At 47.0% G+C, this 529,344-nt stretch overlaps 1 protein-coding gene, 1 long non-coding RNA gene and 1 pseudogene across 4 annotated transcripts; all 3 read left to right on the top strand.

The window, feature by feature from the left end:
- Nucleotides 1-149,115: 149,115 nt before the first annotated feature.
- LOC146839511 (uncharacterized) lies at nt 149,116-191,686 on the top strand. The gene is made up of 3 exons (XM_085651570.1): nt 149,116-149,289; nt 183,758-183,822; nt 187,495-191,686. Exon 3 carries the CDS (start codon nt 188,431-188,433, stop codon nt 189,454-189,456), a length of 1,026 nt encoding a protein of 341 aa, XP_085507696.1. The 5' UTR covers nt 149,116-149,289; nt 183,758-183,822; nt 187,495-188,430; the 3' UTR covers nt 189,457-191,686.
- Nucleotides 149,235-492,844, top strand: LOC146839509 (uncharacterized; annotated as a pseudogene). The gene is made up of 6 exons (XR_014980982.1): nt 149,235-149,289; nt 183,758-183,822; nt 236,172-238,209; nt 484,979-485,220; nt 490,780-490,889; nt 491,435-492,844. The product of XR_014980982.1 is annotated as an uncharacterized LOC146839509 (transcript).
- On the top strand, nt 319,168-478,469 carry LOC146839510 (uncharacterized). Of its 2 annotated transcripts, none has more exons than XR_014981100.1 (3): nt 319,168-319,331; nt 429,239-429,343; nt 478,368-478,469. It is a non-coding gene; the product is annotated as an uncharacterized LOC146839510 (long non-coding RNA). The 2 variants fall into 2 exon arrangements; XR_014981101.1 differs by lacking the exon at nt 478,368-478,469 and adding an exon at nt 434,077-436,477.
- Nucleotides 492,845-529,344: the final 36,500 nt, after the last annotated feature.

Below are 529,344 nucleotides of genomic sequence, written 5' to 3'. Positions count from 1 at the left end.
AAAATCCGTGCATGATGGCGAAAGTATTGTTCAGAGAGAAAGCTGTTGAAAAGTTTAGTTCTTAATCCGTTTCTGAAAGCTTGACAGTTAAGTAATCGGGAAGCGTTAGAGAACGCGCTCATAAACGACGAATTGGCCAAGGCAATAAGAGACCTCCCCCCGGGCAAGGCGCTGGGCCCCAATGGCCTACCCATTGAACTATACAAGCTTAAACCAGACAGAGTGGTGCCCTACCTTAAAAGTATGTATGAGGACAGTAGAAAACTGGGGCAACTGCCAAGAGACCAACGTATCGCCACGCTGGTGACCATTCCTAAGGAAGGGAAACCGAAAGGCGACTGCGCCTCGTATAGACCGATTTCTCTGTTAAACGCAGAACCCAAGATACTCGCCAAGCTCTTGGCTAATAGACTTCGGCCAATAATAGCTAAGCTGGTACATCCGGACCAATCGGGCTTTATGCCGCATCGAAATACGGCCCTTAACCTGCGCCGTCTCCACGGGGTGCTGGGACGCTGCTCCAGTATCCAGGAAGATGCGATAGTGGTCTCCTTGGACGCAACTATGGCGTTCAACACCTTGGAGTGGGCATACCTCATGGCGGTTCTAAAAAAGATGGGCTTCAGCCCTAATTTCGTAGGGTGGGTGCAGCTTCTATATGCGGAACCCTTGGCCCAAGTGGTAGTTAACAATACAATTTCGGACGTATTCACACTCGGAAGGGGGACAAGACAGGGTTGTCCACTCTCGCCACTCCTATTCGCACTCTCCCTAGAACCACTTGCAGCCTGGGTACAAAGGGATGCTTCTATCCGGGAACTCAGATGGGCAGAGGGATGGGAGGACCGGATTTCCTCATATGCCGACGACATCCTTCTTTATCTGGCTTCCCCGTCACGATCACTGAGGGTGGTGTTAGATATCGTTACCAGCTTTGGAAGGAACTCTGGCTATAAAATTAACTGGAGCAAGTCGTTGCTATATGTCCTCCATGGGGTTCCCCCCTCCCTGCCAAATGACTGTTCAATTCAGATTGCTACAGAAGGATTCTTTGTCACCACGGATGCCAGGGCCCGATATGAGCGGAACCTCCTCCTACCCCTGCAGAGGCTCAGACGGGACACTAGCACGTGGAAAACACTCCCCCTGTCGCTCCTTGGACGGGCAGCGCTTTTTAAAATGATGGCACTGCCCCGCTTTCTTTACGCCCTCCAAAACTACCCGGACCCAGTCCCGCACGCATTTTTCAAAGACGTTGAAGCTCTACAAAGGGACCTATTATGTGACGGGAAACCGCGCATAGCACTCCCAAAGTTAACTCTTGGATGGTACGACGGGGGTATTGCCCTTCCTGACATCAAAAAGTACCATTGGGCAGCACACCTATCCGCCATAAACCAATGTATGTACGGAAACGGGGACGACCCAGCCTATTGTATGGACAGGTGGCTGCTCCCGGGTGGAGATTTTACGAGAGCGCTCTACTCTAGGCCGGCTAAGTTTCCTCTTACAGGACCTACCAGACACTCGGTACAACTATGGCATGTGGTCAACCGTAACCTGGGATGGGCCAACAGACTCACGCTCGCAACTCCACACTGGGACTCTGAACAGCTGGGCACATTAGGGTGGACTAAAGGATTCGACAAGTGGGATCTCATAGGTATCTCTCATATAAGGGACCTTTGGGGGCAGAATGGGGTGGTGTCCTTCACATCACTACAACAGACGCACAAGATGGCTGACTCGGAATATTTTAGATACGCACAAGTCAGACACTCCCTTCAGGCCAATATTCCAGCTGGGACGTCACTCACAGAATCCTCCCCTCTTGAGGATAGGTTGCTTGACGGACACCTGCCAGAAAGAAGCATATCCCTTACATACAAAAATCTTATTCATCACACTCCAGACCCTTTACTAGCACTTAGGGAGAAATGGGGGAGGGACGGTTTGGAAATAGACGACGAGGAAGAAGCACTCTCCTCCCCTAGAGAAGTCGCCATTTTGGCAAAACTGAGACTGATTCAGCTAAAAATTCTACACAGGGTTTACCTCTCGGGACAGCAACTAGTGCTAATGGGAAGAAGTGAAAATGGGATGTGTAGGAGGCAGTGTTGTCTGGAGGGTACCTTCCTGCACACACTCTGGGAGTGTCCGCTGATTCAAAACTACTGGAAAAAAGTCCTTGAGTGCATGAGTGTGGTCTGGGGGGTCACGCTTTGGCTTGAGGTTAAAAGATGTCTCTTGAATATCTGGGAGCCCACAGATTTGAATGTAAAAGGCAGGCTCTGGGTGACACTTGGACAGATGGTCGCCAAGCGAAATGTAGCTCGACTTTGGGGGGCTGCAGCGCCACCGACAGTCAAAGCTTGGAAAGAGGACATGGATTGGTGTATGACACGGGAGAAAATAGTTCATGTGGCCCTTGGTTGCCCTCGGAAATGGATAGCACTCTGGACTAAATGGAATATGTATCGTGGAGGTGTGTGTGAACCCCCTATTGTTCCTTCCCTTGACGAACAATTAATGATCTGAAACCAATTACTTGTGACATTGTAGTAAAGTACGATAGCATGATACGCAATACCACCGCTTGTAAATGACACTGTACCCTGTAATGTGAAAATGATCACTCGTATAACATGACCTTTCTTTTTGATGTTCAATAAAAAGAATTATAAAAAAAAACAAGTAAAAGTAGGAAATTGTGACCTGTAACTGTGAGAGATGATGCTTGCAGTGCACAACATTTAACTCCGAAGCCCTGACACGGGACAAATGATGCTCATTTCAATCATCACATGCATCTGTTAATGCACCCACCATAGTGGCACTTCCCAAGAGGTGTCCAATATCAAGCTGGACTCTTGGGAAATTTGCTGGCTCACCACTATGTAAATGATTCACGGTGAGATTAATTGTATATGAATATATTTTAGACCTTTCTTATTTACAGAGAATCACCCAACCAACTCCTAACTGGTGAAAGGACAGAATCCGTGCATGGTGACGAAATTATTGATCAGAGAGAAAGCTGTTCTAAAGTTTAGTTCTTAATAGGTTTCTGAAAGCTTGATGATAAGGTAAAGATTGAATCTTGAGCAGTAAATAATTCAGCTCTCAGAGTCCAGAACTATCGACTCGCTGCTTTACCTTTCTTGAACCTTGGCACTGGAAAAGAAATCTGGATTCAGAAGTAAAGGAACACAAAAGATACTCAGTTTTGACACAAATTATATTCAGGTATGCATTTACAAGCAAAAAGAAACCCTCGTTTTGTAAACTGCCAGTGAATGGATGGACATAAAAAGTATGTGCTGCCTTGTAAACAAACAGTGAAACTTTGTGATGCAGTTGGGACGTCCTCCGACCACAAATAAGATAGATCGTAGCATTCTGAATCATCTGTAATGTACTTTTGTGTTGCTGGAGCTGCCAAATACACAGTGTTCTCATAGCCCAGCCTTGCCTAGAGGAATGAGTTCACTGATGTAATATTCACATCAGAAGAAAGGATACATCTTCAGTAGCCAAAGATAGTAGAAACAAATGCTTTCCAGAGTTCATTTTAACAAAGTGCTGAGTCCCGGTAGTTCTTCCTGCTGCCGACCATCATCACCACCACCACCACCCAGCCAGTGAGGAACAGCAACAAGACTGCTCTTCAGCACACCCATCCTTATACATAACACACTACAGGGGTTTGCTCCAGGGTCAAACTCACTTTAGTTTCACGTTAACAGCAACAAGTTCTAAACTGGACGGTTTATATTTAGGAACAAGTGGTTTGTACGGTCATTAGCGGCATAATACATTTGAAACCCAATACTTTTATAAATCTGTATTAATGATACATAACCAAATATTCAAAAACCACCCATGTATGGACATCCAAGATCCTTTAAAACACAACACTACAGAGGTGTGTATCAGGATCAAACCCAATTTACTTTAAAGGTAACATAAACTAAATTATGATACAGCAAGAACAATCATGATGCTATGAAATGTACACAATGATGACTAAAATTTACATATTAATAAGAAATGTATGTTTTTTGATATGTAATAAAACAACACATTTATTTGAATTCATGGTATTTGACTGCTGATTGTATAGGAGATCTTAAATGTGGCTTATTCCCTAAACTATAAGGATAATTTGTGATGTCAGCAGGGAGCCTAGTTTATTTGGCAATAGAGGGGTCAAATCTCGATAGCATGACTGCTTTCAGCAGGAGTCTGCCGCAGGTGGCATTAGAGGGTAGTATTCTCGCCAGTGTGCCTTCTCTCAGAGTGAGAGGCGCTAAAAATATGTCTGTATCCTGGCACTTTTCTTGTTAATAATCCATAAAAATACCACAGAATGTTGAGTACCTGAAAACAGTCTGCCATAAAAGGAATTTAAACATGAATTTGTCAAATATGAAGTTGACTTTTTATTTATGAGGTTCTTATATAGCGCTGCTTTATCTAATAATGTCTGATGGGTTTTCTTCGAGAGCCCTTTCTCCTTCAGACGTTTTCAATCGACATACCCAATGGTATTTCCGATGAAAGGCTGACAATCCGTCCAACTCTAAACAGGGTTGGTGGGTGGACCGGTGGTTTGGCTGGTATAATGCTTAGTTGCATTTTTGATAGAGTGGCCTAGCCACCACACCCTAAATCCAGCCCATTTTTCTTTAGTTATTTTTTGTAGTTTGGGTTACATTTGAAGACTCTCTCGCTGATTTATAGAATGACCGGTGGTCCACGGTCTGCCAGAGGAGCAGGCGTAACAACTTCCACTAACCCTTTGGACTACCGTCCACCATATTTAGCAATCTCCACCAACCTGGCTATCCCTGTGTCTTCAGAGGAGCAACAGGAGCTCCTCTAAAAGCACCTAAAGTTTGCTGAGTTGCTGCCATGTTTCACACGGTTGCCCAACAGACTTTTTAGTTTTACTCCTTGTTGTAAAACGAGGCATTAGTTGTGAAGCCTGCACAAATAATTGGTCTACATTTGTCCTTCACTAGGAACTAAACACCCCAATGTAGCGCTTGACTATCAGAGGGTAGCGTTGCAGAGCAGTCTAAGGCTTAATCAAGGGAGGTGGTGTGTGCTAGTAATCGCCATTTACAGGTACGCAGAAATAACACTCAATAAATGAAGTCTGTACTTTTCTTTATAAAAATGAAGAGTACATTTATTACACACACGCACTACTGAATACTATGCATCAATTTTAAGGGTGGGCGTAATTGGCGGAGTACTATGCTGAATTCCTCTGTCAGACTCCTAATTTTTACAACAGAAACCTCATATACTTTTGGTAAAATACCAAGTATCTCTGTCTTTACATTTTTTTGTTTTGAAAACCTTTATTTAAGTTATATAAAGGCACACATACAGGAAAAAGACAATCTACAATATGCTCATAATATGTGAGAGTCTCGTTACAAAATTACATTTCTTGCAGGTATCAGAAAAAACCTATTTAAGTGCCAATCCTTATAACCCGGTGGCAGGGTATTATGCATCAGACAGGAGCAAACATGAAGCCTGTTTTAAGTGATCCACCCCTTCCATTTGTCCGTATGCCAGAGTGCACCAGCTTCTGCCTCTCCCAAAAGTGCTCGGGCAACATAAACATAAGTCAGTAGTTTGTTAAGGAAGAGGTTCCTGCGATCAGTGGCAGAGATTCCTTTATGCAAAAAAAGGAACAAGTTCCGTGAGTCCCACAGGGATTCTTTACCACAGTTCAAAAGTCTCCAAGCCGTGGGAGGACGTTTCTTGGAGACAGAAAGTCCATATAGCACGGTGTCCCAATTCAGCACAGCAATATCCGCGACATGGAGAAGGAAATGCTTTACCAAAGTCCAAAAGGCGTACGCCTGCCTGCAGCCCCAGAACAAGTGAAAGACAGTTTCTTCGTGGCCGCAGCGGGAACTTGGGCATTGCGCTGATTGTGCCAATCCTCTGTGATGCTGGAACACCTTTAGTGGCAGGCAGTTGTGTATGCCCATCCATGCCAAGTCCCTCTGGCTGTGTGTGCAAGGACTGAGACTGACAGGAGACCCACTTGTTGGGGTTTTTCAGGGGCGACCAAAGCCTGTTTCAGTTTTTTCGCATGGGAACATATCGCTCTAGAGAGTATGCTGGAGTCCAGAGTCTTTAGAAAGTTGCAAAGTCCATTATAATATGGAGGTATATTCAGTGCAAATGGCATTACATTTGAGTGGGTAAACAATCCATATCTCCGCAGCATAGTTACCAAGAGACTTGGTACAGACATGGAAATTACATTAGTCCGTGATACAGCATAGCATAATGCTTTAGAAAAGAGAAACACTTCTATATTAGGCATACTCTTCCCCCCATTTTTCCAAAGTGTGCACATCATTTCCCTGCTCAACGTTTCCATTTTCTAATCCCAAATAAAAGAGAAAATCAATTTGGAGTATTTCTGCAATGTGCGAGCCTGTGGAGGGAAAACCATAGACCGGTATAGCAGGATAGGAAGAAGGACAGCTTTTGTTACCATGATCTTACCCTCGATGGTGAGTTTGCGCAATTTCCAGAAGGTGATCCTTTGTTCATTTTTTCCTGCATTTCTTTCCAGTTTTTCTCTATATGAGTATCAGCAGCGAAGTGCACACCTAGTATTTTTGTGGGTTCTGTGGTAACTGCAACTGGGAGATTAGTCAGCCGGTCCCAGGGACCCATAGTGAGACACACATTTGTCCACATTTAAGCAGAGCCCTGATGCTTCTTGAAAGAGTGAAGCCTGCAGTAGAGCTCTGCGCACAGATTGTGCATCCGTGGATAAGATTGTGACATCATCCATGTATGCAACTGTTTTGGCAGGAGTACCCTGGTACCCGGTACAAACACACCTTTGATGATTTTGTCACTTTGTAGCTTGCACAGGAAAGGCTCTAAAGCACAGACAAAGAGCGCTGGGGACAAGGGACATCCTTGTCGCACCCCAGCACGGATGGGAAACTCTTGTGTGTGGAAACCATTGATGCTCACTCTACTGTGTGCTGTGTTGTACAGAGTGTGCAGGATGCTAAGTATATTTTGCGTTACATTCAAGCATTGAAGTGCAGCAAAAATGTATGGGTGAGCCACCCGGTCGAAGGCTTTCTCGAAATCCAGACTTAAAACCCCAAGTGATAGAGATCTTTCTTGAGCATACCACAGAACATCCCTAATGGTAACCAAACTGTCAACGATGGTGCGTCCTTGAACTGCACATGTCTGCTCAGGGTGGATACATGAATGAAGAACTTTCCTGAACCTACGCGACAGGACTTTAGATACCAATTTGTAATCCACATTTAGGGGTCAATTCCGATCTGGGTCGGACAGCTCTCCGAGAGCTGTTCGTAGCCTTACCTTGCGACCGACTTGTACCCGGAGCCGGTCCGTCCGGGCGATGAAGTACGATGCGCATAACTGACACAAATCCGACCGACACGTAGGCTGTGATTCAAGCTTCATTTTCCATACGAGCTGTATCTCCGAACGCCAAACTGAGTCGCCCGGAAGCAGTACCCACAGCAGTTTCCGGCCGGACAAGTACGATGCGCAAATCATACGCGCCGGACGGGTCGCCACGTACAGCACGTCACAGCATCCGGAAAAGAAGCATATCAGGAACGATTCGCACCAGAACACAATCCACGGCTACGAGATGGACCAGCTAGCAACGGTTACGAGATGAAGCAACAAGCAGCGTGTACGAGATGAACACATCATGAATCCCATCGCGCAGGTCATACCAGTACTGTACATCTATGACCGGATCAGGAACAGACGCTGACGGCGCAGACAGTAAGTCAGACACCCACCACACAAACAAACGACGCGTACCCGCAAAATGTCACACACACCCAGGGGAACCATATGCTGGCCACAAGCAACAGACCACCATAGGGGTTGCATGGCCATCACCACTACCACCCCCACCCATAGGACTTATGTTGCCCATCACTCCTGCCACCCCCCCATAGGGCATATGTTGCCCATCACTACTGCCACCCCCACCCATATGGGACCTGTTGCCCATCACTACTGCCACCCCCACCCATAGGGCTTATGTTGCCCATCACTACACCTCCGGTCTTTACTCATAGACCGCCCCGGGGTACCGACGGAGAGAGCGGGGCCCCCTTCCCTGAGTAGAAACCAGGTTGAGGTGAGGGTATTACCCAGAATTCTGGGGTATCCGGTTTTGACATCCGTAGAGTTCAACCGGTGGTAGGAATGTCTGTTATATTTTTTTACTTTCACGCTTTTTACATAGTAGCAGCAAATTAGGTCCTAATGAATGCCCTTGATACTATCCAGATCGTAGCCGGCAGAAACATGTCGACCAGATACTATGGAAAATGAGCATAATGACAATGTATTTATGCTAAGTTGCCATTTTGCTTTTTAATTCTGGCAGAGGTACTCTACCAATTAAAGCACTTTTGAGTTCCCCTAGCCATTTTTATTCACTCTTTATGATTTAGTGCTGCACTTTTAGAACCCCTCTCACGTGAGCGAGAGTTCACTTTTTGGTTTTTGTCATCTCTAGTGGAGATCTGACTGCAACCCTTGTATGCCATTTCTCTTTACTCGCAAACAGGTCGTTCCACCTAGACTTGTTGCGGTGTATCAAGAGAGACAGACCCAGATGATGACAACACACTGACTCCTCGGTGATTGATGGGTTCTGTTCCCAGAAGGGTTCTTTTCTAACTAGAGATGTCGGAACCAGTAGATATGCTTTTTGTCTATCTCTGTTGACTCAGCACCAGACCCGGGTTGTTTAGTGTTATAGTGATTTGGTTAAGGGGATTTACAACCTGCTGGTCTTTAAAATTCTTCCCTTGGGCCTTCTCCCACTTTGTTCTGTTGTTATTGCCCATCACTACTGCCACCCTGACCCATAGGGACTATGTTGCCCATCACTCCTGCCACTCCCACCCATAGGGCATATGTTGCCCATCACTACTGCCACCCCCACCCATAGGGACAGTGTTGCCCATCACTCCTGCCACCCCCACCCATAGGGCTTATGTTGCCCATCACTACTGCCACCCCCACCCATAGGGACTATGTTGCCCATCACTCCTGCCACCCCCACTCATAGGGGACCTGTTGCCCATCACTCCTGCCACCCACACCCATAGGGGACCTGTTTCCCATCACTACTGCCACCCCCACCCATAGTGGACCTCTTGCCCATCACTACTTCCACCCCCACCCATAGGGACTATGTTGCCCATCACTACTGCCACCCCCACCCATAGGGGACCTGTTGCCCATCACTACTCCCACTCATAGGGGACCTGTTGCCCATCACTACTGCCACCCCCACTCATAGGGCTTATGTTGCCCATCACTCCTGCCACCCCCACCCATAGGGACTATGTTGCCCATCACTACTGCCACCCCCACCCATAGGGGACCTATTGCCCATCACTACTGCCACCCCCACCCATAGGGCGTATGTTGCCCATCACTACTGCCACCCCCACCCATATGGGTTACGTTGCCCATCTCTACTGCCACCCCCACCCATAGGGCGTATGTTGCCCAGCACTCCTGCCACCCCCCCCATAGGATGGGTGATGCGCCACACATCCATCATATACCAACATTAGGTATATCAGCAAAATACATCCCCCCCCTAACATCATGACAACAGTGTGTAGTCTGTGACAAATGCCCACAACAGTGAATATGACTTCGAACATACAATGTAACTACCATCGCATGTGTGACCAAAAACTGAGTGTGGCCTACACAAGGCAAGCATCATAATAGCACTGTGTCAATGTGCACTAACACCCCCTCACTGTGTAGAACAAAAGTTAAGAGTGGGGTTCCAAACTGCAGCAAATGTTGAGCATTGTGGTGATGGGGTCTAAAAACCCCCTCATCACAGTGACCAAAAGGTAAGTGTCATCATGGTCAAAGCTACAAATGCCAAACAGCATGTATGATTCCTGCTCCCAACACATGAAACACGTTTGTGGCAAAGTAGTGGTTGTGTCCCCATACCCAAAGAGATGTGGTGAGGCTAACAGTGCTGTGATAACCTAACATACTCTCGGCCATGTGCAGACAAGCACCACCCATGGGGGCTGACATTGCATACAGTGTACAATGACACAAAAGCAGAAGTGACCATCACAAAGCATACACACATCTCGAAAATAGACACACAAATCAAAACATCCTGTGTAGACTGTAGGTGTCAGGTCACAAACTCCCATTCCTTGGCAGCTATGGGACCTAACAACCAGGATGAATGTGCAGAATGATGTGATATGACTCACAGGGACAGCAGGGAAAATCACAAAAACAACATCCAGACAAAGGCCCACAACAGCAATACCAATGCACTGGTGCAGATGCACAAACACAAACAAGCAACCTCACACTGCACATCTGACACAACATGTGTGTGTGTGTCTCAGTATCCCCAGGCAACTACACAACACATGAGGGGGGCTGAACCACAGTGAGACAGATGTGGACACAGTGCCATACAAAAGTAAACCATCCTTGGGTCCGCCTTAGTGGGCAATCAGGCATTGTGAGATGAGAGGGAGCACAACAGACACATGTGACATAAGCTGGAATGAACAGCAACTAACACAGCAAGAGACTGACACACAACAGCACTACCCCCAGGGATCATATATTGGGGTGACACAAGCATGCATGATACGTCCACTGTGATGACAAAGGTAGATTTCGTACAAACTGTGAAACCCAGACATGTGTCCTGTGCCACAAACGTACATCACACCTACACAAACACAAATCACTCAGCATGGCCTGTCATCCATAGACAAACGGGAGGTAGGGGCCCATCCATGCAAACATTCACATTTGTCCACCCTCAACACCACACACCCTGAACTGCACCAATGTGCATCTGTGAAGCCCACATGGACAGGTGAAATTGCACATGCACCCATGACAAACACAGTAATGTTGGGAGGAACTAAGGTGCACAGACTCATCACACAAGGACAGTCTACAACCCTGGTGAATGACAGACATACTGCACAGTATGCGGTACATGGCCATGACGTCAAAGCTCCCGTAACCTTCAGAATCCCTGCCACAGTCCCAGGACAATGCAGAAGCCAAGGAGAACCACAAGGCACACATGCTGACACCTGCCAACATTGCAGCCCTGAACCTGACGAGTGGGAGCAGTCACACACACATACACATGTCGCAATCACCGAAAGGTACCCCCTAGGGACAACTACATGATATTGCGAACAAAGAAGTGCCTTGGGGACCCCTGACTGTGTCTCATCTACATCTGACCACATCATCACCACTCAGAACTGACAAATCCCAATGATGAACCACCAATTAACAGTAATGTGTCATGCACCCACACATCTGGTAGCCCAGGACAAAGATGTGGGATGAACACAGTACAACTCAGCAAACGTCAACAACAGGAACATATCAAGGGAACACTGCCTGTGTATGAAAAGGCATGTGGACACGCACACCATGGGCCCTGGCAATGTCACGGAACAACACATTTACTTGAGGGGACTCAACTCCTGTGGAAGCTCAGCTGTGCCAAACATAGTCCCAGCAGGTCTCAGTCATGTCAGCAGAACCCTTGGTCAGTCAGCCATCAGTTACCACCCAATGAAGGCTCTGGTCACAACAGCCTGGGTACGGGAGTGTCCCTCAAGTCATCTGCACATACTCAACACATATGTCCAGCAAGTTGCACAGAGGACCCAGTTGCTCCTACACCAATGAGGCCCACACCTGCAGGTCCAGTGGAGCTGCGCCCACAGTCAGGGTAATAGACAAATTGGACAATGGGAAGCACATCATATGTGACCATGCAAATGAAATGTTTACAGAGATGTTAATCATGACACACCCAGTTAGCTGCAAAGGATGACATGGATACCGACCACAATAGGAGACATATCTCATGGACCACATGGAGTACCTCACATCAACACCTCAGTATTCAACATTGGAAATCCAGCATTATAACTGCAAGGTCATGGTAAACATCATAAACATAATGTACAGCTAAATCAAATTCACAAGGATAAATACAAATGCTTTATTTAGCCAAATTTCAATGCAAATGCAAAGTCCTTTCAAAACAAAGGCCAATGGCTAGTCCATATCCAAATGTCAACAATGTGATTTGAGTGACAACTGTCACACGTTGCTTGCCTGCACTGGTAAGGACAAGGGACATCCATTTGGAGGGGCATACATGGGGGCAGGCCAGGCACCGCAGGGACGGGATCAGGGCTCAGCAGAATGAGGCAGTGAAGGGGTGGTGGATGCAGGAGAGTCACTAGCAACTGCAGTGGAGGTGTCTGACATAGTGGGTGCAGTCACAACTGTGGGGCACAAGTCAGATGGGGTGGGTGCCGGCACAACTGCAGTGGGCAGGTAGTTGGAGTGGACTGGGTCCCCACTGCAGTGCCCAAGTCAGATGGGGTGGTCGTGGACTCCACTGCAGGGCCCAACTCTATGGGAGCGGAATGGAGTTCAGGTGAGGTTGACAGGACAGAGGGGGGAGCCACGGTCCCCACATCAGTGGCACAAACAGTCTGACCGGGGGTGTGAGGGTGGAAGAGAAAGTGGTATGGGGGAGGGCCGGAGCATTTTGGGGATGGTGTACCTGTGGATGGGGAAACCTAGGGCAGGGTGTGGCGGGGAAACTCTGGAGTGGTGGCCTGGGGGATGGAGGACGGAGACTGTGTCGTGGAGCTGCGGGGCGGGGGTGGGGTCTTGCTCTTCCGGCTCCGGGGGGACTTGCGGGTAGGGGCCTCAGTCTGACTGCACCTGGGGGAGGGTGTCGGGGTGTGAGGGGCACTCCCCTCTGTGTGTGGGGTATTCCTCTTCCCCTTGTAAGCTGGATCTGCTAGATCAGTGGGGAAGAGGCCAAGGTCACAGATGAAGAGCTTCTTGGGAGATGGGGTTGCAGGTGAGGTTAGTTAAGGGGTCTTGGAGGGAGAGGTATCGGAGGACTGCAGAGTGGTTGTGGATGCCTGTGTGTGTATTTGCAAACCATCCCCTGTGAGTGTGGTATCAGTCCCCTGAGGTTGCTTGTGTGCACGTCTAGACCTTGGTTTGTGTGTTTGGTGCTGCCCGTGTCTGTGGGTTTGGGTGAATGTGCTGGTGTGTGTGTGCTTGGGACAGGTAGGGTGCTAGGAATCGTGGATGGGGCAGGGGTAGGAGGGATGAGGGACTGTTGGAGGAGGGACACTGCTGCCGTCAGGGAGGAGGCCACGGACTGATTGGTCCTTTGTAGGGCAGACATGCCCGATGAAATGCCCTCCATGAACGACACCAGTTGTGTCAATAGACTGGTGTGTGCATGAAGGACACTCAACATTGATGTCTGCCCTACATGGATCTGTCGAGGCAAGTCCACAGACTCCACATTCAGTGCAGCAGGGGAAACAGGGGGAGGGGGTGCGGTGCCTGGCACAAAGGAGACATGCTCCCGAACACAGGAGCCTCCACGGAGGATGTATGACGTTACAACGCACACTTTTACAACGCATGCACTTACAACGCATTTTTTACAACACATAATCCATTACAACGCATGACATTACAACGCATGACACTACAACGCATTTTTAAAAAATACCTTTACAACGCATTACCATTACAACGCATACTACCTTTACAATGCATACCATTACAACGCATAATATTAAATTACATTTAAGGTAAGTATTAGATAGTATAGGGGTAAAAATTACTATTCTAACTCCAGGGGGTGCAACAGTAGGGTAAGTGTTGGATAGTATAGGGGTAAAAATTACTATTCTAACTCCAGGGGGTGCAACAGTAGGGTAAGTGTTGGATAGTGTAGGGGTAAAAATTACTATTCTAACTCCAGGGGGTGCAACAGTAGGGTAAGTGTTGGATAGTGTAGGGGTAAAAATTACTATTCTAACTCCAGGGGGTGCAACAGTAGGGTAAGTGTTGGATAGTATAGGGGTAAAAATTACTATTCTAACTCCAGGGGGTGCAACAGTAGGGTAAGTGTTGGATAGTATAGGGGTAAAAATTACTATTCTAACTCCAGGGGGTGCATCAGTAGGGTAAGTGTTGGATAGTATAGGGGTAAAAATTACTATTCTAACTCCAGGGGGTGCATCAGTAGGGTAAGTGTTGGATAGTATAGGGGTAAAAATTACTATTCTAACTCCAGGGGGTGCATCAGTAGGGTAAGTGTTGGATAGTATAGGGGTAAAAATTACTATTCTAACTCCAGGGGGTGCATCAGTAGGGTAAGTGTTGGATAGTATAGGGGTAAAAATTACTATTCTAACTCCAGGGGGTGCATCAGTAGGGTAAGTGTTGGATAGTATAGGGGTAAAAATTACTATTCTAACTCCAGGGGGTGCATCAGTAGGGTAAGTGTTGGATAGTATAGGGGTAAAAATTACTATTCTAACTCCAGGGGGTGCATCAGTAGGGTAAGTGTTGGATAGTATAGGGGTAAAAATTACTATTCTAACTCCAGGGGGTGCATCAGTAGGGTAAGTGTTGGATAGTATAGGGGTAAAAATTACTATTCTAACTCCAGGGGGTGCATCAGTAGGGTAAGTGTTGGATAGTATAGTGTAATATTATGCGTTGTAATGGTATGCGTTGTAATGGTAGTATGCGTTGTAATGGAATGCGTTGTAAAGGTAGTTTTTAAAAATGCGTTGTAGTGTCATGCGTTGTAATGTCATGCGTTGTAATGGATTATGCGTTGTAAAAAATGCGTTGTAATGGTAGTGCGTTGTAAAAGTTGCGTTGTAAAGGTTGTTCCCCCTCCACGGACCTCTGGGATGGGAACCAATGGGAGGGTGGTGATGGTGGTGGTGGTGGTGGCGGTGGCAGGGACAGCCTCACTAGCTGGGGTTTGGTGGCTGCTGACACCCGCCTCCACAAGGGAGTCATCCAACGAGCTGCTGTGGCCCTCAGCTGGGGTGGATGGTGCTGAGGACTCCTCGGTGTGGCTCCACTCGCCCTCTGTGCCACTGGGTCCCTCCAACTCCTCACCTTCTGTCCCAGTCAGGCTCTGTGGCTCCTCCTGGTCCGTGGAGCTGTCCCCTCCTGTGGCCGTGGATGTTTCTGCATAGAATTAGGAAAAAAAGAACAACATCAGTCACCTGCACTGACAGCACACACCACAGTGAGTACAGCACATCACAGGGCAAGCCCTGGCATCATCAGCTGAACACTGCTCAAAGTGCTCACACTGTTTATAATAAGCCAATTGTCAATCTCACCATCAACCATGGCACACATATCCCTCCTGGACTTGCACCCATATGTCTGTTGCATGTTTGATGCCAATGTGCAGACGTGCACCACCTACACATTTGTTGGACATGCAAGTGAACATGTAGGAGTATGTCACTATACACGCATCACATCTCTTGCCACTGACTCAGTGCAGTTGTCAGGAAGAAGGGATGGGCAGAGTCACATTTCACATGCTTGTGATGCATACCAGCAACACACACTATGATGTTCTCATGTCCAGATAGTCAATGCTACAATGGGGTGCATGGAGCACATTTGACCCCAATGCAGGATCACTCATAGCAAGTTAAATGCCATGGCACTGGCATGCCTGGAAAGTCAGTCATCACTGTCTCCTGTCACAGGGGTAGGGCATTCAGACAACAACAGTATGCACTGTGTCACAATCATAGGTCATGGGTAAAGCAAACTCTGCAGCTGACAAGTGCACTTGTCCATTAAGGGTGGATGGAATTTGCAAAATTGACTTTCGCAAATTATCGCAAAATCGCGCAAAATCTCCGCGATCATGCGAAACTTTCGCGAAGATGCGGAGATTGCTTTTCCCGCCCGTTCGCCATGTGTTTTTGCATGCTCGCGGGGAAATATATCTCCAACTTGCCCATGCGGTCGCTAATGGGCGCGGCCATCTTGCTCGCGATGCTTATTTCCTGTTCGCGATCGCAATGACGTGTTCGCGATCGCAAACTCTCGCGGGATAGCGCGACCGGCTACCAACAATCCAACATCTTGTGGCGCGTGCGAATGGATAGGAAAACTCGTCGGCGAATGCAGGGACCCGGTAAGTCACGACCGCGTGCGCGAGATTGCATTTTTAAAGCGCGAGCAAGAAAAATACTTCCGTTTCGCGGCAGGTTGCAAAAGTTTTGACATTTGTCAAAACATCGCAAATTCCGCGAGCGGAACGAAATTTACCGCCCAGGCCTATTGTCCATCCCTTGCAAACTACATATCCCAGACCCAGATGACCCCACATCATACAAAACAGACATATGAGTCTCTGCGATTACAACTCCCTGTACATGAGCACATCACAGTCTGCTGTGCATGAAACACAGCTGCCTGAAGTTCACAGTTGCATACACCATTGGGCACTGTCAAGTGATCACACACCTATATGTCACACAGGTCTTGTCTCTTATAGTCACATCTCAGATGTCCTGCTGACCCTCAAACTCATGAACACCACAGTTGTACGGAAAAGGAAGCCACACCACAATGACACAGAGGCAGACACCTGAAGGCACATGTCACTAAGCACAACCTGTAAGTTGATACACAGGAGTGGGATTACAGAGTGTTTCTAAATGCCCTCGAGTAGGCATGACTGCCCAGGTCTATGTGAAACAGTGTATAGCCCTGGACAGTAGTCATGTGGCTAAGCAAGTGTGACACGACACACTTGATATACATACTCCTGAGGCCCACAGTTTGGAGTCCCCTGCTGCATGGGTGTGTTTGAAATACCAATATCACAAAAAGGGGGGACTAGGAGCTAGTTCAAGAATAAAAGAGGTCCTGTACCTATACTCCTAAGACAATTTGTATAACAAAATGGTAACAGTTCCTAATAGAAAAGTGGATAAGTACTCAGTAACCCAAGTGTGGTTAAGAGTAAGGTATACGTGTCTCCAAAGGATGGTTGAGTGTGTTCGTAAGGGTAAGAACTCCTAATATCTTTTTTGCCCTCACACACTCTTGCGAGTGTAAAGCATCATCATTGGGCGGTGCTCCTCGGGGGGGTGGCGCTGCAGTCCCTCACGGGCTCTCCAAGAGAGCTCTTTGTTGGAGATCTTTTAAGAAGGTGCCGTACTTGTGCATGTGGGTGTGTGGGTCAAGAAAGTGGGTGAAAGTGAGGTTAAAATTACCTCTCGGTACCTGAATGAGTTTAATTAAAGGTCTTGAGGTAAATTAAAAAGATAATAGGGTTTGGAGACTCTCCTTCACAGTAAATGAGGGGAGGGATTAGTGTGTTCCCATCTGCTCTAAAACCGTGAGCGAAAGTGTATGGTGAACTAAAAGTGAGTGATGGTCGACATGTTTCGTGCAAGCTAATGGTCCCTAGTGGATCCACGTGCGCTTCTTCACAGGACCTAGTGCATGAAAACAAAATAAGTGGTAGTCAGGAAAAAACACCCTATACTTCCACTTCACCTATCGTCAGGTTGGAAGAGACGTCTCTGCGTCCGAGACTCGTAATGTCCATAGTCTCAATAACCGGAACCTATTAGAGACATAATGAGGGAGAAGAGAGGGGGATAAAGGAGAGCTGTATATGAGGTTAACACAGCTAGAAATATAAACAAAGACATACATGCTCTGTATGGGGCCACATAGTATGTGGTCCTGACATTCAAGGGTATAGCAGAGAACCATAAGTACTATATCAAATGATTCAGTCTAAGTTTCTTAAAGGAAGGGAGGGAAATGAGGGTAGCGCCCAGGGTGGGTGGCTATCCTGGGGTTTTATGTACACAGCAGTTGGCTAATGGTGGACAGAGAGTGGAAACAAAGTAGGCGGTTGGGGAGAAGAGTTGTGAAAAGGCCAACACTGGGTGTGATGTCGTAGTGACTAGAGAATATTCGGTGCAGAACAGCACGGAGTGCGGGGTTTGTGCCAAGGGTGCAGGCACCATGGAATGGGCGGGTATGGTTCCAGGGGAGGTGGTGTCCCTTAATGCGCTGTGAAAAAGGGGGGTGAGAAAACTGAGTGGGTCCACATGCTAGCAGGTTATGGAAGCCGTCAGGATATATATGGTGACGGTTAACGGTAATGGCGTATACACGGCGGTGTGCCCTAGAGTATACGGATCATTATCGTGGTTAGCATGTAGCGTTCTCGCTGGGCGGGGTATTCTAATGTGAGAAGCAGATGCCGTGATAGGGGCATGGGCTGCATAAGGGGCGGGACTGTTGTAGGGTTGGAACGTCTAATATGCATTACGCTCGATGTCGGGATTGCGCCGCTTTACAAGGGGGAGCGGGGGTAGGCGACGTGAATGCTTATTAGCTATGTAGTGAGGGGTGGATCTTACTGTCACAAACTGGCTGTCAAACAACGATAGAAAAGCATGTAAAACATTATATACATCAATGTCAAATCAGTCATACCCTCCCCTAAGGGTACGGAGGGCCGCGTCAGCGTATTGTCAGGCTGCCGAGGAAGGAAGCTGTATGTGGGAGAAAACATGATAGTTACTGGGTGCCCACAAAGCAGTGCTATAAGCTTGGTATCGTTCAGCTTATCCGTCGGCAGATGCGGGATTCTGGTGGTGGGGGGGAAAAAAGGGACTCACCGTGTCTTCCTCTGAGAGGTGCCTGTAAACCTGTCATCCGATCAGGATACGCCGGTAGTGAGGAAGGCATAGGCGAGGGAATAAAAGGAAGAGAATGGCGTGTGGGCAGACGTGACGTCACGTAGGACCAGCGCTCATTGGTGCGTAGCGTGTGTAAATGGTAATGGACCAAACTGTCGGCCATGTTAAGAGGTGAAGGATGGCCATATGGCAAATTCGTGCAGGGAACGGACCAATGTGTTGGTCATGTTGAAAGGTGAGGGATGGTCAAGTCCGAAAGTAAACCTAATTAGGGAGGCTTGCAGAATCGTGCAAGTGACCGAGGGTGTAAAACCCTGTGTGTATCTGACTGGGAAGAGTAAGGACAATGGGAGATCTGCGGAAGTAGTCCAAGTATTTGGTGAATGAGATACTCAACCACTACGGATATGTCATAGGGTATAGAAAGGCAACGAAGAAAGTGTGCCTAAGTAAAAAGGAAAATACAGATGAAAATTAATATAAAAATAAAAGGGTAAATAGACATACCGTATGGTGTATGTCGGGGAAGGGTGGGAAGACGATTATGGGGACGTTTTAAAAAACAAAAAATCTGTTATGAAGTGCTCTAAGCTAAATCCTTTAGTAGGGATGTACTTTGGCTATACATGGATACACTGGTTCATTTATATGGAGACTATGCATAGCTATGTGGACCAAAAGGCATAGATTGCGCAAAAAGGCGGATATGTATGTATACAGGGACTGGGTAATGGGGTGGCATCTCCATGTTGATGTTATCCTAAATGAGGCTAGCACTTTCCCCTTGCGGGACTGGGCGTAGCCATATTGGTAACATAACTTATGGTACTAGTTCTACCCATGGGATGTCATCATTGAGTCCCGTGTCATTGCTTCTGAGCTTAAACACCCATCGTTGTTCTTGTCTGAACAATGCAGAGGTGTTCCACTGCGGGTTGGAGTCTATGATAGTCCATCTCAGACTGTCAGGTGCATGGTTCTTTTCAAGACAGTGAGTTTGAAGTTTGGTAGTTGTTTTGCGGCATCTTTTTATACTTTTTTGCTCGCTGATGCGGGTTTTGACCGCTCTGGTGGTCATCCCCACATATTTGAGGGTACACGGGCATGTTATTAATTAAACGCAATTCTTTGTGTTACAGTTTGTGTGGCGTTTTTGCTGCCATGGTCTGATAAGACCCAGGTCTATTTCTTTGGTTGGTGTGGTCTGTGGGCAGACAGAGCATGACCCGCACGGATAGTGTCCAACTACCGGGGGTAGGGCCCAAAACATTGGTTGTGTTTGAGCTGGTCTAGTGGGACGCGTGTGCACTAGAATGTCTCTGAGGTTCTGCGTCCGCTTGAAAGCAAAGTGGGGTGTAGGACCCGGAGAGAAGACTCCTGTTTCCAAAATTTTCCAGTGTCTTCTGACCATGTTCTGAATGGTATTATAATTGGGTGTGAATGTGGTCACACATGTCATAATTTCGTTTTTTTCCTTTTCTTTCGTTTCCAGCAGAGCTTCTCTGTGATTGTTTTTAGCTCTTTTGTGTGCTTGTCGTATGATTCTCTTGGGGTATTGTCTCGCTATTAAATTATCTGATAGAATTTGGGCCTGGTTTTCGAATTCGGTTATAGTGTTACAGTTTCTTCGAAGGCGGAGGAACTGTCCCACCGGGAGATTGTGTGAAATACCCCTGGCACATGTGGCGAGTCAGACCAGCAATCAGAACACATATCAAGGGCACACACAGATCACATGTTAGATCTCAGGCATTTTGTAAACAATTGACCCACTCATGAAACACACAACAGAGTCACGTTAACAGATGCTGTCCGGAACCTGAAGCATAGCTGACTGCAGGGACATAGTTCACTAGTGGCACAAGCCACAGACTGTAGGGTCCACAACTGTGGATCAGATGAGGAGGGTGCATCACACAATTGAGGGACATGAGTACTGGGCTACAAGACCTACGTAATGTGGAAGTGGGACCAGGCCTAAAAGACTGCAATTAGCATGTCAGACATAGTACACAGATTAGGCATGGACTTTCCCCCTCCTTGCTGCTGTCTGGCCTTCAACTGCCCATCCAGGTCCGGGAAGACCACTGCCAGAATCCTGAGCATGTGGGGTGTCAGGGTCCGGTGTCTGTCCCTCCTGCGAGGAGGCGACAGCTTCAGCTGGACCCTTGCAAACCTCCAGGTCCAGCCCAGAAGGTCCTGCCACCTCTTCTGGCAGTTGCGGATCCGGCGCTTGTGGACCCCCACAGAACGAACAGCCCGGGTGATGGTCAGCCAGTTCTCCTGCTTCTGGTGGGCATCAACCTGTGAGGATGACAAAGTTAAAAGTCCATTAACGCACATGCCCCATATTTGTGCTGCACACAGTTGGATATACATGTCGTCATCACAAAGGAAAATTAGTTACACAGGTAGTGCACCCATGGAAATGGACAAATGCCCTGCATGTCTGACATGTTAACATTGCCTGGGAAGTTGAAGCTTGCACAAATGCACTTTTGCTGCAGAACACCTGTTCATTACATGTACCTACACACTTTGGGGGATGAATGAAAGTACTCAGTGAGTACGCTTGCCACTGGTGTACACACTGCTAATACTGCTAGTCAGACAACATGCACAATTAGGAAGGCAGTGGACTGCACACTCACCTGCTCCCCTGGTTTCCCATACAGCTTGCTGTACTGTGGAAGGAGCCCGTCCAGCAGGGCCTGGTTCTCCTCCTCAGTGAAGGCTGGGGCCCTCTTCAGAGTACGTGCCATAGCAGTAGCCAGAGGATGCAGAGACCGCAGCAGTGGAAGCAGAGATGTGGTCCAGTAACATGTAGTGCAGGCAAGTGAGCTCCCTGGGGGCCAGCCAGCCTTATATCTGTGCTGCAGAGGCAGAATCTGTGCCATGTGTCCCAAGTGATGGGTCCGACACGGTTGCAATCTATGAATTTGGCCAATCCATGGAATTGCACGACTCGTACACGTCTTCCGCATCGTTCAAATCTTCACCTTCATAAAACCCTAGAAATTGCAACATTGTTGTAGGCATCCAACTGAATTTCCAGCGCACAATTCGTACAAGTTTTGAATCCGCATCCGTCTCCATGACAGTCCAGAGCCAATGGGTGCGCACGGCTCGGTCAACTGACTGTACAACGCGTAGTTTGAAAATCCACACGCACCCTTCTCCATACGATTCAATGGCCAAGGTGTGCGCAGGGCTCGGTCCATGCCTGCACGTATGCATGATAGTCACACGCATCGGTTCTCATTGCAGTCAATGGCTAAGCGTACGCACGGCTCGGTCCAGAACTGTGCAATGCAATGCCTACGCATGATAGTCACCCACATCGGTTCTCATTGTAGTCAATGGCTAACCGTACGCACGGCTCGGTCCAAAACTGTGCAATGCGTCTCTGTAGAAGTCACCCGCATCGGTTGACATTGGTGTGACTTTTTGACGGATTCCGCACACAATTACTTGCCAGGGACTCAGGTGCACACCTACCACACTATAGCATGTGCCACACTGTGTCCCACGGCATGTAAGGCTGCATTACCTGTGTGTTTTGGGGGGGGCAACATTTGGTTTGTTGTGTGGCACTTCTGTGCAGCCACTCCCAGGTTGTGCAACTGTTCATGGGGACAGAATCCTTTGTGTGGTGTGCACATTACCACTGTGATGTGCAACTGTACAGTTATGGTCATGAGTCATGGACACAGTTGCAGGTTGGATATGTTTAGGACATGTCACATACACCCTGAGTCCTGGGTGTGATGGTATGTACGTCACAGTGAGACCTATAGCCACAATTCTGATGTACACCCACAGTCTGTGTGCATGTTGTGTCTCAGATGTGGCTGATCAAATGTGCCCAATGGGACACAGTCTCTACATCCATGTGGTTTCTGCATCAACATTGATGTTGTGTGTGTGTCTACGAGACGTCCATGTAGGGCCTGCAGAGACAACAGTGGCCACTACCTGTGGGACTCACTTTGTTTTGTGGCGTGCACATGATACGCCATGTCATGCCAGTGTCCATGTGGCAATACAGGGACCCTGAGTATCTGCATGTCAAAGAGCTGTGATGCCTGGGAGAGATCAGGCCTCACTTGTCACTGTGGTGTGTGTTTGTAACGTGACAGCAGTACATAGGTACTGTGACACAGCCCAATGATTGGCCATTGCACTACATGGAACTTATGTAGACATGTGGACTTGAGACGTGAGGTGATGTTCATGTAGGTGACATATGTGTCCATACCCAGCAGCACACACCTCAGTACATTGTGTATTGTCATGATGTATCATGTGATATTTTGCTTGGTCATAGCCACATGGGTGGATGAATCGACAATCTTCCTTTGTTCATCTCTGTACTGCAGGGCACCAGCTGCCCATAGACCGTTCCCAGACCTTGAAACCATGCAGGAACGCGACTGCATCCGACGGTACCGCTTCACCAGGCCAGTGATTGAGGAGTTGGCGGAGCAGTTGACTCACTGATATAAAGTATGCTTTTTATACACTGGGGAGGATGCCGAACGTCATTGGATCTATTGATGGTACACATATGGCCCTGGTACCACCACGGGCACATGAGCAGGCATAGCGGAACAGGAAACATTTCCACTCCATCAATGCTCTGGTGGTATGTCTTGCAGACATGTGTATCACACGTGTGTGCACGTTTCCCCGGTTTTGCGCACGATGCCTACATCATGAGGAGTAGTCTCATTGCAACGCTGATGTTACAGATGCCAGAACAGCGTGCCTGGCTTGTCGGTGTGTACTGACTGTTTACCATTGTGTGAGTTTGGCAATGTTGTATTCCACCCTCTTTCAAAACTCAGCTAATTGTTTGTATGTAGGTGACTCTGAATACCCCAACATGCCATGGTTGCTGACACCCCTCAGGAACCCTGTGACACCAGCCAAGATGCGCTACAATGAGGCACATGGTCAGACCAGGAGGGTGATTGAGCGGACCTTTGGTCTCCTGAAAAGCCGCTTCCGCTGCCTGGACAAGACCGGAGGGGCCCTACCATATGACCCTGCAAAGGTGTGCAAAATTATCCTTGTATGCTGCATGCTGCACAACATGGCTGTGCGGAAGAAGTTACCTCACATCCAGGATGACGATGACCTACCTCCGCCAACTGTGGAGGATCCAGGCCTGGGCCACAATACCAGTGATGATGATGATGAGGGTGACATCCGCACACAGCTCATCAACAACTTCTTCACCTGAATGTGAGTTTACAGGGTTGTTATGTCAATGTATTGAGTGAGCCTGAAATGTGTTGGGGCTGCTCTGTTGCTGTTTGAGTGTGTCTGTGTGCTACTTGACTTGATGCGTGCAGTGATGTGTCCTTTCAGGTGGTCTGTACTCCACAATAGTGTCGAACTGCTAACTTGTTTCTGTGTAGGTTTATTTTGACATGTTTTGTGCATGTGTATTGCATTTCTCTCCTGTTCTGCTGTGCTTTTGACTGTGTCTTGTGTCTGTCCTTCCCAGGGTAATTTGCCTGTTGTTTGGTCAACACTGACCCCCAACACCCAGAATCCAACATCAGGGTGGAAGTTGTCAATTCCCATCAAGTGATGTGCCACACACTCCTAGACTTCAATTCTCGGACACTTTGTGACCGTGTGTCCACTGTAACGTAGATTTACCTTGCAACTGTTGTGGAATAAACATGTTGCTGATGTGTAATGAACCTGTGCTACGCTTTGTTATTTGCGTTGTCTGTCTTCCCACATCTGACTGACATTTGCTTACCTCACCTGTGGGATTGTTACCACTGACTGGATAGGAGTGGTGTCTGTGCATTCCAATGTATTTCAGGTCAACATCATTGAGTGGGATGAGTTACATGGCCATGGTGAGTATGTGTTGTGGTGCCATAGTGGTGTGTCTCCCTCACATGTGTTACATCACCATGACTCACATAACGGTGATCACATTGCTGTAGTATTTGGCATGAAATGTGTTGTTTAGCAGATCAACATCTCCTTGACACATAACAAGTTGGAATCACAACAGAGGCAAGTATAGTGTACTGGTGAGTTTATTTACAAACGTGTGAGGATAGTGCACAGGATGGTGGGTGCTGTACATTGGGTTTTGAATCCAAATGTCACAGAAGAGTTGGAAGTGTTGGTAGCTGAAATGTCCAGAGTAAAGTCCACAGTCATCTGCTAAATTGGACCAACATGAACCCTCCATGTCATGTAGGCGAGTTGTGTTCGATACAACAAGGTGAACGGTTTGCGCACAAAGAACATTTTCCAGAACAAGTTTTGAGGCCCTGGGGGATGTGCATGGACATCTGCATCTCACTTGTCCTTCTTCGGACGACCCCTCTTCTTCTTTGGGGGGGATCCTCCGGTGCAGGCGTCTGCGGTGCAGGGGACTCTCCGCCAGAGTCATCATCCCTCTCTGTGGCACTGGCAGATCTTGCGGCAACAGATGTTGTGGCCACACAGGGAGGTGTGGACATGTTGGTGCTTATCTGGTGGAGGCATGTGAGTATGTCCCGATGCACTGCAGTAAGTGCATCCCACTTGGACTCCATGCGGGCATGATGGGCAGCCTGCTCCTGTTGAATGTCCTTGAGGATCCCCACTACCTGGCCGAATCCTCCGGTGCTATCCTTGTACGCATCTATGATGCATGTCAGTTGAGGGTCATAATGCAGTCCAGACCCCTCTGCAAGCCGCGCCCTCTGCCTACCACCCCTCTCAACACCCCTAGCCACACGGGCAGGACCTGCGGCGGCACGCACAGGTGACACTGGGCCCCCTTGGGTGTTGTTACTGGTGGTGTTGTCCGTACCTTCCTGGGGGTCCTGTGTCCCTGTGGTATTCTGTGTCCTTGGTCTGTCCGTGTTGGCGGGGGTGTCCTGTCTGTTGCCAGATGCTGGAGGCGTGGGTACAGGGGGTGCAGATGTTTGGACTGCTGGTGCTGCATGATGACTCACACCGGAGGTGCCAGGTTGTTCTTCGTCATCCGAAGAGGACAGAAACGGATCCACACCAGAGAGCTGAGGGTCCACCAGAGTCTGAGACAGGGACTTCTCTTCATTTGCTGCTGTGTCCCCAGCACTACCTGTGTTTGGAACAGACACTCAATGTAAGTTATGTTTCTACAGGCATCAATGGTTCATGACATTTTCTACTGTACGTCAGGATGCGTGCCTGTACACTGCTTTGTCCAAAGTTGTTACGGACAGAGATTGATATTGTTGTGGCACATTGCCCAGCCAACTGTGGTAAATATTTAAATTACCTGTACTATTTTTTATGCGGTAAAGTCTAGTAAGAATAACTCAGTCAAAATAAGAGGCAGAATCCGTGGTATTAGAGGTTCTGATAAGGGCTTTATTCCTTACAAAGGAATTATAGTTCGAACTAGGCAATCTTATTCCATCACCACGAAGGTTCAGGAAGGGATAGGCAATACATTATTGACAAGTAACAATATATATATGGAAAGCATTGCATTAAGACAGATGCAGGAGGCGTAACAGCTGATAATACAGATAAGAATACACATACGTAATGAAAATAGGCGTAAATACAGGCGTATACTAGAAACGTCATTTAAAATGATGTCACAAGTGGGTGGATCCATAAGAGAATCCTGCAGTGTCAGCAGAAATATTTGGCAGAGATGCGCGCGCAGCCGCATGACGTGTGATTGACGTGCAACTAGAGGGTGAAGGGGAATTGACATTTAGCTCTACATGTGGAGACAGAAGTCTGGGGGGTCAGGTCAACCTAATCCCAAATAGTATCTAATATCTTTGTTTAAGGAACTGTTTTATCCAAAAGGAAAGGTCTCTCGGACGGAATCTATTCTATACTGACTGTTAGTGCATGTACAAGCGTCTATGTGTCTACACGAGATGCGAGGGGGCAGGAATCTTCCATGGTAACAGGGGCTATGAATTACTTGTATAAAGACAGCGAGGCCGAGCCCTTTGCTCGGTAGCTGGAAGGATGTTTACCTAAACTACTAGACAGGAATGCATTGGGTGAGGAGCGGAGCAGATAACTTGAAGGCTGAAAACAGTTTTTGGCAGGCAACAGGCCGCGTCAGGCACCGTTAGCCGCGCAGAGAGTAAGACAAAGTTCATGGACACGGATGCAGGTCCAGGCTGGAGCATTTCAGAGGCAGAAGCAGGAAAAGGCTTGATGACAGAATTCAGGGCCTACTCGCCCGAACTGTAAAACGTGAAAAGTGAACCATATAAAGTCGGTGGCCAATCATACTTAGGAATGGACTATTTGACCCATTCATGGCGGATCTGAAAGAGGACATGTTGGCGTTGGACGCACATGTATTTGCGTCTTCATAGCTGGAACTGGAGGGAACATACATGTACTTGTAGCATGTACATGGAGCCGTTGGGGTCTAAGATAGGGGACATAACTGGTCATAAAATTCATATTTCCTCATTCCCTCCTTGTCCCCTACGGACCCTTAGGAAATATCCATTTTCATCAATCCATCAATCTGTTCATATAGCATCATTTGTTCTTCTTTCTTCTTCCGGGATCTTGAATGAAAATTTGAAGGCGGGATACACGATGTGGCACACAGACCACAAATCGCTGGCCCACATTGTAGACACAAGCAACAACTGAATAGTATGAGAAAGCCAATACCTAGGAAGGATAGGATCCTCCATCCCCAGGCTGACAACACGCTCCAGAACCAACCGGACCAAGTCCAGGTGCCTGGATTCTGGTGTATCTGGCTTACGATTTTATGAAGTCGAGTTATGGCTTTATATACTGACGGCGCGTTTTCTGGTATGAAAACACAGCAACTTGATCCGATGACCCTACAAGCTCCGCCCCTATCGGCCAGAATGACGTCAAGGACAAGACGATTTTGAAGAACAACAATCCGCATCGCAGACTGCTCCTCTGTTAAGTTGCCTAAGGCGGAAGTAGTTTCATTCACTACTGCTTCAAGGGTTCTAGTTAATCTACGTATCAGCTTACTATTAGTGACTGTACCTATGTAGGGAAAGAAACCTTTATTGAAATCTGTATATTGCTCCCATGCTGTTTCAGTGTAGTCGACAATCGGGAGATCTCTCTGCTGTCTATTGTGTACTAAATGGGTATTCCTATGGTAATCAGGCGGGGCTAGGAAAACAGGTGGCAGAAGGAATGCAATGTAACAGGTACCATCCCAATCTAGGGGTAGGCGTATGTATGCGGTGTGACCACAAATGAAGTAGGAGTGACGAGAAGCTCTAAATGTAGACTTGCCTTTATCACTGAATTCTATTACAGTGGTACATTTACTATGGCCCATGTGTATTGAACCATTCTTTCTTACACATAATTCGCCTCTAACTGGAAATACTGACATAGCGGGCAATATTGGTGTAGCTTCGGATTCAGCATTCAGGATCATGAGATTAAGTGTAAAGTTACCTAATCCATATACTTCATTTTCTAGATCAGTTCCTGTTCTTTTGGGAAATCCCTCCTTGTTAAGGTAGCAGACCTTAAGTAAAACTAGGTTCAGGTTTCCCCAAACCCAGTTGTCTTGATAAACTACTGAATTTGAATCTAGGGAATTAATCAAACTAAACCATGCTCCACAGGAGCCATTGTGTGTGAATGGGTACGGAAAGAGGGGCAGAACTCCCTTGTATTTCTGATAGGGAGGGAGTCGGCCGCATATCCAACAATTTGTAGCATTGCTGGTCTGATGAGAATGATGTAACATACTAATGAATGTGTTGTTGCGCAGCGCAAATCTATAGGACAACTCATGTGGGGGTAATTCGCTAAAGGAATGTTCGGCAGTAGCATTGAAAGCACGCTTGGAGATAGGGTAATACATGTGTAATAATATACTGGAAATAATAATCAGAAGACTTAGAAAAAACATAATTAACAATGTCACTATGCAGTGACTACGAAGTGATTTACAGTACGCCTGTTTCTTGAGCTGTTCCTGTCTATTTCTCTCTCTATTTCGGTCTAGAGGATACATGTCAGAGACAAATTCAACCGATTCACCTTGGAGAGGATTTAAACAATCAAATTGTCTGACTTGCTAGACCTTAGTTTCAGTTTATAGTTTTGTTTTTCAGTTTTGTCAACCAGGGGGAGTTTTGAGTCAGTCTGTGAGGGAATGCAGGGCTGAAAATTCAAGTCGGATGATAGTCCATGAAACTTTTTGATATGGCTCGAGTGCAACCACCCTTTACGTCCCTCAATCTTCACAGCTGTCCTTGTGGTCAATAAGACGAGTTTAGGCGACTGCCAGCGAGGCTCCAGCGGGTTCCTTCTGTCGAAGTTCCTTACAAGTACGATATCTCCCGGAACCACGTCATGGGGCTTCACCTCAGTGTTATCGGGAAAAGCTGCAGCTACCTGTGAACGACAAGATTGTAGTGCAGACATCAAGGAAGCCAGGTAATCTGTCAGCATATTACAATCAACATCAGTTATTTTACGAGGTATAGGCGTCCCCCACATATTTGGTGGTCTACCGAAGATCACCTCATACGGGGATAGCCCTGTTCGAGAGTGTGCTACCATTCTCATGTAAAAGAGCGCAACCGGTAAAGCTACTATCCAGTCGACACCTTTTTCTCTACATACTTTGGACAGTCTAATTTTCAGAGTTTGATTATGTCGCTCCACGAGACCTGCTGCCTCGGGATGTCGGACACAGTGGAATTTCCATTGGTAGCCTAATAGGAGTGAAACATGTTTCATTAGCTCGGATGAGAATGGCTGGCCATTATCCGAGTACACGACACGGGGCAAACCATATCGTGGGAAGAATTCTCGAACTAACTGTTTGGCAGTAGTCGGGGCAGTGTAATCTGAGACGGGATACGCCTCTGTCCACCGGGAAAGAGCGCATACAACTACGAGGACATACTTGAATCCTCGACATCGTTCCATCTGGATATAATCCATCTGGAGGACTTCAAAAGGGTGGTCGGGGGGTTGAAATCCACCCTGTTCTACAGGTACGCCTTTTCCTGGATTGAACTGACAACAAATCATGCAGGTACGTACTTTCTGTTTAGCTGCTGCTCGCAAGTGTTTATTGAACCAAATGTGTTGAATACTGTCTAGCATAGCTTTCTCTCCTAGGTGCGCTGGACTATGTATTGTGTTAATGATGACCTGAACCATTGAGTCGGGGAGAAACCATATAGATTTTCCCTTCGTCATCCATCCTTGATCTGTTTGGATCCCTCCTAATTCAGTCCATCTCTTTATTTCTTCTGGTGTAGCATGTGTCTGTATGTCAATTACATCAAGTGCGGGATCCTTAACTGTCATGCAGTGTGTTGGTGTCGGAACTATTGTCTTTGTCGTGTCAGTTGGACGAGTCTGATTCTGAGCAGTCTGTTTAGCTGTTCTGTCAGCTAGGTCGTTACCCTGAGAAATAATGTCAGTCACTTTTGTATGGGCTTTGCACTTCATAATCGATATTGCAGTAGGCAGATGTATTGCATCTAACAGAGCTTGAATAAGGGGACCGTGCTGGATGTGGGCACCGTGAGAAGTTAAATAACCTCTCTCTCGCCAAAGCACGCCGAAGTCATGGACGACTTCGAATGCATAACGTGAGTCTGTGTATATGTTGACTTTCTTATTTTTGGCTTGAATACAGGCTTGTGTCAGAGCGATGAGCTCTGCTGCTTGAGCTGACAAGGTATCGATACAATTTGTTTCAATAATTTCAGTGTCTGTTGTGACTGCATAAGCGGCCACTAACTCTCCTGTACTTGTTCTCATGCATGAACCATCTACATACAGTGTCAGGTCTGGATCTGATAATGGAATATCTGTCAAGTCTTGTCTGGGTTTCGTCGTAATAGTAATAACTTCAATACAATCATGTGCCAATGGGTCTGTTCCACTTAATGGCAAAAGTGTGGCAGGATTTAATGTACTACAACGTCGGATTTCTATGTGTGGCTGGAACAATGTTAATTCATAACCCGTCAGTCTTGCTATAGTCAAGTGTTGTGTTTGGGTCCGGTTCAAGAGAACCTCTACTGCGTGTGGTACTTGTACTGTCAATTGATGTCCTAACACTATGGCATCGCTTTGTCTGATTGCTAAAGCTGTTGCTGCGACTGATTTCAGGCACGCAGGAAGAGCCTGAGCTACGGGATCTAATGTACTAGAAAAATAAGCACATGGCTTGTGTGATCCTGCCTGTTCCTGCGTGAGTACTGACAAAGCAGTACCTTCACGTTCTGTAACAAAAAGCGTAAAATGTTTGCTGTAACATGGCGTTGCTAAAACAGGTGCTTGGCATAAAGCTTTCTTTAAGCTTTCAAAAGCTTGTGTATGTTCCTGAGTCCAAGGGAGGACAGTCGATGTCGCTGCCTCCTGTGTTGTCAACTGAATGAGTGGTTTCGCTAGAAATGCATATTGAGGGATCCACTGCCTACAGTACGAAGTGAGGCCTATGAATGCCCGTACCTCCTTTTGTGTCTTGGGTGGCGGCATGTTAACAATTAACTGGATACGGTCGGGTGTAAGCTGTCTTCCCCCCTTGGACAGCAAGTGCCCAAGGTACACAACTTGCTGGACACAGAATTGTAGCTTTGAAGGGGACACTTTGTGCCCCTTGTCTGCTAAGAAATGTAAAACCGTCAGTGATGCTTTTTCACATTCGGGTTCGCTTCGGGCGGTGATCAGCAGATCATCGACGTATTGAAGCAGGGCAGTGTTAGCTGGCATGTGGATACTGTCAAGTTCTCTTTTCAGTGCTTGGCTATAGATGCTGGGGCTTTCTGTGAATCCTTGAGGTGCGCGTGCGAATGCAAAACTTCGTCCATTTAAACTGAATCCGAACAAATATTGGCTTTCCGGATCGATTGGGACGCTAATGAAAGCGTTCTTGAGATCAATTACAGTAAAGAACGTTGCTTCTGAATCTATGGCTGTTAGCAATGAAGAGATATCTGGGACCACGGGGTATTGTGGTACAATGCATTTATTTAATTCTCGTAGATCAATAACTAATCGATATACTGGTGGTGCTTTTGGATCAGTTCGTTTAAGAATCGGAATTATCGGGGAATTACATACATTGGAGTCGGTTTCCACAACCACTCCTTGTGCAATGAGCTCGTCAATGATTTGCAGTAAAGCCACAACAGCATCTGGGGGTAACTTGTATTGTCGTATTCGTGGTAGTACCACTCCTGTTTTGATTGTGACTCGATATGGTGTAATGTGCATACAACCTACATCAGTGGGGCCTTGCGCCCATAAATGTGCAGGTAGATTCTGTAACCGGTGATCCATGTCTCTAGACACGTAGTGACCTTTAAAGTCACGCAAAAATAGTCGTACTCCTTCCGGAGAACAACATATTACAGCTCCTAGAGCCTTCAATGTTTTTATACCTAACAAGTTTTCTGGACATGATTTCGTAAGTAATAGATCTGTAGTCCGTGTTAATGGACCGACTGTAAATGCAAGTGGTTGCGATACTTCATTAACAGTAGGCTTTCCTGAAAAACCAAGGGAGATATTTTGTGAGCCTGAGAGGGGTACCCCTGGGACTTCGCTGTGACGGATAGTGGTTTGGAAATGTCTGTTACATTCTGGACGTATTGGACGTATCGGGTCATTAAAGTATCTGGTATTGTTACAAGGTCTTCCCCTACCTACATAGGCTATCGTTTCTAATTGTCCTGTGGGCATTTCTGATTCTTCCTCCTCCTCTCCCTCTGATTCAGTTTTGTCTGCCTCCAATCTGGCTTTATGTATTCGTTCTACTTCTTTGCGGATCTTTCGGCACATAGCTACTATACATGTCTGTTTATCATGTTTTCCCTCTGATATATTCTGACCCCATCGGGTAAGTACTTGCATTTCATCCTGATCTACCTCGGACCTATCTCTGTTTCTGATCAAGCAGTTTATGAAGAAACGTAACAGTTGTCTCTGTATATCCGCTTTCTGGTATTCCATGGCTTCGTCAATACTTTCAGGGCCTTGCCCGGTTTGGACAAAGCGATATATATTGTCTAGATGATTAATCATTCCTGGTAGTGTCGTTAAATACATTGACGCTCGTCGTATACGTAGTGATGATAGCAGCATTCTGTCATTTTTACCGGGCACTGGATCATATCTACAATCTACAAGATGTTCTTTAAACATGTCGGACGTTGCTATTTGGGGTGTACGTTGGTTTGCTAAATCTCTATGAGACGATTTGCTTCGTGATGGTGGCGTGGCAAACATTGCTGTCGCACCTCCTGCCGCACCTTCTGAGGTGCTAGGCACGAAAGGATTTGTGGGATGTAAGGTAGAAACTGTGGATGCAGGAAAAGCGGTGGAAACAGATGGACCTACTGGATTGTGCGGAGGAGTTTGTTGTTGCGGAGCTGGGGGCTGATGATCTCGGTGTTGAGCACCATCGACAGGTGGCGGGTGTGGTGGAACATTAGCATATTCGGGAGCTACATCGTCTAAATAGGAAGAAAGGAAAATATCTTTTGCGGTCTTGGGATGTGCTTTAATCGGGAGTACTGGGGGTGGCAAATCTTTCGGTATTTCCGGGGTGGCCTTAGGTAAACCTTCGGCTAAAAGAGGATACATACCATTCATAAGAGCATTTTGTTGTCTGTCTACTTGTTCTGTTTTTACTCGGATACCTTCCTCAACTAATACGTTTTCTCGGGCTCTATTTGAGTTCTCCCTACTTTTCTCTTCCAGTCTGAGCGCTTTCTCTGTGCGCCTATGCGATTCTTTACGTCATAACTCAATGGCATCTTTCTGTGACTGTCTGGCTTTCTTTTTCCATAATTCTTCTTCTACTCTCATGATGCAATCTGCATCCCATGTCCCAGCTGCGGGCCACTTCTGACTTTCTGCTAGATCCTTGGTGTAGTCCACCCATAAGTCAAGATATAATACGGCATCTAGGCCATGTTTATGATACATAAAGTACCCTGGAGTGTCCCTAGGTGGAATGGGAACAGCTTCTTCGAGCACTCCTTTTCTAGTTTTGATCTGTCTTAATTTTGAAAAGAACGGCATTTTTAAAACGGCTGCTACTTGATTCTTACTTGAACTGGACTTGAACACAATTAATACAATAAACACAATAATGAACACTCATTCATACCACAATTTTTGGACACTGTAAAACATTTAACATTTAACATTTAACTTTTAACGAACAATGATAATTAGAAGAAAACTAGTTACTGACATAATACTAATACTAGATAATATTGAATATATACATGAACATACTGGATATACTGCTAAACAGTACAGATACACTGCTAAAACAGTGCAGACCGGATCTGTGTACCCAAACCCGTCAGGACCGGCACAAATTAATGTGCACGTCTAACTGCCTCCCCAGCAACGGTACTCACCGGGTAGCACGGAACGGAAGGCCTCGGAACTGAACTGAACTGGACCGGACTGGACTCGACGCGACTCGGAACTTCGGAACCTGGTGGGCCTCTGTATACCTCGGATCTTGCTCTCTCAGCTAGGCTCTGGTCGGGATACTTCGCACTTCTCACCGCCTCGTCTGGGTGTTGATCGCAGCCTCAGTCACCCCCGCTTGGTCGGAGGGAGATACAGGAAATCCTGCGGGTACGCGTTGTTGTCCGTCCGGCTGTGGCAGGAGACCGGGCCTGCAACGCACCTCCGGCGCGTGAGATGAGAAAGTGTCCCTGTTCGGGCGCCAATTTATGTGGTAAATATTTAAATTACCTGTACTATTTGTTATGCGGTAAAGTCTAGTAAGAATAACTCAGTCAAAATAAGAGGCAGAATCCGTGGTATTAGAGGTTCTGATAAGGGCTTTATTCCTTACAAAGGAATTATAGTTCGAACTAGGCAATCTTATTCCATCACCACGAAGGTTCAGGAAGGGATAGGCAATACATTATTGACAAGTAACAATATATATATGGAAAGCATTGCATTAAGACAGATGCAGGAGGCGTAACAGCTGATAATACAGATAAGAATACACATACGTAATGAAAATAGGCGTAAATACAGGCGTATACTAGAAACGTCATTTAAAATGATGTCACAAGTGGGTGGATCCATAAGAGAATCCTGCAGTGTCAGCAGAAATATTTGGCAGAGATGCGCGCGCAGCCGCATGACGTGTGATTGACGTGCAACTAGAGGGTGAAGGGGAATTGACATTTAGCTCTACATGTGGAGACAGAAGTCTGGGGGGTCAGGTCAACCTAATCCCAAATAGTATCTAATATCTTTGTTTAAGGAACTGTTTTATCCAAAAGGAAAGGTCTCTCGGACGGAATCTATTCTATACTGACTGTTAGTGCATGTACAAGCGTCTATGTGTCTACACGAGATGCGAGGGGGCAGGAATCTTCCATGGTAACAGGGGCTATGAATTACTTGTATAAAGACAGCGAGGCCGAGCCCTTTGCTCGGTAGCTGGAAGGATGTTTACCTAAACTACTAGACAGGAATGCATTGGGTGAGGAGCGGAGCAGATAACTTGAAGGCTGAAAACAGTTTTTGGCAGGCAACAGGCCGCGTCAGGCACCGTTAGCCGCGCAGAGAGTAAGACAAAGTTCATGGACACGGATGCAGGTCCAGGCTGGAGCATTTCAGAGGCAGAAGCAGGAAAAGGCTTGATGACAGAATTCAGGGCCTACTCGCCCGAACTGTAAAACGTGAAAAGTGAACCATATAAAGTCGGTGGCCAATCATACTTAGGAATGGACTATTTGACCCATTCATGGCGGATCTGAAAGAGGACATGTTGGCGTTGGACGCACATGTATTTGCGTCTTCATAGCTGGAACTGGAGGGAACATACATGTACTTGTAGCATGTACATGGAGCCGTTGGCGTCTAAGATAGGGGACATAACTGGTCATAAAATTCATATTTCCTCACAACATGAAACCTTTCAATGTGCATGTCGAAAGTGTGTGCATGCCCAGCTCATGTATAGATTTGGCTGTACATGGCCATTACTACTCAAGGGCCATTACATTGCTGACACAGGTGTGTCATCCCTGTACACATTTGACCTTTAACAAGGACATGCGTGCAATTCCACTGAGGATATGTTGTAAGATTGGGGCATGTGTGGTAGCAGATTTTGCTAGTCTTTGTGTGTCACATTGGTGTATTGGTACGACATGATCACAGTCCGGTATGCCTGTGATCTCTTGGGAGAAAGTGTTTTTTTACAGTGTTCCTAGTTCCCATCTCATTTCCTACAAGTGATGATGTCACCATCGTTAATGAGTCTGGTGCTGAGTTTTGTACGTGCATATGTGATTTGACTTGTCAATGTTCTCCATGGTGACAAGGATTGGGCAAGGAAGCACTCTGGCTTTTCAATGCTCTTGACAGTGAGAGACGGTGGTGTGTGTGTTGCGGATTGGCTGCTGTGAGTAGCATGTCTCCTCCAATGCAGTCCAGGTTAGACCTTGTGTCTACAGTGTCTATATAGATGAGTGGTGTGTTGTGTGAAGGATGCATATGTTTCAGTACGATGTAGGAGTGGAATGCAGCTCACAATAGCAGTGAATGTGACTGAGACCATGCTATGGTGTCGGCTATATAGGTGTGTCCATTCCATTCACTGTCAGATGTCCCCTGTCAATGATGTATATGTGTGTTCCTGTGTGTTTTGTGCTATGTACTGTTGGACTTGGCCCTTCTGGCAGGTTCACCCCCGGGACTTTTTGCTTTTTATGGGTGACTTGGTGTAATGATTTTTGGTTTAGGCGCACTTTACCGCTGTGTCCTAGGGTAAAGTGCGTGCGTGTGTTGAGGTTGGCCTGCCCTCCCATAGGAATGCATGGGGGAATGTATGTGTCCTGGTAGTTCCTGATGCGTGGGGTGTGCAGGCCCGAGTTTGGTATGTGCGGACTCGTGTGGTTGAATGCTGCGCGATGATGTGTGCGGCGTGCATGTACCTAGTGTGGAAGTGCCACTTCTAGAAGTGGGCACTTCAGTGTGCAGTATGAAATGTGTGGCTTGTCTGGCGATTGGCTGGTGGAGGTCATGTGACGGACTAGGGAAATCCCCAGAGTCAGGAGGAGTCACCCAGTGGTGAATAGGGAGTTAGCATATTGATGGCAGGGGAGGAGTATACCTGGGTCCTGAATAGGACAGGGCTTTCCCCACACAATGCTGGCGCCGGCCCCTGTGGTGCGTCTAATGACCCTAGCCCTGCCAGTGAATAGGGAGAGGGGCTGAGCAAAACAAAGTGCTCAGGAACCAGATATAACTGGTTCGCCCCTTCCCTGCACCTTCAGACAAAGACTTGTACTGTATAAAAAGGGGCTGTGTCCCCTTACATTGGGTGTTCTCTTGCAGGATCATCTGAGGGGGGGCCTGCTGCTGCTGGGCGCCAGGAGAGACCGCCACTGGGGACTGCCTCCCTGCTGGAGGGCCCTGTGTGCTGGCTCTGGGCCCAGCCTTTGCCCCCCTGCTCTTGAAGGACCTTTTGGTTGCTGGACGTTGCTTATAGCGCCTGGGAGCGCTTTTATGGGCTTAATAGCGCTGTGAGCGCTGGCTGACTTTATAGCGCTGTGTGCGCTTTGATTTCGCTGGCGGGTGCCCACCCCGCGATTTTGCCGTTATCTTGACCAGGTCGGCGGGTGCCCACCCCGCCGTTGTGTTCGTTACGAGGGAGTCTACCCCTCATTGCCGCTGTGAAGGAGAATCACCGCTGCGGCCCGGTTCGTAACCGGAAGTCAGGCAGGCCTGGGGGCGTGCCGCGGGACGGAAGCCTCGTTTCCCGATCAGGAAGCGGACGGGAGCCTACCCTGCGCTCCTGTACAGCGAAGATCCAGGCAGGAGCCTACCCCGCGCTGGACGGAGGGAAGGAGTGCGGATAGAGCTGGTGCGGAGGGGGCGCGAGGCACATTGTCGGTGCCTGCCCCTCCGTATTACTGGAAGCCCCGACGTTCCCAGAGCCGGAGAGCGGAGACGACGCGGGAGTCCCCCGAGCAGCCGGTGAGTGTCTAGAGGGCTGGGGGACTCCGCGCAAGTGCTGGGGGGTGCGGGGGCAGTATCAGAGCCCCGTGAAGGCTCCAACGTTGCCTGACATAGTGGTGACACTCGGAGCGGCCCCGAAAGGCGGGGAACAACCTTTACAACGCAACTGTTACAACGCACTACACTTACAACTCATTTTTTACAACGCAAAATCCATTACAACGCATTACACTTACAACGCATGACACTACAACGCATTTTTAAAAACTACCTTTACAACGCATTCCATTACAACGCCTACCATTACAACGCATAATATTACACCATACTATCCAACACTTACCCTACTGTTGCACCCCCTGGAGTTAGAATAGTAATTTTTACCCCTATACTATCCAACACTTACCCTACTGTTGCACCCCCTGGAGTTAGAATAGTAATTTTTACCCCTATACTATCCAACACTTACCCTACTGTTGCACCCCCTGGAGTTAGAATAGTAATTTTTACCCCTATACTATCCAACACTTACCCTACTGTTGCACCCCCTGGAGTTAGAATAGTAATTTTTACCCCTATACTATCCAACACTTACCCTACTGTTGCACCCCCTGGAGTTAGAATAGTAATTTTTACCCCTATACTATCCAACACTTTCCCTACTGTTGCACCCCCTGGAGTTAGAATAGTAATTTTTACCCCTATACTATCCAACACTTACCCTACTGTTGCACCCCCTGGAGTTAGAATAGTAATTTTTACCCCTATACTATCCAACACTTACCCTACTGTTGCACCCCCTGGAGTTAGAATAGTAATTTGTACCCCTATACTATCCAACACTTACCCTACTGTTGCACCCCCTGGAGTTAGAATAGTAATTTTTACCCCTATACTATCCAACACTTACCCTACTGTTGCACCCCCTGGAGTTAGAATAGTAATTTTTACCCCTATACTATCCAACACTTACCCTACTGTTCCACCCCCTGGAGTTAGAATAGTAATTTTTACCCCTATACTATCCAACATTTACCCTACTGTTGCACCCCCTGGAGTTAGAAAAGTAATTTTTACCCCTATACTATCTAATACTTACCTTAAATGCAATTTAATATTATGCGTTGTAATGGTATGCGTTGTAAAGGTAGTTTTTAAAAATGCGTTGTAGTGTCATGCGTTGTAAGTGTAGTGCGTTGTAATGGATTATGCGTTGAAAAAATGCGTTGTAAGTGCATGCGTTGTAAAAGTGTGCGTTGTAACGACATACATCCCCGAAAGGCAGTGGGCCGCTCCAACGGTTCGGGGCATTACTTCCAGAACCCCGTGAAGGCTCCAACATTTGGGGGCATTGTGGCTTGAGCCCCGTGTGGCTCCAATGTCGGGGGCATTTCTGTTGCACCACGAGCGGCCCCGAAAGGCAGCGGGCCGCTCCCACGACCGGGGGCCTTGGGACAGAGCCCCGTGAGGCTCTAGGGGGCTGTGGTTGTGTTTAGAGCCCCGAGGCTCCAGTTGGCGAAGGCTCAGAGTCCAGAGGGACTCCTACGACGGGGCACTGTTCGTTTAGGGCCACGAAGGCTCTAGGGGGCATTTTGTATGAACAGAGCCCAGAGAGGGCTCCAGAGGCACGCAGAGTGCCTGAGGTCCGTTCCACAGCTGCCCAGCACTTAGTGGGCAGCTGCAACGTTTAGGTGGTGGCCTCTGTGTTTTAGCTTGCGCAGCTTGCGCAGCCGTGCCCTAACTTTTCTGGACACAGAGCGTCCTAGCCTGGACAAGGCCAGTTGGCCTAGGGACTGCCACAGGTGGTGGCATATGAGTTCTTGCGCAATTGTTCCTTTCCTTGCACCTCTGAATGTGTTTTTTATGCGTCATGTGCCATGGCTTTACACCTCTGAATGTGTTTTTATGCATCATGTGTTTTCCTTCCCTACACCTCTGAATGTGATGCATCATGTGTAACGTTCTATTACCCCTACAGGTATTGTGATACTTAGGTGGTTGTTTGCTTTCTCCTAGTACAGGTGGTGCTAGTGAGGTTCCAGTCCCCTGCGTGACAGTTTCCTAAGGTAGTTAGGGTTGCGTAGGTGGTACTTACCTGATACCAGTAAGTACTGGATGTGTGCTATGCATATTATTTTTGTGCTACAGTAATCTTATATATTTTTGTGTTACGTTCTAAAAAGTGCTAATTCCGGACAGTGGTCCATGTGGCCCTGTCCCCTGTACATATAATCCCTTGTAAATTCGGCCCGTGCCTGTTGGCACATTGTAAAGTGTGTGTTTTTATCTAATGTGTTGTGTATAATACAAAGGCTATTTTTATAGAATACCTTGTGTGGAGTTTCCTTTGTGGTGGGCCTTGGGTGTTGTTGCTGGGTGCGCGCGCAAACGCTTTACACATCGCCTCAGAGATAAGCCTGACTGCTCGTGCCAAGCTACCAAGGGGGTGAGCAGGGGTTATCTTTGGCGTGTAACTTCCTTGCCCTGACTAGAGTGGTGGTTTCTGCCTGACTTTGGCGCAAGCCTTAGCCAACCAGAAATCCCCATTTCTAACATTGGTGATCAGCGGTGGGATTTGGACTTGCGTTTGCGCTGTACCGCAGCAGCGACTGGCTACACCACAAAACTCTGCATTAGATAACCACATTTTAGGGATTATTGTTTTTTGGAGTTCCATTATTTCCTCTCCTAAAGGTGTCCTTTGTGAATCATGTACCCCTGTGCTAGCTCAGACACTCAGGTTCCTTGTGTTAAACTCTTCTCAGGAACGTCCGCCAAAATGGAGCCTGCTTTTAACTTCTGTGGTCTGTTTAGGTACAGTAGGTTGGAGCTGGTAAGGTTCTGTGAGGAGAGGGACATAGAGGTGGGTGAGTCAGATACCCAGTCCAAACTGAGGGACAACCTGATCCTATGGCAAAAGGATGAGTGGGAGCGAGAGCGCAGCGAGGAAGATAGGGCCCGGGCCGCACGCCGAGAGGGTGGTGGGTCTGAGGGGAGCCCTGAGGAATCTGAAGAGGAGGAAGGTTACCTGACAGGGACCCCAGTAGAAAGTGAAGACCCCATAGATAGGGAGTCCCTTGCTGGGTCCAGTGTCAGGAGCAGCACCCCATCCCTTTCCCTGTCCCCAGAGGAGTGGGTAGATAGGAGGGAAGAGAGGGAGCATCAGCTGGCCATGGAGAAGCTCAGGTTAGAGCATGCCCGGGGGATGGCGCAGCTGAATATAGAGGAGAAAAAGCTGGAGACCGCGAGGGTCTTAGCGCAGGAGAGGATAGAGGAGGCTGAGAGGGCCTTCACCAGGGAGAAATCAGCGCTGGAGAGTAGACTATCCCCTGCGCGCAGTCTTAGTTTTCTGGGCTCCCCAGGGAGGGTTGAGTCCAGTGGTGGCAGCGAGATAGATTTCAGTATAGGAAGTCCCAGTTCCCCCAGTCTGGTACCTGTTTCCCAAGAGGAGAAGTATAGGTTGAAGTTCAGGGGCAGTAGAAAACCGTCTCACCAGTCGTGGGGGTGGTTTGTGGATGACTGTCATGATGCACTGGTGGACTGGCTGACGGTCAACACGGAAGAGGATTTGGATATAGTGCTCAAAATGATTGTCAAAGAGCAGATGCTCAGTAGTTGTTCTCCAGGGTTGCGCCAACACCTGTTGAGGTATGACTACTTTTGTCCTTGGAAGCTGGCAAAGGAAGCAGAGCGCTGGGAAAGCGCTAAAGGTTCTCTGGAGTCATTAGGGAGTGAATCCAAAAGTAGTGGTTCAGGGGTCTTCCAGCCCAGCGTGGTGGAAGAGGCTCAGTGTAGCCCAGCTAGGTCCCAGGATAGCGAGGAGGGTGTAGGGGCTTACGGCCTGGCTCAGTGGAGCGGGAGTAAGTGGGTGACCGAGTGTCCCCAGACGTACGAAACCCTGCCTCAGGACTTGGATGGTTTCATGAGGGAACACCAAGTTGGGGACCTAGGCTGTCCTGTTAGCCCATTTGAGGAGGATCACCTAGTGAGTAGAGGACCTGGAGCGCCTGTAAGCAGGGCTCCTGTGGTTCTAGAGTCTGGCAGTACCGCTCCGGTAGGGAGGGTACAGGAGTCCAGCGTGAGGAGTGGTTGGGGGATGAGTTTCCCAGTGGATACACCAGTGGACCAGGGACTAGCCAGTTGGGCTAGATCTTCTTGGGGGGACCCGGGTGGCGCCACTTCTGTTCTGGGGGATCTTCGCGCACTGTCAGGTGGACAGGAGGCGGGAGATCTGCGCCAGACAGACCGTCACACGACACATGGGTCATGTGTCAGCCTCAGGGGGATGGTGTGTAAGTCCCCAGAAGTCCTGGAGTGCCAGGCAAGTATTCCACCGAAAGTTTTAGACCAGAGGTTGGGAGGCCAGGTTCAGGAGCAGCCTGACCTGAAGGGTAGGACTACTGTAACAAGTGTCCTGACCGGTTCTTCTTCCAGAGGTACCGCCCCAGTTGGTAGGGAGCAGGACTCTGGAAGGGGGTGCAGAGGGTGGGAGAGCCCACCTCTGACCCCGGTGCAACCTCAGGGGTTAAACCCTAGGTTGGGAGACCAGTTCTCAGGGAGGGTTCCTGAGCTGGTTGGTGAGTTATGTTACGGGGTCACCTCTCAGAGGAAGAGAGGGCGGAACCCTAGGAGAAGAGGTAGGGGGAGGAGAGCCTCACCCGTGACTTTTGGTCAGCCTGAGGGTACGGACCCTAGGCTGGAGGATCAGTGGCAGCTTAGAACTGCCCTGATGAGGGATAGAGTGGAAAATGGTCACTATGTGCCAGGGGTTACTACCCCCCACTCTGTGGTTAGGCAAGGACCAGTGGCGCCTAGATGGTCTAGGGCCTGGTCCTGGCCACGGACAGCTGAGGAGTACCAGGGGGGTAGCCCAGTTGGTCCGCCGAGTTTTTTCAGAGGAAACCATGTGAGTTCAGAGTGGCGTAAAACCGGAGAGTGTCCCTTCCGTTGCGGGCCTGCGTCCGTATTTTATCGCCCCAAGCAGGGAAGACCATCACGGTGGTGATTGGTCTACCCTGCGTTTTGGCTGGAAGGGGGTCGTGTTGGACTTGGCCCTTCTGGCATGTTCACCCCCGGGACTTTTTGCTTTTTATGGGTGACTTGGTGTAATGATTTTTGGTTTAGGCGCACTTTACCGCTGTGTTCCAGGGTAAAGTGCGTGCGTGTGTTGAGGTTGGCCTGCCCTCCCATAGGAATGCATGGGGGAATGTATGTGTCCTGGTAGTTCCTGATGCGTGGGGTGTGCAGGCCCGAGTTTGGTATGTGCGGACTCGTGTGGTTGAATGCTGCGCGATGATGTGTGCGGCGTGCATGTACCTAATGTGGAAGTGCCACTTCTAGAAGTGGGCACTTCAGTGTGCAGTATGAAATGTGTGGCTTGTCTGGCGATTGGCTGGTGGAGGTCATGTGACGGACTAGGGAAATCCCCAGAGTCAGGAGGAGTCACCCAGTGGTGAATAGGGAGTTAGCATATTGATGGCAGGGGAGGAGTATACCTGGGTCCTGAATAGGACAGGGCTTTCCCCACACAATGCTGGCGCCGGCCCCTGTGGTGCGTCTAATGACCCTAGCCCTGCCAGTGAATAGGGAGAGGGGCTGAGCAAAACAAAGTGCTCAGGAACCAGATGTAACTGGTTCGCCCCTTCCCTGCACCTTCAGACAAAGACTTGTACTGTATAAAAAGGGGCTGTGTCCCCTTACATTGGGTGTTCTCTTGCAGGATCATCTGAGGGGGGGCCTGCTGCTGCTGGGCGCCAGGAGAGACCGCCACTGGGGACTGCCTCCCTGCTGGAGGGCCCTGTGTGCTGGCTCTGGGCCCAGCCTTTGCCCCCCTGCTCTTGAAGGACCTTTTGGTTGCTGGACGTTGCTTATAGCGCCTGGGAGCGCTTTTATGGGCTTAATAGCGCTGTGAGCGCTGGCTGACTTTATAGCGCTGTGTGCGCTTTGATTTCGCTGGCGGGTGCCCACCCCGCGATTTTGCCGTTATCTTGACCAGGTCGGCGGGTGCCCACCCCGCCGTTGTGTTCGTTACGAGGGAGCCTACCCATCATTGCCGCTGTGAAGGAGAATCACCGCTGCGGCCCGGTTCGTAACCGGAAGTCATGCAGGCCTGGGGGCGTGCCGCGGGACGGAAGCCTCGTTTCCCGATCAGGAAGCGGACGGGAGCCTACCCCGCGCTCCTGTACAGCGAAGATCCAGGCAGGAGCCTACCCCGCGCTGGACGGAGGGAAGGCGTCATGTTGACTGACCAGCATTGTCAGACCAGGCAGCACTGCAGCACAAGTGCGCATGAGTGGGCATGGTGAGCTAGTTTTTAGCCCGTGCCCAGTCATGCGCACCTGTGTTTTCACAGATTTGCGCATGCCCATTAGGAGCCCCTCGGTCTCCTAATGGGCAGGCGGCGGGCGAGGAGTAGGCTGTGCCCTCAGCCAATCCTGGCGCTGCAGCAGTGCTGACGTGCTGTTCCAGTTCGAAGAGGGAAGAGGCGCCAACGCGGACCAGGAGCAGAGGCGGTCAGGTAAGTTTTTTTCCTCTTATTTTTAAATGTATAAGGCTTGTTTGTACTTTGTAGTGTTTATAAATGTGTCTTTAGTGTTAGACATGGGCGTATTATAGCATTGGTGTGCCTGCTGTACTCCCGCTGGTGGTTTGTGTCTGTTTGGTTCACTACCGGCAACTATCAGGTGTGTGTATAAAAACACCCCACATTTGTGACCTCTGAAGAAGGACTTCCTGCAGCAGGAAAAGGGAGAATTGAATTTGCCTTTTGACTTGCTTTGCTGTGCAGTAAGCCTTTCTTTTCGGGGGAGCCCGGATAAAAAGACGTCGAGAAATACCCAAAATGAAGGCTAAATAATAAAACAAAGCGTCCACTCTTCCTAACGGTGAACGTCTTGTTACTTGCGCGCACGTTGTCTCACTTTTGCCAAGTCATGAATAGAAGCAATAGAACGTGTTCTCGCGCTTGAGAGCGACATGCATTTAGCTACAGAAAGCTGCAGTCCACGGTCTCATTTGTGCGGAGTATGTTTAATTAAATATCACCAGAAATAGCTCTAGATTCGAAATTTCAACTCCTGGACAATTACTTGGTCGTCCGTGCTTCAAGATTTTGTATTTTCTACTAGGTGTGTTAGTTTGTGTGTTCGGGAGCGTGTGTCCTATGAGTGCTGTGTCGCGCCCCGAGACGCAGGCACACAGTGTAGTCCGCCTTTCCTTCTCTGAGCAGTAGTTTGTGAGCGGCCGCCCCTTCCTGGCGTCCTTCCTGATCAGAAGCACATTGCGACGGCGCAGTCATTAAACTGGGAGCTGGAACGGGCCAGACGTTTTCATCGGCGCTGTCAGTCAGCGCCGGTAAATCATAGGCGCACTTGAACTTGGAATCAACGGGCTGAGTACGGGGGTCTCCGGGGCCTGATTTGGTTACCCCTGCCCTACTGCAGTAACTCTGTCCCTCTACTGGAAGTACGGCATGTATTCTGGTTCGTAACCTGGAAACAACCATCGCAAACACACACAAACATACACACCACAGATTTACATTGAAACAGGGAATGCAGGCGTGGAGGCCTATCCGGAGCCCGCAATCTGAATTTATTTGCAAGTGACGGTTTAAGAGTTTCATGTTAAAGGGGAAGTCATCTGTGGGACATAGTTATGGGTACAAGCAAAACAAAGACGCGGTTCGGTACATCTAATACTGACAGCGCTTATGTCGTGGGTTTCGATTTGTGCTATAGCCCTTGGATGAAAATCCATTTTTCTATGGCAACGTAGACAACATGGGTATTGGTCCACCAGCCTCTTCGAGGGCAATATTTGTTCAATGTTTACTGAATGTGTAGGTGCATGTTTTGATTGCTTTTAGAAGCTTAAACGAGAATCCTTTTTAAATGACGATGTGAACAATATTGGGAGGTGGAGGGGGTGCTGAATCACTGTGCGCTTTAATTTTTATTTTTTACAGTGTAGTGTATTGCAGATGCAACCGAATGCCTTCTTGTTTGTGGACGTGGTGGCCACCTGTACTCACCCACTTTGTTGTAGTCCTGTATTTGTTTCAAAATATAACGATGTTCGTACGTGTTTTTTGACCTGGTGTTGACCTCGCTCGTTGCTCTGCATTAGGACAATAATTTTACGCCCTACCACTTTCAAATGCCACCAGCCGCCCCTGCGTGTCAGTCCATTCCCACTCCCTGTGAGGTGAGCATGGTTCAGTGTGAGCTTGCTGGGCCATGTGGGTGGGTGGGGAATGTCTGTGACTGCAACTCCCATCTTGCTTTTGGCTACACCCCCCTTCCCAGCATGCCCATGCTTCCTTCATCTTGACTCTGCTTCCCTGTGAGGGAGTGTGACAGCAATGGCAAGATGGCTGACTGTGAAGTCCTGGTGTTTTTTTGGCTACAAGTCCAAAGAGAGCCCCTGTGCTTCACACGGCAGAACCAAGTGCGGTGTATGTTTTGGGTGATATTTCACTACAGTGTGAGTCAATGCATTATACCCGGTGAGTTGTGTAGTGTGGAGTTTGTGTTGAGGAGTGCGTGTGTCTCCACATGCTGGTAAGTATGGTCAGAGCTGTCAGTCCTCCTTCCCACCCGGCCAGACATCCCACCATGAAACGTGCTTCCATTGGAGGGCGTGCAAGTTGGCTTTCAGGATGTCAGGCAGTGGTGTCCTGCTTCTGATTTGCGCACAACCCCTACCAGGGACTTGTGCTCCCAACAGCCGGACCCAGTGTCAGCCATCTTGTCAGTCATTTTCCACTCCCTGTGATGTGGGCATGGTTCAGAGGGGTCTTGATGGGCCAATTGGGAGGGGGAGCATTATCTGTGACTACAAACCCCATCATTCTTTTGGATACACTCACTTCACCTGCATACCCACTATTCCTTCCTGTCAGTCAGCTGCACTGTGAGGTAGTGTGTTTGTGGTGGCAATCTGTCTGACAGTGTTTATTTAGCTTTGTGCCACTGCCTTGCTCTATTTGTTGGTAGGTTTGTACATGTCATGACACAGTTCCAAGTCACTATGAGATGGCAGGTATAGTGTTTGTCTGACTGGCATACACATCTTGGGATGATTATCTATTGGTTACTGTGGCTTTGCTCACGGTGTTTGGTTTCACTGTCCCCTTGCCACACAATATTGAGTATATTGGTTGTGTACTCTCCAGGCTCTGGTATGTCTGATAGACCATGGACGCTCTCTGGTGGTAGGATGTCCCCCAATTTCTCCTCCCAGGACCTGAAGTATACTGGTTTGGCAGGAGGGCCACCACCAGTGCGCTGACTCAAGGCGTGATCTTTCTCGATGAGTTTCTTGACCCTCCTGCGCACGTCATACCACCTGTTCTGGATATCATCCTTTGTGCGCAACATTGGTGCTTGTGCGTTCACCTTGTCCACGATCCTCGCCCACATCTTTGTTTTCTGTGACATGTGGGTCCTTTGGACCAATGTATCAAACAAATGTGGCTCTACTCTGATGATCTTGTCTACCAAAACTTCTAACTCACTATCTGTGAACTTTGGATTCTTCTTTGGGGGCATGGTGATGGGTGGTGGTGGTGAGTGATGTGTATGTGAGGTTGCAAGTAAGGGTGGGTGAGTGTCAGTTTTGCTAGGTGTATGTGTGAGTGCTTTTGGTGAGGTGCTAATGGTGTGATAGTTGTGTGATGTGTGAGTTGTGAGTGTGTCTGTGGTTGCTGTCTGATGGTGTTCTCTGCTGGCTGTTGTCTTGTTCCAAGTTTTTAAAAAAATATTTATTGACTTTGTCATTGCTTGTTTGGTCCTTTTTTTGTCTTTTTTCCTTTGGGTTTTCTGGGGATGAAGGAGACGTTCTTCTGACCGAGACGGACGCTGATGTTGGCTCGTGCGTGCTTCTCCGGGTCTTTCACGCTGACTTTCTTCTGTGTTTCATACGCGTCGGTCGTGGAGATCTCTATTGCTTCAGGTCCCTGTTTTCTGTGCGTGTCGGTCATGCGGCTTGGGCTCTATGCGAGCCGGTCTGGTTTTACATGCATTGCATCATACTGCGCGGATCGGACATCACGGGTACGTGTCGGTCGGGTTCATTCCTGGTGCGTGCGAATCGCGTCCGGTTCCCGGGCGAATCACTGTTTTCCCTACGGCTCGGTCGTACGGCTTGTATTTCGTACGTGTGGGTTGTAATTCACATGCGTTGCATTGTACTGCACGGATCGTATGGCGCCGGCCCGTGTCGGTCTGTCTCCGTTCTGGGTCCGTATCGGTCGGTACGTTTTGCGGCCGGAAATGGAATCGGCCCCTTAGTAGTGAAATTGGTCGCCAGTTTTGGAGTGATGTTTCATCTCCTTTTTATATAGGAGGGTGATAATCCCTGCGGAAAAATCATGTGTAAAACAATTATTTTGAAAACCCTCTTCCAGGACCTGCAAGTAGTCAGAGCATAACAGTCCCCAGAGCTTCTTGTAAATCTCCCAAGTTAGACCGTCCAAACCTGGGCTCGAGCCTTTTGGGGAGGATCTCAGTGCGTCCAGAAATTCCTCACCTCCAAAAGGTTGCCCAAGGAAGTTACTTTGATCTAATGTTAACCCTTCTGTGAGTAAAGAACAGTACTCTTCTAAATCTGAAGCTGAAGGTGTTTTGACAGGAGCATCATACAAGGACAGATAGAAGTCAAAAGCGATGGTCTGGCACTCATCTACCCCCTGTAATATGTCCCCTTTAACATTTTGTAATTTAGATAGGAGCTTGTGTGATGCGTGAGCTTTTTTAAAGAAAAAAGAATTACACTTTTCATCCTCTTGGAAATGCTTGACCCTTGAGTGGAATATAGCATTTTTGTTCCGTCTGTTTAACCACTTCTGCATGTCTAGTTTCGTGGAGCGAACCTTGTCTTTCACATCACCCCCAGCTTCTCCCATTTGGTGGAGGAGTAGAAGTCTCCTGTGTAAACGCTGGAAGTCCTGCCATTCCCTTTTGCGTCAGAGCTTCACTTCACAATAAAAAGCGCCGGGACACTCCAATGGAGTAGCTGTGCGCTATAGAAATCCTAAATAACATAACATAACATAACTTGCTCTTGGAAGAACAGCCGTGTTTTAGTTCTAACCCATTTCCACCATTGGTACACATTGGTGAAGTGAGCCTTCCATTGGGCCCATTTCTGGTAGCTCATCACATATTTGTCACAAACCTGCTGGTCTGTAAGCAGTTCATGATTACTTTTCCATGATCCAGGACCCCTTTGAGGTCGATCAGGAACTGACAAAGAGACTGATTATATGGTGATCTTGAAAGGGTACTGGTGTAACAGAGCTGCTATCGGGGCAGAGAGTTTTAGAAGCAAACACATAATCAATGCGTGATCGTGTGAGGCCGTTATCTGCCTCCCAGGTGTAGCCCTCACCTGGCGGATGGTGCTTCCGGAAAGTATCATATAGGTGTAAAACAGTTTTGCTGTAACATCCAGTACATAATTTTGTTGGGACCCTTGCCTGTCCCTGCTGTGTGTGATGCCATTGAAATCCCCGGCTACTAAGGGAGGTATAACAGCTGTTAATAAAGGTTTGATTAGATTCAACAAGCCCTCTCTTTCTGTTTTGGAGGCTGGTGCATAAACAACTCAAATACGTAATGGTATACCATCCATAAGTTCTGAAATCAAAAGAGCCCTTCCTGGGTATAAAACTTTTTCCTCCATGATCTGCCAATGTTTGTTTTTAAGGAGGATGACCACCCCATCGTTCCTATTAGCTCCTCCTGACCAAGCCGATGGCCCATATGCCCATTGTTGTTGGAATGAGGTGTATCGCATCTGATGGGGGAGCTAACACTCCTGAAGACATAACATCAGCTTGTGTGTGTGCAAAATAATCTAATACAATTGCTCTGCTGACAACAGTACCTATGCCCCTCACGTTGCAAGAGGCTACTGTTACTGCCATAATGAAAACCATAAGAGAACCAGCCAAATTTACACCTTGGAAGAGGTAGTTGCCCTCACTAACTCTCTATCTTCAGTGATGCCCATCCGCTCGCAACTGGTGATCATGGACGTTGAGAACAGGGCCTCCAAATCTGGTGTGCTTTCTATATCTATTATAGGACTATCACTGACTTCCAAGACCTGTGCAACATCTGATAAACCCTCCTCGGTATCCGAGAGGGAAAGTAGAGGGCCATACCTGCCCCCTCTGGGAAAGTGGTCTAAGGAAGAAGGACGTCGCTTGGAGCGGGTGACAGCAGGTGAATCCATTGGACTTTTAGTACATCTCGCTTTGCGCTTGTTGGAAATGTACGGAGTCCACCCGCTGTGCTCCATATGCTTCCCCCTCTCTGAGGTCACAGTCAGGAATGCAATGTGCTGCCTGCCTCAGACCGTTTACTGCCTGCTATATGGTGAGGTTTTTAACAAGTGCTTGTGCTCTGGGGGGATCGCTGAGACACCAGAATCAGGGACCTCAGTGATGAGACTCTCGTCCTCTGTGAGGGTAGGTGCAGCGCCAGGACCTGTGGAGGAAGTAGCGCCCTGTGATTTAAGGTGCTCGCACCGTGCTCTTCTTTCGAAAGCTGCAGTTTTAATCCTCTTTGTTTCTATGCACCCCACCTCATCCCCTGCCAGCTGGGACAGCAGAGGTACGTGGCTAGGCGGATCTTCAGTGTCTAGGGGAGGCACTGCCACCTCTGGCTCCCCCTCCTGCTCTGCTTGTGCGCAATGCCTTCTAATTTCTAAACCATCAAAGCAACCCAGTATGTCAGAGTCAGTAATGTCTGGTTGTTCCTGCCGGGTCTGTAGCTCTGGTGAAGCTACTGGCTGAGTGGTATGAGCGGTTGGAGTGTGTTGCGTGAAATGGGTGCTAGCTGCTGAGGCTTAAGAGAATGTACCCCTGGGGCACATTTTAAAGAGGTGCTCCTCACTATCACAGAGATTGCGTTTCTTTGGAGCACCACAGTCTTGGGTCTTATGATCTGCCCCCCTGAAAATGAGCCCTGAATATTGTTCCTTGGAGTGGCCAAATTGCAGGCAGAGTCTGCAAAAAAGGGGTTGCCGGAGTAAACCAAAAACCCCTTATTGGCTCCCAGGGTGAATGTCTGTGTCGGATGTGCCAACCCCCGTACTCCTTTAGGGTCCTCCTTGAATGTTACCACATATTTCCTCTTCCCATTCCAAATCCCACACAGGTTTGTAATCTTTTGCCCCCCTCTGACGGTGGCACAATACCGACTCAAAAACACCTCAATTAGCCTGGGATCCGTGTACGGGTTGTACATATGTACCACTAGCACAGTCTCCTTAGGCGCAAACATAGGGGTTATAGAGAGCCCATAGAAAGCTTTACTGTGTTGTTTCCCTGTTGCATTGTTGAGAAACCCTTGACAGATAGACTCACTAGAAAAGGTAACATCAAACACAGTCCCTGTTGAAGAAGTCCTGCACACATTCAATTGCCCTCTCATATAAATTACACTCCTTCTTTAACACTTCTTCAGCGAGAAACAATACATTCTTCTCCTTCCTTTGAGCTTCATCAATTTCCACACGTACCATATTTGGCAGGTAATCTGATGCGCCTATAGTTCCAGCCATGCAAAAGCATTGAAATTATTACATCAAGCTGCAGTTCCACTAGTCGTTACTAGGTGTCCCTTACGAGTCAAATGCAAAAGCATTGAAACCTTTTCATGAAGCTGCAGTTCCACTAGTTGTTACTAGGTGTCCCTTATAAGTCAATCAACGACTAGTTGAACTGCAGCTTGATGTAATAATTTCAACGCTTTTGCATTTGACCCATGAGGGACACCTAGTAACGACTAGTTGAACTGCAGCTCTTTGTAGAATTATTTTGATATTGGATACTATATTATTCACTGCCCACTGCTAATCTCGTCCCATAATGCTTTGCAGGTCCTTTGGTTGGGATTGCATTTTTGCCCATAACTGTGCTTGGGGTGGTCCTAGGAGGATGGGACCACCACTGAATCGTTCAGCATGATATGCTCTTTGTGTTCAAGGCATCTGCTTGGTCCTCCCCCTAGGTTAGGGGGGACCCCAAAATCATCACCTCTCTCATTGCCTAATATTATCAATTTTCAAAGTTCACACTTGTGATTTGGTTATATGCTTTTTAGCAATCAAAGTTGCTTTATCAAAGCATTTGTGGGTGCAGTTTAGAAGCTGGCTATGTCCGTGGGTTTAATGGAATGACCGGAACAGAGTTCATTGCCCAGGGTTAATCAATTGACAAATATACATAAATTGTTGGAAATACTTGTTGACATTGCATAAACACTCCCACCCCTCCCGCGGAGGGAAGGATCTAGTACCACCACTAACATTAGTAAACATCATCTTGCCCCCAACTCGGTGACCATAACCTGGAGTGGCTGCCCACCCATTATTTCAACAAACACTTATAATGGGATAATCTGCCATAGTGACACATAACCCTGACTTTGAGCATCTCATACTGACCATACAGTATACATATTTAAATCACAGTGGCTGACAGTCTGGTTTTCAATTAACGCATTAGCAAGAAAACATGCCTAAGCATCACTTGGAATGACAGGTACTTATCATATTTGGTAACATGATCAATGCCAGTCAATCACAGCCCCTAAAAGGCATCGTATTCATAATCACTTGACTATGAAATTACAACCAGGCACCATGGCAAGAATGCCTAGCAACATATTTCCAATATACTTATCATTTCGCATAGTGCATGTGACTTCCCATCCCCAAAGGAAACAACATTATGTAAATGCACCACTTGTGCAATTGCACCTTTACACCTCTAGGGGATGTCTCCACAAAGACAATCCATGTTCAGCCTTTTACACCTCTGGGCAGTCCTAAGCATCAGCTCCCAGCTGAAGATCAAAAGTTCCAGCATTAGGTAGTGTAGTGAGGTTGGTGGATTCATTGCGGACATTGTTAAATTAGCACAAGCTTGGCCGCGATGCTGCTGCTTTTGCGCACGCTACTACATGACTTTTTTTCGCAAAACTCTGCTTGTGCCTGTTCCCATGAGAACCGTCTGCCTTTCGCGTTCCTTGCTGTTCTCTGTGGTTTTCGTCTGCACATGATATACAAGGTCGAAAAACAATGTCCCTTGTCATTCTGCTCTGGTCAGTCCCCCACACCTAGACATAACACGAAGCACAGCTGCACTGCTGAAAATCGAGTGCTTTTAGTATTGCATGCATGTATGTTAGAGACACTTGGAGAAAAACCTTTCCCGAGAGAAGAGCTGTGCTTATCCGGAGATGTAAACCTTTCCATTTAGTCTTTGAGGTATGGGGTCCCCCTGACAAAGCCCAGAGGTCTTCTATTTTTATAATAAACTAGTTCCTAGCACGGGGAGGGTGGCAAGGCACAGTAGGCCGTTTTCCACTAGCTTTAGAAAATTATATCCCTGTTCATATTCTATGGAGTTGTAACAATGCTCACTATATTGTGTTTATGCATTCTGCTGTTGCTAATGGCACGTGTACTGCATTTTAGAGCATGTTAGTTAAAATAAACATTTTAAACTAGACTGTGTCTCTGATTACTCATGTTGTGGACAAGTACGAGTGAGTGAGCGAATGAGTGTTCTTGCTCCCGCGATTCCTGAGAGAGTCGGAGTGACATGTTCTGGGTTGTCTAATCATTGGTAGCTTTGCTGTAGTTAGGAGAACGAATGAGACACTATAGCTAGTCGATACGGATTTTGGGCACTAAGGTGGGTAGTTGGTACATCACTATACACCGAGGTCCTGGTTTCCTGCGCATAGTTCTGTATATGTCCAGAATACCTGCAACATGGCGCCACCAACGTTTGGTCTGGTTCTTATCTGCGAGACGCTTGAGTAGTGCTTGTGCTTGTCCACAATACCCTCACTTCTGTTTCCGGAAACAGCTGTGACGGTGTAACCTCCTATGTTGATCATTTCATAGGTTCTTTCAAGCTTGATATTTTTAAAAGATTTTTTCTTTTAATTGTTAACCCTTTATTGCGCTGCCACACATTTGGTTGTTAAACCGTCTTTGTCTTCATGGCTGCAGTGGATATTGCAGCACATAGCCGCGTTGCACTCCATCAATATTTTGGCCGCATATGGAGTGCCGGACGCGGGTGTCGATCTTACCTTTGTGGTGGAAGCTGATCCGGCTCACCAGTTTGAAGTATTTTATTCTTGGGTCACTTTTCCGGCAGTGGATGGTACTGATAATTTGTTCCATCAATACTCTGCCACTGTCCTTCCTCATGTTTATCGACCCTATAGAAATCTTGAAGTTCCGCTCAGGGCATGGCAACACCAGATTTGGTTTAATGGCGCCCTCCCACACCCAGTGACTCCGATCCGTTTAGGCCTTTTATATATTGAGGGGGCCACTTGGCCCGTTTTGACTGGGTACACCCGACACCCACGTAATCTGGCAGTTCAAGTAGCGGAACTCTGCATGATGCACACCTGTTTAATATGGGTGCAAAGAGCTGTTGTATGATACGTCACATGTAACGTTCAGGTGGGACCAGCTGGACCTGGCGGTATAACTATCAGTCCCGTCATGGTTAATTTGGTAATGAGGAAGCGTCCTCAGAACAAGGATGATTTACCTTATTGGCTTGCTGCGAAATTTGACCAGCTGGAGGCAGTATTTCCGAATATTTCTCCTGTAGAGAAACACAGGCTTTTGACTAAAAGTTAGCAGAAAAACTTAATTTCTGAGTTAACCGATTGTAACAATTGGGCTAAGGTGTTCGCAGAAGTATATGCGAAGTGTTTCGGCACTCCCTCAATGACCGTACTCCCCTCCGTGATTAAGCGTATTCAAGATGAGCACAGCCCTGAAGCGGCTGTTGAGTGGGGGATGAGGTTAGTGGAGGTGTTCGACGTTGTTGCTGATCTAATCTTTGGAAACGTGAAGGGAGATGCAGTAAACTTTCAAGTAGCTAATGCTTTGGCTCTTGTCCTAGAGGACGAGAAGGCATGTGAATTACCAAAAATGATTGCACAGGCTCATAAAACCATTGGCCGCAATAGTTTGAGTGTTAAGCCTTTTGCTAAAATACCACCACAAACACAACAGAAGTCTCAGTCTGATAAAGACGAGCGTCCAATCTTTTCTAAAAAGAATTGGAGAACTAAGAAACAGGGAAAGCAACAACAGAAACAGGGGTTGCGTTCTGCGTCATACCCACCCGAGTCTTCTGAGCACACTTATGATTTGTTCGACCGTGCAAGAATTAGGTCTCCTGACAGGTTTCAGTTTCCTGATCTGCGTTCTCCTCGTTCTTCAATGGAAACATCCAGCTCACAGGCCGGTGGAGGGGAATGCCAAGATTGCGGCAGAGGTCGAGGTGCACCACAAGGACGTGAGCAGCCTTGTCGGACTAAAGGCAAGGGAAAACAAGACTATTTTCCTCGTCACCGCCCTCAGTTTCAGAAAAAGAAAGTTGCCGCTTTAACAGCAAGATATGCCACGGATGGTGAGAACCTGACTCCTGAATTTAACATGGGCGGTGACTCTGCTCGACAGCGCAGCGGAAGTTACCATAGTGCAACAGGCACTACGTCCATTTCTGGAGGCGACAGCAACTGAGACTTTCATTACAGTTAAAACAGCAGACAATCAAGTGGCTACCCCTGGCAGACTATATGAAATAATTCTTCTAATTGAAGGTGACATTCAACGTGTTATTAAAGGGATTTTGAGGGAGAATCTAACCTCTTCTTATGACATTTTGTTGGCAGGGGCAGATTGGCCCCCACCTTTTGTTCTGGCCGCTCCGAGAGGGGAGGAGGTGATACTTCCAAGTTTTTCACGTAACGTCCCCCAGGGGCATGCAGAGGCTTTTGCGGAAGAATGGGCTTTGGTGCTTGCACCGGCACTGTACCGTACTCATGTAGGCTGGGATAAAGATTCTACACCCCATTAGATACCATTGCGGTCTATGCCACAGCCTCAACCCCATTATCCCCTTTGGCGGGAAGCAAAAGGTACTGTTTCTGAGGTTCTAACACAGTTAGAGTATCAAGGAGTGATTGAGACATGTGTGTCACCGATGAATGACCCTCTTTTTAATGTTACCAAACCCGATGGGTAGTACCCAACAGTGTTGGATTACCAGCATTTGAAATCTCATTGTCGCACTTTTGCGGTACAGAATACCCATAGTTCTGCTTTTGTAGACAGTCTTGTTTGTAAAAAATATAAAATGACACTAGACATTTCCAATGGCTTCTTCAGTCACAATCTGTCCCCTGCATGCAGTCAGTGGACAGCATTCGCAGCCGGCGGAAAACAAAGACAATTCCCGCGATTAGCAATGGGCTACAAAAACAGCCCTTGGGTTTTTGCCGCCCATGTTGTCTCTTTGTTGGACAGCATGGACCCGGATGCGTACTCGTACGTTGATGATATTTATCTCACGGACGACGAGTTATGGGCACATCTATGCAGAGTCGACCGCATCATTATTTTGTTTGCGGACTACGGTTACAAATGTAACTTTGCTAAATCACACATCACAGAGTATACAGTGTTGTTTTTGGGCTATGAGCTCAGTAATGAAGGTAGGGGCTTGGCACCTCACTTCCTGGAGACATGCGCACGTTTGTGGCCTCCGACAACCCTGAAAAAACTTCAGTCTTTGCTGGGATTTTTGAACTTCGGGCGCTCTTACATTCCGAATATGCCCAGCTTATCAAGCCGCTTCATGCCTTGATACAACCTACATTTTTAAAAGCCTGCTGCTTACCGGAATATTCTGGTATTTTACTTTCTTTGCAATCTAATTTACTTAAATCTAAATACTTGTTAATACGTAATAACCTCACAAACCTGGTGATACGAATCGTGCCAGGCGTAGTGGGTTTTACGTACTTAACGCTTAATGAAGGTGACACCGTACCTATTGCTTACAAATCACATTTGTACACTTCTGCCGAGTTGTGGTTTTCCACTGTTGAAAAAATCTTAACAGCTGTACAGATGGCGATCCTGAAGGAACGCGCACTGGCACAGGGGAAACTCATTTTGGTGGTAACACCATACCCTGCACTTGAGGCAGTGACAAAGGCGAGTGTACCAAGCTATGAGGCTTTGCATCCCCGTTGGATACAATGGGCTACCTCTTTGACATCTCTGGATGTCACATTTATCTTTGACTCCTCTCTTCAGACTCAGAAGTTATTGCAGTATGAATTTGTTCATCCACCCCTTCTGTCAATGCGCCCGATTGAGGAGTACAATTGTATCATTTACACCGATGGTTCGTCGCAACTGGCCACCAGGTCTAAGCATGCTTATTCGGCGGCCTGTGCTATTGTGGCAGGTACCATGGTGAATGGTGAGTTCAAGTCCAGTGTAGTTCATACCCAGGCGCTATGTGACTGTACCGCCCAATTGGCTGAGCTGCGCGCTTTGGTGCTTGCTCTTGAGTTTGCTGATCCTAATATGACTACTCCCATTGGAAAAGGGTGTTTGACCCTAGCCCTTGTTCCTGTGATAATTTCTCCACCCAGGACATTATACACCTCTTTTTCTTTTGTGAGCACTTTATTGACATCAGGAAACGTTTCTTAATTCCAATTTTAAAAGATAAAGGCTTTGTCCAAGTGAGACCTGCTTTTTTGTATCTACAGCTTTTAAATAATGTTTGGGAAACCTTTAATATTGCAAGTTTTTTAACTGTGGTAATTCGTACTCTGAAGAAATGAACTGTACCCTTTTTAAATGTTGGTAATGTGTTATTAATGAAATCTCTGTTTTTAATATGTATTTATTGTAGTATGCTTTTATGGTTTGCACTAAACCGAATTAAGACTTTTGACTGACTGACTACTCTCATTGTAAGTGATTCTTATTACTGTGTTCAGTCTTTCAATGACAACTTATTCTTTTGGTCTCAGAATTACTATCGTGACTCCAAAGGCAGCGCAATTAAGCATAAAATGCTTTGGGTCTGAGTGGCAGATCTTAAACAGCATCTGCCCCTCACACATGTTATACATACTCTTGGCCACCAGCGCGTGGGAGCGCACGCTGTCGGTAATAGTTTGGCTGATGAAGCAGCTAAATCAGCAGTAGCCACGTGTTCGGTTGCAGCCGTTGCAAGATCCATGACTAAGATAGATAATGACATTTTGGCAGCTATTGCTGCTACTGAGAAGGGTGGTAATTACCGGCAAGGGTTCCCTTCAAAGTACTCTTATCATTTAAGTCCTGACCAAATTCCTTATGTAAGAATAAATGACGTTGGAGATGGGCTGATTCCCAACACGGACCGAAGACTTTCTTTGATATCGGCCGCACACGAAGGCTTGGCAGCGGCCCATGCTTTGTGTCTGCGACAGTTTCTATCTTGCAGCAACGTTACTGGTTGAGTGGTTTATATAAACAGACTCGTAATTATGTGCTGTCTTGTGACATCTGTCCATTACAGAATAATGGGGTAACCCAATAATCGCCACAAGACCTGGGTACAATGCGGTAATCAAACAAGTGGTCCGTGACTGCTTTTAGAGAAGTACAGATTATAGTTTATCATTTGTGTGTAGCTTAGATAAGTCAAACACTGGTAAAAAATACCAAAAATGAACGCAACAACATACCCTGCTGTCTAAGATGCCATTGTTCAGAACGTACAGTCAACGTAAAACACAAAAGCGCCAAAGAATTGTTTACGTTCAGTATATTTAATTTCATATACTTGAAACAGATCAACATTAATTTGGCAAAAGGAAGGTACAGAGGTTGCCCAAGGGAGGGGAGAAGAATGGGTGTGCTCGTGATGGGTAGTGAAAGGTGAATAGTCACAAATATTCAGAGTTTATACATTTTTAATGCTTTGGCAATGGACTGGTAAAGATACCAGTACAGAAAGGCCTTCCCAAACAGATTATTTATAACATTTTTTATAGTTCTTTGTAAATGCATAAATGCAACATCAAGTGAAGGGGATGGGATGTGATACAGGCCGTAGGTAGGTGGGGTGCGTCTCTTTACCAGACCTATTACCAGACCTATTGTCAGGCCCTCCCCTGCTTGAGCTCAGCTCAGCAGCAGGAGGGTAGACTCGTGTCTGTGGCTGGCAGCATCCATTTTGTGATGTCCAGGTCGAGAAAGCTGGTCCGGGTAGCCCGGTGACCCACAGCAGTGGATCTACAAGGGAGGAATCATACCTCCCACACCAGTTACCGGTGTGGAGGTATGATTCCAAGGTGTTTGACACCAAACACAACATGTTTCTAAGCAGCTGTTTTAAAGTTAGCATTTGCCGCAAGGTTATAATGCACTTAAATATATATGGTTGACTGCATCACAAACAACCCCGGAAAATAGGTTCCGAATGCTACAGAGGGGCCCTGCTCATGCATGGGCACCCTCTCACATAAAATCCAGCACCCTGCCTTCAGGATTGATAAGGCCTGCTATAGGGGTGACTGATAGGTTTATATGTGCAGTGATTTAGAATAGATATAGTAGACCTATATCTAAGTAAGGGGGTGCATGCACCACCTTACACAGGCTGCAGTAGCAGACCTGTGGTGCCATTTTGAATGGTTTCTCAGTGGTGGCACAATACAGGCTGCAGCCCCTGGGAGGCCTCTGTGGTACCTAGGCCCTGGGTACATAGTATACCATATACTAGGGACTTATAAGGGTACCCCAGAATCCAATCTGAAGTGTACCGAAAGTACATGCAATCAATTTAGAGGAGAAAGCAGCTAGACTGGGGTCCTGGACAGCATGATTCCAGTCAGACTAAGTCGAAAACAGTGATACATCAGCAAAAAGTGGGGGTAACCATAAAGGGCAGATCCTACTCTCCTACAACCCATACGAAACTATTGTATTGCAATTCGTTTATTTCTAAATTGACAGTCGGAGGCTATGAACACTGGAAGGCCACCATTGATTTAAAATCTGTTTGGGGCTCTAGATCCTGGCAGGTTCGAGGCACTGAAGCTTTACATCGTGTGTGCCTCATCCCAATGCAAATTCAAATTTTTAAATGATACAATTTACCAAACTACTTGTTTTTGGTTTGGCAACTGCAAAACAAATGAATGCCCCTGCAGTTCCTGCTCTGGCTGTCTATCATAACTGGAGCTTGCATACAAATTATTCCATTAAGGACCTGCAAGCTTTATTTTAAAATGACATATTTAATGTCTCTAGTTTAGATCCTGCGGGCTGGTTAGTTTGGCAGACGTCTTCTAATGCCTGCCAATTATGTTTCCATATCACAGTCCCTGGTTACATACAGGATAAACCTGATCCACGTTTTGCTAACACACATTCGGTCACTACCTATTCCGTGGGTAAATTATGCCAACATTGGTTGCCGCACTCAACACTATCCTCCGTGAAACAACATTTATCATTCTTATCCGATAACATTGATTTGGCCGACTTTATCAAGGGCCCTCCTGGTCCTAGAACAAAAAGATTTATTTACGCAGCTTACAATGAAATATGGAAGCTTTCTCAAATTGAAGCAGCATCACGTTTAAGTGAAATAGGTCAGGCAAATCTAGAAAAGGTACTTGCTGTTTTTGACAATAGTATTAACACACTGTCTTCCCGCATTCATACGTTAGATAATATTGTTTCATCTGTTGTTGATATTGTACAAGATGATGTGTCTGTGTTATATCATGGTCAAAATCAATTGCGTTCTGTAATGCAGTTTGCATGGACTTTACAGACTCTAAAAATGGGGAAAATACCATGGGATTATTTAAACGTATCTGCTTTGTTTTTACCATTTAATTTGACAGACAAACAGCAACTTATGTCCATGAAAGATGCAACATACACTCTTCTACATATAGAAAAGATAGACCCTTTACCCTTCTCCGTTGCTGAGACTGACCCTGCTGTCTGGCTCATACATGGTGTTATCACTTTAACATTATCATTGTTTAGATTTAGCTCCTGTATGAAGCATTACCCGCTAGGCCGCTATGAACCCTTAGGTGGCACCTTTCTGCATGAAGTGTGGTCCTTGTATTTCATATACAGATGCCTGCGGGATTACAAGGAGGTATACCTTACAGGGGAGTCCTGTGATTCTACAGTAGGTCATTCCCTTGTTTGCAAAAACATACAATTACACGGGGCCTGCAGTGTTACCGCCCGAAACTTGCATGTGTTTTAAAAGGTATTCCAGTTCCAGCGATAAAACCCACTTTCTCCCTGCTTGCTAACGGTAGCTATCTTCTTAAATAAATAACCAAGAATGCTGTGGTTTGCTGGCTGGCATACCGTACATTGTGACAGTTTCATAGCGGATAGTTTGCTGTAAAAATGTGCTTTTTCCGCCCCCGCATGGGAGGCTCGATAACTCGATTTGGCCTTCCATACCAACCTTGAAAGCAGATTTCAATAAGTTGAGCAGAATAAGAGCACTATTATTCCAACTGGAAGTCCCCCTTACTTCTGCGATCGAGACCTTCGTACTGCAGGTGGCTAGCACCCATACTGAGATTCATGCTCTTCTGAATACTAACCTCCCACTACATTTCAGTGAATTGATAAATCGCATTTTCAATGCGTCTGATACACACTGCCTGGCACATTTTTTTAAGGTTGTTAGCTCTGGCCTTGTGACCTCCTTTCAAACTATATTTGGTGTAATACCGGCATTTAGTCATTCTATTTTTTCCAGCGTCTTTGGTGGTTTGCCCCTAATACTTGCCATTATTGCTGGAATCCTGCTATTGATTTGCCTGCTGTGCAATGGCTGCTCCTCTTGTGATCCTGTACAGCCCAGGCCCGCTGTGAATGCTCCATAGCCATGTGATTGAATGCTTTGGTACACTGCCCCTGGCAACACTCAGCATGGCTTATGGATTGTCTTTCCGTTTTGAGTACTACACTTGCACACAACCCGTCTTCTCATGTTTACGTTGTTCCTTTTCATGGGCGTTGGATATCTGCCTCTCCAATACGTCATGTTCGGACCCAGATTACGACCTGTTAATGGGTCTCTTAGTGGCCCATGAGCAAGAATGTTCTGGAGTTGCCCTAATGACACGTACGGCTGCACTTGGAGTGTTGGCACAATGGGATGTCTGTTCAGCTGCGCAGAATCTCCTACAACACAGCTACATCGACTATCACGCAAGTTGTCCTGCGATGCTCATGGAAGCACCCAATTGTGAAGAACACGAATGCTCATTCAGGTTGCTGAATTGGATGGCATCACTTTTTTCAATCGATGACAATGATTTCTTTTTGGAAGCTGTTGCGGTTTATTGCTGATACACTCTGATGGATTAAGATGGCTGGCTCACCGTACACTTCTCTGACGGATTTTTTTTATTGTATTTCTTAGCAAAATAAATTTTTTCCTGGCCCCTATTTACAATTTTTTTCTTTTTTCAAAATTCAACAAATTATAGACGCTCTTGAACTCTGCTCTCACTTCTTGAACTCTGTGTTCGTCATTTATCTAGATCCTATGGACTTACCAGGGGAGGGTGTAGTGAGGTTGGTGGATTAATTGCCAACATTGCTAAGTTAGCACAAGCTTGGCTGCCATGCTGCTGCTTTTGCGCACATTACTACATGACTTTGTTTTTGCAAAACTCTGCTTGTGCCCGTTCACATGAGAACCGTCTGCCTTTCACGTTCTTTGCTGTTCTCTGTGGTTTTCATCTGCACATGATGTACAAGGTCCTTGTTATTTTGCTCTGGTCAGTCCCCCGCACCTAGACATCCCATGAAGCACAGCTGCACTGCCTAAAATCGAGTGCTTTTAGTATTGCATGCATGCATGTTAGAGACACTTGGAGAAAAACCTTTCCCGAGAGAAGAGCTGTGCTTGTCCTGAGATGTAAACCTTTGCATCTAGATTTTAAAGTATAGGGTCCCCCTGACAAAGCCCAGAGGTCTTCTATTGTTATAATAAACTAGTTCCTAGCATGGGGAGGGTAGCTAGGCACAGTAGGCCGTTTCCCACTAGCATTATAAAATGATATTCCCGTTCATATTCTATGAAATTGTAACAATGCTCACTATATTGTGTTTATGCATCCTGCTGTTGGTAATGTCACGTGTACTGTATTTTAGAGCACATTAGTTAAAATAAACATTTTAAACTTGACTGTGTCTCTGATTACTCATGTTGTGGACAAGTATTAGTGAGTGAACGAATTAGTGTTCTTGCTCCCACGATTCCTGTGAGAGTCAGAGTGACATGGTCTGGGTTGTCTAATCATTGGAATGAGAATGAGACACTATAGCTAGTCGGATTGGGATTTTGGGCACTAAGGTGGGTAGTTGGTACACCACTATACCCCGAGGTCCTGGTTTCCTGTGCATAGTTCTGTATATGGGCAGATCCCCGCAACAGTAGCCTTGAGAGGTTATTTCCTACAAGTCCCCCAGAGACTGAGAGTGGGGATGTTCTACTTTTGTGCTGGGGGAGTCTGTGTTGCTCCTGCAGCTCCCCCTGCGCCTTATGTTTATGTTTAGGGATTTGCCAACAAATGGTGGTGACTCCCATCTTGAAACCGCTAAAAATGGGCAAGTTTTCCCTTTAGGCCTTCCCAGGCCCTGCAAGGCTATATGGGGTGCTTTCCATCCCATCGCTTGCATATCTGAGCAGCGGCTCTCCCGCTGCTCCGGGGAGAGCCGCACAGACTCCGATGATGGCCTCATACCAGAACAGCTCTGGTGCCCATCCCGACTGCTATTGCTGGCTTCCCAACTGGCCTGCACGCTTGCGTGCTGCCACGGGAGCCGGCCTGTCATTCTAGTCTGCCTGCTCCTACGGGCAGACACAGACTCAGCAGCTCGCCAGGCGGGGCCTCGGGGGAGTGCGACGGCACTCCTCCCTTATTCCCAAGGAACTGAAACTACCCCATGTGCTCTCTGTCTCCGTAGGAGAATAATGGAGTGTTCCTACAGTGAAACAGTAAATCACACTGACTATCCCTTACATGTGTCTCCCCATATTATAAGGCCTATTCTGTGTCACTACCCAACTCTGCAAAGTCCCTTCTAGAACATTCTCTCTGTACCAGCTCCTGGGCTGCGCACCACAGGTATCTCCCCCGCTCAGCCATTACACGGGTGCACACACGTGTACACACGTGTCGACATGTAACCAGTCCGGTGTCCCTTACCCTGGCTGTAAGTACAAAAGTAGGGGAGTGATTCAATTCAGGAATACAGAGGCTGGAATCCTGGAATCAATTACATACAAAAATAGAATAAATACCTCTGTAACCATAAATGAAACGTTACTGATGCCACAGTAGTCCTTTCGTACTTATTATGTAAAAAAACCTTTGCCTAAAAATCCCCCAAAAAAGAATTCAAATGAATGAAGCCCAAAGTTAATAAAAAGAACTACTGTGGCATCAGTAACGTTTCATTTATGGTTACAGAGGTATTTATTGTATTGTTAGTATGTAATTTCTTACCCTGGCTGTAGCGCAGCGACCTTATCTCACAAGGCGGACACCGTTGAAATCCACATGCAGTCCATTTTATCAGAGTTCACTGGCGGTGAGTCCCAGCTTATGAGGCTCTCCCACAGTAAAAGCTCAAAAATCCGGTGTTCAAAAAGCGGAAAAATCCGGGCGGCTCAGATGGTCAGAACCAACTTCTCACACTCCTAAAGTGAGAGTTTGCTTTTTGTAAAAACAATTAATAATGTACTTGATACACTGTGAGCTTTCTCTAAGGGAGTCTGGGTCATTTGTTCCTAGTTTTTTCTGTTTGAGACTGCCAGACTTTTCATAGTGTTCCTGAAGTGAAACAAGTGGTCAGAATGCCTACCATAAGTAGGGCGGACGGTCTGATGTACTTACACCAACGGCTCCAGGTATGTCGTTCATTGTTGTGAGGGTTCCAGAGGTTCTGACCTCTGTTCAAACAGAAGGGAATAGTGATAGATTCTTCTCATCAACTTCCAAAATTCTCCAATTTATTTTTATAATCCGTTCTTCCTTACAGACCTTGGTTGGAAGTTTTCAACATTGTGTCAGGTTTTGTGCAAAACCAGTGTGCCGTTCTCCATTGCTGTGCTGTTGCATCAAATGCTGTGTTAAAGCAGTGTGCCACCCTCCGAGGCTATGCTGTTAAATCAGATGCTGTGTAAAAGTAGCGTGCAGCTCTGTTAGGCTGCATAAAGACGTATGTTAAACCATTGTGTCTCTATACGCTTGCTGCTGACTGCAGCATTATAGTGGTACAAAAGGGGGTAGTGATGGACGGTGTATCAGAACCAATCAAACACTCACACCCAGTCAACAGATCTGGGTTTGATCCATCACTGTTCTTTAGCCCACTCTGCCACCCCAGTTCAGACATGGCCATATGCAAATCAGTCTGACCCTGTGCCTCATGGGAACAGTCCAGCCCGAACTGCCAAGCCATGCCTTCCCTGGACCGGAAACAAGCTTCCTCGGACCGGTTTCTGGCATTTCAGCCGTCTTCAGCCAGGCTTGCTTGAATCCAGTGGCAAAGTGAGCCAGGGACTCACGTCTGAGCATACCCTGCCAACTTATGGCAAACAAAGCGGTACAAAAGGGGGTGGTGATGGACGGAGTATCAGAACCAATCAAACACTCACACCCAATCAACAGATCTGGTTTTGATCCATCACCGTTCTTTAGCCCACTCTGCCACCCCAGTTCAGACATGGCCATATGCAAATCAGTCTGACCCTGTGCCTCATGGGAACAGTCCAGCCCGAACTGCCAAGCCATGCCTTCCCTGGACCGGAAACAAGCTTCCTAGGACCGGTTTCTGGCATTTCAGCCGTCTTCAGCCAGGCTTGCTTGAATCCAGTGGCAAAGTGAGCAAGGGACTCACGTCTGAGCATACCCTGCCAACTTATGGCAAACAAAGCGGTACAAAAGGGGGTGGTGATGGACGGAGTATCAGAACCAACCAAACACTCACACCCAGTCAACAGATCTGGGTTTGATCCATCACCGTTCTTTAGCCCACTCTGCCACCCCAGTTCAGACATGGCCATATGCAAATCAGTCTGACCCTGTGCCTCATGGGAACAGTCCAGCCCGATCTGCCAAGCCATGCCTTCGCTGGACCGGAAACAAGCTTCCTAGGACCGGTTTCTGGCATTTCAGCCGTCTTCAGCCAGGCTTGCTTGAATCCAGTGGCAAAGTGAGCAAGGGACTCACGTCTGAGCATACCCTGCAACGCTCATTGAGAAAGGAGGAGACCCTTTTGAAAACCGTGCCCCGTAGGCCGCACTCCCACAGTCTCTGAAGGAGGCGGTCATGGGGCACGGTATCAAAAGCAGCTGAAAGATCCAACAGTATAAGAACTGCTTTACCACCTTTGTCAAGAGTGTTCTTAATACTTTCAGAGATCTCCAACAGAGCTGTCTCAGTACTATAGTTTGCTCTGAAGCCAGATTGGCTAGCATGAAGAGCATAGGTGGTAACAAGATGCTTGGTAATTACTGCATTAACATATTTTTCTAGGGTTTTAGCGAAGAAAGGGAGCAGCGTAATGGGCCTATAGTTGTTAGTGACAGCAGAATCAGCCGTAGGTTTTTTCAAAAGGGGGAGTATCAAGCCACGTTTCCAATTCACCGGGACAGTTCCAGTACTAAGTGCCAAATTCAACACATGGTTGACGGCCGGGTTCACGACATCTGCAATTGATGCTAGTATCTTAGCAGGACACGGGTCGGACGGTGAGCCCGATTTTAGTGTTCTCATAATGGCAAGGGAAACATCCAAGGATATAGGCGGAAATTCTTCCAAAATGTCCATCTGAGAGTTGTCAAAGAAATCAGAGGCGCTCTCAGACATAGATTGGGGGGATACAGCAAAAGAGTCCTGGATGGACTTGATCTTGTTGTAAAAGAAAGTAGCAATGTTGGCCGTCCATATGGCAGTAGGAGTAAATGGATTCTGGGTAACAGTAGGGGTAACAAACTCCTTCACTACTTTAAAAAGAGCCTTACTACAGTTATTTGCAGATTCAATTTTTTTTCCTAAGAACTCTTTCTTCGCATTACGTACTTTCGAGAAGTGGGCTTTCAGAGCCTGTTTATAAATGAGCTTACTCTGGGGGAGATAATCTTTCCTCCATGAGCGCTCCAAACATTTACAGGCTTTTTTACTCTGCTTAAGTTCCTCTGAGAACCAGGGAGCCGAGGGTCTATTCTGTGTGTCCTTGTGTATTTTACGAGAAGCCAAGCGGAGTGTCCACGTATGTAACCAATCATCAAGGGAAGATGCTGCATCCTCGAGAAGGCTATCCGCCGAAATAGGATGATCAATTAAAATCTCCTTTAAGGCTATAGGAGTAATATTTTTAAACAATCTGGTTTCCTTAGATTGAGAACTAGACGGTGCCCAGGTCATGTGACCTTCTACATGCACCCAAAAAGTGAGCAAGCAATGGTCTGACCAAGTCAGAGCTAAAGGACTATCAAGTTCAATATTCTGAGACGAAAAAATTTGATCTAGTGTATGGCCTCTATCATGCGTTGGGGAAAAAACGGAAGGAGGCATATCAAAAATCATAAATGAATCGCAAAGTTTTTTAGCCTCCATGTCTGTATCTAGATCAAAGTGTAAATTAAAATCACCAAGGACCATACAGTGTTTATATCTGGCGGCAATGGGGGCAGTAGCCATGGTGACAGATTCAAGAAAATGGCCCACCGGTCCTGGTGGTCTATAGATAAGTATACCTGCAACAGATTGCTGTGCTGAAACAGAAGTAAAGAACCCTAGCCCTTCGGCTCCGTCAAGGTCGTTTATTGGTAACAGAGAGCACCGGAGGGTTTTTTTATAGATAATAGCTACCCCCACCACAGCTCCCAATACGGTCCTTCCTAATGATACTATAATTAGAGGGTATAGCGTTCGCAAGAGTAGGGTTGGAGCCATCGTGGAGCGAGGTTTCTGTAATAAAAATCAGATCAGGCTTATCGTCCCTTAGAAGATCATGTAAGATAAATTCATGCTTCTTCACAGAACGAGCATTCATAAGGAAAGCCTTAAGCTTGGCTGGCGCCCTGTTCATTAAATGAGGGATGATTTTAGAAGTAGAAACAGTCACATCAGGGGCGCAAAAGAATGTAGCCTCCCAGTTGCAAGCGCTACAGACCAAGGAGTCCAAATGCGTGGCTAGATTAAAGGAAGTGCAGGCACACGCTGGCGTTCTCAGTTTAGTTAGTGCGGACTTACTGTATTTCCGCCTCAACATGCTCTTCTCATTACTCTGAGTAGGGGCAGCTGCAGCATTTCGAGCTCCGAGCGCCACCGTAGCGCGGACGGGCGCAGACGGGCCTGCCTTGTGCGTGCCTTCGGCGCGCCCGCGGCAAGCCCGCTGCACGCGTCCACTGCGCGCTAGCGCAGTGTCCACTTTTAAAGTCTCCGTAGCGTCTAGAACGCTAACAGGAGTGAGGAAAATGGCGTTGCTTCCTGTGCAAAACTCACAGAAACCCCGGTTCAATTCCCCAAATTTTCTAAAGCACACAAGCTAAGTTCAATACACAGAATAAAATATTGTTTTACAAAAGCAGACAGTTAAAAAGAATGTGATTTTAAAAACGAGCAGTGCAAAGGAGCAAATCTACGAGGATCATATAGAGAGAGGGATTCTTGGCAGTCTCTCAGTAAGAAATGCGCGCGCTAGCGCAGCGACCACTTTTAAAGTCTCCGTAGCGTCTAGAACGCTAACAGGAGTGAGGAAAATGGCGTTGCTTCCTGTGCAAAACTCACAGAAACCCCGGTTCAATTCCCCAGATTTTCTAAAGCACACAAGCTAAGTTCAATACACAGAATAAAATATTGTTTTACAAAAGCAGACAGTTAAAAAGAATGTGATTTTAAAAACGAGCAGTGCAAAGGAGCAAATCTACGAGGATCATATAGAGAGAGGGATTTTTGGCAGTCTCTCGGTAAGAAACGCGCGCGCTAGCGCAGCGACCACTTTTAAAGTCTCCGTAGCGTCTAGAACGCTAACAGGAGTGAGGAACATGGCGTCGCTTCCTGTGCAAAACTCACAGAAACCCCGGTTATAATACGCAGGAGCTGCAGAAAGAAGGGCATGAGGATTCACTAATAATGTATTGTCATTAAAATGTTACAGATCACAATGACAAGTTACAATTCAGTCAAACTGACATGCTCAATTAAATGCTATGGCTCTCGCACTATTGTGGCAAATATCTTATGCTACCTAGCGTCTTCAGCTAAGTCTTACAGAATGGTGAACACACTTATATCGACACTGTGGGGAAGCATCTAGTAATTTGACTATTAAAAAAGTAGACCTTCTTTACCGAAATATCAAATGTTATGATATGGTAACATAGTCTTTATTGTGTTAAATGCCTGGCCAGAGAATCCTGTTCTCTCTGATAGGTCTATCAGCCAAATTGACCATGCTTTTGCTTTTCAGACAGCAATCCTATTGATGCTTCGGCTAGGCAGTGTTCTCCTGGAATTCTTTTCTCAATTTCCAGCTGCGCAAAACCTTTTTAACAGCAGTGGATTATCCTGCCTTTCCTGAGCGACCAAATCTCTGTGTAGCTGGATGTCTTAAAGAGTTGGAAGCTTGAACATCGGGTCTCTGAGCGCTTGATTCTCAAATTGTTATTTACTTTAGGAAACTTCACTGTCCTGTATCCTCTGCTACTCTTTCCAGATGGGTTACGTGGTCCATGAAACAATCAAGAATTGATAGAACCTGTTTCATGGGGTCATTCCTCTAGGGGCGCCATAGCTTCCTAAACGGTTGCAATAACAGAACATTCTGAGAGCTGCTAATTGGTTTCAGCTTCCACTTTCAAAACTTTCCATTGCAAAACAATTGTTCATGCTTCTTCTGTGACTAAGCTGCTTTAAAATAGCATGATGGTAGCCTCCAGTCTTGCTAGAAAATCCAGATTTTGCCAGTGTCAATGATGGAAAGCTCCTAATTTCATTAAATACACGTAGTTCACTATCTATAATTTTGTGCAAACAAAAGACACAAGAGCACACCATATACAAGTCACTCTAATCCCATGCGTATCTATACACTCTTCATAACCATATCATCGTATTATAGAGGAGTTTCCCAATCAGTATCCACGTAGCTGTAGATCATTCAGAAATCATTTTATTTCTTTTTTAGGAATGCAGCAGCCGTCACGCGTTTCGCCCCACCCAGGGCTTCCTCAAGGCTGCAAATCATATGTAAAAACATACATTGTAATGTATATACAAAAAATTTCTTTTACAAAATACAACACCTTCTTGAGGCAATAACAATTGTTTTGTAAGTACCAGTTAACAAACATTAATTATCCAAGATTCCATGATACTAGTACAAACCGACCACCAATCACCCAACAGTGATAATGAAAAGGCCCAAAATTGTGAATATCCAGAATCTATAATTTAGACAAGGCATCCATTGATCAGAACACACTTAAAGGAAACTGGAAGACCACAACGTCACACCCAAAGGATACGTCTTAAATCAACTATATTCTCAAAAGTATAATACGGGAATTTGTTTAACCACCATCCTGTTATTATCCGAAATAAGGTGCCAAAGGACAAAAGACAAGTGGGATAGAGTGAACAAATACAGTTCTCCTCACCACATTTATGTCGTAGCTCACACTCTGTTGTTATGTAACTATTCAAAAGTAATTGTCTCCAAACGACATATTGTCAGGAATTCAGTCAGCTACAAAGACAATGTAAATTTGTGCATTTTCTAAGCCAAAATATACCATGCGTATTTATAATGATACATAGATATTCAATGCAGATCTAATTATGTCAATGCGCCCACCTTCAAGTTTTCATCTGTTCTCAATATTTATTTCTGTTAAGATCTATGTTATAATCCATGAGTATCTAAAACTCCTTTTCAATAACCTCATGGAGCCATGATACGTTCCACCTATATGAAGAGACATATCATACGTGCAAATCAATATATTATACACCCTTCTTATCCATATATATATTCCTTCACCTGGCTGTTTCTCTCTTGCATATATAATTATGGATATGAATCATATTGTTGTTAAATGTAGATCCTGATATAAAGCCAACTAACTGCACATATAGTCTGTATCGATCTTCTTTTCACCATGTCCCATCTATGTGAGTATTCATTACACTCACACCTCAAAAAGAAATATCTATCCAACCTACTTCAAATATCGCCCTTCAATACTAGACCACAACAGGCATCCAATCACAGCCTATATACATTTGACAAATATCAAGTCTGTTGCACGTTTAAAAGTTAGTCATAAGCAAGCTCTGCTATTCATTTTATATTTATAAAATATATTGTAGGCCCGATAATCTAACAGTACATCATGTATTTCTAAGTCCCAACTCTTAGTACACATGCACTGGTAAAGGTCAATAGTAAGTCGATCTGCACTCAATCTATGCACCACTTCACCATATTCAAAAACTGGTTGCATGTTATACTGTCTACATATCGTCTTAGTCCGCATTTCATTGCTTTCTACGGCAAAACTTCATTTATCATATTCACAACTTACCGAGTGATGTATCTCACAGCGTTCCAATGTTCAAAATGTCAGCGTTCAACGCTCAATGAGATTATTGAAAAGGAGTTTTAGAGACCCATGGATTATAACATAGATCTTAACAGAAAAATATATTGAGAACAGATGAAAACTTGAAGGTGGGTGCATTGATATAGTTAGATCTGCATTGGATATCTATGTATCATTATAAATACGCATGGTATAGTTTGGCTAACAAAATGCACAAATTTACATTGTCTTTGTAGCTGACTGAATTCCTGACAATATGTCGTTTGGAGACAATTACTTTTGAATAGTTACACAACAACAGAGTGTGAGCTACGACATAAATGTGGTGAGGAGAACTGTATTTGTTCACTCTATCCCACTTGTCTTTTGTCCTTTGGCACCTTATTTCGGATAATAACAGGATGGTGGTTAAACAAATTCCCGTATTATACTTTTGAGAATATAGTTTGATTTAAGACGTATCGTTTGGGTGTGACGTCGTGGTCTTCCAGTTTCCTTTAAGTGTGTTCTGATCAATGGATGCCTTGTCTGTATTATAGATTCTGGATATTCACAAATATGTGCCTTTTCATTATCACTGTTGGGTGATTGGTGGTCGGTTTGTACTAGTATCATGGAATCTTGGATAACTAATGTTTTTTAACTGGTACTTACAAAACAATTGTTATTGCCTCAAGAAGGTGTTGTATTTTGTAAAAGAAATGTTTTGTATATACATTACATGTATGTTTTTATATATGATTTGCAGCCTTGAGGAAGCCCTGGGTGGGGCGAAACGCGCGTCGGCTGCTGCATTCCTAAAAAAGAAATAAAATGATTTCTGAATGATCTACAGCTACCTGGATACTGATTTGGAAACTCCTCTATAATACGGTGATATGGTTATGAAGAGTGTATAGATACACATGGGGTTAGAGTGACTTGTATATGGTGTGCTCTTGTGTCTTTTGTTTGTCAGGTTTGCTCTGGGACAAGGAAAATTCAACAAATTTTCTTTGTACACCCAGGTTGTAACACTCTAGGTGGATGAGTGTTTGACACTGAAATTGCACCCAATATTAGAGTGTTTTTAAAAAAACAAGTGTATTGTTGATTTAGTAATATTTGGAGACACTGTGATGTGCAGATCACATATAGCAAATCCACCGCAGTATTTGAAAATCTATACTTTTGTGGATAGTGGTTTGACTCTCTTTTATATGTATTGCCCCTCCCTTCTCTAATGCAGTGGTTCTTAACCTGTGGTCCGAAGACCCCTGGGGGTCTGCGAGGCCTACTCAGGGAGTCTGCCAACGTTTTTACAAAATTAAATAATATTAAAATTAATAAATACAAATTAATAAAGTATGTTTGAATGAAGAAACAAAACTGAAAATTGTGAACATTTTTCAATATTTGATTGTGAATTAAACATAAGATTTCAATATTTGAGAACTTGTTTCATGTATTCCTGTGTCTATATTTTTGAGTATTGTTTTGAGGTCCGAAGTAAAAACAATAGCTTAGGCCGAGGGTCCCCGGCTTCCAATAATTACTGGATTGCAGTAAGGATGCAGTGGGGGCCTCAGAATTGAAAAGGTAAAGAAGCTCTAATGTATTGTGTCTTTAACATTTCACTCATAAAACAGGCTATTTAGGGAAATGAAATGAAATGAAATGAAAGAAACAGACTGGGAGAGCCAGCGACCTGCATGTACTTCAACCAACCCAGCCAGTATAGCCCTACCATCTTGTTTCAAACAGTATTACATCTACTGTTAGAGCCTTAAAAAATGTTTGAAAGCATTTTTGGGGGCTACATTTTGTTTTATTTACATGCTTCACAATTTACAGAGAAAAGTTAATATATAGTATTCTGAAAGAACATTTATTTCATTATAACAATCTTCAAACACAAGAATATAAATACATATATTACCTAAATATTGTTTACATGATTATATGGTTATCACAGACAATATTATTTTCCCAAATAGATAACAGACACACAACTGTTGTAAACTCCCAATGTTAACCTGTCTGTGTTTGGCCGATAGGCAGCATGTCATTATCTTTCGGAGAACTTGTAAAAGAGTCAATTCATCTAAACAGTAACTTTGCTACCACCCAACGCGACACAAGTCTGCTACCAGCTCCATGATATCTCCCTGTCAAGGTCTGACAGTAAATGTGAAACATATACATGTATTCTCGTTTGACATATTTTCATCATGCTGGTTCATAGCAGTTATGTCTCGGGTTAATGGAAGTCCTCCGATGTAGAGTAAAAGTTATTGGTTAACACTAAATGTACCTCATGAATTGACCACTGAATTAGGGATGTCTTCGCCCCAGTTTATCGCAAGAGCTCCTGCCAGCCGGCTGTAACATTCGTTCCTATGCTGAGAGCCAATCAGAGAGGAGCAGAGCTAAGCCCAGCTGATGTGTGATGGTCTTCCAAGGAAATACTCTTTCTCAACTTAAGTCTGATAGTCACAGCTTCTCCAATGTGAACAGGTATGCAGTATGCAGAATTCCAAGTTCCAAGAAACTCTAGAGGCAAGTTAGCTACTCCAAACTCTCATAGTGTAGCACATAGAAGTAGTCTTCCCGTTGATAAGCTCCTAGGAACATTCCACTCGTGTTACAAATGTTCATATTATTCTTGCTGCTAGTAACATACATGAGCGCTGTTCTAATTATACTCTGTGTGGTTATTACTCATGTACTAAGCAACAGGATTAGACGGTTGAAATGAACACTTTTAAACATATATAGTGTCTTTTCTTAGTACAGTACTTGTGAGTGCTATGCTAAAGAACAAAATTGGGTTTGAATTACCAGTGCATCCCTGACCCCTTTGCAGAACTGTTAGTAACCCAGAAAGCACAGACACCACACCGGCACGTATGCCCAGTGGGGTTGTGTGGGGGGGTACATTAACTTGAATTCTGTTTAAGCGATGGAGCACTGAACTTAGTCCAGGCACCCGTGGGTGCGAAAGCCAAAGCCTGTTGAGCTTGGCCAGAGCCCTAGTTTATGCAACCCAACAATATTGTTTACATGATTATTGGATTATCATAGACAATAACTTCAATCCAAAAAAAGACAGATAGACAAACAGTTAGCATATGTTTCACCTTGCTTCACATAAGACCATATCTTCAAGACCATAATACATACACAAACAAAACATTTTATCATTAAAACATCAATTATCCCCAGATACCTCCGCCTGCTCAGACTTACTGACGCCTCACCGTCTACAGACGCAGGCTAGAGTTTGCTCCATCACTGCACTTCCATAGCGCAGCCGCACACGGGTACCTTGGGGGTTAGGGGGGTGTAGGGGATGTTGGGTTAGGGAGGGAAGGGGTGGGATATTGTGGGTGGAATGGGAGGGGGACAGATTCCGGCAGGGAGGGTGGTTCGCACATTGTTAATAGCCACCATGGCCTACGGGCCGGGGATGTGTTGCCTCAGCTGGGTAATGGGGTTGGCAGGGTCTGATCCACTGTTATTCCAACTGCGTGAAAATAACAAATAAAGTTATTTTTAAAAAAACATCAATTATCACTCAAAAAATAGAACATGAAAACCATTCAAGATATCAAAACAACTGTTTGGAGAGGAGTTGGCCTAACGGCTAGGGCGGTCGCCTCGAATCTGGGGAACTGGGTTCGAGTCTTGGCAATGATGCTGAACATCCTGTGATTCTGGACAAATCACTTAATCTCCCCGTGCCTAACAAAAATGAATGTGCGTCCTCTTGTAACGTAACTGGTGCTATGTAAAGTGCTCTGATACCCGATTTGGGTCAAGTTCGCCCTATATAAAATTCTGTAAAAAACAAAATATTGGAAATAAGAATGACATCACAAATATATAGTATAAATTCACATTACATTTCCAAATGATTATATTGATCACTTAAATGATATTCTTTTAAACCTGTGCACATTTAATTTAAGTATTGTCTTAGTAAAATATGACACTAAAAGTTATGTCACAGGATTTGTCTCTGTTAAATATATAGCCATTCATATTTAATATTTCTCCATAAAGCAATTGACTTAAACAATAATATATTTTGCGTGTTCCCTAAATATCCACTAACTCTTTAGAGTAGTGATACAAGTTCTATTAAATGGAACAATTTAATTTTGGTAATTTATCTCATTAAAAAAAGAGGCCTTTGGGGCGTGGCTTGGATGCCGCGCAAGATGGCCGGCTAGGTACGGAGCTCCGCCGCATCGACCACCTCACGGCGTTTTTTCCCGATGTAAACGGGACCGCTACTGAGCGCCGTTGCCGGATTTGGCTGGCGGAACACTAGCGAAATCGGCGGAGCAGCTTTTCATCGCTTGTGGAGCCGTTTTCGCCCCTCTCCGCGATGAATTCCCTGCCCCTCACGGAGCCGCCATTTTGAAGCTCTTTCGAGCATCGGAGCCTCTGCTCACAGGAGCTGTCACTACACGACGTGCCACTGGACACCAATGAACTTTCAGACACCGACTTCACTTCAGGGGTGAGACTTATTTATATTGTGCAAGACACCTTTACTGCGTTTTTTTTTCTCTCCTCCTCCACATTAGAGGAAACGGCGCTTCACCCCTGACAACTGGATGTTTCCCGCCCTAACATGCTCACTGCTCTGAAATACTTTTTATCCTAAATTTCCTCCTCATGGCGCTATGATAACAACGTTCTCTGAGACTTTTTGCCCGTTTCTCCTGCGCCTTAGCTACTTCAGGATGCTCCTTCCTGTGCTTCCATTTTAGTCATTCTCCCCTTTTTGTACTCGTTATTTAGCATACTCTAATTCTCTGTTGCCTTTTCCACTGAGTTACGTCTGGGTGCTTCTCCCTCTTTTTGGAGATATTTCTGGAACTTTTCACATGCACCTTTAGTCTTCTCACAGGGAATTGAGACTATATTGTCGCACGTTCATTCCTTTCTATGGTCAACTTACGCAAACCTAAATTTGTCTTCATACCATCGAGGAGTACTTCAGGTGCATCTTCATCTGGTACAAATAGAGCCACTGTATCTGCGAAAATGACGACTCCAAAATCATCATTGGCTCATACTAACACCAGTAAGTCTTCTCCACCCGCTCCGGCGGGCAAACGCCTCAAGCAAAATTCTCCTACGCCAGAAGACAATCCTTCTCATTCTTCTATTGACCAAATTCTAGAGGAATTGCGTGCGCTGCGCCCATTTATTGAAAAGACGAGTACAGATATGCAGCTTTTAAAAGATAAATGGGAAAATATGGATGCCCGTCTCTCTACTGTTGAACAGCACCTTCCTGAAGTTCAGTCCAACACACAACGTATAGACTCTTTAGAAAAAACGGTTCTCTCACTCCAAAAGCATACAGAGGATTTGGAAAATCGAAATAGGAGGAATAACCTCCGTATTTACAATTTGCCGGAAAATCTTGAGGGGGATAATCCAGTAACTTTCTTCACCACTTTCTTGTCGAAACTTCTGGACCTACCACCTTCCACCTCCATTAGTATACAAAGAGCCCATAGACTAGGTGCCAGAACGGGCTCCTCCTCAAAACCTCGTGGAGTCATTATTTTATTTCTGAAATACACAGATCTTTTATTGATTCTCTCAGCCGCGAGGAGTAAAAAACAAGTGTCTTGGCAAGGTCAACGAGTATATCTATCTCAAGATGTCTCTAATGTCACCGCCTCCAGACGTAAAGAATTTCTGGCTATGCGTCCCTCTCTGCGCGCCTTGGGAGCAAGATATGGCTTGTTTCATCCTTGTACTCTCAGAGTCACCTATCGAGAAAAGACTTGGTCATTTCAGGAACCTGGAGAATTAAGGAACTTTCTTCTTCTACACAGTGGAGAAGGGATGGACGCCTCCTCTTCTGCTTCGACCAGTGGCTGAAATTGGACTTTTATTGCTTAACTTGTTTGTCTTCCTAATGGCTTGTCTTTGATTTTGTGTATTCTCCTTACTTCTCATCTCAGTTCTTACACTCTCTATTCGTATCTCTTCTCTCCTTTATCTGTTTCTGGCATCTCCTATATATCCCTCTTTTTTCTTTTTCTACTCTCTGGACTTCTATTTTTCCGTCTACATGTTATGTATGTTAACATTTTTCTTTTTTTTTCCTCCCCAGACGGATATGTATCGGATACTCCTCTCAACACCTTGTCCCATTCCATGTTCCTTTTGTGCGGTCTCGATGTGGTTCTCCTCCTGATCCTGGTTCGTACGTCTTGTAAAGCATCATCACCTCCCCACCTTCCCCATGTGTATTTTTTCTCTTTCAGGTATGTTTAACGCAGTCATCCTTCTGGATTTGTACTGTCTTCTATGCATTCTCTCCTCTCTTCCTTCTTCCTTCCCCACTGGTCTCCCTTCCCTTTTCCCATCCCTCCCCTCCTCCCTTTCCCTTTTTCTTCTCCCTTTTCTACCTGTTCTTCCTTCTTCCTTTTTGAAGAGTTTTATGGTTAATACTTCTATACAGTTTGAATTATTATTACATGTACAGTATGTTTTTGCAAATCTTGATTTAGATCAGTTTAGTAAGCTTTCACCTTCAAAGTTGTTTCATGGAATGTGAAAGGATTTAATCACCCTATCAAAAGGCAAAGAGTACTCTCCCACCTTTCCTCTTACAATCCAGATATCGTCCTTATCCAAGAAACTCACCTATCTGACATCGAATCTTTAAAGCTAAAGCGATTATGGGTTGGAACTGTTTTATTTTCTTCTGCTTCCCAAAAAAAGAATGGAGTAGCCATTTTGATTCATAAGCGTCTCCAGTGTAAAGTAGTTCTAGAAGAAAAGGATGACGAGGGACGCTGGGTCTTAGCTAAACTACTAATTAACAATATTCCACTTACGATACTCAATGTTTACGGTCCCACATGTTTTGACTCCTCTTTTTGGCCCTCCATTACAGCAAAATGTATTCAGCGTAAAGATGATGCTTTTCTATTGGGTGGAGACTGTAACCAGATCATTGACCCATTTTTAGACCGAAGATCCTCTGTTCGTTTTTCTCCTCATAAACCTCATAAACAATTCCTTGACACTATCACCCAAACTCATTTGGTAGACTCATGGAGACTCACTCACCCAGACGTTATGGATTTTTCCTTCTTCTCTCCTCCTCATGCTTCCTTCTCCCGCTTAGACTATATCTTTCTCTCTTCATCTCTTTCTCAACACCTTATTTCTTCCTCTATTGAACCGATTGTTATCTCTGATCATGCTCCTATTATTACTGTTTTTGACCTTCTTCCTCCTACTCCTAAATCTTCTCGCTGGCGCTTCAACCCTTCTCTTCTTACTGATCCTCTTTTTTCCTCCTCTTTTCGTGCTTTTGCTTCTGAATTTTTTCATTTTAACTCTACGCCTGATACCCCACCTCATACTCTTTGGGATTCCTTCAAGGCCACAGCCCGAGGTTTTATTATTGATTTTGTCTCTAAAAAAAAGAAAAAATTCCTTCAAAAGCGTAAAGTCACCCTTGCACATATTAAGTCTCTGGAACATCAATTCTATACTTCCTCTGATAAGATTATGTCTCCTGAATTGCTTAAGGCTAAGATTGCCTTTAACAAACTTACCACAGACTCTGCCTCCTCTTTTCTTCTCCGGAGCAGCGCGCGATTTTATGGAGGTAGAAATAAATCAGGTAAACTGTTAGCTAATTATTTAAAATCTCGTAAAGAACGTACTAATATTGATTCTATTTATTCCCCCTCTAATGTACTTCTTCATACCAATGCAGAAATTTTGGAACAATTCCACTCTTTTTATGAAACTTTATATACTCCGGAAAACCCTCCCACCCCAGAGCTTATTCAATCCTACTTTGACAACATACCTCAACCAGATACTTCCCACCTTAATATTTCGGCTGTTGATTCTGACCTTACGATTTCGGAACTGTCCTCTGCCCTATCCTCCCTCACTAAGGGGAAAACCCCAGGACCGGACGGCTTCCCAGTTGAATTCTACCTACATTTCTCAGACCTTCTTTTACCCCACCTTCTATCTCTATTTCAGTCTTTTTGTTCTACTGGATCAGCCCAAGGCTCTTTTCAGGACGCTACCATATGCCTTATCCCTAAAGATGGTAGAGACCCTAAGTTCTGTAAAAATTATCGACCTATATCTCTAGTTAATGTTGACTATAAAATTTTTGCGAAACTATTAGCCCTTCGCCTTGACCCGCTCCTACCACATCTTATAGGGAAAGAACAATGCGGCTTTGTTAAGGGCCGCTTGACCTCGGATAATTCTAGACTCTTTCTTAATGTTTTAAGTAAAGCCCCTTCACTATCGATTCCCCTTGCAGCCATTTCAGTAGATGCTGAGAAAGCCTTTGACCGGGTTGACTGGTCTTTTCTTCTGGCCTCCTTAAAATGGCACGGCTTTAACCCTAAATTCATATCTTATATTTCTTTGATATATTCTATGCCCAAAGCGTCTGTTCTCGTTAATGGTCAACTCACTTCCCCATTCACTCTTCAACGTGGTGTTCGTCAGGGCTGTCCCTTATCACCTCTTTTATTTATTTTAGCGCTTGAACCTTTCCTTACCTCCATACGCAATAATCCATCCATCTCTGGCTTCCCGTACGGTAAACGTCATCTTAAATTGTCTGCATATGCTGACGATATTCTTTTATTTATTTCTGACCCGCCTACCTCAGTCCCCGCATTACTAAACGAATTTCAGAAATTCTCCTTGGTCTCCGGTTACAAAATAAACTCGGACAAAACAGAGATTCTTCCTTTAACCAAACTGTGTCTCCCCCACTTTTTCACGGCTACTGGCTTTGCTTGGAATTCTACAAAAATTAAATATCTCGGCGTTCTTTTTTCTAGCTCTATATCCTCCTCCATTCAACTCAACATGAATGCAGTCATATCTAGGATAGACTCATTACTCACCTCTTGGAATCCACTATTTCTTTCATGGTGGGGCCGTCTTGACTCCATCAGAATGATGATTGCCCCTATTTTGATCTACTTATTATCCATGCTCCCACTTCGTATCCCAAACTCCTATTTCCGTCGCATTGATTCTACGTTGTCCAAATTTCTTTGGAAGCAGAAAAAAGCCCGCATATCGCTTTCCAACTTACGTAAATCTAAACTTAATGGTGGTACCAACTTTCCAGACTTTCGCCTCTATCATAAGTCCTTTTCCCTTCGACAGGCTTCCCGCTGGTTATCTCAGGAACCCTCCCCTTTTTCTCCCCTCTGGCTTTCTGTTGAACAGGAACTACTGCTTCCGTACTCTTTCCAAGAAGTAATTCGTTTTACCTCTAAAGCCCCATGCCTTAATCCCCTTTTATTCAAACATACTTCTTCTCTTCTGCGCCCTTTAGTTTCACCTTCCTCAGTAACGCAGGAATCCTTCCTACTATTGCCTATATGGTACAATTCACTTCTATTAATTAACAACCGACCTATTGCATGGCCCTCATGGAGAGCGAAAGGTATCATTTGGATACGTCATCTTTTTGATGGGTCATCCCCTTGCTCATTTCCTGCATTTCGGTCTCAATTCCACTGCCCTCCTTCTTTTGCAAAGAAATTCCCTATCCTTATGGAAACCATTCTAGATCGTTATTACTCTCTCCCCTCTGAAGACCTACCTACCTCATCTTCCTCTCTACTCACTGTCCTTTCTACAACTCCTAAAGCTTCCATCATTTACCGGTACTTTTCAGCCCCCAATCCAGATCGTCTCAAATCAAAATTAGAATTGTCCTGGGAGAAAGACTTACATTCTTCATGGCCGACTTCTCTCTGGGACAAAATATGGGCTCGATCCTTGAAGATTTCCCGTACTGCTTCTCTCACTCAATCCCTATTTTTCTTTTACCACAGACTATACCTTTCTCCTCTTTCTATCTCCCGCTTTCAACCTGATGCTGTATCTAACTGTTGGACCTGTAATGCCCCTTCTGCAGATCTTTTCCACCTCTTCTTCTTCTGTCCTTCAACTCGTATTTTCTGGTCTCAGCTATTCTCTCGTCTTTCTCGCATTTTCAACCTCTCTATTCAATTTTCTCCTTCTTTAGTATTTCTTGGTAGCCTTTCAGAGGATTTAGACCTCCCCCCACATTCTCGCGGTCTTTTTGACCTTATGCTGGCTCTGGCATTACAGCATATTGTCTCTAATTGGAAATCTCTGAACAAATTGTCTCTCAATTGTTGGTGGAATCTTGTATGTCACTCACACAGACTTGATGTTGCCTTTGCTTCCTCCTATAAACCCTCCCGAAATGTTGAATTTTACTGGCTACCTCTTACTCTATACCTTGATCAATCCGCCAAAAAGAGTTACTCTCCACTATCTTCAGATAATTTCAAGCCCCCCTGATCACATGTACTCTTGCCTGCAGTTTTTCATGATATCTTTCAGTCTCAATATTGTTATTATTTAGCTTTATATTGACCTTCTTCATACTTCTTTTTCATTCAGGCAATTACTCATATGATGGTCTTTTACTGTACTTTTTGATTGCCTTTGATTGCCATTGACTGTATTTCCTATTATTGCTTACCCATCTTCTACGATCAATACCATGTTTTTGTTTTCTTCTCTCCTCCCTTCCCCCCCCTCCTTCCCTTCCCATCATTTAAAATGCTTTGTTTTTCATTGTGATATTGGCTGCTTCTACTTTCTTTGTTCCATCTTATACCTTTGTTCTCATATTGGCTGATGTCACCTTATTGTAATACTTATTTTTTCTCTAATAAAGCTTTCAAACATAAAAAAAAAAAAAAAGAGGCCTTTGATTCTTAAAAATGAATTCCTACTCCTAACTTCTAGAGAAATAATGAAAACTGCTAAAAGATAAATCCTATCCCTGTTTCTTATCGGTTAATTTAATTGACAATACTTGTGCTGGATCAATGTAAGAGTCTCAAACTTATATTGTGTATCATTAATTATTGCATTATGTCTCAGCCTACGATTAGTGTAGATAAGTATACCTTTATTTATTGTACGCATTTATTGTCAGGATAACGTCCTCAGTCTTCCGACGAACACAGGATTATTATCAAGTCTTTATTTCTGAACAACAAGGACAGCATTATGACTATAAGTCATAGTAGTGGAGGAGTAATGCTGTCTTTAATAAGATTGAGGCTTTCAGTGTCTGAAAAGACTCTTGGTAGGGTATTATGTACACCAAGCCTGTATCCTACATTGTACGAAGAGAGAGAACCAGCATGACAGGAAGGAGGCCTGGAGGCAGCTGTAGTACTAAAGGTGCTGAAAAAGGCATCTGAGTTTGAGAGAGTGGACTGATAGCAAAGGAACCCTTGGACCAGTGGTGGGAACGCCCTCTGAAGCAAAGTGTTTCTTAGTAGGCATGTATTTCCTGTGCTTGATACCTTAGCCTGGCTATCGCCCCTAGGGACAGGCAGTCTCTAGGGACTGTGCTTTCTGTGGCTCTGCTCTCCTGTGGTAAAAGGCCAAAGTAGTAACAACCCAGCCAGTACGTGTCCATGCAAGAGTACGGAATCAGAGGAGACAGGAAAGCACAGGATCGGGACTATGACTGACCACCCGAAAAAACCCCGTTCCACCTAGTCTGGAGAGCACACCAGCATTAATTATCAACAAAGAGCCATGCACACTGTCAACAGACTGCCTGCTAATGGGACTATAAGTCCCAGGAGACTTGTTTGTCTGCCTGTGGAGGAGGAGGGACAACATCTTCTATACGCTATATAGAGCCGGACTATGTCCTGCAGCGCTGGACGCCAAACCACTGCAGCTGCCTGGTAAAGGGACTACAAATCCCAGGAGACCTGTTGTCTGCTGGGGCAGGAGGAGGGACCGCATCTTCAACGTGCTATGCTAGCCTGTACTGTCTCCTGCAGCACAGGACGCCAAGCGCACGTCTTCATTCAGCCTGAAACTGTTAGTTTAGCTGAGAGGCTGCTCTGCATTTCCCTCTATGCAGCAGCTGCACAAAGTAACTTCACAGCTGGAAGCCCCTAAAGTAATTGTGAAAGTGACACAGCTCCGAGCTCTGCAGTCACGGACTGTCTGCACAACAAGTTGAGTTCTGTTCAGTTTCATGAAGCTGGCTCAGGCCCGCTCACCGCAGGCGCCTCTCACGAGTGCCCTTACTTATATTTCAGGTTCTTGGCAGCAGTAAGGTCAGTTAAAATAATGAAAGGAAAAGATTGTGAAAGAACAGACTGCAATACTTTGTGAGCTTTTGAAAATATATTGAGTCCGTCAAAAAAACGTAAGTTATCGTACAGCAGCCAAAGAAACCATACATCAGTTTATGAAAACCACTTTTATTACGCAACACTGTTGTCTCGAAAGTGTGCCAAGTAAACATCAACCGATTTCACGGAAAGCAAAACCAAATAGTACAGTTAGGAAAAAAGCGCTCTGACGTGGCAAGCACTGGCTGCGTCATAGCTCTTTATTTTCTTACGGCAGGTTGGTAGTGTGGGTGTTGGGGTAAGATGTAGCATTATAAGTCTAGTTAGCAGTATAAGTGGATATATTTAAAAGTAAAAATCTGTTGCAATTCAAGTCTGTAAAAATATTTAATATGGAAATTGGTTTTAAATGGTTGAAATAAATGTATGCGTCCAGGATGGGCATCTGTCACTGACATACAGTCACAGGGAGAGTTCAAAGTGTACGTGCAATTGAAATTAAGTAATAAACAAAGCATGTTGAGCAAAATATTCAAAGTATGCGGTCTGGATGTGCACCTGCTAAGGGCATGGTTACAAGGCAAGTTTAAAATATATACGTGAATATCATTAAAACAAAACTATTGAATGAAGTATTAAAAAGAGAAAAAAGCCTCTGGTTACGAAATACATTCACACAGAGTATCCCTGTGAGGCTAAAGGTGTTTGTAAACAGACATCAAGAGAGCAGGGAAAAGAAGATCCCACAACCCAAACATTGGAAGGACACACAAGTACCATGGCATGCTTCAAGGAAGGTCGAAATTAACGGAAGACGACATGGCAGAATGCGCTGACCAATGAACAGAAACATACATATCGACAGACCTGATTCTGGTGGGACAGTCATGATTTTTGAAGCAAAAAATGCCTTTATTAAAATACCCTACTAAAAACCCATCTGTAAGCCCACCTGTAGGTTGGTCACTTGATGTAAGGCTGTAACCGAATTATATCAGGTGATTCAAATGTAGAACATGGGAGGAAACATAGAGCAAACAATTCACTGAGGCGAAATGGGACGAGCTACTCACAACTGGTCTCAAGAAATGCCACGTCCAACTGCTCATTTTTGATCTGTCTGCATCAGAAGTGTCTTTGGCCGCACCGGTGACGTCGGGTGACTCTGGTCAGTGGTGACGGAGATAGTGTCACTCATAGTCATTGAAATGTCACTCATAATTACACTGAAAATATGAAAATGCCTCTGTGGTGGGTTCGTCCCCATCACAGAGCAAGCCGACCTTTCCAAAATGGCGGCGGCGGAGACACCAACAGGAAGGAGGCATGATGGCCCTGTTGTTCCAACGCTCAGACGGGAACCTACAGGAATAAGGGGCGGAGTGGAGGAATATGCTTTAATGCCGGGAACGCCAGATGCTACGAGGAGCAGTAGGAGAGAGGGGAAGTCGTTGGCAGCCGAGGAAGAGACCCGCATCCTGCACGGAGGAGTCAGAAACCCGCCGCTACCTGGAAGCCTGCAGCCGGAGAAAGAGGACGACTACACCCCGGAGAAAAGCTCAAGGAGCACCATCCGCAAGTCTGGCACTCCACCAAGTGAAGCGGAGGCCGTGGCTCCCCTTCCCACGGCCCAGGAGGGCCTTGGGCACAGGCAAGTGCCGGGATCTTTTTCTTTTTGGGGCTGGTGGGCAGGAGCACGAGTCACTTCACAGTGAGGCACTTTAACCCCACCCCCCCATGTAGGCACAGCACAAGAAGTAGGGTATAGGTAATGGTGGCACTTTCCCTTTCTCATAGTACCGCCAGAACAGCGTCTCTGACCCCTTTGTTTTCTTTGGGTTTTTTTTTTCTCTTTTCTTTTGGACTCCCTCCTACCGGTACACTCCCTTGGAGATGCAGAGGAAACCAGATCCAGGAACAGAAGTAATAGAGGATCCCTCTCCCCCTCACCCAAGGAAGCCCACAGAGAGACTCTATCCTTTGGAAACTGTTCCTAGGGGAGGTCCCGTTTATACCGGCAAGACTGATTCATATAAACCCCCCCCTTAAAGAGTAGAAAAATAAAAGATACTACCTCATACCTACTGTTGGGGGGTGGGAGACTGCGCACCGCGCGGAATGGACAGACACGCACACCGTGGACTACTGGTGCGGACCGGAAGCCACGAGCGACCTCCGTCCATTTATTTAAAGCCTTCTGGCCACGCCTGGCCTGAAGGTGATACATTGTGTGTGTTAGGTTCCGGGTTGGGGGCTGCAAGTTGTTGCGCGGTCAACGACTAGACCGCTAAATCCCTTCCCAAATTAGTTCAAAACAACAAACAAAATACCTTTAGCACACATAGTCACTTAACTTTTGATTGGGCTTCAGGTGAGGCCTTAGGTTGTATTGGTGTCGTTTACTGTCGTTCCTCGGGTTCACTGGTCCTTCCATCTCCGACCGTCTTGTGGGCCTGGGCTCGCTGGGGCTCTCCGGAGTCTCTCTGTCCACACTTGGCCCACCGGTGGCATTTGAACTTTCCTCGGGCTGCTCACCACTTCTGTTTGGTACGTCCTCGATCACTGGTCTCTCCCTTTCCAAGTTCGGCACCCTCTTGAACCAAGATACGTTCCGAGTGATGACTTCTCCATCCTTTTCGGCTGTTACCGCCGTGCCTCTCACACCCGTAACTAGCCACAGACCTGGCTCATAGGGAGTGCGGAACTTTCCTCCGCTGCGACGATTTCTCACGAGGACGGCACACCCTGGTGCCATTGGTCTGACCTGTGCTCTTCTCCGCTTGCTCGCTTTGTCGTTGTTAGCTGACCTCCGTGCTTGCGTGCTGGTCGGATCATATGGTTCGGGTTCCCAGTTCTTGGCTACTGGAATGTTGTCTCTCCTTTGCCCTGCTAGCATCAGCGACCACGGGGACCTTTGAGTGGTGCAGTGTGGAGTGCTACGATACTCTCTTAGGAAGCTCTGGAGTGTAACTTCGGGATCGGATTGTTCAGCCACAGCTATACGTAGCACCTTGTTCACCGTCCGCATGAATCTCTCTGCCTCTCCGTTCGCTTGCGGCCACTGCGGCGTAATGCGATGATGTTTAATGCCTAGTCGCGCCAGAAAGTCCTTGAATTCGTGCCCTTGAAATGGGGGCCCATTGTCTGTTTTGATCACATGAGGCAGTCCGAACAGTGTGAATGTCTTATCCAGCATTGGCAGTAAGTGGTTGAACGCCGTCGAGGGTAGCACTTCCACCACTGGGTACTTGGTATACCCATCTATCAAGACCGCAGTCACTCTCCCGTCGGGGAAACTCCCAAAATCGAGGCTGACCCACGACCAGGGTGACGGTGCTGGCTCTTCTGTTATCACTGGCGCAGGAGCTTCCGCGCCTCCAGTGAGCTGACAGGCCCGGCACCTGCGTACGAAGTCGTCTACGTTCTCCTCCAGGTTCGGGAACCAAACCTCTCCCCTCAGCCTGGCCTTCATCCATCTGGTGCCTTGGTGGCCCTCATGGGCAAGGGCTGTCACTCGATCCTGGAGGCCCAGGGGTACGACAATGCACGAGCCTCTCAGCACTACTCCGTTTGCTGCAGCGCTCAATTCTTCATGGACTCGCCACATTTTCCCAAGGCGAGCTCGGTCTGTTTCGGTCCATCCACTGATATCATGGAGAAACCCCGTCCATGCATGTAAGGAAAGGTTTTCCCCAAAAGGACTTTTAGGCTCAAGAGGGGGGAAAAAACAAAAATTAAAGAGAAGTGACCTCTTTGACGGCCTATATTTCTTTCTGTACCTGGCAAATACTCTGATTAAATTTTAATGAACATGCGCACCTACAGTGATGACCTCCAAAATACAATGTATACACACACAATTATTTACTTTTTATCTTTGTTTATTTTTTGTTTGGTAGGCAAAAGCATTTTTTTGTATCAAAAAAGTGATTATAGACATTTCATTTCAGTGTTATAGTTTCCAATGATTCCCAAATGAACTGAACAACAAATTATTACAGTTGGACATATTTAAAATTACATAAGCACAAAATATTTAGCCCCTCGATAGGCCAATTAAATCCCTACATTCATATCTAGCATACTAATCTTCGCTACAACTGGACAAGAAAGCTGATCTGGATATACTCAGAATAAAGAATATTAGTATAGTAAATTTGTTTCTGTAAAATTTACAGTCAAATATGAAAACTTTCTGATTGTTTTTAGACAAATTGATTTTCCCAGTTGTACATTTTCTTAATGGTTTTCCTTCTTTTTGGCAGTGACTTGTATGTGGTATGAGTGTTTGTATGCAAGATTAGTATGCTAGATATGAATGTAGGGATTTAATTGGCCTATCGAGGGGCTAAATATTTTGTGCTTATGTAATTTTAAATATGTCCAACTGTAATAATTTGTTGTTCAGTTCATTTGGGAATCATTGGAAACTATAACACTGAAATGAAATGTCTATAATCCCTTTTTTGATACAAAAAAATGCTTTTGCTTACCAAACAAAAAATAAACAAAGATAAAAAGTAAATAATTGTGTGTGTATACATTGTATTTTGGAGGTCATCACTGTAGGTGCGCATGTTCATTAAAATGTAATCAGAGTATTTGCCAGGAACAGAAAGAAATATAGGCCGTCAAAGAGGTCACTTCTCTTTAATTTTTGAAACCCCGTCCATGACCCTTTCCGTATTGACCCCAGTACTTTCTTTAGCACCACGTCCGACTGGGTGTGGGTCTCAATCTCTGACAGTGTTAGGGCTCTTGGGCATGCCCACTGGGTGACCATGCTGATGAATTCCTCCGTCAGTTGCTCTTGGTCGCCCGGTTCTGCGGGGGTAGCAGCTGGATGCCGGGACAGGAAGTCCGCTGGGTTGTTGGCCCCCGGCCTGTAGACTAGATCGAACTGGTAGTGCTGGAGTTGGATCGCCCATCGTTCGATCCGCGGCGGCGGGTGAGGTTACGTGCCTTTGAATAGTGGAACTAGCGGCTGGTGATCCGTCACTACTCGGAATGGGTGTCCACTTAAATACAGATGAAAATGGTTGCAGGCCCACTTGATGGCCAGCGCTTCCCGTTCGATTTGGGAGTATCTTGTCTCTGTGGCCGTCAGTGACTTGCTGGCAAACGCTAACGGGACCCACGTCCCTGGACTTGTCTCTTGGGATAGCAGAGCTCCGAGGCCTACCGGGCTCGCGTCCACAACTAGGTCAGTCGGCCGCTTGATGTCGAAGTATGCCATGGTCGTTTTTTCTAACAGCGTGCATTTCACTTTGCTGAATGCCTCTTGTTCTTCGGGGCCCCACTTCCACACGCTGTCCTTCTTGGTGAGATTTCTCAACGGCTCTGCTATCATTGCAAGGTTGGGTATGAATCTTCCGCAGTACGTTGCCATACCTAGAAAACTCCGGACTTCTGACGCTGTCGTAGGGGCCGGGGCTAGTTGCATCGCCGGCGACTTTCGAGGGTCCACCTTGACACCCTCTTGGCTAAACACGTACCCGAAGAATTCAATGGTCCTCTTGAAGAACTGTCATTTGTCTTTGTGGAGGGTCACCCCGTGGTCCGCGAGCTGTTGGAGGGTGGCCCTGAGCCACCTGTGATGATCTTCTAGGGTCGCTGAGTGAATCAGGATGTCATCACTGACATTTAGCACCCCTTGGAGCCCAGACAGGACCTCCCGTACGGCGTTTTGGAAGATCTCGGCCGCTGACGATATCCCGAAGTTTAGTCTTTTGTATCGTCTGAGCCCCAGATGTGTTGAGAAGGTAGTTATATACCTACTTTCCTCTGCCAACCATAGCTGATGATACCCTGCATTAAGGTCTAGTTTAGAAAACCACCTGGACCTGTTCAGATCAGCGAGGATGTCGTCCACAGTCGGGTTCAGGTGTCTTTCCCGCTTTATTGCTTGGTTAGGCATGCGCATGTCTATGCAAAGCCTGATCTGGCCAGGCTGTTTCGGTTTTTCAGCAATTACCATGGGCGACACCCAGGGCGTTGGCCCAGTTACTTTTTCTATCACCCCTTGTTTTTCCAGCTTGGCTAGCTCTTGTTCAACCAGAGGCCGTAGGTGAAATGGGATGCGTCTGTGCCTTAGGGCCACCGGCTTTATTTTTTTTTTTTTTTTTTTTGAAGACCTTTATTGATAGAAAAAGGGCAAATACAAGTCAAACAAGGAGCCCGGGGGGGCTCACACATAAGGTACATTACAACTTACTGAAAACACAGAGGATACATTACAGAAGGACTGAGGTCTAGTTTTAAAAGTTTTCCTTGTAGGATAGACATAAGCAGGATATCGTAGCACAACAAGTCAATACTGGTGTTAAACAATCAGGATAGATAATCTTATAGCAGTAGAAAACACCAGAGTCGCTGCGTGGCACCCAGAAAGGAACGTCTGAACCCCAGGGAAGGAAAAAGGACAAAGAATAGAAGGCCCGTAGAACAAAAAGGAAAAACAAAAAAGAAAGCAACCCCACCCCCCAAGTGCCCCCCACCCTGCACCCCTGCAGCTGGCTACGGCCTTTCCCCCCCTAGCAGTGTGCCTGTCGCCCAAGAAAAGGAGTCCCGAAATATAGAAAGTAAGAAAAAGAGAGAATCCGAAAACTCTTATAAAATTAAGAAAGGTGGGGAGGAGCCCACTATTCGTCCCCCAGCTCCGCCATCTCGCACCCATAATAGCAACAGTAGTCTAACACCCAATAGTAATAACATGCCCGGTATGACGAGAGAACTGGGGTCACAGCAGCAGCGCGCAGGGTAAGTAAGGCAGCAACACCCAACCGAAACATCCAAAATATCAACAAGGAATCTTCAAGCCATGATTGAGAAGCGTAAGCCCCCGCAATAGTCTTCTAGCACCACCGATACCTGTCCCGGTCACTCAGAGAAAACTAGTTCCCCGGCTGCCCCACCCACAAGAACGGTGCAAAACATTTATCAACGGAGGAGGGCCAACCCAAGAGAACAAAAGAAAAAATCAACAGAAGTGTATCCGGCCATCACCTCCCGGACCCCCATGCAAACCATACCCAAAGTCCAGCGTTCTCGTCAGTCCAGCACAGTCCCAGGAATGTAGTTACCGGTATCAGGGCAAGAAAAAGACAAACTCAACCCTGACCCCTACGTGCCAGTGCGCCAGCATAATGCAGTTGCGGCGTAGTCCCGCAGAGTAGGAAGAGCATCCGATGTGAACACCCAGAGAGATGGCAACAGCCAGTAATCGCCATCCAAAGCAGGACAGTGTTATCCCCAAGAGTGCAGTACGGGTAGGCATACAGTGATAGTCCACCAAAATTGGGCAACTCACTCCCGGGCAACATGTGCAGAGTAAGCAGAGCGATCTTGTCAGCAATACCCGCTGGCGGTGGTAGTCCTGGCATCCGACGGCGAACCTCTAGGTTCCGTCCAAAGATAGAATGCACTGTGTCCTCCATAGTTGCGACAGTCCGAGCGGCGGTGATGGTAAGTTCACTCACAATCAGTTCCTCTACGTCTCCCCGGAGAGGCTGCACACGACTGCCGAGTCCTGGGCTCGGCGATCCGCTCCGCGCACAGCCGCCCGTCCGGTCAGCCAAGGAGAGAACGGGCACAGCGTCGTCTAGCCGGCGCTCCAGGTCACGGGCGTTAGAACAGAAAGCAGCTCGCATAGCAGCCAAAGCTTCCAGGACGTCGCCGATACTCACGGGCATAGCGTGAGAGGAAGAGATGCCAGCTCCCTGTGCCCGGAATCCGCAAGCGTGTGGCGACCCTCGAGCCCAGTCTTTAGCGTACATGTCCAGGCGTCGTTTAGGAGGTCAGCTCCCAGAGAGGCAGCGCCAAACCACAGGGACAGGGCAGCAACCCCCAGCCCAGCGCCACGCACAGGGACAGCACAGGGACGGTCCAACCAGGCGCCGTGTATAAGCGCCGATCACTCAATAAAGATGGCCCCTTCCATTACACTTCGTAGCGAGAGATCAAAGAGGAACTTCCAACAGGGGGGATACATTTGTTGCATCGGTGGTGGTAAAGCAGCGTAGCGGCGAGGCTCCAAAAGAAACTGTTGCGCTACTTCTGGGAATCTCGGTGGCCTATCGCGTCTCGCCGGCGGTTTCGGATTCTCCTGTAATGGCCGCTGTTGTTGCCCTCCAGCCGGACGCCGCCGAGAACAAAGGACCGGACCCACTCCGTAGGCGTCTGCGGGAATTCAGGGCGTTTCTTCACCCCCGGTGCAGGAGGGACGACGGGGAGCCCACCATCGGATGCAGCGTCGCCTCCCCGACCCGTTACCGCACAACAAGCACGATTCAGCAATCAGGAGAGGAAGCGGTACGGGAGGGAAGCGGACGAGTCGGCGGAGCCGAGGGCTCAGGCGGCCATCTCTGTTGCCGGCTAGGCTCCTCCCGCCACCGGCTTTATTGATGTGTCAATGTGCAGCCGCACTGGGGGCCGTTTCATGCTGCCTAGCCCGTTGAACAGCTGAGGGAACAGCTCCAGGATGTCTTCTGTTTGTAGCACTTTTACTGCATTTGCGAAGGTTACCAGGCTTAGGTCCTCGGCGGTGTGGCTTCCTACTAGGATGTCTGCTTCTTTGTCGACTACATGGAAAGTGGTTGTTACCTCATGACTGTCCGACTTTACTTGCACCGTCATCTTCCCTTTTAACGGCAGCGGCTCTTGGCTCCCATACGTGAGGATTCTCATCTTGGACGGTGTGAGCGGGGGTCTGGGACTCAACTTCTTGTAATGTTGGCTCCCCATCACTTTGACCGATGCTCCGGTGTCAATGAGGGCTGTCACGGGGGATCCTGCGATTTCGATCGCACACGTCGGTTGGGGGCGTCGCCTCCATGTTGAGATCACTTGCGAAGGATATCAGAAAGCACTCCTCTTCTTCGTCAGTGGACGGATCTTCGAGGTAGGTCCTGTGCTGCGGAGACACCTTCCGGGCCCATGCTACGTCGGAGTCTTCCAGTGCCAACTGTCTCACTGCCTTCGTCGGTGGTCGTCGTCTGGTGCTTCCTCTGCCCCGCGTGCCCCCTCGGCACACTCTAGAGAAATGATTGGGGATCCCGCACTTCGAGCACGTCTTCCCACGGGCCGGGCACTCACTCGGGGTATGTTCTTCTTTTCCGCAGTATCCACACTGCGCTTGCCGCGGCCTCCTCGTGGGCCATCGCCCTCTGCTACCGCGCCCTGGGGTGTAGGCTGCATCCACTCGCTCAGTTTTCACAGCCACTGCCTGACTCGTTGCGGGCATGAGCGCCGCTTCCATCGCTGACGACCGGACCTCGGGCAGGTCGTGTGACCGCGCTAGGACGAGCATGTCCTCTAGGGCAATCCTGGGTTGTCGGAGGATGAGCGTCCGCAGCGTTTTGTTCCGGCATCCTTGGATGAGTTGCGCGTGCACCTCTTTGACTTGGTCGTCTTCTGTGCACGTGCTCGCCAGCTCTCTCAGCAGTGCGTGGAACACGTCCATCGACTCCACTTCTCTCTGGCGGGCTTGTCTCAACTTGAAACGTTCATAATCGGGGTTTAGCTGAGGATCAAAATGGGCATTGAGGGCCCTTTTTAAAAAAAAAACTTTTTATTGGCATTTGTAATAAAAACATTGCATACATTTTCACATTTGGAAATGCAGTAGGTATGAGTCCGTGAACAGGAGTGTACAGACGCTGCTTTTGTGGTCAGTGGAACTCGCAGGCCTAGGGTGTTATGGTCCCCGCCTTATCTCCGAGTTATAAACAGGCTACCGAAGCCTGTGCCTGGGCCCAGCCCACTAGTGTGCACTGTGGACGCCGCACCATACGGGCGCTACTAAGTGTATCTATCTCCCCTGTGTGGAGTATCACATAGACCATTGAAGTGCAGCCACCTGGTTACTATTAACGAACTGGGGGTATGTAAACTGGGGAGTGCACCATATCTTGGAATATAAGCAGTGTGAGTCTAGCGTCGGAGAGCAGTGTCATTGCCTGTCGTAGTGTTAGGGTTTCGCAGGCGCGGAGAAGGGTCGGGGGAGGGGGTGGAAGCGGGAGTATTGATCCTTTTCTGTGCCTGGGCCTAATGAGGGAACAGTTGCAGTCTGTAGTTAGGATCCGCCGGGTGCCCGGGACTCCTGAGTGTCGCCCTGAGCGGACTCCTGAGTCGCGGAGGCCCCCGGAGAGCCAACCGTTCGTGGGCCCACCGCCGGTAATGTTTCCTGTGTGAAGGAGTGCATTAGCATCGCCCAGGGCAGGGAGATCGGATGTTTTCGATGTCCCTGGGCTTCCTCCGTTCTAAGTAGCGTTTCCTCCGCCTTCTCCCACTTCTTAACTGCCCCCACCCATGCCGCCAGGGGAGGTCCCTCTGGTGTCTTCCAGTGCATGGTAATGCGTCGTTTGGCCAGGATAAGCCCCAGGAAAGCAAAACGCCTCTCCACCTTCTTATTCTTGTGCCGCCCATGAATGCCCAAGGCGCTGGCCTCCCATGTGTATAGGTCTTGCAACCCTGTGACTGTACGAAGGGCGGTGTGTATCGCACTCCAGTAACTGTGAAGTGTAGGACACTCCCAAAGCATGTGTATGAAAGAGGCAGCCGGCGCTAGACACCTAGGGCAGGCAAACATTTTATCAGGAAAGTATTTCTGAAGTTTTTCAGGAGTGAGGTACGCCCTATGCAGGATGTGTAACTGTATATTCTTGAAGCGGTAATTACGGGACACTTTTTTGGTATACTCAAGGGCCCTGATCCATTCCCCGTCGTGTAGTGGCCTGCGAAAGTCATTTTCCCAGTGTTCCCTGAGGGGTGCAAGTGTGGGTTGCCTCAGGGTCCGTATGGCCCTGTATATCCAAGTGACTAGGTGCCGTCCAGGCCCCATCTGCAAAATCGCGTGGATGACCGGGTGTGTGGGGGGTTCCGTATCAATCACGCGCCACTGTTTGCGACAGTCTGTGAGAAGCTGTCTATGTCTTAGGAACTGTCCCCTGGGAAGCTCGAAATCGTCAACCAGCGCGTCAAATGTCTGTAGTCGCCCTTCAAAAAATAACATCCCCACCTCTGTCACGGCGTGGTCTGTCCATGTTTGCAGCATGCTCTCCGTATAATGTGCTCGGCCCCTGGGGAACCCTATCAGTGGCAGGAGTGGAGAGTACAGGGGTGCATCCCGTTCCATACGATGGATACGAGCCAGGCAGGCGCGCGCTGTATTGACTTGTAGGGGCCCAGCCGGGATCGGCGCTGCACCTGGTAGTAACATGCGGTGAACAGTGGGGGGTTGAATACGCCCTGTTGTGGTGATCAGCTCTCCCCGTGCCCGGTCTGCTGTCCAGCGTGACACCCATTGCAGCTGGGCGGCCAGGAAATACGCCTTGAATGACGGGGCCGCTAGCCCACCCTGGTGGAGGGGCAGCTGCAATTTTGCCAAAGCAATACGTTGGCGACCAGTGCCCCAGATGAGGGACCCCAACAGAGTATCGAGCTCGCGAAAAAAGGATCGTGGGGGAACCACCGGGAGGTTGGAGAAGAGATACAACAGACGCGGAACCAGGATCATTTTCGCGACCGCTATCTTCCCCGTGACCGTCAATGGTAAATCTTGCCAAAAGTGAACAGAAGAGCGAATGCCACCCATCACTTTTTGGTAGTTCCCCTCATATATATCTTTCGGTGTATGGTATAGTCGAACTCCTAAATAGCATACCGCTTGGGGGCTCCAGGAAAGGTCCACACTCCCCATTCGTACTCGGCATGGGGCCATTGCCTGTGTTAGGGGATAGACCATGGATTTAGACCAATTGACCCTAAGGCCCGCCACCCCCGCAAAGTCGTGTAGGATACGTGATATTGGAGTCAAGTCGGCTGTGACATCCCGGACATATATGAGTACATCATCAGCGTATAGTGATACTGAGTGGGTGGAATCTCCTATTGGGATGCCCCACTCCTCGCCCGCTACACGGAGCGCGGCTGCCAGCGGTTCCATTGCCATAGCGAAGAGCAAGGGGGAAAGTGGGCATCCTTGTCTGGTGCCGCGACGGACTGGAAAAGAGTCCGAGACCATGGGACCTATCCGCGCTCTGGAACTGGGCGCGGAATAGCCGAGCCGAGTATAGGCTTGCAGTCTATGTCCTATGCCCACACATTGCAGGACTTGAAACAAGTAAGCCCACGAAAGAGTGTCGAACGCTTTCTCGAGGTCCAACACCAGACACTCCGCCTGTGGAAACCGCTCACGCACTTGATCCTGTACATGAAATAGCGGTCGGATGTTATAAGAGGTGTGCCTTCCTGGGACGAACCCGTTCTGATCCGGATGGATTAACTGCGGAAGGATTGTAGCATACCTGTCTGCCAGGACCTTCCCGTAAATTTTGTAATCTGTTGGCAATAGAGCTATGGGTCGGTAAGATCCCAATTGGAGTGGGTCTCTATCCGGCTTAAGAAGGGACACTATGACTGATTCGCACATAGATTGGGGCAGGGCCCCCCAGTCTAGGGCGGCCTGGAATTGAGCCTCCAGTTGCGGAACTAATTGGGACGCGAAGGCGTGATAAAATTCTAGTGGGAGGCCATCCAGTCCAGGAGCCCTGCGGGTTGCCAGTGCCTTCATCGCGCGCCTAATCTCGGTCGCCTTGTAGGCCTGTCAAGATCTTGACGTGTGTCATGATCTATGCGGGGTAACCCTATGCGGTTCAGGAATTCGGAAATGATATCATCCGATGTCGAGGGGTGAGGGCTGGCATATAATAATGCATAATGATCTCGAAACGCCCCAAGAATTAGGTCTTGTGAATATACTAGAAGGCCTTGAGCATTGTGGATGGCCGTGATGGGTGGAAGGCTCGAGTCTTGTTTAACAAGCCACGCCAATAGCGTGCCCGTCCGGTCGCCTTCCCTGTGAGCCTGCGCTGCATATGCCGCGAAATTAAACCGGCGCATACTGGCCAACCCCTCAGCGTAAGCGGTCTCAGCGCTGGCTATCTGGGCCGGAACGGCTATAGCCGGATTAGTCTGTTTGGTAAGCTCGGCCAGCTTTTGCTCCGCTTTTTGGATATCACGCTCCAGAACCCGTCGGACCCCTGTGATGTGGCGAATGCAGGCTCCCCGCATTACAACCTTAAATGCATTCCACTCCTGCACCCGTGTGGTGGCTGTGCCTGTGTTCTCCTGAAAGTAGTGGCCGATGTGATCCGCTAAAGTTTGTTTAAACACTGGGTCGTCAAGACTATCCCTAGGGAGACGCCAGGTGGGGACAGGGGGATGCGGCGGGCGCCACCGAAGCGTTATCGTGTGGGCGTCGTGGTCTGATATGGTTCTACCCAAATAATCAGTGTCTGTAACGATAGGGAGGATGGTGGGGGAACAGAGGAAACTATCCAGGCGCACTCTAAGGTCATGCGGTCTGGAGTGAAACGAATAGAGTTTGGTGGTAGGGTTCCGGTTCGCCAAGCATCCGCTAGGGACCAGTGCTGTGCCCATGCTGCAAATCGCTGTGTCTGTGTCACTATGGGGGATGCTGGATGGGGTGGGTGGGACCTATCTAGTGCTATATCTTGCACGCAGTTGTAATCTCCTCCCAGGATCCAGGGTGTCTGCGTTTATGTGCTTAAGGGAGTAGGCAGCGCTTCCCAAAATGTATTCTGTTCGGCATTAGGCCGATATGTGCTACCCAGTAGTACTGACTGACCGTCCAACCGGCCCAGTATTAGTGCGTATCGGCCGTCTGGGTCTGTTATATGAGACTGTTCCTGAAAAGGGACCCCAGGACGTACCCATATAAGGGTTCCTCGGGCAAAGGCCGAATAAGATGTGGCACATATGGTTCCCCGCCAACGCCTGCGTAGTTTCGCCACCTCCCCAGCTGTGAGGTGTGTCTCCTGTAGAAACGCAATTTGTGCATGGTGGCATTTAAGGTATGCATATATGGAATATCTCTTACGTGCGGTATGCATGCTGCGCACGTTCAATGTAATGATTGTGATTTTTCCTGTGTGTGCCATCAATGCGTATGTCTAGCGTATAGTGTAGGACGGGTTGGCAGGCTCCCCAGGATATACCCGGTTCTGATCCCCACTTCCCCCTCTCGCGCCTCTTGTGTGTCAACGCGGCTGCTCAGCGACTTGTGGATCAGGACATGGGCTATGCGCGTTATCTATGACTAGCTCTGGCACGTTGATCCACGCCCGGGAACATCCCGGTCTAAGGCACTAAGGGGACGCTCGCAGCGCCAGGGTCAGCAATTTTTATGAGCTGAGGACACCTCCCCCCGTTGCACCCGCTCAACTTTCTGCAAAAGTCCAGTCATATCAGGTCATCCGCTGTTCGCGGGGTGACTGAAGGCAAAGCAACCGAGTCCACTCCAGAGTGCGTCGCCTCACTGTCCCCCTCCTCCTCCGACGTGAATAGATAGGGGCGCGTTTAATGCCCGTTGCTGGGGAGGCCGGACAGAGGCCCGCCACTGCCTTAAGGGCCTGGAGCCGCTCCTGCACTATTTGTTCCAGGTCCGGGAATCCCAGAGTATGTGGAAGCGGCGCAGGGGCCCCCGGACGATGTCGTCGTCGCGATCGCTGTCTCCTGGGGCCATCCGATCTCATGCGGTTCTCCTGGGCGCGGTCCGCCCGATGACCCCCAGTACAATGTTGGTCCGCCCAGTCGTGCGCCTCCTCCGGCACTGCAAAGAAGTGGGTAGCGCCCTCGTGTATGATTTTCAGGCGTGCCGGGAAGAGCAGGGAGTATTGTATTTTTTCCACCCGCAGGCGTCTCTTCACCTCAAGAAAGGATGCCCTTTGGCGCTGGACCGCTCGTGAGTAGTCTGGAAAGATCATGACTGTCCTGTTCTCGACTCGGAGCAGTCCCGACTGTTGGGCCGCCCGGAGCACCGCATCACGGTCTCTGAAGTGTAGGAATTTGGCCAACATGGGACGCGGCGGGGCCCCCGGCTGCGGGCGATGCGCCGGGACCCGGTGCGCCCTCTCAACGGAGAAGTACTCCATGCGGTCATCGCTGGGGGTGAATGATTTAGTCCAGGTCTCTATATACTCCACTGCGTCTGATCATTCAATTCCCTCCGGCAGCCCAAGGACACGAATATTGCAGCGCCTCGACCTCCCCTCCAGATCATCGATGCGTTCTTCCATGGTGGCCACACGAACCATGAGGGTATGCAGCGAGTCCTGGTGCGCCCGCACCGCCGGTTGGATATCGGCCACCGCCTTCTCGTTGTCCGAGACTTTATCCGACAATTTGCGGTGGTCGTCGCGGAGGAGGTTGACGTCCGTAGTGAGGGTGCCCAACTGATGTTCCAGGGAAAGTGGTGAATGTTCTATCGCCGCCAGTACCTTGTCGAGCTTGTCCGATAGAGAGGGCTCCCCCGACGATCCAGCAGCTCCGGAGGCCCCTCTGGGCTGGTTGGCCGGGGCCACCGACGCTGTCCCCGGAGCCGGTGCCGCTATTCTAGATTTGCCCATTGTGTCCCCTGGGGGCCCCTGCTATTGTGACACAGGTCACCTGAAGGGTGTATTTGTGACCTCCGACTGGTCTTCCGGCCCTGTGCTCCGCTGTAGTGCAGGCAGGCACCACTGCCGGCAATGTCCGCTTGTGTGGTGGGCGGGGATGTAGGAGGCACCGTGTCCGCTCCGGTGGTGGAGGTCGTCGACGTTGCACCCCTCCCAGGGCGGCAGCGGCCCCTCCGCCTCTCACTCCCCGCACGGGGTAGTTGTTCTCGCCTAGTCCGGCGATGTCACCCCAGCCAGGCCAGATCAAGGTTGGCCCCTCAAACGTCCGCTCCGGCCACCCTCATCCTCCACAGCTTCCTGGGACCCATCTCCTTGAAGGTGAGCGTCAGGACCCTCCCCGGGCCGTTCCTCGAAGTCCCTCGTCCACCTGCACCGACCGTTGAAGCAGAGCTCAGCCAGCCGCCATCATAGGGTCAGGCAGGCCTCCGTGTGGCTGCCAGAAGCCTCCTCCCATGCAGGGCACCTCCCCGGCACCCCTTCCAATCCCCCTCGCTGATATATAAGCCCACCTGTGGTCCGGTGATCGTTCGGGGATCCAGCAATGTCCTCACCTCCGGGCCAACAGGAGCACGCCCCACGTCCTTCCGAGCCAGTGTGCTCGCGGTCTTCACGTGCAGACAGTCCGTAGGCCGCAGGTAGAGAGTCAGAGCGGGGGAGGAGAGGCACCTCAGCCCGGGACAAAGGCAAATGTCAGGGAGATCGTGGACAGAACTCAGTGTCCAGCCTCAGTCCTGGGGTCCGTAACCCCTCAGAGAGACCAGCGTCGGATCTAGGCCTCACCTAACGCAGCAGCCGGCGCCCAGGGACGGCCCCCCGGCAGTGCGCATATTCATGTCGCCGCTAGGCCACGGAATCTGCTCACCACAGCGCCGGCCCGTGCACAGCCGGCAGATCTCCCCCGCAGTCCAGTGGGGCAATTAGCGCAACACAAAGTGGCTCCAGCCAAGCAACCGCAGGAGCTCCATCACCAGTCGCAGGGCAAACACCGCAGCCACTCCGTTAGGCCCAGCGACGCAGTCAGCGCGCCAGCGTGGCGGCTGCACCCCCGGTCGGCCACCGGCCAGGGCTCAGGGCACAACCCCTCCGTAGAAGGCAGATGGGGAGGTCGTGTCAGCAAGGCACCTCGCGCCGCCTCCGCCCCTCCGGGAAAGCCCGCATGTGTCCGTGTACCGCAGCTCAGGAGCCCTCACTGTGTAGGCTGGGGCCCTCCGCCTCCGGGTCCCCCGTTTCAGCGCCCTCTGCAGTGCCGGTACGGGTCCAGGCGTGCGCCGAGTCCTCGCCGCCCTCAATCTCGCCCCCGGCAAGTACCATTGGCAGCCAACTACCAGGCGCTGTCTTACGACAGTCCACCTCTCTGGTGTCGTGGGGCCGGGAGTCGCCGTTCCCCCTCCATGTCAGTACCTGGTGCGGGGATCTTGGAAAGGAGCGGGCGCCATTTTGTGCTCAGCGCCTCCGCTCCGCTGCGGCCCCCGGATTTCGGACCTCCCGGGGCTCCCGCCGCTTCAAGTGCTCGGGTGGCAGACTCCCAACGTCTCAGGGAGTCGCCGAGCGCAGATCTGGACTTGGCAGGCTCATCTGGACCGGGCAAGTGGAAAGCCCAGTCTCGGAGCCTCAGCAGGACACGTCCGTCGCGGCGGCCATCTTAGCCACGCCCTCACACTTTCTGCCAGGAGAGCCAGGAGTTGCACTGACTAGGGCTTAATGGCAGAAATTGCACTTGCTTGTGCTTGATGGCAGCAGACGCTCTTGGCAGCGCTAGACGGGGTCTTCCCTGACGTGACCACCCGCCTCTCGATGGTGTCGGGCCCCCGAGGGAGCGTGCCTCGTTCTCCTCGCGCTGGGGGCCTCACCGTGCTTGCGCGCTCTTCTGTAGTCGTCCTGGCCTTCGCGCCCGGCCGGAGCGACGGAGCAGGCCCCGGGGGACAACGCGACCCAGGCGAGTCCGTGAAGGAGCGGAACAGGAGGCGGTGGCCAGTAAATATCCTGATCCACCGACGGATGAATCACCGCTGCACACGCCGCTCCGCCGGCGGCCGCACACCGCAAGCTGTAGAAAAGCAGCGGGACCAGACGGTGCCACAGGCCGGGACACCGACTCGTTGCTGAGGTGAGGGGTCATGGAACCACCCTCGTCGCCATTGTTGGGGGGTGGGAGACTGCGCACAGCGCGGAATGGACAGACACCCACACCGTGGACTACTGGTGCGGACCGGAAGCCACGAGCGACCTCCGTCCATTTATTTAAAGCCTTCTGGCCACGCCTGGCCAGAAGGTGATACATTGTGTGTGTTAGGTTCCGGGTTGGGGGCTGCAAGTTGTTGCGCGGTCAACGACTAGACCGCTACACCTACCACCTGTGGTCTTTCCATTCTTACAGCAGAAGGAAGGGAGGGGGAAGGCCATACCCACCCAAGTCTAGCGAGGACAGCCACACACAGCAATCTGAAACCTTGGAAGCTTTGTATGGATAGTCTTTTAAACGCAAACAATAGATATTGCACAAGTTTACATGAAGACGGATGAATGCTGGCTCGCTCTCAGGTACTTACTTCTACAACGGAACACTGGCGCTGCTGCAACAGGCAGACCCCCTGCATGGCCAGCCTGCAACAACTCATCGTGGACTCCCGGGCCTGTAGTGCAACCAACTCCACCCCTGCATGATTTATGGTCATGTGCCACTGTACACACACTGATGGTGACAGTACTAACTTTAACACAACCTGAAGGGGGGAGAGGTGGCATCCCTACTCTGACCTCCCCAATTTATGACTGCAGCACACACAAAGGAGTGGGAAAGTGGATAATAAAAGGTGGCACGTGTTCAGTGGGAAAAAACTGCCCTCATTCACAAAATTGTGACATCCTTCATCATTGAGCTTGCTTACTAACACCCTTGCGCAGATCAACGCCTGGGGTAGAGCAAAGGGGAGGAGAAAACAATACAGACAATGAAAATTTGGGATCACCGAAGAAAAGTGCAGCTAGTGAAAGTTAAAACTAGCTCGGATGTGTACCCACTCGAAACTTTATTCCTGGGTTGTAGGATCTGCACTTATGTTGCCTATACTTTTTTTCTGATGATAACACTGGTTTCTGGCTATAGTCTGGCTGGGTCCCTGCTAATCAGGGCCCCAGTCTCTCTGTTCTCTCTAAACAACTTGTAGTGCATATTAGATGCACTAGTGATTGGATACTGTGGTACCTTATGAGCCCCTAGTACCCTAGGTACCAAGGGCATAGGTCCTTCACAGGCCTACCAGGGGTTGAAGCATGTATTATGCCACCCCTGGGAAGCAGACTAAATCTGACACCACAGGCTGCTACTGCAGCCTGGGTGAGGTAGTGTTAGCACTCCTCACTGAGATATAGGTACCCTATATCTCACCTTACACACACATATAAGCCTATCAGTCACCCCTAAGGCAGGCCCTATCAATCCTGAGGGCAGGGTGCTTGGTTTACATATGAGGGGGTGCCTCTGCCTGAGCAGGGCCCCTCTGCAGCCCTCAGAGTCTATTCTCTGTGGCTGTTTGTGGATGTGGTTAAACCATATACTCTTAAGTTCATTATAACTTCGCTGTAAATGCTAACTCTGGGATGGCTGCATCAAAACATGTCGTGTTTGGTGTCAAACGTTTTGGAATCATACCCCCACACCAGTAACTGGTGTGGGAGTATGATCCCACCATTCTAGAGGGGAAGACATGTACCTACTGTGGAAACACAGTAGAATCCTGAAAGAGCCTGTCATCACAAAATCGATGCCACCAGCACAGGCACTGGGCTGCCCTCCTGTTGCTGACCGAAACTCGCAGTGGAGGAGGCCCAACAATAGGCATCCTGTCACAGGGAGGTGTAACCACCTTCTAGACAGGATTTAGTGTATTGGGGCTGGGTGGGTGCACTCCTAGAGTGCTTTTAAGTCCTGCACTGGGGGAGCAGTAGGCTCCTCTGTGCATATGCCAGCTCAAACCGGTTCAGGGGCTACCTGCCCCTGCTCTGGCGTGAAACTGGACAAAGGGAAGTGGGTGTAACCACCCACTCCCCTGACCCTCCCATAGGAGTGATCATAGAGCTAGTCCCTCCCTTTCCTTTAGTATAAGTTAGGGAACCCTTGCCATTGCAAGTTAGATATCCCTGGACGGCGCTCTGAAGAAGAATCCTGGACATTCGACGTTCCACTACCTTTGGAAGACAGAGGAATCTCCCTTGGAGTCAAGGAGTGATCCCCCGCTTGGCAGGCACCAAAACATTGAATCAATGGTCGCAAACTTTCCCGCTCCCGCCGGAGTCTAAAGTCCCTGCAGCCCCGGAAGTGGATTTCCTGACTTCTCCAAGGCCATCATGAGTCCCCAGCAAAGCTGAGGCAAGTGGACCCCACGAGTGACGAGGAACAGCAAACCCATGTACTATTGTCAAGTGCAATCCCTTCACGACGTTCTAAGAACTTGTGCAATGAACCACGTGTGGTCCAAGCCTCCAGCAGGATTTCCACCGAAGAACGGAGGCCTACCTTGTCCCGAGTGACCGTGGGCTCCTGTGAAGTGAATCCTCACGAGGCGTCTTCGCAATCCCTTGCCCGTTGGCTTGTGGGTCCCCTGAAGACTTTTCTACAGAACCAAAGGGCTCCCCTGATTTCTCCAGGCCTGCCCTGACTTATCCTTGCTGGGTGAGTCCCTCAGACCTTGCTGGTCCGCACCGCTGACTTTCTTCACTTTCCACAAGACTTGCTGTTGCCAAGGCTTGTTGGCTCCAATCCGGTTGCCAACACCTCCGTAAGCTGCAGACTTCGTAGGACATGCCGAATCCAGCTCCTGATCATCGTCGACGCCTCCTGGACTTCTGAATCCATCCTTGGATTCCACCGGACACTTCTCCTGTCTTCACAAGCAGGAAGTCTTCTTTGGCTCCCATTGAAAACGACGCCGCGACCCGACACCAAAAGACACCTATGCACCCGGCTTCCCTCGGTGAGGTAACTCATGCACTCCGGTGCTCCTGTGTGTGTTGGCTCTAGAACTACTTACCCTGTAAGTGACTCGCTTGCCGAAGTACCCTAAAACGTTAAAATTCCAACCGCGACTTGCTCCATTGAAGTCTATTGGGATCCGCGGCTGTGTTCTCACACTGCATGTGTCTCCCCTGGGTCCTTTACTTACCTGCCTTGGGTGGATTAGTGAGGCCCCAGCGCTTCTGAAGGCCCTAGGCCTTCTCCCGTCGTTCTTCTTATACCTCTTTTTTAGTATATGGTCTGGTACGCCCCTAAGGGCCCCAGCCATATAAGTGCTGAATTTGTTGTGAAACATTGATTTGTGCATATGTTCTTGAGTTCTAAACTCATAAAGAGATTAGTAGAGTGTGCTAGAAATACATACATATATATTTTATATATATACCTGTGTGGTGTCCTTTCATTTGGTAATTCAAGAGATTATAAGGTAGAACAAGCTGCTTTACATTCCTCAGAAACTTAGCCTGAAGGCTGCTCTCCACAGCTACCCCTAGGATAGCTTTCTTTAAAAGGTTGTCTTAAACCTATCTACCATAAGAGTCGAATTGGACTGGTGCAAGGTGGCCACTTTAACTAGTGACCAGCATATGCCAGGCCAACTTCTCACATGGGTCATCTGGCTAGTTTTTAATACGTGAAGGATGGTGGTGACAGGAAAAGATTACAATTCCTTCACCCCTCCTTACTACCAAGGCGTCGACATGTTTCTTCTGTTTAAATCATGCCCACAGTGTCGGGTCACTCCGGCATTCATCAGTACCCTTCGGATCCCAAAACTTAGTACCCTCTGATCCTGCCTTCGATATCTATGGAATGCATTCCTTCCAACATGAGGTTCCCTATTTCATGCACACTTTTTAATCTGTGGGAAAAACAAACAAAGGGGAGAGATTTATTACTAGATTGCCATTTGATCCTCCAGAAAGTATCAGGGAGTGAAAAATCCAAACCCCTGGGTGCTTCTTCCCTCTTTGCACCACATCCACGCACCACCTCAAAGCTCACAGTACCCTATTGGTATAATATTTCAAGCATCGCGTCCAAATCGGACTAAACATTCATCGTGGAACAGTGTCCACACCACATAACACTCAGGAAAACACTTTTACCATCACCGAAATCTCTTTCAATCAAATGCGCCCACTAATGCTGCTCAAGAAAATCTCACTCACCGAGTTTCACCAAGCGAATTGCTAGAATTAGCGAGGGGTTGAGAGGGACCCTCTGTAGTCAAACTCTATATGGAGATAAAACATATTCATAATGGTGTTATAAATAGGCATGATTATTTGATATGTATAAATGGGGAAAATCAATAAATCTGGAAGCAACTAATAGTGCCATTTCACACAGTTGTAAGTGTCATGACGCTAAAACAATACCTGTATTAGAGTGGAAATGCTCCAGTGCACAATATAAATGTGTATACCACCACACATAGTGTGAGAAGTTGGCCTGGCATATGCTGTCCACTAGTTATAGGGGACACCTTGCACCAGTCCAATTCGACTCTTAAGATGATAGGTTAAAAGACAACCTTTAAAGAAAGCTATCCTAGTGGTAGCTGTGGAGAGCAGCCTTCAGGCTAAGTCTTGAAGGAGTGTTAAGCTTATTGTTTTACCATAGATAACCTCTTGAATGACCAAATGAAAGAGTAGTCCACACAGGTATATATTCAAAATATATTTATTTATTCTAAGAATAATCGCACTAGTCTCTTTATGAAGCTGGAGGTAAAGATACAATTCAAACAAGCATTGATAGTTACAATAAATAGCACTGGAATCATAGGGCCCCAGGGGGGACCAAACCATATATTAAAAAAGTGGTATGAGAACCACGACAATTCTACAGACAGTGCCTAGGGCACTTAGGGTCGCTAGCCCCTTACGAAACCACCCAAGGTAATGAGGAAGGGGACCCACGGGAGACGCGTGCAGTGGTGCAAACTACTGTCGGGATCTCTATTAAACCCTATGGGGAATGTCGCGGTTGGAATTTGCAAGAATCTAGACACTTCTAGGAGGAGTTCAAGTTCAAGAGTTTAGAGTTAAGCTTTTGAAGGGCCCACACCCACGAGAGTACAGAGGTACCACTGTTACCTGCCCCAGGGAAGCCGGGTGCATAGGTCGTTTTCGATGTCGGGTCGCGATCTGGTTTTCAATGGAAAAACCTGAAGAACTGCTGCTAGCAAGAAGCGTCGTCGAGGTCATGCAGATTGAAGATGTAGATCTTGAAGAGAAGGACCTGAAAGCAGAGGGGACATAGTCTGGGTCACGGCACAGTGACCAGGGGGCTCAGGAGAAAGAGCCCTTCAATGTCGGGTGCTTCCAGGTGGAAGATGAGTAGCTTGGATCAACAGCCACGGGTTCCAGGAGGCATCAAGGAAGGCCAGCTGCTGGAGAGCGACTGTCCTACGAAGGATGAGGGTCGCTGCGGTGTTAGTGTCCAGATTGGATCCACTAAGCCTTGGCAACTGCAACCCATGCAAGAATCAAGAAACAGCTACTGGTGCAGACCCACGAGGTCTGAGCGAGGTCTCCAGCGAGAAGACTGAAGAGCAGGCCTGGAGCAACCAGGGGAGCCCTTGGATGTGAAGATTGACTTCCGCTAGGGCCCACCAGTCGAGAGACAAGGGACCGCGGGAGGCAGCAATTTGGCGTGCGTAAAGATGCGCCCACGGGTCGCCGGAGCGGGCTAGGGCATCGATCTTTGGCACAAATAATGCTGAGAGGTTGGCTCAATAATGGGCTGAAGCACAACTTCCCCACTTGTCGGGTTCGTGTGCTGTGCAAGAGGTGGCCGGTGTCCTGGGGTATTGGGGATCTCGGCACCCACGGGGTCCACGGTGCTGAGCTTTGCTGTGCACACTCGCTGGCCTCTGGGATGCTTGGAAACCCACCTCACGGTAGGCAGAAGTCTTCGATGTCCGTAGGAGCAGCGGAGTTCCAACTGGGTCACTTGCAGTGTTTCAGGTGCCTGCCAAGCAGGGGGTTAACTTCTTTACCCCCAAGGGAGATTTCTTCATTCAGCTGTGCGGCAGCAAGTCGAAGGTTCAAGTCTGTGAAGTCCAAGATTAATCTGAGGCTCTGGGGACCCTGCACCCACCTTTATCCAGAGATTAGGGGAGTGTCTAAATCAGAGCCCACCAATGAGAGTTCAGGCGGGAAAGGGTGGCTACACCCTCTCCCATTTGTGTGTTTTACCGCCTGGGCAGGGGACAGGATGCCCTGAACCGGTTTGAGGCGGTGTATGCAGAAGTAGGCACTGGAGAAGCCTACGTACAAGTTTGAAAGACATCCTATGGTGCACCCACCCAGTTCCAATCCACATAGTCTGTCTGGGGAGGTGGGAGCACCTCCCTGCAACAAGATCCCTATTGTCCAGCTGCCGTGGCTGAAGTTCTGCCCAGCAACAGGCAGCCTGAGTCGTGTGGGTGGCGGGTAGCATCCATTTTGTACTACGTGTGCACTTTTAAATTGGTGTCTGCCGCTTTTACCATATCACCCCTCTAGCAGGGGGGAATCATGCCCTCACTCCCATGACTGGGTTGGGGGTATGATTCCACGATGTTTGACACCATACATGACATGGTTCTGTGCAGCCATTCTCAAGTTGTCACTCTATCGCGATTACTTATAATGGGGTTAAGAGTATATGGTATGGCTGCACTACAAACAACCTCGCACTAGTTTTAACGAAGGTTGAAGAGGGGCCCTACTCAGGTAGGGGTTCCCCCTCACACATATCTCAGCACCCTGCCTTGTAGGATTAGCAAGGCCTGCCTTAGGGGTGACCTATGAGGATATATGTGTTGTAATTAAGTGGGATACAGGGTACCTATATCCCTGTAAGGGGTGCAAGCACCACCTTACCCAGACTACAGTAGTGGTCTGGTGGTGTCAGTTTGTATGGCTGTCCCAGGGGTGGCACAATAAGTGCTGCAGCCCTTGGTAGGCCCCAGAGGGACCCATGCCCTGTGTACCTAGGGTACCATCTACAAGGGCCTCATAGGGTGTCCTCAGTATCCAATTGGTATGTATTTAGGGTACTCACATCGGTTTAGAGGTTTTTAGGTTGGAGTCCTGGATAGCAGGGCCACAGCCTGGCTAGAGTCAGAAAACAGTCAAAACATCAGCAAAAAGTTGGGGGCAACTATGCAGTCGATGGCACTCTCCTACATAACCCCCTCAGCCCCCCCCCCCCCACGCAGGGACATTAAACTAACCTTGACCAGTTGAGTCTTCATGTTCTAAGTGGAAATATCTGGAGAGGCCATCTGCATTGGCATGGTTGCTCCCAGGTCTATGTTCCACTGTATAGTCCATCCCCTGTAGGGAAATGGACCACCTGAGTAGTTTGGGGTTTTCACCCTTCATCTGTTTTAGCCATAGGAGGGGCTTATGGTCTGTTTGAACAAGGAAGTGAGTGCCAAACAAGTATGGCCTCAGCTTCTTCAAGGCCCAGACCACAGCAAAGGCCTCCCTCTCTATAGCTGACCAACGTTTCTCTCTGGGGGTCAACCTTCTGCTAATAAAAGCTACTGGTTGATCCTGGCCCTCTTCATTCAGTTGTGATAATACAGCATCTACCCCCACCTCTGATGCATCAGTTTGAACTATGAATTCTTTGGAGTAGTTGGGGCTTTGGAGCACTGGAGCAGAGCACATGGCCTGTTTTAGGTCATCAAAAGCTTTCTGACAGCTGACAGTCCACTGAACTTTCTTGGGCATCCTCTTAGAGGTTAAATCATTTAAGGGGTCACAATGGATCCATATCCCTTTACAAATCTTCTGTAATAACCAGTCAGGCCTAAGAAAGCTCAGACCTGAGTCTGGGTGGTTGGAGCAACCCAATCCATGATGGTCTGGATTTTGCTCTGTAGTGGTTGTACCTGGCCTCCACCTACAAGGTGACCCAGGTACACAACCTGACTCTGCCCTATCTGGCACTTAGTAGCCTTGATAGTGAGTCCTGCCTTTTGCAGGGCTTCCAAAACTTTCCTCAGGTGGCTCAGGTGATCCTCCCAGGTGGAGCTAAATACAGCAATATCATCTAGATATGCTGCACTAAAGTCATCCAGGCCTGTGAGGACTTGGTTCACCAACCTTTGAAAAATGGCAGGTGCATTTTTCAAACCAAAGGGCATTACAATAAATTGATAGTGCCCACCAGGGGTTGAAAATGCTGTTTTGGCTTTTGCAGATTCAGCTAACCTTATCTGCCAGTAGCCAGCTGTCAGATCAAATGTGCTTAGATATTTGGCTGAGGCCAATTTATCTATGAGCTCATCTGCTCTGGGAATGGGATGTGCATCAGTCCTAGTGACTGCATTGAGTCCTCTGTAGTCTACACAGAACCTCATCTCTCTCTTGCCATCTTGGGTGTGAGGTTTGGGTACCAGGACTACTGGGCTAGCCCAAGGGCTATCTGAGGGCTCAATAACTCCCAATTCCAACATCTTTTGGACTTCTGTCCCTATGCAGTCCCTGACATGGTCAGGTTGCCTGTAGATCTTATTCTTCACAGGCAGACTGTCCCCAGTGTCCACTTCATGAGTGCACCAGGTGGTCTGACTTGGAGTCAGTGAAAACATATGTCTGAATGACTGGAGAACTTGTCTGCAGTCAGACTGTTGTTGGGCAGTGAGGCTGCCTGCGAAGGCTACACCATCTACTGACCTATCATCAGGGTTGTGAGAGAGCAGGTCTGGGAGAGGGTCACTCTCCTCCTCCTGTCCCTCATCAGTTGCCATGAGCAAACCCATGTCAGCCCTGTCCACATATGGTTTCAGTCTGTTCACGTGAAGTACCCTGTGGGGACTTCTGGGAGTGCCAAGGTCCACCAAGTAGGTGACCTCTCCCTTCTATTCCAATATGGTATGGGGTCCACTCCACTTGTCTTGGAGAGCTGCTGGGGCCACTGGCTCCAACACCCATACCTTCTGTCCTGGCTGGTACACCACCAGTACAGCCTTTTAGTCATGTCAGGCTTTTTGTAATTCCTGACTTGCCTCAAGGTTTTTTGTCGCCTTCTTCATGTACTCAGCCATCCGGGAGTGGAGAACAAGTACATAGTCCACAATATCCTGTTTAGGGGGTTTGAGAGGTAACTCCCATCCCTCCTTTACTAGACCGAGTGGCCCTCTGACAGGGTGGCCAAACAAAAGTTCAAAAGGGCTGTAACCAACCCCCTTCTGTGGCACCTCCCTGTATGCAAAGAGAAGGCAGGGCAGAAGAACATCCCATTTTCGCCTAAACTTTTCTGGGAGCCCTTTGATCATACCCTTTAGGGTCTTGTTAAATCTTTCAACAAGCCCATTGCATTGAGGATAAGGGGTGGTGAACCGGTAGTTAACACCACACTTCTTCCACATTGCCTTGAGGTAACTACTCATAAAGTTGGTACCTCTGTCAGACAGTACCTCCTTAGGGAAACCCACCCTGGAAAAGATTCCCAGGAGGGCTCTTGCCACCACAGGTGCTGTGATGGTTCTAAGGGGAATAGCTTCTGGGTATCTGGTGGCATGATCCACTACCACCAGAATAAACCTGTGCCCAGATGCTGTTGGTGGGTCAAGGGGACCAACAATGTCAATCTCTACCCGTTCAAAGGGAACCCCCACCACTGGTAGTGGTATCAGGGGGCCTTTGTGGACCTACCTGCCTTGCCACTGGCCTGGCAGGTAATGCAAGAGCTACAAAAGCTCTTACAGTCCTCACTCATCTGAGGCCAATGAAAGTGAGGGACAAGTCTGTCCCAAGTCTTATTTTGGCCTAGGTGTCCTGCTAAGGAATATCATGGGCTAGTGTGAGCAGGACACCCCTAAACTTCTGAGGTATTACCAACCTCCTGGCTGCACCAGGCTTGGGGTCTCGACCCTCAGAGTAAAGGAGTCCATCATCCCAATATATCTTATGGGTTCCACCAGCATTCCCAGCAGCCTCAGCAGCAGCCTGCTGTCTGAGGGGTTCAAGAGTGGGGCAGCTCTGCTGCTCCAGGCTCAAGTCTGCCCTAGAAGGTCCCCTGTCCCCAAGAACTCAACCTGATCAGGCTCAAGTTCATCTGAGACAGTTCCTTCTTCAGGGGTCAGATCCTCTTCTGCTATAAGAGTCTCTTCAGACTGATCCTGGGGGGAAGGCACTGCCTTACCCCTGCTACTCCTCCTCTTGGGAGGTCCTTGGTCCATTTTTCCAGGATCCAAGGCCTGTTCAATTTCTGTCAGCTTAGCTTTTGACCTTGTCACGGCAAACACTTCTGCAGGGATACCCAGTATTGCTGCATGAGTAGTCAGCTCCACCTCAGCCCATGCTGAGGTCTCCAAATCATTCCCTAGCAAACATTCTACTGGTAGGTCTGCACTCACCACAACCTTCTTTAGGCCAGTTACCCCTCCCCAAGAGAAGTTAACAACTGCCAGAGCATGGTTAGTACTGACATTGCTCACATTGGTCACTTGGTAAGTTTCCCCAAGTATGATCTTGGGTCTGGTGGCTCAGTGGACTAATGCATCTGCTGCAGGGGCCTGTGTTCGACCTCATGGTCACAGGTTCAAAACCCGGCGGGTCCACTCAGCCTTTCATCCATCTGAGGTTGATAAAATGAGTACCATTGAGTTGGGTAACAATAAACATCTGTTATTCAGCGCCAAGATACCCGTTGTGGTGAACGTGCGCTTTACAAATACACGTGTTATGTTTATGTTATGTTATCTGGCTAGGGTCCACAAGTTCCTTAGTCACCATGGTGACACTAACCCCTGTGTCCCTGTATGCTAGAGACTCCCTTCCATTTATCCTAGGCTGTTGTTTGTATTTGCCCAGACCACTGGGACTCACAAATAGGGACAGGTCCCCATCACAAACCAACACAGCCTGAGTAGGTATTCTGGCTAGGCCAGAGTCCTCTCCTGATCCCAGGGTCAACCCTACTATACCCTTGTTCTGTGTACCACCACCTATAGCTGGACTAGGGGGAACAGGTGCCTTAGGGGCAGGTGTAGTGGTACTTGTGGAGTCTTTTCTTATTACAGTCTGAAGTCCAATGTGTTTTCTGCTTACAGATTTTACACCATGGCTTCCTTGGCTGTTTAGCTTTGTTGGATTGGGAATTATCAGATGCTGCTTTTTGTGGTCATGTTGAAGACTGCTGGTCTTTTCCCTTTTCCCCACCCTTCTCAGATTTTTTGGCATCTTCCTTTTTAGTTGCACCCCCCAAGGGCTGGACCTTTTGCTTGATCCTGGTTCTGACCCATTTGTCTGCCTTCTTTCCCAATTCTTGGGGAGAGGTCAGATCTGAGTCCACCAGGTGCTTATGCAATAGCTGATTCTGACAGTTATTAAGAATCTGCTCCCTCATGATGAGATTGTACAATCCTTGATAATCATTTACTTTACTGCCATTTAACCAACCTTCCAGAGCCTTGGTAGCACAATCTACAAAGTCTACCCAATCTTGATTTTGTGCTTTCTGGGTATCTCTGAATTTTAACCTGTATTGATCAGTGGTTAGACCAAACCCATCTATCAAAGCATCTCTCAAGATATAATAATCATCTGCATACTCTTCCCTAACAGAGAGGAGCTTGTCTCTTCCTTTGTCAGCAAAGGAGAGCCATAAGATTGCTGCCCACTGATCTACTGGGACCCTTTGAACTTTACAGGCCCTTTCAAGTGCAGTGATTCATTTATGGATGTCATCCTCTGTCTGATAGGGGGGCACAATCTTATGCAGGTTCCTATGGTCAGGAGCTTTCTCTCTAACTCTAGGGGTATTATTACTGCCACCAGGGGTCTCTAGACCCCACTTTCTTAAAGCTTTCTGAAGCTCCAGGGACTCCCTGTCTAATGCTAGCTGTTCTCTCCTGAGCTAAAGCTTGGCTAGCTCAAACTGGATCAGTCTCGATTTCCTCTCTTGGGAGGCATCTCTTCTCTGAGAAGAGGCAGAGGTCCTTTTGGATCTCCTAGAATGGTTAGATTCCTTTCCTCTAAGGGGGATCGGTCCCTTCTGTTTGGATCCACCACTCTCCCATTAGGGATGGAGGGAGGGCCCCTTGGGCCATCACCTCCATGTTGTGAGTGGTCTGGTTCATCCAGGTCAAGTTCATTTTCCTCTTCCTGGTCCTCATCAGAGTCCACCAACTGGGTATCGTCTTCTGTGGGATGCCCACCCAACCTGTCTACCCCATCAGACACTAAAGTCTGCTTGAAGTCTGCAATGAGCAGAATTTCTCTGAGACGTTGTGTGTTGGCACCTTTGGTTGTCTTCAAATGTCTAGCAGTGCACATCTCCCTAAGCTCAGCAAAAGTGAGATTGTCATACCTGTCGACTGCGACCTTTGAAGGTCCTTCCAGGGCCTTATGGGCTCCTGGTCCTGAAGACATTTCTAGTGTAGTGGATTGTTGCTTCTACCTACACTAGGTGTGGCCTACTGAACCCTTTCTTGAGTTGTAGTCAAGGTGTGCTAAGCCCTCTACACACAACTCCTAAGTTCAGTAGAACTTATTGTATTCTAAGCTAAATTTATATGTACCAAAGTGGCTTTCACTTTAGAAATTCAATTTGTTATCTGGTAAAACAATGGCAAGCTTGAATCCAACCGCTGCACACCAATGTGAGAAGTTGGCCTGGCATATGCTGTCCACTAGTTATAGGGGACACCTTGCACCAGTCCAATTTGACTCTTAAGGTGATAGGTTAAACGACAACCTTTAAAGAAAGCTATCCTAGTGGTAGCTGTGGAGAGCAGCCTTCAGGCTAAGTCTTGTGGAGGGTTAAGCTTATTGTTTTACCATAGATAACCTCTTGAATGACCAAATGAAAGAGTAGTCCACACAGGTATATATTCAAAATATATGTATTTATTCTAAGAATAATCCCACTAGTCTCTTTATGAGGCTGGAGGTAAAGATACAATTCAAACAAGCAATGATAGTTACAATAAATAGCACTGGAATCATAGGGCCCCAGGGGGGGGCCAAACCATATATTAAAAATGTGGTATAAGAACCACAACAATTCTACAGACAGTGCCCAGGGCACTTAGGGTCGCTGGCCCCTTACGAAACTGCTGCAGATCGGTGCATATAAATTCTCCCTACTTCCGCGGACAGAGTAAATCCACAGTCACACGCACATACACTCATCATACGCTAGGGCCCATCACACTAAAATTCATACTATTACTCTATCCACACTGTATATAGGAGAGAAAACCTAAACCAATCTGCATCTACAATGAGGTCAATGCGACCTTAAAGACATTGTCCTGAGTCATGATTTAGAACATAGGAAATACATTTGAAAATTCAATAAACGACAAAGAAATGACCACCCGACACTGGAATTCAAACAAATGTTTATTTATCTAAATTAGTTCAAATGAAAGTCAATCATTAGCAAAATCATTATTCTCATAGTTACCTATTCTAGCTAAATGGGTCAGGACAGGTCTCTCAGTAAAGTCTCTCGAGCTGCCGTCCTCAGCATAGGTTCAGGAAGAAGTCCAAAACGCGATGATCGCATGGAACGCAATGAATGTAATGAGCGCAATGAACACGGACCCTCTCTAGTCTAGCATATTTATAACAAAAATGACAAAATAAAAGTTACAAACAAACTTTGAATATCCGTTGAGCCGCTGAGCAGAGCGAGCAGGAAAGGATGTCACTTGGTTACATTTAGAAAACCTCCGCTCAGGAAAAATCACAAAAATAAAAACACGGAAGGAGGAAACTCGAGTTTGCAAGTGTTACTTTCATGAATGCTCTTCCTTGGTACCATAGCAGAGCCACCGCAGACTGGTCATTGTTCATTGTGGCTTTATCCCTCTCCAAGGACAATGGGAAACATGCCCAGAGCTGCTGTCCTCACGGAAACTTTTAATTCAGGCAGAGGCTGTGGTCAGGTGACTTTCAACCATATTCAGCAAGGCCTCTCGTCAAAATTCAATCACTCGAGCGCAGGCTGTAAATAGCAGCCATCTTTGTTTAGGCCAAAACGGACCATCTTAATTAAAAGAAACACAAAACAACGTTACCACATCATAATGATTGTACAGTGTTAATCCCCACTAATACCCTTATGTGTATGTAATTATCTAGCCTTCTGCAACGCAATAAAGCATTAGCACACGTTATTTTAAAAGCACAAACTCGAAACAAATAACAGTTTTGCGATACTCATTTAATTAAATTGCGCATATTATTAAGCAACATATATGCATTCCCACGTGTAGTTTTCTCTCATTAGTAGTGTTGATTAATCTGGACATTCAACAAAAACAAACTATTAATTAATGATTTCAAATTAGTAATTTTAATCATAACATATAGACAAAACTGGAGCTTAAAACTCGATAAATTTTCAACAGAAAACTCTGCTCCAGCAATCCCCCCTTTGGTGATATCTTATCACCACAAAAACCAACCCAAAAAAAAAAAATTTAGTCTCAATTTTTAGGAGAAATTGGAAATGTCTTTTATGACACAACATTAAACACCAGACTCTCTCACATCATCCCTCTTCGACTTCAGGTACACACTCTCCCTCAATTCTTCTAATTCTATTTCTTGTGGGTCTCTCCTTGACCTCTTTTGTTTCTTTTCAGTATTTCCTCTAATTATTCTCTTTTTCCCTCCCCTGTTTTTACAACACAAACACCCCCATCTTAGTATCAATAAAGCAACAATTACGCATGTCAGTGGAAATAATATTTTACCAATAATGGTACTACCTATCTTAGCAATAAAACTCTTAACAGCAACTATCTTATTAGCTATTTTAGTCCAGATACTTTCAGCTTCCAGTGGTACTAATTCTTCATGCAAATCAGTAATATTTTTGATATAGACCTTTAGATCTTTACTTTCGTCAGGAATGTAAGTGCAACAATGTTGAACTTTCAGCATTCCGCAGACTCCACCCTCCTTGGCTAATAGAATATCAAGGGCAAGTCGATTTTGCATAGACATGGCACGTACGGCAATCAACTCCGTATTTACCAAAAGAAACCCTCCAGCGGTACTTGTCGATAAGCGATCCACCACTGTTGACAGTTTCCGAATCCCATATGCATTTAAAGAAATTCCCACTGCTGGAATTAAAGCTCCAAAAATATCACCCACAATTTCTGACCAAGATTCTCTCTTAAAACGTGTTAGTAAATTAATGTGTTCTACATCTTCTATTCTATCTATATGAAAAATCTTTGGAAAGACCAGGCCCACATAACACGTGCCATACCAATGGTCGGGCAACCTGTAATAAGCCTTGTTCCCACAAACATAATACACTCCTGGGAAAACTGGATCTTCTCCACCTTTAAAACCCCATCCTGTCGCAATGAAGTATGTATCATGACACTCACTAGTCCCAACAAAATAGCTATCATATTGGGATCTCTTTCTGGTAATGCATAGTTTACCCTTCTGTGGTGCATCTAATGCCAAAGTTGGACTGGCCCCATTCCTCAATTCCTTTCCCATCTCAATATCCCAAATTGTCTCACTCACTTTATATTTCCCTGCCTTCTCATGCATGTTCACTCTCCTTTCCTCTACCATATCTAGGAAAGCCTTCTCCTCTTCTTTCAGACTGCAAGTTAAATTGTTTCTAAAAATGTAATCTAATGTTAATTCTTCTTTCTCAATAAAAATCTCACCAAAAATGTTAGCTTCTTTAGCTGGATTCAGCCTTTTGTTCATAGGCAATTGCCCAAAAATGTTATCTTTGTTAGACATCTCATAATCTATTTTCCCTAACAAATAAAAAACACTACTTAGTACACTACATGAAATCCCATACGTAGCTGGTAAATGGTGATAAGTAACACCCTCTGAAACGGATGCAGGTAATTGCATACATACGTAGCAATCCCTAACTTCCATTGTCTTTACGTATTCATACAACAACTTTGAAAAAACATTGCTAGAAAAATCATTAATTGACCTATCTTTATGTACGTAAATGTTACTAATTCTAGTTGGAACTACTTTTTGTGAACTCTTCTCTACATTGGTCACATTCTCAGTATGTATTCCAAAAGTGTCTATTGTAACTCTAAAAGTAACTAATAAAGCTAGTACACCCCATAATAGCATTAATAATCCAGTACAGCAGCAGCACATTCTACACCATCTTTTCAAAAAGGCACATCTACTTTGATTATTCTCTGTGTTAGCCATTTTTACTACTTTGGCAGTGTCTTTTGACTTAGCCTCTTCTACTCCACTACTGAGTTTTAGAACTCTAGATTATTTCACACAACTAATTTCAGATCTTTATTTTTCACTTTCCTCCAAGTGACTCCTTCAATTCACTCAGTTTGGATTTTCATCACTTTTCACTTCTTCTTCAGCAACATCAAATTGTATCAGATCATCAACAACATCCTGTGCATCCGACTCTTCTCCAATGTCAGTCAGGATAACTTTTAGAATTCCAACAGTTTTCTCTTCAACCACTTCACGTACGGTCCCCTCTGGATTTCCTTGACTTTCTGCCTCTTAACCTTCAGACAGTGCCACATACGTCCATTCCGGTGACCTATACTTCTGGTTAGGTTTTCTGATTCTCTTGATCTCCTCTGGATCTTTTGTGACCTTTTGTTTTTCACCCTTTGCTTGATTTTGACTAGACACCTCGTTCACCTGTTCAGCTTTCGATGAATTTGCTCGTGTCAGTCTGTACCTCAATCTCTTTATCCTGTTAGGCCAAAGATCTCCTCTTACAACCCTCTTTGGTCTCACTTCTTTATTATTTCTTTCTCCGATCCAAGTTCTCTTTCTCAGAACTCGACCCTCTGATTTCTCATTTTCACTCTCATCCGATTCTGTCTCATTTGCCTCTTGTTCTTCAACAATTTTCTTCCGCTCCACAGTCTTTTCCACCACCGATTGAGACTTCCCTAATTCTGTCCCTCCTCGGGTCTCCGACACGCAATCTTCTTGCTGTCTACTTGTCCCTTCACCTAGCTTATCAGGAATGTTCCCTACACCTCCTCGGGGGTCTTCCGCAATCTGTCCCTCTCTATCTTCTTCTAACCCTGCTTCTTCAGGTGTAATCTCTTTTTTTTTTTTTTTAAATCTTTTTATTAAATATTTTAACATTTATGTACAAGGCACAGTGCGCTATTACAAAAGAGAGAAAAAGCAACAGTGAGATATCCGGTTAACAATAAATACAAACAAGGCAAAGGAAAATTTTCATTCGTTAATTGCCATAAACAGTATCACCCACTCTAACAGGATACAAACTGTACAACACATATTGCCAGACCTATTTAATTCGTTAAACTAAATTAGAAATTCCCTTCTATCCATCTAGTGATGGGATCCCATATTACCCTACCCAATTTCCTCCCATTTTTACCTTTCCTAGCATATATCTCTTTCTCCAGATGATACACAAAAAGCAGTTTAGCAAGCCATTGATAATATGTAGGCGGTAGAGGGTCTAGCCATGCAGTGGCTAAACACAATCTAAGGACTGCTACCGCTACAAACAAGAACTCCCCCCCTGATTGCATCCCTCCTTCCTCCTCATTTATACCTAACAGAATAATTGGGGGAGTTAACGAAAAGTTATTTATTCCTAGTACAGTCCTTATGAAATTCCCAATGTCCTTCTTTAGCAAGTGCAAATGAGGGCATGTAGCAAACACATGTTCTAAATCTGCCTCATCACTTCCACATCTGAAGCAATTTGTTCCTACAGTTCCTCCCCACTGAGCTATTTTAAATGGGGTATAGTACAGATGATACAGCGTTTTGTAATGCTGTGCCTGCAATGATGCAGAACACAGAAGTCTATGCCCCTCTTCCAGGGATAACTCAAAACAATCCTGACTAACACTCAGACTATCCTTCCATTTATCACTCCATTTCACTAAGTCATCCTGCTTTCCTTTCATTAATTCAGAGTAAAATCGTTTAATCGTGCACTCTTTCCCTATCCGTATCAGTTCCATTACCGAATCCTTATCAAACCCCAAAGATCCACCCACTTTACTCATCAGGAAACTCCTGATTTGCAAAAACTTAAAGAAGTGATTATTTTGCAAATTGTACCTATTCTGGATTTCTAAGAATTGGCAAACACTTGAGTCCCCCATAACGTCCCCTATGCTCTTCACCCCCTTACCTACCCACTCTGTAAACACCGAATCCGCAAAGATCTCTTCAGGTATATTAGGGTTATCTTTAAGTCTGGTGTAGCGGTTAAACCTCCCCAATCCTGCCCTTTTCCGAAATGCTTTCCAGACTGCAAATGCTGCCATGAGAGTCTTAAATTTTGTTCGCTTGTAGTAGCTGGCCTCCGTGAATTTTAAAAACACATTTTCTACCTCCATGCCCAAAACCAATCCAAATATTGCAACCGTACCTAAATCGCTACCCCCTTCAGCCTCCGCACCCCCCACCAACCCTAGCATATTTTGGAGCGTTGCAGCCCAATAATACAATTTCAAGTCGGGCACTGCCCACCCTCCCCTTTCCTTTGGCAATGTCATGAATCTAAGTGCCCTTCGTGTCTTCCCTTTTCCCCAAATAAATCTATTAAGCATGTGTTCTATCTTTTTGAACCACCTAGCGTCAAACAGCAAGGGGATTGCCCTGAATAAATATAAGAATTTAGGGAGAATTAGCATTTTGATTATATTTGTCCTCCCCACTAAACTCAAATGCAAATTCTCCAATCTGTCCAGATCTTTTTCTACTTTTCCCATTAATGGAGCAATATTCCTTTCCACTAAGGAATCTAAATCAGCCGATATTGAGATTCCTAAATATGTTCCTGAGCAAGTAACACGATTATCAGTACAGACAGCAAAACTATTTTTAATTATTTGTGTTTTTCCCGTGTTCAACCTATACCCCGATATATACCCAAATTTTGTGGCCACGATTTCAATTTGGTTAATGGACTCCGTTGGTGTTGGTGTGACCACTGCCACATCATCAGCATAAGCTAACACTTTACATTGCCCAATTAAAGTAGGGAGAGCGCTGACCAGCCCACATGCCTCGACTCTCCGTATAAATGGATCCATGTAAATGGCAAACAACAATGGCGAGCAAGGACACCCCTGCCTTGTTCCGCGACTTATTTGGAATTGCCTAGTACACCCTGTATTAACCCGAACGGAGGCAACAGGATTCAGATACAAGGCCTTAATTGATTTGATAAATCCCTGCTTTACACCGGACCTTTCCAAAGCCCCCCATAAATAGCCCCAGGAGACCCGATCGAATGCTTTTTCCGCATCCAAAAGCATAACAGCCATCGGGTCTCCTGCAACTTCCGTCGCATCAAATAGCGTGATCACCTTACGAATATGATGAGTTGTCCCCCTTCCTGGAATGAAACCATGTTGCATTCTACTCACAATGTTCGCAATCACTCCTGCTAGTCTTGTTGCCAATGCCTTAGAAAATACTTTAGCGTCGGAGTTCATTAAAGTTATTGGTCTGTAAGACCCAGGCTCCTCCGGAGGTTTCCCTTTCTTAAGTATTAACACGATCACCGCACCCCCCTATGATGCAGGGATTGAGGATCCTGCTTGCGCCTGTTGCATTGTGTTTGTAATGACCTTTTCAATGCCCCCCAAAAAACCCGATAAAACTCCACCGGGATTTGATCCGGTCCTGCTGCCTTGCCCGCCGGCAAATTCCAGACTGCCTCTTTTATTTCTTCTAATTGCAATGTCCCCTCTAAGGACTCTGAGGCCTCCTCCTCCAACGCTGCCCCAGGCATCCCTTCAAAATACTCATTAAAAGCCCGTTTATCAAAATCCCCGAGATCCTCAGTATATAGCTTCTCATAAAAACTCCTGAATACGTCCCTAATTTCCTCTGAATTAGTATGTAGCCTGCCCGTAGTATCCCTTATGTCCCTTATTGTTCCCACAGCCTCTTGTCTTGCCCGAACAGCAAGATGCCTGCCTACGGCTTCACTACACTCATAACACTTCTCCCTTTTTGATGTGAGCAATTCTGCCGCTTTGATAGCCACTTCCCTTTCAGCCTCCCCTTTAACCTTGAGTAGCTCATTCCATGCATTGTCAATTTGAGTACCATTCAAGAGACAACCTTCTAGTTCTGCCTCTGCCACAATCACCTTTCTCCTTGCCTCCTCACCCCTAGAGCGTTCTTGCTTCTGTTTATAGGAGCTGAAACTCGCTGTCTCACCTCGGATTCCTGCCTTAAAGGCATCCCAGACCACTCCCTCTGCCGCACTACCTCTATTAATCAGGAAGAAATCTTTAATCCACCTAGTCATGTGCCCTACATAGCCCTCATCTTTTAACAATCCCCTTTCGAACGTCCAATTGGTGCGCTGTCTCTCATTTGATTTGCTTAAAATAGTGAGTATTAATGGGTTGTGATCGCTAAATAGCCTTGGTAATTTACCTATCTGTACATTCGACACATCTGAACTAGGGATCAAAAAATAATCCAACCTGACACACACTTGATGTGGGGCTGAGTAATATGTGTACCCCTTGTCAGCCACCCGTTTAGTCCCCCAAACGTCAATTAGGGCATTATTTACAATTAAGTTTTCCAATGCCCGGCTCACTCTTTTCTTCCTTCCTTTATATTTACCAAAGGAGCCTTGCCCTAGCCCATCTGACCCGTTAATATTAAAATCTCCTGCTATAATAACTCTAGGGGCCCAAGTAGCCATCTCCACATCTAAAAATTGAAAGATTTCTGGATCATCTTCCGTGGAACCATACACTGATATGAGTGTGGTCCAAACCCCATCCAAAAGACACTCTACCATAGCCCACCTTCCCCACTGATCCTGCGCTTTCTTCCTTACCGCTATATTCCTATTTCTAGCAAGAATAGCTACCCCTCTCTTCTTCACCCCCTGTTTAGAGCTCACCAATAAGTGGAATCCCAGTTGATTCAACAGGTACGCCTTCGTGTCCATTATATGTGTCTCCTGTATGAAAACCAGATCAACATTCATTTGCCTTAAAGCAATGGAGATTCTCATTCTTTTTTGTGCATCATTTAGCCCACACACATTCCACGTTACACACCTAAACCCCATAAGAACCCATAGATATCGTTACTCACATACTCTCTCATTTCTTTCTTTTTCCTTGAATTATCATTTTTAGCTTCCTGACTCGCCTCCCCCAGATCAGCCTCCCTCTGTACGCAAACACCCACCTTTTCCCAGTTACTTGAGCCTGCTAAACCTACTAATACCTTTCTCACCCTCTCGTTAAATCCTCCTTGCCTGTTTTGCCTCACTTTCTTTAGCTCTACCTGTTCCAAGCGCACCGTGCCTTGCCCCCCCCTAAGTGCCCCAACCCACTTTCCCCTCCCCCCCCCGTTACTGGCAATTAGGTCGATCCCGACCTAAATGTGACGACCGGCCCTCCAAGGAAGCACCCCCAACCTGCCCACGCCTCATAAACCTTCATATTACTGATGCGATGACCCCACCTTTTTGTAGTAAAATCTAATCTCCCCTCTTTCCATTTCATTTCGTTTCATTTCTTTTTACCCTTCACCCCCTTTTTTTGGGAATATTACTATACCGCAAAAAATGACACTATGTCAGGCGTTCTGTGTTTCTAATGGCTGCACCTCGATCACTTTGCCTGCTTTGATCCCTTTCCCCCCTTCGCCCCTTCTCTTCCTTCGAAAAAGTTAAATATTCCTGTGCCACAATTTCTGAAAAGAACACCCTAGTCTGTCCGTTAATGATAACTTTAAGGCGTGATGGGAACATCAGATACGCTTCACACCCAATGTTCTGAAACGGTGTGATAAGTTGCCTCATTTGCCATCTTCTCTCAACTGTTTTGTGGCAAAAATCTGGGCGGGCAAAGAAGGAGATATCTTTATATGTTCGTCTCTTCATTGGTTTGGCTTTCATGATTATCTCTTCCCTCAGCAGGTAGCTCCCCACGTAAACTAATATGGCTCTCGATTTAGCTCCTGAATTGTTCTTCCTCTGAACCAGTGGGAATCTATGTGCGCGCTGTACCTCCTTATCCCAATCCCAATTATCCATCTCAGGGAATGCACCTTTCAACAACTCCACCACAAAAGCCCGCATGTCTCCTTCTTCCCTCCCTTCCTCCACACCAAGAATTCTTATATTATTGCGCCTCTGCCTATTCTCAAGATCTTCTAGCTTCCAGAGGACATCCAGTGCTGTTTTCTCCTGTTTTTGTCTAAACTCTTGCAGCATCACCACCTCCTCCTCCACTTTGCAGGTTCTCTCCTCAACCTCATCAAGTTTATTAGCTACTTCTTCATATAGCTTGTCAACCTTACAAAGCGAAGACTGGATTTTTTTATTCGCCTGTTTTGCCCTTTTGCTCTCCAGACGAGCCTCTTCCTGCATCTGTTTCAGGGTTGTAAGTAACAGCTCAAACTTATCTGTGTGCCCCTCCATTTGTCCAGCAGATTGCCCTCCGGCTTTTTCCTGGATTGGGTGCAGTTGATTCCCGCCTGAGGCCCCCTCCAACATTGGCTGTGCAGTAGCTGACGCCTCCCACACTAACCTCTTTACGATACCTCCTTGTGGCGGATATCCCAACTTTTTTGCTCTCCTTCGTGGTCCCCCCCTTGATCTATTGGGAATTGCCTTTAACTTCGACTTCGCTGCTTGAGTCTTCCCTGCAGCAGAATTCTTTCCCACCATTGCCTCTGACATCTCCGAGGCTTCTGAATCTAATTCCTCCGAACAGCTCTCCACTGAAAAGTCTGTAGATGAATCAGAGCTAGAACCTGTATCCTCTAGTCTCCCATCTTTTTCGTCAACACCTGTGTAAAAGCACTCATCACTACGTGAGCCCGTAGATCTCAGCCGAGTATCTCTGATACCTTTCTCTCCAGCATGGGTGTCTCTCATAAACTTGCTCCTTGCGGCTAATACGCAACCATTTGCTGATTGTGTCTGACTAATCGCACAATCCACGTTAGTTAAATTATCCTGAAATGTGGAACTACTCACAGCCTGAACATCTCTTTGTGCGACGGCCACAGCGCCACTATTCCCACCGTTTTTACCGTCATCCTCTTTCCTTCGCTTCTCATAAGAATTGCACAATGTGTCTTGATTCTTAGGAGTTGCCCCATTCTCTTCATAGCCAGACTGATTATTTATGACGGGCGCTCCATCCTTCCAGCCCTCTGTCTCCGTCTCCGTCTCTGCCTCTTCTTTCCTTCCTTCACTTGCATCTATTTGCCTGGAGCCACCCTCCAACAAATTTATTTCCACCTCCAAGGTCTTCTTTGCAACTAATAGATTGACCTCGCCGAGCGATTCTCCTGCTCCCCCGACATCCGCTGCAGCTGTCGGTATCAGTACCGGTGTTTGGGTCTCCACCCAGTCTGGCAGCGCATTGACAGCTTGCGCGTCGATCACGTCACCCCCGCCTGCTCCTCCTATGAGAGGAGTGTTATTGACCAGCTCTGTAACTTCTGTCAGAAACGGAGCAGCTGTTGGTACCGACATACTCTCCACCGCTACAGGCGCTGCTGGAGCCTCCAGTTGAGCCGCCGTTTCCGCCGACATCTCCCCTGTAACATCCCCTTCTGGACCTTCGTTGACAGTTGCAGTTGCTGAAGTTAGCTCCGGGTGAACCAAGGTGAAAGACTCATACAATGTTGATTGTCGAAAGGAGCTATCTTTCTGCCTCTGCCTCTCGCCACTCGTGACTCTGTTAGCTGCTCCTTTCCCAGGCACCGCTTTCCTCCTGTGCTCGACCTCGCGGTCCTGTCTTCGTCTCTCACTTGCAGCCAAGCGCTCCTCCTCACGCTGTCTAGCAGCCTCTTTACGCGCCTGTCCCTTCCGATGATTTTTAGCTCTTAGGTTTGCAGCTGGTATGTCAGAATCACTCTCCAGTAGCTCTTGTCTTCCTGCTACCTCCTTCCCAGCCCTCTGTAATTTTGGAGCCATGCTGCGTCTATCACAACTGAGATATCTTCTGTTCTTTGGGCGATAATCTGAGACACAGGTGACCACCAGCTTTATCAGCACCGACAACTCTCCTCGTGTAGTTCGCTTCTCACCCAATCTCTTAATCAGCCATGATGTAAGGATATTTGGCTCCCAGAGCATCTCTTCGATATTATATCCTCTCGTTTTCTTTCATTCAGCTCACTCAGTTCACTCTCCCTTAATCACCAGCTTTCCAATTGAAATTCCATCGCATCAGTGTATCTCAAACAAAAATCATCGGGAGCAGATCCAGGAGCTGCCGCTTCCTACGGGCAGTCGGCGGCCATCTTGCCTCTCGGTTCCCAAGCCAATTGAACTTCATGTAATCTCAAGTGGATTCTCAACCTCTTCATCTGATTCAGGTGTAGGTTCTGTGGAACTACTCTTTTCTCTCCTTTCTCCTCCACTGCTTGTTGGAACTTCAGGCACTCTTACAGAATCTGATCTCTCCTCTGAGACTTTCAATGTTTGTCTTGAAGCCTCTCTTGGAAAGAAAAAAGAATCACCTGACTCTCTTTCTCCTTCACCCCTTTCAGGATTCTTTTTTCTTCTCACTGGTTCAGTTTCTGCATCATCACTGGAATCTGACTCTTCAAAATACTCCTTACCAGTCCCATCTTTTGCATTTGGAACTCTCAGAGTATGACTCGCATGCACCCAGTTTTTCACACCAGCACACTTTACTGCAGTCGTTGTAGTCAGAATAACTTGTCTTGGCCTTCCCCACCTTGGAACCAAGCAATTTCTTCTTCTGTGCACCTTAATCCTCACCCAGTCCCCTGGACTCAGATCATGAGCTTGCTTCTTCTCAAGTGTGGTAGCGTCTTCTCCAACCTGGTGAAACACAGAATGAACTGCGTCAGCCAGGCCTTTACAGTAATCCAAAATCATGTCATCAGTTATTGTCATCAACTTGTTGACAGGCACAAATGCATGTCTCATCGCACGTCCCATTAAGATTTCGTGCGGACTCAAACCTGTGGTTCTATCTGGAGTAGACCTAATAGTCATCAGCACTAGAGGCAAGACATCAAGCCATTTCATTCCAGTGGCTAAACACATCTTACCAATTCGGTTTTTAATTGTGCCATTCATCTGTTCAACGACTCCAGAAGCCTCTGGTCTGTATGCACCATGTAGCTTCTGCTGTATGCTCAATGCTTCACAAATTAAACCCATGAGCTCATTGTAGAAGTGTCCACCTCTGTCTGACTCAATTGTCACTGGGAACCCGTACCTAGGAATCAACTCTCTTAACAGTAATTTTGCAACTGTTATCCCATCATTCCTCCTAGTCGGATAGGCCTCCACCCATCTTGAGAACAAACAGACTACCACTAGAACATACCTCAATCTGTTCACTTGGGGCATTTCAATGAAATCTATTTGCATTCTGGTAAAAGGACCTCCTTCTCTGCCTATTGTTCCGAGGCTCACCACTGTCTTTTTCCCAGTATTGAACTGCTGACAAATCAAACATCTTTGACAGATGCTCTCTGCAATCAACCTGAATTTTGCATTGTACCAGGTCTGCTTAAAAGACCTAATCATTGCATCCCTCCCCAGATGTCCCTGGCCATGATACATTCTTGCCATTGTCGATAACATGGAGTTGGGCATGACTGGTCTACCATCTCTATAGATCCAAACATGATCTGTTTCTCTTGGGGCACAACCTGCCTTGATCCAATCTCTCATTTCCTCATCTCCTGCCTCATCCTGCAACTGTTTCACTTCATCCCACGTTTCCAGGACATTAGTAAACATCACAGAACAAAAAGACATTTCCCTTTCTCGTGCCCTATTAATCGAATGATTGTTCTTTGCACAATACTGTGCTATGTCATTGGCAAAACGATTACCAAGAGTAACAAAATCATCTCCTTGTCCATGAGCAGCACACTTCACAACTGCTAACTCTTTAGGCAGCTGTATCGCCTCAAGCAATTTTCCAATCACTTCAGCATTCTTTATTGGAGTCCCACTCGACGTCAAGAAACCTCTCTGTAACCAAAGCTGGCCGAAATCATGAACGACTCCAAATCCGTACTGACTATCAGTCATCACAGTCACTCTCAGATTCTTCCCAATCTTGCAAGCTTTTGTCAATGCCACCAATTCAGCCACTTGAGCAGATCTCACTCCTTTCAAAGGCGAAGCTTTCATAACTTCTGAAACCTTGCACACCGCATATGCTGCACTCAGCACACCATCATCAGTTCTCAGACACGATCCATCCACAAACAGCACATGATCACTCTCTGGCAATGGCAAATCTCTTATGTCTGGTCTTGGTTTCGTGCAGTAGTCAAGCACATCCAAACAATCATGATCAACATCATCTCCAACATTCACATTGTCAGCATCTGGTAACAACGTTGCTGGATTCACATTCACACATCTCTCAAGAGTCACGTTTGATGCTCCCAGAATGATTTTCTCATATTTAGTCAGCCGACTATGTGACATGTACTGAGTCCTGCTTCTTGTCAAAAGAATTGCCACATCATGAGGTACGAATACCCGTACAGGATATCCCATTATTATACCCTCACTCTGTTCCAAGCTTCTGCATGTAGCAGCTACTGCTTTCAGGCAACCTGGCAAACCCACAGCTACAGGGTCAAGTGTCGATGAGAAGTACGCAATCGGCCTTCTCAGTTGTCCGTGTTTCTGAATTAACACTGAAAGTGCACATCCATTTCTCTCACTGCAATACAACTCAAACTCTTTCTCATAGTCTGGCATTCCCAAAGCAGGGGCTTCACACATTCTGCTCTTTAACTCTTCGAATGCTGCCATTTGTTCTCCATCCAGTTCCAATGGGTCTCTCACTTCACTTTTAGTTAACTTAATCAGTGGCTTTGCTATCAGGGAGAAATTACTTATCCACTGACGACAATAACCCACCATCCCCAGAAACATCCTCACTTCTCTCTGGGTCATCGGGCTCTCATTCCTCTGATAATTTTGATCCTGTCATCAGTCACCTTTCTCAGACCCTTTTCAATATTGTGTCCAAGATGATGCACCTCTTTCTTGCAAAATTGCAATTTGGCTGGAGATACCTTTAACCCTCCATCTGCCAGATGATTCAGTAAAGCTATGGTATCTACTTCACAAGCTTCACATGTCTTTGATGCCACAAGTAGGTCATCGATATACTGCACTAGCACTGAGCTTTCAGGCATGATCAAACTCTCTAAAGACTTTTTCAACAACTGATTGAATATCGAAGGACTCTCTGTATACCCCTGTGGGATACGACACCATGCTAAAATACGCTGTCCAAACCGAAATGCAAAAATCGGCTGGCTGTCATGATGCAATGGAATTGAAAAGAAAGCATGACACAAATCAATCACTGTGTACCACTCAGCATCATGAGGAATCTGATACAAAATCACTGACGGATTTGGCACAATGGGACAACATGCCACCACAATTTTGTTAACTTTTCTCAAATCTTATACAATCCTGAACTTTCCATTAGGTTTCTTTAGCCCCATTATCGGTGAATTATACGGGCTACTCAGTAACTTTACTCAAAACACCCTGTTGAATCATCTTGTCAATTATAGGAGTTATTCCCTCAATTATTTCCGGTGTCAATCTGTACTGAGGAATATTAGGATAAACAATCCCCTCTTTCACTGAAATCTTCACTGGATCTACATTATTCATTAATCCCACATCTTCTCCAGTAAAATCCCAAACGGCCGCTTTTACTGTATTTCTCAACTCCTGAGGCAAGTCATCTGGATTAAATACAGCATATGTACCAACAATCTCACTCTCTCTATTATCTAGTCATCCGGTACAAAACATCCTCATCTAGTGTTTCAAAAGCTATTCCATCCGGAGTACAGAAAATTGTACAGTTCATCTTGCACAATAGGTCCCTACCTAACAAGTTCACTGGACTGGTGTCACAGACTACAAATCTGCCCATTTCTGAAAATTTCCCTATTCTTACCCTTACTGGTTCGCTAAGACGAGTCTTAATCTGTGTATTGGCTACACCAACTACTTGGATTGCTTCGTCCGAGAGAGGAAGATTTCTAATATCTGCTGACCTGACAGTTGATCTCGTCGCTCCTGTGTCTACCAAAAAAGTAACACTCTCCCCATTTATTTTCCCATCCACAAATGGTCCTGCCTGGTCTATTTCTAGAGTTGCACCAAGTATGCACTCTTCCTCCTCTCTTCGGCACCGTCAATAATCCCCTTCAGACTCACTCCCCTCATTCTTTAACCAGTACTGCTGTACCAGGTTAGAACGTCTCGGTTTGTTTACCTGCTCATCATTGTAGAATCCTGAGTCCTGGTTATACTTTTGGGACCCTCTATTCTGCGGCAAGGGCGGTTTTGGCTCTTGACTCTGCTGTCTGACAACCTTCTGCTGTTGCTGCTGTTGATTACACCCCTCGTTCTGCACCTGTTGATTTAAGGGTTTATTCTCATTACTCACTAATGGTGGATTTGTACACTCGGATCTCCAATGCCCCAATTGTCCACAGTTGTGACAAGGGAACTTTTTCTTGGCCTCCTCTAAATTCCCCTTTCCTTTTCCCGCATATCTGGGTCTAATTCCTGGATTATTTGCCTGTTCCATCAACTGTGCTTCTTGTCTTTCAGCAACTTTCACCTGTGCCCACATTGCCTTTTCTTTCAGCTGTGGTAAATATTTAATTACCGGTACTATTTTTTATGCGGTAAAGTCTATTAAGAATAACTCAGTAAAAATAAGAGGCAGAATCCGTGGTATTAGAGGTTTTAAAAGGCTTTATTCCTATACAAAGGAATACAATTCGAATTGTAGGCTTTCTATTCCATCACCACGAAAGTTCAGGAAGGAAGGGCATACATTATTGACAGATAAGCAGTTTTATAGAAAATACATTACAGTGAGACAGATGCAAGAGGCGTAACAGCTGATAGTACAGATAAAAGGTGCATACGTAACTAACAAAGGCGTATACATGGGTGTAACTAAAATACGTCATTAAACATGATGTCACAAGTGGGTGGATCCATAAAAGAATCCTGCAATGTCAGCAGAAATATCTGGCAGAGATGCGCACGCAGCCGCATGACGTGTGATTGACGTGCAACTAGAGGGTGAAGGGGATTTGACATTTAGCTCTTCATGTGGAGACAGAAGTCTGGGGGTTATGTCAACCTAATCCCAAATCATATCTAATATCCTATGTTTAAAGAACTGTGTTATCCAAAAGGAAAGGTCTCTAGGATAGAATTTATTCTATACTGACTGTTAGTGCGTGTACAAGCGTCTAAGTGTCTACATGAGATGCGAGGGGGTAGGAATATTCCATGGTAACGGGGCTATGAATTACTTGCATGAGGACAGCGAGGCCTGGCCCCTTTGCACGGTAGCTGAAGGAATGTTTACCTAAACTGCTAGACAGGAATGCATCGGATGAGGAGCGGAGTAGATAATCTTGAAGGTGAAATACAGTTTTTGGCAGGCAATATGCTGGATCAGGCACCGTTAGCCGCGCAGGGAGTAGGACAAAGTTCATGGATACAGATGTAGGCTCAGACTGGAGCTTTCAGAGGCAGAAGGCAGGAAAAGGCTTGATGACAGAATTCAGGGCCTACTCGACTGAATCTGTAAAATGTGGAAAGTGAACCACATAAAGTCGGTGGCCTTTCATACTTAGGAATGGAATATCTGACCCATTCATGGCGGATCTGAAAGAGGACATGTTGACGGTGGACGCACATATATTTGCGTCTTCAAAACTGGAGTAGGAGGGAACATACATGTACTTATAGCATGCACATGGAGCCGTTGGGGTCTACGATAGGGGACATAACTGATCACAAAATTCATATTTCCTCATTCCCTCCTTGTCCCCTACGGACCCTCAGGAGATATCGATCTTCATCAATCCATCGATCTGTTCATATAGCATCATTTGTTCTTCTTTCTTCTTCCGGGATCTTGAACGAAAACTTGGATGTGGGATACACGATGTGGCACACAGACCACAAATCGCTGGCCCACATTGTAGACATAAACAGCAACTGAATAGTATGAGAAAGCCAATACCTAGGAAGGATAGGATTCTCCATCCCCAGGCTGACAACACGCCCCAGAACCAACCGGACCAAGTCCAGGTGCCTGGACTCTGGTGTATCTGGCTTATAATCTTATGAAGGCGGGTTATGGCTTTATATACTGACGGCGAATTTTCTGGTATGAAAATGCAGCAACTTGATCCGATGACCCTACAAGCTCCGCCCCTATCGGCCAGGATGACGTCAAGGACAAGACGATTTTGAAGCACAACAATCCGCATAGCAGACTGCTCTTCTGTTAAATTGCCTAGGGCGGAAATAGTCTCGTTCACTACTGCTTCAAGGGTTCTGGTTAATCTACGTATCAGCTTACTATTAGTGACTGTACCTATATAGGGAAAGAATCCTTTATTGAAATCTGTGTATTTTTCCCATGCTGTTTCAGTGTAATCGACAATTGGGAGATCTCTCTGTTGTCTATTGTGTACTAAATGGGTATTTCTATGATAATCAGGAGGAGCTAGGAAAACAGGTGGCAGAAGGAATGCTATGTAACAGGTACCATCCCAATCTAGAGGTAGACATATATATGCGGTCTGGCCACATATGAAGTAGGAATGATGGGAAGCTCTAAATGTAGACTTGCCTTGATCACTGAATTTTATTACAGTGGTGCATTTACTATGGCCCATATGTATGGAACCATTCTTTCTTATACATAATTCCCCTTTTACTGGGAATACTGACATGGCGGGCAAGATTGGTGTAGCTTCAGATTCAACGTTCAGGATCATGAGGTTAAGTGTAAAATTACCTAATCCATATACTTCATTTTCTAGATCAGTTCCTGTTCTTTTGGGAAGTCCCTCCTTGTTAGGGTGGCAGACTTTAAGCAAAACTAGGTTAAGGTTTCCCCATACCCAGTTGTCTTGATAAACTGCGGAATTTGAATCTAGGGAATTAATCAAACTAAACCATGCTCCACAGGAGCCATTGTGTGTGAACGGATAGGGAAAGAGGGGCAAAACTCCCTTATAGTTCTGATAGGGAGGGAGTCGGCCACATATCCAACAATTTGTGGCATTGCTGGTCTGATGGGAATGATGTAACATACTAATAAATGTGTTGTTGCGCAGCGCAAATCTATAGGACAACTCATGCGGAGGTAATTCGCTAAAAGAATGTTCTGCAGTTATGTTGTAAGCACGCTTAAGAATAGGGTAATACATATGCAATAGTATGCTGAAAATAATGATCAGAAGACTTAGAAAAAACAAAATTAATAATGTTACTGTGCAGTGACTACGAAGTGATTTACAATACGCATGTTTTTTCAGCTGCATCTGTTGATTTCTTTCTCTATTCCGGTCCAGAGGATACATGTCAGAGACAAATTCAACCGATTCACCTTGGAGAGGACTTAAACAATCAAATTGTCTGACTTGCTAGACCTCAATTTTAGTTTGTACAGTTCTGGTTTTGATTTCTCAACCAAGGGGAGCTTTGAGTCTGTCTGTGAGGGAATACAGGGTTGAGTATTCACACTGGATGGTAGTCCATGAAATTTCTTGATATGACTCGAGTGCAACCACCCTTTGCGACCCTCAATCTTCACGGCAGTCCTTGTAGTCAGTAGAACCAACTTAGGCGACTTCCACCTAGGATCCAGTTGGGTCTTCCGGTCGAAATTCCTGACCAAAACCAGGTCACCAGGAACCACGTCATGGGGCTTCACCTCAGTATTATCGGGAAAAGCTGCGGCTACCTGTGAACGACAAGATTGTAGTGCAGACATCAAGGAAGCCAGGTAATCTGTCAGCATATTACAGTCAACATCAGTTATTTTGCGAGGTATAGGCGTTCCCCACATATTTGGTGGTCTACCGAAGATCACCTCGTACGGGGATAGCCCTGTTCGAGAATGTGCTACCATTCTCATGTAAAAGAGTGCAACTGGTAAGGCTACTATCCAATCGACACCTTTTTCCCTACATATTTTGGACAATCTAATTTTCAGAGTTTGATTATGGCGTTCCACGAGACCTGCGGCCTCGGGATGCCGGACACAGTGGAATTTCCATTGGTAGCCTAACAAAAGGGAAACGTGTTTCATTAGTTCGGATGAGAACGGCTGGCCGTTATCTGAGTAGACAACACGTGGTAAACTGTACCGTGGGAAGAATTCTCGAACTAACTGTTTGGCAGTAGTCGGAGCAGTGTAATCTGAAACCGGGTATGCTTCTGTCCAACGGGAAAGAGCACAGACAACTACGAGAACATATTTGAATCCTCGACATCGTTCCATCTGGATATAATCCATCTGGAGGACTTCAAAAGCATGATCGGGAGGTTGAAATCCACCCTGCTCTACGGGGATGCTTTTACCTGGATTAAACTGACAACATATCATACAGGTACGAACTTTTTCTTTAGCTGCTGCTCGCAAGTGTTTGTTGAACCAAATGTGTTGAATGCTGTCTAGCATAGCTTTTTCTCCTAGGTGCGCTGGACTATGTATTGTGTTAATGATGACTTGAACCATAGAGTCGGGAAGAAACCATATAGATTTTTCCTTCGTCATCCATCCTTGATCCGTTTGGATCCCTCCTAATTCAGTCCATTTCTTTATTTCTTCTGGTGTAGCATGTGTCTGTATGTCAATTACATCAAGGGCGGGATCCTTAACTGTCATGCAATGTGTTAGTGTCTGAACTATTGTCTTTGTCATGTCAGTTGTGAGAGTCTGATTCTGAGCAGTCTGTTTAGCTGTTCTGTCAGCTAGGTCATTACCCTGAGAAATGATATCGGTAACTTTTGTATGGGCTTTGCATTTCATAATCGATATTGCAGTAGGTAGATGAATCGCGTCTAATAGGGCTTGAATGAGGGGTCCGTGTTGGATGTGGGCACCGTGAGAAGTTAAATAACCTCTCTCTCGCCACAGTACGCCGAAGTCATGGACGACTCCGAATGCATAACGTGAATCTGTGTATATATTGACTTTCTTATTTGTGGCTTGAATACAGGCTTGTGTCAGAGCGATGAGCTCTGCTGCTTGAGCTGTCAAAGTGTTAATACAATTTGTTTCAATGACTTCAGTGTCTGTTGTGACTGCGTAAGCGGCCACTAGCTCTCCTGTACTTGTTCTCATACATGACCCATCTACATACAATGTCAAGTCTGGATCTGACAAAGGGATATCTGTCAAGTCTTGTCTGGGTTTCGTCGTGATAGTAATGATTTCGACACAATCATGTGCCAATGGATCTGTTCCGCCCACTGGTAACAGTGTGGCAGGATTTAACGTATTACAACGTCTGATTTCTATGTGTGGCTGAAATAATGTTAATTCGTAACCAGTGAGTCTCGCTATAGTCAAGTGTTGTGTTTGTGTGCGGTTCAAGAGAACCTCCACTGCATGTGGTACTTGTACTGTCAATTGATGTCCTAACACTATGGCATCGCTTTGTCTGATTGCTAAAGCTGTTGCTGCCACCGATTTCAGGCACGCAGGAAGAGCCTGAGCTACTGGATCTAATGTACTAGAGAAATAAGCGCATGGTTTGTGTGATCCTGCTTGTTCCTGAGTGAGTACTGACAAGGCAGTACCTTCGCGTTCTGTAACAAAGAGTGTAAACTGTTTACTGTAACATGGTGTTGCTAAAACAGGTGCTTGGCATAAAGCTTTCTTTAAGCTTTCAAAGGCGTGTGTATGTTCTTGAGTCCAAGGGAGGACAGTCAATGTGGCTGCCTCCTGTGTTGTCAACTGGATGAGTGGTTTTGCTAGAAATGCATATTGAGGGATCCACTGCCTACAGTATGAAGTGAGGCCTATAAAAGCCCGCACCTCCTTTTGTGTCTTGGGTGGTGGCATGTTAGCGATTAACTGGATACGGTCGGGTGTAAGCTGCCTTCCCTCCTTGGACAGCGAGTGCCCAAGGTAAACAACTCGCTGGACACAGAATTGCAGCTTAGAAGGGGACACCTTGTGTCCCTTGTTAGCCAAAAATTTTAAAACCGTCAGGGACGCTGTTTCACATTCAGGTTCGCTTCGGGCGGTGATCAACAGATCATCGACATATTGAAGCAAGGCAGTGTTAACTGGCATGTGGATACTGTCAAGTTCTCGTTTCAGTGCTTGGCTATAGATGCTGGGGCTTTCTGTAAATCCTTGAGGTGCGCGTGTGAATTTAAAACTTCGTCCATTTAAACTGAACCCGAACAAGTATTGACTTTCCGGATCGATTGGGACGCTAAAGAAAGCATTCTTGAGGTCAATTACAGTGAAGAACGTTGCTTCTGAGTCAATAGCTGTTAGTAATGAAGAGATATCTGGGACCACAGGGTATTGTGGTACAATACATTTATTTAATTCGCGCAGATCAATAACTAATCGATATACTGGTGGTGCTTTTGGATCCGTTCTTTTAAGAATCGGAATTATCGGGGAATTACATACATTGGAGTCGGTTTCGACAACCACTCCTTGTTCAATGAGCTCGTCAATGATTTGCAGCAAAGCCACAACAGCATCGGGTGGTAACTTGTATTGTCGTATTCGTGGTAGTATTACTCCTGTTTTTAGTGTGACACGATATGGTGTAATATTCATGCAACCAACATCAGTGGGGCCTTGTGCCCATAAATGTGTAGGTAAATTCTGCAGTCGGTGATCCATGTCTCTGGACACGTAGTGACCTTTGAAGTCACGTAGAAATAGTCGTACTCCTTCCGGAGAACAACATATTATAGCTCCTAGAGCTTTCAATGTTTTTATACCTAACAAGTTTTCTGGACATGATTTAGTAAGCAATAAATCTGTAGTACGTGTCAATGGACCGATTGTAAGTGGAAGAGGTTGTGTTACGTCATTTATTATAGGTTTTCCTGAGAATCCAAGGGAAATATTTTGTGAGCCTGAGAGGGGTGCCCCTGGAACTTCACTGCGTCGTATAGTCGTTCTGCTTGCCCCTGTATCAAGTAAAAACTTTCTGTCTTCCCCTAATAGTTCACTATGTACATAAGGTCCCTCTTGGTCTACAGGAACCTCAATAAGGGGTAAGCCAACTTCCCTCTCTAGGCTATGTCATGTATATCGCTGATAATCGGGATAATCTGCTTGTGCATACTGATACATCTGTTGTGTTGTTGCTTGTGTTGCAGCAATAGGCTGCGCTTGTGGTGGTGCTATGGTCTGTTGTGGAGCTCCCTGTTGCGGAGCTAGTTGTTGCAGAGCTAACCTAGGTTGTGCATGCTGAGGTATTTGTTGTTGATTCTGATCCTGTCTAGGTGGACGTGGTCTCTCCTGGGTTCTACCTGTAGCAATATTATGTTTCAGGACTGGACAATCGTGTATATAATGACCTTGTTGTTTACAATAGTTGCATGTCCCTTTCGTAGGACCTGCGGAATTACCCTTTTGATGACCATCAGCTGGAACTGACTGTGCAACAAGCATTTTCATTTTTGTATCTTTCATACGTCTTTGTTCGTGTTCTTGTTCTTCTCTAATTCTATTGTGATGATATTGTAACATCTGTAACATCTGTGATGGGGTATTACCTTGCCAGGTACTTTCGAATTTCAATACTCTATTCTTAACTTGTAGCAGAGAATTTTCAACTAATTTTGTCACAAACAGATGTGGATATGACTCACTACTGGCTTTTATACCACTATTTATACCAAAACATTTTTCAAATCGGGAATAGAAATCACTAGTGTCTTCATCTGGCTTTTGTTTACAGGCTGAGATTGCACCCCAGTCTTCCTTTTTCGTAGTTAATAAACGTGGCAGTACCTGCACTAGTAGTCCTGCTAGTGCTGTAGTCTTTTCCCCAAGTCCTGCTCCTGCAGCTCGGGCCCTTTCTTCGTTTTCTAATGCTGTCCAATCTATCTTTTGGTCTCCCACCTCCCATTCCTTTTCTCTGAGTTTCTCGTAAACACCGGCGGGTAATAGGACTTTTAATATTTTCATAATGTCGGGGTAGGTATACTCTCCCATGAGTAACATGTCTTTTATCTCGCGGTGGAAACCTGCTGGGTCCTTGTCATGGCTGGGTACTACTTTCTTCATTTCTAATAATTCCAGTTTAGTTATAGGCGTGTACACAAACACGCGTGTAAAGTTATTACCGTCACCTCTGATTGGGTGTACTTCGCGTAACGGGTTCTGTCTATCTATGTGATACATTTTTCTTCCTATGATGGGAACTGGAACGTGTTCTGGGCATACGAAATTTAAATATTGGTTTCGGGATTCTAGAATTTCTTTGATCAGATCAGTACTTGACCCTCTCCATATATTCGTGAGCAGTTCTGTCAATATGTCAGGTAAGGGTCCTGGATCGGAGTGTTGGCTTTTATATAATATAAGGAGGTGTTGAATCATGTATATACTAGCTAAACGCTGTTCGTATGGGTCAAGATTCAGAAACGTGTGTGCAAGTACATCATCATTGTAGTCGCTGGGACTGTCAGCCCATTGTACTGCTGACCTGGCTAATTCTTGTTCGTCCATGGAATCGAGCATATGGTACCCCCTTCGATCTCGGAGTAATTTATCAGCGGCTTGGAATAGATGTTCGGGGGACTTTGTATTTAACATAGGATTTGGAAAATGTCTATTATATTCTGGACGTATTGGACGTATCGGGTCGTTAAAGCCTCTAGTATTATTATGGGGTCTTCCTCTACCTACATAAGCTATCGTTTCTAATTGTTCTGATTCTTGCTCCTCCTCCTCTTCTGATTCTACTCTGTCTGTTTCTCGTCTTTCTTTATGTATTCGTTCTACTTCCTTGCGGATCTTTCGACACATGGCGATTATACACGCCTGTCTATCATGTTTCTCTTCTGATATGTTCTGACCCCATTTGACAAGTCTTTGCATGGTATCGTGATCTGCCCCGGGCCTGTCTTGATTCCTAATTACACAATTTATGAAAAAACGTAGTAGTTGTCTTTGGACATCCACTTTCTGGTATTCCATAGCTTCGTTAATACTTTCTGGACCTCGCCCTGTTTGGACAAAGCGATATATTTCGTCTAGGTGTTCACCCATTCCTGGTATTGTCATTAAATATAATGTAGCTCGTCTTATACGTAGTGATGATATGAGCAATTTATCCTGTCTACCTGGTACTGGGTCGTATCTACAATCCACAAGTTGTTCTTTAAACATGTCGGATGTCGCTAGTTGGGGTGTACGTTGGAGTGCTAAATCTCTAAGGGTCTGTTTATTTCGCGGCGGGGTGGCAAACATGTCTGTCGTACCTCCTGTAGCACCATCTGAGGTGCTAGGCACGAAAGGATTCGTTGGACGTAGGATAGAGATTGTAGATGTGGGAAAAACTGTAGAAACGGACGGACCTGTGGGAACTTGTGTAGGAGTTTGTAATTGCGGGGGTACAGACGGATGCTCTTGGTGTTGAACACCATCGGCAAGTGGTGAGTGTGGCATGGCATTAGCATACTCGGGAGCTACGTCATCTAAATAGGAGGAAAGGAAAACGTCCTTTGCTGTTTTGGGATGTACTTTTATCGGGAGCAATGGAGGAGTTAAGTCTTTTGGTATTTCCGGGATAGCCTTAGGTAACCCTTCGGCCAAAAGAGGATACATACCATTCATAAGAGTGTTTCTTTGTCTATCTACTTGTTCTGAGTTTACTCGGGTACCTTCCTCAAGTAATAGATTTTCTCGAGTTTTATTTGAATTCTCTCTACCTTTCTCTTCCTGTCTGAGTGCTTTTTCTGTACGTCTGTATGATTCTTTACGCCATAATTCAATGGCATCTTTCTGTGACTGTCTGGCTTTCTTTTTCCATAATTCTTCTTCTACTCTCATGATGCAATCTGCATCCCAGGTCCCCGCTGCGGGCCATCTCTGACTCTCTGGTAATTCTTTGGTGTAGTCCACCCATAAATCAAGAAATAATACGGCATCTAGGCCATGCTTATGATACATAAAGTATCCTGGAGTGTCCCTAGGTGGGATGGGAACAGCTTCTTCGAGTATACCTTTTCTAGTTTTGATCTGTCTTAGTTTCGAAAAGAGCGGCATTTTTAGACCTTATTTCTAGAACACACTTTATACAAATAAACACAATAATGAACAGTCATTCACACCACAATGTATAGAACGTATTAAAACATTTAACATTTAACAGTTTTAACGAACAATGATAACTAATAGAAATCTAGTTACTGACATAATACTGATACTAGATAATACTTATTTATATGCAAGACATACTATATATACTGCTAAACAGTACAGATACACTGCTGAAACAGTGCAGACCGGATTTGTGTACCCAAACCCGTCTTGACCGGCACAGACTAGGTGCACGTGAAATGCCTCCCCGGTAATGGTACTCACCGGGTAGCTCGGAACGGAAGGCCTCGGAACGGAACTGAAACTGGACCGGACTGGACTCGACTCGACTGGACTCGGAACTTCGGAACCTGGTGGGCCTCTGTATACCTCGGATCTTGCTCTCTCAGCTAGGCTCTGGTCGGGATACTTCGCACTTCTCACCGCCTCGTCTGGGTGTTGATCGCAGCCTCAGTCACCCCCGCTCGGCCGGAGGGAGATACAGGAAATCCTGCAGGTACGCGTTTTTGTCCGTTCAGCTGTGGCAGGAGACCGGGCCTGCAACGCACCGCCGGCGCGTGAGATGAGAAAGTGTCCCTGTTCGGGCGCCAATTTATGTGGTAAATATTTAATTACCGGTACTATTTTTTATGCGGTAAAGTCTATTAAGAATAACTCAGTAAAAATAGGAGGCAGAATCCGTGGTATTAGAGGTTTTAAAAGGCTTTATTCCTATACAAAGGAATACAATTCGAATTGTAGGCTTTCTATTCCATCACCACGAAAGTTCAGGAAGGAAGGGCATACATTATTGACAGATAAGCAGTTTTATAGAAAATACATTACAGTGAGACAGATGCAAGAGGCGTAACAGCTGATAGTACAGATAAAAGGTGCATACGTAACTAACAAAGGCGTATACATGGGTGTAACTAAAATACGTCATTAAACATGAGGTCACAAGTGGGTGGATCCATAAAAGAATCCTGCAATGTCAGCAGAAATATCTGGCAGAGATGCGCACGCAGCCGCATGACGTGTGATTGACGTGCAACTAGAGGGTGAAGGGGATTTGACATTTAGCTCTTCATGTGGAGACAGAAGTCTGGGGGTTATGTCAACCTAATCCCAAATCATATCTAATATCCTATGTTTAAAGAACTGTGTTATCCAAAAGGAAAGGTCTCTAGGATAGAATTTATTCTATACTGACTGTTAGTGCGTGTACAAGCGTCTAAGTGTCTACATGAGATGCGAGGGGGGTAGGAATATTCCATGGTAACGGGGCTATGAATTACTTGCATGAGGACAGCGAGGCCTGGCCCCTTTGCACGGTAGCTGAAGGAATGTTTACCTAAACTGCTAGACAGGAATGCATCGGATGAGGAGCGGAGTAGATAATCTTGAAGGTGAAATACAGTTTTTGGCAGGCAATATGCTGGATCAGGCACCGTTAGCCGCGCAGGGAGTAGGACAAAGTTCATGGATACAGATGCAGGCTCAGACTGGAGCTTTCAGAGGCAGAAGGCAGGAAAAGGCTTGATGACAGAATTCAGGGCCTACTCGCCTGAATCTGTAAAATGTGGAAAGTGAACCACATAAAGTCGGTGGCCTTTCATACTTAGGAATGGAATATCTGACCCATTCATGGCGGATCTGAAAGAGGACATGTTGACGGTGGACGCACATATATTTGCGTCTTCAAAACTGGAGTAGGAGGGAACATACATGTACTTATAGCATGCACATGGAGCCGTTGGGGTCTACGATAGGGGACATAACTGATCACAAAATTCATATTTCCTCACAGCTTTCTCTGTTTTGCTTCAATCTCATCACTGAAGTACTTTGCATGTCTCAAGATTTCATCAATCTTTTTACTCTGCCAGTCAACTGTATGCTCACGTATTCTTTCACTGATTTCAGGTCTCAGGCCATATACAAATCTGTATACAAAATGACTCATATCCTTGTCACCCAGGTGTTCATCTCCACTGAACTGTTTAAAAGCCAGTATCAGCCTTTCGTAAAACGCATGAACTGATTCTTTTGCTTCCTGATGTGTTCAATCTATCTTAACCCAGTCTGTCTCTTTTGGGGGTACTTTATTTTTCAGGAACACAATAACCTGATCGTATTTCTTCATTACCTCTGGATCTGGTGCTCCCGTTTTCGGATCTCTTGGATACTCCTTAGCAGGCCAATCTACAACTATTTTACACTCTGCCCACAAGTCTGCTGGAACAATTATATCAAACAGACTATTCAGGTCAATCCACAGCACTTTTGACAATTTCACAAACCTGTCTACCTGCCTATACCACTCGACGGGCTTTTCTCTCAGTCGAGGGAAATCATTCGTAAATGACAAAATATCCTGTCTAGTCCATGGGACATGTACATATCCTCCTCCAGGAATCTCTCTCATAGGATAAGCATCCACTGTTCTCTCTTTTTCTCTCATGGGAAAAGCTGAGTAAGTCCTGTCAATTGAATCTTCCCTTTTCTTGTACCACCTATCCTTCCATTTTTCCACATCACCCCATTTTCGCAATAAGGCAATCATTTCTTTAATCTGCCCTGTTCTGCCAGCACCATTTAGATTTTCCTGGTAGCAGTATGATGGTTAAGATTATTGTCTTGATCTGATAGATTGCTTGTACATAGGCTTTTGATTTATTGATTGATGTTGGTATATGTACTAATACTATATGTTGAAGTCGTCGTATTGAGTTCTATGTAGTGTGTACGGCTTCTGGAACTTGGGAGCTGGTGACGGTTCCGTAGTAGGGCAGAGGGAAGTGAGTGCTGCTCTCGGGAAAACGGGATTGTTGGCCCTGTACGTATGCGGGGAAAAACGTGTGACAATTGAAGTTGCGCGTCACATTGTCTGGGTTCGGAATCAGTGACATCGTCGTGTGTTACTACTAGAGACATATTTTCAGTATATAAGGAGTGTGTATGGTAGTCTGTGAAACTCTGGTCTTAAGTCCCAGGGATCCGTAAGGTTCGCCGTTAAAGCTTATCGCGGGAGGAGTAATAGCTATTCTCTGAGCTTGTCTGAAGGACTGGGCAGAGGTAAGCGCTGCTTGGTTAACGCGTGTTATAATTCTGTAGCGGGACAGACTGTTCGCTGTTCTCGGGAAAGGCAGGATTCTGTGTGCATGTGTTACATTTTCTGGTGTGAAAGTGCGTGAATGCATGAGCATTTAGTTGATTGTAAGACTCTTTTGAGCAGTCCTAGAGGAAACAGTTAATGGATGCATGTTAGAAGGGCAGAGTAGAGGGATGTGCTACTGTGTCAACGAAAGTAATAATTCCGTGGTAGAGCAAAGGTAAGCGCTGTTCTAGAGAGAAGCGGGATTCTTGTGAGAATTTTCTTTACTATTCTGTGGTTAGCGAAGCAGACAATGGAGATGTTTATATGTTGTAACTAATAGATTTTGTAGAATCTGAAACGAAGTCTACTGAGAAGGCTTTGTAAAGGAGGGGTAGACGAGTGACAGGAGACAGGAGCAGAAGCGACTGCAGCGACTGCTGACGTCATACAGACCGCGCTGCGATTGGGCAGTGGATCAGAACAGTGCTCGTGCTAGGATTGGTGCGTTGGTGTGAGCCGCGCAGGGATTGGAAGGAGTACAGGGTGACGTAGACGCTCCAGGATTGGTGCGTTGGTGTGAGTCGCGCTGTTATTGGACAAAAGATCGTACAGTTGCGGAAGGGACTAGAAAATATTGGTAAACGTTAAAATGTATTACCAACCGGAGGAAAAGAAGAAAAAATCCTTGTTCGGTAAAATTAAAAGGTGGTTCGACAAGGATAAAAACATAATAACTAGAGAGGGTGAATTGCTACCTCCGACGAGAACTCCTGCATCCTTCATGGTTGCGAAATATGGGTATCATACCTGTATATGGTTAGATAACTGGGCTAAGTATACTAAGGAAGATGGTGTCTTAGCGTTCCCGGAACATGGTTCCTTTAATCTGGCCGTGTTGAGAAATTTACGGGATAAAATGATGTGTCTAGAGCCTAGACCAAGACCGACACAGTTCGAGGCGTTGGTGGAATGGGAAGATGAGGTGCATGAGCGAGAAAAGCAGAGGAGTGGAGGCAACTATAGGTACATTTTTGGGAGGAAATATGATTGTGAAACTCATCATGATCGAATGAGGAGATGGCGAGATGCTAGTATGTCAGAGGGATTATATCCTATGAGAACTGTTGAAGAAGCGGGAGGGAGGAAAGGTGCAGGAAAGGTGCCTGATGCAGAAGTGAGAAGGTATGGCGCTAATGATTATGAGGATGAGGTCTTGGATGACATGATTTACAAGAGACCACCTCCGTATAGACCAGAACCAGAAGAGAGCACGCCAGTTGCTACTCCTGTAAGGGATACTTTGCGAATGATTAAAACTGAGGTTGTAACACCTGATCTGAAAAGTGGTAGCTCTTTCACGGAAAGGGAGAGAGAGAGAGAGCGAGAGAGAGAGAATCGAGTCAGTGACGAAAAAACAAGAGAATTAGCCAGACCCACATCTGAGCTGACTGAGAAAATTAGGGAGCTGACGAAAAATCTTGAAGCAGTTACAGTGCCTGTAACGATTGGTCCGCTTGTGCCTATTTTTGATAAACAAAGAATGGGTGAAAATGGTTTGACGGTTCCCTATGTTGGAAATGGTTTGGTTGGTACTTGCACTTTGGAAGAATCGGGAATAAGAACGGGAGGAAATAATTTGAGACAGTCGAGACATGACACATGTAGTGGAGGATTAGATGTGCAGCCTAATTCAGGATTGAATACTGGTTGTTTGGGAGGAACGATTTTGGAACCACAGAGGATGACAGAACAAGTGGGTGCAGTGAAAAAGTCTACTGAAATAACAGCTGAAGATTTGAATGATTGGTTGAAAGTTCTTCAAAAGAAGGATAAAGATTCACAGGCAATTGATGTAGCCAGGTTACGCATAGAATTGGAAGAGCTTATTGCAGGAACAATTCCTACAGATATACTGAAAAACCATCATGATGGAGAGTTGTTATTTATGTGTAAAAGTATCACCTGGAGGGCTAAAAGTACACATGACAGGTTAAAAGCAATAGCGAGTGAACAAGAAGTTGACATGGATAAGGTGAAAGCTTTGCAGAAGTCTTACAGGGTGGATTTCTCTGACAAGGATATTGAAAATCTAAATGGTGCTGGCAGAACAGGGCAGATTAAAGAAATGATTGCCTTATTGCGAAAATGGGGTGATGTGGAAAAATGGAAGGATAGGTGGTACAAGAAAAGGGAAGATTCAATGGACAGGACTTACTCAGCTTTTCCCATGAGAGAAAAAGAGAAAACAGTGGATGCTTATCCTATGAGAGAGATTCCTGGAGGAGGATATGCACATGTCCCATGGACTAGACAGGATTTTTTGTCATTTACGAATTATTTCCCTCGACTGAGAGAAAAGCCCGTCGAGTGGTATAGGCAGGTAGACAGGTTTGTGAAATTGTCAAAAGTGCTGTGGATTGACCTGAATAGTCTGTTTGATATAATTGTTCCAGCAGACTTGTGGGCAAGCCTTGGCAACCGCAAACCACGCAAGAATCAAGAAACAGCTACTGATGCAGACCCACGAGGTCTGAGCGAGGTCTCCAGCAAGGAGACTGAAGAGCAGGCCTGGAGCAACCAGGGGAGCCCTTGGATGTGAAGATTGACCTCCGCTAGGGCCCACCAGTCGAGAGACAAGGGACTGCGGGAGGCATCAATTTGGCGTGCGTAAAGATGCACCCACGGGTCGCCGGAGCGGGCTAGGGCATTGATCTTTGGCACAGATGATGCTGAGAGGTTGGCTCAATAATGGGCCAAAGCACAACTTCCCCACTTGTTGGGTTCGTGTGCTGTGCAAGAGGTGTCCGGTGTCCTGGGGTATTGGGGATCTCGGCACCCACGGGGTCCATGGTGCTGAGCTTTGCTATGCACACTCACTGGCCTCTGGGATGCTTGGAAACCCACCTCAAGGTAGGCAGAAGTCTTCGATGTCCGTAGGAGCAGCGGAGTTCCAACCGGGTCACTTGCAGTGTTTCAGGTGCCTGCCAAGCAGTGGGGTAACTCCTTTACCCCAAGGGAGATTTCTTCATTCAGCTGTGCGGCAGCAAGTCGAAGGTTCAAGTCTGTGAGGTCCTAGATTAATCTGAGGCTCTGGGGGCCCTGCACCCACCTTTATCCAGAGATTAGGGGAGTGTCTAAATCAGAGCCCACCAATGAGAGTTCAGGCGGGAAAGGGTGGCTACACCCTCTCCCCTTTGTGTTTTTTCCCGCCTGGACAGGGAACAGGATGCCCCTGAACTGGTTTGAGGCGGTGTATGCAGAAGTAGGCACTGGAGAAGCCTACGTGCAAGTTTGAAAGACATCCTATGGTGCACCCATCCAGTTCCAATCCACATAGTCTGTCTGGGGAGGTGGGAGCACCTCCCTACAACAAGATCCCTATTGTCCAGCTGCCGTGGCTGGAGTTCTGCCCAGCAACAGGCAGCCAGAGTCGTGTGGGTGGCGGGTAGCATCCATTTTGTACTATGTGTGCAGTTTTAAATTGGTGTCTAAAATCTGCCGCTTTTACCATATCACCCCTCTAGCAGGGGGGAATCATGCCCTCACTCCCATGACTGGGTTGGGGGTATGATTCCACGATGTTTGACACCAAACATGACATGGTTCTGTGCAGCCATTCTCAAGTTATCACTCTATCGCGATTACTTATAATGGGGTTAAGAGTATATGGTATGGCTGCACTACAAACAACCTCGCACTAGTTTTAACGAAGGTTGCAGAGGGGCCCTACTCAGGTAGGGGTTCCCCCTCACACATATTTCAGCACCCTGCCTTGTTGGATTAGCAAGGCCTGCCTTAGGAGTGACCTATGAGGATATATGTGTTGTAATTAAGTGGGATACAGGATACCTATATCCCTGTAAGGGGTGCAAGCACCACCTTACCCAGACTACAGTAGTGGTGCGGTGGTGTCAGTTTGTATGACTGTCCCAGGGGTGGCACAATAAGTGCTGCAGCCCTTGGTAGGCCCCTGAGGGACCCATGCCCTGGGTACCTAGGGTACCATCTACAAGGGCCTCATAGGGTGTCCTCAGTATCCAATTGGTATGTACCTAGGGTACTCACATCAGTTTAGAGAGGAAGCAGATAGGCTGGGGTCCTGGATAGCAGGCCCACAGCCTGGCTAGAGCCAGAAAACAGTGAAAACATCAGCAAAAAGTTGGGGGCAACTATGCAGTCGATGCCACTCTCCTACACATAGTCAAAAGTAAAGTAAGCGATCACTTGTATACTCTCTCGATGTAACTGCCCACCCAGTATAAATCTGGTAAATCAATCAATTCGGAGGCAACTCATAGTGTCATTTCACATAGTCCTATGGGTCATGACCGCTGAAAGAATGCCTGGATTACAGTGGAAATGCTCCAGTTCACGATATACCTGCATATACCACCACACATAGTCATAATTAAAGTAAGCGATCACGTATTTACTTTGTCGGTGTAACTGCACACCCAGTACCGTAATCTATGTCAACATCTTGTAGATGTTCCATTCCACAGAACCCCACCCCTAGCTCCTTACTTCGTCAAGGTGGGTACACTTCCTGGACATTCTCCAACTATTGCAGTGTAGGTGACGAGTTGCTGTCCTCCTTGCACCCTAAGACGGGGGGGGAGGTAGGAGTCACATGATCTCGACGTTTACGGCGTCATGCATCTGATCTTCAGATCTATACTGTGATTTTTTTTACAGGTTATTGGAAAGATAACTTTATTGAATGCTTGTCCATCCCTCAAGGTTGCATGGCGATATAAACATATATGCCCCCCAGCTTGTTGCCGATGAATTATGATTGGCTGGAAGCGTGACTAATATACGGATTCCCTTCGGGAGGAATGTTGTATCTGGCTGGAGGTCACCCATCGTAGTGTTATAAATTATAATAACAGTACCTGATGTGTAATTAAGTTTATTAGTCGAACTGACAAGGGAATAATTCCTATACATGTTTAAACCAATACAATATATAGATAATGTTAAATGTAGGGACCCTTCTTACACCTAAGGTTCGCATTATCTCGTATCTCTTCTACATTTTCCTTCATCAAAGTTTTTTCTATAGCCACACAGCATGTTCAGTTGTTTGTATTTCTCATATTTCATTTAGTTTTATTCACAGATAGATGCTCATGGGGCAAGGGGCCCACTAATCAAAACTGGAGTCTATATAGTGGTCAACGTTATATATTCAGGGTGTTCCAAGGAATATCATCATTCAATCCCACCATGTGGCATTTCACTCTGTACACCCACTCCTGTTCCCTCATCAGGAGTAATCTCTTTTTATCTCCTGTAGATGGTCTGATTCTGGGTTAGTCCAGCACCGTCCAGGATAGGTCATTCACTGTGTGGTGTTCCTCTAGGTAGTGTGTAGTAAACTCTGTATTGGATTTCTGGCATCTAATGGTACTTCTGTGCTCTTACTCCTAAGGTTTGCATTAACTCGTGTGTCTCCTACGTTTTTGTTCATCAAGTTTTTTCTGTGGCCGCCTTGCATGTTCAGTTGTTTGCATTTCTCATATTTTATTTAGTTTTATTCACAGATAGATGCTCAGGGGGCAAGGGGGCATCATGGAACACAAGGTTGTTAGTAATCAAACCCAATGATGATGCATGTCACAATTTTGTGTGAGGGCAGTTTTTTCTCACTCAGCGCGTGCCAACTTTTATTATCCACTTTCCTACTCCTTTGTGTGTGTTGCGGTGACAGTACTCATTCTGGTAGGGCGGCAGGCTGCTGACTAGGACTGGCATCAGCTCTTTTGCCGGCGCTGGTGGGCTCCGCCTGTGTGTGACATGGTAACTCTGGTAATCCATACCGCCGGGCTGGTGAGCATATGGCAATGCTGAGCAGCTTCACCAAAATGGCAAGTCAGGCGTGGCCAACTCTGGGTCCGGGAATCGATCCTCATCCACAATGCCGTGGTGCGAGCGACAAAGAGGACCTGAGCTACCATTAATTTGCCCAACACACTGACAAGTGTCAGCGAACCCTTACTCAAATGCCACGCACTCGCAACGCTGCTGGTAGCGTGGGCCGGCAAAATGATGAATGTGTCCTCATGTAATGCAACTGGTGCTATGTAAAGCGCTCTGATACCCGCTACCAGGTCAAGTTTGCGCTACAATAAAACTACGTAAAAAAACCAGGTATTGCTTATGAATGGTTTTAGGAGTGTTTTAGATATTTTAACTAGTTGCAGCAGTTAACAGTAGTGTTGTGCCTCTGACTTTACAAGGGCACTAGGTTAGTGTCCTTCTATTTCTGGTGCTTTGAGGCACTTAACGTTTTAGTTTCTTGTTGCTCAGATGGGTGTAATTTCTGATATTTATACGCTTTCCTCTTCTTCTTCGCTTAATTATGCTGGCCAGAAAGTGTCACTCATAGTCATTGAAATGTCACTCATAGCAATCTAGAACCTTGGCAGCTATGATAAGGAATAACCCAAAAACACAGGAAGATTAGAAAAAATCTGTTCTTTTAATTTTCGCTTTGACATGTGACTTGTGCCACACTATATTTGGTCTGGTGTATAAAATTGCATGGTATTTTTCTCTATTTACTTTGCTATGTACCATAATGTGTATTTGAAAAACCCGTTAATTAAAGTGTTTATAAAAAAAATGAATAGGCTGGCCAGTTTAATTGCACCACTAACACGTATTCTCATATATTTAATGAAATATAAACTGTCACTTCCACTTGACAATTTCTGTAAATACTCTTTAGTCCTCTGCATCAGTGTTTTGAAGATGCTCGTGAAGTAAAGCTGTAAATACTTTTTTACAGCAGCAACCAAGGGTGAGACCATGTACTAGGACTGTGTGTATCTTGAAAACATTCATTTCTGTGACCTCTAAAAACCCAGTCATTTCCTGCCACAAAATGCTTGTTTGTGTATATTCATTCGAGACTGGATGTGATGGTTCTTTAAGTGCCCAGCAGAGGGCGCGCCTCGCTTGCTGGGATGAATCCACTGAACACATTGTATGAAAGGGTTTCCTGTACCAGGTCCGCGGTGGCAGAGACAGTACAAGCAGCCTATGTTGACATCATTTCCGGCCTCTCCCTCTGTGTCCAGCCTGCTGCAGAGGAGGAAGGTCACCCTTCTCTCTGTGCAGTTATCATCATCTTCAGACCCTCATAGACCCCCCTCTTGCCCCGACCCCAAATCTGCACCTGCCTCACCCCAGCCCTAGGAGGATGAGAGAGCCTGGAAATGTCTGCACAGGTTTCTGCTCAGGTAGGAGATTGGCAGCACCGTGTGCCGTGTTTGTACAAATAGACTGAATAATCCTGGAGGAAATCTCCTACAGGAGCCAGGCTCGGGCCTTTTCTTCTGGCCCTGGGGGTGTGTGTGGTCATCGTTTGTTTTAAAGAGAGGATCTGTGCACTGCACTGCATCTTAATGTACTGTGAGAAATCTATGCACACCACGTCATTTCACTGCACTATGAGAAATCTGTGCACAAGGCACTGCATCTTACTGCACTGTTAGTAATCTGTGCACTGCATCTTAACTGCACTATGAGGAATCTGTGCACGCTGCACTGCATCTTAATGCACTGTGACAGATCTGTGCACACTGCACTTTACTGCACTATGAGGAATCTGTCGTTACAATGCATCTTACTGTACTAAGAAATGTGGGCCACTGCACTGCATCTAACTGCACTGTGAAAATTCTGTTCACAGTGCACTGCATCTTAGCGCTCCATGAGAAATCTGTGCACACTCTTTGCTTGGCTCTCACTGTTAGTTTGTTGACTTGTCCACCTGTACCCCTATGTCAGAAGCATTATCTGCTGCAGAGGTTGTGTGTCTGCTGCAGGGATTGTGTGTGTGTGCACTGACCTTGGGTCTGCCAGGTAGGAGGCCTTTCAAGCAGTGGAACGTACATGGCTGTGTTTTTAATGTACCTCTGCAGGTTGGATGTGTGTGTGCATGTGAACAGGGTAGAGTTGTCTTTGCAGGCTGTGTGTGTGTTTGAGGCGCATCTACAGTGTGTCTTTTTGAAGTGAGTATGTCTTAGCAGATGTTGGTGGGACTCTCAGTTACTCTTCTTGGCCTCTCCTCTCTGTACAGGAATCTTTATGATCACTTGCTGTAAGAGGGTCTGCTCTGTGCAGAATAGTCAGGTACTACTCGGCACACAGCAGACATCTGAGCAAAGTCACTTGTGAAGTTCTAGTTCTTCCCCACAGTTTGAAGGAATTAGTCAGGTTTGAGTGAGACTTCAGCACGACTACCAAATGTGTGAGTGCCCACAAGCACCCATATGACAATGCTACAAGGGGTTGCTGCACTCTCTCATCATCGGTGTGTTGATGAGGATTGTGCTATGATATGAAGACTACATGAAGGATTCCAAGAGACTCTTGAAGTCAGTCTGCTCTAGTTACCAAACTCATCTCTAGTGAGATAGTTAAGAGGTCCCAGGTTCCAACCGTCCTCCTTTATAAATGTGTTTATGGACATACTGCACAGATCTGTGTTACCTTTGCATCAAACATACCAATCCAAATAAATTCTGTTGGAGGTGGCCCTTTCTAGGGTGCTTTCCCTTTTTTTTGCTTTTGTCCCTCCTGGTTTTCCGCTGATCTATGTACTAGCCTAAGGACTTTGATCGCTTTTTACATTGCCATTCAGTGCCAAAGTGATGTGCTTGTCTTATACATACTGGTGATTACTGTATACATGATTGGCTAAATTGAGTTAGCTGTAAGTACCTTGTCTAGAGGTAAGACATATACCTAGGGCACCTCCTGCATGGGTCAGCCGAACTGGTTGTGCCACCCACGGAGGTAGTTCTTTAAATGTGCCACAGATTTGCCATGACGGGGCCTGTGTGTGCAGGTTACTGTTACTAGGCTTGGCATTTAAGAAGACACTTGCCAAGGTTCTGCATGTCTCTTGCTATATTTGAGTACTCCCTGGGGACAGGGTGCAGTGGCGGGAAGAGGTAGGGCATCTGTGTGTGCTACATACACTGGTAGTGAATGGCACCAAGTAGTGTGCTTGGTACAGTAGGGCTTGCTCCTCATATTGGATTGGCCTGAGGGATCTGTAGAAAGGCTATTGAGCTGGATTTCCTGCATGCAGAAGGTGTCAGTATAGTGTGTGATATCGATGAGTTTGTGATGACGATCCTGCTCCGGTGGTGTGAGTGAATTCGACATTATGACGGTGGAAATACCACTTTGGGAAAGTGGGAATGTCTGTATTCATGGCTCTGTATGCCTACCCACCTGTCTCTAATTCACAGCTGGCTGCTGGAGGGATGGCTACATCTGTGCATTTTCTGATAAGACAGCTATAAACTAGGGGCTCAAGGTATACTGTAGACCTCTCACTCTGAGGGGCCTTCCTGTGTTGGTTAAGAGGGGGTGGAATTGGCGCCTGCATTCCAAGTGGCAGGGTTGTGGCCCCACTAAAGATACTGATCAAGCCTCCCAGGGTAGGATGTCAGACATGACAACATTTAGAGAGGGTCGTGCATTTCAAAGGTGACCTTTTTAGCTGATCTCATCTTCATAGGTCATTGTGGGTATAACCACTGGGGCTGTTTCTTCAGGAGTTAAAGACGCTTTGGGGATTGGAAACATACCACGCTGGTTTGACGCTGGGACATTAACAAGAAGAACTATTTGGGCGGGGGGGCTGCAACTGGATTATCTGCAGACTTGTGGTGGCCTGGGGCTTGTTTTGCTCTAGGAAGGGGACTATCACTTAGTTGATTTGGCCTGGATGTTGCTGGCCGGCAGCTAATTGGCAACTGTCTTGGCCCGGGTCCCCAAGCACTCTCCAAGGGCTGGTTGACTGGCCTCCTGTCCACGAGTTCCCATGTTTGTTATTCAGGGACTCTTCGTGGGATTTCATCTACACATTTTGTACAAGGTCGTCTAGAATACATAACTTGGTAAACTGTTTTCTTTGCTCGTTTAGCAACAGCGCTTACTATTTAGCCATAACATGTTGGCATCTCCAGCACAATAGTTTTAGCCTATAAATGATGTTCCGTCCCCTTGGATGCAGAGAGGACTGTTCTGGAATGACAGCAGTGCCTGACATACAACCCTGCGTAAACTAAGTTTACACGCAACCACCTTACTACATACACCAGGTATGTGGGCTTAGGCCAATCCCAGAGATCGCAAATATATCCCTGTGCTCACAAAATAAGGGTAGAACTAGACAGATATATAATTTGCCATGTTTGGGATGTTTGTCCTGTACAGTCTGGTAGTAATTCAAATTACTTTGTTTAGTTGCATCTGCCTAATGATCGCAGCACATTTACTTCATAATAGACTACGATAGTTTTAATAAATGTATTGTAAACTTTCTTTGTGTTTTTCTTATGTTTACTATGGGCATGCATGAGTGAGTAAATGAGTTAAAAAAAGGGGAGGATCCGTTTCCACAGTGCCCTTGGAGATAGAGGGTCGTGTTTGAGGTTGCCGAAATCACCTGTTATTCTGGGAAGATTCGGAGTTCAGGTGAGGCACTATGAGCTATCAGGATTGGGCCAACAGGTACTGACATTGTAGAGAGACTCAGTCCATACAGTCTGACTATCTGTCATCCTAACACACAGTTCTGCTTTACCAGCGCAATCCATGCAACAGGTTCAACCATTATAACATTACTGTGTGGTTATAAGATTATATTATTCTACTACCACCTATCCTATTGAGAACATAGTGGGAGTACCCTTTGCCAGGTATCTTGGGATAGCCTAAAGTCCCATACCTGACTGTCATGTATCACAAAGCCAGCCTGTGTAGAACGGTTAGCATCCATCTTTTTTGCAATCAGTCTTTCTGTGTGTGTTAAATTATACGACAAAAACAATTCTGTTGCGTTTAGATATTTCCACGACACACGGTTTGATTTTAAAATCTGCAATTTCCACTCAATTGCATGATCGTTCTCAGTTGACTTGTCCTTAAGTGTAACATAGAATGCATATGATACAATATTTTTCAAAGAAAATCTGTGATTTGACAATGCAGTCATGCCATTGTCCACGACAGCCAATGCATTTTCCAAATTAATCCTGTCAATTTATCTTAAGCGTTCAGCAGCGTCCTGCTGAAAAGTTTTTCACAGTTCATTGTAATTGGGGTATATGAATCTGTTAGAATGTGGTGACCTAGGACCCAAGAAGAAATCTTGTAAATCCATGTCATTAGAAAGGAAATATAGATGTTCCTTAACTGCAGATAATGTGGAATGTTGTAACCATTGCTGGGTAGATGCAGGTTTGGGTTATCAAATAGTAGAACAGCGAGGCTTGGCAATCAGGAACAGTTTAAATTAATAAAACAATAATAGTTTGGAATAGCAGCCACATCTCCTACAGCTTCGTGCTGGAATTCACTTTGCATTAGGTCCATGGCATGCTTTATTCTGTACACCCGGTGCAATAAAGTGAAGCTTGTCCCACTTTGGGCAGGAAGTTCTGGTACAGTGGGTCATAAATATTGTGTTTAGATCCTTTATCCCACTCTTATAGACGGGGCCATAAATACCAACTGGATGTCACATTCTGAGGTGGTCCAGGTGTGTTGTGTGTGTTATCTAGGGTAACGCTTACTGCTATGCATTATTTGGGCTTTATCTGATGAGTGCAACTGACTTGTTTCTTTAGGTATTAGATCCTGGGACCACATGTGATTTTCTGTTGCAATCTTCCTGGTGTGTTTGAGGCTTGTTCTATGTCTGGTGTTTCCATCACGGTAAGTGCTAGGGATGAACAGAGGACAACAGTGTTATGTTGATTTAATAAAGGGTCACTCTGGAACCGTAACAAGTGTTTTATGGTGATTTAGCTAGTGCAGGCAACAGTTGTTCTCTGATGTGCTGGACTCCTACGAGCGGGTCCTTTCTATAAATTAACGCAAATCTAACATTGCCCCTCCCTAATTGAGTTATCTACTACCCTGGCTGTTTGTGTCCGCGTCTTGAGCATGGATGGTTCCTGTTTCTAGCTTGCGGTGTGAGTGTTTCCCTTGGCATTGTGTGTCCTAATCAGGTGTATTCCCCCTATTTTCAGGGTATCCTTCTTCACGCAGGCCCATATTAGTTGCAGGGTGCTGCATAGCAAGAGCTAGATTGCAACCACTGGTAACGAGGCCTTACAACAATTCACTATCAGTAATTGGGCAATTAACGACAGGCTAATGAAAATGATCAAATAAAACAACCCCCCTCTCTAATTAACTTTTCCTAGTCCGAATGACTGAGTATAACACATTTGCAGTCATAAAACAGATGAATGGGGTTTCCAGGGAATTAATTACTGTAAGGGCTGCAGAGTAAGAAATTAGACTCAGTTTTGTTAACATTGTTATAAAAACAATAGAAGAATAAAATATGAGACATTGTTTGAGTAGACAAGCCATCACAAGGACATAGCAATGGAATATTTAGTGAATGTTCTTAAGCTGGGTATCCTACCATCAGGGGAAAAAAATCAATCTCATCCTTGTTAAAAGATATCGATGCATGTTGTTAGAGACAAAGGAGAGATATGAATCATGTCCTGTGGGCACCCTGGTCAGTCTCTGTTAGAATATAACCGTGACTTTACTTTGATTACATTGCCATCTTTCTAACTCACATTTATTAACAAAAGCCTCTCTTAACTCAGTTTTGGAGAAAGATAAGCATTTAGAGGGTGATGTGTACAGAAAAGCTAGGCCCAAATCTGTCAAAGACTTCTTGACATATGCTAGCCAAGGAATACTAATGGCTCGGTCAAGGTTGATTATATCTTTTATTACAGCTTGAGTCCACATAACCGAGTCCCTTTTACAGATACGCAGCCATAAGAGGAGCGGGCCAGTTTGATCGAGTCTGTAATAAAAGGGAGGTAGAGTTCTTTGTGGGCAATCAGATTCGAGCAAGCCAGAGTAACTGAAAGCAGCTTTTTAACAAACTTATCCTCCACTGTCTGCAGAGCACCCACTTCAGCTGTACGCCATATTTCTGCCATGTAAGGGGCGATGGATTTTGCCAAATAAACTTCTACCATTTCTCGAATTGATGTTTTACCCAGTTTAGAGGCGAATTTCCACAGAGCAGCTATGCTTCTTTGCAACAAATTAATTCTGTTTTCTACCATAGCAGACCAGTTAAGTTTGGAATCGAAGAAGAGGGCTAGATACACAAGCATTTGCAATGCAATTGGTTTTGCTTTCACACGAGTTTGAGCTATTGCAACTGTAAATGACAATGCATTTTATTTATGTTTTGGGTTTTAAAACCTAAAGAAAAGACATTGGCATTTACAATACTAATAGCTTAAGCTCTAGAAAATGCGAGACCTATTGCATTGCAATAAAGGGCCTTTTCGACCGCTTGTTAGATTGTAAATATCTGAGGATGAGACCGGCCTGCGACGTCTTCAAAGTAGTGATAAATAGTGCAGTGCACTAAATGTTGTAAATTACACAGACACAAAGCGTGAAGTGAGAGTTACATTTGATCCGAGCTATAAACACTAACAAAGCGCTCCAACACCTTTCGCTCGATGATTACACTGTCGTGGCTCAGGAGGAAGAGCGGGGGTGGCTATTTCCTGCCCTCTCCATGGTTTGAGTGTGCAGTGTGGTATTGCGTAATGTCATCGCTATCTTTGGCCTAATAAAAAACACTCCAGCTGTCGTAGGGCCCTGGCTTCACCTCCTGGTGCAGGGCGGGCTGTGCTTTATGGCAGTCATGGAGGGAGGGATGGTCTCGGCTGTAGCTCCAGCCTCGTACAGTGCCCCTGCTATTACTAGTGAGCGAGAGGTGCTAAAGTGGTGGTATTGGTGGTGGTGGTATTATTGGTGGTGGTGGTGTTGTTAATAAAACAGGCTTTTGAAAACAACCGGTCAGATGGCTTTAATATAGAAAATAGGTGCTGTTGTCAGTTTCCCGCACTCAATATGGAGGGTGGGGCATTTTTTTCAAGGTTAAGAAACAGAAAAAGTATATTGTCACATTAATGGAACAGTTCTTGGAATTACTGGGAAAGGCACTGCCGACTCCACATTATTTTAGGTCAATATCACATTTCTATCCTAAATGCAGGAGATTAGTAGTCTATGCTTATATATGGGCTCAATGCATGCCCAGGCCTAGTACTCAGTTTACATCCAAACCAATCATGTTGAAAGTTACCAAATTTCCCAACTGAATGCGAATTTAATCATAATTTGTTTTATCCGATTATTTTCTCAAAAAAGTAGTGATTTTTAGTGCCTTTCTCCTAAAAATATACGGTGAATTAAAGCGTAATTAAACTGTAAAAAAAAAAAATACGCTGTGTGGAACTGATGAATTTCACAAAGATTGCAAAGTTTCAAAGTTTGTAAAAACTTAGTGTTGCGGACATAAAGCCCTTGCAACGTCACTCACCTCTAGCACAAACAGAAAACAAACACTAAAGTAATTCAAGCAACATTAAGCAGTGTACTCAAAATATCTGCGGGTCTTAGCTGCTCATTTTCACCAATAATAAAAAAAAGGTGTACACAATTAATATAAAATCACACAGTCACACTTCAAACCCATGGGCATCTCACCCAATCACTCATCCCCCAATGATCCAACAGCTGTTCCTTTTCTAGTTGAAATTCTGACTTTCAACTGTCCACAGGCAGCAGCACTCCTCAGCTATGCACGGTGTTCAGAAATACTGTGTTTTAGAAATATCTGTGTCTCTTGGCACAGGGTTCAACAACTAAATACAAAGACATTAATAAAGATGTCAGCGTATCACCAGCAATAAGCAAAAGTAGATACACTGACAATTGCTTAACACTTTACTCATTTTTCATTGTCTTCATCCACACATAACTGTTGTTTTTGAATTGCTTACTTGTTTTCACCAACTTTCTAAAGCAAAAAGCAGATTCAAACTCAAAACATATACAGTCATTCAATGCAGGGTCATTGGGTCGCAGCCACTTACACATCAACAAAAATCAGCAAATTCCACAAGGCAAGCCGTGGGTGTTTGCTAAGCATTTTGATACAGACTGTTATTCCTAAAATAGTATGGACATTTTGAGGAAACAGAAAATAAAATCCAGCAGAAATGCAAGGTGCAGAAAGGCTAACAAACTCTCAAAAAATTAAATTACCAAAAACCCTATTTGTGAATTCCTTTATCCTTCCAGAGTGGGTATGGTGCCAGAAAACTGTGGTCGTAATATTGTCGGACGTAAATATTGTGCCTTGTTGATTCAAAACCATTGCTACACTGGAGTAATAACATGAAATCTACCCCAATGGGACGATGTTTTTGTAAACTATATTTAGGACAAAATGTTTGTCAGACATAATTTCTGATTACGATATTCAGACATAGAGCCCCAGAGTGGGGTGTACGAACTTGTAATTATATTATTTTCAGTTTTATATAACACACCGCCAAGATTGAAAGTTTTATATGGTTTTTGTGGACTTGTCCGCGGCCTTCGACTGCGTAAACCACTCAAAATTGTGGGTTCTTTTGGAGTCGATGGGCATGGACAGCTCCATAATTCTTTTTATTTGGGAGACGTATAGAGAGGCAGGGGCAGTAGTCAGGTTTGGTAAACGGGGAGAATGTTCAGAAATATTTAAAATTGAAAAGGGGGTGCGACAGGGGTGTGTACTTGCCCTCTTTCTTTTTTCCTTCTACACCAATAAATGTAATTAAGTTTTGACCGCGCAGTTCTGAGATGTTCAATCAGCAGATGGCTTATCGCTGCCTGCTGTCTTCTATGCAGATGATGTGGTTTTGATGGCCAGGACACCCCTGGCCCTACAGCGCTTGATTGGCTCTTATTCAACTTTCAAGGCTGAACTGGGTCTGCTTGTTAACAAATCAAAAACCTTTGTTATGCTAGTGGGACTGGGAAGGAAAAAGTATTTTTCATTCCACCTAGATGGGTGTTCTCTGGAACGTGTAGAGTCCTTTATTAGGTCGAGCCTGAGCCAGCGCGCAGGTGCTGCTCTGCGGAGATCTGTGGTAGTTCCGTACGGTTAGTAGAGCAGCTTCGCTCACTCCCCCGCCCTTATTTTTGATTGGCTTGTGTCTTTGTCCTTCGTAAATGCTGGCGTCTGATTCATTATGAGGCTTATTAGTCCCTCCTTAGTATGGGCATGTTTCTATTTGTATGCTCCCATGGCTACTAGCACCTTTACTTGTTTGTTACGTGGTGTGTGCTCTATTTTCTGTAATGAGTTTTCCTACTGCAGGCACAACGACGTGCCCACCTGGGACAATGGCGCAGACGATTTTCCAAGCGCCGCACTTTAATTTTATTAGCAGCTTCAAAGCTGCATCTGCTCCCCCTCTAGCCCCACCTGCATCTTCATCAGCGGCAAAAGCCCCTTCCGGCCATAGTGATCAGCCGCTGAGCTGGGCTCCGACCGGCCCACCTCCCCTACTCCCCTGCAGCAGCTGACCAGCAGCCCATGTGGCTGCCAGGAACCCGATGCATGCGAGTACTGATATTGTTAAATTTAAAATATCAGCTTACTTACTTGCATAGACTCGCAAATGGTACACTTATGCCGTCTACACTGCGTGTACACGTTAGTTCTCAGAAATGCATCCTACTGCTGAAAGTGTTACTATGGAACAGAGGAATATGACATAAGATTTTTTCTTTACTTAAACGCTTCCAAGTTGGACATAAAAGTCTACTTAGAAAGCTACCGTTTTCAATAAAGGTTGTTGAAAACAATGGACAAGAGCTCTCCTGCAACCAAGCCTATTAATCTCCCCCCACCTCTGAAGCTATTTTGGCCAATCAGCAAGGAGATTGTTGTCCTGCAACCAGCAATCATGGTGCTCGTTCCACATGTGCAGGTCATGCTGGGAACGCAAAGGTAATTGCTGCCTCTTATTGCTCCAACACATAACTGCAACATCTCTCCAGTCATGGGGTGACATGGTTTTATTATAACTAGGTCCCAAGTTAATGAAAAACTGTTTGAAATGTTTCCGTAGTTATGATGCATAAAATGGACTATCAACAAATCATTAGTGTCGGGAGATGACGGCGTAACCCACGGGGAGATGACGGCGTAACCCACGTACGCCGCTGCTGTGCTTCCTGTTCCACTGCCCCCCCCTACGACGCTGTTCCGCTGTCCGGCGCCGCTTGCACCGTAATGTTACTGCTACGGAGGTCTTTCCTTTGCTCAGCTTTCTGTTTCCCTTGCGGTAATTGTTCCGGGAAACCAGTTGGGCTTACCGTTCCTCTCCCTGTCTCGGCGCACTGAACTTTGTCTTGAGATTCCTCCCGCCTATCGTCTCTCTGACCTCCCGCGGCACTCCGGAAGGAGTTCGGTGCCTTTTCTCAGCCTTTGGTAACTGGCTCTGGCTCCGTTTTGGTGTTTCCAAGACCGAGGGAGGTGCGCACAGTGCTGCAGGTCCTCGGGGCAAGGTCAAGCCCAGTCAGCCACAGCGTCTACAAGAATTATGGCGACGCGAGTTAGAGGTAAGCAGAGTAAAATCGACACAGCAAGGGGATTGTAAAAATCACCACCAGTGACCATATCAACACCCAAGCCGAAAGGCGTTGAAAGGAGAGGTGTGGGGAAGACACGACAAAAGAGCGCTTTAAAGATTAAGGCAGCAGAGACTGTAGAAAATCATAGACAAAATAAACTCAGCGCTCTAAAACAACGTGCAGGAGAGGAGGAGGAGGGGGGGGAGGACGATGACTCCGAAGATGAGGAGATTGATGAAGATGGCGATGAAACTCTATTGGAGCTTTCAGCTGAGCTGAACCTCCGGGCAATTGGCGAATTGCGAGAATGTAATGTGGAAGATCAGGTGGAAAAAATGAACAGCATAACTAATGGTGCGAATCCTTCCCAGGTTCTAGCCAAGAACGTCGACATCCACCCAGGTCCTAAGCAGTGTCCCCTCTTTTCCAGACCATTACAACATCAGGGGCAGCCCCATAGTACTCCTGGACAGGAAGAAAGAAACCAGATTGGTGTCATTGGCGCTCTTGAATCGGTGATTCCTAGTGGGGAAAAGGGGAATTTATCCAATCCAGAAATATCTTCGGTGGGGCCACAGCTAGGCCCATGCTTAGAAGGACTGTCCCTGGGAATGCTCAACGAAAATGAAAGTCTCCCCCTTCTATAAACATTCCACAAACCTCCAAAACCTCAAAAATCCCGGCTCTCCTATCACCTGCGCTGCCGTCGCTACCCCCACCGCAGTCCCCTCTATGTCCTGTGTTCCAACCTCACTGTCCCGGCACGCCTGGAAAGACCGGAAAGACGCCCGTAAATATCGATCTGCTATCTCCACCACCCTCATTCCCTCCATTGCTGAGTCCAGCAGCTTTAGGACAGGGCATATGTCCACCTGAGGCTCTAGAACCTGATCTCTCTGAGCCCCTTAATGCTCCAAAATCAAATTCTGTGGAAGATATGCTCCTTACGATACTCCGCGAATTAAGGGATTTTAAAATCTCCCAAGCTCAAGAAGTATCGCTTCTACATACTAGACTTACTAAATTGGGGGAGTGCTTTGGGAATCTTCCCTTGAGGGTCTCCGAGGCTGAGACTCGCATTTCGACCTTAGAAGACACTTTGACATCAATGAAGAAAGATCTCCAAGTAGCAAATAGAGGGAAATTACAGATGGCAGAAAAACTGCAGGATTTGGAAAATTTTAACAGGCGGTCCAATTTACGCTTAGTAGGTATTTCTGAGGGCCTGGAAGACAGAGATGTGGTAAAATGGTCAGAGTCCCTCTTAAAAAAGGCTATACCCGATCTTCAGGGCGATTTAACAATCACCAGGGCACACAGAGTCCCTGCATATAAACCTAATAATCTGAAATTCCCTCCCACAATATTGTTGAAATTTTCAGACTATAGGATTAAAGAGAAAATTCTCAATATCGCCTTTGCGAAGAGGACATTTAACGCAGATGGAATAAACAATTTTCGAAGTTTCTCGGATATGTCAGCGGCGTCTGCTCACAGGCGCAAGGACTTTGTTAAGATGATTGATTCTTTTAAAGCCAAAGGAGCTCAGGCTATGATTGTGCAACAGTCTAAATTGAAGGTGTTAGCTAAGGGGAGATTCTTTATCTTTACGGATTTACAAGAAGCCCAGTTGTTCCTCGAGGGTCTTGGTACATAATCCCTAGGACAACAAAAGATAAAGGGAGGGGGGAGGGGTGGTGAGAATGAGAATTTTTTTTTTTTTCCTTTTTTTCTCTTTTTTTCCTTTTTCTTATCTCTCTTCTCTCTTCTTTTCGGGCTCTAGTAGGGACAGGAAGCACACAAGGATGCAACAAGATGGCATCCACACAGAAGGATAAGACACAAAGAGGGACGGAAGTGGGCCAAGGGAGGTTACCGTCCTCTTTAGGGGGGTAGAGGGGGCACACGGTGGTGTTGCAGGGGAGAAAAAGAGAGTTCATATATTAGGGAATTGTTTGACCAATTAGTGTTACAGAATGGAATGGAGCATTTAGGAATGGTTAGCAGTAGTGGTCTGCCAAGTGGTGTTTTTTTTCTTTTTTTTCTCTTTATGCTTTGGCAAAATTTGCACTTTAAATATTATAGTACTAAGTTTAACGAACTATGAAAATTGCATATTTGCACATAAGGTGTTCTTTCCTCTTTATTCTAACTGCTATGTTTGCACAATTGCTCGGATTAACTGATTATTTGCTGCTACTTGAATTATCGAAGTACTGTTTTTTGCATATTTGTACAACTAATGAGGGATGAGTAATACACTGAAGTCTGTTTTTCCTCCTTATTTTAACTGCTATGTTTGCTCAAATGCTCAGATTAACTGATGTTTTTTTTCCTAAATTAATTGATATTATTGAATTATTGAAGTACTGTTTTTTGTGTATTTGCACAATTATTGAGGGATGAGTAATACATTGAAGTTTGTCTCTTTTAATGCAAACGGTCTGAATAACCCCCGTAAAAAAATTGCTATTGAGTGTTGGCTAAAGAGCCTGAACCCAGATGTCATTTTCTTACAAGGGGTTTGTATTCTAATAGGAAGGCATGTAAGCTTCATTTTGGAAGGTACACTTTCCGACCCTAGTGGCAGATGGGCACTTCTACATGGTAAATTTAACCATGTAAATATAATCTTAGCTACAATTTATGCTCCAGTTATAGACGACCCTCTTCCAATTTTACATTTGAAGCAAGCACTAACAGGACTACCTGGGCAAATAATATGGGGTGGGGATTTCAACTTTTTACAGAACCCTTTAGTTGATTCTTCAAAAAAAGATAGGCGCCAGAATAAACCCCAAGTGGCCATCGCTTTACAGAGTTGTAAGTTAGATCTTGACGTTGTTGACTACTGGCGATCATGTAATATGCTTGGACGTGTTTATTCTTGCTACTCAGCGAAATATAATTCAGCGTCCAGGTTAGACTTTTTTTTAACATCACACGGGTTAGAGGTACACAAATATGCTCATTTAATAAACGCATTCTCCGACCATGCAGCAATTTTCATGGAGTTAAATGTTGGAAGACAAGAATTTAAACCACTTATGAGATGGTATTTTAATAAGCATAACTTATTGGATACACAATGGTGTGCAGTTATTGAGGAAGAGATCTGTGAGTTTTTTGCAAGGAATAGAGGTACAGCTCCACTTAACGTGACCTGGGATGCCTTTAAGGCCACCTTGCGTGGAATAATTACATCTGGTGACACGAGAGCGCGATTGTGATCTTGTACTGTATTGTCTGTGAGGCTTTTTAACGGGGCTGGGAGAATTTTGGGACGAATTGTATTGGATCTGGAAGTGTTTTAGCTAAAAACAATCGCATTAGACTTTTAAAACAATTTTGTACTGACTCGCTTTAAAACTGGAATTGTTTTAGGTAATAACTGCAATAGACTTTTAATTTAATTTTGCACTTACCCGCACTTTAAAACTGACCCATCCACGCGCTTGCGAGGGATTGAGCTCTAGTCACGTCCGGCTGAGAAGCATTCTTCCTCACTTCCGGGTGCCACTCCAGCGCCGCCATTTTTGCTGACGCTCTGGTGGTTCTTACTGGCACAGCTGACCCTCTATTTAGGAGGGGCCATGCAAGCGCGCATTCCTAAGACTGCTTTTAACTAATGTGTGTGTTGCGCCGTGTTACGGATTGAATTGGTGACACGAGAGCGCGATTGTGATCTTGTACTGTATTGTCTGTGAGGCTTTTTAACGGGGCTGGGAGAATTTTGGGACGAATTGTATTGGATCTGGAAGTGTTTTAGCTAAAAACAATCGCATTAGACTTTTAAAACAATTTTGTACTGACTCGCTTTTAAAACTGGAATTGTTTTAGGTAATAACTGCAATAGACTTTTAATTTAATTTTGCACTTACCCGCACTTTAAAACTGACCCATCCACGCGCTTGCGAGGGATTGAGCTCTAGTCACGTCCGGCTGAGAAGCATTCTTCCTCACTTCTGGGTGCCACTCCAGCGCCGCCATTTTTGCTGACGCTCTAGTGGTTCTTCCTGGCACAGCTGACCCTCTATTTAGGAGGGGTCATGCAAGCGCGCAGCGCGCGCGCGCAGCGGGCGCGCCGGTGGCGCGCCAGAGGCAAGCCCGTCTGCGCCCGTCCGCGCCTCGGCCGCACTCAGCATCAGCCATGATGCTAGAACCGAGGTAAGTCTAATGAAATACTCTAGGGAGCAACTATTAGCCATAGGGAACAAGGTCAGTGGGGGGAAGAAAGTTACTGTGACCCCACAGCCTAGCCTGGTCCTTGAGTGTGGCTTGATTAACTGCCGCTCCTTAGCAAAACACCATCAGGAAGTTTTTAATATGGTGGAAGATCTGCACTTGGATGTGTTATTCCTCACGGAGACGTGGTGTAGTGATGACTCCTCAGTGGAACTAGGGTTTGCTTGCCCGGAAGGCTATAAGATCTTCCACAAGCCAAGAGCTACTGGACGGGGGGGAGGGGTTGGGGTGATGTTTAAAGATACGTGGGGCTTTGCCCCTTTTAAGGTTGATGAGGTGGCGGGCATTGAGCTACTAGGATTCTCCCTTCAAGAATAAAGAGGGAGGCTCCTTACAGGGATGGTTAGTTACAGACCCCCAAGTTCTAACACACAGTACCAAAAGCTTCTAGATGTCATTGCGGCTCAGTCGTTGACTCATTCAAGAATGCTGCTTCTGGGGGACTTCAATTTGTGGGAGAATGGTACCTTAGACGGACACCTAAGAGATCTCAGGGAAACATGTGAGAGTTTTAGCCTGCATCAGCTGGTTCAACAACCTACCCATCAAGGAGGGCATATTCTGGATCTCCTGTTTGCTGATCTCAATGAAACTGAGGTGGTCAACATTCTACCTCAGACCTGGACTGACCACTCGTTGATCCAGTTTCGGATCTGTATACCTGACGGAAAAACAATTAGAACACCTCCTGTCACATATCGTATGGGAAGAGATTGGGCAAAACTTATGAGGAGCAGGGCTGAGCCACTTTTTTACAATCTACCGCCTTTTGATTCTCTTGACTCAGTGGCCGAGAATTACCGTCTGTACCAGAAATACATCCTTGATGTATTAGATCAGCATGTGCCTCTGAAACGCCTGAAGGTCAGATTAAAACACTCTGCACCGTGGTACACTGAAGAGTTGAGCACCACGCGCAGATCCTGTCGACAGGCAGAAAGGAAATGGCGCAGGCATTATGATGAGCATGATAAAGTGGCTCTAAAAAAAGTACAAGCTCGGTATAAAGAGTTGATGGCTAAGGCTAAGGCAGACTTTTTCATCAACTCTATCCTGTCAGCACCAAATAGTACTAGAGCCCTTTTTAAGATCATTAGGGACCTCTCTAATCCCACTAGTGTGGGAAATAAAGTGGTTGCGTCACAGGCGCTATGCGATAAAATCGCCTCTCATTTTGAGGAGAAAATCGCAAACATTGTAGGAGGACTAAATATGTGCGACCCCTTTCCTCCAAAAGATAATGGACATACGTCCCCGGAAGAACTAGGAAGAGTAACCTCACTGGAGTATTTTATACCACTCACTAATGAGCTGTTTAACAACTGTGTACAGAATGTGAGGTCAGGGTCGCCACTAGACCCCCTACCTAATAAGATCTGGAAAGAGCATGCTTCAGCTCTGCTCCCTCGGTTGTGGCAGATATGCTGCCAATCTCTGGAGGAAGGGGTGGTACCTGAAACATGGAAGCTGGCAGTAGTTAGCCCATTACTAAAGAAGCCCTCTCTGGATCCAGGAGACCCTGTTAGTTTTAGACCTATTTCTCTGCTGCCTTTCCCTATAAAAATTATTGAAAAGGTAGTGAGTAGGTCTCTCTCTGGGTATCTGGAGGAGTTCCATCTCCTGGATAAGAGCCAGTATGGCTTTAGACCAGGTCACGGAACGGAGACAGCTCTGGTCACGGTGTTGGATAACCTTCGGATGCGGGCGGACAGAGGCCTCTCGTCAGTATTGGTCCTCTTAGACATGTCAGCCGCATTTGACACGGTTAACCACCGAATTCTGCTGAATAGGCTGGAGCATCTGGGAGTGAAGGGACGTGCCTTGAGATGGATACAATCATATCTCACAGGGAGACAACAGGTGGTCTCTCTCCCCCCTTTTACCTCCAGTAGGACCCTGGTGGAACATGGGGTCCCCCAGGGATCGGCCATTAGCCCCATCTTGTTCAACATTTATCTGCAGCCTTTAATTCCGATTATTAAAGCGTATGGGATTGATCTCATTAATTACGCGGATGACACCCAACTAGTGTTTTCACTGGAAGGAAAAGGCGCTTTGACCATGGATGACTTCCAGAATTGTATGTGTCAGACATCGGATTGGCTCAGGGCTAACTCACTGCAATTCAATGGAGGCAAGACCGAGGTGATTTATTGCCCCCCGGCAGGAGTAAGAGATTTGCCCTTTGACTTTAGAATGGCCCCAGAAGTGGAACCCATTGTCCCAGTGACAAGGGTGCGGAACCTGGGGGTCATGTTTGACAATGACCTCCAAATGGCTTCTCAAGCTAAAAAAACTGTGGGGGTGTGTTTTGCTCTTATGAAAGCCCTACGGCAGATTCTACCTCTTCTGCCTGTGGAGAAAAGACCTTTGGTGGTCCGTAGTACCATTCTGAGTAGGCTGGACTACTGCAATTCTCTGTATTTAGGCGCTCCGCTTTACATATACCAGAGTTTGCAGAGGGTCCAGTCTATGGCAGCCAAGCTGGCGCTGAATAGGAAACGTGGTTCTTCAACCATGCAGGCGCTTCAAGAGCTTCACTGGCTTCCCATGAGGGAAAGGGTTAAGTTTAAATCCCTGTGTATTGCCTATAGAGCGGCACATGGTCTTGGCCCTATCTCTCTACAAGAGAAAATATTCTGGTACAAACCTCAAAGGACTCTCCGCTCATCGAATGCCTTCTTGCTAAATACTGGTAGGATTAAGAAAGCCAGGATGGGAGGTAGGGCCTTTAGTACAGTGGCCCCGCGACACTGGAATGAACTTCCCCTGAATATTAGACAGGCCAACTCCTTGATGGATTTCAGGCGAAGTTTGATGACTTGGCTCTTTCCTAGGGAGGGACATATGGTCTCCTAATTCTTTATCTCCAGATTGACACCGGCTTTTCATTTCCCCTCTTCTTTTCCGTTTTTGATGCTACACACTTTGTTGGTCTAGAAGTTTTTTTCACCACAGTCCGAGCGCCAAGATACCCGTTGGGTGATAGCTGCGCGATACAAGTACAAAATACAAATACAAATACAAATCTAAAGAAATCCCAAAGCAGAAGGCAAGAAGGGAGGTTAAGTTAAATCTACAAGTAAATCTGACGCTGGCAACTCAAGAACATTATAGGGCAAGATCCTTACACTCTGGGCAAAAACTCCTTGAGGCAAAGAATAAAATGAAAGATTATTACGACCTGGGTAATGTTAACAGCAATCTTCATGCCCAGAAGATATATGAGGAGAGCGAATATACTGGTAAACTTTTAGCCTGGCAAGCTAAAGAAAATCAAGTACGCAATAGGATTGAGAGATTAATGAACCCTGCCACTAATGTTCAGGTAAAAACCACAGCTTCCATTGGTGAGATTTTTTTAAACCACTATAAGGAAGTGTATCAAGCTACTGAACCGGCTGCACGCGAAACTATTTCTGTGTTTTTAGAGTCACTCACAATACCTAAGTTAGCCCACGAGGATAAAAATTTCTTGATCAAAGACTTTACAATGTTAGAACTAGATGAGGTAATTTCTTCCCTACCCAATGGTAAGGCAAATGGGGATGATGGACTCCCCGCCGAATTTTAAAAAAAATTTGAGGGGACTTTGCGCAAAGAACTCCTTCTATTGGCTAATTATTTAATACAAGGGGGGTCCCCCCCAGAAAGTTTTCATTCAGCGGTGGTGGTCAGTATTTTAAAAAAAGGAAAGGACAAGGAAAATTCAAACTCGTACAGGCCCATAAGTCTTTTAAATACAGATTATAACATTTTAACGAAACTTTTAACGAACCGGCTGAATAAAATAATAGGGCCTCTTATAGGCCCAGATCAGTGTGGTTTTATAACAGGAAGACACCTCCATACAAATACAAGATTTTTACTTGAGGCACTGGATTATTTAAACATGTTTAAACATGTGAAAGCACAAATTTGGTTCCTTGATGCTGAAAAAGCTTTCGATCTGGTGTCTTGGGACTGTCTTTTTGCTATTTTGCACAGTTTCGATTTTCCGCAGGCATTTATCTCTCTCTTAAAACAACTCTATATTAATTCTAGGGCACATATCATTATCAATAATTGCAATGTCGGGACATGTTATGTTAGCAGAGGTACACGGCATGGGTGTCCTCTGTCGCCAATTTTATTTGCTCTTTTTATTGAACCTCTAGCCATTGCAATTAGGGGCATAATGTCCGATACAGTACCAGTAGTCGGAATGACAAATATTAAACTTTATGCCGATGACATTGCCCTTTTTTTTAGATTAAAAGCCTGCAAGTCAAGTGAAAATTTTTAAAATCTTTTCTGATTTTCAAAAACTGGGAGGCTATAAGATAAATGTTAATAAGACGGAAATAATTTTAGTTAATTGCACTGTAGACACTTTATTGCCGAAATGTAGGCAGAATTATAACTTATGCCCAAAGAGATACCTGGGAATACTTATCTCGGATAACTTGGAAGATCTATATTCATTAAATTATATACCTCTGTTAAAAAAGGTTGGGTCTCACCTTGATCGTTGGAATTTACTGCCACTTTCCATAATGGGCCGGTTTGCTTTAATACGTATGTCAATTCTACCTCTTTTTAATTTTCTTTTTAGCACTGCCCCTTGCCCAATCCAGGTTTCTTTTTTTTAAAAAGTGGATGCTTTGTTTTCCTCTTTTCTTTGGACAAAAAAAATTCCAAGATTAGCACTCAGCACTTTATATCTTCCAACAACGCAAGGAGGACTGTCCCTCCCAAATATTAGAGATTATTATTTTGCTACTTTTGCACACCACAGTTTCAGATTTTTTTTTCTAAATGACTATGTGGCAGATAATTTTTTTTATGAAGAGGATGCTGCTGGAATCTAAAATAACGGAGCCTGTCAGAATTACGAAATATCCAAAGAAAGTCCGCTATAAGTTTCTCCAATGGCTATTTAAAATTAAAACCCAGCTCCTGACATTTTATGGTATTTTTAACTTAGGCAGCTCAACTGTGTTAACTAATTTTAGTTTTGGCGAAGGGGGTTGCTTGGATATTAACACAGCGAGACTTTGGAGTGAGAATGGCTTCGAGATAATAGAGGACTTTCTTGTGGGAAATAGATGGAAAACGTGGGAAGAAGTTTTTAGACAAATCCATCACTCGAGCACAATCTTGCAATGGTCTTTTTGTATGCTACATGCGGAGCTTAGACAATGCGATATAGCTAATTTATTTTACAAAAGAGATGTATCAACAGCATTAAACAATCCCTCATTAAAGAAAATTAGTATGTGGATTAAAGTATTAAAAGAGGATAATGCAATCGAGGTATTTACTAAGGTCAGAGATAGGTGGAAAAAGAGGGAAGACATTGAAATTAGCAAACCGACATGGGATAAAATTAATAAATTTAATAAAAAAATCTTCTGCGGTGCGAACTTTCAACGTATGCAATTTTATAGTAAATGGCTTATTTATAGAACTCCCTCATTCCTCCACAATGTCTACCCCCTGGTTGAAGATAAGTGCTTCCGATGCGTAGAGAAGGGTACCTGGAGTCACATCATTTGGGAATGTCCAAATATAACGGAATTTTGGGAAGAAATAGGAAACTATCTCTGTATTACGATCAAAGCCAATATCTTGATTGATACATCAATAGCAGTGTTAGGCTGCTCTCCAAGCCCTACTCCATACGATGAGGCTTTGTTTATAGCATAATTAATAGCTAGATCTCTAATCCTACAATTTTGGAAATCAGAGAAAGCTCCAACTTTTCAAGCATGGAAAGCAAAACTACTTCGGATCAAGGGTAGGGAAAGAAAATATGCATTAAGAGCAGGAGCCCTTAGGAATTAACATAAGCATTGGAGCGTGTTCGATAGCTAGATGGATTGACATTTTCTGTTACGAGAATGGCATTTTGCACACCATATGTTCAGACAGGTTTTATAAGAGGCGAAACCCACAGTAGAATCATTTTATTTTTTTATTTTTCTCCTATTCACTTATCTCACTATGCACTTTATTCACTAAAATGGCTGCTAATGTTTAATGTATTGCTTATGTCGTATTTATATTGCTTATATGCTATAATGAATTGCTTATAATGTACGTATGCATATCCATCGCATTCCTAATTTTTGATGTTAAACCTTACGGCTGATGAGCCTTGTAATGTTTTTTCTGTGTCTATGAACTCTCAATAAAAATATAAATTAAAAAAAATAAAAAAACAAATCATTAGTGTCAGTTACCCCACAAATATGTTGGTCCGAATTGGGGCTACAGTACACATGCAAATCCCGAGCTCAAATAAAAACAATTGAACGTGTGGTATGTTAACAGAGATTCCAATATTACCGCCACCTCATCTGTCACATGTGTAGGATTCTTAAAATTATTATTATAAAAATGAATGCGTAACAAATCAATTTTCCCAGAACCTTCAGCCAAGATAACATGAAAATGGGGCGAGTTATTGATAAATGTCACTTTATCTAGGGCGATCGTGTTTGCTATAATTCTGAGTAAGCTCCCCCTTAGATCTACCTGCTGCTGATGGAACTGCTGGCGTAACAAAGGAGCTGTAGCTATTTACATAGGCAGACTGCTCTGCCCAATTTTTCTGAAAGCAGATAATATCAGAATTCGTAAACACTTTATGCCAATTTTGATTATCCTTTTTGTTTTCATAACCCGCTATATTCCTAGAGAGAAACTTTATATCACTTAGGGACTCCTGTGACCAAATCGCTGTCGGTCCTGGTGAGAAGGATGATGTAGGGTCAATTGGTAAGGATGTAATACTTCTTAGTAAATCTAAAATGACCAACTGAACCCTCTCAACGGGTACCAAACCAGAAACCATTTGATAATCGTGATAAAGAACAGACTGAGGAGGCAAATGATTTAGTGGAGAGATCAGTCAATCACATGCCTCCATATCTTCCAACAATGAGTACCTATTTGATAGGGCAAGGGCATCAAAAGCCACCTGCGCAGGCTTATGACCAGTTCTCACTAAAGAAAGGCCCTGAGTGAGTACGATGGAACTACGTACTTGTGCTGACCTATAAAAAAAAGCCCAACGAGACTGCATGAATCTGAGAATGGAGTGAAGGGGCAATCGGTAAACTCCCTAATAGGTCTCTCACTAGCCATTCATTATCAAAGTTTAAAATAACCAGTCATTATTGGTTGTTTTTTCATCAGACCCAATTCACTGCGTTCTTCTGGCCATTATCAAATGGTTTTGGATGAGATGACCTTTATTAGAGTTTTGAGTCATCCAGTGTCGAGCCTTGGCCATCAGCTGAAGTGAAGATTTTCTAAGATTGGGATGCAATAAAGGCACGTTGACTAAAATTTGAACATAGTGACAAGCTGCAGGAGGCAAGTCCATGTATTGCTGATTTGGTCTGCTATGGGCCAGAGTAAACGGGGGATTTACCTTAACCTGTGGTCTTGATAAGTCATGCGATTGCCCCTTACCCATAGAATCTTGTATGGTCACCTGCGGTGGGCAACACCTAGGGACCAAATCTACATGGTCTGGACCTATAGGATCCCTGCTGGGGGCCACCTGATTTTCAACACAAGGGTGACCAATAGAAGTAGAGGGCGATTTAGCTAACTCACGACCAAGGATCATGTTTTCACAATTAAAACACAAATTATGACTTTCACAATTATAGTTTTTAAGAGTTTTACAGACATCAGAGGGGATGACCTTAGGTGCGATCTATAGAATCTTAACGGGCATAGATCGGTTGCAAAAGTTGTTTAAAGTTATCAAGAAGATCACACCAATATGTGGGAAATGTAGTCTCTGAATGTTGCTGGCCATTCATACATGTGGAACTCGCTGGAATAGCGACCTTTCTGATCTTCTTGGCAGGACACTTGGAGGGCAGTATCGCATGGCCTCTTTTTCATTTACCATTTACAGAGGTAGCGTCAGTTGCTTTCCAACTAAATGTAGAGGCAGGCTGTAAATGTTCGGGGGTTGGTACAGAGACTGCTGGCAATTCTGGAAGAGAAACACCATATAGTTTCGTTACACCCCTCTTAGTTGTGGAAACAACTAGATTAGATGACTGCCCTGCCCCTGACCCCAACAAAAGTCTTTTTTCTGTAAGTGCGATTTATTTTTCTAATTCCGATGTTGCCTTGGCCAGAAAAGTATCTAAAGAGGTAACAGTTACCTCCTCTGTTGCTCTCAGCCTTTTCTTGACGATGGTGGGCCTGTAACGGGGAGTGTAGAAGTTAGAGGGGGGGCCCAGCCTCCTCCGTGCCCCAGCTCTGCTCCGATGCGTCCCCCACAGCGGGACCTCGCTGCTGCCTTTGAGCGCCTCCGGGCGGGGGAAGAGTGATGCGGCGTGTTGTAGAGCCTGAGGATTATAGTGAATGCCCCGGCTCTGCTCCGATGCGGCCCCCACAGCGGGACTTCGCTGCTGCCTTTAAGCGCCTCCGGGCACGGGAAGAGTGATGCATCGTGTGGTGGAGCCTTGGTGCTGTAGTCAGTGCCATGGTTCCGCTCCGATGTGTCCCCCACAGCGGGACCTCACTCCTGCCTTTATGCGCCTCCGGGCGCGGGAAGAGTGATGCAGTGGCGCCTGAGGACTGTAGTCGGTGACCCGGCCCGGCTGCGATGCGTTCCCAGGCAATCTCTAAGAGAGTGCTCTACCTTGCACTCACTTCAATTGTCCAACTTGAGCATAATTGGAGACTTAAATCTTCATGTTGATCTAATCAACAATAAAGAAATCCAGGACTTTACTAATGACTTGGCCACTTTCCAATTAGCTCAGTTAGTAAAACATTCAGCTATGAGGCCGGCCATCTGCTGAACCCTGTTTTTTCCAACCTGGCCACCCTTCAAACTGCTCCCCCTATTCCAGTGACCTGGTAAAACCATTATTTGGTGCCTATGACCATTGATACACCTAGCGTTGAAAAAAACACTACCGGTAACCCCACAATGAGAAAGTAGTGGCATAAACTGGACCCATCTGCCTTTTCAAAGTTTATCGAAAGGAGTGTGCCTCTATTAGACTCCAATATAGAACTGGCGGAGACTTCCACCAAAGCATGGCTCAATTCTGCCTTGGATCATTTTATTCCTGCCAAGCTCTATAAAAGTAGGAAGCAGCCCCCCAGTTGCTTGGTTCAATGAAGCATTGCTCATAAAAGGAGAAATTCAAAGAACTAGATTGAGCTTGGCACAAATCCCATGATGCTGCAGCATGAATGCAATACTTGAGAGCGATTAAATGCTACAAGAAACTGATTAAAACAGCCTGTGTCGAAATATTTGCAGACAAATCAAAAACAGCAGCAAGCTTTCAAAGGAAATCTTCTCTATTGTGAACAAGCCTGATTAAACCCACCTCCACTCCTGGATTAGCAGGAGCTTCTAACAGCCACTGCAGCAAGCTTGGTCAATGCTCTTTATCTTTACTTTAACAGGGGTGAGAAAATGGTCAAACCTGTCTCTCTTGGCCAATTGGCTCTACTTGACGCAGATTCTATTTCCACCTTAATGCGTCAAGTGAAATCTGGATCTCCCGATGACCCATTTAAACCTGATTATATGTAAAAATTTCATGAGAGCGTCACACCCATATTTCTAGAATTAGCCAAACTCTTGCTGAGCACTGAAGAAGTATCAATATCATGGAAACACGCCAAGGTTATCCGTCTTCTAAAAAAGCCTTTGCTTAATGCCACTCAGTCAGAAAACTATCAACCCATTTCTCTTCTGTTGTTTCTGTTCAAGGATGGGGAGAAACATGTAAACAATCTCCTAAGCAAAATATTAGAATAATATAAAATATTAGATAGTTCCCAAAATGGATTTAGATCAAATAGCACCAAAATTGCTCTTTTAACAGTTACTGAATACCTTTGCAGTACGGCAGATGCTGGCAAATCCCAGGCTCTGATACTCCTAGATTTAAGTGCGCCCATTGACACTGTCTCACATGCAATAATATTGTCCGGTAACTGTTCCAATGACAGATAGTCCGAGATCCACGGGAGCGAAGATAATGTCTTTTCACTCTCACAGGGTATAGCCACCTCTAGGCCAAAAGACACACCACAGGTAGACTGATACCCCCTCAGAGAGTGAAGAGACCAAAAAGGACCACCAGGACTTCCAAAGGTATCGCAGGGCTCCTACAAGACACAATGAAACAGAAAAGGGAAAGATTAAGGGGACATATCCCTATAATACAGAGGCAAGCGGTAAACCCTCACATTATATATCCTCCCATACTCACAAATATATAGCCAGTAGAACGCTGTAAGTAGGTCTCTTCAAAGGAAAATTGCTTATTAATCCAACACAAAAGGAGAACACCTCCTTGCATCCAAGAGTTATTAAATAGTACAGTGGAACAAGACAGGTGTCTTCTGGGTGCTGTAGTTCCAAATAGGAGTCAACGTAACAGGAAGAGTCTTATATAGCGCTGCTTATGAATGTTCTCCCACCTACGTGGTATACGTGACATTAACTTGCTAGTTACAGCGTAGTGGTAGTGTAAACCACAACAGTTATTCACAATGGGCGTGCGTTCTGGCTTCCGACTATCAGCAGCGCTCAACCGCGTAAGACAGCGCTCGTCAGCGCAGACTAAATCAAAAAGCGGAGGAGACTTTAGGCAAGATGCGCTCTCCGTTATGAGCTCAAAAAGGAAAAAAAAATAAACTCTCTCTAACTTGAACTTGAAGGAAAAAGAAGGCTCTCCTTTAGCGCTTCTTCGCACTCGTAAACATATTCAAAATACAGTCTCGCATCCTCTCCGAGGATGATGGGAAAAAGGAAAAAGGAAAGGCAGTTTGTTACCGGTGCGTCCGTGCGTGTCGGAGCTTCCAAACGTTTCAGACTTACAGCGGTTCCAACGGAGGGGCAGGGAATTCTTCCAGCACGAAGTAGGTCCTTTAAACACGTTCTTTGCTGGCAATGAAACAGGTCAGCGGCGTCTCTCGAACCCTCAGGAACGGATGAAACAGGAAGAGGGCGTGGTCCTACACAGGAAAGAAGGCCAAGCACCTGATGCAAGGAGCTTGCTGCCTATATGCCCACCATGTCAGCTGACCCACCCTAAAGGAGCATGGGAAGACACACAAGGCGATAGCCATCGCAATGCGCTCTGGGAATCGTAGTTTGTGAACCAGACTCAGCCTTAACAAGCATTGGCATAGCCAATAGGTCTCGCCTTTGGGACCTTATAAGTGTTTAGCCATGCAACAGTTGCATAACTAAATACTTATAAGGTCCCAAAAGCGAGAACTATTGGCTATGCAAAGCGGCCGTGCGGCAGCTAAAGTTAAAGTGATCGCGATCACGATCAAACTTCAAAGCGGCCGCGAAAGTGAAAGTAATCGCGGTAAAAGCACGGCGCGCGCGCCCGCGCACATGCACTGTTGCTCTAGGCTGGCCTGGTAGCACTTTTTGGAGCCCTCTCAATAAGTCTTGCATGCGCTGGGTCAGGCGAGACCTAAAAAGGGTACAAGAAGCCCTAGTGTTAACAGTTCTCCCCCCTAAAGGTCTATTCACTGGTCTAGGTTTGGAAGGATATAATGCATGAAATCTTCTGATTAATACTGGGGCATGAACGTTCTCTGCAGGTTCCCACGTTCTGTCTTCAGGGGCATATCCCACCCAATCGACAAGATATTGTAACTTTCCCCTGTATCTTCGTGAATCAACAATGCGTTGGACTTCATACTCTAGTGCTCCATCAATAGTGATGGGAGGAGGTGGTGGCTCAGGACATGAGGGGGGAACAAAAGGTTTAAGGAGAGTAGTATGGAAAACAGGGTGTACGTGCATGTCTAGTGGAAGCTCTATTTTCATAGCTACAGGATTGACTATCTGTAGTATGGAGAAAGGTCCTAAATATCTGGGTTGGAGTTTTCGTGGCCCAGGTAATCTGAGATTCTTTGTGGACAGCCATACCCTATCCCCCACAGCATAGACCGGTGCAGGTCGTCTATGTTTATCAGCCTGCTCTTTCATGTGTTGTTTGGCTTCTAGTAATTCTCTCTTAGCCTGGTCCCATATGGATCTAAGGACTTTACGGTGTTCATGGACTGCTGGTATGTTTAGCAACTCAGATGGAAGGTGTACAGGGAGGAACTTCGGATGACATCCAGTAACGAAGAAGAAAGGGGAGATTTTAGAAGCAGAGTGCGTAGAATTATTGTAGGCGAAGTCTGCTAAGGGAATGGCCTGGATCCAATCACTGGTAGTGGTACTAAGTAAACAGCGCAGAAACTGCTCAAGAGTATGGTTGGTCCTCTCTGTTTGTCCATCCATTTGCGGATGATAAGCCGAAGAGAGCCTATGGTTTATGTGGAGTACTTTGCATAGACCTTGCCAAAATTTAGATATAAACTGGGTCCTCGATCGGACACAATTACCGTTGGCAATCCATGTAACTTTACTATGTTTTCTATGAAGATATCTGTGAGTTCTTGGGCCTTAGGAAGCTTCTTGAGGGGAATGAAATGCGCCATTTTGGATAACATATCCACAACTACCAGTATAGCTGTGAAGCCTTTACTTGTAGGTAAATCCGTGATAAAATCCATACTAATAGTTGACCACGGACAATCAGGGACAGGTAAAGGTCTTAAGAGGCCTGCAGGGGCACAATGCAAGGACTTCTGTCGGGCACAAATAGGACGGGCCTTGCAAAAGGTAGAGATGTCCTGTATCATACTTTTCCACCAGAACCACCTCTGACAGGTTTGTAAAGTCTTTTCACTTCCGGGATGTGCAGCCATAGGTAACGTATGGCACCATGTTATGACTAATGAACGGGTTTCTTCTGAAGGGATATATAAGCGGCCTTTATGATAGAACAAGCCTTTCACTATAGTGTTCACTGGATCCACCAACCAGACAGCTTGATCGAGCTTGTTACATTCTTGTTCTAAACGTAAGAAAAATTTGTCAGAATCTACTTCCTCCTGTACACCCAGAGCTATGATCTTGTTTTCAGGTATTATGGGCACAGGGACTTCCTCTGTGACTCTGTGATTTTTTTCCCAACCTAGATAGGGCATCTGCCTTACCTTGTTTCGAGCCAGGACGAAAGGTGATTATAAAATCATATTCACAGAAAAAGGATACCCATCTCATCTGTCTGGGGGTAAGGGCTCTAGCTGATCGAAAGAATTGGAGATTTCTGTGATCAGAATAGATTGTAATGATATGGGGTGATCCCAACAAGTAATGACGCCACTCCTGAAACGCCATTTTTATGGCCAAAAGTTCCCTCTCCCCTATCGTACAGTTTTGCTCAGCTTGTGTTAGAGTTTTTGAAAAGTAAGCAACCGGATGGAGAGTGCCCGATTTTTTGTCTCTTTGTGACAATACTCCTCCCACTGCATACTGAGAGGCGTCAGCCTCCACAAAATACGGTTGTGTCTCATCTGCGTGTCTGATTATGGGGGCGGATGTAAACCTGTTCTTCAAGGCCCGAAAGGCGACTTCAGCCGCGTTGTCCCATTCAAATGTTACCCCCTTTTTTAGCAATCTAGTAATTGGGGTAACTAACTCGGAAAAGTGATGAATGAATCTTCTATAGAAATTGGAAAATCCTAAAAAGGATTGTACTTCTCTTACTGTCTTAGGGCTATTCCAACTAGTGATAGCAGACACTTTGGATGGATCCATATGAATACCCTCGGGGGATATGACAAAACCCAAGAAGTTAACCTTTTGGGTATAAAACAAATATTTGTCCAGTTTTGCAAACAGGTGGTTATCCTGGAGTCGTTGTAGAATTAACCGTACGTGTTCCACGTGTTCTTGGTCTGTTTGTGAGTAGATCAGAATATCGTCAATGTAGACGATAACAAAGAGGTCTAAGTATCCCCGTAATATTTCATTCACAAAAAACTGAAAAGCCGCGGGGGCATTGCATAAGCCAAAAGGCATTACACAATATTCGTATAAGCCAAATTTCGTGCGAAAGGCCGTCTTCCACTCATCACCTTCTCTGACTCCGATCAGATGGTAAGCTCCTCTCAAATCGAGTTTGGTGAAAATGTTCAATTTACGCACCTGATCCAAGAGATCGGAGATGAGTGGTATTTGTTCTTTACTGTGGCTTTGTTCAGAGCACGATAATCCAGGCGCGCTCTCAACCCTCCTTCTCTCTTCGGAATGAAAAATAGAGGAGAGGATACAGGGGAGGTAGAATGCCGGATGAAGCCTTTTTTACCATGTCCTGCAAGTACTCATAAAGATACGTGGTCTCTGGTTCTGTTAGGGCATACACTCTGCTGATGGGTAATTCAACTCCAGGAATTAAATCAATGCGGCAATCATAAGCTCGGTGAGGGGGAAGAGCTATCGCCTTCACCTCATCAAATACACTAGCAAATTCACTATACTCAACAGGCAGCACAGGGGAATCCGAAGAGGACGTTGCGCAACACAAAGGCGTTTGCCAAAGAGCGGTTTCTTGGTAACAATGTACTATGCAGTAGGAGGACCTTAGCATTACTTTCCTGGACACCCAGTCTATATGGGGATTGTGCTGTTGTAACCATGGCACCCCAAGGATGGCGCCAAAGGTAGGAGTATCGATTAGATCAAAAGAGATGATCTCGGAGTGCCCATTGTCACAAACCATGACAATATCTGGGGTGCGATATTCTATCAACCACGAGGATAACTCGGACCCATCCACCGCTCTTACTCTTTCGGGTTGTGATTTAAGAATGAGTTCCAACCCAAGAGCTTTCGCTATTGCTATATCTAAGAAATTCCCTGTAGCTCCCGAATCTATCAATATAGACATAGATTCTCTATGTTGCGAGTGTAGAATGAATACCACAGAGATAGCAAAATGCTTGGGCACTGGAGATAAAGTGTTGACTAAAGACCGGTAGATCTGAGACAAAGAGGGACTTGGAAAAGCGATCTCAGTATTCTCCAAGTCCGTTAGTTTTCCGCTGACACTGCGGCCCCAGAGTAACCGCAGTACTCCTCCCGTACGCTTTGGGTTTAGCGGGGCATTCTCTAGCAAAATGCCCTCCCTTACCACAGTAAAGGCAGAGCTTCAGTCTTCTTCGTTTCTCTCTTTCCTCCGTTGACAAAGGGCCCCTTATACCTCCTATTTGCATAGGCTCGCTCGAGTCCTTAGATTCCTTCTTGTCGGTCCTAGAAAGAAAGAGACGAGGATAATCACTTTTGGTCTTTTCTCCCTTCCTTTCTGTCAAACGATGATCCAACTTGACCACTAAATCCATAAAGGACAAACACTCTTAATGGGGGGATCTACTATCTGAGACAGGATGTCCTTAAGCTCGTCTTTTAATCCCCTATAAAACAGGGAGGTTCTCTTCTCCTCAGGCCACTGAGTCTCTGTAACTAACCTGTTGAACGTGGTTATATATGTAAGTAGATCTTTCGAGCCCTGTTTAAGATTAAGCAGCTCGTTGTCACTAGCCTGCATGTAAGAGTGCAGAGCAAATAGGCTTTTCATCCTGTCCTTAAACTGCGCTAAATTATACAAGATAGGATCATCATTCCCCACTAATGGCACGGCCCAAAGGGCTGCATTCCCACTTAAATACGAGATGATGAAAGCTACCTTTGCTGCATCATCAGGAAAGGAGGCCGATCTACAGAGGCCGATCTGTAAGTGACATTGATACATAAATACGGCGTATTTGTTGCTATCCCCACTAAAGCGTTCCGGCATAGCCAAGGGCGTGTGAGGGGGTGTGACGACAGTCACATTAACCGGGGTGGAAGGAGAAGCATTGGATAAGGAGGGGCCTAACGACTGAGGTTGAAAATGACCTGGCTGGATGTAACTACGTTTATGCTTGGGGTGTGTTTCTGTTATAGTAGCTTCTAACTGTTTTTGTGTCTTTAAAACATCTAATTCGGTTACTAGACGCTGATTTTCTCCTCTCAACAATCTGAGCTCTGTTTGTAAGTTAACTACAGTAGTAGCTAATTCAGACATTGTAATCTCAGGATTAGCAAGACGCAAGGGGTCTCCCATAGACGCATCATAAGAAGCACCCTTATCCATTTTCGCTCAGGGGATCTTAAATACGTGGGCTTGGCCTTTCTGTCCGGGAACTTTTCCGATGACAGATAGTCGGAGAGCCACGGGAGCGAAGATAATGTCTTTTCACTCTCACAGGGTATAGCCACCTCTAGGCCAATAGACACACCACAGGTAGACTGATACCCCCTCAGAGAGTGAAGAGACCAAAAAGGACCACCAGGACTTCCAAAGGTATCGCAGGGCTCCTACAAGACACAATGAAACAGAAAAGGGAAAGATTAAGGGGACATATCCCTATAATACAGAGGCAAGCGGTAAACCCTCACATTATATATCCTCCCATACTCACAAATATATAGCCAGTAGAACGCTGTAAGTAGGTCTCTTCAAAGGAAAATTGCTTATTAATCCAACACAAAAGGAGAACACCTCCTTGCATCCAAGAGTTATTAAATAGTACAGTGGAACAAGACAGGTGTCTTCTGGGTGCTGTAGTTCCAAATAGGAGTCAACGTAACAGGAAGCGTCTTATATAGCGCTGCTTATGAATATCTCCCACCTACGTGGTATACGTGGCATTAACTTGCTAGTTACAGCGTAGTGGTAGTGTAAACCACAACAGTTATTCACAATGGGCGTGCATTCTGGCTCCCGACTATCAGCAGCGCTCAACCGCGTAAGACAGCGCTCGTCAACGCAGACTAAATCAAAAAGCGGAGGAGACTTTAGGCAAGATGCGCTCTCCGTAATGAGCTCAAAAAGGAAAAGAAAATAAACTTTCTCTATCTTTCATGAACTTGAAGGGAAGAGAAGGCTCTCCTTTAGCGCTTCTTCGCGCTCGTAAACATATTCCAAATACAGTCTCGCATCCTCTCCGAGGATGATGGGAAAAAGGAAAGGCAGTTTGTTACCGGTGCGTCCGTGCGTGTCGGAGCTTCCAAACGCTTCGGACTTACAGCGGTTCCAACGGAGGGGCAGGGAATTCTTCCAGCACGAAGTAGGTCCTTTAAACGCATTCTTTGCTGGCAATGAAACAGGTCAGCGGCGTCTCTCGAACTCTCAGGAACGGATGAAACAGGAAGGGGGCGTGGTCCTACACAGGAAAGAAGGCCAAGCACCTGATGCAAGGAACTTGCTGCCTATATGCCCACCAAGTCTGCTGACCCACCCTATAGGAGCATGGGAAGACATACAAGGCGATAGCCATCGCAATGCGCTCTGGGAATCGTAGTTTGTGAACCAGACTCAGCCTTAAAAAAGGTACAAGAAGCCCTAGTGTTAACAAATATTAACTCGCCTCACTGACCTGGGGGTACAGGGCAAAGGCCCGGCCTGGTTTACCTTCTTTTTAAAGGAGTGGTCTTTTAAAGGTATACCCCCCCCCCCCCCCCCCTTTCGCCTCATCACAAAGAGGACTGGCTCCTGGCATCCCTAGGAGTTCGGAGCTCAGTCCTACCCTATTTAATATTCACATGAGACCTCTGGTGGAGGTAGTGAAATATTTTGGAATATCTGATTTTGGGCCTGGCCCTTTTGGCAGGTTCACCCCTAAACTTTTTGCATTTATCCTAGCCTTTTTCCCTATGTAGTGTTAGTGGTTTTAGGCCTCTAGGCACTTTAGCACCGTGTACCAGTGTAAAGTGCGTGCGCTCTGTGTTACCTTTAGTGAGACTGGCCTGCCCTCCCATAGGAATGCATGGGGGATATGTGTGTCCATGGTAATTCCTGGTGTGAGAGGAGTGCAGGGTCAAGTTTAGTATGTGCGAACTCGTAAGAATAAATGCTGCGCAATGGTGTGCGCAGATTTATTATAACTATAGGAGAAATGCCACTTCCAGAAGTTGGCATTTCTGTGTGCTATTTTGCCTGTCTGCCTGCCTGATGTGGAGTGCATGTCTGGCTTGTGATTGACAGGGGCTGGATGGTGTGCAGGATGAGTCTGCCCAGTGGTGAATAGGGAGATCTGCATGTAGATGGGAGGGAGGAGTTGCACCTGGGACCTGAATAGGGCTGTGCCTTCCCTCCACAATGCTGGCTTCGCCCCCTGTCGTGCGTCTGAGCACCTAGCCCCCACCTGACAATGGAGACAGGAGCTGAGCAAAACAAAGTGCTCCAAAGCTCCCCCAAACCAGTTGCATCTGGTTTCCCCCTTGCCCTGCACCTTTGTGACAAAGGAAATCTGTGTATAAGAAAAGGGGCTGTGACCCCATGAAAGTGTGCTCTGCTGTGCTGGTACTGACGCTGGGGGCTGGTTCTGCTGGGCTCCAGGAGGAACCGCCACAAGGTACTGCCTCCCTGCTGGAGGGCCCTGTGTGCTGGCCTGCCTGAGTCTAGCCTTGTGCCCCCTGAACTTTGCCTTACTTTGAAAGAGCGCTTTGCTCTTTACTGCTGGCCAGAGCGCTCAATTTTTTTCCCTGGATTTGGGGATTTCAAGCGCCTGGGAAGCGCTATATCTTTATTTCCCGGTGAGCGCGCTATTTTTACGCCCACGAGGAGCAGCACTTCGATTTTTAATAGCAGCACAAAGCTGCAATCATCTTTGTAAGGGAATCCCCGGCGTGGAGATTCCCCCGCAATCCGAATTATTTTCGGCATGGGTGCCCGTCCCGCATATCTACCTTATTGTGTTTATGTGCTTTTAGCGGGAGACCACCCCGCTACTGGCAGTATTTGATTAACGGGAGCCTACCCCGTACTGTTGCCAGGAGAAGAAGCCACCGAAAGCCCTGAGGGCCGCCGCGCTGCCCGCGGCGACCCGGAAGTAGCCAGGGAAGCCCTGGTTGTGGGCGGGGCTTGGTAACGCGCCCTCGGAAGTAGCCGGGCCTCCGTGAGCTAGGGGAGACCCGGGTCACTGCTGAAGCCAGGCGGGAGCCCACCCCGCACTGGCGACCAAAGAAGAATCCAGGTGGGGCTCCTGTGAGGAAGACAGAGTCCCGCGTGGTGAAGTGCCGCATCGCTGCATTGGAGGAGAACGGGAGCCCACCCCGCCTCCGGGAGCAGAAAGTGAGAAAGTCCCGGGTCCCAGGAGGGGGCCCGGGTGAACAGACGTGCTGGCCGGAGTCGAGAAGCAGCCTGTCTCGAGGCGGGGTTCCCGTGACCACGGTGAGAACCCCGTGTGCTGCCAACGCCGCCAAACCTGCCACGGAAACTTCGCTCGGTGAACCGAAGGAGACCGCCTGATGAGGAGACGGCCCCGGTACAGGAACACTCGAGACAGTCCCGGTGAGTGGGGCTGTAGTCCTTTTGTCAGGGGGTGGTTCAAGGCATATTTTCGGTGCATGCCCCCCCCCCCTCCATTGTGCAGTGATCATTGTTCCCAGATGAGGGGGGCTTCTCAGGGCACAGTGGTGCCAGCGTGCGTGGGGGCTTCACAGCGGTGCCGCAGTTGCGGGCCGCTGCCACGTCTTGGCAGTTCCTGTCAAGTACCTGTCCCAAAAAGGCTAGACTTCCGCAGGAGCCGATGACTGTTCCACAATTCCCAGCCCAGTTACCCAAGCTCAGCACACAATATATTAATATATGCGAACTTGGGCAACCCAAGGGGGGGGAAAGGGGAGTTGGAAGAAAAGAGAAAAACGCCACGTCTTGCTTCTTCAGACAGGTCTGCTTCTACTAGCTGGATGCTACTCGCTCAGCTGACAGGATTGCTTCTTCTAAGTAGAATCCTTCCTGCAGAACAGATCTACATGTAATTCTCATACAGTCTTTTCTAAATTCTTGTCAACTGAAACCACTGTAATTACCTGTCTCAACTAAGTGGCTATCTCTTTTCTTGTTTGGTTGCCTTTTTCAATCTCAGGTGTTAAATGACTCTGTTGAGGTAAAACACTAATTAATCTATACTCTATTATTATTTCTAATTCTCATTACAGTTCTCTGGACTTACGATGTGTTTACCTTGCAACCTTAAATGAATACTTTGTATATATTTTGTCTCTCTTTCTATTTACAGAAGAAGTTCCTGTACAGTCCTGTCTTCAGATGAATTCCAGCCGATGAGGAGGTCTTCGTTAGTTGGTAAGTACTTATATATATATATATATATATATATATAAGAACACATACATTCAAATGTTCATTGGTCTTGACTTCAATCTTATTCTCTCACAGTCTTTAATGTAAGCGTTTTCCCAATATTGAAAATGGACTACTCTGGAAAAGGAAATACTTCCTTACTTCAAGTTGACTGTAGCGCTATGTGGAAGCTGACTGGACACGAACCTTGCGCTTCCCTACATGAGACTAGTCCAGAAATGTTCACAATTCAAGGCTGAGTCTAAAGCCTTCTTCTTGAAAATCACGAGTACCCAAAATTAGTAAGATATGACAGTCTTACCTTCCGCTGCAGCGCGAGCCGAAGTTTCAGGAATAATATACTCTTTACTCACGAAACCGGACCCTGCAAAAACCTGGTAATTCGCCGCTAAAGGAACTGCGACCGAACTCCTCAGGTAAACAGTTGAAGTGCGCAGTTTGCCACGCGGGCAATTGCGAGCACAGCTGCATGAGAAGAAAAGGAACAACCACTAGACTGCTAACCTCGAATGGCATCATGGCATCATCTGCGGCCATCTTGGAATACCGAGAGGTAATAACCTAGTCTAATCTAGGAAATAAGAAGATCCTTCGGGAATAGGTCCTTTCCTGATCTAAATTGGAGAACTCTTAGGAATATTTCATCAACTGGGGAATGACCTTGCGTATTTAGCGGACTGGATTACGCAGTCCTGACAGTTCCTTTGGTTATTTCTGAGTCCCGGAGGGGACTCCAACATGTCAGTACTTTGCTGGTCTTCAGTTGCGCCGCCGTAGTGGGCAACTGCAACTTGGGGGCGCATTTTGTTTTCAAGAGTCCCAGTGGGGGACTCACGGCCAGGTGGTGCCAGCACCATTCCCTGTGGGGGCAGTATGATTTCAGAAAAGCCCCATTGAGACCCAGAGCAGGGCCCCCGAGCCCAGTGCCATTCTTACAGTGAGTGCCCACATTTCTGCCTGCACAGCTGCCCAGCAATTAGTGGGCAGCTGCCACGTTTAGGCCTGATCTTTTGCTTTGCTGCCTGCGCAGCCCGCCCAGACATTCTGGACAGCGGGCATTTGAGCCCCTGTGAGAGGCCAGTTTTTCTGGGGCCAGCTTTCAGGTGTTGTGCCCGCGCTTGGGGCCCACTGTGTTTATGATGGTGATTACATGATGTGTTATACCTAACATGATGCCTAATGTGATTTATGCGTAATGTATTTATGCCCCTGAGGGTTGGGCAGGATATATTTGATTCCTAATGTGTAGTGCATTTATGCTTAGGATGTTAGGGATAATGGGATTTATGCTAAGTTGATGATTCCAAGTTCATTTCTTCTACCAGTAGCGACTGGTTGTTATTACTGATTTAGTACATTTATTATTTTATGCTACAGTTAGTATATGTCCTACATTTGCTAATTTCCCTTTGTGATTGTTCTGACAGTGGCCCAATTGGCCCCGTCAGGTGTATATAATCCCCTATAGATACTGCCCAGTGCCAGTTGGCACAGTGTATATTATGTGATTATGATCTAATGTGTTTATTATAATACAAAGGCTATTGTTATATATAACCTAATGTGGAGTTCCTTTTGTGGTCTGCCTGGGGTGGTGTTGCTGTGTGCGTGCGCAAACGCTTTGCACATTGCCTCCGGGATAAGCCTGACTGCTCGTGCCGAGCTACCAAGGGGGTGAGCAGGGGTTATCTTTGGCGTGTAACTCCCAAGCCCTGACTAGAGTGGTGGTTTCTGCCTGGCTTTAGCGCAAGCCTTAGCCAACCAGAAATCCAATTTCTAACATCTCACTAGTGCCGTATGCTGATGACACTCAGCTAATTATTTCCCTCTTGGCAGAGTCGACTGGCTTTTGTGTTAAATCTAAAAACTGTGTATCAGCGTTGGCCAAATGGATGCACGACAACTGTTCAAAACGTAACTAAACAAAAACAGAGATCCAAGGAGTACCCAGCCTTGCTGCCTGGATGCAATTTGACATGCCCTCCAGAACACTACGCTCCACCAATCTAAACCTGGCCCATATCCCTCGTCACCACAGAGCCAGAACCTGATGTTTCTCCTTCCATGTCTGAGCTCCGACCGATGGAATTCTATGCCTCGTAACCTTAGAAAGATTCAATATCACTTACTGTTCCGAAAACAGTGGAGGGCTCAGCTCTTCTCCATCTGGGCTGACGATTTCGCCTCTCTGCCGCTGTGTTTCTTAGTATCCTTTTATGTCCCTTACTGATATTGTCTTGACACCTGGGCCCTCACCTTCCCCTCATGGCAGGCAGCCTTCAGGTGTTGCTTTCTAAGGCTCTGCCCCCCTCTTGTAAAGGGTCAAAGTGGTAACACCCTTGCAGCAAGTGCCTTTATCAGCCGCAGGATTAAGATACAGTGCACACCAATTCCCAGCCCAGTAAAAGCCTGAAACAGACCCAAAATGGAGCATGTACCAACATGTTCGCCACCTCTGTTTGTACCTCATAAGTAGCTACCTGTGCACTTCCTCCGTTTGTATGCCCCGGGCGAGCTTCTCTAAAGACGCTTTTGATCCTTCTACTGCCAACCATGGCGTTTGTCCATCAGATCATTACCTGATGTCTGCTGTGTTCATCGAGTCACTCCCATGCTTTAGCTGTCAATGAACTCTGCTGAGCGAGTATGCAGACATAAGGGAGTATGGAAGATGATGAACAGGGAGTAAGGTAAAGCTGATTTTAAGAAATTCCCAAAGGTGTAAATGCTGCACTCACCTGAAAGCAATGGACATCTTGTCAGACTCTGCCAATGCTCCATCCACCCACCGAGAAGCATGCTGGCACCAAACAGAAGACATTAAGTCAGATACCCTGGTAAGGTATAAAAAGACAAAAAGCAGACAGGTTTTGGCAGCAGAGATATTGCAGGTATTTTACTGGTTGTGATGGAATCTCTATAATAAATGCTGCAATCTTCCAACAACTGCTTTAACCATCCCTAGGAATGTGGCAAAGATAACTTAACAAACATAAAAGTAAAGATAAGAGTTGGAACTTCAGCTGCTCCAGTGTAAACTGGAAAGTACTGTCAAGAAGAGTGTGAATGGAGCTACATTTGTTATATACTTCCTGGAGCGTTACTATTATTGTATACTTCCTTGAGCGTTACCTTTATTATATATGTCCTACAGCGTTTCCTTTATTATATACTTCCTGGAGCGTTACCTTTATTATATACTTCCTGGAGCGTTACCTTTATAATATACTTCCTGAAGAGTTTTCTTTGTCATGTAGTCTTGAAAGGGTTACTGCTGTCATACAATTCCTGAAACTAAAGTGACAGCAGCACATCCTGATCCATCTCTTTTTACACAATCCCTCCTTGTTTAAATGAAATCTTAGCCATGTGCGTCTTCGTAAAGCTGTACCTCTAGTGAGTGGGCACTCCATGTGTACTCTTTCTGAACTAAGTTACTGTGTGAACACTGGACAATCACCTCCTTTTCTGAATTAAGTAAAATGTGACATGTTCAACAGAACATTTAGTTAAATATCTGTGTATGGTGCAATATCTCTTGGTAACTTTCATAAATGGTAAAGAAGAGATGTCTTTTACAACTAGTTAAATATTTTGTATTCACATTCTCTTACATTTCCATTTAGTGATTTTAAATCTCTTTACATCCAATAGGAAACCAGCCTTGAATGCACAAATGATCGTGAAACATGACAGTAATCGTGCAAATCTGAAAAAAAGTGGTTAGAGAAAATGAGTTCCAGTATTCAGGAAAATATCTGCAGAGACTGAGGAACCTGAATATAAACTGCTAGATCCTGGAAGAGGCAATCCAGAGCAATTCAGTGGATGTAAGAGTCTTAGCTGTGCACCTCCACGCGACAGGACTAAGAAATGACCTCTAGAAAATTAAGACAACAACACTGACACACCACTTCCTGTATAAACAGGCCTCCACCACCAGCTTTGATCATGTGTTCGGTATGAGGTGGATACAGCATTGCTCTGCTTCCTGTAATGACGGCAGACCACCATTCAGCACGCTAGGTGTATTGTAAACTTTTCGGCCAAACCACAGGAGCAAGAGAAAAGCACAAAGGAGTGGAGCCAGACAACTGAAGGGTAAAGGAAAGAGAGGGTTTCTGATCTACAACAGACTGTCCCAATTTGCATCGACCTGAAGGAAGACTAATCTTTACCCGTAAACATGCAAAACCATTCCCCAATCTAAGGACATAACCACCTACAAAGAAGCTTTACCTGCCACTATAATAATATATGTAGTTGGTGACTTTTGTATTTCATTGTGAAATCTGAAATCAACCATCCAAAATACCACACACATACAGGGAATGTGTCAATAACACAGGTGCTTTATCAACCAAGTTAGCTCCTCAGGAAACGCAGTCATGGGATGCAGACAAATATAAACCCGACCCAGAGACAATAACTAAGAAAGAAGAATCATACACATGCAGCAAGAGCTTTAGTTTGTCATCACTAGTAAAGAGCCATCAGCAAACACACACAGGAGAAGCAGCGTGCAATTGCAGTGAATGTGTGAAGAACTTTAGTCAGTTAGCACTCCTAAAAGATCATCAGCGAACACAAATGGAGGAAAAACCGTACCATTGCACCGAATGTGGGAAGAGCTTCAGTCAGTTATCACAACTCCAAAGACATCAGCGAACACACACTGGAGAACAACCATACCATTGCACTGAATGTGTGAAGGCATTCAGTCAGTTATCAAACCTTAAAAGCCATCAGAGAACACACACAGGAGAAAAACCATACCATTGCAGCGAATGTGTGAAGAGCTTCAGTCAGTTATCAAATCTACAAAAACATCAGCGAACACATACTGGGGAAAAACCATACCATTGCAACGAATGTGTGAAGAGCTTTAGTCTGTTATCACAACTCCAAACACATCAGCGAACACATACTGGGGAAAAACCATACCATTGCAATGAATGTGTGAAGAGCTTTAGTCTGTTATCACAACTCCAAACACATCAGCGAACGCATACTGGGGAAAAACCATACCATTGCACTGAATGTGTGAAGAGCTTTAGTGTGTTATCACAACTCCAAACACATCAGCGAACACATACTGGGGAAAAACCATACCATTGCAATGAATGTGTGAAGAGCTTCAGTCAGTTAACACACCTACAAGGACATCAGCGAACACATACTGGGGAAAAACCATACTATTGCAATGATTGTGGAAGTAGTTTTAGTGATTCCTCTAATCTCAGGATTCATCAGCGAACACACACAGGGGTAAAACCATACCATTGCACTGAATGTGTGAAGAGCTTCAGTCAGTTAACACACCTACAAGGACATCAGCGAACACATACTGGGGAAAAGCCATACTATTGCAGTGAATGTGGAAGTAGCTTTAGTGATTCCTCAAATCTCAGGAGTCATCAGCAAACACACACAGGGGAAAAGCGATTACAGTGCAGTGAATGTGTGAAGAGCTTCAGTCGGTTATCACACCTACAAGGACATCAGCGAACACACACTGGGGAAAAACCATACTATTGCAATAAATGTGTGAAGACATTCAGTGTGTTATCAAGTCTTCGAAGACATCAGAGAACACACACAGGAGAAAAACCATAGCATTGCAGTGAATGTGTGAAGAACTTCAGTCGGTTATTGGACCTACGAAAAACCTACACAAACATATTTGAACAAACACTGGGGAGAAACCATACCATTGAAATGAATGTGGAAGTAGGTTTAGTGATTCCTCAAATCTCAGAAGTCATCAGCGAACACACACAGGGGAAAAGCCATTACAGTGCCGTGAATGTATGAAGAGCTTTAGTCTGTTATCAATTCTGCAGAGACATCAGCGAACACACACAGGGGAAAAACCATCTGATTGCAATGAATGTGGAAATAGTTTTAGTCGTTCCTCAAAATTAAGGAATCATCAGCGAAAACACACAGGGGAAAAAACTTTCAAGCGCAGTGAGTGTGTTAAGTGCTTTAGTCAATTATCAGAAATACAAAGACCTCAACGAACACACACAGGTGAAAACCCTATCACTGCAGTGAATGTGGAAGTAGTATTAGTGCCCCTTCAAAATTAAGAAATCATCAGCGAACCCACTTAGGGGAAAAGCCATTCAAGTGCACTACACAAACTCAAACAGGGAAGAAACCATACCATTGTAGTGGATTTGGAAGTGTTGTGGGAAGGATTTTCAGCTAATTATAGGGATTAGTGATACAACCTATAAACACAACACACTTGAATAAGTTTTACAAGCACAGACTGGAGAATATTTCTAGCTGATTTTGCTGTTTGGTCATTTTGTGCATAACTGGTTCAATGACAGCTGCTAGAGAACAACGTCCAAAGGCACAAGAAGTCAAAGTAGGAAATTGTGACCTGTAACTGTGAGAGATAATGCTTGCAGTGCACATCATTTACCTCTGAAGCCCAGACGCAGGAGAAATTATGCTCATATCAATCATCACATGCATCTGTTAATGTACCCACCATAGTAGCACTTCCCCAGAGGTGTCCAATATCAAGCTGGATCCTTGGGAAATATGCTGGCTCACCACTGACTATGTAAATGATTCACGGTCAGATTAATTGTATATGCATATATTTGAGACCTTATTTACAGAGAATCAACCAACCAACTCCTAACTGGTGAAAGTACAGAATCCGTGCATGATGGCAAAAGTATTGATCGGGGAGAGAGCTGAACAAAACTTTAGTTCTTAATATGTTTCTGAAAGCTTTATGGTTAAGTAAAGATTGAATCTTGAGCAGTAAAGAATTCTAGCTCTTAGATTCCAGAACTATTGACTCCCTGCTTTACATTTCTTCAACGTTGGCACTGGAAAGAAAATATGGATTCAGAAGTAGAGGAACACAAAAGATACTCAGTTTTGACACAAATTATATTCAGGTTTGCATTTACAAGCATAAAGAAACCCTTGTTTGCCGGTGAATGAATGGACATAAAAAGTATGTGCTGCCTTGTAAGCAAACAGTGAAACTTTGTGATGCAGTTGGGACGTCCTCCGACCACAAATAAGATCGATCGTAGCATTCTGAATCATCTGTAACGTGCTTTTGTGTTACTGGAGCTGCCAAATATACAGTGTTCTCATAGCCCAGCCTTGCCTAGAGGAAGGAGTTCACTGATATAATATGCACATCAGAAGAAAGGATACATCTTCAGTAGCCAAAGATAGTAGAAACGAATGCTTTCCACCGTGTTCATTTTAACAAAGTGCTGAATCCGGGAAGTTCTTCCTGCTGCCGACCATCACGACCACCACCTCCCAGCCAGTGAGGAACAGCAACAAGACTGCTCTTCAACACTCCCATCCTTATACATAACACACTGCAGGGGTTTGCTCCAGGGTTAAACTCACTTTACTTTCACGTTAACAGCAACCAGTTCTAAACTGGACAATTTATATTTAGGAACCAGTGGTTTGTACGGCCATTAGTAGCATAGGAAATATGAAACCCAATACTTTATAAATCTGTAATAATGATACATAACCAAACATCCAAACACCACACATGTATGGAACTCCAAGAGCCTTTAAAAAACACACTACAGAGATGTGTACCAGGATCAAACTCAATTTACTTTAACCATTAACATGAACTAAATTATGATACAGCAAGAACAATCATGAGGCTAGGAAATGTACACAATGATGACTAGATTTTACATATTAATAAGATATTTATGTTTTTAGATATGTAATAAAACAACAAATGTATTTGAATTCATGGTATTTGACTGCTGATTGCATAGGAGATCTTAAATCTGATTTATTCCCTAAACTATAAAGATAATTTGTGATGTCAGCAACGAGCCTGGTTTATTTGGCAATAAAGGGGTCAAATCTCACTAGCATGACTGCTTTCAGCAGGGAGTCTGGCGCAGGTGGAATCATAGGGGACTATTCTCGCCAGTATGCCTTCTCTCAGAGTGAGAGTTGTTTTTCTGCTCGAGATATTACTACCTCTCCTTCTGTGTTAATGAAGAGAGAAGTGCTACCTGTAATACTGAGATCAGGGCTTCACTCCTGTTTTGGGAACATAATTCAGTTGTTTCTACCCAATCAATACCCGATTTGTTTAGGAAAGCTAAATATATGTCTGTATCCTGGTACTACTCTTGTTAATAATCTATAAAAATACCACAGGATGTTGAGTACTTGAAAGCCGTGTGCCACACAAGGGATTTAAACATGAATTTGTCAAATACAATTTTTAAGGTTCTTCTAAAGCTCTGCTTTATCTAATAATGTCTGTTGGGTTTTATTCGAGAGCCCTTTCTCACTCAGAAGTTCTCCATCGACAGACCCAGTGGGAATTCATATGAAAGGCTGACAGTCTGTCCAACTATAATCAGGGCTGGTGGGAGGACCGGTGGTTTGGCTGGTATAATGCTTTGTTGCATTTTTGATAGAGTGCCCTGTCCACCACACCCTGACTCCAGCCCGTCTTTCTTTAGTGATTTTTCTATTTGCGGTTACATTTGAAGACTGTACCTTACCTTTATAGTTTGACAGGAGTGGTCCACGGTCTGCCAGAGGAGCAGTCACAACAACTTCCCCTACCCCGTTGGACTACCTCCCACCATATTTAGCTATCTCCACCAACCTGCCTATCCCTGTTTCTTCAGAGGAGCAACAGGAGCTCCTCTAAAGGCACCTAAAGTTTGCTGAGTGGCTGCCATGTTTCACACTGGTGCCAAACAGACTTTTTTTGTTTTACTCCTAAACTGAGAGTTTGCTTTTGCTTTTTGTAATACCAATAAATAATGTACTTGATACACTGAAAGCTTTCTACAAGGGAGTCTGGGTCCTTTTTTCCTAGTTTTTTTTCTGTTTGAGACAGCCAGTCTTTATATAACGTTCCTGAAGAGAAGTAAGTAGGTCAGAATGCTTACCATAAGTAGGACTGATGGTCTGATGTACGTACACCAACCGCCCCAGGTATGTCAGTCATTGTTGTGAGGGTTCAAGCGGTTCTGACCTCTGTTCAAACAGAGGGGAATAGTGATAGATTCTTCTCACCAACTTCCAAAATTCTCCAATGTATTTTTCCTTAGAGACCTTGGTTGGAAGTTTTCAACATTGTGTCAGGTTTTGTGCAAAACCAGTGTGCCATTCTGTAAGGCTGTACTGTTGCATCAAAGGTTGTATAAAAGCAGTGTGCCGCCCTCCGAGGCAGTGCTGTTGAATCAGATTATGTGTAGAAGTAGTGTGCAGCCTTCTTCGGCTGCATAAAGACGTATGTAAAACCATTGTGTCGCTATACGCTTTCTGCCGGCTGTGGCATCATAGCGTCCACCTTCTACCTAGGATCCTATCTGTTTGCTGCCGACTGCGGCGTCATAGTGTCCACCTTCTTCCTGGGATCCTGTTTGCTGCCGATTTTTACCGCGCAGGGGGCCTTAAGGGGCGCGCAAAACAAACGAATCTCCTGCTGACGGGAGAAGCGCTCTTGATGGTTTGCTAATGAATGTAGAGTAAGGGTGATATTTTTCTTCCTGATTCTCGATTTAAACAAGCCTTTAACAGATGCGACTCGCCAGCTCCACTATCACCATTCTCAGAAGAAAAAATAGTAACAAACTGTTTTTGAAACTTCGTTAGCAGACACAAGATTTACACACCATGCAAGTGTGAAAATAGGGAAAATGTTTGTGCGGGTACCATAATTTTTATATTAAAAGCACAAGCTGTTTTATTTACATGCTTGTATTTAAAAGATGTTGCAACTGCAAAAGCCCCGGCTTATATAATAGTGAGATGTTCAACTTAATTTAATTAGGGAGGTAGAGAAATACTAAGCTGGAAAAAAATAAGCGCGGTTCAAAATGACTACCATAAAATAATCTGCATCTCAGACATGCTGTCCTCCACCTTTAGGAGGGACATTTCCCTACTTACATTTTTTAAGTAAATTGAATTAACCTACTGTGTTGAAAAATTTAAGATATTACATTCTTCTTTGTGTGCACTTTTGAAAGCTGCTCTGCTGTTCTTTTACACACATATGTGGTTTCTCCAAATTGCTCTTAATAATTACAGTTCCTATCTGGCAGGCATGCAGCAGTAGTTACTACCAGCACTTTGTGAAAACCAATCACATAAACCGAATACTCAAAAGACAGTTAGCAATACCAGGATTGCTGAATGGGAGCAGAAGTAAATCTAAGCTGTTATTAAAAATAAGACCCCTAAGGAAAATAAAGGGACCAGAGTATGTGTACTAGTGAGTTGGGTACTAAGCATTTGTAATACAGCTCCAAATAACCCTTGGATTAATAAGTATTTCACAAATACATGTATGATTCCCTATCTGGTACACATTTTCTCCCAGCATTGACATACAAACGGATATGCTTTGAATCTGCATTCTGCCCATTCCTTTTTCCTGCTCATTTCTTTGCTTCTCCCAATAAACGGAGGATACCATGCTTGATGCAGACGGCACCACATTATGTGTGCTAACCTGACCTCGGTCGAGGCAGCACTCTCCCCGGCAGCTCCGCCAGTAGCTTCCCGCCCACAGCAGCCCCAGCAGCAGAGTTCGAGCCTCGCGCCCGACTCTGCCACAGGTTCTGAGCTCTTGAGATTTCGCGCTTCTGACCAGCGCTGTGTTGTGACTTGTGTTTCTGTATTTGTGGTTTTCTTTTCTTTACAGGTACTGCCTCATTTTCATTCCTAGTGCCGTAGCGCCTTATCGCCTCCTGCCCTCGATCCCTGTCGCTCCATTCCCCTTAGCCCCGCCCCCTCCAGACTCCAGCCCGCCTCCTCCTCAATCCCGCCCCCCTCCCCTTCATAACGGCCACCGCTGCGCAGTTGCGCAGTGGACACGCGCAGCGGGAGCGTTTCTGACCCGCCGAAGGTGCGCTTAAGGCAAGCCTGTCTGTGCCCGTCCGTGCCTGGACCGCATCCAGCGCCAGGAACCCTGGTTCCCCAGGCCTCCACCGCTACACCTTCGCTAGCCTCCTCGCACTCAAACCCAGGCACCTCGCGTCCTACGTACGAGCCTCGCCCGACAACACACAAGGAGCCTTCTCGTGCGTTCACTGCCGGAGCTCCTTCTCCATAGACGTCACGGCTACAGTCATCAAAATACCACCTGCCACCAAACCCCCCGACACCATTAACTGCATCCTTCTCAGCGTGCGATCCCTTCACCGCCACGCCGTAGAGATATGGGACATGCTCGACACACTCGCTCCTGACGTCGCCTTCTTCACTGAAACCTGGACTAACGCCACCTCCGGACCTGACATCGCCACGGCTACAAGCTCCAGAGGAAAGACCGCCCCAACCGCCCGGGGGGAAGGCCTCGCCATCGCACACAAAACCTCCCTCCAACTCTCCACCTCCAGCCCAAACAGCACTCTCCCCAACTTAGAACACCTCCACTTCCAGATCCATACCAACCCCAGGACTACGCTACGGGGCACGCTCATCTACAGACCAACAGGACCTCGCGCCCAGCCCACTACCACCATCACAGAAATCGCCGCATCCCACACCATCACCTCCACGGACTACATCCTGCTCGGAGATCTAAATTTCCACCTCGAGAACCACCAGTACCCCGATGCCAACGCGCTCCTCGAGAATCTTTCCAACCTGGGACTTAATCAACTGGTATGCACACCCACCCACATTGCAGGACACACACTGGACCCCATCTTCGCGGAAGGGTCAAACATCCGGTTCACCCACACCACCGGCCCTCCTGGACAGACCACCACTGCATCCACTTCACTTGTACATCCAGCACTGCACCCAAACCAACCCCGCGCCCGCCTCGACGGAACTGGAGTAAGATCACCGAAGAACTTCTTACCTCCACCCTCCTCCACGACCCCCCCTCGGCCACCACCGACACCAACGCTGCAGCCAAGGAACTACACGTGTGGATCGCCAAGTGCGCCCACAAGCTAGCACCTCTCCGGCAAACCACCACAAAACACCCTCCTAAGGCTGCCTGGTTCACCACCAAACTCCTAGAAGCCAGACGCACCTGCAGACGCCTCAAAAAAATGTGGTGGAACCAGAAGACCACTGAAGCCCACCCCGACCACAAGATCGCCATTAAAAACTACCACCATCTGATAAGGGACACCAAAAGAACCTTCATCAGGGAAAAAATCGACACCAACGCATCCAACACAAGGGAACTTTTCAACATCGTCAAGCAGTTCACCAAACCCTCATGCGAAGCCACCAACATCACACTCTCCCAAGATCTCTGTAACAAGCTCAGCTCCTACTTCCACCGGAAGATCATGACCCTCCACGACAACTTCGGTGAGCCAACAGATGCCTTCACCCCTCCACCCACCACCACCGACACACCAACCATCACCACCTGGGACCCCGCATCCATCGAACTTATCTCCACCACCATGAAGAAAACGCACTCAGGAGCCCCTACGGACCGTGCCCCCCGCACATCTTCCACAGAGCCTCCAGGGCCATCGCCCCCGAACTAGCCCGCACCATCACCTCCGAACTAGCCCGCACCATCACCTCCGAACTAGCCCGCACCATCACCTCCTCCCTAGCCTCCGGCACCTGCCCCATGGACTGGAAACGCGCGGAAGTGAAGCCCCTCCTCAAAAAACCATCGGCTGACCCGACTGACCTCAAGAACTACCAACCCATCTCCCTCCTCCCTTTCGCTGCCAAAGTCACAGAAAGACTCGTGAACGCCCAACTGACCACCTTCATCGAAGAGAACTGCATCCTGGACCTCTCCCAATCCGGTTTCCGCAGCAACTACAGCACCGAGACCGCCCTGCTCGCCACCACCGACGACATCCGCATGCTGCCTGACCAGGGCCACACCGCAGTCCTCATCCTCCTGGACCTCTACGCAGCTTTCAACATCGTCTCACACCGCACACTAACCGTCAGGCTCCACAACGCGGGAATTCAGGGGAATGCCGTCAACTGGATCCGATCCTTCCTCTCCGGAAGAACACAGAGGGTCATGCTCCCCCCCCCCCTCCTCTCCGATCCCACCGACATCATCTGCGGAGTTCCCCAAGGATCTTCTTTGAGCCTGACTCTATTCAACATCTACATGACACCCATCACTGCCATAGTCAGGCAGCACGGGCTCAGCATCATATCCTACGCTGACGACACCCAGCTCATCCTCTCCCTCACCAAGAGCCCAGAAGACACTAGACTCGGCTTCCAAGAAGGAATGAGAAACGTGGCCACCTGGATGAAGGACCGCTGCCTTAAACTCAACTCCGAGAAGACCTAGGTTCTAATCTTCGGACCCTGCCCCTCCGCCTGGAGCAACTCCTGGTGGCCTCCCGCTCTCGGGGCCCCACCCACCCCTACAGACCACGCTCGGAACCTCGGCATAATCCTCGACTCCTCGCTCTCCATGAACCGCCAAATAAACGCTATCTCCTCCGCCAGTTTCAACTGCCTCCGGATCCTACGAAAAACCTTCAAGTGGATCCCCCCAGACTGCAGAAAGACCGTCACTCACGCACTGATCACATGCAGGCTCGACTACGGCAACACCCTCTATGCCGGAATCAACAAATCCCTACTACGCAAACTCCAAATCATGCAAAATGCGGCCGCCAGGTTCATCCTGGGGATACCACGCCACGAACATATGACCCTACACCTGCGAGAACTCCACTAGCTCCCCGTCGAAAAGAGGGTCACCTACAAACTACTCACACACGCCTACAAATCCCTCAACAACATCGGACCCAAATACCTCAACAACCGAATAAGTTTCCTCGCACCCAAGAGGAACCTCCGCTCAGCCGACCTTGCTTTGGCAGAGGTCCCCCGCATCCACAGAAGCAGAGCTGGAGGGAGAGCCTTCTCCTACACCACAGCCACTACATGGAACACTCTCCCAGTAGAAATGAGACGCTCCAACCATGCACACCTTCAGGCGGGCTCTCAAGACCTGGCTTTTTGACTGACCGGAGCAGCCCTTCTTTCCCCCCCCCCAGCGCCTTGAGACCCTCACGGGTGAGTAGCTCGCTTTACCAACCCCTGATTTATTGATTGATTATATTTTAGGACATATGGGTTGCAGAGCTAAGTTGGTCTAGGAATGGGACTCTGCAATGGACTAAAGTGACAATGTGGAAGGAGTGGTGGATCTGCTCTGCATAAGTCATGATGTAAGGGGGTAGAATGCCAATTATATCAAAAGTCAAAAAATTAGAAGAGGATGGGCTAGCTTCAGTTTGGCAAATTCAGAGTGTTGCCAGAAAGGAGGTCCTAGAAGAAGGAGTCCAAAATTGCTTTATACCAAAACAAATGATAGCCAATTCTGCAGCACTACTCCGAGAAGCCACATTAGTAATTCAAAGCACCTATTTCTTTACAGTACAATGTAGAAAAAAACATTTTTAAAAGATAAGGAACACCAGTGTAAATAAAACGAGCGGGAAGTCCAGTTGATTGACACACGTTTTCCTGTTGTAAATATTTCAGTGCAAAGTGTAGTGGGGTGCAATGACCACAAAGAGGAACCGAGGCTCACTTCCTAAGCTGCTATCTTCGAATTAATTCAAGCAATCTTTCAAGCAGTGCATGAATTGTAATCACAAAGGCATTACAACTGTTGTGGGGAAACTCTTAAACTGCTGAGCTGGGAAGATACTTTTATTCTTCTGTACAGCAGTCTCGCTCAATAAATACTGTTTCAATCCAGTTATTTTTCTGTCAACTGCTGTCTTTTCTGGTCACCAACTCTGAGCAGCGTTTTCTTCTTTGCACAACTGTGTCCCATAGTTACAGCTATCTCAGCTCTTGTTTCCTCTGTCTCACCGCTTCTTTCCTGGCACTTTTTCTTTTGTTGCAGTTTCATTTTCTCTGTGCAACAGTCTCTCTCAATTAAGGCTCTCTCATCTTCAGTTCCCCTATCACTGCAGTCAACTGTGACAGTTATACACCCATGGCAGGCTCTTCTCATCTTTGCACAGCTCTCTTAGCCCCAATTCCCTTTTTTACCGGTGTCCGTCCAGGGAATCCCCGTCCCTGCACAATCTCTTCTTTTTGTAAGTATATCTTCCCATAGTTTGATAGGTTTGCTTTTAATTACCTGCTTGATAAGTGCAGGGTGAACTGTGTGAATGTAGGATCAGCAGTGTGCCTTGTAAGAACGAGGAAGTATTCAGTCTGTGCTGGGCGAGCGAAGTGTATTTTGAGTGCAGGTTGAATAGTGTGTATTGTGAATGCAGTGTTGGGGTGTACCTTTGACTATACGAATGGTTTGCCTGAATGGGTGCAGTGTGAGTAATGTCAGTGCTTTGCATAGGGAGATCAGGGTGAAAGGATTGCTTGCAGGGTGTATAAGCAGTGGTGTGCCTGTGTGAATGTATGGCGAGTCATGTGTCTGTGTTAGTGTAGGATAAGCAATGCGTCAAAGTGTGTGTACAGTGAATAATGTGCCTGTGACTGCAGCATTTCTGTGTGTTTATGACTGCATCTGAATGCGGGGTAAGTAAAGTGCCTAGATGTAGGGTGAGCAATGTGTCTGTGTGAATGTAGGGTAAGCGGTGAGTCTTTATAAGTCTTGGTTGAGGAGTGTGCTTCGTGAGTGCAGGGTGAGTATGTGCAAGTTTTCAGCATGTATTGTTAGTGTAGCGTGAGGGGAATATCTGTGTAAGTGCGGGGCGCAGCACATTGCCAATGCTTGTTAGACAATTTAGCAGGGAAATGTACTTTCAAGGAACTCTTCAACTAGTGGCCACCTTCTACCTGAGATCATATTTGTTTACTGCAGACTGCAGCGTCATCTGGGATCCCATCTGTTTGCTTCCGTCTGCAGCGTCCTAGTGGCCACCTCCTACCTTGTATCCTATCTGTTTGTTGCTGACTGCGGCGTCATAGTGTCCACCTTCTACCTGGGATCCTATTGGTTTGCTGCCGACTGCGGCAGCATAGGTTCCACCTTCTACCTGGGATCCTATTTGTTTGCTGCAGACTGCAGCGTCATCTGGGATCCCATCTGTTTGCTTCCGACTGCTGCGTCAGTGTCCAGCTTCTACATGGGATCCTAACTGTTTGCAGCTAACTGCGATGTCATAGTGTCCACCTTCTTCCTGCGATGCTATCGGTACTGCGGCATCATAGTGTCCACCTTCTACCTGGGATCCTATCTGTTTGCTGCCAATTGTGGCATCATAGTGTCCACATTCCACCTGGGATCCTATCTGTTTGCTGCCGATTGGGCATCACCTGGGGTCCTATCTGTTTGCTGCCCACTACGGCGTCATAGTGTCCACCTTCTACCTGGGATGCTATCTGTTTGCTTCAGACTGCGGTGTCACCTGGGATCCTATCTATTTACTGCTGAGTGCAACGTCATAGTGTCCACCTTCTACCTGGGATCATAGTTGTTTGCTGCCAACTGCGGCGTCATAGTGTCCTCCTCCTACCTGGGATCCCATTTGTTTGCTTCCTACCGCGGCATTATAGTGCCCACCTTCTACCTGGGAACCTATCTGTTTGCTGCTGACTGCGGCGTCATCTGGGATCCCATCTGTTTGCTTCCGACTGCAGCGTCCTAGTGGCCACCTCCTACCTTGTATCCTATCTGTTTGCTGCCGACTGCGGCAGCATAGTTTCCACCTTCTACCTGGAATCCTATTTGTTTGCTGCAGACTGCAGCGTCATCTGGGATCCCATCTGTTTGCTTCCGACTACTGCGTCATAGTGTCCAGCTTCTACATGGGATCCTAACTGTTTGCAGCTAACTGTGATGTCATAGTGTCCACCTTCTACCTGCGATCCTATCGGTACTGCGGCATCATAGTGTCCACCTTCTACCTGGGATCCTATCTGTTTGCTGCCGATTGTGGCATCGTAGTGTCCACATTCCACCTGGGATCCTATCTGTTTGCTGCCAACTGCGGCGTCATAGTGTCCACCTCCTACCTGGGATCCTATCTGTTTGCTGCCGACTACGTCGTCATAGTGTCCACCTTCTACCTGGGATGCTATCTGTTTGCTGCAGACTGCGGTGTCACCTGGGATCCTATCTATTTACTGCTGAGTGCAACGTCCTAGTGTCCACCTTCTACCTGGGATCATATCTGTTTGCTGCCAACTGCGGCGTCATAGTGTCCTCCTCCTACCTGGGATCCCATTTGTTTGCTTCCTACTGCGGCATTATAGTGCCCACCTTCTACCTGGGAACCTATCTGTTTGCTGCTGACTGCGGCATCATTATACCCACCTTCTGCCTGGGGTCCCATCTGTTTGCTTCCTATTGCAGCGTCATAGTGTCCACCTGGTATCCCGTTTGTTTGCTGTTGACTGCGGTGCCATAGTGTCTACCTTCTACCTTGGATCCTCTCTGTTTGCTTCCAACTGTGGGGTCATAGTATCCACCTACTACCTGGAATCCTATCTGTTTCTCGCCATCATTATGAGACGCAGGAGCTGCAGAAAGAAGGGCATGAGTATTCACTAATTATGTGTTGATATTAAAATGTTACAGATCACAATGACCAGTTACAATTCAGTCAAATTGACACGCTAAATTAAACGCGGTGGCACTGTCACTATTGTAGCAAATATATTAAGCTACCTAGCATCTTCATGTAAGTCTTACAGAATGTTGAACACACCTAGTCTTTATTGTGTTAAATGCCGGGCCTGAGAATCCCGATCTCTCTCTGAAAGGTCTATCAGCAAAATTTACCATAATTTTGCTTTTCAGACACCAATCCTATAGATTTATCGGCTAGGCAGTGTTCTCCTGAAATTCTGTTCTCAATTTCCAGCTCTACAAAACATTTTCAACACCAGTGGGTTATCCTGCCTTTCTTGTGCGGCCAAATCTCTGTGTAGCTAGATGCCTTACAGAATAGGAAGCTTGAACATCGGTCTCAGAACGCTTGATCCTCAAATCCTTATTTACTTTAGGAAACTTCATTGTCCTGTATCCTCTGCTACTCTTTCCAGATGGGTTACGTGGTCCATGTGTCATGTTTTTTAGGGTAGTCCAATTATGTATACCCCATGTTACATACATTATCCCATCCACATGACTATAACGATTCTAAACAGGTGACCTTTTACCTAATAGCTTGTTCTTGTCTCTTCGACCCCAGGATCTTAGTCTTTTATCAGAATACCTGTACCTGACGTACATAAACATGTCCCCAGGCAAGGCAGATTTATTATGTATAAGGGTCACCACTTTTTTTTTCATCCTTGGCCAACAGCCAGCTGTGCATGATCGCACTTTTTTAGAAAAGCATTGGTGATTGTTTTCAAAACATTTATGATTATTTTCAAAACACCCATGATTGTTTTAGAAACATATCGATTGTAGAAAAAACCCTGGAGTGACCACTTTAGTATAAAAGACCCTCACTCCCCCTACAAATCAGAGAAGAATTCCTTCCAAACTGACACGGGCCCTGCATGCTATATCTTCGACACGCAGCGGTCTGACATCCCTTGCGGGCTGTCATCCTCGAGGCAGAGACGGGGTCCTTCATTCTCAACCATCAGGTGAAGGGGTTGGTTCATCCCTAGGGGTTTCTTGGCTACATATATGCATATGCATATACACATCCAGGCTAGGCCAGGTACACTTAGGCAAACTACTTTTTTTATCTGAACTGCTTATGTTCATCTCATTAGCACTATGGTAGAAATGTATCTACGATTTACTACATTGGTACTAGCAATCTCTTTCGTATGCTTATGTCTCCTGATTGTTGCAGCACATATGTTTTACACAAAGCTGACACTGGACCAATAAATTCTTATTGAAAATTTGTAATCGCCATCATGTGTATTTTCTGAGAGAAAGCAAGCACGAGTGTCTGAGCGAAACGTATTGTACTGCTTACCACGGGTCCCTGAGGAATCAGGGTTGTCATGTTCAGTGGTTGCCAGAGACTACTATGCACCACTGTGGAATACAGCGTGGTGGTAGTGGCACTGTAGAGCTTGCTCGTCTAATGGCTGACATATCCTTTGGGGGTGTTCGAAAGCAGTTGGGACTCCAAGCCCTCAGTTTAGGTCATCCAAAATGGGCAGGTCATGGCGATTCCTAGGTACTACACGACACATGAAACAATCTAGAATTGATAGAACCTGTTTCATGGGGTCATTCCTCTAGGGGTTCGTGGCTTCCTAAACGTTTGCAACAACAGAACATTCTGAGAGCTGCTAATTGGTTTCAGCTTCCACTTTCAAAACTTTCCATTGCAAACCAATTGTTCATGCTTTTTCTGTGATTAAGCTGCTTTATTATAGCACAAGGGTAGTCTCCAGTCTTGCAAGAAAATCCAGGTGTTCTCAGTGTCAATGATGGAAAGTCCTAATTTAATTGAATACACTTAGTCGACTATCTTTAATTTTGTGGATCGTTGTTTGACTCTCTTTTATATGTATTGTCCCTCCCTAATTAGTTCTCTGAAGAAGTGGTTCTTAACCTAAGGCCTACTCAGGCGGTCTTCAATAGTTTTCACAAAATGTAATAATATTAAAATTAATAAATAAAAATTAATCAAGTATGTTCGAACGAAGAACCAAAACTGAAAATTGTTAACCTTTTTTCAATGTTTGATTATATAACATTAGATGAGGGAGGAAAGCTTGTACTGCTTGCACTTAGTTCCAGTTCCATTCGATGAGTCAGCGGTTCTCTGACTCAGCAAGGAGCAGTGGGAGCATGGCAGCGACCTAGAAAGGCAGAGAGGCAGTGAAGCGGTGAAGAGAGCGGCAGGAGGAGCAGCAGGCAGCGGCAAGCAGCGGAGTGTGTAGTGCGGCGGCGTGTTGGAGCTCCGCAGGAGATATTTCTCAGAGTTCTTAGAATAGCCATTCCCGTCATTGCTGCCGTTCATTGATAGACGATGCCGGTTCCGCGTTGCACCCGTGATAACTAGAGCCTGCTGGCTTCGACGTCTGGAGCCGCGGGAAGAGGAGAACGAGGCGGACATGCTTGCAGGAGCAACTTGAGTGAGCAACACGAGCGAGTGAATGGTGGTGAGGCGGTGAGGAATTTGTTTTAGTTGTTTGATTTTCTTGAGTAAATCTGCTTCCATCTACCGCCGACCCTCGCAGCTTGCCATTTCTTTGACTGCCCTCACCTGTGCTTGGTTGGATTTTGGTCTAGAGCCTGGGTCTGGCACTTGGAGTTGATTTGTGGGGATCACAGGAAGCAAGAAAGAGAGTGGCCGCCGATAGTTGGTGGCTGCTGAGCGAGAGCGCGTGTGGACCGCGGAGGTGGGCCGACTAGGTTCGGGTGCAGCCTGTAATCTCATCTGGTGAGCCCGGCTCGTCCGGTCAGCATAACGCATCAGCGTGGATTTCGTGCAGACTTCCTGAGGGGCTCTTGTGGATTGATCTGGATTACGGGAGGGAAATTGAGCCCTTTGAGGTGCAGGCCCCTTTCAAAAATGTGCCCAGACCTAAAGGTATTTGAAAGGAGTTTTTTACCCTGTAAGAGGTTGGGGGAACTATGCGATCAGGCAAGGAGAGGCCATCTTGTACCCCCCCATTTAGAGGGGAAAAAAACAACTCCAACCCTCAACATCTCTAAATAAAATGGAAGTAAAACTGGAAGGGAAAAATCAGCTGTTAATATCCCCAATGATACGAATATTTGGGAAACCAAAGAAACTCCAAATAAGTTTGACTTCATGAAGGATCCAATGGGAGCCATGTTAACTATACAACCAGATTCATGTAAACTACAAACTCCAATTAAACCGCTAAGTGAGGCAAGAATAACAAGATCAAATCAAGGATTAGGTGCGCCTGACCAATATGAAGTGGATCAAATACCTAAAATAAAGAAAGAATCGGCCAATCAATGGGGGCAAATAACTGATTTGGAAATGTTAACTGTCCCCTTAACCTCACATTTGCAACCTGGGGACTTAAGTTCATCTGAGTTATTGTCAGGAGTTGCTAAACAGTTATTGTCATCGGGTGCACCACTTCCAATTGAAGTATCAGTAAAAATTAAAAATGCAAACTCTGGAGTGGAACCTATGCCCTTAACTTAAACAAACCAGGTATATCAATGTAGCCCCATTATAGGAGTTGATCCGCATAAAACAATTGGAACCAATAACTTATCACAATCTCTTCAAATAAATACTAATATAATTTTGAATGATATGAAACAACAAGCATTTGCAATGCAATAGGTCTCGCATTTACCAGAGTTTAAGGTGTTGGCATTGTAAATGACAATGCATTAAATTTATGTTTAAAAAAAAAAAACATAAATAAAAGGCATTTCATTTACAATGCCATTAGCTAAAACTCACGTAAATGCGAGACCTGTTGCATTGCAAATGCTTGTTCTTCTTTTATTGTAGTGATTTATAACTGTCTATATGGCCTTTATGATACAATAAATATTGTGAAACACGTGTTGGCTCTTTACTGCTGTCACATTACTCTATAATAAAAAATATTAATTTTGGATACTGCCTCTCGTCTGTTTTGGTGGGTAATAAAGTGCATGAGAGGTGCAGTCATGTGCAATTAACAGAAGCGTCAACGCCCCAGAAGAACGGAGACTGGTACTCGGTGTAGATGAGCTCAGAAACACTGGCTCCTTTTTCAAAAGTAAATTGAATAACTTGAGTGATGAGGGGATGACTTACAAATCATTTCGCATATTAGTGTCCATTTATTTTCCTGTTCGCTATCTGTAAGGATCTTTTCTATCTGTGTTGTGAATTTTTTATATTTGTCTATCTGTGCAGACTTTTTCTAGGGCTGTCTGCGACCCTGATGCATAGTTCAAGAAGCTAGATAGTACCCAGCAATATATATTTATTCTAAAATCACATATGGCGGTAGAAAATTGGAAAAATCTAAATGGAACATTCGGAGATAGGCCTCCTCACAATAAGTGCTACAACAATCTTCCAGTGAAAGGCCGGAAGTGCATGCCCAAAAAAAGTTGGTACTAGATGGCCAGTTTTAGAAAAAAAAAACAATCCGATTTAGCTAGCTATATCGATAGCATGAACAATGACCCGGAAAACAAACTTCACTCACCACTAGCATGCTTGCCGTTTACCTGCAGCTGCCTTTTTGAATTGAATGATGCCATGTCCAATTGTTGGCTATTATAACATTATGCATTGGGGGCGAAGGAGAGCAGGACCAACAGAGTGTAAGAAAATGAAAGGCCTCGATAATATGATTACTTGTTGTCTTTTCTCACCCTTAGGTCTGCTGAAAAAGCTGAATAAGCAGAGGAGCATTTGGCAAGTGTAAAGAACGCCCTCTTCATTTAGTTTACTATTACATTATGGCTTTCACAGGGGCGAGAGTGCCATTAACCCTATTGTCGAGGAGGCCGATTTCCTTATTGCAGACGCGCAGGAGCCATAGAATTTTTGTCCTTGCATTGGGTCTATTTGTCCATCAAATATCACTGATGAAAGGACCCAGGCCTCCGGGAATCCTCATTAAACTTCCGAAAGTTTTTGCTGTCACTCGCTTTGAAAAGACTCTTGTCTCGTAGGGCATCTGTACGAAAGCTAGCGCCGCCACAGCCCTCAGTGAGCAGGGCCATGCAGCCCGGCCCAGACAAAAGGTATGGCGCCCGGGCAAATGGCCTTCGTTTCAGCTGCGTCATCGGTCACAGCTTTCACCACAGAAAGGCTTAGAAAAACATGTTTATTTAACTTGGCTTCCCGAACAAAGAAAAAGTGCAAGGGAAAACAGCCATTCTGTTGCTTTTACCCTCCATGCGTACTGACAGAAAAATATGTTTTTGATCCCGGAAAAAAAAATACCACCACACTGCTCGACCAAAACATTCTCAGACTCAAAAACCTTCTCAATTAATTGGCTTGAGTGATTTATGGATTGTTGGTGTGCGGACAATTGGAACACATGTTAAAATTAAAACCGACAAGACCACAGCGAGATTATTTTACAAAATACAAGCGTCTAGTAAACAATAATAAAAGTCTGCTTTGCTTTATCTCTGTATCCTATTATCGCTCTATTTGAAAAGCCGATGGCTCTATTTCTTAAGAACACAACTTCTTACGACATGTTTGAACTTTGAATGTTCTCACTCGTGGAATCCTCCACTGACGGGGGGGCTCTCTCGAGAGGAATGCACCGCATATATTAACAAGTCTACCCTCGTTTCTCGAGCAATAACAGGTTTCACCGCGCGAGGACGTTTCACCGCGCGAGGAAGGGTGACGCTGCCCTTCAGGCGGGTCTCTGTGACTCATCGTCCGTCCTCACTAAACGCACAGAAAAAATAGACCACTGACACTAGAGGCCTCGGTGGACAGAATGAGGAGCAGAGAAGGTGTCACTGAGACCGGCATCGGCAAGTGTGCAACAATTAAGACCCGGGGAAAAAGCAGTGCCATGAGCTGGAAACGTAAAGTCTTAAGCGAATGGCAAGGGGTAGGGTTTCCTAAGTGACAAACATACGAGAGAAGTAAACACAAGCTATTTTGACACGCGAGACGCGATGGTGGGGGGAGGGGGGTGGGAAGGGAAGCGGGACTTCTGAGGAAAACTGGTGTGAAATAGCAGCAGGGAAGGGGGCGGAGAGGGGCTACGAGGGAGAGCGACGTAAAGCCATATGGCTGCTTTGTGCGCGTGCACGCCTCGTGCACTGTAGCTCTATGCCATGGGAAGCACTTTCAAAAACTCACTTACAAAATGTCTCAAAGAGACAGCTTTCGCTGTCTCAGCGAGACCTACAGCAGTGCCATGAGCTGGAAACGTAAAGTCTTAAGCGAATGGCAAGGGGTAGGGTTTCCTAAGTGACAAACATACGAGAGAAGTAAACACAAGCTATTTTGACACACGAGACGCGATGGTGGGGGGAGGGGGGTGGGGTGGGAAGCGGGACTTCTGAGGAAAACTGGTGTGAAATAGCAGCAGGGAAGGGGGCGGAGAGGGGCTACGAGGGAGAGCGACATAAAGCCATATGGCTGCTTTGTGCACGTGCACGTCTCGTGCACTGTAGCTCTATGCCAGGGGAAGCACTTTCAAAAACTCACTTACAAAATGTCTCAAAGAGACAGCTTTCGCTGTCTCAGCGAGACCTAAAAAAGGAGACTGGAGAGTCCTAAGCAGGGTAATGGAAATCAAGATAATATGCACGATTATATTTTGAAATCAGACAATCTGCAGTGTTGGAGAACACCCTGCCAAAATAATGATCATAACAGCAGGTCGCAACAAGCACAGTTAATTCGAAAAGAGGGAGAACAACGAAGCCCCTTTTGTGAGAATAATAAACAGCACCCTATGGAAAGCAGACAAGTCCCAGGAACACTAGCCTCTGGTAATTGGGACTCGGGGGCAATCTGGGACCTTCTTTTCAGAACATCGCAACTGATATTAGAGGCACTAAAGTACCAATCAAATAAAATGGAGGTACAAATAGATGTTCTCGATGTCATGGCATCTTTAGTAGCGGGAATTCACCAGAAGCTAGCCACATTAAACAACCTAGTAAAATGGGCTCAGCACAATCAGTAGCACCATATCCAGATTGTAATTGTGCACCGTTGAGTAGTAAATTTGCTACAATTCCAGAAGTATTAAATACAATAATCAAGGAATTAAGAGGAAATTTACAATCTAATGGAAATAAAGATTATTCGATTGAGGATGTAGCAGAAAACAAATAACTACAAATAACAATTTAATCCTTCAAAATAGCATGGTTTTAATTGGCATAAAGAAGGAGGAGCTAGAAGAAGAGAAATCAGCAACTCTCGTAACATCCCCAGTACCCCAAATATCAAAAAGACAGAAGAAAAAACAACGGAGAGCAAGGAATAAGGTAAAAAACAGTATAATTTCTGGATCTCCTCTAAAAGCAGTAATAGGAAATAGATTACAGAATTTAAACGAAGATATTAAAGCAACTCAGAACCAGCCTGATAAAGTTACAGAAGTAAGAAACCACTTTACCCTTTGTTCAATAAAAAGCGCCTGAAGATCACATCGTAGACGTAAGTAATGCCATTAATGATCTAACAGACCGACCTAAAAAATCAAAACCTGAAGAACAATATCAAATTGTCAAGCTAGAAGTTGAGGGAAATAGAATGATGGCAAAACAGGAATTATTGCAAAAAGAAAAGAACAGAGCTAATATTAAGGTACTATGACTGATGAAGATAATTTGGGAGCCCTGGAAAATAAGTGGAAAATCGAGATACCGCAGAAGCAGGTTATTGACGGAAGCAAGAATCATTACACGTTGGAAAGTTTAATTAAGAGTCAACAGCCGACCATACTAAGCACTTGGGACCAAAAGTTAGAAAACCAAACAGTAAAATCCCAAGACCTGGTATTGACTCATTTTCCTAATATTCTGCAAAACAAATTTGATACAAATCAAGAACTCAAAAGTAACAAGCATTTGCAATGCAATAGGTCTCGCATTTACCCGAGTTTAAGCTATTGGCATTGTAAATGACAATGCCTTTTATTTATGTTTTAAAAACGAAAACAAAAATAAAAGGCATTGTTATTTGCAATGTCAATAGCTCAAACTCGAGTAAATGCGAGACCTATTGCAATGCATGGGAACAAGCCATTATAAACCTGTACATGGAGAGTGAAATTGTCAGTGGTGGGTGGAACGGTGGGGTAGGAAGTGAGGACGAATGAGAGATTTAGTAAGAGAACTAATGCGCCACTCGCTTTTATCCAGGTACTTCTAGTGTACTCCCTGCAAGCATGAGTGTATGCATGTTGTGTTCTCGGTTCTGTAAATTACAGGGCTAATTCAACCTTTCATTCTTCTGAAGGTGATACATAGCAGCCATTGAATTTGAAATATTCACTCACAGGTCTGCACCTTTATCTGCAGGTGTATCCATTCAGACTTCTGAGGTCACACCAAGAATATAAAGGTTATGAGTAGATGTATCGATCTAGCGCTAGTCCTACCCAAATTACCAAAAGGGCAATTTAAAATGAACTAGAAGGCATGCAATGCAGCCAATCTACCCAAATGGAGATGTAAAATGCTGAAACGAACAGAAGGCAAAGCATGGAAATTAAAAGAGGAATGTGAAAACCTGACTGCACCAACAGGGGATAGGGCTGTGTTTGCATTTACAAAAGACAAAGAAGCAGACACGCAGTCCAACCGCTAAACTGCAGAGAAGGGCCTACCACATAAAAGGGAAGGCTAAAGGGGCCAAAGGTGATTGCCAGCAATTATATCATAACACGCCATGGTACTCTAAACCCGTGCCTATAATCCCCAGTAGAAGACAATGGCACAATCAGAGCTTCATATAAGCGATGTGAGGCAAACATCAGAGACCCAGAAAACAACTACTGGCTTAGTAACACTCAGACAAACATACTCACTTGAGTAAGTGCACTACATTAACTGCGATAGAGCGGTGATCCTATGGAAATGTACCGATGATAAACTAGTGTTATCCATGATCTACGGAGCTGATGTATAATTATCATGATTATCTTTAATGCATTGTTTGAATATTTGTAAAACAATAAAATGTGCTGTTAGAAAATGGGCAGACCATGCAGAGCCAATCACAGTCCCCTAATTCCCTACTCCTGTATGTGTTTTTCTTTTGGGCACTCTGTAGCAGGCTAGGTCGCGTTGATGATCTCTCAGCTAGCAGTGCAGAGGAAATGAACCATGGGCAGGTGTATACCACCCGGGAGTGATTACCTGTCTTAAAAAGCACTTGTAATACAATAGATCTCACATTTACGAGAGTTTTAGCTATAGTCATTTACAATGGCAATAGCTCAAACTCTCCTAAATGCGAGACCTCAGCCACCATTGTCGCGGGCAGCTTGAAAGTGAAAGCGAGCGGAGTGCTGTTGAAATACGATCCGTGCAAACATTACACTAAATTTCTCGCTACTAGAGCTGTTCATAGGAACTGGCTAAATGGTTGTAGATGTCCTTTTTTGTGACTGCACTTTTTTGTAAGACTTGCTGTTTCTAAATTGAGATGCAAAAAGTGCGTATACTATTTCAATATTTTAAGTATCTAAAATGAGCTGCAAATGTAATATTGTGCTTTTAGAAAATGATATGACACCCCTTGGGATAGTGTCTCGCCTGCTCTACGGAACTCTTCGGAGGTCTGTCTAATGGACAGCTCAGACGAATCCACTATCCACTGAAGGGGAACTGAAGTGCCAGGCTCGGCTTCAGCAGACCGAAGCAGTGCTGTTCTGAGATGCGTTGCTGTCGTCATAACCCAACAGGATACTATTAAAAATGTGGGCAGGGATGTATCCTTACATTCAAGCGCACAGAAGGGGGCAGGAGGATGGACAAAACGGACGAGAGGGGGGCAGAAACAAAGGGAACTCGGACAACGGGACGGGGGCGGAAACAAAGGGGGACTCGGACAACGGGAGGGGGGCGGGAACAAAGGAAACTAAAACAAGGCCACAAATGAAACTCTTACTCACATGATGTAAAAGAAGAACAAGCGTTGGCCGCGCGCGAGCGGCCGGAGATGCAAAATGTGGTGGGGGAGGGGGAGAAGCGGGAGTTGTGTGTGCGCGTGCGTCATCGCGATCGCTCTGAAAGCGAAAGTGATCGCGATGACGCACACGAGTTTTCAAAGTGCTGCTGGCGGCCGGCTGCGCGCGTGCACGATCGCGTGAATGCAAGCGTTAGGCCAGCCAGCAGCACTTTGAAAATCCCACATACAAAATGTCTCTTCGAGCCAGTGCAAGCGCTGGGGCTCAGCGAGACCTAAAAACGAGATACATAAAGGAGGGATACAATTAATTTTTAAACCAAAATACCAGTCCAGGGGCAAGCATGATATCTTGAACCGGGGTAATATCCTTAAACTGTGTAAGGCAATTCCCTCATTAGAAGGAATTAGAAGTGAAGATATAGAAGCAATTGAATTTTTACTCAATAAAGTCGATAACCAAGAACTGACATTGGTATCCTGGAATTCTACTGGCTTAGTAGGCCTAATCCTACATGAGTATGAAGTCTTTGACATGGGGAATAAAAATCACAAGGCCACTTCAACCCTCCTATCCAAGCCCATTTATTTCCCCCAAAAAATTCAAGGGTCAACGTAAAGGGTCAGACAACAAGCAGGTATATTCAATACTGAAAACTCCTATTGGTAAAACAATTGGGCAAGGTTCTATATTCACTATGGAAAATAAAAGAGAAGTAGTGGAGGAACTACAATTTTGGTGGCTGACAGCAGCCCTACATGGAGTAAACCAAGATTGACAAAATCAATCTAACGGTGTCCAGGAAGAGGTATCTAATCGAAGAGAAAGGATAGATATATGCTATTGGAATGTAAAAGGTATACAATCAAAGTCTCAAAATGAGCATCTGACTACAACATCAGGCAATTTTCAAATTATTCTTCTCCAGTAGACCTGGGCCTCCTATCCTTTTAAATTCGAAGGCTTTATGGGATATTACAAACCTGCTAAGAAAGTAAAGAAATATGGTAAAGCCTGCGGGGCATGGCAACCTTTACTTCAATAGAATTAAAAGTTGAAAGTGAGTTAGTAGTTCTAAATATTTGTAACTGTTTAATAGTCAAGTTACGTTATAAAGTTAAAAACAGGACAACATCGCTTTTATTAATAAACATATATATTCACCCTGATCCTTATTTGAGGAAAACAATGGCTAGTAATTTAATTACTATATTACAACAGCAATTGAATGAAGATATGCAACCTGAGATTATTATTTCAGGTGACTACAATATGAATTTGCTGTGGTCATATGTTAGAGATGAATTAATACAACAACAGGATTATCTATGGGAGATCCCTAACCATCCACCAATTCAAGACTCTGAGGGACCAAAAGGGGTAATTGGAAAGAACTTATTAAAAGATCTGTAATTACTGGGTCTAACGATTCTAAATGGACGATTCCCACAAGACTCACCCCCTGCATGGACTCACCATTCATTCGGTAATAAATCCTGGATCGATTATTCAGTAGTATCCCTCAATCTATTTTAGAAGATGTCATGTTACCGAATTGCAGAAGCAAATGGGAGTGACCATAGTCATCATATAAAGGTTCTAAAGTATTTTGGGGGAGTACATTTTGTTTTATTTACATGCTCCACAATGTAAGGTTCAATTTACAGAAAAAATTCAATATATAGCGTTCTGGAAGCACATATATCTCATTAGGACAATCTTCAGTCACAAAAATACAAATACATATATTAACTTAACATTGTTTACACGATTATATGGTTATCACAGACAATAATATTCCCCAAATAGATAACTAGATGCACAATTATTGTAAACTCACAACACGTTAGCCTGTCTGTGTTTGGCTGATATGCATTATGTCATAAGCTTACAGAGAACTTGTGAATGTATCAATTCATCCAAACAATAACTTTGCTACCACACATGGCGACCCAAGTCTGCTACCAGCTGCATGATATCTGCCTTTCAAAATCTGACAGTGAATGTGAAAAATATGCATCAATCAATCAATCAGGGATTTGTAAGCGCACTACTCACCCGTGAGGGTCTCAAGGCGCTGGGGGGGAAGAGGCAGCAGCTCCATCCAGTCGAAGAGCCATGTCTTGAGGGTTTTCCTGAAGGCGTTCAGGGAGGGAGCCTGCCTGATGTCAATCAGGAGCTCGTTCCAGGTCTTGACCACGATGTAGGCGAAGGCTCTTCCTCCTGTTCTGGCTTTGCGGATGCACTGGGTTTCGGCAAGGGCGAGGTTGGTGGATCTGAGGTTTCTTTTGGGTACGTGGAAGGCGATTCTCTCATTGAGGTATTGGGGTCCTGTGTTGTGGAGGCATTTTAAGCATGGGTGAGTATCTTGAAAGTGACTCTCTTCTCGATGGGGAGCCAGTGGAGGTTCCGTAGGTGTTGGCTGATGTGCTCATGTCGAGGGATGCCGAAGACAAGTTTGGCTACGGTGTTCTGTAATGTCTGGAGCTTGTAGTGTAGAGACTTGTTGATACTGTCGTAGAGGGCGTTTCCATAGTCCAATCTGCTGGTTATGAGTGCGTGGGTGACTGTCTTCCTTGACTCTGGGTAATCCATTTGAAGGTGTTGCGGCGGGTGTTGAATCAGCTGGAGGCGACGACGTTGACCTGTCGGTTCATGGAGAGGGAGGAGTTGAGTATGATGCTGAGGTCTCTGGCGTGGTCCATGGGGTTGGGGGTTTGCCGAGGGCGGTGGGCCACCAGGTGTTGGGGTGGTTCCGAGGATGAGGACTTCTGTCTTCTCCGGGTTGAGCTTCAGGCAGCTGTTGCTCATCCAGGGTGCGACGTCCTGCATTCCTTCCTGGAAGTTGAGTCTGGTGGTGGTGGGGTCCTTGGTGAGGGAGAAGATGAGCTGGGTGTCGTCGGCATAGGATACAATGCTGAGGCGTGCTGTCTGACAATGGCGGCAAGGGGGGGTCATGTAGATGTTGAAGAGGTTTGGGCTGAGCGATGATCCCTGGGGAACTCCGCAGTTGGTTTCTGTGGGTTCGGAGAGGAAGGGTGGGAGTCTGATTCTTTGGCTTCTGCGGGTGAGGAACACGGGATCCAGTTGAGGGCGGTTCCTTGTATGCCGGTGTCGTGTAGTCTGGTGGCGAGTGTGCGGTGGGAGATGGTGTTGAATGCCAATTGAGAGGTCAAGTGGGATTAGGACTGCGGCGTGACCTTGGTTGAGGAGGGTGAGGATGTCGTCAGTGGCGGCAAGTAGGGTGCTCTCTGTACTGTGGTTGCTGCAGAATCCGGATTGGGAGGGGTCGAGGATGGAGTTGTCTTTGATGAACCTTGTTAGTTGTGTGTTGATGGTTTTCTCTGTGACTTTTGCCGCGAATGGGAGGAGTGAGATGGGCTAGTAGTTTTTGAGGTCCGTGGGATCTGCTGAGGGCTTCTTACACAGGGGTCTGACTTCTGCGCGTACATGTAGTCTGGTTTGACATATATTACATCATGCTGGTTCATAGCAGTTATGTCACAGATTGATGGGAAGTCCCCCACTGTAGAGTAAAAGTCAGTGGTTAACACTATATGTACCTCTTGAATTGACTACTGAATTAGAGAGGTCTTTGCCCCAATTTATCGCAAGACCTCCTGCCAAACGGCTGCAGCATCCGTTCCTATGCTGAGAGCCGATCAGAGAGGAGCAGAGCTAAGCCCAGCTGATGTGTGTTTTCCTTCCAAAGGAACACTCGTTCTCGACTTAAGTCTGATAGTCACAGCTTCTCCAATGTGAACAGGTATGCAGTGTACCGAGTCCCAAGAAACTCAATAGGCAAGTTAGCTTATCCAAACTCTCATAGTGTAGCACATAGAAATAGTCTTCCAGTTGCTAAGCTCCTAGGAACATCCCACTCTTGTTGCAAATGTTCATATTATTCTTGCTGCTAGTAACATACATGAGCGCTGTTCTAATTATATTCTGTGTGGCTATTACTCAAGTACTAAGCAACAGGATTAGACGGTTGAAATAAACACTTTTAAACATATATAGTGTCTTTTCTTGGTACAGTACTTGTGAGTGCTATGCTAAAGAACAAAATTGGGTTTGAATTACCGCTACATCCCTGACCCCTTCACAGAACTGTTAGTAACCCAGCTGAGGTTGTTCCACTAACGACAAGAACTTCTGTTTTATCTCTGTTCATCTGAATACATTTAGTAGTCATCAGGACATGAATGACTGTCAAGCAGACCCCAGATGACTGATGGAATTGTCAGAATCCTGGTCCAGCATAAGGAAGAGCTGTGTGTCATCGGCATAGGCTTACATTTTAAACCAAAGGAGTGGACTAACCCCTCAGTGCTGCCACAAACAGATTAAAGAGAAAGCGTGAGATAGTAAATCCCTTGAGTTGCTCAGTTGTATTGCTGAGCAGAAGAGCAACGTTCTCAGAACCCCCACACTGATAGGATCAGAATGATTAGAGAGTCTGTCTGCAATGCTTTCCATTGAGGGATATTCGACCAAACTTGTGTTTGACAGTCTCTAAAGCAGTTTAGAGACTGAACTCAGTCCTTAAACTTCCTCCACCGCTAAAAACAACGACTGTAATCAGGAATCTTTCAAGACACAGCAGCAGAATCCTATTCCAGTGAACTCCATAGAGGGCACTGACTCAGCACTGCCTTTATCTCCAATTGAGTACCAGACCAGTTGAGGGCCTAATTAGTCAAACACCACTCCATGTCTTGACTTGATACCAAGCACTGCGCCTTGATAAACTAAACACAGAGCGCCCAATCTGAAAAAAAAAAAAAGTGTAAACACGTATAGTGGCAATGTATTACATTTTGGTGACATGGCATTTTCCCAGTGTATATTGTCATTACCCCAGTTTCCCTTTGAGACACCCTTTTACATACCACAATGATTGGTGGGTGATTCATTTGCCTTCCCACCATGGCAGGAGAGTTACCTCAGTATTCTGCTGAAGTAAAATATAACGTTTTCCAAGTTGTGAAAAGTTAAAATTTGAGTTTGTACACATACAAACTGAGAGAACAAACCATGCGTGTAATTCTGTGCATATGTCGCCGGAAATTATACAGTGCCAACGCCAGTTCATTGGTGACGGTGTCGGTGAAGAGGTCCAGGAAGAAGCCAACCGGAGATTACTCGAAGGAGTCGAAGAACCCCAGGGCACCCGAGAAGACACAAGTGTTGAGGAGCCCTATATCGATGAGTGGGGCCGGAGTATAAGCCGCCCGGCTATGTAATATGTGAGACCAGGTTGATTCAGATGAACCCACAGATTATATCCCCGTCCTGAGGAAGCCATAAAGAAAGTGGAGGCTGAAACGCGAACGCGTCGACACATTTACAAAGGAGGAGTCCACCTTGTTGTGGAATAAATACATGAGTTGTGTTGGCATTACAAATTAAGATGAAGTACTAATATCTTCGTTTTGCTGATAGGACTACCTTCTGATGTAGCACTAGGCAATGAGAAGTGCACATTTTTACAAAATATGCCTTTAGGGGAAAGGATTTTGGATTGAGTTATCTCACACATGAGTATGTATATATGTGTTGTATTGTAAAAGAAAAAATAGTTTTGTATTTGTATAATGAATGTGTGTATCGCTGTACACCAGTCGTTGGGATTCTCACCGATGGATATTTGTGCCTGCACTATATAATTATCTAAATTTGCCAGAAGAAATAGGCTTTTTTGCCAAGGTAATTAATAAACTCTTGTGCAAAAATTAAATATGATCTATCCCTCCGTATCATTTGTATATATATCTTAGAAAACATTTACACCTGGCAGGTATTCTTTTGTGAGTCGCTGTCGGGCATCAGTGGAGACCATGAACGACTTTCTGACTGGACACTGGGATGCTTGGTGACATAAAACTAACTTTGGTGGGTCCTTTTGTGTCTTAAATGTTTTTGTGGGCAAGGAGGGATTTTTTGAATGTTTATAACTTGAAACACAGTAACAGGGAGTCAGGCTCAATGAGTTGCCCAGTTTCTATTTGGCACCAATTTCCCAGGGACTAGTTTTGTTTACAAACGTAGGAAGAGCCACTGAGTCCTAAAGACTTCTGAGAACATCCAAGCGCTATCCCCGTTGTTATCATTGGAAATGGGACTCAATGTTATTTGAGACCCCGATTCGTGCTCCTACACACAGTAAATGTTTTTGGCTTTGTATTTCCCCAGGAGGTTACACAGCACCTGCTGTATATTTTAAGCTGCTCTTTTTGTACCTCTTGGTGACAGTCACATTCTTCTTTCACGTTGTAGCTCTGTATGGACATTGGCCTTATTGTGTGTGGTTTACTATGTTGTGCTGTGTCTGATTTCTAGCCTGTGCCAAAGCATGCCTTGACTGCTTGACCTTACTAATTCAAGAGTCATTTACTCAAAGAAAGTAACCTGGTTATTTAGTTGAAGTGCTGTAGCATTGGCGTCACTGAAAGTATTGTGCTTGCCTGTAATACTGCCATGTCACCACTGACTGATCACGAGACCCCAAGGAAATGCTTCTCCAGCTCCTGCACCTGACAGCTCCTGCCTGAGAGTACCCAGGTGGAGTGTTCTGCTGGGTGTGTTCAGCTGTTCTGGTCAGGACGTCTTCCTGCTCAGGACAGCTTCCCGCTCCTGTTCATTGCACCGCACTTGGTTCCTTTGCAGGTTTATTTTCACAAAGATGACCGTTCTGATTTCAGCAGGTCACAGAACCCGCCTTTCTTACCATGCTGTAGCCTCTTGTCTCTTCGCACTTCTACTGTCCTTACCAGAGCTTTTATTGTAGTTTGTAACTTTTCAAGCCTCCAGTCTCACTGACTCCTTATACTTTTCATGTGGCCATTGGTGTCCAGAGTTCAACTGTTCTCTGCACACACAGGTTTCTTGATCATTTCCAGAAGTCTCAGTATTCCAACTCTCATCAAATGTCTCCAACACCTCAAATGACACAATAATGGAAATATTTCATTGCTGGCCATTATTTACACCAACTCTTGATCCGAAGTCACTGCAGGGGCATTATTCCAACTCTAGAAAAAGATACAGTGTCAGCAGGATTTACTACTAGAACTGAAATCTGCCAAACTACATATTGTAAAGTCATATCTAAGCTTACACACTAGACTTTTATAGCTATTGCTGTGAAATAAGGTTGATCTTCTTGAGAGAACTCTAATCCGTGAGAATATTATCCCTATTGATGTGGTCTATCTCACAAGTCCATATGTTGCTGCATGTGCTCTCTATCAGGAATCCAGCTGTTCCTCGCTGTGTCTTGAGCTGTTTCTTTGCTTTTGTGGTTGTTGATCTCCTCTTTGGAGCCAGACTAGTGAGCGGAAGGTTTATCTTCCAGTGCACTTGTGAAAGGACTTAACTATGTGTGGCTGCAGGACTCCTACTTCAAGATTGTGGTAATTTGCAGAGATTCTGTCACAAAGACACTCTCAGCCTAATTTAATGACAACAACTGTAGGCTTGATCTGTCTGTCGCAGCAACCGTAGACGTATCCATGGGAGGCTTCTGGTCCTGGTACTTAACCAGGGTCAATCATATCATTGCACCTTGCTTCTCGCTCAACCCTCCATTGGCCGTGGTAGAGGGGAAATTTGTTTGTCACCTCTTGTCCCCTGTGTCACCCCACTCCAAATTCTGGAGGGGATATATCCCCCACGTCCCCCACACTTCCTACGCCCTTGACTAGAGAAAATCTCCTCGTGCTCTGGATACTTCCTCCCAACTATAGTCCTGTCAGCACCTGCATCTGTCAGGGTAATGTCCTTCCTCCCCAATTGCTCAATCACAAGATTGTTACCCAAGGGCCCACCACCTATGCGCAAGAAGAGAAGTCCACTGACATTACAGTGGAAGAAAATAAACTGGCAATAAGGGGAATCGTCCCGAATAAAGCCCCAGGTATACCCATAATTCTGGGTGACCTATTCCAGAGCGAGACTAAACTCTGGAGTGCCTATTTCACAGTACTGTACTCGGCGATCCTGCAGGGGGCACCCATTCCACATACTTGGGTCGGGCCGAAATAATCCCCATCTTCAAAAAGGGCTTGCGTGACTTGCCAGCGAATTATCGTCCAATAAGTCTTATAGATAGTACACAAAAGCTTTTTAGTAAACTGACTCTAGGTGGACTATAGGACTGGCTTGTTGATTATGAGATTCTGACACCCCTACAGGCGGGCTTCAGAAAGTCCACAAGCACAATTGATGAAGCGTTTCTTCTACAAATGTTGTACTGGAAAACAGTTACACTGGGAGGAGGTCGACTTTATGTGGTGTTTGTAGATTTGCGCTCTGCCTTTGACCTGGTACCAACATTAACCCTCTGGCAGGTCCTTCCTGAAATGGGAGTGCCAAGCTATTTGTTAGATGCCATCGTCAGGCTACATTCTAGCAACTTTGTGCAGGTAAGACACAGCAGAGCAGGAGAGCTAACTGATCCCTTCCCCGTAACTCGAGGAGTCAGGCAGTGTGCGTATTGGAACCCATGCTGTTTACATTCTACATTAACAGCCGTGTTAAATTTCTGGACTAATGTGAAAACGATGCGCCTAGATTAGCAAACATGAGGGTCCCTGCCCTCATGTTTGCTGATGATACCGTACTGATCTCCAAAATCCAGACGGGACTCCAGAGGCTTCTGGATCAGTTTGATTGCTTCTACAGGATGAGGGGATTGGAGATCAATGCAAGTAAAACCAAGTATAGGGTGCTTAATTCTATTCCTTTGACCACAACACATCTCACTCTGGCAGGGGCCCCACTAGAACGTGAGCGTACATTTGTGTACTAAGGCCTCACACTTACCGAAAACCTGGGGTGGCCAGCTCTCCTTACACAGCGACGATTGAAAACCAAGCAAGTAGTGGGAGACAATCTCAAAATGTCACGCAGTTCAGAGTATTGCCCTCTTCTACCAGCGATCTAAATTTACAATCTTAAAGCCCTGGGGACGGCTGCCTATGGTGCCGAGCTATGGGGACATCAGAGTACGATCTCATTGGAAATGGTGGCAAATCCCTTTATGCAACAGCTGGTCATTTTACCAGTAAGCACTCCTCTAATTCAACTTAGACTGGACCTTGGGGCCAGAAATATCTCAGACTAATAGGCACCGCACCCCATACTTTATTGGAGGAGGATCTGGGTATCCCCGGATCTATCTGCTTATCGGCAGGGGTTAGAGGAAATATTGTACAAGTGGCCTCTAGCAAAATTCTATGGCTACAGCATGTAAAGGGTACAATAATAGCCATAAGCCTTGAGAGTCTATGGAATGCCCCGGTCCTATTTCCAAATTACATATTAAAACTGCATACTTGCAATATAGAGATAACTGCACACATGTCCAGTTGAGCCATAGAACGCTAACAAATGCCTTTCTCACAGCTAAGGACTCCTTTAAGATAGAGGACTTCCTGGACGAAATAGAACCTCCTCCAGCCAGGCGTCTCTACTTGGTATGGAACTGTACCTGTCTGGGCCTTTACTTCAAAATGGTAGCGTGTACCATGGGCAAAGGAGTTGCTTTGCCCGGCCTGTGGGGATCAAAAAAAACCATTGAGCACATTATCTTCTTCTTCTCAATCTAAGTGTCCCAAAGGAGGTGTTGGATTTGGTGTGGGACTTAGGGAACACAAGGAAGCACTCAGGAGTGTGAGATACAACACATGCAGGTTGTCAATCTTTGCTCTCTCTCGTTTTCTGATGAATGTGTCGAGAATGAGGTACAAGTTGAGTATCCCACAAAAGAAGCATGAATAGTGGCCATCAGGGCCATGGCAGCTGTGCAATCGTGGAGAATAGAAAGGCTAATACTTGTTGTATAACAGGATCAGTTTGAGAGTTTTTATATTCTTTTGAACCTTTTAGCAGGTGATTAACCTTTCTTATTGTCCAGGTAGCCACGCTTGCTTAGCTGCAGGATAGCTGGATTTGCAATTATGTCAACAATTATTTCAAGCCGAGGGAGGTACCAGGCACTCCCAAACATTTCATTAAATCCTTACGGTGTAGGAGCCCGCTTCATAGCAAGGAGTCATAGGTTGGTTCATTGGTTATATTACTGCACAGAACTTTGCACATTTAGACTGTAAATAGCAAATATTTTATATATGTTTTATTTCATATGCTTTTATGACTTACAGCCGAAATAAAGTATAAAGTTTGATAACTAACAACACAGACTCCATGATATTTGGATGGATGACCCTAGGAACATCTGTGTCCCCTTCCAAAATGGTGATTGCTGCTAGATTGAGTCCAACAAGGGCCCATTACCCAAGTCAACAGCTCACTATAATGGGTGCTGCTGAGACACGTCTGTCACCTAACAGTCCTTTATTGAATGCCCCTCAGTGTGACCCCTATAGCAAGTTATCTTTTTGAGCTTGAAAGAATGTTCTTTTCCATTTTCTACTGACTTGAAATCCAATTCGTTTTTTTCCTACATCCTTCCCCTGGGAATGTTATACGGTTCCTATGAATTAAGTAGGACTATGTATTCTGGACAACATAACCGTTAGAATATAGTAATTCAGTTCACGCATATCATCAGGAAATGTTGGCCTGGTTCCTAACTAAGTCACAGTGCTCCATCTGGGCCCTTAAACTTACTAGGATACCAGATGGTTAAGAGTTTTATGACCCCAGCTGCCTGCACTCACTCCAAAGAGGCCTCGGGTAAATGGTGGAAAGAACTGGCAGGTTTTTTCGCATCCAAAGTCCAAAGTATTCAGGCAAGCCTAGAAGTAGGCAGAATACCGGCTACTGATGTAGAAACTCCTAATATGAAGTTATCTGTAAGCAACCCAAAACTGAGCTCCTTCAAAGCCATCTCTTTGGAGAGATCTCCTACGGCTCCTAAAACTTTAAACTCCGGCTCCCCGATTGACCCATGCCCCCCTAAATTGCTAACTGCAGGGACTGATATCATTAATCTACAGGTCAATAAGATTCTTAATTCATCTCTAGGAGCAGCCATGGTTCCTAGAGTCTGGAAACAGGCAATGATTATATCCCTTTTTAAAAAAAACAACAGCAGATCCTGCTGCCCCCATCTAACTACAGACCCATTTCCCTGCTGGCGGCTTTTTCCAAGATACTATAGAAGCAGGTAAATGGACGACTGTAGAAATCTGTGGAGATTAATGGGCTTCTCCACCTGAGTCAGTCAAGCTTCAGGGTCCAGTACAGCACAGAAACGGCTCTAGTAGAGGTATCTGAATTTATTAGGGGTACCCTGGACACCAGGGGTATAGCTGCACTAATATTATTGGATCTGTTGGCAGCTTTTGACACAGTCCTGCATGCTCTTCTCTTACATCATCATCAGGAGTGATAGGGTTAGCCTGGAGCTGGTTAAAATCCTTCTTAGAAAACAGAAGCCATACAATCTGGATTCCCCCCTGCTCTGCAAGTCCTCAAAACGTGGATACAGCTGTCCCTCAGTGATTGGCGTTGAGCGCTCCACTTTTTAATATTTATCTCACTCGCTGATCCAGCTAGCAAACAAATTAGGAGAAAAAGTGATCTCCTACGCAGATGACACACAGTTGCTCTTCTCCTGGAATAAGGGAACAGATTTGGAGAGTTCTCATGTTAAAACCTGTCTTACCACATTCTTTCATTCGCTAGCAAAAGTGCAATTGAAATGTAATGAGCATAAAACTGAAATTCTCCTTTTTGGGAACCCAGACGATGCACCCCCGCTGGATCCACAAGAGATCCGGTAAAAGATTTGGGGATTTGGTTTGATAATACGCTGTCATTTGGTCTCCAAATTAACAGGTTGGTTGGAACCTGCTTTGGGATCACGAGATCTACGAAGAAATGTCTGACTCTTATCGTTCCATTCCAAGAAAACAGTCTTTCAGACATTGATCATGTCCCGTATTGACTATGGAAATGCCGTTTATGTAGACCTTCCGGAATATCTCCAGGACAAACTTCAGGTGATTCAGAATGCAGCATTTCGACTCCTGCTCAATCTCCCAAGACAGTCATGCATTAGGCTGCATCTTCGGGATCTCCACTGGCTGCCCACTAGAGAGAGAGTGAAATGCAAGTCTATGGCACTGGTTCATGCAGCTTTGTATGGCAAAGGATCTACCTACTTAAGTACCAGATTTAGCATCTACAACCCGCCAAGGCAGCTTCTAGCTACCAATAAATTTCTGACAAACACCCCTAGGATCTGCAGACAGAGCGCAGGAGGTAGATCACTCACTTGTTTGGGTGCAGCGGCTTGGAATCAGCTCCCTCTGGATTTACACGGTATAAGTGATCCAGGGCTGTTTAAAAAGAAGCTAAAAACTTGGTTCTTCTTGGTTAACTGAGCTTTGTTTCTCTCTGGCCTTCAGCTTGTACCGCACCGGGACACTCCCTGGAGTAGCTGCACGCAATATGTCTCCTATCATATCATATCGTGATATCAGCAACCACGAACATGACCACTCGTTTACTCCCCAAGGGAAACGTGAAAACAGATCTACCCTTTTGTTGTTTACTTTTGCATGCCCAAGGTATACACAAGAAAGATATGAATTGGCTTTTCAAACATTTATTAAAATAATCGTAATATTGAATAAAAAGAGTGTGCTGCAATTATTAGTAAAAAAAAAAACAAAGTAGTGTAACCAGCATTACAAGAATGGTGAAAAAGATAAACAGTTTGTAGTGTTTTCCCTTTTGGGCCCACTTTTGCTCTCCCTTAGTTTTGTGTTTTAGTCATTTTTAGGCTGCCCCTGCTTGCTCTGCATAGGCACATATAGCATTTGTGTTTGCAATATTATTTTTAATAATATGCTGTACATGTTGTTTGATATTCAGGGACTCTTCATGGGATTTCTTCTACACATTTTGTACAAAGTTATCTAGAATAGTTTTCTCTGCTCGTTTAGCAACAGTGCCTAATATTTAGACATAACACAGTCGCACAACTGCATCTCCTGCACAATAGTTTTATCCTATAAATGGCATGCAGTCCCCTTGGAGGCAGAGAGGAGAATTCCGGCAGAGAGGACTGTTCTGAAACGACAGCAGTGCCTGACATGCAACCCTGCGTTAACTAAATTTACACTCCTGATGTGGACCACCTAATTGCATACACCAGGTCTGGGGTCTTAGACCAATCCCAGAGATCGCAAATATATCCATAAAAAACAAGAACTAACGGCGGACTCCAAGTGCCGCACCTCTTTGCTGTGTTCCCATAAGCAATAGATAATAATATGATTATAGTAGGTGTGCACAAAATGCTCCTGCAGCCGCCGTTAAAGGACACAAACTGCCAAGCAGATAAGCAAAATTTGAAAATAATTGGAGCAGTGCACTACCAAATTGTTCAGTTAAGGTCACACCAAGTGGTCAGTTTTCTTTCCATAGAAATAGTCTTTATTGTAGTTATCCAACAGAAATGTGAAGGCAGTCTCAGCCAACGCGTTTGCTAGTGCACTGCTCCAATCATTTTCAAATATCGCAAATATATCCCTATGCTAAAAAATAAGGGTAGAACCAGACAAATATATAATTTGCCATGGTTGGGATGTTTGTCCTATACAGTCTGGTACTAATTATAATTACTTTGTTTAGTTGCATCTGCCTAATGATCGCAGCACATTTGCTTCATAATAGACTACGATAGTTTTAATAAATGTATTGTAAAGTTTCTTTGTGTCTTTCTCATGTTCCCTATGGGCATGCATGAGTGAGTAAGTGAGTAACAAAAGGGGAAGATCCATTTCCATGGTGCCCTTGGGGATAGAGGATAATGTTTGAGGTTGCTGAAGTCACCTGTTACTCTGGGAAGACTAGGAGTTCAGGTGAGGCACTGTGAGCTAGCAGGATTGGCCCGACAGGTACTGACGTTGTAGAGAGACTCAGTCCCTACACTCTGACGTCCTGTCGTCCCATCACACAGTTCCACATTACCAGCAGAATCCGTGCAACAGATTCAACCATTATAACATTACTATGTTGTATATGAATATATTATTCTACTCCTACCTAACAGTACCTATACGTTTGAGAGCATAGTGGAAGTACCCTTTGCCAGATACCTTGGGATACCCTAAACTGCGATACCGTACTGTGATGTATCTTTCTTTCTTTCTTTGATCTTTATTTCGACTTCATAAAGTCATAAAAGCAATTCAATACAAATAAGACCAAAACTTTACACAATAATGCACATGTTAAAAAATAAGAAGAATTACATCATCTACAATTTTTTTTGCCACAAGTAAGAACTTCATATAATACAAGTAGAATTTCATTTTGTCAGAAAAGTTCTTCTAATATTCCACACCGCAGCTAAATACTTGCTGACAGCAAATACAGTTGAAGGGGATAGGTCAGATTTCAACAATCGATAGGCATCCAAATGATGCCTAAAACCCCAGTTTCTGCAAATGGGAATAATCCACTTTTTCCTAGATTTCACATAGGAAGGACAAAAAAACAGTAGGTGAATTTCACTTTCAAGCTCATCAGTACAAGCTGGACAATTTTTAGAAGTAGGTGGGTGCCAACTGCTAGTAAGGGCTCTGATTGGCAATGCATTATGTCTCCATTGAAGAAATAGTTTCCTAAGACCAATGAGGTTAATGTCATCCAGGACTGTCTCCAGCTTATAATAGTCCTTCATTGTTAAAAAAGTAGTAGACATTAGCCCCAGTGTATCACTTGCTAAGGAGGCACTCAAGTTACGGTCGTAATACAAAGTAACCAGATCTTTGCGGGATATAGTACTGCAGGCCTCTTGCGGATTTGTCCACAGGGCCGATAAACCCAACCCAGATAATTCATCCTTTATATATTTGAACCATGGAATTTTCCGTAAAGCTCTATGTTGATATAATTCCACAAATTCATTCCGGTAACTCGAGAGTTCGGGGGTTACCCAGAGTCGCCTCCAGAAAGTTAGGGGCTTCACACCTAATTCCTCCTTTACTGATCTTAGTCCCAGATCAAGCCTAAGGGGGAGAAGTGGTGTGCTCAATGGTAGAGCAGCCAAGTTTCGTAGGAACTTGTTTTCCGTAGTAACAATTTCAGGGGCACAATTGTTGCCCCACAATTCACCACCGTATGTTACTGCCCCACGCGCCTGCATTTTGTAAATTTCAAGTGGCGAACCAATGGGATGTGTCATGGATTTATTCCATAAATTTATGATACCCCCCACCTTTTGTGTTAACTTTGAAAGTTTGATTTTATCTGGTGATGGGACCATGTCAGCTTTTCATTCAAAGTCAGTCCCAGGTACTCGAAAGTGTGAACTCTCTCAAGACTGATACCATGAATGACCGGGTTTGGGCGTGTTGACCTAGGGGGATTAAAGATCATGAATTTTGTTTTAGCCGTGTTAATCTCTAGCCCCCGATCAGCACAGAAAGAGACAAAACCATCCAGGACTTGTTGGACGCCCATAGGAGTCTTGGCGAGTAGCAGGGTATCATCAGCAAACATGATAGCTGAGATCCCTATTCCAGCGAGTCTTGGAGCGTCTCTATTTGGTACCTTGTTCAGATGGGCGATAAGTCCATTTACATAGAGGCAAAACAGGGTCGTTGCCAAGACACAGCCCTGCCTTACCCCCCTTTCAACAGAAAAACTAGATGATAAACCTCCTTCACTCCCACATCTGACCCTTGCAAAATTATTAGTGTGGAGACGCACTATAATCTGTAAAAGAGGTGCTGGGAGGCCTAATTCCTGCAACACGGTCCAAAGTTTCGTGCGTGGGACCAAATCAAAGGCCGCACGTAAATCAACAAAAACAGTATAGAGAGAACCCCCCCTCCACCTTTACTGTCTTCCAGAAGAGCATACTCAATCTGAAAATCTGATCAATTGTTGAGACGCTCTTTCTGAATCCAGCCTGATAGTGACTCAGAATCTCAGAATCCTCCATCCAGTCCAGAAGACGGTCTAGGATTAGCCTTGAAAAGAGTTTCTGAGCAACATCTATCAGACTGATAGGCCTGTAATTACCAGGGAGCAAAGGCGACCCCTTTTTAAAAATAGGGACAACTTCTGCGCCCTGCCATGTAGAGGGAATTGACATACCCCCGGCAATTGCATTAAATATAGTTGTTAAGTAAGGCGCCCAGACTCTGGGTTCCTGTTTATACAAGTCACCAGGAACCCCGTCCAGCCCAGGTGCTTTGCCCGCGGGAAGAATAGATATAGCGCGTTGAACCTCGCTAAGGGCAAGGTTAACCTGCTCTAGACCAGCAGCATTGCACAAGAGGGACTCAGACATAGAAGGATCCAAACAGGAATAATCCCCCCTGTAGAGAGTACTGAAGTGTTCTTCCCATATTTCTGGGGCAATATTTGGTTTTACTGCTGCGTCAGGTTCAGCTGTGCCAGTAGACACAATCAGCCAAAATCTCCGCGAATCTCTAGCCTGAAGGGCAGATGTTAAGCTAACCCAATTTTCTGTAGCCCACTCAAGCTTGGCATGATGTATTAAGTTCCGATAAGTTCGTCTCTTGAGTTGGATAAGATCCCTACTAGCTTTCTTTTTTAATGCATCCAACAAATCACTCTTAGCCGATCTACAAGCCCTGTTATACCATTGGGACCGTCTACATGTCCTTTTCGAACAGGGGACTATAGGATTGAATATATCAGCTAAGCTGGTGAATAATTCTTTATTAACAGCAGCCATTTTTCCATAAAGATCCGGGGAAGAATACTGCTCCATAAGAATAAGTACTTCGTCCAGTGCTGGGCCAACCCTAGCATATACTTGGGATAATTCCCCTTGATTACCAGCCAGTTTAGCCCATTTGACTCTACGTTTGTTATTTGTCAAAATAGCTCTGTTCGATGCCAAAGATTTAAGTGGTGGCAAGGAATCACCAGGGCACAGACCTAGTAAAGAAACATCCAATATCAAGGGATTATGGTCACTCTCCCCCCTGGATACCACCTCAAAGTCAGATACTCTGTTCCACTCCTTGCACTGGACAAAAATATAATCAAGTCTAGCCTCCCTTCCTGGCTTATTATACGTAGGCCTTGAGGGATTGTCCGAGAGTGTTCAACCATTGCAGGCCCTAATCGAATGGGCAATCGTAAGGGAGGTGATTTGAACGGCCAGGGGGGCCCAAGACCTAACCATTGGGCCAACCACCTGTGGGATGTGCCATATTTCATCCTCCTCTTGGTTTATTTGGTCCACCAACCCATGGAGTGGTTCGAAATGAGAGTTAAGATCGCCAGCAATAACAAACATTGTACCCTCAGGGATCTTAGTTAGAACATTTGATAGAACATCAATGACCCCAGATTCCTCACATAGATTCACGGGTCTGGAATACAGATTAATCACCGCAAGCTTAATGCCTGTCCGCCAATCCAATAACAAGCAAAGAACATCCTCAGACCCAGTTTCTAGAATCGTGGCACTACAGCCCAAGTGGGTAGCAACCCAAATGGTTAAACCTCCTGAAGGGCGACCTTTACCTCCCCAAATGGCTGGGATAGAGAAAGAAGCAAACCCCAAACGATGGTATTCTTGCCTTGCCCATGTTTCTTGGAAACAGCATATGTGGTGGAGGTCTATAAAAGAACCCCAATCCGGGCAAATGAGCTTATTAGCAAGACCTGCTATGTTCCACGAAATAATTTTATGTATAGATAAAGGATTTGCGGTAACATCAGATTTTTTACACGCAAGGGGTTCACTAGGATTCATCACAACGGTTGGGAGGATATCGGGAAGGATGAAAGATGGAGGCTGTGGCTCGGGAGAAGACACAACCTCAATAGAGGGATTGGAAATACCATCCTCTTGACTCAGTCAGTCAACCTCTTCAAGACAAGCATACCTATTGGTACACAGTTAGTCACCTCGAGTTGGCTCATCGAAACGAATGTGCCTCTGTCTTCCTCTAGTTGAACTGTATCCGACCCTAGTCCAATTTTCAGGATTCTCGGACTGGGTAAAAATATTTGATGGAGGATAGAAAAAGGAGAGTGGGAGGGATTTAATAGAGGTAGCTCCTATAACTCCTATTACCTAGCCAATTACAAATGTATGGCGCAGTGTGGAGGTTACTAAAATTCACCAAAATACAATCACCCTTAATTTTCTTGATAGTGCTTCCTACCCATGGAACCCTCCTAACCATTAGAACCTCAGAACTTATGTTTGGGGGGAGAGGCCTATACGTATTTAGCCAGCTGGTCACTTTGTTTTTAAGAGAGGCATAGCTTTCTGAAGCGGGATCAACGAGCTCTGGAACACCACTTAAAATTATAACATATGGCGATGCTTCAGGGGGAAGATTGATTACATTTTTCCATCTTACGCTAGCCACTTCTTTAGGAAACAATCACCTAAATCCCTAGAAGTTCCCCCTAGTTCTATTTGGATTGGTTTGGATACTTGGGTAGGACTCCTTGACAAAGTAATTGGTTGGCTTTGAGCAGGTAAAGGGATAGAAGTGGAAATGAGAGGAGAGTTAGGTGTAGATGGTAATAATCTAGATGGAATAGGTTCAGTTCTGGCAAAAAGGTTTGTCGTAGCTACCGGTTTAGAAGAAGAGGGGAGTTGAGAGTCGCCCGTATTCTTCACGGGTACATTATGAGTTTTGGCTCTGCTCCGCTCCCCAGGGGATTAGCTGTAGCTGCTATAACCCTTTCTATTTCTTTTAGCCTTACATCGATAGTATCAAACCTAGCCATCAAAGGGGGTAAAAAATCCCCTAAGAACATTATTTAAAGTATTTATGAAATTAACATTCCCCCCTTTAGACCCTTCTCCCAGTTTTAAGGCAGGCAACAGAGGCTCGGATTGGGAAGAGATTATTACTGAGGATAAATTAGATGTCACCCTAGTATCTGTAACTGGACTGTTAACCGTTACAGGTAGTGTGTTTAAAACATTAATATGAGAACAGTCCAATCTCGCTTTTTTCCCACGTTTAGAGTTCCCCTCTCGTTTTCTTTTGGGGACTGCACCCTGATGTAACGGTTGTACACAACTCGACCTAGGATTACTCTTTGGGTCAGATGATGTTTCAAGCATAGAGGGGAGTGTACACTCGGGGATAGGTTGGAGTGTATCTCAACGTGAGGAAGTACTAGACCTGAGATCTTGAAGAACCGAATCAATTGTTTGGTCGATGCTATCCATAAGAGCTGTATGTGAATCATCCAAATTAGAAGGGGACCTGACAGATGCTAATAAACCCAATGAAGACCTCCTAGTGCTGGTAATCCCATCAGAGAGGCGCCTTTCTAGCATGTTCAGTTCGCTTTCTACAACGGAGTTTGCCCTGATAATAAAACTGTCCAAAGTACCAGCAACCATAGGTTGTACTTTTGAAGGTTTACTTCGGGTATCCATGTTGGCAGGCGGCTAGCGACACGGCAGCAGCAAGGTGCAGAGCCAAGAGGGGGGGCCCGGTCCGGACTTAACCGTGCTTGAACGGGCTTAAACGGGCCCGCCCTTTGCCCGGGCTTGGCAGGGAGGAGGCGGGAAGAGGAACCAGGTGCAACAGGTGAGTGATCCGCAAGGCGCCCTGGTCCTCGCAGTCCCGGAAATTAAAAGCAGTTTAAAAATGTCATTTTCCTCCGTGAAAGCTGATCAGGACCTCCGTGGCAGCACCAGTGAATGCAGAGGAGTGTCAAAGCCTACGAGCGGCACCCCATACCTGACTGTGATGTATCACAAAGCCAGCCTGTGTAGAACAGGTTATCATACATCTTTTTTTGCCATCAGTCTTTGTGTGCGTGTTAAATTATAAGGCAAAAACAATTCTGTTGCGTTTAAATGTTTCCATGACACACGGTTTGATTTTAAAACCTGCAATTTCCACTCAATAACATAATTGTTCTCAGTTGACTCTACCCATGCTGTAAGAGAGACGTGTCATTAAGTATAACATCAAATGCATATGATACAATATTTTTCAAAGAATATATGTGAGTTGATAATGCAGTCATGCCATTGTCCACAACAGCCAATGCATTTTACAAATTAATCCTGTCAATTTCTCTTAAGCGTTCAGCAGCTTCCACAGTTCATTGTAAGTGGCGTATATGAATCTGTTAGAATGTGGTGACCTAGGATCCAATAAGAAATCTTGTAAATCCATGTCATCAGAAAGGATAAATAGATGTTCCTTAACTGCAGATAATGTGGAAACAGCGAGGCTTGGCAATCAGGAACAGGTTAATTAAACAATAATGGCCAGGAATAGCAGCCACATCTCTTACAGTTGCGTGCTAAAATTCACTTTGCATTAGGTACATGGCATGCTTTATACTGTACAGCGGGTGCAATAAAGTAAAACTTGTCCCACTTTGGGCAGGAAGTACTGGTCCAGTGGGTCATAAATATTGTGTTTAGATAATTTATCCCACTCTGATAGAAGGGACCATAAATACCAACTGGAAGTCACATTCTGAGGTGGTCCAGGTGTGTTGTGTGTGTTATCTAGGGTAACGCTTACTGCTAGGCATTGTTTGGGCTTTAGCTGATGGATGAAACTGACTGGCTGCTCTGGCATCGTCCTTGGCCAGAATGCAGGCTCTCTGCTATGTATGTTTTTGGATATGAGTGTGTGCATCTGACTTGTTTCTTTAGGTATTACATCCTGGGGCCATATGCGATTTACTGCTGCAGTCCACCAGGTATGTTGAGACATGTTCCATATCTGGTGTCTCCATCACATGAAGTGCTAGGGATGAACAGAGGACAGCTGTGCTATGTTGATCTGATAAAGGGTCACTCTGGAACCTGAACAAGTGTTAAATGGGGAATTTAGGTAGCGCAGGCAACAGTTGTTCTGAGTTGTGCTGGACAAGAGCGGGCCCTTTCTATAAATGAATCACAATCTAACATCCCCTCACCCCCCTAATTGAGTTATTAACTACTACCCTGGCTGTTTTTGTCTTGAGCATGGGCGGGTCCTGTTTCTGGCTTGTGGTGTGATTGTTTCCCTTGGCATTGGGTGTCCTAATCAGGTGTATTCCCCCTATTTTCAGTGTAGCCTTCTTCACTCAGGCCCATATTAGTTACAGGGTGCGTCACAGCAAGAGCAAGATTACAACCACTGGTACTAGACCTTGCATAGGCCTGCGATCCACCTTGATACCCAAGTAAACAAACCTGTGAACCATTCTATGTTTGGGGCACCTCCTTCCTTAATCATGACCTGCTGTAGGTTATACAGTGTTTGGAAGGCGATTGACAGTGTGTCATTGTCCAGGTCTTTCATGGTGATGAAGGTACAGCACACTGTACCTATCTTGGTGCATACGCCCCCTTCCGTTGTGGTATTTAGTCCAACACATACCGGTTTTACATCCCAATGAGGCAGATGGCAAGCATTTCTTCTTTGCGTTTAGGCCATTTTCAGTGGTGTTCATCATTTCCAGGAGTTCCCACCTGATGATCTGCAGGCACCGAGTCTTGGCCTTGGTTTGCTGATGAAGAAGGGGATTGAACCTCCTACACCTATTTGTGCATTGGTGAAGAACCGTAACTTTTCAGCAGTGTCCTTGAATCTGTCCCAACCAAAACACTCAGCTGACCTTGTTTTGCATATTTAGTGTAGAAGCGTGGTGCCTTTGCTGATGGGGTGATTCAGTGCAGAAAGACCTTCACTGGGTATGAACTATGTTGGCATGTAGAGGGTGACCAGTGAGCAGATCCCTCTCCAATCTGGGACAAGCTGGGTGTAGGCGTGGTTGCCGCATTGCCAGTAGTCGTCCATCAAGGTAGAGGTGTCCCACTACATATCATTATTACTGGTTGTACTCGCATATTGCTGTTCACCCCTTTGGGAATCGTCCCCTTCCCCTGAAGACACAAGGAGTACACTGGTAGTTTCCTGACCACTATGAGCTTCTCATTACCCTCTAATCATGTATACCCTCCTACCTCTGAGTTCCAGGTGTCTTGGCATTGGGTCAGTAGAGTGTCATTCAACCCGCCCCCACTTTTGTTCCCCAAATTGATGGCTCTGCAGGTTAATAGAACATTAGGGTACCACTTGTTGTTCATAAATATGGCTCCAGTTATACTTAGGGCTTGCCTTGGTCCACAGGTTGGTGCCTGTGCTGACACTTTTTAATGCACTGGGCTGAGGTCTTGGTGAGCTCCAAGAAGCCCTTGTGAGGGGCTCTGTTTTAGGCCCTGAGTTCCAATACCATTTCTGCTCCTTTTTCTTTAGTTTGTTTAACTCGAACTGGATATCATCCTACAGTGTCAGGATGTAAAGGACTTCGGGTATGATATCGTACTTTTTTAGGTTCACTGTGACTTACTGTGGTGCTCTGTTGTTAGGGTGGAGTTTGGCTTTTATTCATCATACCTATAAGTGTACGAAGGCACGAAGCTGAACCTACTGCATAGGTTATGAATTAGCAAACATAGCAGGAGTTGGGTAGAGGCTTTGCTCTCCACTTAGATCATGTGTTGATACCAGGTGTTGTATGATAGTGCGCTATGTAATCACTGTGTGTAGTGAAGTTGTATGTTAAAGGGTAAGATCCTGGGGCACACTCTGGACCACTTTACCTCGTGGCCTTTGCTGAAACTTGACCTGTTCCTGTAAGGTAACATTTAGCTGAAAAAACATAAAGGCACATAGGGCAAAAGACAATGCGTCGATGTAAAATCCGGGGTGCTCCTATCTGCAAAGTTCGTAAAGTCTTCTATCCCCAAAGTGTTCATATTGGAAAAAGTCTGTGCTGGTGACTCCTTTGATGGTTGTGGCAGTGATGGGTCCAAGAGAATATCTGACAAGTGGTACCATGACTCTATCCCTTCGACCTTGACAGCTGTGGGAGTTGAAAAGACAACTTTGAAGGGCTGTTCAAACTTGCCTTTTCTCCACTGGCGATGACTGTTGCGGATCAGGACTCGGTCGCTGGGCTGCGGTATGGTGTAGGTTAGGCCCACGAAGGTGCACATCACCTTCCTTTGGGCAACCTGTTTAGAGAGGAGTCTGTAAGTTTTGGTCAGTTCAGAGAGATATAGATACATTTCATTACCTAAGGCTTCGGAGCTGGATTCTGCACTTAGTTTGGTTCTGCTCTAGGGTATTGGCATTTGAAGGGGACGGAGGGGTCAGGTGGTGGTCTGTGCTTGGGGTGACACTTACAAAACATTGGACACAATGTACACCAAAGGTCTCATTTAGATTTTGGCAGACAGGTTACACCATCACAAGTGTGACAGGTATCACGTCTGCCATATTAGAAGTGCATTTTATCCTGTGACAATTGTAGTAAGGTGGACTGGGATATCGGTCACATTTGTGATGCAATAACCATTCTGCCGAACTCCAAATCATTGGACAAGTCTGCAACCAATGTTGTAGCAGAGAAAAACACCATTACAGGAAGGGGGCCTAGAAGCAGCTGTAGTCCCAGAGGCACTGGAAAGGGAATCTGAGTTTTAGAGAGTGGGCTGATAGCAAATGCACCTTGGATCTGTTGTCGGGTTGCCCGAGAAGCAGTGTGTTTTTAGAATCCTTTTATGTCCTTTGCTGATATTGCCTGACACCTGGACCCTCACCTCTCCCTCAAGGCAGGCAGCTTCCAGGTGTTGTGCTTTCTAAGGCTTGGCTACCCTCTTGTAAAGGGTCAAAATGGTAACACCCATGCAGCCAGTGCCCTTATGAGCTGCGGTAATAAGATACTGCACACCAGTACCCAGCCCAGTAAAGGCCTGAAACAGACCCCAAAAGGAGCTTGTAACTACATGTTTGCCTCCCCTGTTTGTACTGCATAAGTAGCTACCGGTGCACTTCCTCCATTTATATGCCCCAGGCGAACTTCTTTAATGACGCTTGTGATCCTTGTACTGCCAACCATCGCCTTTTGACTATCAGACCATTACCTGATGTCTGCTGTGTGCATCGAGTCACTTTCCTGCTGTAGCTGTCAATTAGCCCTGTTGAGGGAGTATGCAGACATAAGGGAGTATGGAAGGTGATGAACAGAGAGTAAGGGAAATCTGTAAGAATTGCCCAAAGGTGTAAGTGCTGCACTCACCCTCAAACAACGGACATCTTATCCCACTCTGCCAATGGCCCAACCACCCACAGAGTAGCATGCTGGCACCAAATGGAAGACATTAAGTCAGATACCATGGTAAGGTAGGAAAGACATAAAGCAGACACTTATTGGCAGCAGAGATATTGCAGATATATTACTGGTTGTGATGGAATCTCTATAATAAATGCTGCAATCTTTCAACAAATGCTTGAACCAACCCCAGGTAAGTGGCAAAGATAACTTAACAAACAGAAAAGTAAAGACAGGAGTTGGAACTTCAGCTGATCCAGTGTGAACTGGAAAGTATTGTCAAGAAGATTGTGAATGGAGCTACATTTGTTATATACTTCCTGAAGCGTTACCTTTAATATATACTTCAGGAAGAGTTTTCTTTGTCATGTAGTTCTTGAAAGCGTAACTGTTGTTATACACTTCCTGAAACTGAAGTGACAGCAGCACATCCTGGTCCATCTCTTTTTCCACAAACCCTTCTTGTTTAAATAACATTTTGACCATGTGCATCTTCCTAAAGCTGTACCTCTAGCGAGTGGGCACTCCATGTGTGCTCTTTCTGTTCTAAGTTACTCTGTGAACACTGGAAAATCAGCTCCTTTTCTGAAGTAAGTAAGAGTGACATGTTCAATAGAAGATTTAGTTAAATATCTGTGTATGGTGAAATATATCTTGGTAACTTTCATAAATGGTAAAGAAGAGATGTCTTTTACAACTAGTTAAATATTGTGTATTCACATTCTCTTACATTTCCATTTAGTGATTTTAAATCTCTTTACATCCAATAGGAAACCAGCCTTGAATGCACAAATGATTTTGAATAATGACCGTAATTGTGCAAATCTGAAAAAAGTGGGTAGAGAAAATGAGCTCCAATATTCAGGAAAAGATCTGCACAGTCAGAGACTGAGGAACCTGAACATAAACTGATATATCCTGGAAGAGGCAGTCCAGAGCAATCCAGTGGATCTAAGAGTCTGAGCTGTGCACCTCCCTGCAACAGGACTCAGAATGACCTCAAGAAAATTAAGGCACCAAACCACCTCCTGTGTAAAAAGGCGTCCACCACCAGCTTTGATCATGTGTTCGGTATGAGGTGGATACAGCATTGCTCCGCTTCCTGTAATAATGGCAGACCACCATTCAGTGCTCTAGGTGTATTGTATATTCTTTCTGGCCAAACGACAGGAGCAAGAGAAAAGCACAATGGAGTGGATCCAGACAACTGAAGGGTAAAGGAAAGAGAGGGTCTCTAATCTACAACAGACTGTCCTAATTTGCATTGACCTGAAGGAAGACTAATCTTTACCAATAAACATGCAAAACCATTATGCAATCTAAAGACATAACCACTTACAAAGAAGCTTTACTTGTCACAATTATAATATATGTAGTTGGTGAGTCTTGTATTTTGTTGTGAAATCTGAAATCAACCATCAAAAATACCACACACATACAGGGAATGTGAAAATAACAACCATGTTATCTCTTCAGGAAACACAGTCATGGGATGCAGACAATTATAAACCCGACCCAGAGAAACTAACCAAGAAAGAAAAATCATACACATGCAGCAAGAGCTTTAGTTTGTCATCACTACTAAAGAGCCATCAACAAACATATACAGGAGAAGCAACATGCAATTGCAATGAATGTGTGAAGAACATTAGTCAGTTAGGACTCCTAAAAGATCATCAGCGAACACATACAGGGGAAAAACCGTACCATTGCACTGAATGTGTGAAGAGCTTTAGTCGGTTATCAAATCTTCAAAGACATCAGCGAACACACACAGGAGAAAAACCATACCATTGCAATGAATGTGTGAAGAAATTCAGTCAGTTATCAAATCTTCAAAGACATCAGCAAACACACACAGGAGAAAAACCATATCATTGCAGTGAATGTTTAAAGACATTCAGTCAGTTATCAAATCTACAAACACATTTGCGAACACACACAGGAGAAAAACCATACCATTGCAGTGAATGTATGAAAAGCTTTAGTTGGTTATTGGACCTACAAAAACATAAACGAACACACACTGGGGAAAAACCATACCATTGCATTGAATGTGAAAGTAGTTTTACTGATTCCTCCGCTCTCAGGATTCATCAGCGAAGACATACGGGGGAAAAGCCATTCCAGTGCAGTGAATGTGTAAAGAGCTTTACTGGGTTCTCAGACCTACAAAAACATAATCGAACACACACTGGGGAAAAACCATACCATTGCAATGAATGTGGAAGTAGTTTTACTGATTCCTCAACTCTCAGGATTCATCAGCGAAGACACACAGGGGAAAAGCCATTACAGTGCAGTGAATGTATGAAGAGGTTCAATAAGTTATCAAGCCTACGGTGCCACCAGCGAACACACACAGGGGAAAAACCATATGATTGCAATGAATGTGGAAATCGTTTTAGTCATTCTTCAACATTAAGGAATCATCAGCGAACACACACAGGGGAAAAAACATTCAAGTGCAGTGAGTGTGTGAAGTGCTTTAGTCAATTATCAGACTTACAAAGACATCAAAGAACACACACAGGTGAAAGACCCTACCACTGCAGTGAATGTGGAAGTAGTTTTAGTGACCCTTCAACATTAAGGAATCATCAGCGAACACACTTAAGGGAAAAGCCATTCAAGTGCACTAAATGTGCGAAGAGCTTTAGTCGATTATCAATTCTACGAAGACATCAGCAAACACATGCAGGGGAGAAACCATACCATTGCAGTGGATTTGGAAGTAGTTGTGGAAAAGATTGTCAGTTAACTACAGGGATTAGTGATAAAACCTATAAACACAACGCACATGAATACGTTTAACAAGCATAGACTGGAGAGTACCCATTAGAAACCTCTGATCCACCAACTTCCCACTAGCTGAAATCCTGCGCATCCACAGAGCTAGAGCAGGCCGAAGAACGTTCTCTCACATTGCAGCCAAGACCTGGAATGAACTACCGACAGACATCAGATGCGCTCCCTCCCTGGACACCTTCAGAAATGCTCTCAAGACCTGGCTCTTCAGCTGAACAGATCTGCATACCATCCTCCCTTCCCCCTCCCCCCCCCCCCCCTCAGCGCCATGAGACCCTCACGGGTGAGTAGCGCGCTTACAATCCCCTGATTGATTGAGAGTATTTGTAGCTGATTTTGGCGTTTGGTCATTTTGTGCAACAACTGGTTGAATGACAGCTGCTAGAGAACAACATCCATAGGCACAAGAATTTAAAGTAGGAAATTGTGACCTGTAACTGTGAGTGATAATGCCTGCAGTGCACAACATTTACCTACGAAGCCCTGACGCCGGAGAAATGATGCTCATTACAATCATCACATGAATCTGTAAATGCACCCACCATAGTGGCAGTTCCCAAATATCCAATATCAAGCTGGATCCTTGAAACATTTTCTGGCTCACCACTGACTATGTAAATGATTCACGATCATATTAATTGTATATGAATATATTTTAGATGTTTTTTTTTATTTACAGAGAATCACTCAACCAAATCCTAACTGTTTAAAGGACAGAATCCGTGCATGATGGCAAAATCTAAGAGAGAGCTGTTGTTAAGTTTAATTCTTAATAAGTTTCTTGACGGTTAGGTAAAGATTGAATCTTGAGCAGTAAAGAATTCCAGCTCTCAGAGTCCAGAACTATCAAATCCCTGCTTTACATTTCATGAACCTTGGCACTGGAAAAGAAATCTGGATTTAGAAGTAAAGGAACAGAAATGATACTGAGTTTTGACACAAATGATATTCCGGTTTGTTTTTACAAGCAAAAAGAAACCCTAGTTTTATAAACTGCCGGTGAATGAATGGACATAAAAAGTATGTGCTGCCTCGTTAGCAAACAGTGAAACTTTGTGATACAGTTGAGACATCCTCCGACAAATAAAATAGATCGTAGCATTCTGAATCATCTGTAAGGTGCTCTTGTGTTGCTGGAGCTGCCAAATAAACAGTGCTCTTATAGCCCAGCCATGCCTAAGGAAGGAGTTCACTGATATAATATGCACATCAGAAGAAAGGATACATCTTCAGTAGCCAAAGATAGTAGAAACTAATGCTTTCCACCGAGGTCATTTTAACAAAGTGCTGAGTTCAGGAAGTTCTTCCTGCTGCCGACCATCATCATCATCATCAACACACCACCCCCCAGCCAGTGAGGAACAGCAACAAGACTGCTCTTCAGCACACCCATCCTATACATAACACACTACAGGGGTTTGCTCCAGGGTCAAACTCACTTTAATTTCACGTTAACAATTCTAAACTGGACAATTTATATTAAGGAACAAGTGGTTTGTTCAGCCATTAGTGGCACAATAAATGTGAAACCCTATACTTTGTAAATCTGAATGAACGATACATAACTAAACATCCAAACACCACCCATGTATGGACATCCAAGAGCCTTTAAAAACCACGCTACAGAGGTGTGTACCAGGATCAAACTCAATTTACTTTAACATTAACTTGAACTAAATTATGATACAGCAAGAACACTCATGATGCTATGAAATGCACACAATGATGACTAGATTATACATAATAATAAGAAATGTATGTTTTTTGATATGTAATAAAACAACTCATTTATTATTTTGATATTTGACTGCTGATTGTAAAGAAGGAGATCTAAAATGTGATTTATTCCCTAAACTATAAAGATGATTTGTGATGTCAGCAAGGAGCCTAGTTTATTTGGCAATAGAGGGGTCGAATCTCAATACGATGACTGCTTCCAGAAGGGAGTCTGACGCAGGTGGTATTAGAGGGGACCTTTCTCACCAGTATGCCTTCTCTCAGAATGAGAGGTGGTTCTTTGCTTGAGATGGTACTACCTCTCCTTCTGTGTTAATGAATAGAGAAGTGCTACCTGTAATACGGAGATCTGGGCTTCACTCCTGTTTTGGGAACGTAATTCAGTTGTTTTTACCCAAGCAATACCTGATTTATTTAGGAAAGCTAAAATATGTCTGTATCCTGGCACTCATCTTGTTAATAATCCATAAAAATACCACAGAATGTTGACTACTTTACAGCAAAAGACACACACTTGATGGTCTGAAAGCAGAACAAATCAAAATATTCACCCCCCCAGTCAAGAGATCTGGGTTAAATCCATCATTTTTTTGCTCACCAGTTTAGACCTGGCCATCTGCAAATCAGTTTTGACCCTGTGCCTCATGGGAACAGTCCAGCCCGAACTGTCAAACCAGGCCCTCCCCGGGCCGGAAACAAGCATCCTAGAACCGATTTCGGGGTTTCACACCTCATCAGCAAGAATAGCTTGAATCCAGTGGCACAGTGGGCCCGGGACCCACGTCTGGGCATAGCCGGCACCCTTAGGATGAGAAAGCAATAGACACACAATTGATGGACTGAATGCAGAACAAATCAAAACATTCACCACCAGTCAAGAGATCTGAGTTAAATCCATCATTCTTTTGCTCACCATGCCACCCCAGTTTAGACCTGCCCATATGCAAATCAGTCTTGTCCTCCGGCCTCTTGGGAACAGTCCAGCCCGAACTGCCAAGTCAGGTCCTCCCTGGACCAGAAACAAGAATCCTAGAACCGGTTTCAGGGTTTCATCCCTCATCAGGAAGGATAGCTTGAATTCAGTGGCACAGTGGGCCCGGGACCCACTTCTGGGCATAGCTGGCGCACTTAGGACGAAAAAGCAGTAGACACTCAATTGATGGACGGAATGCAGAACACATCAAAACATTCACCCCCTAGTAAAGAGATCTGAGTTACATCCATCATTCTTCTGCTCTCCATACCACCCCAGTTTAGACCTGGCCATATGCAAATCAGTCTTGACTCTGTGCCTCATTGGAATAGTCCACCCCGAACTGCCACGCCAGGTCCTCCATGGACCAGAAACAAGCATCCTAGAACCTGTTTCGGGGTTTCACCGCTAATCAGCCAGGATAGCTAAAATCCAGTGGCAAAGTGGACCTGGGACCCATGTCTGGTTATAGCCGGCACACTTAGTGCGAGAAAGCAAAAGACACACCATTGATGGATGGAATGCAGAACAAATGAAAACATTCACCCCAGTCAAGAGATCTGGGTTAATTTGATCATTCTTTTGCTCACAATGCCACCCCAGTTTAGACCTGGCCATATGCAAATCAGTCTTGTCCTCCAGCCTCCTGGGAACAGTCCAGCCTGAACTGCCAAGCCAGGTCCTCCCTGGACCCGAAACAAGCATCCTAGAACTGTTTCTGGGTTTCAGTCCTCATCAGCCAGGATAGCTTAAATCCAGGGGCACAGTGAGCCCGGGACCCAAATCTGGGCATACCGGACGCACTTATGTCGAGACACGCAATTGATGGAAGGAATGTAGAACTAATCTATACATTCACCCCCCGTCAAGAGATATGGGTTAAATCCATCAATCTTTTGCTCCCCATGCCACCCCAGTTTAGACCTGATCATACGCAAATCAGCCTTGACCCTGTGCCTCATGTGAACAGTCCAGCCCGAACTGCCAAGCCAGGCCCTCCCTGGGCCGTAAACAAGCACCCTAGTACCGGTTTCTGGGTTTGACCCCTCAGCAGCCAGGATAGCTTGAATCCAGTGGCACAGTGGGCCCGGGACCCATGTCTGGTCATAGCCAGCGCACTTTGTGCGAGAAAGCAAAAGACACAAAATTCATGGACGGAATGCAGAACAAATCAAAACATTCAGCCCCCAGTAAAGAGATCTGAGTTAAATCCATCATTCTTTTGCTCACCATGCTACCCCAGTTTAGACCTGGCCATATGCAAATCAGTCTTGACCCCGGCCTCATCGGAACAGTCCAGCCCGAACTGCCAAGCCAGGTCCTCTCTGGACCAGAAATAAGCATCCTAGAGCAGGTTTCGGGGTTTCACCACTCATCAGCCAGGATAGCTTGAATCCAGTGGTAGAGTGGGCCCGGGACCCTCGTCTGGGCATACCCGTCGCACTTAGGGTGAGAAAGCAAAAGACACACAATTCATGGACTGAATGCAGAACAAATCAAAACATTCGCCCCATGGTAAAGAGATCTAAGTTAAATCCTTAATTCTTCTGCTCACCATGCCACTGCAGTTTAGACCTTGTCATATGCAAATCAGCCTTGTCCCTGTGCCGTATGGGAACAGTCCAGCCCGGACTGCCAATCCAGGTCCTCCCTGGGCTGGAAACAAGCATCCTAGTACCGGTTTCGGGGTTTCACCCCTCATCAGCGAGGATAGCTTCAATCCAGTGGCAGACTGAGCCTGGGACCCATGTTTGGGCATACCCAGCGCACTTAGGACGAGAACGAAAAAGACACACAATTGATGGACGGAATGCAGAACATACCAAACATTCACCCCCAGTCAAGACATCTGGGTTAAATCTATCATTCTTTTGCTCACCATGCCACCCAGTTTAGACCTGGCCATGTGCAAATCAGTCTTGACTCTGTGCCTCATGGGAACTGTCCAGCCCGAACTACCAAGCCAGGTCCTGCCTGGGCCGGAAACAAGCATCCCATAACCGGTTTTGGGGTTTCACCCCTCATTAGCCAGGATAGGTTGAATCCAGTGGCATAGTGAGCCCTGGACCCACATTTGGGCATACCCGGCGCCCTTACGTCAAGAAGGCAAAAGACACACAATTGATGGACATGTGAAACCTTAAAATTTTAATCTCTTGTTTTCTAATTTAGCTGTGCTTCATTCATGCCCACCTTTGACCTGTTTTCAGCCTGACTCTATCCTTGACACTACACTTGCATAAACATTAGGTCACGAATCTAAGTTGAGACATTATAGGCTGCGTAAACATGCAAAGTCAGCACAAAAGAACAGCTGATGTATACACTGTGGGTTTTGTGTATATTTTAAACAATGATAAAGCCTTAGACAAAGTTTGTTCAGATAAGCCTATCTTGTTATGCAGCTTCAAGACGTGACAGTTACACAAGGCACCAAGGTTGTTGATTCTTACCGATGGTCTCATTTGTGTGTTCTTCCCAAAGCTCTATTTACCTCTGGGCATTCCTAGTCTGTGATTTTCCCTATATAAACCCATGTAACCATTGTTCAGTGTGCTCCTTTTCTAGAGTAACTCTATGGTGCTCGTTGGATGGAGACTCATTCTGAATGCTTAATAAATTACCTATGGTTTGTACTTCGCTCCACTGTTGATTCCTCCTTATTTGATAAAGAACCCGTGGCGAAGTGGTGAGCCCTGCACCAGCAGGTTATAGATTAATCTGCTCCACAGACGGAATACACATCAAAAAATTCACCCCCAGTCAAGAGATCTAGGTTAGTTCGATCATTCTTTTGCTCACAATGCCACCCCAGTTTAGACCTGGCCATATGCAAATCAGTCTTATCCTCCAGCCTCTTGGGAACAGTCAAGCCAATTCATGGATGGAATGCAGAACAAATCAAAACATTCATCCCCCAGTAAAGAGATCTGAGTTAAATCCATCATTCTTTTGCTCACCATGCCACCCCAGTTTAGACCTGGCCATATGCAAATCAGTATTGACCTCATCGGAACGGTCCAGCCTGAACTGCCAAGCCAGGTCCTCCCTGTACCAGAAATAAGCATCCTAGAACCAGTTTCGGGGTTTCACCCCTCATCAGCCAGGATAGCTTGAATCCAGTGGCACATTGGTCCTGGGACCCTCATCTGGGCATAGCGGGCGCTCTTAGGGCGAGAAAGCAAAAGACACAAAATTGATGACCGGAATCCAGAACAAATCAAAACATTCACCCCCTAGTAAAGAGTTCTAAGTTACATCCATCATTCTTCTGCTCTCCATGCCACTGCAGTTTAGACCTGGCCATGTGCAAATCAGTCTTGACCCTGTGCCTCTTGTGAGCAGTCCAGCCAAACTGCAATGCCAGCTCCTCCGTGGACTGGAAACAAGCATCTTAGAACCGGTTTCGGGATTTCAGCCCTCATCAGCCAAGATAGCTTGAATCGAGTGGCACAGTGAGTCCAGGACCCACGTTTGGGCATACCCCGCACACTTAGGGCAAGAAGGCAAAAGACACGCAATTGATGGACGGACTGCAGAGCACATCAAAACATTCCCCCCAGTCAAGAGATCTGGGTTAAATCCATCATTCTTTTGCTCACCATGCCACCCCAGTTTAGACCTGGCCATATGTAAATCAGTCTTGACCCTGTGCCTCGTGGGAGCAGTCCAGCCCGAACTGCCAAGCCAGATCCTTCCTGAACTAGAAACAAGCATCCTAGAACCGGTTTCGGGGTTTTACCTCTCATCATCCTGGATAGTTTGAATCCAGTGGCACATTTAGCCCAGGACCCACGTCTGAGCATACCCGGTTCACTTAGGGCGAGAAAGCAAAGATACACAATTGATGGACGGAATGCAGATCAAATCCAAAAATGTCACCCCCAGTCAAGAGATCTGGGTTAAATCCATCATTCTTTTCCCCACCTTGCAACCCCAGTTTAGACATAGCCATATGCAAATCAGTCTTGACCCTGTGACTCATGGGAGCAGTCCAGCCGAACTGCCAAGCCAGGTCCTCCCTGGACTAGAAACAAGCATCCTAGAACCGGTTTGGGGGTTTTACCTCGCCGCATACTGGATAGCTTGAATCCAGTGGCACAGTGTGCTCGGGACCCACGTCTGGGCATACCTGGCGCACTTAGGGCGAGAAAGTAAAGACACACAATTGGTGGACGGAATGCAGAACGAATCAAAACATTCACCCCCTGTCAAGAGATCTGGGATAAAACCATCATTCTTTTGCTCACCAAGCCACCCCAGTTTATACCTGGCCATATGAAAATCAGTCTTGACCCTGTGCCTCATGGGAACAGTCCAGCCTGAAATGTCAAGCCAAGTCCTCCCTGGATCGGAAACAAGCATCCTAGAACCTGTTACGAGGTTTCACCCCTCATCCGCCAGGATAGTTTGAATCCAGTGACACAGTGAACCCGGGACACACATCTGGGCCTACCCAGCGCACTTAGGTCGAGAAAGCAAAAGACTCACAATTGATGGACAGAATGCAGAACAAATCAAATCATTCACTCCTAGTCAAGACATCTGGTTTAAATCCATCATTCTTTTGGTCACCATGCCACCCCAGTTTGCACCTGGCCATATGCAAATCAGTCTTTGCCCTGTGCCTCATGGGACGAGTCCAGCCTGAAATGTCAAGCCAGGCCCTCCCTGGACCCGGAACAAGCATCCTAGAACCAGTTTCGAGGTGTCACCCCTCATCAGACAGGATAGCTTGAATCCAGTGGCACAGTGAGCCCGGGACACACATCTGGGCCTACCCAGCGCACTTAGGTCGAGAAAGCAAAAGACTCACAATTGATGGACAGAATGCAGAACAAATCAAATCATTCACTCCTAGTCAAGACATCTGGCATAAAACCATCATTCTTTTGCTCACCAAGCCACCCCAATTTATACCTGGCCATATGAAAATCAGTCTTGACCCTGTGCCTTATGGGAACAGTCCAGCCTGAAATGTCAGGCCAGGCCCTCCCTGGACCCGGAACAAGCATCCTAGAACCAGTTTCGAGGTGTCACCCCTCCAGCCAGGATAGCTTGAATCCAGTGGCACAGTGAGCCCTGTACCCACATCTGTGCATACCCGGCGCTCTTAGGGCGAGAAAGCAAAAGACACACAATTGATGGACAAAATGCAGAACAAATCAAAACATTCACCCCCAGTCAAGAGATCTAGGTTAAATCCATCATTCTTTTGCTCACTATTCCACCCCAGTTTAGACCTAGCCATATTCAAATCAGTCTTGACCCTGTACCTCATGGGAACAGTCCAGCCCGAAGTGCCAAGCCAGGCCCTCTCTGGACCCGAAACAAGCATCCTAAAACCCTTTTCAGGGTTTCACCCCTCATGAGCCAGGATAGCTTGATCCCAGTGGCACAGTGAGCCCGGGACCCACCTCTGGGCATACCAGCCGCACTTAGGGTGAGAAAACAAAAGACACACAAATGCAGAACAAATTAAATCATTCACTCCCAGTCAAGACATCTGGGTTAAATCCATAATTCTTTTGCTCACCATGCCACCCCAGTTTAGAACTGGCCATATGCAAATCAGTCTTTACCCTGTGCTTCATGGGAACAGTTCAGCCCGAACTGCCGAGCCAGGTCCTCCCTGGACCGGACACAAGCATCCTAGAACCGGTTTCGGGTTTTCACCCCTCATCTGCTAGGATAGCTTGAATCCAGTGGCATAGTGAGCCCGGGACCCACGTCTGGGCATACCCTGTGCACTTAGGGCGAGAATGTAAAAGACACACTATTGATGGACGTAATGCAGAACAAATCAAAACATTCACCCCCCCCCCCAGTCAAGCGATCTGGGTTAAATCCATCATTATTTTGCTCACCATGCCACCCCAGTTTAGACCTGGCCATATGCAAATCAGTCTTGACCCTCTGCCTCATGGGAACAGTCCAGCCCGAAATGCCAAGCAAGGTCCTCCCTGGACCAGAAAGAAGCATCCTAGAACCGGTTTCGGGGTTTCACTCCTCATCAGCCAGGACAACTTGAATCCAGTGGCACAGGGATTATAACATGAATTTCTCAACTATAATTTTTTTTTTTGGAAGGTTCTTAAATAGTGCTGCTTTATCTAATAATGTCTGATGGGTTTACTTTGAGATCCCTTATTCCTTCAGAATAAGTTTTCCATTGACAGACCCAATGGGATTTCCGATGAAAGTCTGACAATCCGTCCAACTCTAAACAGGGCTGGTGGGTGGACCGTTGGTTTGGCTGGTATAATGCTTAGTTGCATTTTTTGATAGAATGCCCTTTCGACCACACCCTGAATCCAGCCGCTCTTTCTTCAGTGATTTTTCTGTTTTGAGTTACATTTGAAGACTGTCCCTCCTCATTTATAGTTTGACAGGTGGTCCATTGTCTGCCAGAGGAGCAGGCAAAAAAACTTCCACTACCCCGTTGGACTACCGTGCACCATATTTAGAGATCTCCACCAACCTGGATATCCCTGTATCTTCCGAGGAGCAACAGGAGCTCCTCTAAAAGCATCTAAAGTTTGCTGAGTGGGAGGGCGTGGCCGAGGCGCCGTTCAAGATGGCCGCCTAACGGGTGTTCTCCGCCGCAACGGGACGCGCATTAAACATTTACGGCGCTTCCGATAATTTCAGCGCTTTCAAGTCCCCGCATCATGCGTCGGAACGGAGTCTGCCCCTGGTGAGCTCCTTCTTGTTTTCCTGCGTGCTGCTCGTGATGACTTTTTAACGTCTTTAATGTTTCCTCACAGCGGCCGCCATTTTGAATGCTGCGATGCAGCTTACTGACTGGAAATCTGCAGCTTGAGGTATTTTGGTAATGCCTTGTGCACACTGACTCCTATGTTCCACACGCTCTCCTTATTCACCTCCATATCTTACTTGCTTCTTTTTCTGTGTACACATTCTTTTTTCTTCTCTTTTCTATTAATACTTCTTTATTTCACCTTGATCATCTTTTTGCTGTTTTTTGTTATACACACATTTTTTGTCTCTTCGTCCCATTGTTTGGCTGTATACTATTTATGAACATTTTTGTGCTTTTTGTCTTTAACAATGCTATATTATTTGTAAATTCAAAGTTGTTTCATGGAATGTAAAAGGCTTCATTAATCCCATTAAACGGCAGAGAGTCCTTTCCCATTTAGCTTCCTATAATCCAGACGTAGTTCTTTTACAAGAAACCCATCTTACTGAAATTGAATCCCTTAAATTAAAGAGAGGCTGGGTAGGTACTGTATTATTTTCGCCTTCCAACAACAAAAAAAATGGTGTTGCCATTTTATGTCATAAAAAAATTAAAATGTAATGTTTTATTACAAGAAAATGACGCTGAGGGCCGATGGATACTCACTAAACTGTTAATTAATTCTATTCCTTTAACTGTTTTTAATGTCTATGGTCCTACACAACCTGATTGTTTTTTTGGCCTTTAATCACGGAAAAGTATATTCAACACAGAGATGATTTATTTATTTTAGGTCGAGACTGTAATCAGATTGTTGACCCCTTCCTTGATCGCAAATCCACAGTCCGCTTCATACCTCACAAATCTCATAAACAATTTCTTGACACTATCTTACAATCACGCTTTGTTGACTCTTGGCGACTGTCGCATTCTGATACCTTGGACTACTCTTTCTTCTCTCCCCCTCACTCATCTTTTTCTCGTCTTGATTATGTTTTTCTTTCTCAAACCCTTTCTAAAAATGTATTGTCCTCTTCCTTAGAACCCATAGTTATTTCGGACCACGCCCCTATTGCGACGGATCTTGACTTACTGCCACCACTTCCCAAACCCTCCCGTTGGCGCTTTAACAGTATACTCCTCACTGATCCTAACTTCTCTCCCTCTTTTCGTTCTTTCACTAAAGATTTTTTTCTGTTCAATTGTGATCCTAGTACCCCTCCTTATATCCTCTGGGATTCCTTTAAAGCTACTGCAAGGGGATTTATTATTGATAGTGTCTCTAGGAAAAAGAAGCAATTTCTTCAGAAACAGAAGACTTCCCTGGCACATATAACATTTTTGGAGCATAAATGTTATACCTCTTCGGACAAAACTATGTCTCCAGACCTTTTACGAGCAAAATTAGAATTTAACAAATTTACTACTGATAATGCGTCTTCAATTCTTCTTCGCAGCCGCGCTCGTTATTATGGGCGTCGCAATAAATCAGGGAAGCTCCTAGCTAGTTATCTCAAATCTCGTAAAGAACGTACTCTTATAGAATCTATTTACTCTTCTGATAATACTCTTCTTCATAAGGACAAAGAAATACTTGATCAGTTTCAATTGTTTTATCAACAACCCTATACCCCAGAATCTCCCCTTACTTCTTCTCTTATTCAGGCTTATCTTGAGAAAATCCCTAAACATCTTACTGGCACATGCATCAACAATGCCATTTGCGATTCCTTAATAGCGAAAAATAAGGATTCGCTAATAAGGAATAGCAAAAGGCTATGCATGTAGAAATCGCTTACAAAATAGCGATTTCTTAACATTCCTTAATTGCTACTCGCAAATTGCGAGTCGCAATTAAGGAATACCTCCCCATTGATTCCTATGGGCCTAGAGGCCCATAGGAATGAATGGGAAGACTTCCTCAATTTGCTAATCTCAATTAGAGAATCGCAAATTGCTCATGCTATTTCAAGGGTGCCAGGGCGTCAAAAAGACACCCTGTTGCACCCCTGAAATCTGCATATGAATACATCTTGCACACACACATGCCCCAAGGGCATGTGTGTGTGTAAAATGGAACTTTGAAGTTTGCAAATTACCATGTAGTTCAACTTCATGGTAATTTGCTCCCCCTATTAGCGAATTCGCTAATTTTTAAACTTTCATGCATTGCATTTAAGGAATCTCAATTTGGGATTCCTTAAATGCAATAGCAATTTAAGGAATCGCAATTTAGAGATTCCTTAAATTGCGATTTTTGCATTTGGGATGATGCATCCCAAATGCAAAAATCCCAGTCGCAAAGGGGCAGATTCTGAGAATCTGCCCGTTTGCGACTGGCTTTTGCTTTGATGCATGTGGGACTTAATTCTCATCTCAAATTCCCGGACCTTGAACTTGACCTATCACTACACGAACTTTCCACGGCTTTATCCTCCCTTACTAAAGGTAAAACTCCTGGTCCTGATGGTTTCTCTGTTGAATTTTATTTACACTTTTCTGATCTTTTATTGCCCAAACTTTTAACCCTTTTTCAATCATTTTACACATCAGGCAAAGCAGAGGGTACTTTTCAGGACGCTACCATTTGCCTTATCCCGAAAGAAGGTCGTGATCCCCAATTATGTAAAAACTATCGTCCAATTTCTTTAGTTAATGTGGACTATAAGTTATTTTCTAACTTGCTTGCATTGAGTTTAGATCCCTTTATGCCCCATCTCATCGGCAAGGAACAATGTGGCTTTGTCAACGGTAGACTCACTTCTGATAACTCTCGCCGTTTTTTTAATGTTTTGAATAAAGCCTCGTCTCTTTCAATCCCCTTAGCCGCTATCTCTGTTGATGCGGTGAAAGCTTTTGACAGAGTTGACTGTTCCTTCTTGTTTTCTTCATTACGTTGGCATGGCTTTGGTCCCAAATTTATTTCTCTTATCTCTTTGTTATACTCTGCACCCAAGGCCTTGATACTTGTCAATGGCCAACTCTCTTCGCCCTTTACGCTTCCGCGAGGTGTTCGACAGGGCTGTCCTCTATCCCCTCCACTTTTTGTCTTGGCTCTTGAACCATTTTTATCTTCCATTTGTAACAATAAATCTATTTCTGGCTTTCCGTATGGTAACAATCAATTGAAACTTTCTGCTTATGCAGATGACATTCTTTTATTTATTTCCGATCCAGAAATATCTGTTTCCCCTTTATTATCCGAATTCGCTTCATTCTCTCTGGTTTCAGGATATAAGATTAACTCCGATAAGACCGAAATCCTTCCTCTCACCAAAACCTGTCTTCCCCATTTGTTCTCTTCTACTGGCTTTGCTTGGAACAGTTCAAAGATTAAATATCTAGATATTTGGTTCTCTAATTCTATTTCTTCTTCAATCAGATTAAATATGTCTGCAGTTTTATCCAGAATTGAGCAACTGTTCTCCACTTGGAATCCTTTTTTTCTTTCCTGGTGGGGCCGCTTAGAGTCAATCAAGATGATGATAGCTCCTATTTTAATTTACATCTTTTCCATGTTACCTGTTCATATTCCTGCTCTATACTTTAAACGTATTGATTCATCTCTTTCGAAATTTCTCTGGAAATCTAAAAAATATATAATCTCTCTTGCATCCTTGCGTAAATCCAAACTTAACGGTGGTGTTAATTTTCCAGATTTTCGGCTCTATCATAAGTCCTTCTCTTTACGTCGGTCTTCAAGATGGCTCTCGTCCAATCCTTCCCCTTTTTCTCCACTTTGGCTCCTCATTGAACAAACCACTCTATTACCCTTCTCTTTTAGGTTTAAATCTATTTTATTGTTATTCGGAATCCAAACCAGGCATCCCCGCCAACAGCAGTAACTTCCGCCTACAACCCTGCGGGCCGGCACGTTACTGTCAAACATAACCGTTCTGTTTCAGAGCCCATTGACTCGCGTTATGAGGACTTCACTATACACAGCATGCCGCCTACAACCCCGCAGGGCCGGCCGCGATTAGGCTAAACGGGAACCAAATGTTAAACCCCCAACATCCCCCTCGAACCCACCCCTCCCGCCTTCCCCCCCTCCCCATACCCCCTCCCCTCTGGTGACCCCCTCCCCTACTTCCCCCCCATCCAGCGCGCGCCTCCAGTGGGACCCTCTAGGTCCCTAAGTCCGTGCACTTACAGTTCTCAGCAGGCCCCTCAAGAGACCTCTTCCTCCCGCGCGGTAAGCCGCAGGAGTCTCAGATATCGCGGGCAAGTCAGTTCTCTGAATTCCGTGATTAGCAGAGACCGAAACGGCTGCCAAAGGTCGTTGAACTGCTCCGCTTCGCCCGCCACCGCCAGCGACATCTTCTCCATCCCCAACACATGCCACAGTCTATGCAGCCAGCCCGTGACTGTGGGGACCGTGGGTGAGCGCCAATGTACTAGTATCGTCTGGACTGCTGACCCCAAAGTAATGGCAATCTGTCTGCCTCTGCGGGATTTCAAGGGATATGTTAGCTCGTTGGGGAGGCCTAATAGAGTGTACGCCGGGAAGCGTGGTATTTCGGTGTCAAAGTGTGAGTCCACCTCATCGATCACCTCCTTCCAAAAGGCAGTCAGCAGGGGGCACTCCCACAATGCGTGCGCCAGCGTACCTATCTGCCCGCAACCCCGCCAGCAGTCCGCCCCCCGACTGTGGTCCATTTCATGTATGCGCTCTGGCGTGTAGTACCAATACGTAGAGACCTTTGTGAAGGTCTCCGTGAGACCAGCATGGTAGGCCGAATGTCTGGCCCTGTACGCGACCTGCTCCCATTCGGCGTGACTCAAGGACCTGCCCAGCTCCCGTTCCCAACGCTCCCTGCCCGGGTTATATAAGTGTGAAGCGGGCGTCTGGAGAAACCTGTACAGGTCACTGATTAGTTTTGTGTCAGATGTGCGTGTCAGGAGCCAGCGCCCATATGGGAGGAGTCGCCTGTCAGCCGCGTCCCGAACTTGAGGGTGCAGCGCCCAGTGGCGGACCTGCAGGTATCGCAATCTTTCGGATTCCGGGAACGCATACTCCTGTTTGAAGCGTGTGAAAGGAAGGACCCCCTCCGGACCGTACAGATGGCACAAGGCCCTGCATCCGGCCGGTCGCCAGTGCTCAAACGCTCCTTTCTCTAGTCCTGGGGTGAAGTCCGGGTTGTCCACTATCGGTGTCAGCGGGGAAGGGAAGGACGTCATACCATACACCAAATTTGTGGCATCCCAGACCCGCAGGGCCACTCTAGTGATTTAGGAGGCGTAGAGATTCGCCGGGCGGTGAACGCGGCGCAGGAATGGTACCTCCTGTAGAGGCCGCCCCGCCACCGCCTGATCCTGGAATAGCCAGTGTTTGTCTGACTCCCAGCGGCTCCATTCCACTAGATAACGCAGCTGTGATGCGTAGAAGTATTTCCGCAGATCCGGGACTCCGAGACCTCCCGTCTCCGCCGACAACATCGAGAGCGCCCTTCGCATCCTGGGTCTCCGACTCTGCCAGATAAAACGCCCCAATTCAGTTTGCGTCTTCCGAAGCCACTCCACCGGGGGCTGCAGCGGGAGCGCCCGAAACAAGTATAATATCTGAGGCAAGATTGTCATTTTGACTGCCGCCACTCTCCCTAGCAGTGAAAGGGTGCCTCGGTCCCATCGAGTGAGTTCCCCCCGGACTTTCCTGCCCAAGGCGGTATAGTTCGCCGCTACCATTGCCGGCAGGGTGGGGGCTAGCTGGATCCCTAGATAGGACACCGAGTCCGAAGACCAAAGTATCGGGACCCTTTGCCGCAAGAGAGCTTTGGTTCCCGGTGCCAGGGAGAGGTCCAGAGCCGCAGACTTCCCCATGTTCATCCGGAATCCCGACACCGCCGCGAACGAGGTAAGTTCCGCAATACAGGCCGGCAAGGCAGAAAGCGGGTCTTCCAGTGAGAAGATCACATCATCCGCATATAGACTTACGGCGTGACTGAAGCCTCCGAACCTCACCCCCCTAACCGCCGGATTGTCCTGTACCCGCTGCGCGAAGGGTTCCATATAGAGTGCGAAAAGTAAAGGCGACAGCGGGCATCCCTGTATCGTGCCCCTTTCTATGTCAAAGCTCCTGGAGCCATATCCATTCACTCTTACCACTGCGGTCGGGGATCGGTAGCAATTGAAGATCATACAACGGAATTTCTCCCCTATCCCTACCTTCGTCAAGACCTGTTCCAGGAATGGCCAGTGGACCCTATCAAACGCCTTCTCGGCGTCCACTGACAGCAGCATTCTTTCCCCGGGGATCCGCGACGCCTTTTCTATTAGGTGTATGATTCTCTTGGTGTTGTCAACTGTCTGTCGCCCGGCACGAAACCTGCCTGGTCGGGATCCACCAACCCCGGGAGGAGTGGGGCCAAGCGGCTCGCCAAGATCCCGGTGTAAAGCTTGAGATCGATGTTTAAGAGCGATATAGGCCTATAAGAGCTGCACTGTGACCGGTCCTTCCCCGGTTTGGGGATGACCACCAGTGACGCCCGCAACAGGTCCGGCGGTATGGCCCCCTTCGTCGCAAAGGAATTGAACAACCGCGTAAGGATCGGAGCGAGCGGCGTGCAGAAAGTCTTGTAGAAGAGAGAGGTATACCCGTCTGGGCCCGGGGATTTACCATGCTTAAGCTTAGCGATTGCCGAGATAACTTCCTCTATCCGGATCTCCCTCTCCAGTGCGTCTGCCTGCGCGGGCGTCAGGGACGGCAAAGTGACTGATTCAAGGTAGTCCGCCGTGGCAGGCGCGTCCGGGGGATCCCCCGCGTACAAGTCCGCGTAATACCTACGAAAAAGTTCCGCAATTTGGGCATCCTCTGTGGCCACCGGTCCCGTGGGGTCGGTGATCGCCTTCACCGTCTGACTCTGCCGTGCTACTCTCAACTTGCTCGCCAAGAGCCGGCCGCATTTGTCCCCCCCTGTGTAATAGGCGTGCCGAAGGCGTAGCGCCGCGTACTCCGCACGGTCCATGTCTAGAGCCGTCAGGAGCTGTCTTGCTCCCACGAGCTGCCGCCAGACCCGTGGGGCGCCTGTCCTCCTGTGTATGTGTTCCAGTTCCCTGACCCGTTGTGTGAGTTCCTCCCGTTTCTGTCGTCGCATTGCGTTATCCGCCGCGGAGATCGCGATAAATTCCCCCGGAGCACCGCCTTGAGCGCCGCCCACTGTGTCGCTCGCGACGTGTCTGAGGTCTCGTTGTGATTCAGGTAGTCCCGAATCGCTGTCGTCACCTGTTGGACCACCTCCCGTCTATGTAGCAACGCGTCCCGGAGACGCCAGACTCTAGGGGGTGGAGAAGTCTGCGGCAGGCAGAAGATCGCCGTCACCGGGGCGTGATCTGACATGGAGATCACTCCAATGTCCACCGCCGTAGCAAGTCCGCAGACCGGCCCAGTGACCAGAAAATGGTCTAGCCTCGCGTAGGTCTTATTTGCGTGCGAGTAGAAGGAGTAATCCCGGTCCGTCAGGTGCAGGTGACGCCAGAGGTCCGCAAGGTCCATAGCCGCCAGCTGCGCCTTGCACCCCTCCGAGAACTCACCAGTCTGCGGCGAGCGGGGCGCAGACCTGTCAAGGGCAGCGTCAAAGACCATGTTAAAGTCTCCCCCTACGATAACGTGTCTATCCGGTGTGGCTGTGATCGCGCCTAGCGCCATGCCGAGGAAACGTTCTTGGTGCTCGTTAGGGCTATATAGAGACCCTACCGTAAAAGGGAGGCCGGCTATCCTAAATCTATACGCTAAAAGCCTGCCTTTGTGTTCCGTCTGCTTGTGGAGCACCTCTCCTCGGAAGTGCCGGGCAACCAGTATCGCCACTCCCGCCGTTTTAGTGGTGCTGGACGAGAAGAATTGAGTGGGGAAGGCCGAGGAACGCAGCCTGGCACAGTCGCGGGGCAAGAGGTGTGTCTCCTGTAGAAGACAAATGTCGGCCCGCGTGCCTTCCAGGAGGGAGAGGACAGCTCGCCGTTTGATCGGGTTGTTGAGGCCCCTGACATTCAGTGTGACAATTTCAAGTGCCGTGGGCGTCATTGGCGGTGGCAAGGTTGACAGCAGGGCTCCCGCCGGGGCCCGAGGGGCTGAGTGTGTGCGCCGCCACTGCGGCCGTGCTACCGGGCGCGCGCTGGATTACCCCCCCACCCCTCCTTCGACCCCCCTCCTCCCCACCCCTCTCCCATGGGCCCCTCACGTCCCCCCTCCCCTCCCCAATTCCTGCAACAGGCACCCCTCCCACCCTTCCACCCTCCCCTCGGCAACGTGCCAACAATTCCCGCAATACCCCCTTCCCGCACCCCTCAACCTGAGTCAACATTGTCCAAGTCCAGTCCGCAAGGGACGAGTCTTTGGTAAAGTATTTGAGTGGACGTCCTGCCACCGAACCCCCCTCCCCCCGCCCCCGCCCGGCCCCCAAACCTGCTCAATGTAGAAGGCTGTGTTGATCTCCCCCCGGAGCAGACTTATGCTGTCGGCGCCGTGTCACTGGGTCTTGTGTTCTCCGCCACCTCAGTCACCGCCTCCGCCATGTTAGCTCAAATGGTGGGCGTGTCCGGTCTCGCCACTCGTGGACGAGCGTGCCGCCTCGGTACCTGTTGCCACCCGCCACTGTTGGCGCGTCCCCGCCTCCGCGGGGCCACCTCCTCCTCCGGCACCGAAATACCCAAGACTCCACACGTCTCCCGCAGGGAACGTAGGTGATGCACAGTTCCATTCCACCGGAATATGAGTCTAAATGGGTGTCCCCAAGTGTATGGCGTGTCGTGCGACCTCAAGAAGTCAGTGGCGAGCTTGAACGCTTTCCGTTTCTGAAGCGTGATGGAGGACAGATCTTGATACAGGGCTACTGGGTGGCCCCGGAAGGTGATGGACTGCTTCTTCCGAGCCTCTGCCAGAATGCGCTCCTTGAGCGGGAAGTCCGGGAGAAAGGCCAAGATGTCCGGGGGCGGTAGCGACGCCCGGCGCCGCGGCCCCACCCGATGCGCCCGGTCAATCCGGATGTGGAACCCGTCCGACTCTCCCAGGACTTCTCGGAACAGGGCCTGCAGGTATCCCACCATGTCCGTCCCTTCCTCTGTGAGCGGAACGCCTCGGACCCGGATATTGTTGCGACGTGACCTGTTTTCTAAGTCCTCTGCGTGCGCCTGGAGGTCGATCTGTTGATCCCTGAGGCTGAGCACCTCTTGTTGCAGTCGCTCCAGTTCTTCATCCCAGTTCCGTCCGGAGTCCTCGATCGCGTCCACCCGTTCTCCCAGGCTGTCCACCTCCCTGCGGACCTCCCGAACCTCGCTGGCCACCTCCTTCTTCAGGGCTTGGAAATCTTCCCTTAGGGAGCCGAATAGGGATTCCATGAAGGATCTGGTGATCGGAGGCTCTCCGTCATCTGCGACCAGTGTCCCTCCGGAGGGGCCGGGCGATTGCCGTCCCCGCTCTGTTCCTTGCTGGTTCCTGCCCAGCATCTCGGGGAGGGTGCGTTCCCCCTTCCGTCCTCCTCTACTACCCGCCATGTACTCCGGGTACTGCACTGGTCGATCCCTCGGTGCTATCGCCGCCCCCCAAGGGCGTCTGTCCCGCGCCGTCTGCTCCGCGGTTCCCCCTGTCGCGGTGGAAGCGCTCTTGTGGTCCGTGGGGGTGTCCCCCTGGGAGCTCTCCGCTCGCTCCCCTCCGCGGTCGGCTCGCCGCCGCCCCCACTGCTGTCTCCGTGGGCGCTTAGGTCAGGCGCCGCTATATGCTTGGGCCGAGTCTCTCCAGGCGCGCTTCTCAGGCCTCTAGGCCCAACCAGTCTCTGAACTGGGTCTTCGGGCTGCCGCAGCCCCCCCCAAGATCCTCAGGTCGCGGCACCGTCGTGTCTCGGTGCCCTCATCCGCTTTGGGACCCTTCCACCGTGCCTCCCTCCGGGCAGCTGGTTCACTCACGTCTTGCCGGCCTCCGGCTGTCTCGTGGCTGCCCTGCCGCTGCTCGGGCGGAGAGCCCGTATTCCGCGCTCAGGGCTGAGGTCCGTTCAGCGCCAACTCAGGGTCCGCCGCCGTCGCCCGCTCTCTAGGCCAGGAATCAGTCCGCTATTCGCAGCTGGGGGAGCCGGGGCGCTCCGGATCCTGCATGTGCGCCGTTTCCCCGTTTTTCATCGGCGGGGGCGGGATCGCGCCCCCCCCCGCTCCGATCACCTCCACAGCAGCTTTGTGCCTCAGCGCTCGTCAGTCCAGCATTATGCGGGGCCCCCCCGCTGGTGCTTCGGCCGTCCCTAGCGCCGCGGCCGACCTTCGCGCCCAAGACCGGGCTCTCTCCTACTCAGGCGTCCGGCCTCGCTGTCGTCTGCTCCGGCCAGATGCTCCGCCCCCACACGGTCGCGACCTCCGTTTTCCGTCAGCGGGCGCCGCGGGATTAGCTCCCGTTCTCTGAGCCGCCAGGTCGCCCCCACCAGTGCTCCTGAGGCTCCGCCGCCCGTTTCCCGGTCCTCCGGGGGGAGATACAATGGCTAATGGCAGTTCAAGGGCCAGCGAAGCGGGAGCCGGCGGAGAAGCCGTCCGCTCACCTCGCCATCTTGGCCACGCCCCTCTACCCTTCTCTTTTGATGAAATAATACGCTTCTCTGCCAAAAATTCCTTCACTTCATTTCCCTTATTCAAACATACTTCTTCTCTTTTACGTCCCTTGATTTACTCTACTATCATCACGCGTGAGGCCTTTTTAAATACTCACATTTGGTATAACTCACTTATCCTTTTAAATAATAGACCCATATTTTGGAACTCCTGGAGATCAAAGGGCATCATATGGGTTAACCAACTTTTTGATGGTTCACTACCTTGCTCTTTTCCCCAGTTTCAACTCTTATTTCACTGTCACCGGTCCTTTCTGCAGAAATGACAATAATTCTTGACCGTTATTTTTCTCTCCCCTCTTCATCTTCAATACCACCCCATCTCCCCTCCTTAGAATTCTCATCACCGTTCCTAAAGCTTCTCTTATCTATAAATGTTTCACCTCCCCTAACCCAGATCGCACCAAAACTAAAGTGGAACTTTCCTGGGAAGCGGATTTTGGTTGTACTTGGTCTATTGCTCTCTGCTCAATTTTCAACCGTTTTTCTCTTTCTGGGTAGTCTCTCTGACTCTTTAGATCTACATGTTCACTCACATGGTCTTTTTGACCTTATGCTTGCTCTTACTTTCCAGCACATCTCATACAATTGGAAATCCCTCACAAACATCTCCATACATGGTTGGTGGACCAATTTATGTCATTTTCATAGACTAGACACTGCTTTTGCCTCCTCTTGCAAACCAATTCGTAATGTCGATCTTTTCTGGTTACCCTTCACTGCGTACCTAGATCAAATGGCTCTGAAGAAATCTAGTAAATTAGGAGAGAATGGGGTATATTTGTGCGCGCCTCCAACCTTCAGACTTTTTTGTCTTAGTCCTAAAGTGAGAGTTTTCTTTTTCTTTTTATAAAACCAATAAATAATGTACTTGATACACTGAGAGCTCTTTCTACAAGGGAGTCTGGGTAATTTTTTTTCTAGTTTTTTTCTGTTTGAGACTGCCAGTCTTTGAATAGTGTTCCTGAAGAGAAACAAGTAGGTCAGAATGCTTACCATAAGTAGGGCGGACGGTCTGATGTACTTACGGCAACGGCCCCAGGTATGTCGAACATTGTTGTGAGGGTTCCCGAAGTTCTGACCACCATTCAAAAAGAGGGGAACAGTGATAGCTTCTTCTCACCATCCTCCAAAATTCTCCAATTTATTTTTATAATCTGTTCGTCCTTAGAGACTTTGTTTAAAAGTTTGCAACATTGTGTCTGGTAAAACCAGTGTGCCACCCTTCGAGGCTGTGCTATTTAATCAAATTATGTGTAAAAGTAGTGTGCAGCCTTCTTGGGCTGCATAAAGACTTAAGTAAAACCATTTTGTCTCCATTCACTTGCTGCTGACTGCGGCATCATTGTGTCCAACTTCTACCTGGGATCGTATCTGTTTGCTGCCGACTACGACGTCATAGTGTGCACCTTCTAACTGGGATCCTATCTGTTTGCTGCTGACTGCTGTGGCATAGTGTTCACATTCTACCTGGGATCCTATCTGTTTGCTGGCAACTGCAGTGTCATAGTGTCTGACTTCTACCTGGGTACTATCCTTTTAATGCAATGCTGCATCACCTGGGATCCTATCTGTTTGCTGCCGACTGCGGCGGCATAGTGTTCACCTTCTACCTGGGATCCTATCGGTTTGCTGCCGACTGCGGCGGCATAGTGTTCACCTTCTACCTGGGGTCCTATCTGTTTGCTGCTGACTGTGGCACCACCTGGGATCCTATCTGGTTGCTGCCGACTGCAGCATCATAGTGTCGACCGTTTACCTCGGATCCTATCTGTTTGCTCCCGAACTGCAGCGTCATAGTGTCCACTTTCTACCTGGGATCCTATCTGTTTGCTGCCGACTGCAGCGTCATAGTGTTCACCTTCCACCTGGGATCCTATCTGTTTGCTGCCGACTGCGGCGTCATAGTGTCTACCTTTTACCTAGCATCCTATCTGTTTCCTGCCAACTGCAGCGTCGTAGTGTCGCCCTTTTACCTTGGATCCTATCTGTTTGCTACCGAACTGCAGCATCATAGTGTCCACCTTCTATCTGGGATCCTATCTGTTTGCTGCCGACTGCGGCATCGTAGTCTCCACCTTCTACCTGTGATCCTATTGGTTGCTGCCAACTGCAATGTCATAGTGTCCGACTTCTACCTGGGGTCCTATCCTTTTAATGCTGACTGCAGCGTCACCTGGCACCCTACCTGTTTGCTGCGGACTGCGGCGGCATAGTGTCCACCTTCTACCTGGGATCGCATCTGTTTGCTTCCTACTGCGGCATTTAAGTGCCCACCTTCTACCAGAGATCCTATCTGTTTGCTTCTGACTGTGACATCATAGTGTCCACCTTCTACCTGGGATCCTATCTGTTTGCTTCCAACTGCGGCATCATAGTCTCCACCTTCTACCTGGGATCCTATTGGTTTGTTGCCGACTACAGCGTCATAGTGTCCACCTTCTACCTTGGATCCTATGTGTTTGACGCCATCATTATGAGACGCAGGAGCTGCAGAAAGAAGGGCATGAGTATTCACTAATAATGTGTTGTTATTAAAATGTTACAGATCACAATGACAAGTTGCAATTAAATGTTGTGGCTCTGTCACTATTGCGGCAAATATCTTACGCTACCTAGCATCTTCATGTGCATCTTACAGAATAGTGAACACACGTAGATCGACCATTGTATACACCACACTTTGTTGATGAGAAACCTTTGGGGGAGCATCCAGGAATTTGACTATTGTATGTATGTATGTATGTTCTTATATAGCGCTCGACTTACCCTTGGGCATCTCGGCACTTGCATTGGGAACCCGTCCTGGCTTTTCCCTGTGAGATAACCCATACTGGGCATCCCCAAGGTGAAAGCCAGGCATCCCGCCACAGGTGGGGCCATAGTGGAGATTAAGCAAGCTATTGCCCAGAGTTGCAGAGTGTGAACCCATGATTCGAGTAGGCACCGAAGTGAGAATTATCAAGTCCGTGGACACTTGGGCTCAGACCCTGCCGCGTCGGGAATTGAACCCTGGTCCCGGGTCTGACCTCTGCTTCAGGGTATGCCTCCTCTAACCAGTGAGCCACACTTCTCCACGATTAAAATGGGAATAAGGATAAGTAGACCTCCTTTGCCGAAATTTCAAATGTTATGATCTAGTAACATAGTCTTTATTGTGTTAAATGCCTGGCCTGAGAATCCCAATCTCTCTCTGATAGGTCTATCAGCAAAATTGTTTCAGCCAGCAATCTTATGTGTGTTTTGGGTTGGCAGTGTTCTCCTAGAATTCTGTTCTCAATTTCAAGCTGTACAAATTTTTTTTAAGAGTAGTGCATTATCCTGCCTTTCCTGAGCGACAAAAGTTCTGTGTAGCTAGATGTCTTACTGAATAGGAAGCTTGAACATCGGTCTCAGAACGCTTGATCCTCAAATCCTTATTTACTGTAGGAAACTTAATTGTCCTGTATCCTCTGCTACTTTTTCCAGATGGGTTACGTGTGCATGAAACAATCTAGAATTTATAGAACCTGTTTCATGGGGTCATTCCTCTAGGGGTGCATTGGCTTCCTAAACGTTTGCAATAACAGAACATTCTAGCTGCTAAATGGTTTTGGTGTCCACTTTCAAAACTTTCCATTGCAAACCAATTGTTCATGCTTCTTCTGTTATTAAGCAGCTTTAAAATAGCACAATGGTAGTCTCCAGTCTTGCAAGAAAATGGAGGTGTTCCCAGTGTCAATGATTGAAAGTCCTCATTTCATTAAATATACTTAGTCAACTATCTTTAATTCTGTGGATAGTGGTTTGAATCTCTTTTATATGCATTGTCTAACCCTGGGCGGGTAACTCCGCTCCGCCTGTGGAGTTTGCAGAGATTTTCTACTCCGTGCTCCATGGCGAACGCATAATAGGCAAAAAATCCGCCTCCATGGCAGAGCAGAGTTAGCCATTCCCTCCCACCTCCTAAATGCTGTAAAAGGATTTTAAAAAATGGCACTTACCTGTGTTTCTGCCACCTCCCCTGCCTGGCCGCTCTCCTTCCTGCTCCTCTTTTTGCGTCCTCCATTGAAAAAAACTCGCAAGACGTCCAACGTAGTGTTTTTTTCAATGGTGAATGAGTCAGTAGGACGCGAGGCTGTGAGTAGCAGGGAGAAAAAGCGCGGCCAGGCAGGGGAGGCGGCAGAAACACAGGTAAGTGCCATTTTAAATCCTTTAACAGCATTTGGGAGGCAGGAGGGAGCAGGGAGGGAGCGGAGCGATGCGTAGCTCCACAGAGTTTTTTTAAAACTCCGTGGAGCTATTCGTAGAGGCACTATGCCAGCTCTGCCCATGACTAGTATTGTCACTCCCTAATTAGTTCTCTGATGTAGTGGTTCTTAACCTGTGGTCGGAGGACCCCTGGGGGTCTGCGAGACCTACTCAGTAGGTCTGCAAAAGTAAAAAAAATAAAAACAAATTAATAAATAAACATTAGTAAAGTATGTTCGAATGAAGAAACAAAACTGAAAATTGTAAACCTTTTTCAATATTTGATTGTGAATTAAACAAAAGATTTCAATATTTGAGAATTTTTTCACGTAGTCTTGTGTCTATAGTTTTAGGTTGAGCCTGTTCGTTCTGTTGTATCCTCTTCTTGGGGCGCTGGCAAACCCACCAACTGCAGTTGGTGTCTTCTTGTGCCAATCTGCAATGCTGGCCTTCTATTGGTCCCTTCCTCTCAATTGTCCCTCCTCTGGTTGCTTGTTTCAGCTGAGGCGATTTCACTGAGTGATTGTTTTGTTGGCCATCCTCCTTCTCGCACAGCGCGCGATGGCCCCTCCTCCACCGACTCCTCCTCCCCTGTGGGCACAAGTAAACACTGTGACAATAAGGGGGAACACAGAAGTATGCCTCCAGTTACCGAGGGACGTATATTATTATGTCTGAGACAAGCAAAGTAGCTTTGACAAAACTCTTCCGGGATTTCCCTATACTGTACCCCTGCGGCAGGGTTTAGAATGCGCACAGTGCAGGATTCTCAAACACCGCTGTCTCAGATCATTTTAGCCCATGTGACACATAATAGAGCGGAGCCCCACTGTGCTTACAAGCAGCAGAAAATCCTTGGGTACATTTAACCTTTGCGCTCGAGCTGCTGCAACAAGGAAGCATGCGCACCGCCATCTTGCGCCACACTCCAAGCTGAGGTTGGCTCTACCCGAGGAATGTGTCAGCCGTCCTCCCATAACAAATCATTTGCCATTTCCCTGCCTATAAACACACCTCCCCCCTCGCCTCCTCCCGTTCAGCCGTGATGAGTCCCGGCCATGCTTAGCGAAGGCACCCCCCACCTGGTCGCCCCACCCGGATCCCACAAACTTAGACCACACCAATTTCACGTTATGGCAGAATTGAGGCCACAGTTTATTAGGCAGTTTAAACTTACAAACGATCCTTCAACATGCATTACTTCACTGTATTTGGAAGCCTGCGACCTCTGTACCATAGCCAGAAGCACTGTGCCCTACATTCAGTGCCGGCCATCATTTACTTCCACTGTGGGCAAGCATCTGCTTTCAACCCCCCACCAGGTGACCTTTCACTCCCAGTGCAACCACTCATTTTGTTCCAGGTAATCTTCTGCTTCCCACCCGACCCGATGACCTTTCACTTCCGGTGCCACCACACATTCTATTCCGGGTAAGCTTCTGCTTCCAACCCGACCGGGTGACCTTTCACTTCCGGTGCAACCACACCTTTCATTCTGGGTAAGCATCTTCTTCCAACCCGACCGGGTGACCTTTCACTTCCGGTACCTTCATGCCTTTCCTTCCGGGTAAGCGCCTGCTTCCAACCAGACCGGGTGACCTTACATTTCCGGTACCACCATGCCTTTCCTTCCGGTTAAGCGCCTGCTTCCAACCTGACCGGGTGACCTTACACTTCCGGTGCCATCACACCTCCCAACTTCTTCCGGGCCACATGCTCCGCCCTTGACTATTTCTTCCAGTTGAACTCCCAAGGCCATGCGATAGCCTGCCAGTACCCCCTTGGTCCTGACTGCTACCTGTTTGTGGCCTGTTCCTGTTCGGCAAATGCTAAGTTTAAGTAGGATCGCTTTGTAAGTACCGCCAAGCCTTACTGGGAGCTTTCACTTCCAGGAAGGCCCCCCCTCTGCCATAGCTGCACCTCAGTTCTTCTAATACACCTACAACACTTTGCATTAAATATTGCCAATATGTTCCATAGAAGATTTGGCATGAGGTTATTTATGGTTGTATCTGACAAACTGTATAGCTCCCTCCTTGGGATGGAGCCCCTGCCAGGGACCTCCATGGAATAATCTAAGAGTATCCCACTTTGTGTCATACATGCTCCTGGCCAAGTTAGGAGGTAATCCTATATAGTGAGAAAGAAGTTGCCCCTTCCTATAGTTGGGAAGTTGTTTCCTACTGAAGTCAATGATCACAACATTAGCATTTGTTGACCGGGTGCGGCACATTTGAAGCTTCAAAGCAGTGCATCCTTGAACGTTGAAAGAGGAATGCTGAATTCCCCTTTATTGCCGCCAGCTCTGTCTGTAGCCCTCGAGAGGTAACCGTGTTCGAACACCCACACCGCTCTGCACTCTGTGAAGTAGAACAAAACCACAGAATTGGTGAACAATAATATTATAGTAATGACTTATGATATACTGCATAAGCATTACAGTTTTCCATACCGTTTTGCACTGATGTCCAGATAAAGTTCCCCCTGAACTTCTGGCATCCTATATTTGTGGGTGAGGATGTATTCTAGTGATAGACTCCTACCTGTTATACATGTATGCAGCCATGAGCCTAACTGGTCAATGAGGGCTGATCCCTGTATGCTACATGGCCTAACTGATAAGGCTTATGTTGTGCTGTCTGAATTAGCTAAACTTAACAAAAGGGGGGGGGGGGCTGTTGCTTTTGTCCCCTTTGGCTGTTGGTATCCATTCAATAACCCGGAAAGCCCAATTTTTGGTTTTAATTCAGATGTGGCCCATCCCGGAGAATGTATATATTTTTTTGGGGGGGGGAGGGGTATTGTACCATTGAGCTTTACATTGCATACTACCGCTGTGAGATCCTTTGAGATGCAGGGCATATATTTACTTGCAACTTTGGCCCACACCATAAAGTGTTTGGCCCCCGCACCACCAACTCTGTAAAATCATCTGTTGAAATTTAAACTTTAGCTGTAATGTTCTCAAAAGCCCGTAGACAACGCCAGTACCACTGACTTGTTCCAACCGCTACATCCTTTTGTGCCATGCCCTTTCTTGTAATTTGTAAAATACTTTGCCCCGCTTCTGAACAATACCCTTTTTGCCATCTGACTAGACTGTTTCCTGGTCATAACCTATAATGGAAAGCATCTTATTAATATGTATGTTCCAGTCCATATGACCACATGGCTTTGGCTCTCCTCCAAAACATGTGGCTTCCTTCCAGCTATGTCCTTATAGCAACCCTATGCCTTTTTCCTCCATTGTACCTAGGGTCCTTTTACTGTCCTTGAAATTATTTTTGGGAACATAGTGTCCTCCTGCTGTGCTGTATGCACGCAAATTGCTCTTAGTACCAATTGATCCCTAGTTCACCGGTTCACACTTTTCACTGGGTAGTACCTAATTGGTCTTTCTTTCCTTATGCCCTGTAGCCTAATTGGCTGTGTGTGTGTATATATATATATATATATATATGTATATATATATATATTCTGCTCCAAAGGTTGTCCACCAGGTGAGTAGCACTCGATCAGCAGCTTTATTTATGATAGGCAGGGGTGAGGATCCGCTTGTAGAAGCTGCTCCGTAATGGAATTGCCTGACGCGTTTCGAAGCTCCATATGCTTCTCTTCAGAGGCTTGAACGGAGACGGTCTGTGCTGTAAAGCTGCTGATCAAGTGCTACTCACCAGGTGGACAACCTTTGGAGCAGAATATATATATATATATATATATATATATATATATATATATATATATATATATATATATATATATATATATATATGCATATATATGTATATATATATATTACTTTTTTAACATGCAAACTCTGGTGAAAAATTCCTTCTGTTTAATGTTTAATTGGCTATTGTGTTTGCACCCTTTTATAACAACCTTGTTAACCCGATGGTCCATATATCAATACTAGTATTACAGTATCAAACCACACTAGAAATCATCTGTTTTAGCAACTGTTAAGCAAGCTGTGACTCCTTTCTATGCTTGTATGTGAAACCGGTTTTGTTGCTTAAACTTCCAACCTTTTCTGACATCCTATATACCTTTGATAGTATATTCTACACCTTCCTCCCGTGGACTTGTGTTACACTGTTGTGGGCATGCTGGGGAGGGGGGGAATAAGGAGCAGCGAGCGCTTAGTTTGCCCCAACTCCCTCCCCCCTCTGGCGTGGTGGCTTTGCACACCTACCCCAGTGAGAAGGCGGGCAAGGGATACTCCACACTATAGCTGAGATAGTCTGTTGTTTTCCTTCTTTTAAATATAATCAAGTTTTGTGAGTAACTCTGGCCCATGATGCAAAATGTGCTTTGAATTGTCGTAATTATGCAATTGTTAGTGTGAACCCAACCTTTTTGAGGCCTTTGGAAAGCGTAGTGGCCTCATAATGTCAGAATCACTCCATCATCATATAATCACTCCATTATGTAGATGTAGACTCTGTGTGAAAGATTCACCTTTCTTCTCTAGATGACTTTCTTTTGCATATTTATTTATACTCCCTTCTGTATTGCAGTTGGCCTGAAACTTTGACGTTGTATAGGCAAACTCGACCAGACGTCTCACATTGGTGCCTTGAGTTTGGGAAGCACAAGTGTTTAATCCATAAAATTGACATTTGCTGTTGCTTATATTTCCATTTATTCATTTACTGATTTATTTTTTATCCTTTGATCCTAAAATATTTCACAAAACATTCACTCCAACCACCTCAGCTCCCTGCACCTGCAGTGTGCCGTCACTGTGCGTTAGCGTATGTTGAGGTGAACTGGTGCTAGAACGGCACCTATGCCGTTGCAACTGGGCACCCCCCATAATACACCGGAAAGAGGGGCCCCATGGTAAAGCACGGTGTACTGGTGGCACCTTCCACCTAACCAACTGCAGTTAGCTACTAAGTGATGTCCAAGGGACTAAAATATCGAGACCTTGTTACTGCGGTCTTTTCCATAAGTGGTAGGTCCCTATCTACACTCACTAATTATCCCCCTTCTAAGGACATGCGCGCCTGCATGCCACCAAAGACTCACTCCAACTACCTCAGTTCCCTCCAACTGCGGTGTGCCCTTATTGCACGTTCCCATCTGTTAAGGTGAACTTGCGTTTGAACTGCATCTATGCCTGGAATCGGGCAGTGTACCCCCGATGTTCTGGACAAGGGCATTGGTAGTTCCTATTTTCTCTATAACGTGCTAAATTGTATCTAAAGAGACTGCATTTATAATCTTAATTAAATGTTATCAAGAGACAAATATAGCAATATTCTCCAGCAGGGTTTTTTGTCCTGTAATGTGCCGATCACACTGTGTGCAGAGTAGGGTGAATTATTTACCACACACAGTAAATAATATTGCCCAGAGGTGAGGTTTTTACCAGGTATGGTAACTGCCTCCTGTTCCGAGATTTCAAACTGGAAATGGGGCAAAACATAAAGGATCAGTTTTGTTTGTTCCCCCACCTCCCCATAAATCTAGTTTAGGAGGGTTGTTCAGTTGTACATAATGTTTTATTGGTTATATATAAGATAACAAAAATGCTTATGACACTTTTTTAGCATAACTTCTCAACATGATGCATAGCAGCCACGCTGCTCTACAACAGAGCTGAAAATACACTGGCAAAGCCAATAGCTCTGGCTAAACACTTATAAGGTGGCAAAGCTAATAGCTCTGGCTAAACATGTATAAGGTGGCAAAGCCAATATCTTTGGCTAAACACTTATAAGGTGCAAAGCCAATAGCTCTGGCTAAACACTTATATGGTCCCAAAGGCTAGACCTATTGGCTATACCAATGCTTGTTGAGTATTGTTTTGAGGTCCAAGTAAAAAAAAATAGCTTAGGCTGAGGGTCCCTGGCTTCCAATAATGACTGGATTGCAGTAATCATTCAGTGGGTGGCCTCAGAATTGAAAAGGTGAAGAACCACAGCTCTAATGTATTGTGTCTTTAACAGTTCGATTTTAAAACGGTCTATTTACGGAAATGAAAGAAACAGACTGGGAGAGCCAGTGACCTGCATGTACTTCAACCAACCCAGCCAGCATAACCCTACCGTCTTGTTTCAAACAGTATTACATCTACTGTTCGAGCCTTAAAAAAGGTTCTAATATATTTTTGGGGAGTACATTTTATTTTATTTACATGCTTCAAGGCCCAATTTTGAGAGAAAATTTTATATATAGCGTTCTGAAAGTACCTATATTTAATTAGAACAATCTTCAATCACAAAAATATAAAGACATATATTACCTAAACATAGTTTACATGATTATATGGTTATCACAGACAATCTTATTTTTCAAAATAGATAACTAGAAGCAGAACTGTTGTAAACTCACAGCACGTAATCCTATCTGTGTTTGGCCGATATGAAGTGTAGGAGAGTAGGGTCTGCTATCCTATGGTCACCCCAAATTTTTGCTTTTTGCTTCACTGGTTTTTGACATATTGAGGCTGTGGGCCTGCTAATCAGACCCCCAGCATGCTGTTCTCTCTACTAAATTGACACTATGCACCCTAGGTGCATAACCAATTGGAAGTGGATCACCCTGTGAGCCCCTGTACCAGTGTACACTAGGTACCCAGGGCATTGGTGTATCTAAGGCCTACCAGGGGCTGAAGCATGTATTGTGCCACCCCTGGCCTGGCCTAACAAATTTGACACAACTGGCTGATCACTCAGCTGGGGTAAGTTGGTGTAACCACCTCTTACTTAGGTGTAGTATACCTATACCTAACCTAAAATGGGACACATGTTAACCTATAAGTCACTCCTATGGCAGGCCTTAACAATCCTGAAGGCAGAGTGCTTGGTTCCATGTGAGATGGTGCTCTGGCATGAGCTGAGCCTGTCTGCAGTGGTCGGAACAACTTCCTTCTACCGTTTCCAGATATCGTCATACCATATACTCTTAAGTGCATTATGAACCTCGCGGTTAAATGCTATCTTTGGTTTGGCTTTATCAAAACATGTCGAGTAAGGTGTCATACGAATTGGAATACTAACCCCTCGCCAATTCTGGCGACGGGGTTAGCATTCCACCCTTCTAGAGGGACACGACATGTACAGTACCTGAAACCCGGGTAAAATCAGACATAGCCTCAGCTCCACAAAATGGATGCTGCCACCACAGACACAAGTCTGCCCTGCAGCTGCTGGGAGTCCTTCCAGCTTGGGAGACGTGGACAAAGGGTTTCCTGCCAGGGGAGGTGCGTGTACCACCCCAGACAGGATTTTGTGTATTGGTCAGGTAGGGCTTGAATGGAATCAGACATGCCTGAGGCTCACAAGGAGCCTCGGTGCAAATGCCAGTTCAAACCGGTCCTGGGTCACACCAGCCCCGGACCTGGGGCGAGCTGGACAAAGGATTGGGGGTGTAACCACCCCCCTTCCTGGTCCCACCCTTAGGGAGGGACCTAGCAGGTAGTCCGGCCCCTAGAATCCGCTTAAAGGTAGGAGCTGTGTCCTAAGACTTCAGACATCCCGGAATCAACTTAACTACAAGAAGAAGATGGGAACTTCGACGCTCTGCTGCACAGAGGACAGAAGGAAATCTCCCCTATGGTCAGGGAGTGACCATCTTGCTAACGCAAGCACCAACCAGCTACTCGACGTCTGCTTTGCCGCCGCCTCCCGCCGGAGCCCGAGCCCAGAGCCCGACAAGACCTGGACCTCCAGACCTCTCACCGCCCGATCCACAGTCCCTGAAAAGAAGGAACCCGTGGAGGCACCGAGACACGTGGAGCCAGCCATCTTGAAAGACCCACGACAAGCTGCAAGCACGACAACAGAGGCTCCCTCCAAGTTGTGCTTTGGGTCCTGAGAAGCCCAACATCCGAGCAGCATCTGCACCAAAGGTGAGCCCTCCAGCATCTCCACGATCTGCGTGGGGCCCCTCTGCACTTTGCATCTCGACACGCCTGCCCGGTCCCTGGCCCGTTGGCTAGTGGCCATTTTGGCGACGAACCTTGAAATCTACAATGCTGGTCTGGTTTTTCCAGACTGGCCCCTGCTGCCCTCCAAAGGAGCAGCCCCTCTGACCTTGCTGGTCAGAACCACAAGCTTTCTTCATTCTTCATGACTTCTACTTTTGCCAAGGCTTGTTTGCTTCCTTCGAGTCGCCGACACCGCCGACAGCGAGAACCTGCGTGAGACAGCTCGTGAACCGACTCCTGGACGTCGTCGACCTTCAGGGACCACGTGGCACCGGAGACAAGCTATACCTCATCACCTGTTTGCACCCGACATCGCCTGGTACCTACCTGGTGCCACGCCGGTCACTGGCTAGTGACTGTGAACACTGTCCCCTCTGCTTTCAGGTCTTCTACAACTCCGATCCACCCTTGGATCCACCGCATCTCTTCTGGACCGACCGCCTGCAGCATCTTTGTCATCAGGCTCCATTGAACAGATAGACGAAACCCGACGCACTTCGAGACCTATGCACCCGCTTCCTGTGAGTGAGGTAAAGCTGGCACTCCGGTGCCCAAGTGTAGACAAACATCTCTAGTGTCTGTGTTTTAAGTCTTAAGTTCGTAGTCCATCCAGAAGACCCTTCTAGCAGTAACTTTTGAACTTTTACGCACCCATTGAAAACCTATGGGAACCCGCGTGTAACTTTCCTCACGGCACACGCGACCCGTGGACCTCCTGGTCACTAACTGAAGTTAGCTCCTTGTAGGCCCAGCGATTCTAGAGGCCCTAGGCCTTTTCCCTTTCCTATTCGTGGTACTTATACCACTATTTTAGTATATGGTTTGATCGGCCACCAGGGCCTATCCATATAAAGTGCAACTTCTGTATATTGTAATACTTTCTTGTTTAACGATTTGTGCTCCTGTGCTCATAAAGAGTCTAGGGGATACTTTGAGTTATAAATACATATATTTTGAATATAAATCTGTGTGGTGTCCTTTCATTGGTATAAAAGGGGGTTACATATGGTAAAACAGCCTGCTTAACACGCTTTAACGAGTTTAGCCTCAAAGACTGCTTAGCCTACGCTACCACTAGGGCAGCTAGTCCGAAAAGGTTGACTTACAACCACACCATAAGGGTTGCTTGGCATGGTACAAGGTGGTCACTTTAACTAGTGAACATCATATGCCAGGCCAACTTCTCACATTGGTGAGCAGCGGTTGGATTTGAGCTTGCTGTGTTTTACCTCTGTAATCTCTTTGTTACCAATTGAAAGATCATACAGGTACCTTTAGGTACATATAAAACAAGATTAGATATACTTAAGTTCTACTGAACTTAGTTGTTGTAGAGCGAAGGGAGTAGCACACCCTGACTACAACTACTAGATAGGTTTAGTAGGAAAACCCAAGTGTAGGTAGTTGCAACACATCCACCCACACTTAAGAGCAATGGCTGGGGCAGAGGGGTCCAATGTACCCATCTCTGTCGAGAGTGACCCCCAGAGGGCACCAACCATCTTTGCTACCCTAAATCAAAATGAGCTCAGGCAGTTGGCAAATATCAGGGGCCTTAAACAGCCCAGGAACCCTACCTCTGCTGAACTCAGAGAACTCTTACAAGCTGATGAAGATCAGAGAGCTCTCAAGAAAGCCTCCCAGTTAGGCCCCTTAGGGACTGGAACAGGAGGCCCCCCTTCTGAAGATGCTACTGAGGTACGCCTGTCCAATAGTTACCCCTTAGATGAGAATCATACTACAGAGGATGAAAGTGATAAGGGTACTGATACAGATGGTAGTGGGGATGAAGGGAGAACTAGCCCAGTGCCAAGTGTTATACGTGGCCCAGCTAACTTAAGGCTACTGGGGACTGATAATGGGTTCACCCCATTGGATCTCCCTAGTGGACTTAACCAGGGGCTTGGGAGGCAGAGGAATCACTCAGGTGACTCTAATGCTTCTCATGCCTCTAGAGGCTCTCAAGGTCGCCCCAGAAGGGGGATGACCAGCCCTCAGAGGAGGGAGCATGAGGCCAGAATGAAGGAAGCTCAGCTGAGAATCAGGAGATAGGAGCTAGAAGTAGCTCTGATGGAAGAGAAACTGAATAAGGCTAGGCAACCTAGAGAGAGTGGGTCTATACCCACTGGTGGCAGCATTGTCCCTAAGGACAAAGATAGGGTCTTTGACAATAGGAACCTGTCCAAGGTTGTGCCCCCCTACAAAAGTGGGGATGATATCCACAAGTGGATGACTGCTCTTGAGAGAGCCTGCAAAGTGCAGCAGGTTCCTGAAGACCAGTGGGCAGCAATCTTATGGCTCTCCTTTGAAGGAAGAGGCAGAGATAGACTCCTCACTGTTAGGGAGGAGGATGTCAGAAACTACAGAGCCCTGAAGAGTGTCCTAGTTGATGGGTTAGGCTTAACCACTGAACAGTACAGGTTAATGTTCAGAGATACCCAGAAGACACAGACTCAGGACTGGTCTGAATACATCGAATGTGCCACTAAGGCTTTGGAGGGTGGTTGCTGGGAAGTAAGGTATCTGATTATACAGGATTGTACAATTTGATGATGAGAGAACAGATTTTAAATAACTGTCAGAACCAGCAACTGCATCAACACTTGGTTGACTCAGATCTGACCTCTCCCCAAGAATTGGGAAAGAAGGCAGACAAATGGGTCAGAACCAGGGTTAAGCAAAAGAACCAGAACCAGGGCCAAGGGGGTGATCAGAAGAAAACAGACCAAAAGGGTGGAGATCAGAAATCTAAAGACCAGAAGTCTTCAACAGGGCCCCAAACTAGTACTAATGAGGGTGGGTCCCAACAATCTAAAGGGAAGAAGAAAGAAGGTCCAAAGAAGCCCTGGTGCAAATCTTGCAAGAATACAACTCACTGGACTAGTGATTGTAAGAAGGGTGGAGCCCCCAACACTGTTGCCCCTAAGGCACCTGCTCCCAGTACTACTGTTAGCAGTGTTGGTCCCCAGACAAAGGGTGTAGTGGGAATCACTATGGGAACTGAGGGAGATTCTGACTTAGACAGAACCCTGACACAGGCAGTCTTGATCTGTGATGGGGACATGGAATTGTCCCTGACTGTGAGCCCCAGTAACCTGGGCAAGTACAGACAGACTCCTTTAATAAATGCAAAAGTGGCTCAAGCCTACAGGGACACATGTGCCAGTGTCACTATGGTGACACCAGGCTTTGTGGACCCTGGACAGTACATACCAGGTGAGAATTACCTGGTGACCAATGCCAGCAATGCCACTACTTCACATAGTGTGGCTATTGTTAACTTCTCATGGGGAGGGGTAACTGGCCTCAAAAGGGTTGTGGTTAGTGCAGACCTCCCAGTAGAATGTTTGTTGGGCAATGACCTAGAGAGTTCTCTGTGGTCAGAAGTGGAGTACAGGACACATGCAGAGATGTTAGGTTTATCACCACATGTCCTTGCTGTGACCAGGTCACAGGCCAAAAAGTGCCTTACTGAACCACAGGTCTTGGATCCTGGAACAATGGACCAAGCACCTTCCAAGAAGAAGAACAGGAGGGTTGAGGCTGTGCCTTCCCCCCTGCCTACAAGTGATGATCAGCCTTCCCAGGAAGATGATCTAGAGAACCCTGAAGGAACTGTCCCTGAAGAGCTTGAACCTGATCAGGTTGAGTTTCTGGGGACAGGGGGACCTTCCAGGGCTGACTTGGAGCAGGCTCAGTTATCCTGTCCATCTCTTGAACCCCTCAGACAGCTGGCTTCTGCTGAGGCTGCTGGGAATGCTCAAGGTACCCATAAAGTGTATAGGGATGATGGGCTCCTTTATTCAGAGGCTAGAGACCCAAAACCTGGTGCAACCAGGAGGTTGGTTATACCTCTGCAATTTAGGGGCTTCCTTCTTACCTTGGCCCATGATATTCCTCTAGCAGGACACTTAGGCCAGAACAAGACTTGGGACAGGCTTGTCCCTCACTTTCCCTGGCCTCACATGAATGAAGATACCAAGGAGTTTTGTCGCTCCTGTGTGACCTGCCAAGCCAGTGGCAAAGCAGGTGGCACAACAAAGGCCCCCCTAATACCACTACCTGTGGTGGGGGTCCCCTTTGAAAGAGTGGGAATAGATATAGTGGGTCTCATGGAGCCTCCCACTGCATCTGGGCACAGATTTATACTGGTGGTAGTGGATCATGCCACCAGGTATCCAGAGGCAATTCCCCTTAGGACCACTACAGCTCCTGTTGTGGCCAGGGCCCTGCTGGGGGTATTCTCCAGAGTGGGGTTTCCTAAGGAGGTGGTTTCTGAGAGAGGTACCAACTTCATGTCAGGATACTTGACAGCTATGTGGAAGGAATGTGGTGTCAACTACAAGTTCACCACTCCTTATCACCCACAATGCAATGGGCTTGTTGAGAGATTCAACAAGACCCTAAAGGGTATGATCAAAGGATTACCTGAAAAGCTCAGGCAAAGATGGGAAATCCTTCTACCCTGCCTTCTGTTTGCTTACAGAGAGGTCCCACAAAAAGGAGTTGGCTACAGCCCCTTTGAATTGTTGTTTGGGCACCCTGTGAGAGGCCCACTGTGTTTAGTGAAGGAAGGATGGGAGTTACCTCTCAAAAAGCCTAAACAAGACATAGTGGACTATGTACTTGGTCTCCGCTCCAGGATGGCTGAGTATATGGAGAAGGCATCCAAAAACCTTGAGGCAAGCCAGGCCTTACAGAAAGCTTGGCATGACCAAAAGGCTGTCTTGGTTGAGTATCAGCCAGGACAGAAGGTATGGGTGTTGGAGCCAGTGGCCCCAGCAGCACTCCAAGACAAATGGTCTGGACCCCATACAATCCTGGAAAAGAAGGGAGAGGTTACCTACTTGGTGGACCTAGGAACTCCCAGGAGTACCCACAGGGTACTCCATGTTAACAGGTTAAAAGCATATGTTGACAGGGCAGATATGGGCTTGCTCATAGCTACAGATGAGGGACAGGAGGAAGAGAGTGACCCTCTCCCAGACTTGTTGTCTCAGAACCCTGAAGATGGTTCAGTTGAAGGAGTGACCCTTGGAGGCAACCTCACTGAGCATCAGCAGATTGAATGTAGACAGGTTCTACAATCATTTCAGCATATGTTTTCATTGATACCTAGTCAAACTGACTGGTGTACCCATGTGGTGGACACTGGTGACAGTCTGCCTGTGAAGAACAAACTTTACAGACAACCTGACCACGTCAGGGACTGTATAAAGGCTGAGGCACACAAAATGCTGGAACTGGGTGTCATTGAGCCCTCAGAGAGCCCCTGGGCTAGCCCAGTGGTTCTGGTCCCCAAACCTAACACCAAAGATGGCAAGAGAGAGATGAGGTTCTGTGTGGATTACAGAGGACTCAATGCTGTCACTAGGACAGATGCACATCCTATGCCAAGGGCAGACGAGCTCATAGATAAACTGGCTTCTGCTAAGTTTTTGAGCACATTTGATTTGACAGCTGGCTATTGGCAAATCAGATTAGCTGAGGAGTCTAAGGCCAAAACAGCATTTTCAACCCCAGGTGGGCAGTACCAATTTTTGGTGATGCCCTTTGGTCTGAAGAATGCACCTGCCACCTTCCAAAGGTTGGTGAATCAAGTCCTTACTGGGCTGGATGACTTTTGTGCAGCATATCGTGATGACATTGCTGTCTTTAGCTCCACCTGGGAGGATCACCTGATCCACCTGAAGAAGGTACTGGAGGCTCTGCAAAAGGCAGGCCTCACTATCAAGGCTACTAAGTGCCAGATAGGGCAGAGTAAGGTTGTGTATTTGGGCCACCTTGTAGGTGGAGGCCAAGTTCAACCACTGGAGAGTAAGATACAATCCATCAAGGACTGGTCTCCTCCAACCACCCAGACTCAAGTTCGAGCTTTCTTGGGCTTGACTGGGTACTACAGGAAGTTTGTTAAGAACTATGGGTCCATTGTGACTCCTCTTAATGATCTGACATCCAAGAAGATGCCCAAAAAGGTTCAGTGGACAGTAAGCTGTCAAAAGGCATTTGATGACCTGAAGAAGGCCATGTGCTCGGCACCTATCCTGAAAAGTCCTGACTACTCCAAAGAGTTTATTGTCCAAACAGATGCTTCTGAGTTGGGTGTGGGAGCTGTGCTGTCACAACTTAATGTAGATGGTCAAGACCAACCCATTGCTTTTATTAGCAGAAGGTTGACCCCCAGAGAGAAGAATTGGTCAGCTATTGAGAGGGAGGCCTTTGCTGTGGTGTGGGCCCTGAAGAAGCTGAGGCTATACTTGTTTGGCACTCACTTCAAGATTCAGACCGACCATAAGCCCCTCTTGTGGCTAAATCAGATGAAGGGTGAAAACCCCAAACTGCTTAGGTGGTCCATTTCCCTACAGGGGATGGACTTTACAGTGGAGCACCGGCCAGGTACAGACCATGGGAATGCAGATGGTCTCTCCAGGTACTTCCACTTAGGACATGAAGACGAGACTGGTCAAGGCTAGTTTAATGTCCCTGCGTTTGGGTGAGGTAAAGCTGGCACTCCGGTGCCCAAGTGTAGAGAAACATCTCTAGTGTCTGTGTTTTAAGTCTTAAGTTCGTAGTCCATCCAGAAGACCCTTCTGCAGTAACTTTTGAACTTTTACGCACCCATTGAAAACCTATGGGAGCCCGCGTGTAAGTTTCCTCACGGCACACGCGACCCGTGGACCTCCTGGTCACTAACTGAAGTTAGCTCCTTGTAGGCCCAGCGATTCTAGAGGCCCTAGGCCTTTTCCCTTTCCTATTCGTGGTACTTATACCACTATTTTAGTATATGGTTTGATCGGCCACCAGGGCCTATCCATATAAAGTGCAACTTCTGTATATTGTAATACTTTCTTGTTTAATGATTTGTGCTCCTGTGCTCATAAGGAGTCTAGGGGATACTTTGAGTAATAAATACATATATATCTTGAATATATATCTGTGTGGTGTCCTTTCATTGGTGTAAAAGGGGGTTACATATGGTAAAACAGCCTGCTTAACACGCTTTAACGAGTTTAGCCTCAAAGACTGCTTAGCCTACGCTACCACTAGGGCAGCTAGTCCGAAAAGGTTGACTTACAACCACACCATAAGGGTTGCTTGGCATGGTACAAGGTGGAACTCATGAATGTTTCAATTTTTCCAAACAATACCTGTGCTACCACACAAGGCGACACAAGTCTGCTACCAGCTCCATGATATCATCCTTTCAAGGTCTGACAGTGAATGTGAAAAATATACATGTGGTCTCGTTTGACATATTTTCATCATGCTGGTTCATAGCAGTTATGTCTCGGATTAATGGAAAGTCCTGCAATGTAGAGTAAAAGTCAGTGGTTAACACTATATGTACCACATGAATTGACCACTGAATTAGGGAGGTCTTCGCCCCAGTTTATCGCTAGAGCTCTTGCCAGACGGCTGCAGCATCCGTTCCTATGCTGAGAGCCAATCAGAGAGGAGCAGAGCTAAGCCCAGCTGATGTGTGTTTTTCTTCCAAGGAAACACTCTTTCTCGACTTAAGTCTGATAGTCACAGCTTATCCAAAGTGAACAGGTATGCTCGATTGAGAACTGGTTCTAATTATAGGCTGCTAACCTTCCCCGCTAGTAATGACTGGTCATCTAACCTAATTAAATGCCCCTGTGATGATCTTTCCATCCAATCAACAATACATTGTGTTTTATTTTGTAAATTTTATGCATGGGGCGAAAGAGATTCCTGATTCCCCTTCTTAAGATTTGGGGCTTGAGGCAGTTTAAACCTGCTTACATAAAGTTGCTGCTACTAGAAGATGAATTGACCATTAGTGCTGTATCCAAATTTTTAAAATTTGCAATTCGATGTAGATCCTCTATGGATTAAATTTTTGATTCCGTCTGGATTTAAACTTTCCCCATTATGAAGTACTTAAACTGTTATGTATTCTGATTTTTTATATTACTGTGTCCTTTTGGATCTATTTTTTTTTTTTTTTTTTTTTAAAGAAACCTTTATTCGACTTCAAAGAGTTACAGACATGGGCCTACAACCCCTTGGGCCGGCCACTTATTAACATGAGATATATCATTCCACCGTTATACAGATTGAGCAATCCGAGGATCTCGTCAGTCCATCAGTGAAGGCAAAAGCAGTAGTTAGGTGACAATATGAAATACGGTTCCAGTTTTCGACTTAAAACTAATAAACATTACACACAAACAAGGCAATAAACAGTGTGACTATCAGGACGCGCTCCCCGGGGTAGGAAATCAATGACCTGCGGTCGAGAAGGGAGGGGGGCCTGGGAACAGAGGAAAAATCAAACTGTAACCTACTCATAACCTAACGGGTGAGGAATGGTCAGCTAGGGGGACAAAGAAACATCCGATACAATAGTCAGGGGAGGGGCACAGATGTCTCCGCGATAAGAATTCCACGGACCCCACACCCCAGTCCATTTCCTAGGCTTGCCTCTCACTACATACACCGTCTTTTCCCTAAACATGCACCAATCCATATTCTCCTTCCACACCGAGACCGTGGGCGACCTCTGGGAACCCCACAACTGTGCGATGTTTCGTTTAGCCACCATATTACCCAAGGTCGCCCACTGCGTCTGCGCCACATTATAATCGGTGGGCTGCCACACATTCAGCAGGCATCTCCTAGCTTCTGGCAGCAGAGCGACATGGGTGACCTCTTCCATTACAGCATGCACCCGACGCCAAAAGCGAGCCACCTCAGGACATTCCCATATAACATGAAGGAAAGTACCCAGCGAACCACAGCCACGCCTATACATCCCATCCACGGAGAGACCCATGCGCATCAGGCGGGGACCAGTGACATACACTCTATGGAGTATCTTGAGTTGTACGAACCGAAGGCGGGCCGGAATTGCCACCTCCCTCGGGGAGGCTATTGCCAAGACCCAGTCCTCATCATCTAATTCCAAACCGTCAGCCACCCAGATCTCCCTCAAGTGGGTCAACAGGTCTGCCCGGTCGTTGATGAGTTTTTTATAGATCAAGGAGATTGTTCTGTCAGGCACGTAGCCATCGAGCACCCTGTCCTCCAGTGGGGAATTTTCCGGGATAGCAGTAGCATCAGGGAAAACCGAGCACAACGCATGACGGACCTGAGCATACCGGAAGTACTCCTTATCGCTCAGCTTATATTCGGCTTTCAGCATTTCAAACGTTTTAAACTCCCCTTTCACCCAGAGATCACTCACCTTACAGATGCCAATCATATCCCATTTCTCAAATCCTTTAGTTCTCCACAAACAGCCCAGCCCTTCTGAAGCATACAGTGGGGTCGCTCGAGTCAGACGGTCCTTCCAACCCATCGCGGCATTAGCAGCATGCCACACACGTACTGCTATCTTGGTTGGGCCTGTCAACTGCACACCAGGTGACTTTGAATAGAGTGCTCTGTTATAATCCCCCCCAGGCAATAGCATTTTATCCATCTCGAACGCCGGGTTCAGGGCCGGTCCATACATCCCGTGGTTCACCGCCGCCAATTGGGACGCCCAATAGTATCGTTTGATATCGGGGAGTGCAATACCCCCATCATACCAAGGGAGTGTCAATTTTGCAAGAGCGATTCGCGATCGCCCGTCCCAAAACAACTGCCTCTGCAAGATCTCCACCTCACGGAAGTAGCGGGCCGGTATGACGTCGAGCGTATTTTGCAGTGCATAGAGGAATTGTGGTAGCGACATCATTTTAAACAGGGCCGCGCGTCCGAGCGGCGAAAGCGGGAGCCGTCGCCACCTCGAGACGTCGGCCCTCAGTCGTTGGAGTGGGGGGAGCAAGTTCCGCTCATAACGGGCCACAGGGTCCAAGGATATGAATACCCCCAGGTACTTAAACCCTGACTGCGAAATCTGGATAGGGCAGCCACGCGGGAGGGGAGGAGCATCCCCAGAGAGAACATAGACGCACGACTTGGCCCAGTTGATGACCAAACCGGCGTTACGACCAAATGAGGTCAGAACATCGACTAGTACAATCAAAGACTGCCGAGGAGATGTGAGGTACAGGAGAATGTCGTCCGCATAAAGAGAGATGCGGTCCTCAAATTTCAGGCGTCCACCTAATGCCGCGCAACGAGGGCTCCCATCGTAACCAGGCAGCCAGAGGCTCCAATGCAAGTGCGAAGAGGAGGGGCGACAATGGACAACCCTGCCGCGTGCCTCTTCCCAACACGAAGGGCGCCGACGCTCTGCCATTCACCACTACCTGAGCCAACGGTTCCGCATACAGCAATTTCACCCAACCGATAAACCCGGGGCCAAAACCGAATTTCGCGAGTGCCGCCCAAAGATACGGCCATTCTAGGGTATCAAACGCCATTGTGGCATCCAAGGACGCCAAAACGGCCGGTTCACGTATGTGCGCCGCTCTGGCGAGCACTCCGTGAAGACGTCTCAGGTTCAGAGCCGTATTACGGTGGGGTATGAAACCGGACTGGTCCGGATGGATCAAGTCGCCAACGACCCTAACCAGACGATTAGCCAAAACCTTAGCCAGAATTTTAGGCTCAGCATTTAACAATGAGATGGGCCTGTAAGAAATACACCGATCCCGTGGCTTCCCCTCCTTGTGAATCACGACTATTGTAGCGAGACGCTGATCAGAGGGGAGGGAGCCCACGTCACGTGCCTCAAGGAACATGTCGCGGAGATGAGGCGCCATCTTGTCCGGGCACAGCTTATACAGTTCAATGGGAAGGCCGTTGGGACCCATGGCCTTGCCAGAAGCGACCGAGCGAATAGCCAAAGCAATCTCATCAGGCGACAACGTCGCTTCCATCAGTACGCTGTCCGCCTCTGACAAAGACGGCAACGCAATGTCTCTCAGCAACAAATGAGAGCCATCCTCAAGGCCATCCGAGACTGGAGAATACACCTCACGTAAATAAGTCGCGAAACATTAAACAATTTCCACAGGGTCAGTCACACGCACACCATCCGTTCTCTCAATAACCGGCACCACTCGACTCGCTCTCTCCTTCTTGTCCAACCATGCAATCAATTTTCCAGCCTTATCCCCCACATCGTATAAGCGCCCCTGTTGCTCCCTACTCATCACCTTGGCAGCATCAGTAACCAACGCTTTACAGTCAAGCTGCTTGAGACTGAGAACATGCAACTTATCATTCGTGACACCCAACTCAAGGTCCCCTTCCAACGTGGCTATTTCGCTTTCAAGGCGAACCACCTCTTCAGTCTTGCTTTTCTTGGAGTGGGAGATCAGAGAAAGTGCCTGCCCACGGATCACTGTTTTGAAGGCTTCCCACAATGAGACAGCAGATGACACAGATCCCACATTTTCATTGAAATAGTGCTCAAGGGACTTGACCAGGTCCGCCCGGATTTTAGGATTACGCAGGTACCAGGGATTAATCGGTGCTACCCTCCCCTCAGCCCCGGGGACGACCTCAATGCGCAGCAGCAGGGGGGAATGATCAGAAATACCCCGGGCCAGATGGCTTACTTCCCTAATCATCACAGCTTGCGCCGCCGGCATAAGGACATAGTCCAGTCTCGATAAACTGCCATGAGCTCCTGAGTGGAACGTGTATTGCGCCTGCCCCGGGTGCATCAGTCTCCAGCAATCTATCAGCCCGAGGGTATCTATAAACCCACTCAGCCAGGCCTGTGCCCCCGGGAGGTCCCTGGGAGGGTGACGATCCGCCCTACCGGATACAACAGAATTAAAATCGCCCCCCATCACCAGAACCCCCCCGGGAGCCCCAAGACCATTCGCCCCAAATCAGCGAAAGTTACGGCCTGCAACCCCGGTGTGACATACACAGAAACAAGCGACACGGTTCTGCCCTCCCATCGGCCTACAAGTGCAGCATACCGCCCTCTAGGATCATGAATCACGTCGTCTACCTCCAACGGGAGAGAGGCTCTGATCAGGATGCCCACCCCCCGCGAGCCAGAAGTGAAACCAGAATGAGCAACAAGACGGTACCCCCGCCTATTCATAGCATGGCAAGAATTCCCAATGAGATGCGTTTCCTGCAGAAAGACAATGTCTGGCGACAGCTGTTTCAAGAACTGCAGCACTACTCCACGTTTAATCCTATCCCCCAAGCCATTCACATTCCATGAAAGTACTCTCAATCCCCTACCCCCCATCCCAACCCCGCGCACAACTCCCCCCCCCCCCCGGAGTCCACGAACCCGACCACCAGTCGTGTAGCGTCACGTTGCCTTGTAGAACATTCAAACAGTCCCCGACTCCCCCCCTCCCCTTCAACATTCCCGTTACAACTCCCCCCTCCCTGCACCCCTGCGTGAGCCCGTGTAGCCCCCCCAACTTGCAGTGTGCCTGTCGCCCTAACATTAACTAAGCTACAAAAAAGGGGGAAACCCCAGAGGAGGAAAGAGCTTCACTGAGCACCCCACAACCCCGGGCATTTAGGATAAGGCACTGAGTAAAAACATCAAACCAAAATATGGAAGTGTCATCGCAATGTTCAGTCACCGGGAACCAAAGTCTATTCCTGTCCAGCCAGGCCTACTCCGTTCTCCTCGGTCGGTCCCTCTCGACTTCTTCGCTGGGGCAGGGCATCAAGCCATTCTCCTACCTCCTCCGGCCGATCGAAAAAATATGTCCGATCCTCAAACTCAACTCGCAACCTGGCCAGAAAGAGCATCGCATATTTCAGGTCCATGTCTCTCAGTCCCCGTTTAACACCCATGAACCCCTGTCGCTGCTTTTGAACCGATTGCGTAAAGTCCGGGTAGAAGCTTATAGTAGTGTTCTCAAACTTCGTCGGCCCACTCACCCTTGAGGCCTGCAGGATAGCGTCTCTGTCCCTGAAATGAAAAATTCTGGCAATGAGTGGCCGTGGGGGAGCGCCCGGTTTCGGCTTACCACCCGGAACTCTATGGGCCCGCTCGACCGCAAAGAATTTACTCAACCCCTTGGGTGCGAGATGGTTAATCACAAGGTCTTCCACGAAGAGGTCAGCCGCAGGGGCCTCCGATTTCTCTGGTACCCCGATTATGCGCACATTATTCCGCCGAGCCCTACTTTCAAAATCCTCCAGCCGACGGACGGATACATTATTGGACGTCCGCAGATTACGAACCTCGGTTTGCAGGTCAGACACGTCCGTTGCCAGACTCGACGTTGTCAGACCCAAGGATTTGACCTTCTCATTCGTTTGTGAAAGGTCCGCTCTGAGAAGTTTAACGTCGATCAAAACCGTGTCCAATTTATGGGCCAAGGTGTCGAATTGCTGGCCGACTGCTGCTTTCATCTCATCGATGGCGCCCATGACGTCCTGCAATGTTAACTCCGTAGACGGGCCCGGGCCATCCTTGGATCTCTCCGGTGACTTATGCAGGCCACTAGGAGATCCTTTTGGCTGGGTATAGCGGTCCATGTTATTAGCTTGGGTATGAGCTCCCCGCCTAGTCGTCTTGGATTTTTGCTTGTCGCCATCCAATCTAGCCGCCATTGTCTGATGGTCGCCAAGGCCACCGTCCACCACCATGATCAGTGATCCTCGGAGAGCCGATCTGGGGAGCCTCGGCGATCACGAAAGGCGGTCCAGACTAGGGTCCAAGAGTCAGGCAGGATACCCGATCTTCCCACTAGCAATGCATGCTGACAATCCGGGGTCCCTCCGTCAGTTTCAGCGAGGAGACCTGAAACCGAAAGTGAAAGTAGGGGGTGCACCCCGGCCCGGGTCCTGCAGGCCGTTGTTGTTCACTTTCTACCTGGGCACCCTGCCAACTCGAATCCGAGGCAAGGACAGGAGTAGGCCGCAGACTTGAAATCGATGTTATCCCGGTTCCTGAAGTCCGATTTGAATTTGGACAACGGGTATCACCTCCGCATATGTTCGCCTTTAGAAGCCCGTCGATAGAATCAGGATATATTCAGGATAGACGTGAGAGGTCGTGGAGGCCCTCGGGAGCCCTGTGCCTACGCGGCCATCTTGGTTGCGCGCTAGGCTCCTCCTCTCTTTTGTATCTATTTTTATTGTGCTTTTATGGTTTTAATATTGAAATCGAATAAAGCTATCTTTGACTTTGACTTTGACTTTGACTTTGAACAGGTATGCAGTGTGCCGAGTCCCAGAAAACTCTAGAGGCAAGTTAGCTACTCCAAACTCTCATAGTGTAGCACATAGCAGAAGTCTTCCAGTTGCTAAGCTTCTAGGAACATCCCACTCTTGTTACAAATGTTCATATTATTCTTGCTGCTAGTAACATACATGAGCGCTGTTCTAATTATATTCTGTGTGGTTATTACTCAAGTACTAAGCAACAGGTTTAGACAGTTGAAATAAACACTTTTAAACATATATAGTGTCTTTTCCTAGCACAGTACATGTGAGTGCTATGCTAAAGAATAAAATTGGGTTTGAATTACCACTGCATCCCGGACCCCGTCACAGAACTGTTAGTAACCCAGATGGCACGGACACCACAGCGGCACGTATGCCCAGTGGGTTGTGTGGAGGTACAATAACTTGGAATTCAGTTTAAGCAATGGAGCACTGAACTTAGTCCAGGCACCCGTGGGTGGGAACGCCAAAGCCATTTGAGCTTGGCCAGAGCCCTAGTTTATGCAACACGAAAATATTGTTTACATGATTATTGGGTTATCATAAACAATATCTTTACCTGCGTCGTACTTCCAACGGCTCAGGGCAATGTCCACTGGCTTCATTTGGGGCTCTGGGAGAAGGCGGGTGGCCTTGACCACCCTGCGGCGGCCGAGGGCAGAAGGGGGCCTAGCAGTCCCGGACTTCGAGTGGTATTATCTGGCGGCCCAGCTCCAGTGGCTTACACAGGCGGTTGCCAGGGAATACAGGGGTCCGGAGGGCCCACAGGGCAGGTTGATTCCGCGGCATGTGCTGGCCTTCATAGTCTTACAGCAGAGGCTGGACCTTGCCCTGCTTACGATGGAAGAGCGTACACTCCGGCTGTGCTGGAACCGGTGCCAGAGGAGGCCGGCGATAACTCGCCCATATGCCCCGGAGATTCCTTTGGGAATGTGTACGGCGTTCCCGCATGGAGGCGACTGGTCTGGGCTGGGTGTTTGGGAGGAGTTGGGCGTGCAGATGGTGGGCGACTTATTCCGGGAGGGGGTGCTGCTGCCTTTCCAGGAGTTGCAGGACTCCTATGGGCTCCCACGTGGGGACTTTTTACTTCACGCGGCCCTGGTAGCGAGCCTTCAGCGGCACTGGAATGCGGGGCTCTCGGAGCCACCGGTAGCTGCAGGTTGCCAATATGTAGTGATGGCGGCGGGGACGGCCAAGGCCATTACTTGTCTCTACCACAGACTGTCGTCGGAAGGCCTACCGCCCCTTGCTGCCCTGAGGGGCAAGTGGGAATTGGACCTTGAGAAACCAATCCCCGAGACTACCTGGACAACGCTGGTGCGGCGGGCCTGGAAGGGAATGCGCAATGCCCGGTTCCAGTTGGTTAAATTTTTTACGCTGCACAGGGCATATTTGACGCCGGTTAAAATATTGCAATATTTTGGGGGTGTGCACTCGCAATGCCCGCGGTGCGGAAGAGAGGGTGCTGATTTTCACCACATGTTTTGGTCCTGCGTTCAGTTGGGTGATTATTGGGCAGAGGTTATGGATTGCCTAAATCAGGTGACGGACCGTGTTATTGACCCGGACCTGGGGTCCTGTTTACTGCTTTGGTTCCCGCACACCCGCCGGACGAAGGTCACTAGCAAGTTTTATGACTTAGGATTGATAATGGCCAAGAGGGAACTGACTATGCACTGGAAGTCCAGGACGGGGCCTAGCTTCTTGCGGTGGAGGGCGGCCTTTGCGCGTTGGGCGGGGCCTGAGGGTGCGCTCCGGTTGCAATTAGCTCTTCGGAGGGATGACGAAAAGGCGCTGGCGACGGCACGTGCGTGGGAGGCACTGGTGGTGGAACTTCAGGGGCTGATGTCTAACAATGGGACAGAGGGGGACACATCTGGCGGGCAGGAGGTGGCGGTGAACGGGGAGTAGAAGGGGAGGAGTAGCGAGCACTGGAAACAAGGGTGCGGCTAGGCACGAGGGAAAGCCATGGTGCTCTAGTGGAGGTTGGGCACCCATGTATGATTTATGGCAGGGAGGGGGCACATCAGGAGCGAGGAGAAAGACAGGAGGCACACTGACATGGGGTGGGAAGGGATGGGGGAGGGCCCGTATGGGCTGGAAGCTTATTCTCCCGGATATTGGCTGGTAACTCTGTATGTGCAATACATTCTTTGACCGGGGAGGAAGCGGGGTTTGTACTGAGTTGTTGCTATGAAAACAATAAAAAATGTTTCAACAAAAAAAAATCATAAACAATATCTTCAATCCAAAAAAAGACAGATAGACAAACAGTTATCATATGTTTTACCTTGCTTCACATAAGACCGTATCTCCAAGACCATAACACATACAGATATCAAAACAATTGTAAATAAGAATGACATCGCAAATATATAGTATAAATTCACAAAACAATTTCCACACGATTATATTGATCACATAAATGATATTCTTTTAAACCTGTGCATATTTAATTTAATTATTTTCTTAGTAAAATATGACACTAAAAGTTTTGTCACAGGATTTGTCTCTGTTAAACCCTCGCGTGCGTGTGTCGGCCAACGGCCGTGGCAAGCACTACCTCAGTAGTGCCGCGCACGTCCGTTGGCCGACGCGGCCCCGCCCGCGCATTAAATCACCCGTACCGCGGTTAACGGGTTAAATATATAGCCATTCATATTTAATATTTCTCCATAAAGCAATTGATATAAACAATAATATATTTTGCTCGATCCCTAAATACCCACTAACTATTTAGAGTAGCAATACAAGTTCTATTAAACGGAACAGTTTCATTTTGTTAATTTATCTCATTAAAAAAAAAAGGTCTTTGAATCTTAAAAATGAATTCCCACTCCTAACTTCTAGAGAAAAAATTAAAACTCTGCTAAAAGAGAAATCCTATACGTGTTTCTTATAGGTTAATTTAATTGACAATACTTGTGCTGAATCAATGTAAGAGTCTCAAACTTATATTGTGTATCATTAATTATTGCATTGTGTCTCAGCCTACGATCAGTGTAGATAAGTATACCTTTATTTAATGTATGCATTTATTGTCAGGATAACGTCTGCAGTCTTCGGACGAACACAGAATTATTATCAAGTCTTTATTTCTGAACAGCAAGGACAGCATTATGACTATAAGTCATGTTAATGGAGGAGTAATTCTGTCTTTAATAAAATTGAGGGTTTCAGTGTCTGAAAAGACTCTTGGTAGGGTATCATGTATACCAAGTCTGTATCCTCCATTGTAGGAAGAGAGAGAACCAGCATGACAGGAAGGAGGCCTGGAGGCAACTGTAGTACTAAAGGTGCTGAAAAAGGCATCTGAGTTTGATAGAGTGGACTGATACCAAAGGAACCCTTGGACCAGTGGTGGGAACGCCCTCTGAAGCAAAGTGTTTCTTATAGGCATGTATTTCCTGTGATTTACACCGTAGCCTGGCTATCGCCCCTAGGGACGGGCAGTTTCTAGGGACTGTGCTTTCTGTGGCTCTACTCTCCTATGGTAAAGGGCCAAAGTAGTAACAACCCAGTCAGTACGTGTCCGTGCAAGAGTACGGAATCAGGGGAGACAGGAAAGCACAGGATCGGGGCTATGACTGACCAGCCGAAGAGCCCTGTTCGGCCTGGTCTGGAGAGCACCCCACTGTGGCAAGCATTCATTATCAACAAAGAGCCATGCACACTGTCAACAGACGGCCTGCTAACTGGACTATAAGTCCCAGGAGACCTGTTTGTCTGCTGATGGAGGAGGAGGGGCCATTAAAATTAAGAAATAAACAAAGCATGTTGAGAAAAGTATTTAAAGTATGCGGTCTGGATGTGCATCTGCTAAGGGCATAGTTACAAGGCAAGTTTAAAATATATACGTGAATATCATTAAAAGAAAACTATTGAATGAAGTATTAAAAAGAGAAAAAAAGCCTCTGGTTACGAAATACATTCACACAGAGTATCCCTGTGAGGCTGAAAGTGTTCCGCCGTCTTCAACCCGTCTCAATCCGTATTCCGAAGCAAGCACAGCACAGAGACCGCCCTACTCACCGCCACAGATGACATCCGTACCCTCCTGGACCAAGCCCACTCAGCAGCCCTCATCCTACTCGACCTATCAGCGGCCTTCAACACCGTCTCCCACCGCACACTAGTCGCCAGACTACACGACGCCGGCATACAAGGAAAAGCCCTAGACTGGATCCGATCATTCCTCACCAGAAGAAGCCAAAGGATCAGACTCCCAACTTTCCTCTCCGACCCCACGAAAATCACCTGCGGAGTTCCACAGGGTTCATCACTGATCGCCACCATCTTCAACATCTACATGGCCGCCCTCACAGCCATCTTCCGACAACACGGCCTCAACCTCGTATCCTAAGCCGACGAGACCCAGCTCATTCTCTGTCTCACCAAAGACCCCACAACAAAATCAACTTCCAGAAAGGAATGCAAGACGTTGCAGTCTGGATGACCAACAGCTGCCGGAAGCTCAACGCCGAAAAGACAGAAGTTCTCGTCCTCTGTACCACCCCTTCTGCATGGGAGAGCACCTGGTGGCTGACCGCCCTCGGAAGCCCACCTACCCTCTCAGACCACGCCAAGAACCTCGGCATCGTACTTGACTCATCACTCACCATGAACCAACAGGTCAACGCAGTCACCTCCAGCTGCTTCAACACCCTCTGCATCCTCTGCAAGACCTAAAAGTAGTGGATCTCCCCTGAGTCAAGGAAGACAGTCAGCCACGCCCTCATCACCACTAGACTGGACTATGGAAAAGCATTCTATGCCGGCATCAACACGTCCCTACTCCGCAAACTCCAGACAATACAGAACACCGTCGCCAGACTCATCCTCGGCATCCCCTGAGACGAACACATCAGCCAACACCTATGAAGTCTCCAGTGACTCCCCGTGGAGAAAAGAGCCACTTTCAAAATCCTCACTCACGCCTACAAATGCCTACACAACAACGGATCCAAATACCTCAACGACAGAATCAACCGGGACACTCCTCTGGAGTAGCCGTGCGCTATATAAACACACTATAAAATAACATAACATAACATAACATCCACGTACCCAAAAGAAACCTCCGATCTTCCAACCTCGCACTGGCCAAAACCCTGCGCATCCACAGAGCCAGAGCAAGTGGAAGATCCTTCTCTCACATTGCAGCCAAGACCTGGAATGAGCTACCGGCAGACATCAGACATGCTCCCAACCCGAACACCTTCAGGGAGACCCTCAAAACCTGGCTCTTTGACTAAACAGTTCTGCGGAGCCCCCCGCCCCCTCAGGGCCTTGAGACCTTCACGGATGAGTAGCGCGCTTACAATTCCCTGATTGATTGATTGATTAATTTGTAAGCAGACATCAAGGGAGCAGGGAAAAGTAGATCCCACAACCTAAACCATGGAAGGACACACAAGTACCATGGCATTCTTCAGAGAAGGTCAAAATTAATGGAAGACGACATGGCAGAATGCGCTGACAAATGAACAGAAACATAAATATCGATAGACCTGATTCTGGTGGGATACTCATGATTTTTTAAGCAAAAAATGCCTTTATTTTATGTGTCACAAATACCCTACTAAAAGCTCACCAGTAAGCCCACCTGTAGGTGGTCACTGGATGTAAGGCTGTGACCGAATTATACCAGCTGATTCAAATGTAGAACGTGGGAGGAAAGATAGAGCAAACAATTCACTGAGGAGCAATGGGATGAGCTACGGGGCTACTCACAACTGGTCTCAAGAAATGCCACGTCCAAATACTCATTTTTTATCTATCTACATCAGAAGTGTCTTTGGCCGCGAATAAGAGATATGGCACAGGTTTACATGAAGACGGATGAATGCTGGCTCGCTCTCGGGTACTTACTTCTACAACGGAACACTGGTGCTGCTGCAACAGGCAGACCCCCTGCATGGCCAGCCTGCAACAATTCGTCGTGGACTACCGGGTCTGTGGTTCAACCAACACCACCCCTGCATGATCCATGGTCATGTGCCACTGTACACACACTGATGGTGACAGTGCTCACTTTAACACAACCTGAAGGGGGGAGAGGTGAAATCCCTACTCCGACCTCCCCAATTTATGAATGCAACACACACAAAGGAGTGGGAAAGTGGATAATAAAAGGTGACACGTGCTCAGTGAGAAAAAACTGCGCTCATTCACAGAATTGTGACATGCTTCATCATTGGGCTTGCTTACTAACACCCCTGCGCAGACCAACACCTGGGGTGGAGCAAAGGGGAGGCGAAAACAATACAAACAATGAAAATTTGGGATCACTGAAGAAAAGTGCAGCTAGTGAAAGTTAAAACTAGCTCGGATGTGTACCCACTCGAAACTTTATTCCCGGGTCATCTGGCTAGTTTTTAATACATGAAGGATGGTGGTGTCAGGAGCAGATTAAGATTCCTTCACCCCTCCTTACTGCCAAGGTGTCGACATGTTTCTGCCATTTAAATCGTGCCCACAGTGTCAGGTCATTCTGGCAATCATCAGGACCCTCCGGATCACAAAACATAGTACTCGCTGATCCTGGCTTAGGTATCTATGGAATGCATTCCTTCCAACATGAGGTTCCCTATTTCACCCAAACTTCGTAATCTGTAGGAAAAGCACACGGAGGGGAGAGAATTATTACTAGATTGCCAATTTATCCTCCACAAAGTATCAGGGAGTGGAAAATCCAAACCCCTGGGTGCTTCTTCCCTCTTTGCACCACATCCACGCACAACCTCAAAGCTCACAGTACCCTATAGGTATAACATTTCGAGCATCGCGTCCAAATTGGACTAAACATTCATTGTGGAACAGTATCCACACCACATAACACTCAAGAAATGCTTTTACCATCACCAAAATCCGTTTCAATCAAATGCGCCCACTAATGCTGCTCAAGAAAATCTCACTCACCGAGTTTCACCAAGCGAATCGCTAGAATTAGCGAGGGGTTGAGAGGGACCCTATGTAGTCAAACTCTATAAGGAGATAAAGCATATACATAATGGTGTTATAAATAGGCATGATTATTTGATATGTATAAATGGGGAAAATCAATAAGTCTGGAAGCAACTCAGTGCCACTTCACACAGTCGTAAGGTCATGACCACTGAAAGAATGCCTGTATTACAGTGGAAATGCTCCAGTTCATGATATACTTGCGTATACCACCACACATGGTCATAATTAAAGTAAGCGATCACGTATTTACTTTGTTGGTGTGACTGCACACCCAGTACCGTAATCTATGTCCACATCTTTTAGATGCTCTGTCCCAGACCCCACCCGTAGCTCCTTACTCGTCAAGGTGGGTACACTTCCTGGACATTCTCCAACTCATGCCGTGTGGGTGGCGAGTTGCTGTCCTCCTCCTACATTAAGACGGGAGAAGTTCAGGACACGCAGGGGACGTAGGATTCACATGATCTCGACATCTATGGCATCATGTGTCCGATCTTCAGATCTATACGGTGATTTTTTTACAGGTTGTTGGAAAGATAACGTTATTGAATGCTTGTCTAGTCCTCAGGTTAGCAAGGGAGCCACTAATCAAAACTGGAATCTATATAGTGGTCAACTTTATATATTTAGGGTGTTCCAAGGAATATCATCAGTCAATCCCAACACATGGCTTTTTATTCTGTACACCCACTTCTGTTCCCTCATCAGCAGTAATCTCTTTTTATCTCCTGTAGATGGTCTGATTTAGGGTTAGTCCAGCACCGTCCAGGATAGGTCATTTACTGTGTGGTGTTCCTCTAGGTAGCGTGTAGTAAACTTTGTATTGGATTTCTGGCATCTAATGGAACTTCTGTGTTCTTACTCCTAAGGTTCTCATTAACTCGTGTCTCTCCTAGGTTTTCCTTCATCAAGTTTTTTCTATAGCCACACAGCATGTTCAGTTGTTTGTATTTCTCATATATTATTTAGTTTTATTCAAAGATAGATGCACATGGGGCAAGGGGGCATCATGGAACATACGGTTGTTAGTAAGCAAGCCCAATGATGAAGCATGTCACAATTTTGTGAGTGAGGTCAGTTTTTTCCCACTGAGCACGTGACAACTTTTATTATTCACTTTCCTACTCCTTTGTGTGTGTTGCGCTGACAGTACTTACTCTGGCAGGGTGGCAGGCTGCTGACTCAGACTAGCATCAGCTCTATTGCTGGCGCTGGTGGGACAAATGAAAAACAACAATTGATGGACAGAATGCAGAACAATGTCATACATTCACCCCAGTACAGAGATCTGGGCCTAAATCCATCGTTTTTTTGCTCACCATGCCGTTCCAGTTTGAACCCAGCCATATGCAAATCAGTCTTGACCCTGTGCCTCATGGGAACAGTCCAGCCCGAACTGCCAAGCCAGGTCCTCCCTGGACTGGAAACAAGCATCCTAGGACCGGTTTCGGGGTTTCACCCCTCTTCAGCCAGGATAGCTTTATTCCAGTGGCATGGAGAGCAAGGGACCCACGTCTGGGCATACCCTTCCCACTCGGTGTGACAAATGCAAAAACAACAATTGATGGACAGAATGCAGAACAATGTCATACATTCACCCCAGTACAGAGATCTGGGCCTAAATCCATCGTTTTTTTGTTCACCATGCCGTTCCAGTTTGAACCCAGCCATATGCAAATCAGTCTTGACCCTGTGCCTCATGGGAACAGTCCAGCCCGAACTGCCAAGCCAGGTCCTCCCTGGACTGGAAACAAGCATCCTAGGACCGGTTTCGGGGTTTCACCCCTCTTCAGCCAGGATAGCTTGATTCCAGTGGCATGGAGAGCAAGGGACCCACGTCTGGGCATACCCTTCCCACTCGGGGTGACAAATGCAAAAACAACAATTGATGGACAGAATGCAGAACAATATCATACATTCACCCCAGTACAGAGATTTGGGCCTAAATCCATCGTTTTTTTGCTCACCATGCCGTTCCAGTTTGAACCCAGCCATATGCAAATCAGTCTTGACCCTGTGCCTCGTGGGAACAGTCCAGCCCGAACTGCCAAGCCAGGTCCTCCCTGGACTGGAAAGAAGCATCCTAGGATCGGTTTCGCGGTTTCACCCCTCTTCAGCCAGGATAGCTTGATTCCAGTGGCATGGAGAGCAACGGACCCACGTCTGGGCATACCCTTTCCACTCGGGGTGACAAATGCAAAAACAACAATTGATGGACAGAATGCAGAACAATGTCATACATTCACCCCAGTACAGAGATCTGGGCCTAAATCCATCGTTTTTTTGCTCACCATGCCGTTCCAGTTTGAACCCAGCCATATGCAAATCAGTCTTGACCCTGTGCCTCATGGGAACAGTCTAGCCCGAACTGCCAAGCCAGGTCCTCCCTGGACTGGAAACAAGCATCCTAGGACCGGTTTCGGGGTTTCACCCCTCTTCAGCCAGGATAGCTTGATTCCAGTGGCATGGAGAGCAAGGGACCCACGTCTGGGCATACCCTTCCCACTCGGGGTGACAAATGCAAAAACAACAATTGATGGACAGAATGCAGAACAATGTCATACATTCACCCCAGTACAGAGATCTGGGCCTAAATCCATCGTTTTTTTGCTCACCATGCCGTTCCAGTTTGAACCCAGCCATATGCAAATCAGTCTTGACCCTGTGCCTCATGGGAACAGTCCAGCCCGAACTGCCAAGCCAGGTCCTCCCTGGACTGGAAACAAGCATCCTAGGACCGGTTTCGGGGTTTCACCCTGAAGTACTGGGTATTTTAGTCCCAGCGGTGCAGGGGCACACACCCTATAACTTCTGGGTTCACCCTGTTCCAGACCTACAGAAACACAGAGTCTTCTGGGTGAAGTCAAAGATTAATTTATTGGCTGCAGACCAATTACAGGTATCCTAGAAGTACAACATCGTGTATGTTCTCAGGAGACTGCTGAAAATCATAGGAACGGGCTTCTCCTTAAGTACAAAATATCATGCTTCAGGCACACATTCCTTGGTTTATGATATGGCCATTACAAGTATACATTACAAACGAAAAAGCAGAGTCATGATGACCATCCCACATTCCAGTTCGGCCAGCCCACAATGATTTACACAGTAAGGTTCAGATCCCACATTTGATGTCAATAGACCCCCCAATAAACATGAGCATCTCCTGTTTTTGGAAACAAGTCATAAAGCAGGAACAAGCAGGTGTGAAAGAGATTAGCCGGAGGATTGTGTAGAATGAAAGGGTTTTATGACGGGTCAAGCCCTGATGCTAATCACAGGTGGACGGAGGAAGGGGAGCTCGTGAGACCGGTTTGACCTGGGGCAGCAGAGCCAGCTGCCCAGGTCACAGAGAAGTCAGAGGGAAAGCCCATGTACTGTGAGGCCCGTATTTACTCCATTATAGCCTATGTGAGGGCAATGACAAGATGGCCACTGCTTCCAAAATGGAACCCGCGTAGTGAAGCAGAATAGCGTGTACACAGTGCATTCATAGCTAGAACGATATATAAAGCACTTGTACATGCCGCATTTACCATTTGCGGTTTGCTAATACCAAGATAGACAGGGGTAGGGCCCTGTCCCCTACGCGGTCCCGAATATTAAAGTACGACAGACCCTCCTTTTGCCCTTACATAGGCAATCACTATACTCATCTTAATCCGAGTCCAGGTCAATGTTCACGAAGTCATGGAGATGTTGCTGTAGCATCATCCTATTACTTAGCTCGTCCCTCGATACAGGTTTCCTTACACATAAGGTAGCACAGAGGCCACATATCGTAGGAGCACACTGTATGCACAGACAGAACAGGAAAAGAATGGCTAAGATCATTCCAATGACCATCAGAACTTTCCAACCCCAGGCAGATATCAATTCCCAGAACCACCCCACCAGTGACCAATCTCCCTTATCCACGTGTATGGATTCAGATATTTTATGGAGTTTGGAGATGGCTTGATACACTGTTGGAGCATTATCTGGTATGAAAATGCAGCAACTGGATTGGATGACCTTGCATACCCCACCGCGGTCTGCAAGAATAACGTCTAGAACCATGCGGTTCTGTAAAGTCATAAGGCGATCCGCTTGGAGCTCAGCTGTCAGATTACCAAGGGTACCAGCCGTTACATTGACAGTGGATTCAACCACACGAGTCAGCTGTCTCAGGTTCCTACTATTGACCATAGGTCCCCAAAACGGCAGGAAACCCAAAAAGAAGTCTCCCGCTTCCTGACCCGCAGTGTCCTCCTTACTAATCACACCTCTCACAACTCTGGTCTTGTGATAGTCAGAGGCAGCAGTAAATGTCGGCGGTAGCAAGTTCGCAATATAACATGTGCCCGAGAAATCAGGGGGCAGCCATGTATATGCTCGGTCATTACAGATGAAATATGTGCCCTTGGCAGCCAAAAACGCAGGGGAAAACTGTGACGGAAAAGTGTACGTTTCAGTACAGTCACTTCTTCCCAGTTGAGCTCTAGGATTCTGACCATTACCCTGTAAGCAGAACCGACCCATGTGGGGTACGACCCAGATTGGAGATGAGATTTTTCGCTGTCTTTCACCCAGACTAATACTATACCCCGTCGCGTTCCATCCTACATAAGGCCTCAGCTCTTCTTTGGGAATGGATGAGTAGGCATTGATATCCCTACTCATATCGGCAACTCCTTTTATCAAAGCCTTATTATTGGTGATAGGTCTGATGGAACGCGGTTGGCGAGGGGAGTACGTATCTAAAGCATAGAGAAACATGGTCTGGAATGCCCATGACGATCCATTGTAAGTATATGGCAGCACCAGGTAGGGAATACCCTTGTTAATGGTATGTGGCATTAACCCACACACCCAGCAATTGGTCGTATTCATTACCAGTTGGTGCTGGTGCAAGAGCTGGATAAACGAGTTATTTACGAACTCCGATCGTCTGGTCTGTTCGTGCTCAGGCAAAGGGTGAAAGGAGTGCGAGGAGGCTGTAGAAAGAGATATAGGCTGTTCAGTGGGTGTAATGGGCTTTTGAGCGGAGAAAAACACAAATCCTACGATAAACATCATTATGCTACACAGTGTAAAAAGGCACAAAAATACAAAACATTTACTTTTTACAATTTTACACATCCTTGCGTTAAAGTTCATTTCCTCAATCGGTCTCTCCATCTTAAAAAACTCCATCCTCTAATCGGGCCGCTCGCGGTGGATGAGTGTCTTCTGCTAAGGGGCACGCCTGTCAGTCCAGGGAAACGCCCTAGACCAACCAGAACCGTTGACCTAGCGTCTTCGGCCTGTACCCCAAAGTCTTAGCACCGCGACCCTGCGGCAGAACCCGGATGGTGGTTCGAAAAACAAAAATCAAGAAAGTCTTTCAGATGGGAGAGCAAAAATGTCAAAAAAGGAAATAGTGAGGAAATCTTTATTTGTCCATGGGCCTTGGTCTCAAATTATAGCGGAGACGGCCAGGTGCTGTTTGGTCTTGAAACAAAAGTTCAGGCTCAATGGTGTCCAATCGATTTGATGGTGGCACAGCTTCTTGCAGAATATTGTCACTCTCTTGGTCTGAAACTGTGTCTTTTAGGCGTGCGTCACTGAATGGTACAAAACGAGGCACAGGGTCTGTCTCAGAGTCGGCGATACCCTCCTTGACCCACTGGTCATATGGCAGAGGCAAAGGGACTACTTTACAGTGGGTACCATGGATCCAGTGTTTCTTCCCTTTTACTCGCACCGCTGACCTTGTCGACAGGAACACAAGGTGAGGGCCGATCCAGCGAGGCTCGTCGTTGCTCTTACGCTGGAAATTTCGGATCAGGACCCACGAGCCAGGGTTGATAGAGTGTCCAGGAGGTTCAGAAGCTTGGGGAAGAGTATCATGTACCTGTTGGTGCAAAACACGCAGTTTAACAGTCAAATCATACAGGTAATCGAGTAGTACTGGATGTTCAATCTCACTGAACTTCGTAGGCCTCGGTACACCCCATACGTTGGCCGGGCGGCCAAACACAACCTCGTAAGGGCTAAGTCCCACTCGTGAGTGTATGGTCATTCTGGTGGACAGGAGTGCTAAAGGCAGAGCGTCAGGCCATTTAAGACCGGTGCTCGCCTGGATTTTGGCCAGCTTGAGCTTTAAGGCTCCATTGTAGCGCTCTACTAGTCCAGCTGATTGGGGGTGATTTGCTGTCACGATCCGTCCACGGTCCAGTACTCCTCAGGATTCGAGCGATGCCATATGGTATCCACCTCTTGATATCCCCAACTCCTGCACTAAAGGCACGGAGGTATAGAGCGATCAAGTGAGGGAAGGGAAGGAAGGGAACAGCGGGGAGTAGAACCTGTAACGAAAAAATACACAAAGCAATACCTATATCTCTGTAATGCTACTCTCATTCCTTCTTGCTAACCTCAGACCCTTTCTGTGGGCTAACCCTCTGGAAAGACACCGCCTTTCCGCCTATGCCAACATTAGATTAATATCACATTTTGTCTCTAGTCATGGAAGCATGGGTTCTTTCTGAGAATAAAGTTTGAACCTGAGCATTAACAAGCATTCACCAACATGAGGTAATAGCAGAGACAAGAGTTTAAACGTTTACTAAATAATCCCACCTTCTCTCGTCCGGAAAGAGGGCCCCCTCTATCCGTACCATTAGAGACTAAACATGACCAAATAATAAAGATGAACTGCTCCCTGTTCTGACCAGAGAGTAAGTTACTACAGTTCGAAAGTCTTGTAGTGAGTCGTACCTCACTTGTGCACAAAGTCTCGCCCCCCACCTTCCTTACGAAATATTCCTATTTACTGCAGGAAAAAAGGAATCGGAGGGGTGTATAGTTTTTTGGGTGCAAGTACGAATATATATACTTCTAACACTCACCCCAGCGCTATGGAAAACAAGAAAACTAAACCCTACTAGGAATCCTGTTACCCGCTCACTTGCACGGTAACCTTAAGCAAACATAGAATCCAGCTGCTGGTTCTTGGGCCCGGGAATGTTCCTTGGGGTCCGACTTGGTTCTCTCCTTTCCGAGAGAATGTTGCACTTATCTGTCCTCTGGGAGCCTCCTCCGAACGGCGTCTTCCTTCGCTGAAGAACCCGCGGACCTGTCTCCGACTCGCTCGCTTCTTCTCCGCGGCGTCTATCGGTTGCAGGCTCCACGCATTCGAATTCAGTCCTCTCCGGAATAACGCTATGACGAGGATGCTTCTCCCACTGGCTCGACGACGGACGTGCTTCTTTGAATTACGCACAGCGTCCATGGGGCGTCTCTTCGGTTTTGTAGGCGTGACTCCTCCCCTCCCGAACTGAGGGCAGGCTGGGAGTTGTAGGCAATGCAGGCGCGCGATTCCAGCGCTTGTGCTCTCGGCTTCCTGACAGTAGGTCCCCCTGCCCAGCGCCTCCTAGAACCGGGCTTGTCAGGGTGCCGTTGATAGAAGGACCTAATCCTGGCCGGGGCATGGACGTCACGACACGGCACCCACGAATCCTCTTCCGCAGTGTATCCGGCCCATGAGACCAGGAACCAAAGACTACCACCTCGGAATTTGGCTTCCAATATGCGCCGTACCTCGTACTCCTGTCCTTCGGCAGAGATTGCCGGAGGAGCTTTCTGTACCCCCCCTTTTGCCGGCTTCAGGAGATTGCAGTGGAATACCGGGTGTATCCTAAGAGAGCCTGGAAGGCGCAATTTGTAAGCCACCGGGTTAATCCTTTTTATCACTTGATATGGACCGATATATCTGGGGTGGAAAACACTTCTCAGTTTGAAACGGATATTTTTAGTGGACAACCATACCATGTCTCCTTCCTGATACTGAGGTCCTGCCACACGATGTCTGTCTGCCCATTTTTTGTACGTCAGTTTCGCTTTTCCCAACAGCTTCCGTACTAGCACGTGTCCCTCGCGCAACAACCTCATTCGGTCGTGAACCGACGGTTGATTACTCGCCCCTCTGGGCACGATTATGGGTAGGACGTTGGCGTTGAAGCCGTAATTGGCTGAAAAGGGAGATGTGCCAATGGAACTGTGCGTTGTGTTGTTATAGGACAGTTCGGCCATCCACAGCAAAGAAACCCAAGAGTCCTGTGCCTCCTTAGCATAGCATCTCAGATATTTCTTTAATGTTTGATTAAGTCGTTCCGTTTGCCCGTCTGTCTGCGGGTGGAAGCTTGTGGAAACTGCTGAGTCTATGCACAGGGAATGACACCACCCTTTCCAGAAACTGGCGATGAACTGAGGACCCCTGTCGGACACTATGATTCGCGGGACGCCATGAATCCGCACCACGTGTTGCAACAATAACTGGGCTGTTTGGCTAGCCGTGGGTACGTTTTTGCATGGGATGAAATGCCCCATCTTGGTCAGGCTATCTACCACCACCAGGATGGCTGAGCACCCTTGATCCACCGGGAGTCCTGTTATAAAATCCACGCTAATGTTCTGCCACGGTGAACGCGGCGTGGGCATGGGACAGAGCAGTCCCCTAGCTGGGGCGCTGGTCGATTTCCCTCGGGCGCAGTCCTCACATCGGGATACCCATTCCGTGACGTCTGAGACCATCGAATCCCACCAAAACGATCTTTTCATCAAAAGGATGGTCTTCTGAATGCCCTGATGTCCCGCTAACAGCGATTTATGGCACCACTCAAAGGCCTTTTTCTGAAGAGACCGTGAGGGTACAAACAGACCATTCTGTTGAAAAGGCAGACCCTGCCGGATCAGTCGATCCGGTCTTTGTTCAGCCCATCGGTCCCAGGCCTCGGGGCTCTTGTATTTTCGTATGTCATCCAGATAATTCTCAGCCTTGATGGTGCAGAGGACCTTGGCCGGAGGTATGATAGCCTCTTCGGGTGCCTCCAATGCCCCTTCTGCGGTCCACACCCTAGATAGCGAATCCGCTTTCCGGTTATCCACCCCCGGTCTGAAGGTGATAACAAAGTTGTACTCCTCAAAAAAGAGCATCCACCTCATCTGTCGGGGAGACAGGTGTCTCGCAGCCTTTAAGTATTGTAAATTCCGATGATCGGAATATACGGTGACCGGAAATCTGGCACCCCACAAATAGGGACGCCACTCCTGAAAAGCCTTCTTAATGGACAACAACTCCTTTTCGGCTATATTATAGTTCTTTTCCGCGGGGAGCAATTTCCTGGATAGGTAGGCTACCGGGTGCAGCTGCCCAGTGTCTTTGTCTCTCTGGGAGAGGATGGCCCCAATGGCCTCATTGGAGGCATCGGCTTCCACTATGAACGGGGTATCGAGCTGAGGGTGACGCAACACCGGAGCCGTAGTAAATGCTCCCTTGAGATACCCGAAAGCCTGGTCTGCTTCGGGGGTCCAAACAAACTGCACTCCTTTTCTGAGAAGCCGGGTAATCGGGAGGGCTATACTGGAAAACCCATGAATGAAGCGCCTATAGTAATTAGCGAAGCCCAGGAAACACTGAACTTCCCTCACATTACCTGGCACTGGCCACTCCTGCACCGCTTGGATTTTCCGTTCTGCCATACACATCCCCTCAGGATGGAGTATAACTCCCAAGAACTCGACTTCCGACACCCCAAACTCGCATTTACTCAGCTTGCAAAACAGCCTATGTTTCCTCAAAACCTGTAACACTTGTTTCACGTGTTCCTGATGACAGCTCTTGGCCTCTGAGTAAACCAAGATGTCGTCTATGTACACTATAACAGTTCTGTCTATGTACTCTCGCAAGACGTCATTTAAGAAGTACTGGAATGCCGCCGGGGCGTTACACAACCTGAACGGCATTACCAGATACTCAAAAAGCCCATACCGGGTTTTAAACGCCGTCTTCCACTCATCCCCCTTGCGAATGCGCACCAAGTGATAAGCCCCCCTGAGATCTAGTCGGGTATATATCTTGGCCTCACGCACTTGATCCAACAAGACGGGGATGAGTGGCAACGGGTATCTGTTGCGAACGGTGTTCTTGTTCAACATGCGATAATCACAGCAGGCTCTCAATTCCCCATTCGCCTTATTTATGAAGAATAACGGTGACGCCGCCGGGGACCGGGAAGGACGAATAAACCCTATATCTAGGAAGTGATCCAGGTATTCTCTGAGGTGTTTCGTCTCAGGTTCCGAGAGAGCATACACCCGACAGGTGGGCATGCTGGCTCCCTCCACCAGATCTATCTGGCAATCATAAGATCTATGGGGTGGAAGTGATTCGGCCTGAGATTTGCTGAAAACATCAGCGTAAGTAACGTATTCCCTGGGTAGACTCACTTCTTTTTCTGCTGCTGTAGCGGCAACAAAAGGGCAGGCTAAAGCAGCAGCACCTGAGTCCTTCCCCTGAATGCAAAGTTCGGTACAGATTTCCGACCTGAATAACACTGTCTTCTTTTTCCAGTCTATAGTTGGGTTATGAAGACAGAACCACGGCATACCCAGGATCACCTCATACTGAGGAGCCTCAATGATGTTTAAGGCTACGGTTTCGACGTGTCTCCCTTCTTCCGTTCTGGTTGTTAGGATTAGGTCCTCTGTTTGTTCAATGAGTAAACCTGAAGTAAGCGGCTTTCCGTCTACCGCCAATACTTCTTCTGGAATCTCCCTAGCCACCTTTGTAATACCCAACTGTTCCACCAACCCGGAATGTATGAAATTTCCCGTTGCTCCTGAGTCCAACATGGCTTTCACCTGATAAAGGCTACGGCCGTTGTCCAACCACATAACCAACTCTATGTGTCTTTCGGTTTGTCCCTGTTGCGTGGTAGCCAAAGAAGGGATTCTCCAGGGTTTGCCCTCCGACGTCTCTGGAGCTTCCGTTGAAGCGGAGCCCCCTTCAGGACTGTTGACTACTGCTATATTTTTTCTATAGCGATTGTTTCCCCCTGGTTTCTTGGGTCTAGCCGGGCATTCTCGAACATAATGTCCTTTCTTCCCGCAATACATACAGAGCCCCTGAGTTCTCCGGCTCTCTCTTTCAGTACGAGACAACGAGGCACGAATGGCACCTACCTCCATGGGTTCTGGTGCCAGGTCGGTACCTGCCGTCTCTTTCTTGCCTTTGTCTCCCCTAAACCTATCCCCACCTCTATCTGATATGCGCCCATCTAACCTTAGAGCCAAGCTGACCAGGGCGGCACATGTACGGGGTTGAGGGTCTATGCGGGCTATGACGTCTTTTAACTCATTACAAAGCCCCTGGTAGAAGAGTGACATCCTTTTTTCTTCAGGCCAATCGGCTTCTGCCACCAGCCGATTGAACGAGGTCAAGTAAGTCACCAATTCATTCCGTCCCTGTCTTAGTTCTAACAACTCCCTGTCTGCACTGAATGTCGTCGTGCGTCTGTCGAAAACTCCTTCCAGAGCGACCCTAAACTCGTCCCAATCGGACAATATCGGATCGTTGTTCCTGACCAATGGCACTGCCCAATTGGCTGCATCCCCCGCCAAATAAGAAATGGCAAACGCCACTCTTGAGTGGTTGTTCGGAAAAGAGGATGGTCTACAGGAAAAATGCATCAAGATCTGCGTTAGAAATACCTGAATTTTCTGGGGGTCTCCTGTATATCGTTCAGGGTGACCACTGTGCCCTCGGCCTGGTCGCTCACACACCTCCCGCCTGCTCCTTACCTGCTGGACCTCCTGCTGCCGCCTGCCGCCTGAGCCACCACAGGGCCGCCGAGCGCCGCCCCAGCCGCCACAGGGCCGCCAAGCGCCGCCACCGAGCCCCCTGGTTTCCCGCCGCTGCCCACGAGACCCCGCCCCCCCGCCCGCCGATTGGTTCCCGCGCTCCCCGCCTCCCCGCAGACCCTCCCTCCCGGCTCCCCTCTTAAGGGGACCCTCTCCCCCGTCCCAGGTGTGACCACTGTGCCCTCGGCCTGGTCGCTCACACACCTCCCGCCTGCTCCTTACCTGCTGGACCTCCTGCTGCCGCCTGCCGCCTGAGCCACCACAGGGCCGCCGAGCGCCGCCCCAGCTGCCACAGGGCCGCCAAGCGCCGCCACCGAGCCCCCTGGTTTCCCGCCGCTGCCCACGAGACCCCGCCCCCCCGCCCGCCGATTGGTTCCCGCGCTCCCCGCCTCCCCGCAGACCCTCCCTCCCGGCTCCCCTCTTAAGGGGACCCTCTCCCCCGTCCCAGGTGTGACCACTGTGCCCTCGGCCTGGTCGCTCACACACCTCCCGCCTGCTCCTTACCTGCTGGACCTCCTGCTGCCGCCTGCCGCCTGAGCCACCACAGGGCCGCCGAGCGCCGCCCCAGCCGCCACAGGGCCGCCAAGCGCCGCCACCGAGCCCCCTGGTTTCCCGCCGCTGCCCACGAGACCCCGCCCCCCCGCCCGCCGATTGGTTCCCGCGCTCCCCGCCTCCCCGCAGACCCTCCCTCCCGGCTCCCCTCTTAAGGGGACCCTCTCCCCCGTCCCAGGTGTGACCACTGTGCCCTCGGCCTGGTCGCTCACACACCTCCCGCCTGCTCCTTACCTGCTGGACCTCCTGCTGCCGCCTGCCGCCTGAGCCACCACAGGGCCGCCGAGCGCCGCCCCAGCTGCCACAGGGCCGCCAAGCGCCGCCACCGAGCCCCCTGGTTTCCCGCCGCTGCCCACGAGACCCCGCCCCCCCGCCCGCCGATTGGTTCCCGCGCTCCCCGCCTCCCCGCAGACCCTCCCTCCCGGCTCCCCTCTTATGACGCCCCCAGAGCGACCGCGCAGCGGACGCGCGCAGCGGGAGCACCGAATGAGCGCCGAAGGTGCGCCAAAGGTAAGCCCGTCTGCGCCCGTCCGCGCCTGGACCGCGCCCAGCGCCAGACCCCCTGGCCCCCGCGCCTGCCAGCCCCCCCGCAGGACCTACGATGCCGCCACCCTCAACGCACTCAACACCGGCCGAACCCCCGGGTGCTACCGAGCCACTCCGAGACGCACCCACGGACCCTTCAGCTGCCTCACCTGCAAGTTCACCTGCATCCGGACCTGCCCCGCACCAGCACCCGCCAAGCCGAACACCAGCAGCAACCACCTCAAGTGCATCCTGCTCAACACCCGCTCCGTCCACAGACACGCCGTTCAACTCTGGAACCTCCTCGACACCACAGCTCCTGACGTTGCCTTCCTCACGGAAACCTGGATGAACGAATCCTCAGCGCCCGACATCGCCATCGCCGTCCCAGAGGGCTACAAGATCATCCGGAGAGACCGCGACAACCAGACTGGAGGAGGCATCGCCATCATCCACAGAGACACCATCCGTATCTCGACCAACGCCGACAACACCCTGACATCCGCCGAACACCTGCACTTCCAGATCCACACCGACCCCAAGACCACCCTCAGAGGCACCCTGATCTACCGACCCCCGGGACCACGCACTCAATTCAGCGAAGACATCGCCGACTTCATCAGCCCGCACGCCCTCCCCTCGGCCGACTACATCCTCCTCGGGGACATCAACTTCCACCTGGAGAACAACAACGACCGCAACACCACCACCCTGCTTGACAACCTCGCCACCCTCGGACTCAAGCAGCTGGTGACCACCCCCACCCACCTCGCCGGACACACACTCGACGCCATCTTCTCGTCCAGCAAAGACATCTCCTTCAGCCACGCCACTGGACTCCACTGGACGGACCACAGCTGCATCCACTTCACCTTCAAAAGAACCACGGTCCACCACCACCAGCAACAGGCCGCACGAAGAAGCTGGAACAAGATCACAGCCGAACAACTCACCACATCCCTGAGCCAGCACCCTCCCGCCAGCTCACCGAACCCCAGCCAAGCCGCCGACAACCTCACGAAATGGATCTCCACCTGCGCGGACGAGCTCGCCCCTCTGAGGACCCCACCCAGCAGACCCGGAAGCAAGAAGGCCCCTTGGTTCACCGACGAACTCAAGAGCTCCAAGAAGAACTGCCGAGCCCTCGAGAAAGCATGGAGAAGAGACCCAACGCCGGACAACATGACTACCCTCAAGCTCGCCACCCGAAGGCACCATCAACTGATCCACGCCACCAAGAAAACAGCATTCAAGGACCGGTTGGACAACAACGCACACAACAGCAAGGAACTCTTCAACATCGTCAGAGAGCTCTCCAACCCCAACGCCGGAACCAACGACATCACCCCATCGCAAGACCTCTGCAACTCCCTCGCCTCCTACTTCCACAACAAGATCGCTGACATACACAACAGCTTCAGAACACAACCAACGCTCCCCACGACCAAACCAACGCCCCCCACCACCACCCTCAACGCCTGGACACCGATCAACCTCGAAGACACCATCAGCACGATGAACTCCATCCACTCCGGTTCCCCAACCGACCCCTGCCCTCACCACATCTTCAACAAGGCCGACGCTGTCATCGCACCCCACCTGCGGGACATCATCAACACCTCCCTCAACACCGCCACCTTCCCTGAGAGCTGGAAGCACGCCGAACTCAGCGCTCTACTAAAGAAACCAACGGCGGACCCCACCGAACTCAAGAACTACCGCCCCATCTCGCTCCTCCCGTTTCCAGCCAAAGTCGTCGAGAAGACCATCAACAAGCAACTGGCAGCCTTCCTCGAGACGACTGGTTCCCTCGACCCTTCCCAGTCAGGCTTCCGGGCCAACCACAGCACCGAGACCGCCCTCATCGCTGCCACAGACGACATCCGAACCCTGTTGGACAACGGAGAAACAGCGGCCCTCATCCTCCTGGACCTCTCCGCGGCATTCGACACTGTCTGCCACCGCACCCTAGTGCAGCGCCTCAGCAACGTCGGGATCAAGGAGAAGGCACTGGAATGGATCATCTCCTTCCTCACCGGAAGGACACAGAGAGTCCGCCTGCCCCCGTTCAGATCAGAAGCCACGGAAGTCACCTGCGGCGTCCCTCAGGGCTCCTCGCTCAGCCCCACCCTCTTCAATGTCTACATGAGCCCCCTTGCGGCCATCGCACGCCAACACAACCTGAACATCATCTCCTACGCCGATGACACCCAGCTGATCCTCTCCCTGACCAACGACCCCGCCACCGCCAGAGCCAACCTACACGAAGGGATGAAAAACGTGGCCGAGTGGATGACGACCAGCCGCCTGAAACTGAACACAGACAAGACGGAAGTCCTCATCCTGGGCTCCTCACCCTCCGCCTGGGACGACTCCTGGTGGCCCCCTGCCCTGGGCAACGCACCCAAACCGACAGACCACGCACGCAACCTGGGCTTCATCCTGGACTCCTCCCTCTCCATGACCAGACAAGTCAACGCCGTCTCCTCGTCCTGTTTCAACATCCTGCGCATGCTACGTAAGATCTTCCGGTGGATCCCCACCGAGACCAGGAAAACAGTCACCCAGGCCCTCGTCACCAGTCGACTGGACTACGGCAACGCCCTCTACGCCGGTACCACCGCCAAGCTCCAGAAGAGACTCCAGCGGATCCAGAACGCCTCGGCGAGACTCATCCTCGACGTCCCCAGACGAACTCACATCTCCAGACACCTGAGAGACCTGCACTGGCTCCCGATCAACAAAAGAATCACCTTCCGGCTCCTCACCCACGCACACAAAGCCCTACACAACCAAGGCCCGACCTACCTCAACAGCCGCCTCAACTTCTACGCTCCCAAACGCCACCTCCGCTCGACCAGTCTCGCCCTCGCAGCCGTCCCCCGCATCCACAGAGCGACTACAGGAGGTAGATCCTTCTCCCACCTGGCCGCCAAGACTTGGAACGCCCTCCCCACCGAACTACGCCTGACCCAAGACCACCTCTCCTTCAGGAAGAAGCTCAAGACCTGGCTGTTCGAGCAGTAGCGGACCCCCCCCCCCCCCCCAGCGCCTTGAGACCCTCCGGGTGAGTAGTGCGCTTTATAAATGCCTTTGATTGATTGATTGATTGATTGAGGGTTGGCTAATGGTATGGGTGAGGGCACATTCACATGTATAGGATTAGATCCTGTGCTGACATTGAAGGGGTTTCTAGACAACCTGTCTACTTGATCTCTTAATGCGGCGGTTTCTACTCTGGAGGCTGACAGTTCCTGCTGAACTGCTGCTAGTGCCTGCAAAACTTCCTCCATACTGTGGCCCTATATTCACCCCCCGAACCGGGAGGAGTATTAATACGTGGGTGCGTAATTCTGTCACGATCCGTCCACGGTCCAGTACTCCTCAGGATTCGAGCGATGCCATATGGTATCCACCTCTTGATATCCCCAACTCCTGCACTAAAGGCACGGAGGTATAGAGCGATCAAGTGAGGGAAGGGAAGGAAGGGAACAGCGGGGAGTAGAACCTGTAACGAAAAAATACACAAAGCAATACCTATATCTCTGTAATGCTACTCTCATTCCTTCTTGCTAACCTCAGACCCTTTCTGTGGGCTAACCCTCTGGAAAGACACCGCCTTTCCGCCTATGCCAACATTAGATTAATATCACATTTTGTCTCTAGTCATGGAAGCATGGGTTCTTTCTGAGAATAAAGTTTGAACCTGAGCATTAACAAGCATTCACCAACATGAGGTAATAGCAGAGACAAGAGTTTAAACGTTTACTAAATAATCCCACCTTCTCTCGTCCGGAAAGAGGGCCCCCTCTATCCGTACCATTAGAGACTAAACATGACCAAATAATAAAGATGAACTGCTCCCTGTTCTGACCAGAGAGTAAGTTACTACAGTTCGAAAGTCTTGTAGTGAGTCGTACCTCACTTGTGCACAAAGTCTCGCCCCCCACCTTCCTTACGAAATATTCCTATTTACTGCAGGAAAAAAGGAATCGGAGGGGTGTATAGTTTTTTGGGTGCAAGTACGAATATATATACTTCTAACACTCACCCCAGCGCTATGGAAAACAAGAAAACTAAACCCTACTAGGAATCCTGTTACCCGCTCACTTGCACGGTAACCTTAAGCAAACATAGAATCCAGCTGCTGGTTCTTGGGCCCGGGAATGTTCCTTGGGGTCCGACTTGGTTCTCTCCTTTCCGAGAGAATGTTGCACTTATCTGTCCTCTGGGAGCCTCCTCCGAACGGCGTCTTCCTTCGCTGAAGAACCCGCGGACCTGTCTCCGACTCGCTCGCTTCTTCTCCGCGGCGTCTATCGGTTGCAGGCTCCACGCATTCGAATTCAGTCCTCTCCGGAATAACGGTATGACGAGGATGCTTCTCCCACTGGCTCGACGACGGACGTGCTTCTTTGAATTACGCACAGCGTCCATGGGGCGTCTCTTCGGTTTTGTAGGCGTGACTCCTCCCCTCCCGAACTGAGGGCAGGCTGGGAGTTGTAGGCAATGCAGGCGCGCGATTCCAGCGCTTGTGCTCTCGGCTTCCTGACATTTGCAGCGTGGAACTTCTGCCCTTCTATCCCTAGCCCTTCACATACATTCTTCATCACCTTACCCACAAACTCACTTCCATTATCACACCACACCATTCTTGGCATTCCAAGCCTAGGGAAAAATTCCTTCACAAGGGCTTTGGCTGTGGATAGGGCAGTGTTATCTTTCAAAGGATAAGCCTCTATCCATTTTGAGAAAGCACAAACAACCACCAGTACATATTTCAGGTTGTTGCATCTTTCCATGTGAATAAAGTCCAGCTGCAAAACTTCGAATGGACATGATGGGGGTGCAAAGTGACCAGCTGGAGTTGGGGTTCCCCTACCAGGGTTGTACTTCAAGCATACTATGCAATTCTTGACCACATTCTCTGCACACTTGGGAATCCCAGCATTCTGCCATACTGGAGCCAACAACTTGCATATACCTTTCGTACTGATATGTGCCATTCCATGTGCCATAGTAACCACTGGAAGCACATATGCATCAGGCAATAACCATCGCCTATGTTCTGTCAGATCAATCCAACAACCATTCTCATCCAACTTACCCATACTTTCTCTCCACTTGCTTAACTCTTCCTCTGTGGCTTCAGCTTGAAGCGACTTCACACTCTCTATTGTGTTCTCACACATTCCCACATCATCAACCCATCTTGCGGGGCCTGCAACATACATTCTAGTCTTCACATTCTGTGCTGTTTCTTTCGCGGTCTCATCAGCAAACGCATTCCCACGTCCAACATCATCTGTGACTTTCCTGTGCGCACTGCATTTCATGATCGCAACTTGCAACGGTAGGGTCAGTGACTCAAGGAGATCATTCACCAACTTGCCATTCTGAATTTTAGCTCCATGCGACGTCAGGAACCCACGCTCCTTCCACAGTCGCCCAAAATTATGAGCCACGCCAAAGGCGTACTGGCTGTCTGTGTATATATTTACTCTCATTCCTTCAGATAACACACATGCTCTCGTGAGGGCGATTAATTCTGCTGCTTGGGCCGAATTATGTGGCACTCGTGCAGTTTCCACGACCGTGTGTAAAGTCGTGATAGCATATGCAGCAGTCGTGTCACCATTAGGGAGTTTGAAAAATGAACCATCCACCCATAAAGTGCCATCACACTCAGTCAGGGGAGTATCTTTTAGATCTACTCTCCCTTTCGTCTCTTCTTCTGTTCTGAACAGACAATCATGTTGCTCAATCTCATCTGAGTCTGCTGGAATTGGCAACAATGTAGCTGGATTCAGCGTATTGCATCTCTTTATGTGTATGTGATTTGCTAACAGTGTAAGCTCATAGCCTGATAATCGCGCACTAGTCAAGTGTTGTGTCTTGGTCCTATTTAATAATGTGTCTACAGCATGTGGAACCATAACAATCAATGTGTTGTCCATTACCAAACCAGCAGATTGTCGGATAGACATTGCTGCAGCAGCTGTCGCTCTCAGACAGCTTGGCAATGCCCTCGCTACAGGGTCCAAGGTTGATGAAAAATATGCGCATGGGCGCGGTCTGTCGCCAAAAGGCTGTGTTAACACTGACAACGCACAACCATCTTTTTCGTGAACATACAACGTAAAAGGCTTACTGTAGTCAGGGGTACCCAACACAGGAGCTGAACACAATGCATTACGCAATTCCACAAAACTTCTCTGGCACTCTTCAGACCATGGGATAGGATTCGGTGTGTCTTTGCATGTTAAGGCTAACAAAGGTTTTGCCAACAAAGAAAAACTAGGGATCCAATGCCTACAGTATGAAGTGATGCCCAAGAAAGCACGCACTTCTCTCTGTGTTTTTGGCACACTCAACTGTGCAATGGCTTGAATTCTTTCTGGGGTCAGTTTCCTTCCCTCCTTCGATAAGAGATGACCTAAGTAGGTCACTTCTTGTCGACAATATTGCAGCTTAGAGAGAGACACCTTGTGGTGGAAAGCGGATAAATGGCGCAACAGTGACAATGTGGCTTCTTTACAGATCTTCTCAGTATCCGCAGCGATTAGTAAATCGTCCACGTACTGAATCAGGATAGCGCCACTAGGTAAAACAAGTGCATCAAGCTGCGCTTTCAAAGCTTGACTGTATATTGATGGACTTTCACAGTAGCCCTGGGGAGCGCGTTTGAAGCGGAAGCTTCGGCCTCCCAGACTAAAACCAAAAATGTCTCTGCTCTCTTCTGCAATTGGGATGCTAAAGAAAGCATTCTTTAAATCAATCACTGAAAACCATGCAGCAGAGGCTGGAATCATCGTTAACAAAGCAGTTATATCAGGGACAACCGGAAACTGTGGCACAACAATCTTATTAACCTCTCTAAGATCAATCACAAATCTGTAGACAGGTGGCTGTGAAGGGTCCGTTCGTTTTAAGACAGGTAAAATCGGACTATTGCAAATGTTGCCTCTTGTCTCTTCAATCACACCCTTATTAATCAAGTCGCTGACAATGTCTAACAATGCTTTCTGGCCTTCATTAGAGATCGTGTACTGGGGAATACGCGGCAGTCTGACATTAGCCTTTAAAGTCACCACATATGGCGGTATCTCCAAGAGGCCCACATCATTGGGACCAGTAGCCCAAAGGGCATCCGGAAGGGATGATAATTCAGGCGGCATTGTGTTTTTAGACAAGTACATTGGGGAAATCACTTTCTTGCCTAATGTAAGTTGTACTCCTGAAGGAGAACAATACAGTGTAGCATGCAATCTTTTCAACAAATCTAATCCCAGTAAATTCTCACCACAACCTGTTGTCAGAATCAGGGGTGCTTTCAGCTCGCAAGGTCCAACAGAAAGTGACATGGGACTAGAAATCGGGTTCCTAACCGGGGCGCCAGAAAAACCTACTGAAACATTTATATCGCCAGACAAAGGTGCGCCAGGGAGTTTTGAATGCATGATTGAACTCTTTGCAGCACCAGTGTCTAGCAGAAAAGGCTCCGTTACATTTGCTGTAGTCACCTCAACATACGGTCCACTCTGATCCACTGGCACTGAAACAACTCCCTCTCTCTGTCTATGGCTGTCCTAGTAATCATTACTTTCTGTATCACCGTCCTCTGCATAATAATCATTATTATAATACTGGGCCGTATTACTAGTCACGTTAGCTTGCTGATCAAAGCTATTGATGGTACTTTGAGGCGGCAGAGGACGCGCGTTCTGGGGAGCATTTCCACGCCCTCTGCCTCTAGGAGCTTGCTGACCACCCCTACCTCTTGCGCCATACACATTACCGTTCCGCTGCATTAATTTAGGGCAACTATATTTATAATGACCTTCCTCTTTGCAGTATGAACATTGGTTGGGACCTACAGGGACACGTGGTTGATAATACCCGTTCATTTGCTGATTGTTCTGAAACTGTTGGGGTTGGTGATAGACACCTTGGGGTTGTCTATAATTATCCTGACCTCCTCGTGGTGGGTAAGCCTGCTGTAAAAGGACCTTTGTCTTTAATTCCTTCGTTTTCTTCTCTGTTCTATCTTTCTCGTCTTTATCTCTATTTTCATAATACTGTGCAGTAGCCAGTATTTGCGCTGAAGAAGAAACAGCCCAAGAACTTTCTGAATCTTGTAACTTTTTACACAGGTCAGGAAGTAAATTCTGCACAAACTTATCCACAAATAACCGTTGGCCACCCTCAGTACTCATATCCTGCCCACTGTGATCAATAAACGTTTCTTCAAACCTAGTAAAGAAGTCTGACACTGTCTCATCTTTCTTCTGCTTGCATGCAGATAACTTGTCCCAATTTACGCGCATCGCGGGCATTATTGTCTTCATATACGTGATGATTCTACCAGGCAGTTCAGCTACTAAAGGTTCTGGTTTCGCGCCACCAGTTTGTCTAGCATCAGCAGCAATAATGTTAGCCCATGTATCCCCTAGTTCTGCATCGTGATCTACATTACGAATTGATCCCCATAGAGGCTGTGGAACAACATTACCAAACAACATGTCTATGTCGGCCAGATTCATAATGCATGACCCTGCCGTCTGTGACAACTCTTTATAATAACCTGCTGGGTTTTTACGGGGATCAGGTAAGGACTGCTTAAGTGCTAACACCTCCGAGCGCTTCCATGGAACATGCACCCAAACACGCTGGAAATGCGCTGGCACAGCGGCGATACCGGCACCGGCATCAGCTGTGACTGCTTCCTTCCATACCGGGGGAACTTCTCTCATGGGGTATTGTCGCGCTTTTACCTTTTTCCCCTCAAGGACATCTTGTTCAAACAATGACTGTTGGCAATCATCATTCCTGAAGGACAATACAACCGCAACTGCTTTATCTACTTCGCGGTCCACAATTATCCCAGTTCCAAAATCAAACCTCACTCTACACAATTCCTGCGGGCTCGGATTTTTACCACTATCTTCCAATTCTTCACAGAGAATTTCGCACATTTTCTCAAACACATATCTCTGTTTTGGGGCATCCCACTGATGGAAAACGTTGACAACTGATTCCACGTCATACAGTGAAGGGAAAACAATCCATCTACGCGCCATGTTATCTATTACCTTTTTCTCATCGGGGTTAGGCAATTGACTGCGCAGTTGCTTACGCTGCACACCAGGAGTCGCACCAGATGACTCAAAGAGAGGAGACATTAATGTAGTAACCACATTAGCTAAGCGCTGTCGCGCTGAAGGAGAAGCTGAAGCGAAAACAGGGGGATAAACAGAGGGGAGAAAAGAGGATGTAGAAACAGGTACTGGAGTGGTGCAAGGAAGAGTGTCAGGGGAGGCAGCTGCTGAATTAGGCAAAGTCGCAGGAAGTGCGGGGGCAGTTGGAAGCACAACTGGCGGCCCTTGAGAGGGCTGCGCTACATGGATAAGAGCCGGCTGCAAAGCAGCTGGCGGTTGCGGCAAGGCTTGCAGTATTATAACTGGAGGTGGCATATTCACAAGCTGGGGAGGTGCCGTGGCATTCTGAGCATACGGGGGTGGCGAACTCAACAAATGCGACATCAGGGGATCTTTCTCCTTTTCTTCTAACTCATTCTACTTAGAATGTGGTAAAGCTGGGTAACATTTGTCAATCCCTAACTTGCGCTGCCTGTGCAATTGCTCACTCATCTGCTCCTCCTCATTGTCTTTGAATTGCACAGCTGCTTGCATTACTGTCATACCTTTCTCTCTCTTATTCTTTTTCGCTAGCTTAATTTCATTTTGTTTGGCTTCCTTTCGCCATAAGCGGAAAGAGTCAAACATCGCCGGCCGGGCTTTCTTCTTAAACAATTTAATTTCCAAATTATCTAAAATATCGGTATCGAAACTACCATTTTGGGGCCATTTTAAAACACCGTCTTTCCTAGTGTAGTGGATCCATACTTCGTTATATGCAATGGGGCCTACGCCATGTTTTACATAGAGCTCATAAGTTGGAGTTCCAACCGGAGGAACCGGACATGATTCCTCTAGCTGGAAATCTTTTCCACAACCCAAACAGAATAATCTACCAAATATTCCAGAACCAGGCATCTTTACTCACTAGTCTAGATCCAAACGTCAAAGGATTATCGATTACGATATTCTCGTGAATACACGAGTCCTCTGGCTTTGGCGTTTGCAAACTCCAAATCACTAATTCAAATGATCCCGAAGGATACCAAAACAAATGGGAGACGCTCCACTTATACTTAACTGAATATTGCTGATCGATGGCGTCACCAGAAGACTCTCTCGATTGTTTCGCTCTCTCAAATTCGTCAAGGGTCCAAAACAGGTCGATTAATCAGGGCAGCAGTCCTTCGTAGCCGTCGGGACGCGGAGAACCTCGCAGAAAAGACTTTCGGACCACGTCGACATGCAGGGGTCGATGAAGTGGCGGCCTTCCTCCGGAATTTCCACACGAAGCTCCTCACGAACCTCTGGCTTGGACTGGTACCGCTGAAATCGTCCCGAGTTGGGCGCCAAACTGAAGTACTGGGTATTTTAGTCCCAGCGGTGCAGGGGCACACACCCTATGACTTCTGGGTTCACCCTGTTCCAGACCTACAGAAACACAGAGTCTTCTGGGTGAAGTCAAAGATTCATTTATTGGCTGCAGACCAATTACAGGTATCCTAGAAGTACAACATCGTGTATGTTCTCAGGAGACTGCTGAAAATCATAGGAACGGGCTTCTCCTTAAGTACAAAATATCATGCTTCAGGCACACATTCCTTGGTTTACGATATGGCCATTACAAGTATACATTACAAACGAAAAAGCAGAGTCATGATGACCATCCCACATTCCAGTTCGGCCAGCCCACAATGATTTACACAGTAAGGTTCAGATCCCACATTTGATGTCAATAGACCCCCCAATAAACATGAGCATCTCCTGTTTTGGGAAACAAGTCATAAAGCAGGAACAAGCAGGTGTGAAAGAGATTAGCCGGAGGATTGTGTAGAATGAAAGGGTTTTATGACGGGTCAAGCCCTGATGCTAATCACAGGTGGACGGAGGAAGGGGAGCTCGTGAGACCGGTTTGACCTGGGGCAGCAGAGCCAGCTGCCCAGGTCACAGAGAAGTCAGAGGGAAAGCCCATGTACTGTGAGGCCCGTATTTACTCCATTATAGCCTATGTGAGGGCAATGACAAGATGGCCACTGCTTCCAAAATGGAACCCGCGTAGTGAAGCAGAATAGCGTGTACACAGTGCATTCATAGCTAGAACGATATATAAAGCACTTGTACATGCCGCATTTACCATTTGCGGTTTGCTAATACCAAGATAGACAGGGGTAGGGCCCTGTCCCCTACGCGGTCCCGAATATTAAAGTACGACAACCCCTCTGCAGCCAGGATAGCTTGATTCCAGTGGCATGGAGAGCAAGGGACCCACGTCTGGGCATACCCTTCCCACTCGGGGTGACAAATGCAAAAACGACAATTGATGGACAGAATGCAGAACAATGTCATACATTCACCCCAGTACAGAGATCTGGGCCTAAATCCATCGTTTTTTTGCTCACCATGCCGTTCCAGTTTGAACCCAGCCATATGCAAATCAGTCTTGACCCTGTGCCTCATGGGAACAGTCCAGCCCGAACTGCCAAGCCAGGTCCTCCCTGGACTGGAAACAAGCATCCTAGGACCGGTTTTGGGGTTTCACCCCTCTTCAGCCAGGATAGCTTGATTCCAGTGGCATGGAGAGCAAAGGACCCACGTCTGGGCATACCCTTCCCACTCAGGGTGACAAATGCAAAAACAACAATTGATGGACAGAATGCAGAACAATGTCATACATTTACCCCAGTACAGAGATCTGGGCCTAAATCCATAGTTTTTTTGCTCACCATGCCGTTCCAGTTTGAACCCAGCCATATGCAAATCAGTCTTGACCCTGTGCCTCATGGGAACAGTCCAGCCCGAACTGCCAAGCCAGGTCCTCCCTGGACTGGAAACAAGCATACTAGGACCAGTTTCGGGGTTTCACCCCTCTTGAGCCAGGATAACTTGATTCCAGTGGCATGGAGAGCAAGGGACCCACGTCTGGGCATACCCATCCCACTCGGGGTGACAAATGCAAAAACAACAATTGATGGACAGAATGCAGAACAATGTCATACATTCACCCCAGTACAGAGATCTGGGCCTAAATCAATCGTTTTTTTGCTCACCATGCCGTTCTAGTTTGAACCCAGCCATATGCAAATCAGTCTTGACCCTGTGCCTCAAGGGAACAGTCCAGCCCAAACTGCCAAGCCAGGTCCTCCCTGGACTGGAAACAAGCATTCTAGGACTGGTTTCGGGGTTTCACCCCTCTTCAGCCAGGATAGCTTGATTCCAGTGGCATGGAGAGCAAGGGACCCACGTCTGAGCATACCCTTCCCACTCGGGGTGACAAATGCAAACACAACAATTGATGGACAGAATGCAGAACAATGTCATACATTCACCCCAGTACAGAGATCTGGGCCTAAATCCATCGTTTTTTTGCTCACCATGCCGTTCCAGTTTGAACCCAGCCATATGCAAATCAGTCTTGACCCTGTGCCTCATGGGAACAGTCCAGCCCGAACTGCCAAGCCAGGTCCTCCCTGGACTGGAAACAAGCATCCAAGGACCGGTTTCTGGGTTTCACCCCTCTTCAGCCAGGATAGCTTGATTCCAGTGGGCTCAGCCTGTGTATGGCATGATAACTCACGGAATCCATACCGCTGGGCTCGTGAGTATATGGCAATGCTGACCAGTTTCACCAAAATGGCAAGTCAGGCGTGGCCAACTCTGGGTCCGGGAATCGATCCTCATCCACAACGCCGTGGTGCGAGCCGCGAAGTGGACCTGAGCTACAATTAATTTGCCCAACACACTGACAAGTGTCAGTGAACACTTCCTGAAATGCCACACACACGCAACGCTGCGGGTAGCGCAGGCCGGCAGCACTGCAAGGTTACCTCATGACTCAGCCCCCTACTTATTAAAATGTCTCAAGGCTTCACAATTATATTTTAAGTATCTAAGTAGTCATGTCATTGGGTAGTCACTCATCAGTGATGCCGCGTCGTATCGGCCCGTGGTGTGTCCAGTCCCAATACACTGTACAAAGTAGAGAGAGGCGAGGAGCAGATCATGAGCACACCCCTGAAACCTAACGGGAACAGCGCACACATGCATTGCCACTCAGTCATGGTGCATTATAGCAGCTGAGGAGGTTCTATAATGTGTGACTTCAGATGTCAGTGCGGTGATGCAGACCGCCACACTCAAATGCGTTAGTCTAACGCCTGATGCATGGTACGTGGCAGGGCTGGCCATACTCATGCAACTAAACTGAGGTCGTGGGCATGTGTCAGAATCTCAGCTATAATGAATTATTTTTATTTTGCTTCTGTGAGTTGTCAGTGAGTGTGTTTTGAAATACAGCAGCCTGCCAGGCTGTGACCTAGACTACTGTTAGCTGACTAAAATTATGAAGGGTGAGGCAGCGGAATTCTGTCTCGTGCCTCTCACATCCTACCAGACTGGACCCGGGGGAGAGCCGCCTGGCAAGTGATGTTCCTCCTTTGCCTCGATTGATTGCCATCAAAAACCCTAGGGCCCAGTGGGTGTACTAAGGCTGGTGAAAACTGGAATGACTAATTGCTTTTCTGCCGGTTTAACGTTGTTTTGAGCTCCCCGTCTTTTTGTGCCCGTAGAACACCAGCCCGTCCTCCCAACTGGTATCCAAGGCTGTGGCAACATGTCCCTAGTTCAATTTCCTACCTGCCCGGGCCCCCTGGAATTGTTGCCGTCTCCTGGCAACACTAGTACTTTGAAGCTGGTGACATCCACCAGTTCAGAGAGCTTCTCTCACGTCCAGCGTACCTCCTGATTTGAGACAGAAATCACAGCAGTCTGCATGAATCCGTATGAATTACACCATTTGTGCTGCATGTGTAATACAGAAATAGGCAAACAGATTTAGCTCCATCAGTCGATATCACAGAAACCGCTTTACACCATGGCATGCATGGCGAAAATTAATGGTGAAACCATAGGTGACACAGCTATTGCTTAAACATGGTTTTAGGAGTGTTTTAGTTATTTTAACTAGTTGCAGCAGTTAACAGTAGTGTTGTGCCTCTGACTTTGCAAGGGCACTAGGTTAGTGCCTTCCACTTCTGGTGCTTTGCAGCACTTAACGTTTTAGTTTCTTGTTGCTCAGATGGGTATAATTTCTGATATTTATACGCTTTTCTCTTCTTCTTCGTTTAATTATGCTGGTCAGAAAGTGTCACTCATAGTCATTGAAATGTCACTCATAGCAATCTGAAACCTTGGCAGCTATGATAAGGAATAACCCAAAAACACAGGAAGATTAGAAAAAATCTGTTCTTTTTATTTTCGCTTTTACATATGACTTATGCCACACTATATTTGGTCTGGTGTATAAAAGTGCATGGTATTTTTCTCTATTTACTTTGCTATGTACCATGATGTGAATTTTAAAAACCCGATAAAAAAAGATTTTCAAAAAATAAAATGAAAAAATGAATAAGCTGACCAGTTTAATTGCACCACTAACACATATTCTCATATATTTAATGAAATATAAACTGTCACTTCCATTTGACAACTTTCTGTAAATACTCTTTAGTCCTCTGCATCAGTGTTTTGAAGATACTCATGTGAAGTGAAGCTGTAAATACTTTTTTACAGCAGCAACCAAGGGTGAGACCCTGTAGGAGGACTGTGTGTATCTTAAAAACATTCATTTCTGTTACATCTAAAAACCCAGTCATTTCCTGCCACAAAATGCTTGTTTGTGTATATTCACTCCTGGAGACTGGATGTGACGGTTCTTTAAGTAGCCAGCAGAGGGCGCGCCTCGCCTGCTGATGAAATCCACTGAGCACCTTGTATGAAATGGAGAAAGGTTTCCCTTCCTGTTCCTAGTCAGCGGTGGCAGAGACAGTACAAGCAGCAGATGTTGACATCATTTCCGGCCTCTCCCTCTGTGTCCAGCCAGCTGCAGAGGAGGAAGGACGCCCTGTCTCTCTGTGCAGTCAACTTCATCTTCAGACCCTCGTAGACCCCCCCCCCCCCTACCCCGGACCACAGATCTGCACCTGCCCCAGCCATAGGAGGAGGAGAGAGCCTGGAAATGTCTGCACAGGTTTCTGCTCAGGTAGGAGATTGTCAGCACCTTGTGCTGTGTTTGTAGAAATAGACTGAATATTCCTGAAAGAACTCTCTGCCAGGAGCCGGACTCTTCTATCTAGGGACCTATGGGGGACTTTCCATCTGGCCGTGGGGGTGTTTGTGGTCATCATTTGTTTTAAAGAGAGGATCTGTGCTTTGCACTGCATCTTAATGCACTGTGAGAAATCTGTGCAGTCTGCACTGCATTTCACTGCACTATGAGAAATCTGTGCATGCTGCACTGCATCTTACTATTTCTAAAGACAGTGGTCCCTAGACAGTATTCTGGTACAGTAAGAATTAATACAGACTCAATCAGTGCTATATTTCTGTCTAGCCGGACAGGTATTTAATATATAATAAAGGTATAACATAAAGTAGGGGGGAAAACTCCAAGTGGGACACAAACTGGGTCCTACTGACATGAACAGACAAACAACATTAAGTAAAGGGTTCAGGCAAAGAAAACTTGTCTGTATACAAGTTTGATACAAATGAAACCGGCAGAATATCGTAGAGACACCATTACATATTTTAACATAGCAGTTTAGTGAATGTATATGGTGTACATTTTGTCGACGGCGTGTCGATCCCTTAAATAAATGGTGGGATCATATTCAGGACATTAGAGTGACATGCCTGTATACAAAAAGCTGTAATTGTATAAACCATGGAAAAAATAGGGAAGAAGCAAGAAAAACACAAGACTAAAAGGGCTGCTGATGGTCCATACAGTCGTTCTCAAAGGTTATCTCGATTGAGATATCAGTCGTGATGTGCACAATTTATTATGGTCAAGGTGAAGAAGAAATGGCCGTGTTAGTAGGATGGTGACGAGAGAACGGGCGATGTAAAGGATCAAGGACAAAGTGGAGCCAGAAATCATATGTCATGATCTGGCGAGAGGAGAGTGAAGTGAGGGGATCGAGGTAAGGATGCTGGCCGTGTGATAGGAATGAAAAAACGACGAGTGATTCGTCACGAAGCAGGCGAGATGAAAGGAGCGTTAAAGAGTGGCTAACCAGTTGGCAGGAGTCGTGATGCCAGTGCTAGTTGGACAATCGTACCGTGGGCTGAGCAGGGCTCGCAGTCATCAATGAAGGGGCAAGACACCATTCGGTTTGAGACAACCGGTGGCTGGCTGCAAATGGAACATTGTAATTTAAGTTAATGCGCAGTTGGTGACCCATCGAGTGTAGAGGAATACATTCAGCTGCTAGGGTGAGGACGCTTACCAGAGAACCAAATAGGTCCAAGTGCGATATGAGAGCACTAAAGAAGTTGCATCTGGCGTCTTGAGTCTGATGTTAGCCTGCAGGCGGAAGGGAAGCTAAGTTACGTCAAGTCAAGTCAAGTCAAGTCAAACTTTATTGCGGTTAGATTTACCATAAAAGCACATACAGAGAAAAAAAGAAAAACAACGCGACAAAACGACAAATCAAGCAATCCATTTCAGTGCACTAATCTCAGGTTTTTAGTTAATTGTTAGACATTGTTTTTTTGTTTTAGCTTTTTTTAAAAAATTTAAATAATTCTTAAAAATTCTAAAATTGATAAAAAGCAGATCATTCAAAAAAGGTAAAATATATCTGGACACTTGGTAGTCATAAACTTAATACTAGAGTACTACAGCATTATTTATCAAATTCCTTCGGATTATCCACATAGAATATAAATATTTGGCTACTGCAGAAACAATCACTGCGTCTGTATCTGTTTTCAGTATCCTAAAGAAAACCAAGTATTGCCTTATGCCCAAGTTTTTACATAGCTGGATTATCCATTTCTTCCTAATATGGGAATAAGCTGGACAAAAGAGGATGACGTGTACAGGAGTTTCATCCTCTTGGAAACAACCTGGGCAGAGACGTACAAAACCCCCTTTCCACCTATCAATCTTTTGGAAAAGGGGCAAAGTGCCGTATCTAAATTGTAAGTACAGTTTCTTTGCTAATGTAGGTTGGATTATATCAATCGTAGGCTCAAAGCTGTAAAAGGGCTTGGTATCCAAGAAAATGTCGGTCAAGCTTGAACTTTTTGTAGAACTATAAAGGTTCATTAGGTTAATTTCTTTAACAGTACTTATCATAGTTTGTTTGGAAATGGCTGGGCAGGAAGCCTCGGGATTAAACCAGAGATCCTCAAACCCAGTCGATATGAGTGACTGTTTTACGGAAGCCAACCAGGGAATCTTACCAGAGCCTAATAAAGCCATCACGACTTTAAGCTCCTCCTTATAGTGGGCCAACTCAGGAGTGCTCCACAGGCGCTTCCAATACAGTAAGGGCCGGAGAGCAATAACTTCTGCAATTGGGCAGATGTTTAGGTCTAATCTTAATGGGACCAAAGGAGTGCTTTTTGGCAAATCCAATAATTGTCTTATAAAATTGTTTTCAGTTAGTGTTAGGTTACTAACTGATATGTGTCCCCAAAGTTCTGCCCCATACAGGGAAGATGCCCTAGCTTGGACTTTAAAAATTTCGAGGGGGGCACTTATTATTTTATGAGTGCAATTCTTCTGTACTTTCAAAATTCCACCAGCTGCTTGGGTTAACCTTAGATTTGCTTTAGCCACTTGTGGACCCCATCCCATTTTATTGTTCAGAGTCAGACCCAGATATTCAAAAGTCGGGACCCTTTCGAGGGGTCTGGCATCCATTGTTGGATGGGGACAATTAACAGTGTTGGCGTTGAAGACCATATACTTAGTCTTGTTTACGTTAACCACCAGATTTCTCTTGGTGCAAAATTTAGAGAATTGGTTTAACACGCGCTGCATCCCCATCGGGGAGTTTGAAAGCAGGAGCGTGTCGTCCGCAAACATTAAGGCGGGAAATCTCCTGGCACCCAATTTGGGGGAGTCAATGTCGTTTGTAGCTAGAAGATCTTCGATAAGCCCGTTGAGAAAAAGAGAAAATAGAGTCGGGGCAAGGACGCAGCCCTGTCTGACACCTTTCTCAATCGGGATAGGAGCAGTTAGCTGTCCTTGTTTACCGAAGCGTACTCTCGCATAAGTGCCTTCATGTAAGTTCTTAAACTGTTGGCATAGATATGGTGGGGCCCCCATTGATAGTAAAATGGACCATAGCTGGTTCCGATCCACCATATCAAATGCTGACTTTAAGTCGACAAATGTGAGATAGAGACTACCCCCTTCCAAGGTCACATGCTTCCAATGGAGTACTTGCAACCGGAATAATTGGTCAATTGTTGATATTTTTGCCCTGAACCCCGCCTGTAGCGGCGTCAATATATCATTGTCACTGATCCAAGTCTCTAAACGTTGTAGCAATAGTCTGGCGTAAATTTTTTGTGTGACGTCAATAAGGCTAATCGGCCTATAGTTTGAAGGTTGGAGGGGAGAACCCTTCTTGTGTATTGGAATAATCTCCGCCCCCAACCAGGTACTTGGCAGTGGTAGGCCCTGCAAAATCGCATTGAATAATACCAGAAGGTATGGGCCCCAAACTGCTGGTTCTTCTCTAAATAGATCACCAGGAATCTTGTCGAGTCCTGGCACTTTATTAGACTGAATGCTTGAAATGGCCAGCTTTACTTCCTCCAATGAAAAAGATAGCGCTGGCCATGTGTAGTTCAGGGCCGGAAGACTAAGGGAAAGTTGATTTGTACATAGAGAGGAAAGTGAGTAGAGATCTTTAAAATAAGTAGACCAGGCTTCTACAGGGATGTTGGGGGGGATCGTGGTCCTACCTTCTGGGTTCCCTGTATGAACAAGGTTCCAGAAGGTCCTTGAATCCTTTGCTGCAAGTGCAGATGTAATGGCCGCCCAACGGTCTGCCTCCCATTCTGATTTGGCATTTTTTAACAATTTTTTATATTCTTTTCTGGCTACGATGACATTAGGCCTATTGCCTAGCCTTAAGGCCAGCAATAGCGCTTTTTTTGCGTCCCTACAAGATTTGTTAAACCATAAATTATTATTGTTTCGTTGTTTAGGTTTAGCAATGCCTTCCTTATAAAAGGTGTCCTTTAATATAACAACCATTCCACTATGAATATCGGCCATTGATTCGACATCCATATTCAAAGGATTAATAAGGGTGGAATATGCCCTTTCGAGAAGGGGGATAGCATCATGATATAGTTTTGCCATAGTTTCAATGGATGAATGGGCGACCGCCCATCGAATTCTTCTCCCACCTTGTACTATTCTTAAATTATTACTTGGGGGCCTAACTAGGGCGCTATCCCCACTGATTAACTGATAATCCATCTCGATTATCAGGGGATTATGGTCACTTTCAATGCGGGGCGCTACGCTAAAATCTAGGATTTTTGGCCAAGATGCCAAGCTCACCAAAAAGTTATCTATAATAGATGTGTGCCCCAAGGCATTATAAGTATGCTGGGCTGGGGTATCGCTCTTGAAGCGTCCGTTGCAGGCTCTGACGGAAAACGTGTAGGTAAGAGAGGTCAGCTGGAGGGCTAGGGCAGACCAGTTTTTCACAGGATAAGCATTAGATGGCGGGACTAACCAAGTTTCGTCCTCAGCCAATGTGATTGGAGGGACCCCTTGCAGGGGTTCAAAATGGCAATTGAAGTCCCCACCAATCAGCAAAACTACATCGCCCCCAAGCGTATGTAGCAGCGCAGTTAGGTTATCCAAGGTTGTAGAGCTTCTGCCAGATTGTACTGACCGAGAATAGATGTTAATCAAGGCCATTTTTGGTGTTTTGTTATGGGTCATCAGGATGCATAGGATGTCAGGGCTATTTGTCTCTAACTTTTTCAACGTAAAACCTAAATGGATGCCCACCCAGATACACAACCCCCCAGATGGTCTTCCTCTAGTACCTTTTAATGCAGGTTCCGTAAAGGTAACAAACCCCAGCCTGTGGGTTGGACCTACCGCCCTAGTTTCCTGGAATAAGCAAATCCCATGAGAGTCCACAAAGGTACACCAATCCGGGATGTCTAGGTTAGATGTAAGTCCCGCTATGTTCCATGATAGGATTTTAAAGGACCCGGTTGGCAGTGCCTGCTTTTGCCTTAGGCATACATTGTTGGTTAACTCATCATGGTCAAGTGTCCCAGGGCCAGCTAGGAAAGGAGCTGGGTGCACAGTGGCAGTCTGGAGTTGTGTGTCCAGGGTGCGATTGTCAATCATGGGGAGAGGTGGGTCAACCCTAGACTCCCCTATACTTGCATAAAGCTTTTCATTATACATCATTCTGCCTACTATATGGGGCGAAGGTTTATTTACAATTTTAACTACCTCCATGTGCTCCCTCCTAGTGGGCTTAGAAGCACCTTTCATGTTAATAGGATCTAGATGATAGATCAAGGTGGAACTGGGGGGTACAAAGAGTCAATCCACCTGATCAAGCAAACTATATCTGTTACTCAAGGGAATTCCCGTTGCTTCTCCTCTAGGTTGGCCACCCCTACTTCTATGTACATAGTGCCATATGTCCTCCTGCTGTGGCCTCGCAAAGTTCCTTCCATAATCAAACAAAGGATAAACATGATCTGTTGGATAAAAATAGTCTAACCTCAGAGATTTAATCATTGTATTGAAACCTATCTGTTGCCAACTACAAATATAATCAACAGCCCTATAATCCTCAAAGTTAATTATTATGCAGTCCCCATCCACATTTTTTGGTTTATGTCCCACCCACCCCACCCTTCTAACAAACAAAATCTTGCTTTGAATTGATCTAGGCAATGGTCTATGGGTGTTCAACCAGTGGATTGTCTTGTTTTTGAGTTCCTCATAAGATTCCTGTTTGGAACTCATTAACTCAGGGACCTCCGTAAGAGTCACTACAAATGGGGCACAGTCCGGGGGTAAATTAATACAAGGTGAGTCTCGGTGGGTAGGTTTTCCTCCATGGGGGTTTGAAGACTCCTTCCCTGAAGTAGCGGTATTTGATAAATTTGCCAATTGTGAAGGATATGCTTTTTCCACAATTGAGAGGTTATTTTTTGAGCCGTTTGAATTAGAGGCCAAAGTCGGTCCCAGTGTAGTAGGCAAAATAGGTTGGTCATTTACAATGGTATGCATTGACTTAAGTTGTGGCTGTGGGGCATTGACTGTTATTGCTAAGGCTTCAACTTGGGTTTGAATGGTAAGAAGGTCCGTTTTAAGGCCCATATTTCCCCCAAGCAAAGCCTCCATTTTTCCCAGTCTTTCATCTAAACAGTTCAGTTTATGCACCACAGGCTGAATAAAAGAGGATAAAACCAAACTCAGTTTCCCCACCAAAGAATCTAAGAAAGGGGGATATGTAGTTTCAGGGTCACCGCCGGCCTTAACAGGAATATCTATTAAGAGCTCAGAGGGGCATGGCTCTATGGGCTGAGATGCCAGAGTACTATTAGATTTAGGCTGTTTGGGTTTTCTGGCCCGAGGTGCAGTGCCAGCCTTCTTCTTTTTGGGTATTGCACCTTCCTTAGATCGTGGATTCTTCTGTTTGTTTGGGCTCACTTCCATTAAAACTGGAGATATGTTTGTAGGCTGGCCAAGTAATGATTGGTTTGATCGGTTTGGGCCATCGGCCAGGGCACCTAAATTGGCCTCAATTTCATCTGCAGGAGGGTCCAAAATTGCTCTGTTTGGCTGGATTGAGACTGGTGAACATACATGTGCAACAGGTCCCACAGAGGATCTCCTCTGAAAGATAGGGTCTTGGGACAAACGACGTTGCGTCAGTTCAATTTCTCGTTCTAGGACCGATGATGCTCTCGTTATGAATTGATCGAGAGTCCCTGCAACCATTCCTATAGGTGTCGTTTTAGCGCCCCTTCTAGCGGCCATAGTACACGGATAATAAGGTGGGAAATTAGTATTATCAATACTCACGGTATGAGCTGACAGTTAGAGGGCTGGCCCAGCCCGGCCTCCGTCGGCTCCGGACGACCACAGATGGTCCCGCCCTTGTCCCGGGCTTCTCCCGGCGCCACCCGCGCGCGTCCCGCGACGCGGAGGGAGCCTCGTTGCTTTAAGCGCCTCCGGGCGCGACGGCGGGCGAAAGTGCCCCAGCGCCGCTGAGCAGGCTGGGGGATGTAGTGCAGCCCTGCCGCCGTGGATGTGAGGTCGCTGGTAGGGCGCCAAGCAGCGTCGGTGATCCTGGCGTGACAGCGGGACTCCAGGTGCCCCAGGTACGTGCTGGTGTGTGGCTTGCTGGGTGTCGCCTGGTATCCACGAAATGCTCCCCCTCTCCACCGAGGGAGCCTCGTTGCTTTAAGCGCCTCCGGGCGCGACGGCGGGTGGAAGTGCCCCAGCGCCGCTGAGCAGGCTGGGGGATGTAGTGCAGCCCTGCCGCCGTGGATGTGAGGTCGCTGGTAGGGCGCCAAGCAGCGTTGGTGATCCTGGCGTGACAGCGGGACTCCAGGTGCCCCAGGTACGTGCTGGTGTGTGGCTTGCTGGGTGTCGCCTGGTATCCACGAAATGCTCCCCCGCTCCACCGGTGGGAGCCTCGTTGCTTTAAGCGCCTCCGGGCGCGACGGCGGGCGGAAGTGCCCCAGCGCCGCTGAGCAGGCTGGGAGATGTAGTGCAGCCCTGCCGCCGTGGATGTGAGGTCGCTGGTAGGGCGCCAAGCAGCGTCGGTGATCCTGGCGTGACAGCGGGACTCCAGGTGCCCCAGGTACGTGCTGGTGTGTGGCTTGCTGGGTGTCGCCTGGTATCCACGAAATGCTCCCCCGCTCCACCGAGGGAGCCTCGTTGCTTTAAGCGCCTCCGGGCGCGACGGCGGGCGGAAGTGTCCCAGCGCCGCTGAGCAGGCTGGGGGATGTAGTGCAGCCCTGCCGCCGTGGATGTGAGGTCGCTGGTAGGGCGCTAAGCAGCGTCGGTGATCCTGGCGTGACAGCGGGACTCCAGGTGCCCCAGGTACGTGCTGGTGTGTGGATTGCTGGGTGTCGCCTGGTATCCACGAAATGCTCCCCCCGTGTGCTGCTGACTGTGGGCGCCCAGGGGTGCACAATACTATGCCGCATGCTTACCGTAAAATTTCGAGTGCCGGGTGAGGCACAACAATTGTAGACACCGCCTTATGGTAAAGCCTGAAATAAACAAGCAAGGCACTCTGTCTGGGGGAGGTGGGCTGTATGCAGTCCTATCTAGCGTACCGCATTAAGAGCGCGGGCTTACCTTGAAAAATGCAAGTTGCGGGAATAGAGAGGAGCCGCAATCTCGATCTCTATAACGGGCAGACCTGCGGGGTAAAGACCAGATAGGGACCTGCTTAGTACCAGTAAATTGAGTGATAGTGAACAGCCTCTACAAGGGAGAATGGAAGGGTGCGAGGCACTTGACACGTTTTCTTTGCCTGAACCCTTTACTTAATGTTGTTTGTCGGTTCATGGCAGTAGGACGCAGGTTGTGTCCCTTTGCCCCTGTTTTCATATCTCAGTCTAGGTAAAACCTCAGTCATTGCAATAGGTTCCAGCGGCATAGGTTGGTTTATAGCATTATCTGCTGCAGAGGTTGTGTTTCTGCTGCAGGGATTGTGAGTGTGTGCACTGACCTTGGGTCTGCCAGGTAGAGGCCTTTCAAGCAGTAGAACGTACATGTCTGTGTTTTTAATGTACCTCTGCAGGTTGGATGTGTGTGCATGTGAACAGGGTAGAGTTGTCGTTGCAGGCTGTGTGTGTGTTTGAGGCGCATCTACAGTGTGTCCTTTTGAAGTGTGTCTGCCTTAGCAGATGTTGGCGGGACTGTCAGTTACTTTTCTTGGCCTCTCCTCTCTGTACAGAAATCTTTAGGATCACTTGCTGTAAGAGGGTCTGCTCTGCGCAGAATAGTCAGGTGCTACTCGGCACACAGCAGACGTCTGAGCAAAGTCACATGTGAAGTTCTAGTTCTTGCACATAGTTTGGAAGAATTAGGCATCTTTGAGTGAGACTTCAGCACCACTTCCAAATATGTGAGTGATTACAGGCACCCAGGGCTGCTTGTATGACAATGCTACAAGGGGTTGCTGCACTCTCTCATCAACGGTGTGTTGATGAGGATTGTGCTATGATATGAAGCCTACATGAAGGATTCCAAGAGACTCTTGAAGTCATTCTGCTCTAGTTGTCACTTCAGCAGGAAGGGGAGAACAAGATGAGGGAGCAGAAAAAGCAAGAAGAGGCCAGAGAAGAGAAAGAAGAGTGACACAGAGAGAAAAAAACACGAAGGGTGGAGTAAAGTAATTATTAGATATCTGCCAAAATATGAAAGAAAGAAAATTGTACGGTAGGGAATGAGAGTTCTATAGAATGGCCAGGAAAAGAAATGTAATGAACATTATTTATAAATTGCCAAAAGTTGAATTATATTTTTGGAGCTAAAAATGTGATTTAAGTTTGACGTGAATGTGAGTCTTCAAGTGTTATCGGTGTAATGTACTGTTTAGCGGTACCAATACTTGAACCAACTTTATAGCTTTGGATCTGGGATTTAATCCCAATCACCAAACAGTATAAATTAACCAAAGGGAGGGATCAATGTATTTTCGGGTTACCAATCTCATCTCTAGTGAGATAGTTAAGAGGTCCCACGTTCCAACCGTCCTCCTTTATAAATGTGTTTATGCACATACTGCACAGATCTGTGTTACCTTTGTATCAAACATACCAATCCTAATAAATTCTGTTGGAGGTGGCCCTTTCTAGGGTTCTTTCCCTCAACCTTTTTTTTTGCTTTTGTCCCTCCTGGTTTTCCGCTGATCTATGTACTGGCCTAAGGACTTTGATTGCTTTTTACACTGCCATTCAGTGCCAAAGTGATGTGCTTGTCATATACATACTGGTGATTAGTGTATACATTATTGGCTAAATTGAGTTAGCTGTAAGTACCTTGTCTAGAGGTAAGACACGTACCTAGGACACCTCCTGTGTGGTTCAGCAGAACTGGTTGTGCCACCCACGGAGGTAGTTCTTCAAATGTGCCACAGATTTGCCTTGACGGGGCCTGTGTGTGCAGGTTACTGTTACTAGGCTTGGCATTTATGAAGACACTTGCCAAGGTTCTGCATGTCTCTTGTTATATTTATATATATATTTTAAATTTGTTTATTAGATTTTGAATAAACAAAATACATTACACTGTGATGCATCAAGAAATGTACCCATCCCCAACGACCCGCACCCCCAACCCAGCATGGCGATGGGATAGCATCCATCAATACAAAGGACATGAGCAGCATAAAGAGAGCAGGGTGGCACACAATAAGCAATAGCAAGGAAGACAGTTGCGGTAACAATCCTGTTCTTGTCAAGTGCCTAGCACAGAGCAACCTGGAAGTAAACACGGCATCGCTGATCAGGGTGGCTTAGCATATATACAGTGAATGGGGCCCAAAAATCTTTAGTTCGGGAAGCCACAGGGATTTCTTCAGCATAAGCCTCCAACTGATCCCGACAATAGAGTAGATCATGCATCCATTTCTTAACAGTGAGAACAGGTTTGGCACCCCAATTCAATGCCACAGCTCTTTTTGCCAGCAAAGTGGAAACTGCAACTAATCGCCTATTGTAGGGCTTTAAACTCCCAACACTACCTAGGAGGCACACCTCCGGGGGTTCAACGCACAGGCTCCATAACAACATCCGCTAACACCTTCACCACCTTAGTCCAAAACGCAAACACGCCAGCACACGCCCATGCCAAATGGAAAAACTCAGCGTCCGCTTCCCTGCACCGGACACAAGCAGCACTCTCACACAATCCAAACCTACATAACTGCAAAGGGGTATAGTACAATTGGCGCAAATACTTAAAGTGAATCATACGGAGATTGCAGTTTGATGTGAGGGGCCCAGTTAGATTGCAGCAGGCTTGCCACTGCTCGATCGTGCGTGCAGTTCCCAGTACCGTATTCCATTTCAGGAATGAAGGGTGGTATAGCTGTAAATAAGGAGCCTCGAAGCCACCGCGGTCAAAGGGCTGCACCAAAACATCCCAACTGCATATGGGTTACCACACCATACAAACGTAAGTAGCGAAGATTGGAGAGCACGGAACAATGCAATATTTAATCTGATAGGGATATTAATAGGCGTGGGCGAAATTTGCTTAGTCGCGCTACGCAAAGCTCCGTAAAATGGTAAAAAATTTCCACGAGCACGCAGAAATTCTGCAAACACGCGGAATTGCTTGTTCGCGATGCTTTTTTCCTGTTCGTGATCGGTGTTTGCATGCTTGGGGGAAATATCTTGTGAACATGCATTTTGAGAACGCGAACAAGCAAAAAATTCCACAAAGCCGCGGGAACGTAGAATTTTGGGCTATTCCGCGTTCTCCACAGAATGCGAAATTATCCAAATTCCGCGAGCGGAACGGAATTTACCGCCCAGGCCTAGATATTAACAAAGAGATAGAGCAATTTGGGTAACACTGTCATTTTAATAACTGCGACTCGATCTGCCAACAAGAGAGGTAAACGTGTTGAAGAACCGGGCTTTTTAAGCCCAGCGGCGCAGGGTACGCCTGAAATCTTCCGAGTTCGCCTTCCAAATTACAGAGACACGGAACACTCTGTTGGGCATAGGAACTTCAATTTATTAGCTGCAGCTAGGTACAGTTGTCCTAGAAGTACATTCTTTGTAGGTTCTCAGGAGACTGCCACTTCAATCTGTGGCTCACAGTCTTTTGTAGCGCTTGAATCCCCTACAGCAACACCCCCCTCAATGTGCAATAAAAATACAAATCATCCACATGAAAACATTCTTTGTACAAGATACAGGATAATGAGTAATAGAAATTCCTTCCCTAAGGTCGTGTTCTCTACCCGACCCTATAGGTCAGGTGGCATGGGCATTCCTTGGTTAAATTAATTTACGACAGGACGTGTTTGCGTGTTGCAGATGGTGAATTCGTAAAACAATTGGAGAGGCCGTGAACGGTCACCAAGGGTCAATAGATGGTTATCTGGGGGATTAGTTGCTTCGAGCCGGTCTAAGAATGTACTTCGCTCAGGGAGATAGAAAAGGTCGTGTAATATGTTACAGTATGAAGTGTGTAAAGAAACGCTACGAAGGTTGTTGGTGCCTGAGTGAGGGCAACAGCGTAATGGTGTCAATGAAAAATATGGGGCCGAATTTAAATTTCCTCAGACCCTCCTTTTGCCAGTACTCAGGCAAAGAGACCAGGGGCTATCGTTAATCTGAATCGACTTCAATAGCCATGAAATCTACAAGCTGTTGTTGCAGCATTATTTTCGTGTTTGCGCTTTCTGTGATACCGGATTTGGAACACACAGGGTGGCGCAGAGCCCGCATATAGTGGGACCACATTGTAGGCAAAGGCAACATGAGAAGAGAATAGTCAAAGTCGCTCCGACAAAGGTAAGAATCTTCCATCCCCATGTAGACAGTAGTCCCCCAAACCATCCCATCAGAGACCAATTCCCTTCATCCTGATGAACGGACTCAGCGATCTTATGTAGCTTAGAAATGGCTTGGTATACTGTAGGGGCGTTGTCTGGAATAAAAATGCAACAGCTAGATCCGATCAATCTGCATACGCCCCCACGGTCAGCAAGGATGATATCTAATACCATTCTGTTCTGAAGCGTGACAAGGCGGTCAGCAACGAGTTCTGCATTGAGGTTACTCAAAGCTCCAGCTGTTTCATTGACAGTGGCTTCTACAACTCAAATTAGTTGCCTTAAGTCTCTACTGTTGGCTATTGGGCCCCAGAATGGAAGGAGTCCTTTCAAGACATCCCCGACTCCTTGCCCTGACGTATCCTGGTCAGACATCACCCTTCTTTTCTGTAAATGATGCTTGGCATCTGCTATGTATGTAGGGGGCAACAGCCAAGCGATATAACAAGTGCCTCTCCAATTACCAGGTAGAGTAGTGTAAGCCTTGTTTCCACACACGAAGTATGTATTACGTGAGGGAACCATGCAAGGCCAATCTGTCCCATTCAAGGTCACAATATGTTGGCAATTGCTTGTATCTTTGTATTCTAACCCTCCTTTCCTAATACAGAATGGTGCTTGTCCAGGTTCCACTAGAAAAGTTTGTCCTTTTCGAGAGGTTCTATTAGAGGGCAAAAATACAAATCCGTAGATTTGGTTTGGCGATCAGCATATTCTGACTTCTGACTATCCGTCCCATATATCCTTTTTCTGTCCTGCCAACATAAATGATATAGATGTACTCCCAAGCTCCTTACTTCTCGAGTATCACCATCTCCAGAAAATACCCAACTGGCGCTCAATTCCCACCATGCACTACAAGAGCCATTAAATGAACAAGGAAGGGTAATGTAATGTATGGCATTCCAGTATTCACCGAACTTGGCAGAAGACCACAAACCCAACAGTTCGTCGCATTAGTAGCCAATTGATGTTGGTGTAGCATGGAAACAAATGTGTTGTTGCGGAATTCACTCCTTCTCGACTCAACATGAGGGGGTAGAGTGACGTGTGTATGCATTTCAACGGTAACTTCGGGGGTAGACTGTGTAAACATTACATGTAGTCCCCATCCTATGCAAGACAATATAATACACATCAAAGTCAATATTATTAAAACCACTCCAAAACGATTATGCAATAATTTACAATGCTTTGTGCTCATTGTTTGTATTTTGTCCATTCCCTTTTTAACAGTCATTTCCAGCTCTAAATATTGCCCGTGACGGGAGGTTGCTTCACTCAGCTGTGATTGTCTGTAGTTCTTTATAGTTTCCTACAAGTCTCACAGGCCTAAAACCACAACTTGGGTCACAATTCTGAGACTTACGATCACGGCCCTGCAATCATGTGGAAATCGGGAAAAAAGACAAAGTCAATGAGGCACTATTGAGGTATTTTTGTTCAGTCTGGGCCTCAAATCGTACCTCCGAGAACCAGGTGCAGTTTGTTCTGGGAAAAGGAGATGTTGTTCAGTAGTGTCCAATTCCACTGCCGGTGATATAGCTGTCTGGAGGACCTCGTCGTCGTCTTTTCCTGCTCTGGCAAAGTCTAGGTGTGCATCGCTGAATAGTCCAAACCTTGGTATTCTTTCAGTTTCAGAATCGCCAATTCGTTTATGAACCCACTGATCATAAGGCAATGGTAGGGGCATTTTCTTGCAATGTATCCCATGTACCCAGTTCTTTTTGCCTACCACCTTCACTGCAGTACGCGTCGTCAGTAGTACCTGACGAGGTTCTCTCCAGCGAGGTTCCAAGTTCTTCGACCTCTGGAAGTTTTTGGTACAGACCCAATCTCCGGGCCGTATGGTGTGACCAGTATCCATCGAAGCCTGAGGCAAAGTATCTTGTACCTGTTGGTGAAGGACACGTAACTTAGTTGTTAGATCATGTAAATAGTCAATCAACAACGGATGCTCTATCTCTGAGTAACAGGCCAGGCAAGACCCGTGCTGGCTTGTATTTTCGCCAGTTTAAGCTTAAGGGTGCCTTTATAGCATTCCACCAAACCTGCTGACTGAGGATGGTTTGCTGCCTGAAACTTTTGCGTAATGCCAAGGCCTGTACATACTTTCTGCATGATCTGACCCACAAATTCACTTCCGTTGTCACTCCAAATAATTCTGGGTAACCCAAATCTCCTTCAAAAGGACTTTTGCCGTGGATAGAGCAGTATTATCTTTCAGGGGATAGGCCTCTACCCATCGGGAGAAGGCACATACCACAACAAGAACGTATTTCAGATTGTTGCATCGTTCCATGTGGATGTAATCTATCTGTAAAACCTCAAAAGGGTAAGTTGGGGGAGCAAAGTGGCCTTCTGGTGTTGGTGTTCCCTTCCCCGGGTTATGCATCAAGCATACAATACAATGTTTAACCAGATTATCTGCACATTTAGGGATCCCCGCATTCTGCCATACCGGATCCAGAAGCTTGCATATACCTTTAGCGCTAATATGGGCTGGACCATGTGCCATGGTGACTACTGGGAGTACATAAGCATCTGGTAGCAACCAGCGTTGATGTTCTGACAAGTCTGTCCAGCACCCTGTCACATCCAATCTTCCTATACTCTCTTTCCACGTACTCAATTCTTTCTCTGTGGCCTCTGCCTGGATCATTTTCACACTGTCCACAGTATTCTCACACATCCCTCCTTGTGCAACCCATCTAGCAGAGCCTGCCACATACATGCGGCTTGTAGTGTCTCTAGCTGTCTCTTTCGCTATCTGGTCTGCGAAAGCATTTCCTTGACCTACATCATCAGTGACCTTCTTATGTGCACTACACTTCACAATCGCTATCTGAGTAGGTAAGGTAAGTGATTCAAGGAGGTCATTTACCAATTGGCCATGCTGTATCTTAGCGCCATGGGATGTGAGAAACCCTCTTTCCTTCCACAGGCGGCCAAAACTATGGGCCACTCCAAACGCATACTGACTATCAGTATACACATTCACCCTTTTTCCTTCAGCCAACACACAAGCTCTAGTCAGTGCTATCAATTCAGCTGCCTGGGCTGAGTTATGTACAATACGCGCTGTTTCTACAACAGTGTATAAGGTAGTGACTGCATAGGCTGAGGTCGTTTCTCCGTTGGGAAGCTTAAAGCAAGAACCGTCTACCCATAGGGTCCCATCCGGGTCTGGGAGTGGAGTGGAGTGTCCTTTAAATCAACTCTGCCTCTTGTCTCTTCCTCCGTGCGGAGGAAACAGTCGTGCTGCTCCTGAGTGTCATTTTCTACTGGAATTGGCAGCAATGTTGCCGGGTTCAAGGTATTACATCGCTTAATGTGTATGTGGCTAGCCAAGAGCGTCAATTCGTACCCCGAAAGGCGTGCACTCGTGAGGTGCTGAGTCTTTGTTCTATTTAGGATGGTGTCTACTGAATGCGGCACCATGACAATAAGGGTATTATCTAATACCAATCCAGCAGACTGGCGAATGGAAACTGCCGCTGCTGCTGTAGCCCTCAAACAGCTAGGTAATGCCTTGGCCACTGGATCTAACGTGGCCGAAAAATAGGCACAGGGACGTTGCTTGTCCCCAAATCGTTGCGTTAAAACTGATAATGCGCAACCTTCTTTCTCATGAACATAGAGTGTGAAAGGCTTACTGTAATCAGGAGTACCTAACACAGGGGCAGAGCACAAGGCAGTGCGTAAATCAGTGAAACTTGTCTGACATTCCGCAGTCCATGGAAGCGGGTGTGGTGTATCTTTAAGAGTGAGTGCCAACAAGGGTTTTGCCAGAAGGGAAAAATTGGGGATCCATTGTCTACAATAAGAGGTAATACCTAAAAAGGCACGCACCTCTTTTTGCGTACATGGAATAGGCATTTGGGCAATTGCTTGGATACGTTCTGGGGTCAATCGCCGTCCCTCCTTTGACAAGAGATGACCTAGGTAGGTAACCTCTTGGCAGCAATATTGCAATTTTGATGGTGAAACCTTGTGGTTGTGATCGGATAAGTGGCTTAACAGTGAAATGGTTGCCTTTTTACAAGTGCCTTCAGAATCTGCTGCAACCAACAGGTCATCCACGTATTGAATGAGAGTGGGCCCTGGTGGTAACGACAAAGTATCGAGCTGTGATTTTAATGCTTGACTATAAATGGAGGGGCTCTCGCTATAGCCTTGAGGAGCTCGCTTGAACCGGAAGCTTCGGCCTGCTAAGGAGAAGCCAAAAATGTCCCTACTTTCCTCAACAATGAGAATGCTGAAGAAAGCATTTTTGAGGTCAATGACGGAAAACCAGGAAGCTGAGGCTGGTATCATTGTCAACAGGGCATTAATATCCGGAACAACAGGGAATTGAGGTACCACAATTTTGTTGACCTCTCTGAGATCAATCACAAAACGATAGGCAGGTGGCTGGGAGGGGTCGGTTTGTTTAAAAACAGGCAGAACAGGGCTATTGCATACATTTCCCCTAGTCTCTTTAACCACACCATTTTGTACCAAATCATGAACTATAGTCAAAAGAGCTTTTTCGCCATCACTGGGAATTTTATACTGTGTAATGCGAGGAAATTTAACATTGGGCTTGAGTGTTACAATGTAGGGAGGAATCCGCAGGAGGCCCACATCATTGGGGCCGGTGGCCCAGAGGGTGGCTGGAAGAAATTGTAATTCAGGGGAAGCTTATCTTTAGACAAGTACATCGGTGAGGTCAATTTCTTACCTAAGGTAAGACGTACACCAGAAGGGAAACAGTGTAATGTCGCATACAATCTCTTCAATAAATCCAAGCCCAACAAATTTTCACCACAACCAGTTGTTAAAAGGAGCGGGGCCTCCAATTTGTAAGGACCTATTGAAATGGGCAAAGGGCGTGAAACTGGGTTTTGAACTGGGGAGCCAGCAAACCTACAGAAACATTTGTACAGCCAGACAAAGGTGCCCCAGGGAGTGTAGAGTGAATCATAGAGCTCTTTGTTGCACCAGTGTCTAATAGGAATGGCTCTGTAACACCTAGTGCTTCCACATCAACATAAGGCCCGCTTTGGTCCACTGGAACTGATACTACTCCCTTACTTTGTCCATGGCTGTCCTAGCTAGGTTGGGAATTCTGACTCTCATCCTCAGTATAATAATCACTATTGTAATAGTTGGTAGACTGAGCATTCTGCTGATCAAAATAAATCGTGGAGTTCCCAGGGGGCGTGAAACGTTGGTTATTAGGCGGTGTATCTCGTCCTCTACCTCTTGGTGCTGACTGATAACCACCCTGGCCTCGTGATGCGGGAATACCGCTCGTGCGCTGTAAGAAAACCGGGCAATTATACTTTAAATGGCCTTCTTCTTTACAGTAAGCGCATTGATTTTGGCCCAGTGGGGGTCAGGGAACGAAAGGCCCAGAGCTCTGCAACTGTCTCTGAAACTGTTGGGGTGGCTGAAATTCACGTTGGGCAGGGCGAGGAGGATAAGCTTGTTGCAAAAGAACTTTTGTTTTCAGCTCTTTAGTCTTTTTACCAAGTTTCACTCTTTCCTCTTTGTCCCTATTTTCATAATACTGAGCAGTAGCCAATATCTGGGCCGAAGAGGAGACCGCCCACGCACTTTCGTAATTCTTTAATTTATTAGATATTTCCGGAACCAAATTCGACACAAATTTGTCTACAAACAATCGTTGGCCACCTTCCGTGCTCATATCCTGACCACTTTGATCGATGAACGTCTCCTCGAAACGAATGAAGAAATCGGAGACGTTTTCATCCGCTTTCTGCTTACAAGCTGCTAACTTATCCCAATTAACTCGCAGAGGGGGCATCATAGTTTTCAGTAAGGCAATGATCCTAGCTGGGAGTTCTGTAATTAGAGCCTCAGGTTTGGCACCACCCACTTGGAGTCTGTCCACGGCTTGTATAGCAGCCCAATCACCTCCCAGTTCCCCCACATGATCCTCCTTCCGGATCCTAGCCCATAATGGTTGTGGGACCACATTACCCATTAGCATGTCTATATCGGCCAAATTCATTACGCATGCATCGACAGTTTGAGACAATTCCTTGTAGTATCCAGCAGGATTTTTAAGGGGTTCCGGTAAGGACTGCTTAAGGGCCAATACCTCAGATAGTTTCCAAGGAACGTGTACCCACACACGTTGAAAATGAGCAGGTATAGCAGGATTGGCACCTTGAGCTGCAACCTCCTCTCTCCACACTGGGGGAACCTCTCTCATGGGATAGTGTTTTAACTTTCACCTGACGGAAGAATCGCGTTTTGGAAAAGACCGGCAGGAGAGCATCATTCTAAAAGTGACAAGCGTTCCTACCGCGTTCTCAACCTCTGCGTCCACAATCAGCCCTTTATCAAACTCGGCCTGAACATCGAGCAAGCCCTGAGGGGCTCGTCCCAATCCCATATCCTCCCACTCTTGACCTAAAATATCACACATAGCATTAAAAACATGTCTCTGTGTTGGTGCCTCCCACTGCTGAAAGGTGACCATAATATCTTGCGCACTATACTCGGCGTCATTCGCGATCCACCTTCGGGCTTGAAGATCTAGCACTTCCCGTTCCTCCGAACCTGGGAGCTGACTACGAGTTTGTCTACGAGGAGGAACAGGGGTCATTTGAAATATCCCAAAGAGAGGGGACAGAAGGCCAGAAAGAGTATCAATCATTCGCCTCCGAGCGGAGGGAGAATTCGTCATTAGAACAGGAGACAGAATATTAGGCGGGGCAGAAGGGGGAGTAACCGGTACAAAGGGAGACGAAGGTAAGGGAGAGCTCGGTAATACCGAAGAAGGCTGTGATGGGGGTGCAATAACCGATTGCGGAGCGACAGGCGGAACAATCGGTAGAGCAGGTGGGGCAGGTGCCAATAATAAGGGTGCATTCGCTCCGGGGGCAGGCGGTAATCCAAAAGGTACATTAGCCCCCTGCGCATAGGGCGGGGGTAATCTCAACAGATGAGACATCAAAGGATCCTTCTCAGGGTCCACATTTTTCTCCGTAGGGGAAGTTGGCAACACTGGATAACATTTATCTACCGCCATACGATGCTGCCTGTCTGAAACCTCAATCGCATGGTCGGTTTCATTATTTTTAAACTGTTGCGCAGCTTGTAAAATAGACATATCCCTTCTATCTCTTTTAGCTTGTTTTATTTCTTTCTGTTTGGCCTCCTTTCGCCATAAGCGAAAAGAGTCAAACATTGCCGGCCGGGCTTTTCGTTTAAACAAAGTGTTCTCCAAATTATCTAAGATATTGAGCTCAAAACTGCCATTCTGCGGCCATCTTAAAACACCATCTTTCCTGGTATAGCGAACCAACGCCTCATTAAAAGCTATGGGGCCAATACCATGTTTAGAATATACTTCATAAGTGGGAGTTCCGGCCGGAGGAATTGGACAAGAGTCCTCCAGTCGGGAAGCCCTATCGCGATTACAACAAAACCATCTTCCAAATTTACTGAAACCAGGCATCGCTACCACAATAGTTTCTGTACAAACTTCAAGGGGTTAATTAGTCACTTTATCGTACACAAACTGCACTCACCCCTCGGTTTCGGCTTTTGCAAAAGTCGAACAAAGACAAAACAAAGACAAAGGAGTGGCCACTATACTTAACGTAACCAGATGTATCCTTACGCCAACAGAGGTCCGTCTGATGTCTCGCAATACCAAGTACCAAGGGAGCCAAAGCGTGGCCGCAGTCAGGGCAGCAGGTCTTTGCAGCCGTTGGAAGGGAGAAGCCACATGGTAAAAACCTTCGGTCCACTTACGACATGCAGGGGTCGATCACGTGGTGCGCGTCCTCCGGAATTTCCTTGCGGGGCTCCTCACGATCCTCGGGCTGGACCCACGACCTCTGAAGCGGCCTCACAGAGGGCACCAATTGAAGAACCGGGCTTTTTAATCCCAGCGGCGCAGGGTACGCCTGAAATCTTCTGAGTTCGCCTTCCAAATTACAGAGGCACGGAACACTCTGTTGGGCATAGGAACTTCAATTTATTAGCTGCAGCTAGGTACAGTTGTCCTAGAAGTACATTCTTTGTAGGTTCTCAGGAGACTGCTACTTCAATCCGTGGCTCACAGTCTTTTGTAGCGCTTGAATCCCCTACAGCAACACCCCCCTCAATGTGCAATAACAATACAAATCATCCACAAGAAAACATTCTTTGTACAAGATACAGGATAATGGGTAATAGAAATTCCTTCCCTAAGGTCGTGTTCTCTACCCGACCCTATAGGTCAGGTGGCATGGGCATTCCTTGGTTAAATTAATTTACGACAGGACGTGTTTGCGTGTTGCAGATGGTGAATTTGTAAAACAATTGGAGAGGCCGAGAACGGTCACCAAGGGTCAATAGATGGTTATCTGGGGGATTAGTTGCTTCGAGATGGTCTAAGAATGTACTTCGCTCAGGGAGATAGAAAAGGTCGTGTAATATGTTACAGTATGACGTTTGTAAAGAAACGCTACGAAGGTTGTTGGTGCCTGAGTGAGGGCAACAGCGTAATGGTGTCAATGAAAAATATGGGGCCGAATTTAAATTTCCTCAGTGTCCACCGCTCCGTCTGCTCAGTAATCCGCGTGAGCAGCCGACCGTAATTCTCAGTGATCACCCAATCCGGATCCCTGTGCAACCATATCCCTAGGTACTTCACCAGGTCCTGAGTCCACGCCAACGGGAACTCAGTCTCCACTTCTAGGGTTCCAGTAGTGAGCGGAAACACAGTGGATTTTGTCCAATTTATTCCCAGACCCGAATACCTCTCAAATTTAACATATTTCCGAAGCAGTGCCGGGAGATAGGTGGCAGGCTCCCTGACGTACAACTGCATATCATCTGCGTAAAGGGAAACCATCAATGGCTGCTAACGAAAACTCAGGGCAGCCACTGAATGACACTGCCGGAGCTTACAAGCCAACGGCTCTAGCGCGAGCGCGAAGAGCATTGGTGACAGGGGGAAGCTCTGATGCGTGCCCTGCTCTATTGGAAAAGAGGAGGAGATCCACCCATTGACTCGCACTCGTGCCAGCGGTTCCGTATACAGCACCCGTATCCACTGTAGAAAGAACAGGGGAAATCTTATCCTAGTAAAAACAGTAAACATATAGTCCCACTTAAGGGAATCGAATGCCTTTGCAGCGTCCAGTAACACAGCAACTGCCTGAAAGCTGGGATCAAAGTAATGCAGTGTGGACAATATCGTACGTAAATTGTGTGCAGTGGACCTACCTGTCACAAAACCTGATTGATCCGGCAGCACCAAAAGAGGAACAAGCGGCTGCATCCTAGTAGCTATCATTTTTGCTAGTATCTTGGCGTCAATATTAATTATAGAAAGAGGTCATTATGATTCGCAGCGATTAGCAGATTTGTCTGGCTTCAAGAGTGTCACCAGCAATGCCTCTTTTAGAGTGGTCAGGAGATGTCCATTATCGTAAGTTTCTGCATACATCTCCAGCAGCCAAGGGGCCAACTCATCTGCATAAGCTTTATAAAACTCACTTGGGAGTCCGTCTAGCCCAGCAGCCTTACCCGTGGGAAGAAACATTATAGCTAATTTAACGTCTTCAACGTAAAAGGGCTGTGTGATGTACTCCCTATGCCCTTGGGACAACCATATCAAAAAAAGGGGGGAAAGAGAGGTTTTTAACGGTTAGGTTCACCCTCCCAATGTATGTATAATTAAATAAATAATCTGAGTCGTCAGATTATGAGAACCTAACCAAAAGGGTATAGGGAAAGCACTTGTTTCCCGAGAAACCCAAGAAAAAGAAAGAAAGGGCAATTCCTTTCTTTAGTCCCCTCACTCACCAGGGTTTCCCCACGGTGACATGCTTCATCATTGGGGTCCTCTCAGTCCTCTACGGACTGAGGCGTGCTGCGACTTGCGGATTTACGTAGGAGCACTGAACAAGACTATGTGTTGTGCAAGTGTTGTGGTGTGGAGTGGTTTAAAGTGAGTTAAAATAATTAACTAGTGGGCCAATCTAAATTTATTTTTGCTCCTAGCTAATTAATTAAAAAAGTGGGTAATATGCTAGAGATAACTACTATAATGGGTAAGTGTACCTAGCATATGTTGTCGACTAGTTTCAAGCTTCCCAAGCTCTTCATCAGGACTACACTGGGACCAGCCCAGTGTGAATACCACTCCTAGAAGACCTAAATTGGTGCATAAAATAAGTGAAAAAAACGAAAAACGCTGTGCAAATTAAGCATGCGTTATTCAAAATACATACGTAATGTACGTCTCATGGAATTCTGTAGGATGGAAAACAGACATTAGGGGAGAAAAGGCAGATTATGCATTATTGTCTTAGGATAAAAAAAGGTGAAAACACTATGCACCAGTGTCGCAATGCTCATTATTCACAAAATATAATTGTGCCACTGTATAGTTCTCCCGACAGTACATCATTAATGCTGGCGTCTAGCTATATAGTGAATAAAGGTGATCGTGAATGCACGAAGTGCACATTTAATAGCACACACAAAGTCAAAAAATATGCGTCTGACAACATAAATTACACACAAGACAAACAAAATAACGAAAATACATACATTTTAAAAGGCAAAACTGTGCCTCATGGTCGACTGAGGGGGGGTTGGACACTCGTACACCTAGGATAAAGGTACAAGCCATAAAGTAACAAAGTACTTCAAGCGCTGTCCTGGTAGGAATTCCAGCGCAGAATGAAGAGAGTAAGAGTGGAGAACCATTAAGATTACGAGGGGCAAAGGCAACCCCCTGCTGCGTGGTTACTCACTTGTACTTGTCAGGCCACCCGCCGGAAAACACCTACTGGTACACTGCCTCGCCGACCGCATACTGACTGGATGCGAGCCGGGTGCCTAGATATCTACCTGGTGGGGGTGTGAAAAGGAAGAAGGGACTCGCCGGTTGCGGTCGTGTTCCATAGCCGCCATCTTAGTACTGGCATATATCGTAAATAGAGGGATAAGAGTAATTGAAAAAGAAGTTAGTAGTTAACAGGAACGCAAGGGATTAGCCATCCGCTGTGTGTATCTAAGAAAACGGAGAGGAAAAATTCGCTGGTTGTGGTTCCCCTCGATCGCCGCCATCTTAGAGCAGGTACCAGTTGTCAAAGTTACTAAGACGTACAAAATCAAGAGAAATTAATAATAGGCAATGTCATAAGTGTTAAATTCATCTACTCCGTTCAGTGCATAAAAAACGGAGAAGGCTAAAGAGCCTTAGGGTGTCAAATCTCGTAACTAAAATAGGTTCGGCCATCTTAGGTAGGGAAGAACGTGTAAGAAAAGGTAACCAAGCAGTGCCACACTAATTCTTTGAAAATCAATGAGTATAAGCCCATAGTTTGGGGGAACTAGTAGTCCCATTAGTGACTCCATGCTAGGTTTTTAACAAACCTCCATGCTAGGTTCGACACAAAACCATATACACCTCTCATGGGTGAAATGAAAAGATAGTTACTTCAGTTGTAATCTTGCTTGTAAGGGCCACTTGAAAAATAACTCGAGAAAATTATATCACTCGTATTATTAGACCCAATAAAACGCAATGGCGTGCTCGAATTGCCAAATATAATATTTTAGGCTGATACATTTAGGGTACCAAAAACAAAGTGGTTGGATAACAAGAGGTTGCTGACAGATAACTCAGTTTGTAGTGAAATGGCCCCATGGTATATCATCATTAAGGCCGTGGTCGTCTGAACGCAGTTTAAACACCCAACGTTGTTCTTTTTCGTGTAGATTCTTCTCCCTGTTGGGATAGTTACTGACATGTTCGAGAATGACCCAGCTGAAGTCATTTGGTGTATGTTGTTTATCCAAGAAATGCGTCGTCATTTTGGTGTTATTATGTTTGCATCTGAAGTTGCTGCGGTGTTCGACCATTCTCGTGCTCACTTTTCTTGTGGTCATTCCCACGTAGTGAAGATTACATACGCATGTAATGAGGTATACTACCCCGGTAGTGTTGCAATTCGTAAAGGATCGCAGATTCCACGTCATGCCATTGTTGCAGGTGACAGTCTTAGTTGCTGTGGTTAGGTGACATACACTGCAGTTGGCACAGGGGTAATGTCCCTCTGGGAGTGGGTGTAGTAGGCGTACTGGACCAACCGTCCTTGTTGAATTAGGTCTGGTATGTACCAAATAGTTCTTGATGTTTTTTGCTTTTTTATGGCTAAACATAGGTAGTTGCAGATTAAGACCCCCACTGTTGAGGATTCGCCAATGTCTTTTGATGATCTTGGTCACCAGATCAGATGCGGTGTTGAAAGTTGTGATGCAGATTTGTCGTTTCACATTCTTATCCGATGTTTTTTCAGGTTTAGGTTCCAGAAGCGCATCACGGTTATTGTTGGATGCTCGTACGAGCATCCAACAATAACCGTGATGCGCTTCTGGAACCTAAACCTGAAAAAACATCGGATAAGAATGTGAAACGACAAATCTGCATCACAACTTTCAACACCGCATCTGATCTGGTGACCAAGATCATCAAAAGACATTGGCGAATCCTCAACAGTGGGGGTCTTAATCTGCAACTACCTATGTTTAGCCATAAAAAAGCAAAAAACATCAAGAACTATTTGGTACATACCAGACCTAATTCAACAAGGACGGTTGGTCCAGTACGCCTACTACACCCACTCCCAGAGGGACATTACCCCTGTGCCAACTGCAGTGTATGTCACCTAACCACAGCAACTAAGACTGTCACCTGCAACAATGGCATGACGTGGAATCTGCGATCCTTTACGAATTGCAACACTACCGGGGTAGTATACCTCATTACATGCGTATGTAATCTTCACTACGTGGGAATGACCACAAGAAAAGTGAGCACGAGAATGGTCGAACACCGCAGCAACTTCAGATGCAAACATAATAACACCAAAATGACGACGCATTTCTTGGATAAACAACATACACCAAATGACTTCAGCTGGGTCATTCTCGAACATGTCAGTAACTATCCCAACAGGGAGAAGAATCTACACGAAAAAGAACAACGTTGGGTGTTTAAACTGCGTTCAGACGACCACGGCCTTAATGATGATATACCATGGGGCCATTTCACTACAAACTGAGTTATCTGTCAGCAACCTCTTGTTATCCAACCACTTTGTTTTTGGTACCCTAAATGTATCAGCCTAAAATATTATATTTGGCAATTCGAGCACGCCATTGCGTTTTATTGGGTCTAATAATACGAGTGATATAATTTTCTCGAGTTATTTTTCAAGTGGCCCTTACAAGCAAGATTACAACTGAAGTAACTATCTTTTCATTTCACCCATGAGAGGTGTATATGGTTTTGTGTCGAACCTAGCATGGAGGTTTGTTAAAAAACCTAGCATGGAGTCACTAATGGGACTACTAGTTCCCCCAAACTATGGGCTTATACTCATTGATTTTCAAAGAATTAGTGTGGCACTGCTTGGTTACCTTTTCTTACACGTTCTTCCCTACCTAAGATGGCCGAACCTATTTTAGTTACGAGATTTGACACCCTAAGGCTCTTTAGCCTTCTCCGTTTTTTATGCACTGAACGGAGTAGATGAATTTAACACTTATGACATTGCCTATTATTAATTTCTCTTGATTTTGTACGTCTTAGTAACTTTGACAACTGGTACCTGCTCTAAGATGGCGGCGATCGAGGGGAACCACAACCAGCGAATTTTTCCTCTCCGTTTTCTTAGATACACACAGCGGATGGCTAATCCCTTGCGTTCCTGTTAACTACTAACTTCTTTTTCAATTACTCTTATCCCTCTATTTACGATATATGCCAGTACTAAGATGGCGGCTATGGAACACGACCGCAACCGGCGAGTCCCTTCTTCCTTTTCACACCCCCACCAGGTAGATATCTAGGCACCCGGCTCGCATCCAGTCAGTATGCGGTCGGCGAGGCAGTGTACCAGTAGGTGTTTTCCGGCGGGTGGCCTGACAAGTACAAGTGAGTAACCACGCAGCAGGGGGTTGCCTTTGCCCCTCGTAATCTTAATGGTTCTCCACTCTTACTCTCTTCATTCTGCGCTGGAATTCCTACCAGGACAGCGCTTGAAGTACTTTGTTACTTTATGGCTTGTACCTTTATCCTAGGTGTACGAGTGTCCAACCCCCCCTCAGTCGACCATGAGGCACAGTTTTGCCTTTTAAAATGTATGTATTTTCGTTATTTTGTTTGTCTTGTGTGTAATTTATGTTGTCAGACGCATATTTTTTGACTTTGTGTGTGCTATTAAATGTGCACTTCGTGCATTCACGATCGCCTTTATTCACTATATAGCTAGACGCCAGCATTAATGATGTACTGTCGGGAGAACTATACAGTGGCACAATTATATTTTGTGAATAATGAGCATTGCGACACTGGTGCATAGTGTTTTCACCTTTTTTTATCCTAAGACAATAATGCATAATCTGCCTTTTCTCCCCTAATGTCTGTTTTCCATCCTACAGAATTCCATGAGACGTACATTACGTATGTATTTTGAATAACGCATGCTTAATTTGCACAGCGTTTTTCGTTTTTTTCACTTATTTTATGCACCAATTTAGGTCTTCTAGGAGTGGTATTCACACTGGGCTGGTCCCAGTGTAGTCCTGATGAAGAGCTTGGGAAGCTTGAAACTAGTCGACAACATATGCTAGGTACACTTACCCATTATAGTAGTTATCTCTAGCATATTACCCACTTTTTTAATTAATTAGCTAGGAGCAAAAATAAATTTAGATTGGCCCACTAGTTAATTATTTTAACTCACTTTAAACCACTCCACACCACAACACTTGCACAACACATAGTCTTGTTCAGTGCTCCTACGTAAATCCGCAAGTCGCAGCACGCCTCAGTCCGTAGAGGACTGAGAGGACCCCAATGATGAAGCATGTCACCGTGGGGAAACCCTGGTGAGTGAGGGGACTAAAGAAAGGAATTGCCCTTTCTTTCTTTTTCTTGGGTTTCTCGGGAAACAAGTGCTTTCCCTATACCCTTTTGGTTAGGTTCTCATAATCTGACGACTCAGATTATTTATTTAATTATACATACATTGGGAGGGTGAACCTAACCGTTAAAAACCTCTCTTTCCCCCCTTTTTTTGATATACTTGATTACAGCTTACAGCTGAGGGATTTTGTACCTTGATCACAGAGTCTTAGTCTGACATCCAACATTGCACACCATACTCACATTTTTACCAACCATGGCTGAAGTGACGGGCCTTACTTACTCACAAGAAGAGGTAGACAGAATCATAGCGTCTATGCTACCTCTAGCAGGAACTAACACCAGAGATACATCCGAAGCAAGCCAATGCTGGGACGAATTGACCGAATTGAAGCGTGAACAGATAAAAACACTAATACATGGTATTATGATGACAGAGTACGTGAGAGCCAACATCGCGCCACGTGGGTTAATTGTTAGAAATGAACCCTTCATTTTTCAAAATGATAAACTATTCAAGAAAGACTGGTCTCTAATATCATGGCACTGCACCAGGGATTGGTTAGTGCTAATTATAAAAACAGCTACTCGTCTATCTGAGGAAATGAAAATAGGAATCCATGATCTTGAGATTCGTCTGAAGACCTATCAAACTACAGCGGAGCTAAAAAAACGATTGGAAGAACTCAACAAAAGCATGGCCGAATTTGAAATTGGTTTGAAAGACGCCAAGTACATAAAACTAAAAAAAGACCAAAAGAATTTCTCCCAAGAGAAAATGTACCCCTACACCAGGGACGACTATACTCCATCCAACCGCAACCCCGGTTACAACACGGACAGCGATGGCTCGGATACTGGCTCTGATTTTTCAGACCCTGGTGGTAATTACATCCCCACGAACCGAAACAGAAGATCAAGGGGAGGACGCCCTAGGAATAGAGGCGGAGCAAAGTTTGGCTGGTCCCCGTTCCAGAATGCCCCACACTATGGACCTCCACCCCCACAATTCTTCTATGGGCCCCCACATTTTCAACAGCCATATCCTCCACAACCTTACCCGTATTGGGAACCCCAGAATCAAGAATCTAATCAGCCTTTTTTAGGGAGAGGCAAAAATCCACCAAGAGGAAGAAACAGACGCGGCCAGCAAGTCCAATGGGCACAGCCACTGGAATCAGTGAGGAGTCACACACGGAGCATGGGCCCACCGAATCTGCCCTCTACAAGCAACAACCCAGTTTGATAGTCAACCTATCTAACCACTCTTTAACACCAATTCAAAAAAATGTGTTGGAGAAGGGTTTAGGGTTTGTACCCACAGCAACCTTGGATAAATTTAAACTGATCTGCGAATTGAAAGAATTTATACGCAGAATCAAGTTGGAAGTTTTTTTCAAAGACAAAGAACCAGACCTTACATCTAAGACGGACACAGGACTGCACAAAAAATCTAATTTCACACCTCCTCCCAATACCCTTCCTATTGAATTACTAGCATTCGAAAAAGCAGTAATTAAGGAGATTAGGGAATTGGACCCTAAATCCATAAGAGTCTTCCATAACACAAGTAAAATTGAACAAGAGGCGATTCACCAACTCTCCAAAGACGAAACTGTCACTATTAAACCAGCCGACAAGGGGGGAGCCATAGTCCTCCAAGAGACATCAGATTACCAAACTGAATGTCTCCGACTGCTGGACGACAGAAGAAACTACCTAGCTACACCAACCAACCCAACTGAACGGCTGAGGATTGAGATTGCGAACCTGGTTGAAGAATCCCTTGTCAATGACTGGATTAGTAGAAAAGAGGCGGAATTTCTGGAAAACAAGCAACCAGTCATCCCCTACTTTTACACTATCCCTAAGATACACAAGTCTATGGTGAAACCACCTGGCAGGCCCATAGTTTCAGGAATTGGTTCTATTCTAGAACCCCTGTCGAAATTCGCCGACGCTTTTTTGAGACCACTTGTCCAAGCGACCGACACGTATCTACAAGACACTAAAGCTGTTCTGTGTCTAATTCAAAATCTAGAATTCAATCCTACAACCAGCATCTTAATCAGCCTCGATGTGGAAAGCTTGTACACCAGTTTACCACACAAGGATACACTGGACATCCTTGAGGAAGTACTCTTCGAAAATGATTGGGCTTACCACACACCCAGACATGTGGTGTTGGAATGCTGTCGCCTAGCTCTAACAGAAAATTTCTTTCAATTCAATGATTCTTTGTTCAAACAAACCCACGGTACGAGCATGGGAAGCACCTTTGCGCCGAGCCTGGCTGGGCTCTACGTACACCATCTGGAACGACATAAGATCCTCCATAACAACAACCCACACATCAACAATATCAAGTTATGGAAGAGATACATCGACGATGTGTTCCTCATCTGGGAGGGTAACGAGACGGATTTTGAATCCTTTTTTCTCTGGCTTAACCAACAAGATCCATTTCTAAAGTTCACCTTCACCATGAGCAGATCAGATTTGGTCTTTCTTGACCTTAACATATCGGCGCGCGACGGCCGCCTGATCACGACTACACATTTTAAACCTACGGCAAGAAACTGCCTCTTGGTATATGAGAGTTTCCACCCGAGAAGTCTCAAAGATAATCTACCCTTCGGGCAATTCTTACGTCTAAGACGCAACTGCACCACGAGAGAGGACTACAAAAGGCAAGCTCAAGATTTATCCAAAAAATTGATGCAACGACATTACCCATCACATCTTGTGTCCAAAGCACAAAAACGAGCATCCAACAATAACCGTGATGCGCTTCTGGAACCTAAACCTGAAAAAACATCGGATAAGAATGTGAAACGACAAATCTGCATCACAACTTTCAACACCGCATCTGATCTGGTGACCAAGATCATCAAAAGACATTGGCGAATCCTCAACAGTGGGGGTCTTAATCTGCAACTACCTATGTTTAGCCATAAAAAAGCAAAAAACATCAAGAACTATTTGGTACATACCAGACCTAATTCAACAAGGACGGTTGGTCCAGTACGCCTACTACACCCACTCCCAGAGGGACATTACCCCTGTGCCAACTGCAGTGTATGTCACCTAACCACAGCAACTAAGACTGTCACCTGCAACAATGGCATGACGTGGAATCTGCGATCCTTTACGAATTGCAACACTACCGGGGTAGTATACCTCATTACATGCGTATGTAATCTTCACTACGTGGGAATGACCACAAGAAAAGTGAGCACGAGAATGGTCGAACACCGCAGCAACTTCAGATGCAAACATAATAACACCAAAATGACGACGCATTTCTTGGATAAACAACATACACCAAATGACTTCAGCTGGGTCATTCTCGAACATGTCAGTAACTATCCCAACAGGGAGAAGAATCTACACGAAAAAGAACAACGTTGGGTGTTTAAACTGCGTTCAGACGACCACGGCCTTAATGATGATATACCATGGGGCCATTTCACTACAAACTGAGTTATCTGTCAGCAACCTCTTGTTATCCAACCACTTTGTTTTTGGTACCCTAAATGTATCAGCCTAAAATATTATATTTGGCAATTCGAGCACGCCATTGCGTTTTATTGGGTCTAATAATACGAGTGATATAATTTTCTCGAGTTATTTTTCAAGTGGCCCTTACAAGCAAGATTACAACTGAAGTAACTATCTTTTCATTTCACCCATGAGAGGTGTATATGGTTTTGTGTCGAACCTAGCATGGAGGTTTGTTAAAAACCTAGCATGGAGTCACTAATGGGACTACTAGTTCCCCCAAACTATGGGCTTATACTCATTGATTTTCAAAGAATTAGTGTGGCACTGCTTGGTTACCTTTTCTTACACGTTCTTCCCTACCTAAGATGGCCGAACCTATTTTAGTTACGAGATTTGACACCCTAAGGCTCTTTAGCCTTCTCCGTTTTTTATGCACTGAACGGAGTAGATGAATTTAACACTTATGACATTGCCTATTATTAATTTCTCTTGATTTTGTACGTCTTAGTAACTTTGACAACTGGTACCTGCTCTAAGATGGCGGCGATCGAGGGGAACCACAACCAGCGAATTTTTCCTCTCCGTTTTCTTAGATACACACAGCGGATGGCTAATCCCTTGCGTTCCTGTTAACTACTAACTTCTTTTTCAATTACTCTTATCCCTCTATTTACGATATATGCCAGTACTAAGATGGCGGCTATGGAACACGACCGCAACCGGCGAGTCCCTTCTTCCTTTTCACACCCCCACCAGGTAGATATCTAGGCACCCGGCTCGCATCCAGTCAGTATGCGGTCGGCGAGGCAGTGTACCAGTAGGTGTTTTCCGGCGGGTGGCCTGACAAGTACAAGTGAGTAACCACGCAGCAGGGGGTTGCCTTTGCCCCTCGTAATCTTAATGGTTCTCCACTCTTACTCTCTTCATTCTGCGCTGGAATTCCTACCAGGACAGCGCTTGAAGTACTTTGTTACTTTATGGCTTGTACCTTTATCCTAGGTGTACGAGTGTCCAACCCCCCCTCAGTCGACCATGAGGCACAGTTTTGCCTTTTAAAATGTATGTATTTTCGTTATTTTGTTTGTCTTGTGTGTAATTTATGTTGTCAGACGCATATTTTTTGACTTTGTGTGTGCTATTAAATGTGCACTTCGTGCATTCACGATCACCTTTATTCACTATATAGCTAGACGCCAGCATTAATGATGTACTGTCGGGAGAACTATACAGTGGCACAATTATATTTTGTGAATAATGAGCATTGCGACACTGGTGCATAGTGTTTTCACCTTTTTTTATCCTAAGACAATAATGCATAATCTGCCTTTTCTCCCCTAATGTCTGTTTTCCATCCTACAGAATTCCATGAGACGTACATTACGTATGTATTTTGAATAACGCATGCTTAATTTGCACAGCGTTTTTCGTTTTTTTCACTTATTTTATGCACCAATTTAGGTCTTCTAGGAGTGGTATTCACACTGGGCTGGTCCCAGTGTAGTCCTGATGAAGAGCTTGGGAAGCTTGAAACTAGTCGACAACATATGCTAGGTACACTTACCCATTATAGTAGTTATCTCTAGCATATTACCCACTTTTTTAATTAATTAGCTAGGAGCAAAAATAAATTTAGATTGGCCCACTAGTTAATTATTTTAACTCACTTTAAACCACTCCACACCACAACACTTGCACAACACATAGTCTTGTTCAGTGCTCCTACGTAAATCCGCAAGTCGCAGCACGCCTCAGTCCGTAGAGGACTGAGAGGACCCCAATGATGAAGCATGTCACCGTGGGGAAACCCTGGTGAGTGAGGGGACTAAAGAAAGGAATTGCCCTTTCTTTCTTTTTCTTGGGTTTCTCGGGAAACAAGTGCTTTCCCTATACCCTTTTGGTTAGGTTCTCATAATCTGACGACTCAGATTATTTATTTAATTATTCTTGGGACAACCATCCCAGCATGACATCATCAGGATAAGTGTGCATCTCCGTCTGGGGCACAGTCATTCACCTCTTGTGCAGAGTTGTGTAGTATTTCACAATAACATCGCTGATTTCGGGTGTTGTATAATGAGCTACGTCATCCTCATCCAGCATCTCAGTAACAGAAGCCTGACTCCGCGGTGCTGAAAGTTTCTGGGCCAGAGATCTACTAGGGCGACCCCCTTCCCCATAATAACGAGCTATGCAGCGTCTTGATCTGTGCAACAGTTCTTGATCCACGGTGCTGTTGTGCTACGTAACAAGATCCTGTATCACTGTCAGTGTGCCGGAGGAGAGGGACTGATCATACTCACTCTCCAACTGAGATATTTCTGCTGCAAGCCTACTTATTCTACACCTAATATACCGCAACACTCCAGCCTGCGCTCCTATACATGTGCCCCTAATCGTTACCTTAAATGCTTCCCAGAGGACTCCCGCACTTTCTACTGAGCCACTGTTTTCCTTAAAGAAAGTCTGGATCGCCTCCCCAATAGTTTGTTTGAACACGGGGTCAGTTAAGGAGGAGGGCTGTAGTCGCCACGTGAATGGTGGTCGCTTACAGGTTGGAACCTGCAATTCAAGTAGAACAGGGGAATGGTCAGATAGTGTTCTCGCCATGTGGCCAACCTTCAGTGTCCAAGGACACACAGTGGCAGGGCAGATATAATCCAGTAATCTAAGCGGGACCACGTCCCATGGACAGAAGATATGAAGGTGCTTTCATGCTTCCCTGGATGCTGAATGCGCCACACATCGTGTAAATTGCCAGCTTCCATAACTCATAGCAACGTCTGCGATGCCAACTTAGGCCTGGTAGCACTGCTGCTCAGACGGTCAAGCTCTCCATCCAAGCACACATTAAAGTCGCCCCCCAAATAATCTCGGCTGAGGGAAACCCAGATCTCCGGCGCCATACATCTGAGAAAAAGGAGGGGTCGTTCACATTCGGACCGTATATATTCACCAATAATACACTCATGTTACCTAATTGACCATAAATTATCGCCACCCGTCCCTGCTCATCCGTGTCAGTCCGCAGCACCTTAAATGGGACTCCTTTCTTAACCAGAATCATTACCCCCGTGAGTAGGTAGAGTATGAAGACGCAATTCACACCCCAGCCCACTTAGCCCAACATTGCATTCAGATGATTTAGTAAGATGTGTTTCCTGAAGGAGTGCAACCTGCACATCCATCCTAGCCAAGCATGCCAACACTGCCTGTATTCCAGGTCAAGCACTTCACCCTACCGCTCATACCACTCGTACCTTAATACACTCCTTGAAAGAGAAAACAACCAGTGTGTCCTCCAATCCAGCTTCTACTTGTTTGTGATGCATCTCAATAGCTCGTGTCATGTAAATAATTAGTGCCAATGCCGCACCCAGACCTCCTACCCCCCTGCCCCCACCCATTTCAGCTTCCCCAACGTGCTAAAGCCATCCCAATGTGATACAACTCGACCCAAACAAAGGAAACAGAAAAGAACATATTTGTGGGGTACACCCATTATAGGGGGATCGTCAGAGTGTTACTAACCTCCCGACTTGCAGGAGGCGGCTGAGCAGATCTAGGGACTGTGCCACAATGACAATAGAAGGTGCCCCCAGCTTGCCAGCCATTGTTTAGTATAACCTCTGAGGGAGGCACAGTTAGAAAACATTACCCGTGTTACACCGTGTACCATAGTGAGAGAAGACAACTATAGTCCCAGTCAAGGTCGACTGATTTCTACTACTGTTCCTCATCACTGCGTGCCGCACTGGACTCCCTCCGGTTCCGCTTCAGTTGCTTAGTGTGTTCAAGGGCCGCGTTGGGATTAGAAATGATTTTAGAGTCACCCTCAGGGCCAATCCGTAGTTGAGCAGGGTAGAGCATCGCATATGGGACTCCCTCCGATTGCAGAAATGTCTTCACGTTACCAAATTCTCTGCGAGCAGCTTGCACAGCAACAGTAAAGTCAGGGAAGAAGGCCAGAGCGTTACCTTGGTGGACAATGGAACCTTTATCTCTGGCAATTCTAAGTATGGTGTCACGATCCCTGCAGTTCAACACCCTGGCTATATAATTGGGCGGGGGGAGCCCCCGGGACTGGGCGTACGGCAAGGGAGCGATGCGCACGCTCCACAATGAACAACTGCTCAGTGCCAAAAATATATTTTATGAGATTCTCTATGAAGATCTCCATTTTACCAACATTGGTGGATTCCGGCAGCCCCGTGAGTCGTATATTGTTGCGCCGGGACCGCGCTTCCAAGTCCTCATTCTGAGCCTGAATGAGAGCCAGGACCTTTTGCATGTTCAGTGTTTTGCTCGCAACTTCACTCATACAGTCCTCAGCTGTAGACACTCGTTGCTCCACCTCACCCATACGTGTGTTCTGTTTCTCTAGCTGAGCAGACATATGGTCCAGGCGGTGGTTTACCGCCGTCATGGTGCCCTCAATAGATTGCAGACTGCGCTGCATGGCTAGCAACGTGGCCCCGAGCGTGGGGGGTGCGTCACCAAGGGCATCCGCTTCAGAGTCTGAAGCTGCTTTTTGTGTTGCCTTCGTTGATTTTCGCACCTCAAAGGTGAGACGCGGGTGTGATTTGTCCGTTCTCCCTATTTTTCAATCACTATAGCAAGAGCCTCCCAAATATCAAAGTGAGGAAGGAAAAGGTGTCTAGGTGGGCTTCAAATTGACACCAAAGACTGAACTTGCAGGCTAGAGTAGATAGGCACTCACACAAAGTCGGACCCCAGGTATGGGCAGTAGTTTCTATGCGGGGCCCCAGCAGGGCCGCACCCAGTCATGCGTCAAAGAAGGAGTAGGTGATCTCACTAGGCCACACAATCCCCACTGCCAGAAGTGTTCGATCAGCCCAGGTACAGCAATACACCACTCCACGGCAGTCGAGCGCCAGGGGCTTAGAGCAGGATACCAGGAGTCTGCCGCGTACTCCCCCAGTGTATGGCCAGTGTAGAGGAGAGCCAGTCAATCACAAACATTGGGGGGCTGCCCCAGCAGCAATATCACCAGCAAAGGACCAATACCAATATGCTCGCTAGTGTTCCAGGGCTGGCAGGCGGGTCCCCGGTTGTAGGCGCAGCTATATTCCAACCAGTGCCAGTCCATGTGTTTAACGGCTCAGGGCACCGGCACCTCAAAGTAACATCCACCGGGCCCCACGACACTCAATGTGCACCACCGCCGGTACACTCACGAGCCCAGTAGCCGCGGTCTGTTTGCCACTATGTCCGGAACCGCGTCACAGGCCGCGCTCCGAGGCCCAAACTCCCCCAACTAACTGCAGAATAAAAGGGGAACTTGGCTCCCACAGGCAATGCCCCAGGCTCGAGCAGGCAGCCTCCTACAGGTCTCCAGCGCTCCTCGCACCCATCCCTCTCTCTCCCCCAAGCGCTCCCCACAGCTCGCAGAGCACAACCTCCTCCCCCGGGCCCACACCCACCTCCGTAGCCGCAAGCCCGGTCAGGTCAAGCCCCACTCACCGCGGTCGGCACCCAGAGGTCTCGATCGGCGACGGGCGCCCTCCAGACAGTCAGGGGTAGGAATTCCAGCACAGGCAGCCGCTACCTCTCCTCACGCCGCGGAACACCAGTCTGGCACACAGCACTCAGGCGGCAGCTTCTATCTTGGCCGGCGCAGCAAATGGCACTCCGCTCAAGCGACAATCACCCCGCTCTGCCTACTATCTTCTGGATGGCAAAGATTGGCACTCGCCCCCAGCCAGTCCTGCTGGACCTCACTCAGGGCCGCACTGCAGATGCCATCTTGTCCTCGCTCACACAACCTCTTCAGGCGGGAACTACAGCCCAGCGGCATTGCCACACACCGCCAAAGTTTCCCCACTAAGGCACTAGGGTGTTAGCACGCAGTCCCCGTGCAAGAGGGACGCAGATGTCACGATTTGGTGGCGGATAATGATCGGATTTTAGCTCAGCCGGGCAGAACTACACTAACGTGCGGCCATCTTGCCGTGTGCCCTCTAGCGCCCCCCTCTCTTGCTATATCTGAGTACTCCTTGGGGACAGGTTGCGGTGTCGGGAAGAGGCAGGGCATGTCTATGTGCACGCTACATATACTGGTAGTGAATGGCACTGAGTAGTGTGTTTGGTACAGTAAGGCCTGCTTCTCGTATTGGATTGGCCTGAGGGATCTGTGGAAAGGCTATTGAGCTGGACTTCCTGCATGCAGAAGAGTATCAGTATAGTGTTTGATATCGAGTTCGTAATGGCGAACCTGCTCCGGTGGTGCAAGTGAATTCGACATTAAGACGGTTGAAATACCAATTTAGGAAAGTGGAAATGTCTGTACTCATGGCTCTGTATGCCTATTCGCCTGTCTCTAGTTCACAGCTGGCTGCTGGGGGGATGGCTACATCTGTGCAATTTCTGATAAGACAGCCATAAACTAGGTGCCCAAAGGATACTGTAGACCTCTCACTCTGAGGGGCCTTCCTGTGTTGGTTAAGAGGGGGTGGAATTGGCACCTGCATTCCAAGTGGCAGGGTTGTTGCCCCACTAAAGATACTGATCAAGCTTCACAGGGTAGGATGTCAGACATGACAACATTAAGAGAGGGCCCGTGCATTTCAAAGGTGGCCTTTTGAGCTGATCTCATCTTCATAGGTCATTGTAGGTATAACCACTGGGGCTCTGCCTTTAGGAGTTAAAGACGCTTTGGGGGTGGAAACCTACTACGCTGGCTCAATGCTGGAACATCAACACGAAGTGCAACTGGATTATCGGCAGACTTTTGGTGGCCTGGGGCATATTGTGCACTAGGAAGGGGACTATCCCTTGGTGGATTTTGCCTGGATGTTGCTGGCCTGCAGCTAATTGCCAACTGTCGTTGCCCAGGTCCTCAAACACTCTCGAAGGGCTGGTTGACTGGCCTCCTGTCCACGAGTTCCCAGAGACAGATAAGATCTCCCCGTTTCCACAAGATCGTAAGGACCGCGCAGAGTGCGGCGTAAACGGGTGGAAGTGATTGTCGGTTGGGACAAGGACCCTCCTGACATTTGCAGTGATCAGACTGTGCCAAAGAGTGAGCTGGTGACGTTCAGTGGCACACCTGGGGTGACGAGTTCCAGGAGTGTATGGGAAGTTTGCTGGGTCCAATGGGCCCGAGATTACAGCCGGAAATCTCTGCTTGTTCACATTTGTTAGCGTGTGGTGTCTGAGCAGTGTTGAGAGAAGTTTGCAGAGTCCGCAATATCCAAGCTGGCAGCATAGACTGTGTCTGTCCTCCAGATTGGGAGGACCACAGTGCCTGACATTAAGGCTTCAGTCTGAGGTCACCGGCTCCCTCTCCCCGGACCCATGCCACAAAGTACTATGTTGTTAAGGATAGCGTGACTGGAGGTCTTCTCGTGCCTTGTGTGCACCCACGACTGGCTCCCTGGAGCAGCTGTAGCTCCCACCTCCACCAGAGGTGAAATCATTCTCCAAATTGGGAGCCCGCCAGCTTCTGGTGTTGCAGTCGTTTTCCTGCGGGGAGGATAGTGATCCCGCACTTGTGAAGGGCCACCGGGGGCCTGAGGACCTAATCTGGATGGACGAAAACACGTAACTGTTTCTTTCCACTTTAGGTGGTCCCTTAATCTAATCAAAGTGTTGCCAGCAGGGGCAACGTGTATCGAGTGGCTGAGGGGCCAAGTCACAAGGTGTAGAGAGAACCTGTTATTTCATGACCATTACAAGTATACAGAGTACGCGATAATAGGAATGTTGTGGTTTATACTAATGTGTAAGCCGAAAAGTGGAATACCTCTTCACAGCCTAGATATATGTTTCTGTCGCTTTTAATATGGAAGGGATTGCTTGTATTGTGAACACCTTTGGGACGTATACACATGGGTGTATGTTGCTTACTAGGCTGAGGGGATAATGGTGCAAACAAACACCCAGGACAATTACATGCTGCTAATGAAAGAGTTTGAAAATTTCATATAACTATAAAGTATATATCCAATGTGTATGTCGTTTTGATTTCAATGTGTGTGTAATGCAAAGACCAGTGTTGTATACATACCTTGTGGAGTCTTTTTGTAGCGTCCACAGAGTGTTGCGGGGTTGAGGGTTGTGCCAAAACTTTACACTTTGACCTTGAGGATTAGCCTGACTGCTCTGTGCCAAGCTATCCAAGGGTGAGCGTAGGTTATCAGACAAGTGTATCGTACTCATCCTATTTAGGACAGTGGATTCTGCCTGGCTTCGATGCATCGCAGCCAGAAACCGCTGGGTCTAACAAATTCTTAATAATATATAAATTGAAAAAATATTTAAGCTACACCAATTTTGCACCCAAGACCACCTTAATCTGTCCCAACTCTAGACATGTTTTTGAGGAGCATGTCTTCAGCTTCTTGCTTAACTCAAGGAGTAAGGAGGAGGCTCTGATGTGTTGAGGGAAGTCGTTCCACACTTTAGGAGTGATATATGAGAAGAGTTGTCACCGGATCTGTTGCTATGTAGGCGTGGGTGCGCAATCCAAATATCGAGTTTTTTTATCGACCTACACTTATATCGAGTTTTAAATATCGGAGGGACAGAATATCGACCTTAAGGTAAGTAATATGGTTTTGATAATATCGAAGAAAGTAATATCGTTTACAATAATATCGATGTCAATAATATCGAGATTTTATTAGTGTTATGTATTTTAGTATGTATTTTATATGCGTGTGTTTAACCCGTTCCCTGCTCATGACGGAACCACTCCGTCATGAGCCACGGGCGCCGTGTGCTCATAACGGAGTGGTTCCGTCATGCTGCGGCCGTTGGCGGCCACTCCGCCCACGCGGCACTGATTCCCCGCCTGTGCGGGCGATCAATGCAAGTGGGCGGAGTCATGACGGAACCACTCCGTCATGAGCACAGCGCGCCCGTGGCTCATGACGGAGTGGTTCCGTCATGAGCATGGCGGCGCCGCGCTGACCCCGACCCCCCCCCCCCCCAGCGCCACGGCGGAATTCGTGCCGCGGCGAAGGGGTTAATATTTTTTGTTATGTTTTTTATTTATTTTTAAAATATATGTATTAAATGTTTAGAAGTTATTTTTTTTCAAGTAAATTTTGCGTTTTAGTATTGTAGCGGGTTGTGGGTTTATAGGGGAATGGGGGGAGTAATTTAATTATAGTAAATTAAATAATATCATTTAGAAACTATTAATTATTTTAAATAGAATTTTACGTTTTAGTTCTGTAGCGGATTGTGGGTTTATAGGGGAATTGGTTCGGAAGTAATTTAATTATAATCAAGTAATCATTTTTTATTTATTGATATTGATAATTAATTTATGTTTAATTAATATAATTGATAATTAATTATTATTAATTGTGTAAATATTTTTCCGGAGCGGGATGTGGGTTTATAGGGGAACAGGGTGGGAAGTAATTTATTATAATTAAGTAATTATTACTTTTTAGTTATTGGTATTGATAATTAATGTATTTTTAATTAATTATCAATAGGAAATTAAATATTAATTGATTATGTTAATTGTGTAAATATTTTTACGGAGCAGGTTGTGGGTTTATTGGGAAATAGGGTGGGAAGTAATTTATTATAATTATTTTTTATTTATTGATTATTTATTAATTGGTAATTAATTTTTAATGATTAATAATTATATTAATTGTGTAATTTTGTATGTGCAGGGGGTTGTGGGTTTAGAGTGGAATAGGGTGGGAAGTAATTTAATTATAATTAAGTTTTTTTTTTTATTTAATGGTATTGATAATTAATTTTTTTTAAACATATTTAATAATTGGTAATTAATTTTTATTAATTGATTTATTGATAATTATATTAATTGTCATAATACATAAACGAAGCGGGGTATAAGGTAGGTATTTCAATGCACCACCTCATTTAGTTAGGTCAAAGTTATCAATATTCTTCAGGTGCCACGGATCATGGGCTTAGATACCCCTAAACCCCCTTAGGATCAAAGATCCAACAATATGTCAACAAAACATTGAGATCCAGCACTCCACAAAATTACTTTGTAATCAAGTAACATGTCAGTCCATTCAGCAGGTGTGATTTCACAATTGTTTCTTTATTATATTCTTCTTTTCTTTACAAGTGTAAAAGGACACACATAAACAGCGTAGCCGACGTGTTTCGTCCAAACGGACTTCTTCAGGGCTACAAACAAACAGATACAAAATATCTTACAAAACATGTTTATGAAATTACATACAATTTAAAACAATATTAAAATTCTGTATAAATCGCTCTTATACAGAAAAAAAGTTAAAACACCAATAGTTTTTCTATAGTTCCTTATGCACATGTCTTACAGGTTGCTACAATAATCCATTATTAACCTTGATTTACACCTGCCACTTCAATTTTCAATTTTACGTTTCTACCGTATATTCATAGTCTAAAAATATATTGATTCATTATCACAAGAGTGGTTTATAAATAGTCAAGTGAAGGCATTCTGATAAAGCTACTATTCTCCTCTTCATATGTCAGGTGATTTCTTTAAATATACCTAGAACCAATTGTTGTTACACACTTCACACAGATATTGTCGATGTACATAATTATATATGTGAACATCTCAGTATCTAACATCTTATTCTAATCCTATCTTTATTCATGAATATATCATATGATCTTACCAATCACTCAAGTGTAAAGAAGGTTTCAACTTGTTTCCCTCCAACTTCAAGAAATATAGCTATGCCTTCCTCTAGTCGTCACAGTCAAATGTTTTTCCTTATAATCAAAAGAAAGAGTGAATATATCAATAATAGCCTTCCTATTTCCTATAATGCATAGATCTTTTATTTACCAAAAGTTAAAAGGGGACCCAGTGCATACCTTATTTTTTGTTTTGTTTGATCAGGTTTAGTTCTTCAACGTGTTTTTCATTAGTATATAGTTAAAGAGATATCTGAAAATTATAAAAAGAGAAAGGACAAGAGGATTGAAGCTAAAAGGTATGTAATAGTTCCTTAAAAATTGTTTTTTTTTTTTTTTTTGGTCCAATGAGATAAGGGGACAACACTTGAGACAATGAGATCAAAACGATCTCTATCTGTTTGACAGTACTTGTTTAAATCAACGATTGTACCTCTCTTTACATAAAGTATTAAAGTTATTTATAGCATAACGCGTCTAATGCTACTTATGCATGTGAATAGACATGTTTATCCTCAAAACGTCAGAGTCAAACTCTATAACAAGTACGGTTTTGACCAATTGAACAAATCTGGCTAGGACCTTTAAGAGATCAACGAGGTATTAGATACAGGAGAACAAACACCGTATTTTAGCAAAAGAGGCACAGTGTTTAACCTAGAGATATCCAGGTCAAGGCTAATGCTAAGCAAAGTTCTGATTAAATGACTGTTGTTAAATAGTCACATGAAGGAAAATCTCTTCTGGAATCACTGAAGTTCTAAACTTATAGTCAAGCTTACCAATATGTAGGAGCAGATTCCCTCCATCTAGAGGTCCCGGCCGTACTGAGCTCTGTTTTTCAGTTGCTTTAAGTACACTCTCAAGGGCTCACCTGTTACGAATTAAGACTGCAACGAGAGAAAATTATGGAAAACCGGGCTGCCATCTTGTAATGGTGTATTTTAGATAGCGTTTTAGCACCATAACCATATATTTCACATATGGTATTGCATCGATTTATTTAAAAGCATATACATTTCCAAAGATAGAATTTAATACATCACAGTGCTTAGGATGTAGAAACATAGTTATAAATCTCTTAATAATAGAGAGTATTATCTTATTTTAGACTATCGAGATCGGGGCCGCCATCTTTAGATGGAGTGTTTAAGTGGCGTGTTCACACCAGTTTACACAAACAGTGTTCGATCTAAAGTTTTGTTTAACCAAATTATATCTAAAGTTCACATAAGTATTTTGTCTTATTATATATCCGTTATTTACAAGACAATGTGTGTGGCTTGCTGAAGTAACCTCCGCATGTTCTAATGTCGGAAAATCACACTTTTTTAATTATATTAATTGTGTTCACTTATTTTATGAGCTTATTGTGTGATTATAGGGGAATAGGGTGGGAAGTAATTTATTGTTATTTGAGTAAATAGTATTTGGTTTTTATTGGTATTTATTTAACATTTTTAAGGTAAATAATTATTAATTTGTTACTTAATTTAAAACAAAAAAATAAGTATGTTAAATAAAACCCTCTGCTATCCAACACTTTCCCTATAGTTATACTTTGTGGAGTAGGAATAGTAATTTTTACCCCTATGCTAGCCAACACTTTCCCTATTGTTGCACTCTCTGGAGTGGGAATAGTAATTTTAACTCCTACGCTATCCAACCCTTTCCCTACTGTTGCACTCTCTGGAGTGGGAATAGTAATTTAAACCCTTACGCTATCCAACACTTTCCCTACTGTTGCACTCTTTGGAGTGGGAATAGCAATTTTTACCCCTACGCTATCCAACACGTTCCCTGCTGTTGCACTCACTGGACTGGGACTTTTTCCCTACTGTTGCACTCACTGGAGTGGGAATTGTAATTTTAACCCCCACGCTATCCAACACTTTCCCTACTGTTGCACTTTCTGAAGTGGGAATAGTAATTTTAACCCTTACGCTATCCAACACTTTCCCTACTGTTGCACTCACTGGAGTGTGAATAGTAATTTTAACCCCCACACTATCCAACACTTTCCCTACTGTTGCACTTTCTGAAGTGGGAATAGTAATTTTAACTCCTACGCTATCCAACACTTTCCCTACTGTTGCACTCTCTGGAGTGGGAATTGTAATTTAAACCCTTGCTATCCAACACTTTCCCTACTATTGCACTCACTGGAGTGGGTATAGTAACTTTAACACTTACGCTATCCAACACTTTCCCTACTGTTGCACTCAGTGGAGTGGGAATAGTAATTTTAACACTTACTCTATCCAACACTTTCCCTACTATTGCACTCACTGAAGTGGGAATAATAATTTAAACTCCTATGCTATCCAACACTTTCCCTACTGTTGCACTCTTGGGAGTGGGAATAGTCATTTTTACCCCTACGCTATCCAACACGTTCCCTACTGTTGCACTTTCTGGAGTGGGAATAGTAATTTTAACCCTTACGCTATCCAATACTTTCCGTACTGTTGCACTCAGTGGAGTGGGAATAGTAATTTTTACCCCTACACTATCCAACACTTTCCCTACTGTTCCACTCTCTGGAGTTGGAATAGTACTTTTTATCCCTATGCTATCCAACACTTTCCCAACTGTTGCACTTACTGGAGTGGGAATAGTAATTTTAATCCCTACGCTATCCAACACTTTCCCTACTGTTGCACTTACTGGTGTGGGAATCGTAATTTTTACCCCTACGCTATCCAACACTTTCCCTACTGTTGCACTCACTGGAGTGGGAATAGTCATTTTATTCCCTCTGACATCCAATATTTTTTGTATTGTTTTAGTTAGTGTAGTATATAATTAATTTTAAAAAGATTAAAAATAATTGTGATTTTTAAAATGTGTTATATATATTTTTTTAATTTTTATTTATATTATTGTTTTATGTGTATATATGTATTTATAATTTATAAGATTTTTTTAACAATGTATACATTATTAAAATAATTATTAAAAAATATTAAGTATATATATTGTATGTAGATATTTAATTTATTTTTACATTATATATATATATTAGTTATAATTTTCAAACATTTTGAAATATTTTTAACTATGTTTATTTTAATTATATGTATTATTTACTTTATTTTACATTAAGGTGCCGATTCCGATCCTGTAAAAAATGTTTGCGTACGACTCGTATCCATATTTTTTTACGTACGAATAGTACAAGTACCGTACAAACGGCCAACTACGATGCGTAAGTGAAAAATACCTACGAATAGCGTCGGGAAAAGTGTACGAGAGGGAGTCGTACATTTTTACGTCCGAATAGCGTCGGTAAAAGTGTACGAGAGGGAGCCGGACATTTTTACGTGCAAATCGTAAAACAGAAGTCCGAGCACGCAAGTACGATACGTACCGCCCGTCCGAATACACAACCGCATGTAAAAGGCCCCGTACGGAGCCAACGCAGTAGCACACAAGTACACGGGTAAACTTGTGCCCGTGTACGAGCCGTACAGCCCCCCCCATATGTCAGCACCGTACCCCCCTGTCCGCACTGTACCCCAGCCCCGTACCTGTACGCGCCGTACCCCAGGCCCGTACCCCAGCCCCGCACCTGTACGCGCCGTACCCCAGGCCCGTACCCCAGCCCCGCACCTGTACGCGCCGTACCCCAGGCCCGTATCCCAGCCCCGCACCTGTACGCGCTGTACCCCTGGCCCGTACCCCAGCCCCGCACCTGTACGCGTCATACCCCAACACCGTACCCCAGCCCCGCACCTGTACGCACCGCACCCCAACACCGTACCCCAGCCCCGCACCTGTATGTGCCGTACCCCAGGCCCGTACCCCAGCCCCGCACCTGTACGCGCCGTACCCCAACACCGTACCCCAGCCCCGCACCTGTACGCGCCGCACCCCAACACCGTACCCCAGCCCCGCACCTGTACGCACCGCACCCCAGGCCCGTACCCCAGCCCCGCACCTGTACGCGCCGCACCCCAACACCGTACCCCAGCACCCTCACCCAGCATCGCGTATGTACGGACCGTACCTACGTGAAAAAGACTCGTAGAGAACCAGGACACTGTAAAACAGCACAAGGAGGGTCAATTCGACTCGCACAACACCACAAAATACGTCTACATGACAAAATACATCGCAATGACTGACCTGGCACATCCAAACAGGCAAAGAGAGGCCCAAAATCACAACCACCTCTGATAACACACCCACCAAAATTCAAACACAGCCACACCCAAAAATGGACCAATAAAAAGGGCCCACACACACAACCCATGAGCCTTTGCAACAGACCCACTGCTGCCAGACCCCTCACACAAACAACTGCGCCTTACTTACACCTTAACTACACCTTAACTCACACACCTTCACACAACCTCCTTCACAAACACCCCCTCTTCACATTCACACACACACCGTCACATTCACACCCACACACCCACAACCATCCACACCCACACCCCACACCATGCCCACAGACAAGAATCCAAAGTTCACAAGGGCGGAGCTGGACCTCCTTGTCAACGAAGTCATCAGAGTCGAGCCACAGCTGTTTGGAACATTGGTCAGACAGACCAGCATAGCTGAAAAATCACGCATGTGGCAGAGGATCGTCGATAAGGTGAATGCTGTTGCGCCCATCCGAAGGACCAGGCATGAATGCCAAGCCAGGTGGTACGATCTGCGCAGGGCAGTCAAGAGGAAAATTAACGAGGAATACGCCCAGAGTAACATCACTGGAGGTGGGCTGCCCCGCAGACCCGTACACTACCATCCCTGAGAGGAAAAGGTGATGGCCCTGCTACCGCCAGTGGGAGTACACGGAGTCGAATGAGTCGCAGAGCCTGGTGAGTACACAAACAACTTATGTAACATGAGGGCAATGGTGTCCACACCACAAATACACCAAATGCACGCAACTTTCCCCCAGCACTCACCGCACACATACAAAGATACCGCTAAATACAGGACAAACAGAGTATACCCACCAACAAGACATGCTCGTTCGTTGTGCAGCCGCAGCATCATTTCTGGCATCCTGCTACGCCTCATGGTAGGCATCGTGTGCTGACCCTGGAAAACGTGCACAGATATGGGAAATCAGCATGTTAGGTAGACACACCACAAGGACATTAATGGAGTGAGAATGTTTTCTGTTCCTATAGGCCACCTCCTGTGCCTGTGGTGGTACGACAACCACATGTGTCCCATCAATGGACCCAATGACATGGGGCATCCCTCCCAGGGCGTAGAACTCGCCCTTGATGCCTGTCAACTGCTTACGAGTCGGAAAATGGATGAATTCATCCAGGTGCTCCAACATGGCTTCTAAAACATCATGCAGGACACGGCTGAACATGGTCTGGGACATGCCACCGACATCAGCTATGGTTAATTGAAACGTACCGGTGGCAAAAAAATGTAGGGCTGCCATCACCTTCATCTTGGGGGTCAGCGCAGTAGGATACCTGTGTCGCGGTTGGAGGTGTGCTTCCAGCCGGGTGGTCAAGTCCTCAATCAACTCTTGCGAGAAGCGGTAGCGTCGTATGCAGTCACGTTCCCTCATGGCACCCAGGTCTGGCATTGGTCGGGGGAAGAGGCGGTGCCCTGCAGAAATTTGGAAGGAATAAGGAAGAGTGAGTACATTACAACACCAATGTCAATGAACTGAGCACATGTTCAACAGCTAATACACATCTGCTAAATACAGAGTCTGGTCTGTGCAATACATCCAGGACACGTATGCCAGCCAGGTGAGACTCCTACGAAGAGACAGCTACAACCGTTGATTGGCAAGTTCGACATTACATGCCCTGAAACTAGCTGTGGGCCAGTGTAAGTGAACAGCCAGACACAGCACTGGAGTGACATACATCCACATATCTGCTTTTGAAGGATGTCATCTCATACAGATAGGTGGCGGCAAGCTAGATGCACAGGTCACATGTCATTTCAAAAGTACAGATCACACACATTGCCATGAAGGGGTACTTGTCAAAACTGATAACACAGACATTGAGACAACGCTGATATGTCCTCAGGTCGAAATACCATGTTCGATGCATACAGACACATGTTACGTGGGATTCCACATGTGGCATGATGTGCGTAATTGTGTGCCATGCACACCTATACACAGACACATGTTGGATGCAGCAACAGCAGATGCAGTTGACGGAACACCAACTGCAAGCTCATGGGAACACATGACACACACATGACATAGTCACATCGTGGCACGCTGGTAGTTACATGTCAGGTGTAATTATCCGTGTACCTGGCATCAGGGGACAGTTGCGGGTGTTGGTGACTGTGCCATCCCAGTGATGCAGTGCTTGACACGTTTGTACTACATGCACACATGTGCAAAGTGTGAAGGGGAAGTGTGCCACGTAGTGCCCCATCACACATGACATGTGTACACAGGTCATCACACATCTATTGTGCCACAACATGAGGAGACATGTGCCACATCACTGCCTGACACACGTAGGCCCTGCACATGAAGGACTGCACTGACAATGACTTGATGTACAGCCTTGTGCGAGTCTGACACCTCCATTCCTTTCCTGTGCGCCTCCTATCACCAGTGTAAGGTTTGAAACGCACCGTTTATCACTATATTGGGGTTGTGTAGGAGTACGCGTGTGTGTACGGACCGTACAGATGTACATGTACGACCAGTGTGTACACGTACGTGTACACACTGGTCGTACACGTACGTGTACACACTGTTCCTATCCCTATACTGGTGTTGGCGTAGGTGTACGCCATAGTAGTACGACCCGTACACACGCGTGTACGGGTCGTACCACTATGGCGTACACCTACGCCAACACCAGTATAGGGATACGACCCGTACACGCGTGTGTAGGGGTCGTATCCCTATAGTGGTGTTGGCGTAGGTGTACGCCATAGTGGTACGACCCTGGTGTACCACTTTTTTGCACCGGTGTGTGCTCCTGATGCTACGTAGTTTGGTCTGTGTGTGCTGACATCTGTGTGGACATTCTTGGTTCCCATGAGGGTGTCTCCTCAGTGCAGGTGCTTCTTATTCCTACACAATTGCAGGGCCATAAGCTAATGCATTGTCCTGTGTCTGGACATGTGTGCCACTCCTCATGACAGGTAGTGGGTCAGATGTGTTGCCAACTGTGTCATCATGGTACGGATGGCCATGTGACAGGTGGCATGATTCAAGTTGTTAGTCAAGATGTCTTATGCCTTGGCACTCACTACACTTGTCAACATGTCCCAATGTTTTAATGCTTGACTTTGAATTTTGGATCTGAAGGCCAATAATGTGCCTGCATGACAGACGTCTCCAAAGGAAGTGCACAACAAACCACCTTTACACTGTTGGTGGACACGCAGGCACATTTCACACACAGGCACAGTTCTGTACTCGAGATTATACATATACATGTTCCCACAGTGTGGTTGCATTTGGGTTAGTCCTCGGTTGTAGCTGATACCAACTTACGGGTGTCAAGTCATCCAGACCACCGTGGTGCCATGTATATGTACTTCCTGATACCACATTTCTTCTTAACAGTGGCTTATTTGCATTAGGCTGGCAGCTCATGCAATGACTGTGTAAATGTAGTTATTTGTGCACCTCCTTGTGTGACTTCTGTTATCCAGGTACATGTGTGTTCTGTTCCAAAAGTGGCACATTCACACATTCCAAACATGTCGATTGTGTAAAGTGTTGTGATTCCCAAGGGATCACAATGTATTTCTTTAGGGTTTCAAAAGTACTCACAGGTCTCTGAGTGTGGGGACACCTTCAGCATTGGCGTCTGTTATTTGCCCTTGGGTGCACCAACACTGTTTCTTTCCAGTGAAGAAGAGGTGGCATGCCTTCATAGTTTGTCTGTGCTCCACTGTTTCCAGACACTAGCTTCTCAGTATAATTGGATATCGAGTTATTTGCTGTTGTGTCCTGATGTTCATTTTTACAGGTGGCATGGTGGGTGAACCAAATGGGGAGTGCAGGGCTTACATATGTGCGGAGTATTCTAGATGTTACTCATGATGCATTTCCTGATATGCACAGTGACCTATTTTGTTTGGACTCATGTGTCAGATGTACACAGGTGACTGATTATTTCATGTCTCTTCACCTTGCACACAGCATCGTCGGGGGACACCGAGGGAGACACCGGCACAGACCATGAGGAGGGATCGAGCACCGGTGCCACCACTTCTTAGGAGTCGGAGGAATCAAGTGGCATGGAGGGCGAGGGGAGTCAGGCGGAGGACCTGTCCAGTACGAACACCGACTACGACGCTGACGGGTCCGATGCTGAGCTCCCTGAGGGGGCGGAGGCTGCTCCAACAGCTGGCAGCAGCACTCCAACTATCACTGCCCCCTCCATTCCCATCACCGCCCTCCCACTTGCTCGGGTCCCTTCTGTCCGTGCTAGACAACAACGTGTCTCCTTCGTGCCAGGCACCGCACCCCCTGCCCCTGTCTCCCCTGCTGCCCTCACTGCCGAGTCTGTGGACATTCAGCGGCAGTTGCAAGTTGGGCAGACATCGATCCTGACTGTCCTCCATGGCCACATCAGACTGCTGACACAGATGGTGTCGTACATGGAGGGCATGTCATCAGCGATGTCTGACCAACGCATGTTGCTGAGGTCCATGGACTCGTCACTGACGGCAGCACTGAGTCTCCTGCAGCGCTGCGTCCCCCCCCACCCCAGCACCATCCACACTTCCCACTCCCATGCCTGTCCCAAGCACACGCAGACATTCACAGGCACACACCCCACCAGACACAGGCAGCACACCAACAGGGAAGGGCAAGAGCTCACCTCCTGTCACCCACACTCAGGGGGAAGAAGGCACACCCACTGGGTCTAGGGCAAACAGGCAGACACGCAGCCAGAGTCCAAGTTTGCATGCCTCACTCCCCAGTCCCTCCGATGTCACTGCCCTCGGCTCCCCTGCCCCACAGTCTGAGAAAGAGACCTACTTGGCTGTGCTGAGCCTCAGCCCCACTGCTTCACCAGCATGCAAATGGGCGAGGCACTCCACGGGTAGGGGAGTTGAGTCCCCCCCCTGTCCACCACCTCCCCCAGTAGCGCTGCAACCCATCCCTCCGACCCCCCCCCCTCCTTGGGGCCTGTGGTTCCTTCGGGTGCAGGGGAGACGCTGGAGGAACTTGCGGACGTGTGCAGCGCCATGCTGACCTCCACCTTTGGTGCTGCCCCACCCCCTGTGTTGGAGTCGTCCGTCCCTGCACCCACAACACCTACCCTTCCCCCTCCTGTCCCTGCGGTGCCTGGTCCTTCCCCACATGATGCCCCCCCAGTCACTGAACCAGAGGTTTAGTATGTGCAGGCAAGCTCGGGGAGACGCATTGACATGTGTCCCCCCCAGGACTACGCATCTGGACTGGCCTATGGCCATTGTAAATATTGTCCTTTTCAAAATCTTCTTTTCATGCTGAATAAAGCATTTTGTTTTTCATTTGACCACTATAGTTTTTCAGGTATTGATGTTGGTGCTGATGCTCCATGAATTGGGGTGGTGATCATGTGTTAGGTGTCTGGAAAATGTTGTAGTCTGCTGCTCATGGGGTGGACCCTGGTATCTGCGTGCCATCACTAGGTCTCTGCAAAGAATCTTTGGTCGTGTATGCACTTTGTTCTTTGGAGACATTGTCCCAAGGAGTGTTCCTTCCTCTGTGGCACCTGACATCTTCCCTGCAGGGAGTTGCACAATTGTTGTGCTGACCTGTGTCTACATTTCCTTGGTGGGTGACGGATCCCTTCAACTATGGCCATGCCTGCTCATCAATGTCTCCGGCTGCATCGTCTGTGCCATCCTTGGTAGTCACTGTACTTCTGTATAGAGTATGTTGCCATGCCTTCATGTAGAATTTGTCCCTTTTCCACACTATGCATGTGTGTACTCCCAACCTATCACACATATGGTACTTGTACTGCAGGGTATTTGGTCACCTGACTCACAATTGTGGGCCTTGTATCTGTGTGAAGTCTACCCTATTCCTTCCATGGGAGAAAACAACTTTGTGGCTGTCCCAGCACCTGTACATTCCTATCAGTCCTGGAATGTGCGTGACAGTGTATGTTCCCGTTGACTCTCTTAGTTTAGTAGGCTTTAACATAACTATACAGTCTTGTGACATGATCTCTGTGTGTGTATTGTGCTGCATCCGCCACGGGTGGGTATGCATGTGTCATTTGTCCTCACACCCACATGTGGTGTGTCATGCAGTGGGGGAAAGACATGCATCATCATGGGAGTGGGACACTGCTGTCAGTGATGTGTTGTTATGGCACTCTCAACATAGTCGCACATTGAGGATGCGTTCATACACCCATGGAGTTGTGGTCATCTGAGGATGATGTACACACCCCCATGTCTCTGTCCACTGCTGGGAGTGATATGCACCCACACCTCATATGTCTGTCCACTGCTGGGAGTGAAATGCACCCACCCCTCATATGTCTGGACACTGCTGGGAGTCCTCTGCACCCACCCCTCATATGTCTGGACACTGCTGGGAGTGATATGCACCCACACCTCATAGGTCTGTCCACTGCTGGGAGTCATCTGCAGCCACCCCTCATATGTGTGGACACTGCTGGTAGTGATATGCACCCACACCTCATAGGTCTGTCCACTGCTGGGAGTCCTCTGCAGCCACCCCTCATATGTCTGGACACTGCTGGGAGTCCTCTGCACCCACCCCTCATATGTCTGGACACTGCTGGGAGTGATATGCACCCACACCTCATAGGTCTGTCCACTGCTGGGAGTCCTCTGCAGACACCAACCCACCCACCCCCTCACCCACCCACCCCCTTGGTGCAGTACAATGCTGTCCTGGGCATACACCCCCACCAAAATGTACTGCTAATATGCTGGTCCAGGCCGTAGTCAGACATTTGTGGCGTGTGTACGCCTTGTATCCATAATGTACTGGTGCCGTAGGGGTACGGGTGAGACGGACCGTACCCCTGCATTCATAGGTTGCGTACAGTCCGTACCACGTGTACGCCTACATCACCACTACAATGGTGGTACGGGCCGTACCCACGCCCCTCAGAGCGTGGGTACGGTCCGTACCACGCGTACCCCTACTTCACCACTACAATGGTGGTACGGACCGTACCCACGCTCTGGGGGCGTGGGTACGGTCCGTACCACCATTGTAGTGGTGATGTAGGGGTATGCGTGGTACGGACATACCCACGCTCTGAGGGCATGGGTACGGGCCGTACCACGCGTACCCCTACGTCACCACTACAATGGTGATACGGGCCGTACCCACGCCCCCAGAACCTGTGTACGGTCCGTACCACGCGTACCCCTACATCACCACTACAATGGTGGTACGGACCGTACCCACGTTCTGGGGGGCGTGGTTACGGCCCATACCACCATTGTAGTGGTGACGGGTACGCGTCCACGTCCACTTCCGTTGTGGCGGTACGTGGGATTGGTGGACACGCCCCCCGAAGTGACCAGACCATGGAGGTAATTTATGTGCAGGATATATATGTTTTTGTTGGGTGTGGGTTATGTTTCCTGCCCTTCGCCCCCCCCCCCCCCCCTTTGCCCCTGGGGGTTGTTCTGACCTTCTGCGGCGTCTGCGTCGGTTTCTGTGCACCAGGTCATAGGCTAAGAGGTGGTCAAAAAGAAAGATCTCCCTTGGGACTCAGAATATCACCAGTCTTTCAAACATACAGATTTCACACCAACAGGATGAGAAATGGCATCAACGAAGCAAACCAATTACTTAAAAGCAAATTTATTACAAATTAGTCAAGAAATATCACATTAAGTCAAAATGTTATACATATACATAAAAAGGTAAACTGTTTACCAGATTTTAAAACAAAGAATAAAACTTCCTTTGAAGAGCAATAACACATAAAATTAAATCACAGTAAATCTACATATACGACACAAAATTGGGAAAGAAAGCACAGGACAAATAATCCTATTCGGACACAGGAAATCGTTAACTCGCAGATTGATCAGTTCTAACCACAATAAATTTCAGTCACAGTGTACATGGCATAGAACCGTTGTCATTGCAAATTTTCAACAATTTCCTTCTATAAGAGCATCGACGTGTTTCGGTAGGCCACACATTACAGCCAACACCTTCCTCAGGATTAGTTGTAGGTCCCAATTCTAATATTATTAAAATCTGAAACAGAAAATGTATAACAAAAAGTATAAGCGACTCCCTTAAAGTATTACCACAAACAGTATTTGATATACTTCGATGACCCTAACTCATCCCTTGTTTTTAGACATGTACAGTCACACACATTCTCTTGTACCATCATCTCATACTGCCACTACCTTTTTTCGGATAGGTTTTATAGAAACATTTTCTCACACTATCTTATAGATGCCCAAAACATAAGGTACGATGATATTATTTTGGGATGTGGAAAGATATCCATGTTCTTGTGTGAAAGAGACATTGTGTCAGGCTATCTTCACACCGCTTATTTTATGGGACACTTACTAAATATTAAACCAAAATTATTTTATTTATCCCACTCACAATTATGGAGACATAGGAGAATCACAGTCTCTCTTGTCCAAGTTGAATCCAATGCTCAGCGTTTCAGTGCCGTCACAAATCTATTAAAGTGAACAGAATGGAGTTCTAGTACCTTATTATAGTGACAACATTGGTTACTTATTTCATAGACATATTTAAGAAGTTTACCTTATATCTTCATTAGATTTATTTTTCGTAGTTATTCATATGTCTATTTTTCATAAGTCTCCTCATCTGGATCGAGATACTACAGATTTATTGCCTAATATGAATTACAGAAATATGTCATTCATGCTGCCTTATATGCAACTAGAAATTTTAACAGGTTAGTCACAGTACAAAGGACATCATATTTACCGAATGCTTGTGTTCAATCCATACGGATCCTTCATCATTTATTTGTTGTATGTGTATCAATCCTGAGAGATACCTTTTAGTCTCCCGAATGATCTCTGAAACAGCAATTGTTTGTTTAGATTGTATTAACCTTTTCATATCGTCGATATCAAGCCTTAGAGAGATTACTCCACATATGCTATTTATTCTATATTACTACGTATCCCACGTTGTATTTTAGACAGACTGTTTGGACATATGCATCGATGTTCTCTGAATAGAGAATCCACTCTAGTAGACGCGCAACTAACGTCATATCTGTGGACGCTATATTAGCTCATAATGATCGATGTATTAGCTCATAATAACCGATATCCAATTAATCACACAGGTTCCTATAGCTATCATAGAGCCCATTGCTTGTGTTGGCTACTTTTCAGACCCGAAGTTTTACCTAAACCGAGGCGATTCCCTATTTACCTTAAATATGTTTCCGTTATGTATCTAGAGGTCGGTAACGATGAGTTCGTCCCAAAACTGGGATCAGGAGACTCCCTATAAAGACAGAGAACGCAGACCTCAAAATGATGGCGTATCTCGCTTAGCTCGACAAATGTGTTCCTAGAAGGGCTACCTATTAAACATACCTTGTTTGGGTCCGGTCACCTCCGCAAAGTGGATTCCTTCAGATCAGATGAACGGAGGACCCAAAAATCCCCTCGATTTAAATACCGGCTAGCGTCCTCGAAACCGGAAGTAAAGTCTCCTGATCCCAGTTTTGGGACGAACTCATCGTTACCGACCTCTAGATACATAACAGAAACATATTTAAGGTAAATAGGGAATCGCCTCGGTTTAGGTAAAACTTCGGGTCTGAAAAGTAGCCAACACAAGCAATGGGCTCTATGATAGCTATAGGAACCTGTGTGATTAATTGGATATCGGTTATTATGAGCTAATACATCGATCATTATGAGCTAATATAGCGTCCACAGATATGACGTTAGTTGCGCGTCTATCTAGAGTGGATTCTCTATTCAGAGAACATCGATGCATATGTCCAAACAGTCTGTCTAAAATACAACGTGGGATACGTAGTAATATAGAATAAATAGCATATGTGGAGTAATCTCTCTAAGGCTTGATATCGACGATATGAAAAGGTTAATACAATCTAAACAAACAATTGCTATGTTTCAGAGATCATTCGGGAGACTAAAAGGTATCTCTCAGGATTGATACACATACAACAAATAAATGATAAAGGATCCATATGGATTGAACACAAGCATTCGGTAAATATGATGTCCTTTGTACTGTGACTAACCTGTTAAAATTTCTAGTTGCATATAAGGCAGCATGAATGACATATTTCTGTAATTCATATTAGGCAATAAATCTGTAGTATCTCGATCCAGATGAGGAGACTTATGAAAAATAGACATATGAATAACTACGAAAAATAAATCTAATGAAGATATAAGGTAAACTTCTTAAATATGTCTATGAAATAAGTAACCAATGTTGTCACTATAATAAGGTACTAGAACTCCATTCTGTTCACTTTAATAGATTTGTGACGGCACTGAAACGCTGAGCATTGGATTCAACTTGGACAAGAGAGACTGTGATTCTCCTATGTCTCCATAATTGTGAGTGGGATAAATAAAATAATTTTGGTTTAATATTTAGTAAGTGTCCCATAAAATAAGCGGTGTGAAGATAGCCTGACACAATGTCTCTTTCACACAAGAACATGGATATCTTTCCACATCCCAAAATAATATCATCGTACCTTATGTTTTGGGCATCTATAAGATAGTGTGAGAAAATGTTTCTATAAAACCTATCCGAAAAAAGGTAGCGGCAGTATGAGATGATGGTACAAGAGAATGTGTGTGACTGTACATGTCTAAAAACAAGGGATGAGTTAGGGTCATCGAAGTATATCAAATACTGTTTGTGGTAATACTTTAAGGGAGTCGCTTATACTTTTTGTTATACATTTTCTGTTTCAGATTTTAATAATATTAGAATTGGGACCTACAACTAATCCTGAGGAAGGTGTTGGCTGTAATGTGTGGCCTACCGAAACGCGTCGATGCTCTTATAGAAGGAAATTGTTGAAAATTTGCAATGACAACGGTTCTATGCCATGTACACTGTGACTGAAATTTATTGTGGTTAGAACTGATCAATCTGCGAGTTAACGATTTCCTGTGTCCGAATAGGATTATTTGTCCTGTGCTTTCTTTCCCAATTTTGTGTCGTATATGTAGATTTACTGTGATTTAATTTTATGTGTTATTGCTCTTCAAAGGAAGTTTTATTCTTTGTTTTAAAATCTGGTAAACAGTTTACCTTTTTATGTATATGTATAACATTTTGACTTAATGTGATATTTCTTGACTAATTTGTAATAAATTTGCTTTTAAGTAATTGGTTTGCTTCGTTGATGCCATTTCTCATCCTGTTGGTGTGAAATCTGTATGTTTGAAAGACTGGTGATATTCTGAGTCCCAAGGGAGATCTTTCTTTTTGACCACGGTCTTATTAGGCACCCCTCTCTCTTGGCGTGGGGTCCCTCTCTCTTTGTTTTCGAACATAGGCTAAGAGGGCCGGCATGACACGTAGGATGGGGTCCATGGCTGTCCGTCGCGTACCGGTGCTCCTTCTTCGCGTCGTCCTCAATTTCCCGGGAGTTTTTGGCTGCCGTAAAAAAGGGGCCGTGCGGAGTGACGTAGGCACGGATCGTACTTGCTGGTCTGTAAAACGCTGCCTGACTCCGTCCGGACGTCACGTACGCGATTTCCCGGATCGGAATTGTGGGTATTTTTTTGCCGGTCGGTCTTTTGTACGACTCGTACAGAAATGGTATTTCTGTACGAATCGTACTTGCGGGTTTGTAAGGTGTTTTTCCCGGGTACGAGTCGGACGGAGAATACGCTCCGTACGACCATTCGTACCCGGGTTTTACAGGATCGGAATCGACGCCTAGTTGTTAACTTAAAAAAAACAATATTTTTAACAACGATATTTTTTACATCGATATTTGTTTCTCGATATTTTTGTACTTACCATGATGTAGATAGGATGTCTTTACAAGAAAAAGATCCCACAGCCGACTATTATTGAGCACATCAATATTTTAGTCCCATAAGTCAGAGAAAGTCCTGTGCCAGACGTCTCCAAGACCTGCTGTGGAAAGGTCTTACTGGAAAATCCAGGGATAAACTCTTGAAGAAAAGTGGAGGCGGCACCAGGGATGAAGTTACATATCCAAAAAAGCCATCTTATTTCATGAAAAATCCTTTATTCCTTATTCATCTTCATATAACAATAGATGTACACAGGACAACAGCCAACGCGTTTCGTTCCAGAGGATGGAACTTCATCAGTGCTGGAAATGACATAGGACAACGTATAAAAAACTCACAGAATGACATACATATAAAAATAACATACATATATATACAAATACATATGTATAAAAAATACGAAGAGGACACATGTAAACATTTTACTCCTGAAAACAATGATAACCCTACAGTTACAGAACCCCATAAATAGATCACTTAATCATTTAAAGTGCATTAGATCCAAAAAAGATTTGTATATCATCATCATCATAAAGCTTTATTCGACAAAAATATGTCATAAAAGCACAAACAAATACACAATAATAAAAGAAAAAAAACAATAATGAGAAATTGATAAGAAATAAATATTCATTCATTAAAAAGACAATAAAGTCATATTAAAAAGTGAAAATAATAAAATGTGTTAAACTCATTACCAGACTATAATACAATGTGCAAATAGTAGCAAGGGAGTTTACATTCATAAGGGTTGTAGCAATAGAAACAGAGGACAAGTGGAACCAAAAACTCTTTGTATATCCATAGGCAGAAATACCATGCATGGATTAGAGAGGCATCACCACTTTCAATCCTATAATCCATGCCCATCCAAGAAATTTGGCTACAGCTATAAGAAGAGGAAGCCAGGTTTCAGTACGTATTAATCTAAGAGCAACCTCAGATTTTTTAGTGCCCAAAAGACGACAGATGGGGGCCAACCAAATGCGTCGAGGAATAGTGTATGCAGGGCACACAAATAATAAGTGAGGCAAACACTCTCTAGGAGCATGGCAAAGGGGGCAAGATATATCAGCTGCATTCCCCCACTTTGCTGTGAAGGACTTAACAGGAAGTGTGCCAGTTCTTAATTGAAACAAAAGCTTTCTATCAAGTGGCTTTGTGATAGTGTCCCAATATGCTTCAAGCCTTCGACTTGGTTTAGCCATAAGGAATTGGCCTGTCAGCAACGATGGATCGCTATTCCTAAAGATACTAGCTTCTACCCAACCCCAGTACCTTTCCTTCAACTGCATTTTCGAAGGAAACTGCTTTTTTTCTGGGTTCTCCCAAAGATCAACCATGCCAATATTTTCAAGCAACAACCTAAGATTCGATAACCATTTAATTTTTTTGAATTGATCAACTCTAATTAGATCTTTAAAACCCTCAGCGTACAAAGACAGTTCTGGGGTTGTCCAAATTCTTCGCCAATACATTAGAGGACGCAATCTGGCACTGTCAGCCAGTGCTTTCAATCCTAGGTCGCTAAGTAGAGGCAAAACGGGAGTACTTTGTGGGAGGTTAACAAGTTTTCGTACAAAGCAGTTTTCTGCGACGATCAATTTAGACAGATTTTTGTTGCCCCAGAGCTCTGCCCCGTAAAGGACAGCACTAATGATTTTCATATTATAGACCGTCAGAACTGGGGTAATTGGTTTCGTATAAGATGCCCTATGCTCAGCTAATAATGTACCAGCTAGCTGTTTATGTTTAAGTGTAGCCATATCCAATTGTTTGCCCCATTTCATGTCCCTCTGTATGACAACCCCAAGATAGGTATATTCTTTTACCTGCTCCAGCGGGCGTTTGTTAAGCAACAAAGTTCCACTAAACGATCTATGAGCATTAAATGTCATAAATTTAGTTTTAGAGACCTTGATTTCAAGGCCCCGGAGATGGCAGAATTCCTCAAAAAGAAATAAGGCACGCTGTAGGCCACTCGGTGTTTTTGCTAGCAACAATGTATCATCGGCGAACATAAGAATTGGAATTCTTACGCCCGCCAATTTTGGTGCGTCTGTTGGGGTGGTTTCCAAGAACTTGACTACCCCATTTATGAAGATGGAAAACAAAGTTGGGGCCATCACACAGCCCTGTCTCACTCCTCTTTCCACAACAAAAGATGGGGTAACCTGGCCCTGTGCACCCCATCTAATTTTTGCATATGTGTCCTGATGGAGTCTGGCAATGAGTGATAATAGAGCATGGGGCATCCCTAGATCTTGCAGAACTTTCCATAACTTATTACGAGAGACGAGGTCGAAAGCTGATTTTAAATCTACAAAGGCAGCATACAGGCTGCCTTTTTCCAGGACCACCGTCTTCCAATATAATAATGTAAAGCGAAAGGCTTGATCGATTGTGCTGATACTTGCCCGAAAACCAGCCTGGAAGGGAGACAGAATATCATAAGAACTGATCCAGTCCTGAATTTTATTTAAGACCAGCCGACCCATGATCTTCTGGGATGAATCAATTAAGCTAATGGGTCTGTAATTCCCGGGTACTGATTTATCACCCTTTTTATATATAGGAATTATCTCCGCTCCCTTCCATGACTCTGGTATCGGCAAACCTTTAGCAATTTCATTCATTAATATCAGAAAATAACGGATCCATAAACTTTTGTTGGAAAAAAATAAATCAGCTGGAATCCCATCGGGACCTGCCGCTTTACCACCCATCAGAGAACCCAATGCAATATTAATATCTTCTTCAATAAATGCCGATTCAGCATAGTAAGTAGAAGTAAGTTCAAGTGTCACCCTCTCTTCAGGGCCACCAGCATATTGCGATTGAAAGTGCGATACCCAATCATCTTGGGTTACATAATTTGCCAAATCTGCTGGGCTACTCTCCCTACCCCATTTTAGGACCTCCCAAAATACTTTTTGATTGTTGTTTTCGCAAGCACTTTTTAGGTCCTGCCACCTGTTTTCATCCCAACATTTTTTTGCCCAAACCAAAGCTTTCCTATATCTCAACCTAGCTAATCGGATCTTTTGGATTTCACCTTCCCTAATAGCTAGTCCCAATAGACTACGAGCCTCTCTACAGTCCCCATTGAACCATTTGCTCCCCTTCATTTTTTTAATGCCTTTATTTTTACATACTTTAAGAAAGTAGGAGCGAAGTTGGTTGAAAAAATCAACATTTAATCCAGTGAGCATCTCGGGAGGGTGCCAAATTAGATGAAAATTCTTCCATGTCTAGCACCGCCTTGCCTACATCTAGTGAGATCCTGGTTATGGTTTCTGGTTTTGCTACTAGGTTTACCCATTTTAGACGCCTCGTATCGTTTGTGAGGGCTAAGTCTAAGGTTAGCAGCTCCCTTTGGGGCTGAGAAACGCCTTTTTCGACCACTCCCACGAAAGCTGCAGACAATGGATTGTGGTCGCTCTCAGCGCGTTGGACAATCTTCATGTCCTTAAGCTTATTCCAAAACTTTGATTAAGATATAGTCTATACGACTCTGGCTAAAACCATTATTAAAAGTTGATGCACCAGCTCCATCGGACTGAGTTCTACCATTTAGTGCCCTTAATCCTTTTTCCATACAAAGGGAGTTCATTTGCACCACCACCACATCCGTCCATCTCTTAATCGGTTTTAGATCTAGTTCTGGGATTCTCCACAGGACATCCTCGGGATTACAAAAATTGGAATTACCATTTAGAAGGGGTTCAAAGGTCATGTTAAAATCGCCTGCTATTATTGTGTTAGTGCCCATAGAATGTTGCCCCAGGAGAATATCCAGGACTACCAGGACCTCAGATTTCCTACCCTTTGTCCCTCTTGCATAAACGTTATAGATATCTAGTTTTTCAGCCATTCCCCACTGCAACCTAATCGCTAGTATATCCTTATTGTGGGGTTCAAGGACCTGAATGTTAAAACCAATCTCCTGTCGTATCCAGATTACCAAACCTCCTGAGGGTCTCCCCTTCCCTCCATTTATGGCAGGAACATAGTAATTCAGGTATCCTTCACAATGGACTGCATCTAACGCCCAGGATTCCTGGAATAGGCAAACGTCCTGTTGGTCAATGAACGAGTGCCACTCAGGTAAGATGATCTTCGAACCTAAACCAGCTATGTTCCATGACATCACCGATAACTTGGATAGTAGGTTTTCGGGTGGACATAATCTCCCCTCTATCGATGGAATATCATAAGAATTTGAGTCCTCGAGTGCTCTTTGTGGTAATAGGGTAGGAGCAGAAAAGGGGGTAATTATAGACGAAGAAGCATGATGATTATTTGTCTTACTTACTCCTCTAGGAGTTCTCAATTCGGAACTAGGGGAGGGGCGCACCCGGAAACACACATTCTCAATGACAGGAAGTGTACTGCCAGAAAGGACCCTTTCAAAATGAGTAATCGGCAGTGTCACATTTATTTGTCAGTCATTAGAGTCCAAATTTGACGAGCTATTAGAGGCATTATCAACAGGTACACCAGGGCGCTTCTGACCAGATACAAATGGAACTAGTCTAAATTGTATTGAGGAATGATCTGGGGAAGATGAGCGAAACTCCAGGGCCAGCAAGTTCTCAACTAAGGCATGATCTCTTAATGTTAACTCAATAGAATCCCAAGAGCTGGTCCTGGAAGAAAGTCTACGAGCTCTCATGATGTCGTCCCTGATAGTAGACCGGCAACCCCTAACGTGGCGAATCCAATGGATTGCTTTGTTTGTAATAGAATCTGCACTTTCTCTATTAGGCCCGGTATTAAATTTGGGAACATTGATCATAAAACGTTTTGGCGCCTGATCCAAGTAAGCTCCTGCTGACATTAGACTATGTTGGATGTTATTAATTCGATTGTATCCTGTGTCTAAATTAGGACGACTTTTAGGCTTCAATTCCAAGGGTTGTGATTTAATACAGTGGCATAGGAAGGGCCGCCCAGTTCCACTATAGATCTATTCTCTTCCCCCGCAATCTGCGGGTGCGCACTGGTGGCTTTACCCCGTGCGCTCATAGGTGGAATGTCTGGGCGGGTTTCCAATTTAGACGATGTCCTTACTTGCTCGACACTGCGTGTAGGACCATCTGGGGGGTGGGTTGGCCTTTGCGACAAGGAGTCAACTTTCGCGGTCAATTCCACTAACTGAGTGCGTATAGTGCTACCTCAGATTTTAGTTCAATAAGAAGGGAGAACAGACCCTGGGCGTCTTTAGCATTACCTGGAAAGGGAGCAGGTGGAGATCTCCATAGAGACAACAGAGGGTTATTTATGCTGATTTCCCCCATTTCTTGTTCTGGCAAATCTAGAAGAGGAACAAACCTATTTGTGCAAACAACCAAGCTATCCCCTTTATCGTTCCTACTCCCACCGGGGGCCTGGCCCTTCGCACTCGGGCTCTCGTTTTGTTTCACTGCAGAATCCCCCTTATGGGTTTTGTGGAACATTGCCGGAATTAATATCTGGTGTCCTGTAGTAGGGTTAGAAAGATGTGGCTTATCTATACTCAAGACATCTACTATAGGCTGGGCTCATATGTCATTGGTTAGTATATCCTCACAATCATTGATCAATAGGTCAATTCTGTCCAAGGTACGGTTATTAACTGCTACCTTATGTTTCGAGGATTTCTTAACCCCTTTTCCCTTGGATTCTCTGATGCTGTTCCCCCCTCCTACGCCACTATTCCCTTCCATCGTTTTCCTTTTCCCCATATTCCTGTACAATGGGGGAAGGAAGGATACAAAACCAGAAAAACAGTAAACCTTTTGTAAGGGCGAGGAAGTAACTAGACACTACTCTGTTCCTCTGAATTGATATCAAAGCAGTGCTCAGAGTTTGGATAAGGAAAATGATAATAGTTGTATCAACAGTACGCTGGAGAGCACATATACGCCTCAGTCAGCTCACAGTACCTTGGTGCCGGTGGGGCAAAGATATAGTATGAGTCTGTCCAGAGGACCAAAGGGTATGGCCCTGCCCGGCCTCTTACGGGCGGTGACGGGCAAGGACGGGCCCGCCCTTGGCCCGGGCTTCGCCCGGGCGCTGCCCGCGCACGTCCCGCGCTGCGGGGCAACAGCTGGTCTTTTGTATCCCCGCGGCGCTGCCTGATGGTGTCGTCGCAAGCGCCCACTGCGGGGGTGGCTGGGAAGTGTAGTTTTGCAGAGGTGGGAGAGGCCGTTCCCCTCACGGCTGTGGCGGTATTTACTGTGCTGAGCCGATGGCCGTTCCCCTCACGGCAGGCACACAAGCCTCTGGAAGGTAAGATGGACAAATTTGACCTGAATGCGCGTCCCGCGCTGCGGGGCTACAGCTGGTCTTTTGTATCCCCGCGGCGCTGCCTGATGGTGTCGTCGCAAGCACCCACTGCAGGGGAGGCTGGGAAGTGTAGTTTTGCAGATGTGGGAGAGGCTGTTCCCCTCACGGCTGTGGCGGTATTCACTGTGCTGAGCCGATGGCCGTTCCCCTCACGGCAGGCACACAAGCCTCTGGAAGGTAAGATGGGCAAATTTGACCTGAATGCGCGTCCCGCACTGCGGGGCTACAGCTGGTCTTTTGTATCCCCGCGGCGCTGCCTGATGGTGTCGTCACAAGCGCCCACTGCGGGGGAGGCTGGGAAGTGTAGTTTTGCAGAGGTGGGAGAGGCCGTTCCCCTCACGGCTGTGGCGGTATTCACTGTGCTGAGCCGATGGCCGTTCCCCTCACGGCAGGCACACAAGCCTCTGGAAGGTAAGATGGGCAAATTTGACCTGAATGCGCGTCCCGCGCTGCGGGGCTACAGCTGGTGTTTTGTATCCCCGCGGCGCTGCCTGATGGTGTCGTCGCAAGCGCCCACTGCAGGGGAGGCTGGGAAGTGTAGTTTTGCAGAGGTGGGAGAGGCCGTTCCCCTCACGGCTGTGGCGGTATTCACTGTGCTGAGCCGATGGCCGTTCCCCTCACGGCGGGCACACAAGCCTCTGGAAGGTAAGATGGGCAAATTTGACCTGAATGCGCGTCCCCAGATATGTATATATATAACAACACACATAACATCTTAAAATGCCTAAAAAATTGCATGTTCCTAAACGTTAAAACATTTTTTTTTATATATATATAAACTATTAGTTATATTGCCATTTGAATAATTGATTTGAAAAATGTTTAATATTGACTAATAGTTGTTGATACTCTTGAAAAGAGGGAGGAAGAAACAAGAAGAAACACTTAGTGAAAAGGAGGAAAGCCATAAATGAAGAACCGGAAAACAGAAAAGATTGAAGAAACCAAGGTGCCGATTCAGATCCTGGAGAAACCGGGTACGAACCGTCGGCCGGAGCATTTCCTCCGTCCGACTCGTACCCGGCCAAAAAACATTACAAAAATGCAAGTACGATTCGCATGGAAACACTATTTGCGTACGAATCGTACAAAACACCGACCGACGAAAATATACATATAAATGTGATCCGGGAAAGCGCCGACGTGACGTCGGGACGCATGAAGGCTTCGTTTCACGAACCAGGAAGTACGATCCGCACCGTCGTCACCCCGCACGGATTATATTCTCCGGCTGCCAAAAACTGCCGGGAAATCAGGACGACGCGCACAAGGAGCACCTGTACGCGACGGACAGCCATGGACCCGAACCTACGTGTCATCCCAGCCCTCATAGCAGTCCACCTGCTCTACAGGAACCGACGCAGATGCCGCAGAAGGTCAGAACAACACCCAGGGGCAAAGGGGGGGGGCAGGGGCAGGACACATAACCCCCACCCAAGTCCCAAATCAGACATGCCCTGGACATACCTGACCTGCAGGACCTGGTCACCTCGAGGGGGTGGGGGCGTGTCCAGCAACGCAAGCGTCCGCCCCAACGAAGTAGATGTTGACGCGAACCGGCAACACAACAATTCCGGTACGTACCGTACCCACGCCTTAAGAGCGTGGGTACGGGTCGTACCACGCCCACCACTACGTCACCCCAACAATGGCGGTACGGCCCGTACCCACGCTCTGAAGGCCTGGGTACGGTGCGTACCCCTACGGCACCCCATTGGGGGTCAGCACCGTACCCAGGCCTTAAGAGCGTGGGTACGGGTTGTACCACGCGTACCCCTACGTCACTCCAACAATGGCGGTACAGCCCGTACCCACGCTCTTCAGGCCTGGGTACGGTGCGGACCCCCGATGGGGTGCCGTAGGGGTACGCACCGTACCCAGGCCTGAAGAGCGTGGGTACGGGCCATACCGCCATTGTTGGAGTGACGTAGGGGTACGCGTGGTACGACCCGTACACACGCCCTTAAGGCCTGGGTACGATGCGGACCCCAACAATGGTGGTACGCACCGTACCCACGTTCCAAAGGCATGGGTACGGGCCGTACCCAGGCCTGCAGAGCGTGGGTATGGGAATGTACGGAGCATACCCCCACCCGTGTATGAATGGAGCGTACCCACACCCCACCAGTGTATGTACGGAGCGTACCCCCACCCGTGTATGAATGGAGCGTACCCACACCCCACCCGTGCATGTACGGAGCGTACCCCCACCCGTGTATGTCCCGAGCGTACATGGCCAGACATAGGAGGGGTGGGTGCAGAGTCCTCCCAGCAGTGCCCAGACACAGGAGGGGTGGGTGCAGAGTCCTCCCTGCAGTGCCCCGACACAACAGGGGTGGGTGCAGAGTCCTCCCAGCAGTGCCCAGACATAGGAGAGGTGGGTGCAGAGTCCCCCCAGCAGTGCCCAGACATAGGAGGGGTGGGTGCAGAGTCCTCCCAGCAGTGCCCAGACATAGGAGGGGTGGGTGCCTATCACTCCCAGCAGTGCCCAGACAAGGGAGGGGTGGGTGCCTATCACTCCCAGCAGTGCCCAGACACAGGAGGGGTGGGTGCAGAGTCCTCCCAGCAGTGCCCAGACATAGGAGGGGTGGGTGCAGAGTCCCCCCAGCAGTGCCCAGACATAGGAGGGGTGGGTGCAGAGTCCTCCCAGCAGTGCCCAGACATAGGAGGGGTGGGTGCCTATCACTCCCAGCAGTGCCCAGACATAGGAGGGGTGGGTGCAGAGTCCTCCCAGCAGTGCCCAGACATAGGAGTGGTGGGTGCCTATCACTCCCAGCAGTGCCCAGACATAGGAGGGATGGGTGCCTATCACTCCCAGCAGTGCCCAGACACAGGAGGGGTGGGTGCAGAGTCATCCCAGCAGTGGCCAGACATAGGAGGGGTGGGTGCCTATCACTCCCAGCAGTGCCCAGACATAGGAGGGGTGGGTGCCTATCCCTCCCAGCAGTGCCCAGACACAGGAGGGGTGGGTGCAGAGTCCTCCCAGTAGTGCCCATTGAAAGAAAAGGGTGGAGTACCCACAGATACAATGGCCAAAAATGTCAGTCAGGTGCCCAAAGACCCTGCAGAACACGTAACACATGTGTGCGAGGCTGGGAGTACACACATGCATAGTGTGTAAAAGGGAACATGTCCACATGAAGTAATGTCAATAAACTCCATACACAAGTACAGTGACCACCAAGGATTCCACTAATGATGCAGGTGGAGACATTGCCCAGCATGCATGGCCAAAGTTGAACGGATCCGTCACACACCAAGGAAATGTAGACACAGCTCAGCACAACATTATGGAAACACCCTGCAGGGAAGATGTCAGGGTCCACAGAGGGAGGAACACACCTTGGGACAATTTCACCATACAGTAAGAACACACATGACCAAAGATTATTTGCAGAGCCCTTGTGATGGCACACAGATACCAGGGTCCACCCCATGAGCAGCACACCACAACATTTCCCAGATACCTAACACATTATCACCACCCCAAATCATGGAGCAGCACCACCAACAGCAATACCAGAAAAGCAGTAGTGTACAAAGGAAAAAAAAACATTGCTTTATTCAGCATGAAAAAAATAAAATTGTCAATAAAAGTGCAATATGTACAAGGCCCATAGGGCAGTCCATAGTCCAATTCCTGGTGGGGGACACATAGGGACGCGTGTCCCCTAGCTTGCCTGCACAGTTCCTACCTCCTTTGCTTCCACAGGGGGGGGCATCATGTGGGGGGGAAGGACCAGGCACCGCAGGGACAGGTGGGGCAAGGGCAGGTGTTGTGGGTGCAGGGACGGAGGACTCCACCACAGGGGGTGGGGCAGCGCCAAAGGTGGTGGTGAGAATGGCGCTGCACACGGTTGCAAGGTCCCCCAGCGTCTCCCCTGCACCCGAAGGAACCACAGGCCCCAAGGAGGGGGGGGGTCGGAGGGATGGGTCGCAGCGCTACTGGGGGAGGGTGTGGACAGGGGGGGGACTCAACTACCCTGACCGGGGACTCCTTTGACCGCTTGCGGGGTGGTGTCACTTTGGGGCTCAGGGACAGAGCGGCCATGAAGGAATCTTTGTTGGAATCATGGCCAGGAGAGCTGAGGGGAGTGGATTCGGAGGGAGTGGGTTGTGAGGAATGTTGACTCCCACTGTGGCTGCGTGTCTTCCGTTTGCCCCCGACCCAGTGGGTGTGCCTACTTCACCCTGTGTGTGCGTGAGAGGAGGTGTGCGCTTGGCCTTCCCTGGTGGTGTGGTGCCTGTGTCTGGTGGGGTGCATGCATGGGGACGTCTGGGTGTGCTTGGGACAGGCATGGGAGTGGGAAGTGTGGATGGTGCAGGGGTAGGGGGGGGACGCAGCGCTGCAGGAGATCCACTGCTGCAGTCAGTGTCGAGTCTATGGACCTCAGCAACTGGCGTTGGTCAGACTGCGCAGCTGAGATGCCCTCCATGTATGCCTCCATCTGGGTGAGCACTCGGGTGTGGGCATGGAGGACATTAAGCATCGCAGTCTGACCAACCTGCAACTGGCGCAGGATGTCCACAGACTCGGCATTCACGGCAGCAGTGGAGACAGGGGCAGGGGGTGCGGTGCCTGGCAAGAAGGAGACACGTGGTGACCTAGCACGGCGGGAAGGGACCCGAGCAAGTGGGAGGCCGGTGATGGTAATGGAGGGGGCGGGTTGAGATGGAGTGCTGCTTTCAGCTGTGGGACCTGCCTCCGCCCCCTCTGGGAGCTCAGCCTCGGACCCGTCAGCGTCATAGTCGGTGGTGGGACTGGACAGGTCCTCCGCCTCACTCCCCTCGGCCTCCGTGCCACTCGATGCGCCAGACAAGACACTGCTGGCACTGGTGCTCGCTCCCTCCTCACGGTCTGTGCCCGTGTCTCCCTCGTAGTCCCCCGACGATGCTGTGGGCAAGGTGAAGAGACAGGAAATAATCAGACACCTGTATACATATGTCACATGAGTCAAATCTACATAGGTCACAGTGCATAGCCTGAAAAGCAACATGAGTAACATCTACAATACAAGGTACATATGTAGGCCCTGCAACACACAGTTGGTTGACCCACCATGCCACTGAGAAACAATGGAGAGCATGACACAACAGCAAATTACTTGATATTAAATTGGACAGAGGAGCCAGGCTCTGGGGACAATCGTGCACAGCATCTGCACCACACAGCGTTGCCAAAAAAGGGATGAGCAGGAACCATGTATATTGACTTTTTGCACATGCTGCAAAGCTAATACATTAAACCATGCCCAACATGACTGGGTCACTGCACCTTGAGTGTATGTGCAGACAAACATCACACACAGGCCAGACCTAGCAAGGAGACTCCATATTTTGACATGTAGGCCTTGCCCGCACAAACCACCCCCTACCTGAGACAATGTGATTGAGACAGAGGAAGTACTTACACCTCTTACTCTGGGATGAAAACACATGGCCTGCACTAACTCATGATTGTACACAAACTACCCCTGGTGCGCCTGTCCACATATATCATTGACAATCAACCATCATCAGATTGGCGTACCAATACACACAGGCACTGCCCACTGTGAGTATGCACAAGCAAATTTGGGTCAGACTGTACAGTGGACACATTTAGCACAGTTTATGTAAATACAGATGAGGCCAGGGTACAATGACACAGAGCCCAACCTATGCCGAAGACACAGAGAATGTCCACATTGTTGGACGACACACATGATACCTAGAGAAAGGTGCCCCAGGGCACGGTAGTGGCCACACTCCTCCATGGTCCTGGATGGATATGACTGCAACTGAAGCAACGGTCCCTGCACTATGCATCACTCCCACTCATGCACATCATGTCAGAGGGCACAACATTGGACATGCATGCTGTAAGGCAGTACACTTTTAAGACACACTCCTATGTCGGACTCACCATCAGTGCCAACTGACATGGACCCCACAATGACTGAACTGGCCAGGGCACAGGCAAGGTCCCAAAACCTGTTACTCACCACCCCCACACATGATGCTGCAAGCATTGGGCACTTGGATTAACTGCCAGCCTAGATAACCTTGTGCAAGAGTGACTACACACAGACCAGGGAACACATGGCAAGGAGGGGAAGGGAGGGAGAACAGCACCGGTTTACTTAGAAGAACAGGTTATGCACTGCACATTTAAACCCTGGCAGTGTATCCATGCAACTGCGCACTTCCAAAAGCTGGTGACACACAACAAACACACATGTACCTACCCCCTTCCTGCTGCTGCTTCTCCCGTAAGCGCCTATCCAGGTCGGGGAAGACCACCGCCAGCACACGCTTATGGATGTGGGTCAAACGCCGGCGCCCACTGTTCTTGTGGCTCTCAGGTGAGTCCCCCAGCAGGACCCGTGCGATCCTCCTCGTCCAGCACCGGATATCCTGCCAGCGTTTCCTCACCTGGGCTAGGCGCAGCTTCCGACCCTCCATAATCCTCACGGCACTGACGGCTTGCTTCCATATCTCCCCCTTGGCATGGACGCCCACCTGTGAGGATGCAAAAGTGAGAATACTTTAATACACCTGAGCAATGACACAGAGACACACATATTAATAATTTTTCTTGTTTGAACAGGCCATGGTATGCAGGCAACTCATTGCACCTTTGTCATAGGGACATTATCCTCTGGGGAAGGCCAAATGCACTACGTGGCATTGAAAGTACACAGGTGGCATGACGGGTGCCACACAATCAATGATCCTGGATCACACTGTGCATCACAAGCTACACCAGGATTATGTACAGCACCTCAAAGCAGTCACATGCCCCAGCCCACTGACGCAACCTCAGCAGAGTACACAGACACACACAGGCACAGGACAATCACCTGCCATTGACAACTGCGGGTACAAACCTCACTCTGCCCATGTGCCACTAGACTGGGGGGTGTCACAGGTGTGGGGCTGGCTCAGCACGGCAGTCACACAGCACTGCTCCCTGCTCACATCAGATGGGCAGGGTATATCCATCCCTCATGCAGCTGTCGTGCAACACTCCACATATGCACTCACCCACATGACAGGGGACTCACACACACACACCAATGTCCAGGGGACGAACACATCATTTGGACACTCTCAGCACAGGTACACTAAACAAACACACATCTATGGGTACTGTCACCTGTCACACTGGGGGGACCACAGAATCACATCAGGACTGTAGAAACAACATTCCCAGGAGGAGTAGCCAGGCTGAATGTTGCATGCACCATGCATTGATTGTCACAGTAAGCACTATGCAAGTGAGGAGTGTACACAGGAACTACAGCATGCTCTGCATGGGAGACATGAGGCATTCCCCACCCTGGGACCCACTCTAAACAACATTGCATGTCTGTCACACATGGACACAATGCCAGAAGTCACAGTCACAAAAAAGGGGCACAGTCTAAGCTAGTGGAGTCAGCACCCACCTGCTCCCCTGGTCGACCATACAGCATGGTGTACTGTGGGAGGATCACATCCACCAACGCCATATTCTCCTCCATGGTGAATGGCTGGCCCCTCTCCACAGACCTGGACATGGTGCCAGAGGAATAACGAGCAGCAGCAGTGTTGTGGAATGAAAGGATGTGCAGGCAAGTGCTCTCTCATGGGACCTGGCTGCCTTATATCTGCCTTGCTGGGCTGTTTCATTTACAGGAGTACAGAGTGATTGGTCAGTCACATTAGCATCCTACGTTTCCTCCAATCCCTTTAAACCTACCCCAGTGAGTGGCTTTGCATGGTTTAAAAATTGAGCATGATGTCAAGTCAACAACCACTTTGCAACAAAGTATATTGTTTCCAACCGACTTCTGCTGGCCACCTGATGCAAAAATTCAAACTTTAAACTCAGTCTCCATGACAACCAGCATGCATTTAGGCCCTTATACTTGTCCCTCATGTGTCCCCTATGTTATTTCAATATTTACACACAGGTACGGTGCGTTCCACAGACCTAGGGCACCCCAAATGCAGTGAAACGGATCGTACAGGCGTGTGTGCGGTCCCTATCACTATGGGAGTGCTGGCGTATGCGTACGCCATAGTAATATGGACCGTACACACGCGTGTACGGTCCGTCTTACTATGGCGTACGCATACGCCAGCACCCCCATAGTGATGGGGACCGTACACACGCCTGTACGGTCCGTCTTAATATGGCATACGCATACGCGAGCACTCCCATAGTGATAGGGACCATACACACGCCTGTACGGTCCGTCTTACTATGGCGTACGCATACGCCAGCACTCCCATAGTGATAGGGACCGTACACACGCCTGTACGGTCCGTCTTACTATGGCGTACGCATACGCCAGCACTCCCATAGTGATAGGGACCGTACACACGCCTATACGGTCTGTATTACTATGGCGTACGCATACGCCATCACTCCCATAGTGATAGGGACCGTACACACGCCCTCAAAGCGTATGTACGGTGCGTTTCACACCTGACAGTGGTGACAGGCGGCACACAGACAGGAATAGAGCTGTCATACTTGGCCAAGGCTGGACATCAAGGCATTGTCTGTGCAGTACTATATGTGTCGGGCACAGGTGTGTCAGGCTGTGATGTGGCACATTACTCCTGAGGTGTGAAGCAAATAAATGTATGATGAGCTGTGTACACATGTCATGTGTGATGGTGCACTATGTGCCACACATCCCCTTCACTCATTTGACGTGTGCATGTAGTACAGACTTGTTGAGCCATGCGTCACTGGCATGGCACAGTCACCGACACCCGCAACTGTCCCCTGATGCCAGGTACACGGAATATTGCACCTGAGATGTGAATGCCCGCATTGCACGCTGTAACTATGTCATGTGTGTGTCATGTGTTCCCATAGGTTTGCTGTAGGTGTTTGGTCAAATGCATTGGCAGTTGCTGCAACCAACATGTGTCTGTGTGTAGATGGGCATGGCACACTGTTACGCACACCAGCCCACATGTGTAATCCGACGTAAGGTGTGTATGTATGCATCGACACAGAGTTTCAAAACAAGGACATATCTGCATACTCTCAATGTATGTGTGATCAGTCTTGACATGTACTCCTTCATGGCAAGGTGTGTGGTCTGTCCTTTTTCTATGACATGTGACCTGTGCCTCTAGTGTTCTGCAACCTGTCTGTATGATTAACATACTTATTCTGCACATATGCGGATGTCTGGCACTCCTGTGATGCGTCTGCCTGTTCACTCACACTGGCCCACAGCTAGTTTTATGCCATGTCATGTTGAGCTTGAGAATCCACGTTTGTGGCTGGCTCTTGGTAGGAGTGTCACCTGCCTGGCATACGTGTCCAGGATATGTTGCACAGACCTGACTCTGTATGTAGCATATGTGTATTGCCTGTTGACCATGTGCTCAGTACATTGACATTGGTGGTGTACTGTACTCACTCTTCGTTGTCCCTTCAAATTTACTGCAGGGCTCCGCCTCTCCCCCGACCAATGCCAGACTTGGCTGCCCTGAGGGAACGTGACTGTATACGCCGCTACCGCTTCAGCCAACCGTTGATTGAGGACTTGACCGCCCGGCTGGAAGCACACCTCCAACCGCTACACAGGTATCCTACTGCACTGACACCCAAGATGAAGGTGATGGCAGCCCTACATTTCTTTGCCACGGGTACCTTTCAATATACCATTGCTCATGTTGGTGGCATGTCCCAAACCATGTTCAGCCGTGTTCTGCATGATTTTTTAGAGGCCATGTTGGATCACCTGGATGAGTTCATTAAATTCCCAAATCCTGAGCAGTTGACAGGTGTCAAGCGTGAGTTCTATGCCCTGGGAGGGATGCCCCATGTCATTGGGTCCATAGATGGAACACATGTGGCTTTGGTACCACCACAGGCACAGGAGGTAGCGTATAGGAACCGCAAGCATTACCACTCCATTAATGCCCTTGTGGTGTGTCTTGCCAACATGGTGATATCACATGTCTGTGCTCGTTTTCCAGGATCAGCACACGATGCCTACATCATGAGGCGTAGCAGGGTGCCTGAAATGATGCTGCAGCTGCGCAACGAATGAGCATGTATTGTTGGTGGGTATACTCTGGCAGTCCTGTATTTAGCGTCATCTTCCTGTCTTACTGCTTCTCCTGACCCACTTTTGTCCATGATGTTTCCATGTAGGGGACGCTGGCTATCCCAACATGCCATGGCTGATCACGCCTCTCCGCAACCCCAGCACGGCTGCCGAACACCGCTACAACAACGCCCATGGGCGGACCAGGCGAGTGATAGAGAGGACGTTTGGCCTCCTGAAGAGCCGATTCCGTTGCCTCCACAAAACCGGCGGTGCACTCCCATATGCACCGGTGAAGGTCTGCAAGATCTTCCTCGTGTGCTGCATGCTGCACAACATGGCAGTGGAGAAAGGTGTGCCACTCATCCTGGATCCGGATGAGCAGGACCATCCACCCGTGGAGGATGAAGGGCTTGGTGACGAGGCAAGTGATGTGGAGGAGGAGGAGGAGGCGGTGGAGGACATCCGTAGTACGCGACTTCTTTGCTTAGTGGTGAGTTCCAGTGTCTGAGTGTGCACGCATTGGGCCGTGTGTGGCATGTGTTGCAATGTGTGTGTCCATCTGCATGTCTGCCAAGTGAGTCAGAGGTGTGTTTGGAAGTGTCACTTGAGTGATGGTGCAATAGAGGAATGTTTTTCCAGAGTCATCATTGTCACCTAGCATGTTGACAACCTTATACGTGTCGAGTACATGCACATGCATGCGGATGTGCTTCTTATGGCTGACTCCTTGTGTGTCTCTCATCCACAGGTACTTGCGCATGCTGTCTGCTGGTGGCATTGTTGTGCTTCTGCTATTCCTCATGAACACAGCGACATGTGCTGAATCAGCGTTACATGCACGGACAAGTTTGAAAATCTCCTTAGGGTAAGGGATGCAGCACGGCTTTTTGGGTGTGGTATTTGTTTGGAATGTGTGTGCACTGCTCCTGTTCATGTTTTGTTACTTTGCATACATGTAGAATCACCATGGGGCACATGACATGGAGCTGAATTCACCTGAATTGATGGTCAGACTTGGTGACAGTCATCTGTAATGGGATACTGGATTGTGATGAAGCCATCAATGTGTGTAACACTGCCCTCGGAAACATACGGGTTGCACCGGGTTGACATGGTGTGTGAATTCCCCATTAGAGGCTCAATAGTGTATAGCAGCCTCTCCGTGAGCAGCAGGGGGTGTTTAGCTGTAACCCGTCACTTGTGTGCCAGTACTATGGATTTCCAGCATTTGTGGTGCAAAGGGGGGTGCCAGTGTCGGTCCCACATGTTCATCCACATGACCTGTGTATGTGTTGACAGAGTTGCATTAGCATTCCGACACACATGACTAATAAAGGTGTCCCTCTGCCTCCAAGGTGCCTCATCTCTGTCAATGGTGGTCTGTTGCCACTGTGCATGCGGCATGTCTGGCATAGTCATCAGAGATAGTGCATATGAGGCTATGTGTAGAGTAGCAAGATGCAAGATGTTTGTCAGGGATTAGAATCTGTATTGTGCATGATGTCCATGGCTGTGTAGGTATTGTGGCATGTCAGTCTCCACGACGGCAACTGTGCTGCATGTGCATCCATTGTGTGTGTGTGTGCGCCATGTTGAACCAGACATTCCTTCCTTGACATACACCTTTTGCATAGTTCCTTCCTGAGATCCTTGTCTTTGTGTGCAACTTGTGGCATTGTTTTCTTGACATGGCGCATGCTGCTGCAGGCCCTGCAGCAAGGGCACCCAGTGTCCACGCAAACAAGTTTGTGTTAATCATGGATTGCTTGCTGACATGTGCTATGCTGATCAGCAGCATCTGTGCCTCATGCTGCAGCACACTCTGCATTATGCACACGATCCCCAGTTCCAGCCACCTCAAGGCAAGAGAGACCATCCCCCAGGTCAACTACAACATCCGTGTCTAATCCTATCATGCACTCTACGGACATGTGCGTTACAACTCCCATGATACTTGTCCACATACAGGGTGCATCTGCACAGCTCTGCTTCTACATCCGGCAACCAAGCCACATCAACGTCCAACAGAGATGGGGGGAATGGATCACTGCCAGCTGCAGGATGACCTTCCCAATCCACGCACACACTCAGGATGCAGCCCACAACCACAACACAACCTTGTGGCACTGTGATCCAACACCCCATTGTGCCATCTCCATGCATCCAACCTTGGCCGGCCCACCATTCTCCACATCCACCTGACTCAAGCATGCAGGACATGGTTCTGCCACGTGTCTACACATACCTGGGAGTAGCACCCCAGGACACTCCACATGATCCCTGACCTCTGCGCATGACTGTTGCTCTTCTAACTAGGTCTGTAGGCACAGTTGTGCGGGCACCCCCTCAGCTGGTTGGGCCCATCACGGGTGAGTATGGTGCTCCATGTCTGTATTGGATGATAGATTGTGACCCATGTGTGTCCTGTGCCAGACTCAGACCCCAGGGTATGGATGGTTGGAGTTACTTCTGAAATCAGGCATGGTTTGACTTTAAAACACACACATGTAGTGGAATAATGCAAAATGACGGCATCATCTCGTGATTGTGATGATTTTTATTTGTGGTGGGGTACGTGTTTGGGGGGATGGCAAGAGGTGCTTGGCGGGAGTGTAGAATCCAAAGTTCACAGGGGGAGTTGGTATCCTTGCCATTGGAAGTCATCAGAGTCTATGCCACAGTCTTTGTCAACATTGGTCAGACAGTGACCAGCAAGTCCATGTGCCAGAGAATGTCATGTGATGATGTGCTGCTGTTGGGCCAGAGGGCCAGGTGCCAGGCCAGGTGACCTGGGAGATGGTGATGTTCCGCTGACTCTCACGGTCTTTTGCGTGGACGACCCACCTTCCTTCGGAGACCCTCAGAAGCAGGCCCTGACGATGCTTGTGATGCTCCGTCGGATGAATCCTCCTCCTCCTGATCCCTCCCTGTGGGTGGTGATGTTCTTCGCCTGGTGGCACAGGGAGGGTTGCCCATGTTTTCGGCAATCCGACGGAGTACACGGGTCATGTCCGTTTGCACCGCCACGAGCTCAGCCTGTCTTGCCTACATCCATCCTTGGTGTCGCTGTTGACAGGCATGTTGCTCGGCCTGCAGGGTCTTCATCTCCTCGAGGGGCCCCTTGATGTCTGTGAGGGTGGACGCAATCTGGACCATGCCCCTGGTGTCACGCCGGTATGTGTCCAGGATGTTTCTGACGTGTGACATTACCGGTTCCTGAGCCAACTGGTCAGGTTCGCGCCTCCGCCGTCCTCCACTGCCACCACCCCTGCCCACTTGTGCCTGGCCTGCCGTTGTGGGCACATCGGGTCTCCGGGACCCTGAGGGATGGCATTTGCGGTGTCGCCTGCCTCCTCCTGGGTGCCCAGAGAACCTTGTCCCTCCTGGACAGACTGGCTGTGTTGTTGTGTGCGGGCAGGGCTCCTGGGTGTCTCCTGGGATGTGGCAGGAATGGGGGTGGTGGTTGGCACAGTTGTACCTGACGCAGGTGATGCAGGTGGTTGGACACCAGAGGGGCCAGGTTGGTCTGGGTCATCCACGGAGTGGTGAGAGTCGTCGCTGCCGGTGGGGTCCTCTTCACGCAGAGCTTGGTCCTGTGAGTCTTCCCCCCCCAGTGTTGGGGGGAGATCGACGACGTTGACCTGTGTGTGAGAGAGACAATGTTAATTGTGTTACATGCGACATCCATGTTTCATTAATTTTTGAGTTGGCACAGTTCCTCTGGGTGGTTGGATTTGGCTTGCATTCCTCTCACAGTGCACTTGTGCATGGGTATGTCCCTTGGCCACAGCTTTCGACACTTTACCTATGTGTGACACAATCTTAGTTGATGCATCTTTTTTTAACGCAGTCAGCAGTGTAGTGAGCGGGCGTAGCAAGTCATGCAGAGCCGCCTTACGTGTTGCACTATACGTGGCCAAATGGTGTTTTTTCCATGCTATTTGAGAATGCAGGTAGGTAACTTAAGCATTTGTGACAGGGTTCTGACAAACACAGTGGGTGGGTATACTGGGTGTAAGGTTAGGTTTGTGCCTGCAGCACGGAAGTAATCGTGCACAGATTTGACACATGGCCCAGTGTTTATCAAAGGTTAAAGGGGGGGTTCACGCACTGCCAAACCTTGTCTACATGCACACAGTCCACCTGCTGATGAGCGGACATGGCCACACCACCCAAGGGTGATTTGGTCTCCCTCTGTCTCCCTTTCTCCCTCCCTCTGTCAGCCTCCGCCCTCTGTCCGTCTCCTTCTGTCTCCCTTTCTCCCTCCCTCTGTCAGCCTCCTCCCTCTGTCCGTCTCCCTCTGTCTCCCTTTCTCCCTCCCTCTGTCACCCTCCTCCCTCCCTCTGTCTGTCTCCCTGTGTCCACCTCTGTCTCCCTCCCTCTCTCTCCCCCTCTCCCTCCCTCTGTGTGTCACCCTCTGTCACCTCAGCCCAGCTTCCTGGGCACACACAGTTTGCAGGTCTTTCAAAGGCCATTGGCTTGTTCATGTGGGTTTGTTTCTTATCTCCGGTGTCTGAGTGTCTGAGTCTGCGCTGCTGCTGTGGCGGTGTGTGCTGACACTCTTTCAGAGTGATGCGTCTTCATTAGCTGCTGTTATGTGCAAATTGTGCCTTCATACCCATGTCATCCTGCAACGCGGCCACCATTTGCAGGCAACACAGTACTGTGTGGGGACACACTGTTTGTATGGCTGTGCCCTAGGCCATATGGGCTGAGGGCATTGTTGTGTGCTTCAGAGTTGCTCTATGTTAGTTTTGAGGCCCACCCTCCCGGCATCGGGGACATCCTGTATTGTGTTGGTGTTTTGTGTGGCCTGTGACTTGGCATGGCCTTGCTTGGGGCATGGGGCATGGAGGCGCTAGTGGCATGTGTGTGTTTTTGGAGTGTGGTTGTGTCCGGTGCTGACTTTGGGGGGGTTGCGTGCATGATTGGTATTTTGGTTGTGTATGGCGTTCCCCCCATGTGAGATGAGTTGTTTGTGTACTCACCAGGCTCTCGGACTCCTTCTACTCCGTCTACTCCCACCGGCGGCAGCGTGGCCATCACCTTCTCCTCCCAGGGATGGTAGTGTACCGGTCTGCGGGGCGGCCCTCCTCCAGTGATGTTCCCCTGGTTGTGATCGTCCGTCATTTTGCGGCGGACCGTCCTCCGCAGATCGTACCACCTGGCTTGGCACTCATGCCTGGTCCTTCTGGTGGCCCCAACAGCATTCACAGAATTGACAATCCTCTGCCACATGGCTGATTTTTCGGATATGCTGGTCCGTCTGACCAATGTTCCAAAGAGCTGTGGCTCGACTCTGACGATTTCGTCGACAAGGACCTCCAGCTCCTCCTTTGTGAACTTTGGATTCTTGTTAGTGGGCATGGTGTGGGGTGTGGGTGTGGATGGTTGTGGGGGTGTTGGTGTGGATGGTTGTGGGGGTGTTGGTGTGGATGGTTGTGGGTGTGTGAGTGTGGTTGTGAAGGTGTGTGTGTGTGTGAATGTGATGAGGGGGTGTTTGTGATGGTGGTTGTGTGAAGGAGTGCAAGTGTAAGGTGTATTGATGGAAGTAGTATGGTGCAGTGCGTTGTCTCTGTGGTCTGGCAGTAGTGGTCCTGTTGCAAAGGATCATCGTTTGTGTGTGTTGGGCCTTTTTATTGGTCCATTTGTGGGTGTGGCTGTGTTTGAACTTTGGGTGGGTGTGTTATAAGGAGTGGTTGTGTTTTGGGCCTCTGTTTAGCTGTTTGGCAGTTGCAGGTCAGTGTAGAGGATGTATTTGGGCTTGTTGGACATGTTTTGTGGTGTTGTGTGCATCGAATTGACTCTCCTTGTATTGTTTTGCTTTGTCCTGGTTCAGTACGAGTGTTTTTGGCGTCTGTACGGTGCGTACATGGGCCATGTTGTTGTACAGTGCTGTCCTTTGCTATGGCTTAGTACGACTCGTACATGCGCGATGTTGGGTGAGGGTGCTGGTGTAGGGGCCTGGGGTAGGGTGCGTACAGACACGGGCAGGGTGTTTGTCCGCACCATCCATCGGTGTTGGTGTTTCGCACCGTACATACAGGGGGGCTGGGTGTGCGCTCCGTACATACACGGGTGGGGGTACGCTCCATACATACACGGGTGGGGAGTTGGTACGCTCCATGCATACACGGGTGGGGGTACGCTCCGTACATACACGGGTGGGGGTACACTCCGTACGTACACTGGTGGGGTGTTGGTACGCTCCATTCATACATGGGTGGGGGTACGCTCCGTACATACACTGGTGGAGTGTGGGTACGCTCCATTCATACACGGGTGGGGGTACGCTCCGTACATACACGGGTGTGGGTACGCTCCATTCATACACGGGTGGGGAGTTGGTACGCTCCATGCATACACGGGTGGGGGTACGCTCTGTACATACACTGGTGGGGTGTTGGTACGCTTCGTACATGCACGGGTGGGGGTACGCTCCGTACATACACTGGTGGGGTGTGGGTACGCTCCATTCATACACGGGTGGGGGTACGCTCCGTACATACACGGGTGTGGGTACGCTCCATTCATACACGGGTGGGGAGTTGGTATGCTCCATGCATACACGGGTGGGGGTACGCTCCATACATACACGGGTGGGGGTACGCTCCGTACGTACACTGGTGGGGTGTTGGTACGCTCCATTCATACATGGGTGGGGGTACGCTCCGTACATACACTGGTGGGGTGTGGGTACGCTCCATTCATACACGGGTGGGGCTACGGTCCGTACATACACGGGTGTGGGTACGCTCCATTCATACACGGGTGGGGGTACGCTCCGTACATACACTGGTGGGGTGTTGGTACGCTCCGTACGTACACGGGTGGGGGTACGCTCCGTACATACACTGGTGGGGTATGGGTATGCTCCATACACGGGTGGGGGTACGCTCCGTACATACACAGGTGTGGGTACTCTCCATTCATACACGGGTGGGGGTACGCTCCGTACATACACTGGTGGGGTGTTGGTACGCTCTGTACATACACGGGTGGGGGTACGCTCCGTACATACACTGGTGGGGTGCGGGTACGCTCCATTCATACACGGGTGGGGGTACGCTCCATACATACACGGGTGTGGGTACGCTCCATTCATACACGGGTGGGGGTACGCTCCATTCATACACGGGTGGGGGTACGGTCCGTACATACACTGGTGGGGTGTTGGTACGCTCCGTACATACACGGGTGGGGGTACGCTCCGTACATACACTGGTGGGGTGTGGGTACGCTCCATTCATACATGGGTGGGGGTACGCTCCGTACATACACGGGTGTGGGTACGCTCCATTCATACACGGGTGGGGGTACGCTCCGTTCATAAACTAGTGGGGTGTTGGTACGCTCCGTACATACACGGGTGTGGGTACGCTCCGTACATACACGGGTGGGGGTACGCTCCGTACATACACTGGTGGGGGTTCGGCGCGTACATTCGCGGCCGGGGGGGCGTTTGGCGCGTACATGCGGGGGCTGGGGGGGTGTTCAGCGCGTACATACGAGGGCTGAGGGTTGTTCTGCGCGTACATACGGGGTCTGGGGTGGGGTGTTCGGCGCGTATGCGGGCACATGTCTCCATGGTTGCCATAGGAGTTCGGTCCGTACGGTGTTTTTTCCATACGGTTGTGAAATCGGAAGGACGGGACGGATCGTACTTGCGCGGTCGGACTTCATTTTTCCGATTCGTACGGTAAATCGTCCGGGGATGTGTCGGACACATTTTCCGACCCGAGGACGTGTGGGGAAATTTTCCCAATGCGATTCGTATGGACTTTTTCCCATTCGAATCGTACTTGCCAGTTTGTACGCTACTTGTACGATTCGTACGGTAAAAAATCCGGATACGATTCGTACGGGGAAAGTTTTTCCAGGATCGGAATCGGCCCCCAAATGTCCAGAGATATGAAAAAACCAACGTCATAATCCATAAAGATATACCTCCACAATCCGGAAATTAACTCTAAACTAATAAATCAAAATCTCACCATGAAATTGTAGAGATGTAAACCACAAAATGTGTGAATATAACTTCAACAATGATTGCCTAAAAGTAATAATAAAATAGTAATACCAAAGGAAATGATGGACGGAGTGTTGAACATTGCAAGCACTCACCCCCAGTCAACTGATCTGGGTTTAATCCATCACCGTTCTTTAGCCCACTCTGCCACCCCAGTTCAGACATGGCCATATGCAAATCAGTCTGACCCTGTGCCTCATGGGAACAGTCCAGCCCGAACTGCCAAGCCATGTCTTCCTTGGACCGGAAACAAGCTTCCTAGGACCGGTTTCTGGCATTTCAGCCGTCTTCAGCCAGGCTTGCTTGAATCCAGTGGCAAAGTGAGCAAGGGACTCACGTCTGAGCATACCCTGCCAACTTATGGCGAACAAAGCAATACCAAAGGAAATGATGGACGGAGTGCTGAACGTTGCAAGCACTCACCCCCAGTCAACTGATCTGGGTTTAATCCATCACCGTTCTTTAGCCCACTCTGCCACCCCAGTTCAGACATGGCCATATGCAAATCAGTCTGACCCTGTGCCTCATGGGAACAGTCCAGCCCGAACTGCCAAGCCATGTCTTCCCTGGACCGGAAACAAGCTTCCTAGGACCGGTTTCTGGCATTTCAGCCGTCTTCAGCCAGGCTTGCTTGAATCCAGTGGCAAAGTGAGCAAGGGACTCACGGCTGAGCATACCCTGCCAACTTATGGCGAACAAAGCAATACCAAAGGAAATGATGGACGGAGTGTTGAACATTGCAAGCGCTCACCCCCAGTCAACTGATCTGGGTTTAATCCATCACCGTTCTTTAGCCCACTCTGCCACCCCAGCTCAGACATGGCCATATGCAAATCAGTCTGACCCTGTGCCTCATGGGAACAGTCCAGCCCGAACTGCCAAGCCATGTCTTCCCTGGACGGGAAACAAGCTTCCTAGGACCGGTTTCTGGCATTTCAGCCGTCTTCAGCCAGGCTTGCTTGAATCCAGTGGCAAAGTGAGCAAGGGACTCACGTCTGAGCATACCCTGCCAACTTATGGCGAACAAAGCAATACCAAAGGAAATGATGGACGGAGTGTTGAACATTGCAAGCACTCACCCCCAGTCAACTGATCTGGGTTTAATCCATCACCGTTCTTTAGCCCATTCTGCCACCCCAGTTCAGACATGGCCATATGCAAATCAGTCTGACCCTGTGCCTCATGGGAACAGTCCAGCCCGAACTGCCAAGCCATGTCTTCCCTGGACCTGAAACAAGCTTCCTAGGAACGTGTGTACGGTCCGTACCACGCGTACCCCTACATCACCACTACAATGGTGGTACAGACCGTTCCCACGTTCTGGGGGGCGTGGGTACGGCCCATACCACCATTGTAGTGGTGACGGGTACGCGTCCACGTCCACTTCCGTTGTGGCGGTACGTGGGATTGGTGGACACGCCCCCCGAAGTGACCAGACCATGGAGGTAATTTATGTGCAGGATATATATGTTTTTTGTTGGGTGTGGGTTATGTTTCCTGCCCCTCGCCCCCCCCCCCCTTTGCCCCTGGGGGTTGTTCTGACCTTCTGCGGCGTCTGCATCAGTTTCTGTGCACCAGGTCATAGGCTAAGAGGGCCGGGATGACACGTAGGATGGCTGTCCGTCGCGTACCCGTGCTCCTTCTTCGCGTCGTCCTCAATTTCCCGGGAGTTTTTGGCTACCGTAAAAAAGGGGCCGTGCGGAGTGACGTAGGCACGGATCGTACTTGCTGGTCCGGAAAACGCTGCCTGACTCAGTCCGGACGTCACGTACGCGATTTCCCGGATCGGAATTGTGGGTATTTTTGTGCCGGTCGGGCTTTTATACGACTCGTACGGAAATGGTATTTCTGTACGAATCGTACTTGCGGGTTTGTAAGGTGTTTTTCCCGGGTACGAGTCGGACGGAGAATACGCTCCGTACGACCATTCGTACCCGGGTTTTACAGGATCGGAATCGACGCCTAGTTGTTAACTTTAAAAAAAACTATATTTTTAACAACGATATTTTTGACATCAATATTTGTTTCTCGATATTTTTGTACTTACCATGATGTAGATAGGATATTGATATTCTTGACTTCGATATTTTTGTCCCGATATTTTTGTACCTCGATATTTTGGTACTCAATATTTTGTTAGTGATTCGTATCCGTGAGATGTGTGTGAGTATGAGTCTGGCTGAACGCAGTTGCATGGGGGTTGATGGAAGGAGATGCAATTGTTAATGTAGGCAGGGATTTGTTGGGTAGTGCCTTGAATGTGTGGGTGAGGAGTTTGAACTGTGAGCACTTATGTATCTGGAGCTAGGGAGCTGTGATATGTGTTCTGAGTGGGAGGTTGAGGATACGTCTGGCTGCTGTGTTTTGGGTGGTTTTCAGCCTTCTGGTGAGCTGTCTGATGATTCCTGCATAGAGAGAGTTCCCGTAGTCCAAACTACTGTTGATGAGTGTGTGGATGACGGTCGTATGGTGATTCTCAGGAGCCATTTGAAAATGTTCTTTAGGGTGTGGAAGAAGTGACAGCATTGACCTGGGTGAACCTGTCTACCTTTTTGTTGCTGATGATCCCTCGGTTGCTGGCACGCAAGCTGGAGGTGGGAGTAGGTCCTAGGTTGGATGGCCATCAGATGGAGTCCCATGGACAGGTGTTGTTTCCAAAGATCAACACTTCGATCTTTCAGTGCTGAGTTTGAGACAGTTCAACTTCATCCTAGTGGCTACTTCCATCATACAGGCAGTGAACATGTTCCTTTTGTTGTGGATTTTGTCAGAGAGGGACAGTATTAGTTGTGTGTTGTCAGCGTAGGAGAGGATGTTGATGTAGTGGGTATGGATGGCGTTGGCCGGTGGGGTTATGTAAGTGATGAATAGTGTCCTTCTGAGGAGTGAACCTTGAGGTGCTCCGCAGATGAGATTTCCGGTTTCCAAGGAGTATGACGTCCGGTTAACTGTCGGAGTTCTTTTTATCTGGACGGAGCAGATCAATTGCGTGCAGGTTCTTGAATCTCGATCTGGTGAAGGAGCCTGATGAGGATGAGATGTGGTACCATGTGACACACCACCAAGAGGTTCAATAGGATGACGGGCTTTCTCTCCCCTCTCTCTAGGATCATGCGAATGGCGTAGGTGGGTTCAATGAGCTCTGTTTCCATCCTCTGGTTGGGCCTGCATCTGGGCTGGGGGGCCTTGAGGAGCTGGTGGTTCACGAGGTAGCTGGTCAGACACTTCTTGATGGTTTTCTCTAGGACTTTGGCGATGTATGATAGGCGGGTGATTAGTCAGTAGCTGGAGAGTTTGGTGAGGTCCTCAGAGGGTTTCCTCACCAGGGCTGTGACAGCTGCCTGCTTCCAGGTTTCTGGGAAAAGAGCCGCATTGATCGAGTCATTCAGGATGGGAGTGAGGACTTCACTGATGGTGGTTAGACCTTTGTTGAAATTGTGGTGTGGGCATGGGTGTAATGGGGCCCCACAGTGGATGGTATTCATGGTTGCGGCAGTCTCATTTGTTGTATATGGTCAAGGTTCTTTCTTCAGCTGAGATTGGAACACTGGCTGCGAGATTGCTGGGGTCAGGTTGAAAGTTGAAGTTGGCGGATGTGATCTCCTCCCAAAAGCAGTTACAGAGATTGTTTCAATGGGTCCTGTAAGGGCTGATTTTGCTGATGGTGGCTGCAGCACCGGGAATTTTCTGATCATGAAGAAGATTTATTTGTTGCCGTTGTTGCTGGCTTCGATGCGTTGGGTGTGGGCTGTTCACTTGGCATTTCAGACATGCTGGTGGAAGCATGTCAGAGCAGATTAGAAGACGTCATTTTCTGCGGTGTCTTGTATCATTCTCTACTTGCTTTCCAGTTGCTTACAGTGCTGCATCACAATCCAGAGTTCTGTGTACCAGCTGGCTTGCTTTTGTGATCTTGAGTTATTTTATTTCCTGTGCTTGAAGGGGCCAGGTTGTTGGTGCAGGTGGTGATCCATTCATTGAAGTTTTTGATGTCTTCCACTAGGTTGTGGCTGTGCTTTGGGAGGCGTATAGAGGGCAGAAGCCCAGCCCTTCTTTGAGATTTTCTTCCAGCAACGGAAGAGGTGGTGAGTCTCTTGTGATCCTGGGTGGTGAGCTTGAATCTCAAAAGGGTGTTTTCAGTTCAGGGAATAGGCGTTGATTTGTAGGCTCTGATGCTATTTAGTGTGGAGAAGATAAGGTCCAGGAAGTGTTCGGCGGTGTGTGTGGGTGAGTCCGGTGATGTGCTGAGTAAGGTCGAGGTTCCTAAGGCTTTTAAGAAGGGTTTTTGAATTTCAGTCATTACAGTCCTCTGGGTGAAAGTTCAGGCCTCAAAGGAGGATGAAAGTGCTGGAGTTGATGGTTATCTCAGAACTAGATTAATTCCAATTTCCAGTCTTTATGTTACACAGACCTATATCTCTATATTGTCAAAGTCAAGAGGAGCCTTTTCCCAGTTTTCTTCTGTATTATACTTTGGGACTGCTGGCTTTTGATAATTCACTTTGTTGTTAACCTAGAAAGACATAAGTCGGCTAGTTCACTGTAATTCTTCCAGACATTTTGAGGACACCCTGTGCTGAATGCTTCAATCTCTGACCCAATGAACACCTCATTTAGTTTGGGAACATCTGGGGAAAAAAGAAATTGGGGTTTTCCCCACACTGGGTTCGGTCCGTGTGAAGGTCACCTTCTTCAGATAGCAACCATTGTATCCGCTCTGGTTAATTACTTGATGTCTGGAATACTACGTGGAATACACATCCAGTCTCCTGTGATCCCATACTCTTTACCAAGAGACTATAAATGGCCAAAGTGTTCCCCAGTCACACTGAGGGCGGATAGTTCCCCTTCTAACAATGCTATGATGTGACTAGCTGGGGTGGCACCAGATTATTCGCCAGGGTACCACTGTGTTCACTTGCACCCCTAAGGGGAATACTACTGGCTGAGGACGGGGAGGGCAGGTATGTGTCTGTCTGTCTGGCTGTTTGCTGTTACATGCTGGTTGTCCTGTGTCCCTGATGTGCGTGACAACCTGACCATTTCCATTGTTTTGGCTCCCCTACCTGATACTGGAAGTAGGTGGGGGAGGTGGTGGGGGGTTGATCTTGAAATCCCTTTCATTGTAAGAGCAGTTTTCCTCTGAGCTCAGTGACTTCCAGCTTCCTCCTTTTTCTGACAATTTGAGCTCTGTGACTTTATCAGTCAAACATCAATTAAGAAGAAAGTGACCTAAGGCGGTCCTGATTCACCTGACCTTTGAATTGCTCAGCCCAGAAAGGAGCAAGCAACACCTGAATGGAAGAAAGCTCTGGAAGATCTGCACGAGGCACCTCCTGCCTGGAGGTGGCTGCAAACCGATGAGCCACCACAAACCACAGGCTCCTTCCAGCCCAGCTGACCTCAGAGCAACAACAAGCATTGTCCAGGGCAGTGGTGCTGTTGAAACACATTTTCTGTTGGTTGTTCTGTGACCACAGGTGTCATGGCACTCGGGAACCAAGAACAGACTGATAGATCTGAAACAGATAGACAGGCACAAGCCATCAGGACTGCACGGTAGCAGAATAAATCAGTGTCACAGATCTCCTGAAACAATTATGACTTTACAATGGGACGGAATGAGTTGAGGGGCCAAAGATAGCTCAATGTGTCTGGGCTGCCTAAGTTCACCAAAGGGCCTCCCCAGTCACATCTAGCCCTCTGGAAGGAAAGAATATGATGCAGGACCCGGGCACTGGATTGTAGAAGCGACATAGGCGTGTGGGGCACCAACACGTCAGCCAGCGAGGTTGGACTGCCTTTGCACTCTAAAAGACCTGATGAGTAAGACAGAGAATTTTAAAGTGGATCAGTTTTTTGCCTGTAATCCATTGAAGAAACTTGATGAAATGTCTGCATCCCTAACTCTAGTATTATTGGTATATTGTGACTACACTGTAGTCTTTCCAACGCAGTTTCCAGCGAGCCGAGGTAGAAAATAAAGGCTCTTACCCCCTTCACTTGTTTAGGGCTGTGGTGCATAGCAATATAATATCATGATCCACGGTTGTAAAATGCAAGAAGAGCAAACCTTTTGAATTCAAGGATGGAAAGTTAAATGTGGTGACCAGGTTCCGGTTCCGAATCTTTTCAGCTACAACCGGCATGGGCCAGTTGTCCAACATCCTAGCTGAGGTAGTTCCACCAACGACTTCTGTTTTATCTCACTTCATCTGAATACATTTAGTAGTCATCAGGACATGAATGACTGTCAAGCAGATCCTCCGATGACTGATGGAATCTTCAGAATGCTGTTCCAGCTTAAGGAAGAGCTGTGTGTCATCCGCATAGGCTTACACTTTCAAACCAAAGGAGTGGACTAACCCCTCAGTGCTGCCACATAAAGATCAAAGAGAAAGGGTGAGGTAGCATAGCTCTTGAGTTGCTCAGTTTTTTTTTTTTTTTAATATCTTTATTGAATTTTTCATAATTTTCCTGATACAAATAAACTAAGCATTGGTACATGCTGCACTTTTTACAAGAACATTGCTGCTTTGCCACTGGGTGTCTGCAGCCCACGCATACCGTCACCTCTAATTGACGAGCAGGGCTTGTTTATCACATGTACCACCTCACAACAGTGGTTGTCCATATACAGATATGACGATTATTACAGAGGTGCATGGCCCATACATAATTCAGCTTTGGGATCACAATAACCAATGGTGCATTGGCAATAAGAAGCGTATGTCATAACTGATTACAAGATATCTTCATTTTTAACATTTCAACCACAACTAATGAAAATCAAATAAAATCAAAAGAAAAAGAGATATCAAGTACTGAGAGGAATGTATATCTAGAGTACTATGCGCCTCTCGAGTGTAGTCGTGCCGAGGTCCGTGCGTACATAGCGGATGCGAGTCACTTTTCCTGTTCTGTGCATAGGCAAATGTCTTAATGGAATGTGGGGTCATTGCCTAACCCGGCAGCTATGGTCAAGGCGTCTTGTAAGTACAGCATGTCTGTTTCACCCTGTCAACATGCTAGGCATCATCTCCCGCCTGCTGCGTGGTAGGTGTATGTAACGTAGCATTAGTCTGTGTAAGAGCTTTCAGAATATCATCCCAGGCCTGTGAAATGGGAAACTTACGCAGTCCAGCTGTTTCTTCCCTATGAAGAATAGTGCTCTCCGCCTGCGCCCGGTCCTCTAAGGCTTTTAACCAGTGGGATGCTTCCGGAGGGTCTTTGTTTTTCCATCTCTTTGTTATCAAGCGTTTCGTAGTAATTAGGCCTAAGTCACGAAATCTAGAGCTGACTTTGTTAGCTTTTTTTCGTTTGTAAAATCCCAGAATACAAACCTCTCATGTGTTAGGCACCTCAGTGTTAGTGCTGCTCGTGAGTGTTTCTGTTATCGTGTGCCAATAGGACAGAAGTAGGGGGCAGGACCACAGCATATGCGGTAGGTCAGCGTCTAGAAGATAGCATCTTGGACAATCAGAGGTGGTGATGTTAAAGTATTTATTGATCTTATCTGGCGAAAGATACTCCCTGTGCAATATGTATGTTTGTATAAGTTTAAATCGTGAATTGCGTGGTATGTGTGCGGCACCGGCTAACACACGTCCCCATTCTTTATCGGTCCAGGGTCCAGGGTCCAGGGTCGGCCTCTATATCCTCAGTACATCGTGCACGGAGTCGCTGTGGTGATTTTAACACGTGAGTAAGCAGGGCCTGCACTAGCCAGTGGATTACATGTGACCCCTCCCCCATCACATCCAGATACTGCATTAACTGATGTCTCGGTGGCTCAATTGTCAAGTCTCCCCATGTTAGTGTCAGCATCCGTATGATGGCTGCTTGCAGGAGGAACTGACCCACTGGTAAACCAGTATCTGCCGTCAGGGTTGCAAAAGGACACCGACCGCGTATAGGTCTCCTAGTGTCTCCACTCCTGCTTCCATCCAGGGCGTCAGTACTACGTCTGTTACAAAATCTCTACCTCTGAGCGTCCTGATAAGTGGCAGTATTGGGGCATAGGGAATTATGTCTTTTGTAAGTTGAAGGCTCCTCCGGTAGCATCTATGGGCCAATTCTATATGTATCTGTGTCGGGCGGGGAAGTTTCGCCAGTGGGCGAAACAAACTATAGTTTTGAGTTTGTGTCTATGATGATGACTCAGTCGTCGTATCCATCAGGTTCTTGCCACTTAGCCACTTTGCGACCCATTGTAGCTGCGCAGCTAAGTAATACAATTCCAAATGAGGAACTGCTAAGCCCCCACTCTCCGGTGGTGTGTATAATTTCTGCAGTGCTATCCTAGGCCGCCCCGCATTTCAGATTAGACCTAAAATAATACAACAGCCTTGGTAATACTATCATCTTGGTTAAAGTAATACGGCTCATCACATTGAGCGGTAGAGTCTTCCAGAATTGTATCTGCGCCCTGACGAAGGAGATGGCGCGCACCAGGTTGCCCTCCAGTATGTCTGTCGGGGATCTGTAAATATATATGCCCAGGTATCTGAACGTGGTTAGGTACCAAGTAAGCCCAGTCCCATTGATAACTATGTCAGTCGCGACCACATCCTCGTGGAAAGAATAGGCGCCCGATTTAGCCCAATTCACCTTAAGGCCTGATACTTCCTCGAAACTACAGAATAGCGCGGAAATGGCCGGCGGTACCGCATGTAAGTCTCTTATGTACAGCATCAGGTCGTCAGCATATAGGGACACCGTGAGGAGGCCATCATCCAAGGGGATACCTCAGTCCGCGCCGCCCTCTCGGAGCAAAGCCTCTAGAGGTTCCATGGCAAAGGGAGAAAAGCAATGGGGACAATGGGCATCCCTGCCTAGTTCCGTGTCTGACCCTAATTGTGTCAGAGATGAACCTGCCTGTGCAAGCTCGTAATGTGGTTTGTTGGTACAGTAATTGCACCAGTTGCAAGTACCCGTCTCCTAGCTCGTACTTTTGTAGGACCGCCGCGAGATAGGGCCACTCCAACTAATCGAAGGCCTTATCTAGGTCTAGCACTAAGCATCCAGATCGTGGTCAGTTCTTCGTTGCGTATTTCTGAACTCTAAATAATCTGCGTATATATTAAGAGAGGTGATCCGTTTTGATCGTTATGGACCAGATCTGGTACAAACGGGGCTATTCGTTTAGCTAGGGCGGAGGCAAGTATTTTATAGTTCAAGTTCAGCAGAGCTAGCGGACGATAAGAGCCAAGGAGTTCAGGGTCTCTACCCGGCTTTAAGAGGGAGATCAGCATCACCTCATTTTGCATGAGCGTGAGGGCCGAATCATCTAGTGCCGCTGTGTATACCCGCAACAATTCCGGGATTAATATATCCGAGTAGGCTTTATAAAATTCAGCCAGTAGTCCGCCCGAAGATTTGCCATTTGATAGAGAGAAAATACTATCCCGTAGTTCTTCCGGCAGCAAAGGGGCACCCAATTCCTCTTGCTGATGGTCAGCCTGTTGCTGCAGCGTCAGGGTAGAAAGAAACTCCTGTATGACCGTGTCTGTAGCTTGCAGGCAAGACCTGTACATCGTGGAATAGTGTTCTACAAAGGCATTGTGTATGTCACTCTGGGTATGTACTGTGTCGCCGTGTATGTTTTGTATGGACGTCACGGGCGTGGTGACTGCATCCTGTCGTATCAGCCACGACAGTAACTTCCCAGGTTTGTCTCCCATGTGGTGGGTGCGGGCCGAGTGTGCTGCATAGTTCAAATTACGGAGTCGGTCTAGCAGTCTGGAATGTTCCTCTCTTTTCCGCGCCAAGGACCCATCGTCGCCTTCTAGTGCCTCTCCCTCCCCTTGCAGCAGTTCTTTTTCAAGATGTGTGAGTTCAGCCTCCAGCTGTCTCTGCATACCCGCTTGTACACAGAGGCATTCCCCCCTAACCACTACGTTAAACGCGTCCCATTCTATCTGAGGCATCGTGGCAGTGCCAGTATTTTCTTCAAAGTATTGTGTGATATTTGTGGCTAGCAGGCTTCGGAAGGGTGCGTCCAATAATATATCTGGTTGCAACCGCCAAGTTGGAATCGGCGTCCGGGGGGGTTCCCACGACACCTCCAATATATGCGTGTTGTGGTTTGAATGTGTCCTGCCTAGATAATAGAGTGCAGATATATGTGGGAGCAGCTCCTCTGAAAGCATATATCGGTCTACCCGCACATGCAAATCATGAGCACCGGAGTAGTAAGAATATACCCTGTCGTGGGGGTTGTGGTGTCTCCAGACGTCTCTGAGACGCCATTGCGTTGCCCAGTTAGCTAACGCCTTCATGGCAATGTTTGTGTTTGTGCCTGAAAGCGGTGGAAAGGAGCGGTCCAGTGAGACGTCAAGTACGCTGTTGTAATCTCCCCCTAAGAACATAGGTATATCATGCCAGGACGCGCGACATATTGTCGAAAAATTCTGCCTGGTCTGTGTTGGGAGCATATAGTGATGCAATTACAACCTGCCAGCCATCCAAAGTGCACAACATATCTACCCTCTGTGTCTATCAGTGAGAGTGTGATTTTAAGTGGGACCCCTGGTCGCACCCAGATTAGCGCGCCTCGCGCATAAGCTGAATATCCCATGGCATACAGTTGACCACGCCAGCGGCGTTGCAAGCATTGAATTTCTGATTTGGCCAGGTGTGTCTCTTGCAAAAGAGCTATTTGTATGTGATGTCGTTTGAGGTACAAGTATATCTGATAACTACGTGATGGTGAGTGCATGCTCCGCACATTCCATGTACCAATTTTAAGTGCAGACATAGTTTTTACAATGTATTAAGTGCCCATGTATCTGTAGCAGCCCAACAAACCTATGCAACTCAGATGGCCCGGCAATGTACAACTTCCCCAGCATACTGACTTGTGGCATTTTGCGTTGTGTGAAACGGCATACAATAAAGAATATCTCACAATAAAACCAAAACAAGAGCATAAACATGAAGAATTCCAAGAGGGCGATAGTGCAACCAGCAATCGTCCAAACTCTCAATAGAGATAACAGCCAAAAACGACCTGGGGGGGTGCACTGCGTATTACGTACAGGTAACTTACAATATGTGTGTCCAGTGTTTCAGAGGCTCCCCGACTTCAGGCATAGCACAGTATAATGAAAGCAATTGTGCACCCCAGCTCAGAAACACCCGCCAGCAATGTCTATTACACGTGCCTACATCATTGACGACTGCATACCCCCACATACAACCCGCAATACCTCAAGTTGCAGTCAAATCAAGGATAGAATCTCGCAATGTTCATATTATTATGTCAGCTGTCTGCGGTGTGACGTCTGGCTGCTCAGTCTAGTCCTGTGAGTTCTGTAGGCCACATATTCTCTCTTCATCACTGGATAGGTCACGCTGGCTGGAGTTAGATGCGTCTTCAGTCACCAAAGAGCTGCTGATCTCCGCCACCTCCTGCAGGGCGTCTCGCTTTCCGCTAAGAATCAAAGCCATGTTTGGTCCCACCGCAGGCGAGGGCGGCCTCCGGGCCCCTGACGATCTTCGCTCTCTCCAGCAGCGGCGGAAGGGGCCTCTTAGTTTCGGTTGGGTCATCGTCGCAGAGGCGTCCCGAGGTCCCGCAGCAGTAAAGGTGTCCAGCCAGTCCTCTGCCTCCTCTGGTGTGGCAAAGAAATGCGTTTTATCACTTGCAACTACCTGCAAGCGCGCCGGGAAGAGCAGAGAATATTTCAGGTTGTGTTGCCGAAGACGCCTCTTCACTGCCATAAATGAGAATCTTTGCCTCTGCACGTGGGTGGTATAGTCCGGGAAGAACATTATTTTATGATTGTCTATTTGAATATCCTGCAGTTTTCTGGTTTCCAGTAGGATGGAATCTCGATAATTGAGAAGTCGGAGGAGCATGGGCCGCGGGTTCCATCCTGTGGGAGAGTGTCTCGCCGGGACTCTACGTGCACGTTCGATGACAAAGTGAGGCGAGAGGGTTCCTTCCGGTAGTATGTCCCTGAGCCAATTTTCCATACGTAGGGTGGGCACCCTTCCTTCCCAGCATTCCAAAACACCCACTATGCGCACGTTGTTTCGTCGTGCCCGCCCTTCAGCATCCTCGGCCCCGTCCTCCAGAAACTCTACTCGGTTGAGCAAATCCTGTACGTGTTTGTCTGTCTGGGTCACTTGCGGTTTGATGTCGGCAAGCGCGGTCTCCAGAACGGTGGTGCGATCTGTTAGCTTCCGGTGATCTGCATGTAGATGAGTGAGGTCGATGGCCACCTTATCGATTTTAGATTCCAGGGAGGTGCAGGTCTGATTAACGGTTTCTTCCAGTCGCTCCATCGCAGATAGCACCGCATCCAGTTTATTTGCAGTTTGATCCGCGTGTCTGTGCTTCACCATTTGTCTGATTTAGGCTTAGGTGGCAGCAGTGGGGCCTGTGTTCCTCTCGTTCCGGTCCGTGCTCGGGTGCCACCCGACATGAGTCGTTGAGTCCGCACGCCTATGCCGCTCCGTGTATGGCAGGATCCCAAGCCGATGATCCCAGGGCGTATATTTCACAACGGGGCCCACGTGGACGGTGGTGGGTCGTGAGCGGCAACTATCTCACAGCCAGAGACTTTAGTGGCAGGGCACCTGCGCAGCGCTCAGGTATCACCTCCGCAGCACAGTCTGTATCCACATCTCGCAGTCATACGAGTTGCGCCAGGCGGCGGCGTTGTCCTCGCCTCAGGAAGGGGCAAGTGCAGCCCGCGTCGACGGTGTGACTGTTCGTGGGCGCCAGCAAGACTCACCTCTGGACACCACCCAGGCGACCTGCACGGGATCATTCAGGTGCAGAACGCCAGTGCAGAGATGCTCCCGCGCCAACAGTTCAATAATTGCCAGGGCAGCAGTATGTGTCTCTTCGCCAACACAGGCCTCGGGGTGTTACCTACCAGGATGACGCCTATGTGTCCGTACGGCGGCAGCTCAGGAAAATCACAAACGCCGTCACTCTCGGGTATCAGACAGGGCAGGCTCGAAGCTTTGCCATTCACTGCCACATAACTCTCACAGGTGCACCAGCTGTTTGCTCCCTATCACACAGCCATGAGTGTAGTTAAAGACATCTGCGCCGTAGTTAGCATCATGGGGGGCATTGGTGGGCCAAGAACAGATCTGTGGGTCGCAGCAGGCAGCTCCGTGGTGGAGACTCACCTTATTAGGTCATGCCATGTGGTCAATTGCAGTGGCAGCAATCCGGGCAGCTACATCGCCCGCTACCTCCTCCCTGCTCCAGCATCAGCCAGCAGCCCTCCCGGGAGTCTCACGCTGCAGCCAGTCATAGGCAGGGCAGTAGCAGTAGAAGCCGTGTCTTATCACGCAGCGGTAGGCAGCAATCAGGTTGGCGGCAGGGCGGACAACCACAGCTCCTTACTGTTCTCGGGGACTCCTCCACCGCAATGCGGGTGTGAGAGTAGCTCTGAAGATCCAGGCAGCGACCTCCTCTGCCACTCTGCCCCACACGCCGCGGTGACCAGCAGTCGACACAGGGGGTGCCACGCGGTGAATGTGTGTAGACGGCCCAGCAGGGGCACCAGCTCCGCTCAGCCGCTCACCGGTGTGTCTGTCCTCGGCAGCGGGGTAAGCAGCTTCAGGTGTTTTCTGTCTGGGGGGTTCACAGATCACAATTGCGCCGTGAGGGCAACGGCAAAGCGGGCAGTCCGGGCGGTGCCACCGCCCACGGTCCGTCCCCGCTCAATCCAGCAGCCAACAGTCGATCCAGGGATCTCACACAGCGAAGGCAGGTAGGCGATGCAGCGGGGGTCTCGATCTCGTCTCGCCACCCGTCTGCAAGTGTTTAGTGAGGTGGCGGCAGGGTCAGTAGCCACAGCCTGTCTCCGTTGAGGCCTTTCTTCTACGCCATCTTTTGCGGCTTTGTGGGCGGAGCCAAGCCCCGGACTGGCTTAGTTCGTGACTGCCATAAGGATCGTGTACCGGGAGGTCCACACAGGCGAAGTCCGTGGAGCAGAACCCGGACAGGACAAAATCAGCAGCGGAGGTCCTGGCTGTGTTTTTGTTTAGATAGCGCCCGGCTAGAGCCTCCATGGGTGTCTACATGCGGAGTGCAGGGCCTGTTTGGGGGAGCCTCCGGCGGAGCTCTACCCGGACACGTCTGCCGCCATCTTTGTCGTAGCCACGCCCCCTTGAGTTGCTCAGTTATATTGCTGAGCGGCAAAGCAACGTTCTGAGAACCCCTACACTGATTGGAGCAGAATGATTGGAAAGTCTGCCTGCAATGCCTTCCTTTGAGGTATATTCAACCAAAAGCAAGTGTTTGACAGTCTCTGAAGCAGTTTAGAGACTGAACTGAACTCAGTCCTTAATCTTCCTAAACCACTAAAAACAGCGACTGCAACTGGAAGCTTTCAAGACACTGCAGCAGAATCCTATTCCAGTGGATTCCATAGAGGGCACTGACTCAGCTTTGCCGTTATTTCTAATTGAGTACCTTGCAACTACCAGACCAGGTGAGGTCCTAATTAGTCTAACCCTGCACTGTGTCTTAACTTGATACCAAGCACTGGGCCTTGATAAACTGAACACAGAGCGCCCAATCTGTAAAAAATTAGTGTAGACACTTCTAGTGGAAATGACATGCCATTTTCCCAGTGCATATTGTCATTTCCTCAGTTTCCCTTTGAGACACCCTTGTACACACTACAATGTTTGGTGGGTGATCCATTTGCCTTCCCACCTTGGTAGGAGAGTTACCCCAGCATTCGACTGAAGTAAAATCGAACATTTTCCAAGTTGTGAAAAGTTCAAACTGTCAAAGCAAACCATGCATGTGTAATTCTGTGCATATGTGGCCGGAAATTGTGCAGTGTCAAAACCTTTACACCTCGCTGTCGGGCAGCAGCAGATCCATCAATGCCTTTCTGACTGGACACTGGGATGCTTGGTGCCATAAAACTAACTTTGGTTGGTCCTTTTGTGTCTTAAATGTTTCTGTGGAAAGGAGGGAGTTTTTGAATGTTTATAATTTGAAACACATTCGCAAGGACTCAGGATTTGTGCTCCTACACACAGTAAATGTTTTTGACTTTGTTTCTCCCCAAGAGGGTCCCGGCACCTTATGTATATTTTTTATTGCTCCTTTTTGCACCTCTTGATGACAGTCAAATTCTTCTTTCACGTTGTAGCTCTGTATGGACATTGGCCTTATTGCGTGTGGTTTACTATGTTGTGCTGTGTCTGATTTCTAACCTGTGCCAGAGCATGCCTTGACTGCTTGACTTCCTACTTCGAGAGTCATTTACTCACAGAAAGTAACCTGGTTATTTAGTTGAAGTGCTGTAGCATTGGTGTCCCTGAAAGCACTGTGCCTGCCTGTAATACTGCCACGTCACCACTGGCTGATCACGAGACCCCAAGGAAAAGCTTCTCCAGCTCCTGCACCTGACAGCTCCTGCCTGAGAGTACCCAGGTGGAATGTTCAGCTGGGTGTGTTCAGCTGTTCTGGTGAGGACACCTTCCTGCTCAGGACTTCTTCCTGCTTCTGTTCTTTGCGCTGCACTTGCTTCCTTTGCAGGTTCATTTTCACAAAGATGACCTCTCTGATTCCAGCTGGTCACAGAACTCGCTTTTCTTACCATGCTGTAGCCTCTTCTCGCACTTCTTCTACTGTCCTTACCATAGCTTTTATTGTAGTTTGTAACTTTTCAAGCCTCCAGGCTCACTGGCTCCGTTATACTTTTCATGTGGCCATTGGTGTCCAGAGTTCGACTGTTCTCCACACATACAGGTTTCTTGATCATTTCCAGAAGTCTCAGTATTTCAACTCTCACCAAATGTCTCAACACCTCAAATGTCACAATAATGGAAATATTTCGTAGCTGCCATTATTCACACCAGCTCTTGATCCGAAGTCACTGCAGGGACATTATTCCAACTCTAGAAAAGGATACAGTGTCAGCAGGATTTACTACTAGAACTGAAATCTGCCAAACTACATATTGTAAAGTCATATTTAAGTGTACACACTTGACTTTTATAGCTATTTCTGTGAAATGGGTACCACAAAGTCTTAAACGAGGTTGATCTTCTTGAGAAAACTGTAATCCGTGAGAACATTATCCCTATTGATGTGGTCTATCTCAGTCCACAAGTCCACATGTTGCTGCATGTGCTCTCTATCAGTAATCCAGCTGTTCCTACCTGTGTCTTGAGCTGTTTCTTTGCTTTTGTGGTAGTCTTTGGAGCCAGACTAGTGAGCGGAAGGTTTATCTTTCAGTGCACTTGTGAAATAACTTAACAAGGTGTGGCTGCAGGACTCCGACTTCAAGATTTTGGACATTTGCAGAGATTTTGTCAGAAAGACAATCTCAGTCTAATTTAATGACACACACATGAAGCTTGGTCTGTCTGTCCAAGCAACCGTAGATGTATCCATGAGAAGGCTTCTGGTCCTGGTACTTAAACAGGGTCAATCACATCATTACACCTTGCTTCTCGCTCAACCCTTCATTGGCCATGGTAGACATGCTATTAATTTCTACCTCATCTCGGGCACTCCGTGTCATCCCCACTGGATAGCCAGCCTGTGCCATCCGGCACTAGAGAGAATCTACTCATGCCTGGGATCCTTCCTTCCAACTATAGTCCTGTCTGCACCTGCATCTTCCAGGGTAATGACCTTCCTCCCTTTGAGGCTAGCTCACAACACAGACCCCAAGATATTTGAATGGATGCACCTAGGAACATCTGTGTCCCCTTCCAAAATGGTGATTGCTGCTATATTGAGTCCAACAGGGGCCCATTACCTAAATCAACACACTCAGTATAATGGGTGCTGCTGAGACACGTCTGTCACCTGACAGTTCTTTACTGAATGCCCCCTCAATGTGACCCCTGTGGCAAGTTATCCCTTTGAGCATGAAAGAATATTCTTTTCCTTTTTTACTGACTTGAAATCCAATTACTTCTTTGACTGTGTCATACCCCTGGGAATGTTATCCTATGAATTAAGTAGGACTGTGTATTCTGGACCTTATAAACGTTAGAATGTGGGAATTCGGTTCACATGTATCATCAGGAATTGTTGGCCTGGTTCCTAACTAGCTCACAGTGCCCTATATGAACCCCCTAAACCTACTAGGATACAAGATGGTTAAGAGTTTTATGACCCTATCTGCCTGCACTCTCTCCAAAGAGGCCTCGGGTAAATGGTGTAAAGAACTGGCAGTTTTTTTTTTGCATCCAACGTATTCAGGCAAGCCTAGGAGTAGGCAGAATACTGGCTGAAGATGTAGAAACTCCAAATATGAAGTTATTTGTAAGCAACCCAAAACTGAGCTCCTTCAAAGCCATCTCTTTGGAGGCTCTTAAAACTTTAAAGTTGGGGGGCGTGGCTAACCCCCGACAGGAATGGCCGCTCGGTAGCTACGCTCCGGAGCGCCACTCCCAATATATCCATTAATTGCTGACTCCCGCTGGCCGACTGCCTCTCTGGTGCCCTTCATGAGGTGTGGTGGTGTCCGGCGACCTATATGCCGAGTTTGGGGCTGATTAGCGGCACAACCTTGTAGGCACTCTGCAGGCTGGGTCCATCTCTAGTGTCCCGCCGGAGGAGGCACTGCCCTGGACGCCACTTACGCGAGGCCGTGGCTGCGGCCTTACCCGTCGGACCACAGGCAGTTGATCGGCAGACGCCCGGTGGCGCACGGTGCACCACCCCGATGCTGACACTAGTGGTGGAGACTCTCCTTGTGGCCCCGAGCGTGACGGGGGCCGAATTACTGCTGCGGCGGCCCCCGCAGGGAAAACGCGCATAGGCCGATCGCAGCCTGCGTGTGTGAGACTGAGTGAGGCCCTGGGACCTTGAGCGCTGAGTCGATGAGGTGGTGGCAGGTGGCCTGAGGTCTACACACGGCAATTTGACAGCCCCGACCCGGAGCGGAGCCTGGAGCAGACTATGTACGACTCCGGCGCTGGCTGTGTGGTCCTGGAGTGGAGGCCATCGGACTGCTGGTTCTCGCTACATCACTGGTGAATTGGGCGAGCTCCCGGTGTGATCTTGGCGGAGTGCAGGTCGGTGATGTCCCCACATAGTAGTGGTTCTTGACGTGGGTGTGCTGTGGGACCAGTGAAGGGACAGAATCGGCGCTGTCCTCTGGGCACTTTGCGGAGGTGGCGTGCGCCGGTGGCTTCGCAGGGCCCAACATCCCTTCCACCTGCTGGCTTGCCGCAGGACTCGGACAGCAAGTGGTGTGGCGCCAACAACGTCTGATTACCCTGGTGGAAGTAGCCTAACCCTGCCCTGATCCTCCACCGATGCAGCTTGGTGTACGTGGGTTCCGCTGCGATGCTCTTGGTGCTGCGAGTCCAGTCATACGCCCATCTGATTGGAGCGCTCCCAGCGAAAACTGACAGGCCGAGTGGACGTTTTCACTGCAGGCGGCGGGGAGTAGTGGGCGTGCGCCGATGCGAGTGGTGTCATCACGATAAGGATCATGGCGACTGGTCCCAGAAGCCGGACGGTGGCCCAGACAAAACTGGAGAAATTCGCCTTTCACAAGCAGCAGAACGAGGACCCCAGGCGACATGGCAGAAGCCACAAATAAAGAACTCCTAAACGCCATTACTGAGATAAGGACCTCCCTCGAGATGCGGATCGACACGGTGGCCCCGGATGTGGCACTGATCCGGGAGGACATGAAGAAAATGAGCGAGTAGGTACAGTGGAGAGTACTGCAAAGTAACTGGTCGCGGACGCTGCCCTACTCAAGCACCAAATCACCGAACTGCATTCTTCCCATGAGACGATGGCCCTACAGTTGGACGACTATGAAGGAAGAATGCGGCGAAACAACATCCGCATTCTTGGTGATCTGGAACGCGCAGAGGGGCAGGCAGTGGACGTCTTTGTTGAGAAACTGCTACTTAAACATCTGCAGCCCCGAGAACTCTCTAAATGTTTTACAATTGAAAGAGCTCATCGTGTTCCGGGCGGCCGGCCGAAGCCAGGTGCGCCCCCTAGGCCGCTCCTTGCACGAGTGTTTAATTTCCGAGGCCGAGATGTCATTCTTCCAATGGCGAGAGCGGCCCCGCCGCTGCCCCTCGAGACGAGCAAGATCATGTTCTTCCCGGACTTCACTTTGCAAGTGCAGAAACAGCGTTGTAGCTTCAGGTAGGTGAAACAAGCCCTCCGAGACCAGGAGGTCAAATATGCAATGATGTTCCCCGCCAAGCTGAGGGTGTAAGCCAGTGGGAAATCGTGGTTTTTCACTCGCCTGGAGTAGGCCTGGGACTGGCTAGAAGGGTGGCGTACAGTCGACAAAAAGGCAAAGAAGGGGTCCTCGGCTGCCCATGATGCGGAAGACTGGCGCCAACAGAGACGCTTACCTTCACATTCAGACTCTGACTCCCAGGAACGTGCTGGGGGCGCTGAACCGAAGGTTGGTAAGTCAGAGACACTCTCCTTCACACTCTGACACTGATTCCCGGGGTCACACACGGGGGCGCTAATCTGAAATTTGGTGAGACTATACGGTAATTCTTCGTGACTCTGGGGGCCTTCCTGAGCGCTTCATGACGTAACAACGGAGTCACGGCCTACTAAATAGGGGACCATGGCTTACTGGCTTAGCACATGAAACGGGGAGGAATCCCTGACTGATATATGCCTAACTATGCCGTGCTCTAGGAGATTGATTCTATGTTTAAGGGACCAGTTTCAGATTTCTAATCGCATGCCTCTTTATTACTTCCATTTGTTTTATATTTGTCATTTCTTTTCATGGGGCAACTGACGCACTTGTTCTTGCTCAGGAGCGCCGCCGGATGATATACGAGTGCCTTGTTGGGCCTCTCTGTTGTGCTTAATTTTAGAGGGGGGGGTCGGGCTGGGGGACAAAGTATCTACCGTTTGGATGCAGGAAGTATGGGACTGGGGTAGTTCACGTTCCCTGGAATTGTTGATGGGTGGGCGACAGGCACTCTGCATGTTGGGGGTGGCGGGCTGTTTTGGTCCCGCTGAGCAGGGAGGCAGGGAGGGGTGTAAGTTGACATAAGGGAGGGTTTGCTAGGGGTTTATTTGTTGTGAGAATTGTTGTTATTGGTTTTTTGCAGCAAGACAAGTTGTTCTCTTATATGTGTGCATCTTAGTTGGCACCAACACCCAGGTTACTGATGTTATTTTTCACAGTATGGCGTCACCAAGTACCGGCCGCCCTGACGGGTGCCGCTTAGGGTTTTGAACTCTACAGAAGTTCCATCATAACCATTGTGCTACTATTTACTTTCAATGGCGAAAGGTCAGGGACTTAAACTCACTACATGGAATGTGAACGGGTTGGGAGACAAAATTAAACGAGGTATTGTATTGCAGTATATTCATCGTGAGGGACTAAATATAGTGATGCTTCAGGAAACCCATCTGATCGGTAATTCTTGTATAGGAAGGAATATCGTATGGTGGCACACTCTGGCATCACTACTGGGTCCAGAGGGGTGGGGGTTCTCCTTCGCAAAGTTTGCCCCTATGTCATACCGAACACTTGGATGGACCCACAGGGTAGATATGCTGCTTGTACCAGCCTGTGGGAGGGCAGAGTTTTTAATGTTCTCTCGATATATGCCCCACCGGGTCTGCAGCGTTTGACATTGACAGATGTGGGGGGGCTCTTATTGAACCTCCCCGTGGGAACCCTGGTGATGGGTGGTGACTTTAACCTGACTATGGATGACCTACTGGACCGATCCCCGCCCAGACGTGACTCGACCCACTCTTCTCACCTCCGTACTTTTGCCGACGCCTTGGGGATAGTAGATATCTGGAGATGGTCGCATCCCTGTGATACACACTTTACGTTTCAATCCGGTGTACATGGCAGCCAGTCATGCATTGACTATTTGTTTACCCATGCACAACACATACATGAATTCACCGTTGCGTCATGCTTGGCTCGCTGAGTGTCAGATCATTCCCCTGTTCTGGCGACCCTGGGCGCTCGACGCCCTACACATCCTGGTCCGATCATGATTCCGCCATGGGCACTAAGGATTCCACACATCAAAGAAACTCTAGGGCAAGACACTACCTATTATTTTGAGGAAAACACTGGGTCAGTAACATCGGCAATTACACTGTGGGGGGCTTATGGTGCACAGATAAAGGGAAGAGCACTGTCTCTGATGGTGGGTCATAGAACCGAGCGTAACCGGCGAGTGGTTGAATTGGAAACAGACATTTTACTCCTTGAAGGTGCCATAGCCCAATGTCCTGATCCTGATGCTCAGCACTGTCTCAATATAAAACGACAGGACTATAGACAGTTGCTCCTCGAAGACGCCAATAGGCGTTCCCTCGCCAGCCGTCACCGGGTGTACGAGCAAGGAGAACGAACCGGTAAACTACTTGCATGGCTGGAACGCAAGGAGCAGTCAGCGAGATGGGTGCGCGTCATTAAAGGGCCTGATGGTGCTCTGGTTACCGACCCACAAGGCACTGCTGAGGTCTTTGCCGATCACTACAAGAGAGTGTACGGCACACCGCAAAACTCACAAGCCTCGCTGGCGGCAGATCGCCTTGCCACGATCGAAGTGGCATGTATACCCCAACAGGATAGGGAGGCTCTGGACGTGGACATCACTGTCGACGAGGTTCAGAAAGCAATTCAGGACCTTCGTTCGGGTAAGGCGATGGGTCCTAATGGGCTCCCTATTGAGCTGCTCAAACCCATGGCACAGAAGTTAGCGCCCCATCTGCTAAATCTATACAAAGAAAGCAATGAACGTACTATCCTCCCACCAGATGTCCGCGAGGCCACCATTGTGGTTATCCACAAACCCGGTTGTAGGAGAGTAGGATCTGCTTCACATGGGTACCCCCACTTTTTGCTGGTGTTTCACTGTTTTTCGACCTTAGTGGCCCTGCTAATTAGGACCACAGCCTAGCTGCTTCCTCTCTAAAATGGTTTGCATGTACATTAGGTACATATCTAATTGGATTCTGGAGTGCCTTATAAGCCCCTAGTATATGGTATAATATGTACCTAGGGCATAGGTACCTCAGAGGTCTACCAGGGGCTGCAGCATGTATTATGCACTCCAAAATGGCACCACAGTTCTGCTACTGCAGCCTGGGTAAGGGTGTGCTTGCACCCCTTACCGTGGTATTGGCTACCTATAGCCACATATATATACAGACACATATAAACCTATAAGCCACTCCTATGGCAGGCCTTGACAATTCTGAAGGCAGAGCGCTTGGTTTTGTGTTGAGTGGGTGCCCAAGCATTAGCCGAGCCCCTCTGCAGCTTTCGGAAATCCTTCCTTATGGCTGTTCTGTGATACAGCCATACCATATACTCTTAAGTGCATTATAACCTTGCGTTAAATGCTAACTTTGGAATGGCTGCTTCAAAACATGTCGTGTTTGGTGTCAAATGCTTTTGAATACTACCCCCCCCCCCCCCACCATCACCCCCCCATGCCAATTCTGGCGGCGGGGGTAGCATTCCACCCTTCTAGAGGGAGAGACATGTTCACACTGGCTAAACCCGGTAGGACTTTCCTGAGCCCTGGCATCACAAAATGGATGCCTCTGCCACAGACACGGGTCTGGCCTCCTGCTGCTGACCTTAACTCCTGCAGGGGAGGCCTGGACAATAGGTTTCCTGTCGAGGGGAGGTGTCACCACCTCCCCAGACAGGCAGAAGTGTATTGGGGCTGGGCGGGAGCACTCTCTGGTGCTTTGAAGTCCTGCACTGGGGGCACACTTGGTGTCCCTGTGCATAGTCCAGTTCAAACCGGTTGCAGGGACTACCTACCCCTGCTCTGGCGTGAAACTGGACAAAGGAAATGGGTGTAACCACCCCTCTTTCCAAGCCCACCCATAGGTGGGGCCTTAGAGTTAGTCCATCCCCTAAACTTACTATAAGTATAGGAATCCAGTCCCTAGGACTTTAGATTACCCTGGACGAAACTCTGCAACATATATCCTGGACCTTCGACATTCTATCCTGACTAGAAGACTGAAGAAATCTCCCTTGGGGTCAAGGAGTGACTCCCCTGCTTGGCAGGCTCCAAAGAAGCAACTGACCGGTCTGCATCGCTGAAGCTCCCGCCGGACGCCGAAGTCTTTGCATCACCAGAGGTGGATTTCCAGACTTCCCGAGGCTACCCTGAGTCCACAGCAAAGCTGAGGCCCGTGGCTATCGTGGGTGACGTGGAACCGTGACCCCTGGGCACCGTGATCTTTTGCAGCAACACTATCTTCCTGGACCTCCTCGAAGTGGTGCTTTGGGCTCCGAGTAGCCCCAGCCTTGAGCACCTCCTGCACCGAAGCTAGTTGGCCTCCACTCCACGAGTGACCCGTGGGCCAGTTTCCAGTGCGACCTCTCAAGGCTCCTTCGCGATCGCTAGCCCGTTGGCTAGCAGGTCCCCACGAAGGCAACTCCTTTTCTGCTTGGGCTTTCCTGGTTGCTCCAGACGTGCCCTGACTTACCCTCGCTGGGTGAGTCCCTCAGACCTTGCTGGTCTGCACCGCAGTCCTTTCTCTGAATTCCAGTGACTTGCCGTTGCCAAGGCTTGTTGGGTCCATTCTGGTCGCCGACACCGCAGCACTCAACAGACTTTGTGGGACAGCTCGAATCCGGCTCGTGGACTTCGTCGATGCCTCCTGGACCTCGTGGCTGAAGAGTCAAGACACCCATCAACTCACCTGAAGCACCCGACATCTGTGGGCATTGGTCCATCCTGCCCTTGGTCACTGGCATGTTTCCCAGACTCTGTCCCCTCTGCTTTCAGGTTCCTTCCATCCCAGATCCAGGCTTGGATCTCTCCGGACACTTCTCCTCTTCTAGGCAGCAGCAGTTCTTTGCAGGCTCCCATTGAAATCGACGACGCGACCCGACACCAAAAGACACCTATGCACCCGGCTTCCCTGGGTGAGCTAACTCGAGTACTCCGGTGCTCCCATGGGTGCTGGCCCTAGAACTTCTTAAGTCCCAAAGGGTTTGGCCCTGACTCGATTAGAAGTGTCCCTAATTTTTAAAATTCCAACCGCAACATTGCCCATAGAAGCCAACGGGAACCCGCAGTTGTGTTTACACGCTGCATACAGTCCCCGTGGGTCCCCTGTGTCACTACCATGGGCGGTTCCTTGGGGTCCCAGCGATTCTACAGGCCCTAGGCCTTGTGTCTATTTCAGTCGTGGTTCTTATACCACTTTTTTGGTATATGGTTTGGTACGCCCCTATGGCAAAAACATGTATTTGTGCTATTACTGATAATTGCTAACTTGTAAACAAAGTACTTCGCACTCCAGTCTCATAAAGAGACTAGAGGGGTGTGTTTTATCCTAAATACATATATTTTAAATATATACCTGATGTGGTTGTCCTTTCATTTGATCATTCAAGAGATTATAGACTGGTAAAACAAGCTGCTTTACATTCCTTCAAGACTTAGCCTGAAGCTGCTCTCCATAGCTACCACTAGGATAGCTTTCAATAAAGTTTGTCTTTAACCTATCACCATAAGGGGTTGGTTGGAATAATACAAGGTGCCCACTAGAACTAGTGGACAGCATATATCAGGCCACCTTCTCACACCGGTAAACCGGTGGATGAGTGCACATCGTACCGGCCCATATCTTTGATTACAGCGGAGGCCAAAATTCTGGCCAAACTGTTGGCTAATCGGCTACTCCCATATCTTCCCGACTTGGTCCACCCGGACCAGTAGGGTTTTATGCCAGGTCGGAACACAGCACGTTATTTACGTCGCGTACAAGGCGCAGTGGGCAGTGTGGGCACGACCGAGGAAGATGCAATCTTGCTAGCGCTTGACGCCAAAATGACATTTGACACTATTGCATGGGATTATTTGACCGCGGTTCTTACCCGCGTCTGGTTTGGACCCAAGTTGATTGGGTGGATCCGACTGTTGTACACGCAACCCACGGCGCACGTTTCAGTGAACAATCACCGTTCTATCTCTTTCCCCCTCTGTCGAGGCACGGGTGCCCTTTGTCGCCTCTTCTTTTTGCCTTGGTTCTTGAACTTCTGTCGGTCTGGATAAGGGAGGACCCAGAAATCAGAGGCCTTAAATGGACGGACGACCACGAGGACCGCATATCTCTCTATGAGGATAATATTCTGCTCTATCTAGCCTCACCTGTGCGCTCACTTTGCCGTGTGCTACATATCTTTCACATATTCGAGGCACACTCTGGGTACCAGATAAACTGGTCCAAATCCCAGATGTATTCTCTCTGGGGAGACCCCCCGCAAAGTCCTCGACTGTATAATATCCCAGTGGCATCTCGGGGTTTCCGCTATAACGACTGATGTGACCCTGTTCTACGACCAAAATCTATTGGGACCGTTACAGAGGTTTAGATTGGATGTCACAAGCGGAACAGTCATGGGCCACCATGGGATGGATTGTAGCGAAACGGAATATTGCTCAGAAGTGGGGAGTGGGCACCATACCACAATTACGGGACTGGGCCAAAGACATGGATCATGCCATGATTGCTGAGAAGACAGTGTATAAAGGGTGAGGGTGCCCCCGAAAGTGGGATCATAAATGGGGACGCTGGAATAAGTACAGAGGAGAGATCTGCATTTCCCCTACGGTAGAACTGAGAAGGGAGAGACTTTCGTTGTTGGATAGGGAGGCGGAAGAGGTGATTGCACCTACCCAGGGCGACTGATGAGATGGGATCCGATCGTGTATCAGTTATGATTCCTTTTGCTCTCCTGACCCGGTGACATAGTTGTTACCCTTATAGTAACTGTAAGACTGATGAACAACGTAATCTTATGTGCTCCTGATGGATTGAAGATTGTGATGTCAGGCTGTAAATAAAATGTTTTTTTTTAAAAACTTTAAAGTCAGTCAGGCTCCTTGATTGACCTATGCCCCCCAAAACTACTAGCTGCAGGGGCTGATATAATTAATCCATTGGTCAATAAGATTCTTAATTCATCTCTAGTAACAGCCACGGTTCCTAGAGTTTGGAGACCGGCAATGATTCTACCCCTTTTAAAAAGAGAACAGCAGATCCTGCCGCCCCATCTAACTACAGGCCCATTTCTCTGCTGGGGGCTTTTTCCAAGATACTATAGAAGCAGGTAAATGGAGAACTGCAGAAATATGTGGAGATTAATGGGCTTCTCTACCCGAGTCAATCAGGCTTCAGGGTCCAGTACAGCACCGAAACGGCTCTAGTAGAGGTATCTGAATTTATTAGGGGTACCCTGGACACCGTGGGTATAGATGCATTAATATTATTGGATCTGTCGACAGTGTTCGACACAGTCCCGCATGATCTCCTCTTACATCGTCTTCAGGAGATAGGAGTGACAGGGTTAGCCTGGAGATGGTTAAAATCCTTCTTAGAAAACAGAAGCCAACACATCTGGATTTCCCCCTGCTCTGCAAGTCATCAAAAGGTGGATACGGAAGCCCTACACTTTTTAATATTTATCTCACCCCGCTGATCCAGCTAGCAGAAAAACTAGGAGCAAAAGTGATCTCCTACACGGATGACACATAGTTGCTCTTCTCCTGGAATAAGGAAACAGATTTGGAATGCTCTCATGTTAAAACCTGTCTTACTACAGTCTTTTATTCGCTTGCAAACGTGCAATTGAAATGTAATGCGCATAAAACTGAAATTCTCTTCTTTTGGGTATGGGGAGGGGCACACAATGCACCCCTGCTGGATCCCCAACAGATCCGGTAAAAGATTTGGGGATTTGATAATACTCTGTCATTTGGTCCCCAAATTTAACATGTTGGTTGGAACCTGCTTTGGAATCATGAGATCTTCAGTCATTCAGGCATTGATCACATCTCGTATTGACTATAGCAATGCCCTTCATGTAGAACTTCCGGAATATCTCCAGGACTAACTTCAGGTGATCCAGAATTCGGCAGTTCTCCCAAGGCGGTCGCGCATTACGCTGTATCTTCGGGATCTCCACTGGCTGCCCATTAGGGAGAGGGTGAAATGCAAGTCTATGGCACTGGTTCATGCAGCCCTGTATGGCAAAGGATCTACCTACTTAAGTACCAGATTTAGCATCTACAACCCGCCAAGACAGCTTCTAACTACCAAAACATTTCTGACAAGTACCCCTGGGGTCTGCAGACAGAGAACAAGAGTAGATCACTCACTTTTTTTGGGTGTGGCGGCTTGGAATCAGCTCCCTCTGGAATTACGGGCTATAAGCGATCCAGGGCTGTTTAAAAAGAAGCTGAAAACTTGGTAAACTGAGCTTGTTTTCTCTCTGGTCCTCAGCTTGTACCGCACCGGGACACTCCCTGGAGTAGTTCTACACAACATAAGTATCCTATCATATCATATCATGATATCAGAAACCACGACCATGACCACTTGTTTACAAGAATGGTGAAAAAGTTTAACACTTTGGCACCCCCTTAGTTTTGCGTTTTAGACATTTTTAGGCTTTCCCTGCTCACTGTGCATAGCCACATATAACACATTTGTGTTTGCGCTATTATTTTGAGAATATGCTGTGCATGTTGTTTGTTATTCAGGGACTCTTTGTGGGATTTAATCTACACATTTTGTTCAAGGTCATCTAGAATACATAACAACTTGGTGTACTGTTTTCTCTGCTCGTTTAACAACAGCAACTAATATTTAGACATAACACGGTCGCACAACTGCATCTCCTGCACAATAGTTTTAGCCTATAAATGGCGTTCAGTCCCCTTGGAGGCAGAGAGGAGAATTCCGGCAGAGAAGACTGTTCTGGAATGACAGCAGTGCCTGACATGCAACCCTGCGTAAACTAAGTTTACACTCCTGATGTGGACCACCTAATTACATTTACCAGGTCTGGGGTCTTAGGCCAATCCCAGAGATCGCAATGATATGCCTATGCTCGTATAGTAAGGGAAGAACTAGACCGATATATAATTTGTCATGGTTGGGATATTTGTCCTATACAGTCTGGTAGTAATTCTAATTACTTTTAGTTGCATCTGCCTAATAATCGCAACACATTTGCTTCAAAATAGACTACGATAGTTTTAATAAATGTTTTGTAAACTTTCTTTTTGTCTTTCTTATGTTTACTATGGGCATGCAAGAGAGTAATGAAAGAGGAGGACCCATTTCCACTGCTCTCTTGGGATGGACGGTCATCTTTGAGGTTGCTGAAATCACCTGTTACTCTGGGAAGATTAGATGTTCAGGTGAGGCACTGTGAGCTGCCAGGATTGGGCCGACAGGTCCTGACATTGTAGAGAGACTCAGTCCCTATACTCTGACGTCCTAACATTACCAGCAGAATCTGTGCAACAGGTTCAATCATTATAACATTACTATGTGGTTATATGACTATATTATTCTATAGTGGGAGTACCCTTTGCCAGATACCTTGAGCTATCCTAAACTCCCATACGTGACTGTAATGTATGACAAATCCAGCCTGTGTAGAACAGGTTGTAATCCATCTTTTTTTCCATCAGTCTTTGTGTGTGTTAAATTATAAGGCAAAACCATTCTGTAGCATTTAGATATTTCCAAGGCACATGGTTGGATTTTAAAGCTTGCAATTTCCACTCAATTACATAATCGTTCTCAGTTGACTTTGTCCATGCTCTAAGAGAGAAATGTCAGTAAGTATAACATCGAATGCATATGATACAATATTATTTAAAGAATATATGTGAGTTGACAATGTAGTCATGTCATTGTCCACGACAGCGAATGCATTTTCCTAATTAATCCTGTCAATTTGTCTTACGTTTTCAGAAGCTACCACAGTTCATTGTAAGTGGCGTATAAATGAATCTTTTAGAATGTGGTGACCTAGGACCCAACAAGAAATCTTGTAAATCCATTTCATCAGAAAGGAAAAATAGATGTTCCTTAACTGCAGATAATGTGGAATAAAGAATTTTCTAGGTAGCGCATCAAGAATTTTCAATTCTATTAAGGACACGGAGGCGAGGATTATGCTTCTCTTTACTTTACTGACATAAACAGCAGCCAATAAACTTTAAACTAGCATAACCCCGGAAGGACAACCCCCTCCATAGTATGCACCAATCACATAACGCTCATTGGTATAAATGTCTGTGACGCAATGCTTCTTCCTCTTTCTTTGCAAAAACCGTCAAACACAGTTCTTAAACGTGACCGTAGAACCTTAAACTCCGCCGATTCCTTCATCGACTTGAACCCGAACGTAACCACCGGAACTTCTCCTGATCCAGATAGAATTTCTCCATGACTCCTTAAGCCGCTTTATTCTGCTCTCCTGAAAAAAAATACACACCGTAATATACCATTCACAGAATGTATTTCCAACAAGAATACGGGTGAGAAGAAACCCAACATCATAATACATAACGTAATATAAACTCATATTTGTCAATATGAACAAATCAAACCTCATATTTTATAACACTGTTTCTAGTGTGGGATAATCCTCGCCTCCGTGTCCTTAAAAGAATTGAAAATACTTGACGCGCTAGCTTGAAATTTTTGTATTCTATGTCAGTCCACAGAGGCTTCAGATTATGCTAGTTTAAAGTTGCTCCACCACCGCTGTTGCTACATCTACAATTGGTTTATGATATAACGTCTTGAAAGTAGAATCAGAAGGCCAATCCGCCGCAGTCATGATATCTTCCAAGTGAGAACCTGTAGCAAAAGCTTTAGAAGCCTTAGCTCCTCTTACAGAATGAGCTCCAAAGGACGACGTATCAATACCTGCCAGGTTCAACAACCAAGTGACCCACCTGGCTAGAGTTGCGGCAGTGACTGGGCGAAAAGGTCTCTGTAAGGAAATCAACAATTGACCTGCAACATCATTTCTAAATTCTCGAGTGCAATCCTCATAACATTTCAAACATTGTACAACACACAATTTACTGTGGTGCGGAAAAGCAGGATAAGAAACATAAGTACAATTCATTTTAGTTCTTTTCGAGATATTAAATGAAACTACCGATGGAGTGAATACCGTACCTGCTAAGTCCAATGCTTGCACGTCAGACACTCGTCTACGTGAAATTAAGCGTAACAAAACCTTTACTTGTCATATCTGACAGGAAGTTAACTATCATATGGATTCCGGATCCCACGGGATCCCCCTGTCGGTCTGCACACCAACTAACCCACTTATATCAGGCAGACTCATATCGCTTATGCGTAGCGGGGGCCCAGGATTGAGACAAGAAAAACATTGTGTCCTCAGAATCTCCCGGCATTTGCCAGCATCTCCATGCCATGAGGGACAACTGCCCCTGAAGTACTAATGGATGAGGTTGACCCAGAGGGTCCGTCAAAATCTCTGGAAACAATAGCAGACGTATTGGAGGTGCACACGACAGGGCCTGCGCTGCTGGGAACCACGCTTGTGCCCTCCAACACAGGGATATCAACATCACCTCCACTCTCTGTCTGCGGATCTGCGCCAAAATTCTCTGAATCAAGACGAACCCTTCGTCCATGATTGAAGAAATGCGTCTGAGTTGCTCGCCAGAGGATCTAGTCGCCAACTGTAAAACCGAGGCAGTTGTATATTCAGCCTGGACGCAAACAGATCTATTGAACAAGGGCCCCACTTGTCGTTCAGTTGTCGGAATAGGCTAGGGTGAAGCTGCCAATCGCTGGAATCTCGAAGGAAGCGCAAGTTCCAATCCGCCACCACAATGGTGTTGCCCAGAATGTACTCCGCCGTCACCGATATGTGGTTCAGAAGGCTATTTCCACCAACAGCCGAGATCTCGTGCCACCCAGACAGTTAATATAACTCACTGACGATCATATATTGTCCATCTGCAGGAGTGTACAACAACTCGCCTTCTGAGGGGAAAGTGTCCTGATCGCAAATGAGCCCGCCAAAAGTTCCAGACAATTTATGTGGAGTTTCAATTCCTCCGCGGACCATCTGCCTCCCATCTCCACGGAGCTGCTGCGGGCTCCCCATCCCCATCTGCTGGCATCCGACTTGATCATGACTTCTGGGACTGACGCGAATATAGCCTTGCCATTCCATGCATCCATGTATTCCAGCCACCAGGAAATTTCTGTCCTGGCATCCGCAATTAGCTAAATCTGTTCTGTGTAGTTCAGGCCCTTGCATAAATGCAAAATTTTAAACCTTTGGAGTGCCCTGTAGTGAACGGGACCCGGGAAGATGACTTGAATCGACGACATAAACAGGCCTACCAATCTGGGCAGCGTCCTTAAGGATATAGTCTGAGAGGCAAGCGCTCTCCTCAATTCCTTCTTGATCGCAATTCTTTTCCTCAGTGGGAGCAATAATTGTGCCGTAAGTGAGTTCAACTGGAACCCCAAAAACTCAATCGACTGTGCTGGAGTCAGTATAGACTTGTCTGAGTTGATGACGAACCCCAATTCCTGAAGAAGTTGAGTCATCCATGCTAGATGTCGAAGGACTGTATTCATAGTCTGAGCCATGATAAGAATGTCATCCAAGTAAAAGATGAGTCTGACCTCTCTCTCTCGCTCAAGAACTGTACTACCGGTTTGAGGAGTTTGGTGAAACACCAAGGGGCAGACGAGAGTCCGAACAGCATTGCGGAGAATTTGTACCATCTGTTCCCCAATTGGAACTGAAGGAACCTCCGGTGAGGAGGGAAAATGGGTACCACCAGATATGCATCTTTTAAATCGAGATGCACGATCCAATATCTTTCTAAAAACAAATCTCAAAGGAAATGTATGCCCTCCATCTTGAAGTGGCAATACACCACCCACGAGTTGAACTCTCTGAGATTTAATACCAACCGAAAGCCCTGATCTTTCTTTGGGACTAGAAACACAGTGCTCATAAAGCCTTGAACGTGAGGTTCTGTCTCTATAATTGCTCCTTTGTGCACCAGTGACGCCACTTTGTTGTCTATAAAAGACCTCTATACATGGTAAAAATGTAGTGGTTGTGGTCGATGAGACTGTTTTGGAGTTGCGTAAATATCTATCTGAAAACCTCTTACAGTCTGAAGTAACCTAGGGTCGCTTGTCAGGTTCTCCCACTTGTGTATAAGCAAAGCAATCCGACCCCTCCACTTGTACATCCCCACACTGAATTAAATTTACCTGAGTAGGAGGTATCTCTGTTGTTACTCTGTCCCCTGATGTCTGCCTCTGCCACCGCGATTTCTGGTGGGATAAGAATTGGACCGCTGGGCTCCCCCACGTCCTCTCTGGTCAAAACCTCTGGAGGTGTGATTAAATCCACTGCCAGTCGCTCGACCCCTTTAGCGTCCGGCCCTGGTAAACAGGTCAGTGTGGAAAACCTTTTTAATATTGCTTTGGGCTTTGTCCAGTGCCGAGAATGTCGTCACATATTTCCCTAACTCCTTTACAAATTTGTTGCCGAACAATATCCCGTTCGCTAGGGTTCCGGCTTTGGTCGTGGCCATGTCCGCCAGTTGCGGGTCAATCCTCATTAGGAAAGATCGTCTCCTCTCGGTCGATAGTGTACAATTTGCATTGCCCAGGAAAAAGAGAGCCCTCTGCGCCCATTCCATTATCTCCCTCGCGTCTAAGGGTGTTATGGAATCTTTGGTCTGTACCGCCACATCAAGAATCTTCGTGAGAGGACCAGAGACATTTAATAACTTCTCCTGGCATCCTCTCCATGTTCTGTCCAGGCCCTTTTTGGGTTCTTTAGAAAACGTTCTTAGGAACGTGGTCATATTAGGGTACAGTGTGTCAGCCACCTTGCCCAGTAAGGCCGGTCTAGGTCATTCAGATCTCAATGTGGCGCGTACCTACCACTCAAAGCCCTGTTGGACGTTCTCCTGTACATAGTGTGCCACTTCCACACATAGGACCCATTCCGTAGACCTTGGGTGTACAATATTTCTGGGGTCAAAAAGCAGGTTCTTATTAGTTCAAACACTACTCATATGATGCGTTTTTTGTTTTCTCTTTGTTGCCTTTTTAGGCTCCTCTGCATCCTGATCCGAGTCTGCAGTGTCCGGGACGGCCGGGGAAGACTCCTCCGCCTCCCCTGGAATCAGCAGGGATGAATTTCCCGAAGGAATGGAGCCACCATACCCATGATCCTTAATGACACTGGACGCTACTTGTGAAAGTACCTTCGCTGAGGATAGTTGTGAAGACTCACCCATGGAAGCCTTAAACTTTCTTTTTCCATAACTTTTCAGGGGCTTGGTAAATGGCTGTAGCGCCTTGATGAGCGCCCTGTTCACAGAACCCTGGACGTGGGTATCCAGGGCTTCCACCAATTGTTCCTCCATCTGGTGCTTGTAGGGCACCTCCTCAAACTCTCTGTAATCGTTATAATCAGCCCACTGATCAATCTCCTCGGCGTAGTACGCCATCGTGATACAGGAGTGTTGGAAAACGAGGCAGCATCTATGAGGCCTGCACAAATAACATGACTACATTTGTCCTTCACTGGGAACCAAACACCCAATTGTAGCGCCTGACTCTCAGAGGGTAGCGTTCCAGAGCAGTCTGAGGCTTACTCAAGGGAGGTGATGTGGGCTAGTAATCGCCATTTGCAGGTGCGCAAAAATAACACTCAATAATTGATTGTCCAGTCTGTACTTTGCTTTATAAAAGTACATTTATTAAACACACACACTACTCAATACTATGCACCAATTTACAAATATACATAAGCTGGTGGAATTACTTTGTGACATTGCATAACATCTCCACCCCTCCCGCAGGGGGGGTGGGGTCTAGTACCACCACTCCCATGTTTGCACATCATCTTGCCCCCAATGCAGTTGGTTGAACATAACCTAGGGCGAGGGCCCGGAGCACTCGCACCATCCCAGTGGCGACCCCCCCCCAATATCTCAACAAGCATTTAAAATAGGTAACCCTGCCTTGGTGACATATAACCCTGACTGAGCATGTCCTACTGGCCATAAAGTATGCACCTCTATATCTTAAGGGCAGCAGTCTGGGTTCTTCACCTAAGCGCAGCAGCAAGAATGCATGTTTAAGCAACACTTTAGAATGACAGTACTCATCACATTTGTGAATCACTAGAATGCATTGCAATTACAGCCCCTTAAGGCATCACAGATGAAATCACAGGATTACGCCTATACAGCCAGACACCCTAGAAGGAATGTCTGGTCACATAACCCCACTTTGCTTATGACATCACCTTACACCGGTGACCTTCAGTCCCATTAAAAAAAATAACTGTTAGTAAATGCATTTCTGGTGCAATTACACCTCTTCACCTCTATGAGATGCCCTGCTCCAGACATCCCCAACTCAGCCATTCACTCCATAGTGCACTTTTCACAACATCCCTAGCTGTAGAACTAGGTTCCAGCCACAGAAATGTTTTAAATGCTGGCTGAGCCCTTGAGGGGTTATTCTTTCAAGTTCCCAGGACACCGAGGGTGACTTTTCTCTTTGTGCTGGGGGGGAGACTGTGCTTCTCCACCCCTGATGGTCTTCCTTGGGGGCCCCGGTCCCATCCGGGACCCCCGCTTGGCCATTTGTAGGAGGGCAGCCCCCGCCTACCCCTGCCGGCTCCCCGTCCGGCCAGCACCCATGCGTGCTGCCGCGGGAGCCGGCAATCCGTTCTGGTCTGCCCGCTCCGGCGGACAGACAGGCCAGTCTTCCAACAAGGAGATATGTGGAGGAACTTTATGGGGAGGGGAATGACCAGGATGAACAGACCCTGAATTCCTGACCAATTTAACTGTCACTTAATCTGAGCTTCAAACCCAACTCTGCTGAGTACAGTCTTTTGAAAGTCTGGTCCAATGCAGCCCCTACCTGATGTCCCTAACTAACTATTCTTATCTTCTTTTTATTAATATTTCTCTTAGTGGAGGGAGCCACCCCTTATTTCCCCCTAGGGCAGAGTCTTGTGACGTTTTTCAGCCCCATCAGGCGTTTGTTAGAGACCGGGGTTTGAGCAGTGCTTACTCGCGAGTGTGCGTTCAGCCGATCAAGAAGAGAAACTCTGATCGGCTGTTCGCGCATGCGCGAGGCGAATGGCTATAGAAAGTGGACTGGCCCTCGAGCGCGCAGAGCGCACCTGCCTCGCTCCCACTCCACTCAAGCCAGCGCTGCCAATAATTTGAAACTCAGCATGATATTAAGACCCTACAGATCAAATGCAGTCAAATTACCATAATAACACTTTAAACACAATAGTCCGCAATAATAACGCTGCCCGCCCAAACGATCTCACGGGTCGAGAGTGAATACAGTACACGACTATTACCAATATTAATCCAATTACAAATTATACAACATTAAATCTCGGTAATTATAAAGATAAAGCTCTTAACTCGCTGCTGCAGCAGCAAAGAAAGAGGAAGAAGCATTGCGTCACAGACATTTATACCAATGAGCGTTATGTGATTGGTGCATACTATGGAGGGGGTTGTCCTTCCGGGGTTATGCTGTTTTAAAGTTTATTGGTTGCTGTTGATGTCAGTAAAGTAAAGAGAAGCATAATCTGGAGCCTCCGTGGACTGACATAGAATGTTGTAACCATTGCTATGTTGAAGCAGGTTCTGATTATCAAAAAGGAGAACAGCGAGGCTCAGTAATCGAGGAATAGCTGCCACATCTCCTACAGCTGTGTCCTGAAATTCACTTTGCATTAGGTACATGGCATGTTTTTTATACTGTACAGCGGGTGCAATAAAGTGAAACTTCTCCCACTGTTGGCAGGAAATACTGGTACAGTGGGTCATAGATACCGTGTTTAGATACTTTATCCCACCCTGATAGAAGGAACCATAAATACCAACTGGAGGTCACATTCGGAGGTGGTCCAGGTGGTCGGGTATGTTGTGTGTGTTATCTAGGGGAACGCTTACTGCTAGGCATTGTGTGGGCTTTATCTGATGGATGCTACTGACCGGCTGCTCTGGCATCATCCTTGGTCAGAATGCAGGCTCTCTGCTGTGCATTTATTTGTATTTGAGTGTGTGCTTCTGACTTGTTTCTTTAGGTATTACATCCTGGGGCCATTTGTGAATTACTTCCAGGTGTGTTTGAGGCTTTTTACACATCTCGTGTCTCCATCACATGAAGTGCTAGAGATTAACAGAGGTGAACAGAGGGCAGCTGTGTTATGATGATCTGATAAAGGGTCACTCTGAAACCCTAACAAGTGTTTTATGTTGTATTTAGGTAGTGCAGGAAACAGTTGTTCTGTGGTGTGCTGGACTCCTGAGAGCGGGATCTTTCTATAAATTACTCGGAAGTTAACATACCCCCCCTCTAAGTGAGTTATCAGCTTCTACCCTGGCTGTTTGTGTCCGTGGCTTGAGCATGGGCGGTTCTTGTTTCTGGCTTGTGGTGTGAGTGCTTGCCTTAGCATTGGGAGTCCTAATCGGGTGTATTGCCCCTATTTTGAGGGTAGCCTTCTTCGCACAGTCACATATTCGTTTTTTTTTTATTGAGTTTTTATTGAAACATATGCAATTTCAAAGGTAGCATCAAACAGCACATGTAAGTAAAAACACATTTAACAACTAGTGGCAACTATATGCATATATCAAACAGCAGTGAGAGAGTTACAATCTATGTATCGTAGTGAGGTACCGTACATGCAATCAAAGGAATAATATTTTCAGCGTTCCGCATTAGCTGGGGGACTCCTCGTGTTCAACAGATCGTAAGTACTGTAGGAGGGGCTCCCAAATATCATTAGGCTGAGAGGAGGTGGGGAGTTCCTCCGCATATAGCACTAGGTTGTCCCAGCAATACACCAAATCCTTGAGCCATTGTGCAGCCGAAGGCCCAGCCGTGCCCTCCCATGTCATAGACACGTGTCTCTTGGCCACGAGTACCTGTAGCTCCCTTCAAGGACGGAACCAAGCCCAGCAAACAGACGTGCGGAGAGCATTGCAGCTCAGTATTGACCATAGTAGATAGCATACGAACCACATCATTCCAGAACATTCGCCACCCTGCGCATACCCAGGCTAAGTGCCAGAAGTCAGCATCCATGGCTCCACAGCGCTTACATGCATCAGTGTCTCTAAGCCCCTATTTGAACAACTTATGTGGAGTGTGATAAGCCTGATGGATGTATTTGAAATGAATTATTCGAAGATTGTCATTGGAAGTTAGGGTACCAGTAAGCTGGTAGCAGTGCTCCCAGTCTTGCAATGTTAGCGGCGGAGTCAAATATGTATTCCATTTCTCCAGTCTTTTGTTGTATGGCAGGGGCTTTTCTGCTCTAGCAGAGCGGTAAAGTTTGGTAAGGAGTTTACCTCGAGTCGGGCTGACAAGCATGGTGTGTAGAGAGGGAGGTTCTGCAGGGAAAGTAAGATAATGTGTCTGTACCGCTTTTTTTCACCTTTGGAAAAAGAATATAAAGAATGGCGTCTTATTCTGTACGTAACTAAGATCATCATGTGTCAAAACACACACCATTGGGGTATAGATCCAGCAGTTTATGTATTCCTGCCAGCTTCAGAGTGTGCATAGCTCCCGCCTCATGCGTCATGGACAAGTTCGAGTGGAATGCAAGGCAACAGAGGGTAATGTTAGAACTGGGGGTCTCTAGGTGGCAGAGGTAGGTACCTTTGACCAAATAGGGACCCTTGCTTCTAGTCAGGGTAATGGGGTACACTCCAAAAATAACCCCTGCTCACCCCCTTGGTAGCTTGGCACGAGCAGGCATGCTTATCTCAGAGGCAGTGTGTAAAGCATATTTGTGAACACATACAGTAATCCAGTGACAACACTACAGATGGACACCACACAGGTTTTAAATCAGAAATAAGTATTCTTTATATAGACTTATCAGAAGACCACAAATAACAAAAATCCACAATACTGTATTTTAAAATGGTAGAAATAGCTTAATTCTCTTAAGATGGTAAATGCGACACTTTAAGTTCAATGTACCTTTGGATGTGCAACGCTATACAATGAAAGTGTTGCAGGGAAGGGGATGCTTCGGTTCATTACACGCAAGAACGGTGATGCATCGGTTCCCTACTGCTGCGTAGGGGACGGTGATGCGTTGGTTCTTCTTTGCATGGGGAGGTGATGCGTCGGTTTCCTACTACGCTTTCGTGGCGGTGCGGCCCGCAACGCCGTGATGCGATGAAGATCCGGTGCAATGAAACAAAATGGCATCTTCTTCTTGGTGTGACAATGATGCGTGCACGCCCGACGGCCATGCAGTGACTCAACGAATCTCCTGAGCCGCGACAGGCCCTTCGACACGCTTCTCTGGTGATGTGACGGCATCTGCTGCGACGGCAACACTCTTCTCCAGGGATGGGCGCCCCTCGGTGATGCGACAACTGCAGTGGCGGCACGCTGTCTTCAGAGATGCGACAGCGGCTGCAGCAGCGACACTCTTCTCCGGTGATGCGACGGCGTCTGCTGCGACACTCTTCTCCAGTGATGCGAGGCGCTTCGGGTGATGCGATGGCAGCAGCGGCACGTTTCTCCGGTGATGCGATCTACTGCGACGGCGACACTCTTCTCCGGTGAATATACCACAGAAAAGAGTGGGTCAGAGCTTTAAAGGTCCAGCACCAAACGTCACTACCTATTAGGCCTCTTAAATCAGGACTGTACCTCGGTGCAGCAGGTCTGGAATGTGACCCATATACATCCCAAATAGGTGGTTAAAAACCACCACTATTAACAGTTACAAATTGACCCTGCACCGGAGAAGGATAAGCGTTCATATTATATCATTCTCCTAATGTATAACATCTTAAACAATAGCACAGTGTAATGAAAATACAATAGCTTCCCAGAGGAAAATTATCACAGAATCATGTATCTTGATTGTAGTTGGAATGAATCTTTTTATTGCAAATCACTTGTTCCTTTAAAAACACCACACAATTGCTTGCCAATGCGTTTCATCCCTCTTGGGACTAAGGACTAAAAGCAATTACAAAACACTATTTACAATATATGACGTGTGCAGGCTTGCCTGGACGCATTTTAAATTAAGCTTGTGGGGGGCATTCTTGTTTTTAAATTAGACACTGCCTGAGGACTTTTAATACTTTTGTAGAACTGTATTGTGCTATTTGCACATTGTTTACCTCACTTGCTGTATTTCCTGCTCCCGCCATGCACCCCGGTCCATACCGTTTGAGTGGAGGGGGTAGGCAGTTCCTTTGCTCCTCTGCTGGCTGGCGAGGGGCGGAGACAGGGGGGTTAGCGCTCTAGTGAGCCAACCCTATTTAAACAGCATGTCCGGTCCTCTGCGCAGCGGTGGCGCGCTGCCGGCGCGCCAAAGGCAAGCCCGTCTGCGCCCATCCGCGCTAAGTCTGCGCCAGGTGCCGGGGATGCTGCTAGTTTTCCGCTGCGATCCACTGTCAGGACAAAGTACTCAAAGGAGGAACTTTTGAGACTGCGTTTGGCTAGTTTACAGTCCTGTAAGCAAGTCTTTTATCCCCAAACCCTCTCTAGAATGGGGCCCTCTTCATGTAGGAAGTGCGATTTTGGCATTATAGGGGAGGGGGTAAAGTGTTTGCTCACTATCAAAAACATAGTTACCCCTGTGGAAACTAGGAAGCCGCTGCAGGGTTTTCTTATTAACTCCAGGTTCCTGATCAAAAACAATGTTGCCTTTAAGGATTTTGTTTTACAACATAATCCTGATTGGGTTTTTATAACTTAAACCTGGGCCAATGATTATTCTGGGCCTGCCCTTGTAGAGGCTATCCCTGTGGGATATTGCCTCACCAGACTGGACAGAGTAGGACGACGTGGGGGGGGATCTGGGCATTTTGTTCAGGGATACTTTCTCCTGTCTCTCTGAACCACTCTCCTCTCTGTCTGACAATTTCCAGGCACTATACTTCTCTATAAATATGACCCCCACAGAAAGTTTGTCCGGTATCCTCTGTTACAGACAGCCGGGTTCTAGAGCACCCTTTAGTCAGGACTGGTGTAACCTGGTGGAGCCCTTTTTATAAAGAGCAAATTTTACACTTCTTGGGGACTTTAACTTTCATTTAGAGAACAATGCCAGCCTCGATACACAAACCCTTCTGGAAAGCATGAACAGCTGTGGCTTCTCACAGCTTGTTAATTCTCCTTCTCACGTAGCGCGCCATACCCTAGATGGGATCTTTTCCAATGACCATCGGATTTGGGTGGGAGAGCCCCTCCCGCTAGCCTGGTCAGACCACTTTGCAATTCAAATTAATTTAAGGGTAGCAGCAGCTGGCAACTTCCATCCTGAAAAGGTTAGAGCTGCGGATAAACGAAATTTTAACCGGAGCAGCAATGAGGACGTTGCTAACCTTTTTATAGATTTTTAGTTTCCGGAATACCTAAGTGCTAATTTAGCTGCCGACAAGCTTTCACAAAAGCTTTTAGCAGTCATAGAAACTCTTGCTCCCAAAAAATGGCACTATTCAGCTAGAAAAAGGCCTCCAGCACCCTGGTTCTCGGATAGACTGCGGAAGATGAGACAGGAGTGCAGAAGAAAGGAGAGATTCTGGCGTAGATATCTTGCACCCGCAGGTAGAGAAGTGCATAAACAATGTTAGAAAGCAAATAAAATAGCCATTATGGAGGAAAAGGGAAGGTACTATCTAAAAATTGTAGAGTCGCTCAAATCATCTAAGGAGCTTTTTAACATCGTGAATTCTCTTGTCTCGCCCGCGGTTAATGATTCAGTGGTGCCGTCACAGGAGCTCTGTGATAGACTCTTTTGCTCTAAGATATCCGACATATATGTTCAGTTGGATACTTTAAATCGGAATAAGACTTTGGGCACCCTACCTGAAATCCATTCTATGGATAGCCTCAATAAGGTGGGGCCTCCTAGCTTACTTGCCTTCCCTAAGCTATCTCCTGAAACTGTGGAGCACCTTTTAGAAGGAGTTAAGTCAGGTTCACCCATGGATCCCTGTCCTTTGAAGGTTCTTAAAATTGCTAAATCCGCGATTATTCCGCACCTTACCACGGTCCTCAATTCAGCGATCTCAGAGGGACAGCGATCTCAGAGGGCATGGAAGGTGGCAGTGGTCAGGCCACTGTTGAAAAAACCCTCATTGGATCCTACGGAACTTAAAAACTTTCGTCCTATTTCTCTCCTGCCGGTTGCAGCGAAGATCTTGGAATCCCACCTGAACGTCCATCTAAGTGCATATTTGAGGGACCACCAAATTTTGGATGGCTCTCAACATGGGTCTAGAAGCTGCCGCAGCACGGAAACTGCCCTCACTGCGGTATTTGATAACATCAGGTCACAGGTGGATGCAGGACACACCACCTTACTAGTTTTACTTGATCTTACCGCAGCGTTCGATACTCTGTCCCCCTTGAGACTTGTGGAACGTCTCAGGGAGATAGGTATAGGGGGGCTCGGCTTTGGATCTTCTTGCCTCCTTTCTTAAGGACTGTTCCCAAACAATAAAACTGGAAAGGTTCTACTCGGCTTGTGCCTCCCTTGCTTGCGGAGTGCCTCAGAGCTCTTCCTTGAGCCCTATGTTATTTAACATCTATGTGGCCCCGCTGGCAAGGGCAGTGAATTTGTTTGGGCTGGAGGTGTTGTCCTATGTGGACGACACACAAATTTTGGTGTCCATCACTCACAATGTCAGTGACTCTGCTCGAAATTTTAAAAACTGCATGCAAGCAGTCTCGTCATGGATGGTACATAACTATCTAAAATTGAACGGCGAGAAGACAGAGGTTCTGATCCTTGATGATAAGACTGACACCTGGTCAGGGGAGTGGTGGCCTGACTCCCTGGGTACTTGTCCTACTCCCGTTTCTCATGGCAAAAACCCGGGAGTGGTGGTCGATAACTCCCTTTCCTTGAACCTGCAGGTCTCCAGGACAGTGGCTACCTGTTTTGGGCTAATCAGGATTATTAGGAAAATCTCACGATTCCTCTCTGTTGCAGCTCATAAACATGTTGTAGTTGCATTAATACTGTCCAGATTGGATTATTGCAACGCCCTGTATTTGGGCATTAACAAAGGACAGCTGCAGCGCCTACAGATGGTGCAAAACGCCGCTGCAAGGCTGGTGATGGAGCTGCCTAAACACCACACTGTCTCAGCTTCCCTTCTTTCGCTACATTGGCTCCCTATGGAGCGCAGAATCATGTTTAAAGCTCTTTGCCTCACTCATAATGCCTATTATGCCATTGGCCCAATGGGTATTAACTCCTTATTCCAGCATTATGTCCCCTTGAGGAATCTCAGGCCTGCAAGTAAGAATCTCCTCATTGTTCCGAGGTTTAAACGGTTGAGATGGGGCGGGAGACCTTTTTCAACTGCCGCAGCCAGCTTATGTAACTCTCTTCCTGATGAACTCTCGGGCCAAAGATCACATGCTCTTTTCCGAAAGTCTTTAAAGACCTGGTTGTTCCCTGTGAGGCTGGTTTGAACGTTTCCTCGTCTATCTGCATATTGTTTCCGTATCCAGCGCTTTGATGCCCTTGGGCTTAGTTAGCGCTCTATAAGTTTTATTTCATTCATTCATTCATATATATATATACAATAAAACATACAGTATACATCACATATACAATCCCGTATAATTCAATTTTCGATTATCTTCTTATTGCTATTGGTCATCATTATTTTTTAACATGACTCAAGACGTATTTACAATTAAAAGACACCAAGAAGCCATTCGAAATTTCACATATTATTTACATTACCGTTTTATAGACAAGGGAGAGAACATGGTTAATCAGTACAAAGTCCGTTATTATGGGTCCAACATCATCATCAGAGCAAACACCAACGTCTTATAAATCCCATGTATTCATTGTACTTATATCAGCAAAGTTCAGTTCAATCAACTTTGATCCCTGGTCACTAGCCAGAAACAGGCATGTATATATTCATCACATAGATATTGCATTTGTGCGCTTTCTTTAATACCTTTTTCACAGTCTGTGTCTGCTGTTGGTGTTAGATGTAACTTCAAGCCAACCTTAACAGCAGCGTAGGCGAGGTCGTTTATCTAAAAATAGACATTGTTTGTATAAAGCTATGGATACACGGTATAAATAGTAACTTGCTTTTGTACTACTGGCTTTGTATAATTAAACTATTTTATGCACAGAATATGGCATAAGTGTTGTCATTGATAGAATGAACACAATTAACCTAATGAATCAATCATAGCTCACATAGTCATGACACAGCAATTTGTTGAATCACAATGAAGTCTATCAGTGATATTCATACTCAAGAAATGACCTACGTCATAGTTATACAATTGGGTGCAACATCTCACTTATACCTGGATCATGTTCATTTTCAACCCATACCATTGACATGTATTTTGTTTTTTTTAAAGAACAAAATATATATAGACGGACACATTTTAATGCCACCATTTTATGTTTAAATAGATGCACTTTTTATTGTAATCTGTTCTAAATCCTTGTTTATCAAAGTTTAATTTTTATATAGATAGTAATGTCAATGGGCAACTTACTGATTTTAAGTGTTGTCGGTATTATATCATTATACGCCAATAAGCAAAAGAGGTTTCGATTTTTAAGTTGCTTTGGAGGTAACCACTATACCAAGATGAAGACTCCCTATAAAGACAAGGAGATGTAAAGTGGTCTCATATCGTAAAGACTAATCATTTAAACATATGCCTCGTGTTTACACATTGTAAAGGCAGGTCATAAATGCTATATACCTATATGCTTTCAATTTCATGAATAGAAATGGGAGTACCAAAATCGCTGTCTTTCTTCCTATTACAAAAGCTGAAAATAATGATAATATATATCAAATGCAGATAAAAGTTGTTGTATAAACAACATCACAAAGTTATAACCGTCAATGGGGCGTGGCTTAGGCGCTGATGAGGACGGTCGCGTGAGCTGAGAGCTCCGCGCCGACCCCACTGGTTCTCCTGTGAAAACGCCGGCTTGCTGTCCCGGCGATCTCGGAGGAGGGGTCCCCCTGACGGCGGGGGACCCACGGAGTGCAGGGGCCGGGATCTTGCTGCCCTGTGCCGGGATCGGCGATTACTGAGACGACGGCCGCTGAATTGGAGAGCGGCCAAGATGGCGGCGGGGTAGCCGCGTAGAATTGGAAGCAGTGACTAGAGACGGCCGCGGAGGAGTCCCGCTTGCGGTGCGGCCTGTCGAACACCCGTTGCTGGTGCCCTGGAAGTGATTGAAGGCTCGATGGCGGCCAACCGCAGCGCCTGAAATACCCGGCAGCGGTGAGGGGAGGGGTCGCGACAGAGAAGATCTGTCCAGGGGAGATTGCTCGCAGTGCTGCTGAGAGCGAGGCGGCGACTCCACCGGTATATTACTTGGAGGAGGCGGCGGGCGAAGAGCGTGGCTGGTCTGTTGCGGCCGAGTTGTGGCCCATGTTGGGAGAAGTTACTACTTTGTGGGCAGACATTACAGCATTGACAGCATAAAGGGACGACCCCGGAAATACTTCTGGCTGGCGCAGCGGTGTTTTACTTGGACGAGGTGCTTGCTCCCCATGGGCCTTCCCCGGAAGCTGGCTTTCCTGGATAGGCATTCCATGAGGCTTGCCTTTGGATCTGGCGCGGGTGGAGGGAGCCGGATAGACACTGCTGCTTGGCTGGCGGACCCCCTGGGGCAGCTCAAAGCATCCTGCAACTGCAGTTTATGTATTAAGGGCCGGATTATTTGCTGGTTGGCCCGGCTGTGGGTCCTTCTGGTGTCGGTTGGACGGTGCATTGTACTCTATGCCCCATAAATTCATTTAAGTAGAGTGCGGAGACGCTGATGGTGGGCGATGGACCAGCACTGTGACTGAGTTTACTGACATTGGGTGTGCCCACCGCAGTCCACGTTAATTGGAGGGGGAAGGAGCTACAGCTGCGCAGTGATATCATCGGCGGCCGCCCTAGGGAGTGACGCCGGCTCGGTGTCCAGTCTCCACAGGAAGAGGCGTGGATGTGTCCACCTGCGGTGTTTTTTGGGTGCCGGTGGGAAGTCCTGATGGCAGAACTTACTGGCGGTGGGGACCGGCCGGCGTGGAGCTGAGGAGCTGTTGGACAGCCGCCGGAGGTGAGGCTTTTCCCCATTGGCGGCGGAGGAGCGGAAGAGCCGCCACTGAGTGCCTGAACGTTGCCTATGAAGTGCCTGCGTGCTGTGCCCCAGAGGTGGTGGGAAGACCTAGTGCGGCACCGCGGTGCCCTGGTGATGGGAATGGAGGAGATGGATGCCCGCCCGGATGTGTAGCAGTCGCCCTACAATAGAGAAGACTCAGGACATCACAGAGAAGACCTGTGGTGGTAAGGGTCGTTCTGAACTTTGAGGTATCCACAAAATCGACAGTCATACGACCATGGGGAAGCCACGTGGCAGGCAGGGAGGAGCGCAACCGGAGCTGGACAGCGACGTGGGGGAGCAGAGAGCGCAGGGGAAAGCCTAGTCGCCTTCTGAGGGGATGATGCAGCAACAGTTGGATCAGATTCTCCGGGAGATCACTGACACGAAGGAGGTGCTGCAACAGGACATTGCTCAAGTGTCGTTGGGGCTGGGACTGCTGTGGGCGGATCATGCGAAGTTGGTGGATCGGGTGAAGCAGACGGAGACTACTCTGGAAGCTCTGGAACCATCGCAGAAAGCACTAGATGTTCAAATGGGTGATGTTATGCGTCGGATCTAAGCACTGGAGCAGAGGGTCGAGGATGCTGAAGGACGCAGTAGACGGAATAACGTGCGAGTGGTGGGCCTGCCGGAAGGAATTGAAGGTGAAAATATGCTTGACTACCTGGAAAACTGGTTCCGTAGCGAGGTGGCCCCGGAGGGTTTGACTCCGTTTTACACATTGGAACGGGCAAACAGGGTGTCTGCCCGCCTGTTGGCGCCTGGGAGACCCCCCAGGCCTGTAGTGGCCTGCCTGCTCCATTATCAAGATAGAGATCTATTGCTGTACAGGGCGCGCACACCGGGCCCCTATAGGGTGGACAATAGCAGTGTCACGCTATTTCCGGATTATACCCTTAAGGTACAGCGCCATCGGGCCTCGTTCCTGGCAGTTAAGAAGGCCATCCGAGACGAGGGCATCCAATACTCCCTGATGTTCCCGACGCGGCTGCACATTTCGTTGGAAGGCAAAACGATCTTTCATAATGACCCCGACGAAGCATGAAGTTGCCTGGAATCCTATCGGGCAGGAGCGGGTGCGGCGGGACGCACTGGGGGACAGAAGGTGGATGTGCCCCGACTGCGCCGTGAGCGGTGCCCCAGGAGACGACGCGGCGAAACACAAAGGCCTACTACTACTCAGACAGAGAAAGAAAGAATGGCGGTTCTACAGGCTGTGACGGATGTGTCTCTGGCGAGTGACACTGTGATGCTGAGACTGACAGACTCTGAAAAGGGCTTGGATGGTTCAGACCCCGATGGAACTGATGCGGGGAGTGTTGCCATGCCGCATATAACTCCGAGAACGGCGGATGACGCTTGATCTGTTGTCCTGCGTAGTAAGAGGGGCCAGTTGACACGGGTGGGGTTCGCTTTTTTGGGGAGGCATGGGGGAGCACCGGCTGAGTTGTGGGGCCTATCGGGTTGTCTGAGATATGTGGGTCCTCGCCTGTCAGGGGAGGGGGGTCATTTCCGAGAAGGGGGATTTTCTTTTATAACGGGGTTTGGTGCTGGGGGTTCGATGAAGCAACGGGTCTTGGCTTCTTGGTGTTGGGCCTCCTCCCCCTTGTTTCGCTATTAGAGGGATTCTTTGGTAGTTACCAGAGGGCTTTTGGGGGGACTGTTTGGATGGGTACTAGCTGTTTGGAGCCTGTTCTGGGGTGGGGAGGTGGGGGGGGTTTGGGGGGTTGTTGGGGGTTTTGTTGTGGGGGGTTCACGTCACCGGTGCGCCAATGTGAGGAGGGCAGTCACAACACAAGTACAAATTGCATTATGGGGTCAGCACCTGAACTGATATGTATTACGTGGAATGTGCGGTGGATGCACACGATGACGAGACGCCATAAAATTCACGCTTATCTGGTACGTAGAGGGGCGCAGATAGCTTTTCTCCAGGAAACCCATATAGATAGAGTCGAGGGCCGGGCCCTGCAGCGTCGTTGGAGAGGGCAGCTTTTCAACACAACATATTCTGCCTATGCCAGGGGAGTACTGATCTGGGTGAAAGCGGGGGTTCCTTTCCAGCCGACCCAGCACCTGGTGGACCCGGACGGGAGATACGTGACTGTCATGGGTAGATTGGATGGGAGGGATGTGACACTGTGCAGTGTGTATGCCCCCAATGTGGAACAGAAATCTTTTTTTGCTACATTAACGGGGAAACTGGCACCTTATTTAACAAGTTCAGTGTTATTAGGGGGTGATGCTGAGCTGGACAGATCGCACCCCCCATTGCCCCAGGCACCTGCCCATAAGCTATCGAAACTTAGAAGGGACTGGCAAGCTGAATGGGGATTGAAAGATACATGGCGAGCTCACCACATAGGAGAACGAGATTACTCTTATTATTCTCCCCTCCATGACTTGCATGTGCGGCTGGATGCAGTGCTATGCTGTCCAGAAGTGCATGCATTAGTGCGCGGTAGTGAGTATTTGGCGAAGATGATTTCAGACCATAACCCACTGTTATTGACTGTAAGATGGTCTCGGGAGCGACCTGTTGTCCCCACCTGGCGGTTGCGTCCTGAGGCCTTGGAGGACCCGGTGTTTCGAGCTGAGATCCGAGAGGGAATAGAGCGTTACTTTATTGAGAATGGGGGGACGGCTTCGACCCTAGGACTGGAATGGGATGCATTCAAAGTGGTAATACGGGGATTATGCATTGCTAAGAGGACAGGGATGCGGAAAACGCTGTTGCAGGATATAGAAAAGGGGGAACAACAGTTGTGACAGGCAGAGAAGGCTTGCCCGGAGAACCCTGGATTGCAGGATGAGGTTATGGCGGCAAGGGAGGAGGTGGCGACGCAAGTTGAGCGATTACGCCGCTTTGATCATAAGGAATACCTGGTACGAGCACATGCGGAGAGGGATAAGATGGGCTTCCTCCTGGCATGGTTAGCGAATCCGGCTCCGCGGGGTACACCGATCCTAGCGTTGACTACCTCGACGGGGAGGTCGTAGTATACACAGCGAGGGATTAATGAGATGTTCCTAGCATATTATGCGGAACTCTATGAAAGTAAACTACAGGGCATGACTGATGGGTTGAATGAGTTTTCAGCTGAAGTACGATTGCCACGCCTTGAGGAAGACCAGGGGGCGCAGCTAGGGCAGGAGATCACGAAAGGAGAAATACGCAGCGCAATAAAACATATGGCGCGCAGAAAAACCCCAGGGTCCGATGGATTGCCCATAGAATTTTACTCGGCCTATGCTGATGCGCTGATCCCTAAACTCCGGGCGGTATATCGCGAAGCCAAGGAAGTTGGGAACTTACGGGATTCTGCTCGAGAGGCTATTATCATCCCGCTGTTAAAACCAGGGAAAGACTCGCTATCTCTGTCGTCATATCACCCGTTATCAATGTTGACGTCGGATTATAAGATTTTAAGAAGGATCCTTGCATCCCGGCTGCTTCCTCATATGACGTACTTGGTCCATGGTGATCAGGCGGGCTTTATCCCGTAGAGAACCACTGCAACCAACGTGCGGCGATTGTTACGAATCCTGGGAGAGCGTCACGCTAATACACCAGACGCGGCGGTTCTCTCAGTAGATATTGAAAAGGCGTTTGACAGTTTGGAATGGCCGTATTTGTCTCGAGTCCTTCATGCATATGGTCTTGGAAAATCCTTTGTAGAATGGACGGAGTTGTTATATAGGTCAGCGACGGCGCGCGTACGCACGGGCGCGACGATCTCATCGGCTTGCCCGATTGGACGGGGCACGTGACAGGGATGTCCGCTCTCCCCATTATTATTTGCTCTGGCCATCGAGCCTCTAGTGTCCCATGCCCGATTGGGGAACTACTATGCTGGTTTGTATTTGCGGGGGGACATACAATTTATCTCCCTAGATGCGGATGATTTATTGTTGTTCCTAGGGAATGTGACGACAGACTTAGATGGCGCGAGACACTTGCTTCGTGTGTTTGGCCGCTTTTCAGGGTTGAGGGTAAACTGGGCAAAGACTTGTTTATTCCCAGTGGCCCGACTGCAACAGAACCTCCCCAGCTGATGGAGGCCCGTTGGGAGTCCAGATGTCTGTCTTATCTCGGTACCAATATTTAACACGCCCTCGACGATATACTGGAGAGCAATGTTGGTCGGGCCATCCGTGGCCTCAGGGGTAGCATGGCATTTTGGAGTGCGCTGCCGCTTTCTGTAGCGGGGCAGGTAGCGCTCCTGAAGATGGTAGCACTACCGCGTTTACTATACTATTTTCGGACTTTGCCGATTTGGATCCCGGGCTCTGTGTTTAGACAGCTCCGTTCTATGACTAGCGGTTTCCTTTGGGGGACGGGTAGAAGACGAGTGGCAATGGCCACGATGATGAGGTCAAGAGCGGATCGGGGCATGGCGGTTCCGGATTGTGAGTGGTATTACTTAGCAGCACAGCTGCAGAGGCTTACACAGGCAGTGACAAGGGAGTTCCGAGGTCTGGAAGGCCCGGAGGGTCGCTGGGTCCCGCGCTATATTTTGTCTTTCATAGTGCTACAACAGAAGATGCGACTGGAACCGCTTACGACTGAGGAACGGACGATGAGGCTGTGCTGGAACCGGAGTCAGCATAGGGTTGGGTTCGCTCGCCCGTATGCCCCGGAGATACCGCTGGGTATGTGCACAGCATTCCCACATGCAGGGGACTGGACAGCGCTGGCAAATTGGGAGGACCTGGGGATACAGGTGTTGGGGGACCTGTATGAGAACGAGACCCTGTTGTCTTTCCAAGACTTGCGACATAGGTATGATCTCCCGCAAGGGGACTACTTACGTGGGCTCAATTGATTAAGAGGGCATGGAAGTGTACGAGAAATGCCCGGTTTCAATTAATACAGTTTTATGTCTTGCATAGAGCGTATCTAATGCAAAGCTTAATCAGTATTTTGCGCAGACGGCGGCTCAGTATTATGTGGTAAATTTAAATTACCTAGACTTAATTTATGCGGTAAAATTCAATAAGAATAACTCAGTAAAAATAAGAGGCAGAATCCGTGGTATTTGAGGTTATAAAAGGGAATTTATTCCTTACAAAGGAATGATGGTTCGAACCAGGCAATCGGGTTCCGTCACCTCGAAGGTTCAGGAAGAGATCAGCCATACATTATTGACAGATTATCATATTTATAGTAAAATGCATTACAGTAAAGACATATGCAGAAGGCGTTACAGCTGAGAAGAGAGATAAGAATACACATACGTAATGAAAAAGGCGTTACAATAGGCGTGCATAAAGGCGTATACTAGAAACGTCATTATGATGATGACACAAGTGGGTGGATCCATAAGAGAATCCTGCAAAGTCAGCAGAAATACATGGCAAAGATGCGCGCGCAGCCGCATGACGTGTGATTGACGTGTAACTAGAGGGTGAAGGGAACTTGACATTTAGCCCTACAGGAGGAGACAGAAGTCTGGGATGTCAGGACAACCTAATCCCAAATCGTATCTAATATCTTGTGTTTAAGGAACTATATTATCTGTAAGGAAAGGTCTTTCGGACAGAGCCTATTCTATACTGACTGCTAGTGCGTGTACAAGCGTCTAAGTGTCTACATGAGATGCGAGGGGGCATGGGCCTACCATGGTAACGAAAGTCATGAATTACTTGCACGGAGACAGTAAGGCCGGGCCCTTTGCTCTGCAGCTGGAGGGATGTTTACCTAAGCTACTAGACAGGAATGCATTTCTCGAGGAGCGGAGCAGATAACTTGAAGGCTGAATACAGTTTTGGCAGGCAACAGGCCGGGCTAGGCACCGTTAGCCGCGCAGGGAGTAAGACAAAGTTCATGGATACAGATACAGGTCCAGGCTGGAGCATTCAGAGGCAGAAGCAGGAAAAGCTCGATGGCAGAATTCAGGGCCTACCTTGCCAGAGCTGGAAAACGTGAAAAGTATACCATATAAAGACGGTGGCAAGGCATACTTAGGAACGGAATATCCGACCCATTCATGGCAGATCTGAAAGATGACATATTAACGTTGGACACAATTGTATTTGCGTCTTCATAGCTTGAAGTGGAGGGAACATACATGTACTTGTAGCATGTACATGGAGCCGTTGGGGTCTAGATAGGGGACACAATTGATCATAAAAATTCATATTTCCTCATTCCCTCCTTGTCCCCTACGGACCCTTCATGAAATATCGATCTTCAGGAATCCATCAATCTGTTCATGTAACATCATTTGCTCTTCTTTCTTCTTCCGGGATTTTGAATGAGAACTTGAACGTGGAATACACGATGTGGCACACAGGCCGCAAATCGCTGGTCCACATTGTAGACACAGGCAACAACTGAATACTATGAGAAGGCCAATACCTAGGAAGGATAGGACTTTCCATCCCCAGGCTGACAACACGCTCCAGAACCAACCGGACCATGTCCAGGTGCCTGGATTCTGATGTATCTGGTTTGCAATCTTGTGAAGACGAGTTATGGCTTTATATACGGATGGCGCGTTTTCTGGAATGAAAACACAGCAACTTGATCCGATGACCCTACAGGCTCCGCCCCTATCGGCTAGGATGACGTCAAGGACAAGACGATTTTGGAGAACAACAATCCGCATCGCAGACTGCTCCTCTGTTAAGTTGCCTAGGGCGGAAGTAGTTTCATTCACTACTGCTTCAAGGGTTCTGGTTAATCTACATATCAGTTTACTATTTGAGACAACACCTATGTAAGGAAAGAGACCTTTATTGAAGTCTGTATATTGTTCCCATGCTGTTTCAGTGTAGTCAACAATCGGGATATCTCTTTGGGGTCTATGGTGTACTAGATTGGTATTTCTATGATAATCAGGAGGGGCTAGGAAAACAGGTGGCAGAAGGAATGCAATGTAACAGGTACCATCCCAATCTAGAGGTAGGCGTATATATGCGGTATGACCACATATGAAGTAGGAATGACGGGAAGCTCTAAATGTAGACTTGCCTTGATCACTGAATTCGATCACAGTAGTACATTTACTATGACCCAGGTGTACTGAACCATTCTTTCTTACACATAATTCACCTTTGACTGGTAATACTGACATAGCAGGCAAGACTAGTGCAGCTTCAGATTCAACATTCAGAATCATGAGGTTAAGTGTAAAATTACCTAATCCATATACTTCATTTTCTAGGTCAGTTCCTGTTCTTTTGGGAAGTCCCTCCTTGTTAGGGTAACAGGCTTTAAGCAAAACTAAGTTCAGGTTTCCCCATACCCAGTTGCTCTGGTAAACTACAGTGTTTGAATCTAGAGAGTTAATCAAACTAAACCATGCTCCACAGGAACCATTGTGTGTGAACGGGTACGGAAAAAGAGGCAGAACTCCTTTGTATTTCTGATAGGGAGGGAGTCGGCCACATATCCAACAATTTGTAGCATTGCTGGTCTGATGGGAATGATGTAACATACTAATGAATGTGTTGTTGCGCAGCGCAAATCTGTAGGACAACTCATGTGGAGGTAGTTCACTAAAAGAATGTTCGGCAGTAACATTGTAAGCAGAATGAGCACGCTTGAAAATAGGATAGTACATGTGCAACAGTATACTTGCAGCAATAATCAGAAGACTTAGAAAAAACATAATCAACAATGTCACTATACAGTGACTATGAAGTGATTTACAATATGCACGTTTCTTGAGCTGTTTCTGTCTATTTCTCTCTCTAATTCGGTCTAGAGGATACATGTCAAAGACTAATTCAACCGATTCACCTTGGAGAGGACTTAAACAATCGAATTGTCTGACTTGCTAGACCTTAGTTTCAGTTTGTATTCTTGTGATTCGGTCTTTTCAACCAGGGGGAGTTTTAAATCAGTCTGTGGAAGGGGGCAGGGCTGAGAGTTCAAATCAGATGGTAGTCCATGAAATTTCTTGATATGGCTCGAGTGTAACCAACCCTTGCGACCCTCGACCTTCACTGCTGTCCTCGTGGTTAGAAGTACCAGTTTTGGTGTTTGCCAGCGAGGCTCCAACGGGCTCCTCCTGTCGAAATTTCTGATGAAAACAAAGTTTCCAGGAACCACTTCATGGGGCTTCACCTCGGTGTTGTCGGGAAAGGCTGCAGCTACCTGTGAACGGCAAGATTGTAGTGCAGACATCAAGGAAGCAAGGTAATCTGTCAGCATATTACAATCAACATCAGTGATTTTACGAGGTATAGGCGTCCCCCACATATTTGGTGGCCTACCGAAGACCACCTCGTACGGGGATAGCCCTGTGCGAGAATGTACTACCATTCTCATGTAAAAGAGTGCAACTGGTAAGGCTACTATCCAGTCGACGCCTTTCTCTCTACAGATTTTAGAAAGTCGTATTTTCAGAGTCTGATTATGACGCTCCACGAGACCTGCTGCCTCGGGATGTCGGACACAGTGGAATTTCCATTGATAGCCTAACAAGAGTGAAATGTGTTTCATTAGCTCGGATGAGAACGGCTGGCCATTATCTGAGTACACGATACGGGGCAAACCATACCGTGGGAAGAATTCACGAACTAACTGTTTGGCAGTAGTCGGGGCAGTGTAATCTGAGACGGGATATGCCTCTGTCCAACGGGAAAGAGCGCATACAACTACGAGGACATATTTGAATCCTCGACATCGTTCCATCTGGATATAATCCATCTGGAGGACTTCAAAAGGGTGATCGGGAGGTTGAAATCCACCCTGCTCTACAGGTACGCCTTTACCTGGGTTGAACTGACAACAAATCATACAAGTTCGGACTTTCTGTTTGGCTGCAGCTCGTAAGTGTTTGTTGAACCAAATGTGTTGAATACTGTCTAACATAGCTTTTTCTCCTAGATGTGCTGGACTATGTATTGTGTTAATGATAACTTGAACCATTGAGTCGGGGAGAAACCATATAGATTTTCCCTTCGTCATCCATCCCTGATCTGTTTGGATCCCTCCTAATTCAGTCCATTTCTTTATTTCCTCTGGTGTAGCATGTGTCTGTATGTCAATTACATCAAGGGCGGGATCCCTAACTGTCATGCAGTGTGTCGGGATTATTATCTTTGTCAAGTCAGTTGCATGAGTCCTATTCTGTGCTGTTTGCTTAGCTGTTCGGTCTGCTAGGTCGTTACCCTGGGAAATAATATCGGTGACTTTTGTATGGGCCTTACACTTCATGATAGATATTGAAGTAGGCAGATGTATTGCATCTAACAGAGCTTGAATGAGGGGACCGTGTTGAATGTTGGCACCGTGAGAAGTCAAATAACCTCTCTCTCGCCAAAGGACTCCGAAGTCGTGTACAACTCCGAATGCATAACGTGAATCTGTATATATGTTGACTCTTTTATTTTTGGCTTGAATACAGGCTTGTGTCAGAGCAATGAGCTCTGCTGCTTGAGCTGATAATGTGTCGATACAATTTGTTTCAATGACTTCGGTGTCTGTCGTGACTGCATAAGCGGCCACTAACTCTCCTGTACTTGTTCTCATACATGAACCATCCACATAAAGTGTCAGGTCTGGGTCTGGTAATGGAACATCTGTCAAGTCTTGTCTGGGTTTTGTCGTAATAGTAATGACTTCAATACAATCATGTGCCAGTGGGTCTGTTCCACTTAATGGCAAAAGTGTGGCAGGATTTAATGTACTACAACGTCTGATTTCTATGTGTGGCTGAAACAATGTTAGTTCGTAACCTGTCAGTCGTGCTATAGTCAAGTGTTGTGTTTGTGTCCGGTTCAAGAGAACCTCTACTGCATGTGGTACTTGTACTGTCAATTGATGTCCTAATACTATGGAATCGCTTTGTCTGATCGCTAGAGCTGTCGCTGCGACTGATTTCAGGCACGCAGGAAGAGCCTGAGCTACGGGATCTAATGTGCTAGAAAAGTAAGCACATGGTTTGTGTGATCCTGCTTGTTCCTGAGTGAGTACTGACAAGGCAGTACCTTCACGTTCTGTAACAAAGAGTGTAAAAGGCTTACTGTAACATGGTGTCGCTAAAACAGGTGCTTGGCATAAAGCTTTCTTTAAGTCTTCAAAAGCTTGTGTATGTTCTGAAGTCCAAGGGAGGACAGTCGATGTCGCTGCCTCCTGGGTTGTCAACTGAATGAGTGGTTTTGCTAGAAATGCGTATTGGGGAATCCACTGCCTACAGTACGAAGTGAGGCCTATGAAGGCCCGTACCTCCTTTTGTGTCTTGGGTGGTGGCATGTTTACAATTAACTGGACGCGGTCAGGTGTGAGCTGTCTCCCCCCCTTGGACAGCAAGTGCCCAAGGTACACAACTTGCTGAACACAGAATTGTAGCTTCGAAGGGGACACCTTGTGCCCCTTGTCGGCCAGAAAATGTAAAACCGTCAGTGATGCTTTTTCACATTCGGGTTCGCTTCGAGCGGTGATCAATAGATCATCGACATACTGAAGCAGTGCAGTGTTAACTGGCATGTGGATACTGTCAAGTTGTCTTTTCAGTGCTTGGCTGTAGATGCTAGGACTTTCTGTAAATCCTTGAGGTGCGCGTGCAAATTTAAAGCTTCGTCCATTTAAACTAAATCCGAACAAATATTGGCTTTCCGGATCGATTGGGACGCTAAAGAAGGCGTTCTTGAGGTCAATTACAGTAAAGAACGTTGCTTCTGAATCAATAGCTGTTAGTAATGAAGAGATATCTGGGACCACGGGATATTGTGGTACAATGCATTTATTCAATTCGCGCAGATCAATAACTAATCGATATACTGGGGGTGCTTTTGGATCAGTTCGTTTAAGAATCGGAATGATCGGAGAATTACATACATTGGAGTCGGTTTCCACAACCACCCCTTGTGCAATGAGCTCGTCAATGATTTGCAGTAAAGCCACTACAGCATCTGGAGGTAACTTGTATTGTCGCATTCGTGGTAATACCACTCCTGCTTTGAGTGTGACTCGATATGGTGTAATGTGCATACAACCTACATCAGTGGGGCCTTGTGCCCATAAATGTGCAGGTAGATTCTGTAACCGGTGATCCATGTCTCTTGACACGTAGTGACCTTTAAAGTCACGCAAAAATAGTCGTACTCCGTCCGGAGAACAACATATTATAGCTCCTAGAGCTTTCAATGTTTTTATACCTAACAAGTTTTCTGGGCATGATTTTGTAAGCAATAGATCTGTAGTCCGTGTCAATGGACCAACTGTAAGAGGAAGCGGTTGCGATACTTCGTTAATAGTAGGCTTTCCTGAAAAACCAAGGGAAATATTTTGTGAGCCTGAGAGGGGTGCCCCTGGGACTTCGTCGTGACTTATAGTTGTTCTGCTTGCCCCTGTATCAAGTAAAAACTTTCTGTCTTTCCCTAATACTTGACTCTGTACATAAGGACCCTCTTGATCTACAGGAACCTCAATAAGGGGTAAGCCAACTTCCCTCTCTAGGCTATTTCATGTGTAGCGCTGATAATCTGGATAGTCGTTCTGTGCATACTGGTACATCTGTTGTGTCGTGTTTTGTGTTGCGGCAATAGGCTGTGGCTGTGGTACCACTATGGTCTGTTGTGGAACCGGCATAGGCTGTACATGTTGAGGTGCTTGTTGTTGGATCTGATCCTGTCTAGGTGGACGTGGTCTCTCCTTGGTTTTACCCGTAGAGATATTATGTTTCAGAACTGCACAATCGTTTATATAATGACCTGGCTGTTTACAATAGTTGCATGTCCCTTTAACGGGAACCGCTGAATTACTGGACTGTGTCGCACCCTTTTTATGACCGTCAGCTGGAACTGACTGAGCGACGAGCATTTTCATTTTCGTGTCTTTCATACGTCTTTGTTCGTGTTCTTGTTCTTCTCTAATTCTATTCTGGTGATACTGTAACATTTGTAACATCTGTGAAGGAGTGTTAGCTTGCCAAGTGCTCTCAACTTTCAATACTCTGTTTTTAACCTGTGGCAGGGAATTCTCGACTAGTTTTGTTACAAAAAGATGTGGATATGAATCACTACTTGCTTTCAGGCCGCTATTAATACCAAAACATTTTTCAAATCGGGAATAAAAATCACTAGTGTCTTCATCGGGTTTCTGTTTGCAAGCTGAGATTGCTCCCCAGTCTTCCTTTTTCGTAGTTAATAAACGTGGCAATACTTGTACTAATAATCCTGGTAATGCTTTAGTTTTGTCCCCAAGCCCTACGCCTGCAGTTCGGGCATTTTCTTCGTTTTCTAATGCGGTCCAATCAATCTTTTGGTCTCCCACTTCCCACTCTTTTTCTTTGAGTTTCTCGTAAATACCGGCAGGCAATAATAATTTCAATATTTTCATAATGTCAGGATAGGTATAATCACCCATGAGTAACATGTCCTTTAGTTCACGGTGGAAACCTGCTGGATCTTTGTCATGGCTGGGCACTAATTTTTTCATTTCCAGTAGTTCTATTTTAGTTATGGGCGTGTACACGAACACGCGTCTAAACGTATTATCATCATTTCTAACTGGGTGTACTTCGCGTAAGGGATTCTGTCTGTCTATGTAATACGTTTTTCTTTCCATGGAGGGAGCTGGATCATGTTCTGGACATAAAAAGGCACTATATCTATGTCGGTATTCTAGAATTACTTTAATTAGATCGGTACCTAGACCTCTCCATTTATTCAGGAGTAGTTCTATCAGTATATCAGGTAGGGGACCAGGATCGGAGTGTTCGTTTTTATACAATATAAGGAGATGTTGTATCATGTATATACTAGCTAAACGCTGTTCGTCTGGTGTGAGATTCAGAAACGTGTGTGCTAGCGCATCATCACTGTATTTTTCAGAGCTGTCAGCCCATTGTACTGCTGACCTGGCTAATTCTTGTTCATCCATAGAATCGAGCACATGGTACCCCCTTCGTTCTCGAAGTAATTTATCAGTAGCCTGGAATAAGTGTTCAGGGGTCCTTGGATTTGAGATAGCTGTTTGAAAAATTCTGTTACATTCTGGACGCATCGGACGCATTGTATTATTAAAAGATCTTCCTTTTCCTACATAAGCTATCGTTTGTCTAGCTGGTAATTCTAATTGTCCTATGTTCATTTCTGACTGTTCCTCCTCCTCTTCCTCTGATTCAGTTTTATCTGCTTCTAATCTTCTTTCATGTATTCGTTCTACTTCTTTTCTGATCTTTCGGTGCATGACTTCTATATTCTTCTGTTTATCATGTTTTCCGTCTGCTATATTCTGACCCCATCTGGTAAGTACTTGCATTTCCTCCGGATCTACCTCAGGCCTATCTCTGTTTCTGATCAAGCAGTTTATGAAAAAGCGTAACAATAATTTTTGCATGTCCGCCTTCTGGTATTCCATGGCCTCACCAATACTTTCAGGACCTTGCCCTGTTTGGACAAAGCGATATATTTTGTCTAGATGTTCAACCATTCCTGGTAATGTCATTAAATAGTTTGCAACTCGTCGTAAACGTACTGATGATAGCAACATTCTGTCGTGTTTACCTGGCACTGGATCATATCTACAATCTGTAAGAGGCTCATTTAATATATTGTGATTAGCTGTTTGGGGTGTACGTTGGTGTGCTAAATCCCTATAAGACAATCTAGATGCTGGCGGTGGTGTGGAAAAACCTCCTGTCGCACCTCCTAAGGTGCCAAGTCCAAAAGGATTTGTTGGGTGTAAGGTAGAGAGTGTAGATGCAGGAAGGACTGTAGAAACAGGTGGAACATTTAGAACGTGAGGAGGGGTTTGTTGCTGCGGAGGTGGGGGCAGCTGATCTTGGGGTTGAGCGTCGTTAACAGGTGGTGTGCGTGGCTGCGCACCATTAGCATATTCGGGGGCTGCATCATCTAAATAGGAAGAAAGGAAAATGTCCTTTGCGGTCTTGGGATGTACTTTAATCGGGAGTAATGGGGGTGGCAGATCTTTTGGTACCTCCATGGTGGCCTTAGGCAAACCTTCGGCCAGAAGAGGATACATACCATTCATAAGAGTGTTTCGTTGTCTGTCTACTTGTTCTGTTTTTACTCGGATACCTTCGTCAATTAATATGTTTTCTCTGGCTCTTTCTGAATCTTCCCTACTTTTCTCTTGTTTTCTGAGCGCTTTCTCTGTGCGTCTATGCGATTCTTTACGCCATAGTTCAATGGCATCTTTCTGTGACTGTCTGGCTTTCTTTTTCCATAATACTTCTTCTACTCTCATGATGCAATCTGCATTCCATGTCCCAGCAGCGGGCCATCTCTGACTCTCTGCTAAATCCTTGGTGTAGTCCACCCATAGATCAAGATATAATACGGCATCTAGGCCATGTTTATGGTACATAAAGTACCCTGGAGTGTCCCTAGGTGGAATAGGAACAGCTTCCTCGAGTATCCCTTTTCTAGTTTTTATCTGTCTTAATTTTGAAAATAACGGCATCTTGAACCTTGCTACTTAATTCTTACTCGGTCTTGAACACAATAATTACAATAAACACAATAATGAAGATCGAACAATCACTCATACCACGACATTTAAAACATATCAAATACTTTTTAGAAACGAACAATAATAATTAGAATAAAACTAGTTAACTGCATAATACTAAATATATTGGATGTACTGCTAAACAGTACAGATACACTGCTGAAACAGTGCAGACCAGGTCTGTGTACCCAAACCCGTCTTGACCGGCACAAACTAATGTGCACGTCTAGATGCGTCCCCAGCAACGGTACTCACCGGGAAGCACGGAACGGAAGGCCTCGGAAGTCTGGACTGGACTAGACCAAACTGGACTGGACTCGACTCGTGACTTAGATACTTCGGAACTTCGGAATCTGGTGGGCCTCTGTATACCTCGGATCTTGCTCTCTCAGCTAGGCTCTGGTCGGGATTCTCCGCACTCCTCACCGCCTCGTCTGGGTGTTGATCGCAGCCTCAGTCGCCCCCGTTGGCCTGAGGGAGATACAGGAAATCCTGCGGGTACGCGTAATTGTCCGTCCGGCTGTGGCAGGAGACCGGGTCTGCAACGCACCTCTGGCGCGTGGGGTGTGAGAGGTGTCCCTATTCGGGCACCAATTATGTGGTAAATTTAAATTACCTAGACTTAATTTATGCGGTAAAATTCAATAAGAATAACTCAGTAAAAATAAGAGGCAGAATCCGTGGTATTTGAGGTTATAAAAGGGAATTTATTCCTTACAAAGGAATGATGGTTCGAACCAGGCAATCGGGTTCCGTCACCTCGAAGGTTCAGGAAGAGATCAGCCATACATTATTGACAGATTATCATATTTATAGTAAAATGCATTACAGTAAAGACATATGCAGAAGGCGTTACAGCTGAGAAGAGAGATAAGAATACACATACGTAATGAAAAAGGCGTTACAATAGGCGTGCATAAAGGCGTATACTAGAAACGTCATTATGATGATGACACAAGTGGGTGGATCCATAAGAGAATCCTGCAAAGTCAGCAGAAATACATGGCAAAGATGCGCGCGCAGCCGCATGACGTGTGATTGACGTGTAACTAGAGGGTGAAGGGAACTTGACATTTAGCCCTACAGGAGGAGACAGAAGTCTGGGATGTCAGGACAACCTAATCCCAAATCGTATCTAATATCTTGTGTTTAAGGAACTATATTATCTGTAAGGAAAGGTCTTTCGGACAGAGCCTATTCTATACTGACTGCTAGTGCGTGTACAAGCGTCTAAGTGTCTACATGAGATGCGAGGGGGCATGGGCCTACCATGGTAACGAAAGTCATGAATTACTTGCACGGAGACAGTAAGGCCGGGCCCTTTGCTCTGCAGCTGGAGGGATGTTTACCTAAGCTACTAGACAGGAATGCATTTCTCGAGGAGCGGAGCAGATAACTTGAAGGCTGAATACAGTTTTGGCAGGCAACAGGCCGGGCTAGGCACCGTTAGCCGCGCAGGGAGTAAGACAAAGTTCATGGATACAGATACAGGTCCAGGCTGGAGCATTCAGAGGCAGAAGCAGGAAAAGCTCGATGGCAGAATTCAGGGCCTACCTTGCCAGAGCTGGAAAACGTGAAAAGTATACCATATAAAGACGGTGGCAAGGCATACTTAGGAACGGAATATCCGACCCATTCATGGCAGATCTGAAAGATGACATATTAACGTTGGACACAATTGTATTTGCGTCTTCATAGCTTGAAGTGGAGGGAACATACATGTACTTGTAGCATGTACATGGAGCCGTTGGAGTCTAGATAGGGGACACAATTGATCATAAAAATTTGTATTTCCTCATTCCCTCCTTGTCCCCTACGGACCCTTCATGAAATATCGATCTGCTCTGGAGGGAGCGGACTTCCTGCATATGTTGTGGGGATGCACGGCCTTGGGAACCTATTGGGAGGAGGTTTTGGAAGTTTTGAATTTGGCTACAGAGAGGTCAGTGGCACTGGAACCGGGCACTTGTCTACTGCATTGATTCCCGCATACTGCCAGAACGAAAGTGACTAGCAAATTCATAGATTTGGGGCTAGTATTGGCAAAACGAGAGATTACAATGCATTGGCAAGCACGACAGGGGCCTAAGGTGGGGAGATGGCGGGCGGAATTGATTAAATGGGCGCGGAGTGAGGGAATTCTTCGATTGCAACAGGCCTCACATATGAATAATGATAAAGTGTATGAGACAGCAAGGGCGTGGGAGGCCTTAGTTGCAGCACTTCAGACACCAGATGTAGATTCGGAAGAGGGCTCACTAGAAGAAGAGCGAGGGGTCCCAGCTCCCACACTTGCACAGATTGACCAACTAGCTACAGGCCACTAGCGGCAGTTAATGTGTGTGATCTCACTGCCTATGACACAGTACTGTTCCTGTTCATTGATGTTGTTGAGCTGCTCCAAGCAAGTTGTGTAGCTGTTTATACTGTATATATTTTAAGGCGCATCGGTGAGCGGGGTAGATGGGAGGGGGATGAGGTTAGTGAGGGACGCAGCAGGCATCATTTTATACTGAGCACATTATTATGTTATTAATATTGCCTATACTATTCAGATTTGAAAAGTTAATAAAAATACATTTAAAAAAAAAAGTTATAATCGTCAATAGTCAAGACTCAGAAGGACGAAAATAACAACTAAAGTGTGTATCGCATAAGCTCACTTACTAGCTAAAGTCCCTGCATTATTATTAAGTCTGCATGTTCAGCGTTCTTTATCAAATATTGATAGCATCTGGTAGCGTGGTATGTTCAAGTATTTTCAATGAGTAGTTGGTGTAACGATATAACCCACAATGAGCCTATCAGTGTGTACCCAGTCCTCTTTCTATTTCTAATGCCGGGCATTGACTTGTATACGTCTCAATGCATATAATAATTACATAGCTCTAATAGCATTAATGGGAATGCTATGCTGCACCTAAAGTGTGGATTAAACGGACGGTAATGTTACCGCTATTGCGCCAAGTGCGTTCAATATCTTATCGGTAAGAGTAGCCAATTTATATTTAACATCAATGTTGCCGACAATTTACCCACTCAAAGTCACGTACTAACAATTTGCAATATTCACCGGTCCCACACCTAGATGAACTGAAGGTCCAAAAACCCACAACAAGTTTCAATTGCTCTTTTAAATTCGGGCATCCACTTGGATAAAATCACCCTTACTATGCAAGACCCTGGTTGGTGTTACCGACTCGGACTGTAACATACAAAACTTGGAATCCAATAAAGGACCTTCAAAACAGTGTGATCTCATAAAAGTTAAAAATTCAGACCAAGCCTGCAGATAAGTGCGTCTAGTAGCAGGGGCTATCGATTTCTCGACCAAATCGATGATTCTCATTCCCCCAGCACCCAGATGTCTTGCGGGATTGGAGTTTTGTTGGTGTCTGCACCAGGCGCCAAGTTGCGGAATTTCTGCCAATTAGAACGAGACAGGGCGTCTGCAATTGAATTATTGACACCTGGAATGTGCTTTGCACAAAAAACAATATTGCATTTTAAGCTGAGTAACATGAAAAAACGCAAAAGCCTCAACACCCTTAGATCTTTGGCCTTCTGATTATTTATGAGCTGAACCACAGCCATGTTATCAATGTGGAACATTACACATCTGTTACTGAATTCCACACCCCAAACCATCAAGGCCACAATTAATGGAAACAACTCAAGGAAAGCAATACTGCGCCCTTGTGATAACCAATGGCGTGGCCATGCCTCCGCACACCAACGACCCTCCCAAAAAAGACCAAAACCGTGTGCTCCAGAGGCATCCGAAAAAATCTGTATCTGCCAAATAGTATTGTCACCAAGAAAATATAAAGAAACTCCATTGAAATCTGACAAAAAGGTTAACCACACCCGAAGATCTTCCTTGATGGCTTTGGTAAGACGAATTCTGTGGTGAGGAAGATAGGCTCCGGACATCGCAAAACCCAAACTTCTGCAAAAAGTCCTGCCTGCCCTAACAACCCGACAAGCAAAATTCAGATAGCCCAAAAGCCGTTGGACTTGCCGAAGCTCAATCTTATCCTTACCAAGAACCTCCAAAAGAAAAGACCTGATCTCTTCTACCTTTGCAGTTGGCAAACTAGCCATCATAGTTACCGTGTCTATCTCTATGCCCAAAAATACGAGCTTAGTGCAAGGACCTTCCGTTTTTTCAGGAGCCAGCGGAACACCAAACTCCTCAGCCAAGTCCTGAAAGAATTCGAGACCTTTAAGACATTGTTTCAGTTGTGCATCGCCAATGAACATAAAATCGTCCAAGTAATGACAGACATGTGTGTGGCCACTCCTCAACGAAAAACACCATTGTAGGAACGTGCTAAACGTTTCAAACAAGGCACAAGACACTGAGCACCCCATAGGAAGTACTTTGTCAACGTAAAAAGCTCCATTAAAAAACATACCTAGCAATTCAAAATCCGATGGATGGATAGGAAGTAAACGGAAGGCCGATTGAATATCACATTTTGCTAATTCTGCACCAACCCCTACCTCCCGTACCAATCTCAAAGCGTCATCCACGGACGCATAAGAGACATTGGAATCCTCAGGGGAAATGAAATCGTTAATAGATTGGCCTTCCGGCCATGACAGGTGTAAAATAATTCTGAACTCACCAACCCGATTTTTAGGGACTACCCCCAACGGAGATATTATCAAATTCTCCAAGGGGCATTGAATAAAAGGCCCAGCTACACGACCAGCTTGTACTTCAGCCTCCAATTTCCGTTGCACCACTTGAGGCAGTTCCTTAGCAGATTTTAGATTGTCAGCCCAACGGTGATCACGAGGCCCTTGGTAGCCAATGCGAAAACCTTCTTTAAAACCCCAAAACAGTTTGGACGCAGCTTCATAATCAGGCTAAACTTCCAACCAAGGCAGCAAACGCATCAGATTAATTGGGGTATGAGCCCTTTGACATAAGTTGAGGGAACCCCCCTCCACCCCTTGGAAAACTCCCTGAACCCCCTTGAGGCTGTTTAGCGAAGCATTGGGTGATGGCATGTCTACCGCCACATTGGGAGCACTCGTGTTTGAACCTACAGAATTGCCTAGTGCATGAGCCCCGGTTAAAATTCCAGCAGGCCCCTGGCATCGGCAAGTGACCCCTTCCTGTAACCCCCGCCCCAACTGGAGCGGGGCGAGGCAGAAAGGGCCGATATATAATCGGCAGACCACTTGCAGTGTGCGTTGACGCAACCGGCTGAGCAGAGGACATCCACTGCAGCCAAAGCTCTTGATCTACTTCACCCCACGGTTTATCTTTAAACATACTGATCCTCGCCCTAAATTCTTCATCATAATTAAGCCATGCATAGCCCCCAAACTGCAAATGTGCCTTACGAATGGTGTCCATGTATTTAAACAATGAAATAGCCCTGTCCGGATACCTCTCACAATACACGCTAGCATATATCAAAAAAGCTGCAGTCCAATTTTCTATAGACTTTGGGACCCTGGGCCGCCTAGAAAGTTCCCACTCCTCCTCCTTGGACCCCTCTCTGGCTTGAATATCCCTATGAAGGAGTTTAAAAATATTCGACAAATTCATGAAGCCAAATCTTATTCTTGGTGTTAACTGACAGATGTATGCCTAATGGCATGGCAAGACCCATATAAGGAAGCTTCTGCCGAGTCCCAGCAGTAGCCTTCACCTGACTTGAATCAGCAGGACCAACCTCAGCAACCCCACTACCCAACGAAGACCTTTTGCTGGATCTATCCGCATTACCTGAAATAGATGTTCGAAAAGCCTTGTCCCTTGTATCCCCACCAAAACCAACCCCCAACACCTTAGATGTATTTGACTCGTCCACCCCCACCGAGCCCGGCAAAATTTTGCCTACCCAAGGTTGTGACCAAGCAGCCCACCAATGAGGCTTACCTGACGTTAGTTGTGCAGCACGCTTCTGAAATTCCCGAGGATCATCACGACGCTGATAATCGCGATGCCGCTCTTGGTCCGACGTGAAATCCGCACTTGACTTCTGTAAGACACTAGCAGAAATGGTTGCCCCCGCACCCGTTGAAGGCACGAAAGGAACATGTTCGGAACAACAATCATTACCCCCACGATCCTTTTCTGGAAAAACATCTTCAGTACCATCAAAATAACCCAGACCTTGAATACCCTGCACCTCTGAAGATTCACAAACATCCTTGCTTGTACTTGGCATTTCGCCATCACCCACCCCACCATCGTAAAACTCCCAATTGGTCACAGGCCTCCGATTAGAGAGCCCGGCCGCTATATTAAGATCCGCTTGACGAAAATGGCACGTTACCAAAAGGCGAAACCTGTTTCTGAATTGCTTTTCGAGGAAAAACTTGAGCTGCCTGCTGGACTGAATAACCTACCGCCTCCTCGCCGCTCGTGCCAGAATGCGATAACTTACCATGACCAGAGACATGATTACAAGCATCCGCCTCCGAAGAGTCAGGAACAGCATGCTCAACCCAAATCCATTGACCACGTTGAGGACCAAAAGGAGAATCAAAATCCACCTGCGGGTGACAAGGAGGGGGGCGAGAAGCCGGGAAAATGGAGACAATGTCTGAAGAGTTAATAACAGTATCTTCTTGTAAAGGCCCAGCATCTTCTGATGACCTCTTTACCACCGTAGCCACATTCTCTGACACATCTTCACCCAAAGGGAGACAAGAAGGAGTAACTTGCTCCAAGCCAACTGCTGATGTGAGAGCATACACCCAGGGGGGCCCCTAGGTAAAGGGGACACCCCAGAAACTGAAAAACGCTTACCGAAATAAGTTCCCTTCGCTAGGCGTCCCCAACAAGCCTCAGAAGGGATAGAAAAAGATGACCTGTCTAGACAAACCTCCTCCTCCCCACCACTATCGCTAGGATAGTCCACCAAAGCTGCAGAGCGTCCCAATGACAAAACAGGAGGAGCAATGTCAATATTATGCCCAGAAAAGTAACCGGGTCTGTTCAAAAAATACTCTGCGCCCCTCAAAGACGCCCGTTTTGCAGGAGAAGGGGACTCAATAAACATAATGTCAGCACCCTCACTAGACATTCCCCTCCCCTTCCCACCTATACCTCTGCGTGATGATGCAGGCAGGCTTCTAGAAACCGCGCCTCCCCTGGCGCTGACTCGACGACGGGCTCGTCCCACCCGAGTCACAGAGACCTCCCCGGACTCCCTCACCGTGACTGCTGGTGCAGAGGCGCAGCGCGCTGTCAGGAGCCTGGAATGGGAGCTCGAACGAGCAGGCCTGCCGCGTGGATCCTTAGCTGAAAAAGGGGCGAGTTCACCTCTGGTGGCCATCTCCTGCACACGTCCTTTGACAGGAAGACAAGCTGCCACTGCGTCGCTCACACCTTTCGCCGCCACTCTCTTCGGGCGCCTCACAGCTGAAGACATTAAGTCAGGAACACCAGGGGCCAGTAAGTCCACCCGGCCTGCCTCATACAGAACACGGAGCGCATTCTGAACAGCTGGGTCGTCAGCCATGACCAGCTTCTTTAGTTAAATATAAATTAAATAAATAATGAGGCAAAAAACGGCACAAAAAACGACCGTCTCCCTGCCTCAGCGCTCGTTTCCCGCCTAAACGCCTTCCCAACGGTGAAAACCTAAGCCCCGCCCCCTACCTAACACGTGATTCGCTGCGTGGTCTGTACCATCGCGCGAACCTTCCCAGGGGGACACCCGGCTCGCGCCGCGGTCCCCCCGGGTCCCATTGAACGCACTTGGTGCAATAGCGGTAACATTACCTTCTGTTTAATCCACACGTTAGGTGCAGCATAACATTCCCATTAATGCTATTAGAGCTATGTAATTATTATATGCCTTGAGACGTATACAAGTCAACGCCCGGCATTAGAAATAGAAAGAGGATGGGATACACACTGATAGGCTCAATGTGGGTTTTATATCGTTACACCAACTACTCATTGAAAATACTTGAACATACCGCGCTACCAGACGCTATCGATATTTGATAAAGAACGGTGAACATGCAGACTTAATAATAACGCGGGACTTTCGCTAGTAAGTGAGCTTATGCGATATACACTTTAGTTGCCATTTTCGTCCTTCTGAGTCTTGACTATTGACGGTTGTTACTTTGTGATTGTGTTCATAGAAAAACTTTTTTCCGCATTTGATATATATTATCATTAGTTTCAGCTTTTGTAATAGGAAGAAGGACAGAAATGTTGGGACTCCCATTTCTATTCATGGAATTGAAAGCATAAAGGTATATAGCACTTATGACCTACCTTCACAATATATAAACACGAGGCATATGTTTAAATGATTAGCCTTTATGATATGAGACCACTTTACATCTCCTTGTCTTTATAGCGAGTCTTCATCTTGGTATAGTGGTTACCTCCAAAGCAACTTGAAAATCGAAACCTCTTTTGCTTATTGGCGTATAATGATATAATACTGACAACACTTAAAATCAGTAAGTTGCCCATTCACATTACTATCTATATAAAAATGAAACTTTGATAAACAAGGATTTAGAACAGATTACAATGAAAAGTGCATCTATTTAAACATAAAATGGTGGCATTAAAATTTGTCCGTCTCTATATATTTTGTTCTTTAAAAAAAACAAAATACATGTCAATGGTATGGGTTGAAAATGAACATGATCCAGGTATAAGTGAGATGTTGCACCCATATATGCAATTGTATAACTATGTGTATTGCCTTGCCCACTTGCGTAATCTAAGCTTACGCACACCACTTACTTACACAGAAACTCCGACACTCCTCTGGAGGTAAAATTAGCTTTATTAGTATCGTAGACAAAGGCAATAAGTCACTGAAGCTAGTAAGTTTTTAGGCACCAAGTGAAACAATGAATAATGAATACACCACACTAGATATATATATATATATACATACAAATATGAGATCCTGAATATAGATTTATAAACAGTTAATGTACAAAGCACCTCACCAGATGCGTCTGCACCGGAGTCTTCAACATCCCTGGCCAAGCACCGAAAGCACCAAGTCGGGAACCCTGCAGAGACTGGGGCACAGGAAGTAATCTCTCCGGGCACCAAAGTCGTCCCGCGAGTGTGTCCACTCCAAGACTGAGTTCCTGAGCTCCATCCCACAGACACCGCTTTTTATAGTTAAATCAACACGTTCGAGAACCCTCTAGCAGGCGTTCTCGCCCATCTATCCATCATAGGTTGTGGCCGCATCTCTGCGTCAGATCCACCCACACAGACCTGGCCAGATTCTGTTTGGGTGCGCATAGGCAAAAGACATTCCTTTCCCTATCTCCGGCCTTGGAGAGCCTTGCACAGCGCATCCTCCCTATGTCCTAGAGATAAGCATAGAATGCACAAAAACACAAATAACCTCACGAGGTATGTTTCGCACCAGCTTGTACTGGTTTACGTGAAAAACATGTTTATGTTACTGCTGAAGTGTAACTACAGGGCAAAGCAGTACAAAATGGAGATGCAATGCAACAAAATGGAAGACCAGAGCATCACATGGAATCGAGGTCAATATGCAGTTTAGCACGTGTAACGTGTAAAATGGCAAATGCAATACACTATGACGTAGGTCATTTCTTAAGTATTAATATCACTGATAGACTTCATTGTGATTTGACAAATTGCTGTGTCATGACTATGTGAGCTGTGATTGATTAATTATGTAAATTGTGTTCATTCTATCACTGACAACACTTAAGCCATATTCTGTGCGTAAAATAGTTTAATTATACAAAGCCAGTAGAACAAAAGCAAGTTACTATTTATACCGTGTATCCATAGCTTTATACAAACTATGTCTATTTTTAGATAAACGACCTCTCCTACGCTGCTGTTAAGGTTGGCTTGAAGTTACATCTAACACCAACAGCAGACACAGACTGTGAAAAAGGTATTAAAGAAAGCGCACACAGGGGCGTGGCCAAGATGGCGGTGAGAGCGGACGTGTAGTGTCGGAGCTCCCGCCAACGGCCTGTTGAAGCACCGGCCTTAGGGTCGTCCAAGAGTCTGCTGACCCTCGTTGTGAAGCCGGTTGAGACCGGGAATAGCAGAGTTGTCGGCGGAGAGCAGCGAAAGAGATCGGGAGCGCTCCCTGAGGGATTGGCGGCGACGAACTGTGGGCGGAGGGTGGCGAGGCCCAAAGTGGAGCGTCCGCTCATCGTGAGGCCTGGGAGACAGACTGCGCGCCTGCCCGACTGCTGGAGGTGGCGGCCGCCCGCCGCCACGTTGGTCTCCTGGGTGCTGGCACGAGTGACAGGAGCACAGTAGTGTACATCGAGGAGGGACAGCGGACTCCCCAGTTCACAGGCTGCGGGGCAGAGTCTGGTCGGCGGCCCGATTCAGGAGTGCCTCGGCGGGCTCAGAGTTGGCCCAGCCCCCGGAAGACCCCGCTGGAGGCAAGGCCGTCGATACAGGAGAGTCGACCCTGGAGAGAAGCGGACGGTGAGCTGGTAGAGGTCTGGCAGGAGTCCGGGTCCCCACGGACTGGCATGCCTGTGGGGGTTAACAGCGGGTGACACAGGAGAGACTCGTCCTTGGGCGGAGGAGATCGGAGGCCTATACGGAGTCGGACAGTGGAGAGCCTGGCAGATTGGTAGGAGCGGGGGTCCCTCGGGACTGCGAGGGGGACGCTGGCGGCAGATAGCTGGGTTGCCAAGGAGGGCCGGCTACCGTTGGCTGCCCTGGGCGGGCCGCCATCTTGACGCGCTGGAGGGAAATGGCGGTCTGAAGACCCCCCCGCGGCCTGGTTGCTGGGTGATTGAAGCAGCGCCGGAGTGGACGGTGAGGAGATTTTGGCATTGCTGGCAGGGTCCCTTCCTGGACTGGACATCGGCCGGGGGGCCCTTGGAACGCTTTGCACGGCGCGATCCCTTGCTCTCTTGGGAAAGCAGCAGGCTGAGCAAGGTGGTGGTGTGCTTGCCTCTCCTCTCCTGACAGCTAACTTGGCACCTCCGGCGACTGAGGAGGATCTATTGCGTGCTGCCCGGGTCCCAGAAGGGTGGTTTGCGGCTGCGGCGGACACGGGAGTGGAGGCCTGACGTGGCTGGACGGAGGTAATTTACTGACCGCAGTGGTGACGCCACCTGAGGAGGGAGGGGAGTGCCTCGCACTAAGCCTTGCATGCTTCCTGAGGGCTTTGGACTTGGCGGTGAAAGGGGGGGCATGTACGCATTACAGGACAGACTAGCGGAGGGCCGGCTCTCTCCTCCCCCACTGTTTGCCCGTAACCCGGAGTGGATCGGAGGGTGCTACTCCCCGGAGGCAGGCGGCTCATGGGCGAAGGTCTGAGAAGAGGGGCACCCCATTGCATCAGCTGGAGGTCCAGTGGGTGAGCTGGAGGGACGGTACCTGTAAAACAGCTGCAGCGCTTTGGCGGAAGTGGGGCGCGAAATCGCGCTGAAGAGACTGGGACAGACGGAGTGTGGCGAACGCTCTTGCAGTGGCGGGGCGCGGGGCCTATGCCAGATGCTCCGATCTTGAACTTTTGAGCCAGCGGGGAGAGCAGGAGGGGCGGAGGTCCTGACGTCTGGAGCTCCTCTTGGCCCGGAGCGCAACACGCTATGGTCCCACCTAAGGGGCGTAAAGACAAAACTCTGAAGGACCTGTTTGCGAAAGTGCAGGCGGCACAGCACACGGACGACATGGCAACCGGTGGTGTGCGCCCCGCAGCAGCGAAGAGTGAGGGCGCAGAACCGATTACCAAGGCCTTCCTGGAGTCCATGTTTGCAGGCCTGAGGGAAGATATCCATACCCTCAAGCGGGAGTTCAGAACTCAGGGAGGTTCGTAGAGATGTGGACAGCATGGGGGAAAGAGTGGCCGAGCTGGAGGGCAAAAGAGATGGCCGGGATACAGAGCTGGCAGCGCTACAGCAGGAAATACTCCGGATCCGCTACCAGCAGGTCAACCTCCAAACGCACGTGGAGGACCTGGAGAACCGGTCCCGGCGGCACAATATACGGATCTGCGGAGTAAGGATGGACGACGTCTCGAAGGACCTTTTTAGGTATACAAGAGAACTCTTTAATCATATCTTGGGCCGGCCACTCGAGACGGAGCTGCGGATTGATCGAGCACACAGAGTGGGGCCCCCGAGGGCGCCATCCGCCCCGCCACCGGACATATTAGTGTGCGTTCAAGACTACCGCACCAAAGAAGATATAATGAGAAAGGCCTGCCAGATGCACCCGGTTTTGTTCCGCGACCAACGGCTGGTTTTGTTTCAGGACCTCTCCGCTCTCACCCTGCACAAACGCAAGACATTCAAGCCAATTACCACGCATCTCCAGCAACGCAAGATTCCTTACAGCTGGGGTCATCCATTCCGCTTGGTGTTCCGGATTGACAATACACCTTACCAATTGCGCTCCTTGGCAGAAACGGGCAGGCTGCTGGGCGTGGAGATTCCAGCAGGTGACAGCGAGGACAACAGTCCCTCACGGGAGGCTGGTGATTCACGGCCCAAGTGGTGCCAGCAGGGCCGTCGACGGCGTTTCAGGAATCCCCCAGTGGCAGATATACTCAAAAGCCAGCAGGCAGCTCTGGAGTCAGCATCCGCGGAACTGAATGGCTCCCGACATGGCTGACCCCGGCCTACCCAGGTCATTGGCGGGGGGGAAGACATCCCACCGCAGGCTACTTACTCCACGATTTCATCCTTCCATTCACCGGGAGGTGGAGGACAATGGGTTGCGACACAGTTTTCTTCTTGGTTGGTTTTTTTGATTTTGGATTGGGGTCTGGGTTGGGGGGGATTCGGGGTTCCATGTCCACTATCGGGGGGGGGGGGTTACTGAGGCTCCGTCAGATGATGTCACACATGCAGGCTCCTCACTCTACATCCCCATTGGGAAGTCATAGGGGCTTCAATGGGGCCGTTTGGGTCCTTGTGATACCATAAATGCCGGCTCACACACTTAAAATCCTAACTCTCAATGTTCAGGGCCTCAACAACCCCGTTAAGCGTAGGGCGGTCTTATCATGTCTTGAAAACTCCGAAGCCGATCTATGCCTCTTGCAGCAGACGCACCTATTAGCTAGGGACTGCCACCGTCTCCGATCCCGTAAATTCCCGGTGCAATTCTTTTCCTCCGGCCCTACCAAGGCAGCGGGGGTGGCGATATTGGTGGCGCAGCGATTTAAGGGAGAAGTCCTGCGAACGGAGGCAGAAATCAAGGGTCGGTTACTGGCCTACAGACTCGCCCTGGGCACCATGACATTTACCGTAGGCTCCGTATACGGTCCAAATGAGGGTCAGGAACAATTTCTCCACTCCGCCCTGACTGACATCACGGCAACGGCAGACCGCCATATTATCACTGGGGGGGATTTGAACCTTGTCTTTGATAATACATTGGACAGATCCTGTCAGCGGACGCACCAAGCGGGAGCGCTCTCGGCACTGGGGATGGGAAGATTGTGGGATCTGGGACTTTGTGATCTGTGGCATAGCTTCCACCCGCAGTGCCGGGAATACTCTTACTACTCACACGCCCACCAGACTTACGCCAGACTGGATTATTTTTTGGTGTGTACCTCAGTTCGAGAGATGGCGACGGAAACTGAGATAGGGGCTGCCTCACTCTCCGATCATGCACCGGTGGTTGCTACTTTCACCCTTCCACCCTTCCACCCTTGTCACAGCCGGCTCGGATATGGCGCCTTAAAGACACCCTCCTACACAGAGCTGATGTGGTTACACACATACAAGGTTCCATTACTGATTTCCTGTCACATAACGCTAACACTGACATGACTCTGGCTACCCAGTGGGCGGCACTAAAGGCGGTCCTCCGAGGAGAGTTTATTGCCATATCGGCGGCAGACAATGTAGAGCGCAGGCGTAAGCGAGACGACCTCACGCGCCTGACAAGAGAGCTGGAGCAGATGCACCAGAGAACAGGAGCTCCCTGTTTGTGGAGTCAGCTGAAAGCGATGCGCCAACAACTGGCAGCCCTGGATCAGGATAGGGCAGAGTTTGCGACCCTGAGGTTGAAACACGCCTACTATACCGGCGGGGACAGGTGCCTTCTTGCTCACAAGCTCCGTGAAGTCCGACAGAAACAGGGGGTTTGCAAGATCTACAGAGAAGATGGCACGCGAGTCTCAGAGGACGGTGCCATCGCGGAGGCGTTCCGCGATTTTTATGCCACACTTTATACCGCCTTCCCATTGGACGAGGTGGAGGGGGTGGACTTTTTGGACTCCGTCACACTCCCAGCCCTGACTCAGGCGCAGGCCGATCTCTTAGATAAGGAAATATGGGAAGAGGAGGTAATTGCTCCCATAGCGTGGCTGAAGCTTGCATAGGCCCCCGGACCAGATGGCTTCCCAGCCATCTTCTATAAAAAGTTCTGTGCCCGGCTCGCACCTCTCCTCACCCGACTCTTTAATTCCTTTTCCGAACCCGGGGCGATTCCTCAGGATCTCTTAGAGGCTTCCATAGCAGTAATCCCTAAGCCGGGGAAGGATAAGACTCAGTGTGGTGTGTATCGTCCCATTTCCCTTTTAAACGTAGATCTTAAATTGTACACAGGGATTTTGGCTCACCGTCTCGCACCTCACATGCCCGGCCTTATTGACCCGGATCAGGCGGGTTTTATTCCGGAGCGCCAAACATCAGACAATACGAAACGTGCTCTCCATTTAATCGAGAAGGCCTCTTGCACGGAGGGAGAGTATCTCCTCCTCATCATTGATGCGGAGAAGGCATTTGACCGCGTTCATTGGCCATATTTAGAGCGGGTCTTGCAACGGATGGGCCTGGGGGAGAATTTCCGCACCCACATATTTAATTGTTATACGTTCCCGTCTGCTTCTGTCTGAATGGCTACACGTCCACTAGCTTCCCGATAGGGAGGGGTACCCGACAGGGGTGCCCTCTGTCACCCCTCCTTTTCGCTGCCTACATGGAACCACTCGCCCAGCGGATTAGGCAAAATTCACAGATCTCCGGAATCTGGTTCAGGGGATATGTCCACACCATTAGTCTGTACGCAGATGATGTGTTGATCTCGTTGTCCAGTCCGCACACGGCGCTGCCAGCTTGCCTTGCGGAGTTGGACTCTTTTGCGCGGGTTGCGGGGTTTAAGGTCAAATCGTTGGCCCTTGACATCTCCCTGTTAAGATCCACCCGGGAATATCTTCAGGGTTTGCTGCCCATTCAGTGGGCTTCTGACACGATTCCCTATTTGGGGATTCAGTTGGCACCCACTCTCCCGCAAGTTGTTGCTATCAATTATGCTTCCCTTCGCCGGAAGATTCGTCGGGAACTTGGTCAATGGAAATATAGCCCCCTCTCATGGTTGGCGAAAATTGCGGCGGTTAAGATGCCCGTCTTGCCTCAAATTCTTTATCTCTTTCGTACTATTCTTACGCCCGCCCGCGGGCTGGATACAGCAGACCCAGTCTGAACTTGCCCAGTTTATGGCATGGTCGGAAGCCGCACATGAAGCGGTTGCTGTCGGTTCTGCCCCCGGAGGGAGGTGGTTTGGGAATTCCAGATCTACAGCTGTACTACCAGACGGCTCAGTTACGATACTTGGTTGAGTGGAGTCGGTGGGAATCGGAGAGGCATTGGTTGTTTCAAGACCAAGCAGTAGCTGCTCGGCCTCTGCAGGAGATCCCTTTCCTCCACAAGCAACATCGGCCCCCCAATCTATACGCCTCATGTATAACCCGTGTTCCTCTCGAGGTTTGGGACCTCACCAATATTAAACATGACTTTACTACCTTTCCCTCCCCGCTTATTCCCTTGATGGACAATCCGAATTTCGCTCCGGGGATGTACCAGGTGGCCTTCGCGGCATGGATATCAGCAGGTTGCCGTTTCCTGTATCATTTATACGGGGCAGACGGCGTTATCCCCTTTCAGCATTTTAAACAGGAATATGCGCTGCCGGAAACCGAAAGGCTCAGGTACTTGCAAGCTTGTCATTGGGCGCTTGATGAGCGAGTTCGCCCGATGGCTGACAGACGCTTCTCCCCCTATGAGCGATGGCATCTTACACGCACGTCGGACAAACAATTAATCTCAGATTTATATAGAATGCTCCAGGTCAGATTTGCACACATACTCAATCCTAGTAGGGCGCGCTGGGAGAGGGAGCTAGGCAGGACACTCAGCCACAGGGAGTGGGAGGGTATCTACTATAGGGCCCGGCACTCGGCTTACCATATGGGGCTCACCGAGAATCTCACGAAGGTGGTAACATATTGGTATTGCACTCCAGAACGTCAACATTCAATGGACCACACGAGGGAGGCGCGGTGTTGGAGAGGGTGTGATCATATAGGTACATTGACGCACTTGTTGTGGGAGTGTGAACACATTCAGCCTTATTGGACGCAGGTGCTTGATGAGGTAGATAAACATTTTAACACTGTGCTGCCTCAATTCCCAGTGTACATCTTGCTTGGTCTTCCCAACCCTTTAACGTACCCGCTTTGATCACGCAGAGGTCGGCAAATGGCAATAGCGCTGGGGTCGGTGATACAGAACATTCTTATTCACTGGCGTTCCCCCACCGTCCCGACCTTTACGGGGTGGCTGTACCGTTTGTGGTACGTCCTTGGAATGGAGAAACTCACGTTGGCCATGGCGGGTGAGGGCACCAAATATCGGGAGTTGTGGCAGCCGTTTCTAGCTCTTTTGGCTACTGAATTCCGAGAAGTCACCTGCCCACGTTACCTACGTTTACTACGCCTAGCGGACACATTAGAGACGGAGGAGTGAGGGAGCCACATTAGGAGGTCCAGGGGAGCTGTAGAGTGGACATGGAACGGGGGGGATTGGTGGGGTGGCGGAGGGTAGAGTTTATTTTCTTTTAGGGGAATATTAGCCTTTGTTTCGTATTGGGGTGGTTAACTAGCGGAGGCGTATGCCCGGGTGTGGACATGCATTTCTACATTGATTTGTGTAGTTGCATACCCTATGTACGTATGGTTGAGATCGCATACCCGGTCAGAATTGCTTTGAGTGTTCTGTTTCTTTTGAAATTCAAGAAAGATTCACACCGATATATGGAGCGCATACTGGAACTTATAGACCTTAGTGGGGCACACCTTGGGGACAGGGACGCAGGGCACCCTGAGTGTCTTGTTCGTCTGCTACTAAACTTATTTGCCTGTCCATTACCCTTTCTCCATTTTATCAGACGTGGCCGGCCCGGATGGGTTGTAGGCGTCATGCTGTGTTTAAAGTTGGGAATGTATGCTCTGACTTTCGTTTAGCTTTGCCTTGTTGATATCATTGTGTAGTAGCAAGTCGGCCCGCTGGGTTGTAGGCGCTAAGCTTTTTTATAGCTGATGGTCTTCCTTCAAGAAAACAGATTTAAAATTAAAGAAAGCGCACAAATGCAATATCTATGTGATGAATATATACATGCCTGTTTCTGGCTAGTGACCAGGGATCAAAGTTGATTGAACTCAGCTTTGCTGATATAAGTACAATGAATACATGGGATTTATAAGACGTTGGTGTTTGCTCTGATGATGATGTTGGATCCATAATAATGTACTTTATACTGATTAACCATGTTCTCTCCCTTGTCTATAAAATTGTAATGTAAATAATATGTGAAATTTCGAATGGCTTCCTGGTGTCTTTTAATTGTAAATACGACTTGAGTCATGTTCAAAAACAATGATGACCAATATCAATAAGAAGATAATCGAAAATTGAATTATACAGGATTGTATATGTGATGTATACTGTATGTTTTATTGTGTCTATATTGTAAATAGTGTTTTGTAATTGCTTTTAGCCCTGAAGAAGTCCCAAGAGGGATGAAACGCGTTGGCAAGCAATTGTGTGGTGTTTTTAAAGGAACAAGTGATTTGCAATAAAAAGATTCATTCCAACTACAATCAAGATACATGATTCTGTGATAATTTTTCTCTGGGAAGCCATTGTATTTTCATGACACTGTTATTGTTTAAGATGTTATACATTAGGATAATTATATATTACGAACGCTTATCCTTCTCGGATGCAGGGTCAATTTGTAACTGTTCTCCGGTGATGCGATGACAACGGCTGCGGCGGCGACACGCGTCTTCGTCTTGAGTTGCGCTTCCAGCTCCCAGCGTCATGCAGTCTCTCAGAAGGCCCATCTCAACAGCAGGCACTTCAATTCCCAGCAAGGGAAGACAGGGGAGCTGGTTGGTGAAGTCTGTTGTCCCTGAGACTTCAGCAGGAGGCAAGCTCTATCTCAAGCCCCTAGAGATCCTTTACAAGTTGATTTTAAAAGCACAAAGTTCCTTTCTCCACACTTTGGCAGTCAGGCAACAACTGCAGGCCAATCCCCCAAACAGCCCTCAGCTTAGAGATAGTCTCTTCCTCAGTCTCTCTAGTTCCTCTCCTCAGCAAAGGTTCTTATTGTTTCCCAAAGTGATCTAACGTTCTGGGGTCTGGGTCCCCCCTTTTATAATCATTTTCTCTTTGTTCTCTGGAATCAGAGAGCCCTATGCCTAATCCAAACCAGTTCTGGTCAGTCCTAGAGCACTTTGTCGACAAGACTCCTTCTTTCTTTTCACAGTGTAGGCCAGGAATATCAGACGCACCACAGGAGGTGGAGCCAGCATTGTGGAGGGAAGGCAAAGCCCTATTCAGGTCCCAGGTGCAACTCCTCCCACTCATCTACATGCAGATCTCTCTATTCAGCCCTGTGCTGACTCATGCTGTCTCCTGGAATCCTCCCAGCCCCTGTCACTCAAACTCCAGACAAGGAATACGCAACCTAGCCGAGGCAGGCTTGAATAGTTAGGCAAGAAACTACCTACTTTCTAACTTTTCAAACACAGAATGTTAAAACCAAGTTCACTAAAGGATGTATTTTATAATTCTGAGTTCAGGCATACTAAACTCTAATTTCTACCATGTTCCCCGAGTCAGTTAGGATTATAAGATGTTATAATCAAACTGCCCATTCTGGCCAATAGGGAACAGGTAGCCTTGCAAAAGTGAAAAACGAAAATGGCTGTAATTCACTATCAGGACATACCACACACACCAGGGCATGTCCTACCTTATACAATGCACCGTACCCTTGGGCCTACCTTAGGGGTGTCTTATATGAAGAAAAGGGAAGGTTTAGGGACTGGCAAGTGGGTGCACTTGCCCAGTCAACATGGCAGTACCAGACTGCACATAGGCTCTGCAATGGCAGGCCTGAGACACACTTTACAGGCTGCTTCTGTGGGTGGCACAACCAGTGCTGCAAGCCCACCAGCAGCATTTGATTCACAAGCCCTGGGCACACTCAGTGCAGTGTACTAGGGTGTGACAGGTAAACCAAACCAGCTAATCATGGAGTCACTAATCCAGACATCAATTTACCATAGGGAGCACTTGCACTGTGGCACTGAATAGCAGTGGCACGGTGCCCAAAGCATCTAACACCACCAAAAACACATGAGGCAACAGCAAAAAAAGGAAGGGAGACCTTCACCAAAGGTGCCAGGTGTAATAGGGAATATATAACGGTAATTTCCCCGCCATGCGGCCCAAGGCCTGCCAGGCCGCTATAGTAGTGTCAACAGTGTTGATCTCAGAGCGGAGTGTCTGTCGATGAGAGTGAGTCAGCATGGAGTATAAAGGAACAGGGTGTGCGTCTCGATCTTCCACTGCCACTTGTGGGATGAAATCATGTGAGCCGAACCAGTAGTGGGCATATTGTGTGTGAGCACACAAATAGGACAAATAAAGGTCAGGCACACTGAAGCCCCAATTTTTATAATCTAAAGTAAGTGTCTCCCAGTTGACACAAGCCTGTTTGCCACCCCAAATCAACCGGAAGAGCAAAGTGCGCACAGTTTTAAAAAATTGTTTCGTGAGTGGAATCGGTATGTTGCTGAACAGGTATAAAAATTGAGGCAGTACGACCATCTTGATAAGTGCAATGCGATCAGCCAGTGATAATGGGAGCTTCACACATCTGTCCACCTGTTGTTCTAACTTCATATATGCAGTGCCATAATTCTCACGGATAACGGTGTCGAGGTCTCTATGAACCCACACCCCCAAATATTTAACAGGGTCCATGGACCACACAAGCGGGAACTCAAGCTCATGAGGCAGGGTGCTTTCTGTGAGCGGCACTACCATCGATTTAGCCCAATTAATGTGTACGCCGGAGAACAACCCAAAACGCATATATTCCCTTAAAACTGGTACCATGATATCGCGTGGCTCCCACATAAAAAGCAACATGTCCTCCGCGTACAGCAAGATACTGATGGGACGGTGGACAAATTGGAGGCATGAGGCTCGATGCCGCTGTCTAATAATACAGGCAAAGGGTTCTAGCGTGATCGCAAAAAGAAGGGGCAAAAGGGGGCACCCCTGCCGCGTCCTACCCGGATCCGCACCACAGTGTCAGTGTACAGCAGACCTATCCAATTGATTAAAAATAGGAGGAAAGCTAATTCGCCGTAGAATATAAAAAAGGTAGCCCCATTCTATGGAATCAATCGACTTGGCGGTGTCTAACATGACAGCCGCTGCTTGGAACCCAGGATTGAGAATATGGAACATAGCAAAGAGCATGTGCAAATTATGAGAGGTAGACCAGGAGGGAATTAACCCAGACTGGTCCGGAAGGACCAGGCCTTGCATGAGCGGCTGCAGCCTGGTGGCAAGAATTTTGGTCAATATTTTGGCGTCAGTGTTGATAAGCGACAGTGGTCAGTAAGAGTCGCAATGAGAAGGTGTTTTATCTTTTTTGAGTAACATTGATAATCAGAGCCTCCCGAAGGGTTTGCAGCAGTTGGCCAGTGTCATATGCCTCGGAATACATTGCCAAGAGATGGTGGGGGTTAATTCTTCTGCGTATTCCTTATAAAGTTCACTGGGAAACCCATCAGGGCCAGGGGCTTTCTTGTTTGGAAGGGTTTTGATCGCCATACAAATGTCTTCTTCTGTAATTGGTTGGCTAAGAAACTCCCTTTGCCCATCTGAAAGCCACGCAAGGGCTATGTCTGATAGGTATGCATCTAGGTCCTAGTGTCGGTCGCCCCCTGTGTGGTATATAAATCCACATAAGTGGTTTTAAACTGTGCTAGAATCTCTTGAGTGGTGTAGTGATCCTAGCCAGCTGCATCCGTGATCTTAGTAATAGTGTGCCGATCAATATGAGCTTTAATTTTGTTAGCTAGATGGCGTCCCGGCCATCCACTCTCCACATAAGCGCGGGCTACATGGCATTTAAATATATACTTGGCCTCTTTCTCCACCAGCTCATTATATTCCAATATGGACTCTTTAATTGTCGCCAGTGTTTGAGTGCAGGGTGCATTCTCATAGTCATGCTCAAGACGCTGCAAGGTGGTTTCCAGCTTAGCAAGCTGTCCACGTAAGTCTTGCAAGATGCCAGCTGACGTGCCAATACAAGTTCCCCAAATAGTGGCCTTAAAAGCTTCCCAAAGGGTCGTAGAAATGTCAACCGACCCCTTGTTGTGATCAAAGTATTGCACTATAGCCTCGCGAACAGTTTCAACATAAAAGGAGTCCAGCAGAGCCTCAGACCGAAAGCGTCAGGTGAATAATCTGTGAATACTGCACAGAATTTGTAGGCGAAGGCAGACTGGGCTGTGATTGGATAGTGTGCGAGGCAATCCCTCTATCTGAGACACCCAACCCCCCGCTACCTCACTTAGAAGCCAGTAATCTAGCCGGGACCAGTTACCATGTGTGGTGGAAATGTGTGCCCTCCCGCCTCACCATATTTCGCTGATGCCATATATCAATCAGTCCCAGCTCGGCCATTCCCTCATTAATAACCTGGGCTGCCCCGGGGGACTGATCACCCTTGCCACTCGACTTGTCTCTACGGGGGGTCTAAGTGTGTATTAGAGTCACCTCTCCACAAAATCACAGCATCGGACCAATCCCGTAGCGTGGAAATGATGCGCTCAAAGAAGCCGGGATCATCTATATTTGGGGCGTAAGTGTTTACAATCGTGATTAAACTGCCCGGCAACTTCCCGTGTACCATGGCATATCATCCTACATCGTCGACGCAGGTTTTGATCTTCGTGAAGGGGAGGTTTTTCTTAATGAGCGTGCGCACTCCATAGGAGTATTAGGTGTAGGAAGAGGCCAAACGGTACCCAGCCCACTGCTCCCCAACGGGAATTACAGACAGGCGGGTTAAGTGTGTTTCTTGCAAAAGGGCAATCGTAACATCATGCCGATCCAGATCCGCTAAGACCTGGCAAATCTTTTTTAGTGAATTAAGTCCCCTTACGTTCCATGTTAAACAGGTGATTAAAGTGTGAGCTAGATGCAGAACTTTAGCGTGTTATACATTGAGCATAATTCCACTGTAGTGAGTGAAGGTACATATGCAATCCTCACAGCATCAATAAAAAGATCAGCCACATAAACGAATCCTGCAAATCCCAACCACCTGCCAACACCCCCCACCCACTTCAGCATCCTCAACATGCCAAAGCCATCCAAACCCTCCAAAACAATCCCTGAGTGCAACACCAACGAAATAACCAGCTGTGGGGAATACCCATGAGGGAGCGCTGGAGTACAGTACCCCTCCCATTGAAATAGAAGGTGGCCGAGCAAGTGTGAGAAGAGTTCCTGGCCACTGTATTGCAATATCATAAAACAATACGAAAGTACCCACATTAATAATCATTGCGAGTTCAAACAATGAGGGAAATAACATCGATACAGGTCAAGTGCTTGCTTAATGTCTGCGGCTCACGTGCCAGAGCCCACCATAACAGACAGGCTGATATAGTTCACCCCAGAAGTAAAACGAAACAGAGGTGCACACCATCCACCTGGCTTTGTCATTGTTCATCTGCCATCTCATCGGAGACCCCACCGTCGCCACCAGCTGCAGTGTTGGGGGACCGGCTATGGCGAATAAGAGTCTTGGGAAAGTCCATCGCTGATTTCTGGCTGGTAAAGATCATTGGCTTTCCATTGACTTCTATGCACAACTGTGCAGAATAGAGCATAACAAAGGGAATCTGCGCCGAGATGAGAAGTTTCTTAACAGGTTGGTAAACTCTCCGGGCCTCCTGGACAGCTGCGGTAAGGTCGGGATAAAATGCAAGAGTGTTCCCCTCGTGAGTGATGGTACCTTTCTTTCGAGCCATGCGGAGGACAGGGTCCCGATCTCTATAATTCAAAAGACGGGCGATAATGGGACGTGGTGGGGCACCCGGGGAGGGTGAGCAGCCAGAGAGTGATGGGCGTGCTCCACACCTGAGACAGCTGTTCCGCACCAAAAATCTTACGAAGGAGGTTCTCCACATAGGTCTCAAGACGGCCCGTGTTAGTGGACTCTGGCAGGCGAGTGATTCGCACGTTGTTACGTCTTGATCTGGCTTCCATATCCTCATTGCGGGCCTGTACAACAGCCAGCACCTTCTCCATAGACGTCGCTCTGGTTGTCACCTGTTGCAAGCCATCTTCAGTGCCGGAAATACGCGTTTCCGCTTCCCCCAGGTGCAGCGCATGTTTATACAGCTTCGTGGACATGTGGTCCATGCGCAAGTTCAGGTTATCAATTTTCCCGTCGATGGACTGCAAGCAGGCCTGGACTGCAAGAAGAGTTTTATCAATATTGGTTAAATGGTTGCTGGGAACATCAGCCTCCGAGTCAGAGGCAGCGTGTTGAGATGCCTTGCCCGATTTGCGGTGCTCAAATGTGAGGCGTGGTTAGCTGTGCCCAGACTTCCCCATGGCAATAGCGCTGAACCAAACAATGGTGAGGACGTTACCAGCTAGGGCCGCCCGCCGCACAGTGTCCAACAATCTTGGGCAGTGACAGAAATTCAGTAGCGAATCACAGCACGAATGCCAGTGGAGCACCACTCGTTATATCGTCGTGGCACAGCACATGGAGATGGCGAGCAACAAGAGGAAGGCGAGACAGTGAGGATATGGTGGAGGTGCGTTCAGGGCCAGTTGTGGGGAGGGTGCCCGCAGTGCCTCGCAATCCGCAGTGCAAGCTCACAGCATCAGGGGTCCGTCACCAATGCCACTCAGAAAGCGTAGGCCCGCGGAAGATCAGTGTCCCCGCTCCAAAGCACAATATATACCAGGTTCAAAAACGAAAAGGGTGACAAGGAGCCCACTGGTCACCGTAGGAGTATGCGCGTCCCGCGTCCCAGCACGACAGCACCACCACAGAGAGGAGGAGAGAGAATGGGCCGGAACTCCGACAGGGCCACACTCCACCGCACCTCTGTTCAGGGCTAAACAAGCAGATATGGCGGTGTTACCGGTCAAGGTCAGCAGAGGAGCAGGTGAGTGGCGAGGGGTGTCCAATGGGGGGGCACCAATACGCGGTAGCACACACTCCCCCAAGTCCCAACAATGTCTCGCTGAGTGCGATGCTTCTCCCAGCCACACAGCAAGAACGATCAAATGGCCCTCCGGTCGCAGCAGAAGAAGACCCACGATGAGCAGCCACCAGGTAGGGTGCACTACGCAGTTCCCTCGCCCTGGATCGAGGATGCCACTGGTCGTCAGTGCACACGGCGTGTGGCGATCTCGCCGCAGGACGATCTCTCACCAGGCCACAAAGCAGATGTCAGCGGAGGCCCCTTGAGCGCAGCCGGATGGAGCCCAGTGGGGTATGCTGCAAGGTAGGTCGCAGCTGAGAAGCAGGCGCACTGAGGCACTCACCCGGGTTGCCGGTCTGGTCTCAGTGGTGGTCCGCGGTAGCTCCGCTGCGGGCAAGGCTGACAGCCCAGAGCGGCAGAAGATCGACACCGCCTCCATAAGCCCGCAACCGGTGCGCCGCGCAGGCAAGTATCAGAAGCCTTCCCGCCCCCCAGGTGCTAACATATCTTGCACCGGGTTGGCTGCCACTCCCAGTCAAAGCCGCACAACTCACCGGTCACCAGCTGGGCAGCGCAATCTCACCACAGCGCCTGCAGGCCGCGTCTGGCACCACCCGAAGCTCACCGCAGCCTTCTGCTCAGAGCACGTCCCGGGCCGCCATGTTGTCAGCGCGGGTCCGGGGAATCGCCAGCCTCTCGCTCGGCCAGCTGTCCACGCAGAGTCCAGATTAGCATGAGCAAAGTAGCCCGTAGCACTCCGCTGCTCGGTTCCTGTAGGTAGGGCGTCAACCAGGGCAGGAAGACAATAATTTTAAGCGGCTTGATGGCTCGACCAGAGGAGCTGCTCTACAGAGCGGCCATCTTGCCTTGCACCCTCTAGCGCCCCCCCCACAGTCACATATTGGTTGTTGGGTGCAGCACACAAGAGCAAGATTACAATCACTGGTAACTAGGTTTTGCATAGGCCTGAGATCCACCTTGGTACCCAGGCAAACAAACCTGTGATCCTTCTTTAATCATGACCAGCTGTAGGTTGTGCAGTGTTTGGATGACAATTGAAATAGTGCCATTGCCCTGGTCTTTCATGGGTAGGAAGGTAGAGCATGCTATATCTATGTTGGCGCATACGCACCCTTCCACTATGGTCATTAAGTCCAACACATACTGGTGCTGCATCACCATGAGCCAGATGGCGTGCATTTCTTCGTTGCGTTGCGGCCATCTTCGGTGGTGTTAATCATTTTCAGCATTTTCCACCTGGTGATATGCAGCCACCGAGTGTAGTCCTTGGTTTGCATGGTGAAGAAGCGGGTTGAACCTCCTACACCTATTTGCGCATCGGTGAAGAGACAGATTTCTTCAGAAATGTCTTGAATCTGTCCCAACCAAAGTATTATACTGACCTTTTTTTGCATACTTGGTGTACAAGCGTGGTGCCTTTGCTGATGGAGTAGTGATGCAGTGCAGAAAGATCTTCTCCAGTTATGACCAATTTTGGCATATAGACGGTGACCAGTGAGCAGACCCCTCTCCAGTCTAGGACCAGCTGGGTGTAGGTGTGGTCGCCGCATTACCATTAGTAGTCCATCAAGGTGGAGGTACCCCACTGCATATTATTATTATCGGTTATACTCTTGCATTTTCCTGTTCACCCGACAGGTATTGTCCCCTTACCCCTAAAGCACAAGGAATACACTGGTAGCTTCCTGACTATACTGGGTTTCTTCTTACCTTCTATCCATGTGTAACTGCTGCCTCTGATTTCCAGGAGTCCTGGCATGGGGTCAAGAAAGTGTCTTTCAATCTGACTCCACAGGACCTGTTGTCACCTTTGTTCCCCAAATTGATGGCTCTGCAGGTAAACTGCACATTGGGGTTCCACTTGTTCATAAATACAGCTCCAGTTACACTAAGGGCTAACCTTGGTCCACAGGTTGGTACTTGTGCAGACACGTTATTGCACCGGGCTGAGGGCTTGTGAACTCCAAGAAACCCTTATAGGGGCTGGGTTTAGGCCCTGTTTTCTAAGACCATGTCTGCCCCTTTTTCTTGAGTTTGTCTAAATTGGATTGGATCTCATCCTGCTGTGTCAGGATGTAAAGGGGTTCAGGTATGATATCATACTTGGCTAGGTTCACTGTGACTTCCTGTGGTGCTATAGTGTTGGGCTGGAGTTTGGCTTTTATTCAGCATGAAGTTTTGTTGGGCAGTACCTCCTGGGACAGGTATAGTCTGAACCCACTGCATGGGGTGTGAATGCGCAAACATAGCAGGAGTTGGGTAGATGCCTTGCTCCCCACTGAGATCATGTGTTGATACCAGGTGTTCTGTAATAGTGTGCTATGTTAAACGGTTTAGATCCCGGGACACATGCTGGACCACTTTACATGGTGTCCTTTGCTGAAATTTGACCTGTTACTGTATGGTGACACGTAGCTGAAGAAACATAAAATCACATAGGGCAAAAGACAATACACAGGGGGATATATTTAGTCGGGATATGAAAGAGTCGATGTAATGTCCGGGGGTAGCCCTAGGGGCACTCCTATCTGCAAAGTGTTCGCAAAGTCCGGAGGAAGCCCTAAGAGCGCTTCTGTCCCCAAAGTGTAAATAGTTCATATTAGAAAAACTTTGCGATGGTGACTCCTTTGATGGTTGTGGTAGTGATGAGTCCAAGCGAATATCTGACAAGTGGTACCATGACTCTTTCCCTTCGACCTTGACAGCTTTGGGAGTTGAAAAGACTACTTTGAAGGGCCGTTCAAACTTGCTTTCTTTCCACTGACAATGAAAGTTGTGGATCAGGACTCGGTCCCCGGGCTGCGGTATAGTGTAGAGTAGGCCCACGGAGGTGCGCACCGCCTTCCTTTGGGTAACCTGTTTAGAGAGGAGTCTGTAAGTTTTGGTCAGTTCAGAGAGATATAGATACATTTCATTACCTAAGGACTCTGAGCTGGACTCTGTGCTTAGTTTGGTTCTGCTCTAAGGTATTGGCTTCGGAATTGACCTACCAGTGACTAGCTGAAAGGGGGACGGTTAGATGGTGGTCTCTGCTTGGGCTGACACTAAAATGACACTGGACACAATGTACACCAAGGGTCTCATTTAGATTTTGGTGGACTGGTTACTCCATCACAAGCGTGAAGAGTATCCCGCTCGCCACATTAGAAGTCCATTTAATTCAGTGGCAATTGTAGTAAGATGGACTGGGATATCTGTCACATTTGTGATGCAAAAACCAGTCTCCCAAACTCCAAATTAATCTTCAAGTCTGCAACCAATGTTGTAGCAGAGAGAACCAGCATTACAGGAAGGGGGCCTAGAAGCAGCTGTAGTCCCAGAGGCACTGGAAAGGAAATCTGAGTTTGAAAGAGTGGACTGATAGCAAATGAACCTTGGATCTGTTGTGGATGCGCCCCAGAAGGGTGTTCCTTGGGATTCAAAGTACAAGCGTGCCCTTGGCATAAATCCTATGATGCTGCAGCATGAATGCAATACATGAGAGCGATTAAATGTTACAAGAAACTGATTAAAAGAGCCCATGTCGAATTATTTGCAGACAAATCAAAATCATCTGTAAGCCTTCTAAAGAAATCTTGTCTATTGTAAACAACCTGATTAAACCCACCTCCATTCCTGGATTAGCGGAAGCTTCTAACAGCCACTGCAACAAGCTTGGTCAATGATCTTTATCTTTACTTTGACAGGGGTGAGAAAACAGTCAAATCTGTCTCTCTTGACACAGAGACCTACCACTCGCAATGGGCTACCTTGGACCAATTGGCTCTACTTGACGCAGATTCTATTTCCACCTTAATGCGTCAAGTGAAATCTGGATCTCCGAATGACCCATTTAAAGCTGATTATATTTTTAAATTTCAGTAGAGCATCACAACCATATTTCTAGAATCAGCCAAACTCTAGCTGAGCATTGAAGAAGTATCAATATCATGGAAACACTCCAAGGTTATTCCTTTTCTAAAAACTTCTTCGCTAGATGCCACTCAGCCAGAAAACTATCGACCCATTTCTCTTCTGTCGTTTTTGTCCAAGGTTGTGGAGAAACATGTAAACCATCTCCTAATCAAAATTTTAGACCATAATATATTAGATTGTTCCCAAAATGTATTTAGATCACACAGCACCGAAATTGCTCTTTTAAAAGTTATTGAATCCCTTTGCAGTACTGCTGATGCTGGCAAAACCCAGGATCTGTACCTCCTGGATTTAAGTGCGGCCTTCAACCCTGTGTCACATGCAATAATATTAACTTCTGTCACTGATCTGGGGGACAGGTCAAAGGTCTGGCCTGGTTTACCTCCTTTTTAAAGGAGCGGTCCTTTCAATTTATGCCCTCCCTTGCCTCATCCCAGAGAGGACCGGCTCCTGGCATCCCTCTGGATTCGGAGCTTGGTCCCGCCCTTTTTAATATTTCTGTCAGACCTCTGGCGGAGGTAGTGAAATCTTTTGGAATATGTCACTAGTGTTGTATGCTGATGACACTCAGCTATTCTTTTCCCTTTCAGCAGTCGACTGGCTTTAGTGCCAAATCTAAAAACTTTGGTGGCAAGATGGATGCATAACAACTGTTTAAAACGTAACTCTAAAAAAACAGGGCTCGAAGAGTACTCAGCCTAGCAGCGGAAATAAGAGACAGTGCACACTAATACCCAGCCCAGTAAAGGCCTGAAACAGACCCAAATAAAGGAACGTGTACCTACATGGTCGCCTCCTCTGTTTGTACCTCATAAGTATCTACCTATGCACTTACTCCGTTTGTATGCCCCGGGCGAGCTTCTCTGATTACGCTTGTGATCCTTGTACTGCCAACCATGGCGTTTGACTATCAGACCATTACCGTATGTCTGCTGTGTGCATCGAGTCACTCCCCCGCTTTAGCTGTCAATGAACCCTGCTGAGCGAGTACCCAGACATAAGGGAGTGTGGAAGATGATGAACAGGGAGTAAGGTAAAGCTGAATGTAAGAAATGTGCAACTGTCTAAATGCTGCACTCACCCTCAAGCAACGGACATCTTGTCCCACTTTGCCAATGCTCCATCCACCGACAGAGAAGCATGCTGGCACCAAACGTAAACCATTGTAAGGTAGAAAAAGACAAAAAGCAGACACGTATTGGCAGCAGAGATATCGCAGGTATATTACTGCCAGTGATAGAATCTCTATTATAAATGCTGCAATCTTCCAACAAATGCGTGAACCATCCCTAGGAATGTGGCAAAGATAACTTAGCAAACAGAAAAGTAAAGACAGGAGTTTGAACTTCAGCTGCTCCAGTGTAAACTGGAAAGTATTGTCAAGAAGAGTGTGAATGGAGCTGCATTTGTTATATACTTCCTGAAGCGTTACCTTTATCATATACTTCCTGAAGCGTTACCGTTATTATATACTTCCTGAAGCGTTACCTTTATTATATACTTCATGAAGAGTTTTTTTTGTCATATAGTTCTTGAAAGGGTTACTGTTGTTATACACTTCCTATAACTGAAGTGACAGCAGCACATCCTGATCCTTCTCTTTTTCCACAATCCCTTCTTCTTTAAATGAAATCTTGGCCATGTGCATCTTCCTAAAGCTGTACCTTTAGCAATAGGGCACTCAGTGTATGCTCTTTCTGTACTAAGTTACTCTGTGAACACTGGAAAATCACCTCTTTTTCTGAATTAAGTAAGAGTGACATGTTCAATGGAAGAGTTAGTTAAAAGTCTGTGTATGGTGAAATAGCCCTTGGTAACTTGAAAAAATGGTAAAGAAGAGATGTCTTTTACAACTAGTTAAATATTGTGTATTCACATTCTCTTACATTTCCGTTTAGTGATTTTAAATCTCTTTACATCCAATAGGAAACCAGCCTTGAATGGACAAATGATCGTGAATAATGACCGTAATCGTGCAAATCTGAAAAAAACAGTTAGAAAAAATGAGCTCCAATATTCAGGAAAAGATCTGCACAGTCAGAGACTGAGGAACCTGAACATAAACTGATAGATCCTGGAAGAATCAGTCTAGAGCAATTCAGTGGATGTAAGAGTCTGAGCTGTGCACCTCCACGCAACAGGACTAAAAATGAACTCTAGAAAATTAAGGCAACTACACTGACAAACCACCTCCTGTATAAACAGGCCTCCACCACCAGCTTTGATCATGTGTTCGGTATGAGGTGGATACAGCATTGCTCTGCTTCCTGTAATGATGGCAGACCGCCATTCAGTGCGCTAGGTGTATTATAAACATTTTCTGGCCAAACCACAGGAGCAAGAGAAAAGCACAATGGAGTGGAGCCAGACAACTGAAGGGTAAAGGAAAGAGAGGGTCTCTCATCTACAACAGACTGTCCCAATTTGCATCAACCAGAAGGAAGACTAATCTTTTCCCGTAAACATGCAAAACCATTATGTAATCTAAAGACATAACCGCCTACAAAGAAGCTTCACTTGCTACAATTTTAATATATGTAGTTGGTGAGTTTTGTATTTCTTTGTGAAATCTGAAATCAAGCATCCAAAATACCACACACATACAGGGAATGTGAGAATAACACAAGTGCTTTATCAACCATGTTAGCTCTTCAGGAAACGCAGTCATGGGATGCAGACAAATATAAACCCGACCCAGAAACACTAACCAAGAAAGAAAAATCATACACATGCAGCAAGAGCTTTAGTTTGTCATAACTACTAAAGAGCCATCAGCAAATACACACAGGAAAAGCAATGTGCAATTGCAATGAATGTGTGAAGAACTTTAGTCAGTTAGCAATTCTAAAAGATCATCAGCGAACACACACATGGGAAAAACCATACCATTGCACTGAATGTGGGAAGAGCTTTAGTCGGTTATCAAATCTTCAAGCACATCAGCGAACACACACAGGAGAAAAACCGTACCATTGCACTGAATGTGTGAAGAGCTTCAGTTGGTTAGCACAACTCCAAAGACATCAACAAACACACACTAGGGAAAAAGCATACCATTGCAATGAATGTGGAAGTAGTTTTAGTGATTCCTCAAATCTCCGGATTCATCAGCGAACACACACAGGGGAAAAACCATTCCAGTGCAGTGAATGTGTGAAGAGCTTCAGTCGGTTATCACAAATCCAAAGACACCAGCGAACACACACTGGGGAAAAACCATACCATTGCAGTGAATGTGGAAGTAGTTTTAGTTATTCCTCAAATCTCAGAAGTCATCAGCGGACACACACAGTGGAAAAACCATTCCAGTGCAGTGAATGTGTGAAGAGCTTCAGTCGGTTATTAGACCTACAAAAACATAATCGAACACACACTGAGGAAAAACCATACAAGTGCAGTGAATGTGTGAAGAAATTCAGTCAGTTATACACCCTCCAGAGCCACCAGCGAACACACACAGGGGAAAAACCATACCATTGCACTGAATGTGTGAAGAAATTCAGTCATTTATCAACCCTCCGGAGCCACCAGCGAACACACACTGGGGAAAAACCATACAAGTGCAGTGAATGTGGAAGTAGTTTTACTGATTCCTCACATCTCAGGAGACATCAGCGAACACACACAGGGGAAAAACCGTTCAAGTGCAGTGAATGTGTGAAGAGCTTCAGACAGTTATCACATCTCCAAACACATCAGCGAACACACACTGGGGAAAAGCCATTCAAGTGCAGTGAATGTGCAAAGTGCTTTAGTTGGTTATCACAGCTACAACGTCATCAGCGAACACACACCGTTTAAAAGCCATTTAAGTGCAGTGAATGTGTGAAGAGCTTTAGTCGATTAGAAAACCTACAAAGACGTCAGCAAACACATATTGGGAAAACCCATATAATTGCATTGAATGTGGAAGTAGTTTTAGTGACCCTTCAACATTAAAAAATCATCAGCGAACACAATTCAGGGAAAAGCTATTCAAGTGCACTAAATGTGTGAATAGATTTAGACGATTATCAGCTCTTCAAAGACGTCAGCATACACACATAGGTGAAAAACCCTACCACTGCAGTGAATGTGGAAGTAGTTTTAGTGACCCTTCAACATTAAGAAATCATCAGCGAACACACTTAGGGGAAAAGCCATTCCAGTGCACCGGATGCGCGAGGAGCTTTAGGCGATTATCAATCCTACGAAGACATCAGCAAACGCATACAGGGGAGAAACAATACCATTGCAGTGGATTTGGAAGTAGTTGTGGGAAGGATTTTCAGAAAACTACAAGGATAAGTTTTCAAACCTATAAACACCACACACTTAAATAAGTTTAACTAGCACAGACTGGAGAATATTTCCAGCTGATTTTGGTGTTTTGTCCTTTTGTGCAACAACTGGTTCAATGATAGCTGCTAGAGAACAACGTCCAAAGACACAATAAGTAAAAGTAGGAAATTGTGACCTGTAACTGAGAGACAATGCTTGCAGTGCACAACATTTACATCCGACGCGGTTCAAATGATGCTCATTCCAATCATCACATGCATCTGTAAATACACCCACCCTTGTGGCACTTCCCAAGAGGTGTCCAATATCAAGCTGGAGCCTTGGGAAATTTGCTGGCTCACCACTGACTGTAAATGATTCATGGCTAGAATAATTGTATATGAATATATTTTAGACCTTTCTTATTTACAGAGAATCACCCAACCAACTCCTAACTGGTGAAAGGACAAAATCCGTGCATGATGGCAAAATTATTATTCAGAGAGAAAGCTGTTGAAAAGTTTAGTTCTTAATACGTTTCTGAAAGCTTGATGATTAGGTAAAGATTGAATCTTGAGCAGTAAAGAATTCAGCTTTTGTAATCCAGAAATATCGACTCGCTGCTTTACATTTCTTGATCCTTGGCACTGGAAAAGAATTCTGTATTCATTAGTAAAGGAACACAAAAGATACTGAGTTTTGTCACAAATGACATTCAGGTTTGCATTTACAAGCTTTAAGCCCAAACCTTTTTAACATCTATATCCAACCTTTGACAGCAGTGGCCAGGAGCAGAGGATTAGCTGTGGTATCTGACGCGGATGACACGCAGCTGGTGGTGGCATTATCTGACGACTCTGGGCAGGGTGCACATACGTTTCAGGGAGATTTAACAGCTATTGCAGATTGGATGACGGCTAATCGCCTTCAGCACAATGGCAATAAATCAGAGACCCTGGTGGTGGGCAAAGACATCCATCTGTGGAGTGACCTCTGGTAGCCGTCCTCTTTGGGCCCTCAGCCGGCTCCTAAACTGGCAGTAAAAAATCTAGGAATCTGGATAGACTCCGCTCTTTATTTTCAAACCCAGACTAGGGTAGTAGTCAGAGTTTGTTTCGGGCTCTTACTTGGGCTTAAACCTTTGCTGGGTTTCTTCGACCCTACCATCCGTCAGGTAATCATTCAGGCCACAGTACTCTCTAGACTGAACTATGCGAGCTCCCTATATATTGGGGCCAACAGGGCAGAGCTACTGAGTTTACAAAAGGCACAAAATGCGGTAGCCCAGGCCCTCCTTGGTCTGCCAAGAATCTTTTCCATCGCTAGTTCCATCCGCAAACTACATTGGCTGTTGGTGGAGAAATGAATCCGAGACTCTCTGTATTGCCCACAGAATCATGATTCTCCAATCTCCTGCTATTCTGGCTAGCCTCATGGCGTCCTATGGACCTACTCGACAGCTGCGCTCCAAGGGCCAGTATCTAGCGATTGTTCCTCGGTTTAAGAGAGTACGGACCGGAGGATGCTCCTTCTGCGTTTGTGCCCCTAAGCTTTGGAACTCCCGCCCTGCACATATTAGAAATATTCAAAATCGTTCTCTCTTTCCTAAAGCCTTCAAAACTCACCTCTTCCCTGCATAATTGCCTCCTGGGTGTTCTTGGCTTGCTTATGGCAGTGACATTTTAGCGCTGGGACGCCGTTGCTGGGGCCGCTGCGTGCTTTCTAAAACCCCTTAACATAAGATAACAAGCAAAATGAAACCCTCGTTTTATAAACTGCCGGTGAATGACTGGACATAAAAAGTATGTGCTGCCTCGTGAGCAAACAGGGAAACTTTGTGATGCAGTTGGGACGTCCTCAGACCACAAATAAGATAGATCGGAGCATCCTGAATCATCTGTAAGGTGCTTTTGTGTTGCTAGAGCTGCCTAATACACAGTACTCTCATAGCCCAGCCTTGCTTAGAGGAAGGAGTTCACCGATATAATATGCACATCAGAAGAAAGGATACATCTTCAGTAGCCAAAGATAGTAGAAACTAATGTTTTACACTGAGTTCATTTTAACAAAGTGCTGAGTCCAGGACGTTCTTCCTGCTGCCGATCATCATCATCATTCATCATCATCATCATCATCCATCATCATCATCATCATCCATCATCATCTCCATCATCATCATTCATCATCATTCATCATCATTCATCATCATCATTCATCATCACACAACCAGTGAGGAACAGCAACAAGACTGCTCTTCAGCACACCCATCCTTATACATAACACACTACACAAACACCACCCATGTATGGACACCCAAGAGCCTTTAAAAACCACACCACAGAGGGGTGTACCAGGATCAAACTCAATTTACTTCAAAGTTAACATGAACTAAATTATGATACAGCAAGAACAATCATGATGCTATGAAATGTACACAATGATGACTAGATTTTACATATTAATAAGAAATTTATGTATATGTAATAAAACAACACATTTATTTGAATTAATGGTATTTGACTGCTGATTGTAAAGGAGAGCTTAAATGTGATTTATTCCCTAAACTATAAAGATAATTTGTGATGCCAGCATGGAGCCTAGTTTATTTGGCAATATAGTGGTCAAATCTCGATAGCATGACTGCTTTCAGCAGGAGTCTGACGCAGGTGGCATTAGAGGGTAGTATTCTCGCCAGTGTGGCTTCTCTCAGAGTGAGAGGTGCTAAAAATATGTCTGTATCCTGGCACTTCTCTTGTTAATAATCCATAAAAATACCACAGAATGTTGAGTACTTGAAAGCAGTCTGCCATACGAGGGATTTAAACAAGGAATTTGTCAAATACAAAACGTACTTTTTTTTTTTTAAGGTTCGTATATAGCGCTGCTTCATCTAATAATGTCTGATGGGTTTTCTTCGAGAGCCCTTTCTCCTTCGGAAGAAGTTTTCCATCGACATACCCAATGGGATTTCCGATGAAAGACTGACAATCCGTCCACCTCTAAACAGGGCTGGTGGGTGGACCGGTCGTTTGGCTGGTATAAGGCTTAGTTGCATTTTTGATAGAGTGCCCTGTCCACCACACCCTGAATCCAGACCGTCTTTCTTTAGTGATTTTTCTATTTTGAGTTACATTTGAAGACTGTCCCCCCTCATTTATAGTTTGACAGGTAACCCAGGGTCTGCCTGGGGAGTAGGCATAACAAATTCCACTACCCCGCTGGACTACCGTCCACCATATTTAGCGATCTCCTCCAACCTGGCTATCCCTGTGTCTTCAGAGGAGCAACAGGAGCTTCTCTAAAAACACCTAAGGTTTGCGGAGTGGCTGCCATGTTTCACACGGGGGCCCAACAGACTTTTTTGTTTTACTCCTTGTTGTAAAACGAGGCATTAGTTGTGAGGCCTGCGCAAATAATGGGTCTACATTTGTCCTTCACTGAGAACCAAACACCCCAATGTAGCACTTGACTCTCAGAGGGTAGCGTTGCAGAGCAGTCTAAGGCTTACTCTAGGGAGGTGGTGTGGGCTAGTAATCACCATTTACAGGTACGCAGAAATAACACTCAATAATTTATTGTCCAGTCTGTACTTTATTTTATAAAAAGGAAGAGTACATTTATTACACACACACTACTCAATACTATGCATCAATTTACAAATATACATAAGTTGTTGGAAATACTTCTTGACATTGCGCAAACACTCCCACCCCTCCCGCGGGGGGGGGTCTATAACACCACTAACATGTGTGAACATCATCAGCCCGCAAATGCATTTGGTTGACCATAACCTGGAGTGGGGGCCCACCTATTATTTCAACAAGCACTTATAATGGGAACATCTGTATACATATTTCAATCACAGTGGCTGACAGTCTGGTTGTTCAACTAACGAATTAGCAAGAATACATGCCTAAGCATCAATTGGAATGACAGGTACTTATCATATTAGTTAACATGATCAATGCAAGTCAATCACAGCCCCTAAAAGGCACCGTATTCATAATCACTTGATTATGAAATTACAACCAGGCACCACGGCAAGAATTCCTAGCAACATATTTTCAATTTACTTATCATTTTGCATATTGCATGTGACTTCCCATCCCCAAAGGAAACAACATTATGTAAATGCACCACTTGTGCAATTGCATCTTTACATCTCTAGGGGATGTCTCCACAAAGACAATCCTTGTTCATCCTTTCACACCTATGTGCAGTCATAAGCATCAGCTCCCAGCTGCAGAACACAAGTTCCAGCATTAGGAAGGCTTGATTAAACATGAATAACTCTTGAGGGGTTCTTTCCTTCAATCCCCAGAGACTGAGGGTGGGGACGTTCTACTTTTGTGCTGGGGAGTCTGCATTGCTCCTGCAGCTCCCCCTGCACCTTTGCCAACAAATAGTGGTGACTTCATCTTCCTGGGGCCACCACGCGCTGAAAACGGGCAAGTTTTCACTTCAGGCCTTCCCAGGTCCTGCAAGGCTATATGGGGCGCTTTCCACCCCATCGCTTGCATATCTGAGCAGCGGCTCTCCCGCTGCTCTGGGGAGTGCCGCACTGACTCCGATGGCCTCACGCTGCGTTTCCACTTTCTCGGGGGCCCAGTCCCACACTGGCACCCCGCTTCCAGGTAAGTTGGAGAGCAGCTCGGGTGGCCACCCCCGCTGTTCTCGCTATCTTCCCAACTGGCCAGCACCCTTGTGTGCTGCCACAGGAGCCGGCCTGTCATTTTGGTCTGCTCGCTCCTGCAGGCAGACACGGACTCCGCAGCCAGCCGGGTGGGGCCTCAGGGGAGTGCGATGGCACTCTCCACTTATTCCCAGGGAACTGAAACTACCCCATGTGGTCTCTGTCTCCATAGGAGAATAATGGAGTGTTCCTACAGTGAAACAGTAAATCTCACTGACTATCCCTTACATGTGTCTCCCCACATTATAAGGCCTATTCCATGTCACCACCTAACTCTGCATAGTCTCTTTCACACCATTGTCTGTACCTGCTCCTGGGCTGCGCACAACAGGTATCTCCCCCGCGCAGCCCTTACGTGGGTGCACACACGTGTGCACACATGTCCACATGTAACCAGTCCAGTGCCCCTTATCCTGGCTACAGCGAAGCGGCCTTATCTCACAAGGCGGACACCGTTGAAATCCACATGCAGTCCATTTTATCATGAGTTCACTGTGGGTGAGTCCCAGCTTACTAGGCGCTCCCCCAGTAAAAGGTAAAAAATCAGGTGTTCAAATAGAGGAAAAATCGGGGTGACTCAGATGGTCAGAACCACCTTCTCACACTCCTAAAGTGAGAGTTTGCTTTTTGTAAAACCAATAAATAATGTACTTGATACACTAAGAGCTTTCTAGGAGGGAGTCTGGGTCATTTGTTCCTAGTTTTTTCTGTTTGAGACAGCCAGTCTTTTCATAGTGTTCCTGAAGCGAAACAATAGGCCAGAATCCCAACCATAAGTAGGGTGGACGGTCTGATGTACGACGGCCCCAGTTATGTCGGTCATTGTTGTGAGGGTTCCAGAGGTTCTGACCTCTGTTCAAACAGAGGGGGAATAGTGATAGATTCTTCTCATCAACCTTCAAAATTCTCCAATTTATTTTTATATTCTTGCAACATTGTGTCTGGTGTTGTGTAAAACCAGTGTGCTGTTCTCCAAGGCTGTGCTGTTGCATCAAATGTTGTGTAAAAGCAGTGTGCCACTCCACGAGGCTGTGCTGTTAAATCAGATTATGTGTAAAGGTAGTGTGCAGCTCTCTTAGGCTGCATAAAGACTTATGTAAAACCATTGTCTCTCCATACTCTTGCTGCCGACTGCGGCATTATAGTGTCCACCTTCTACCTGGGATCCTATCTCTTTGCTGCTGACTGTAGTGTCATAGTGTCCGACGTCTACTTGGGGTCCTATCTCTTTGCTGCTGACTGTAGTGTCATAGTGTCCGACGTCTACTTGGGGTCCTATCTGTTTGCTGCTGACTGCGGCGTCATCTGGGATCCTATCTGTTTGCTGCTGACTACTTTGTCATAGTGTCCACCTTCTACCTGGGATCCTGTCGGTTTGCTGCTGACTGTGATGTTATAGTGTCCACCTTCAACCTGGGATCCTATCTGTTTGCACCCGACTGCGGTTTCATAGTGTCCACCTTCAACCTGGGATCCTATCTGTTTGCACCCGACTGCGGTTTCATAGTGTCCACCATCTACCTGAGATCTTATCTGTTTGTCGCCATCATGAGACACAGGAGCTGCAGAAAGATGGGCATGAGGATTCACTAATAATGTGTTGTTATTAAAATGTTACAGATCACAATGACAAGTTACAATTCAGTCACACTGACACGCTCAATTAAATGCTGTGGCTCTGTCACTATTGTGGCAAATATCTTAAGCTACCTAGCGTCTTCAGCTAAGTCTTACAGAATGGTGAACACACTTAGATCGACACTGTGGGGGAGCATCCAGTAATTTGACTATTAAAAAAGTAGACCTCCTTTGCCGAAATATCAAATGTTATGATATGGTAACATAGTCTTTATTGTGTTAAATGCCTGGCCTGAGAATCCCGATCTCTCTGATAGGTCTATCACCAAATTGACCATGCTTTTGCTTTTCAGACAGCAATCCTATGGATGTTTCGGCTAGGCAGTGCTCTCCTGGAATTCTGTTCTCAATTTCAGCTGCGCAAAACATTTTTAACAGCAGTGGATTATCCTGCCTTTCCTGAGCGACCAAATCTCTGTGTAGCTAGATGTCTTAAAGAGTAGGAAGCTTGAACATCGGGTCTCAGAATGCTTGATTCTCAAATCCTTATTTACTTTAGGAAACGTCATTGTCCTGTATCCTCTGCTTTTCTTTCCAGATGGGTTACGTGGTCCATGAAACAATCTAGAATTGATAGAAACTGTTTCATGGGGTCATTCCTCTAGGGGCGCCATAGCTTCCTAAACGGTTGCAATAACAGAACATTCTGAGAGCTGCTAATTGGTTTCAGCTTCCACTTTCAAATCTTTCCATTGCAAAACAATTGTTCATGCTTCTTCTGTCATTAAGCAGCTTTAAAATAGCACAATGGTAGTCTCCAGTCTTGCAAGAAAATCTAGATTTTACCAGCGTCAATGATGGAAAATCCTAATTTCACTACATACACTTAGTTGACTATCTTTAATTTTGTGGATAGTGGTTTGACTCTCTTTTATATGTATTGTCCCTCACTAATTAGTTCTCTGATGCAGTGGTTCTTAACCTGTAGTCCAAGGACCTCTGGGGGTCTGCGAGGCCTACTCAGGGGGTCTGCAAACGTTTTTACAAAATTAAATAATATTAAAATTAATAAATACAAATTAATAAAGTATGTTTATATGAAGAAGCAAAACTGAAAATTGTGAACCTTTTTCAATATTTGATTGTGAGTTAAACAAATGATTTCAATATTTGAGAACTTGTTTCATGTAGTTCTGTGTCTATATTTTTGAATATTGTTTTGATGTAAAAAAAATAGCTTAGGCCGAGGGTCCCTGGCTTCCAATAATGACTGGATTGCAATAATGATTCAGTTGGGGGCTTCAGAATTGAAAAGGTGAAGAACCGCTGCTCTAATGTATTGTGTCTTTAACATTTCACTCATAAAACAGGCTATTTACGGAAATGAAAGAAACAGACTGGGAGAGCCAGTGACCTGCATGTACTTCAACCAACCCAGCCAGCATAACCCTACCGTCTTGTTTCAAACAGTATTACATCTACTGTTAGAGCCTTAAAAAAGGTTCTAAAGTATTTTTGGGGAGTACATTTTGTTTTAATTACGTGCTTCACAATGATGGGTCCAATTTACAGAGAAAATGTAATAGATAGCGTTCTGGAAGCAAATATATTTCATTAGAACAATCTTCAATCACAAAAATACAAATACATATATTACCTAAACATTGTTTACATGATTATATGGTTATCACAGACAATATTATTTTCCCAAATAGATAACTAGACGCACAACTGTTGTAAACTCCCAAAACTTTATCATGTCTGTGTTTGGCCAATATGCAGCATGTCATTATCTTTCAGAGAACTCGTGAAAGTGTCAATTGATCCAAACAATAACTTTGCTACCACACAAGGTGACATACATCTGCTACCAGCTCCATGATATCTACCTTTCAAGGTCTGACAGTAAGTGTGAAAAATATACATGTAGTCTTGTTTGACATATTTTCATCATGCTGGTTCATAGCAGTTATGTCTTGGATTAATGGGAAGTCCCCCAATGTAGAGTAAAAGTCAGTAGTTAAGACTAAAGGTACCTCATGAATTGACCACTGAATTAGGGAGGTCTTCGCCCCAGTTTATTGCAAGAGCTCTTGCCAGACGGCTGCATCATCCATTCCTATGCTGAGAGCCAATCAGAGAGGAGCAGAGCTAAGCCCAGCTGATGTGTGTTTTTCTTCGAAGGAAACACTCTTTCTCGACTTAAGTCTGATAGTCACAGCTTCTCCAATCTGAACATGTATGCAGTGTGCCGAGTCCCAAGAAACTTTAGAGGCAAGTTACGTACTCCAAACTCTCATAGTGAAGCACATAGGAGTAGTCTTCCAGTTGCTAAGCTCCTAGGAAAATCCCACTCTTGTTACAAATGTTCATATTATTCTTGCTGCTAGTAACATACATGAGTGCTGTTCTAATTATATTCTGGTTATTTCTCAAGTACTAAGCAACAGGATTAGATAGTTGAAATAAACACTTTTAAACATATATAGTGTCTTTTCTTAGTACAGTACTTGTGAGTGCAATGTTTAAGAATAAAATTGGGTTTGAATTACCTCTGCATCCCGGACCTCTTCACAGAACTGTTAGTAACCCAGAAGGCATGGACACCACAGCGGCACGTATGCCCAGTGGGTTGTGTGGGGGGTACAATAACTTGGAATTTAATCATGCGATGGAGCACTGAACTTTAGTCCAGGTACCTGTGGGTGGGAAAGCCAAAGCCTATTGAGCTTGGCCAGAGCCCTAGTTTATGCAACACGAAAATATTGTTTACATGATTATTAGAATATCAAAAACAATATTTTGTTTCCAAAAAAAGACAGATAGACAAACAGTTATCATATGTTTCACCTTGCTTCACATAAGACCGTATCTTCAAGACCATGATACATACACAAACAAAACATTTTATAATTAAAACGTCAATTATCACTCAAAAAAGAGAACATGAAAACCATTCAAGATATCAAAACAATTGTAAATGAGAATGACATCGCAAATATATAGTATAAATTCACAATAAATTTCCACACAATTATAAGGATCACTTAATTGATATTCTTTTAAACCTGTGCACATTTAATTTAATTATTTTCTTAGTACAATATAACACTAAAGGTTATGTCACAGGATTTGTCTCTGTTAAATATATAGCCATTCATATTTAATATTTCTCCATAAAGCAATTGATTTAAACAATAATATAGTGTGCTGAATCCCTAAATATCCACTACCTTTTTATTTGTTAATTTATCTCATAAAAAAAAGGTCTTTGAATCTTAAAAATGAATTCCTACTCCTAACTTCTAGAGAAATAATGAAAACTCTGCTAAAAGATAAATCCTATACCTGTTTCTTATAGGTTAATTTATTTGACAATACTTGTGCTGAATCAATGTAAGTGTCTCAAACTTATATTGTGTATCATTAATTATTGCATTATGTCTCAGCCTACGATCAGTGTAGATAAGTATACCTTTATTTAATGTACGCATTTATTGTTAGGATAACATCCTCCGTCGAACATGGAATTATTATCGAATCTTTATTTCTGAACAACAAGGACAGCATTAAGACTATAAGTCACATTAGTGGAGGAGTAATGCTGTCTTTAATAACATTGAGGCTTTCAGTGTATGAAAAGACACTTGGTAGGGTATTATGTATACCAAGTCTGTATCCAACATTGTAGGAAGAGAGAGAACCAGCATGACTGGAAGGAGGCCTAGGGGCAGCTGTAGTACTTAAGGTGCTGAAAAAGGCATCTGAGTTTGAGAGAGTTGACTGATAGCAAAGGAACCCTTGGACCAGTGGTGGGAACGCCCTCTGAAGCAAAGTGTTTCTTATAGGCATGTATTTCATATGCTTGACACCTTAGCCTGGTTATCGCCCCTTGGGACGGGCAGTCTCTAGGGACTGTGCTTTCTGTGGCTCTGCTGCCCTATGGTAAAGGGCCAAAGCAGTAACAACCCAGTCAGTACGTGTCCATGCAAGAGTACAGAATCAGAGGAGACAGGAATGCACAGGAAAGAAGCTATGACTGACCACCTGTAAAGCCCCATTCGGCCTGGTCTGGAGAGCACCCCACTGTGGCAAGCATTGATTATCAACAAAGAGCCATGCGCGCTGTCAACAGACTGCCTGCTAAAGGGACTATTAGTCCCAGGAGAACTGTTGTCTGCTGGTGGAGGGGGATGTGCCACATCTTATACACGCTATATAGAGCCGGACTCTAAAACGCAGCACTGGACGCCACACTACTGCAGCTGCCTGGTAATGGGACTACAAATTCCAGGAGATCTGTTGTCTGCAGGGGCAGGAGGAGGGACTGCATCTTCAACCTGCTTTGTAGCTCGTACTGTCTCCTGCAGCACAGGACGCCAAGCGCACTTCTTCATTCAGCCTGAAACTGTTCGTTTAGCTGAAAGGCTGCTCTGCATTTCCCTCTATGCAGCCAGCTGCACAAAGTAACTTCACAGCTGGAAGCCCCTAAAGTAATTGTGAAAGTGACACAGCTCAGAGCTCTGCAGTCACGGACTGTCTGCACAACAAGTTGAGTTCTGTTCAGTTTCATGAAGCTGGCTCAGGCCTGCTCACCGCAGGCGCCTCTCACGAGTGCCCTCACTTATATTTCAGGTTCTTTGCAGCAGTAAGGTCAGTTAAAATAATGAAAGGAAAAGATAGTGAAAGAACAGATTGCAATACTTTGTGAGCTTTTGAAAATATATTGAGTCCATCAAACAAACGTTAAGTTATCTTATAGCAGCCAAAGAAACCATATATCAGTTTATGAAAACCACTTTTATTACACAACACTGTTGTCTCGAAAGTGTGCAAACATCAACCGATTTCACGGAAAACAAAATCAAATAGTACAGTTAGGAAAAAAGCGCTCTGACGTGGCAAGCACTCGCTGCGTCATACCTGTTTATTTTTTTACTGCAGATTGGTAGTGTGGGTGTTGGTGTAAGATGTAGCATTATAAGTCTAGTTAGCTATGTAAGTATATATATTTAAAAGTAAAAATCTGTTGCAATTCAAGTCTGTAAAAATATTTAATATGGAAATTGGTTTTAAATGGTTGAAATAAATGTATGCGTCCAGGATGTGCATCTGTCAGTGACATACAGTCACAGGGAGAGTTTAAAGTGTACGTGCGATTGAAATGAAGAAATAAACAAAGCATGTTGGGAAAAGTATTTAAAGTATGCGTTCTGGATGTGCATCTGCTAAGGGCATAGTTACAAGGCAAGTTTAAAATATATACGTAAATATCATTAAAACAAAACTATTGAATGAAGTATTAAAAAGAGGAAAAAAGCCTCTGGTTACGAATTACATTCACACAGAGTCTCCCTGTGAGGCTAAAGGTGTTTGTAAGCAGACATCAAGGGAGCAGGGAAAAGTAGATACCACAACCCAAACAGTGGAAGGACACACAAGTACCATGGAATGCTTAAAGGAAGGTCGAAATTAACAGAAGACGACATGGCAGAATGCGCTGCCCAATGAACAGAAACATAAATATCGACAGACCTGATTCGGATACTCGTGATTTTTGAAGTAAAAAAGGCCTTTATTTTATGTGTCACAAACACCCTACTAAAAGCCCACCAGTAAGCCCACCTGTATGTTGGTCACTGGATGTAAGGCTGTGACCGAATTATACCAGGTGATTCAAATGTAGAACATAGGAGGAAACATAGAGCAAACAATTCACTGAGGAGAAATGGGACAAGCTACGGGGCTACTCACAACTGGTCTCAAGAAATGCCACGTCCAACTGCTCATTTTTTATCTTTCTGCATCAGAGTTGTCTTGGGCCGCGCCGGTGATGTCGGGTGACTGTGGTCAGAGGTGACGGAGATATTGTCACTCATAGTCTTTGAAAAGTCACTCATAATTACACTGAAAATATTAAAATGTCACACATAGCAATCTGAAACCTTGGTAGGAACCATTGACAGAATATCGACAACCAGAATATCGCCGACAAAAATATCGTACCCCAAATATCGATGTCCAGAATATCGACGTCATATCTACATAATGGTAAGTACAAAAATATCGGGAAAAAATATCGTTGTTAAAAATATCGTTGTTAAAAATATTGGGGTTTTTTAATGTCTAAAAAATAATGTAAAATAAATTAAATAATACATATAAATAAAATAATACATATAAATAAAATAAACATTGTTGGAATTATTAGAAACTGTTTAAACTTATAACTAATACATATGGGTGTCGATTCCGATCCGGTAAAACCCGGGTACGAATGGTCGTACGGAGCGTATTCTTCGTCCGACTCGTACCCGGGCAAAACAGCTTACAAACCCGCAAGTACGATTCGTACAGAAATACCATTTCTGTACAAATCGTAAAAAACTACGTGTGGCAAAAATTTACCCACAATTCCGATCTGGGACAGCGCGTACATGACGTCCGGATGGAGTCAGGCAGTGTTTTACGGACCAGCAAGTACGATCCGTGCCCACGTCACTCCGCACCGCTCATTTTTTACGACAGCCAAAAACTCCCGCAAAATTGAGGACGACGCGAACAAGGAGTCGCGGTACGCGACGGTCAGCCATGGACCCCAACCTACGCGTCATCCCGGCCCTCATTGCCTACGACCTCATGTTCAGAAACCAACGCAGACGCCGCAGAAGGTCAGAACCACACCCAGGGGCAAAGGGGGGTGGAGGGGGGGCTGGGGCAGGAAACATAACCCCCACACAATTAAAAATGTACATATGCCCTGCACATAAATTACCTCCAGGCTCTGGTCACTCCGGGGGCGTGTCCCCAATCCCACGTCCCGCCACAACGGAAGTGGACGTGGACGCGTACCCTCACCACTACAATGGTGGTACGGACCGTACCCACGGCCCCCAGAGCGTGGGTACGGGCCGTACCACCATAGTGGCGGTGACGTAGGGGTACGCGTGGTACGGCCCGTACCCATGCCCCCAGAGCGTGGGTACGGTCCGTACCACCGTTGTAGTGGTGATGTAGGGGTACGCGTGGTACGGGCCGTACCCACGCCCCCAGAGCGTGGGTACGTGCCGTACCACGTGTACCACTACGTCACCACTACAATGGTGGTACGGACCGTACCCACGCCCCCAGAGCGTGGGTACGGGCCGTACCACGCGTACCCCTACGTCACCACTACAATGGTGGTACGGACCGTACCCACGCCCCCAGAGCGTGTGTACGGGCCGAACCACGCGTACCCCTACGTCACCACTACAATGGTGGTACGGACCGCACCCACGCTCTGGTGGTGTATGCCCAGGACAGCAGTGTACCACAGCAAGGGCGCAAGTGGGTGGGTGCAGAGGAATACCAGCAGTGGACAGGGGGTGGGTGCCCATCACTCCCAGCAGTGAACAGAGACATGGGGTGGGTGCCTATCACTCCCAGCAGTGGACAGAGACATGTGAGGGGTGTGTGCCCATCACTCCCAGCAGTGGGCAGAGACATGGGGGTGGGTGCCTATCACTCCCAGCAGTGGACAGAGACATGGGGGTTGGTGCAGAGGAATACCAGCAGTGGACAGGGACATGGGGGTGGGTGCCCATCACTCCCAGCAGTGGACAGAGACATGGGGGTGGGTGCCTATCACTCCCAGCAATGGACAGAGTCATGGGGGTGGGTACAGAGGAATACCAGCAGTGGACAGGGACATGGGGGTGGGTGCCCATCACTCCCAGCAGTGGACAGAGACATGGGGGTGGGTGCCTATCACTCCCAGCAGTGGACAGAGACATGTGAGGGGTGTGTGCCCATCACTCCCAGCAGTGAACAGAGACATGGGGGAGGGTGCCCATCACTCCCAGCAGTGGACAGAGACAGGGGGGTGGGTGCCTATCACTCCCAGCAGTGGACAGAGACATGGGGGTGGGTGCAGAGGAATACCAGCAGTGGACAGGGACATGGGGGTGGGTGCCCATCACTCCCAGCAGTGGACAGAGACATGGGGGTGGGTGCCTATCACTCCCAGCAGTGGACAGAGACATGTGAGGGGTGTGTGCCCATCACTCCCAGCAGTGGACAGAGACATGGGGGTGGGTGCCTATCACTCCCAGCAGTGGACAGAGACATGGGGGTGGGTGCAGAGGAATACCAGCAGTGGACAGGGACATGGGGGTGGGTGCCCATCACTCCCAGCAGTGGACAGAGACATGGGGGTGGGTGCCTATCACTCAAAGCAGTGGACAGAGACATGTGAGGGGTGTGTGCCCATCACTCCCAGCAGTGGACAGAGACATGGGGATGGGTGCCTATCACTCCCAGCAGTGGACAGAGACATGGTGGTGGGTGCAGAGGAATACCAGCAGTGAACAGGGACATGGGGGTGGGTGCCCATCATTCCCAGCAGTGGACAGAGACATGGGGGTGGGTGCCTATCACTCCCAGCAGTGGACAGAGACATGTGAGGGGTGTGTGCCCATCACTCCCAGCAGAGGACAGAGACATGGGGGTGGGTGCCTATCACTCCCATCAGTGGACAGAGACATGTGAGGGGTGTGTGCCCATCACTCCCAGCAGTGGACAGAGACATGGGGGTGGGTGCCCATCACTCCCAGCAGTGGACAGAGACATGGGGGTGTGTGCCTATCACTCCCAGCAGTGGACAGAGACATGGGGGTGTGTACATCAACATCAGAAGATCCCAACTCCATGGGTGTATTTACGCATCCCGAAATTTGGACTCTGTTGATAGTGCCATAACAACACATCACTGACAGCAGTGTCCCACTCCCATGAGGATGGATGTCTTTCCCCCACGGCATGACACACCACATGTGGGTGTGAGGACAAATCACACATGCATACCCACCCATGGCAGATGCATCACAATACACACACAGAGATCATGCCACAAGACTGTATGGTCATGTCAATGCCTACTAAACTAAGAGACCCAAAGGGAACACACACTGTCACGCACATCCCCGGACTGATAGGAATGTACAGATGCTGGGACAGCCACCAAGATGTTGTCTCTCATGGAAGGAATAGGGTGGAGTTCCCACAGATACAATGCCCACAATTGTGAGTCAGGTGCCCAAATACCTGCAGTACAAGTACCATATGTGTGCTAGGCTGGGATTACACACATGCATTGTGCGGAAAAAGGACAATGTCTCCATGAAGGCATTTCAACATACTCAATACACAAGTACAGTGACTAGCAAGGATGGCACAGACGATGCAGCTGGAGACATTGCTGAGCAGGCATGGTCAGAGTTGAAGGGATCCATCACCATCAAAGGAAATGTAGACACAGGTCAACACAACAATTGTGCAGCTCTCAGCAGGGAAGATGCAGGTGCCACAGAGGAAGGAACACTCCTAGGGACAATGTCTCCAAACACAAAGATCAGACACGACCAAAGATTCTTTCCAGAGACCTTGTGAGGGCACGCAGATACCAGGTTCCACCCCATGAGATGCAGACTACAACATTTCCATGAAACAAAACACATTCCCACAACCCCAACTCCTGGAGCCTCAGCATCAACATCAATACATGAAAGGCAAGACTTTTCTAAACTAAAAAGAAAATGCTTTATTAAGCATGAAAAAAAAAGATGTAGTAAACACAAAGATGTCCAAAGGCCAATGGCCAGTACAGTTCATTAGTCCTGGGGAGGGACACATTGCCATGCGTCTCCCCTAGCTTGCCTGCACATCACAAGACTATGGTTCATCGACTGGGGGGGGCATCATGTGGGGAAGGACCAGGCACTGCAGGGACAGGAGGGGGAAGGGTAGGTGTGGTGGGTGCAGGGACGGACGACTCCACCACAGGGGGTGGGGCAGCGCCAAAGGTGGAGGTGAGCTCGGCGCTGCACACTTCTGCCAGATCTGCAAGCGTCTCCCCTGCACCCGGAGAAACAGGTCCCAAGGAGGGGGGGGGGTCGGAGGGATGGGTTGCAGCGCTACTGGGGGAGGTGGTGGACAGGCTGGGGGACTCTACTCCCCTACCCGTGGAGTGCCTTGACCGTTTGCGCCATGGTGAACTGGTGGGGCTGAGGCCCAGCCCAGCCAAGTAGGCCTCCTTCTCCAAATCTGGGGCAGGGGAGCTGAGGGGAGTGACATCGGAGGAGTGAGTCATGTGGACGAGGACTGTGGCTGCGTGGCTGCCTGTGTGCCCCAGACCCAGTGGGTGTGCCTGCTTCCCCCTGAGTGTGCGTGTCAGGAGCTGTGCGTTTGCCCTTACGTGGTGGTGTGCTGCTTGTGTCTGTTGGGGTGGGTGTGTGGGGATGTCTTGGTGTGCTTGGGACAGGCATGGGTGTGGGACTTGTGGATGGTGCAGAGGTAGGGGGGGACGCAGCGCTGCAGGTGACCCACTGCTGCAGTCAGTGACGAGTCCAGGGACCTCAGCAACATCCGTTGGTCAGACATCGCTGATGACATGCCCTCCATGTACGACACCATCTGGGTCAGCAGTCTGGTGTGGCCATGGAGGACAGTCAGGATCGATGTCTGACCAACCTGCAACTGACGCAGAATGTCCACAGACTCAGCAGTGAGGGCAGCAGGGGTGACAGGGGCAGGGGGTGCGGTGCCTGGCACGAAGGAGACACGGTGTTGCCTAGCACGGACAGAAGGGACCTTAGCAAGTGGGAGGGCGGTGATGGAAATGGAGGGGGCGGTGACGGATGGAGTGCTGCTGCCAGCTTTAAGGAGCAGCCTCCGCCCCCTCAGGGAGTACAGCCTCAGACCCGTCAGCCTCGTAGTCAGTGTTCGTACTGGGCAGGTCCTCCGCCTCGCTCCCCTCGCCCTCCGTGCCACTTGAGTCCACCGACTCCTCTGCATTGGTGGCACCACTGCTCGATCCCTCCTCCACGTCCGTGCCGGTGTCTCCCTCGGTGTCCTCAGATGATGCTGTGGGCAAGGTGAAGAGAACGGAAAAAATCAGTCACATGTATACATCTGACACATGAGTCCAAACAAAATAGGCAACAGTGCATATCAGGAAAGGCATCATGAGTAACATCTAGAATACTCCCCACATATGTAAGCCCTGCACTCCCCAGTTGGTTCACCCACCATGCCACTTGGAAACAATGAAAATTAGGACACAACAGCAAATAACTTGAAATCACAAGATCATGAGAAGCTAGTGTCTGGAATCAGTTGAGCACAGCAAGACTATGAAGGCATGCCACCTCTTGTTCACTGTGAACGAAACAGTATTGTCGCACCCAAGGCCAAATACCACATGCCAATGCAGAAGGTGTCCCCACACTCAGAGACCTGTGAGTAATTATGAAACCCCAAAAAAATACATTGTGATTCCTGGAGAATCACAACCCTTTACACAATGGACATGTCTAGAATGTGTGAATGTAGCACTTTGTGAACAGAACACACATGTGTCTGTATAGCAGAAGTCACACAAGGAGGTGCACACCAAACCACATGTACACAGTCATTGTCTGAGCTGCCAGACTCATTCAAATAATCCACAGTTATGCAGAAATGGGGTATCAGTAAGTACATATACATGGCCCCACAGTGGTCTGGATGACTTGACACTCGTAAGTTGGTATCAGCAACAACCAAGGACTAACCCTAATGCAACCACACTGTGGGAACATGTATATGTATGAACTCCAAACAAGTTCAGTTCAAACTGTGCCTTACATTAAAATGTGCCAGCGTGTCCTTGGAAAGTGTAAAGGTGGTGTCTTGTGCACTTCCTTGGGAGACATCTGTCATGCAGGCACCTTATTGTCCTTCACAACAAAACAACAAGGTCAAGCATATGAAACATTGAGACATGTAGACAGGTGTAGTGGGTGCCAAGGGGCACTTTAATAATGTCATTAGTCACATGGCTGTCCGTCAGCTGATTACACAGTTGTCTACACATATGACCTACTGACTGTCATCTGGAGTGGCACACATGTCCACACCCAGGACAATACATGAGCTAATGGGCCTGCAATTGGTTAGAAAAAAAGCCGAGCTGTACTGTGGGGACACCCTCATGGCAAGCCAGAATGTACCCACAGATGTCAGCACACAAAGTCACAACTGTGTAGCATCTGAACCACACACATGTGCAAAAAATGGACAAGCAGGATACATGATTGTCAAAAACTGACACAGGCTACTAAGCACGAACATTAAGCACTGGCCAACATAACGGGGGCACTGCACGGTGACCTTGTGTACTGCGAATAATCACACTCAAGTCAGAACTGGCAATGATAAATCAGGGTTGAACATGTAAGCCCCTCCCGCACACACCCACCCATACCTGAGTCAATGTGACTGATACCGATCAAGAAGTGACACCTCTTATTCAGGGTTACAATGACTGTGCTTGAAGACTAGCTTCATTAACACAACATCACCTTGTAGGGCTGGCAAAACATATTTGTCACAAACAAACATCAACAGATTGTTGTGAATAGCCACACAGGCACTGCCCAGTGTGAGTATGCACAAGCAAACTGGTGTATCCCTGTCCAGTGGACACATGTAGCACACATGTGAAAAATACAACCTAGGCCAGGGAACAATGCCACAGAGGCAGAGCCATGATGAACCCACAGTGAATGTACACAGTGTCGGATGACACACATGAGAATGAGGGCAGGCTGTGTCAGGGGACTGTAGTGGGCACACTGCTCCATGGTCCTGGAATGAGCTGACTGAAACAGGAGCAACCGTCCCGGCACTATGCATATCTCCCACTAATGCACATCATGTCTGAGGCCACAACATTGGTAATGCATGCTGAAAGTCTGTTCATTAGAAACCTCACACTTCTATGTTGAGACTCAGCATCAGTGCCAACAATTATGCACCCCCAAATGACTGAATAGGACAGGGCATAGGCAGACCACCCCCACACATGATGCTGAAAGCAGTGTGCACCTTGATTAACTTGCAGCCTAGATGACCATGTGCAATAGTGATACCACACAGACCAGGTAACACATGTCAAGGAGGGGAAGGGAGGAAGAACAGCACAGATTGACTTTGGTGAACAGGATATGCACTGCACATATATACCCTGGCAGTGTATCCAGGCGACTGAGCAGCTACAAAATCTGGCGACACACAACAAACACACATGTACCTACCCCCTTCCTGCTGCTGTAACTCCTGTATCTGCCTATCCAGGTCAGGGAAGACCACCACCAGGACACGCCGCATTTGGTGGGTCAGGCGCCGGCGCCTGCCATGCTTTCGGGGAGGCTCCTCCTTCAGCATGACCCGGGCGATCCGCCGGGTCCAGCAACGGATGTCCTGCCATCTCTTCCTCATTTGTGGCAGGCGCCGACTACGACCCTCCACCGATTGCACGGCCTTGACGGCATCCTTCCAGATCTTCCCCTTGTGGTAGGCGTTTACCTGTGAGGATGACAAAGTGGGCCAACATCACTACACCTGCTCCATTTCACAGAGACACACATTTGAACATCTTTGATTTGTTGAACAGGGCATAGTATGCTGGCCACTAATAGCACCTTAGTCATAGGGACATTTTCCACTGTGGACGCACCAGTGCACCACATGGCATAGTAAGTACACAGGTGGCATGAGGGGTGCAAAACAATCCCTGATCATGGCACACACTGTGCATCCCAAGCAACACAAGGCTGATGTACAGCACCGCAAAGCAGTCACATGCCCCAGGCCACTGACGCAACCTCAGCAGAGTACACACACAGGCACAGATCAATCACTTGCCATTGGCAACAGTGGATACAAACCTCACTCTGCACATGTGCCACTTGCCAGGGGGGTGTCACAGGTGTGGGGCTAGCTCAGCAAGTCAGACACACAGCATGGCTTACTTCTCACATCAGATGGGTAGAGCAGTTGCCTCCTCCATTCAGCTGTGGTGCAACACTCCACATAGACACTCACCCACATGACAAGGAACATTCACACACATCAATGTCCAGGGGGCGTACTCATCATTTGGACACTCTCACCACTCTCACCACAGCTCCACTGAACCCACACACATCTGTGGGTGCAGTCACCTGTCACACCGGTGGGACCACTGAATCACCGCAAAACAATATAACAAGAATGCCCAAGAGGATTAGCCAGGCTGAATGTGCCATGCACTATGCAGTTAATGTCACAGTAAGCACAATGCAAGTGAGGGGTGCACACATGAACTACATTAAGGCCTGCATGAGAGACATAAGCCATCCACCCCCCCCCCTGGGACCCACTCCAACCAACATTGCATGTCTGTCACACCTGGACACAATGCCAGAAGTGACAGACACAAAAAAAGGTGCACAAGCAAAGGTAGTGGAGTCACCACTCACCTGCTCCCGTGGTCGACCATACAGCATGGGGTACCGTGGGAGGATCACATCCAGCAGGGCATCATTTTCCTCCTGTGTGAAAGGCTGGGCCCTCTCCACGGTCCTTGACATGGTTCCAGAGGGAGACAATATAGCAGCAGTGGTATCGACTGACATGTTGTGCAGGCAAGTGCCCTCTCATGGGTTCTGCCTGCCTTATATCTGCCTTGCTGGCCTATTTCATTTACAGGAGTACAGAGTGATTGGTCAGACTCATTTGTATCCTACGTTTCATCCAATCCCTTTAAACATACACCAGTGACAGACTTAGCATCTTTCGATTTTGCAGCATCATGTCAAGTCAACAACCACTTTGCAACAATGTATAATGTGGCCAACTGCTTTTTCCAGGTCACATGATGTAAAGATTTGAACTTGAAACTCGGTATCCATGACAACCAGCATGCATTTAGGCCCTAAAACTTGTCCCTCATGTGTCCCCATTGTAATTTTGAATTCCCCACACAGGTACGGTGCGTTTCACACGTACCCCTAGGGCACGATCACTACAGGGATACGGCCCGTACTCGCGCGTGTACGGTCCGTACACGCGTGAGTACGGGCCGTACACACTATAGTTGTGTTACTGTAGGCCATAGTGAGTACGGGCCGTACTCACTATGGCCTACGGTAACACAACTATAGTGTGTACTGCCCGTACTCACGCGTGTACGGACCGTACACGCGTGAGTACGGGCCTTACTCACTATGGCCTACGGTAACACAACTATAGTGTGTACAGCCCGTACTCACGCGTCCGTACACGCGTGAGTACGGGCCTTACTCACTATGGCCTACGGTAACACAACTATAGTGTGTACGGCCCGTACTCACGCGTGTACGGTCCGTACACGCGTGAGTACGGTCCATACACGCGTGAGTACGGGCCGTACTCACTATGGCCTACGGTAACACAACTATAGTGTGTACGGCCCGTACTCACGCGTGTACGGTCCGTACACAGTTGAGTACGGGCCTCTCCCCAGACGAATGCCAGACCTGGATGCCATGCGTGAACATGACTGCATACGCAGATACCGCTTCTCGCAAGAGTTGATAGAGAACTTGGCCCGCCGGCTTGAACCACACCTCCAACCACAACACAGGTATCCTACAGCTCTGACACCCAAGATGAAGGTAATGGCAGCCCTACATTTTTTTGCCACCGGCACGTTTCAATTGACCATAGCTGATGTTGGTGGCATGTCCCAGACAATGTTCAGCCGTGTCCTGCATGATGTTTTAGAAGCATCCATTTTCCCACTCGTGAACAGTTGACACGTGTCAAGGGTGAGTTCTATGCCCTGGGAGGGATGCCTCACGTAATCGGGGCCATTGATGGGACACATGTTGCTTTGGTACCACCACAGGCACAGGAGGTAGCCTTTAGGAACCACAAACATTACCACTCTATCAATGCCCTTGTGGTGTGTCTAGCTAACATGTTGATTTCCCATGTCTGTGCCCGTTTTCCAGGGTCCGTACACGATGCCTACATCATGAGGCGTAGCAGGGTGCCAGAAATGATGCTGCAGCTGCACGCGGAACGAGCATGTCTTGTTGGTGGGTATACTCTGTTAGTCCTGTATTTATCGCTATCTTTGTATCTTACGGCATTTCCTGACCCACTTCTTCACATGATGTTTCCATGTAGGGGACTCTGGCTATCCCAACATGCCATGGCTGATGACGCCTCTCCGCAACCCCAGAACAGCCGCAGAACACCGGTACAACGACACCCATGGGCAGACGAGGCGCGTGATTGAGAGGACGTTTGGACTCCTGAGGAGCAGATTCGGTGCCTCCACAAGACCGGCGGCGCACTCCCATATGCCCCGGTGAAGGTCTGCAAAATCTTCCTTGTGTGCTGCATGATTCACAACATGGCAGTGGAGAAGGCCGTGCTACTCATCCTTGATCCGGATGAGCAGGATCAATCACCCGTGGAGGATGAAGGGCTTGGGCACGGGGCAAGTGAGGATGAGGATGAGGATGAGGACATCCGGAGTCAGCTTATCCGCAACTTCTTCTCATAATGGTGAGTCCCTGTGTCTGAGTGTGCACGCTTTCAGCATTGTGTGGCATGTGTTGCAATGTGTGTGTCCAGCTGACTGTGTGCTAAGTGACTTGGAGGTGTGTTCTGATGTGTCATTCTAGTGATGATGTAATTCCACACATTTTAGCTGGGACACAAAATTCTTTTAAGAGCATGGTGACAACATCATTCCTGTAAAGTACATGTCCATGTCTGCGGATTACTAGCTCTTAGCTGACTTGTTGTGTGTCTGTCCTCCACAGGTTCTTGCGGCTGTCGTCTGCTCATGTCATCATTGCCCTCCTGCTATTCCTCATGAGTATTGCAACGTGTGCTGGATCAGTTACATGCACGGACATGGTGAAAAGTCATTTTGGGTAAGGAGTGCAGCAAGGCATTTTGTGGGTGGTACGTGTTTGTGATATGTGGGGACTGCTCCTGTGCATGTTGTGTTACCATTTTTTTTTTTTTTTTTTAAAACCTTTATTGTTCACAGTGTCATTATCCCATAGCGTACATGCACCAACCAAAGTGGCAAGTCAATTAGGCAATAGGTATATGCATCCAGTCAGTATGACACAGCCATCCAGCCGACAACCCGGGGGTCCGGCGGCGTTATACACGTTGGCATTAGTACAGTCAGTAGATGCGTGGTTTGATTAATCAGCAGGTCTGTTTTGTGTTTTTTGGTGTTTTGTTGTGGTGTACCTTATTCGCAGTGTCAGCAACAAAGATGGCGCTATATACCAGCCCGCATCGCGGCCACCGCGGTCGCCACCCAGGCCCCTGTCTAGAGTTGTGCAGGTCATCGCGGTTAACCTCAAGCGGAAGGGCCTCTGGTCAGCTCAGCGTCAGCGTCATTCTCGCAGTGCAGGCCGGAGCGCGACAACCGTGTGTCGGTATAGCTCACTGAGACATAGAAGCTAACGCTTAAGTCCGGCAGATCCAATCTGCAGCTTTGCAATTCAAGTCCATGTGTGGGCCGCTCGGCGCGCATCCGACTCCCCAGCGCAACGTCCGTAGAGCCGCTGTGTGTCTGGGTACGTCCAGTATGCAACACAATGTGCCCCTAGCAAGGCCTTTCTGCACGTTTTGGACGTACCCGTCCCTGGTAGGGTACGCATGTCATCGCTGCTCCGCTGCCAGTGAACAGGGTACGCTAATTAGGGTAGCGCTTCGGGGGCGCCGGACGGCGTATCCATCGTCTACTATCTGTGATTAGGTAGAAATCCGGTCAGAGAACGTGACCAGTAATCAAACTGTTCCCTACGCATATGCAGCGTTAGGGGGAGTAGGGGTTAGGGTCATAAATGCAGGTAGGGTCAAGGGGGAGAGGGGGGGGATTGGAGATCATCTTGCGTGTGAGCGGGGGGGCCAGCAGTTATCGGGTGGGGCACAGCTGGCCTGCGCGGTGCACGCGGGAAGTGCATGTTGTGTTACCATGCATACATGTCAACTCACCATGGGGCACATGACGTGTTGCATGGCTCCCATGAATTGATAGTCACCCTTACTGACAGTCATCTGTAATCGTTTGTGGATTCTGATGAAGGCATCAATGTGTGTATAACGTCCCTCAGGAACATACGGGATGCTAATGGTGGACATAGTGTGGACATCCCCATATGAGGCTCAATGGGGAATTGCAGACTCTCCATGTGCAGCAAGGGGTGTGAGGCTCAACCCCTTCACTTGTGTGCCAGCTCAGTAGGATTTACCACATCTGTGTGTTGAAGGGGGTGTCCAGTGTAGGTCCCACATGGTCAGCCTAATGACCTGTGAGTCTGTTCCAATTGATGCATTTCCCTTTTTGTGAGCCTGAGTAATAAAGGTGTACATCACACTCCAAGGTGCCTCATCTCTGTCAATGCAGGTCTCTTGCCACTTTGCATGCGGCATATCTGGCATAGTTGTGGAAGATTATGCATAGGAGTCCATGTGTAGGTTAGCAACATGCATGCAGTTGCTCATGGATTAGGATCCCTATTGGGCATGAAGTACATGGTAGTGTATGTTTTGTGGCATGTTGGTCCACACAATGGGCCATCAACACCTGCTGAGGGTGTGTCTTCTGTACGCATGTCGGCCTTCAGTTTCCTGATCCGGTGTAATGCTTCTCTGGTGATTGTGCATGCATTGTGTCTGGGTGTGCCATGTGACACTGGACACTCCTTACTTTACACACGTGCCTGTTGCAGTTGTCCTTCTGACATCCTAGTCTTTGTGTGCAAATTCGGGCATTTTGCAAGGAGATGGCGCCTGCTGCTGCGGCCCCTGCAGCAAGGGCCCGCAGAGTATCCAGATTTGGCAACACACACGCCTCCAAGATGCTCCTCACTTCCTCCCTCCACCCATTCATTTGGCTGTCCTCAGCTTGTCTATGCCACTGTTGCAGCCACGCGGTGGCAAAGGCTGGACCATCAGCACATGCAAGGTGCACATTGCATTGCACCACCATCCTGTCCTTGCATAACCCACATCACTCTACAGTCTGATGTAGCAGCCACACTCCGAGCTATGTCCATCCGCACATCTAACGCCTGCTGTCAGACATACCCTGGGCACACACACGACACCTTTGCATGCTGAGTGTGCAACTCCAACTGCCTACACTGCGCTGCCCCGCCTTCCAGGCCCTGTCCCACCAACCAGGTCACGTCCCTGATACTCGCCACCGGCTCTGTAGCCCAGCAAGGGCATGGGAGGGGGACTCGAGGCTTAAGCATGTAGTTTGGTGTCATCGTCTGGCACATGGCACAGGTATCATCTCTCAGCATGTCAATCGACAGAGTGTCCAGGACCCCCCTTTCCACCATCACATGCGCACAGCACCTCATCATCAGCTCGTATGCCATTGACAGCCAGGTGCTCCTCACCCTCAACAAAGACACAGACATTGGCAGTTCCAACCTTCAAGTATGCATGAGATCCATTGATGAATGGCTGAACACAAGCCACCTGAGGCTGGACTTGTACAGGACTGAGGTGATCATCTGAGGATTGTCCCCTTCCAGCTGGGTCAAGTGCTTGTGTCCCACCCGCAAGAGCCCTGCACAAGCACCCAGTGGCCACACACACAAGATGGTGTGCATCATGTTTTGCTCGCTCACATTTGCCATGCTAGTCCACTGCATCTGTACCTCATGCTGCAACGCCCTCTGCATTATGCACATGATCCACAGATAGATCCACTCCAAGGAAAGACAGACCATCCCCCATGTCCATGACAACATCCGTGTCAAATACTGCCCTGCCCTCTACAGAGCAAGTACATCCAAACTCCAAGGAAACTTGTCCACATCCAGAGTGCATCTGCACACCTCAGCTGCAACGCCCTGCGCCCCAGCCTCCTCACCTTCCACCATAGATAGCTGCAATGGATCACTGTCTGCTGCAGGATGACCTCCACACTCCACACCCACACTCAGGAGGCAGTCCACAACCCCGAAGCCAAACCATCCTTGTACGTCTGTCATCCTTGATCCCGTTGGCCCATCTCCTTGCATCCAACCTTGCCCTGGCCACCGTTCTTCACATCCACCGTACTCCAGCATACAGGACATTGTTCTCCCACCTGGCCACACATACCTGGGACTCCCTCCCCGGGAAACTCCACATGAGCCATGACCTCTACGCCTTGATGATCATCTCCCAAATAGGTCTGTCCGCACAGTTTTGCAAGCCCCCCCCTCAGCAGCCTGAGGCCATCACGGGTGAGTGTTGTGCTTCATGCCTACATTGAATGATACCTTGTGACCCATGTGTGTCCTGTACCAGACTCTGATCCCCAGGGTATGGATGGCTGGAGTTAGTTCAACACTCAGGCATAGTTTGACATTTCCACACACATATGTGGTTGAATAATGCAAAATGACAGGAACGTCTCATGACCAAAGTAATATATTTATTTGCGGTGGGGTAGGTGTTTTGGTGGATGAAATTAGGTGCTCTACCGGGGGAATAGAATCCAAAGTTCACAGGGGGAGATGGTATCCTTGGCATTGGAAGTTATCAGAGTCCAGACCACAGTGTTGGTCATCATTGGTCAGACTATGACCAGCAAGTCCATGTGGCAGAATATGTCATTGTATGAGGTGCTGCTGTTGCGCCAGAGGGCCGGGTGCCAGGCCAGGTGACCTGGGAGATGGGGATGGTCCGCCGACTCTCACGGTCTTTTCCGTGGACGACCCACCTTCCTCCGGGGACCCTCAGATGCAGGCCTTGACGGTGCTTGGGACGCTCCATCAGACGAATCCTCCTCCTCCTCCTCCCTCCCTGTGTCTGGTGCTGTTCTACGCAGAACGATGGATTAACCCAGATCTCTTGACTGGGGGAGAATGTCTGCATTGTCAGCATTCCGTCCATCATTTGTTTGTTGTAACGCTTTTCGCCCTAAGTGGGATGGGTATTCCCAGACGTGGGACCCGCGCTCACTAAGCCACTGGAGTCAAGCTATCCTGGCTGATGACGGCTGATAGCCAGAAACCGGTCCTAGGATGCTTGATTCCGGTCCAGGGAAGACATGGCTTGGCAGTTCGGGCTGGACTGTTCCCATGAGGCACAGGGTCAAGACTGATTTGCATATGGCCATGTCTGAACTGGGGTGGCGTAGTGGGCAAAAGAACGATGGATTTAACCCAGATCTCTTGACTGGGGGAGAATGTCTGCATTGTCAGCATTCCGTCCATCATTTGTTTGTTGTACCGCTTTTCGCCCTAAGTGGGATGGGTATTCCCAGACGTGGGACCCGTGCTCACTACGCCACTGGAGTCAAGCTATCCTGGTTGATGACGGCTGATAGCCAGAAACCGGTTCTAGGATGCTTGATTCCGGTCCAGGGAAGACATGGCTTGGCAGTTCGGGCTGGACTGTTCCCATGAGGAACAGGGTCAAGACTGATTTGCATATGGCCATGTCTGAACTGGGGTGGCGTAGTGGGCAAAAGAACGATGGATTTAACCCAGATCTCTTGACTGGGGGAGAATGTCTGCATTGTCAGCATTCCGTCCATCATTTGTTTGTTGTACCGCTTTTCGCCCTAAGTGGGATGGGTATTCCCAGACGTGGGACCCGTGCTCACTACGCCACTGGAGTCAAGCTATCCTGGCTGATGACGGCTGATAGCCAGAAACCGGTCCTAGGATGCTTGATTCCGGTCCAGGGAAGACATGGCTTGGCAGTTCGGGCTGGACTGTTCCCATGAGGCACAGGGTCAAGACTGATTTGCATATGGCCATGTCTGAACTGGGGTGGCGTAGTGGGCAAAAGAACAATGGATTTAACCCAGATCTCTTGACTGGGGGAGAATGTCTGCATTGTCAGCATTCCGTCCATCATTTGTTTGTTGTAACGCTTTTCGCCCTAAGTGGGATGGGTATTCCCAGACGTGGGACCCGTGCTCACTACGCCACTGGAGTCAAGCTATCCTGGCTGATGACGGCTGATAGCCAGAAACCGGTCCTAGGATGCTTGATTCCGGTCCAGGGAAGACATGGCTTGGCAGTTCGGGCTGGACTGTTCCCATGAGGCACAGGGTCAAGACTGATTTGCATATGGCCATGTCTGAACTGGGGTGGCGTAGTGGGCAAAAGAACGATGGATTTAACCCAGATCTCTTGACTGGGGGAGAATGTCTGCATTGTCAGCATTCCGTCCATCATTTGTTTGTTGTAACGCTTTTCGCCCTAAGTGGGATGGGTATTCCCTGACGTGGGACCCGTGCTCACTACGCCACTGGAGTCAAGCTATCCTGGCTGATGACGGCTGATAGCCAGAAACCGGTCCTAGGATGCTTGATTCTGGTCCAGGGAAGACATGGCTTGGTAGTTCGGGCTGGACTGTTCCCATGAGGCACAGGGTCAAGACTGATTTGCATATGGCCATGTCTGAACTGGGGTGGCGTAGTGGGCAAAAGAACGATGGATTTAACCCAGATCTCTTGACTGGGGGAGAATGTCTGCATTGTCAGCATTCCGTCCATCATTTGTTTGTTGTAACGCTTTTCGCCCTAAGTGGGATGGGTATTCCCAGACGTGGGACCCGTGCTCACTACGCCACTGGAGTCAAGCTATCCTGGCTGATGACGGCTGATAGCCAGAAACCGGTCCTAGGATGCTTGATTCCGGTCCAGGGAAGACATGGCTTGGCAGTTCGGGCTGGACTGTTCCCATGAGGCACAGGGTCAAGACTGATTTGCATATGGCCATGTCTGAACTGGGGTGGCGTAGTGGGCAAAAGAACGATGGATTTAACCCAGATCTCTTGACTGGGGGAGAATGTCTGCATTATCAGCATTCCGTCCATCATTTGTTTGTTGTAACGTTCTACGCCTGGTGGCACAGGGAAGGTTGCCCAAGCTTTGACGGAGTGATTGTCTCATGTCCCTGTGCACCGCCAGGAGCTCAGCCAGTCTTTCCTCCATCCGTCCTTGGTGTTGTTGATGACTGGCATGATGCTCGACCTGCAGGTTCTTTATCTCATCGAGGGTCCCCTGCATCTCTCAGAGTCTTGACACGACCTGGTTGATGCCTCTGGTGTCACGCCGGTATGTGTCCAGGATGTTGCGTATGTGTGACATACCGGTGTGCTGAGCTGGCTGGTCATGTTCGCGCCTCCGCCTGCCTCCACCCCCACCACCCCTGCCCACTTGAGCCTGTCCTGACGTTGTGGGCACATCGGGTCTACGGGAACCCTGAGGGATAGCATTTGCAGGGCTGCCTGCCTCCTCCTGGGTGCCCGGAGAACCTTGTCCCTCCTGGTCAGACTGGCTCTGTTGTTCAGTGCGAGCAGGGCTCCTGGGTGTGTCCTGGGATGTGGCAGGAATGGGGTGGTGGTTGGCACAGATGTACCTGACGCAGGTGCTGCAGGGGCTTGGGCACCAGAGGGACCAGGTTGGTCGGGGTCATCCACGGAGTCGTCGCTGCTGGTGAGATCATCTTCACGCGGAGTCTGGGATTGTGATTGTTCGCCCCCAGTGTTGGGGGGAGATCGACGACGTTGCCCTGTGTGTGAGAGAGAGACAATGTTAATGGTGTTTCATGCAACATCTATGTTTCATACATATTCAAGTTGACACAGTTCCTCCAGGTAGTTGGATGTGCCTAGCATTCCTCTCAATGTCCACTTGGGGATGGGTATGTTGCGGGGCACAGATCGGGATGTTCTCCTGAGTGTTTGACCCGTAGATTGTTGGCTATGATGCTTCTTTGGCTATGGATTGGTCTTGTTGTGTCACATGTCCATTGTGAGAGTGTGTAAATCCGTTGCCTGCCCCGGGGGTGTGTGCTTGTGTAAGGGGGGGTGTGACCGGGCCCGCTGTCGTGTGTTGTGTGAGTTGTCATTGGGTCTCCCAGGTGATGTGTGTGTCCCCTCATGGTGCATGCTGGCATGACAGTGAGTGTGAGTTCCTGTGCTAGATACCTGTGCTTATGGAGTTGGTGTTTGAGTGTACAGTGGTCCCAGGAGGGCCTTGTGCTGCATGCAGCAGGGCCAAGTGTCAGCTACCTTGTCAGTACTTTGCCAGTCCCTGTGCATTGTGCATGGGTATGTGCCTATGCCATATGAGCTGAGGGCATTGGTGTCTGCGTCTCATTTTCACAATGTGTTGTGTGTGGCCCACCCTCCCAGCCTCCCGGACATCCAGTCTTGTGTTTGTGGTTGTTGTAGCCTTGGACATGGCCTTGCCTTGATTTGTGAAGGGTGCATGGAGACGTTAGTGGCATGAGCGTGGTTTTTGAGTGTGGTTGTGTGCGGTGAGTGCTTGGGGGAAGTTGCATGCATTTGGTGTATTTGTGGTGTGGACCCCATTGCCCCCATGTTACGTCATTTGTTTGTGTACTCAAGAGGTACGGGTCTGCGGGGCGGCCCACCTCCAGTGATGTTACTCTGGGCATATTCTTCATTCATTTTCCTCTTGACCGCCCTGCGCAGATCGTACCACCTGGCTTGGCATTCATGCATGGTCCTTCGGATGGGCGCAACAGCATTCACCTTATCGACAATCCTCTGCCACATGGCAGATTTTTCAGCTGTGCTGGTCTGTCTGACCAATGTTCCAAACAGCTGTGGCTCCACTCTGATGACTTCGTTGACAAGGAGGTCCAGCTCCGCCATTGGGAACTTTGGATTCTTGTCTGTGGGCATGGTGTGGGGTGTGAGTGTGGGTGTGGATGGTTGTGGGTGTGTGGGTGTGAATGTGACAGTGTGTGTGTGAATGTGAAGAGGGGGATGTTTGTGAAGGAGGTTGTGTGAAGGTGTGTGAGTGAAGGTGTAGTTAAGGTCTGAGTTCTGTTGAGTTGTTTGTGTGTGGGGTCTGGCAGCAGTGGGTCTGTTGCAAAGGCTCATGGGTTGTGTGTGTGGGCCCTTTTTATTGGTCCATTTTTGGGTGTGGCTGTGTTTGAATTTTGGTGGGTGTGTTATAAGAGGTGGCTGTGATTTTGGGCCTCTGTTTGCCTGTTTGGATGTGCCAGGTCAGTCATTGAGATGTATTTTGTCATGTAGACGTGTTTTGTGGTGTTGTGCGAGTCAAATTGACCCTCCTTGTGCTGTTTTACAGTGTCCTGGTTCTGTACGAGTTTTTTTCGCGTAGGTACGGTCCGTACATACGCAATGCTGGGTGAGGGTGCTGGGGTACGGTGTTGGAGTGCGGCGTGTACATGCGGTGGGGGTTCGGTGCGTACATGTGCGGGCCTGGGGTACGGTGCATACATGCGGAGGTACGACGCGTACATGCGGGGGTGAGGCGCGTACATGGGGGTGGATGGCACGTATGGGTGTGGGCCTGGGGTAGGGCGCGTACATGGGGGGTGTTAGGCGCGTACATGGGGGGGTGTTAGGCGCGTACATGGGGGGTACGGCACTTACATGTGGGGGGTACGGCGCGTACATGCGGGGGAGGTGTTAGGCGCGTACATGGGGGGGTACAGCGCTTACATGGGGGGTACGGCGCATACAGGTGCGGGCCTGGGGTACGGCGAGTACATGGGGGGTTAGGCTCGTACATGGGGGTGTACGGCGCTTTCATGGGGGGCGGCGTGTACAGGTGCGGGGCTGGGGTACAGTGCGGACAGGGGTGTGTGCGGTGCTGACATGTTGGGGGCTAGGGGGGCTGTACGGCTCGTACATGGGCATAAGTTTACCCGTGTACATGTGTGCTACGGCGTTAGGTCCGTACGGGCCATTTTACGTGCGATTGTGTATTCGGACAGACGGTCAGGATCGTACTTGCGCGCTCGGATTTGTGTTTTACGATTTGCACGTAAAAATGTCCGGCTCCCTCTCGTACACTTTTCCCGACGATATTCGGACGTAAACAGTTTCCGACGCCCTCTCGTAGACTTTTCCCAACGCTATTCGTAGTTATTTTTCAGGTACGATTCGTACTTGGCTGTTTGTACGGTACTTGTACGACTCATACGTAAAAAAATACGGATACGGGTCGTACGCAAATTTTTTTTAACGGATCGGAATTGGCACCATAATGGAAAAATAAATTAAACATACATATATATAAAATATAATATATATATTTGCTTAATATTAATTAATAATTATTTAATAAATTATAAATTGGTACAAACATATTAAAAATTATAAATGGATACAGATACACATACACCAATAACATAAAAAATAGCATGTATATGTATATATATATATATATATATAGAACCAAAGTCCTGAACTCCCCAGTAGGACAAAGGGAGCTGCAAACAGGTAAGGACCTCTTCACCACGCACAATATATATATATATATATATATATATATATATATATATATATTCACTTAAAAAACCATAGGTTTCACACATGTTATAGTTAGCTGGACATTTCACGCGTAAAAAACCAATGAAATTCCCCCGTTATAGTTAGTGCAGGCAACTATAACTCACGCGACCGCAATCCTCTGCTGATGACGTCAGATATTACATCACTGTATTTAGACACTTATTTACCCATGTCTTCTTCCATTAATCTTTAGCTATACATATATTACAAATATTTATTTTTCATAAAGACACATATGTCATCAGTGATGTAATATCTGACGTCATCAGCAGAGGATTGCGGTCGCGTGAGTTATAGTTGCCTGCACTAACTATAACGGGGGAATTTCATTGGTTTTTTACGAGTGAAATGTCCAGCTAACTATAACATGTGTGAAACCTATGGTTTTTTAAGTGAATTTGCAAGGTTCTTTAAATGCTAATTCGTAACTATAACGTGTGTGAAACCTATGGTTTTTTCAGTGAATTTGTACGTTTTTTTAAATGCTAAGTTATGTATTTCAGGTTTATCACCGTGCGCGCACCGTGCGCGCGCTGTGGGCGCTCCGAGCACCCACGGTTCGGCGTGCGCGCACCGTGCGCGCACCTAGCGATTTAAAAAAATAAATAAATAAATATTTCGCACTTGGGGGTCCTTCTGTGACCCCCTGACCAAGGCTAGGGGGTCAGGAACTGTCCACTCTGCCCCCTTTTCACGTTCTCCACCTTTTTTTTTCACCCCTTCAGACTGCGAGAGACAAAATGGCGGCCGACACTTCCTGGTTTCGACCGATTCGAATGTTTACCGACATCTAACAACCAATCAGAATTGCGCTCACGCACGGCAGGGTGCGCGCACGGTGCGCGCGTATAGATATTGATATGCTTTTAAATGCTATTTTCTCAGGAAATACTGAATAGATTTACACCTGCAAAAGGCACTTCCTTGACCTTATGGCTACCTCTCTGCCAAATTTCACGTAATTCTGTTCAGCCGTTCGGGCTGTAGCTGCGACTAAAGATCCTATGGAAAAATGCATGGGGAAAACGCGTTTTGGGACCCCCTGTTTTTCTCGGCCCCCGCTTAACGAATCACCCCGAGACTTTCAGGGTAGGGGCTGAACGGAGGGCCCCATTAGTTTTGAAAATTTCGCGAGCATTTGTCAACCGGCGCCAAAGTTATTCAAAATAGAATTTTCAGATTTCCTATGGAAACAAGGTTGTAACTATATCTATCTACTGGCGACCGCCAGTAGATTATATATATATATATATATATATATATATATATTCAGTGAAAAAACCATAGGTTTCACACACGTTATAGTTAGGAATTAGCATTTAAAAAACCTTAGAAATTCAGTGAAAAAACCATAGGTTTCACACATGTTATAGTTAGCTGGACATTTTACTCGTAAAAAACCAATGAAATTGCCCCGTTATAGTTAGTTCAGCTAACTATAACTCGCGCGCCCGCAATGCACTGCTGATGACGTCACATATTACATCACTCATGACATGGTCAGTGACATCACTCATGACATCACTGATGACATCTCAAATGACATCACTGATGACATCACTGATGACATCATCCAGAGAATGTGTGTTTTTCTGAAAATTACATATGTTTTATATTTATGTATATCTCAAGGTCAATGGAAGAATAAATGGGTATATAAGTGTCTAAATGGATGCTTTTTTTTTGAAAAATTGATTGTATAACTGACTGATTAAGTGTATCTTAGTGAATACATGGCTTAGTGAGTAATGTTTAAATATGTAAATATCTGTATCAGTCTCTCACTTTGTGTATAAGTGGCTGCATGGGTTGGTGAGTAGATACATGGGTGTCTATATAGGTTATTAGTTGGTTTTTTGAGTATCAGTCTGAGTGTCTGCATGGTACGGTGGGGGGTATTACGTAGTGCATAGATGCATGAATGAGTGACTCACTGTTTGTATGTGTTGAAGACAGCATGTGTGCAGGACTGTATGGGTGGATGAGTGTGTGTATGGGTGTGTTAGTGAGTGAATGACTGTCTCAATAGTGTCTTCAGGAGTAACTACATATGTTTTAAACTAGTATATGTGAGTATTGGTGTATATATGTGAGTATATATGAGAGGGAGAGATTGAAAGAGTTCCTGTATGAATAAGTATGTGTTTCTATAAGTGATTGTTTAAAAGACTAAGTATGTGTAAGTTTCCGTAGAAGTAAGTATGGTGGTGTGTGTATTACTGTATATGCAAGTAAATGTATGTTTTATTCTTTTTTAGCATGAGTGACTATGTGTGTGAGTAACTCTATGGATGAGTGGCATTGTGTAAAAGGATGTATAGATGTATGAGTACATATGATGAGTGCGTACATGTATGAGTGACTGTGTAGGACTGTTGGTGAATGAGTGGATGTGTATGTGGATCTTTGAATTACTGAAGAGGTTGTTGTAACTGGTATTGGTATGTCCATTGTTTTGAAATTTTTAGTCTCTTTTTTTGAATGTGTGTATCAAAGCTTATATTAAGGTGAGAGGAGGTCTGCCACTCTATCACAAGGATGATGTCATCAGTGATGTCATCAGTGATGTCATTTGAGATGTCATCAGTGATGTCATGAGTGATGTCACTGACCATGTCATGAGTGATGTAATATGTGACGTCATCAGCAGTGCATTGCGGGCGCGCGAGTTATAGTTAGCTGAACTAACTATAACGGGGCAATTTCATTGGTTTTTTACGAGTAAAATGTCCAGCTAACTATAACATGTGTGAAACCTATGGTTTTTTCACTGAATTTCTAAGGTTTTTTAAATGCTAATTCCTAACTATAACGTGTGTGAAACCTATGGTTTTTTCACTGAATTTCTAAGGTTTTTTAAATGCTAATTCCTAACTATAACGTGTGTGAAACCTATGGTTTTTTCAGTGAATTTCTAAGGTTTTTTAAATGCTAATTCCTAACTATAACGTGTGTGAAACCCATGTTTTTTTCAGTGAATTTGCAAGGTTTTTTAAATGCTATTTTTTGTTTTTTTTCTTCATTTTTTTCAAACATATTTTTAATTTAATTTTTTACCTTTTATAAAGACTATGTTTATTTTTTTAAAATCATTAAATATTTATTTTAAATAAATTTTTTAAAATAAACAAGTGACATTTATTTCCAGATTTTTTTTTTTTTTTTTTTTTTTTTTTATAGTACGCGTACCGTAAGCTCACGGTAAGCGTACGGTTTACGCACCGTCCGTAATCTATCTACGCTGCTTGCGTATAGTTACGTACTTTGCGTAGCGCGCGTACTGCGCGTGGGACGCGTGCGCGCTTACGCAACACGCGCACGTTACGCGGAAGTGCCGGGAAATGACTGTTATGCGCATGCGCGCAAGCGCGTGTCTTTTTTACGCGCACGCGTACTTTTTGCCGTAAGCGTACCGTAAGCGTACCGTAAGCGTACGGTAGGTCATGTGATCTTGAAACACAACTTTTGATTGGTTGAAACTACTTTCAGTTCTAGAACTCTCCTACACCACACCCATTCCCCTCATTTCTGCTTGTGATCCCTTGGGAGAAGGAGCTGGTTTGTCTTTGGGATACGATGGCAGAACAGCAGAGCTCTTCTGAGAGTGAGGCTAGCACCAGCAGCACTGTCTTGAGGCAGAGAGCGAGGAAAGTAAAACCTTCTTATGTTTGGGATTATTTTACTTTTCCAGAAGGCCAGCAAAAGGTGAATGCACCCTTAGTTACTTGCAAGCTGTGTAAGCGTGTACTTTCTAGAGGTAATCCTGACAGGAAGTATTC

Source organism: Triturus cristatus, chromosome 4_1 (assembly GCF_964204655.1).
Source record: "Triturus cristatus chromosome 4_1, aTriCri1.1, whole genome shotgun sequence".
Lineage (NCBI taxonomy): Eukaryota > Metazoa > Chordata > Amphibia > Caudata > Salamandridae > Triturus > Triturus cristatus.
Note: the sequence above shows the minus strand (reverse complement) of the source record. Positions and strands in the feature narration are given on the sequence as shown.

Coding starts and splice junctions, on each gene's coding strand:
- LOC146839511 (XM_085651570.1), top strand. CDS start 188,431: ATGGAGGAAAAACCGTACCATTGCACCGAATGTGGGAAGAGCTTCAGT.